The sequence below is a fragment of the Lissotriton helveticus genome, chromosome 1_1 (assembly GCF_964261635.1).
Source record: "Lissotriton helveticus chromosome 1_1, aLisHel1.1, whole genome shotgun sequence".
NCBI lineage: Eukaryota > Metazoa > Chordata > Amphibia > Caudata > Salamandridae > Lissotriton > Lissotriton helveticus.
This window is the reverse complement of record NC_136057.1, coordinates 1,478,918,064-1,479,494,779: the sequence shown is the minus strand read 5'-3', so window position 1 is coordinate 1,479,494,779 and position 576,716 is coordinate 1,478,918,064. Positions and strand designations below refer to the sequence as shown.

Here is a 576,716-nt window from a genome sequence, read left to right as displayed (position 1 = left end):
GCTATTTCCCTCTCTGTGGGATTTTATCAGTTATTATAGGTTTAAACCTAAAACCGGACAGCCTAACTATACTACAATATTAGCAGAAGCGCATACAGAAACAAACTCCCACATCAGGCGCAAGTTATCCTAACTATGTTACTGCACACCTAAACAGTCAAAGCAGAAATGTATAACAAGAATGTAACAAACGTGATGCAATAACTATTAATGTTTGATGTGTATAAAGGAACAAAATGTCAATAAAAACATGTTGAAAAAAGAAATATAGAGGAGGGGCGCCTTCACCTGGCATCTCTGGAGAAGAGTTGGATGCTTGACTTGAGCACTCAGATGGACTTGCCTCACTCCTGAGGTCTGGAGCTGAGAAACATCGAGGCAAATGCTTTTAAGTGTGATGAGTCTCTGGTTATGGATTTTCCAGGCTGTTGGGCAGTTACCATATGCCCTTTGCTCGCTGCAAGTCTTACTGGTTTAGCATCAAATGGAGCATCAGTCTTGCATGTCTGCTTTTGCTTGACAAGAACTGTCTCTTTTCTCGCAAACCGTGTCTCGAGTGTATCAGCGTTCATCAGCACAAGCCTTCATTTTGCATTTGTGAGAGGTGTCAGATGCATGAATCCCGTCAGGGTCTATTGACTGACTGGTGGTCCTTTGTGGAATCTTCGTTCCAAGAACTCTCCCGAACATCAAGGTAGCAGCACTTTCTCCTGTCATGGAATGAGGAGTGGAACGGTAGGCACTGAGGGCTGGCCGTAAAGCTGACTTAAGGTGGACACCTTCCAGTGCAGCACGCTGAACCGCCCTCTTTAATGTACTCATAAATCGTTGAACAATGCCATTTCCCTGCAGTGAGAGAGGTGTAATTTTCAGATGTTTGATGTTAAAGTGATTAAGAAAGTCTTTGACCTCTCTGCTATTGAAGGGTGCACTGCTGTCAGTTTTGAGAATAAAGGGAACACCCCATGTTGTGAAAATATCATCTAACCTTTCAATGACTCTATCATGTGTGGTTGATGATAAGTCTTCCACCAGAGGAAAATGTGAGTACTCATCTACAACTACCAAGAGAAGATTTCCGCTATTGAGGGGTCTGAAGAAGTCAACTGCAGTTCTCTCCCAGGCTTGCCTAAGAAGATCATACATGTTCGGCGGGTGTTGAGTCATTTTGGGAGACAGACAAGGGGCACAGATCACAAGCTTTGAGTTCCCATTCAACTCGTTCATCAAGATGCAGGAACCACACTCGGTCCCTGAGGGCTCTTTTGGTTGCAGCAATTCCACAATGTCCATTGTGTGCCAGTTCAATAACTTGTTACCTCAGACTTTCAGGGATAACCGTTCTTGCCCCTCTTAGTATGACACCATCAAGTGTAACAGAAAGTTCTGCCCAAACATTCTTGAACTTCTGGTACTCAACATCATCGGTAAGAGGTTGAGTATGTTTCGTTCATGATTGTGTTGTAACGATCTCCTTGAGCTTAAGCATGTCTTTGTCAGTATTAGTAGTTGTCAGAATCTGTTCAATAGAAATAGCTGCAGGTGCACTTGACTTTACTATGGATTTGATGTAGGCCTCAGCCACTTTGGACATTGTACTATGACACTGTAGCTGCACTTGTGAAAAGTATTCTGCGGGGTTTTGATCCTTCCCTGGTTTGTGCACAATAGTGTAATTATACCCCTGAAGACACAACTCCCATCTTGGTCTTTCAGATCTCCGAAAATGGTGAGCAACGCCTGATGATCTGTGCCAAGGACGAAATGGTTTCCATACAGAACCACAAGGAAGTGTTCACATGCCTATTCTATAGCTAAGCTTTCTTTCTCAGGTTGAGAATAAGCACGTTCAATGAAGTGGTGCAAATTATGGCCAAAGTTACAGGTCTTGTGGTCCAGTTGGAGGCCAGATGGCAGTTATTATGCATAATGGGAGACGATGCCTGGCCCAGATACTCGGAGATCTGGTTAATGGTGGCAGCAGAGGCATGGGGTGTGGGTGGACCTTTGGGGAGGCTAGAAGGAGGTTTTCAGGTTCCGAATGGAAATTGATGATGACAATACTTTGTGTACCTATAATTACAACTATGCGATCTGTATTATGGCCTATTATTAACTGAGACTAATAATATTATGCCTTTTCATCACGAAGTCTCACTTTATTCCTAAAAGTTGTATCACCTACAGAGCACTGAGCAACTGTTTAATAAAAAGATTTATTTAAAAAAAAAAAAAAGTATATTCAGTCTGAGATAGACTCCGGCTGGCATAGGCTACAATGTGTCTCTTAGCATCAGCAGTGGTGGCCGCCACAAAGGGTGGAGAGAGCGCGGGAGGGGAAGCGCGGGTGGTGTTAAATTAAAAAAAATAATAATAATAACTTACCTTAAGCTGTCGCCGCCTCCCACGTCGCACCTCCTGTGCTCTTCCTGTTCCCAACAGACACCGGGACTCCCTATGCAATCCCATCGCTGCTCTCATGCCATGAAAGCAGCGCTGGGATTTGTCTGGGAGGGCTGAAAAGACACTCTATTCAGGACATGGAGTCTAGGCAGTTTCTCCAGCCCGGCTGTACAATAATCGGGTTGGAGAAACCTAAGTGCGCATGTGTGTTTGGCCAGGTCGAGACGGCTCGCCACACACACATGCGCACACTTAGAAGTGCACATAGCGCTACTCTTCTCCCCTCCAATGCCAGGCCTCACCCCTCCCTGCATTGCCTGGCTCTGAGATGGCAAATGAAAAATAAAACGATGACAGAACATTGTTTTATTTTTCACCTGCTGACTCTGAGCTAGTGGGGCGACGCTCCTCCGCAATTGCGCAGGAGCCGCCCCTGAGCATCAGGCTGTCCATTGTGTTGGGCAAATATTGCACCCAACGTCACCAGGCTGGCAACCACCACAATCTCTGTATGCAATTTTGGAACTAAGTAAGCCATTTCAGTTGCATTTTGAAGTGTGTGTTTTCATTTCTTGAAACTTCGATCACATTCAGATGAACAAATGGAACATCTCGCTTTGTTAGTTCTCTTATAGTGGCACTCACAGTGGCAAAATCAGGACTATACCTAGAGCAGTGGCTGGCCATGCCTAAGAAGGATCCCAGCATTGTCACCTCTTCTGGAGTGAAAGTAGCCAACAATGTTGGTAGGGGCGGTTTCTCCATTAGGGCTGTGGGGCTGCGTCTCTTTGAAAATTCCTACACATTTACATTAAAAAATATAAAATAGATTTATTTATTTAGTAATACAATTGTGTCTCTACATAAATTGATGTATTTAAGTCTGAGTTGTCTGTTTCAGGCTGCCTGCCCCGCCTCGCTCTGAAGCAGGAGATGGAAGACAGGCAGTAAATCAACTTAACGTGATGCACAATGCAGGACTTTCTGTTTTGAAGCCCTTCATTGCCATTGGGGTCTCTGGTTGTATGCACACTGTAGGCCAGTGATGCAATAAACGTCACTGTTTCGGACGTAGGGCCGTGATTTCAGACGTCCGTCATTCAAAGACGTAGATCCCACCCATACGTGAGAGTGGATGCAAGCACTTCTGATTCAGTGCCTTGTTCTCGGTAATGGTAAGCATTTGTAAGTTAATGCTGTGTTCCGTATATTGTGCCAAGACCCCTCATCACTCTAACCTCCCCCACTGTGACACCCCAGGTCCTCGCTGCACATTGCTCGTTCCTTTAGAAGTGGAGCTGCGGCATTTGATCCCTTGTGAAATGGATCCAAATGAGGAGAAGGGTTCGCTCTTGTTCCCTTGCGAAATAGATCCAAATATCTGAGTCAGGCCCAAAGCACCAGATACGTGCTTACTTTGTAACATGTGCTTGCAGTGGCCAGTTCTCTGATGTATGGCATTAAAACTGGTCCTTTGTACATTGCCCCTAAGTTAACACTGATGCTAAAAACTTGGATTGACTTGCAAATAATGAATGTTAAAAACGTTGAGGGAATTCATTTCAGCAGTTCCTCTCTTATTTTACATGCTTTACTTAATCTTGCATTCCCCACGGGTTACCTATTTTATAATGTTGTTGTCTATCTTTATTTTCTTCTGTGCATATTTTGAAGCTTGAGCCATGCCAGGTGTTTATGGGGGGCTTTGATTGAGCACTCAGGCGCTAAGGCTAAAGCCAAGCAAAGTGCCTGTCAATGGGTTGACCTCTCTGCAAAGCCCACAGAACAATGTTTGTGTATTTCATTTGCAACTGAAATGCTGTGGATATATGTGTGAAGAGGGAACACTGATGTCAAAATATTTGCAAGGCAAAAGTAAGAGAAATTAAAGTGCTTACATTTGAGGGAGTGCAGTGCATGTTGGGGCGGTGATGTGACAGAGATGCGAGGAAGGGCATTTGGGAAAGAGTTAAAAGAGGATGCTGAAGAGGAAAGAGAGGGTGTTAAAGATGTGCAGATGTATGAGAGTAGGGTCTGCTTTCCTATGGTCACCCCACTTTTTTGCTTTTTGCTTCACTGGTTTTCGACTTAATGTGGCTGTGGGCCTGCTAATCAGACCCACAGCCCTGCTGTTCTCTCTCTAAATTTCACACCATGTACTTTAGGTACATCACTAATTGGGATGTGGGTCACTCTTGTGGGTCCCTGTACAGTGTACCATAGGTACCCAGGGCATAGGTGCACCCAAGGCCTACCAGGGGCTGCAGCATATCTTTTGCCACCCCTGGCTGGCCATCCAAACTGACACAACTGGCTGATCACTCAGCTGGGGCAAGGTCGTGTAATCACCCCTTGCTTAGGTATAACATTCCTATGCCTACCCTTATATATAGACACATATGCACCTATAAGTCACTCCTATGGCAGGCCTTAACAATCCTGAAGGCAGAGTGCTTGGTTTTATGTGAGATGAGGCTCTAGCATGAGCTGAGCCTGTCTGCAGCTTTTGGAACCATGTCCTTATAGCTGTTCTATGATATAGCCATACCATATACTCTTAAGTGCATTATAATCCTCGCGGTTGAATGCTAACTTTGGTTTGGCTTTATCAAAACATGTCGTGTAAGGTGTCATACGCTTTGGAATACTACCCCCTCGCCAGTTCTGGTGACGGGGTAGCATTCCACCCTTCTAGAGGGAAAAGACATGTTGTCCCTACTAATCCTGGTTAAAGTTAACCAGAGCCTCAGCATCACAAAATGGATGCTGCTGCCACAGACACAAGTCTGACCTCCTGCTGCTGGGAGTCCTTCCAGCGAGGAAGGCTTGGACAATAGGTTTCCTGTCTTGGGAGGTGCTAGCACCACCCCAGACAGGCCATAGTGTATTGGGGCAGGGAGGGCTGAATGAAATGAGACATTGCCTGGGGCACACAAGGTGTCCCATGCATAGTCCGGTTCAAACCGGTGCTGGGGCACTCCAGCCCCAGCTCTGGCACAAAACTGGACAAAGGGAAAGGGGTGTAACCACCCCCTTCCCTGGTCCCCCCATAGGAGGGACCTAGCAGATAATCCAGCCCCTAAATTTTGGTATACAGGTAGGAGCTGAGTCCCAAGACTTTAGATTTATTCTGACTGAAACTTGAAACCAAAATCTGGACCTTCGACATTCTACTGCAACTAGAAGACTGAAGAAGCTCCCTTGTGGTCAAGGAGTGACCACCCTGTGCAAGCAGGCACCATCAAGCGATCAACGGTTTGCTTTGTCGACGCTCCCGTCGGAGCCCGAGCACAGAGCCTGACAAGACCCAGACTTCCAGACTTCCAACAGCCCGATCCACAGTCACAGCAGGGCTGAGACCCGTGGAGGCGACGAGAGACGTGGGAGCGGCCATCTTGGAAAGCCAGCAAATTGCTTTCCGTGCTACTTCTGAGGCACCCTCGAAGTTGTGCATTGGGGATTGAGAAGCCCCAGCCCCGAGCACCAACTGCACTGAAGATCAGCCCTCCACACTCCACGAGTTCTGCGTGGGGCCCTTCTGCATTTTTCTGCTCGACGCGTCTGTCCGGTCACTTGCCCGTTGGCTAGTGGCCTCTGTGACGACGAACCTTTTGATTTACACCACTGGTCTGGTTGCTCCGGACTGGCACTTGCTTCCCTGAAAAGGAGAAGTCTATCAGACCTTGCTGGTCTAATCCGTAAGCCATCTTCGATTCCTTCGTGGGTTGTCTTTGCCAAGGCTTTTTGACTCCAATCCGGAAGCCGACACCGTCGACAGTGAGAGCCTTTGTGGGAAAGTCCGTATCAAGCTCCTGGTTGTCGTCGACACCTCCTGGTTCACGTGGCTGCAGAGACAAGCTTCACGACATCACCTGATTGCTTCACAACATCTCCTGGTTCCTTCCTGGTTCCTTCCTGGTCACTGGCTAGTGACCCAGACTCTGTCCCCTCTGCTTTCAGGTACTCTTTATCCTCGATCCGCCCTTGGATCCACCCGGACACTTCCCTCCTGGTCGCCTGCAGCATCTTTCTTCAAGGCTCCATAGGATTCAGCGACGAAACCCGACACAATTTGACACCTATGCACCCGCTTCCTGTGGGTGAGGTAACGCGAGTACTTCCGTGCTCCTATGGGTATTTACTATCCTAGTGTCTAACTTTCAGGTAGCTTTCTCCTTGTCCATCTGGAAGTGACCTAAAAGAACTAGTTTCCATTTCTTTCGTTCCCATTCTAACTCTATGGTAACTCGCATGTGTGTAAAGACACTGCACGAGCATCCCGTGGGCCTCCTGCTCCCTATCCTTTGGTAGTACATCATAGCCCCAGCGATTCTCCAGGCCCTAGGCCTATCCTTTGTTCGTGACGTGGTTCTTATACCACTATTTTAGTATATGGTTCGAAGTGCCCCCAGGGCATTACTGTATTTTGTGCAACTTATTGTATGTTGATTAAGTATCTTATTATGTGCTTGTGCCTCTGACCTCATAAAGAGTTCAGAGGATTAATTTAGTAATAAATACATGTATATTTTATATATATAACCTGTGTGGTGTCCTTTCATTTGGTATTAAAGGGATTGCATATGGTAAAACAGCTGGCTTCACATGCTCTCTTGAGTTTAGCCTAAGACTGCTTTGACCATGCTACCACTAGGATAGCTGGTCTATAAGGTTGACTTTACAACCATCACCATAAGGGTTGTTTGGACTGATACAGGGTGCCCACTAGAATGGTGGACATCACATATCAGGCCAACTTCTCACATTGGTGGCAGCGGTGGGATTGGAGCTTTCTGTTGTTTTACCAATTGTAATCTTTGAGATATCATTTGAAAGATCACATAGGTACCATAGGTACATATAACAAGACTTAGAATACTTAAGTTCTACTGAACTTAGTTGTTGTAGACCAAAGGGCCTAGCACACCCTGAATACAACTCCTAGAGAGGTTTAGTAGATAACACTTAGTGTAGGTAGGTGCACACACCACACCTCACTAGACAATGTCAGCCACAGGTAAACCTAGTGTATCTCTACCTGTGGGAGGTGACCCTCCAAGGGCACCCTCCAAGTTTGACATACTCAACTTCAGAGAGCTAAGACACTTGTGTACCACAAGGAAGTTGAAACAGGGTTCCAACCCTACCCTTCAGCACCTGATAGAACTCTTAGAAGAATCTGAGATTCTCAAGGCCTCTAGCACAGGCCCTACAGGGAATGCAGAAGGCATGCCCTCCACAGAAGATGATGTCCTTGACCCTACTGTCATAGATGAAGATGAGGTAGTAGAGAAGGAAGATTCTGGGGATGAGGTAGGCAGCCAGGGCCAGGTTGAAGTTAGGAGACTTAGCCAGGCTAACCTAAGCCTACATTGGGCTGTAGAGGGGCTAGCCCCATACAGACCTGTCAGTAGACCTAACCAGAGGTATAGGAGGGAAAGATCTCACTCAGGTGAATCTCTCCACTCCAATGCCTCAAGAGGTGCTCAGAGGGGGATGACTTCCCCTCAAAGGAGAGAACACCAGGCTAGGATGAGGGAAGTCCAAATCAGAATAGAGAGGGAAGAACTTGCCCTAGCCCAAGGAAAACTTGCTTTGGCAAGGGAGCAAAGGTTAAGTGGTTTAGATTCCACTGGGGCAGCAATATCCCTAAGGATAAAGACAGGTCATATGACAATAGACACCTGAGTAAGATTGTGCCCCCCTACAAAGTTGGGGTTGACATCCACAAATGGATAACTGCTTTGGAGAGGGCCTGCAAAGTACAGCAGGTACTCCAAAGTCAGTGGGCAGCAATCTTGTGGCTCTCCTTTTCAGAAAAAGGAAGAGACAAGCTCCTCACAGTTAGTGATGATGATGCTAACAATTACACTGTCCTGAAGAGTGCTCTGATTGATGGGTTTGGCCTAACCACTGAACAGTACAGGTTGATGTTCAGAGATACCCAGAAGACACAGACTCAGGACTGGACTGATTTTGTTGATTGTGCCACTAAGGCTCTGGAAGGCTGGTTGCTGGGAAGTAAAGTTAAGGACTATACAGGATTGTATAATTTAATCATGAGAGAACAAATACTTAACAATTTTCAGAACCAGTTGTTGCACCAACACCTGATTGACTCAGATCTGACCTCTCCCCAAGAATTGGGAAAGAAGGCAGACAAATGGGTCAGAACCAGGGTTAAGCAGAAAAACCAGGTCCAAGGTGGTGATCAGAAAAAGGCAGACCAAAAAGGTGGGAATCAGAAACCAAAAGACCAGAAGTCTTCATCAGGCCCCCAAAATTCTAATTAAGGGGGGTCCCAAAATTCCAAGAAGAAGAAGAAAGAAGGTCCAAAGAAACCTTGGTGTAATTATTGTAAATCTGCCTCTCACTGGTTTAGTGAGTGCGCCAAGAAAGGTACAGCGCCTACCACCGTAGCCCCTAAGGCATCTGCACCTCCTAGTGCAGTTAACAGTGGTAGTTCCCAACCCAAGGCTATAGTGGGGTTAACCATGGGTACTGAGGTGGATTCTGGCTTAGTTAGGATACCATCCCAGGCTGTTCTTGTCTGTAATGTGGACATGGCTATGTCCTCAACTGTGAGTCCCAGTACTCTGAGCAAGTACAGGCAAACACCTTTAATCAATAACAAAGTGGCTCAGGCCTACTGGGACACATGTGCCAGTGTCACTATGGTGACACCTAACTTTGTGGACCCTGGACAGATTGTACTGGGTGATAATTACCTGGTGACCAATGCAAGCAACGTCACTACTACACATAGTGTGACAGTTGTTAACTTCTCCTGGGGAGGGGTAACTGGCCTCAAAAGAGTTGTGGTAAGTGCAGACCTCCCAGTTGAATGTCTGTTGGACAATGATCTTGAATCCTCAAAATGGTCAGAAGTGGAGTATAGGACTCATGCAGAGATGTTAGGCATATCAGCTCATGTCCTTGCTGTGACCAGGTCACAGGCCAAAAAGTGCCAAACTGAACAGGTCTTGGATCCTGTAACTATGGACCAAGTACCCCCCAAGATAAAGAGCAGTAGGGTTAAGGCAGTGCCTTCCCCCTGCCCTCAAGTGAAGATCAGCCTTCCCAGGAAGCTGATTGTGAGACCCCTGGAGGAACTGTCCTAGAAGAACTTGAACCTGACCAGGTTGAGTTTCTTGGGACAGGGGGACCTTCAAGGGCAGACTTGAGGCAGGCACAGTTAGACTGCCCCTCTCTTGGACCCCTCAGACAGCAAGCTGCTTCTGAGGCTGCTAGGAATGCTACAGGTACCCACAGAGTTTACTGGGATGAAGGACTCCTTTATTCTGAGGGTAGAGACATCAAGCCTGGTGCTTCCAGGAGGTTGGTCATACCTCAGGCCTTTAGGGGTTTCCTTCTTACCTTAGCCCATGATATTCCCTTACCAGGACATCTAGGCCAGAACAAGACTTGGGACAGGCTTGTCCCTCACGTTCACTGGCCCCATATGTCAGAAGATGCCAAGGAGTTTTGTCGCTCCTGTGTGACCTGCCAAGCCAGTGGCAAATCAGGTGGCACAACAAAGGCCCCCCTTATACCACTACCTGTGGTGGGGGTACCCTTTGAAAGAGTAGGGATTGACATTGTTGGACAAATGGATCCCCAAACAGCCTCAGGGCACAGATTTATAGTGGTGGTAGTGGATCATGCCACCAGGTATCCAGAAGCTATTCCCATAAGGACCACAACAGCACCTGTTGTGGCAAGAGCCCTCCTGGCAGTTTTCTCAAGAGTGGGCTTTCCAAAGGAGGTTGTCTCAGATAGAGGTGCAAACTTCATGTCTGGGTACTTGACTGCAATGTGGAAGGAGTGTGGTGTTAATTACAAATTCACTACACCCTACCATCCACAGTGCAATGGGATTGTTGAAAGATTTAACAAGACCCTAAAGGGTATGATCAAGGGTTTACCTGAAAAGCTTAGGCGAAGATGGGACATCCTTCTACCCTGCCTTCTGTTTGCTTACAGAGAGGTCCCACAAAAGGGGGTTGGCTACAGCCCTTTTGAACTTTTGTTTGGGCATCCTGTAAGGGGACCCCTATGTCTGGTGAAGGAAGGATGGGAGTTACCTCTCAAAAAGCCTAAACAAGACATAGTGGACTATGTACTTGGTTTCCGCTCCAGGATGGCTGAGTATATGAAGAAGGCTTCTAAAAACCTTGAGGCTAGCCAAGAACTTCAAAAAGCTTGGCATGACCAAAAGGCTGTGCTGACTGAGTACCAGCCAGGACAGAAGGTGTGGGTGTTGGAGCCAGTGGCCCCAGCAGCACTCCAAGACAAATGGTCTGGACCCCACACAATTGTTGAGAAGAAGGGAGAGGTCACCTACTTGGTGGACCTTGGAACTTCCAGAAGCCCCCACAGGGTGCTCCATGTCAACAGACTCAAAGCATATGTTGACAGGGCAGACATGGGCTTGCTCATGGCTACAGATGAGGGACAGGGGGAAGAGAGTGACCCTCTCCCAGACCTGTTGACTCAGAACCCTGATGATGGTTCAGTTGATGGTGTGGCCTTAGCTGGCAGCCTCACTGGCCAGCAGCAACAGGACTGCAGACAAGTTCTACAGTCCTTCAGACATATGTTTTCCTTAACACCTAGTCAGACTAACTGGTGCACCCATGAGGTGGACACTGGTGACAGTCTGCCTGTGAAGAGTAAGATCTACAGGCAACCTGACCATGTCAGGGGCTGTATAAAGACCGAGGTACAGAAAATGTTTTTTTTTTTTATTCTCCTCATACATGCCACCAGTAGATGTTACCTCTAGATGAGCTTACTCCAGGCCACTGACACAAACCAACCTTTCCTGCCCTTATGTTTGTGGATAGCCGTTGGAGATTGCCCAGAGGTAGGTCAATTCCAATCCAACTCCCATTCCCGATGTTACTTGCCACTTTGGGAGGATAGGACCATTTAACCTCTGGCATAATCATAGGACTTATGGATATCATTTCTCACACCATACATTTAGTGCAGACCAAAGTTTAATAGAGTTTACCCCACCACACAACAAGTCTAAGCGGCTTACTGCCATAATATTTCTTAAACAGTCTGCAAACTTTGGAGGGTTTTCCGATTTCCACTCCTTGCAAATCTCCCTCCTGGCAATAACAACTACGTAAAAAATAAACTGTGAAATGCAACTTTTTATATCATAATCGTGTGGGAGACCAAATAAAACTAATCTAGGACTATAAATTATTGGTGTTGACAATACTTCTTCTAGAAACCCACACACCTGCCTCCAATAGTTAACTATTTCTGAGCATTCGACAAACATATGACCATCGTCTGCTGCTGGAAATTTGCATCTTGGGCATAGGTATTCTTCCGTTGCAATTTTCGAAAGTTTCGCAGGTGTCCAATATGCCCTATATGACGTAAACAAGTGGTTTCTTCTCAAATTTGAGGGTTTTATGATTTTTTGAGACAGAGTAAAAGAGTCCGTCCAAACTTTTAGCAGGTCACCTTCAATCTGTACTGTGGAGTTATCCCATAGCTTAATGATTTCAGCCTCTAGGTTGCCTCTGGTTCCCACTAGAATCCTATACCACAAAGCAACCTCACCTTTCCATCCCTTCTCTCTACTAATTGATTCGAAAATGGGACTCTCCTCCTCATTAGACCAGTTCTGATTTCCCCACCAGGCAGATAACTGGTAAAATTTAAATCTAGTCATAGTGCCTCCTGTTAGATTTGATAGGGATTCCCAACTTAGTAAGGTGGAGTTATTGCTCAATTCCCCCCATTTCATGAGACCCGCTGTTTTCAACGGAAGGGCAAGTTGGTCCTGTAGGCATTCCGGAGTACCAGGGGAATCCCATATTGGGGCTGGGAATGGTAATATGGGATGTCCAAAATTATGCGTATTGATTGCCAGTTATCTAAGGCTGTCCGTAGAAGCTTCAAACGAATTTTCTTAAAAAACTTCTGGTCTCCAAATTTATAAAGAAAAAAGTCTGGGCCGTGTGTTAGGTCTGATGTCATTGCCCGAAAAAGTTTACCATGCGATGAAGAGTCCAATTTGTTAGCTAAGAGTCTGAAATTCTTAAACTGGAAGGCATAACAATAAAAGAGTAAGTCCGGAAGAGCCAGGCCCCCCAGTTTCAATCCCCTCCTCAACTTCCTCCATGCTATTCTCAGAGATTTAGTGGTCCATATAAACGAGCCAATCCTCCCTTGCAAGTTAGAGATGTCTTTTTTGTTAAATTTTAAGGGGATAGAGTTAAATAGGAAGGAGACCTTTGGCAATATTATCATTTTGACTAGATTGACTCTACCATAGATTTATTTATTTATTTAGAACGTTTTTAGATGTTAAGAGGCAGAGTGTTCCATCTAGTCAAAAGCTTCCTAACTTCCTTGATGACCATTAACCAGCTAGTTTTGGGGACTTCTTCCAGATTGTGTGTAAGATAAATCCCTAAGTATCTGATTTTTAGTTTTGCTTCTGGGATCTGAACTGGGTTATTCCAACTCATTATGTCTGTTTTGTCTTTATTGATACTATATCCCGACACTGTGCCAAAGTTTTCAGCCAATTCAAATAGCCTGGGGATAGCCTCCGTAGGATTAGATGTATAGAGAAGGAGGTCATCCGCATAAAGGGCTGTCTTAAGCATCAGTTCTCCCAATATAAATGGTTTAATCATTGGATCCTGTCTCAGGGAACAGACAAAAGGCTCAATGTAGATATCAAAAAGAAGAGGGGACAGGGGGCAACCCTGCCTCGTTCCCCTGGAAATGTTCAGCCATTCAGACAAACTACCATTAGCTAGAACTTTAGCCCGGGAACTCCTATATAATGTTTCAATCCCTTTAATGAATATATCTGGGAATCCGAATTTTATCATAGTCTTCCATAAGAATTGCCAATTAACTTGGTCAAATGCCTTTGCGGCATCGATAGCCACTATAGTGAGTGGCATCTTCTTTTCAATTGCTATATCTATCGCTCCAATTACTTGAAATGTCAGTTCATTCAGTTGACGGCCAGGAATGAACCCCCTTTGGTCAGGGTGAATAATAGACTTTTTTTTTTGTCAAACAATTTTTATTGCAGGGTAACATACACACGTATCAAGGCCACTAACAGTGTGAGAAGGTACAGAAGTACTGGGTTCCGAGCAGTAGTAAAAATGTAGGAAAACACAGCCATTCAGCCCTCATCCTGGAGGCAGGGCGGCGTGATTGTTCAGAGTAAATTACCACGTACAGTACTGTGAACATCTCCAATAACGATCAGTGTTTTTTGTTATCTGCTTTTATTATGTTGTCGTCCTCTGCGAATAAAGTAGCCCTGCTGAACTAGTGTAGCGATAGGTAGTGATATGTAATAGCAACCCCCCTCTAATCTACAACTCCCAAATCCCCCCACCCTCTGCGGTGCCAGCGCCTGCGTGTGGTGCAACTATAAGCACTCTCGATCTGGGAATCCGGATCAGTCGTGGTTAATTGCGTGTGTGAAATCCCTGGTAGTGACGTAGGCTCTTTTATTGTGGTTGGGGCCGATCCATGCTCTCCCCCACCACCTCCTCCTCCTCCACAGTGCTATCCCTGAGGGCTTGTACTAGTGTTTCCCAGGCCATCGCCGCATCCCGCGCCTTATCGTCTGAGTGACGGCGGGCCAATTGGTAACGGATTGTGCTCTCCGCAGCGGCCCACTTCAAGAATTCATGCAGCCATCTCCTGTGAGTCGGTCCCACCCTTGATTTCCAGCCTTTTGTCAATTCCCTTTTGGCGAGGAGTAGACCCATGTCTATGAACTTGCTGGACAACTTGTTTTTTTTTTGTGTGGGGGAACCAGTGTAGTATAGTGACAGCATTGTCATAGAGTAGCTCCCTATCTGTAATCGCGTTCAGGGTCTCCCCAATGGTGGTCCAGTAGTCTTGGAGCGCGGGGCATCCCCTCAGCATGTGGACTAAGTCAGCACCTATGTGATTGCATCTGGGGCAAGCCGCGTCAGCTACGTGAAAGTATGCAGTGATTTTTTGCGGGGTGAGGTAGGCCCTGTGAATGATGTATAGGTGTATGAGCTGAAAACGCGCATTCCTAGTGCTCTTCCGAGCTCTACCCACTAGCTGCGCCCATGTCGTGTCCGGGATGTCTAATTGCAGGTCCTCCTCCCATTTAGTCTTAAGTGACCTAAGAGGCAGCAGTGTCTCAGAAAGCATTCTGCGGTAAAGGCATGTAACGGCTTTAAACGTACCCGCCGCCATAATCGTGTACTGGCATGCTAGTGACGTCGTGGGTTCCGACAGACCTCCTCCCCAGTGCCTCTGCATGGCTCTTACTACTGCGGTGTGTAATAAATAGTCACCCCTGGGGAGGTCGTACCGCTCTTGTAGAGTCTGGTATGGGGAAAGCACTCCGTCCTCGTATAAATCGCCCAGCATCTGGAGCCCTGCTTCTTCCCAAAGGCGTAACCCTGACCAGTCACCGCCATGCGGTAGTGCCGTCACCATGCCCAATGGGATTTCAGGGGCATACGGGTGACCAGGCCCGATCCGCCTCTGGGCACGATTCCAGCATTGTCGGAATGTTCGTTCCTCCTGAGAAAGTCCCCTCAAGAACAACTTCTGTTGTAGAGTGATGTACGCCAGTATATGGCGAGGGGTGCCCCTTTCCCTGTCCTGCTCTGGTCCCCGATAGACTCTCGCCACCTCCTGCGTAAAGCACTGCAGCTGTCCCGCCAAGTAGTACAACTCAAAGTCCGGGACTGCCAGTCCCCCCTCGTCCCTAGGGCGGGTCAGCGTCGCCAGCGCGATCCTACGTCTACCCGTGCCCCACAGGAAGAACACTAATATAGTCTTCAGGTGTTTGAAGGTCGACCCTGGTATCCACACGGGGAGGGTTCGGAAGTAGTAGAGCAGTCTCGGCAGGACAATCATTTTCAGGAGTGCCACTCGGCCGGCCATCGAGAGGGGCAAGGTGGCCCAGAAGGACATACAACCCTTCAGGGCACGGATACTTCGGCCAATATTACCGTCTAGGAGGTCAACCGGGTCGTGATAAATGTGGACCCCCAGGTAGCTCAGACAGCGGGGTTCCCACCACAGGCATGAACGGAGTGCGGGGCATTCCGCCCCCCTCCGGAGTGGGAAAAGACATGTCTTCGTCCAATTAACCCTCAGTCCCGATATATCGCCAAAGCATTCTAAGAGTTTCTCAGCGCCCGTTAACGCCCCATCTGGGTTGTCCAGGAAGAGGAGTAGGTCATCTGCATATAAGGAGATATGATGGAGGTCTCCTCTGAAGGTCAGGCCCGTAAAGTAATCCCCGCTCCTAGCCGCAGCCGCGAGTGGTTCCATCGCTATCGCAAACAGGAGCGGGGACAACGCGCACCCCTGTCGGGTCCCCCGCGTCACCTCGAATTGGTCCGACACCAGCGGACCAATCCTCACCCTGGCTCTCGCAGTGGAATAGAGCACTCTAGTCCATTGTATGTAACCCTCACCCAGGCCAAATCGGCGCATCACTGCGTATAAATAGTTCCACTCCAGGCTATCAAAGGCCTTTTCTATGTCTACAGCCAGTACGAGGGGGGAACCCGCCTCCAGTGGTGGGGCATCTACCAACCGCAGTAGTCGACGAATGTTATGCGAGGTGTTCCTCGTGGGAATGAAACCCGACTGGTCCCTGTGGATCAGTTCTTGCATATGGGACAACAGTCTAGTGGCCAGCACCGTGCTTAGGATTTTGTAATCAGTTGTTAGCATAGCTAGCGGCCTGTAAGAAGCAGGATCAGTGCTTTCTCTCCGTGGTTTCAGAAGAGGGACCATTATGGCCTCGCTCATCGACTGGGGGAGTCGGCCTGCTTCCTTCGCCTCATTATAGACCAGTAGTAGTCTCGGGGCCAAGAGATCCAGGTATTTCCCATAAAACTCGACGGGCAGTCCATCCATCCCCGGTGTCTTGTTACGCGCCATACGTTTCACAGCACTGCGTATATCGGCTAGTGTAATGGGACCCCCCAGTGCTTCAGCCTGCTCCTGTTCTAGGTGTGGCAGCGGTAGGTCGGCCAGGAAGGCGTCCAGCATGTCAGAGCGGTCGCCCGACCCAGACTTGTACAACCTCTCGTAGTACGATCTGAAGCAGTCCGCTATTGCGGGTTGCGTGGCAGAGACGTGACCTTCAGGTCCCCGCAAGGCCAGAATCGATTGGCTGTTTCTACCGGGATTCGCTAGCCAGGCCAGGAGGGAGCCCGTTTTGTCACCCTCTGCAAGAGTTCTCGTGAGGTAAGTCCTGTAATCAAAGCTGCGGAGGCGCTCCACCTCCACAGCCACCGCCTCACGTGCCTTACACACCGTCTCCTGCAGTTCCGGGCGATTGGGGCGGGTGAGCTCCGCTTCCCGCAGCGCATTCTCAGATCTCTCCAGGTCTTCTATCAGTGACCTACGCACCCCCGCATATTTCCCTATACAGTGGCCCCGCACAACTACCTTAAAGGCATCCCACTCCGTTGCACGGGAGGAGGCGGTGCCCTCGTTTTCCCCAAAGTATTGCCCGATACGCTCCTCCAGTTCCGCACGGAAGGGCGGGTCATCCAGAGTGTCGGGACGCAGCCGCCACGTCGGTATTTTTGGGGGCACGGTCATCCAGTCTAGGGACAGGAGGAGCGGGTTATGATCCGACAATGTGCGCGCCAGATACTCCGTGCGGAGTACCGCGGTGAGCACTGCAGGGGAACAAAGAAAGGAGTCGAGGCGCACGTGCAGGTCATGTAGGCTGGAGTAGAATGAGTAATCTCGCACGGTGGGATGCTGCGCGCGCCAGCAGTCAGATAGGGCCCAGGCATCCTGTCATTCGGTTCTACTTTTCGCTAATCGATACACAGGGGAGGTGCGCAGCGGGGGGTGTGATCTATCTAGCGCAACATCCGCTATGGTGTTGAAATCCCCACCCAGTAACGTAGGACCTGAAATATAACTGGCAAGTACCCTGGAGAGTGTGGTGAAATAGGTAGCCTGATCTACGTTCGGCGCATAAATGTTGCAAAGCGCAATGCGTCGGCCCCTGAGCAGACCCTCTACAGCTACATACCTCCCCTCCGGGTCCTCAGTGTGTCTAGTGACCTGTAGTGGAGTGCCCGCCCTTATCCAAATCAGCACTCCCCTAGCGAATGCAGAGTAGGTAGTGTAGAACAAGTGGCCCCTCCATCTCCGCTGAAGTGCGATACCCTCCTGCTTAGTTAAGTGTGTTTCCTGCAGGAATGCAATGTGCACTCCGCGGCGCACCAGATAGGAGTGAATTTTGTGTCTCCTCGCCATTGTGTTTAGGACCCGCACATTCCAGGTCACACATTTCAACGGGCACATATTAGCCATTATCCCATACAGTGAATGATGAAGGTCTAGTAAGCAGCGTCCAGACCGCAGGCCCTGACACACACATTCCCCCCCAATCCCACACCCCAACTCCCCCCCCAATGCTACGCCCAGAGAACCCCCAACCGCTCCAGGCCCCCCCTCCCCCAGAATAGGACCCCTCTGCAACAGAGATACTCCCATCCAAACAAGTGAGCAACGGCTCATAGAACCTCTATTCTGTAGGCGAGCTACGGTGGCCTTATGGGCCTCGGGGAGTGTGCACTAGCCACTAAAGCCCGTGAGTACTGCCCTCAGGCCCCTGCCCTACAAGACTCATCACAGTTTGCAATAGTACAGTCTCACAGCCGCCTGCTCCAGAGTTCACAGCAGACGCGGCAGTTCCCCGCCTCCCCACCTGGTACCTTGTCAAGGGATCAGCTCTCGATGATTTCACCTGACGTCTGTGGAGTGACCTTCGGGCCTTTGGCTCCACCCAGGCCCGGCAGGTCAGAATCTGAGCCCGAACCCTGGCCCTCCGAGCCCGAGCCCCCCTCTGAGTGGGTCAGTGCAGGCCCCGAAACCTCCTTAACTGCCTGCAATGCCGCTTTCCGCTCGTCCGCCGTTTGGGTGCTGGTTGGTCTCTTAGGGCCTCGGCCTCGACCCCGGTGACGCCGCGATCGTCTGAGGGATTGTTCCTGGCGTTCCTCGTCCTCCCTGCGCCGGGCACCGTCCGTGCCAGCCTTGTAGGTGTCCCACCAGGCCCAGGCCGCATCAGATGTTTGGAAGAACAACGTGCTCTCATCCACCACAACTCGGAGTCTAGCCGGGAACAGAAGCGAGTACTGGATTCCTTCCGCCCGGAGTTCCCGCTTGATGGAGAGGAAGGAGGCTCGCTGTTTTTGGGTCTCGAATGTATAGTCCGGAAACAGGGTCACCCTACTGTTGTCCACCTGAAACGGGCCGGCGTCCCTGGCGCGCTGTAACAACCAGTCCCGGTCTTTGTAATGCAGGAGCTTTATGACCACCGGGCGAGGCGGGAGGCCCGGTTTCGGAGGTCTCGCCGGAACCCTGTGCGCTCTTTCCAGAGTGAAGAATGGGGAGAGTCCCTCCGGGGCCACCACCGAACGCAACCAGCCATCGAGGTATCCCACCATGTCCGTCCCTTCTGTTTTTTCCGGCAGGCCCACGAGGCGCACGTTGTTCCAGCGGCTGCGGTTTTCGGCATCTTCGGCCCGCCTTTCTAGGGTGCTGATCCGGTCCATCGCCTCCGTGAGCTTCCCCTCCATTGACTTCTGCGCCGGTGTGAGTTCCTGCAGGGTGGCCTCCGCGACCTTGACCCTGTCCGCCAACTTGGCATGGTCGGCCCTCAGGAGTCCCAGGCCTACTGACACCTGAGCGATGTCGCTGTGCAGCGACTCTTTCGTGGCCGCAATAGCTTCAAGTATTTTGTCCTGCATCTGCTGGAGTTCCATCGCCGGGTGCACGGGGCCCTCGGCCTCTTCCGAAGGGGGAGTCCCCTCCGTCCTTGCGCCTCTCGTTGTCTTGCCCATTACGCTCCTCCGTTCGTCGTCCCAACGTTCGAGGGGCCCGGGCTCCCGCTAGTCCCGCCGTCCACGCCTCCTGCGCCCCGCGGGTTCTGTGATGGGGCCAGCAGAGTCCCCCCCCGCAAGCCACAGCAGCAATGAGCAGCACACCAGGCGCCTTTTCGGCAAGCTCACCCTCCGGGCGTCCCCAGTCAGGCAGGCGGCGGGCCAGCCGAGAGCGCCGCCGGGATCCGGCAGAAGGGGTAGGGCCTCCCAGCTGTTCCCCCAGAGGGCTCCGCAGGAGGTCGCCGTGCCAGTGGCCCCGGTGGCAGGGGCCACTCGTGGGTAGCGGGGGTCAGTCCTGGGATGGGTCGCAGTGCCAGGCGACGCGCCGTGTCGTGGGGGGGGCACTCCACTTCCAGCTACCTGTGAGGTGGGGGTCAGCGGTGGCCCGCAAGTCGTAGGCCCAAGGGCAATGGAGCGGGGTCGCAGGCAAGTCCGGGCCGGCCCTGCAGTGGTGGAGCGCCGCCCACCCGCAATCTCACGCCGCTTACCGGTCAGCTGGGCACTGGGGGCAGCCAGCCCGCGCCACCAGGAACTCCGCGGGGGTATCCCCGTAGAAACAGGCAGGATCCAGGAGCTTGGGGGAGAGAGAGGATCCCCGTCGTGCGTGAAGGCCTCTGCGCCGGGGAGTAAAGTTGCAGTCCATCCCCAGGAGGCGGGGCTCCGCCGGCGCTCCGGTGGTGAGACCCCGAGGGTCGGGGAGGAGCGCCCGCCAAGTCGGCCCAGGGCGCGGTGCTCAGTGCTGGTCTCCGCAGCGCCGGTGAGGGGCACCTCTGTTCGGGAGCCCCCGGCTCGTGGACAGCAGGGCGGTCCCTCCTCAGTGGGCGGCCGCGGACAACCAGGCGGCCAGGCTCCAGGGGGTCAGTCAGCGCTCGCCACTCCCAGGCGGTGGGGGAGCCGCGCACCACAAGGCAGGCTCCAGGAGTCCCGGGCAGGGGCAGGTGCTCACCAGAGGTGTAGGCCTCAAAGCCGGGGAGTAAAGTTTGGCACGTCCCGGAGAGGCAGGGCCCCGCCGGACCCCCGGCGGCGAAGCTCCGGTCAGGATTCGGCGGAGGCTGGAGACGATCGTCCGCCGGGGCATCCCAGGGCACGGATCCGCAGCCCGACGGCCCCCTCTGCACGGGCGGGCGCCGACGAGGGGCCCTCCGGGATGCGCGGCTCGCCTCAGTCAGGGAGCCCGGGTGTCGCCATCTTGGGAGCCAGGAGCTCCGTCCCTGCACAGCGTTTTGCCGGGCTTGCAAGCAGCACCCAGGCGTGTAACTCGCTCCGGAGCAGGGTCAGAGGTAGTACCCGGGATCTACCCGAGGTGCGCGGGGATCCCGGGATAATGCAGGATTTTCGGCGGATTTCGGGCAGAGGGTCGGGAGCCTCGTTAGGCTGCGACCGTCCTCATCGGCTGCTAGCCACGCCCCCTCAGGGTGAATAATAGACTTAATGATTTTGGCCAACCTAGATGCAAGTATACCGGAGTAGATTTTTGAGTCTGAATTTAAAAGGGAGATGGGTCGGTAAGACTCTATTTTTTTTGGATCTTTATTTGGTTTGCCTATAAGTGAAATTGTGGCATCTGACCACAAGCTGGGGTACATTCCCCCTGTAAGAATATTTTATTAAAGAGTCTTAATAGTGTAGCTATCACTTCTTCTAAGTTATCTTTATAGACTTCGGTCGGCAGTCCATCAGGACCGGAGGCCTTGTTTCTAGCCATTTTTTTCAACTGAGACCTTACTTCTCCCTCGGTGAGCTCAGTAGCTAAGAAAGTTCTATCTGAATCACTCAACTGAGGGAGGTCTCTCAAAGCCCACCAAGTTTCTAACTCATCCGACCCTTGTGTATTCTTTTCCTGATAGAGTTCCTCCATAAAGCCTCTAGCCCCTTCCTTTATCTCTATGTCTTCTGTTAAAGGTAGTCCTGTACCTCGCTGTGTTAAGAGGCTGATGTTATTTCTGCTGTGCTCTGACCTTGCCTTCCAAGCTAACAGTGAGCCACACTTCTCTCCAAACTCAAAATTACGGAGCTTACTTACTTCCCACCTATCTTTGATTACCTTGTCAGCTCGAGCTTTGAAGCTTGTCTGTAAATCTAATAATTCTCTCTCAAGACCCTGTAAACTGCTTCTGTCATTTAGCGCAGCTTGCTGCAATTGGAGTTCCTTTGTTTTGATTAAGTCTAAATCCTGGGTATCTTTTTCTTTCTTAAGTTTTCTGTTTAGAGCTGCTTGAGAGCTGTAGATCCCTCTTAGATAAGACTTAAGTGTGTCCCATAGAGTTTGATCTGAGGCCGTTCCTTCATTAACAAAAGAAACTCCAACAAACTCGCCTTGATTTTATTTTTAATCTCATTGTCTAACAAAATGGTCCTGTCCAATGTCCACCTATACTCTGAGTAACTAGTTTTAAAGGTTATTTTTAGTTCAATCACTGAGTGGTCTGACATTCCTACTGGAATATGTGAAATTGAAACAATATTGGACAAAAATGATTGATCTAACAAAAAAAATCTATTCTGGAAAACTGACTGTACTTTTTGCTATAGAAAGAATACTCTCTAAGATTGCCATACTTAACTCTCCAGACGTCTTGTAATGAAAAGTCTTTCATGATGTTCTTTAGAGCTAGGAGGGATTTATTCGGAGTGCTGTATTTAGCTCTGGAGGTGCGGTCTAATTGTGGATCCAATATAAGATTAAAGTCACCTCCCAAAATGACTGGGACTATATATTGTATCATGTACTGCTCCAACTTTTGAAGGAAGCAGGCATTGTCCTCATTAGGACCATAATAGACCGCACACAGAAAATTAAAACTGCCAATCAAAAGGACTGCTACTAACCATCGACCAGACTGATCTGTACCCCAGTCGTGAATCCTGATCCCCTTGTTAGCACGTACCATTATAGCTACCCCTATAGTAGAGCCAGTTTGCTTAGAGCAAAGAATTTCCTGAACCCAACTAAGTTTTGTGAATACTTTCTTACACTCTTCTGCTTCCAAATGCGTTTCTTGTAGGAGATATACGTAAGCTTCAGAATTTTTCAAAAAATCGCAGACTCTTTGTTGTTTCTTTCGGCTCCCTATGCCATTTAAATTCCAGGAAAGGATTTTACTACTTAATGCCATGTTTAAAACCATGATGCCTTACTCCTACGCCTAATGCCGGTGGTGACCTGTAGTCATATTTGAAATTAAAAATATAGAAACTTATGGCAGATGAGGACATTTTTATTTGTTTTTCCCCTTCCCCCCTGAGACCCCACCCTACCCACCCCCCGAGGAACCCAGCCCTTCTGTTTGGCGTGAACACGCCATTAGGGGCCCGGCACCCTTAGACACCTTCTATGTGTAATTAAACAGCAGTGCTTTTCCCCAAACAGTCTTAAATACACCGAAATTTATAAAGTCAAAAAAATTTCTTTCATTATAGACTCTTTTTTTCCCCCAAGATAACAATCAGGTGATTAAAGGTGATTAAGTAAGTTCCCATTTTGAAGGAGGATTAACTACTTTCTCATTTTTACTAATATATCATCAACTTCTTCTGGGAAGTGGCAGGTGAATATCTTATTATTCCACATTATTTTTAATAATGCGGGAAATTTCATTTGGACCTGGGCTCCCAATGAGCGTAGCTCTGGCATCCTTGAGCCCAGCTCCCATTGCCTCTGAGCAGTCTTTCCCCCAATGTCAGATCTAATTTGATAGGGGTTTGCACGGTAATGGAGGGAGGCACGTGCCAAACACCTACCGAGAATTAGTTCTTTAACACTGTAGGTCTGGAAGTAGACTAAAATCTTCCTTGGTGCCTTACGATCTGGATGTAGTCTATAAGGGTCTCTATGTACTCGCTGGATCTCGGCTTCTAGATAAATATCCAGCCGGTCCTTCAGTAAATCCTCCCGAAGTAATCTGCAAACAAAACCCTTAATATCTTCCACCTCAGCCCCTTCAGGGATTTTGAGAATTCTAAGGTTATTGCGTCGTGTCTGTGTTTCCAGTCTCTCCAGATCCATCATCAGTGTCCGGTTTTGAGCTTTGATGGCTTCTATGTCTTTGGAATTACCTTTTGAAGTTTCTGAGAGTGTAGTAACTTTGCTCTCCAAAGTGGTAGTCCTGGCCGTGATCTCCTCTAGCTTAGTCTCTAAGATATCAAATCTGTCATGTAGCCCTCTTTGATTTCTCTCAGAGATCTCATATTTACCCAACAAATCCTCTCTAAGTGATTTAAACAGAGAACCAAGTCTGTCCCTCTTAGTCTCAGCTCCATCTGATCCATCGGCTCCGTCAGGCTGAGAGGTCGTACTATATGTGTCAGATATTGGTTGGGGTTGAGGTAAAAACTCGGCATGGGCCATGTGAAGGGCAGGAAGAGGGGAAATCACAGCAGGACTAAATGCTTTCATTGTTGGAGCAGTATGTGGAGCAGGGACTTCACTCGTCGAGACCGCTGGGGAGGCTGTGTCTGCAGCTAAACCTACGTCTGATCTTAAGCCTGACTCATGCTCATCCTCATGCTCATGCTCGGGGCTGGGAGTGGTCTGTGCAGCTGCCCCCAGTTCTCCACCGTTAGTAACTGACTCCAATACTGCGTACCTATTACACAGGGGTAAAGTGGGAGTTAATGGGAGAGTAAGGACTTCATCCAGCGAGACATTGTCAGCTATCTTAGGACTTAATTTAGCTTCTTCTTTATTTTTTAGGCTCTCTTTAGAGTTTACTGCTTGCTCCATTATTTTGAAGTAGCTTTTAAGTGAAGGAGTACCTTTTGGTGCTTGTAGCTGCAGCTGCTTCGTAACCTTAACTGATCCACCCTTTCTCACACCACCTTTCCTTTTTTGTTTATATGGGGAAATAGGCGTTGGTCCTCCTCTTTCGATAGTATCAGCAGAGTCCCAGTCCCAAACTCCTTGTTTCCTTAACTCTTGTTTCGACCTTAACTGGTACCTATTTCTTACTTCCCCCGTCCTTCCCTTAACTGCACTATCCAGTTTTCGGTGGTGGTAAACAGACACTCCCTCTGCTTCCTCCTCTGCAATACCAATTTTAATGTCCTTTACTGATTTGTCACACTCGATTTGGCGGATTGGTTTAATGTTTACTGCCTCCATACAATCCTCCCCTCCAAACTCCACCTTACCCCTGTTTGAAGTTGCATAGACTCCTCTGCCTACCGGACCTTTTCCTCGAAAGGAGAGCGCCTCCCTGGAACGAAGCCAAAGGCTCCTAAGGCTGACACGAAGCTCTCGTTTGTCACGTCTGACCTCGGCAGTCTGTTTGGCAGCAACCTCCCACAGCTTACAGCAGCAAATCCGATGCAGCTGGCCGGTCTCCGCTTCGCTTGCGTAGCATCGCACAAGCATTCCCCTAGGTCCTAGCGCCCCTATGCGCTCACTCGTCTTGCCAGCCGCCAAACCTCCAATACAAACAACAGGGGGAAATTTCTTTTACATTTGGTTAGATATTCCAAAAGAAAAGTATTCACCCGTTCTCACAGCATATTAAAACACAATCCTCTCTCATATTCGGGGAAAAAGACCATCTGAATACTGTCAAGGTGCTTCGGAGTGCAGGAGCTCCACGGCAGCCGTCAGCCTACCACCGCCATGTTCCTCCTGAAACTGAGGTACATGTTGGAGCTGGGAGTAATTGAGCCATCAGAGAGCCCCTGGGCCAGCCCAGTAGTCCTTGTACCAAAGCCTCACACCCAAGATGATAAGAGAGAGATGAGGTTCTGTGTGGACTATAGAGGTCTCGATGCTGTCACTAGGACAGATGCTCACCCAATTCCAAGAGCAGATGAGCTCATTGATAGATTGGCTTCTGCCAAGTTTCTGAGCACGTTTGATTTGACAGCTGGCTATTGGCAAATCAGGTTGGCTGAGGATGCCAAGGCCAAAACTGCTTTCTCAACCCCAGGAGGTCATTATCAATTTGTGGTGGTGCCCTTTGGCCTGAAGAATGCACCTGCCACTCTCCAAAGGTTGGTGAACTAAGTCCTCACTGGGTTGGATGACTTTTGTGCAGCTTATCTTGATATTTGATATTTGATATTTGAAGGGGTATTTCTAAAGCGCAACGTTCGCTCCGGAGGGAGCATCATGGCGCTGAGATTCCTAAGGCCCAGTGTGAGAGGTTGACGGAGGCTAGATGGCAGCTTTAGTCCAGTCATCGGGGAGGGTAAAGATCCATGTCTTTAGGAGATGTCTGAAGGGTTTCTCCAGGGTTTGTTGTCTCAGGCGTTTGGGCATGCTATTCCAAGCTTTGATGGCCAGGAAGCTTAACGTTTTTCCACCTTTCGTCTTCAAGTTGTACCTGGCAGGGGACATGAGGTTGTCATGTGCAGAACGGAGGAGACGAGTCGGAATATAGTGGGGGGAAACGTCTGATTAGATATTTCGGGCCAGAGGTGTTAAACGACCGGAAGGCGATAGTAAGCATTTTGAAAAGTATTCTTTTATGCAGGGGGAGCCAATGCAGGGATCTAAGGGCTGCAGAGGCAGAAGATTTACGGGGTAATTTTAAAACCAGTCGGGCGGCAGTATGAAGGACGCTCTGAAGTTTGGTCAGAGTGGACTTTTTTGTTCCTGCCAGGAGGCTGTTGCAGTAATCCAGGCGTGAGAGTATGAGGGCTACTGTAACTGTTTTCCTGGCGGCCAGTGGTAAAAAGTCGAAAAACTTTTTTAGGGATTTTATTATCCCAAAGCATCTGCCGGCGACATTCCTGGCGTACTGGTCAAATGAGAGATCCGAGTCAAAAAGTACGCCAAGGTTTCTGGCTGTTGTTACGGTCTGGGGAGGGGCAACAGAGTTATCCGGCCACCACAGGGTTGGACAGAAGGAGGTGTTCTTTCCGATGGGGAGGATCTCTGTTTTGTTAGAGTTACATCTAAGATGATTAGAGTCCATCCAGTGGAAGACCGCTGTTAAACAGTTTTTAAGATTAAGCTCAGCTGAGGTTGAGTTGTCCTGTAAGGGTACAATCAGCTGTGTATCATCGGCATACGAGGTTACCGGTATGCCGAATGATTCAATCAGGGATAGGAGAGGGATGAGGTAGACATTGAAGAGAAGGGGACTAAGGATGGAGCCCTGGGGTACTCCTGAGGAGACCTTTTTCTCTTTGGATTGAAAGGGGCCAAGAGCAACGGTTTGGCACCTGTCAGTAAGGAATGATTTAATCCATGCTAGGGCAGTGTCTGAGATCCCTATGTTCATCAATCTGTTGATCAGGATGGAGTGGGATATGGTGTCGAAAGCTGCTGTGAGGTCAAGAAGAATGAGAATAGCCTTCTTCCTCTGATCCTGCAGCAGCCTAATTGTGTCTGATAATTAGATCAGAGCTGTTTCGGTCGAGTGTTTGGGACGAAAACCCGATTGTTGCGGGTGGAGTATATTGTGAGCGTCCAGATAGGTTTTAAGTTCTCTATGGACCAACTGTTCTGTTATTTTTCCCAAAGCCGGGAGAAGAGTGATCGGGCGGAGAATGACAAGTCCATCGGGGATTTATTAGCCTTCTTCATGAGGGGTTTCACTATTCCCATTTTCCAAATGCGGGGGACAGATCCGGTACTGAGAGATGAATTGACTATGTCGTTAATGATGGGATTCACCACATCTATGAGTTGGTGGAGAATCTTGGGGGGGCAGGGGTCGGCGGGGGAACCGGATTTACAAGATAGAATTGCTTCTCTGGTTTGCGCAAGGGTGACAGGGGTGAAGTTTTTGAGTCCGTCAACTGAGGAATCCAGTTGGACAGAACTAGAAGGCCCTGGAGACGTAAGTGGGGGGGGGGAAGTCGTTTTGAATGGAGGCAATTTTTTCATCGAAAAAGTCTGATATCTTGTCACAAAAATCTTGGGAAGGGGGGATTTCAGGTTGAAGTGCTTTTGGCTGGGTGAATGATTTGACTATTGCTATGATATTGCTGTCTTCAGCTTCACCTGGGAGGATCACCTAATCCACCTGAAGAAGGTTTTAGAGGCCCTGCAGAAGGCAGGCCTACCTATCAAGGCCACAAAGTGCCAGATAGGGCAGAGTAAGGTTGTGTACCTGGGCCACCTTGTAGGTGGGGGTCAGGTTCAACCATTGGAGAGTAAGATCCAGACCATCAAGGACTGGGCTCCTCCAACCACCCAGACACAGGTCAGAGCTTTCTTGGGCCTGTCTGGTTACTACAGAAAGTTTGTTAAGAACTATGGGTCCATTGTGACACCACTTAATGACTTGACTTTAAAGAAGATGCCAAAAAAGGTTCAGTGGACAGTAAGCTGTCAAAAGGCATTTGATGACCTGAAGAAGGCCATGTGCTCTGCACCTCTCTTGAAGAGTCCTGACTACTCCAAAGAGTTCATTGTCCAAACAGATGCTTCTGAGTTGGGGGTGGGAGGTGTGCTTTCACAACTTAATATAGATGGTCAAGACCAGCCCATTGCTTTTATTAGCAGAAGGCTGACCCCTAGAGATAAACGTTGGTCAGCCATTGAGAGGGAGGCTTTTGCTGTGGTTTGGGCTCTGAAGAAGTTGAGGCCATACTTGTTTGGCACTCATTTCAAAATTCAAACAGACCATAAGCCCCTCTTGTGGCTAAATCAGATGAAGGGTGAGAATCCCAAACTACACAGGTGGTCCATTTCCCTACAGGGGATGGACTTTACAGTGGAACACAGACCAGGGACTGACCATGGCAATGCAGATGGTCACTCCAGGTACTTCCACTTAGAACATGAAGACACAACTGGTCAAGGTTAGTCTAATGTCCCTGCGTTTGGGGGAGGGGGGGTTATGTAGGAGAGTAGGGTCTGCTTTCCTATGGTCACCCCACTTTTTTGCTTTTTGCTTCACTGGTTTTCGACTTAATGTGGCTTTGGGCCTGCTAATCAGACCCACAGCCCTGCTGTTCTCTCTCTAAATTTCACACCATGTACTTTAGGTACATCACCAATTGGGATGTGGGTCACTCTTGTGAGTCCCTGTACAGTGTACCATAGGTACCCAGGGCATAGGTGCACCCAAGGCCTACCAGGGGCTGCAGCATATCTTTTGCCACCCCTGGCTGGCCATCCAAACTGACACAACTGGCTGATCACTCAGCTGGGGCAAGGTTGTGTAATCACCCCTTGCTTAGGTATAGTATCCCTATGCCTACCCTATGTATAGACACATATGCACCTATAAGTCACTCCTATGGCAGGCCTTAACAATCCCGAAGGCAGAGAGCTTGGTTTTATGTGAGATGAGGCTCTAGCATGAGCTGAGCCTGTCTGCAGCTTTCGGAACCATGTCCTTATAGCTGTTCTTCGATATAGCCATACCATATACTAAGTGCATTATAATCCTCGTGGTTGAATGCTAACTTTGGTTTGGCTTTATCAAAACATGTCGTGTAAGGTGTCATACGCTTTGGAATATTACCCCCTCGCCAGTTCTGGCGACGGGGGTAGCATTCCACCCTTCTAGAGGGAGAAGACATGTTGTTCATACTAATACCGGTTAAAGTTAACCAGAGCCTCAGCATCACAAAATGGATGCTGCTGCCACAGACACAAGTCTGACCTCCTGCTGCTGGGAGTCCTTCCAGCGAGGGAGGCTTGGACAATAGGTTTCCTGTCTTGGGAGGTGCTAGCACCACCCCAGACAGCCCATAGTGTATTGGGGCAGGGAGGGCTGAATGAAATGAGACACTGCCTGGGGCACACAAGGTGTCCCATGCACAGTCCGGGTCAAACCGGTGCTGGGGCACTCCAGCCCCAGCTCTGGCGCAAAACTGGACAAAAGGAAAGGGGTGTAACCACCCACTTCCCTGGTTCCCCCATAGGAGGGACCTAGCAGGTAATCCAGCCCCTAAATTTGGTATATAGGTAGGAGCTGAGTCCCAAGACTTTAGACGTATCCTGAGTGAAACTTGAAACGAAACTCTGGACCTTCGACATTCTACTGCAACTAGAAGACTGAAGACTCTCCCTTGTGGTCAAGGAGTGACCACCCTGTGCAAGCAGGCACCATCAAGCGATCAACGGTTTGCTTTGTCAATGCTCCCACTGGAGCCCGAGCACAGAGCCTGACAAGACCTGGACTTCCAGACTTCCAATAGCCCCATCCACAGTCACAGCAGAGCTGAGACCCGTGGAGGCGACGAGAGACGTGGGACCGGCCATCTTGGAAAGCCAGCGAATTGCTTTCCGTGCAACTTCTGAGGCACCCTTGAAGTTGTGCATTGGGGAATGAGAAGCCCCAGCCCCGAGCACCAACTGCACTGAAGATCAGCCCTCCACACTCCACGAGTTCTGCGTGGGGCCCTTCTGCATTTTCCTGCTCAACACATCTGTCTGGTCACTTGCCCGTTGGCTAGTGGCCTCTGTGACGACGAACCTTTTGATTTACACCACTGGTCTGGTTGCTCCAGACCGGCCTTTGCTTCCCTGAAAAGGAGAAGTCCATCAGACCTTGCTGGTCTGATCCGTAAGCCATCTTTGATTCCTGCGTGGGTTGCCTTTGCCAAGGCTTGTTGACTCCAATCCGGAAGCCGACACCGCCGACAGCGAGAGCCTTTGTGGAACAGTCCGTATTCAGCTCCTGCTGGTCGTCGACACCTCCTGGTCCACGTGGCTGCAGAGACAAGCTTCACAACATCACCTGATTGCTTCGCGACATCGCCTGGTTCCTTCCTGGTTCCTTCCTGGTCACTGGCTAGTGACCCATACTCTGTCCCCTCTGCTTTCAGGTACTCTTCATCCTCGATCCACCCTTGGATCCACCCAGACACTTCCCTCCTGGTCGCCTGCAGCCTCTTTCTTCAAGGCTCCATAGTATTCAGCAACGAAACCCGACACACTTTGACACCTATGCACCCGCTTCCTGTGGGTGAGGTAACGCGAGTACTTCGGTGCTCCTATGGGTATTTACTATCCTAGTGTCTAACTTTCAGGTAGCTTTCTCTTTGTCCATCTGGAAGTGACCTAAAAGAACTAGTTTCCATTTCTTTCGTTCCCATTCTAACTCTATGGTAACTCTCGTGTGTGTTAAGACACTGCACGCGCATCCCGTGGGCCTCCTGCTCCCTATCCTTTGGTAGTACAGCGTAGCCCCAGTTATTCTCCAGGCCCTAGGCCTATCCTTTGTTCGTGACGTGGTTCTTATACCACTATTTTAGTATATGGTTCGAAGTGCCACCAGGTCATTACTGTATTTTGTGCAACTTATTGTATGTTGATTAAGTATCTTGTTATTTGCTTGTGCCTCTGACCTCATAAAGAGTTCAGAGGAATAATTTAGTAATAAATACATATATTTTTTATATATATAACCTGTGTGGTGTCCTTTCATTTGGTATTAAAGGGATTGCATATGGTAAAAGAGCTGGCTTCACATGCCCTCTTGAGTTTAGCCTAAGACTGCTTTGTCCATGCTACCACTAGGATAGCTGGTCTATAAGGTTGACTTTACAACCATCACCATAAGGGTTGTTTGGACTGATACAGGGTGCCCACTAGAATAGAGGACATCACATATCAGGCCAACTTCTCACACAGATGGACAAGATATACAGAGAAAAAGATTATACATATCTAACATAAAGTACACATAATTGAAGGCCAAAACTCCTTGCCCAGGCCTCAATGATATTTAATTCACAGACTCACTATTTCAGAATTGAAACATTTCCAATATTAATTATTTATAAGAAATTATTGTTGTTACTCATTTATCTTAAACAGCTAGCACCCAGTGACAAACCAAATCATACTGACAGGCTTTAGGTGTATGTCAGTTGCTGTGCCCTTTATCTGGATAAAATTACATCTCAGAGAGAAACCAAAATACTGGTCTGATGGCACACTATGGGAGTCACAGAAATGTATTTGGTATGTTCCTTTATAGACAGCACCCAATTTTTTCATCTAACTTAAAAAACAGTCTACACATATTTCTATATGACTGGTTACAGCTAGCATCTGTGGGTGCTTCTAGAAGTCTGGTTAGAGCATATTTTTCGAAAGTTAATGCTACATGCAATGCAAGACACTGGGCAAGGATACACTTTAAAGGGCTAAAGTTGTCATGCAGAACAATTTACACATTACAGCAAATGTTAAACAAATTAATGAAAGAAGATAAGGGGCAGGTTTAATGTGTTTAATATTTCAAGACCAGGTAAAAACCATATAGGGAAACCTTTACGCCAAGCAGCAGATCAACATGGTAGATGGGTTATTGTAGAACTGGCTCTAGGGCTAACCCTTTGTTCAGTGTATGGCTCGAACCTGGACGACCCATCTATGTTTGAGAGTCTAGATTTGGAATTGGCAGGGTGGCCCGGTCCACTGATCTTTGCTGGAGACTTTAATATCGCATTTAACTCTACCAACAACGACCTGGCAAACCATATATACTTTGGTCGAAAACCTCGAGTGTATCGGGCTGTTAGGTCACTAATAACTAGCCATAATCTTGTTGATGTCTGGTCTCTTGGACATCAAGGTGAACCAGGTTATACATTCTTCTCACACCCCCATAACAAATACACCAGAATCGACTACATATTCACTACCAGAGACATCTCAAGCCTAGCAACTATTATCAGATATCCTAAGCTAATTTCTGATCATAACGCCCTGGCTCTCACTATAAATACAACTGACACCACCAGAAAACCTTCAGCCTGGACATTCGATAGGAAATTATTGGTTAACAGAGGCTATATCAATTTCATTAGGAAATGGGCCCAGGAGTATTTTGATATCAACCACTACAGTGCTCCCAGAAATGCGGTCTGGGACTGCTTTAAAGCTGCACTCAGAGGCGAAACCATTAGCTATGTAGCTAGACATAAGAAGCAGCAGACCGCTGAGTATACTAAGAAGCTAAAAGACCTAGCGAGTTTAGAAACAGCTCATACTACATTAATTGCACAAAAAACAGACGGGTCAAACCTACTTCAGCAGATCGTAATTCTTAAAACCGATCTGAATAGAGGACTCACTCAGAAATCCGCAGAAACTTTTAGAACTCATCGAAGGAACTTTTATGAGAATGGGGAAAAGGTTGGCAAGCAATTAGCTTTACATACAAGACAAAGGGCCTCCGCCAATGCAATCTCATCTATCAAAATGAATGATCTAGAATACACACAAATAGAGGATATAGTAGAGGTCTTTCAAGTCTACTATCAGAATTTATATAAAGAAGATGTCGCCTCTAGCAAGGAAGATATTGAGAAATTTCTCAATGACTTTTTAATTTGTTCAGACAATAGCCTAGATAATGCCACAAAAGACGATTTGGATAAAGAGATCTCAATTTCAGAGTTTGAACTTGCTCTTGCCGAACTAGCCTCGGGGAAAGCGGCAGGTCCTGATAAGATTCCGCTTGAAATATACCAAATTCTAGGCAAAATTATTTCACCATTATTACTAGATCTATTTCAAGGGGTACAGTGGAATGGAAGAACTCTCGCATCTTGGAAAGACACCAATATTATTATTTTCGCCAAAAAGCGGAAGCCTACCGACTCCCCGTCATCATACCGCCCGATCTCACTGATTAACTCAGACTCAAAAATATACGCAAAAATACTGGCTAATCGGTTAAGGGGAATCATTGAACATCTGGTTAGCCCATGGCAGCACGGTTTTATTCCAGGGAAAGATACCACCGATCATATCCGTAGAGCAATTTCATTATTTGATATTATGTCAGCAACCGGCGGCCAGATGTCAATGATTCTTCTAGATGCCAAAAAGGCATTTGATAGAGTGTCATGGGAATTCATGTGGGCTATTTTAGATCATTATAATTTTGGGCACAGCTTTATTAAGTCAGTTAAAGCTATGTATATCGATCCCAAGGCTAAACTTCAAATTATGGGGCATGAATCAGCCAGTATTAACATCTCAAGAGGAACGAGGCAGGGCTGTCCTTGCTCCCCGATTTTATTTGCCCTTTACATCAACCCTTTGATTTTAAAACTCCTCAATAACACCAGAATCAAACCAGTTGTGACAGGATTATTTGAAACAAAAGTGCTAGCCTACGCCGACGATCTAGCAATTTTAACACCAGAACCCGATCTAGCTCTAACCGAGATTGAGGCAATTACACATCAATTCGGATCTCATTCAGGCTACTCTCTTAACAAAAGTAAAACTGTCATACTATGTACAAATAACACTCATTGCATAGATGTCAGGAGAACAGAAAAAGCGACATATCTAGGGGTATGTATATCTGCTGAGATTCACGATATAACCAAAATTAATTATGAACCACTTATTAACTCTATTAAACAAGATCTTACGAGAGTTAACAGCCTTCATTTATCTATCATAGGGAGAGGGAATTATGTTAAAATGACAATTTTTCCCAAGATATTATATCTATTCCGCTCAATCCCCTTATTAGTTGAAGACAATTTTATTAAAATTCTCGATGCCCAGATCTCTAAATTTATTTGGCAATACGGCAAAATTAGGAGATCGCTTAAGTTCTTATCTTTGCCAATTGACAGAGGTGGACTCGCTGTTACGCAATTATGTTTATATTTCTGGGCAGCCTTTTTACAACAATTTGCCCCGTTGGTCAACCCGGTATTTAACGGGGAGGAGTCGGGAATACCGTCAGTTTATGAATTAGCCCTCGGCCACAAAGCTAGAGGATTACTTTTAAGACAACTAGAACCCAGTTATTTTAAAAAAGTTAAGTTTAAAATTATCACTGGGGCGTGGAAAGCATGGGCACGGATAGCTAAACATATGCAAATTCCCAAACTGAACCGCTATACTCCACTCTGGCACTCATCTCTGCTTCCTCTAAATGTTAATGATATGATCTCCGCTAGCTGGGAGAGACAGGGTATTATCTCCCTTCTTGACTTCCTTGGCACAGATATGAAAGCTAACTTCATCACCCTTCAGAAACAGTTTAATATACCTGCCACGGATTTTTTAAAGTTTTATCAAGTAAGAAATATCTTGAACACCAAGCTACCCCACATAAGCCTGATTAAAATACCGCTTATTGAAGACAGTATAAGGCCTTCCACTAGAATTGGCACTATCTATTCCTCCCTACATCAAAAAACTCCAGATGACCTGGAATCCACTGAAGTATCCTGGGCAAATAGGCTTGACAATCCAGACATAGACATTGACAAGGTTCTGGCACTGTCATCACAATTATTGCTCTCCACCAATCTAAAGGCACAACTCTATAAAACAATATACAATCTGTATTACACTCCAGCAAAACTGTACTCATGGGGGAAAAGCAGCAACGATCACTGCCCTAGGTGCCAGTGTGGACCGGCCACATTACTACATATGTTTTATGATTGCGATAAGCTTACACTTTATAAAAAAATGATTTGGGAATTTTGGAAGGAGGTCTTTGGGCGAGTTTTGCCTGAATCATCTACTATCTGTATGGTTGGGTATGATTGTACGCTAAATCTGAATCCTAGCGAGGAAGCGATGCTTTTTATTGGAGCTGCTGTCTACCGAATTATTCTTGCCGCTCGCTGGAAAGATAGTGACCCCCCGAGTTTCCAAATGTGGCTAGCTCGCTTCTTGGGCGTATATAACCATGAGATAGCTATCTATGCTACTAGGGGCTTGAAGTCTAAGATACGAGGGGAAAAAATCTGGTCCCCTATCATAACTTGGTCTGCCACTGCTATCTCAATCTGAAGGGGTACATTTCTAGTCAAGTTAAATGTATGTTTTGACCTTATTTGACCTCTTGCATGTTTCCGGCACTTTGGAAAGCATTTATTAGTGCAGCCTTTCTTTTACCTCTTTTCTGCTTTCCTCTCCCTCCTGCTGTACCTCTAAGCATTTTGACAATGTTACAATACTGTGTTTCTGTTCTATATGATGTTATGATTGGATATTAATATGTAAGGTATATCCTTTTCTCTTTTATTTTGGAGTTGTTTACAAAATAAAAAAAAATAAAAAAAATAAAAAAAAAAAACCAGTCTACACATATTTCTATATGACTGGTTACAGCTAGCATCTGTGGGTGCTTCTAGAAGTCTGGTTAGAGCATATTTTTCGAAAGTTAATGCTGCATGCAATGCAAGACACTGGGCAAGGATACACTTTAAAGGGCTAAAGTTGTCATGCAGAACAATTTACACATTACAGCAAATGTTGAACAAATTAATGAAAGAAGATAAGGGGCAGGTTTAATGTGTTTAATATTTCAAGACTTTACGTTCCCACTGCTTAATAAGCCTTGCTTTATCGCTACATCATTTGCTTTAAAATGCACCATTTGCCAATCTTTTTTCATTTCTTTCTCAGGAGAGGGACTCCCCCCTGGACCCCAGGTTTGTCCCTAGAACTTGTTCACCTTTGCTTGCTATATAAAAATCATGCCCAACGTTTACACCTCATCACTTTCAAATGTCACCAGCTGCCACTGAATGTTTGTATCTTTTCAGGGTCAGGAGTCATTCTCTTGTCAGAGAAAATGTGCCCAAATAATTTGTCTGTTTTTGTGAAATTCACACTTCTCTGCATTTAGAGTGAGACCTACATCAGCAAGGCAACGCCAACATTGTGTGATTGCTTTGTCATGCTCCTTTTGTGTAGCCCCAAACACCAGTGTATCATCACTCTAAAAAGCATCGGTGACAAGCTGAATTATTAGACAAATTACATTTTGAAAGATTTCTGCAGCTAACAACACACACCAAAACTGAGGGGCATATTTACAAGAAATTGCCATAGGGCAGCCCCGAAAGGCTTTTTGCTGCTCTGCCCTAAGCCAATTAGAAAGGGCAGGAATACACTGTATTTATACGCTACGGTGCATTCCTGTTCTTTCAGCTGGCACACATTTTGCAGCTATGTGCCAACGCAGGCATCCTTGCGCCATGGTGCAAGGGTGCCTATGTTGCTAGTAGGATTGCTTTTGTGCCACAAAAATACACATATAAATCTACCCCACTTCAATTAACCCACTCTACTCCACCCTACCCCAATCTACCCCATACCACTCCAATCTACCCCACTCACTCCATGACTCAACACACCACTTCACTCTACACCCCTCCACCACACCACTTACCTCATTCCACTCAATCTTCCCCACTCCAATCTATCCCAGTCCATATCGATGTACCCCAATCTACCCTTCTCCGCTGCACTTTGCTCAAATCTACCCAATCTACTTCACTCTATCTACCCCACTCCACTCCACCCAATTTATCCTGCTCCACTCAATTTACCACACTCCACTCCAATCTACCCCACTCAAATCAACCCCACCTCAATTAACCAACCCTATTCCACCCCTCCCATTCTATTCCAAAACCAATCCAATCTACCCAACTACAATCTACACCGCTTCACTTTACCCAACTACACCACAGTCTACCACACACCACTCAAATATACCCCACTCTGCTCCAATCTACCCCAGTCTACCCTACTTCACTCCAACCCATTCCAATCTACCCCAATCTACCCCACGTCCCTAAATCCAACCCACTCATTTTTTTTTGTAAACATATTTTATTGATTTTCGTTGCAGCAAGCAGATATGCACCATCACAATCGTCAAACATCCCTCCCCCCCCATCCAATTGGTGTCTGCAGACTCAGTTAAATGTCCACGCTACTGCCAAATAATGTTCACGTCTTATGTTCCCCATGCTTCCAATAAGGTATCGTGGCACATTACCTTCCAACTTACATGGCAAACAACCGACATTGGTAGCCTAGTACATCTTATTAAACAAACCCCTAAGAACCCCCCCATCCCCCAGCCCCCCTCCCTCCCACCTGTGTGTTCCAACTATTCACAACAATTCAGTATATAGAGCTTGTGTTGACAGAGAGTCAGGATGCACGTTATTATAATGGGCGTTCCAGTTACCTCATCATTCCTCAACTCACTAGTCCCTATTGTCCTCGGTCGATTGGCTTATCAGCGACTGAACCAGTTCTTCCCATGCCCTTGCCGTATCTAGCGCCTTTTCATTATTCTGGCGTCATGCCTGTTGGAAACTAATGGACCCCTCCCCACTAGCCCTCTTAAACAACTCAGCCCTCCACCTTTTACTGCTGGGACCTTCCTTCGCCTTCCAGCGCATCGTAATTTCCCTTTTCGCCAGTACTAGGCCCATATGTATAAACTTGCTTGTTACCTTCGTCCTGGAGGTGTGAGGGAACCAGTGTAATATGCATGTAGCCATATCAAAGGCCAACTGGTGCTCCGTAACCAAATTTAATAGGTCCCCCACTTCACCCCAATAGCTCCCTAAGCTCGGGCACCCCCACAACATATGTTCCAAGTCTGCTCCCACTGTAGCACACCTTGGACACATCACATCCCCAACATTATAATATTCCATGATTTTACCAGGTGTCAAATACTCCCTATGTATGATAAAGAAATGCACTAGTTGGAAGCGTGCATTCCTGGTGCCCTTCCACGCCCTACGTAGGATGTGTCCCCACATGGTGTCCGGTATGCGCTTCCCCGTGCTCACCTCCCATTTCAGACGCAGCGTATCTAACGGGGCCACACCCTCATTCAGCATTCTTGAGTATAGGCATGTAACTGCTTTGAATGTATCTGCCGCCATCACCACATACTGACACGCTTGCGTTATTTCCGGTTCCAGCAATCCCCCCTTCCAATGTTTTTGGATGGCTCGCACTAGGGCCGCATGTATCAGAAAATCTCCCCTAGGGAGATCAAACCTCTCCTGTAATATCTGATAAGATAACAGCACTAACCCTGGGCGTAGTGGGCGTAGCGGGGCTACGCGAAGCTTCGTGAAGTGGGCATGAATCTACGCCCACCCACGCGCTTCGCGTAGCCCCACTACGCGCCGCCTGCCTCCCTCCCGCCCTCTTCTACACCCTTAATTAGGATTTTAAATAGTTTAAAAAGAAAATAAAATCACTTACCTTTTATGCGGCGTCTCGGGGCTCTATCTTCTTCTTTGCGCCGACTTCTTCCAAACCAAATGCTCATGCGCGAGCGCCCGCGCATGCGCAATTCTTGCGAGAAATGCGCATGCGCGGGGGCCCCTCGCATGCGCATTTTGCTGGAAGAAGTCGGCGCGAAGAAGAAGATGGAGCCCCGGGACGCCGCATAAAAAATTAGTGATTTTCTTTTCTTTTTAACCTGTTTAAAATCAAAATTAGGGGTGTAGAAGAGGGCAGGAGGGAGGGGGGCGGCGGGCTACTTTGCTCCGTCCACGGGTGTGCGTAGTGTCGCCTACTACGCCTAATTTGCGTGGGCGGAGCGAAACACTCTGCCCAGGGTTAAACAGCACTCCATCTTCGTACAAATCCCCCAGCATGTGAATCCCTGCTTGCTCCCACTCCCATAATGACGACCAATGTCCTCCATGGGGTAATGCTGTCAGCATCCCTAGTGGAATCTCAGGTACGTAAGGGTGCTGTGCACCCGCTCTCCGCTGGCTCCTGTTCCAACACAACCTCAGAGTTTTCTCCTCTAAAGTGAGATCACTAAGGTCCAGTCTTTGTTGCAATACTATGAAAGACAGGATATGTCTTGGAATTCCGCCACCTCTCGCAGGTTCCAGGCCCCTAAATTCTTTGGCTATCGCCTGTGTAAGAACCTGTAATTGTGCTGTTATATAATACAATTCCAGGTCAGGGACCGCCATGCCGCCCTCCACCTTTGGCCTCATTAATGTCTTAAGCGCACCTCTGCGCCTCCCTGATCCCCAGATAAATCCCACAATCATAGATTTCAGGCTGGCAAACACTGAGCACGGCACCAATATAGGTAACGTCCTAAAAAAGTACAGCAGTCTAGGTAGCGCCACCATCTTCATTAAAGCTATCCTGCCCATCACCGAGAGAGCGGAAGGGTACTCCAAAAGGCCATGCTCCCATTAAGGGCACGTATCCATCTCCCTATATTCCCTTTTAAGAGATCGCTGGCTCCATGATAAATATTTATTCCAAGGTACGCTAAGCAAGAAGGTTCCCACCTCCCGGTCTTTGGCATCCTAGGCACTACCCTCCCTGGTTGCATTGGGAACAAGCATGTTTTAGTCCAATTGACCCTCAGTCCTGAGACCGTTTCAAAATCCGACAACAATCGAGCTGCCCCCGCCAATGCGCCATCTGTATCTGCCAAGAATAACAGCAAATCATCCACGTATAATGATATGTATTGTCGTTCTCCTCTGAAAGCCAGGCCCCCATACCACTGTCCCAGCCAGGCTCGCGCTGCCAACGGCTCAATTGCCAGAGCAAATAGCAGAGGGGAGAGCAGGCAACCCTGCCGCTTCCCACGGGCCACTACATAGCGGGGAGAAATCATCTGCCCACTTTAACTCTTGCTACCGCCGAGGAATACAGCACCGTCGTCCACCCACAAACTCCTCGCCAAGGGCAAAATGCCCCATCGTTGTGTACAAATACGGCCATTCTAGGCTATCAAAGGCCTTTTCTATATCTACAAATAAGATTGTAGCCATAGGTGAGTCTATGCCAGCTTCTCCCAGGACCCTCACTAACCTCCGCACATTGGTGGCAGTATTCCTGATAGGGATAAACCCCGCCTGATCCTCATGTACCAGGTTAATCATATGCTGCAGCAAGCGCAATGCCAGGATCCGACTAAGTATCTTATAGTCAGTGGTGAGCATTGACAATGGGCGATACGCTGCCGTATCCATGCTATCACGTCCCGGTTTTAATAGTGGAACAATGAGGGCCTCGCGCATAGATTCCGGCAGCTGCCCCAATTCCCGCGCTTCGCTATAGACCTCCAGCAACCGTGGTGCTAATATGTCTATATATTGCATATAGAATTCAACAGGTTACCCGTCTACTCCTGGCGTCTTATTCCGTGCCATCTGCTTAATGGTGCTCCTAATTTCTTCAAGCGAAATGGACCGACCAAGATGTCGCGCCTGCTCTTCCTCCAACTGTGGAAGCATCGCATTCTCCATGAAGGACCCAATAGTAGGTTCGTCCACCGTTAATGTACTCTTGTAAAGCCTCTCATAATATTCTCTGAACCCAAACATGATCCCACTCTGAGTATAGACTGTTGTTCCCACATCCGGCCTCAGTGCCAGGATTGGGGACCTACGCTGTATAGGGTCAGCTAGCCAAGCTAGCAGCGTTCCTGCCTTATTGCCCTCTGCGTGTACTTTCTCGACATACTTCCGATAATCAAAGCAGCGCAGCCTCTCTACTTCCATGGCCAGCATCTCCTTAGCCTCTATCACTTCCTTCTGACGCTCCGGGTGCTCAGGCGTGCCTGTTCCGCTAACCTCAAACGTATGTCCGCTTTCTCAACATCCTGCAACAGGGTTTTCTTCACCACAGCATATTTACTTATGCATATCCCCCGTACTACCACCTTAAAGGCGTCCCATTCCATCGCCCTAGTAGGAGTTGACCCCGCATTCTCACTAAAGTAGTGTGTTATCCCTCTTCCACCTCCCTACGAAACACTGGATCCTCTAATGTCTCGGGGCGCAATCGCCATGTGGGAATTTTGGCCCTTTCCTTCGTCCAATGCAAGGTGATCAGCAGTGGGTTATGGTCTGACAAGGTCCTAGTGAGATATTCAGATCGGGTTACAGCAGATGCTACCTCCGGGAAGCACAACATAGCATCCAGTCGAACATGAAGTTCACGTAACGCTGAGAAATAGGAGTAATCCCTAACTTGCGGGTGGTGTGATTTCCATACACCAATCAAATGCCACCTAGTCTGCCAATCAAGCCTATACTTGGACAGTCGATGAACTGGGGAATCCGGCAATGGGGGATGAGACCTATCCATGATCGTGTCCGTTATTGAATTAAAATCCCCTCCCATTATGATCGGGCCCGCCAGGAATTGTGCCATAGTGCCAGACATTCGGTCCAGAAATCATGCCTGATCTACATTAGGGGCATAAATAGTACAGATGGTCAACTCCTTGCCATACAGGCGCCCTTCAACCGCTACAAACTGCCCTTCCCATCTATTGTCTGTTTAAGCATCTGAAAAGGGACCCCCGCCCTATGTGTAATGTAATGTATTTGAGCTTGTAAAGCGCACTGCTACCCGTAGGTTTCCTGGCGCTGTATAACGCTGGGGAACCCGTCCTGGCTTTCCCTGTGGGATGGTCCCTGCTGGGAGTCCCCAAGGTGGAGCCAGGCATCCCCGGCGTTGATGGGGCAGTTGTGGAGATTAGGCAAGCTAATGCCCAGAGTTGGCGAGTGGGACCCCTGGTAAGAGTAAGCACCGAAGCGAGAATTATCGAGTCCGCTGACCCAGGTCCACGACCCTGCCGCGTCTGGAATTGAACCCTGGTCCCGGGCCGACTTCTGCTCCCGGGTCTGCCACCTCTAACCAGTGAGCCACACTACTCCAGGCCCTAATCCAAATCAATGTCCCCCTCGCAAACACCGAATATGACGTGCCAAATACCTGTCCTCTCCATCTTCACTGCAGTGCTAGGCCCTCCGATTTATTAAGGTGTGTTTCCTGGAGTAATGCTATGTGCAATTTCCAGTGAATAATCGGGGAATAATCGGGGAATATGGTCACCCTTCCATTATCGACCTGGTATGGCCCATCCGTTCACGCCCTCTGGAGTAATAAGTCTCTGTCCTTATAATGCAAGAGCCTAGCCACCACTGGTCGTGGGGGATGACCCAGCTGTGGTGGCCTGGCAGGCACCCTGTGTGTGCGTTCCAATGTAAAGAAAGGAGACAGACCCTCTGTTGCCACCACTGTCCTCAGCCACTGTTCGAGGTATTGCACCATATTGCCGGCCCCTTCACTTTTTCAGGTAGGCCCACCACGCGAATGTTGTTGCGCCTATTCCGACTTTCAGCATCCTCAGCCCGCTTCTCCAACGCTTGTATGCGATCTAGCGCATCGACCATCTTTGTCTCTAACACCTTTTGGGCCGGCGCCACTTCCTGGAGAGTCACTTCCACCAGCTTTACTCTATCCACCAGCTTAGAGTGGTCCACCTTCAGTAGCCCCAGCCCCGTCGCTACCTGCGCAATGTCCTGCTGCAGGGCCGCGCGTGAGTCAGCAATAGCTGTTAGTATGCGGTCGAACTGCCTTTGTAATTGAGGATCCTGGGCCTCCTCCAGTCCGTCCGATTCTGCTTGCGACTGCGGCTCGCCTTCCGGCTGCTGGGCCGCCCCCCTGGCTTCCCTCTCGGTTTCCCCATGCTTGGAGTCTAGTATTCACAACAAGGTGCAAGCGCCCTCTCCGCTAGCTCTCAGGTTTCCGGGTTAGCTCCCACAGCCTCCACTGCTTGTCAAGAGTTCTGGAGCCTTGCTAGTCAAGGAGGCCTCCCTCCAGCTGCCCCAGATTGTCAGCGTGCCAACCGGTCACCCCCGTTGACTTCACGAGAGTCAGTGGTATTCATGAAACCGGGTCTCCTCAGTTCTCAGTGCGCACCAGTGGGCCTCAGCACCCAGCAGTTGCAATGCCAAAAGGATGAACCCCAACCCCGCCGGCCTGGAAACCAAAGTGGCTTTGGTGTCCTATGCGCCACACCATTCAACGACTGCCCTCCACCCTTCGTCCGGGCAAAGACAATTCCTTGGAGTCTGTGCATCTCTTCCCAATTAAAACCAGCCTGATTGTGTCCCACTTGCCTGCATTGCTACTTCATGCCTCAGTATTGCAGCTCGCCTTCCCTTCTGTGCCCTGCCGTGTCACTAGCAGTCCCTCAAGACGCACCGCCCTCCTCCTCCTATCGTGCCACGGTCTGCTGGGGCACCTCCCTCCATGCGATGGGCCTGCGGAGCGCCGGGGCCCCCCTCGCAACGATCTTCAAGTGGCCCCCTCGCAGCCTCCTGCAACAGGGCCCCCACTCCTCGCCCACACTTCCCTCCGTCCCCGCCGCAGCTCACAAGGCACAGCCGCCCCCGGCCTCGCGACCGGCTCCGCAGCCCAAGGCCGCAGGACAGCCCGAACCTCACTCACCGGGACAGGTAGGAAGGGGCCGGGTCCGCCGCACAACTCTCCACGGCTCTCCACCGCTGCTCAGGGCTTGATGTTCAAAGGGCTCCAGCGGGAGCCTCAGTCCGCCGAACACTCTCTTCCTTAAGGTGCCGTCCCACTAGGCCCGAGCGGCCCACGCCAGGTCTCCCGCCGTGCAGCACTCCACAGGCCGTGCCACGCTGTTATTCAGCCGTCCGGCTCGTTCGAGCTGCTCCACAGCTCCGGCGATTGTTCTCCTGCACCCCAGTTAGTTCCGCTGTACCTCAGCCAGGGGTGCGGGCGCCCTACGCCAGCACCGCCGCCATTTTGCACTTCTGTCCCGCGGCAAGCCTTCCGTCCGGAAAACGTCCTGCTCACGACACCTGGTGCCACCGGGGGTCCAAAGGGCCTTAATATTGCAGGATCATTGCGGGATGTTCACGGAGCTCGGCGCTCAAGCGGCCAGCTCCATCGGCCTCCAAGCCACGCCCCCTTCAAATCCAACCCACTCATCTCCAATCTACACAAATCCACTCCAATCTAGCTCACTCCACTCTACCCCACTCCACTCGAATCTACTCCAATCCAATTTACCCCACTCCATTCCGATTTACCCGACTCCAGTCCAAACTCCACTGCAATTTCCTCTCCACTCTAATCTACCCCACTCCACTCCAATCTACCTCACTCCACCATAATCTACAACACTCCAATCTACCACAATCTACCCCTCTCCACTCCAACCTACCACACTCAACTCCACCCAATGTAACCCACTCCACTCTACTCGAACCTACCCCACTCCGCATCACTCTAATATACCGCACTCCAATGCACCACACCCCACTCAAACCTACCTCACTCCACTTCAATCTAACCCATTCCACCCCACTCCAATCTACCCCACCCCAATTTACCCCATCCCAATCTACCCTTCCCCAATCTACCCCACTCCAAACTACCCAAATCTACTCCAATCCAATCTACTCCACTCCACTCAATTCCCCTCTACCCCAATCTACACCACTTTACCCCACCCCGGCTGCAATCTACTCTACCCTACTCTAACCTGATGCAATCCACCCCACTCCACTCCAATCTACCCCACTCCAATCATCCCTCTTCAATCTACCCCACTCCAATCTACCACACTCCAATCTAACTCACTCCAATCTACCTCACTCCATTCTATCCCCCTCTACCCCAATCTACACCACTTCACCCCACTCCCCCGCTGCAATCTACCCCAACCCACTCTAACCCGATGCAATCCACCCCACCCCACTCCAATCTACCCCCACTCAATCATCCCTCTTCAATCTACCCCACTCCAATCTACCCCACTCTAATCTACCCCACTCCAATCTGCCTCACCCAACTCCAATGTATCCCACTGGATTCCAATCTACCCTGATCTAATCCACCCAATCTACCCTTCTCCATTCCACCCTAATCTACCCCACCACACCCCACTTCTTTCTACCCCACTATGCTCTTCCCTAGTCCTTCTCACTCAACTCCAACCTTGACTCTACTCTAATCTATCCAACTCCACTCCACCCCAATCCACTCCAATCTACCCCACTCTACCCCAATCTACCCCACTCCAGTGTGCCCAATTCAATCCACCACACTCCACTCTACCCCAATCTTTCACACTTCATTACACTCTACCCAATCAACCCCACTCCACTTCATTTCAATCTAGCACATGCAACTCAAATCTAACCCATTCCACCCCATTCCACCTCACTCAATTCCATTATAATCTACCCTACCCCTGTCCACCCCAAACTGCCCTACTCCAATCTATCCCATTCAACCCACCCCAATCCAATCTATCCATATCTACCTCCACTCCAATCTACTCTACTCCAATCTATCTCACACACCCTAACTCAATCTACCCCACTCCAACCTACCCCACCCCATTCCAATCTACTCCACACCACTCTATCCAACTCCTCTCCAATTTACTTCACTCCAGTCAACCCCACTCTAATCCAATCTACCCCATTCCAAACTACCTCACTCCTAGCTATCCCACTTCAATCTATCCCACTCCACCCTAATCTACCCCACTCCACTCTACGTCTAACCACTTCAATCTACCCAAATCCACTGCACTCCACTCTTCCCCAATCTACCCTACTCCCTTCCAATCTACCCCAAAATATCCCACTGCACTCTACCCCGATCTACACCACTGCAATCTACCCCACTCCTCTACAATCTACCCCACTCTATCCCAATCTTTTCCACTTCACCCAAGTCAATCCCAATTCAAGCTACCCCACTCCAATCTACCTCAATCTACTCCACTCCAATCTATTCCACTCCAATATACCCCACTTCACTCCAATCTACCCCACTCTGCCCAATCTACCCGAGTCCCCCAATGTAACCCACTCCACTCTACCCAAATCTACCCCACTCCAATCTACCCCACTCCACTCAAATCTTCCCCACTCTACTCAAATCTTCCCCACTCCTCCCCACCCAATCCACCCCATTCCATCTCACCCCACTCCACTCCAATCTACACTACTCCAATCTACCTGTCCCATCTACCCCAGCCCAATCTACCCCACTCCAATCCACTCCACTCCAATCTGCTCCACTCCAATCTACCCCACTCTACCCCACTTCACTCCAAATCCACCCACCCCACTGCAATCTACCCCATCCTACTCCAATCCACTCCAATCTAACTCAGACCAAACGACCCCACTCCAATTATCCATTTTCAATCTATCCCACTCCAGCCTACCCCACTCCATTCTAATCCACCCTACGCTAATCCACCCAATATACCCAATCTACCCCACTCCACTACCCTATTACACTCCACTCCAAACTACCCTACTCAACTCCACTCTTCCCCAATCTAGTTTACTTCACTCCAATCTCGACTCCACTCCAATCTATTTAACTGCACTCCATCCCCCTCCACTCCACCCCACACCACACAAATCTACTCACTCCGATCCATCCAATCTACCCCACTCCAATCAACCCCAGTCTACTCCACTCCAATCTACTCTTCGAAACTCCAGTCTGCCCCATCCTAACCCAATCTACTCCACTCCAACCAACCCCATCACAATCTACCTCCACACCACTCTATCCAACGCCACTCCAACCTACACCACTCCTATCTACCTCACTCCATTCTAATCTGCCTCACTTCAAACTAACCCACTCCTAACAATCTCACCCAAATCTACCCCTCCACTCCAATCTACTTCACTTCACTCCAATCTGTCCTACACGAATCCACCCAACCTATCCCACTCCAATCTACCCTACTCTACTTTACCCCCTTCCACCCTAATCTACCCCACTCCACTCCAATCTACCCCACGTCAATCTACTCCACTCCAATCAAGTGTACCCAAATCAATGCACTCCACTCTTCCCCAATCTACCCCACTCCACTCCAATTTACCCCAAAATAACCCACTTAAATCTACCCCCACTTCATTCCATTCTACTCCACACCCATCTGCTCCACCCCACTCCACTCTACCTCACTCCACTCCATTCTACTGCACTCCACCCCAATCAATCCCAATTCAATCTACCCCACTCCAATGTACCTCAATCTACTACACTCCAATCTACCCCACTCTACCCCATTCTACCCAACTTCAATCTACCCACCCCACCCCAATCTACTCCACTTCCCCAATCTTTTCCACTCCACTCTAACTCAATCTACCTCCAAGCCATTCTATTCTACCCTTCTATAATCCACCCAATCTACTCCACTCCAATCGACCCCACTTCGCTCCACCCCACTCCACTCCAATCTACCCCACTCCACTCTTTCCTAGTCTACCCCACTCCATTCCAATCTACCCCAATATATCTCACTCCGCTCTACCCCAATCTAGCCTGATCTACCCTACTTCCATCTATCTCAATCCAGTTTAACCCACTCTAATCTTCCCCAATTTACTCCACTCCAATCTACCCCACTCCACCCCAATCTACCCCAATCTTCCTCAATTTAATTTACGCCACTCCACTCTACCAGGCTGATCTATCCAACTCCCCATTCAAATCTACCGCACTCCAACTCACTCCACCCACTCCAATCTACCCCAATCTACCCCACGCCATTCTACCCCACTCTACCCCTGCTCCACTCTACCCCACTCCACTCCACCCAAATCTACCCCATTCCACTCTACCCCTATCAAATTCACCCCAAGCCACTCCTTGCCACTAACTTTTAGCCATGCTGAACAGCAGCCACATTGGTGCAAAACAAGGCTAAACACATTTCCAAAGCCAGTAGCTCTCTCATAGGAGAGACCTCTAGGCTTTGCCAATGCTTGTTTATGCCTGACTCTACTGCAGTGCTAGGAACAGGGCCAGTAGTGAGTAGTAGTTCTCAGAGACTGGACATAAAGCACATGTTAAAGTGTAACACTGTAGCAAAGCATATTGTACCATAAATGTGTTGCTTTATTAAGGAACCCCAGGACACACATGGCTACCTCAGTCACACCTGGATTAGTAGTGGGTGACTGTCCTATAGGTGAGTCAGTTACTTCTCATGTGTGTCCCTAAAATGCTAGCTAGGCTAAGGTATAGTAAGTCACCTTTCAGTCTGACACCTCTAACAGGACACTAAGGCTTGTGCAGAGGCTGTCATCTGCCAGGCTGGCCCTCTGAAATGTTTATATGACTGGGTCACATGGCAGAGCCAGTGACATTTGTATGGTTGATATGAAAGAGTCAGTCACATGCTTATGGTTTATATGGAAGTGTCAGTCACATGTTATGTTGATCTTTGAAAACTCGATGCCGACCGGTGTAGAGTCAGTCACATGTTAGTGCCACGAAAATCCTCATAATCAGTGGGAACAGTCTGTTACTTGCCAGGAGTATACCGCTGAAAGTAATGTAGGGTGGTGTTTTAGTTACAGTCTGACAGCCGACCGTGCAGGAAGTGTAGACGAACTCTTTAGTGAAGTGCCAGAACTATCAGGGACGTGTGACCTATTGGCGCACCCCCATGGACGTTGACGACTACAGTGCAAAGATCATAAACAGCGACTGGAAAGTCTCCCCGACCCAAATTCCCTATACAACATAGGAACCGATGCTGGTCCTATCCTAAAGGCCACAGGATGGCTATACGCAAAGCGCTCCTGTCCTTGTCCTGATGAAGACCCCATCATGAGGTTCCCAACAACCCTTAACACCGGGGTCGAAACGTAGACCAGATCATATCATTACTCTACACATAGGAAAGATTCAGGGAATAAAACGGATCCTATGTAAAAGAGATATACGGAACTATTTGATCTAAATCAGACTGTAAAGGCTATACTGATTTTCACTGTGATTGTTTTATGGTCACAACACCTTTACCCAGTCCCCACCTGTATCCCATCACACCCTTCCTCTCCAACTACTCCCTTTTCTACATCACTATGAGCGCGCTGAAGTATTACCATGTTTCCATTATGTGATGATCCTTGATAACTGCAAGCTATCCATATGAGGAACTATCAATGAATTGTGTTTCATTTTTTTGATTAGTAAGTTATGTGAGTCAATGAATTAATTGATATGCTTGTATATATGGCTGTTTGACCTCATCATTTTTTGATACATATTAACACTGAATACCCTACTTCTACTACGTGCTGAAATAAATATGCACTATACCTATGGGCTCTTTTGAAATATGTTACACAAACGTGTTTACTTGTGACATTTGATGTTCCCAAAAGCAATAGACTCTGACCATTGTTTACGTACCTGAAAGTAATGTAGGGCTGGGCAGTGTCAGTCAAATATCAGACTGGGACGTCAGTGACTAAGAAGGCCCAGGGCAGAGGCAGCCACATGTCAGGACGGTGCCTCTAGAAGACAGGAGTTTGGCCAAAGTCAGCTACCTGCTAGTAGGGCAGAGTTAGTGTTGCTCTTTGAATGCTCCAATACATGACACTAAGAGTCTGTCCCCTCTGGCTTTTGCATGTTTACATAGTGTTGGAGCTGTCTGTCTGGCAGTTTGGCACTACCATATGTGCCAGCTTGAATGGACCACTGAGTAGGTCATTTTGTGGTCTCGCCCTCCATACAGTACAAGATGCCTGTTTTGCAAAAAGGCCCATTGACAGTTACAGTGGGCCTCATGCCTATCCATTGTTTACCAGCTTTATTGTCACTCAAGTTTCCTTGCTGCTTATTCGTTAACTTGTGTTGAATTGACTTTACAGTCTTGTGCTTGTCCTTCCCCTGAAGGGTGCCCACATTACATGTGTCCTTCCACTGCTCACGTGTCAGGCACTGAGGCACTACTTTTTTCTTTTTGGTTAAACTTTCCACAAGAGTACATGTTTTTTTTTTTTATAGCTGGTCTCTTGTATACTCTTTCCCCCTCTGACGCACACTCCTGTGTGTGCTTCACCCTCACATTGTTTTCTCTCCTGGGCTACTTCACCCTAGCAACATGTTACTCTCTCTCTCTCTCTCTTGTTTGCTTTAATCCCCTGAACTCCATGTTGCTCTCTCTCTCTTGTTGTTTGCTTCTCCCACCCAGACCTAATCAATCCATGCATCTTTTCCCTCCTGTGCACTCTGTATAGCTTCAGCCCACCCACTTTAAAATATACATTTTGTAAGCCAGAACGATAAATAGAATATATATGCAATATGTTCCTATGTATAACATAATACTCTGCAGGATGTTATAATATTTACTTTAGCTGATTGTTGGACTGGGCCCTTCTGGCAGGTCCCCCCCTGGTGTTTTTGCTTGCTATAGGTGACCTGGGGATGGTGATTCCCACTCTGAGTGCGTGTAGATGAGAGAAGCCTGCCCTCCCATAGGAATGCATGGGGAATGGGTGTGTCCCTGATAGTTCCTGGTGCGTGGGGGGTACAGGCTCGAGTCTGGTTTGTGTGGACTCGTGTGATTGAATGCTGCAAGATGATGTATGCGGCGTGTGTGTGTCCAGAAGGGAAGTGCCACTTCTAGACATCGGTGTGTGTGTGTGCAGTAAGTGTGCTGGCGCGTGATTGGCTGAAGCCAGCTGGGGAGCCTGGCTCCAGGAGTCTGTGTGGGTCTGCCCCGGTTGTGAATGGAGAGATTAACATGCTGATGTGAGGGAGGGGCTGTGCCTGTATCCTGTATGGAGCTGGGCTTTCCCCCACAATGCTAGCTCCACCCCCCAGGGGTGCGTCTGGTGTCCCTAGCCTGGCCAGTAACAAGAAATTCCTGATAACCAGTTCTAGCTGGTTCTCACCCTGCCTACCCCTTTTCAGACAAAGGAATCTCATGTATAAAAGGAGGGTGAGCCCTCTTCTCGCTCTCTTTCCTGCTTGTCCTGACTGACTCCTGCCAGGGGCATGCTGCTGCCTGGGTTCAGGGAAAAGGCTTGCCTCCCTGAGCCCTGCCCTGCCCCTGAACTACTGCTGTCCTGGACCCTACCAAGACTCTGCTGATTTCTGATACCCTAGCGCCTGGAGGCACTTTATTCCCCGTTTCTTGCTGTCCTAGCGCCTTGGGGCGCTTCATCTATGCTTCCAGCGCTTGGGAGCGCTTCCTCGTTGTCCTAGCGCCTCGAGGCGCTGCCTTCATGCTCCTAGCGCTGGGCGCGCTCTATTCGTCCAGCCGGTGTCCACCCGGCATTTGCCCGTTCGTGGGAGGAGCCCCCAGCGAGTGCCTACCTTGCTTGCCCCCGTCCTTGCTACATTTTATCGAGGGAGCCTGGCCCTCGTTATTTCCCCAGTGTTCACCGCCGCAGCCCGGGACCCCTCGTGAGGCCCGCCCCCGGGCCGCGCTGGGATAGGCTGCCGGCCCGGGCTGGGCTGATGACGTCTCCCCGGGCCGCGCTCTGATTGGCCGGCGGCCCGTGGAGCTGTGGAGGCGGAGGAGAGAGCCGAGAAATGCAGGGGGCAGCGGGAGCCGACTCCGCGCCCCTGCGTCCCCCCCATGAGAAGTGCCGCTTTCCCCCCAGGGCCCCCAGGAGCGAGAGGGAGCCCCGGAGAGCGAGGAGAGACCGGCGCGTCTGGCCGCCGACCGGTGAGTGCTGCAGGAGGGGAGGCAGGGCGTCGGAGCACATTGTCGGTGCCCGCCCCTCCCCTCCAGCGCGAGCGCCCATGTGCTCCTAGGGCCGTGGGGCCCCCAGTGATGCCGGATCCCCCGAGGGGGGGCCCCGCCTGCCCGCAGCTTTGTCCATGAGCCCCGAGAGGCTCCCACGTGGCCCTGTGTCCCGAGCCCCGAGAGGCTCCCACGTGGCCCTGTGTCCCGAGCCCCGAGAGGCTCCAACGTGTTCCTTTAACCCCCGAGCCCCGAGGAGGCTCCATCTGTACTTTAACCCATGAGCCCTGTGAGGCTCCACCAGTGGCCCCATCGTCCCTGGGGCCCCGAGAGGCTCCATCTGCATTTTGGGCCCTGAGCCCCGAGAGGCTCCATCTATATTTTAGCCCCTGAGCCCCGAGAGGCTCCATCTGTACCCTAGCCCATGAGCCCCGAGAGGCTCTACCACGTGTCCCTGGCCCTTCCGAGCCTGCGAGGCTCCGCCCAGTTGTTCTCGAGCCCGAGAGGCTCCACCGGTTGGCGCCTTTTTCCCCAGAGCCGGCGAGGCTCCCACAATGGCCCCATCCTTGCTCTACAGCTGCCCAGCACTTCGTGGGCAGCTGCCCCGTTTAGGCTACCTGCAGCCTGCCCTGAACATCGTGACATTGCCTGTTGGAAGTATCGATTAATGTTAATGTGACCCTGAGAGTTATTACGTGTTGCCTTCTGATGATGCCTCTGTTGTGCTATGTACCTTGTCCTTCCTTCCCTCCTGAGTATCCGATGTCCCATGCATGTAATCCTGGTTAGAGTGAGTTCTACCGCTAGTTCCCTGAAGCTCCTGGGTGTAATGTGTTCTAGTGCTAGTGCGAGGAAGCTCCCAGGGGTTATGTGTTCTAATGCCAGTTCCATCATGTGCATATTCCTGGCAGTGGCCCCATGGCACTGCCCTGTGTATAGTCCCTTGTAAACCCTGCCCGTGCCCTGAGGTAACGGGTTTTTAGGAACCCGCTGGTGTCAGGGGATAACACCCGAAGACCTCTGAGTTCTCCCTTGTTCCGGACCACAGAAACACGGAGTCTTCTAGTCGCAGTCAAAGATCAAGTTTTATTGGTAGCTACCAAGTAACACGTGTCCCAGAAGTACACCACACGGAGAGTAGGTTCTAGGGAGACTGTTCGTTTTTACAGAACCAGCCGTCTCCTTATATACAAAATATATAGCTGCAAGCAAGAATTCCTAAGTTTATGATATGGCTATACACATATTTCTACAATAATACAAAGAGCGAAGTCATGTAAGCAAGCCCATACTTTAGATGTCCAGTTTGTTGATAGATTACCCAGTCAGGCCTGGAACTCCCATCAGATATCGATGAAACCTCAATAAAGAAAGGTACAACCCAGTCATAAAACTGGCCATAAACAAGGAATGTGGACAGGTGCATGTTTGCAGAAAGCATGGTCTGCATGTAGTGAATGGTTTGTGGAATGTTATGCGTAGATGCTATCGTATTCGGCCACTGGGCGAGGAGCTGCCTAAACAGGTTTGGCCGAAGACAGTGGAGTCAGTTGGGACAGGTCAGGGGAAAGTCACGAAAGGTGGACGTGTCTATTTGGATCAAGCTCGACCTTTAATTGACTTATCATGAGGGCAAGATGCAAGATGGATGCCGTTCACAAAATGGAGTTTAAGGGATGGGACGGAAACTGTGATTTAGGGGTGTTGGCAACCCTCGATTGTAACGCGAATACACAGAAATGATGTCCTAATCATTATCGGTTCATAGACACCAAAATCGTCTTGGTACGTTGAGATTTTGTGACACAGGTATTGGACCTCGATATCGGGAAACCAACAGGGTCCGGATTTTGAGAACCACAGACCCTCCTTTTGCCCTCATATAAGGCAATAACTCATGCTAGTCTGAGTCCAAATCGGTATGAAGAAATTCGTGGAGATGTTGCTGTAGCATCATTCTGTTACTCAGCTCGTCCTGCGACACAGGCTTCCGTACACACGAAGTAGCACAGAGGCCACAAAGTGCAGGAGCACACTGTATACACAAGCAAAACATGAACAGAAGTGCCAAGATCATCCCAATGAAGATCAAGGTTTTCCATCCCCAGGCAGTGATCAGCTCCCAGAACCACCCCAGCAGGGACCAATCCCCTTTCTCAACGTGAAGGGAACCAGATATTTCGTGTAGTTTGGAGATGGCCTGGTATACTGTCGGTGCGTTATCAGGGATGAAAATGCAACAACTGGATTGGATGACTCTACACACACCACCACGATCGGCGAGTATGATGTCTAAGGCAATTCAGTTCTGAAGGGTCATAAGTCGATCCGACTGAAGCTCTGTTGTCAAATTGCCAAGGGCTCCGGCCGTCGTAGTCACGGCGGATTCAACTATCCTTGCTAACTGGCGAATATTCCTGCTGTTCACCATAGGCCCCCAAAATGGCAGAAAACCCTTTGCGAAATCAGTGAATTCCTGACCCGCGGTGTCGTCTTTACTCACGACACCTCTAGCTGTCCTTGTCCGATGGTAATCTGCTCGGGCCGTATAGGTGGGAGGCAGCAGAAATGAAATAAAACATGTACCTGAGAAATCAGGGGGTAACCACGTGTAGGCTTGGTCGTGGCAAACGAAATACGTGCCTTTTGCTGCCAAAAGTATAGGGGAAGTTCGGGAAGCAAATACATATGTTTCCGTGCAAACGGTCTTTCCTAACTGTGCTGTGGGGTTCCTACCAATACCCTGTAAGCATAAGTGACCTCGGTGGGGCACTATCCATACTGGGCTGGATTTCCTTGCTGCCTGGCTCTTGATCAGGTAAACCCCATGTTTAGTCACGTTCCGACGGGTGTAGGGACTCAGTTCATCTTTGGGCATTGTCAGATATGTGTCGATATCCCTACTCATGTTTCTTATCCCTGCAATCAGTGCCTTGTTACTGGAATCGCTCGCAGCGGAACTGGTCGGGTATGGTTCTAGGGCGAATAAGAACATGGTCTGGAAAGCCCACAGAGAACCATAGTAACTGAATGGCAAAATGAAGTATGGGATCCCCTTATCGGTTGTGTGTGGCATAAGTCCGCATATCCAACAGTTTGACGTGTTCATTATGGACTGGTGTTTGTGTAGAAGCTGAATGAAAGAGTTGTTTGCAAATTCGAGTCTTCGGGCAGACTCGTGTTCAGGTAGAGGGTGAAAGTAGTGTGGAGAAATAGTGGGAGGAGGTGGTGTCTGGGTGTCATTCGAGAAGGTAACTTTAAATACGAATAGAGTATAACCGGTAAAAAACACAAGTATGCTACATAACATCAAAACATATAGTATCAGGAATCTCCTTCTGGACAGTATCATGCATAACTGTTTTCCGAAGTTCGTGAGTCTGACAGGTCTCTCTACCCTTGGAAACTCCATCCTCTAGTTGCTGCCCGCGGTGGTTGATTGATTCTCCCAGGGAGCGCGCTCTGCTCAGTCCGGGGTAACTCCCGTGGACCAATCAGACCCGTGGACCTAGAACTTCCCAGTTGCACTCCCCAGACTTCAACCGCGACCCTAGCAGCAGAACCGGATGGCGGTTCGAAAAATCAAAAATGAGCTAGTTCCCTTGAGACGAGAGAGCTGAAAATCCAAAAAAATAGTTCTTAGGGGAAAAAGGGAAATTACATTAGATCAAGCTTTTATTAGTCCTCTTTTTTCTTTAGACCGTAGGTTGTATCGTCGTTTCCCAGGTGCGGTGTGATCTTCAAACAACGTCTCAGGTTCAGTAATGTCCAATTGCATAGACGGTGACACAAGTCCTTGCAAAATATGATCACTCTCCTTTTCGGTACTAGTTTCTTTCAAACGGGCATCGCTGAAAGGGATGAAGCGAGGTACGGATTCTGTCTCAGAGTCGGCAAGTCCTTTGTTGACCCACCGGTCGTATGGAAGGGGTAGAGGGACCCGTTTACAGTGGGTCCCATGTACCCAGTTCTTCTTGCCTTCCACCCGAACAGCAGATCTCGTCGAAAGCAACACTAGGTGCGGTCCGGTCCACCTCGGCTGTCCGTTGTTGGTGCGCTGGAAATTCCGCACCAAAACCCACGAGCCGGGTTCGATGAGGTGTCCTGGATCGTCAGAGGCTGGTGGAGAGGAACTGTGAACCTGTTGGTGCAAAACACGTAATTTAGTTGTCAATTCGCACAAATAGTCAAGCAGTACGGGGTGTTCTATCTCGCTTAGTTTCTTGGGTCTTGGCACGCCCCAGACGTTGGCTGGGCGGCCAAACACAATCTCATGGGGGCTAAGTCCTATTCTGGAGTGGACAGTCGTCCTGGTTGACAAGAGTGCTAGAGGCAAAGCGTCAGGTCATTTAAGACCTGTACTGGCTTGGATCTTGGCTAGTTTGAGTTTTAGAGTGCCATTGTAGCACTCTACTAATCCAGCTGATTGGGGGTGGTTTGCAGCGTGGAATTTCTGGTGGATGCCTAAACACTCACACACTCTCTTCATCACGCATCCTACAAATTCACTTCCGTTATCACTCCAGACAATTCTAGGCATACCGAACCTCGGGAAGAACTCTTTGACAAGTGCTTTGGCAGTTGATAAAGCGGTATTGTCCTTAAGGGGGTACGCTTCCACCCACCTTGAAAAGGCGCAGACAACAACGAGCACGTACTTTAGGTTGTTGCACCTCTCCATGTGGATGAAGTCGAGCTGCAAAACCTCGAACGGATACGTTGGAGGCGCAAAATGACCAGCTGGAGTTGGGGTTCCCCTACCGGGATTGTACTTCAAACACACCATACACTTTTCGACCACATTCTTTGCACATTTTGGGATATTGCTATTCTGCCATACTGGGGCCAATAGTTTACATATTCCTCTCGAACTGATGTGTGCCATTCCGTGAGCCATCGTTACCACTGCAAGTACGTATGCATTAGGTAATAGCCATCGCTGGTGTTCCGATAGTTCGACCCAACAACCATTTGCATCCAATCTACCTGTGCTTTCTCTCCATTCATTCATCTCGTTCTCAGTGGCCTCGGCTTGTATCGATTTTACGCTTTCAATGGTGTCCTCACACATTCCTACATCAGCAATCCATCTGGCGGGACCCATAACATACATCCGACTCATTGTGTTCCTTGCAGTTTCTTTCGCAACCTCATCTGCAAATGCATTCCCACGGCCAACATCATCCTGAATCTTTTTGTGTGTACTGCATTTTATAATGGCGACTTGTAGGGGTAAGGTGAGTGACTCAAGGAGCTCATTGACTAGCTGGCCATGTTGTATCTTTGCACCATGGGACGTAAGGAACCCACGTTCACGCCACAATCTCCCAAAACTGTGAGCCACACCAAAGGCATATTGGCTGTCAGTGTACACATTCACTCGCTTTCCTTTCGCCAACACACATGCTCTAGTAAGCGCAATCAACTCTGCAGCTTGCGCAGAATTGTGGGAAACGCGTGCAGTCTCTACAATGGTGTGTAATGTCGTTACGGCATATGCTGTAGTCGTATCACCATTCGGCAACTTGAAACATGAACCATCAACCCATAAAGTATTATTGCATTCAGGAAGGGGAGTGTCCTGTAAGTCTACTCTCCCTTTTGTCTCTTCTTCTGTCCTGAAACAGCAGTCATGTCTGTCAATCTTGTCTGTCTCTGTCGGGATGGGTAATAACGTAGCAGGGTTGAGTGTATCACAACTCTTTATGTGGATGTGACTTGCTAACAGGGTAAGTTCGTAACTGGATAGTCGAGCGCTAGTAAGATGTTGTGTCTTTGTCCTATTTAGCAAAATGTCTACTGCATGCGAAACCATAACGATCAGAGTGTTATTCATGACTAATCCAGCAGACTGTCGAATGCAGACAGCTGCTGCGGGGGTTGCTCTCAGACAACTTGGCAGTGCCTTAGCCACAGGATCCAGAGTTGCCGAAAAATACGCGCATGGGCGCTGTTTGTCCCCAAAAAGTTGCGTTAAGACCGATAATGCACAACCTTCTTTTTCGTGGACATACAATGTAAAAGGCTTACTGTAGTTGGGGTTTCCCAACACAGGAGCCGAACACAATGCATCACGCAACTCGTGGAAACTCGTCTGACAATCTTCAGACCAAGGCATAGGATTAGGCGTGTCCTTGCGGAGTAATGCCAGCAAGGGCGTGGCTAGTAGTGAGAAATTCGGTATCCATTGTCTACAGTACGATGTAATGCCCAAGAAGGCTCGAATCTCTCTCTGTGTCCTTGGGGCACTTAGTTCTGTAATCGCTTGTATTCTTTCTGGTGTCAGTCTCCTTCCCTCCTTCGATAAGATGTGACCTAGGTAGGTTACTTCTTGTCGACAAAATTGTAGTTTTGAAAGGGAGACTTTGTGCTTCATGTCACATAAGTGACGCAATAGCGACAACGTAGCTTCCTTGCAAATCTCTTTAGTGTCTGCAGTGATCAGTAGATCGTCTACGTACTGGATTAAAGTTGACCCATCTGGCAGCACAATTGTGTCTAGTTTTGTTTTCAGAGCCTGACTGAATATCGATGGGCTTTCGCAGTAGCCTTGAGGAGCGCATTTGAAGCGGAAGCTTCGTCCTCCTAAATTGAAGCCGAAAAGGTCTCTACTCTCTTCGGCGATCGGGATGCTGAAGAAAGCGTTCTTCAGGTCAATCACCGAGAACCAGTCTGCTGAAGCTGGAACCATTGTCAATAAAGCGGTAATGTCGGGGACCACTGGAAACTGCGGAATAACTACCTTATTTACTTCTCGGAGGTCAATAACAAACCTATACACAGGGGGCTGTGAAGGATCAGTACGTTTTAAGACCGGTAAAACTGGACTGTTACAAACGTTCCCTGTTGTTTCTTCGATAACATCTTTATCGATCAAATCATAAATGATCTTTAATAATGCCTTCTGGCATTCGTTGGATATTTTGTATTGGGGAATACGTGGCAATCCGACGTTGGCTTTCAAAGTTATGACATACGGTGCTATCTCCAAACGACCTACGTCATTGGAACCATTAGCCCACAGTATATCAGGAAGTGATGACAATTCGGTTGGAATACCTTCTTTTGACAAGTACATTGGAGAAATGACTTCTTTCCCTAAGGTAAGTTGTACTCCCGAGGGAGAACAGTACAGAGTCGCATACAACCTCTTTAGCAAATCCAATCCTAACAAATTTTCACCGCAACCTGTTGTAAGAATGAGGGGTGCTTCTAATTCACAGGGGCCAACAGAAAGGGACATAGGACTAGAGATCGGGTTTCTAACAAGGGCGCCAGAGAAGCCTACTGAGACATTTATTTCGCCAGACAAAGGTGCGCCAGGAAGTTTTGAGTGCATAATAGAACTTTTTGTAGCACCAGTATCCAGCAGAAATGGCTCTGACACTCCTGAGGTAATTACCTCGACATAAGGTCCATCCTGATCTACTGGAACTGAAACAACTCCCTCTCTTTGTCCATGGCTGTCCTAGCAATCATTACCCTCATTGTCGTGTTCGGTGTAGTAGTCGTCAGCATAGTACTGAGCTGACCTAGACGATGCGTTATTCTGTTGGTCAAAGCTATTCATGGATTTCTGAGGTGGAAAAGAAATTATATTCTGAGTGAAATTTCCACGGCCTCTACCTCTAGGGGCATGCTGAACACCTCTTCCCCTTACACCTTGAGCACCGTTTAAACGTCGCGCAAGAGCCGGACAATTACCTTTAAAATGACCTTCTTCTTTGCAATACGCACATTGATTCGGGCCATATGTAGGACGCTGATGGGAAAGCTCGTTTCCTTGCGCGTCTCTAGAATACTGCTGATTCTGTTGATAATTGGGCTGGCTAACCATACGGGGCGGATAGGCCTGTTGGAGAAGAACTTTAGTTTTTAAATCTTTCGTCTTTTTGTCTGCTTTGTCTAGCTCGTCTTTACGCCTATTTTCATAGTACTGGGCTGTTGCTAAAATCTGCGCTGACGTAGAGACAGCCCAAGCACTCTCTGAATCTTTTAGTTTAGCACACAGTTCAGGAAGCAAATTATGTACAAATTTGTCTACAAACAATCTTTGGCCACCCTCGGTAGCCATATCCTGACCACTATGGTCAGTGAAAGTTTCCTCAAATCTTGTGAAAAAGTCAGACACATTCTCGTCTTTCTTCTGCTTGCACGCGGATAGCTTGTCCCAGTTCACGCGTACTTCAGGCATAATGGTCTTCATGTACGCAATAATTCTACCAGGAAGTTCAGCTATTAACGGCTCAGGCTTGAAACCACCGACTTGTCTAGCATCTGTAGTCGCAATGTTCGCCCATGAGTCACCTAATTCTTGGTCATGATCTGTATGACGTATCTTACTCCATAAAGGATGTGGAACAACGTTCCCAAACAACATGTCTATATCCGCTAAATTCATTATACGTGAGCTTGCAGTTTGGGACAACTCCTTATAATACCCAGTCGGGTTTTTACGGGGATCGGGTAGTGTCTGTTTGAGTGCTAAAACTTCGGATCTTTTCCAGGGGACATGTACCCATACACGCTGGAAATGAGGCAGAACCGGTGGAACTGCAGTTGCATCACCTTCCCTCCACACCGGAGGAACCTCTCTCATCGGGTACTGTCTCGCCCTTTTTCTGCTAGATGTACCACTGTCAGAGGATGACCCAGAATTACCACCCGTACTTCGATGTGATAATAATATCTCAACTGCTTTTTCAACGTCGGGACCAACTATCATACCCTCCCCAAATTTAAATCGCACACTACACAACTCTTGCTGGTTGCTCTTCTGACCATTATCTTCCAAATCCTCACACAGAAAAACACACATCTGCTCAAAGACGTATCTTTGCGTTGGTTCATCCCATTGACGGAAAACGTTCAAGACAGACTCTACATCATATCTTGCTGTGTCAATAGCCCAATTTCGTGCTAGCTTATTCAATGATTCTCTTTCCTGATAATCAGGCATTTGGCTTCGCAATTGTCTTCGTTCCGTGTTAGGGGTCGTTTTAGGCGACCGAAAAAGTGGTGAAGGAAAGTTAGTAACAATGCTGGCCATTTTATGCCAGACGGAAGGTGAAAGTGGAGGAATAGCTGGAGGTAGAACAGAGTCACGCAAAGTAGAAACAGAAATGTTCGTAGAACGAGTATCAGAGAGACTAGAAGGTGCGCTAGGCGAAATTTTAGAAGGAACAGTAGGAGAAGTAGATGTGATCGGTGAGCCTTGAGGAGGCTGTACCAGAGAAACAGGAGCCAGCTGAAGAACAGCTGGTGGGTGCTGTAAAGGAGCCTGTATAACAGCTACCAGAGGTGCAACTAAAGGTTGCGGAGGTGCTGTGGCATTTTGTGCATAGGGTGGTGGCGAATTTAATAAGTGGGACATTAATGGATCTTTCTCGGATCCTTCCTCTTGACCTTGTCCCTTATTTGGCAGCATCGGGTAACATTTATCTATCGCTAGTTTCTTGCTCCTAAGCATCTGTTCGCTTTCCTGCTCATCCTCGTTATCTCTGTATGCGACGGCAGCTTGTACCATCGACATACCTCTTTTATTCTTTTTTGCTAATCTTATTTCTTTCTGTTTGGCTTCTTTGCGCCATAGGCGGAAAGAGTCAAACATCGCCGGTCGGGCTTTCTTCTTGAACAGTTTGACCTCTAGGTTATCTAAAACTTCCGAGTCGAAACTACCATATTGGGGCCATTTTAAAACACCATCCTTGCGGGTGTATTTTATCCATACCTCGTTATATGTTATAGGACCTACGCCGTGCTTTATATATAGTTCATACAGTGGAGTTCCAATTGGAGGAACCGGACAGGAATCCTCCAATCGGGAGTCCTTACTACAACCAAGACAAAACAAGTTTCCAAGTCTGCTAAAACTAGGCATCTTCGCTCACTAGTCTAGCTTCAAACTTCAAAGGATTATCTGTTACGATATTTCTCGTGAATACACGAGTCCTTCGGCTTTGGGGCTTGCAAGTACCAAATCAAGTCGTATCTCAAGGATACCAAAAACTAAGGACAAACTAAGGACTGGGAGACGCTCCACTTATACTTAACTGAAGTATTTGAAGATCTGTGACGTCGCTAGAAGACTCGTCTATCGTTTCGCTCTACCAAGGATCACTGGGTCCAAAACAAGGCGATAGTCAGGGCAGCAGTCCTTCGTAGCCGTCGGGACGCGGGGAACCTCGCAGCAAAGACCTTCGGGACCACGTCGACATACAGGGGTCGCTGAAATGGCTGGCCGTCCTCCGGAATTTTCACACGAAGCTCCTCACGAACATCTGGCTTGGACCGTCACCGCTTGATATCGCCCCGAGTTGGGCGCCAACTAAGGTAACGGGTTTTTAGGAACCCGCTGGTGTCAGGGGATAACACCCGAAGACCTCTGAGTTCTCCCTTGTTCCGGACCACAGAAACACGGAGTCTTCTAGTCGCAGTCAAAGATCAAGTTTTATTGGTAGCTACCAAGTAACACGTGTCCCAGAAGTACACCACACGGAGAGTAGGTTCTAGGGAGACTGTTCGTTTTTACAGAACCAGCCGTCTCCTTATATACAAAATATATAGCTGCAAGCAAGAATTCCTAAGTTTATGATATGGCTATACACATATTTCTACAATAATACAAAGAGCGAAGTCATGTAAGCAAGCCCATACTTTAGATGTCCAGTTTGTTGATAGATTACCCAGCCAGGCCTGGAACTCCCATCAGATATCGATGAAACCTCAATAAAGAAAGGTACAACCCAGTCATAAAACTGGCCATAAACAAGGAATGTGGACAGGTGCATGTTTGCAGAAAGCATGGTCTGCATGTAGTGAATGGTTTGTGGAATGTTATGCGTAGATGCTATCGTATTCGGCCACTGGGCGAGGAGCTGCCTAAACAGGTTTGGCCGAAGATAGTGGAGTCAGTTGGGACAGGTCAGGGGAAAGTCACGAAAGGTGGACGTGTCTATTTGGATCAAGCTCGACCTTTAATTGACTTATCATGAGGGCAAGATGCAAGATGGATGCCGTTCACAAAATGGAGTTTAAGGGATGGGACGGAAACTGTGATTTAGGGGTGTTGGCAACCCTCGATTGTAACGCGAATACACAGAAATGATGTCCTAATCATTATCGGTTCATAGACACCAAAATCGTCTTGGTATGTTGAGATTTTGTGACACAGGTATTGGACCTCGATATCGGGAAAACAACAGGGTCCGGATTTTGAGAACCACAGCCCTGGCACCTTGTAAGTTGCGTATTCCTGTCTAAGTGTGTTTTTCAATACAAAAGCTATTTTCATATATCTTGTGTGGAGTCCTTCTGTGGGGGGCCCGGGAGGTTGTTGCTGGGGGTGCGTGCGCAAATGCTTTACACATGACCTCCGAGATAGGCCTAACTGCTCGTGCCAAGCTACCAAGGGGGTGAGCAGGGGTTGTCTTGGCGGGTGACTTCCCTACCCTACCTAGAAATGGTGATTTCTGCCTGGCCTTGGCTCAAGCCTTGGCCAACCAGGGATCCCATTTCTAACACTGATGTTTCTAGTACCAACCCGTATGTCAAACAAAATTTGTCCTCCATGCGGTACTCATATGTTTTACAAACATAAGCTTGTCTGTAACAGGGAACCGCTTATACCTTCACTTTATTTGTAGATGGTTCCCAACGTTCTTGATGACAACGTCTAGGAATACCATCTCGTCCTCTTTGTAAGTGTAGGTGAATCGCAGGTTGGGATCGCAAGTGTTAATCCAACCAAAAAAATCTAGAAGGTCTTCCTCGGTTCCTTGCCAGACAATGAAAATATTATCTATGTACCTTTTCCAAAAGAATACATGTGACGCATAAGGGTTCTGTGCCGAGAGTATATATTTACACACAAAATCGTACACATACAACCAGGTAACACTAGGGGCATAAGAGCTGCCCATCGAAGTGCCAGTAGATTGTAAGGAAAGCTCTCCCTTGTATTAAAAAATAATTTCTAAAGTGCAAGGGTGGCACACGGGACCACAAAATCTTTGGGCGTAATGAAATCCCATGCCGCTCTCTCCAAAGTATCTTTGATACCCTGATGGTGTTGTCCTGCGGGATGCAGGTGTAAAGGCTCTCAATGTCTAATGAGACCAGGAACGTGGGTTTATCTGGAATTTCCATTTCATGTAGTAAGGATAGTAGGCTCTTGGTGTCTTTGAGGTAGGTGCTGGTGGCCTGGATCAAGGGTTTGAGAAAAAAGTCGCAGTACCTTGACAGTGGTTCGAGCAATGAGCCTATGCCTGACACAATTGGCCGTCCTGGTGGAGGCATTTTGTTTTTATGCGTTTTGGGCAGGGTGCAACAGTATGGAATAATGCCCTTACTGGTAGTCGAGAAATCAACCTCGTGTTTAGTGATGTATCCGTTGGTTTCTGCTCCATCCACCAGTTCCTTGATTGTGGCTCGGAGGTCTGGAGAGGGATCAGTGCCAAGGCGAGTATAGTTGACCTGATTGTTCAGGAGACGTCTGCATTCTGTGTCATAAGCTCCAGCTTCTTAGATCACGATGCCGACCCCCTTGTCAGCTGACTTAATGACAATGGTTGTGTTAAACTGTAGAGACTGGAGAGCCTGGAATTCACCTTCTCTCATGTTCTTGAAGAACGCCGTCTCCTGAAAGGTTTCAATATCATTGAAGCCAGCCTGTTCAAAGGCTGTGATTTCTGGAGGTACAGTGTGGGGAGGTGGTGTGAAGATCGATTTTAACCTCAGCCCTGAGTCGCCCAGAGGTGCTTGAGTCCCTTTGGTTATTTGCCTCTCAAAGAAACATTACAACCTGTTTCCAAACTGTATTATTACTGCAAAGTTCTTATCACTTACCTGTATCAGGCTTGCTTGGTTCTAGGAAATAAAATTACTAAAAGAATATTTGTATACAAAAACAATTGGTCTGAAGTTCAGTCTTTGAGTGTGTGAATTCATTTGCTGACTGAGTGTGTACAACAAATGCTTAACACTGTCCTCTGATAAAGCCTTACTGCTCACCCACACTACCACAAATAGAGAGTGAGGTGCTCTCTACTTTTACCTCTGCCTACTTTTGGGGTTCCACTGGACTCTGTGCACACTATACCTCACTTTGGTATGGTATATACAGAGCCATCTTCCTACATACAGTACATTTAATAGGAGAGTACGAGTACCGGCACTTTTCAGGAGTAAACAGGTACTTTGGATAGTGAGCACCAGCACTTTTCAGGAGTAAACAGGTACTTTGGGTGGTGAGCACCAGCACTTTTCAGGAGTAAACAGGTACTTTGGGTGGTGAGTACCAGCACTTTTCAGGAGTAAACAGGTACTTTGGATAGTGAACACCAGCACTTTTCAGGTGTAAACAGGTACTTTGGGTGGTGAGTACCAGAACTTTTCAGGAGTAAACAGGTACTTTGGATAGTGAGTACCAGCACTTTTCAGGAGTAAACAGGTACTTTGGATGGTGAGTACCGGCTGTTCTCTATATCCGTTTAATGCACTAGAAATAGGACATGCTTTAATATGCTAAAGAGCATGTGTGCGTGTTGCGCAGGTAAACTGCATTTGTGAAGGCCAGAGTGTAAATGCGTTGGCGCGTTGAAGCCACGACTAATTGGTTTAGCCAGTGCCTGGTCAGAAATACATTTACCACGAGGGGCGTGGCTTGGATGGCAAGGAGGCAGGAGACCTAAGTCCGGAGCTCCCGACCCCCAAGTTTCAACGAGCGGCGCGCATCATAGTCCAACGGAGAGAAACTGAGCCAAAATCAAAAAAAGGTGTGAGGGAACCAAACCGGCACCCTACGAGAGGCTCCGCGACCAAAAAGAACCAAGAACGAGGCGGCGGCGGGGGAGAAGGCGAACGGCCAGGGGGGAGAGGAGCGATCCCAAGATGGCGGCGTGAGTCAGAAGACCGGGAAGACAGCGAGCCGCACAAAAGACAGGCGGGCAGATCCACCCAGAACGCAATACCCGACCGCCCTGGCACCCCCCCCCGTCTCAGGAAGGAGGGAGAGAGAGGCAGTCACGGCGTGCGGTGACCGAGCAAGTGAGTACCGGCTTAGCGGAACAGCGCGCGCAGGTCAGCGCAAGGAACGAGCTGGCCGCTTCTCTCACGGTCTCACAATTCTGACGAGGGGCCAAGACGGCAGTAACAAACCGCGGCCCGGGGAGCGGCGGCTGCTACGGTAGCAGGGAAGACAACAACAACAACAAGGCGGCCATCTTGGTAGAGGGGGGGTGAGCAGGGGCGGCCATCTTGCTAAAGCTAAAAGCACCTCACGGCGGAACACTCCTGGCAATCAAGTCAGAGAGGCAAACTTGCATTTTCCGACGCAGCGGAGAACTAAGGGGCAACCAGTCACGGTCTCACAATTCTGACGAGGGGCCAAGACGGCAGTAATAAACCGCAGCTGCTACGGCAGCAGGGAAGACAACAACAACAACAAGGCGGCCATCTTGGTAGAGGGGGAGTGAGCAGGGCGGCCATCTTGCTAAAGCTAAAAGCACCTCACGGCGGAACACTCCTGGCGATAGACGGCCCGACAACACAGTGCAAGCAGGTCAGAGCGGCAAACTTGCATTTTCCGACGCAGCGGAGAACTAAGGGGCAATCAGTCACGCACCAGTGACGCACACCACAGGCGGCGGCGGCAGGGAGGCCATCGATAAGGCCATCGATAAGACGGCCATCTTGGTAGAGGAGGAGAAACACGGGGCAGCCATCTTGCTGTAGCATCCCTGAAGCGGGACAGCGGCCAAAGCAGGGCAGACGGAGGCAGCAGCAAGGAGCAGGGCGCAAGCTCGTGGGGCAAATCGTGGTCTCAGACAATATCGCCGCGGAGCAAACCGTGAGCTTTCAGACAATACCGCCGCAGAGCGGCTGTCTAGAGGGCGACCACCCAGCAGCTGGCCGAAGCAATAAGAGGCAGGCGGAGGACGTAACCACGGGAACTAGGGAGTGGCAGACACAGGCAGTGGGCTCCACAACAACAACAACAGCGGCCATTTGAGACATCTCAAGACAGAAGTGAAGCTCTAGGTGGCCATCCTGAGGGAACAGCAAGCGGCGTTGTGAGAAACAAGCCCGAGCAGACGACGGCGAGTGCTGGAGCATAAACAGTAAGGGTGTACCGCCAGAGCAAAGTACAGCGCAGGAGGCTGGCGGAGCTTAGGACTAAAACCAGAGTGGTCAGGTGGCCACCCAGGTTCAGAGACGACCCCATAACGTCGATTAGCACCCCGAGGGGCAAGGAGGGAAAAAGAGGAGACAAAGCCGCAAAAAGACAGCCGCAAACAGAAGGGAGGCTCAAGTTCAACCAGGCCAAAAGAGGGACCGAAGCCATGGCAGGCAGGGACGGGAAACAAGGGGCCAACGACTTGAAGAAAAGCAAGAATGAGACACCGCCCTCACCGGGCAAAGAGCGAAACAACCATGGGGATGGCACAATAACGCTGGACATGCTCCTGAAGAAAATAACGGAAGGGAACGAGCTGGCAAAAGCCACGAAAAAAACAGTAGACAGCATTCAGATGGAGCTAATAGCAATCAGAGCCGAGCAAAGCAGAGCCAATGGCAGAATTGACGAGGCAGAGAAGCGAATAGGTGCGCTAGAAGACAACGCAAACATAACACATAAGGACATGGGGCTTGTGATAAAGAGAACAACGGCACTACAAAAGGCCGTGGCGGAGCAAGAGGACAGGAGCCGCAAGGGGAACATAAGACTCTTGGGAGTGCCCGAGGAGGAAGAAGATACACCGGGAGCATGCGCCCTGATGCTGGAGGCCCTAATACCTAAAATAACGGGACTCACCTTCGACAAACCGCTGGAGATCACCAAAGCGTACCGCATACCGGCCAGGAAGCAAATGAACAGCAACGCCTCCAGACCCATAATATGCAAACCACTAAGAGAAAATCAAACAGAGGCGATATTTGCGGTAGCCAGGAAAGGCCGTCCGATGATGATAAACGGAAGCAAAGTAACCATCACCCAAGACTTCTCCAAACTAACAGTCGAGGTGAGGAAAGGCTTCCTAGCCCAAAGGGAACATCTGCGGAAAAAGAACATTGCATTTACATTTGCAGGCCCATCCAGGATGAGAGTGACAGATAGACACGGAAGCAGAATCTTCGATGACCCCAACGACCTGCACCGATACCTACAAGACCCGGAACCAGAAGAGATGGAGCTGCCGAGCCCTGGGGCAAAGAGAAGGGCATCCTCTGACGAAACACACGAAGGAGGTGAATAAGAAGGAATGTTTGAAGTAGCACGCATGTGCAACTAAGCTCCGAGACTCTGAACGTAACAAGCTGTCTCAGACAACCATGTACAGGAGCAACCGCAGCCACCGAGACTCTGATTACAACGAACAATAGGTTTGGAGTAACAAGCATGCGCAGCCATGCACGGACACTCTGACATTAACAACAACCTACCTCAAACAACCTACCTCAAACAACAACAACAACATTCTACCTCAGACAGTCACAGAACAAGATAGACCACAGCCACCGAGACACGGAAATATGCCGTGAGCTACCGCACAGCAAGAACAACCATACCTACCTCAGCAAGGCCTCCGTGGCCACGGGAAGAACAGGCAAGACACCGACGACCATATCCTTTTTTTTTTTTTTTTTTTTTTTTTAAAGCAACCACGAGGGGCGGGGGGTTGGCCAACACACTAAAGACTAAAGACTCAGGAAGAACTTGGGGGAGGGGGGAGTGTGAGGACCCTTGCTGTCGCACACCCGGTTTACTACTGATGGGGGGGAGGGGGGAGGGGGGAGGGGGTCGGGCCAGGGGGGGGAGTGAAGTCGGCGGATATGACAGTACATGGCAGAGCCGCCGGTTGTGTTATGAACAAAGGACCTAGAATGTTGCCTTTCTCCACAGGCACCCTATACTTTTCCTATCTCTTTTTTCCCATCCAACACCCCGGGGGGGGCCGCAGAACGCAAAGCACAAGCGACGCAACGAAACCACCATGACAGACCCAACAAGAGCGGGCCTGTCCACTGACTTGAAGATAGTGTCCATGAATGTTAAAGGACTGAACCACCCGGTCAAACGCAGGAAAATCCTGGACTATTTGTCCAAACTAAAGGGAGATGTATACATGCTCCAAGAGACCAAGCTCTCCAAAGAGGAGGCGAAACTACTCAAAGCTAGATGGATAGGGGAGGTACTCTGCTCACCGGCAAAAGGGAAAAAAAGAGGAGTCATAACCATCCTGAGCAAGAAGGCCAACCTAACAACACTAGCAGTGGACACTGACGAAGATGGCCGCATGCTCATAGCAAGCGTCCAGAGAGGAAGCGACACAATCCACATGGTCAATATCTATGGTCCTAACTCGGAAGACAAGCAATTCTGGCAGGGAGTGGACAGCAAGCTATCAGACCTCCCCCAAGAGGACCTCCTGATCACAGCTGGGGACATGAACAAGACAATGGACCAGGCAACAGACAGACACCCAAACAGACCAAGTCATAACTCCAACAACAACAACAACACCCTGAAAGACTTATGCGCTAAACAACAACTGGCAGACCCGTGGAGGCTCCAACACCCGACAGCGCGAGAGTACACCTTCTACTCTCACCCACATAACTCCTACAGCAGGATTGACTACATACTGATGTCCAACACACACACGCACCTCATAGAAGAAACGGAGATAGCCACAATCACCGTCTCGGACCATGCTCACATAACACTCACTCTAAGTGGGAAACACAATGAAAACCCAACGAGGAGGTGGAGACTGAACGATGACATCCTCCAGAACAGAGAGAACGTCAAAGAAATTGAAGCTACAATCAAGGAATACCTCGAACACAACGACAATGGCGAAGTAGGGAAAGACACCGTATGGGACGCCCTCAAAGCGACAATAAGGGGGAAACTGATAAACATCAAGGCCAGGATGAACAGAGGAAGGAGCAAGAAAATCCGTGAGCTCGAGGAGGAAATAACAGCACTGGAGAGAGGTCACTGTGCTAACATAACGGACAAAAACACGCTCACCTTGCTCACAAAAAGGAAATACGAGCTGAACAAGATCCTAAGCGAAAGAGCGGGTTCCTGGCTGACGAAGTTCAAGTCAGTCAACCTATGCGCAGCAAACAAAGCAGGGAAGCAGCTGGCGTCCTACTTAAAGGCAAAACAAAGGCAACACACGATAGCAGCGATAACTGATCGCACGAACACATCCCAAACAACGAACAAAGGAATACTGGAGGTCTTCAGACAATTTTACCAAGAACTGTACACTGAAGATCAAAACCTAAGCAAAGATTCAGGACGAGATCTACTCAGTAAAACCAATCTGCCGAAGCTAGAGGAGGCGGAGAGGGAGTCGCTCGAAGCCGACATCTCGGAGGAAGAGATTGAAACAGCCATATGCCAACTGAAACGGAACAAGGCGCCAGGACCGGATGGCTACTCCGCGACATTCTACAAAACCTTCAGCGAACACATCAAGACACTGATGGCACAAACATACTCCACATGCATCCAGAACGGGAGGATGACGGAGTCCATGTGCGAGGCCAACATCACCATAATTCCAAAGGAGGGGAAAGACCCACAATATCCCCAGAACTACAGACCAATATCGCTAATAAACGTCGACTGCAAGATCTACGCAAAGGTCTTAGCCAACAGACTAAACAGGATCCTGCCGAACATCATCCACTCCTCACAAGTGGGATATATAAAAAACAGACTGTCGCAGGACAACACAAGGCTACTGTGCCACCTGATCAACCACACAGCAAGCAGCAACGAACAGGCGGTCCTGATAGCGCTGGATGCAGAGAAAGCCTTCGACAGAGTTTCGTGGCCCTTCCTGGGTAACTGCTTGGGAGCCTTTGGCCTAGGCAGGAAGTACACGGCGATGGTCATGGCCCTCTACAACAAACCGAAGGCAAAAATAGTGGTAAACGGGAGCGCATCCGAAACGCTCACGCTGGGCAGAGGCACCAGACAAGGATGCCCCCTCTCCCCCGGACTCTTCCTGCTCGCTCTAGAACCCCTGCTAGCCAGAATCAGGGACAACACTGAGATAACGGGCGTAAAGCTCAAGAGGAAGACCGTCAAACTAGCGGCATACGCAGACGACATCCTAATCACAACAGCAAACCCCTCCACGTCGATAAAAGCTCTGATGGCCACAATAGGTGAATACGCAGAAGCCTCAGGCTACAAACTCAATAAGGAGAAATCGGAGTGTAAGCCAATGAATGTCCACACCACAAGAGAAGTCCTAGGCGAATCCGGCCTGGCATGGCAGACGAAACCACTGAAATATCTAGGGCTCCACTTTGGGAGAGACCTCATGTCAACGCTGCAACACAACGAAGACCTCACGCTGAAGAAGATAAAATAGAGACTGGAGTTATGGTCACCAAAGTACATCAGCTGGTGGGGACGCATTGAAACGATCAAAATGATGATAACACCGGTAATAAACTACACGCTAACAATGCTACCACTCCCAATGACAGAGATATTCCACAAAAAATTGGACCAACTCATAAACATCTTTCTATGGAAAAACAAGAAACCACGGATAAGCCTACAAAAACTAAGACTGTCAAGAGACCTCGGAGGCCTTAACCTGGCGAACTTCAAGACATACCAGACGGCATGTCTGGCGAGACAGGGTATCGCCTGGGTAGATGCCACACAAACGTACATGCCAGTATGGCTGGAGGTCGAGCAGGACATCCTGGGAGGGCTCAAGCCAATTGCACTCCTAACAGCGAACCGGCACCCACTGAAAGCCAGCGCCATACTAAAACACACGAGAGACGCCCTGCTGAAAGTGGACAGGCACATGGCGCAGAAACTGAAAGGCACTGCTTGGGAATCCATCTGGTTCAACACTAAAGTGACCTACCAGAGGGCGAAACTGCACAACGACACGTGGATCGGGAAAGGCATCAGCACGCCCAGCCAAATGGAGACCAGGCAAAAACCGCTGACGTTCCAGAACCTACAGCAGCTACATGACCTCCCGAACCAAGAGTTCTATAACTTCCTAAAAATTAAGACAGCAATAACAAAGGCCAACCTGTGCGGAGGAGAGCCGGGAATCATCAAGTACCTGCAGCTCATCAACTCAGCAGGTCACCAAACAGCAAAGATCTATAAGCTCCTCAGCCCATCCAAGCTGGCGCAGAACAAAAAAGCAACTAACACATGGGAGACGCTCCTGGGCAGGCAACTGAATGAAACAGAGCGAGCAAAAATGTGGAGCTCAGCGACAACAAACAAAATCACCCCACAGCTAGCGCAAACAAAATACTGGCTACTCCACAACGCCTACTGGACGCCATCCAAACTCCACAAGGTCGGCATCGCAGACTCAGACAAATGCTGGAACTGCCTGAAAGAGGAAGGCACCCTCGAACACCTCATCTTCACCTGCGTGAAAGTCAAGAAGTTCTGGGCACAAATCAACACTTTCTTGAACGATATGCTCAAAACAAATCTGGAAATCAGCTTCGTCAGCCTGGCGACTGAGCACCTAACAGCGAACCTAAAAAGTAGAGAAGAGAGAGAACTCCTAGACCTACTACTCACAGCAGCCCTTAAAATAATCCTAACGAACTGGAAAAACACAGCCAAAGCAAACTTCAAAACATGGATCAACTGGGTCACCTTCCTGAGAGGAGCCGACAACATTACAGGCACTTTCTCAAAAGAACATAAAGCCAAGCTGCACATGTGGGACCCGCTCGACGAGCTCCTGAGGAAGACCCAATAAAGGACAATTAAGGACAATAGCGTGCGCACCCCCCCCCCCCTCTTTTCTCCTCCTCTCCTTTCTTTTCTTCTTCTCCAGTGGAGGGAGAACAATAGATATGACCGCCACCATTGTACTCAGACCTGTATATATATATTTTTGTACGACCTTCTTTTGTATGCCAATAAAAAAAAATTCTAAATAAAAAAAAAAAAAAAAAGAAATACATTTACCACTGAAGTTGGGAAAAAGTCGGTCCATTCTTACATTTCACAAATAAACGAGTTTAAAACATGCATTCGTTTTTTGGGGGGGAGGGGGGGGGGGTGAGAAATGAGTAACTTGTTTATTTATATAAGGGTTTATACATGATGATCCAGGAACGGGTGTCGGAGCGCGTCACAGACATTAAATATTATATATAACCGCAACGAGGGGGTGCCTTAACCATTCAGTCAGATCGCCCAGGATAGACACCACACCGCGTCCCCCAAATAAGTGATGCTGCGGGCGGTTGGAATCCCCGGAATGGGTAATGAGCTACTCCATGTTGCCATCAATCAGTGTGAATAATGAACACCCCGCCCCTCCCGCGCAGTACAGCTGCTCTCTCTGATCGTCACGCAGATGGCGGAGGGAGGCCTCTGTCTGAACGCGTCAGTAAGTATACAAATTCATGGCATAGATTAGCCCCACACAAAGAGGGGCTGACTTCAGAAAACTGATGCGCACGGGTCCCTCCCTCGCTCTGCCGGCTGTTTTTTTGTTGCCTTTGTCCCTTTTGAGGCCTTCAAGACAGCTTCAAGGTAGTTCAGGAGGTTAATGTGGCTTCTATAGCTCACAGCACCAATAATGCAGGTTAGGGAACAGCTTAAAATGGAATGAAAAAAGTGTGTGTGTGTGTGGGGGGGGGGGGGCGGGGGGGGGCGGGTGCTCTAAAAGAGGCGAGGCCTAAGAAGCATAATTTGGAATCCTTTCAAAGATGCATGGCCATGTAAGTAAGGGCACATGTAAACTAAAATCGAGTTCTTCTCATAGTGTGCCACCCCCAGCAATTTGGGACCTCTCTGTGAGCTTTCTATTATTGCACCTAGACATATCGCCCAATAGCGGCACACAACTAAAACAAGTCAGACATTGCTTTTGCCACTATATCTTAGCAATATCAGAGAAATGAGTAACAGCAATTATTTTGATTGAACAATTAGAGTTGTAAATGTTTCATTCCTGAAAATATGAGACTTTAAATTAAACTTTTCTCAAGTCTGTGGAAGGGGCAGTGGTTTTCAGAGAGCCTCAATCATTCACTTTTTTCCCTTCACACCACCTTCCTCTGCAGTCTCGCACTCGGTTGGACACACACTCACACTTGGTCTCTGCTCACCTTTCTAATATCCTCTGTCTCCATATCAAAAACACCATCTCTTTCCTCCTCGGTATCCTCTGTTCACTCTTTCCTGCACGTACTCCCTTGCATCTCTTTCCCTTCACCATCTCCCCAACACACACAGCACAACCACTCACCTGAAAGCGCTGTATTTTACTTTCACCCTGTCAATGTTTCAACAGCTATGGACTGCCTTCACACACTTTTGCATAAAATCACAAATATAATTTACACGCATGAGTATTGCTGTGTATATTATGCAAAGAGGCCAAGGATTGGATGAACATGAGTTCGGAATACCTGTATGACCCACTGGCAGGCACTTTGAGAAACTTGCACTATTTCTGCCTCAACTCCAGAACTCTCAATCACGGCCTATTATAAACACCCTTCTACACCAGGACCCACACAATCACTATAAGAAAATGGAATATTAGTTGAGGAGGGCAAGTACCTACCTAAAGTAATAATCACAAACACTGTGAGGGTGAAACGATAGTCACACAATAAACCTGCATTTAACCCCCTGGTAGTTTTGGCACAGGGCTGACAGGCTTAACTTAGAGGCAATGTGTAACGTTTTTATTCAGTCAGTCAGTCAAAATACTTTATTTCGATAAATCAATATCATAAAAAGACAATAGCACTATACAAATATTCACACAAGAAAAGATACATAATTAATACAAAATAAAATCATGATTCATTTACACAATCTATATATTTACAAATGAGGTATTAAAAATATTTTCCTTCATAAATACATGTTAAAATAGATTAAAATACCTTAAAAAGAGGTCAGTTAGATGGGGCATCGTAATCACATACAAATTACAATTACACAAAACAATTACATAGAATAGGCATTTCCTATGGTATATACAATATTCAATTTCATTCGTTAGAGAACCATGGTAGAAGAATTATTGATCATGTTCCTCTTCTTTATCCTGACAGCCCCCACTAGGAAACTGGCAACATGGAACATAATCCTTGGGGTCTGCAGTAGCTGTAAAAACAGGAGAGCTGGCTTAACCTGAATAAACCCTGCCTCTTTTAGAATGGGGATCAGATATTTCGTTCTTACTGCCGAGTAGTGTCCACAGAACATCAAAAAATGCAATGTGTTCTGGGTAGAAAAATTATCACAAGTACACGGCATTGCATTATCTGGGGTGCTCCAGGTTGGAAAATATCCGAGGGTCAAATAAATCAAATTAAAACGAAAACGGGTTAAAAGAAAACGGTGATAAGGTTTATTCACAGTTGTTAAATACAATTTGGGACCAGCTTGGGTGCTCATAATAATGCTAGCCCTCACCGTTGGTTTCTCTAGTTCCATTTGTTCCCTCTCCAAACTTAGCAGTTCTCCCATCTTGCCTTTAATCAGAGCAATGTCCTTAGTTGTTATGGAGGACGGGGAAAAGAAAAGCTCTTGTCTTCCTAGCTTCACAAGACTGTCTTTGATGTAGGCTAGCCACATGATTTTGTTTACTCTATCTAGCTGCAAGCAGTCTTTTAATATACTATGGTTAAGGGGAATTTCTTAGTTCAACCAAGTCTTTAACCATGCTAAGACAGGGGCCACTTTAATCAAATCTGTAATATATCCTACTCCTAGTTCAGTGTGGATTGTATATGTAGGAGTGGACTGTGGGACTGAGAGAACAGCTCTTAAAAATGTATTCTCAGTAGTCTGAATACTATCCGGGGAACAGTATCCCCAAATTGCACTCCCATATGTGGCCACAGCAAGACATTTTGCTTTATACATTTTTATTAATGTTGCTATTGGCCTAGCTCCCAATTTTTTCGCAAATCCCTGTAGTGCAGATGCTGATCTTGCAAGTGAAATGTTTCTATTTTTTAACTGGGGACCCCAAGTGCCTCTCTCGTCAAAAGTGATCCCCAGGTATGGGAAAGTGGCTACTCTACACAGCTCTTGCTTGCCACATGTAAATGTTTTTACAAACTTATTCTTGTTTCCCTTGCCCATTATCATAATGTGAGTCTTCCTTACATTTATCTTTAGGTACAAAGAACCCATGAAGTCTTCAAAGGCATCCAGGAGGCGTTGGAGTCCAACACCAGTCCGAGAAAGCAAAACGGCGTCATCCGCGTATAGAAGAACTGGGATTCCAAGTTCACCTACACGAGGGAAGTCGAGAGTTGCCTCCTTTAGAGCTGGTTCCAGGGCGTTTATATAGATGGTAAATAGGAGGGGTGCCAATATGCACCCCTGCCTAACCCCCCTTTCAGATTTAAAATGACTCGTACAACGACCCTCCGTGGTAACTCTAACTGATGCTATGAGATCAGTATGCAAATCCGCTAAAAGATTAAGAAGGGCCCTATCCAGACCCATCTCAATTAGAATTTGCCACAATTTTGAGCGATTTACAAGGTCAAAAGCTGACGAGAGGTCCATGAACCCCAGGTACATGGCCCCCTCCTTAGCCCTGGAGTATTTATCTACCAATAGATGCAAATTAAGACCTTGGTCTATCGTACTCCTTCTTGGTCTAAAACCATACTGAACATTTGATAGGACCCCTTTCTCATTTAACCAATCATTCAGTTTGGATAAAATAACCCGACCCAGTATTTTCACCGATGAGTCAATCAGTGAAATGGGTCTATAACAGGAGGGGTCTTGCCTATTACCTTTTTTAAAGACCGGTATGATAATAGATTTTTTCCAAGAGGCCGGGATATTGTCCTGTTTGAGAACATTAAAAACATTACATAAAACTTTAGACCAAAATTTCGGGGCACATATGAAGACATCTCCTGGTACCCCGTCGGGGCCCGGTGCCTTGTTTTTCAAAGTCCGCTCAATTGCCCTTGCCACTTCTGATACCTCAAAATTAATGGCAGGGACATCTGCATTACATAGTTCTACTACCGCTACTTCAGGGGTTACAATAGGAACATCAGCGCTACTAATTCCAGCATAAATCTGTTTAAAGTGATGGATCCAGCCCTCATCTGGGATATTCGCATCAAGAGGGGTATTCTCATCATCAGAGAAGAGTGGCTGATTTATGACTTTCCAAAATAAGCCACTATTTTTTAGTGTTCCAGGGTCAAGAAGTTGGGCCCATGCTGTATCTTTCAAATCCCTTTTTCTTTCAGAAATAGCTTTTTTGTATGCAATCCTTGCTCTAGTTATGTCAACACGATTTTTAGGCATGGCTTTCAGTGCTTTAAGTAACTTTCCATCTGCCTTCGTGCATTTTTTGTCGAACCATCTTTTTCCCAAGAGCGGCATCTGCCTAGATTTAATCTGTAAGCTGTGATTTATTTCTAAGCAGATGTTGTCAAACGCCAGTATAACCTCTTTATTTTCAGTTCGATTCGCTAAGCATATTGCAACTTCATCCTCCACTTTAGACAAAACCTCTGGGAGGAATGTATCAGGGATTATTTTTGTCCATTTTAACCAGCGCTTTTGATCTTTAACGGCAACATTTAGTCCCCCTCTATATATCACGGTTTTTAATGAAAGTAAATCTGTATGCCTCACTTCAAGTAAAACAGGATTATGATCACTAAACACTGATACCTCTGTATAATAATTTATCACATTGTTCAACAAAAAAGAAGACATAAAAATATAATCTATAATGGTGCCATCATCTTTTCCTTTAAAGGTAGGGGACCTACTTGTGATGAAGCAAAGCTTCGCATATTTTGCGGACTTGCTGTACTCAAGAACCTCGTTTATGTGTAATACGGTAACAAGTGTATGTTTTACTAACATTTATATTTAGTTTGGATAAGGATCGTGAAGCTTGCACATGTGTTTTACTAAAATAATTTACTCGAGTCACCTAAAATGGCCGCCGCTTGTATTTAGTTACTGCGCATGCGTCAGCCACACTCACGTGTCCTGACGCGTCTGCAGAAGTGGAGGGAAAATTTTGCGCATGCGTAATACATAGCTTGGCCCAGTGTGGTACTGCTCGTGCCACTGCTCTTGTTGTTGTTTCCATGTAGCTAACATTTAGATTGCATAAGTATATTTCTTGATGATAAGTTGGAAGTACAAACCCTGTGATGTGTTTTCATGATGACATTATTATGTATTAATTTGTTTTCGCTTACTTTTCATGTACCGCGGGGAATGGGGGTCTGAGAGAGAGGAGAGCCATATTGGAGGTCCCTTCTGCGCCTGCGCAACTTTCTGCGGCACAGTGGACCTTGACTGATGGAACACAGCCAGTTGGCAGTGATGGGCAAGATGCTCCTGAGAAAGTCACCTCTGCCCCGCGAGAACAGCGAATGTGGCTCCTTATATGATACATTGTAATGTTGCGCTACTGTTTGCCGTGTTGTTTCTCATGGGAACCCCATTTTCACTAGGCGGTGCCCGAGTATGCAAATACAGGCTTAAAATGTTGTATTATGATTGGTGTGTTACCCAAATCCTACCTTAGGACCAATCCAAATTGAGGGATTCTGACACTTTGCAACATTGGGGGGTGGTACACTGCCCCAAACAGTATATCTACCCTGGGTTCACCTAGGGAAGTCGTCCGACTTGTCTGGTTTAGCAGACCTGTCACTGACCCATCGCACTCAATAGGTGACTGAAGATACAGAGAGCTGCGGAGCACTCTGTCCGAATTTGACCATAGACTAAGGTTTTACTGAACCTTAAAGTGCTGGCGAAGCACTTTGCTGGGAGTTCGCTGACCCAATCGGGGTCTTGATCGATAGCTGCAGAGAGGGTGGAGCGCAGGCGTTGCTTCCGAACTGTGGGTTCCGGTCCTGTCCTGAGGGTTTGCTGTCCTGTCCTGAGCTCCTGTCCTGATTTCCAATCCGAGGGTATCCTGTCCTGTCCGGGGTGTCCATCCTGCACCTGCTGTCCTTTGAGGGGTATCCTTCCTTGAGGGTTTCCTGTCCTTAACTGACCCGTGGCCAGGGTTTGGTTTCCACACCAGTCTAGGTAAATACTGCTCTAAGTTCTTTAAAACTTGCACCTTCCTATATTTCTACCTTTCGCTACAATAAAGTGACACCTTTGCATATGTTGATTTTTCCATGCCTTTTGCCGCAAACTATTGAACGTAAAGTCATTTGCAATTTTCTCATAAACGTGTTCCCATGTCATCTCACCTGTTAGAAATTATATTTTGCATTGCAGTTTGTCATTTTCTGATATGGTCTAGAACCTCCTTACCTAGACTGTTTAAAGGTCCATACACTTTAAGCTTAGCGTGTTACTCTTTATAGGCCCTCCTATAGTTACCCATGCATAGTCTATCCATGATTGAACATTTTGAGATTGTGTAGTATTTTTCATTTATATTCCATAACAATATTTCAATGATTACCTTGTCCTTATTTCTCTATAGTTATATCATTTACATTTTACTGGTCATTGAATGCCTTATTCTTGTACACCTTATGCATGAAAACAATGAACTATAGATAAACATTTTAAAACTTCCAGTTGTCCGTGGTCATTTTCAACAGTATTTTGAATGTTATTGGTTGGGTTTGTATTTTGTTGCCTTTCCTTTTACAGCTAGCTCCCTGATTCATTGTGGTCATTAGGTACCCGTGTCGGTGGATGGTAAGTCGGGTGCACTGAGAAACAATAGTAGGGAACACACACAAATTGGTAGAGCTCGTGAAGTCACCTGATCAATGTATATGGTGATTTTGAAAGTATATGGGCCCTGAAGCCGGAAACGGCGAAATTATTGGTCGGGTGGCCTCGCGCGCTCTATCAGTTTTTCTGGTAGCAGAGGTATGGTTAGGGACTAGCTAAAGGTTAGGCAGGATTAGTTAGACTAGTTGAGTCGGAAGCTGCTAGTATATTGATGCTGCTAGAAGAACGGCTGTTCTAAGAGACCTGATCAATCTCTTGTGAATACGCACGAATAATATCTTGTAAAAACAATTCATGAATTGTTGTATTGTTATTATTCTTGTTCTTATATTGTTATATGTATTAATCCATGCGTTCGTAAACCGTATTGTTTCGTGTTGTCCGAACTCCCCGGGGAATTGTAAGGGCAAGTGGTGAATAGAATCCATTGTCCTGAGGTCACAGGCTCGAGGAAAGTTAGGTGCAGGTTAAGATAACCGGGAAGCACTAACTAGGGTTTTCTGAGTACATGTGTGAATAAATGTCAGTAACGGGGTTCGTTGGCAAAATTCCCATAGTGGCGTAACCTAGTAAGGGTCACATCGGAAGAGTAGCAAGTTCCTCGGAGCTAGGGTGAAAGCAGAGGGGTCCGCTGGGAAACCTTAGACTCGGATATATCCCGGAGGAGTGGATGAGTTTAGGGGAATAACAGGTTCACCGATGCTAGAGTGAAGGGTAGGCGGAAAAGATCTACCCGCAGCGCGTGAAAAGTAAATGGAAGTAGTTTACTTGCAGTAAAATAATTCTTTCTCTGTCTAGACACTTGAGCACTGTGGCGAATATGTAATTGTTGTAAAATAACCAAGCACTGAGCACTTTAAAAGAAAGAAAGTTTCCGTTAACTTGTGAAGGGAGGGAGTCAGTCGCGAAGCGCCTCTGACGTCACTCTGTGCCGCGCTGGGATTGGTAGAAGCAGCGGGCGGGTAGCGGAGCTGAAATTGTAAAGGAGGGGTGAGCGCCGGAGCGTGGGAACTATCTCACGAAGGGGCCGCGCACCCATTGGCAGAGATTATTCAGAGTCGCGCACCCATTGGTTGCACGGATTTCTGAAGCGCGTTCTGATTGGAGGTAGTGGTAAACAGAGTTAAGCGTAGAAAACGTATGTGGCACTCGTATAGTCCAGAGACTAGACCCGATCCAAGAAACCAAGGGTTCGAAAGGGATCAGTGGAAGGCTAATAGATACGATATCATGTACGGAGCTAAGAGAAAGATGTCCCTTGTAAGTAGGGTAAAGAATTATTTCAAAACAGACAAACCAATTAAATCTAGAGAGGGCGTAACTATCCCGCCACCAAATACTCCTGCCTCATTCATGATGTTTGACAGAGGGTACAACACCTGTGTGTGGTTGGAGAATTGGGTAAAGTACACTAAAGATGACGGAGTATTGGCTTTTCCGTTAGACGGCACTTTCAATGGCAGAATTTTATTTAATTTGAGAACCCGCATGAATGAATTACACCCCAGACCGAGACTAACGCAGTATGAGGCATTAGAGGAATGGGAGATTGAGGCTTTTGAAAGAGAGAAACCGCGAATGGACAAAGGTCTGACCAAGTGGTACCCCAGGCTAAAGCAGGAGTCCAGGGATAAAAGGATGAAGCAGTGGAGGCAGAGTATGATTGTTGAGGGTCTGTTTCCCATGATGCCAGCATGTCATAACCCTGCAGCGGGTGAGAAAAATACCGAAAAATGCAAGCATTGGGGGGCCCATGGGGAGTCAGATGATGAATTGATAGATGACATCTGTACCAGAAGTCCGCCACCTTATAATGAGGGGGCCCGTCCTTCCAGTGTAGGAGATGCTCCCCGTCGCCACTTCCTAAAGGAAGAAGACCGATCCCTAGGACTGGGAGGGGGTGGTCAGGTATTGCCCTATTTTGAGAAACCCGAACCGGCGTAAACAAGGGATATGTATCCCAAAGTGCCCGCAACCCAAGAAGAAAAATATTCACGTACGAAAGTTTTTTTCCCCAGACCCCTGTATGAAAACGAAGAGAAACCATCGAGTTCAGGACTGCCTTTTGTTCAACCTCCTTATGAGGAAGAGCGCAGGTCCTTTAACACCGGAACCTTGTTCCCAAAACCGAATTATGGTGGGGGACCAAGTGAAACGCATCCTACTGCCCCGAGTTTTACTCCTCCATTGACCCCACAGATATTACATGACACGACTTTAAGAAGGATACTAGTGGAAAAGGAGCAAGAGGCTCTAGCTAGACAAAGGACAGAAATAATTCAGAAAATCTCCCAGTTAAATACCAGTCCTGAGGCGTTGACCATTCCAGTAACTATTGGGCCAGTGGTTCCGTTATACGGAAATGGTCAGGGAAATCCGATTACTCCAGTTATGACCCCAGTCATGGCACCCCCGAGACAGGAACCGATAATCATAGATGATCAGTCCAGTGAGTGCGAGTCTGAAGTTGCGTTCTTGGACTTGCCAAACAAACAGACCGGAAAGGGAATGCAGCAGAGGCATAACCCTTTTAATGCGAAAGAAATTAAATTAGAGTCAGCAACAGGTACTAGGAGTGTCTCTCTGGTAACTCCGGATGAAATTGAGAGTTGGAGTCGCGAATTAGAGAAACAGACTCCGCAAACGAAACCTTTAGACCTCTACAAGCTGGGAGTAGAAATAGAAGAATTAATGGCAGGAAATGTGGGGTTGGATCGATTGAATACCTACTCTGAAGAAGAATTGTCGTTTATGTGTAAAAGCCTTACAAGAAACACCAAAGTACTCCACGAGAAACTGACAGACACCGCAGCCAGTATGGGGGTAGATATTTCAAAATCCAAGCCCTTGCAGAAACCGTACAGAGCAGACTTCTCAGACAAAGATATAGAGCACCTGAATGTGGCAGGGAAAAAGTTGCAGATTAAAGAATTATTGGGGGTACTGCAAAAATGGGGAGATGTGGAAAGATGGAGAAGCAGGTGGGCGAGAAAGAAAGAAGAGGCTCGCTCCCGACAAGCGACTCCTGAGTTTGCTTTAAGGGAGGTAGAAAGACCTGAGCAGTTATGCCCCATGCGCGAAGTACCAGGAGGGAAATATGTGCATGTCCCCTGGTCCAGACAGGATATTGTGTCCTTTACGAACGATTTTCCAAAATTGCGTGAGAAGCCAGTTGAATGGTACAGGCAAGTGGAGAGGTTCGTCAAGGTACAAAAATGCCTGTGGAAGGACCTGGATGGGTTTTTCGACATTGTGGTGCCGGTAGATCTATGGACCCAGTGTAAAATAGCCATAGCCTGGCCTAGTGAAGAGTACCCAAGAAATAAAGAAACAGGGGAGCCATCGAAGGAAGTCATGGGAAAATATGAGCAGGTAATTCAGTACTTGAAAGAAAAGGTGCCAGCAAAGGAAACAGATTGGACCAAAATAGATAGAACAACGCAGGAAAGAGATGAGACAGTGCACTCCTATTATGAAAGGCTGTTGCAGGTGTTTAAAACATACAGTGGTATAGACAACATCGAGATGAAGGATATGACGCATTTCATTTACAGGTTTGTAAATGGTTTAAGACCTGAAATTTGTCAGTGGATAAAGGATAACAAAATCTGTTGGCACTCCAAAAAGGTAGATGAGGTCCTGCGGTACGCAAAGTACTGCGAGGACGAGATGGCAGAAAAGAAAAAGGCTCTCAAGGAAAAGGTGATGTGGGCTCAGGTGAAGCTCGCAGAACAGCAAGAAAAGCAGTTGAGTAACCTGGTTAAAAATGCTGAGAACAAAGGTCCTGGGGGTGGGGGTGGAGGAAAACCCCGGCCCAAATTTAGCAGGGAAGAAGCTATGAAGAAATTTCCCTGCCATCAGTGCGGCGAAATTGGACACTGGCGTAACGAGTGTCCCTATTTAATAGATGATAACGCCAAAACACCTGATTTAACTCCACAGACGCAGAAAGAAAGACCAAGAAAGACTCAACCACAGGTAAAAACAGTTCAGGTGCCTCGAGCACCAAAGCAGGTGTACAGGGGAAAACAGGGAGAGGGCGAGGAGATAGAAGTTTGGGAAAGCAGTGAGAACAGAAATACAGCAACTTCGCAGTATCTGCTGAATGATACCTTCCTTTGTAATGATCAGTACTGACGGGGCCTGAGAGGGGAGGACGAGGAGTGCGTACTTGGCGCTTCCTTGCCGGTAGACCAGTCTGGACCATACATTGAAGGAAAGGTTGACGGAAATGATGTCACCTTTCTGTTGGACACCGGCGCTACCCGTTCTACTGTAAGGACAGTGGACGTTCCAAACCTACCCCTCTCGGGAGAAAATATCCAAGTAGTGGGTGTATCTAATCAATTGATTAGTACTCCTGTTACCGAACCAATGGAGATTTCAATTGGAAATTTTAAACAAATGCATAGGTTTGTCGTCTGTGACACCAGTCCAGTGAATCTACTGGGTCGTGATTTGCTGTGCAAAATGAACTGTACCATCTTTTGCACACCAAAAGGTGTTGAAATTCAGACCCCGGATGAAGATGGCATTTATAAATTATTGTTGCTCAGACCTGACTCAGAAATTAAACGATTGACTCTGCAAGACTTGCCAAAAGAACTCCAGGAAGCAGTAAAGCCAGAGGTGTGGGACTTCACTGGAAAAGATGTAGGATTAATGAAGGATGTAGACCCCATACAGATAGCCATCAAGGACAATGCAGTATACCCTAACACCAAGCCTTACTGAATGAATGCTGAAGTGAAAGCCGGTGTCACACAGGAAATACAAAAATTACTAAAAGGAAACATCATACAGGAAGTGATGAGTAGCCCATGCAACTCCCCGATTATGGGTATCAAGAAGCCTAGTGGCAAGTACAGGGTAGTGCAAGACCTGAGAAAGGTAAACAAAATTGTAGTTCCTTGCTGCCCCATTGTCCCGAACCCAGCAGTGATATTGTACCAGATTCCTTGGGATGCTGAGTGGTTCACTGTGATTGATTTGTGTCATGCATTCTTTTCAATACCCTTGCACCCCGACAGCAAATTTCTTTTCTCATTTGCCTTCGAAGGTCACGTGTATTGCTGGAACCGGGTCCCTCAAGGGTATACAGAGAGCCCCTCTATCTTTAATCAGATCTTGAAAAAATGTCTAGAGACTTTGATCTTACCTGGGAACTCTGTCCTAGTGCAGTACATAGACGACCTCCTACTGGCGTCTAAAAGTCATAGGGACTGTGTAGTTGACACCATTGCCCTACTAAATCATCTGTGTGAGAAAGGGCATAAAGTGGCCCCTGACAAACTTCAGTTTTGTGCAAAATCAGTGAAATATCTAGGACACCAGATAGAAAAAGGTGTCAGAAAAGTCACATCAGAAAGAGTGAGAATAATTCAAAAGATGCAGTTGCCCCGTACTCAAAAGGAAATCAGAATGTTCCTGGGTGTGCTAGGATACTGCAGGCAGTGGATTCTGGGATTTGCAGTCTTAGCCAGGCCTTTGATAAAAATGACCACGAGAGGAATGCCAGATATTGTAGAATGGGACGATGAAAGCCTAATGGCCTTCACAAAACTGAAAAATTGTCTGTGTACAGCCCCTGCGTTGGGAATGCCAGATTATTCCAAAGAATTTGCCCTATTCTGTGACACTCGCGATAATTGCGCATTGTCAGTCCTGACTCAAGAACATGGCATGACCAGAAGGCCTGTGGCCTATTTCTCTGCCACCTTGGACCCAGTAGCTGCTGGGTTACCAGGCTGTCTGAAAGCAGTAGCTGCTACCTGCGCAAGTTTGGAACAGAGTGAGTCCATTGTCATGGGACATCCTGTGACTGTGTATGTTTCACATGGAGTGGTAATTTTATTGACTAGAACTAAAACGCAGTATCTCACCCCTAGTCGGCTGACTAAATACGAGAGGATTCTTGTGGGTGCAGCAAATGTAAGCATTGTTAGGTGCGGTATTCTGAACCCTGCCACTTTACTCCCCGACCCCCTGGACATGGAAGGTGGGGATGATGATGAACATGACTGCATTGATCTGACAGAGTTCAGCACCAAACCACGCCCAGACATAAAAGAAACTCCATTGCCCGTGCATGACATGGAATTATTTGTGGATGGTTCCTGTCTAAGACATGAACTAGGAGGCCTGAGTGCTGCCTATGCAGTAGTCTCCTTAACAAAAATTGAAGAAGCAGGTTACCTATATAACATAAAGTCTGCACAAGTAGCCGAATTGATTGCTATGATAAAAGCTTGCCAAATTGGGAAAAACATACGCATAACAGTGTACACTGACAGTCAGTACTGTTATGGTGTTGTGCATGACTTTGGCCAATTGTGGCTACAGAGGGAATTCCTGACTTCCTCAGGTACTCCCATTCGAAATGGAAAAGTTGTTCATGACCTTTTAGAGGCCATCCAGTTACCCAAGGAACTGGCAGTGGTAAAATGCGTTGCTCATAAGAAGAGCATGGACAAAGTATCACTGGGAAACGATTATGCTGATCGAGTGGCCCTATGGTGCGCCAGAGATCACTATATCGTTAATCCTAAACGAGGGGGGATCGGAGCCAGCTGCCAACTTCAAGTGTTTGAAGAAGTGCCTACTTGGGATGAAGTAAGAGAGTGGCAGGAGGCGGCCCCATGGCAAGAAAGAGAGAAATGGAAGGAGGATGGGTGTAGACCGAGACGTGTGGATGGTGTCATCTTGGGCCCAACTGGTATGCCTGTATTACCCAGACACTTGCTTGGCACAATGGCAAGATTAATACACGAAGGATCACACATTGGTAGGGATGCCATGATTCTGGTATTTCAACAGACTTGGTACAGTAAAAAGTTCAGGGAAGTAGCAGAGTCCCTCTGCCAGAGGTGCCTGTCATGTCAACAGATGAACCCAGGCAAGAGGACAATGGTTGAACTGAGCAAAATTGGGAGGTCAGGGGGTCCCTTTGTAAGGATACAGATTGATTTCATCACCATGCCCCGTTGTGAAGGGAAGCGATATGTCCTTGTCATTGTTTGCGTATTTTCAAAGTGGGTAGAAGCTTACCCTACTCCCCAAAGTGACGCACTGACAGTAGCAAAGTGTTTACTAAAAGAACTGATACCTAGATTCGGGGTGCCATCATTATTGAATCAGATAAGGGTGGACATTTTCAGAATGAAATACTGGCTGAACTCTGTAAGGCCTTTGGAATAAGGCAGAAACTTCACTGTGCATATCATCCAGAGGCTTCTGGGATAGTGGAACAAGTAAATGGAACTATCAAAAACAGACTAGCAAAGCTGACTGATGCAACTGGCATGACCTGGGTGAAGGCCCTGCCCCTGGTCCTGATGGGACTGAGAAGTGTTCCAGACCGCAAGACAGGCCTGAGTCCCCATGAAATCATTATGGGAAGAGTGATGAGACAAGCATGGGTGCCAGGAAGCAAACTGTTGAGTATTACTGATGATTTGGTGCTTGAATACTGCAGAAGATTGGGTGACCAAGTGCGTTCTATCTCTCGCCAGATTGGAGACGACGGCATCCTCAATCCAACGACTCCCCTCCACAACTTGGTTCCAGGAGACTGGGTCAAAATAAAGAAGCACACCCGGTCAAGCTGTCTGGCACCAAGGTGGGGAAAGAAACGCCAAGTAATCCTGGTAACAACCACTGCAGTGAAGTGCGCAGGTGTTCCCCAGTGGATCCACGCCGGCCACACCCAGAAGGTATTACCAGACGAGGAACCTGAAGAAGAAAGGCATCCAGCAGAGGACTCTGCAGGAGCCAGACCAGAAGCAGCTGACAACGAACAGCCCAGCACCAGTCAAGCTACAGGAACAGCCGACGTTGGCTCAGGAGTAGTTGACTACGAACTGCCAAGAATCCAGCCTGCTGAAGAGGTCCAGGAAACTGAGCCAGGAGTAGCTGATAACGAGCTGCCAAGCATATGGCCAGAAGAATGGATACCATTGATTGATCTGACCGAAGATCCCATCCGAACCAGAGAGCGACTTTGTGAAGGTAGAGAGTGGACTAGTCAGGAAAAGCAAGGCACAGGCGAAGAACCTCAGCCGCTTGAGATTCACATCAAAACTGAGGAAGGAGAAGGTCAGACAGGGACAGAACAGGTGTTCGATACACCTCCACTAACTCCTGATGTGGATAAGGGACAGCTTAGACATAGAATAATAGTTCGAGCAGAAGAAAATCAAGAGATCGAAGTGCTTGAACAGGACCAGATAGGGTTAGAAGAACGGGTTCAGGAAACAGAAACAGAAACAGAAACAGAGACAATCGAAAGCAAAAAACAAAATATTCCTGAACAAGGCCAGATTAGTAACCAGGCAGAAGAACTAGATGCTAGCCCTGGAACTAGCCAGATAGGAGAAGAAGAAGAAAGTGAAGCAGAATTGCCACAAGTTAAAGAGAACAAGAGGATAAGAGAAGAAAGCGAAGTCCAAGTGCCAACTAAAAGACTTAAGAAAAGAAAGCACCTTGAGCCTAGGTTCGTAAAGAAATTGAGGCTAAGGATAAAGACGGTGGAAGAAAAACGTGCAGAAGCAAGGAGAAGTGCGCGGATAGCCGAGCAAGAAGAAAACTCTACCAAAAGAAGGAGTGATCGAATAAAAAGACAAAATAAAAAGTACAAGTCTCCTGAATGGACACTCGTTTTGGAAGAACTTGAAGATCTTGATATAACTGACGTAAGCGACGGAGAGCCCGTCCCTGAGGACTCTGCTGAAGAAGAAGACGAACCACCGTGAATTTGCACAAAGTAAGCTAGTTGTGTAAAGACACAAAGAGGGGTCGAGAAACTTCTTCTGAGCCAAAATGTCTGATTCAACTGTGAATGGTAGACCTAGTTGCAGTCGTTTCAAGACGTGCTGCAAGGTGTGTATATGTAGTATAGTAGTACTGATAGTTATCTGGATAGGACTAACAATCTTTATACCCTTTACTGTAAGTAAAGATACTAACATTGTCCCTACTGAAATTGTAAATACAGACAATGAGGAGCTGACAACACAGAGTGTAGCAAGACATGAGAGAGCACTGAGACAAACAAAACAAGACTTAGAAGCATCAGATGAGGAAGGACTACATTATCATGGAATTAAGAACAGGACACACTTAAATGTTTTTGCAAACTTGTTAATACACTATGTAGAGACTATGGAAATTGAAGATTGCTATGTCTGCATGAAGCTACCTACTTCTGTGGCTGAAGGCGTGACATACCATCACTTACCGTTGACATATGGAATATCATGTAGCATTTTAGCTAGTTTATTTTACAAAAGAGGACCGTTACAGTACTATTACTCTAACAATGACGTGATCTTTTCTGAACTTCCTATACGTGGGAACTTGAATCCTGTACATACCAGAAGTGACACCATAAGATATATGGGAGACTACTTTCTGACTATAGGTAACATTGACATAGCGGACGCACACAGAGATAACTTGACTTGTTCTTTGCGTGAACAGGAAAAGATGTTCCTGAACATGGCAGAGAAAAGAAGAATTAAAATACAAAAGAAGGCTAATGACGAAAGTCAGAAAAAGCCAAAGTGGGCTGAGAACATGGAAGGCACCTCAAATGGTGGGGCGGGACCTGCTCTGTTGCTGGATTTTGAAAAGAAAGGCAAGCTATGTCTTCACCGCGAGAAGACTAGCTATTATAATAATGTTTTCATTGGTTCCAGTGAATGCGAACATAATTACAAGGTAATTGGAGGTTGGGGTTTCAAAAATGGGTCAGAGCCTGTGTTTCCTGGAATTTATTATATTTGTGGAGACAAGGCTTATTTCAAATTGCCGGATCACTGGTATGGAAGCTGCTATTTTGGCATTGTCTTCCCGAAAATATACCATGTGAATGGGAAGGCTGGAAGCAATGAAAATACTAATGGCTTAGTGCGTAGTAAAAGAGAAAGTATAGGTGAAATTATGGGTAGTATTTTCAGTGCACTGATACCTGGAGTGGGAGTGGTTCTGAACACTCACAGAATTTGTAAATTGTCTACTATAGTGGATGTATTGTCTACTGAGACAGCTCATGGATTTCTGCTGGTCAATACCGAAATGGTTGCGATCAGATCAATGGTTTTGCAGAATCGACTTGCTCTTGATACCTTATTAGCGAAAGAGGGCGGAGTCTGCCGGATGTTGAAGGCGCAACATTGTTGCACTTATATTCCGGATAAAAGTGTACAGATCAAAAGATATGTGAAAAACATTACTAATTTGACAAAGGAACTCAAACCACTCGAGGTTGATAGTGCCTGGAAGAGACTGGTAGATGGTCTCTCAAATGTAGGTCATTGGCTTGCTAGTGTAGGTAAAAGCTTATTGTTCAAGATACTGATGCCAATTGCAATTATAGGTCTTATCATATTTCTCATTTTTATCTGTTGTAAATGCCGCAAGCGCACCAAAAAGCACGAGGTAAATGCAAGAGGGTTGAAACGGAGTGTGGATGAGATCGAATTGGAGGAAGTGAATGATCAGATATACAAGAAGGTGAAGACTTCTCACCCTACCAGAACTGAAAGAGAGAAATTGGAGCGATTGTTGGAAGAAATAGAGCTGTATAAAGTGTGAAAGAAAGTTGGCATCTGGTTCCATATATTTTGTGATGATAGTAAATATCATCAAAGAGGGGATTGATGAAGCAAAGCTTCGCATATTTTGCGGACTTGCTGTACTCAAGAACCTCGTTTATGTGTAATACGGTAACAAGTGTATGTTTTACTAACATTTATATTTAGTTTGGATAAGGATCGTGAAGCTTGCACATGTGTTTTACTAAAATAATTTACTCGAGTCACCTAAAATGGCCGCCGCTTGTATTTAGTTACTGCGCATGCGTCAGCCACACTCACGTGTCCTGACGCGTCTGCAGAAGTGGAGGGAAAATTTTGCGCATGCGTAATACATAGCTTGGCCCAGTGTGGTACTGCTCGTGCCACTGCTCTTGTTGTTGTTTCCATGTAGCTAACATTTAGATTGCATAAGTATATTTCTTGATGATAAGTTAGAAGTACAAACCCTGTGATGTGTTTTCATGATGACATTATTATGTATTAATTTGTTTTCGCTTACTTTTCATGTACCGCGGGGAATGGGGGTCTGAGAGAGAGGAGAGCCATATTGGAGGTCCCTTCTGCGCCTGCGCAACTTTCTGCGGCACAGTGGACCTTGACTGATGGAACACAGCCAGTTGGCAGTGATGGGCAAGATGCTCCTGAGAAAGTCACCTCTGCCCCGCGAGAACAGCGAATGTGGCTCCTTATATGATACATTGTAATGTTGCGCTACTGTTTGCCGTGTTGTTTCTCATGGGAACCCCATTTTCACTAGGCGGTGCCCGAGTATGCAAATACAGGCTTAAAATGTTGTATTATGATTGGTGTGTTACCCAAATCCTACCTTAGGACCAATCCAAATTGAGGGATTCTGACACTTTGCAACATTGGGGGGTGGTACACTGCCCCAAACAGTATATCTACCCTGGGTTCACCTAGGGAAGTCGTCCGACTTGTCTGGTTTAGCAGACCTGTCACTGACCCATCGCACTCAATAGGTGACTGAAGATACAGAGAGCTGCGGAGCACTCTGTCCGAATTTGACCATAGACTAAGGTTTTACTGAACCTTAAAGTGCTGGCGAAGCACTTTGCTGGGAGTTCGCTGACCCAATCGGGGTCTTGATCGATAGCTGCAGAGAGGGTGGAGCGCAGGCGTTGCTTCCGAACTGTGGGTTCCGGTCCTGTCCTGAGGGTTTGCTGTCCTGTCCTGAGGTCCTGTCCTGATTTCCAATCCGAGGGTATCCTGTCCTGTCCGGGGTGTCCATCCTGCACCTGCTGTCCTTTGAGGGGTATCCTTCCTTGAGGGTTTCCTGTCCTTAACTGACCCGTGGCCAGGGTTTGGTTTCCACACCAGTCTAGGTAAATACTGCTCTAAGTTCTTTAAAACTTGCACCTTCCTATATTTCTACCTTTCGCTACAATAAAGTGACACCTTTGCATATGTTGATTTTTCCATGCCTTTTGCCGCAAACTATTGAACGTAAAGTCATTTGCAATTTTCTCATAAACGTGTTCCCATGTCATCTCACCTGTTAGAAATTATATTTTGCATTGCAGTTTGTCATTTTCTGATATGGTCTAGAACCTCCTTACCTAGACTGTTTAAAGGTCCATACACTTTAAGCTTAGCGTGTTACTCTTTATAGGCCCTCCTATAGTTACCCATGCATAGTCTATCCATGATTGAACATTTTGAGATTGTGTAGTATTTTTCATTTATATTCCATAACAATATTTCAATGATTACCTTGTCCTTATTTCTCTATAGTTATATCATTTACATTTTACTGGTCATTGAATGCCTTATTCTTGTACACCTTATGCATGAAAACAATGAACTATAGATAAACATTTTAAAACTTCCAGTTGTCCGTGGTCATTTTCAACAGTATTTTGAATGTTATTGGTTGGGTTTGTATTTTGTTGCCTTTCCTTTTACAGCTAGCTCCCTGATTCATTGTGGTCATTAGGTACCCGTGTCGGTGGATGGTAAGTCGGGTGCACTGAGAAACAATAGTAGGGAACACACACAAATTGGTAGAGCTCGTGAAGTCACCTGATCAATGTATATGGTGATTTTGAAAGTATATGGGCCCTGAAGCCGGAAACGGCGAAATTATTGGTCGGGTGGCCTTGCGCGCTCTATCACTTGTACCCTCCCCGCAGCCTGTCTCGTATAGGTCCCATCTCGAAAGAAAGATTTCAAGTCGCTCTCCTCGCCTGGTATGTTCCAAGTGGATAGGCGAGGAGAGGGGAGGACCTTCATCATCCTGACTCATACATGGCAGGGTGCAAGGGTGGATATTAAAGTCCCCTAATAATATTAACTCAAAAGTATTTACATTTGCACTATAGACTGACAGAAATTTGTCCAGTACTTCCAAATTTTGACTGGTACATTCGTTTGCATTAGAATTATAAAAATTTACAAAAAGAATCTTGGCCTTATCCTGAATGGAAAGTTCAACAATCAAACAATTTTCACATCCCGAAAAACACTCAACTAATTTGCCTTTTACATCCAGTTTAAAAAGGGTTAATAAACCTCCCTTGGCTCTTCCTGCAGCACTGCCAATTGCAGGCTTACAGAAATGACTATAGCCCTCGACTCCCTCATTGTTGATTCATCTTGACACCCCACACACTGGAGGTATCTGTGCATGGCAGCTTATGACCTAGAATGTTATGATCACTACCTTGCTTACACTACTAAAGAGACAGAGAATACTTCCTTGTAGATACTACTCTCCCTGCTAAGGTATGCTCATATCCCGAACATTTGTGGAGAAGTCATCACATTCCCCGGAGTTTCTTGCAGGAAAGTTCATGCCCCTCATGGTATTCCTCTCGATGAATTCAGTCTCTACTACAATTACATAATATGCTTGATTGTACATCTGATTGTCTCATACTGATGCCATATTGCCAAATTGTGACATATGTATCGCCAACTCATTTCTCGCTTGTATTAATACATGAGATTGTAATGTGTAACACTACTGCACTTTCTGATGATGGTTTCCGATGAAAAGTTTTCAAAAATAAAGTTAAAAAAAAAAAGAAAAAAAAAAAAAAGAAATGACTATAGCCATCCAAAGAGAAACTATTGAATTGATCCCATGTCTCTTGTAAGGCAATAATGTCAAAGGATTTCAATGTCTTTAACCATTCAGCATTTCCAATTTTATTCTTTATACCAGCAACATTCCATGTAGCAATTTTTAATGAAGGTACCGGTGGTTGGTCGGTGCTCCCCAAAGTGATAGGCAGTCAATCGTTTTCCTCTAGCGAGGATAGAGCAGTATAACGATTGTATAAAGGTAGGGTATAATCAAATTGCCTATTTGCTAGCTGATAACAATACGTTTCCCCATTATTTTGACATTGTTGAACATTTGGAACATTGGGAACACAACCAGCCACCCCCTTCTATGCCCATTTGCAGGATACCTATGCTGAGGTGGTGTTGGACGTTTCGTGTTGTCCAAGTGATTATAGAAGAAGCCAAGGGGTCTAGCACATACAGAGTTTTCCTCGGTTGGTAGAGATGCTGCTCTGAGGAGGACTGTTGCCACGTGTTGGGGATGCTTAAAGTTTACAATAATACAGTCCCCTCTTGAACCCTTTCTAGTGTTGCCAATCCAGCTGACTCTGCGAGTAGATATTATATCATTAGAAAAAGCAAACGGAAAACCACAGTTCCTGTTTAACCATGCAAGTGTTTTATTTTTTAGAGCAGCATGGGTTTCTAATCTAGAATCAGTCAAACAGGAGTCAACCTCTGGAACATTTATTAATACCACAGTGTATGGAACACACTCCGGTGGAAGGTTTACAAAATATTTCCTGCTAGGCCTACTTCTCCCACCCATTTCTCCCCCAGCTAGGGAATTCTGGCTAACAGTATGTAATGTAGCTGGCTGTGCTGTTGATTGTGCTATTGGTGTTCCCCCCGGAGGTAAAATAGTGGGCGGAATTCTCTGTGAACGTAAAGGTAAAGCTGGAGAGTTCTGTGCAGGTAAGGCTGGGGGGTTCTGTGCAGTGACCGCTAACCCTGTATCCCTGGTACTAACAGATGTACCAAATGTACCAACAGGAGCAGATGCTACGGCCCCGGCTATGGTATTTCCAGTAAAGATAAAGGGGCCAGAGGGCGGGCTCGTGGATGTATGAGGCCGAGTCATATGGGAATCTAAGAGGCCCCCTAATCTAGAGACCTCTTGAGCGACCTGCTCTAATTTAGCCACCAGTGGTCTAATCATTGCTTCTATTTTAGACTCAAGGATGGTTGCCAGAAGCTCAATATGGTCAGGATGTAAAATATTTTCCTCAGCGTTGTTTATGGGTTTTAATATACTTCCACCACTATTTGATGTAGTAGGAGAAGTACCTGCCTTTTTTGCTTTCCGGGCCACCACCCTTTTAACAGGGACCTTCCTACAAGCCCGCACTATTCTCCGAGCCGGCGAATGGGTTGGTGATTTCACTGGGGAGGGTGTTGGGCTCAGACTAAGAATAGAGTCAGTTGTAGTTCCCCGCTCGTCTGGTGTCATCGTAATTGATACATCCCAGCTAACATTACCGTTAGGGTTATCCACCCAATTATCTGGGTGAGGCAATGGGGTGGTGGACGAGCTCAACCCTATCTTTTCTGGGCTTGCCCTGTTTAATGATAATCGCCTTTCTTTGTTTATTTTATTAACTACCTTTACAAGATAGTTATCTATTGTCCTTATGTCGTTAACGACCGCCGGTTTAGTTACTTTAGGCTTTGACATGTTAGAACCAGAGAAACTGAACACAAATAAAAATGATTAACAGTGTCTCTGCTAGAGGGAATAACAGAACTTATATAGTGTTTAGGCCAAGAAACAAGATTCACTTAAAAACCATAAAATAGTGTTATTTCTTACAGTTAGTCCTGAAACCAGGGAGTAACACCAAAGTCCGTGGCCCAGCCCAGCCTCTTCTGGCCTCTGACGGCCGCAGACGGCCCCGCCCTTGTCCCGGGCTTCTCCCGGGCGCGCCCGCGCGCGGGACGAGGGACTGACGCTGCCTTTATGCGCCTCCTGTCGTTCTCGTGGGCGTCGCTGGTGGTGGGAGGGGCCCGGCGGAGCCAAGCCCGGCCAGGAAACAGGCGGAGCAAGGCCCGGCCCTTGGTGGCTGGTGCGGCGCTACGGCGGAGCAAAGCCCGGCCGTGAAGTCTCTGGAAACAAACAGGTACCCCCGCTGAGCCTCGGCCCTGGCGCTGCCTTTATGCGCCTCCTGTCGCTCTCGTGGGCGTCGCTTGTGGTGGGAGGGGCCCGGCGGAGCCAAGCCAGGCCAGGAAACAGGCGGAGCAAGGCCCGGCCCTTGGTGGCTGGTGCGGCGCTACGGCGGAGCAAAGCCCGGCCGTGAAGTCTCTGGAAACAAACAGGTACCCCCGCTGAGCCTCGGCCCTGGCGCTGCCTTTATGCGCCTCCTGTCGCTCTCGTGCGCGTCGCTGGTGGTGGGAGGGGCCCGGCGGAGCCAAGCCCGGCCAGGAAACAGGCGGAGCAAGGCCCGGCCCTTGGTGGCTGGTGCGGCGCTACGGCGGAGCAAAGCCCGGCCGTGAAGTCTCTGGAAACAAACAGGTAATAAAGTGGAAATGCAAAGCAATAAAATTCCAAAACCAATGAGAAAAATTTAGTAAAATGTAATCCAATCCACAAAATGACAAAAATCCAATAAGGGCAACCAGAGATATGGATTTCTAAAACTTTTGGAGAAATAGTGCCAAGAAGCACAAAGTGGCAATGATAGTCTTTGGTCACTGTAGACCGGGTCCTATACACAATTTGGCACAGACCCCAATGGCTGCTGGGTCGAATACACTAACCAAGTTCATCCTGGTCATAGAGTTTACCTTCTGACTTCAGTCCTTTAAGTCCCAACCCATCAGAGAAGTACACTTCTAAAGCCCCCTAGGACCTCAAGTGAGGAAATTAGAGATTCACAGGGTAGTAGGAGCAGGCCAAGAGGAGCCTCAAGTTCAGGCCCAGTTGCCACTGGACAGCAGGAAGTTGCAGGAAAAGGCCTCTTGTAGCTTGTTGTGTTCCTGTAGCTTTACCAGGAGGTCAGCCTTATGACCCGAGGAGTCAACGTCTTTATCCTGGGTACAAAAAAGAAAGCAGGTCCAGTCCTCCAGGGTACTTCTCACAGTGCAGACAGAAAGTTCAGTATTCTTTTGGTCTTTCTCAGGTCCAGGAGTGTTCTGAAGTGGATGCCTGGAGATGCCAAATATATGCCTGGCACAAGGTAGTGGGTGGGAATGACCCCTTGGGATACCAGGGGTTAAGGTTCTCGGGGCCTACCCTATCCACTTTGGTCTTTTGCAATATGGCTGAAGTCTTCAGCTACACAGACGCTGGGTCCTGAGGGTTCCCACATCTAACAACAAATTCAGTTTTAGGCAGTCCCCATACCCACAATACCCTCAGAGACAGAAGCCTGCTATAAGAAAGCTGATCTTCCATCAACCAGAGAGTGGATACACACAGATTGTTTTAGCATTCTGTTTCCCTTCTTTGAAGTGCATCCCAAATGGTATACGTGAACCAAGCAGACCTGTAAATAGGCTGTGACACTGTAATGTCAAAAGAGCCACCCTCTGATTGTGGCCTGACAGGCTGGGAAGACAACAGAAGGACCTTGCGAAGTGTCAGCTATCATTTGCCTGTGACAGGGGAGGACTCTTTGAAGTGCGTCCCAACTGTCACATGAGAAGCCAGAGCAGACCTGTCAAGCAGGACTTAACACGTTATTGTAAAAAAGGATCCTCCTCCCCACCCCCACCCCCTGTACAGGTTCAGGTACAGAGGGGCCATTTATGCCCATTCAGGTCAGCCTATTGTTTTGCTCCTATTTAAATGCTAATTACTGGCTCAGTGAAGTGAGAGAACAGACTGCAGATTTAGCGGCCAGGGTATTCAGGCAGGGCAAATGGAACTTTCTAAAAGTTACTTTTCCGTAATATTTAGAAAAAAACAGACTTCACAATTGAATTGGATTTTTAATAACTATTAAAAATAGTTGTTTAATTATTTTACTAGCTAGTCCCATTCCCGAGATACAACATTAGTTTTCAATATTGCATCCCAGTGTTTTACCATCAAACAGCCAAACCTGCTACAGTAAAAATAGTTTTGAGCTGCTTGTCTCTGTAAGGATATGTTCAACATTAAACTCCGTAGAAAACAAATGAAGGAGTACCACCAGCAAGAATTCACAGATTCCTATTGGGGTGGAAGGTTTTGACAAAAGGGAGTCTCCTTTTGTTAGAAACCCCTCACTCATCACCTAGTGATGACATGCTTCATCATCGGGGTCCACCCTAATGACCTAGCGTCATCAGGGTGTGCTACAACACCTGTTTACAGTGGAGCAGGTTGTGAGTGAAGGTGCGTGAAAAAAGAAAAGGTAAGTGTGTTAAAAATTGTCCTGGTTTGAACTTGAAGAAAATAAAATTTTTATTGGCAAGCAACTGGACAATGTTAAAATCGTGGCGAGATAGAGTGAGGGCAGTAATGAGCCTGTGTATCTCTGTATGTGTTAGGTCTACATGTTTTAACCAAGGGGGTTATAATGAACCAGGTTTTCTTCAGGACCTTAAAACCACCTGGATCAACACCTGCGATCCACACCTCAGATTTACCCACAGCTATGATAGACAACACATGATCTTTCTGGATATAGAAATCAACAAGGAGGGGCAGGAATTGACAACCAAAACACATTTCAAACCGTCAGCCAAGAACAACCTACTGAGGTACGAGAGCTTCCATCCTCGCCCGCTCAGAGAAAACCTGCCCTATGGTCAATACCTGAGACTACGACGCAATTGTAGTAAACTATCGGACTACAAAACTCAAGCACAAGATCTCACTTGCAAATTGAAACAACGAGAATATCCCAACAAGATAATTGAGAAATGCCAGAAAAGAGCTAGGAATCAACCTAGAGACGCGCTCCTAGAAGAAAAAATGGTACAAAATGACCCAGTTCCCCTCACTTGTGTCACAACATACAATACTATATCTAACAAAGTGAGTAAGAGTATTAACAAACATTGGCAAATATTAAATACTGGCATGCTCAAATGGGACAAACCGCTCTTCTCCTACAAAAAGGCACCAAGTATAAAAGATAGCGTAGTCAACACAAGACCAAAAGTTAAACCTAACAACCCTAACCCAAGCATTACAGAACTGTGGAATCTGCCACCAGTCACTGGACATTTCAAATGCGGGGATTGTAGTGTGTGCCACCTGACGGAGAATACAAAAACATTGAATCTTGAAGAAGGAAAAATATGGGAACAGCGCAAACACACGAATTGCAACAGCACCAATGTTGTTTACATGATCACATGCACATGCGGAAAGAACTATATCGGCATGACCACTAGGAAGGTCAAGCAGCGTATCTGCGAGCACCGCAGCACAATACGCTGCAAGAAAACCGCAACAAAACTGACGGACCATTTCCTAGATGCGAACCATACTCCTAATGACATGAGGTGGACCATCATCGAACAAATTCCGACAGGACCTAATTCGCAACAACTTCTATATGAGAAAGAACAGCGTTGGGTCTATAGACTATCTACTCACATCACAGGCCTGAATGATAATATCCCTTGGGCTTCAGTACTTAAATAATACTACCTAATGTCTACCCAGTACCAACCTTTCAGCATATGGCCTCCCCACCGGGCAGTCCATCTAACTCCCTAATTCCCTAAATGAGTACTATTCAATGTAATACCACTACCTCCGCTTAGGACCACCTACAGTCCTGCCCATGACTCTTCATATAGCTACCATTACAGGCACTTAGAATATATGCCACCCTCTAACAAACCCTTTCATGTCCTAATGCTCTATAACAACATTGCCCTCCCTTAATCTGGCACTGTCCGTTTTCAGTCCATTTCCGGGCATATTTTTCGACCATTTCAAATATACTTGTGGGTTATTCTGTTTAATTTACATTTACAGAATTAATCAATATATCCATTGTCACGGACCATGTTCCGCTTGTATTATCACCCAGCATCCCTATTTACCGGCATTCGGCAACCCGGACCGGGGATCGAACGCACAATGGCAACGTTTACCATGACCCTGTGCAGCCACCATCCATGCGGCCTCCCCGGTCGCCTAGATACCACGCACGTGATCAGGAGGACAAACCACGCCCATCACGGAAGCGCGCGGACGATAATTACCACCGCCGACGCCCAGCCCAATACTAACGGGGCGGAGAAGGTAGTAGGTTACCAGCCAGAGTCCTCGCTGCCTAACTGTAAGTAAGAATCCAACTAATCCTGCCGTTTCACCAGGGCAGTTCGAATGCATCGAGCGCCATTGCGCGCACTCAGGACACGGCTCTGACCTTCAGAAGCCGGTCTCCCTCGCACTAACGCTCCACTTTGGAAACTTCTCTCTTTCAGAGTACGTTTCAATGCGAGGGTAACCTCCCCTGCCCTATGAAGTCTTCGAACACTCTATTGAGAGTGAGCCTTGGTTCTTTGTTTGTCTCGTACTTTTGGCGTGTTTGTCTTGTTTTATGTTTTGCAAATTAGCATGGCAGTGCATGCATTATCAAATCGATATATCCTCGCACTAACTAGTCAGTATGCGAGATAGCACCACGCCACGATAATTACTGAGTTGCGTGAAAGTTGTGAAGATATAAAATAAAACACAGCACCTTAGTTATTTAGTGTGCAAGTTGCGGTTAATTTTCACCGCCCCCCCTATTGTTCACATTCACATCCTTCCTTCCATTGATTTAAGTTGGAGCCGATTACTACCCCGGTAGCGCAACATTGATTGATGTTACCAAACAACTCACAGCCTTATTGGGATTGACAGCATGCCGGCACAATGTTGAAGCACTGCACTACGTAACAGGCTTGTATAAACGCTCAATATTTGACAATTGTCCGTATTTTCCTTTACAGGCATTTTGATTTTTGTAGCTCACCCATTGTGGCGCGAGCTGATACCACGGGCACACTTTTGCCATCCAGTGGTCCCAGTTGGTAGGATTGGGTGCGTCTTTTAGGGGACGCAGACCGTCCACCAACCTGGTTTTAAGGTCCTGAAGAAAACCTGGTTCATTATAACCCCCTTGGTTGAAACATGTAGACCTAACACATACAGAGATACACGGGCTCATTACTGCCCTCACTCTATCTCGCCACGATTTTAACATTGTCCAGTTGCTTGCCAATAAAAATTTTATTTTTTCAAGTTCAAACCAGGACAATTTTTAACACACTTACCTTTTCTTTTTTCACGCACCATCACTCACAACCTGCTCCACTGTAAACAGGTGTTGTAGCACACCCTGATGACGCTAGGTCATTAGGGTGGACCCCGATGATGAAGCATGTCATCACTAGGTGATGAGTGAGGGGTTTCTAACAAAAGGAGACTCCCTTTTGTCAAAACCTTCCACCCCAATAGGAATCTGTGAATTCTTGCTGGTGGTACTCCTTCATTTGTTTTCTACAAGATATACTCAGGGGTACAGGAGTATTCCCCGTTCACCTTGGTGAACACAACCCTTGCTCTCCTTTTTGTTCCTCTACAACATTAAACTCCTACATGTCCTATTTTTGAACTGCATGTACCCTGCCTTTATGGGCAAAACGGCAAACTTAGGGGTGTCTTATAAATATTTAAAAAAGAAGGTTAGGCCTGTAAAAGGTTTAGTTTGACAGTTCGAGTGTACAGTTTTAAAACTGCACATCAAGGCTACAATGATAGGCCTGGAGACAATGAGTGCTGCAGCCTAGTGGTACCATTTCCTTTTCCAGCCCTGGGTACACTTGGTACCATATACTAGGGACTTACAGGCAAATTAGATTAACCAATCAATCAAGTGTATATCAATCTTAACATGCTGAAAGAAAGGAGTATACACCTTTTACCACCAGTTAGCAGGGGTAACGTGCACAGACATCTTATAGCAAGCAAAAATAGGGCACATTTCCAGCAGTCACCTTAGGGTAACTCAGTTCATCATACTACTGAAAAGTAATTTGCTGCATGAAAACAATTATAGAAACACAACATGCTGGAAAAAGCAACACTCTTTGGGAATAGAAGCTGAAGTAAAACGTTATATGTAAATAGGAGCTACATCACTGACATAAATTATTTTAATGGTTTTTACAATTATTGTTCAGAAATTGATATGTGTTTTCTGTAATGTGAAGGATATGAATATTGTCCGAATAGTGAACTGTTTCAAGGTCTGTTTTTATTTACTGGCAGGCCTGAGGCCCAGAGGTACCCACACACATGAAGCCTTAGTTTGAGGATTATGGTGCCTGCTTCAGACAAAGGCGTTTGTCCTATGGTATATAGTGGAGGGAGTTAGTGTGCCCCCTGCTGGCAGTGTAATAATACATATTTTATTATATAATGCTCCCAATAGCATAGCTGCCATTTCTAAACACTCTAAATAGCATCTGTTTCTACAACACTTTTTAATGGTACTCAGTTCACCACAAGGCCTGAGTTTTATTCATGACATGCAAATCATCCCCTGTTTTAGTGGCTAACAATGGAACTCACTGAGCCATTGTGCCTCCTGAAAAGAGTGCAGCTTTGTGCTGTAGACTCTCGTGAGTTAGTACTTGAGTTTACACACCTCATGCTGAGATTACACTGTTCCCTCTTATGTTGCTAATAATTTAATTGGCAGTAAAGGTAGCCTGGGGAGGAGCGCCCTTCTTCCTCTGAGCCAATGTTTCTCTTAGCGATGCTCCCCTCCCTCCGGTGGTTCTGTTGTGATGCAGCTTGCAGTGGCGGCTGGCACCAATCGGGGGTGGCGGGCATCAGGCAGGATGTGGGGGAAATGGGATCTAATATGAGGGGGGAAAACGTACCCTATTGCCGTATCTCTCCTCATCTGTCCTCCGCAACGGGATCAGAAGAGGAAACACACAGGCTCCCCTAAAGCCAATCACAGTGCTGCAATGCAGCATTCTGATTGGTCTGAGCACCGTGGTTCAGTGCTCAGCCAGGGGTTGGGAGCCTGGGCACGTTTTCCACCCAGGCTGTAATGCAGCCTGAATTGAGAACATGCAAAGTGCGTGTGAATGTTTGGCCAGCCCTAGACAGCCAGCCAACATTCATGCGCACTTACAGAGTGTGCCTACCATTCCTCCCCCTGCTCTGAGATCAGAGCAGACCCAGCCCCTAAAGCTCCTGCAGCAGGAAAAAAAAAGATAATAACGTCAAGTTATTATAATTTTATTTTTCCTTTATTTCACTGCTGCAGAGCAGTGAGGCGATGCTCCTCCACCTTAGCCGCCCCTGGCAGCAGTGTTTGATCCGTCTGGCATCATGGTCCACCCTGAGCGCCATTTTTGATAGCAGAGGTGTATTTTTTGTCTGGGTCGCAGAGGAAACCTGCCAGTGCGGCACCAGCAGAGTCTAGTTTGGTGCTAATGGAGCCAGCTCTAGCCCGGACTCAGTCAGCTCTTCTACCCACACCTGTCAATGCGACGGATTTGCAAATTACTACATAGAAGAAGAGGGCTGAGAAGTTCACTCGGCCAGAAACTCTATCTGCCCCATCTTTAATTGTCCTGCACCCCCTTGAGCCCCACCAACGGTAGCCAGCTGGAGCCAGCAAAAACACACACCTGTCTCTCAGCCTGGGAAGAGTAATGTTTTTTTCCTTTTTGCATTTCAGTTTTACTTAAGAGTATTTGATTTTTGCAGGATATGTTTCTGTAGTCTTTCAAGCAACACATTACTCATCTATAGTGTGTATTGTGAAAAGAGTTGCATCTATACGCGTGTGTGAGTTCAGGTTGTGGGTGGCTGATTATGACAGGCACCAATTGAGAGCTGTGGAGTTCAGGCCGAAGGCAGTGTGGATTTCCAAATCAGTGCCTATCCAATCCTTCGCCTCTCTCTGCACACCGCATAGAGCAATGGCCAAGTATGCTAAGTGTAAATGTGATTCTATGCGAAAGTATGCGACGGAGGAACACAGCTGTCGAAATATTGACAAGGTGAAACTTAAAGAAAATGCAGTGCTTAGAGGTGAGTGAGGTATATTGTATGTGGGGAGGGGAAGGTGATGCAAGGAGATAAGTGCAGGAGACAGAGAAAAATGAGTGTAGAAGAGGAAAGAAATGAGGTGGGAGATATGCATATGGAGGGTGTCAGAAAGACATCAGGAGAAAAAGTAAAAGTACGTGAGTGTCTAACCAAGAGGCTTCTGAAGAAAGTAAGAAAGTTGTGTGAGGAGGAGAACTGAAGTGATTAAGACACTCCGGAGACTACTACATGTTTAATTGAGTTTACATGTGTGTGTGTCTATGTTTCTATCTATCTATCTATCTATCTATCTATCTATCTATCTATCTATCTATCTATCTATCTATCTATCTATCTATCTATCTATCTATCTATCTATCTATCTCTATCTCTCTCTCTATATATGTGTGTGTGTGTGTGTGTGTGCATTCATGGAAATATACTATAGTTATGTGAAAATTTCAGTGACAACGTAACATTTTAAACTCAAAAGACTACAGAAATTCACTAGTTATAGGGCTCCACCATGCACAGCTTTCTCATCAATAACTTCACTGCAAATGTTGTACTGAAAGTATCAATTATGTCACAGAATATGTTATGAATTATGTAATATGTGGGGTAATTAGCAGTGCATAGCAAGGGTCCAATATGTTGGGGCCAGTGGGGGGAGCCGCAGGGCTCCCGCAGCCACAGGGCTCCCGCAGCCACAGGGCTCCCGCAGCCACAGCCAGATTCCTGCATGTTGCAGGAACCAGCACTGCTTGTGCCTGGTGGGAGCAGCTGTTTTTGTTTGCTCCTGCCAGGCGGGATCAATAAGTGTTTCGGGGTCCACAAGAATGCGAGCAGGAAAACAAAAGTCTGTTTCCACCCAGCAGGAGCATTTTTAAAGCTCTGGCCCAGTGACAGCAGATATGCCTTCCCTGCGAGCAGGGAAGGCACGACTGCTCTCACACTGAAATTCATCAGTTCTAGTATAGTGAGCTAGGTATAACCTGTGCGCCCGTTATACCCTGCATATGAACTAACGTCTTACATCACTCATGACATGCTAGATTACATAATTGATAACATCACTTCAGCCGTGCTTTCTGGGCCAGTTGACAGCAATACATGCCCTACAGCCAGGCCCTCCACTCCACCCCCTTCAGACGGTCAAACCCCCATCCCTCGAATGGACGGCCAACCCCTCACATGCCTCCACCTCACATTTTTCTCATAAATGTTTTTGTCCACTGTACCACATTACTCCCGTAGTACCACTGCACAAGCTTCACCTACATAGTACTACAGGACCATGCAAGCTTCACTTCTTGAAGCTTGCACGGTCCTGTGGTACATGCGGGATACCCTCTAGGGCCAGCTCAAAAGTGGCAGGGTCGACGGTATCGCAATCCTGTAGCGGGAGTAAAATGACCAATGGGGAAAAAAACACCCTCGGACAATCAGATCACTTTGATTTTGACATTTTTGGTACAGCAGGAACAGCTGTCCAATTATACCTATTTATTTAACCTTTTGAAACCCACCCCAGCAACTCGTTATACGAATATTTCTCAAAAATGGCAAATTGAATTTACACCAAATCACAAGAAGCATGTTTATTAAAGACATGCCTGTATTACAAGATTTTTTTTAAAACACGATCCATCTCCTTGTTGCAACATTCAAAAATGTTGGTCGACATGATTTTATTTTTATCTTACCAACAATTTTTTTATTTTTGACGACTCGGTGTACAGGCTGTCACAGGGCACCGCGATGGGCACCTGCTTCGCACCCAGTTACACAAATGTATTCATGGGCTGGTGGGAGGAGCAGGTGTCCACGCAGTTGTTGGAATTCGAGAAGTGTGTTGTCCTGTGGCTGCAGTACATCGATGATATTTTTATGGTATGGGATGGCAGTGCTGAAGAAGCGAGCAGTTTTGTAAGGAAACTGAATGTGAATAATTGTAATCTTGTGTTCACTGAAAGTATAAGTAGGGAATCTATAGAATTCCTAGATGTTCCAGTGAAAATACAGAAAGGTAAACTGGAGACAAGTCTGTTCCACAAAAAAACATCGGGAACAAGGTATTGAATGCTAGAAGTTCACATCACAGAAACCTCGTTGACAGCATACCCTATGGGGAGCTGCTACATGCTAAACGTAATTGCAGCAGAGAAATGTCATACCAAGCTGAAAAAGAGATAATGTGCAAACGGTTTAAGGAGCGAAGGTATAGAAATGCTACCATCAGACAAGCCTGCAACATAGTAGAGACCACTACAAGAAATGAATTACTCCACCCTAATAGATTAAGCAAAGAGGATGAAACTATAAGATTTGTGACCACCTTCTCAGGACAAGCGCAGGATGTCAGAAGGATCTTTAAAAAACATTGGCATGTGCTGACCACTGAAGGGCACCTTAAACAATACATCTCAAGTAATCCCCAAATTACCTTCAGGAAATGTAGGTCCTTGAAGGATGACCTTAGTCATAATCATGTGACAAGCCTGGGCACCAGCAATGAGAAGATCAGAGCTGGGTTCAGGTGTTGCAGGAATTGCAAAGCTTGTCGTAAGTGTACTGATTGTTTTGTGCTTAACATTCCTAATTCTGAGAGGGAGTTCACAATACGGAGGGCCCTTACATGTGACACCATGTATTGTGTGTACGTATTGATATGCCTGTGCAATAAATGGTACGTGGGCAGCACAATACATCGTGCCAGAAAGACAGTAATGGAACGCATCCGTGCTATTAAGAACAACAACAAACAATATCCTGTAGCACTGCAATATTTTGATTACCATTTCCAAGACGTAAATCTTTTAAGAATGGTGGTAATTGACATGGTCGATTTGGAAATCAGAGGAGGTAACGCTCTCAATTACCAAGCAAGTCAACGCCGTCTCCTCCTCCTGCTTCAACACCCTCCGCATGCTCCGCAAGATCTACAGATGGATCCCGACAGATACAAGAAAGACAGTCACCCAGGCTCTCGTCAGCAGCAGACTCGACTACGGAAACGCCCTCTACGCGGGAGCCCTGACCAAGCTCATCAATCGACTACAACGCATCCAAAACGCCTCGGTATGACTGATCCTCGATGTACCACGACACGGCCACATCAACCCCCCCCTGAGAAACCTGCACAGGCCCCTCGTCAACAAGAGGATATCCTTCAAGCTCCTCATCCACTCACACAAGGCACTCCAAAAGACCGGCCCAGCCTACCTCAACAGGCTCTCCTTCTACACCCCAACCGCCAGCTACGCTCCGCCGACCTTTCACTCGCCACCGTCCCGCACATCCGAAGAACAACCACTGGCGGGAGATCCTTCTCCCACCTCGCCGCCAAGACATGGAACACCCTCCCACTGAGCCTACGACAGACCCAAGACTTGATGACCTTCAGGAGGACACTAAAGACCTGGTTGTTTGAACAGTAGTGGCCCCCACCTCCCCCCCAGCGCTTTGAGACCCTCGCGGGTATGTAGTGCACTTAACAAATGATTGATTGATTGACTGAGAGTTATCATTGCGGAAAATGGAGTCAAGGTACATTATTGAATTTGATTGTATGACTCCGTATGGTTTAAACTCAATGAGGAACTAGCAGTTCACCTGATTGAAGGAAATATGAGTATATACAAGGTATGCAGTGCTCAATCTGTTTTTAATGAGTTTTTAACTTTACTTAGATTTTTTAGGTAAGAATTGGAATTAGTGTGGACCATGGTATTCCAAAGAGATGAATAGCTTTTGGATGGTTACGGATATTATACATTGTGGCAAAGATTAATCTACACAGGAAATTAGTTTGGACTGCTATGCCCACTGGGGCATAATGAACTAGAATGAACGAACCAAGCATGGGTGGCTTTAGCACCAAAGCATTCAAGCCCACTGGGGTGCGACTGTATTGCAAATGAGGCGAGGACTCGTACATTGAATTGAAACTTTATTAGTTATGAATTTTCATTGCAAGCCTCATTTCTGGTTATATTTTATTATTTATAAATGCAAATGACAAGTGCGCCAATGTTTTGTTATTGAAGGACATTATGCATCTGATTGAAAGAAATCTCTAAGCCCACTGGGGCGTGACTGTGAAGGTATGCGTGATTTGCATATTGAATCCAAACTTTATCAGTCATGATCCATTGACATGATGTAATAGCGACATTGGCTGATAATATTTTTAGTGTAAGCCTCCCTGCTGGTCAAAGTTCGTTTATGCACATTCAATATAAATGTTATAACTGTGTGAATCTTTTTGCCGTATATTAATATTGAGCACATTACATTTAATGGAGCATTTAGTAGAATATTACTAAATGTGTGGTATCCGCATCACATGTATATAACAACTGTGAAGTGTAAAACAGTATTATACTACATTGGAACAGTATCAGCGTTATGCATGTTCTAGGGCCTGGAGTACCAGGTAAAGGGAGATTGGATCTATCTACAATGTGTCGGGGACACAGTTAAAGTCTCCCCCACCCCCAAGTACATGGCTTATGTAGATCATGTATAAGAGATCAAGTGAGCGTCTCCATGAAAGCTGAGAGATTGATATTCAGTGCAGAGGATTACATTTCAATGGTGAACCTCACAGAAAATGGAGCAGCCCCTCTTTTATGTTTCAAGGAAGTGGAGGTACAGAGGGCCATTGTAGAGATGACAAACAAATAAGGCTCCAGGCCCAGATGGTGTGCCCGCAGACCTTTATAGGACCCCCTTGGAGTTCTGGACCAAGACACTTACAAATGTCTTCAACTCCACAATTACTTCGGGGTTCCCTTCGTCCTGGGCTACTTCATCTATAATACCCGTCTTTAAAAAAGGCTTAAGAACTGACCCTGCCTGTTACAGGCCGATCTCTCTGATTGACTCTGCCGTTAAAATCTTGGGCAGAGTCATTCTGCAGAGACTCGGTGAACATCTGGAAGAGAGGAGGGTCCTTTCTGAATTACAATACGGGTTCAGGGCCAAAAGGGGTACTCTTGATCAATGCCTTAACCTCCACATGTTAATTAGTAAATATACCTTGGCTAAGGAGGGTCTGTTATATATGGCCTTTATGGATTTATCGTCGGCCTTCGACTTGGTCAATCGCACCAAACTCTGGGCGATTTTAATCAACATAGGGATAGACCCGCCTTTGGTGAATTACTTAGCAGCACTGCATCAAGATCTGCGTGCCTCTATTAGAACCAATAGAGAGGGTGGAACTACTAGCTTTTTTAGATCAAAACGAGGAGTAAAGCAGGGGTGCATCTTGGCACCCCTCCTATTCACTTTATATATAAATTCCCTCGAATCACCCTTTAAGGGGTCCACATCCGACGTCCCTCGTGTGGGGGAGTACACAGTTCCGGTACTCCTCTACGCGGACGACGCGGTACTGCTGGCCCGTACCGGGGTGGGGCTGCAGAGACTCTTGGACGATTTTGGGGTATTTATGTCTTCCTTGGATCTACAGATAAATAACAAAAAATCGCACGTTATGGTTGCAGGGAAACGTTCAAAAACTGTAAAGGTAAGAAAGTTTCTATGCAACGGCGAAGAAATTGTCAGGGTCCCGGTTTTTACCTATTTGGGTGTTTTATTTGACGAAAGGGGCACTTGGAGGCCACAACTAAATGCTAAAGGCTTAGCTGTCACCAGATCAACTTCTGCTCTACTGAGTTTTGCGAAACGATTGGGATCGCGCCCAGTAGAAGCACTGTTGACAGTTTACAAGTCAAAAAGCCTTTCAATAGCAATGTATGGTGCTTCCCTATGGGGCTATCTACCACAAGGCAAACTCCAGGTGGTGGAAAATAAGTTCCTTAGATCCTTGTTAGTGGTCCCCCAATCAACCCCAGTACTTTCAGTCCACACAGAGCTGGGCCTTGGCTTCATCAGTGACCAATTACAGCTGGCACCCCTGACCTGTTGGACCAAGACCTGGCTGAATTCAGAAATTAGTTTAAACCATCTATTCTCATAGACTGTATGGCACTGGATAAAGTCAACAACATCCCGTGGTTGGCTTACATTAAAAAACACTTTTTGTAAACTGGGAAGGCCAGAACTATACTTCGCCCCGAGCACCATCAAGAAGGGTGATGTAGTGTGGATCAAGAACAATTTCTTGGGACGTATGGAGATGGAACGGGAGGAAGTAGAGCTCCAAAAACCGGGAGTTAGAGCTAATTACATACTTCAGACTACCCCGAAATTGGAACCCTACTTGATTATTGTGACCCGGCCCTTCCATCGTAATCTCCTTGTGAGATTTAGACTTAATATCATTCAATATTCCTTGGGGAATTATCCAGTATGGGGAAAGTTAGATCCATCTATTCCCTGTAGCTGTGATAATTTCTCTGAACAAACCCTGATGCACTTTATTATGTTTTGTGGCCATTATGAGGAATGTAGGAAACAGTTTTTATTACCTATTTTGAGAGAAGCAGGGTTTACGCAAGTCCGTCCCGCTCTCCGTTACCTACAGCTCCTGAGTAGCATCAGAGTAATATTTGGGGTCGCAAGTTTTTTGGTTGCTGCTATGCATTTGTGATTATTACTTTAGGTAGGTACTTGCCCTCCTCAACTAATATTCCATTTTCTTATAGTGACTGTGTGAGTCCTGGTGTAGAAGGGTGTTTATAATGGGCTGCGATTGAGAGTTCTGGAGTTGAGGCAGAAATAGTGCAAGTTTCTCAAAGTGCCTGCCAGTGGGTCACACAGGTATTCCGAACTCATGTTCATCCAATCCTTGGCCTCTTTGCATAATATACACAGCAATACTCATGCGTGTAAATGATATTTGTGATTTTATGCAAAAGTGTGTGAAGGCAGTCCATAGCTGTTGAAACATTGACAGGGTGAAAGTAAAATACAGCGCTTTCAGGTGAGTGGTTGTGCTGTGTGTGTTGGGGAGATGGTGAAGGGAAAGAGATGCAAGGGAGTACGTGCAGGAAAGAGTGAAAAGACTGAAGCTAAATGTTCCTTGATATGTGTTAATAATTACTATCCAATAGTTCTACTGATGAATTGCTCTATCCTTTGTAAATATATGAAATTGTTCTCCTAAATGCTCTTTTTAATCTAAATTGTTTTTATACGCGAATTGTTTTTAACATATGAATTGCCCCTTTTATATATGTGATGGAATTGCTTTTATGATTTTAATTAATCGAATAAAGCTGGTATTGACTTGACTTGACAGTGCATATACAGCCATTAAGGCTAGGGTTAACTCAGTTTTGTTAGGAATGAATGTATAAAAAATTATTGCACTGTGTTTACTGCACAATTCTCATTACCAAGTGTAAGGATGCACTGTCATCGTATTTTGTCTTTTGTGTGGTAATCTTGAATGATGTTAAAGATGGGGTTTTTTTTTAATGACATGTTAAAACACAATAACTATGTTAAATCAACTGTGAAATGAATACACAGGCCTAGTTTATTGATTAACTTGTCCTTGTCTTTGAGTAAAGTGACTTGAATCAACGCAGCCACATTTCTTTTTGTTTCTTGTACTTTTAGAAAGTTGGCATTTTCTTATCCCAATAATTTGTAAATTTTGCCAGTGTCCTGAATGACTCTGGTGTTACAGCTTGTGTATTGCTTCCAGACAGTAACACAAAGGGGTATAGGTGTGAACAGGATGGATCCATCCAGGCAAAATGACTGGAAGGAGCTATACCCAACCTCCCTTACACTTCAAATAGCTTTGCCTCTTGCACACATAACGAAATCTGACACCAGGCCTGCTCGCCTTTTGTCACCCCCAGACAGTTTGGAGCCTTATCAGAGGAAGGGGAAGAACTTTACAGAACCAGATGTGGGGGTACGGCAGGGAATCCTCACACACAAAGGCTGGCACCAAGTATAAATACTGAGCCTCCGGAGCCACTGTTCAGTACACTTCTGGACCTGTGAACGTTACTGAAGAAGGACTGCCCTGCTACCAGAGAACTGCACTGCTGCTGGAAGGAGTGCCTTGCGGTCGGAGAAAGAAGACTGGACCTGCTTGCCTTCATCCCAGGCTAACCATAGAGACTACAAGGGTCAGTTGGCTGACCTCCTGCTTGAGCTACACGGACACAACAAGCTTCGGAGGCCTCAGTGCAACTGCTCAGCTGACCTGTTGCTACTGGACAAGTCTGGATCTTCTAGAGCCCTGCCGGCCTCTGCTGGAGTGAGTCATTGATCCCCAAGAGGTGCCTCCCCCGGTCCTGGACCTTGGCTGGCATTAGAATGTACTCCTCCTCAAGAAAAGGTGCAAATCCTGAGGTTTAGGCTCCTCATGACTGTGAAAGGCCAGTCGCAACAAGAATCCGCCTACGGCAATGAAAGCCAGCAATGCGAGCCCTGTACTTTACGCTACAGCAACAACAGCCCACGATGACTGCCGACGGAAACTACAGCAATGACCATCCGCGATGATTAATCGACTCATGTTACAGCGCCGACCATCCACAACACCTGACTGGCTCTCTGCGCTACAATCACGATCACCCATGATGCTCACCTCCTCCCTACGGCCTCCTCAAAGCGAACGCAACTCTTTGTGCCGGAATTAGAAGGTAACTTTTCAGCGGACTAACCTGGTTCCTGTATACGACCCGCCACAACTTGTGACTTTCCCCATTTCTACAGCAAGTGGCACTTTGTGCTTTTAGGCACTATTTTCACTTTAAAACGTTCAAATTGAATATCTTCAGTTGTACTGATTGGATTTTTGTCAATATTACATTTTACTTCATTTTCCAAATTGGTTTTTCTTACGTTGTATTTTCCCTTTTTTGTTGTTTATGTGGTGCATAAATACTTTACACATTGCCTTTAAGTTAAGCCTATCTGCTTTGTGTCAAGTTACCAGGGGATTAAGCACAGGTTAATTTAGTGGCTTTTTGTGGTTCACCATGACCAAGGATGTGGTTGAGGCTGCCAACCCCTTCAACCAATAACCCAGTTTCTTACGATCACTCCACAATTCCACATTGTATATGTCTCTTGAGGGAGGTAGGGTGCCTACTCCCACAGGTGTATCAAATCCAGGAAAACTCCCAGTAGTCACAAAGCCATACATGACAGGTCCGAGGTAAGCATACACATCACAAACCGGCCTGTAGGCCTCCTTCAGCACTGCAAATGGCCCGTACAAACTGCCTGTCCAAGCACCGCCCCCAAATCAACTGGATCAGGGCTCACCAAGTGGGTCCAGAGTTCTTTAATTCAGGGGAAATCATACTAATGCACTGCTAGCCTCCACCCTGGCCTACTCTTTACACCACACAAGAGTGTCATGGGGCTCATAAGGAGTGACAAAGCATCAGTAATGGGCTGCAGCCGCTGACGAAGACGGGCCAGGGAAACACTGATCTCCCCAGCAGCAACTCTTCATTATGACATGATCCTGCCAGAGGGCTGCATTCACTTCCCCATGAGCACATCGTCAGTCCCCGTTTGCTTTGGGAGGCTGCTGAGAGCATTTTGCGGGTCAAATGCAGGAGCGGCTCGTATCGGGGAAAATAGGTGGGGTGGGGATGGGGGATGACTGAGACAAACAGAAAAAGAATAAAACAAAACGTACCTGCTACCCTGCTGCCCTCCAGCATGGAGTTACGCTTGTGTGCTCCTCTTCACTGCAGGCAGGCACAAGCTCCCAGCCTGCCCTGTCGCCAATCCTGAAGCTGCTCTCATGCGAGAGCAGCTTCAGGATTGGCCTTAGTGCGGAGGATGTGTGCTCCAGGACAGACTGGGAGTCAGTCCCTGCTCTATCTTCAACCCAGCAATGCAGCTGGGTTGGAGAGAGCTTCACTGGGCATGTGGGTTTGTCTGGGCTGGGACAGCCGGCCAAAACCACATGCTTAGTGAAGGCAGTGCCCAGCACTCCCCACCCAGCCTGTCACCACCCTGGCCCCCAGTAGCGCTGCTACCAGACAGGGGTGGTAGGGTGGGGTGGGGTCTTTATTCTGGAGAAAAAAAACACTAACCTTGGAACAGCCGGCCGGCTGCCGCCTCCCCTGCGTCCTCTTCGTTCTTCCTTTCTGTAGTCCAGCCGGCAGCAGGAAGCACCCAGCACACAGGCTCCCCTGAGCTAATCACAATGCTGTGATGCAGTGTTAGGATTGGTCTGAGCCCCGTGGTTCGGAGATCAGACGGGAACAGGGAGCAGCCTGTGTAATGCAGCCTGGTGAGGAACATGCAAAGGGCGCATGAACTGTTTGGTCGGCCCAAGAGGGCCGGCCAAACAATTCATGCGCACTTAGGGAGTACATACCACTCCTCCCCTGCTCTGGCTAGCCCCGCCCCACCCGACATTGAACAAGGCCTCTGACTGCTTGCAATATGAAAAATAAAATGATAATAACGATAGTTATTGTCATTTTATTTTTCCTTTCGCGCACTGGGCCAACGCTCCTTTGCATTAGCAGAGGAGCCACCACGGCTGACCCCGCCCCCAAGCCTCAGAACAAGGAAAAATGAAACAATAATAAAATGGGGTTTAGCCCCATTTTATTATAGTTTTATTCTGTACATTTTTTGAAGTGCTGGCGGGGGTGGTGACGTTCCTCCACCATTGCGGAGGAGCCGCCGCTGGTCAGATGCCAAATGTGAAACAGGATCATGAAGAGAATCACAAGGGCCGCTCGCAGAGCTCTGAAAGAAGCTTCCTACATGGCCCCCATCTTGGCCATGCCGCTGTCCTTTTTCTCCTAATACCTTCTGACACCCTCCATCTACGTACCGCAGACCTCCTATCTTGCCTCTTCAGCACCTCTCTTCACTTTCTCTTACACATACTGCCTTGCTTAACCTGCACCCACTCACACTGCTTTTTCTTTAACTTTCACAATGTAAATATTTTGACAGCTATGCACCTCCTTCACTTGAGTTCACATAGAAGCACATTTACAGTTGGCACACCTGGCCATTAATCAGTGCGCTCTTCGGAGAGACCAAATATTGGATACACATTTATTCTAAACCCCTTTATGACCTGATGTACAATGAGAAATGAATACCTCCTTCGGCCTGAACGCCACAGCTTTCAACCGTTGCCCTTTACCAACACCCTCCCACAGCCTGAATTCACACAAACATATGGAGGAGACTCTTTTCACAGTACTCACTATATTTGAGTAATGTGTTGCATGAAAAACACTATAGAAACATGTCATGGAAAAATCACTCTTGCGAATTCAAAAGAAAGTAAAACCTGAATCCAAACAGGAACGACACTCCTCCTCCCAGTTTGAGAGCATGTGTCTGTTTTTGCTGGCTGCAGCTGTCTCCCAGCGGTGCAGCATAAGGGGAGCACGGACAATTACTGACCACAAATTTGCTCGCCCACTCCACTACTTGTAATGTGCAATTAGTTGATCTTGATTAGGTACCGGATGCGGACACCTCTTTCCATTTCCATCCTCTTACCAAAAGCACGTTTGGAGGCATGAGTGGCGCCCTCAGTGGGTGCCTACGGCGTGTTTTTGGCGGGTGCAGAAGCCGTCTCTCTGTTGATCCTTTCAGGGCGATGTGTCTGCGGGGGAGGCAGGCAGATGGTGTGCGTGAACAGGTGCTGCAGTGTCCCACGCGCTGTGCAGGAGGGTAATTTCCAACACTGGGAGGAGGGCACAGTGAGAGTGCATCTTGTCACTTTGGAAAACAGTATGGCCCTGAACTCCGGGTGATTCATTTAAAAGGGCTAGGGGGATTTTTGTTTACTCCACTTTTAAAACCGAATCTGAGACATGCAGTGAAGGTTTTCCATTTTATAGATGGGTTAAGCCTATGCCACATCTCCAATGAATGACACAGCAACGATGGGGTCAAAAGATGTTAGTCATTTAGTAATGAGTACATCATGACTGGTATTTTCCGATAATCCGTGCTTTGTGCTAAAGCACATACTACATTGTGGTCCGTGCAATACACAACGAATGGGTTTATTTCCAAATTTCATTCATTTAGTTTGATATGAGGCAGACCACACCCTTATTTCCTTAAGCCACATCTCCCTGTAAAGGATTACTAGTTGTGCTTCTTTGGCCACGCCTCTGTTAGGACCCCTGCATTTTTACTCCACTTTAGAGAGAGGGGGAGGTCATATTTAAACAAAATGTGGAAGCGCGGAGCTGCGCCAAATTTGGCAGTGCTGCTCTACGGCATTTCCAAAACGCAGGGATGTGCCCTATTTACAACAGTACTGCGCACCCCTATGTTTTCCCTAGCACAGGTGCTAAAATTAGCTGTCTAGCGCCAACGCAGGCCCCCTTGCACCATAGTGCAAGGGTGCTTGTGGCGCAGGGAATGATTATTTATGTGCAGGAAGGTGTCCCTTCCTACACATAAACAATCCATAATAGCAATGTGTTACTTCTATGTGTGATGCATTCTGCAGCACAGATAGAAGTAGCAAATCATTTTTTAATGATTGTTTATGTGCAGGAAGGGACACATTCCTACACATAAACACTCACTAATGGCGTTTTGCTCTTTCTATGTGTGCTGCAGAATGCAGCACACAAAAAATAAGCAAAAACGAGGAGAAAGAAAAGTATTTCCCCTTGTTTCGCCATTCTAAGGCCTGCTCTTGCATGGCGGTAGTTTTTAGAGCTGCCTCAGATTTACGCATCCCTATAAATATGGGCAGCGTCATAAAGCAATGACTGCACGCACCTTTCACGCTAAGTGATGGTGTAAAGGGGCCATACTTACAAAGTGGCGTTAAGCCACCAAAAGTTTAATCTTAAAACACCTTGAGCCAGCCAGTTATATCCCACTTGAGGAGTGATTGGTAGCTTCCCTTTAATTACCCGAGCAGGACAGGGCAAAGCTCAGAGCACCACCTCTTTAAGGACTGGCATTTGGGATGCGGATTCAGGATATACTGTGCCTGGTTTCAAGTTCCAGCATGAATTCATTTGAGTGTAAACAGTATACTTCTATCTTCTCCAAACCAAATGTAGCACTTATTAAATGTAATAAAGTAGCCCAGTTTTGGTTTAATGCAGATGTGGGAAACTAAAGGGCATACATCTATATGATTGGTTTTATAAGCCCCTGTAGCATTTCTATAGCACTTATACCCCCCAAGAGACCCCAAAATGTTTTTGCGAGAAAAAGTATTGGACTTACCCAGTTGTTGTGCTTGGTTTGCCTAGTATGGTTTTTAAACTCACAAAAGGTGATTAGAGGAATGCTTGCAATAAGTTTAACCACTCGCAATCGCTCTGGGTAACATTCCAATCCATGGTTCTTTTGCTCACCATGTCACTACTGACTAGACCCAGCAATATGCAAATCAGCCTAGATCCTGCTCCAATAGGAACTGTCCAGCCCGACCTGCCAAGCCAGATAGTATGTTTTTGGTGTTGTGCGTTCAGGTTTGAGGGCTGCTCTGTGTTGGACATGGCCCTTTTTGGCTAAAGTTCCTTAAACTTTTTGCCTTTCTCCTAGACCTTTTTCTGACATAATGTTGCCGACTTAGATGCTTTGGGCTCTTTGCCACTGCTGATCAGTGTCAAAGTGCAAGTGCTCCCTGCATAAAGTGTTATGGTAATTGGTTGTCCCTAATTGGTATGTTTGTCTTACTAGTAAAGTCCCTAGTAAAGTACACTATGTGTGCCAGGGCTGGTAATGCCAATGCTACTAGTGGGCCTGCAGCACTAGTTGTGCCACCCACACAAGTAACCCTAAAAAGAGATCTCGGGCCTGCCACTGCAGTGCCTGCACGCAGTTTGTTAACTGCCTTGTTGTCCTGACAAGTGCACCCACTTGCCAGGCTTTACCCTTCCCTTTTTATGCACATCAGACACCCCTATAGTAGGCCCAAGGTACCCCCTGGGCAGGGTGCAGTGTATGTGAAAGGTAGGACATGTACTGAGGTGTGTACCATGTCCTGACAGTGAAATACTGCCAAATTTGCTTTTCACTGTTGCAAGGCCATCTTGCCCATAGGACAGAATGGGGAATGCGGCGTCACATGTTTCCAGCATATCTTCTCAAAGGCATAAGATGGAGAGATGGAGTTTAGTGTGCCTGAAATCAGAATCTAATAACACATCTTTTTGTGGAGATGGTTTTTAAATTGTGTGTTTAGAAACCACGCTTTTAGAAGTATCTAGTTTCTTGTCTTAAACCATCCTGTGTGCCTCTGCCTGGTTGTGTATTGGCTGTCTGGGTTTGGATGTGACAGGGTCTGGGAAGTGTCCTGACCCCAGGGAGGAGTAGGTTAGACAGCAACAGGCTGGCCTGCATTTGATGGGGTGGCGGGTAACCCCCTGGATTTGAAGAGTGCTGTGCTGCTGCCACAAAAGGAAGGCTCCACCTCCTGCAGAGTGTCTGGGCCCCAGACCTTCACTATCAAAGAAAGAGGTTGTGCACTCGCAGGATGACACCCAGGTCTGGTCTGGACTGGACTCAGAGCCCCCTGAACACAACGACTTCAAAGGCATTTAGGGGTATAAATGTGAGAGCTGAAACCCCTGAACTCAAGACTGAACTCAAGCCTGAAAAAGGATTGAAACTACTTTGTGATCAAGTGGAACCTCTGCCAAAGAAGAACAGCTGAAGAGACTGAAGAGAAGGACTGCCCTTGCTGTATGTTCTGGGCTGGCCTGCAATTTGCTGATTTGACTAAGGAGAGGACAAGGGACTTTGCTGTGTGCTGTGTCTCCCTGCTTGAAAGACTTTCCTCTGTGCTGTGTCCTGAAGTAACTTGTCTCCAAGGGCCAGAGGAGAGCTGATCCCCTGTTGTGTATATTCAGGACCATAAAAGTTTCCAACAGTGTCTCAGCGACGCTTGGTGCGTGGTGCTTTTGCACGCCAGAGACTGCCATGTGGTCTGTGGTACTGTTTACGAGGTGCCCCGTGACCGCATTGCCCCCGCAGCGTGAAACATCGTCTATGCTGCTACATTGCTGTTTGTGGCCCGAGCCATCATCGTAACTGAGGCTATGAGTAAAGATCACCGCCGCCGGCCCGAGCTGCAAGGTGCTGAAGGATTTCTGGAAGCTAATGAAGCTGCAAGGTGAAAGGGATCGTGATAGTTGTTCGCCAAGAGGAATCTGCCCAAGATCGCCAACGAAGGAGAAGGCAGCACCATATCCCGTTCAGCTTCAGCATCGCCGAGCTCCGGAGCTGCAACGTCACCGGGACCGCCCAGCCGGACGTCTGACAAGCGTTGAAAGAGAGGGAGAGTGAGGCAGCGCACCCCCAGGTAAGGCTTGGACTCTGGTTGGGAGCTGCAAGCGTGAGTGACCTGGGGAGGTATGCAGGAGGAGTACAAGAGTGCTCCAATCTTTCTCCTCCTGCACCGCGCTAGACACGCTGAGTCCCCGAGCGGCCCTTACGTGCCCAGCAGTACCGGGGCCGCCCCTTTAAGTTTACGACCGCTGTCTTTGTTGCTGGGGCCTAGTCGTGCTGGAGCTGATCGCACAGATTGGCTTACTGCGTTATTCCTTGCATTACGAACTGCATTATTCCTGCATTAAGAACTGCATTATTCTTGCATTAAGAACCACATTATTCTTGCATTACCAACTGCTAATTAATATCACAAGAACCTACAAGTGATTGTTGGCCTAATAACCGGCTCAGTGAAATATTATGAATACGCATATGTTGGATTTCTATCGTTTGGTCTAATCGTATTTCTTTCGATAAAGATACTACTCTTTTTCTAAAAATCAGTGTGGTGTCCATTTGTGGTGTTATCACTGTGTTACTGGGAGTGTGGTTGCAAATACTTTACACATTGCCTTGGAGATAATCCTGGCTGCTCATGGCAAGCTACCGGGGGGGGTGAGCAGGGGTCATCTAAGAGTGTGTCCCTCCTTTCCCTGACTAGAAGCAAGGGTCCCTATTTGGACTAAGGTATCAACCTCAGCCAACTAGAGACCCCCAAGTCTAACACTATGCTTTCACATGGAGTCAATAGGTCAGTCCTCACATGTTTTTGAGTCACTCAGGATACATCTTCTCAAGCGTAGGTGACCAAACAATGCACTCTCCAACACTGGGAAAGAGTCTCGTACAGCATCATCATGTGGTAAAATTCACCACATCTGAGAGCAGGGTCAGCAAAGGTGGTTGACTCTGCCCAAGAGAAAGCAGGGAAGCCTGTATAGGAGGCGTAAGAGCCCACTCTACTCCCCCAGTCAAGAAGAGAGTAGTGTCAGACTTCCAACCCTATCTGCTGTGACAGAGCGTCAAGGCTATCAAGGTAACTTAGTCTTGCAGGGCGCTCTGAAATGAGGGCGGAGCTGTAGGCTGCTGGTTTGATTGTGACCTCTCATCCAGAATTGAGTTATGGGACTGTTTGAGACTATTCAATCCACTGATGTCCCGGATATATCAGCAGCTTTCACAAACAAGGTCAGAATCTATCAACAGTGCAAAACTTTAAGTGACACTGGGCCCCTGGGGTGTGATGTTCCCACTGAACTTAAATTATAACAGATTTTTAGCCACCAAACTAGTGGATAGGAGCCAATTTTCTTTGCTAATATCCATGGCATCTTTGCTGCGCCACTTTTCAAACACACACAAGTATATCTCAATATCGGGCGCCTGAGGCCGTAGAAGGCTTCCGAACCATTATTCTTGCACAAAGCTGTTTTCCTCATGCACACTAAATTATTTACATTGTGTCGCTGTATGTCAATAGAGGGATTATGTGGAGCAGGATTCGTTCTACACAAAGTAAAACTTTTCAGCGCCATGTTTACATGAATAGGACAATGTGAGTTGTGAACTGAAGACAGCTCCTGGAAGAGCCACAGGTTAAAAAAGTTATATATAAATATTTCTATTATTTTTTTGTATATTCTAAAGAAAGCGAAGAATAATAGTTGTCTTTGTTCAATGGTAAAACAGAGTACAAATATGCTTTCGGATATTACGATGTAGTTGATAAAGGAGTGCACAACATGAAATCACATTCTTCTAAAAAATAAAAGAAAATAAACTAAAAAAGAAAATTAAAATTAAAAAAAATGATAATTCTTTACTGCCCATATAGTGCCTCTTCACCTTGCCAGCTGTCACTCCTCCAGAACACGAAGGCGAGATTATGCTTCTCAATCGTTACCACTCAAAAAACAGTTGCCAAGCAAAAATCAGTAAAACGTTGTAAACACTACATATCCCACGGGGCTTTAAACCACGCCTCAATAAATCACCAAACAACAGTGTCCAGTATATACAAAATAGTGAGGCATCATCTTACTGCCTCTTTCTTTGCAATCAGTCAGTCTATAATCAGTCCAATCATCACAGGATACAGTTCCAGCTCTCAGCGGAAAGTAAACTCCACAAACAGGATCTCGGATGAGACAACTTTCATTAATCCAGCATAAAAAAACGCCAAAGTAGATATGAATCCCAGAGCTTTCATTTTGCTTTGAATCTGCTCCTTAAATCCCAAAAATAAGTTTGAGTTCGAGCAAATCACTATTTATGAACCGAACAAGGGAGGGGAAAACATGTAAAACATAAGCCATATGACATCCAGACAATCTAGATACAAATCTTACCTGTCCCAATGGGTGGGATAATTCTCGCCTTCGTGTCCTTAATAAAATCTAACATTCTTGTCGCAAAGCTGAAAAATGTTCTATTCTATGGCAGGACCGGAGGCTCCGATTATGCTGGTTCAAAGCTCACCAACAACAATCGATGAAGCATGCACAATAGGTTTGTAATAAAAAATCTTAAACATAGAATCAGAAGACCAATCAGCAGCTCTGAGAATATCTTCCAATCTAGAACCCATCACAAAGGCTTTAGAAGCCATAGCACCTCTAGTAGAATGAGCACCATATGAAGATATATCAATCCTCGCTTCAGCCATGATCCAGCATAACCAACGTGCTAAAGAAGTAGGTCGGAAGGGTTTCTGGATAGCCAGATTAAAGGGCCTGACAAATCTGACCTATGTTACAAAGTACGTTCTTCATAAACCTTTAAACATTTTACCATACAAAGGTTGTCATTGTGAGTGAAAGCAGGATAATCAATGGAGCATGACATAGTCTTAGTTTGTTTGGAAATAATGAAAGAAACACCATATGGAGAAAACAGCCTACCTGCTAGATCTAGCATACATACATCCGACACTCGTCGGCAAGAAATCAGACATAAAAGCATGGTTAATTTAGCTAAAAGCTGTTCTAAAGATAAATCTTTATTTTCAGAACAAGATTCCAATTTTGATAATACATTAGTAACATCCCATAACTGAGTGTATCTGGATTTCGGTGGTCTAGCCACCCTTATTCCTTTTAATAGCTTGCATACAACCGGGTGAACACCCACCGGATTTGTGATCTGTGGGACTATGACCTGCTGTTAACGCAGATCTTAAATTGTTAACTGACCTGTAATATAGACCAGATTCAGCACATTCTGACAGAAAATTAAGGTCATTTTTCAACTCTGATCCCAAGGGATCCACTTCCCATTGAAGGCACCAACCCACCCATCGTTTCCATGTAGAAGAATATCGTTTAGGGGTGGAAGGAGCCCAAGCCTGTTGTATAAAGTCGTCAGCTGCCTCTGAAATTCCCTCAATTTGGTCATACCTACTGAGATTTTCCAAACCATAAGCATCAGTTGATCTTGAAGAACTAGTGGATGGAAAAGCCTGACTGGGTGCAGTAGCATCTGAGGAAAGACTGGGAGTCAGATGGGAAGAGCCACAGTCAATTCCATGAGAGTCGGAAACCACGATTGTGCCTTCCACAATAGAGTAACTAGCACCAAGGTCGCTGATTGACGGTGGACTTGGGCTGCCACTCTCAGGATCATTGCAAACAGTGGGAAAGGCGTGATACATCTGAGATCCCCAGAAGGGAAGAAAGGCATCCGTCCCCAATGCCATTGGGTCCAGTCTCCAGCTGTAAAATCAAGGAAGCTGGGCAATGAGTTGAGATGCAAATAGGTCCATCTGACATGGGCCTCAAGTATCCCTGATCCCTTGAAAGAGAGAAGGATGGAGTTTACAGTCGCTGTAACCTCTCAGAAATCTGGAATTCCAATCCCCCCTAGATTGTTTTTGCCTGGGATGTATTCTGCCATGAATGTGATCTTCTGCGACAGGCAAAAGTGCCAGAGGTCTCAGGCTATGTTGGCCTGAAGACGAGATCTCGTAGATCCTAGGTGATTTATATATTGAACAGCTGACACATTGTCCATCCTAAGAAGGATGCAACAGATGCTCTTTATTGGAGAAATCGACTTGATGGCTAAGGAACACGCCAAGAATTCCTGAAGTTTCAGCTCTTCGGCTGACCATCTACCACCTGTAGCAAACTCTCCGCATCTTGCTTCCCAGCCCCAATGACTGGCGTGGGATTCGATGACCACGTCTAGGGACACTCCAAAATGGTCTTGCCATTCCACGCTTCCATACGCCGCAACCACCATTGAAGCTCTTCTTGAGCTTTGGCTGTCAGAGGAATCACATGATCGTAGTTGAAGCTCTGTTGTAAATAATTAATTTTTAGGCGCTGCATGGTTCTGTAGTGGAGAGGGCCTGGGAATATTGCCTGAATCGGTGACGCTAGCAGGCCTACAATCCTGGCTAGGGATCTCAAAGATACCATCTGTTTTGACAATGGCATTTTCAGTTCCCTCTTGATGGACTTTATTTTTAAGGAAGGGAGAAGTAATTGTGCTGTCATGGAATCTATTTGAAATCCTAAGATGTTCACCTGCTGAGACGGAGTCATCATGGATTTCTTGGAGTTTGTTACAAAACCCAGATTTTCAAGAAGAGACACAGTCCAACTCAGATGTAGTAACAATACTGGGCGATCTTGTGCCAGAAGAAGCATGTCGTCTAGGTAAACGATCATGCGAACCCCCATTTCTCTCAAGCGAGCTACTATCAGTTTTAAGAGTTTGGTGAAAACCCAGGCAGCTGACGAGAGGCCGAAGGGTAGAGATTGATATTGAAACCAGTGATCTTTCCATTGAAATTGAAGGTAACGTTGATGAGGAGGACAGATCGGGACTGTCAGGTAGGCATCTTTGAGATTTAATCGGACCATTCAGTCCTGCTCCTGCAACAGATCTCTCAGAAGATGGATGCCTTCCATCTTTAAATGACGGTAAATCACAAAAGGGTTGAACATTCTGAGGTTCAGGACTAGTCTTTGACCATCTCCTTTCTTTTGAACCAAAAAGACATTGCTGCAAAACCCCTCTGGGTGAGGATCCACTGCAGTAATCGCTTGTTTTGTCAAAAGCTCTTGAAGTTCTGAGTCTATAAAAGACTCTTCTTGTTGGGGAAAAATGGAGAGGGGCAAAAAGAAATCTTGGACCGGGTAGGACAATTCTAACTGGCTAACCTTGAACTGTGTTCAGAACACAATATTCTGGTGTAATTTTTGTCCAATTGATTACAAAATGCTTCAATCTGCACCCCCAAAGGAAGTATCAAAAGTACAGGATAAGTCATTACCTGTGGACTGGGTATCATTGTTTTGAAATCCCCTGTTGACATCCCGGTTGAATCAGCCTGGAAGCTTCTGGACTTCGTAGGATAGAAGCCTGCCTGGGCTGGGTGCTGGGCATAACCCCTGCACCTGGGATTGTATGTGTGATGAGGACCTTGTTGGTTGAAGGGGCCGGTCGAGCATCCTCTGCCATGACCGGCGCTGCCAGAAAGGGGATTGAACACTCTCGAGTGAGGTTTGAAACTTGTCCGAAGAGGTGAATTTGTTCACAAATTTTGCTCTGTCTTTGACATAGTGCTCACCAAATAACTAACCTTCTGCTAGTGTGCTGGGTTCTGCTGAGTGCAGTTCTACTAGCTGTGGATCTATGCGTAAGAGAACAGATATGTGTCTTTCAGACGAGAGAGTGCAGTTGGCATTGCCTAGGATGCATATTGTCCTTTGAGTCCAACCTGCTAATACTACTTGTTGGATTGCTGCTCCTGTTTCTTGGGCTTGAAGGGCTATTACTAAGATCTTATCTGGGGCCTGAAAACGTCAAGTAGATTATCTTGGCAAGCTCTAAGCGCTCTATCTATACCTTTTTTGGGGTCTTTGTAATATTTCTTTAAAAAGGTTTGCATAGAGGCATCAATATGCGGTGTGAAGGCAGTCTTGTGAGGGAAATCTGGGCGGGGACATTCTGACCAAAGCCTAGAGCAGACTTCTTTATCAAAACTCTTGCATAGATTGTGCAGCATATATTCCATCACAGCTGGGGCAGGGTACCATTATGAGGACCTGGGATGGACAATGCTTGCGGGGTTAAAGGTGAAAGGAGATTGGATAGATGTAGAAGTGGAGTGCTTGAGTTCTTGGAACATTTGCGAGGTTGGGACTAGTGGGAAGGGGAAGTATCTGTGTCAGTATCAGTTTGGGGTGCTGCAGCTGGAGGTAGAGCCGATGGCGGGGGCTAGAGGATCCACACTGTAGGCATGGTCCGCCGCCCCGTCAGTAACTCTCACAATGACTTTAACATGGGGCTATGCCGGGGCAGAGGGAGAGGATGGGGGAGGATGGTTGGAGGGGGTGGGAGATGGGACACGCCCTACCAGCTTGTCTAGGCACTGGGAAAAGGGAAGGAGGGCTGACAACAAAGCCTTGTCTTACTTCTTGTCCACCGTTTTATCAATCATGGATCCCATGTTTTCGTCATAGAAATAATCCTCATCTTCTCCTGGGCCATAGCCAGCCATATCCTGCTCATAGGTCTCGTAGTCAGACATGTCTCCAGGGAGTTGCTACACCCCAATCAAAATCCGCAGAGGGAAGCCAATATTTGCAGCCGTGTTCAGCTTAGAAGCTGAGGCTCAGGAGGGAGCAAAAAGCTGGTGCAGAGGTGCCAGGGGTACCAACAACTGTCACTGCAGGACTTAAGAAGGAGGTAGGAGCCCTTACAGACTGAAGGAGTGGTTTTGTATAAATGCTCAATGTTAAATAGCAATATCAAGGTATGTGAGGGTTTCCAAAAATCATTCCTTTCTCTGGAAATATATAAAGTTAAATTGGTTTCAATCAGCAAAAAATGGGTTGGGCCCGGTCCTGGAACAACTCTGCAGATCCCCTGTTCTTCCAGTCTGGGGAGAAGGCTGCGCCAGCATTCTCTCTTGAACCTGCCCGAGTACACTGAAGACGCGCACAGGCTTCCGTAGAGGTAACGCGGGTGTAGCCCAATTGGGCTGTACACGTAATCTCGCTCCCGGGAGTAGCCGCTCCCAAGTAGTGCCGCGGGGGGAAAGTAAATTAATGAAAACAGACAAATAAATCTCTGCAAGTAAATCTATGCAAAAAGGAAATAAAATTCCAACAATGATGCAACATGCGCCGATAATAAATAAACAACAAGACATTATGCGCAGGAAGACCGCAACGCAGTCAAAGTGCAGGAAGATCAATCGTGAGGGTGAAATGAATACAGTAATTGATACAAATTGCAATTTACTTAAAACAATAGAACACATTGCGTTTCATGAACAGATATGCAAAATAGAGAGGCACTTATCTTGAATGCGGAGCAGCAGAGAAAGAGGCAGTAAGAGTGTGTCTCGCTATTTTGTATATACTGGACACTGTTGATTGGTGGTTTATGGAGGCGTGGTTCAAAGCCTCATGGGAAATGTAGTGTTTACAATGTTTTACTGTTTTTTGATTGGCTGCTATTTTTTTAATAGTAAAGATTGAGAAGCATAATCGGAGCCTCTGGTCTTGCCATAGAATCTCCGTTTTGATTGTTCTTTTTAATGAGATATTACACATGTTTAACTACTTGAATGAAGTCAAAGCCCAATCAAAATATTTACCAACAGTGAAACGCAGGTCCTAATATTTGAAATAACATGTATATTGCTGATCTACAACGATCCTGATTTTGAGGTCCTGCTACAACTGGAAAAAAAACAATAACTTGCAAACATTAATAGAGGCGAGAAAAAAGTGGATCTAACTAATCTGTAGACATGAGTAAAATTAATCTGACCAGAATCTCGACATCCAAGTTGGTATCAGCCTTTCAAAACAATAGGTCCGGGAGGTAATCTGGCAATGCTTTCTAATTTATTTCATGAAGTACTTCAATTCTTCTTTCGCGTCAGTTTTCACAGTGGAAACCTGCTGCTAGCTAAAGCATTACGGTTTTTTTAGGTAGTAGACCTTGTACATCAAGGGATTGGTTTGGCTGACTGAGTTACAATTTGTATTACAACAAAAAAATGACTGTGGGTCTAAAGGAGAGAAATATATGTCTATGTGTGCCTTGATGACTCTATGTGTGCCTCAAACGTGAGGTATATAACCGGATATTTACACAGTGTGAAAGAATATCCATCAGTTACTTTTCCTGTACCGCCCTTTCATCATCTGGACCACTTCAGACATTGGGAAGTCCATGTTATAACCACCTCAAAAGGTATTTATGTGAAATGGTTAATCACAATGATATTAGGACCCAAGTGTCCAGTGGCTGGTATGTGAATGTAAATGTAACTGAAAGCAGTGCATAGCGTGATAAAGAAAAGTGCTCTTGTTAAAATTGGAGAGTGAACGCAATAGTCACTTTATTCTGGAGCCGTCCACTTCCAAGAGAATAAAAACAAATAAGTGCAAATAGGTCAGTAGATTGAACAAATAACTACTGACTAGATCTTTTGGTCGACATGTTTCTGCGGAAATTAAAGATCCAAAAAGGTATCTACCGCTTCTTCAGGACCTATTAAGTATTTGCTACTGCTCAAAAAAGTATATATATAGAAATGTAGTGAACACAAAAAATGATCATTGTATCACCTGGTTACTCCTGGTAATCCTCCTGGTTAGATAGAAGATATCCAGATTTCGAAGGCACCAAGGCACAAACATAACATAGACACCAGAACAAAACAAGACAGGATAACAAAACCAACATTAGTATAAGTTATCACCAGCTATCACATTCTGTAAAGTGATTTCTTTTGTTAACCATGGGTTTAACTAAACCCGATTATCAAGACAATTTGGCCTCGGGCTCACCTCTGATGCGAGGGGAACGTGCTTCTCCTCACCTGGCATGCAGCTCAGGATAATGGGGCACCGCTCTGTAGTATAGAAAGAATACTTAGTCATGATTGTTTTCGCGACCACTGAACAGATGGAGACTCTGTCAGTAAATTAGATTAAAATAGAATAAAATAATGGGCAATGAACCCATCTCTTCCTATTCGGTTCTCTGTACACCAAACTGTGTGTGTAGATGATGTCTTCTCTACTTCGACACTAGAATCAACAGCTCTACAAAGTTTGGCAAGGATAAACATACCCTTTCTTTAATATCATTCTCTTAATGCACAGCTATTCTCGGCTCAACTTTGCATTTACAGTGAGCTTAGCACGGAGTTTAATAGTCATTATATTATCAACGTCAAATGGCACTATTATAAAGCGCTGTACAGAGGAACTCTTCTATGCTTGAACGACAAAAAATTACGCTTGCCTCAGTATTAGAAAAGACGAGCGCACCATATCTATAAATGTCGTTTTTCTAGGAGTAACACCATTTCTAAAGGTTGCTAGGCGCCTAAAGTGTTTGACCGTTGCATTAATTCAAGGTATCATGGGCTACAATGACAGATTCTTGCGGGTAGGAATTATTCCGCCTTTGTCTAAGTGTGTTTCAAATAGTTGACTGAAGCAGGAAACAACCGCCCCGCATCAAGTGCAATATATCGCAATGTCAAAAAATAAGAAGAAAAAGAGAGAACAGCTCTGTGGCCCACGAGAAAGACTCTGTTCCCTATATTGTACTGACCTGTCCATCGGTACTCCTGGCAGCCAACTGGGCTGTATGGGGAGGTATCGAACAGAGTCTGGGACCATCTTTGTTTACTCCTGCCGTCATGTAATTGGATAGAAATGACGTCATTATTCCGCGACACAGGATTATGGGAAATGTAGTCCCTAGATCGAACCTATAGCGTTTCATATGAATCTGGTAACGATGGTATGTTCGACTACTTACATTGCACAAAGATATAGGAGACTGTCATATTTTAAATCACTATTATGTGCATTAGTATGATAGTATCGAGACAACTTTTTACGGTCTCCCGTATTTTACTATTCTGTCAATTTATTAAGTAAGCATGACCGTATTACCTAACTGTATGGAATAAAAAGGGATTGTAGTCTCTAAATAGAGCATATGGCGTTTCGTGTGTATCTGCTAGCCCGGAGTTATCACCTATTGTAATCTCCTTTCTATTAGCTCTAATAATATGGGAGGGTGTTTTGTTATCCTGTTCAGTGTAATATGGTGTTGTAGGACTACGTAATCTAACCCGCTAAGACCAACTCCATATTTCAAAACTGTCATCATTTTCGATGAATTTTTAGTGGCAGATGGTACTGCGCCCATTCGGTTAGGGTGTTGCAAGCATATGGAGAGTCTGTCCTTGAAAAACCCTGAAAGAGCACCGAAGAAAGACCACAGAGGATACTGGGACTCTAAGCATGTTGTGCACAAATTACCACTCCATCTCATATAGTATGCTTAACAGTATCCACGAATACTAAAAAGGGGGGTTGTGGACGCTATTTAGAGTGACATCCATGGAATTTCCTCATTGAGGCCAGCCTTATCACAGTTCAATTTGTATACCCACTTTTTTTCGATTTTGAACAGATGTTTGGATACGTCCGTTACATGTACTGGAATAGTTGGTTGTTCCAATACGGTCCATTCAAAATCTGTGGGTTTGTGCCCTACTTGCAAAAAATGGTTTGTTAGTCGGGTTGCTTGTTTTTTGCACCTAATCGTGCTTTTATGTCCAGAGATTCTAGTTCTGATTTTTCGAGTTGTCATCCCGACATACCTCAGGAGGCAGGGGCAAGTGATAAGATAAATTAAATTACTGCTATTGCAATTTGTAAATCGCCTTTGTTCCCATGGGGGACCACTCCCTATATCAATACTAGTGGAGCGCTTCGTCTGTGGACAGGCTGCACAGTTCCCACAGGGATGATGTCCCGTCACTGGCGGCATATCCCATAATGTGCCTACTTGGTGTAACTCTCTTGTCAGTGGTCTAGTGTGTATCAATTGATCTTTGAGACTCCTGCCACGTTTGAATGCAAAAAGGGGCTGTTCAAGAGAGTCAGTTCCAGTGTTCAGGATCTTCCAATGTTTCCTGATGATTCGTTGTATCGCATTGGATCTCGTACTGAAGGTATTGACACAGGTCATCCGTTGGCTCTGCACTTTCGGTGGAGTAGGCTCCAATAAAGCCTCTCGATTGTTGTTTCCTGCCCTCTTTCTTGAGCGTCGGATTAATTTCCTTGGGTAGTTTCTGTCTTCAAGCTGTTCTGCTAGATCTTTGGCATGCTTGTTAAAACTCTCTTTAGTGGAGCAATTCCGCTGAATATGCAGAAACTGCCCAAATGGCAGGTTATCACATAGTGATTTAGGGTGACAACTGTTGTATTGTAGCAGCGAGTTGCGTGCCATGGGCTTCCTGTAGACCTCAGATTTGAGACCTTCTGGTGTTGCGATAATCAGCAGATCAAGGAAAGCCAATGAATGTTGATTGTGTTCCACAGTGAACCGTAGAAAGTAGCGATTGTTTACCCAATCATGAAAGGCTAAGAGGGCAGGCACAGTGCCACGCCACACAACCAAGATGTCATCAATATACCTCTTCCTAACCCGCACTGATGTTAGATACGGGTTTGTGGTGTGTAGTACATGGTCTTGCTCGAATTTGTGCATATAAAGGTTAGCCAGGCTCGGGGCAAAAATGCTGCCCATACTGGTCCCTGATGTCTGTAAATAGCACTGCCCTTGAATTCAAAGAAGTTCTCCTTCATTGCTATTGTCGCCAAGTTCATTATCAATGAGACAGGCGTGATGGAATCAAAGTCATGTTCACCCAGGAGTCCTTCAATCACCTCCAGAGTTTCATTCTGGGGGATGGAGGTGTACAGTGACTCCATGTCAAAGGACACAAGGAGATCTATTGTAGGGTCAAACTCAATCTCAGGTAATAACCTGAGTAGATCTTTGGTGTCCTGGAGATAAGTAGGCATGAGTCTGACCAAAGGTCTCAAAAAGATATCGACAAAGGTCGATAATGGTTCCAATAAGGATCCAATGCCAGAAATTATTGGCAGACCTGGAGGAGGTCGTTGTACTTTGTAAATCTTGGGAAGTACATAGAAGTATGGTCTTACTGGATGCGAAGTTTGCAGAAAAAGGGCCTCATTAGTTGTAATCCACCCTTCAGCGAGTGCTTCTTCTACAATATGTCCGATGGTTGTGGACAGTCTTGAAGTAGGGTCCTCTGTCAAGGGCTGGTAAGAGCGAGTATCACCAAGTTGGCGTAGGCACTCCTCCCTGTATGAAGTAGTATCCATTATGACGGTGGCTCCGCCTTTATCGCCCGGTTTAATTGTAACAGACTCATCTGCCATCAGTTCTCTCAACGCCTCTTGTTCCACTTTTGGTATATTCATAAAGGGTTTGTGTGTTTGTTGAAACAGATTATGAATGTCATGCTGTACTGCTTCTTCAAACGTTATTACTTTCGCTGGAACAGTAGCCGAAAGAGGGGTGAATGTGGAGGGTCTCCAGACATGACTATATGCAAATCAGTCTGACCCTGTGCCTCATGGGAACAGTCCAGCCCGAGCCTGTACCGTAATGCCAGAAAACCGGCTCTCGGAAGCTTGTTTCCAGTCCAGGGAAGGCATGGCTTGGCAGTTCGGGCTGAACTGTTCCCATGAGGCACAGGGTCAGACTGATTTGCATATAGCCATGTCTGAACTGGGGTGACAGAGTGGGCTAAAGAACGGTGATGGATCAAACCCAGATCTTTTGACTGGGTGTGAGTGTTTGATTGGTTCAGATGCTCCGTTCATCACCACCCCCTTTTGTACCGCTTTGGCCGCCATAAGTTTGGCAGGGTATGCTCAGACATGAGTCCCTTGCTCACTTTGCCACTGGATTCAAGCAAGCTGGGCTGAAGACGGCTGTAATGCCAGAAACCGGTCCTCGGAAGCTTGTTTCCGGTCCAGGGAAGGCATGGCTTGGCAGTTCGGGCTGGACTGTTCCTATGAGGCACAGGGTCAGACTGATTTGCATATAGCCATGTCTGAACTGGGGTGGCAGAGTGGGCTAAAGAACGGTAATGGATCAAACCCGGATCTTTTGACTGGGTGTGAGTGTTTGATTGGTTCAGATGCTTCGTCCATCACACCCCCTTTTGTACCGCTTCTTCAACCATGGCCTGGGATTTAATCAACAAGCAAGCATTCCCATAATGTACAAAGTCACCTTTATTTAGTTTCAGCTACAGCCCCTGACCCAGCCCCCCCCCCCCCAGAAACAGATGTGCTTTCCGCGTGAGGCGATGTTTTGGGTTTTGTTTTAGTCACGCCAGACACTGCTGTACGCCTCACACTGCTGCACGCCTCGCACTTCTGCACGCCACACACTGCTGCTCGCCTAACACTGCTGCACGCCACACACTGCTGCATGCCACAAACTGCTGCATGCCTCACACTGCTGCACGCCTCACACTGCTGCACGCCTCATACTGCTGCACGCCTCATACTGCTGCACGCCACACACTGCTGCACGCCACACACTGCTGCACACCTCACACTGCTGCACGCCTCACACTGCTGCACGCCACACACTGCTGCACGCCTCACACTGCTGCGCACCACACACTGCTGAACGCCTCACACTGCTGCACACCACACACTGCTGCACGCCGCACACTGCTGCATGCCTCACACTGCTGCACGCCTCACACTTCTGCATGCCACACACTGCTGCTCGCCTAACACTGCTGCACGCCACACACTGCTGCATGCCACAAACTGCTGCACGCCTCACACTGCTGCACGCCTCACACTGCTGCACGCCTCATACTGCTGCACGCCACACACTGCTGCACGCCACACACTGCTGCACACCTCACACTGCTGCACGCCTCACACTGCTGCACGCCACACACTGCTGCACGCCTCACACTGCTGCGCGCCACACACTGCTGAACGCCTCACACTGCTGCACGCCACACACTGCTGAACGCCGCACACTGCTGCATGCCTCACACTGCTGGACACCACACACTGCTGTATGCCTCACACTGCTGCACGCCACACACTGCTGCACGCCTCACACTGCTGCACGTCTCACACTGCTGCACGCCACACACTGCTGCACGCCACACACTGCTGCACGCCTCACACTGCTGCACGCCACACACTGCTGCACGCCTCACACTGCTGCATGCCTCACACTGCTGCACACCGCACACTGCTGCATGCCTCACACTGCTGCACGCCGCACATTGCTGCACGCCTCACACTTCTGCACGCCACACACTGCTGCTCGCCTAACACTGCTGCACGCCACACACTGCTGCATGCCACAAACTGCTGCACGCCTCACACTGCTGCACGCCTCACACTGCTGCACGCCTCATACTGCTGCACGCCACACACTGCTGCACACCACACACTGCTGCACACCTCACACTGCTGCACGCCTCACACTGCTGCACGCCACACACTGCTGCATGCCTCACACTGCTGCGCGCCACACACTGCTGAACGCCTCACACTGCTGCATGCCACACACTGCTGCACGCCGCACACTGCTGCATGCCTCACACTGCTGGACACCACACACTGCTGCATGCCTCACACTGCTGCACGCCACACACTGCTGTACGCCTCACACTGCTGCACGTCTCACACTGCTGCACGCCACACACTGCTGCACGCCACACACTGCTGCACGCCTCACACTGCTGCATGCCTCACACTGCTGCACACCGCACACTGCTGCATGCCTCACACTGCTGCACGCCGCACATTGCTGCACGCCTCACACTGCTGCATGCCACACACTGCTGCACGCCTCACACTGCTGCATGCCACACACTGCTGCACGCCTCACACTGCTGCACGCCACTCACTACTGCATGCTGCACGCCACACACTGCTGCACGCCTCACACTGCTGCACGCCTCACACTGCTGCACGCCAAACACTGCTGCACACCTCACACTGCTGCACACCTCACACTGCTGCACGCCTCACATGGCTGCAAGCCTCACACTGCTGCACGCCACACACTGCTGCACGCCACACACTGCTCCACGCCACACACTGCTTTACGCCACACACTGCTCCACGCCACACACTGCTGCAGGCCACACACTGCTGCAGGCCACACACTGCTGCACGCCTCACACTGCTGCACGCCTCACACTGCTGCACGCCAAACACTGCTGCACACCTCACACTGCTGCACGCCTCACACTGCTGCACGCCTCACATGGCTGCAAGCCTCACACGGCTGCAAGCCTCACACTGCTGCACGCCACACACTGCTCCACGCCACACACTGCTTTACGCCACACACTGCTCCATGCCACACACTGCTGCAGGCCACACACTGCTGCACGCCTCACACTGCTGCACGCCACACACTGCTGCATGCCACACACTGCTGCATGCCTCACACTAATGCACGCCTCACACTGCTGCAGGCCTCCCACTGCTGCACGCCTCACACTGCTGCACGCCTCACACTACTGCATGCTGCACACTGCTGCATTACTCACACTGCTGCATGCTGCACACTTCCACACGCCTCACACTGCTGCACGCCTCACACTGCTGAACGCCTCACACTGCTGCATGCTGCACACTGCTGCATTACTCACACTGCTGCATTACTCACACTGCTGCACGCCACACACTGCTGCACGCCTCACACTGCTGCACGCCTCACACCACCACCACATCACTCAGGGACACCACCATATCACTCTACGACACCATCATATCACTCTAGGACACCACCACATCACTCTAGGACACCACCACATCACTCTAGGACACCACCACATCACTCTGGGACACCACCACATCACTCTGGGACACCACCACATCACTCTGGGACACCACCACATCACTCACAGAACACCACCACATCACTCACGGAACACCACCACATCACTCACGGAACACCACCACATCACTCTGGGGCATCACTCACAGACACCACCACATCACTCACAGACACACCCACATTACTCAGGGAAGCCACCACATCACTCACAGACACCACCACATCACTCACAGACACACCCACATCACTCACAGACACCACCACATCACTCACAGACACCACCACATCACTCACAGACACCACCACATCACTCACAGACACCCCCACATCCCTCACAGACACCACCACATCACTCACAGACACCACCACATCACTCTAATACACCACCACATCACTCAGCCCAACCACAACAGCATCACTCAGCGCCACAACAGCATCACTCAGCACCACAACAGCACTGTCCTTGCTTGCTACCAACAAGCATTGCCATAGCCAATAGGACTCGCATTAGGAAAGTGTAAGCTATTGGCTTTGTAAATAACAATGCTATTAATTTATATATTTTCAAAGCCAACACATATTTAAAAAAATTGTCATTTACAATACCAATAGCTCATACTTTCCTAATGCGAGACCAATTGCATTGCAAATGCTTGTTTTAAGAGTGTTGACAGTGCAGTTGTGTGCTTCGCCCTTAGGAGTCACTGTTGAGGCTTGCCTCCTTGTAACTCCTGGTACTCCTCTGTCTCAAGTGTGGAAGGAGAAACACAAGGCTGGGCACTGTTTCCTGGTGGCATAAGGATAAGATGCAGTGGTGAACAGGAGTGCCTTAACTTTTGCAAGCAACAGCTGAATTTGAATTTGAATTTAAAAGGATTTATAAAGCGCTCTAATTCCAAGCGGTTTCCTGTGAGGTTCTGTAAATTACGAATTCGTTCGTGCTCAGCCTCCATTTTGTACGTCGCCGCCATTTTGTGTTGCCCTCACTCAGGCAGCGTGGCGAGCGCGATGTTTTTGTTGTTTCTGCATTCACGTGTCAGGTGGCTTCTTTGCTTATGTTTACTAACGAGTGTCAGGGCCCGGCCGAGTACACTAATTCCTGTCTGAGCTGATTAATCCCTGTCCGGACTATTTGTTGGCTCACACCATTCTTTCCTCCAGGTTATCTTATCTGCTGTCCTTCGCTATATGTCTCATGTATTCTCCTGTTTCACGATTGTCCTTCTACAACATGCAGCTGTGTTTTCTCTATTTGTAAATCGAATTGTGTGGATTCACTCGTAATTTACTCAAGGGGTCGAATAACAAACATACCGGGAAACTTGAGTTGCTTTTAGACTTAAAGTATTGTCTATAAACGTTTGCTTATGTCGCATGCTCTTGTGTAATTGTATTTTGCATTGTATTGTACCGTATATAAACCTGTGCGCCACGGAGTTAAGTAGCAGTCTCTTTTGAACGTCGTTATACTGACGACTTCTAAGACCACTGTACTAGCTGCAGCTAATAAATACCATCTTCTACGCCAGACGAAGAGTCCGTGTCTCTGTATTTGTCAAGGCAGGTGAATCCCGGGGATTTCAGGCGTACCCTGCGCCACCGGGCCTTAAGGCTACGGTTCTCCAACTGGCACCCAACGTGTGGCGACTTCAAAGGTAGCGGTTAAGCCCAAGGGTCGTGAGGAGCCCCGCAAGAAAATTATGGAGGACGCGCACCACGTGATCGACCCCTGTATGTCGAAGTGGACCGAAAGTCTTTGACAGCGCGGCTACTCCTTTCCGACGGCTACTGAAGACTGCTGCCCTGACTGTCGCCCTGCCTTGGACTCTTCTGATGATGTTTGGTAAAGCGAGACGATAGACGGACCTTCGCTGGTGTAGGACGATCCTTAGTTAAGTATTTGGTGGGTCGCTCCCACGATCCTTTGTTTTGTTTTTGTTTTTGGGTTTTATTCAGGTATTGCAATACCCGAAGCCAAGGGGTTAGTGATAGAGCAAGATTTTGCATCGCGACTTGCTCAATTCAAGAACCTCGAAAATCTATTATAATCTCGTAACTTAATTGTTCGTTTTACTAATTTTATGTATTTTGGATGTGCGTGGGTATCATAGAGATGCTTGCCTATGTGTTTTACTAATACGATTAATCTGTGTTTCTAAAATGGCCGCTGCTTGACTTTCCTCTTCTGCGCATGCGTCAGTCACACTCACGTGACTTCGTGTAGAAATAGTTTTGGAGGGAAAGGGTGCGCATGCGTAATAAGCAATAAGATGGCTATGCGCTGATAACGTGGTGAAGCTTTGTGCTGCTGCTCTTGTGAAATTGTTCGTTGCACTTACCAATAATGCATAGTATATTTTTGTTGGACTTGGCCCGCAGGGCTGGTTCACCCCTGAACTTTTTGCCTTATGTGTGACCCTGTGTCAGTGATTTTTGGGTCTCTGCGCACTTTTCCCTGGGTCCCAGAGCGAAAGTGCGTGCGTGTAGCATGGCTGGCCTGCCCTCCCATAGGAATGCATGGGGAATGTGTGTGTCCCTGGTAGTTCCTGATGCGTGGGGAGTGCAGGCTCGAGTTTAGTATGTGTAAACTCGTGAGAGTGAATGCTGCGAGATGGTATATGCGGCATGTATGTGCCTAGAAGGGAAGTGCTACTTCTGGACATTGATGTGCGTGTGCTGTGAGGGTGCTGGAGAGTGATTGGCTGGAGCTGGCTGGCATGCCAGGCTCCAGGAAGTCTGGATGGGTCTGCCCGGTGGTGAGCGGGAGATTAGCATGAGTGATGTGTGGGAGGAGTGTACCTGTGTCCTGGATGGGCTGGGTTTTCCCCACACAATGCTGGCTCCGCCCCCCTGTGGTGTGTCTAACGACCCTAGCCTCCCCAGTGAATGAGATGGGTGGTTGGGCCATTAAGAGTGCTCCAAAGCCAGCTGAAACTGGTTTTCCCCCCACCCTGCACCTTGAAACAAAGGATTTGGTACTATAAGAAGGGGCTGTGTCCCCTCGAAAATGTTCTGCTTTTGGATCCTGCCAGAGGGGGCTGTTGCTGCTGCTGGGGCCAGGAGGACCGCCACTTGGGGTGTCTCCCTGCCTGGAGACCCAGTGTGCTGGCACTGGCCCAGCCTTGCCCCCCTGCCTGCCTCCAGCCCTTGCTGGAGCCTTGTCCTGTCCTCCAGTGCTGGGGAGCACTGAGGACTCCTTGCCTGCAGCCTGAGAGCGCTGCTCTCTGCCCTTCAGCGCTGTGAGCGCTGAAATCGCCTGCCTAGCGCTTGAAAGCGCTTGATTTTGGCCATAGCGCTGTGAGCGCTGTATTCTGTCCTGGAGGCGCTTGGAAGCGCCTGCCCTTCGTTACTAGCGCTGCTAGCGCTGGGTGTGCACAGCCGGTGCCCACCCGGCATCTGACTGCCCCGTGTGGCGAGTTAGCGGCGCGGGTGCCACCCCGCTCATTGCCGCTTTGTTTTGCCCATGGATTTGTGAATCACGAGGGAGCCCACTCCTCGGATCACCTGGGAGCCCGCCTGCCTGCCTAAAAGCGAGCCGCCGCGCTGCCCGCGGCGACCCGGAAGTGTAAGAGGCCCGGCCAATCCCAGCGCGGCCCAGGAAAGGCCGACCGGAAGTCCCGCCTCCTCAGCCGAGCCGGGAAGAGAGAAGCTGCCGGCCGGGTCCCCGAGGCTCCCCGAGTGGAGAGGAGAGCCCCGGGACGAGGGGAAAGGAGCCCCGCCGCGAGAGGAGCCGCCCTGCAGCCCAGAGCCGGTGAGTGTTGCCAGAAGCGAAGGGAGGGGCGCCGGGACACGTTGTCGGTGTTCCCCCCCCCCCTGCCCCCTCAGCAGCGCGACCTCGCGCCCTTGTGTTTAGAGCCAGAGAGGCTCTTAGGGGGCATTTGTCGTCGTCCTGAGTCCCCAGAGGGGGGACTCACCACAGAAGCACCCCCACGTGTTAGAGGGTCCCCCGGGAGGGGCCCCCACAGCCCAGCGAGGCTGCACCTGTGTTGTTGGAGCCCAGAGAGGGGTCCAAAGTGGCATTTGTTTGTTGGCGCCACGAGGCTAATTGTTGAGGAGCCCAGAGAGGCTCCTGGGGGCCATTTGTTCTTTGAGCCCAGAGAGGCTCTGAGGGTGCCATTCCCTCGTGTTGGAGCCCAGAGAGGCTCCAGCCCTTTGGCGTTGCGAGCCCCAGAGAGGCTCCTGGGGCCCAGTGGTTCTGGAAGGAAGCGCCTGAGAGAGGCTCAGGGCGCCATTTCTTGTCCAGGAGCCCAGTGAGGCCCCACAGTGCCACAGTGGTGGTTCTTGAGCCCAGAGGGGCTCCAACTTTGCCCTAACTTTCCCTGCACCAGTTGCCCAGCACTTTGTGGGCAACTGCGACGTTTAGGCCCTGACATTGGGACACAGGGACTGTCACAGGTGGTGACTGATCTAAGTTTTGCGCAATGTTATTGCTACACCTCTGAATGTTAATGCATCAAGTGTTTTGTCTTTACACCCCTACAGGTAGTGTGACATGTAGGTGGTTGTTTTTCTCCCTAGTACAGGTGGTGCTAGTGAGGTCCTGTTACCAGTGATTACTGGTTGAATGCTCTACTTTTATATTGTGTGCTACACTGATTTTACTTTCTAAAGTGCTATTTCTGAAAGTATTATTTCAAGAAGTGCTGATACCCCTGACAGTGGTCCAAGTGGCCCTGTCCTGTGCAATATCCCTTGTAAATTCCGCCCGTGCCTGTTGGCACAGTGTAACAAGATGTGTGTTTTATCTGATGTATATTTATTATAATACAAAGGCTATTTTTACATAACCATGTGTGGAGTTTCCTTTGTGGTGGGCCTTTGGTTGTTGTTGCTGGGGTGCGTGCGCAAATACTTAACTTACATCGCCTCCAAGTTTAGCCTTGCTGCTCGCGCCACGTTACCTAGAGGGTGAGTAGGGGTTATCTTGGCGTGTAACTCCCTTGCCCTGACTTGGGAGTGGTGGTCTCTGACTGACTTTGGCGAAAGCCCTGGCCAGCCGGGGATCCCATTTCCAACATTGGCGGCAAGCGGTGAGGATAAGGATTTGTGTTTGCGTTGTACCACAGTAGCGGCTGGCCGCACTTCAAAGCTCTACATTTTTAGATAACCACATTTTGGGGATTATTGTTGTTGGTAAAATTCCATTGTTTCTTCTCCTGAAGAGTGTCATTTGATAATTGTGTTCAGTACATTTGTCCCCCGCCCTGCTTCCAGAGTTTGGTACCTGTGTCACTTTTGGTCAGGTTGAGAAGTCAGGGGTGGTAGAAACTGCCTTACCGATCCGAGGGGAGGGTGTGTGTGGATGAATGGTGTGTTTCTCTGGACGCATGAGTGAGTTCTTTTTTAAGGAGAGTGTGGAAGTTTTGGAATTGTGTACTCCTACTTCAGATTGCAAGGTCCCTTGTGTTGCACGTGTCTGTGAGCATCCTGTCAAGATGGAATCTCCTTTTAACCTTTGTGGCCTGTTTAAGTACAGTGTGCATGAGTTGGTACGGTTATGTAAGGAGAGAGACATCCCAGTGAGTGAGTCAGACACCCAGTCCAAGCTTAGGGATAACATGATCCTGTGGCAGAAGAGTGACTGGGAGCGTGAGCACAGTGAGAGGGAGAGGGCCCGGGCCGCACACCATGAGGGTGGTGGGTCTGAGGGGAGCCCTGAAGAGTCTGATGTGGAGAGTGAGTTTGACAGTGGATGGGCGCCAGCAGAGAGTGAGTACCCCCTAGATAGGGAGTCCCTTGCTGGGTCCAGTGTCAGATGTAGCACCCCATCCCTTTCCCTGTCCCCAGAGGAGTGGGTGGATAGGAGAGAAGAGAGGGAGCACCAGCTGGCCATGGAGAAGCTCCGGTTAGAGTATGCCAGAGAGATGGCGCAGCTGGGTGTGAATGAGCGGACTGCAGAGGCTGAGAGGGCCTTGGCCAGGGAGAAGATAGCCCTAGAGTGTAGGTTATCCCCTGAGCGCAGTCTTAATTTTCTGGATCCCCCAGGGAGGGTTGAGTCCAGTGGTGGCAGCTATTTAAATCTCAGTCTAGAAAGTCCCAGTTCCCAGAGTATGGTTCCTGTTTCCCCAGAGGAGGAGAATAGGTTGAGGTTTAGGAACCTTAGGAAACCGTCTCATCAGTCTTGGGAAGACTTTGAGGATGACTGTTATGGAGCCCTGTGTGATTGGGTACGGGAGCCCACGAAATGTGATTGGGACATATTGTTCGATATGTTTCTCAGAGAGCAGTTGCTCAGTTGTTGTTCACCAGGGTTGCGCCAACACCTGTTGGGGTGTGGATTGTCTGAACCATGTGAGCTTGCAGAGGAAGCAGACCGCTGGGAAGGTACCAGGGGTTCTGTAGAGTCATAAGGGAGTGACTCCAAAAGTAGTGGGTCAGGGATCTTCCAGCCCAGCGTGGTGGAAGAGGCTCAGTGTAGCCCAGCTAGGTCCCAGTATAGTGAGGAGGGTGTAGGGGCTGACTACCTGGCTCAGTGGAGCAGGAGTCAGTGGGTGGCTGAGAGCCCCCAGAGGCCCGAAGCCCTGTCTCAGAACCCGGGTGGTTTCTTGAGGGAACACCAGGTTGGGGACCTAGGCTGTCCTGTTAGCCCATTTGAGGAGGATCTCCTAGTGAGTAGAGGACCTGGAGCGTCTGTAACCAGAGCTCCTGTGGTTCTAGAGGCTGGCAGTACCGCTCCGGTAGGGAGGGTACCGGAGTCCAGCGTGAGGAGTGATTGGGGGATGAGTTTCCCAGTGGATGCACCAGTGGACCAGAGACTAGCCAATTGGGCTAGATCTTCTTGGAGGGACCCGGGTGGCACCACTTCTGGTCTGGGGGATCGTCACGCACTGTCAGGTGGACTGAGGGCGGGAGATCTGCGCCAGACAGACAGTCACACAACAGATGTGTCAGTTGTTAGCCTCAGGGGGATTGTGTGTGAGTCCCCAGAAGTCCTGGAGTGCCAGGCAGTTGTTCCACCAAAGGTTTTAGACCGGAGGTTGGATGGCCAGGTTCAGGATCAGCCTGACCTGAAGGGTAGGACGACTGTAACCAGTGTCCTGACCAGTTCTTCTTCCAGAGGAACTTCTCCAGGTGGGAGAGGGCAGACCTCTGGAAGGGGGTGCAGAGGGTGGGAGAGCCCACCTCTGACCCCGGTGCAACCTGAGGGGTTAAACCCTAGGTTGGAATGGCGTTCTAGGTGTCCCCCTCACACGGGGAGGAGGAACCCTAAAAGAAGAGGAAAGGGGAGGAGCGCCTTCCCTGAGACTCCTGGTCCACCTGAGGTTGTAGACCCTAGGCTGGAGAACCAGTGGCAGTCTAGCCCTGTCTTGCAGACAGGAGGAGTGGAGAATGGCTGTTATGTGCCTGGGGTTACTACCCCCCACTTCGTGAGTAGGCAGGAACCAGTGGCACCTGGGTGGCCTAGGGCCTGGTCCTGGCCGCGGACAGCTGAGGAGTACCAGTGGGGTAGCCCAGCTGGTCCTTACAGTAGCTTTAGAAGGAACCCTAGGGGTTCACCGTGGCATAGAACAGGAGGGTGTCCCGGCAGTGGCGGGCCTGCGTCCGTGTTCTATCGCCCCAAGCAGGGAAGTCCATCACGGTGGTGATTGTTCTCCCCTGTGTTTTGGCTGGAAGGGGGTTGTGTTGGACTTGGCCCGCAGGGCTGGTTCACCCCTGAACTTTTTGCCTTATGTGTGACCCTGTGTCAGTGATTTTTGGGTCTCTGCGCACTTTTCCCTGGGTCCCAGAGCGAAAGTGCGTGCGTGTAGCATGGCTGGCCTGCCCTCCCATAGGAATGCATGGGGAATGTGTGTGTCCCTGGTAGTTCCTGATGCGTGGGGAGTGCAGGCTCGATTTTAGTATGTGTAAACTCGTGAGAGTGAATGCTGCGAGATGGTATATGCGGCATGTATGTGCCTAGAAGGGAAGTGCTACTTCTGGACATTGATGTGCGTGTGCTGTGAGGGTGCTGGAGAGTGATTGGCTGGAGCTGGCTGGCATGCCAGGCTCCAGGAAGTCTGGATGGGTCTGCCCGGTGGTGAGTGGGAGATTAGCATGAGTGATGTGTGGGAGGAGTGTACCTGTGTCCTGGATGGGCTGGGTTTTCCCCACACAATGCTGGCTCCGCCCCCCTGTGGTGTGTCTAACGACCCTAGCCTCCCCAGTGAATGAGATGGGTGGTTAGGCCATTAAGAGTGCTCCAAAGCCAGCTGAAACTGGTTTTCCCCCCACCCTGCACCTTGAAACAAAGGATTTGGTACTATAAGAAGGGGCTGTGTCCCCTTGGAAAATGTTCTGCTTTTGGATCCTGCCAGAGGGGGCTGTTGCTGCTGCTGGGGCCAGGAGGACCGCCACTTGGGGTGTCTCCCTGCCTGGAGACCCAGTGTGCTGGCACTGGCCCAGCCTTGCCCCCCTGCCTGCCTCCAGCCCTTGCTGGAGCCTTGTCCTGTCCTCCAGTGCTGGGGAGCACTGAGGACTCCTTGCCTGCAGCCTGAGAGCGCTGCTCTCTGCCCTTCAGCGCTGTGAGCGCTGAAATCGCCTGCCTAGCGCTTGAAAGCGCTTGATTTTGGCCATAGCGCTGTGAGCACTGTATTCTGTCCTGGAGGCGCTTGGAAGCGCCTGCCCTTCGTTACTAGCGCTGCTAGCGCTGGGTGTGCACAGCCGGTGCCCACCCGGCATCTGACTGCCCCGTGTGGCAAGTTAGCGGCGCGGGTGCCACCCCGCTCATTGCCGCTTTGTTTTGCCCATGGATTTGTGAATCACGAGGGAGCCCACTCCTCGGATCACCTGGGAGCCCGCCTGCCTGCCTAAAAGCGAGCCGCCGCGCTGCCCGCGGCGACCCGGAAGTGTAAGAGGCCCGGCCAATCCCAGCGCGGCCCAGGAAAGGCCGACCGGAAGTCCCGCCTCCTCAGCCGAGCCGGGAAGAGAGAAGCTGCCGGCCGGGTCCCCGAGGCTCCCCGAGTGGAGAGGAGAGCCCCGGGACGAGGGGAAAGGAGCCCCGCCGCGAGAGGAGCCGCCCTGCAGCCCAGAGCCGGTGAGTGTTGCCAGAAGCGAAGGGAGGGGCGCCGGGACACGTTGTCGGTGCCCCCCCCCCCTGCCCCTTCAGCAGCGCGACCTCGCGCCCCTGTGTTTAGAGCCAGAGAGGCTCTTAGGGGGCATTTGTCGTCGTCCTGAGTCCCCAGAGGGGGGACTCACCACAGAAGCACCCCCACGTGTTAGAGGGTCCCCTGGGAGGGGCCCCCACAGCCCAGCGAGGCTGCACCTGTGTTGTTGGAGCCCAGAGAGGGGTCCAAAGTGGCATTTGTTTGTTGGCGCCACAAGGCTAATTGTTGAGGAGCCCAGAGAGGCTCCTGGGGGCCATTTGTTCTTTGAGCCTAGAGAGGCTCTGAGGGTGCCATTCCCTCGTGTTGGAGCCCAGAGAGGCTCCAGCCCTTTGGCGTTGCGAGCCCCAGAGAGGCTCCTGGGGCCCAGTGGTTCTGGAAGGAAGCGCCTGAGAGAGGCTCAGGGCGCCATTTCTTGTCCAGGAGCCCAGTGAGGCCCCACAGTGCCACAGTGGTGGTTCTTGAGCCCAGAGGGGCTCCAACTTTGCCCTAACTTTCCCTGCACCAGTTGCCCAGCACTTTGTGGGCAACTGCGACGTTTAGGCCCTGACATTGGGACACAGGGACTGTCACAGGTGGTGACTGATCTAAGTTTTGCGCAATGTTATTGCTACACCTCTGAATGTTAATGCATCATGTGTTTTGTCTTTACACCCCTACAGGTAGTGTGACATGTAGGTGGTTGTTTTTCTCCCTAGTACAGGTGGTGCTAGTGAGGTCCTGTTACCAGTGATTACTGGTTGAATGCTCTACTTTTATATTGTGTGCTACACTGATTTTACTTTCTAAAGTGCTATTTCTGAAAGTATTATTTCTAGAAGTGCTGATACCCCTGACAGTGGTCCAAGTGGCCCTGTCCTGTGCAATATCCCTTGTAAATTCCGCCCGTGCCTGTTGGCACAGTGTAACAAGATGTGTGTTTTATCTGATGTATATTTATTATAATACAAAGGCTATTTTTACATAACCTTGTGTGGAGTTTCCTTTGTGGTGGGCCTTTGGTTGTTGTTGCTGGGGTGCGTGCGCAAATACTTAACTTACATCGCCTCCAAGTTTAGCCTTGCTGCTCGCGCCACGTTACCTAGAGGGTGAGTAGGGGTTATCTTGGCGTGTAACTCCCTTGCCCTGACTTGGGAGTGGTGGTCTCTGACTGACTTTGGCGAAAGCCCTGGCCAGCCGGGGATCCCATTTCCAACAATTTTTATAATGATAAACCTGAAATGTGAAATCATGACATGTAATACATTCATTTATTTTTATGTACTAATTTGTTTTCGCTTACTTTTCATGTATCTTCGGCACTGAGGGGTGAATGGGGATGGGGAGTCCATCTTGGAGGGCAGATCGGCGCATGAGCAGATGCAGTGAAACGGCATTGAAACCAAGCCAAAGAAGGTTGTTGGCAGAGCCTGCCTGGGAACATGCACCTTCACCCAGCCAGAAGCATCTAGATTATGCTATATTGTAATACATTGTATAAATTTTCATTGTATTCCGTGCGACTTCTCGTGGGAACCCCAATCTTGCTAGGCGGCACCTTAGGATGCAAATTAGGCCTTAGAATAGTCTGTTCTGATTGGTGTGTTAACCAAAGCCTACCTTAGGACCAATCCAAATTGGGGATTCTGACACTTTGCAACATTTGGGGGGTGGTACCCTGTCCCAAAACAGTATATCTAGCCTAGGTTTAGCTAGAGAAATTGTCCGACTTGTCTGAATAGCTGACCTGTCACTAACCCAACGCACTCAATAGGTGATTTGATACAGAGGTGCTGCGGAGCTCTCTGTCCGAAATTTGACCATAGACTCTGAAGGTTTTACTGAACCTTAAGTGCTGGCGGAGCACTTTTTCTGGGAATTCGCTGACCCAATCGGGGTCCTGATCGATAGCTGCAGAGAGGGTGGAGCGCAGGCGTTGCTTCCAAACTGCGGGTGCTGGTCGTATCCTGGTGGTCCTGTCCTGATCCGAATCTGGGTTTCCTGTCCTGTCCTGGGGTGTCCATTCTGCACCTGCTGTCCTACTGAGGGTTATCCTTCCTTGAGGGTTTTCCTGTCCTTAACTGACCCGTGGCCAGGGTTGGTTTTCACACCAGTCTAGGTAAATATTGCTCTGAAATTCTTAAAACTGCTAGTGTGAAGGGTAGGCAGAAGAGATCTACCCGTAGTGAGTGAAAAGTAAATGGAAGTAGTTTACTTGCAGCAAAACAAATTCTTTCCTGTCTAGACACTTGAGCACGGTGGCGAATGTGTATTCGTTGTAAAATAACCAAGCACTAAGCACTTTAGAAAGAAAGAAAGTTTCCGTTACCTTGTGAAGGAGGGAGTCAGTCGCAAAGCTGCTCTGACGTCACTCCGTGCCGCGCTGGGATTGGTAGACGCAGCGGGCTGGTAGCGGAGCTGGAATTGTAAAGGAGGGGCGAGCGCCGGAGCGTGGGAGCTGTCTCACGAAAGGGCCGCGCACCCATTGGTCGAGATTATTTGAACTCGTGCATTTCATTGGTCGCACGAAAATAATAGACGCACTTGGATTGGAAGTGGTTTTGTAAACAAAATCACTCGTAAAAATCGTATGTGGCATTCGTATAGACCGCATACCAGACCTGATCCACGTTATATGGGATTTGAGAACGATCAGTGGAAAGGAGTTAAAAACGACATTATGTACGGAACTAAGAGAAAAGTATCTCTTGTAAATAAGGTGAAGAATTATTTCAAAAAGGACAAGCCGATTAAAACTAGGGAAGGTGTTGTCGTACCGCAACCTAACACTCCCGCATCTTTCATGATGTTCGATAAAGGGTACAACACATGTGTATGGTTGGAGAATTGGATGGAATACACGAAAGATGACGGAGTGTTGGCTTTTCCGTTAGATGGAACATTTAACAGCAGAATTCTATTTAATTTGAGAACCCGAATGAATGATTTACATCCCAGACCTAGATTAACGCAGTATGAAGCGCTAGAGGAATGGGAAATCGAGGCTTTCGAAAGGGATAAGCCACGGATGGATAAAGGGTTAACAAAATTTTATCAAAAAATTGAAACAGGAAGCACGAGCTAAAAAGATGAAACAGTGGAGGCAGAAAATGATAGTGGAGGGACTGTTTCCCATGATGCCAGCAGATGATCCTTCTGGGGGACAGAAACGGTTGGAAAAATCTAAACATTGGGTACCCATCGGAGAGTCGGATGATGAATTATTAGATGACCTATGTACAAGAAGTCCGCCTCCTTATAATGAGGGACATCGACCTTCCAGTACAGGAGATATTTCCCGAAGACTTCCTCCTCAGGAAGAAGTTAGGTCCGCAAGTGTAGGAGGGGGTTACCACATTCCTCCCTATACCGAGAGTCTAGGACCAGTGGATACCAGAAACATTTACCCCAGGATGTCAGCTAGTGGGGAGACAGGATATTCCCGTGAAGGAGATTTTTGTTCTCGACCTCCCTACGGAGGCGAGATGAGACCCTCAAGTTCAGGAATACCGTTATTACAGTCACAGTATGAGGAAGAAAGAAGATCCCTAGGTACAGGAAGTTTATTCCCAAGACCAAATTATGGTGAAGGACCTAGTGAGACTCATCCCACTGCCCCAAGTTATGCTCCCACACTAACCCCGCAGGTGTTACATGACCAATCCATAGAGAGATTACTGGAAGAAAAGGAGCGGGAGGTTCTAGCAAAACAGAGAGCTGAGATCGTTCAGAAAATGACCCAGTTAAATACCAGTCCTGAAGCATTGACAATCCCAGTAACAATCGGACCCGTAGTTTCATTGTACGGGGATCGGCATGAAAGTCCAAAACCTCCAGTCATTACTCCCGTAATAGCACAGTCCAGACCAGAACCCTTAATTGTAGATGAACAGACGAGCGAATGTGAATCTGAAGTCTCACTGATGGATCTGCCCATTAGAAATACAGGGAAAAGAATGCAGAAAAGACATAATCCTTTCAATGCGAGGGAGATTCAAATGGAATCAACTTCAGGTACTAGAAGTGTCACTTTGGTCACACCTGAGGAAATCGAAAGATGGAGTCAAGAATTAGAGAAACAAACTTCGCAAACAAAACCTTTAGACCTCTTCAAACTGAGAGTAGAAATAGAAGAATTAATGGCAGGAAACGTGGGATTAGACAGATTAAATACCTACTCTGAAGAAGAGCTGTTGTTTATGTGCAAAAGTCTTACCCGAAATGTCCGAGTACTTCATGAAAAATTGACTGATACTGCTGCTAGTATGGGAATAGACATTTCAAAATCGAAACCCTTGCAGAAACCCTACCGAGCAGAATTTTCAGACAAAGATTTGGAAAACCTGAATGTGTCAGGGAAAAAGGCACAGGTCAAGGAACTATTGACAGTATTGCAGAAATGGGGAGACGTGGAAAAATGGAAAGCCAGATGGGCTAGGAAAAAAGATGGCCAGGTCTAGACAGGTAACTCCCGAATTCGCCCTAGGAGAAGCTGAAAAGCCAGAACAGTTATGCCCTATGCGTGAAGTACCAGGGGGAAAATATGTACATGTCCCATGGTCCCGTCAGGATATTGTGTCCTTCACAAATGACTTCCCAAAATTACGAGAAAAAACAGTCGACTGGTACCGGCAGGTAGAAAGATTCGTAAAAGTGCAGAAATGCCTATGGAAAGACCTGGATGGGTTCTTCGACATAGTGGTCCCTGTAGATCTGTGGTCTGAGTGTAAAATAGCCATCGCCTGGCCTAGCGAGGAATACCCGAGAGATGACAAAACAGGGGAGCCATCGAAGGAAGTGATGAGGAAGTATGAACAAGTAATTCAACATTTGAAAATAAAAGTACCTGCAAAAGAAACTGATTGGACCAAGATAGATAGAACAACGCAGAAAAGGGACGAGACAGTGCACTCGTTTTATGAAAGGCTGTTGCAGGTGTTCAAAACATACAGTGGTATAGATAACATCGAGATGAAGGACATGACCCACTTCATTTACAGGTTTCTAAACAGTTTAAGACCCGAAATTTGTCAGTGGATAAAGGATAATAAAATCTGTTGGCATACCAAAAAGATAGATGAGGTCCTACGGTACGCCAAGTACTGTGAGGACGAAATGGCAGAAAAGAAAAAGGCCCTGAAGGAGAAGGTGATGTGGGCTCAAGTAAAGCTCGCAGAACAACAGGAAAAGCAACTGAGTAAATTAAATAAAGTGGCTCAGAGCCAAGGTCCTGAGGGAGGGAATGGAGGAAAGCCCCGACCTAAAATGAGTAGAGAGGAAGCCAAAAAGAAATTTCCCTGCCATCAGTGCGGAGAAATTGGACATTGGCGAGACGAGTGTCCGTATTTACAAGTTGATAATGCCCAAACACCTGATTTAATTCCACAGACGCAGAATGAAAAGCAAAGAAAGACCCAGCAACAGGTAAAAATGATTCAAGTGCCTCGAGCGCCAAAGCCTATATTTAAAGGGAAGTCACCACAGGGTGATGATGTAGAAGTCTGGGGAGGCAATGAGGATAGAAATACAGCAACTTCGCAGTATTTGTTGAACGACACCTTTTTCTGTGATGACCAATACTGACGGGGCCTGAGAGGGGAGGACGAGGAGTGCGTACTTGGCGCCTCTTTGCCGGTAGACCAGTCAGGGCCATACATTGAAGGAAAGGTTGATGGAAATGATGTCACCTTTCTATTGGACACTGGTGCTACCCGTTCTACTGTGAGAACAGTGGACGTTCCAAACCTACCCCTCTCGGGAGAAGCAATCCAAGTAGTAGGAGTATCTAATCAATTGATTAGTACACCTGTTACCGAACCCATGGAGATCTCAATTGGAAACTTTAAACAAATGCACAGATTTGTTGTCTGTGATACCAGTCCGGTAAATTTACTGGGACGTGATTTGCTGTGCAAAATGAATTGTACCATCTTTTGCACACCAAAGGGCGTCGAAATTCAAACACCAGATGAGGACGGTATCTACAAGCTAATGTTAATTAGACCTGACTCAGAAATAAAACGAATGACTATACAGGACTTACCTGAAGAACTCCAGCAGACAGTGAAGTCAGAAGTGTGGGACTTTACTGGAAAGGATGTAGGGTTGATGAAAAACGTAGATCCCATACAGATAACAATGAAAGAAAATGCAGTTTACCCCAACACTAAGCCTTACAAAATGAGTGCCGAAGTGAGAGCAGGTGTTGCCATTGAAGTACAGAAAATGCTAGAAGCAAACATCATACAGGAAGTAATGAGTAGCCCGTGTAATTCACCCATTATGGGCATCAAAAAGCCTAATGGCAAGTACCGAGTAGTGCAGGACCTGAGAAAGGTAAACAAAATTGTGGTTCCTTGCTGTCCCATTGTCCCAAACCCAGCAGTCATCCTGTATCAGATTCCCTGGGATGCTGAATGGTTCACTGTGATAGACCTATGTCATGCTTTCTTTTCGATCCCATTGCATCCAGATAGCAAATTTCTTTTCTCATTTGCTTTCAACAGTAACGTGTATGTCTGGAATAGGGTCCCCCAGGGGTACACAGAAAGCCCCTCTATCTTTAATCAGATCTTTAAAAAATGCCTTGAAACTTTAGTCTTACCTGGAAAATCTGTTTTGGTACAGTACATTGACGACCTATTGGTGGCGTCCAAAAGCCATAGGGATTGCGTGGTTGACACCATTGCCCTACTGAATCACCTGAGTGAAAAGGGACATAAAGTGGCCCCTGAGAAATTACAGTTCTGTTCGAAATCAGTGAAATATCTGGGACACCAGATAGAAAAAGGTATCAGAAAAGTCACCTCAGAGAGAGTCAGAATAATTCAGAATATGCAGTTACCCCGTACTCAGAAAGAAATCAGAATGTTCCTCGGAGTTGTAGGTTATTGCAGGCAATGGATTGTGGGATTTGCAGTTCTTGCAAAACCTTTGATACAAATGACAAAGAAAGGAGCAAAGGACCCAGTTGAATGGAATGACGAGAGCCTAACAGCTTTCACACAGTTGCGAAATTGCCTGTGTACAGCTCCTGCTCTGGGAATGCCTGACTACTCCAAGGAGTTTGGCTTGTTCTGTGACACTCGTGACAATTGTGCATTGTCAGTCCTGACTCAGGAGCATGGCTTGACCAGAAGGCCCGTGGCATATTTCTCTGCCACTTTAGATCCAGTGGCTGCTGGATTACCTGGATGTCTGAAAGCAGTAGCTGCAACTTGCACCAGTTTAGAACAAAGTGAGTCTATCATTATGGGACATCCTGTAACTGTATATGTTCCACATGCAGTTGTGATCCTCTTGACTAGTACAAAGACTCAGTATCTCACCCCTAGTCGGTTGACTAAATATGAGAGGATTCTCATGGGTGCTGCAAATATCGTTATTACCCGATGTAACATTTTAAACCCTGCCACTCTAATCCCTGACTCAATGGTAATGGAAGAGAAGGGAGATAATGAGCATGACTGCATTAACCTGACTGAGTTCAGTACCAAACCTCGCCCAGACATTAAAGAAACTCCTTTGCCTGTGCATGATGTGGAATGGTTCGTGGATGGTTCCTGCTTAAGACATGAACTAGGAGGCCTAAGTGCTGCCTATGCTGTGGTCACGTTAGGCAAAATTGAAGAAGCATCTTATCTATTTGGAGTAAAGTCTGCACAAATAGCTGAATTGATCGCCATGATAAGAGCTTGTAAATTGGGAAAAGACAAAAAAGTAACAGTGTATACTGATAGTCAGTACTGTTACGGGGTTGTGCATGACTTTGGCCAATTATGGCTACAAAGAGAATTCCTGACTTCTTCAGGTACCCCCATTCGGAATGGAAAGGTTGTCCAAGACCTTTTAGAGGCAAACCAATTACCAAAGGAATTGGCAGTGGTCAAATGTGTTGCTCATAAGAAGGGCCTTGACCCCGTATCTTTGGGAAATGATTTCGCTGATCGGGTGGCAAAACAATGTGCTAAGGATCGACTGAGAATAAATCCCAATCGGGGTGGGGTTGGAAACAGCTGCCAACTTAGAATGTTTGAAGAAGTGCCTACTTGGGATGAAGTGAGAGAATGGCAGCATGTGACGCCCTGGGAAGAGAAAGAGAAATGGAAAGAACAAGGTTGTAAACCGAGACGTGAGGATGGTGTCATGGTGGGCCCAAATGGTATGCCTGTGTTACCAAGACACCTGCTTGCCCCAATGGCTCGATTGATACATGAGGGATCACACATTGGGAGGGACGCCATGGTTCTGGTATTTCAACAGACTTGGTACAACAAGAAATTCAGGAAGGTAGCAGAGTCCCTTTGCCAGAGGTGCTTGACATGTCAGCAGTTCAACGCTGGCAAGAAAACAGAAGTTGAACTGATGAAAATTGGGAGATCAGGGGGTCCCTTTGTGAGAATACAAATTGATTTCATTACCATGCCACGATGTGAGGGAAAAAGATATGTCCTTGTCATTGTCTGCTTATTTTCAAAATGGGTGGAAGCTTACCCTGCCACACAGAATGACGCCATAACAGTAGCTAAGCTCCTACTAAAAGAGTTGATACCTAGATTTGGGGTTCCAGTCTTTATTGACTCAGATAGAGGCAGACATTTTCAGAATGAAATTTTGGCCCAGCTTTGTACAGCATTTGGCATCACACAAAAGCTGCACTGTGCATATCATCCAGAGGCTTCTGGAGTGGTAGAACAGATAAACGGTACAATAAAAAATAGATTGGCAAAAATATGTGATTCTACTGGCTTGAACTGGATAAATGCCCTGCCTCTTGTTCTGATGGGACTCAGAAGCATTCCAGATCGAAGAACAGGCCTGAGCCCCCATGAGATATTGATGGGAAGAATGATGAGACAAGCATGGGTACCAGGATACAAACTGTTAAGCATTTCTGATGATTTGGTACTTGAATACTGCAAGCAACTGGGTGACCAAGTGCGTTCTATCTCTCGCCAGATTGGGGCAGACGCCGTCGCCAACCCGACAACTCCAGTTCACAAATTGGTTCCTGGTGACTGGGTTAAGATAAAGAAGCATACTCGTTCAAGTTGCCTTGCGCCAAGGTGGGGGAAAAAGCGCCAAGTAATCCTGGTAACGACGACAGCAGTGAAGTGTGCAGGCGTTCCCAAGTGGATCCATGCCAGCCATACCCAGAAGGTGATACCAGACGAGGAGCCTGGAGCTGAAGGTCGTCCCGCTGAGGGGTCTACAGACGTTGGTCCTGAAGTAGCTGATATCAGACGGCCGAGCACCAGTCCCGTTGAGGGTCCTTTAGGCGTTGGTCCAGAGGCAGCCGATGACGTATGGCCAAGCACCAGTACTGCCGAGGAGCCCACAGACGTTGGTCCGAAAGTAGCTGATGACGAGCTGCAGAGGATTTGGCCAGAGGATTGGATACCCATAATCGATCTTACTGGAGATCCACTGAGAACAAGAGAGCGAATAAGAGAAGATAGAGAGTGGAATAGAGAGGTCGAGCAAGGCACAGGCGAAGACCCTCAGATCATTGAGATTCACATCAAAACTGAGGACGAAGAAGAAGGTCAGACAGGGACAGAACAAGTGATCGATACTCCTCCACAGACTCCTGATATCGAAAAGGGACAGACTAGACATAGTGTAATAGTTCGAGCAGAAGAAAATCAAGGGATCGAAGTGCTCGAGCAGGATCAGACAGAACTAGGAGAACATGTTCAGGACATAGAAACAGAGACAGTTGAAAGCGAAACGCAAAATATACCTGAACCAGGCCAGCTTAGTAACCAGGCAGAAGAAATAGATACAAGACCTGGGACTAGTCAGACAGAAATGGAGAAGACAGAAATTGAAGTGCCACAAACAAGTGAAAATAAAAGGACATTAGAAGAAAGCCAAATAACAGTGCCAGCTAAAAGACTCAAGAAAAAGAAGCACATTGAGCCAAGGTATATTAAGAGACTAAGATTAAGAATAAAAACAGTCCAAGAGAAACTTGCAGAGATAAGAAAAAGTCCCCGAATTGCAGAAATACCTGAAGATAACTCCAAGAGAAGGAGTGAAAGAATAAAAAGACAAAACGAAAAATACAAGGATCCAGAGTGGACCTACTTAATCTTGGAAAACTTTGAGGATCTTGATATTACTGACGAAAGCGACGGAGAACGGATTACTGATTACTCTGCAGAGGAAGAGGAAGAACCTCCGTGAAATTGGTCAGCCATAAAAATACCTGGGAAAAGCTGCAAAGAGGGGTTAAAATTTCCTTCTGAGCCAAAATGTCTGATTCAAACGTGAGTGGTAGACCTAGCCGCAGTTGTTGCAAAACATGCTGCAAAGTGTGTATATGTAGTATAGTTATAGTAATATTAATTTGGATAGGATTAACAGTTTTTATTCCTTTTATGGTAAGCAAAAATACTAATATTGACCCTACTCAGATTACCGACACTGAAGAACTGACAACACGAAGTGTAGAAAGACGTGAAAAAGCACTCAGACAGACAAAACGAGACTTAGAAGCATCAGATGAGGAAGGACTACATTACCACGGAGTTAGAAACAAGACACACTTAAATGTTTTCGCAAATTTGTTAGTGCATTACGTAGAAACTATGGAAATAGAAGATTGTTATGTCTGCATGAAGCTGCCTACTTCTGTGGCTGAAGGCGTGACATATCATCATCTACCTCTGACCTATGGAATCTCCTGTAGTATTTTAGCAAGCTTATTTTACAAAAGAGGACCGTTACAGTACTATTATTCTAATAATGACGTGATCTTTTCTGAACTTCCCATTCGTGGAAATCTGAATCCTGTACATACCAAAAGTGACGTAATACGATATATGGGAGACTATTTTCTGACTATAGGCAATATAGACATAGCTGAAGCACACAGAGATAACTTGACCTGTACATTACATGAACAAGAAAAGATATTTTTAAACATGGCAGAGAAAAGAAGGGAGAGTTTCCAAAGGAAGGCAAATGACAAAAGGCAGAAAACACCTAAATGGGCTGAGAACATGGAAAGCACCTCAAATGGCGGGGCAGGGCCTGCTTTGTTGCTGGATTTCGAAAAGAAAGGGAAACTCTGTCTTCATCGCGAGAAGACTAGTTATTATAATAACATTTTCATTGGTTCCAGTCAATGTGAACACAATTACAAGGTAATTGGAGGTTGGGGATTCAAAAATGGGTCAGAGCCTGTGTTTCCTGGAATTTATTATATATGTGGAGACAAGGCTTATTTCAAATTGCCGGATCACTGGTATGGAAGCTGCTATTTTGGCATTGTCTTCCCGAGAATATACCATGTGAATGAAATGGCTGGAAGCAATGAAAATACTAATGGCTTAGTGCGTAGTAAAAGAGAAAGTGTAGGTGAAATCATGGGTAGTATTTTTAGTGCACTGATACCTGGAGTGGGAGTGGTTCTAAACACTCACAGAATTTGCAAATTGTCCACAATAGTGGATGTGTTGTCTACTGACACAGCTCATGGATTCCTGCTGGTCAATACTGAAATGGTTGCGATCAGATCAATGGTTTTGCAGAACAGACTTGCTCTTGACACCTTATTAGCAAAAGAGGGCGGAGTCTGCCGGATGTTGAAGGCGCAACATTGTTGCACTTACATTCCGGACAAAAGCGTACAGCTCAAAAGATATGTGAAAAACATTACTAATTTGGAAAAAGAACTCAACCCACTCGAGGTTGACAGGGCCTGGAAGAGACTGGTTGATGGTCTCTCCAATGTAGGTCATTGGTTTGCTAGTTTAGGTAAAAGCTTATTGTTAAAGGTACTGATGCCAATTGGAGTGATAGGTCTTATCCTATTTCTCATATTCGTCTGTTGCAAATGTCGCAAACACCGAAAGAAATACCAAGTGAATGCGAGAGGAGTGAAACGAAGTGCGGATGAGCTTGAATTAGAAGAAATGAATAATAAGATTTATAAAAAGGTGAAAAATTCTCACCCTACATTAAATGAGAAAGAAAAATTGAATCGTCTGTTGGAAGAGATAGAAATGTACAAGGTGTGAAAGAAAGTTGGCATCTGGTTCCATTTTTTGTGATGATAGTAAATATCATCAAAGAGGGGATTGATAGAGCAAGATTTCGCATCGCGACTTGCTCAATTCAAGAACCTCGAAAATCTATTATAATCTCGTAACTTAATTGTTAGTTTTACTAATTTTATGTATTTTGGATGTGCGTGGGTATCATAGAGATGCTTGCCTATGTGTTTTACTAATACGATTAATCCGTGTTTCTAAAATGGCCGCTGCTTGACTTTCCTCTTCTGCGCATGCGTCAGTCACACTCACGTGACTTCGTGTAGAAATAGTTTTGGAGGGAAAGGGTGCGCATGCGTAATAAGCAATAAGATGGCTATGCGCTGATAACGTGGTGAAGCTTTGTGCTGCTGCTCTTGTGAAATTGTTTGTTGCACTTACCAATAATGCATAGTATATTTTTATAATCATAAACCTGAAATGTGAAATCATGACATGTAATACATTCATTTATTTTTATGTACTAATTTGTTTTCGCTTACTTTTCATGTATCTTCGGCACTGAGGGGTGAATGGGGATGGGGAGTCCATCTTGGAGGGCAGATCGGCGCATGAGCAGATGCAGTGAAACGGCATTGAAACCAAGCCAAAGAAGGTTGTTGGCAGAGCCTGCCTGGGAACATGCACCTTCACCCAGCCAGAAGCATCTAGATTATGCTATATTGTAATACATTGTATAAATTTTCATTGTATTCCGTGCGACTTCTCGTGGGAACCCCAATCTTGCTAGGCGGCACCTTAGGATGCAAATTAGGCCTTAGAATAGTCTGTTCTGATTGGTGTGTTAACCAAAGCCTACCTTAGGACCAATCCAAATTGGGGATTCTGACACTTTGCAACATTTGGGGGGTGGTACCCTGTCCCAAAACAGTATATCTAGCCTAGGTTTAGCTAGAGAAATTGTCCAACTTGTCTGAATAGCTGACCTGTCACTGACCCAACGCACTCAATAGGTGACTTGATACAGAGGTGCTGCGGAGCTCTCTGTCCGAAATTTGACCATAGACTCTGAAGGTTTTACTGAACCTTAAGTGCTGGCGGAGCACTTTTTCTGGGAATTTGCTGACCCAATCGGGGTCCTGATCGATAGCTGCAGAGAGGGCGGAGCGCAGGCGTTGCTTCCAAACTGCGGGTGCTGGTCGTATCCTGGTGGTCCTGTCCTGATCCGAATCTGGGTTTCCTGTCCTGTCCTGGGGTGTCCATTCTGCACCTGCTGTCCTACTGAGGGTTATCCTTCCTTGAGGGTTTTCCTGTCCTTAACTGACCCGTGGCCAGGGTTGGTTTTCACACCAGTCTAGGTAAATATTGCTCTGAAATTCTTAAAACTGCACCTTTCTATTGTTCTGTCTTTGCTTCAATAAAGACATACCTTTGCACGTGAATAATTTTCCATGCTTTCTCCTGCAACCATTGCATTTCATAAAGTCATTTGCATTTGATTTCATAGCGTGTTCCTATGTTACCCTACCTTTTAGAAATCATTTTCTGTATTGCAGTTTGCAACTTCCTGATATGGTCTTGGTTTTTCTCTCGAAAACTGACTAAGTAACTCAGATTTATAGCGTGTTCACCTTGCCCCTTATCTTAGTTTTCCTCTCACTTAGCGGGTTCCCTGTCGCACTAGCATTCTTTTGATAAAACTGTATGACTGCCCTTTTCTTGAATTTAAGATAAATTTTCAAAACTTCCAGTTGTCCGTGGTCATTTTATGAAAATAAAGATATATGGTGAATAGTATATTTTGCTACCTTTCTTTTTACAGCTAGCTCCCTGACCCATCGTGGTCATAGGTACCCATAACGGTGGATGGTAAGTTGGGTACACTGGAAATAAATCGAAATTATTGATAGTAGATTGTGTGGTCACCTGATCAATGTATATGATAAAGTAAAGTATATGGGCCCGAAGCCAGAAGTGGCGACATTATTGGTCGGGTGACCAGCGATCTCTAGCATTAGTACGTTTGTACTGTTTCAGTGATTTATACCCCTTGTTGTTTGTAAACAGTCTAGAGAAGTAACGATGCCTGGACTGAGTAAATTCAAAAGAATTTGTTGGTTGGGTTGTACAAGGGATTCCCAGTTGGAAGATTCATGTCCGATTCCTCCATTTGGAACTCCCACTTATGAGCTCTATTCCAAGCATGGTATTGGTCCCATTACATTTAACGAGACATGGGTCTGATACACGAAAAATAGTGGAGTTTTGAGTTGGCCCCAAAATGGTAGTTTTGATTCCGCCATACTATATAATTTTGAAACGATTCTGTTTAGAAGAAAAGCCCGGCCGGCAATGTTTGACTCTTTTCGCCTTTGGTGTTAGGAAGCCAAACAGAAAGAAATTAAGCGAGTAAAAAAGGATAAAAAAAACAAAATATGTCAATTATAGAGGCTGCTCAACAATTTAAAAATAATGAAGCAGATGGTGCAAATGAGGTATTAGAAAGACAACATCGCATGGCTATAGACAGATGCTATCCGGTGTTGCTTACTTCCTCTTCAGATAAAAATAAGGAATTAGAAGAGGATTCCCTAATGTCTTGTTTATTGAATTCACCTCCGCCCTATGCCCAAAATTCTAACGCACCTCCGTTACCTCCTCCTATCGCTCAACCACTGGTTGCTCAATTGCCGATTATTCAGCAGCCGACTCAGCCCATTGTTTCCCTGACTATTTCTGCTCCGTCTTTACAGCCTGCAATTCAGCCCCCACCTCTACCCATTCCCATTCTTGTTCCTCAGTCGACTACATTTCAGTCTAGAATAGTTGTCCGGTTTTATTACAGCGTAATAATGGGATGTCTGCTCCACGAGGTTGTGGTAATTCCCAGTCAGGATCTAGAGGTAGAGGACGAGGTGTGTCCTCTCAGGGGCAGCGTTCTATTCCTCCATCTACTACGAACTATTTTGATCAGCAGAGAGTCCAGTCCACACAGTATTATAATGATGATTATTGTGAAGAAAGGGCTGATGATTTTCAGATCGAATAGGACAGCCATAGACGAAGTGGGGGAGTTGTGTCGATTCCAGTAGATCAAAATGGGCCATATGTCACGATCAATACTATGGGTGTTTCAGAACCGTTTCTTTTGGATACTGGCGCGATGAGAAGTTCTATTATGCATGCTAAACTCCCTGGGGCACCTTTGTCTGTCTTAATAAATACTTCTGTAGGATTTTCTGGCGCCCCAGTTCGTAATCCGGTTTCTTGACCCTTGCCTGTTTCGATTAGTTCTTATGACCTAAAAGCTCCGCTTATTCTAACAACTGGTTGCGGCGAGAACTTGCTGGGTCTGGATTTGTTGAAAAGATTAAATGCAACATTGTATTGTTCCGCTTCGGGTGTGCATCTTACATTGGGGAAGAAAATGACATCTTCCATGTATCTGTCACGGGACAAGTTTCCACCGAGTTGCTTTCTCTTCTTGAAAGTCTTTGGGCTACGGGCCCAAATGACGTGGGTTGTCTTGCAATTCCACCATATGTTGTCACAGTTAAGGAGAATGTGAGCATGCCACGCATTCCCCAGTATCGTATCTCTAGTGATGGAGAGAGAGCACTTTTGGCTATTGTCGATGATTTTATACAGAAAGGCGTAGTTGAGGAAACGAGAGGTAATGTTTGTAACAGTCCTGTTCTTCCGATTCTTAAGAGAACTGATCCTTCACAACCTCCTGTTTATAGACCATAGAGAGGTCAATAAAATTGTGGTGCCGCAGTTTCCTGTTGTTCCGGATATTACTGCTTTGTTGACAATGACTCCTGCTTCGGCAGCTTGGTTTTCAGTTATAGACCTCAAGAATGCTTTCTTTAGTATTCCTATTGCTGAAGAAAGTAGGGATATCTTTGGTTTCTCTCTCGGTGGCCGAAGTTTTAGATTTAAGAGAGCTCCTCAAGGCTATTGCGAAAGTCCCTCTATCTATAGCAAGGCTCTTAAGTCACAACTTGATGCTCTTCCTTTGCCTCCTGGCGCTACACTTATTCAGTATGTGGATGATTTGTTGGTGGCTGCTGATACGGAAGATGGGTGTAAGGAAGTGACTGTTGCGTTATTGCACCATTTGTCTGCACTACAACATAAGGTGTCTCCCTCTAAGTTGCAATATGCCTGCCAAGAGGTTACCTACTTAGGTCATCTCTTGTCGAAGGAGGGAAGACAATTGACCCCAGAACGTATTCACGCTATTTCACAGATGTCTGTACCTACCACACAGAGAGAAGTGCGTGCCTTTTTGGGTATCACTTCCTACTGTAGACAATGGATTCCCAATTTTTCACTTTTGGCTAGACCACTGTTGAACCTAACGTTGAAAGATACGCCACATCCGCTCCCTTGGATGGATGAATGTCAGAAAAGCTTTGTTGACCTACGTGCAGCTCTGTGTTCTGCTTCGGTGTTGGGTACCCCAGATTACAGTAAGCCTTTTACACTGTACGTTCATGAGAGAGAGGGTTGCGCATTGTCAGTTTTGACGCAGAAATTTGGAGATAAGCAGAGGCCATGTGCCTATTTCTCCGCTACATTAGACCCAGTAGCTAAAGCTTTGCCCAGTTGTCTTAGAGCCACAGCAGCTGCGGCGATTTCTATCAGACAATCGGCTGGATTAGTAATGGATAACACACACATTGTTATGGTTCCACATGCAGTGGATAGTTTGTTGAATAGAACCAGAACACAGCATCTTACGAGTGCTCGTTTGTCTGGAAACGAGCTGACACTTTTGGCGAGCCATGTGCACATCAAAAGATGTAACACGTTAAATCCAGCTACACTGTTGCCATTACCGGATGAGAAAGATGTTCAGGAGAAACATGATTGTTTTCTTCGAACGGAAAAAGAAACGAAGGGTAGAATTGATTTGAAGGACACTCCGCTCAAGGACCCGGATAGGATCCTATGGGTAGATGGTTCCTGTTTTAAGCTTCCAAATGGGGAGACTACTTCTGCCTATGCTGTTACCACCTTATGTACAATTGTCGAGGCGGCACGTATTGGACATAATTCAGCCCAAGCAGCTGAGTTAATAGCCTTGACTAGAGCGTGTGTGTTGTCAAAAGGAAAGAGAGTGAATGTGTACACCGACAGCCAGTATGCTTATGGCGTTGCACATAGTTTTGGTAGGTTATGGAGGGAGAGAGGATTCTTTACCTCTCACGGGACAAAGATCCAGCATGGTCAGTTAGTGACTGATCTTCTTGAGTCACTTACCTTACCTGCACAGATAGCAATCATAAAGTGCAGCGCACATAAGAAAGTCACAGATGATGTGGGTCGTGGAAATGCGTTTGCAGACGAAGTAGCGAAAAATACAGCTAAAAATACAGCTAGTCGAATGTACGTGGCAGGTCCTGCAAATTGGGTTAGGAAAATTGGAAAGTGTGAAGACACGATTGAGAGTGTGAAAACGATTCAGGGAGAAGCGAATGAGAAGGAATTAAGAACGTGGAAAGAAAGTACGGGAATGTTAGACTCGACGGGTTGTTGGACGGAATTGTCGGAACATCAGCGCTGGTTATTACCGGATGCTTATGTATTGCCGGTTGTAACTATGGCTCATGGTCCAGCCCACATTAGTGCAAAAGGCATTTGTAAGCTCTTGGCTCCTGTATGGCAGAATGAAGGAATTCCGAAATGTGCAGAGAACGTGGTTAAGCATTGTATTGTTTGTCTAATGCATAACCCAGGAAAAGGTACCCCAACTCCGGCAGGTCATTTTTCTCCCCCGTCATATCCTTTTAAAGTGCTGCAGATCTATTACATTCATATGGATCGATGCAACAATCTTAAGTATGTAATGGTAGTGGTATGTGCCTTTTCCCGTTGGATAGAGGTCTACCCCTTGAAAGATAACACTGCTTTGTCAACTGCTAAAGTGTTACTTAAAGAGTTCTTTCCCAGATTTGGTTCGCCGCGAATTGTCTGGAGTGACAATGGGAGTGAATTTGTGGGTCAAATTATGCAGAAAGTATGTTCTGGTCTTGGGATCAGACAAAAATTCCATGCGGCAAACCATCCACAGTCAGCAGGTTTGGTTGAGTGTTATAATGGTACGCTCAAACTTAAACTAGCTAAGATTCAAGCCAGTACAGGTCTTGCCTGGCCAGATGCCTTGCCCCTAGCTCTTTTGTCAACCAGAACTACTGTACACTCTCGTATGGGACTTAGCCCATATGAAATGGTATTTGGACGCCCAGCTAATGTTTGGGGTGTCCCTCGCCCCAAGAGATATTCCGATATACCATATCCTTTGTTAATTGACTATTTGCATGATTTGACTACTAAATTAAGTGTTATTCGTCAACAGGTACAAAGTGCTTTACCAGAGGCCTCCACGGACCCAGGTCACACCATTTTGCCCAGTGACTGGGTCTGCATCAAAGATTTTCAACGGACGAAGAATTTGGAGCCTCGTTGGTCTACGCCTACGCAAGTTTTGCTCGTCACCCGCACGGCTGTGAAAGTGGTTGGCAAACGAAACTGGGTGCATGGCGTGCACTGTAAAAAAGTGCCATTGCCATTACCCTTTGACCAGTGGGTTCGCAGTGGTGTAAAAGAATCGGATACTGCAGCGGTTCCTTGTTTTGTGCCCTTCAGTGATGCCCAAATTTATGGAACTCAGTCTGAGAAAGCAGATGACGACATTCTTCAAGCCGCTGTGCCTGCGCATCTTCGAATAGACACTACAAATCCAAAAGCTCTATTTCAAGACCAGACCGTGTTGCTGCCTAGGGGGCCACCTTACTTGCGTGCCATAGCTGCTGGGATCTTGCTGTTTGCCCTGTCTCCCTCCCGCCGCCGCAGTCACCAACGCGGCCACCGAGCGGAGGGAGACATCATCTCCCAGGTGCCCCATAACCAGAAGTGACGTCGGAGCGCCAGGAGGCGTCTTTAAAACCACCGACGGCACCAGCGTCGCGGGAGCGTCGCGGGAGCGCGCGGGAGCGCCCGGGGCTAAGCCCGGGCAAAGGGCGGGCCCTCTGAGGCCCTCGTAGGCCAGAGGAGGCCGGGTCGGGGCACCCCCCTTGGAACTGAACTATGAAAAGAAGGGAAAGAATTTAAGGTACAGATACCCTTTGACTATCTCAACTTCCATACAGGTCTCTCCCAAGCGTCATCATAGTGGAACCGGTGAACTATTCATTGGGGAGGTGATACTGATTCAGTGTCTATTACCAAAAGCTAGTTTGCTATGACTTGCAAGGGGGGCACTAGAAAACCTTCCACCCAGAGTAATTTGCTTAGGGGAACGATGGATTATTACATTAAGAGTGCTATTCTCCCTATTGCCAGTGAATTAGAGAGAATAGAGCGTCCCCCAGCCATGGATAGTTCCCCCAGTATGTGTTCTCCTCCACAGATTGCAGATACAACCCAAGCTATATCATTACTGGAAGAACTAAATATGATGTGTAAATCCACGTATGTTCCTGTGGAATCAGGAGACCTGCAAACTAGTGCTCCTATTTCCCCTATAGCAATGACTAGTCCTAGGTTTAGTTGTTCACTTCAACTTACCCAAATCCTACAGGGTACTCCCCCCGCAACACAACCAATAGTAACCTCACAACCCGCTGTTGCTACCCAGGTGTTCTCTACTAAAAGGAAGAGAGATGGGGCCAAACAAACGGGGAGGCGGGCCAAGCAACAAAAACTAAATACAAATTCCCCACTGCCCAACACCCCCAGTACTGTAACATCGAAAGTATCTACCCATGCCTCTTTACTGGCCTCGTTTGAAAATATGATGAAGTCAATAATTTCACTGTTGATTGATAAAATGACTAGCTTAGGGGATAGGCTCACGGGGGTCGAGGAAGCAATTAAGGCTAATTCTCTACTTTTAAGAACTATGGCAGGACCCTCTCAACCACAGCGTCCAGCCCCCACAGAAATGCCCAATACCACCATACAAAGTAAGACCACCCGTAATCAATCAGCAACCCTGCATAGTAAAAACTTAAACCCCTCGAAGGCAGCCACAACTTTACGGAGTTCCTACTCTAGAGATGGGCCGAATAAAGAAATGTCATTTCAAAAGGGAATAGCGGTCAATTATGACAATATGGCACTTAAAACCAATCATCTACATCTGCCACCAGAGGCCGCTCCCATTGTGTGCGTGCTCTCAGGCGTACCAGAACTCCCAAAGGGGAAACACGAAAGCCACCAGGATCTAAGAAACAAGGTAGTGTTCTGGCTATCTAAAAATAGACCTCTCCCACCCAGCATTGATGGCACCATACTAAGCGTTAGAAGGGTGGGCTGGCTAGGACCTCTCCCAAAACATGTTGCGGGCGATTTGGTACTTGTTAAATTTAGGAATAAACTTGTCGTCCCATACCTTCAATCTTGGCAGCCACAAATAGGAGATGGGCCTATATCTACCTGGAGTTTAACTGAATTCTATCCTAGAACATTCTATGGCTTGTCGCATTGCTAAAAAGAACAAAACAACCACTGGATGGGCATAACTGGTCTTGTACCGAGTGGTCGCTTTATCTCCACGTTCAATTAATTTAACCTACTCTCCCGCTCTTCAATTATTAGCTGATTCAACTTATTGATTTAATTGTATTTTAACACACGTTACTTTATAAAAAAATGAAATGTATTGATGTATTTGTGTTTATTTATGTACTGCTGTTATTTTATGACTTTTTTATATAATTTCTAAATTGAAACTCATCTTTTACGTTTCTGTGATGGTATTGCACATGCTTTTATGAATTGTTTTTTACATTTCGAATAAAGCTTTGTTTGGTTTGATTTGATTTGATTCATAGCCTTTTTGAAAAAGAAAAGTGTTTTATCTTAGGAAACTTATGTTTACTTGAATGCTCTTTGCACAGTAATGATGGCCCTCGCCTTTTTAATAATGTAATACTGTAACATTTAATGTGATTTTATGTAATGTTTTTTACTATGATTTCTTTTTACATGAAATTGCTTATGTATTATTGTGTGCTTTTATGATTGCTATTCAACAATCGAATAAAGCTTTTCTTGACTTGACTTGACCAGACCGTGCCGAGCAAAACACGCTATAACTTGAGGTCGAGAGTTGACCAGAAGAACTGAATACTTTGAACACATTTTTCCTTCTTTCTCATACCATTTAAAGACACTTTTTGGTTGCTTTGTCCTTTTGTTGTTCTTTTGTTTTTGTGAGGTATTAGTATTAGAAGTGCCATTCGTCTCCGTCGCAGGGTCACGGTAGGAGGCTCAGAGAGTAACCTGATTTTACTGTTCTTTTAGTAAGCGGCTAGCGCCTCAGGATATACAGAAGTATATAGCTGAGTGATCAAAGAAGATTGCCGTGAGCGACATTTTTTTTAGATAAAGATGGATGGTACAATAAATGTAGATAGGGATAGTAGGAAGCAAGAAATGAGATTGAAATATTGTAAATTATTGCGTAGTCGATTTGGCGTGACTTTGTGTATTTTCATGTTTTTTATTAGCTTGCATTGGTTGGATTGTCCATGTTCTACATCCGAGAAGTGTTGCTAATTCCACAACTTCTTTGCCCTCTCGTCTTTCTGTCTTTTCGCATAAAATACATACTCTACCCCCTCATGAACAGATAAGGAGAGCTGAATATATGAACAATACGTTTATCCAGTTATTGCACCAACACCAGTTGGCCATTAATATGACTGACTGTTGGGTGTGCGGTCTTATGCCACACAATACACAAAAGGGAATGCCGTATCTGGTTCTCCCTTTTTCATATGAAGGTTCAGCTTGGGCCTACTTGACTATGTTTTCGGCCACATACCACAACAGACTTAGAAATCCTGTAAAGACTTCTGGGACTGGATTGGATTTCAGTCACAGCTCTTTGATCAAAGGTATAGTAGTGATGGCTAAGATTGTAGAAAGGGGAAAAATTTCATTGGAAGAGAAGAAAGCTTATGAAGGATGGAATGTTACCCACTATGTTTCTATTCTTGGTGACAAAAATAAAAGGGGTGAGTCTTCTCCAGTATGGACTGTACCCCATCAAGGTAATTTTTGTCTCCAAGTCAACAGTAAGAGAACTGACAATAAACAGACTTGTTTACACACCTATATTTTCTCGTCCCCTGATTTCCCCCCATTGGTTCCGTCACAGGGAACTTATTTTGTTTGAAAAGATGGAGCTTACACCTGGCTCCCTTCCAACTTTTCTGGAACCTGATATATAGCTTTCCTTCTTCCCCCTACATATTCGGCTCCGTCAGACCACTACAGAACTAGATATAGCCGAGGTATATTCGATGCCAAGAACACGGCAGAACAAGAGGGAGGAGATTTCCTTAAAGGATTCCGTCCCTTTTGGGGCCCAATGGCCAACAGCAGAAATATCAGACAATTGGTTTGTGTGGTTGAGACCACTATTAATGTTACTGCAGGTGCGATAGGTAACATTATAGCCGAGCTACAGGCTGATCGTCTTATGACGTTGCAAAATCGGATTGCGTTAGATGTGATCTTAGCAGACCGAGGAGGTGTCTGTAGATTGATCGGATCTAGCTGTTGTATTTATATTCCAGACGATGCTCCGGCAGTATATCAAGCCATTTCCAAATTGCATACCATCTCCGAGTCGATCCATCAGGACGAAGGGGATTGGTCTTTTATGGGATGGTTTTGGAGAATATTGTCAACCTGGGGATGGAAGATCCTGACGTTCCTAGGAGCAATTTTGGCCATCATATTCTCTTGTTGTTTGTGCGTTCAATGTGGTCCCACAGTATGTGGCCTGTTGGCTACTTTATGCGTTCCACATTCTGAAAATCCGAGGACAGAGAATATTAGGATGATGGTGCAACAGCAGCTCCAGGACTTTATGAACATTGATGCTGAGTCCGACTCAGATTAGCATGAGTTGGTTTGTCTTTACCTGAGTAATGGCAAAAGGAGGGCCTGAGGTTCTGTAAATTACGAATTCGTTCGTGCTCAGCCTCCATTTTGTACATCGCCGCCATTTTGTGTTGCCCTCACTCAGGCAGCGTGGCGAGCGTGATGTTTTTGTCGTTTCTGCATTCACGTGTCAGGTGGCTTCTTTATTTATGTTTACTAACGAGTGTCAGGGCCTGGCCGAGTACACTAATTCCTGTCTGAGCTGATTAATCCCTGTCCGGACTATTTGTTGGCTCACACCATTCTTTCCTCCAAGTTATCTTATCTGCTGTCCTTCGCTATATGTCTCATGTATTCTCCTGTTTCACGATTGTCCTTCTACAACATGCAGCTGTGTTTTCTCTACTTGTAAATCGAATTGTGTGGATTCACTCGTAATTTACTCAAGGGGTCGAATAACAAACATACCGGGAAACTTGAGTTGCTTTTAGACTTAAAGTATTGTCTATAAACGTTTGCTTATGTCGCATGCTCTTGTGTAATTGTATTTTGCATTGTATTGTACCGTATATAAACCTCTTTTGAACCTCGTTATACTGACGACTTCGAAGACCACTGTACTAGCTGCAGCTAATAAATACCATCTTCTACGCCAGACGAAGAGTCCGTGCCTCTGTATTTGACAAGGCAGGTGAATCCCGGGGATTTCAGGCGTACCCTGCTCCACCGGGCCTTAAGGCTACGGTTCTCCACCTGGCGCTGGGAGACTGACAGACGGAGAAAGGGGAGCACCGGAGAGTTACTATAGGGGAAATGCTTGGGTGAAGAGGTGGGTTTTGAGTGCTTTGCGGAAATGCAGGTATACTGTCATGGACCTAATAGTCAGGGGAAGGCTGTTCCAGAAACGGGGGGCAAGAATGGAAAACCTGTTGCCACCCATTCTGGACTTTCGAAAGCGGGGGACTTTGAGGAGGGCCTGAGTAGCCGAACGGAGGTTACGGCAAGGGAGATAGGGAGTGATCATGGAGTTAATGTATTTATTTATTTATTTGTGCGATTTTATATAGCGCGAACTTTACCCGAAGGTGTCAGAGCGCTTTACATAGGATCCAGTTGCAAACATAAGGACTGAAGGTTACATGCAGAAAAAAATTTGCTAATTTTTGTCTTACATAAGAACCAGTTGAAAACATACGGACCTAGGATTACATGCGTTATAAAAAAGGTACAAACAGAAAAAATTGCAAATGTACAAGAGATAAAGTCACACAAGGAGATACAAATGGATAAACTCTAGGCATATACTAGTGATATCTCTATCTACTTAGGGAGGGGATACACATGGATATACTCTAAGAGTCACATAGGAATGGTAGAGAGCACAGCGGACTCCTGCATAAACTAGTGATTAGAGTTATCTCTATATACATAGGGAAGGCGTAAGACTGGATATACTCTAAAAGTCACATAGGAATGGTAGAGAGCAACGCGGACTACTGCATATTCTAGTGATTAGAGTTATCTCTATATACATAGGGAAGGGATACACATGGATATACTCCAACAGTCACATAGGCGACTAGTCGTTAGAGTTATCTCTATATACATAGGGAAGGTATACACATGGATATACTCTAACAGTCACATAGGCGACTAGTCATTAGAGTTATCTCTATATACATAGGAAGGGATATGACTGGATATACTCTAAGGGTCACATAGGAATGGTAGAGAGCACAGCGGACTACTGCATATACTAGTGATTAGAGTTATCTCTATATACATAGGGAAGGGGTAAGACTGGATATACTCTAAGAGTCACATAGGAATGGTATATGGTGCAAGGTCTAAAGCAAATACCAGTGATTAGAGTTATTTCAATAAGTCAAAGAGCAGAGTTCCATAAGTGTGGATGCAGTCACAGCACAAAGGGAGGGTGGGAGGGATGCAAGGGTAAGGAGAGAAGGGAAAGCAGAAAAGGGAGAAAACATTTGAGGATCATCCAAGGGGAGAAGGGGTTAAAGGGCGAGGGAATGGAAGGAGGGCTAGAGTCCAGAGAAAACTCTCAGAAAACAGCAGCAAAGTGTCGGCCAGGACAGAACAAAAAGTCAAGAAGTCCAGGAGAGACGGTGGGAGTCCAGGTGGGAGATGAGCTGGAGGCCAGCCGCAGGCGTGTCACCATCTTGGAGAGCTTGCGGTCATCCGGCTCGGTGGGTGTGAGAGTGCGCAAGGTGGTGAAGGTGTTGGTGCGGTCACGCGTTGGCCGTGAGGCGTTGTGTGGGGTATGGGTGAGTGATCCGGAGATCCGGCCCGTGTTGCAGGCCCACAGGGCATTTCGGAAGTGGCAGTGGCCCCCAAAACGGCAACAGGTCGATTGGCAGGGCAGACAGTCTGAGCGAGGGCCGCAGCATAAACAAGAGGTCGGAGAGAAGTTGGGGCGAGCCAGAGGAAGCGGCGATCGCCATCCGAAAGTCGCCGCCGGCCGCCATCTTGGAGTCAGGCAGGCGCTGGGAGCATTCCGTCAGTGGGGGGCGCCGTTAAAGTAAGGCTAGATGGTGCTATGTCCCGTCAGCTGCTGCGACACTCGGCAAGAGTCTGGGCAAGCCGGGGGAGCGCAGGTCGCAATCCTACCTCCCAGCGGCGGCCGCAGTCGTAAGCTGGGGCCGTACCGGTGCGGGCCATGAAAGTCATGCAGCTCATCTTGAATAGAGTTCTCTGTAGGATGGGGAGCCAGTGAAGAGACTTAAGTAGGGGGGTAATGTGGTGATGCTTGGGGATCCGGTAGATGTAAATGTAAATGTAAATGTCATGGTACTTATAGAGCGCACTGTCACCAGACGGTCACCTTGCGGTGTCGCCTATTTGGCTTCCTGGCGCTGATACTCATACCGCTGTGGAACCCCTCCTGGCTTTCCCTGTGAAGTGTCCACTCCTGGGCACCCCAGGGTGAAGCCAGGCATCCTTAGCGCTGTTGGGGCCGGTGTGGAGGCTAAGCAAGCTATTGCCCAGAGTTGCAGCGTGGGGCTCATGATTAGAATAGGCACCGAGGCGAGAATTAACAGGTCCGAGGAAATTGAGCCCGAGACCCTGTCGAGGCGGGAATCGAGCCCTGGTCCCTGGCCAGAACTCTGCATCAGGGTCTGCCGCTCTAACCATTGAGCCACACTCCTCCACAATGAGGGGGGCGGCCTGATTCTGGATGGACTGGAGGCGCCGCAGTTCGTAGGCAGGGATGCCCACATACAAGCAGTTCCCGTAGTCCAAACGAGAGAAAACCATGGCCAAAACAATAATTTTTAGTGCTTCGAAGGAAAAGAAACGGGAAATCTTGCGAATAATTCTAAGGGACAAGAAACAGGATGAGACGACAGAACCAATCTGAGGGCGCATAGAGAGGTCCTGACTGATCTTGATTCCCAAGGTTTTGACTGAAGCAGAGGGGACCGGGGAGTGGCCAAGGGAGGGGGGCCAAAAGGCGGAGGTCCAAGGACTGGTGAGGCCGCCAGTCAGGACCAACTCCGTTTTGTCCGGGTTAAATTTAAGATGATTTTGGTTCATCCAATCAGAAATAAAGATGAGTGTGGTTTGAAATTTGAGAATAGAGTCAGGGGAGGGAGAAAGATCCAGAACAAGCTGGAGATCATCCGCATAATTAAATACGGAGATCTCCATGTTGAGTAGAGAAACAATAAGGGAATGAATATAAAGATTGAAAAGAAGATGGGAAAGAGAGTAACCTTGAGGGACCCCCACAGGGCACCGAGCGGGTAGGGGCGGTAAAGCCCGAAAGTTGGACTGCCTGCGACCGGCCTTGAAGAAATGAGGCGAGCCAAGAGAGAGCGGTCCCCCGGATGCCCGCTGCCCTGACACGATCGAGAAGAATGGAATGATCGACCGTGTCAAAAGCAGCGGACAGGTCAAGAAGTACCAAAGCTTGGGGGGAGTTGACATCTGCCTTGCTCCTCAGCTCATCCAAGACGGAAAGAACCACGGATTCCGTTGAGTGGACTGGACGGAAACCCGCTTGGTGGGAGGCCAAAAGATGGTTGTCTTCAATATGGGCCGAGAGGCAGGAAGTAATATGGCTCTCCAAGATCTTGGCCAAGTAAGGGAGCAGGGAAATAGGCCTGAAGTTGGCAGGAAGGGTGGGGTCAGCACCAGGTTTTTTGAGGATGGGGATAACCGTGGCTGATTTAAAAGGAGACGGGACTATACCCTGAGAGATGGAGGCGTTGAGGAGGGACAACGGAGGATCAGGGCAGCGAGAGAACAATTCCCTCAAGATGTGCGCCGGGCCGCAGTCAGCAGGGGAGCCTGACTTGACCTTACAGAGGAGGACAGAGAAAGACTCCTTGGAAATAGGAGGAAAGAGGTCAAAAGAGGGAGACGACATAAGGGGAGAGAGAGGGGGAGGGGAAAGCAACAAGGAAGGGAAGGGAGGGAGAGGGGAGGGAAGTGACAGGGGAATGTTTCGTTTAATTTTAGCAATTTTCTCAAGGAAGAAATCATTAAGCGAATTGCAAAGATCTTGGGAGGGAACAGGATTGGGGTTGACTCTATCAGATGCAACTAGGTTGTGGACAATGGAGAAGATCTCCTTCGGTTTGTTAGCCACCAGTAAGATCTTCCCAGTGAAATATTCAGTTTTGGCTACAAGAATGGCTTTTTTATAGCTATGGAGAAGGGACAGATAACGAGCCTTCAGGGAGGGGTCGTAGTTGCGCCTCCACTGGCGCTCAGATTGTCTGAGCGCCAGTTTGAGAGTTGTGAGGCATCACCAGGAACAAAAAAGTTAAAATGGCAGGTGCAGCATATGAAACTCACTGCCGGACATGCCTTACACTCACTTTGAGCCCACTGTGCAGCCCTAACTTGGGACTTCTGAATATTGTCAAACACATGGTGTCTGTGTTGGAAATTTGACTGGAGAATTTTATGGAGAACAGTAGGCTGTTGGATAGCTGCAGCAGACTTCTGTCTTTCCAGAGGTAGGAAATTTGTACTGGAATCAGCTCTGAATGATTTCCAGATGTTCGTCAAGGGCAATGCTTGACCGTTGATTTTATTTAAACTATTACCATCTTTCAACACTTTGAATCATGTGGTCTTCCTCTGCAACCTTTCTTGGTGTGGTGGCAGGAAGAGCTGCTCTCCATTGGCTCTCTACATGCCCTTCCAACTTTGAACCCTCGTATTCCCGATACACTCCGTGGACTTCTGGTATGAGGTTTGCAGCGCACTTGTGACTTGAGTCTCCAAATTAAAGAACAGTTTTGGTATTGTTGGTTGGCCTCTGTACCCAGCTCTGGATGCCACAGGCCAACCAACAATACCTTGAACCTCTTTAAGTTGGCTACTGAAGCCATGAGCGCCCCTTCTAAACTCATGCAGAAGCCTACGGATTGGCAGATGTGGCAGAACTGGCTCCTAGCGAGATGTTGGTAGTAGATAACATGAGATATCTGGAGAACTGACTGGCGGTCTCAGTCTATGGACACCATCTAATTTTTTTGTTCATGTAAATAAAAATGAGAAAGCTGATGCCAACCAACCAAGGAGGAGCTGTAGTGATAGATGGCCTTATCACAAGCTGGACTTGCTGAGGTTATGCCCACCCAGAATAGGAGGAGAGCACCACCACACCCGGACATTCCAAGATTTGGACATTGCAGATGACCCTTTGGCCAGACCTGACCATAAACATTGGTCCCTGTGTCCAGTAAGTTGTCCGCATTTTATACTCACAGGAGCGCCTGCACAGACCTTTACAGATTAAACAAATGGATGATCCAGTAGTGAAAACTTTGCTAGTTGCCATTCTCCCTGAACTGGACTGGGGCCAAGTCCCACAAACATTCTGGAAGTGCTGGTGTTGCTGAAACACACAGAGAGAAAAACCCGCCCACCTGAGTCTGCATCAGAAACCCGATATTGCTCCCATGCAGCTGCCCACAAAACAAGAACTGGTGCACAAATCCATTTGGCCCTAGGAGAAGCTCTTAGCCTTCTAGTCAATATCGAGGGTGAATCTCCTTCGCCCCGGACCCTCCCTATATCTTCGAGAACCTGTCTTCTTCAATTTAGCTTTCTGATTGCCTCAGGGGTTTTAAGATTTTCTAAACTTCACCCATTGTTTTGGAGAGCCACTTATGTATATATGGGATTCTAACTCAAGTGGTTCCAGAGATTTTGGTTATAATCTTAGTGCCAGTTCCATCTCCAGCTTTATCTTGGCACCACTGATGGCCGTTGAGGGTTTGCCCGCCACAGGAAAACCTTTAGTTAGATATGCAGACTCTCAGACACAGGCCTCCTGAAATGACCATCACATGGAAAAGGAGTATGCAGAGTGGCTACCTACTGCTCCCAACCAGTAGACCAATATCCACTGGACTGTTGTAACCCAGTGGTCTGTACCACCACAAAAGGCATTGGAAATTGGGCACTGGTCACTTCGTCTGACATCAACTAAAGACCCCAAGGATGGGGTGTGAAAGAAGTGGCCCAATTAGGGTCTCCCAGGTCACTAATGACCACCTCTCAGCCTTCCATACCAAATGAAGAGTCGGTCAGACAGTAGAGAATACAAACCAATAACTGTTTATTAGATACACTCAGAGCAAAGCCCAGTCAGCCCAGTCGCAAGGAGTGCTGCAGAGGGACTGAAATCGACAAGCATAAAAGAAACATTATGTACGTTTCGTAGCGGGAGTAAAACACGCTCAGAGTGGAATTTTCCAGGCAGGTGCTGCTAAGCAATGGAAGACAAGGGGGAAAAAACATTTCCCAGCACTCAAGTTACAAAGTCAAAGGTTGTTCCAGTCAAGCCTGTCACCAGACAAGTGGGAGAGGGACTTTATCTAGAGAGAAAGGTATGCACTAATATGAACACTCTATTCATTAGTGAAGCAAAACCTAACATTGCAGAAACAAAACCTAACAGCGGCCTTTTCTCAGAAACAGCAAAAGATTAGTTTCAATCATGACTCAAAATGGCGCCTGAACCGAAAATGGTGCCGCAAATGCTAACTTTACATAAGCAATGCACAAACACGAAAATCCATGGGTTTGGTGCATGAAAACAAGGCCGGCGCTAGGCCTGGGAAGTGTGGGCAGCTGCCCCGGGCCTTGCACTCAGCCCACCAGCATGGGGCCCGCACCGATGATGTGTCCTGTTGTTTCCCTGGTGATCCATTTGAAAGAAAAGTGTCTCCTTGCAATTAGGTTCCATGGGAGGGCCACCCTCCCCGGGCCTCTCAGGGATGGTGTCCTCAGGGATGGTGTTGTGAGGCCTAGAGGAGGGAGACACTTCCCCTTGTCCCAATTGCAAGGAGATCATTCAGGGACACTGCAGGACGCCCATTGTCACCTCTTTATCGCCCCACAGGTTTAACTCTCAGCCCCCAAGTAATTCTCACACCTTCAGCTGTAAAAGAGGTGCCAGTAGGAGGCTGGGAGGAGGAGCTGCAGCCCAGGAGGAGTCTGCACAAAGTAACTTCCTGCGCTGTGCCATTTATGTAAATTAGAGGGACCTCGCACATTCCCTTTTGGCTTGGGCCAGGGCCAGACTGACTACCAGGCGTTTTGGAATGCTGCTGAGCTGGGGGCTGATTTCGTTGATGGGGACCTGCATGTGGTGAACGAAATTCGTTTTGCTTTATTTCAAAGCACACACAGGTCTCCATCAACGAAATCAGCCCCCGTGACGACGTGGAAATTGACCCAGGGACCCTTTGGCCAGCGAGAGACCCGCGAGAAAGCCAGCCTCGCCCCCAGCCAACTGCCGAGAATCCTGGTACCTGCCTGTTCGTGTCCCCCTCCCGCCGCCGCAATCAAGATCAAGCAGCGGCCGCCGAGCGGAGGGGGGCCCTGAACCACAACTCCCGCCAGGCTGTGCGGCGGGAGACGCCCAGCACTTCGCGCCAGGCGGCGCATAAGACCAGCGTCACCCCGGTGGAGCGGGTGACGACGTGGAAATTGACCCAGGGACCCTTTGGCCAGCGAGAGACCCGCGAGAAAGCCAGCCTCGGCCCCAGCCAACTGCCGAGAATCCTGCTACCTGCCTGTTTGTGTCCCACTCCCGCCGCCGCAATCAAGATCAAGCAGCGGCTGCCGAGCGGAGGGGGGCCCTGAACCACAACTCCCACCAGGCTGTGTGGCGGGAGACGCCCAGCACTTCGCGCCAGGCGGCGCATAAGACCAGCGTCACCCCGGTGGAGCGGGTGACGACGTGGAAATTGACCCAGGGACCCTTTGGCCAGCAAAAGACCCGCGAGAAAGCCAGCCTCGCCCCCAGCCAACTGCCGAGAATCCTGGTACCTGCCTGTTCGTGTCCCCCTCCCGCCGCCGCAATCAAGATCAAGCAGCGGCCGCCGAGCGGAGGGGGGCCCTGAACCACAACTCCCGCCAGGCTGTGCGGCGGGAGACGCCCAGCACTTCGCGCCAGGCGGCGCATAAGACCAGCGTCACCCCGGTGGAGCGGGTGACGACGTGGAAATTGACCCAGGGACCCTTTGGCCAGCGAGAGACCCGCGAGAAAGCCAGCCTCGCCCCCAGCCAACTGCCGAGAATCCTGGTACCTGCCTGTTCGTGTCCCCCTCCCGCCGCCGCAATCAAGATCAAGCAGCGGCCGCCGAGCGGAGGGGGGCCCTGAACCACAACTCCCGCCAGGCTGTGCGGTGGGAGACGCCCAGCACTTCGCGCCAGGCGGCGCATAAGACCAGCGTCACCCCCGCATCGCGGGAGCGCGCGGGGGTGCCCGGGGCTAAGCCCGGGCAAAGGGCGGGCCCTCTAAGGCCCTCAGAGGCAAGAAGAGGCTAGACTTGGCCATCCCCATAACATCCATAAAGGAGTATCAAGTAAGAACACCTGCGCTTAAAGAAAATAGTGTGTGTGCTGTTGACCTCCAGGGACCACCTCCCAAGTCCTGGTTACCAGACGGGGGTCGGTAGGCAGCTAGTCAGAACTGCCACCGAATCGCCCAGGAGTCTAGAAAGATGAGGGGTTTCGCTTTGTGAGTTCTTTAACAGCCCTTTTATTACCACTAAACAGGAAGAGGAAATCGCAGGAAAACATACCAATTACATCTGGCTCCGAAGTAAGATCATCCTTCTATTCGTTTTTCTCATTTCATTTATTTTTGGGGGTACAAGACTAACTCTAACTGTGGCACAAACATGTCTAAAAGAAATATTCCTGTGGCACCTGAAACACCAATTAACACTATGGACAATTATCTCGTCCAGGTGGTTAACAAGATAAATAGTGAACGAAGACAGTCGTTGGGTCTGAGTCAGTCACCTATCCTCCCCACTACGAGTCCTCCTTCTAATCTACAAACAACTGATGCAACACAACAAGGTCCTAGTGGCTCTGCCCCTGAAAACAACTCCCTAGTCAATGTCAGTATGGACACAAGTGAACTAAATGCGGCTGACATGGAGGTATATACTGATCCGGATACACATATTGACATTGTGGTACAAGAAGTATCGCCTGCAAAGCGGGCGACTAGGGCAGTTAGAGCGTGTCGCAAGACGCAAAACAAACGTGGGGGGGCACGATCAGGGAAGAATAAAGCTACCCCAGCGCCAAAAACTAAAGGTAAAGGGCGGGAGCATGAGGAGGAAAATACTAGGGAGTTACTGGATGAAGTTTTATTGTCTAAAATATCAGACTTGTTAGAATTAAAAATTCAGACATTTATCAAGCCACTTATCAGTAAAATTGACAAACTCTCTGCGGTTATAAAGAAATTAGGAGATACTCAAGACATATTAGCTGATGTGATAGGCACTGCTTCAAATAATGTCACAAAGCAGCATGAAGGCCAGAAGATACTTAGTGTGGGCGGGATAGCTTCAGATGTGATTCTATTAGAGGCTACTGCACCGGAGGTCCCAATAGACCCACCGCTTGTATCAGCACCCTATAGCTTCGAGAAAGATTCGCCACAATTTGCAGCAGAAGCTTCACCGTTGGTATTAGTATTAGCAAATGTACCTACCCTACCACCTGGACAAACAGAGTCAGTATCATCACTAACAAGTAAGGCATTATACTGGCTGTCAAATAACATGAGGATGGCGCAGTGGGGAGAACAGCAGTTAGCTGATGAGATCAAAATGGTAAGGAGGATCACATGGATTGGGAACAAGCCCAAAAAATGGAAAGGTGACTGTGTTGTGTTAAATCTCTCAAATCCAGTCGCACTTCCGAATATATTGTCCAATATTCTTCCCCCGCAACGAAGAAGTGGCACCATAATCCCCCTTACATTGGAATTTTTTTACGATGAGTTGCAAAAAGAACCCAAACAAAATGCCTTGAAGTCAGCTTGGATGGCAAGAAATAATAGATGGGGTGGGGGTTCTATGGTAACTGATACCAATATTGCCCCAGGAAATAGGGTTGGGGCATGGCTAGGTGACCACCAGAATGTGCCCTGTTATACTACCCCTGGGCCTAACTGGAATCTAGTGAGTAGACGGGGGCCGTGTAATTATGTCAACGAGTATGGGGCGACACGTAATGGCAATTACGTTGGAGGATGGTTAGGTGACCAGCAGAATTTGCCATACCCTAAAACCCCAGTGCCTAGATGGAATACAGCTATAAATGGATGGGGTTTTGGGGCTCCATCCTGTAATTGGGGAATTAGCACTTCCAATAGATTTGGGGCTTTGGCTGGTCTTAATGATTGTGATTGACACAAGGGGGGTGGGGTTTCCAATGAAGTAAGTGATGCTATCCCTAGGGATAACTCTGAAGTGGAGCTCAATCAAAATGCACTGGACTATAGGTTAGAACTGCCGCACTATCTTTCCATTAGCCAAAATACAGTGATTCAAACATTGAATACAGATGTCTCTGAGACTGCTAGACAATCCCAGGCACAGGTAAATCAAGAAATGTTAGAAATAGACAAAATATTTTGCTGGAACATTGCAGGGCTGAGAAAAAATTTATCTGACCCAGCTTGGCAGGAATATCTTGCCAGTGGGGACCTTATCCTGTTCCAGGAAACTTGGGGGTTGGAGAATTACTTTAAGGTTGATTATAGATCTTTTTTTGTTCCCGCAATAAACACAAATGGGGGTAGACCTTCTGGTGGTTTAACAGTATGGGTCAAAATTACAGGGGGGGTAAGCTTAAAGCAAATAGATACAAATAATCCCGATATTCTGATGATTGAATTAAAAAAAACCAAGGGACAGACCGTTTATGTGATCAATGTTTATAACAGACCACACCAAGCGTGCAAAGAGTCGCCAGTCATAACCCACTTAGGTAATATTATGGCAGGGTTAGATCAGAATGCAATGGTAATTATAGGTGGCGACTTTAACAGAAGTTTTGAGCCCATACTGGGTCTTGAAGACATCTACAAAGATGAGGATAGTGTCAACAATATACCCCTGGTTGACACGAGTTACAAAGTAGCCTTTACCGTGAGTGCCTTACAATTACTGAGCTTAACGTTTGAGCATGGGTTACGTGCATGTAATGGGCGTTTGCCTTCAGATTGTCCCAGTAAGCCAACATTCACTAGAGGTGGCTGTTCTAGCCATCTAGACTACTTTATAGTTTCCTCACATTTATGGCCTATGGTAGTGGATTTAAAAGTGGACGACCGCATGGAGAGCGATCATTATCCTCTGATCTTATCTATCCAATATTTGATCTCTAATCCTACCAATAAGAGTGCCAGTCAAAATACTTACCAATCACAAGACCCCTTAGAAGCAAACAATCGTAGGTCCCTAAAGTGGCCAGCAGTCTTAGGAAACACAAACACTATTAGTCAGATCTACCACATCTTTGTTAGGCATATGTCCCCCTTGGCTGAAAATAGAACTGCTAACCATAGCTCTTGTCTGTTAGAATCCCATGACCATTTAATTGGCCAGCTCAGTGAGATCCTGACTGGAGTGGTAAAAAGATCAAATGCCGCTCACAAGTGTAAAAAAAATGGGTAACTCTTGGTACAACCAGGAATGCCGGAGAGCCAAATCAGATTTAATTATTGCTGTCCGGGAAAATTCATCAGACAATGTTAAAATTAAAAGAGCCCAGTACAAAAGAAGTTTACTTTCGGCCAAAAAAGAATGGGACGAGAGGGTATGGTCTGACCTGCTAGATGCTTGTAGGCGCAAAGATCAGACTTCTTTTTGGAGCCTTATTGCCAGAGGCACCAAAGGGGTCACTGAAACTAAGGACAGATTTCTTGAGGAAAGGACTTGGGTTATGCACTTTTCTTTACTATATGCTTGTGCCGACCCAGGTGATATTGAAGATCGGGCTAATATGTATCTTGACTTGGCATTGCATGAAACCCCTCTTGTATTTACCTTGAACGAAACAATTTTAGCAATTAAAGCTGTTAAGCCAGGAAAAGCCCCTGGCCCGGACAAAATACCTGGGGACCTTTGGAAACACGAAAATTACATTTGGGCCCCCTACATTAATTTATTATCTAATGAAATTGCTAGTGGAGCCCCTGTCCCCGAAACTTGGAAGGGGGCGGAGATTGTAGCACTATTCAAAAAAGGTGATAGGTCGAATCCGTCACATTATCGTCCTATCAGCTTGATTGATGTGCTGCAAAAAATGTTTGCCCGCCAACTTCTTAGTCGTCTTGCCTTATGGATCGAAGATCATTCTATTTTTACGAAGTACCAGGCTGGTTTTAGACCAAAAATAAGCACAGTGGACCAGGTTTTTAGATTTTTATGTTTAGTCTGGAAATATACTATCATAAGGAGCTCCCATATATATGTGGCTTTCGTCGACTTGAAAGCAGCCTTTGATATGGTTCCAAGGGCAGACCTATGGAAGACACTAAATAATATGGGCGTGCCCGGAAACATTTTACAAATATTAATTAGACTGCATGAGAATAATTATGCAAGAGTCAGATGGGGACCAAATGGGGAGCTAAGCGAGAAAATAAAAATATGTAAGGGGGTTAGGCAAGGGTGTGTAATGGCACCTACCCTATTCTCCCTTTATGTTAATGATATTCCCGACACCCTTTTGGGCTGCGAGCATGACTCTCCCAAATTGTGTGGTGAAGCCGTTCCGGCATTATTATTTGCAGACGACACCATTTTAATTTCTCAGACACCTAGTGGACTTCAAAACCTTTTAAATAAATTTAATTTGTATTGTCATGACAGGAAACTGGAAATTAACTCCTCAAAAACAAAGGCCATGACAATCAACCCTCATAAACCTTTTAACAAAGTTTTTAAAATAAATGATGAAATTATTGAAGAAGTCCCTAATTTTAAATACCTTGGTATTATTTTAGATAGCAAAATATCATGGAAAACCCAATTAGAAAATGCAAAACTGAGGTTGACTCAAAACCAGTTCCCGATCTTAAAAAAGCACAAGAACAGTCATTTTAAATCAGTTTCACCGGCCATTGAATTATTTAAATGTAAAGCACAATCATCCTCCCTCTATGGAGCAGACCTTTGGGGTTATGCACTGAAGGATACTTTTCTAGTACGGGAAAATTCCTTTATCAGACAGCTCCTAGGTGTACCTGGTTCCACACCATTGACCCCTGTATTGTGGGACCTTAATTTTCGACGCACTGATGACTATGCTTCTCTTCGCCCGTTGCTTTATTGGGTTCGTCTGTGGTCTACAGAGGAGCTGGTAGACTACAGAGAAGCACTGAAAGAGATAATGGCTATAAAAAATAGCACCCATCTGCCATGGTTAGCGTACGTCGAAAAATGGTTTGGAAAACTGGGCCTGAGTAACTTTTGGTCAGACCCAGATTCACTCACTAACAGTTCAAAAAAGCTTCTGAAACAAAGGTACTGGGAGTTTATTAGTGATTCAGTATTAGTCAACCCCAATATAGGGACTCTGACTTCAAAATTTTTTGCAGTAAAAATGAATATGCAACTAGAGCCCCTTATGGATGAAATCTATCCCCCGTTGGCTAAAAGTCTGTATCTAAAATTTCGGTACAGAATTCTGCAAACGAGGGACAGGACAAGTAAATGGCACTGTAACAAGGGTGCAAATAGGAATACTGATTCAGTTTTATGTGAGCTTTGTGAAATGGGGTTGAAAGAGGATGAGTCTCATGTGTTATTTATATGTCCTGCATATCTTAACGCAAGGAAAAAATGGATAAAGCCCATATGCAAAATGTTAGGCCTTCGCCATATTGGGGTTGGGCTTAGAATTTTTAAGGGAGACACCTCCCAACCGATAGTGTTCAGCCTGAGCCGTTTCCTCTTATGTGTAGCTTTGACCAGAAAGAGGAAAGGTCTTAAAATTTAATTTTACTTACTTTTGCATTTGCACTATCGCTGGTTAGAATTGAATGTACAAGTTAGGTGCAGAAGCATAATGAACTGGTTAGTTTAACATGGTATTGTCTGCTAAATGATAAAGTGTTGTTGTTTTTAGTGATCCTGGTGCTTGTTTTATATAAAATATATTTTATTGTTTTATTCTGTATATTTATTAAGTGATCTCGTTGGATGAGGCAAGCTGACTATGATGAATTCTCTTCCAACCAAAAACCCCTCAGGGAAATGTAACTATATACTCTGTATTATTTACTATAGGAAAAAACGTGCTGCTATTTGTACCCCAATTTTATTGTAACTGTGTACCCGCTTGTATTTTTTTATATGTATTGTTTCTTACAAGGTTTTTTTAACCGAATAAAGCGATTGAATTGAATTGAAATCAGCCCCCACCACACTAAAATCAGCCCCCAACTCGGCAGCATTCCAAAACGCCCGGTATTCAGTCCGGCCCTGCTCGGGGCCCGACAAATCCCAGAACCGGCCCTGCATGGAAAGGCCCATCCTCTGTCCATGGAACGCCTTCCCAATGAAAAGTAACCCAAGGCAGCACTTTGCGATGCCTTGCTTTATTTTGTATTTACTAAACCATCTAAAGTTATTAGTAAATAACAAAAATAATTTTGCATCGGGATGGGACACAAAAGCGACACAACCCGGACGCAAAATCTTGGTAAATCTGCCCTAAGTGTAGAAGAGGATTCACAGCTGTACACAATCTCAAATTGTTCCAGTTGAGGCTACAGGCCATTAGCGCCAGTGATACCAGTCAACCACCAAGAGTACACGCAGAAGAAACCGGTCCTCGGATCGAATGGTATTTGGATTTGGGCTGGAACTGGCTCACTGGGCAGCGAGAGTTTAGAAAATGTCTGCCGCTCACGTTCCCCTGGTCTTTCGCACGTCCGATTCACACACACACACACACACACACAAACGTCCTTGATGGTTCTGCCTACTCTGAGCATCCTTCGATGGCGACACCTGAAACTGTTCACAGCTCCGAGAGTAACTCGGCGGTGCGTCCATTGGGGCGTTCGGGCGTTGCCCCGCCAACCAATGCGCACCGCCATCTGAAACGTCACCGGCCGCACCAGATGTAGCTTATAGGGGAGAAAGGGGATGGGGCTGTACTTGATCGGGTTGTTATGAGCGTGCGTGCTCACGCTGCTCAGCAGTGCTACTGGCGCTGGCGCGCATGTTTGCTTTGGGCTCGTCATTTTTCTGACCAGCCCGAACATGCGCAGTAGCCTCCCCCTTGGGAGACCGAGGGTTGCCTCATGCCGCAGCCTCCGGTCTCCGAATGGGGCAGGGAGTTACGCTGCTCCACAGCCAATCCTGGCGCTGATAAGCAACGGAGACCGCTTTTTTGCGGTACCCAAGGGGATTGCAGAGGACACCGATTTAGAATGAAAGGTGGTCTTTTGGACAAATAAAATGACACATTTGACACCATTCTGACAGCGTAGTTGACCCGAGTATAAATATCTAGGAAGACTGGTGAAAATTGTTATGATACAACAGCACCAGCATTGGGGTCACTCTCGAGCAAACCACCAAATACCGTGTAAGTAAGAATTCCAACAATCTTTGTTACAAACCAGACTCACCCGTCACCCGCCTATGTGCAGACTCCTGTTATCAAAATAACAAGATGTTGCGTGTGCACACTTTTGGAAGTGCACAGACCGTCACGCATATGCTTTATTTCACACTTTAACCTTTTCTTTGTGGCTAAGTAAAACCATCTAATGTTCTGCTGCTTTGTATTGTGTTTTGCAGCAGTGTTCTTTGGTATCACATTTCTTCGTTTCTGTACGACTCTTGCTTGGTGCTTTGTTATTGTGGCCCATGAGTGGTGGACCCTAGGTGTATGATTGTTGCAGGTTACACAAGTTTGGAGAGTCTTTCCCCCAGTGGTGTGCTTTTGCGCTGCTGATGCTGGTTCTCCCTCTCTTCATTGCGCATGCGACACTACCCCTTATCACGTAGGTTGGCACCAGGGGGATGCTTCCGGACTGAGCACTGCCTGTCAGCTCCTCGCCGAGGGGCCTGGAGATGTTGAACTGCAGTGCCTTTCTGTTTCTGTGTGCGGTACGGCAGGTTGCAGAGCAAGATTGTGGCGTCCCCTGGGCGACGGTGCACCTGTGGATGTGGTGCCCAGAAAATGTATTGATGTCTGGTCTACCCTGCGTGGCCGAGCTTCTTGCGTTCTCTGCTTAGCAAGTGCAGTGGCAAGAAGTGGGGGACCCCGTGGGCGGTGTGGCACCTCCAGAAGTGATGTCCATTTGTATTTGTGCAGTGGATGGGTGGATGCATGAATGAATGATGGATGCAGGATGGGTGGATGGATGGGTGGATGGATGGATGCAGGATGGATGCAGGATGGGTGGATGGGTGCAGGATGGATGGGTGGATGGATGGATGGGTGGATGCATGAATGGATGCAGGATGGATGATGGGTGGATGGATGGGTGGATGGATGGGTGGATGGATGGGTGGATGCATGAATGAATGATGGATGCAGGATGGGTGGATGGATGGGTGCATGAATGAATGATGGATGTAGGATGGATGGGTGGATGGATGGGTGGATGGATGGGTGGATGCATGAATAAATGATGGATGCAGGATGGATGGGTGGATGGATGCATGAATGAATGATGGATGATGGATGCAGGATGGATGGATGGGTGGGTGCATGAATGAATGATGGATGCAGGATGGATGCAGAATTGGTGGATGGATGGGTGGATGCATGAATGAATGATGGATGCAGGATGGATGGGTGGGTGGATGCATGAATGAATGATGGATGGATGCAGAATAGATGGGTGGATGGATGGATGGGTGGATGCATGAATGAATGATGTATGGATGTAGGATGGGTGGGTGGGTGGATGGATGGATGGGTGGGTGCATGAATGATGTATGGATGGATGCAAGGTGGTTCGGGCTCGCTCGCTGCGGTGCAATATGCAAATTAGTTTACGCCACACCACTTTCAAATGTCACCAGCCGCCCCTGCGAGAGTTCCCTTTTTCATCTCCGCAGCCGCACTCTGGACAAATAAACTCTCATTCCTCCGTTCCACCCTTGCTGCTTTCTTTTATTGTTAGTCACACCGAGCAAGATTCCTTAGCAGGCGGTGCCAAGTGTGTGGAGACGGTTTGGCAGTGTAAGCCCAACAGCTGATCTAATTACTAGCATGCCATGGTACCTAGTGACACCGAGGCCTATAAATAGCACGCGCAGGACGGTGCACCAAGCGCTGCGCTGCCAGTGCTGGGGATGTCGAGGCGCTACCAGCTACCATGCCGCGGCACCCGACGTGTGACAGGCTGATTGGCAGGTGTACGGTCTGTCTGTTTCAGAGACTTTGCCTCTGCGCCTCGTGGTTCTTCAGCCCGTCCTCCGACCCTGTGAGGAGAACCCACCCCCCAATCTTTGTGCCTCACCCACGCACCGGGCCAGATCTCAGCGAGGAGTACGTCTGTCGGGGTGATTCGTTCCAAAGACTTTGGTTTAGCAGTGGTGTGAACAGCGGACGCCATTACCCTTCCCTCCTAGCCCACCTCTGACGCAGCAGCAGATGCTCTGAAGGCTGGTGCGTGAGGGAGCCGGCCCGCCTCGCGCCTTCCACCACACCGGAAGGGCCTGGGCCTTGTTCTGCGCTCGGCGGGGCAAAGCAGGGAGTGTAAGGACGGAAGTGCAGTGTAAGGACGGTAGTGAGTATAGTTGTCAGAAGGGAAACATCGTCATGAGAGACCTTTAAACACCTTATGGACATGAGCGCGGGAGAGAAATGGAAAGGGAAATAAATGTGAGAGACATATTATTTTTGTGAGAGACATATTATTTTTCTTAATTAATATATTCCTTTCCGAGATATTCTCATTACAGAAATAAATCCCAAAATACACATTTAACAAAACTTTTAAGCAATTAAATGATTTAACACATTTCCAGTTATAAAAGGCACAGTTTTAAATATCTTGGGGATATAAGCATAGTAGAGGAATGAGATGGGAGACGTGAGAGACATTTGAATACCGTGAGGATATCCTACAGAAGATGATCAAGAAAAGATGTGGGAGACATTTGAACACCTGGGGAACAAATGTACAGTAGAGGAACGAGAGGGGGTGTGAAAGAAATTGCAATAACTTTGACACTCACCTACAGAAAAGGAACGTTAGTGAGATGTGAGCGACGTTTGAATACTTTGGGGACACTAATATAGGAGAGGAATGAGAGGGGAAATGTAGGAGATATTTAAATACCATGTGGACATGCATACAATAGGGAAATGAGAAGGGAAATGTGAGCGAGTTGGGAATACCTTGGGGACATATGTACAATAGAGGAATGAGAGTGGGATGTGGGCGACCTTTGGATACCTTGGAGGCATACCAACAGTAGAGGAATGAGAAGGGAGACGTGGGAGACCTTTGGATACCTTGGAGACACCTGTACAGTAGAGGAATGAGAAGGGAGACGTGGGAGACCGCCGGATACCTTGGAGGTATCCCTACAGTATAGGAATGAGAAGGGAGACGTGGGAGACCTTTGGATACCTTGGAGGCATCCGAACAGTAGACTAATGAGGTGGGAGACCTTTGAATACCTTGGAGGCATCCATACAGCAGAGGAATGAGAAGGGAGACGTGGGAAACCTTTGGATACCTTGGAGGCACCTGTACAGTAGAAAAATGAGAAGGGAGACGTGGGAGACCGCCGGATACCGTGGAGGCATCCCTACAGTAGAGGAATCAGAAGGGAGACGTGGGAGACCGCTGGATACCTTGGATGCTTCCGTACAGTAGAGGAATGAGAAGGGAGACGTGGTAGACCGCAAGATACCTTAGAGGCATACCACAGGAAAGGAAAGAGAAGGGAGACGTGGGAGACCTTTGGATACCTTGGAGGTATCCGTACAATAGAGGAATGAGAAGGGAGACGTTGGAGACCTTTGGATACCTTGGAGGCATCCCTACAGTAGAGGAATGAGAAGGGAGACGTGGGAGACCTTTGGATACCTTGGAGGCATCCGTTCAGTAGAGGAATGAGGAGGGACACGTGGGAGACCACTGGATACCTTGGAGGCACCCGTACAGTAGAGGAATGAGAAGGGAGACCTTTGGATACCTTGGAGGCATACCAACTGTAAAGGAATGAGAAGGGAGACGTGGGAGACCTTTGGATACCTTGGAGGCATCCGTTCAGTAGAGGAATGAGAAGGGAGACCTCTGGATACCTTGGAGGCATCCCTACAGTAGAGGAATGAGAAGGGAGACGTGGGAGACCTTTGGATACCTTGGAGGCATCCGTACAGTAGAGGAATGAGAAGGGAGACATGGGAGACCTTTGAATACCTTGGAGGCACCCATACAGCAGAGGAATGAGAAGGGAGACGTTGAAGACCTTTGGATACCATGGAGGTCCCTGTGCAGTAGAGGAATGAGAAGGGAGACGTGGGAGACCTTTGGATACCTTGGAGGCATCCGTACAGTAGAGGAATGAGAAGGGAGATGTGGGAGACCTTTGGATACCTTGGAGTCACCTGTACAGTAGAGAAATGAGAAGGGAGACGTGGGAGACCTCTGGATACCTTGGAGGCATCCGTACAGTAGAGGAATGAGAAGGGAGATGTGGGAGACCTTTGAAAACCTTGGAGGCATCCATACAGCAGAGGAATGAGAAGGGAGACGTGGGAGACATTTAAATCCCTTGGAGGCATCCATACAGCAGAGGAATGAGAAGGGAGACGTGGGAGACCTTTGGATACCTTGAAGGCATCTGTACAGTAGAGGAATGAGAGAGGGATGTGGGAGACCTTTGGATACCTTGGAGGCATCCGTACAGTAGAGAAATGAGAAGGGAGACCTGGGAGACCTCGTGATACCTTGGAGGCATACCTAAAGTAGCGGAATGAGATGGGAGACGTTGGATACCTCTGGATACCTTGGAGGTACCCGTACAGTAGAGGAATGAGAAGGAAGACCTTTGGATACCTTGGAGGCATACCAACAGTAGAGGAATGAGAAGGGAGACATAGGAGATCTTTGGATACCTTGGAGGCACCCGTACAGTAGAGGAATGAGAAGGGAGATGTGGGAGACCTTTCAATACCTTGGAGGCATCCCTACAGTAGAGGAATGAGAAGGGAGATGTGGGAGACCTTTGGATACCTTGGGGGCATCCGTACAGTAGAGGAATGAGAAGGGAGACCTTTGGATACCTTGGAGACATCCATAAAGTAGAGAAATGAGAAGTGTGACGTGGGAGACCTTTGGGTACCTTGGTGGCATCCGTACAGTAGAGGAATGAGAAGGGAGATGTGGGAGACCTTTGGGTACCTTGGAGGCCTCTGTACAGTAGAGGGATGAAAAGGGAGACGTGGGAGATCTTTGGATACCTTGGAGGCATAACTACAGTAGAGGAATGAGAAGGGAGACGTTGGAGATCTTCGGGTACCTTGGAGGCATCCGTACAGAAGAGGAATGAGAAGGCAGACGTGGGAGACCTTTGGATACCTTGGTGACATCCGTACAGTAGAGGAATGAGAAGGGAGATGCGGGAGACCTTTGTGTACCTTGGAGGCCTCTGTACAGTAGAGGGATGAGAAGGGAGACGTGGGAGATCTTTGGATACCTTGGAGGCATAACTACAGTAGAGGAATGAGAAGGGAGGCGTTGGAGATCTTCGGGTACCTTGGAGGCATCCGTACAGAAGAGGAATGAGAAGGCAGATGTGGGAGACCTTTGGATACCATGGAGGCATCCCTACAGTAGAGGAATGAGAACGGAGATGAGGGAGACCTTTGGATAACCTGGAGGCATCCGTACAGTAGAGGAATGAGAAAGGAGACGTGGGAGACCTTTGGATACCTTGGAGGCATCCATACAGTAGAGGAATGAGTAGGAAGACATGGGAGACCTTTGGATACCTTGGAGGCATCCATACAGTAGAGGAATGAGAAGGGAGACGTGGGAGACCTTTGAATACCTTGGAGGCACCCATACAGCAGAGGAATGAGAAGGGAGACGTTGAAGACCTTTGGATACCATGGAGGCACCTGTGCAGTAGAGGAATGAGAAGGGAGACGTGGGAGACCTTTGGATACCTTGGAGGCATTCGTACAGTATTGGAATGAGAAGGGAGATGTGGGAGACCTTTGAATACCTTGGAGGCATCCATACAGCAGAGGAATGAGAAGGGAGACATGGGAGACCTTTTGATACCTTGGAGGCATCCGTACAGCAGTGGAATGAGAAGGGAGACGTGGGAGACCATTGGATACCTTGAAGGTATCTGTACCGTAGAGGAATGAGAGAGGGATGTGGGAGACCTTTGGGTACCTTGGAGGCATCCGTACAGTAGAGAAATTAGAAGGGATACCTGGGAGACCTCGTGATACCTTGGAGGCATACCTACAGTAGCGGAATGAGATGGGAGACGTTGGAGACCTATGGATACCTTGGAGGTACCCGTACAGTAGAGGAATGAGAAGGAAGACCTTTGGATACCTTGGAGGCATACCAACAATAGAGGAATGAGAAGGGCGACATAGGAGACCTTTGGATACCTTGGAGGCACCCGTACAGTAGAGGAATGAGAAGGGAGATGTGGGGGACCTTTCAATACCTTGGAGGCATCCCTACAGTAGAGGAATGAGAAGGCAGATGTGGGAGACCTTTGGATACCTAGGAGGCATCCGTACAGTAGAGGAATGAGAAGGGAGACCTCTGGATACCTTGGAGGCATCCATACAGTAGAGAAATGAGAAGGGAGACGTGGGAGACCTTTGGGTACCTTGGTGGCATCCGTACAGTAGAGGAATGAGAAGGGAGACGTGGGAGACCTTTGGGTACCTTGGAGGCACCCATACAGCAGAGGAATGAGAAGGGAGACGTGGAAGACCTTTGGATACATTGGAGGCACCTGTACAGTAGAGGAATGAGAAGGGAGACGTGGAAGACCTTTGGATACCTTGGAGGAACCTGTACAGTAGAGGAATGAGAAGGGAGACGTGGGAGACCTTTGGATACCTTGGAGGCATCCGTACAGTAGAGGAATGAGAAGGGAGACATGGGAGACCTTTGGATACATTGGAGGCACCTGTACAGTAGAGGAATGAGAAGGGAGACGTGGAAGACCTTTGGATACCTTGGAGGAACCTGTACAGTAGAGGAATGAGAAGGGAGACATGGGAGACCTTTGGATACCTTGGAGGCATCCGTACAGTAGAGGAATGAGAAGGGAGACATGGGAGACCTTTGAATACCTTGGAGGCACCCATACAGCAGAGGAATGAGAAGGGAGACGTGGAAGACCTTTGGATACCTTGGAGGCACCTGTACAGTAGAGGAATGAGAAGGGAGACGTGGGAGACCTTTGGATACCTTATAGGCATCCGTACAGTAGAGGAATGAGAAGGGAGATGTGGGAGACCTTTGAATACCTTGGAGGCATCCATACAGCAGAGGAATGAGAAGGGAGACGTGGGAGACCTTTGGATACCTTGGAGTCACCAGTACAGTAGAGGAATGAGAAGGGAGACGTGGGAGACCTCTGGATACCTTGGAGGCATCCGTACAGTAGAGGAATGAGAAGGGAGATGTGGGAGACCTTTGAATACCTTGGAGGCATCCATACAGCAGAGAAGGGAGATGTGGGAGGCATTTAAATACCTTGGAGGCATCCGTACAGCAGAGGAATGAGAAGGGAGACGTGGGAGACCTTTGGATACCTTGAAGGCATCTGTACAGTAGAGGAATGAGAGAGGGATGTGGGAGACCTTTGGATACCTTGGAGGTATCCGTACAGAAGAGAAATAAGAAGGGAGACCTCGTGATACCTTGGAGGCATACCTACAGTAGCGGAATGAGATGGGAGACGTTGGATACCTCTGGATACCTTGGAGGCACCCGTACAGTAGAGGAATGAGAAGGGAGATGTGGGAGACCTTTCAATACCTTGGAGGCATCCCTACAGTAGAGGAATGAGAAGGGAGATGTGGGAGACCTTTGGATACCTTGGAGGCATCCCTACAGTAGAGGAATGAGAAGGGAGACGTGGGAGACCTTTGGATACCTTGGAGGCATCCGTTCAGTAGAGGAATGAGGAGGGACACGTGGGAGACCACTGGATACCTTGGAGGCACCCGTACAGTAGAGGAATGAGAAGGGAGACCTTTGGATACCTTGGAGGCATACCAACTGTAAAGGAATGAGAAGGGAGACGTGGGAGACCTTTGGATACCTTGGAGGCATCCGTTCAGTAGAGGAATGAGAAGGGAGACCTCTGGATACCTTGGAGGCATCCCTACAGTAGAGGAATGAGAAGGGAGACGTGGGAGACCTTTGGATACCTTGGAGGCATCCGTACAGTAGAGGAATGAGAAGGGAGACATGGGAGACCTTTGAATACCTTGGAGGCACCCATACAGCAGAGGAATGAGAAGGGAGACGTTGAAGACCTTTGGATACCATGGAGGTCCCTGTGCAGTAGAGGAATGAGAAGGGAGACGTGGGAGACCTTTGGATACCTTGGAGGCATCCGTACAGTAGAGGAATGAGAAGGGAGATGTGGGAGACCTTTGGATACCTTGGAGTCACCTGTACAGTAGAGAAATGAGAAGGGAGACGTGGGAGACCTCTGGATACCTTGGAGGCATCCGTACAGTAGAGGAATGAGAAGGGAGATGTGGGAGACCTTTGAAAACCTTGGAGGCATCCATACAGCAGAGGAATGAGAAGGGAGACGTGGGAGACATTTAAATCCCTTGGAGGCATCCATACAGCAGAGGAATGAGAAGGGAGACGTGGGAGACCTTTGGATACCTTGAAGGCATCTGTACAGTAGAGGAATGAGAGAGGGATGTGGGAGACCTTTGGATACCTTGGAGGCATCCGTACAGTAGAGAAATGAGAAGGGAGACCTGGGAGACCTCGTGATACCTTGGAGGCATACCTAAAGTAGCGGAATGAGATGGGAGACGTTGGATACCTCTGGATACCTTGGAGGTACCCGTACAGTAGAGGAATGAGAAGGAAGACCTTTGGATACCTTGGAGGCATACCAACAGTAGAGGAATGAGAAGGGAGACATAGGAGATCTTTGGATACCTTGGAGGCACCCGTACAGTAGAGGAATGAGAAGGGAGATGTGGGAGACCTTTCAATACCTTGGAGGCATCCCTACAGTAGAGGAATGAGAAGGGAGATGTGGGAGACCTTTGGATACCTTGGGGGCATCCGTACAGTAGAGGAATGAGAAGGGAGACCTTTGGATACCTTGGAGACATCCATAAAGTAGAGAAATGAGAAGTGTGACGTGGGAGACCTTTGGGTACCTTGGTGGCATCCGTACAGTAGAGGAATGAGAAGGGAGATGTGGGAGACCTTTGGGTACCTTGGAGGCCTCTGTACAGTAGAGGGATGAAAAGGGAGACGTGGGAGATCTTTGGATACCTTGGAGGCATAACTACAGTAGAGGAATGAGAAGGGAGACGTTGGAGATCTTCGGGTACCTTGGAGGCATCCGTACAGAAGAGGAATGAGAAGGCAGACGTGGGAGACCTTTGGATACCTTGGTGACATCCGTACAGTAGAGGAATGAGAAGGGAGATGCGGGAGACCTTTGTGTACCTTGGAGGCCTCTGTACAGTAGAGGGATGAGAAGGGAGACGTGGGAGATCTTTGGATACCTTGGAGGCATAACTACAGTAGAGGAATGAGAAGGGAGGCGTTGGAGATCTTCGGGTACCTTGGAGGCATCCGTACAGAAGAGGAATGAGAAGGCAGATGTGGGAGACCTTTGGATACCATGGAGGCATCCCTACAGTAGAGGAATGAGAACGGAGATGAGGGAGACCTTTGGATAACCTGGAGGCATCCGTACAGTAGAGGAATGAGAAAGGAGACGTGGGAGACCTTTGGATACCTTGGAGGCATCCATACAGTAGAGGAATGAGTAGGAAGACATGGGAGACCTTTGGATACCTTGGAGGCATCCATACAGTAGAGGAATGAGAAGGGAGACGTGGGAGACCTTTGAATACCTTGGAGGCACCCATACAGCAGAGGAATGAGAAGGGAGACGTTGAAGACCTTTGGATACCATGGAGGCACCTGTGCAGTAGAGGAATGAGAAGGGAGACGTGGGAGACCTTTGGATACCTTGGAGGCATTCGTACAGTATTGGAATGAGAAGGGAGATGTGGGAGACCTTTGAATACCTTGGAGGCATCCATACAGCAGAGGAATGAGAAGGGAGACATGGGAGACCTTTTGATACCTTGGAGGCATCCGTACAGCAGTGGAATGAGAAGGGAGACGTGGGAGACCATTGGATACCTTGAAGGTATCTGTACCGTAGAGGAATGAGAGAGGGATGTGGGAGACCTTTGGGTACCTTGGAGGCATCCGTACAGTAGAGAAATTAGAAGGGATACCTGGGAGACCTCGTGATACCTTGGAGGCATACCTACAGTAGCGGAATGAGATGGGAGACGTTGGAGACCTATGGATACCTTGGAGGTACCCGTACAGTAGAGGAATGAGAAGGAAGACCTTTGGATACCTTGGAGGCATACCAACAATAGAGGAATGAGAAGGGCGACATAGGAGACCTTTGGATACCTTGGAGGCACCCGTACAGTAGAGGAATGAGAAGGGAGATGTGGGGGACCTTTCAATACCTTGGAGGCATCCCTACAGTAGAGGAATGAGAAGGCAGATGTGGGAGACCTTTGGATACCTAGGAGGCATCCGTACAGTAGAGGAATGAGAAGGGAGACCTCTGGATACCTTGGAGGCATCCATACAGTAGAGAAATGAGAAGGGAGACGTGGGAGACCTTTGGGTACCTTGGTGGCATCCGTACAGTAGAGGAATGAGAAGGGAGACGTGGGAGACCTTTGGGTACCTTGGAGGCACCCATACAGCAGAGGAATGAGAAGGGAGACGTGGAAGACCTTTGGATACATTGGAGGCACCTGTACAGTAGAGGAATGAGAAGGGAGACGTGGAAGACCTTTGGATACCTTGGAGGAACCTGTACAGTAGAGGAATGAGAAGGGAGACGTGGGAGACCTTTGGATACCTTGGAGGCATCCGTACAGTAGAGGAATGAGAAGGGAGACATGGGAGACCTTTGGATACATTGGAGGCACCTGTACAGTAGAGGAATGAGAAGGGAGACGTGGAAGACCTTTGGATACCTTGGAGGAACCTGTACAGTAGAGGAATGAGAAGGGAGACATGGGAGACCTTTGGATACCTTGGAGGCATCCGTACAGTAGAGGAATGAGAAGGGAGACATGGGAGACCTTTGAATACCTTGGAGGCACCCATACAGCAGAGGAATGAGAAGGGAGACGTGGAAGACCTTTGGATACCTTGGAGGCACCTGTACAGTAGAGGAATGAGAAGGGAGACGTGGGAGACCTTTGGATACCTTATAGGCATCCGTACAGTAGAGGAATGAGAAGGGAGATGTGGGAGACCTTTGAATACCTTGGAGGCATCCATACAGCAGAGGAATGAGAAGGGAGACGTGGGAGACCTTTGGATACCTTGGAGTCACCAGTACAGTAGAGGAATGAGAAGGGAGACGTGGGAGACCTCTGGATACCTTGGAGGCATCCGTACAGTAGAGGAATGAGAAGGGAGATGTGGGAGACCTTTGAATACCTTGGAGGCATCCATACAGCAGAGAAGGGAGATGTGGGAGGCATTTAAATACCTTGGAGGCATCCGTACAGCAGAGGAATGAGAAGGGAGACGTGGGAGACCTTTGGATACCTTGAAGGCATCTGTACAGTAGAGGAATGAGAGAGGGATGTGGGAGACCTTTGGATACCTTGGAGGTATCCGTACAGAAGAGAAATAAGAAGGGAGACCTTGTGATACCTTGGAGGCATACCTACAGTAGCGGAATGAGATGGGAGACGTTGGATACCTCTGGATACCTTGGAGGCACCCGTACAGTAGAGGAATGAGAAGGGAGATGTGGGAGACCTTTCAATACCTTGGAGGCATCCCTACAGTAGAGGAATGAGAAGGGAGATGTGGGAGACCTTTGGATACCTTGGAGGCATCTGTACAGTAGAGGAATGAGAAGGGAGACCTTTGGATACCTTGGAGACATCCATACAGTAGAGAAATGAGAAGTGAGACGTGGGAGACCTTTGGGTACCTTGGTGGCATCCGTACAGTAGAGGAATGAGAAGGGAGATGTGGGAGACGTTTGGGTACCTTGGAGGCCTCTGTACAGTAGAGGGATGAGAAGGGAGACGTGGGAGATCTTTGGATACCTTGGAGGCATACCTACAGTAGAGGAATGAGAAGGGAGACGTTGGAGATCTTCGGGTACCTTGGAGGCATCCGTACAGAAGAGGAATGAGAAGGGAGACGTGGGAGACCTTTGGATACCATGGAGGCATCCCTACAGTAGAGGAATGAGAAGGGAGATGAGGGAGACCTTTGGATAACCTGGAGGCATCCGTACAGTAGAGAAATGAGAAAGGAGACGTGGGAGACTGTTGGACCTGGCCCTTTTGGCAGGTTCACCCCGAAACTTTTTGCTTTTTCCTAGCCTGTTTCTGTGACCTGCTGCTGGTGATTTTAGGCCTCTGCGCACTTTTTCACTGTGGTACAGTGTAAAGTGTGTGAGCTCTCTGTGTATGTGTGGTGAGTGACCTGCCCTCCCATAGGAATGAATGGGGAATATGTATGCCCATGGTAGTTCCTGATGTGTGGGGAGTGCAGGGTCGAGTTTGGTATGTGCGAACTCGTGAGATTGAATGCTGCGCAATGGTATATGCGGCATGATTGTGGCTAGTGTAGAAGTGCCACTTTTAGAAGTTGGCATATTTGGGTAATTTGTAACTGGCGTGTGATTGGCTGGAGCCTGGCCCCAGGAGTGAGCCTGGGCCTGCTTGTGGATTGACTGTCTGCTTTGAGGATGACAGGGGCTGGGGAGCCCCCAGGAGGTTGTCTGAGTCAGCCCTTGGTTGAATGACTGCATCTGCAACTAGGGAAGTGGGAGGAGATAGCACCTGGGAGTGAATAGGGCTGTGCCTGCCTGCCACAATGCTGGCTCCCCCTCCTGCTGGGCGGCTGTCACCTCTGCCCCTCACACTGAAAGGAGTTCCCTATAACCAGTTCTAGCTGGTTCTCACACTGCCTGCACCCTTTAGACAAAGGATTTCTCTGTATAAAAAGGGGCTGTGTCCCCTCCAAAATGTTCTTGTTTCCAACTTAAATCCTGCCAGGGGCGTGCTGCTGCTCGGGCTCAGGGGAAGGCTTGCCTCCCTGAGCCCTGCCCAGCCCCTGGATACCTGATGGACCCTGTGCTGGGACCCCCTTGCTTTGCCCGGGGGGATTGGAGGACTTTTTCTCTGCTGATGGGCTGGTTTCTTCAACTCTTGGTTGCAGTACTTTGCTGCATCCCCTGAAGAACTTTGCTGGAGCTTTATCTGTCCTTCTAGCGCTTGGGAGCGCTGTTTTTCCTGTCCTAAGCACCTGGGAGCGCTTTATCCTGCTGGGAGCGCGCTTAATGCCCTCTAGCGCTTGGAAGCGCTTTATTTTCACATATAGCGCTAGGAGCGCTTTATTTCTGGTTCTAGCGCTAGGGAGAGCTGTTCCTAGGCCCCTTTCTAAATAACAGGGGAAACCCGGTAAACACAAAGGCATCTGGGTAAGGATAGCAAATTATAAAAAAGTGATGCCACGGTATTTCATTCAAAAGAATGTTAATTATGAAGACAAAAACAATCAATTATTTGTCTCATCACAACCTCAATTGTATGATAAATCTCTTTATTCTATTTATCGTTCATCAAATGGCCATTACCATTACACACAAAAATTAAACACAAAAACTGAAAAACTGAAAAACAAAACAAAAAATTGTTTAAGGACAAAACATTCAATTGAACAATTATTTTTAAATTCTTTTTAGAGGTCCTTATTCATTTTACACATTCTTTTTACAGATCAAACAAACCCAAAAATATTTCATCTTGTAAGGAATGATATGACAAGTAGTCCAATTATCCGATTGTTGAAGACCCTTACTCGAAGGGTTATGTGAGAAGCCCAATGGTATTATTTTCAAGGAAACAAATGGCAATGTCTTTTTTTAGCCTGATTTCCTTTTTCGAACACCAGCAACAACTGGGAGCACAAAACAGCCAAATAGATTTTATGGCTCCAAAAACAAATAATGCTCCTGGCAAATGAATCCACACAATCTCCTAGGCCCCTGGCGCTTGAGAGCGCTGATTCATCTAGGCCGTTGCCCACCCGGCTTCCAACATTTATTTTATGCCCTCGTTTTGCCCTGAGGAGAAGCCGCCGCTGGCCCGGGACCCCTTGTGATGTTCTCCCCGGGCCGCGCTAGGATTGGCTGACCGGCCCGGGATTCCTTGATGACGTTTCCCCGGGCCGCGCCATGCCGTGATTGGCTGCCGGCCCGAGGAGAGAAAGAAGACCAGCGAGGCGGCCATTGCGGGGCTCCCGGGAGCCAGGGAGAGCCCCGAGGCTGTGGTGAGCAGAGGCGGAGGGGGCGCGAGGCTGCCCCCACCGCGAGCAGCAGATGTCTTGCCGCCGGAAGAGACAGCCCGGTGAGTAGAGAGGGCTGCAGGGGCTCTGTGCGGCTGCTGATGGTGCCCCTTTGAGGGCACTGAGTCAGGGCGGCCCCGGATGGCATTGGGCCGCCCCACCGCGTTGACGAGTTTCTGAGACTCGTGGGGGCATTTGGCCATGTTTAGCCCACGAAGGGCTCAAGAGGTACTTTCAGAGCCTCGAGGGCTCCATGGGGAGACGTGCCAGTGCGAAGCCCCAGATGTTGGTGGGAGATAGGGCGGTCCCGGATGGCAGTGGGCCGCCCCAACGTTGTACAGAGTCCGTGGTCTACGGGGGCTCCAGCATTTGGCCACAGTATTTGTTTTAGAGCCAGGTGGCTCCAATGTGGCACAGTTTCAGAGCCTGTGTGGCTCCAACGTTCTGCGCAGTGTTGTGGCAGAGCCTGTGTGGCTCCAACGATTGGGCGCAGTTCTGGTCTGGGGTCAGTGAGGACCCTGTCGCAGTTTTTGATTCCCAGCTGCCCAGCAATTAGTGGGCAGCTGCACCGTTTAGGTCTTGTGATGTTCCCAGGTGCCCAGCAAGTAGTGGGCACCTGCAACGTTTAGGTTTTGCGCCGGTAGCGCACCCCTGACTGGCGCTGCATTGGCAGCGCGCCCTGACATTCTGGACACAGGGCTCTTTAGTCCCTTTATTAGATGGGGGCTGGTATGTGATTTTATTTAGGCGCCATGTGATTATCTATGTGATGGTAATTGCCTAATGTGAGTTTTGCGCAATGTGATGTGGTGCTAGGAAATGTAATGCATTTGATATGATTACGCACCTTGATCTTACACCTCTGAATGTTTTTGGGCATCATGTGTTTTTGCGCTATTGAGTTATGTTCTGGCACCTCTGAATGTTTTTATGCATCATGTGTCTTCCTTGATTTTGCACCGCTGAATGTGTTGGCTTATGCATCATGTGTTTTTCCTTCCCTGCACCTCTGAATGTGTTTTTGATGCATCATGTGCCTTGTTATTACACCGTTGAATGTGTTTTTATGCATCATGTGTTTATCTTTTCCCTACACCTCTGAATGTTGTGATGCATCATGTGTAATGTGTTCTTGCTGATACCCCTAAATGTATTTTATTCTTAGGTGGTTGTTCTTTCCAGTACAGGTGGACCTAGTGAGGTCCTGGTTCCCTGCATGACATTCTCCTAAGGTGGTTAGAGTTGCGTAGGTGGTACTTACCTGTTACCAGTAGTTACTGGTTGCGTGCTATACTTGCTAATTTGTGCTACAGTGATTTTATATCCTATATTCTATGTTCTAGAAGTGCTATTTCTACTAAGTGCTGATTCTGACAGTGGCCCATGTGGCCCTGTCTTGTAAATAATCCCTTGTGAATATTGCCCGTGCCAGTTGGCACAATGTACATGTGTGATTTCTATCTGGTGTGTTCTGACAATACAGAAGTTATTTTTCTATAACCTTGTGTGGAGTTCCTTTTGTGGTGTGCCTAGGATGTTGTTGCTGTTGTGTGCTGGCGCAAATGCTTTACACATTGCCTCCGAGTTTACCCTTACTGCTCGTGCCAAGCTACCAAGGGGGTGAGCAGGGGTTATCTTGGCGTGTGACTCCCTTAGCCTACCAGAAATAGCCAGTTCTAACAGAGACCTTTGGATACCTTGGAGGCATCCATACAGTAGAGGAATGAGTAGGAAGACGTGGGAGACCTTTGGATACCTTGGAGGCATCCGTACAGTAGAGGAATGAGAAGGGAGATGTGGGAGACCTTTGAATACCTTGGAGGCACCCATACAGCAGAGGAATGAGAAGGGAGACGTGGAAGACCTTTGGATACCATAGAGGCACCTGTACAGTAGAGGAATGAGAAGGGAGACGTGGGAGACCTTTGGATACCTTGGAGGCATTCGTACAGTAGAGGAATGAGAAGGGAGATGTGGAAGACCTTTGAATACCTTGGAGGCATCCATACAGCAGAGGAATGAGAAGGGAGCTGTGGGAGACCTTTTGATACCTTGGAGGCATCCGTACAGCAGAGGAATGAGAAGGGAGACGTGGGAGATCGTTGGATACCTTGAAGGCATCTGTACAGAAGAGGAATGAGAGAGGGATGTGGGAGACCTTTGGATACCTTGGAGGCATCCGTACAGTAGAGAAATGAGAAGGGAGACCTGGGAGACCTCGTGATACCTTGGAGGCATACCTACAGTAGCGGAATGAGATGGGAGACGTTGGAGACCTATGGATACCTTGGAGGTACCCGTACAGTAGAGGAATGAGAAGGAAGACCTTTGGATACCTTGGAGGCATACCAACAGTAGAGGAATGAGAAGGGAGACATAGGAGACCTTTGGATACCTTGGAGGCACCCGTACAATAGAGGAATGAGAAGGGAGATGTGGGAGACCTTTCAATACCTTGGAGGCATCCCTACAGTAGAGGAATGAGAAGGCAGATGTGGGAGACCTTTGGATACCTTGGAGGCATCCGTACAGTAGAGGAATGAGAAGGGAGACCTCTGGATACCTTGGAGGCATCCATACAGTAGAGAAATGAGAAGGGAGACGTGGGAGACCTTTGGGTACCTTGGTGGCATCCGTACAGTAGAGGAATGAGAAGGGAGACGTGGGAGACCTTTGGGTACCTTAGAGGCCTCTGTACAGCAGAGGGATGAGAAGGGAGACGTGGGAGACCTTTGGATACCTTGGAGACATGCTTACAGTAGAGGAATGAGAAGGGAGACGTGGGAGACCTTTGGATACCTTGAAGGCATCTGTACAATAGAGGAATGAGAAGGGAGACATGGGAGACCTTTGGATACCTTGGAGGCATATCTACAGTAGAGGAATGAGAAGGGAGACGTTGAAGACCTTCGGGTACCTTGGAGGCATCCGTACAGAAGAGGAATGAGAAGGGAGACGTGGGGGACCTTTGGATACCATGGAGGCATCCCTACAGTAGAGGAATGAGAAGGGAGACAAGGGAGACCTTTGGATAACCTGGAGGTATTCGTACAGTAGAGGAATGAGAAGGGAGACGTGGGAGACCTTTGGATACCTTGGAGACATCCATACAGTAGAGGAATGAGTAGGAAGACGTGGGAGACCTTTGGATACCTTGGAGTCATCCGTACAGTAGAGGAATGAGAAGGGAGACGTGGGAGACCTTTGGATACCTTGGAGGCATCTGTACAGTAGAGGAATGAGAGTGGGATGTGGAAGACCTTTGAATACCTTGGAGGCATTCGTACTGTAGAGGAATGAAAAGGGAGATGTGGGAGACCGCTCAATTCCTTGGAGGCACCCGTACAGTAGAGGAATGAGAAGGGAGATCTTTGGATACCTTGGAGGCATACCAACAGTAGAGGAGTGAGAAGGGAGACGTAGGAGACCTTTCGATACCTTGGAGGCACCCGTACAGTTCAGGAATAAGAAGGGAGACATGGGAGACCTTTGGATACCTTGGAGGCATCCATACAGTAGAGGAATGAGTAGGAAGACGTGGGAGACCTTTGGATACCTTGGAGGCATCCGTACAGTAGAGGAATGAGAAGGGAGACGTGGGAGACCTTTGAATACCTTGGAGGCACCCATAAAGCAGAGGAATGAGAAGGGGGAGACGTGGAAGACCTTTGGATACCATGGAGGCACCTGTACAGCGGAGGAATGAGAAGGGAGACGTGGAAGACCTTTGGATACCATGGAGGCACCTGTACAGTAGAGGAATGAGAAGGGAGACGTGGGAGACCTTTGGATACCTTGGAGGCATACCTACAGTAGAGGAATGAGAAGGGAGACGTGGGAGACCTTTGGATACCTTGGAGGCATCCGTACAGTAGAGGAATGAGAAGGGAGACGTGGGAGACCTTTGGGTACCTTGGAGGCATCTGTACAGTAGAGGAATGAGAAGGGAGACGTGGTAGACCTTTGGGTACCTTGGAGGCATACCTACAATAGAGGAATGAGAAGAGAGACATTGAAGACCTTTGGATACCTTGGAGGCATCCGTACAGTAGAGGAATTAGAAGGGACATGTGGGAGACCTTTGGATACCTTGGAGGCATACCTACAGTAGAGAAATGGGAAGGGAGACGTGGGAGACCTTCAGGTACCTTGGAGGCATCCGTACAGAAGAGTAATGAGAAGTGTGAGAAGTTGGCCTGGTGTATGATGTTCACTATTCTAGTGAACACCTTGTACCAGTCCAAACAACCCTTATGGTGAGTGGTTGTAAGTCAACCTTATAGACAAGCTATCCTAGGGGTAGCATGGACCTAAGCAGTCTTAGGCTTAACTCAAGAGGGCATGTGAAGCCAGCTGTTTTACCATATGCAATCCTTTTAATACCAAATGAAAGGACACCACACAAGTTATATATTATAAAATATATTGTATTGTATTGTATTGTAATTGCATTTATATAGCGCTTACTACCCCTGACGAGGCGTCGAAGCGCTTTTTCGGCGGGTTATTACTAGAATAATCCCCTGTACTCTTTATGAGCACAGAAGCACAAGCGTTAAACAAAGAACTTCATATAACATACAAAAGTTGCACAATTATGGATAGGCCCTGGTGGTCCCTAAAACCATATACTAAAATAGTGGTATAAGAACCACTTCACGAACAATGGTAAGGCCTAGGGCCTTGAGAATTGCTGGGGCTACACTGGACTAACTGAAGTTAGGACGGGAGCGGCCCACAGGATGCGGGTGCAGTGTTTAAAGCACACGCGTGCACCAATGCAAAGTCAATGGTGCGTAAAAGTTACAAAGTTGCAGATTTAGGAGTCTTCCGACTGGACTAGAACTTAGCCATTTAAAACTAGGACACTAGAGGTGTAAACCACTACAGGCGCACCGGAGTACTCACGTTACCTCACCCACAGGAAGCGGTTGCATAGGTGTCAAAGTGCGTCGGGTTTCTTCGTGGAGTTCTATGGAGCCTGGAGGAAAAGATGCTGCAGGCGGCCAGGATAGAAGAGTCCGGTTGGATCCAAGGGTGGATCAAAGATGTAGAGTACCTGAAAGCAGAGGGGACAGAGTCTGGGTCACTAGCCAGTGACCAGGATGGAACCAGGAAGGAACCAGGCGATGTTGGGCGCAATCAGGTAGTTGTCGAGAAGCTTGTCTCCACTGCCACGAGGACCCGGGGGCATCGACGATGACCAGGAGTTGAACACGGACTGTCCTACAAAGGCTCTCGCTGTCGGCGGTGTCGGCTTCCGGATTGGAGTCAACAGGCCTTGGCAAATGCAACCCACGCAGGAATCGAAGACGGCTTCTGGTTCAGATCAGCAAGATTTGATGGGCTGCTCCTTTTCAGGGGAGCAAGGGCCGGTCTGGAGCAACCAGACCAGTGGTGTAAATTCAAAGGTTTGTCGTCACAGAGGCCACTAGCCAACGGGCAAGTGACCGGACAGACGCGTCAAGCAGGAAAATGCAAAAGAGCCCCACGCAGCACTCGGTGAGTGTGGAGAGGTGATCTTCGGTGCAAAAGCTGCTCGCGGTTGGGGCTTGTCAGTCCCCAATGCACAGCTTCGAGGGTGCCTCGGGAGCTGCACGGGAAGCACTTCGCAGGCTTTCCAAGATGGCCGGTCCCACGTCTTATGTCGCCTCCACGGGTCTCAGCTTTGCTGTGGCTGTGGATCGGGCTGTCGGATGTCTGGGAATCTGGTTCTTGTTGATCTCTGTTGCTTGAGCTCCGGTGGGAGCTGCAACAAAGCAAACCATTGGGTGCTTGATGGTGCCTGCTTGCACAGGGTGGTCACTCCTTGACCACAAGGGAGATTCTTCGGTCTTCCACTTCGAGTGAGATGTCGAAGGGTCCAGAGTTTCATTTCAAAGTTTCAGTCAGGATCATCTAAAGTCTATGGACACAGCTCCTACCTTTATTCCAAATCAAGGGGCTGGATTACCTGCTAGGTCCCTCCTATGGGTGGGACCCAGGAAGGGGGTGGTTATACCCCTTTCCCTTTGTCCAGTTTCGCGCCTGAGCTGGGGCTGGAGTGCCCCAGCACCGGTTTGAACTGGGCTATGCATGGGACACCTTGTGTGCCCCAGGCAGTGTCTAGTTTCACTCAGCCCTCCCTGCCTCAATCCACTATCTCCTGTCTGGGGTGGTGTAACACCTCCCTGTGACAGGAAACCTTTTGTCCAGGCCTCCCCTGCCGGAGTTTCGGTCAGCAGCAGGAGGCCAGACTCGTGTCTGTGGCAGCAGCATCCATTTTGGGATGCTGAGGCTCTGGTTAGTTTTAACCGCGTTTAAGTAAAGTAACATGTCTTCTCCCTCTAGAAGGGTGGAATGCTACCCCCGTCACCAGAACTGGCGAGGGGGTAGTATTCCAAAGTGTATGACACCTTACACGACATGTTTTGATAAAGCCAAACCAAAGTTAGCAATAACCGTGAGGATTATAATGCACTTAAGAGTATATGGTATGGCAATACCCTGGAACAGCTATAAGGACATGGTTCTGAAAGCTGCAGACAGGCTCAGCTCATGCTAGAGCACCATCTCACATAAAACCAAGCACTCTGCCTCCAGGATTGTTAAGGCCTGCCATAGGAGTGACTTATAGCTGTATATGTGTCCAGATATAGGTTTAGACATAGGTATACTATATCTAAGCAAGGGGTGAGTACACGACCTTGCCCCAGCTGAGTGATCAGCCAGTTGTGTCAGTTTGGATGGCCAGCCAGGGGTGGCAAAAGATATGCTGCAGCCCCTGGTAGGCCTTGGATGCACCTATGCCCTGGGTACCTATAGTATACTGTACAGGGGCTCATAAGGTGATCCAATCCCAATTGGTGATGTACCTAAAGTACATGGATGTGAATTTAGAGAGAGAACAGCAGGCTGTCGGTCTGATTAGCAGGCCCACAGCCACATTAAGTCGAAAACCAGTGAAGCAAAAAGCAAAAAATGGGGTGACCATAGGAAAGCAGACACTACTCTCCTACAAGAAGGGAGACGTGGGAGACCTATGGATACCTTGAAGGCATCCCTACAGTAGAGGAATGAGAAGGGAGACAAGGGAGACCTTTGGATACCTTAGAGGCATCCCTACAGTAGAGGAATGAGAAGGGAGACATTGGAGACCTTTGGATACCTTGGAGGCATCCGTCCAGTAGAGGAATGAGAAGGGAGATGTGGGAGACCTTTGGATACCTTCGAGGTATCTGTACAATAGAGGAATGAGAATGGAGACGTGGGAGACCGTTGCATACCTTGAAGGCATCTGTACAGTAGAGGAATGAGAGTGGGATGTGGGAGACCTTTGGATACCTTGGAGGCATCCGTACAGTAGAGAAATGAGAAGGGAGACGTCGGAGACCTCTGGATACCTTGGAGGCATACCTACAGTAGAGGAATGAGAAGGGAGACGTGGGAGACCTCTGGATACCTTTGAGGCACCTGTACAGTAGAGGAATGAGAAGGGAGACCTTTGGATATCTTGGAGGCATACCAACAGTAGAGGAATGAGAAGCGAGACATGGGAGATCTTTGGATACCTTGGAGGCCCTCGTACAGTAGAGGAATGAGAAGGGAGATGTGGGAGACTTTTGGACACCTTGGAGGCATCCCTAGGGTGGAGGAATGAGAAGGGAGACGTGGGAGACCTTTGGATACGTTGGAGGCATACCTACAGTAGAGGAATGTGAAGGGAGACGTGGGAGATCTTTGGATACTTAGGAGGCATCTGTACAGTAGAGGAATGACAAGGGAGACGTGGCAGACCTTTGGATACCTTGGAGGCATCCGTACAGTAGAGGAATGAGAAGGGAGACGAGGCAGACCTTTGGATACCTTGGAGGCATACCTAGAGTAGAGGAATGAGAATGGAGACGTGGAAGACCGCTGGATACTTTGGAGGCATCCGTACATTAGAGGAAAGAGAAGGGAGAATTGGGAGATCTTTGGATACCTTTGAGGCTTCCATACAGTAGAGGAATGAGAAGGGAAATGTGGGAGACCTTTGGATACCTTGGAGGCATTGTTCAGTAGAAGAATGAGAAGGAAGACGTGGGAGACCTCTGAATACCTTGGAGGCATCCGTACAGTAGAGGAATGAGAAGGGAGACGAGAGGGACCTTTGGATACCTTGGAGGCATCCCTACAGTAGAGGAATGAGAAGGGAGATGTGGGACAACTTTGGATACCTTGGAGGCATCCGTACAGTTGAGGAATGAGAAGGGAGACGTGGGAGACCTCAGGATACCTTGGAGGCATACCTACAGTAGGAGAATGAGAAGGGAGACGTGGGAGATCTTTGGATACTTAGGAGGCATCTGTACAGTAGAGGAATGACAAGGGAGACGTGGGAGACCTTTGGATACCTTGGAGGCATCTGTACAGTAGAGGAATGAGAAAGGAGATGTGGGAGACCTTTGGATATCTTGGAGTCATCCATACAGTAGGGGAATGAGAAGGGAGATGTGGGAGACCTTTGGATACCTTGGAGGCATACTCCAGTATAGGAATGAGAGAAAAGAAGTCGGTGATATTTGAATACCTTGGGGACATACACACTTTAGAGGAATACGAGTGGGACGTAGGAGACATTTGAATACCCAGGAACATAAGTTCAGTAGAGAAATGAGAGAGGATATGTGGGAGGCTTTTTAAGGCCTTTGGGACATAAATAGTGTAAAGGAACGAGAGGAGGGTGTGAGAGACATTTAAATATTTTGAGAAGGAAAGTTCTGAAACATGAGAGATATTTAATTTCCTTGAGAAAATGAAGTGCTGTAGAGTAGAGATATACTAAGAATTTAAGTACCGTAGAGGAGAGAGAGGGAAGATGGTGGATATAGGAGAGACATTGTAGTATCTCAATTGTGTTTGCGGCAGAGTAGAATGACATGGCAGATGTCTAAATAGCTGAAGGAATTAAGAATAATAATCTAGTGCCGGAAGCTATGGGACAGGTGAGAAATGGAAGATATAATAACAATAAGGCTGGGGTATGAAGGGGACATTTACATGTCTATGAGATGCAAACAATAGAGGTAAAAGGAGGCAGGAAAGATGTTTTTAAATATCTCAGGGATGTAAACTCTGCAGTGAAAAGAGAAGGCGAGTGTGAGAGAGCTATTTGGATACCTTAAGGTACAGGTACCATAGAAGGGGCGGGTGAGACATGGGAGGAATCTACATATCTCAGTTCTATTTGCACAGTGCAGGGGAGAGTGGGACTCAAATATAAATACCTCAGAGGAATAGCAGGCAGAGAAATGACGAGGAAGGCATGAGGGAGACACTTAACTCCATCCTTGGTATAAATACATGAGGGGATCGAGAAGCAATGTGTGATGTGATGAGGACATTCAAGAATGCAAGGGGTGCAAAGGGCAGAGAAAGGAGAAGACATGTATAAGAGAGACATTTAAATATCTAATGGGTCTAAATACAGTAGAAGGAAGTGAAGGGGGTATTAGAGGGACATTTTAAGTGCTTCATGTAAGTGCAATAGAAGGGGAAGGAGCATGTGGGAGACCAGTAAAAGTCTCACTTCTGTTTGGACCTAGAGGGAGAGGTGATTGAAATATAAATGCCTCAGAAGAATAGCACTTGTTGATTCAATATGTTATAATAACTCAACACTTTTTTCAAATGAGATTCATCCAAAAATATTTATATATTCATTGTACTCATCATTTGTACATTCTTGTGAATGTATCCCATTGAGGTATTGCAGTACAGAATAAATGACAATGACAATGACTTGTTAATACATGTTTTGAATCGAACAAGATACATAGCAAAACATAAGATTAATCCATATGAATGTTGCAAAAGGCCGGATGCATTGCGGGACTGTGGCGTCCCTTCGTCAGGGGCATACCTATGAAAAAACATGCTAATATAAGTCACTGCTGTATGTAAATCAGAATCCTTCAAACACAAAAGTTGGATAACATTGCCCAATCAAAGGGATCACACGTTAATTCAGTTCCAGAGTACCTGTGGTGTATTATGCTGTGTGTGATGCCAAAATAAAGTGTGAATAATCAACCCAAGTGCTCCCGTGACAGTGCCAGATTTCGAACGAAACCATACTAAAACAAAAACAGTACCTCAATAATGACAATATTCTGTCTTGTGATTCGCCTAAAACGATAAGTAAAGACAAATGCCAACAATGCCACATTAAAGCTCTTGTCACCGTGCAATGTAAAATGGAACTCATCCATATTATATAGTAGCTGACCTCGTATTTTGAAGTGACAGTCTCCTCATTTCAAAACGAAAGCTGACTCTTGTTTGAAAAATGTTGTAAATAGCATACAAACAATTACCGTCTGCACGAGAGGTAAGAAAAATATATACCCGATAGAAATTGTAATGTCACAATCTCACCTCAAGCTCCTGCTGTGATATGTACAACACTTATTTAGAAATGGGTCCAAGACTCCCTGAGGTGAAAAATTCAAAGCTTGTAAACACAGCCAAAACTAATACTGACAATATGTGATCGTAAGCTACACTTGCCTCATCGCACCTTACCGGCATTGAACGACATCAATGCGTCTCTGTTCAACCACCAATGTTTCAAAAATGTCAGCAACGATGATCTGTTTATAAGAAGTGTCTCTTCGAGGGAAGTAAAGACTCATCTGACCATGTATAACCGGAAATGACGTGCCGGGAAGAGTACAGAAAAAAGAATGGAAAATAATAGAAGGACTATGAGTAGTTCCATGAGCCTACATCCAGAATGAGATTGATTGCCTAGTAAAACCCGACTTGAAACATAAGTAAATAATTGTCATTTTCATTGTAATTTATTCTGTACTACAATAACTGAATGGGATACATTCACAAGAATGTACAAATGATGAGTACAGAGCCGTAGCACCATTAAAAATTAAAAATACAAAAGATATTCTTGAGTTCTGATTAAGAAGGAGTGCACCTTCGTCCTCTTCAGTTATTTGTTCACTTCTGTCACAGAAGGTAGCACCCATATTAAATAATGGCGTTTGATGCCATCACAAATATCACGGAGAACAGGGCCATTACTAAAGCATATACCACGGATGAAGCAAGCATTAATACAAGAAGTCAAAACCTCAGACACACATGGGGGTTCTATTACCCAACAACTCAGACAACTGGAGTTTACTACAAGACGGCAGTTAAACCAGACATTGCATGCTTCCACACTAGTGCAGTACCACAAGGCGAAACACATACCACGGGGTTTACGCCTGGCAATCAAACCTATGTTATTCCGGTTCCATTTAAATTCTATCTTCATGGACAAATAGTATGCTATTTTAAATAAATGTTGCCTTGATTTGATCTTACTCATCACAGAGGAACTTTCTAAAACAATACGTGAACTGGAAGAAGAGATCTATTCCTTGAAAAGCGAACTAGAGTTGCACATGGAAGACAATGCGTGGAAACTACAACTTGAAGTACTTAACCAAAAGTTGGATAAATATGAGAAAGAATTGCAAGAAAAAAAACTGCGGGAATATAAAAGGGACACAATAGATTATAAATTAAACTAGGTCAATACATGGGCTGAAATCTATGCAAGGAGAAGATTTGATCATAAGAAAGTCACTACATCATCAGAGGAAAGTTTGGTTTCAGGCCAAGAAGCAACCACAAGTAGAATTCCAGCTAAGTTGCTTATTCCTCATACCCAAACAGCTGGTTAATCTGCTGAATCACATCAACCTTCACAGTCAGCCCCTCCAGTTCCTTTTTTTCCCAGCCCCCAGATTTGGGCCGTCCTCCGTCAATAATAGACCACAGCCCACCAGCACCCCCAGAAAAACCGGAAAAAAAGCGGGAAGTCACTACGCAGTGACAAGACTGTAATTTAGTTATTAACATTTCATCCAAACAATTGACTTCACAACAAACGACCATATTGGGTAGGGGGGATGTCGTTTGTCCCAACGGGAACAACAACACCTTTAGAAGTTGAAGCTGATTTATATAAATTTATGAGGGTATTAAGATTACGACATTTCTTTACCAATATAGTCCCGCCTGAACAGAACCAAGTTGTAACATCTACCAGTCTTTTTAAACCTAGGAGCACCTACATCCCTCCAGCTTCTCATAAAATCTTGGATACTTTTAAGATTCTTGTTAAAAAAGATCTCAAACAATTGAATTACCATTCCAGGAGACGAGATAATCTCACAAAATGGGACAAAATGGTGATAAAAACCTTAGCTAATAATCTGGACATAACAATTCAACCGGCGGACAAGGTAGGAGCTATTGTTATTATGGACACATCTTACTACATTTCTACGGTCAATGCACCTGTGAATGATTTTAATACGTATATGCAACTCACGAATGACCCAACGGCACAACTTCAGAAAATTCTGGCTGATATACTAGACCATGCCATTGAGCAAGACTGGATCACACACCAAATTTGAGCGTACCTTACCTTACCATTACCAACCCTCGGAGACCGAGACTATATATGATCCCTAAGATCCACAAAGATGCGATAGACCCACCATTTTGTCCAATAGTGTCAGGATGCGGATCAATTTATGACCCCATAGGCACATTTCTGGATCACTATTTGCAACAATTCGTACTGGGTTGGTGTTCATACCACAAGGACACCACACATTTTCTCAAAAAACTGGAATCAGTGGATGGAGTTGATATAAAAAATCCAGTGCTCTGCACCATCGACGTTACAGCACTTTACTCATCGATACCGCACCATGCGGGACTTGAGGCAGTAGAGTGGGCACTACTAGGCATGGAGAACATAGACATGGATAAAAAAATTATTTTGCAATTGCTTGAATTCTGTTTACACCACAGTTATTTTGAATGGCAGGAATGATTTTATGCACTACTCACTGGTACGTCCATGGGTTTTTCGGGAGCCCCAGCCTATGCAAACACGTTTATGGCTTTATTTGAATATGAAAACATCATGTGTAATCAAGAATGGTGGCGACGCATCAAGATGTATTGTAGGTATATTGATGACATTTTCATCCTATGGCCGGATACCAGAGATTGACTAACAACCATGCTTGAGACGCTGAATAACATCAATCCCAGGATCCAATTCACTTACCACATAGAGTATCAGAGCATACACTTTTTGGATGTTCTTGTCAGCAAATCAGTAACAAGGCAGAAATTTGAAATGGAAATCTATCAAAACCCACTGACCGGAATAACGCACTTGCATATACCAGTTTCCATCCCAAAAGTCTAATAAAGAATTTACCATACTCACAATTCAATTGAATAAGGAGAATTTGTTCAGATCTCAATACAAGGGCTCAGAAGGAAATTGAATACAAACAACGCTACTTAGCATGAGGATACCCAGAAAACATACTACAGGATTGTTTAAATCGTGCACAGATGAAAGAACGCAAATAATTGTTACTACCGCAGAACAAACAAAGAGAAGACAGATTGGTATTTGTGTCTAAATGTTCTACTATTTTACACGCAGTTAAAAGAATTATAAACTCGAGATGGGAGATGTTGTAGAATGAGACCGACTTCAATGGTGTGTTTTCAGAGAAACCACTTTATGCTTATACAAGGGGTAAACATCTTCGTACTTTACTATCTACTCTAGAACAGAACAAGGTTCAAATTGAATACAGAGGAACTACCAAATGCAATATTTGCATACATTGTAATAATGTAATAACAGAAAATGTGTTGACCCATCCAACGACAGGAAAGAAAATAAAACTCCAGCACACAACTGATTGCAATTCCAAAAACCTCATTTGTTGCATTAAATGCCTTTGTGGCAAAGCTTATGTAGGGAAGACGGAGCGGAAATTGAAAATCAGGGTAACTGAATATAAAAGCAAAAGTAGAACCCTTAGTACCAGGTCTACCTTAGCAACACATTGGGAAGAGGCAAGACATACCATCTCACAGTTGAGGTTCCAAGTCATTGAGATAGCGTGGGCGCGCCCTGGGGTAGACATCACTAAGAAACTTCTCCAGAGAGAAATCTACTGGATTAAATGTCTAAATACCATGATTACTACTGGGTTAAATGATCGGCTAGACATGAGTTGTTTTTTGTGATACAAACTCTGCATTGAAAAAGTAGCAAGCATCTGCATGGTAACAGGGAGTCACTGATGCAATACACACTTTAGTTCCAGGTGGAGGTTGAATTTCACACATGGCGGTCGAGCACTTTTTTGTTATCTTACTTATCATCACGTAAGAATTGTATTTTCAGCACCACAGGTATTGTGAGGGTTCGTGTTTCTTAAGGAAATATGAATTTTGTTTCACAATACAGTAATTATTTACGGAACATCATTTGCATAGTCATTGTTTTCATTTTTTTCATTTTTTACACCGTGAGGGATCACAGAATGTTCGAATGGAATATGGCAACTTTTATCATGATAGATGATAAGCGTGAACTAAAAAACGTGCATGATATATTATAGTCTCGAGCTAGCTGTTGCGGTCATTGTCACTTGACCACATCATCCTGGAAGTATTTTACCTCTCTTGGTGTGCTATCATTGTTCTTACTGTTTAATTTCATTTCTTTGACACCCTATGCTTGGTTCCCTTTCATCTACATATGGCAGATAATGCCATGATCTGTTTCTTGGTGATTTACCCACATTAGCGTTATTTACTTATATTCCAAGTTGGGCAATCAATCTTATTCTGGATGTAGGCGCATGGAACTACTCATAGTCCTTCTATTATTTCCATTATATTTTCTGTACTCTTCCCGGCACGTCATTTCCGGTTATACGTGGTCAGCTGAGTCTTTACTTCCCTCAAAGAGACACTTCTTATAAACAGATCATCGTTGCCGGCATTTTTGAAAAGAAATTTTGTTTGAATATGTTTATTGCATTTTGTCATTATACAACAGTACACATATGCAGGTATAGCAAATAAAAGGCGCTGGTGCTCAAGTCATGGAGTCCCAGATTTTGTGGACCATCCCACCCACACGGAGTTATGGCGGGAAAGAGCAAACTATACAGGTGCACAGTTAGACAGCATGTCAAATTGGTATTGCATTAGCTGTTGTGTGTTACATACACGTTCAGTAATGGCAGTGCCCAATGTCGGTGTAAAAGAACTTCTGCATTGCGACTGCATATCTTAGACTCATTTCGTATAGCGCTCAAAGTATACCATGACCGGAGAAACAGATCAGGTGTTCACATTGGCAACATATTACACATTCAAAATTGCATTTGAAAACTACTAACTATACAAAACAATTCCAGATATATAGGAAAACATAAACCAGGTGGTGTCTGTCAGCGTTCATGTGTGTGTGTGTGGAGCTGGAGGTGCGGAGAGGAGTGTAGTCCAAATGTGACATATCAACGGCAATGTAGTATTCGCAGGAGTCGTCACTTGTGCAGTAGGGTGTAAGGGAAGCTCTGTGGAGGGGGAGGAGGAAGAGGGGGGCAGGGAGGAGGGAGAACGGGAGGGGGGGAAGGTTGGGAGCGAGAAGAACGCTGGGTGTGCCATAGGTGAATATGGGGTAAACGCTCACACAATACCGTTCTGTAGACACACCTGGTGGTAGGCCACCAGGGCACCATCCCACTCCAGTGCAATAGGGTACATTCGGAGTCCCGTCGTCTCCTCCCGGTGCAGTGCCATGCTCTCAGCCCTCGCCCAAGCATCCAGTAAGCGACGCCACTGCACCGTTTGGGGGGGCAGACCATGTTTCCAACGCCTTGTAATGAGACGTTTCGCCGTAATCAGGCCTATATCCCAGAATCTCGCTTGGACTTTCGTCTGCTTCGTCCTTTTAAATAACCCCAACAGACAAACTTCCCAAGTATGTGGTAAGGTGCCCCCCGTCGCCCCCGCCAAGGCAGTCGACACTGCGGTCCAATATGGCTGCAGCAGAGTACAGGACCAGAGGACATGTAGGAACTGTGCGTCCACAAGTCCGCATTTAGGGCATTCTGTCGTAGTGAGTCCAAAGTAACGATTAATTTTGTCTGGGGACAGATACGCTCGATGGATCACATAGTACTGTATGATCTTGAAGCGTGCATTGCGTGGTACGTGTAGAGCTCCAGCCAGCACCCTCGCCCACTCCTTGTCAGTCCAGTCCCGCCCTCTATCGGTCGCCCATTTGTCTCGTAGGCGCTGAGGGGAGAATTGCGTGTGTGTATGCAACGCTTGGGCAATCCAATGCACAAGGTGAGAGCCATGTCCCATCACATGTAAGTATTGAATGAGCAGGTGTGTTGGTGGTTCCTCCGTCAGCGGTCCCCAGGCTCTCGTCAGTGTGTGCAGCAGTTTCGCATGCGTCAGGAATTGTCCTGCCGGCAAGCCTGTGCTGCCTGTTAGTGTCTCGAAAGGGAGCAACGCTCCCTCCTCAAACAGGTCGCCCAAGCTTTCTAAGTCTGCTGCTCCCCAGCTTTCCAGTAGTGGCGCCGTGAGCATCCCGGATCCCCAGGGCGTGCCCAGCAGTGGTAGGTTAGGCGCGTACGGTTTCACCGCTGCAGTGAGTTTCAGGCTTCTCAAGAAGCACTTTCTCGCCACCTCAAGGTGAAGTTGGTTCTGAACATGCGACTTAGCCAAAGGATGAAACAAAGCATGTACCTGCGGGACCGACAGGATCGTCGCCGTCGTGGCCGTATCACTCAAGTTACGTCCACTCAGCCAGTAGGCCACCCATTGCAGCTATGCAGCCAGGTAATACAACTCGTGATTCGGAACCGACAGCCCACCACTATCAGTCGCGGCATACAGGGTTTTCAAAGCCACTCTGGGACGGCCTTTGTTCCAAATCAGTCTCCTATGTATAGTCTCTAGCTGGCGAAAGGTGCGAACCGGCACATATACCGGCAGGTTTGCAGAATAATACAGTAGCCTAGGCAAAACAATCGCTTTTGCCAGGGCAATGCGGCTGGGCACATTCAGCGGGAGAGTATTCCAGAAGCAAACTTGCGCTGTAAGCGAGGAGATCGCTCTCGTAAGGTTGCCTTCCAGGAGATCCGTGGGGTCGTGGTACACACGGACTCCCAGATAACGGAACACTGTGGGGTACCAGAGGAGCCGCTCGCCCATTACCATGACGTCACACTCCGGGAAACTGCTGCAAAAGAGTACACCCTCGACTTTGCCCAGTTGACGCGCAACCCGACATTTCGCAAAGCTACTGAAAATGTCCGTGAGTGCGCGGGGGAAGCAGGTCAGGTCCCTGACGTATAGTAATAAGTCATCGGCATAGAGCGACACCGAATGCATCCCATCCATCAACGGGATCCCCCAATTCTCGCCAGATGCACGCAGTTGTGCCGCCAGCGGCTCCATCATAAGCGCAAAAATCAGGGGGGAGAGGGGACATCCCTGTCTCGTGCCCCTGCGAACACGAATCGGATCTGAGAAAAGCTTGTTCGTTCGAACCCGCACTACTGGTGCAGAGTAGAGGAGTTCCACCATGCGGAGGTGGGCTGCACCCAGCCCAAATTTCTCCAGCACCAGCGCTAGGTAGGGCCACTCCACTGAATCGAACGCCTTTTCAAGATCAAGGATCACACACCCCGAGTGGGGCCACTGGGTCACCGCCAGATTCTGCACTCGAAATAGCCGTCTAATGTTGTAAGACGTGCTGCGGGTAGGGACAAACCCGTTTTGGTCCGCGTGCACTAGGGCTGGGACCAGAGGTGCCAGTCTCTGGGCCAACGCAGATGCCAGAATCTTATAGTCCGTGTTAAGGAGGGCAAGTGGCCTGTAGGACCCCACATTCAATGCATCCTTGCCTGGTTTCAAGAGTGAGATCACATTGGCTTCGTTTAGCGACAAAGGAAGTACTGCATCCCGTATCGCCGCCCCGTACACCCACAGCAGTTCGGGAATGAGAATGGAGGAATACGCCTTATAAAACTCCGCCGGTAGACCATCAGGTCCGGGGGACTTGCCATTCGAAAGAGAGTATATTACAGCTCGGAGTTCTTCTGCAGTGAACGGCGCACCTAGTTCCTCACACTGCGCATTTGTGACCGTCGGCAGTAGTACGCCTGATAAATACTCAGCAATTTCTACTGTAGTAACTCTCAGGCGGGTACAGTACAAGGTTCCGTAATGGCTTGAAAATGCCTCATGGATGGCCCTCTGGGTGTAGACCACGTCACCCTGCGTAGTGCGGATTGACATCACCGGTAACGTTTGGGTGTCTCTCCTGACCAGCCAGGACAAAAGTTTGCCAGCTTTATCTCCAGCATGATGCACACGCGCAGAGTGCGCTGCATAATTCAAGTTCTTCAGTCTTTCAAGGAGTTGCGTGTGCTTTCCACGAGCGTCGAGCAAGTTCGAGTCGTCCCCCTCCACCGCCTCCCGTTCGCCCGATAGTAGTGTCATCTCCAATTGTGTCAGTTCTCTGTTCACCTGGCGTTTTAATCCCGCCTGCGCTCCCAAGCAATGTCCCCTCACTACCACCTTGAATGCGTCCCATTCAACCTGCGGGGTGGATGCGGTATCAGTATTGTCTTCAAAGTACTGTAGGACACGATTCGAGAGCAGTTCCCGAAAGGGAGCATCCAGCAAGATATCCGGCTGGAGGCGCCACGTGGGCACCGGCGGGTGCGGGCGCACCCAGGCGAAGTCAAGTGTGTGTGGATTGTGGTCCGAATGAGTGCGACCCAGGTAGTGGGAGTCAGTGACTAAGGGCAAGAGATCGCTGGTCAGCATGAATCTATCGAGTCTGACATGCAATGCGTGAGCGCCCGAGTAGTACGAGTAAGTCCGTGTGGTAGGGTTGCGGCTGCGCCAAGCGTCAGTGAGATCCCATTGTGTTGCCCAGTCAGCAAATGTGCGCGACGTACCGTGTATCGTCGCATGCGCCAAAGGAGGGGCAGATCTATCTAACACAACATCGAGGACACAATTATAGTCGCCTCCCAGCAGAAGTACCCCTGGCCATGCTGCAATCGCCTCTGATAAGTGTGTGAGGAAGCGTCCATGGTCGACGTTGGGAGCGTAAATAGATGCCAGAGCAATGTGTTGGCCGTCCAGGTTGCCCTGAAGGAACACATATCTGCCTTCCTTATCTATGTTGCTATGTGTCATGGCAAAAGGGACCCCCGGGCGAATCCATATGAGAGCCCCACGCGTGAAGGCCGAGTAGCCTGTAGCATATACTTGCCCCCTCCAGCGGCGGCGCAGTGTATGCGTCTCCGGTTCCGTCAGGTGTGTCTCTTGTAATAGCGCTATCTGTACCTGGTGCTGCTTGAGGTACGAGTACACCTGATAGCGACGTGAGGGGGTGTGCATACCACGTACATTCCAAGTGCAAAATTTAACCACAGCCATTACAACATTTCTTCTCTTCCACCCAGTGCCCCCACCCACCCACTGCACCACAAGCTATGACCCACCAGTTCAGATCATCACGGAATGTCACACGCATTGCCCTCTGATTCGCAGCAGCTCTCCTACTCACATTAGGGGGAAGGGAACGTTGTACCAGACCTATAACCATAAAAAACATAACAATAATGCCAAAAGGTCGACTGCAAACCATGCCGTCATCCAAACGCTCTATTGAGCACTAACTGTTCGTGAGTTCAATAAGAAAGAAGGGGGGTTCACTGAGCACGTATATTAAATGTACTTATGTTACATGCAGTATCGACATGGGCACTCCTCCCATGCCACAGGCGTCCAATGTCGCACAGCCCAATGTCAGTAGAGACACTCTGTTCCAGGCGCTATCAAGGCGGCAGCAATCCTGCAGCCCCAGCAGACAGTTCACATGTAAAGACTTACCATCGTGGGGCAGCCCACCTATATCCCCCTGCCAGACCCACCAGAAACAAGGCCCTTGGTAGCAATGGGCCATCTGCCTGCTCAGCATCCAGGGCCTGCGTGTCCGAAACCAGTCTTCGCCCCAGTGCTCATCAAGTCAACATCGTAGTCTTCCCGGGCGACAAAAAATGCAGGGGCCCTTAAGTCGCAGGAAAGTGTTGCACTCCTCTCTGTAGCTGCCAGTGAGCCTGCAACAGTGCTAATTAAGCAAATCAGCTGTCTGCGGTGTGACATCCGGGAGTTCAACCGAAACCTGAGAGTCCGGCAGGCCATATATATATTCATCATCACTCCCCACGGCGCCAGGACTGGCACCCGCCGCCGGGACGTCCGGCTGCGAACCGCTAATTTCCACCACTCTGCTGATAGCTTCCTGTTGCTCCTCGTTGCGGTGTTCAGGGGTAGGGCCAATGTTCGCCTCTGGGTGCACCGAGCTCGCCGTCGAGTGTCTTCTGCGTCGGCGACGTCGAGCACCTCCTCCACGACGGGACCTCGGGGGTGGGCCACCCGGGTCTGGGACAACTCCCGAGTCCAGCCAGGTCTCAGCAGCCTCCGGGGTGTTGAAGAAGTATGTTTTGTCCTGTGCTACAACTCGTAGGCGGGCAGGGAATAATAGGGAGTACTTAAGTACCATGCGGCGGAGTCGCTGCTTGATGTCCAGAAAATAGTGCCGCTGCCGCTGTACCTGAATTGTATAGTCCGGAAAGAACATAATCATGGTGTTGTCCACCCTGACCTCCCCTAATTTCCTGACCTCCCGCAGAACAGTGTCCCGGTCCCGATAGTTCAGCACTCGGATGAGCATGGGCCGAGGATTGGAGCCCTCAGGGGGGGGTTTAGAGGGCACGCGGTGGGCGCGCTCTATCACAAAGTGCTGCGAGAGGGTACCTTCCGGGAGAATGTCTCTGATCCACCGCTCTATGTGCTCCAGCACCTCCCGGGGCTCCCACCGTTCCGGCAGACCCACGATGTGGATGTTGTTCCGCCTCGCCCGCCCTTCCGCATCTTCCGCTCGATCCTCCAGGAATTCCACCCCGTTGAGAAGATTCTGCACATGCTTATCCATCTGCGATATTTTGGGAGACAGGTCTGTCACCATGGTCTCCAGCGTCGTCGTCCTCTCAGACAGTTTTTTGTGATCTGCCCGGAGATGCGTCATGTCTATAGCCACACTATCGATTTTAGACTCCAAAGAGGCACGGGTCTGTTGCATTGATTCCTCAAGCCGTTTCATGGCCTCCAGCGTCGTGTCCAGCTTGGAGGCAGTGTGATCCATCTCCGCCTGCTTCGCCATTTTACCCTTCACCTGTATGTTGCCTGTCACAGCTCTCGTTTTAGGTCCCCCCGACATGAGCAGTCGCAACGTGGCCGGTTAGTTGAGCAATGCAAAGAGGCCCGCTACGGCACAAGCGATTCAGGGCCCGTTGGAAGGGGGAGGGGTCAGAGCAGGCCCAAGCACTCCAGACAGGTACACTCCCAGGTCCTCACAGGTCCCCCGTTCGGCACTTGGACATCACTGCCCTACTCAAGGTTCATAGCTACGATGGGACGCTTCGTGCGTGAGCAAGCGCCGTGGCCAGGGCAAGATGTGGGCAAGGTCCGCTGTTGTCCCCACGTGACGACGCAACGGGGTAGGGTCCAATTGCCAGGACAGTCCAGGGCTAGTGGCACGCCGTCAGGGGCACCTCCACAGTAGGCCAAGCCTTCAGGTGTCGTCAGGGCAGTACAAACTCTCAGCCCCCTCCACAGTGCTGGCCGCACCAAGGACCCAACTAGGCGTCGCGGTCACCGCAAGTCAATGGGGGGGGGGGGCGCCGCGATGACGCTACACACTAGTCTTCCCATCCCGCCCGGGTCTGACCCACGCGACACCTGGGTACCTCCGAGCCGCCAGTGTCCGTAGCTCAACACCTCCGCCAACGTCGCCACGCTGGGCCACCAGTCAGTGCTGCGCTGGCCTCGCCTGCCCCCAGTGTCCCACGCCGACACCAGCTCTAGCGTGTAGGCCGCGTCCCCATTCCCAGGCAGTCTCCCCGTGCAATGATGAATGTTCCAGAGATCCAGCCCTGCGCCTCAGCACTAGTAGGTCCGTGGGGGTGGGGCGCAGATTAGGTATGCCTCACCTTGTTCTCCCAACACGTCTCATGCAAGCGACTGCCGCCCTCAGCTCTGGGCCTGTGTAGTAGGCCTCATCCCCGGGCTCGAGTAGTTCCAGAATCCGGTGCCGAGGGTCGTCGGCCCGTGAGTCCGTCGATAGAGCTCCGGGACGGCCAGCACCCGGGCGGTCAGGAAGGCACTCCAATTAATCCCTCAGGGAAGCCTCCGGTCGCACCACCTTGTTGCTGCGGCGGGGGGGGGGGCACTCCCACGTCGATCTGGGCACCCAGGCTCCACCGCTTCGCGAGCCAGCAGGGGCAGGTCCCGCTCCGTTACACCGATCTCAAAGGTGGCTCTCCGAAGGAAGACGGAGAGTAGTTCCGACGGCGCCCAAGCGCTTATCAGGGGGCGCGAAGCAGCTGCCCGCTCCGGAGGCCTCAGAGGGTCGGCTGGATCCCCGGCCTCGTCCAACTCCTCACGCCGCTCCGCAAGGGGGGCTGATCTGGCAGGGAGCGCTAGTTGTCACCGGAGCGGCCCGGAGTGTGTCAGCCACCCCAAACTTCGGCAGTCAGCGAGAGGGTGCTGAACAGTCACTCGACAGCAGTTTCAAAGTATAGCGGGCAAAAAACACGGAGAAATGGCCTGTGGCAGGGGAGTCTCTCTCGGAGCTCTACCCAGGCATGTCCGCCGCCATTGCGTGCTTAGCCACGCCCCCGCTGGCATTTTTGAAACATTGGTGGTTGAACAGAGACGCATTAACGTCGTTCAATGCTGGTAAGGTGCGATGCGGCGAGTGTAGCTTACGATTCACGTATTGTCAGTATTAGTTTTGGCTGTGTTTACAAGTTTAGAATTTTTCACCACAGGGAGTCTTGGACTCATATCAAAATAAGTGTCGAACATAGCACAGCGGGAGCTTGAGGTGAGATTGTGACATTACAATTCTTATCGCGTATATATTTTTGTGGTGTGTTCTTACCTTCATGTTCCAATAAAGTTTCTTTCTCATGTTCTGTTACTATAGTTTTGTAAAATGTATTAGGTCATGTTTAGAATGATGTTATGTCATCTTTGGAAGGGAAGGCAGAAGCGGTTGGAGTTGGTGGTTATAGGACGTCTTACTGGTTTGAGAAATAAACCTATTTTTACTAAAGTTACCGACTCCAGAGCCTCTTTACAATGGCGACGGGTGGTTTCTAGAGACCCACTGTGCAATTTTGATTTTATTTTTTTATTTAATTTCTGCGTCCTTGTTTGTCCGGATTCTTTGAATTTTTAAAGAACTCTACTTGAAGATTTCACCTTATGGTTACCTCGATGTGATTATCCTTTTATCTTCTGTGAAGTTTCAAGGAATTAAGGTACTGTGCTTAAGATTACTTACTGGCGGTGGCTGAGAGGCGTTGCTCGTGCATTGTTTGAAGGTACACTTGAGCAGTTCTCTCAAGCGATGCAAGATTCTCTAGCTGAAGTTTCTCTGTGACGTTGCAGCGCTCATGCTTGTACGTCTTCTCATCAGCTAGCTAGCTACGCTCTAGGCACGTAAGCCACGTCCTGATGGCCATGTTGGATTTTTCAAAGAAGCTATACCGGAGCTATTTAAAAGCCGATTTCATTATTATTATTCTTCACGCTATTATTATTCTTCACGCTTTTGAGTCACAAGTTCATTCGAGTGCATTTCAGTGATGTGCACACTGTTTAAAGTGCCTCATACAGCGTTTGGTGTATTTGCCGATTTCATTATTATTCTACACGCTTTTGAGCCACAAGTTCATTCTAGTGCATTTCAGTGATGTGCACACTGTTTAAAGTGCCTCGTACAGCGTTTGGTGCATTTCAGTGATGTGCACACTTTTTAAACTGTATTATACAGCGTTTGGTGCATTTCAGTGATGTGCACACTTTATTATTAGCATTTGTTTTGAGAAAGTGCACTATTTTGGAAGTATATACGTATACGTGCACACTATTAATTATAATTTACTTACAAAAAGACTTAGTTTATTATGGCATATACAATTGTGTAATCCACCTGCAATTTTTCTACAGGCTCCTGGAAAACCCAAATTAATATGGAAAAAGATGTTTGATACCTTTGAAAACTATCTTTTGGGCATTGATGGCGTAAGCGTTCAATCAAGTTAAGAAACTTATTGCGCAAGCACCAAGACTCAACACTATTGATCCTAAGGGTAAGTCATTTGTCACGGTTGATGCAGTGCTATAGGTCTAAGTGCAGTGTTTACCCAGTTGGTTAATGGAAAGGAGAGAGTTATTTCTTTCATTTCTAGGGGAATAAGAGGAGCAGAAGAATTTTACAGTACTATTGAAAAGGAGGCCCTTGCATGTGTTTGGGCTGTAGAAAAATTTAAAGATTTTTTTATGGGGTCGTCCTTTCGTTCTTGTTACTGATCATAAACCGTTAGTGTATATGATGGATGGAGTGAGATCTGGTAATGCATCATCGAGGTTAGTGAGACTCATTGCACGGCTGCAGGAATTCAATTTTGAAATATATTGCAGGTGGAAAAAATGTAACAGCTGATTGTTTGTCTAGACTTCCTCCTGTGGGTAAGGTTGATGAGAAGATGATTGATTTTCATGAATGTGTTGTAGCTGTGGTAGATGCCATAGGAAATCGTGGCATGGATATTTCTGAGAAAGAATGGTGTGAGTTTCTAGAACAAGATCACATTTTAACTAAGGTTAAAGAATTTGTGGTCAATGGGTGGCCATCGTGTAAAAATGTGGATTCTAGCTTTCAAAGTTTTGCTCAGATTGCAAGTGAACTTACTATTGTAAATAATATGTTAATGAGACATGATTTGTTTGTTCCACCTATGGGTATTGGGAACAGACTTGTAGTTTTGGCCCATGCTGGACATCCTGGTGTATCCAGTACTAAGAGATTACTTAAATTGCACTATTGGTGGCCAGGGATGGATGCTGCTGTTGAACGTTTTGTGGATAATTGTAAAGTGTGTGTTTTTGTTGGGATAAACATTGCAAAGTGTCTACAGAACCTATGGGTTTTAAAGAGATTCCTCAACAACCTTGGGAGAAAATTTCCATAGACTTTGCTGGTCCTCATGATTGCTTGGGTAGAGAAAAAAGGTTTTTGATTGTTGTTATTGACAACTTCTCTAAGTGGTTGTACTACAATTTTGTTGAGCATCCCAATACTGATGTGGTCATTTGTTATTTGGATAAGATTTTTCAACGAGAGGGGGCACCAAAAATTATCATGTCTGATAATGGTGTTCAGTTTGTTTCTGCTAAAATGCAGACTTTTCTTAAAATGTTTGGAGTTTGTTCTGAAAGGGCACCGCTAAATTGGCCCAAGGCCAATGGTCAAGTAGAACGCGCTAACAGGTTTTTCAAAGAGGGAATTCAATCTGCTTTGGACAATGATTTGGATGTTTTTGAGTTTTTAAAGGGAAAAATGTGAAGTTATCATAACACTCCCCATTCAAGTACAGGTGTATCTCCTTATGTGTTGATGAGGGGTAGACAGAGCAGAACTTTTCTCACACCTGATTTTGTTAAAAATGGTACTAATCAATCCTTTGAGGGTTGTGTCACTAAAGCCAGACATAATTTAGGTGTATCTCGTGATCTGAACAAGACTTATCATGATGTTTATGAAAAGGTTAAGTGCAAGTCTGTTGAAGTGGGAAATTGGATGCGAGTCATCAAACCTGTTTCACAACAAACTAAAGGTTCTTCAAAATGTTCTTTACCTTATTTGGTGGAAAGGGTTAATGATTCTGCTGTTTTGTTGAAAGACAAAGGATGGTGTAATAAAAGTGCCATTGTTGTACTTTAACATGGACAGGAGGATTACTTTAAAAAGGAGGAATTGGAAAGTCATGGTACTTTGTTTTGGGAGAATGGTGGTAAGTGTGATGTCATTTCTTCTAGAAGTGTGGTTCCTGGGTGTTCTGATGGTATGAGTATGAATTATGAGTCTGATGACCAAATGGGAGATCGTTTGGTTGGGTGTGACAAAGAGAGTAATCATCTTGGAAAAGATTTGTCTTTACAAAAAAGAATTGTTGAATTACCTAAGAAATTTGAAGAGTATCTCATGGAATAGATTTTATTTTGTTTTTAAAGAAAAAAGGGACATGTGGTGTGTTATTACCTTCATGTTCCAATAAAGTTTCTTTCTCATGTTCTGTTACTATAGTTTTGTAGAATGTATTAGGTCATGTTTAGAATGATGTTATGTCATCTTTGGAAGGGAAGGCAGAAGCGGTTGGAGTTGGTGGTTATAGGACATCGTACTGCTATGCACCAGTGGGTCTTTTATTGGTTTGAGAAATAAACCTATTTTTACTAAAAGTTACAGACTCCAGCACCTCTTTACAATTTTTCTTACCACTCGTGCAGACGGTAATTGTTTGTATGCTATTTGCAGCCTTTTTCAAACAGGGGTCAGCATACGTTTTGAACTGAGGAGATTGTCACTTCAAAATACGAGGTGAGCTACTATATAATATGGATGAGTTCCTTTTTACATTGCACGGTGACACAAGCTTTAATGTGGCCATTGTTGGCATTTGTCTTTGCTTATCGTTTTAGGCGAATCACGAGACGGAATCTTATCATTATTGAGGTACTTTTTTTTAGTATGGTTTCGTTCGATATCTGGCGCTGGCACAGGAGCACTTGGATTGATATTATTCACAATTTGTTTTGGCCTCACACACTGCATAATGCACCACAGGTACTCTGGAACTGAATTAACGTGTGATTCCTTTGATTAGGTAATGTTATCCAACTTTTGTGTTTGAAGGATTCTGATTGACATACAGTATTGACTTATATTAGCATGTTTTTTCATAGGCATGCCCCTGACGAATTGACGACACAGTCCCGAAATGCATCGGGCCTTTTACAACATTCATATGGATTAATCTTATGTTTTGCTATGTATATTGTTCGATTTGAAACATGTAATAACAAGTCATCGTCATTGTAATTTATTCTGTACTGCAGTAACTGAATGGGATACATTCACAAGAAAGTACAAATGATGAGTACAATGAATATATAAATATTTTTTGATGAATCTCATTTGAAAAAACTGTGGAGTTATTATAACATATTGAATCAGCAAGTGGGGTTTGGCTTAAAACCCAGCGAACAGTGCACGGGGCCGGCAAGTTTTCTTGCTAGTATTTGATAGTGTTTTTAAAGGCACTTGGTTAGACAGCGAGAGCAGCACCGTAGCACCATTACAAATTAAAAATACAAAAGATATTCGTGAGTTCTGATTAAGAAGGAGTGCACCTTCGTCCTCTTCAGTTATCAGAGGAATAGCAGGCAGAGAAATGAAGAGGAAAGCATGAGAGAAACACTTACCTGCATTCTTGGTATAAATGCATTAGGTGATGCAGAGAAGGTATGATGGTGACATTTAAATACGTAAGTGGTGCAGGGGAGAGCAGTGGAAGGAGAAGATGTATGAGAAAGGCATTTAAAATCTAAGGCATGGCCACTGGAATTATGCGGCAGGAGAGAGCCAAATCATGAGGCAGGGTTGACTAAATTATGCAGCAAGATTAGGCAATTTCTGCGACATAAAGCGTCACTTTTAGTAATAATACTACAAAGGATTTTTTAAAGTTTTTATATTCTTTTATGATGAAATGGTATGTACTTTTATGATAATTTATATCGAATAAAGTATTACAACAGAATAATACTACTTCATTATTTTAAAACTTGATAATACTGTCTGGGTTTGGTTGCACCTCATTAGCGTTAGTTTTACATCCATATATAGCTTTAAACAATAGGAAGATGATCAGTCCAGCTTTTCAACGGGCCTTCCACTGGCGGCCACATGTGTGGCTACATTTTTTTATTAACTTTTGAATCGTTTGAGCTGGAAACAAAGACATTTTTGTTAAAACCTGCAGATTATGCAACAGATGATGGATTATGTGGCAAATGCGGAAATCTATAATAATGTGACGATTGCCGCTGCCACACAATCCATAGTTCCAGTGGCCTTGATCTTAGGGATTTAAATACAGTGGGGGGGAATGGCTGATAAATGCACGCACTTTGATCATATAATTACAATGGAGGGGGCTGTGAGAGACATCTAGACAGTTCTACGCACACATTATGCGGGGAGGGAGGGACTGAAATGTAAATCCTTTAAGGGTATAAACAGGCAGAGAAACGACGAGGGAGGTGTGAGGGAGACACTGAACTGCATCCGTGGTATAAATACATCAGGGGATGAGAGGGAGTATGGCAGTGACATAAATATCTATGGGTCTACATGTGGTAGAAAAAAGGAGACGACAAATAAGAGACATTTAAATTGTGTTTGGCTTCGCAGGAGGGGAGACGGGAGGTCTGATGGAGATGGTGCCGACGAGCAGAGGGCAAGGGGGGAAGTGAGAGATGATGGGGCCAGGTCAACACGGCGAGGAAGCAGCCTCACTAGAGTGGGGTCTTTCATGGCCCTCGGAAGGATTAAGAAAGTATCCACTAGAAGGGTTTCTAGCACCGGCAGGGGAGTGAGATAGAGCCTCGAATCGAGATGCGACATGACGGGGTGGGGGGAGTGTGACCTGGGCCATGGGTGAGGGGAATAATACTTTGAAACAAATCTCAGCAAAACAGGAAGAGTTGAGAGTCCTGGGGAGGACAGAGGAAAGGGCACATGGTTGTCACTTGAGGGCGTGGAATAGGGTGCCAGGAAATCGGTTTTCATCGTGGAGTGTTTTTGTTTTCGCAGGAAGGGTAAGACACCCTTTCTATTTTTCCAGAGTTCTAAGGGGAAAGGTCCATATCCGACCGCTTCCCGGGACTTCTGTTTACACAAACTCTACATGGTCTCCAGATTAATCCTCCTAGGCGTGTCCGTCCCATCCCCATCCAGCTGTCCATGTCAATGCTCGCCCCAGGTGTAGTTTCCAGCGTTGCTCACGCCTGGACAGTCCCACTGGGCTGGGTTTGGCACTTGTCCTGGGGTTAACCAGCGAAGGGATTGTGGCGCTGCGGGGTGGGCGAGGGAGCGGGACAGGTGGCATCTCAGGAGCGGGGGAAGCGGGCTAACACTTCTCAGCTGCCACGCTCCATCCCCCAGGGCCCGGTCCTTTCAGCAGGATGCAGGGCGTGGTGCCGTCGCCATGGTAACCCCAAGCGAGAGATGCTGTGCCTGACAAGGAAGGCTGCAGCCGAGCTGGAGAGGAGAGGCGTCCAACAAGCCGGCGCTTTTATTCCAGAAGAGGACTCGCTCAGCGCTCTCGACGAGCAGCCGGCCGCGGACTTGATCCGACCACACCACCCCTACTCTCGTGGGAAGCCCCGCAGGCATCCCGGGCCAACAAAAGGCGATTCTTTAAAGCAAGCCTCGTGGAAAACTCACGCGGAACAACTTCCAAGCGAAAATACAAAGCCTAGGTTTGTGCGACCACGGCCCCGAAGTCCCCCAGTGCCAGCATGTGCCAGTTAGACCAATGAAAGTGGTCCATGGGAGCAGGTGGAGAGTCCTAGGCAGTGCCCGAGAAGACCAACTCCGAGCGGGACGAGCAGGAAGGGGCAGGGAGCTGTCTGCGCGGCTGTGGGAGGCTGTCAGCGCCGAGAGCCCTCATGAAAACAGCATCTGTGGAGGGGGCGGCAAAACTTTAATACTCAGGCACGTGTCCTGGCTGAGCGAACACTCCCTCGAGGGGTGGTGGCACGAGCGCCAGGAGGCAGGGGCGCCTCGGGAGGATCCGGCACAAGCCATGCATAAGGGTCTGGTCTCTGGGAGGGGCTGTCGGATGCCTCAGAGATGAATTTCCCTCAAACGACTCTGAGAGTCGACGGACGTCAACTCTAGGATACTTGGTGCAACTCTTGGCCACCCCCGTTCAGAGGGGCAGGAAGGAGCAGGTTCTTTGGTGCCTGGAAGCCGGGCTCCAGGCACCTCACAGGAGCCGGTGAGGAAACAAAGGCCCCAGCTGGCTGCTGCCAGTGATCCCGGACGGGAGCGGCCTGAGCCGAAGAGTGCGTGAGAGCGGGACAGAGACTCGACAGGGAACGAGGACAGGACAAAGACGCCGGTCCTCCGCTGGTAACTACGAACGGGAGAGTGAGACTGGGTAATGACAGGACAAAGGGACTGATGGTTAACTAGCAAAAACCAGCGGGGCCCAAGAGGGCGATCACCAACCAGGGAGCCAGACTAGGGCAAGCAACTGAATGCCAACGAGTTCATACGAATAGGACGAGGAGACTGATCATCCGCCAGCACATTAGAGCTGGTCGTAGAGACTGTGCGTCTACCAAAGAAGAGAGTGATCATCTACCAATGGAGAGAGTGATCATCTACCAGTAAAGAGAGTGATCATCTACCAGTGTATTATAAACGGACAAATAAATTGGCCATAAACAGAGAATAATACTGTCCAAAAAGACTCATCACCAACCAGTGTGTAAGAGGCCGGCCATCAACCAGAGTAAAATAACTTAATGGTTACCCATGAACGTGTATGGGACAAGGCTGTCAACCAGTGAAAAATAACTAAATGGTAAGCCTGAACGCCAAACAGTGAACAAGAAGTGATCAAGAAAATGTATACCAACCAGTGAAAAATAACTGAAGGATCGGCTTTGTCATCAACCATTGAAAAAAGAAGGGAGTGAAGAGCTTGTTTTTCGAGTAATGACTAAGAACGAGACAATGAAACGTGGTTAGCGATAGGACTCCGAACAGAACAGAGGGCTGGGCCACCAACCAGTGAATGAGAATAGGATGAGATAACCTAATAACAGGATGGAAATACTGGCCATTAACCGAGGTATACAAGTGGAATATGGAGACCACCCATCAATCCAGGGACAAGAAAAGGATAAACAGATTGTCTGCTAATTCGACAGATAAGATTGCCCATTGGTACAGATATATGTGACTGGAAATTAGAGGGAACCAAGAGGAGAAAGTGAAAGCAGTGAGGAGGGGACCTCATGGGAGGACCCATACATGTTCATGCCTGAGGGCAGGAAGCGGCTGCCCGATGCTCCTCACCCCTTATGTTACCAGGAGGATGGAGACCAAGTTGGAGGGTCCTTAAAATGCCTGTGATGAGGGGACTGCTTGCTCCTCAGAACACCTTCCTGGACACCATCGCAACCCGGTTTGATGGGACACGTGAGTGAACAGCTTCTCATACTTTCTAAAAGTGTCATTGCTCCCTCCTGCATGCCAATCCCACATCCACACCAAGTCCCAGACTCCACTCCCCACAGATCCCTCATCAGGCCTTACAAGTGTCGAAAGGACGTCCGCTCACAAAGAACGCAGCCAATCAGAACATGTCAGAGCTAATAATGAAAAAACCTGGTACCCCTGAAGAGCCCCCTCTTATTCAAGTTTCAAGTTTATTTATTTATGATCTTGGAACTCCGAAGAGATCCACATAAAATTGAAATTTACATTTTCAAAACGTTCAACTATAATATACAAATGCTATAAATATAGATATAGAAGACATCAGATAAAAACAATTTTAGCTATAATACCCACCATATAAATGTTTTAATATATGTCTAAAAAACACTTATTCATGAAAATACTATATGGGGTTGGAGGGGCACTAGGCTCAAGGGCCCTGAGACAAACTGCCCTTTTATAGTTTGCTCCCTACACCCTCCAGCTCTCTCTGTCTGAGGTTGGGACAATTGTCCTAGGGAAACTCATAGGTCTGAAGGGATAGTAACTTTACTACCATCTCGCCGTAAAGTGCGTCAATGCCTCGTCAGGGATACAAAGCACTATATTAAAGTAATTACATTACAACATCCCAGATCTCCCAGGAATAGATTTAGAATGGAAGCCACATCTTTCTTCCGTCACCCAGAGGTGCTCGTTTCAGTGTCTGTCCCTTTTACCTGTGAGGTTGTGTGGTGCGGTCAAGGGAGGAAGAGGCCACAGCAAGTATGAGTGATCAAAGAGAAACGAGGAGCCACAAAAAGAGCACAGGGACATGGACTAAGTGGGGGGAACCAGGCTCGGGCAGGTCAGCTACATGAATGCAAAGCCACTTCACGGGTGAGAGGAGAAGGGGAAAGTGACAAGGTGAAATGAAGAAAAGTGGCCACATGATGATTGGAAAAGTCAAAGGGAGACAATAGGGTGAGCACAGGAGACACCAGGCAAGTGCAAGCTAGGGGGGACCTGGGAGAGAATAAGGGGCATATTATCAAGTGAGTTATCGCCGCGTTAGCGGCACTTTTGTGCCGCTAACGCGGTAATTTCTTATCGCCTTATTTACAAGCTCGCGCTAACCAGTGTTAGCACTAGTTTCCGTGAGTGAGCTGCTGGTATTTGATCGCCCTGCATGCCATCGCTAATGACATGCAAAGTAGGCGTTCCGGAGCAAAACAAAATGGAAATAGTCGCTAACACCGCTTCGCGGTATTAAAAGCCTGCAGCAGACCTGGAAGCGACAAGAAAGATTGCGCTATGCACATTTCATCGCAGGTATTTAACGTCTGAAAAATTACTGACTTAGACATACATATAATGGGTAGTGGATTGTACGGCTGAGTCCATATCTTCCTATCACCAAGGATTAGCTTATCGCTGCCGATTTTACGCTGGATTTCCAGCGATGTGCGCGGAATTCACCACTATCGCAGGATTTATTATCGCCGTGGAGATATGCGTTGATAATAATGCGATATCTCAATGATAAGATCCTGCGATACGCGGCGTTAAACAAAATCGCAATAAGCGTGCTCTGCGATATTTATTGCAGTATGTTGATAATATGCCCCTAATAGTTTACTGCTGTGTGAAGGGCCAGTGGTGAGTAGTAGGCCATGAGTGAGGCTACTTGGGAAGTAATGGGTAACTTAGTGAGTGAGGGCCCCCCCCCACTGAGCCAACGGGGCGGTGAAGGAAATAAGCCACATGGGGCTGGAGCGAAGCCGCTGTGTAAATGAGGGGCCTACCAGAAAGTGAAGAGCCATGGCGCAAGTGAGCACACAAGGGAACAAACTCCCAGGGGGGCTTCGGTTGGAGGCCTCGGAGACAGCCTTCCGCAGGAAGCTGAAAACCTTCTTATTCCCCACTGACTAGTTTAATGGGTGTCTGAGTCTGACTGGGGGGGGGGGTGGCGTGGGAAATCTGTCTTGTTTGCTGGTACCATAGCGTGGGGACACACTAGCCTAGTGTAACCAAGTACTTTATAAACTTGTATATTATTATCATTATTGTTATTATTATTATTATTAATATTATTATTATTATTATGCCAAAAGAGGGGCCACTGGGCAAGGGAGCAGCCACCGTAGAATAAGTGGTCATGAAGAAGGGAACGGCCATTGAACCAGGAACATACAGAAGAAGGGCCCTACGAGGTCATGAAAGAACTGGCCGCCATTGAAGACAGAGAACTGGTACAGCAGAGACAAGAACAGTGTAAGCTCCTCTGCACAGGGAACGAGTACACTACAGGTGGCAGCAGTTCAAGTGTCACTCAGAGAATAGGCACAGCATAGACAGCATTACTACAAGCTTCTCTCACATGGAGACTAGGCGTAGCATGTGCACCCACTGTGCCAGCTTCCCTCCCAAACCGAACAAGGGGAACGTTAGCTCCCCTCACATACAAACTGCACGTAGGACACAGGAACGAACTGTGCAATGCTCCAGAACATAGTACACACATATTATGTTGGCGATGGCAGCAGTACAAGCTTCAATCACACGCACACACGGAACAAGCGCAGCATAGGAGCAACATTGTATGTGCTGGACAAATGCAACATAGGCAGCAGCAGTATATGTTTCCCTCACACAGATACTGCACTCAGCAGTAGTGCAACAGGCACAGGAGGTGCACCTTGACTCACACAGAGAACAGAAACAGCACAGAGAGAGACAAACAGGCAACCTTTCCCCAGCATAAGATGTGCGGCACGGGAAGCAGCAATGTAAGGGTCCTCACAGTACAGGCAAGGGATAGGCAGCATCAGTTCAAGCTTCCTTTATATATAGAAGAGGTGCAGCAGGCTGCAGCAGGCACATTTCTGAGCTCTCCCCCTGTTTCTAGGCAGCGCATGCACCCTAAATATCTTCCCAGCAGGTAGAATACAAGCAAAGTAGTGTATTTCCCATCACACAGACAATATGTTCAGTGCTGAGCAGCAATGCAAGTGTTCCCATATACATGGCAGGAGGAGTACACACACCAGGAGTGTATGTTATCACTTGAAAGAATAACACAGGCAGTAGAAGTGTGACCTTCCACCTATTGCTAGAAAGTCCAGCACAAGAGCAGCAGTCGTGCAAGCCTTCACAGCTACAGACGAGGTATAGTGCAGGCAGCAGCCGTGCAAGCCTTAGCATCTACATAGCAGGTGCAGCGCAAGCAGCATCAGTGCAAGCCTTCGCATCTACAGAGCAGGTACAGCGCAGACAGCAGCCGTGAAAGTCTTAACATCCACAGAGCAGATGCAGCGCAAGCAGCCGCAGTGCAAGCCTTCACATCCACAGAGCAGGTGCAGCGCAGACAGCAGCCATGCAAGTCTTAACATCCAGAGAGCAGGTACAGCGCAGACAGCTGCCGTGCAAGTCTTAGCATCTACAGAGCAGGTGCAGCGCAAGCAGCATCAGTGCAAGCCTTCGCATCTACAGAGCAGGTACAGCGCAGACAGCAGCCGTGCAAGCCTTCGCATCTACAGAGCAGGTACAGCGCAGACAGCAGCCGTGCAAGTCTTAACATCCACAGAGCAGGTGCAGCGCAAACAGCCGCAGTGCAAGCCTTCACATCCACAGAGCAGGTGCAGCGCAGACAGCAGCCATGCAAGTCTTAACATCCAGAGAGCAGGTACAGCGCAGACAGCTGCCGTGCAAGTCTTAGCATCTACAGAGCAGGTGCAGCGCAAGCAGCATCAGTGCAAGCCTTCGCATCTACAGAGCAGGTACAGCGCAGACAGCAGCCGTGCAAGTCTTCGCATCTACAGAGCAGGTACAGCGCAGACAGCAGCCGTGCAAGTCTTAACATCCACAGAGCAGGTGCAGCGCAAACAGCCGCAGTGCAAGCCTTCACAGCCAGAGAGCAGGTACAGCGCAGACAGCAGTCGTGCAAGTCTTAGCATCTACAGAGAAGGTGCAGTGCAAGCAGCATCACTGCAAGTCTTCGCATCTACAGAGCAGGTGCACTGCAACCATCTGCAGTGCAAGCCTTCATATCTACAGAGCAGGGACAGCGCAGAGAGTAGCCGTGCAACTCTTAGCATTTACAGAGAAGGTGCAGTGCAAGCAGCATCAGTGCAAGCCTTCGCATCTGAAGAGCAGGTACAGCGCAAACTGCAGCCATGCAAGTCTTAACATCTACAGAGCAGGTGCAGCGCAAGCAGCTGCAGTGCAAGCCTTCACATCTACAGAGCAGGTGCAGCGCAAGCAGCATCAGTGCAAGCCTTCGCATCTACAGAGCAGGGACAGCGCAAACTGCAGCCATGCAAGTCTTAACATCTACAGAGCAGGTGCAGCGCAAGCAGCTGCAGTGCAAGCCTTCACATCTACAGAGCAGGTGCAGCGCAAGCAGCATCAGTGCAAGCCTTCGCATCTACAGAGCAGGGACAGCGCAAACTGCAGCCATGCAAGTCTTAACATCTACAGAGCAGGTGCAGCGCAAGCAGCTGCAGTGCAAGCCTTCACATCTACAGAGCAGGTGCAGCGCAAGCAGCATCAGTGCAAGCCTTCGCATCTACAGAGCAGGGACAGCGCAGACAGCAGCCGTGCAAGTCTTAACATCCAGAGAGCAGGTACAGCGCAGACAGCTGCCGTGCAAGTCTTAACATCCAGAGAGAAGGTGCAGCGCAAGCAGCCGCAGTGCAAGTCTTAACATCTACACAGAAGGTGCAGTACAAGCAGCATCAGTGCAAGCCTTCGCATCTACAGAGCAGGTACAGCGCAGACAGCTGCCGTGCAAGTCTTAACATCTACACAGAAGGTGCAGTACAAGCGGCATCAGTGCAAGCCTTCGCATCTACAGAGCAGGTACAGCGCAGACAGCAGCCGTGCAAGCCTTAGCATCTACATAGCATGTGCAGCCCAAGCAGCATCAGTGCAAGCCTTCGCATCTACTAGCAGGTACAGCGCAGACAGCAGCCGTGCAAGCCTTCGCACCTACAGAGCAGGTGCAGCGCAACCATCTGCAGTGCAAGCCTTCACATTTACAGAGCAGGGACAGCGCAGAGAGTAGCCGTGCAAGTCATAGCATGTACAGAGAAGGTGCAGTGCAAGCAGCATTAGTGCAAGCCTTCGCGCCTGAAGAGCAGGTACAGCGCAGACTGCAGCCATGCAAGTCTTAACATCTACAGAGCAGGTGCAGCGTAAGCAGCTGCGGTGCAAGCCTTTACATCTACAGAGCAGGTGCAGTGCAAGCAGCAGGCTGCAGGCCTTCATAGCTACAAAGGAGGTATAGCGCAAGCAGCAGCCGTGCAAGCCTTAGCATCTACAGAGCAGGTATAGCACAAGCAGCAGCTGTGCAAGCCTTCGCATCTAAAGAGGAGGTAGAGTGCGGGCAGCATAAGTGCAAGCCTTCGCATCTACATAGCAGGTTTAGCACAAGCAGCATCAGTGCAAGCCTTCACATCTACAGAGCAGGAACAGCGCAGACAGCAGCCGTGCAAGTCTTAGCATCTATAGAGCAGGTACAGCGCAAGCAGTATTATTGCAAGTCTTCTCATCTGTAGAGCAGGTACAGCGCAGATAGCAGCAGTGCAAGCCTTAGCATCTATAGAGCAGGTACAGCGCAAGCAGCACTTGTGCAAGCCATCGCAACTACAGACCAGGTACAGCGCAGACAGCACCAGTGCAAGCCATAGCATCTACAGAGCATATACAGAGCAAGCAGCATCAGTGCAAGCCTTCACAACTACAGAGCAGGCACAGTACAGACAGCAGCTGTGTAAGCTTTTACATCTACAGAGCATATACAGAGCAAGCAGCATCAGTGCAAGCCTTCACAACTACAGAGCAGGCACAGTACAGACAGCAGCTGTGCAAGCCTTCACAACTACAGAGCAGGCACAGTACAGACAGCAGCTGTGCAAGTCTTAGCATCTACAGAGCAGGTACAGCACAAGCAGAATCATTGCATGTCTTCTCATCTATAGAGCAGGTACAGCGCAGATAGCAGCCGTGCAAGCCTTAGCATCTATAGAGTAGGTACAGGGCAAGCAGCAGTCGTGCAAGCCATCGCAACTACAGAGCAGGTACAGTACAGACAGCAGCTGTGCAAGCTTTCACATCTACAGAGCAGGTACAGCGCAAGCAGCATCAGTGCAAGCCTTCACATCTACAGAGCAAGTACAGCGCAAGTAGCAGCAATGCAAGCTTTCGTATATACATATTGAGTACATCACAGACAGTATTAGTGCAAGCGTCTCACATACAGCATATAAGATGGGCAGTAGCATGTCAAGCGTTCACATTCACAGAGCAGGTACAGCACAAGCAGCAGCAATGCAAGACTTCAAATATACACAGCAAGTACATAACCTGGAGTAGCAGGGCAAGCTTCCCACACAAACAAACAGCAGATATGTTGGGTGGTATCAGTGCAAGCCCCCCCATTACACAGCAGACACTTAAACACAGCAGGTGTGATGGGCAGTAGCAGTGCAAGCTTCCTCCTTACACACAGCAGGTATGGTGGTCAGTAGCATTGCAAGCTTCCCCGGACACACAGCAGATACGATGGGCAGTAACAGTGAGCGTTCACAAACACACAGCAGATACGATGGGCAGTAGCAGTGCAAGCTCCCCCTCAAACATATACACACACACAACAGATATGATGGGCAGTAGCAGTAAGCAGTCACATGCACACAGCAGATATGAAGGGCAATAGCAGTGTAAGCTTTCCTCCCATACACACATCAGAAAAGGGGCAGTAGTTATGGAAGCTCCCCCTCACACACACACAGCAGATATGATGGGCAGTAGCAGTAAGCGTTCACATTCACACAGCAGAAACAATGTGCCGTATCAGTAAGCGTTCACATTCACACAGCAGATATGACGGGCAGTGGCAGTGTTAGCTTTCCTGATTCCCAATGTGGTCTACCAACCACTAAGGACGCGCTCCTTTTATGTGAAACACACGAGTTTCTTCACTCACTCGTTATTTTAAATGATATTTTGTCATACCATATATTCATGAAACTGTATCCGATTCATTGTTCACAAGAGTTCTTTTAATGATTCCTTTCTTTTTATGATAGTTCATAAGTATTACCAAAAATCCATTACATTCATGAAGATTCAGCAGTTTTTGTTATGCCCAATGCATTTTGGGTTAAAGAGAGCTAACCCTTCGTCAGGGGCCTGTCAAAAAATAACGAGAAAACATACAGGACCTTAACATTTAGCAGTACAAATATGTCGATGTATTTAGCATGATAACAACGGAAAACATGCAGTCATGTTACAAAACACTGATAAGTTATAATCGGGGCTGTTAAGGAGAACTGGAGAGGACTGACAGAATATTAAGCGCAAAAGAGGAGTATTTAGTGAAGGAGTGACTAACGGTCCGGCCAGTGGAGGTGAACATGGCGTGCAATATCGAGGCAGGTGATCGATATTCAAACGAAGACTAAGTAAAGCGTGCAATATTGTGCTAACGGACAAGGTGTGCTCAAATAAACGGTAAGTGCGCAGACTAGAGTTAGTTAAAATAATACGCGGGCTCGGTGCAAACTTACAAGCAACTGCAAAATATCTTGGATCAAATCCGGGTCACGTGGGTGGTCACGGGACCACTAGTGAAGCTTATAGGGTGTATCAACGGTCACGTGATAGTGTACCGAAAGGAGCGTACGCGAACTAAAATAAAATATAGAATGTGGATGCTAAACGATTTATCTAAGAACCATGCAAATATAAACATTGCAGGCAAATACTAACAGTCGGAAACAGACTTAATAATGTGTCAACACCGGCGGTAGCCGTGGTGACTCGAAACCTTAATCAGTGATTGGACAAAGTTCCGACCACGTGTCTAGTGGAGACATGCTCGCTAGATAGGGAATAATAAAGTTGGAATAGTTAAGTTGCAGTAAACAAGACGTGGATAATTAAACTAGAGTATTCGAAGTGCAAGTTTTTTGAGTAACATACATCCTAGGCAAAATATACACCAGTGAGCAAACATGTGACACAATAATATGAATAATGCGTAACTAAACAACAATCATGATCAGTGTAGTGACATAACAGTAAACCCGAGACCGGTGCATAAAAATGAATATAAATGAACAGTATAAATGGGTGGTTAAAATACTGGCTGGATTGTGTATAGATTGTGAGGTTTTACTAGATAGTGGGGGAAGAAGGGCCGTTGTGCCTTAGCTGTGGGACAATCATTATTACTCATAAAAAGCATGATAGTTCAATTCTGTCATTCATTCCAGTTGGATGAAGAGAGTGTAACTTTTTAATCCAAAAGTATTCAGCTTGAAGTCTTTGTTTTACTGGATCCATGTCACAGTGTCGTGGGAGTATCTCGAGTATCGTAAATCTTAGTTGTGAGATTTGGTGTTTAGCTTCTAGCCAATGCATGGCTATAGTTGATTTGTTGTTCTTGTTGCGTATGTTACTCTTGTGTTCAGTCATTCTGATTTTGACTTAACGTTCAGTTTGTCCTACGTATATCTTGCCGCACGGGCATTTGATCGCATAAATGAAATTTTTAGAATCACATGTTCCTGTATGATGTAAGTTTATTTTATGGCCTTTTGTAGGGTGCATGAATATGTTTCCAGTTATGACGTTGTTGCAATGAATGCAATTGTGACATTTTGCCATCCCTTTGTGTACAAGTTTAGAGTGACTTTTTTCTGAAAGGATCTCTTTTAAGTTTTTTGATCTTTTAAATGCAAAGGTCACTTGTTTACTGTATAAATTCTGTAGGTCCGGTTCAGTTTTAATTAAAGACCAGTGACGATTGATGGCTTTTTTGATCTTCTGTGAATCAGTGGAAAATTTAAGTACACACACTGTTTTTTGCTCTGTAGATTGTATAGCAGGTTTCAGCAGGCTTGACCTTGGTAATTTAGCTACTCTTTTCAAGGATTCTTCCAAAATTTCTTTAGGGTATCCTCTTGTTAGATACTGATCTTTTTGCTCTTGGAGTGAATCATTCAAGATGTTCTCATCGGAAATGATTCGTTTGAGACGAATGAATTGTGATGTCGGTAGATGTCTTTTAAGGGTTTCAGGATGAAAACTCTGAAAGAGTAAGCTTAAATTCCGATCTGTAACTTTTTTGAAGACTTTAGTTTGTATCTGTTGATTAGCTAGGGTAACTTGCACATCGAAAAAAGATATGGTTTCTTCATGTATAGTATAGGTGAACTTAATACGGGAATTTACTGCATTCAATGCGGACAAGTTGCAGATGAGATGATCTTTCTGGCCTCTCCATATTAAAAATATGTCATCGATATACCTCTTAAAGATGACCAGATTAGGTGTCCAGTCATTGTTGTTCAAGATATGGTCGTTCTCAAATTTAGTCATAAATAAATTTGCATACGAGGGGGCCCCCCCGAAACCCATAGAGGTACCGTTGCATTGGTTGTAGAACTTGTTTTTCCATACAAAGTAGCTATGGAATAATGAGAAATGCATGAGTTCAATAAGGAATATTCTGTTGGCTTCACAGTCTTCTTCTCTTAAAAGGTTCCATTCCAGAGCATCAAGGCCTTCATTGTGTGGGATTGAGGTGTAAAGCGATACAACATCCACTGTACATAACCAATACTTTGTGTTGCCATCTAGTTGAATAGTTCTCAGTAGATTAAGAAACGCTGTGGTGTCTTTTATGTAAGTTGAACTTTTTTGAACGATGGGCTGTAGGTAACAGTCAACATATTTACCGATACTCTCTGATATTGACCCACAAGCTGAAACAATGGGTCTGAACGGTGGTTTCAATGGATTTTTATGTATCTTTGGCAACATATAGAGTTTAGGTCGCCGTGGATATTTTGTTTCCAAGAATTTGTAGGTTTTCTCGTCAATCCATTTCATGGTCAAAGCGTACTCAAGAATTGATGCCAGGATTTTTTGATACTCCTCTGTTGGATCTGAATCAAGTGGAATGTAGATATTCTCATCCTCGACATGTTCATCAACGCTATTTTCATAGAAGGTGGTATCCATAATTATGAGAGCTCCTCCTTTATCGGCTCTTTGAAAGGTTAGGTCTCGATCATTGGATACGTTTTCCAAAATGCTCCATTCTGTTTTTGATAGATTCTTTTTGTTGGTTTTGTTGTAGTTGATTTTTTGTATGTCAGAAATGACTGATCTTTCAAATGCTTCAATGGTCTTATGTGTGAAAGGTGCACAAAATGTGCTTCTGGGTTTGAATGATTTGATGGTAGATGATGTAATAGTAGGTGAATCTTTGAAAAAGTACTGCAATTTAAGTGTCCTGAAGAATTTAAATAAAGCAATTTCCGTATCAGCCAAATTTGTATGGTATGTGGGGACAAAAGAGGTTCCTTTGTTTAAGACTGCTGTTTGTGCTTTTGTCATTAATTTTGACGAAATGTTGATCACTAATTCGTTTTTGTTATTTTTTGACTCCTGGTTCTTTTGGCTATTTCTTCGTCCGTTTCTTCTGCCCCTCCTGTGGCGATTATGGGTGGTGCATTCGTGGCCGGGCTTACATCTAAAAAAGCCTGTTTCTTAGATGTTCCGGATTGTTGTGATTGCTCGATCGGTTGTCTGGAATGAGCAATATCTGATTCTGAGACAATACTTTCTTGTGAAGAAGTTGCAGATGTTTTGGGTTTAGGTTGTTGCCATTTCTTTTGAATATAAATCTCTGCCCAAGTGTACACTTCATCGTATTTATAATCTATTGTGTCTCTTTTATATTTTCTAATTTTGCGGTCATTCACTTGTTTGGCGTATTTGTCTAGTCTGGCGTTCACATCCTGTAGTATTGTTTGCAGGTCCGGCAGTTTATCGAGTTCCTTTTTCATATCATCTAGTTCAGCTTCAATTTCTTTCAATACTTTCGATAATTCTTGTATTATGAGTAAAATTAAATCCAGTGAACATTTGTTGAGGATCTGGTACCATTTTTCTACGAATGATTTGTTGTTCTTACACAGCATAGGTTTAAGGGCAATTCTTAGCCCCCTCGGAATTCTCTTATTTTTGTGGTAGTGGATTAGTGTGGTGGCATGCAGTCTCTTATTAATTTCCTTCTTGCTAAGGCATTCGAATTGCCTCATGAGTTGAGCTGTTGTTGAAACATTAGGGCTAAATGCTCTGGTCTCCTGGATGAGTTCATAGATTTCCTGGGCTGATTCTGGTGAGAATGCCAGAAGTTCGGCTTGTTTGGTGGTAATCTGTGCGATATCATCAAATTGCATGGTGGTATTGTTGGGTGCACCGGAAGATCGGTTTGACTGGGAAATTATTAAATCACTTCAATGTTATCTTCGTGCACACCTGTTTTAAATGTTAGTTAGTTAATTCAATTCTTGGTGGCGCTATCCTTGTCGCACTGTGTCAGGCAGTGCCTTTACATAGACTGATTCCCAATGTGGTCTACCAACCACTAAGGACGCGCTCCTTTTATGTGAAACACACGAGTTTCTTCACTCACTTGTTATTTTAAATGATATTTTGTCATACCATATATTCATGAAACTGTATCCGATTCATTGTTCACAAAAGTTCTTTTAATGATTCATTTCTTTTTATGATAGTTCATAAGTATTACCAAAAATCCATTACATTCATGAAGATTCAGCAGTTTTTGTTATGCCCAATGCATTTCGGGTTAAAGAGAGCTAACCCTTCGTCAGGGGCCTGTCAAAAAATAACGAGAAAACATACAGGACCTTAACATTTAGCAGTACAAATATGTCGATGTATTTAGCATGATAACAACGGAAAACATGCAGTCATGTTACAAAACACTGATAAGTTATAATCGGGGCTGTTAAGGAGAACTGGAGAGGACTGACGGAATATTAAGCGCAAAAGAGGAGTATTTAGTGAAGGAGTGACTAACGGTCCGGCCAGTGGAGGTGAACATGGCGTGCAATATCGAGGCGGGTGATCGATATTCCAACGAAGACTAAGTAAAGTGTGCAATATTGTGCTAACGGACAAGATGTGCTCAAATAAACGTTAAGTGCGCAGACTAGAGTTAGTTAAAATAATACGGGGCTCGGTGCAAACTTACAAGCAACTGCAAAATCTCTTGGATCAAATCCGGGTCACGTGGGTGGTCACGGGACCACTAGTGAAGCTTATAGGGTGTATCAACGGTCACGTGATAGCGTACCGAAAGGAGCGTACGCGAACTAAAATAAAATATAGAATGTGGATGCTAAACGATTTATCTAAGAACCATGCAAATATAAACATTGCAGGCAAATACTAACAGTCGGAAACAGACTTAATAATGTGTCAATACCGGCGGTAGCCGTGGTGACTCGAAACCTTAATCAGTGATTGGACAAAGTTCCGACCACGTGTCTAGTGGAGACATGCTCGCTAGATAGGGAATAATAAAGGTGGAATAGTTAAGTTGCAGTAAACAAGACGTGGATAATTAAACTAGAGTATTCGAAGTACGTGGAAGTGCAAGTTTTTCGAGTAACATACATCCTAGGCAAAATATACAGCAGTGAGCAAACATGTGACACAATAATATGAATAATGCGTAACTAAACAACAATCATGATCAGTGTAGTGACATAACAGTAAACCCGAGACCGGTGCATAAAAATGAATATAAATGAACAGTATAAATGGGTGGTTAAAATACTGGCTGGATTGTGTATAGATTGTGAGGTTTTACTAGATAGTGGGGGAAGAAGGGCCGTTGTGCCTTAGCTGTGGGACAATCATTATTACTCATAGAAAGCATGATAGTTCAATTCTGTCATTCATTCCAGTTGGATGAAGAGAGTGTAACTTTTTAATCCAAAAGTATTCAGCTTGAAGTCTTTGTTTTACTGGATCCATGTCACAGTGTTGTGGGAGTATCTCTAGTATCGTAAATCTTAGTTGTGAGATTTGGGGCCCGATGTAGGTAGGACTTATTTACCGATTTTTATTTACCGAATTTTACCGATTCGGTAAATAAGAATCGGTAAATGAGAAGGGGGGACATGTAGGAGCATCCAGATGTTCCTTTTACCGAATCGGTAAAAATCTGTATTTATCGATTCGGTAAATACCGACCGGTAATGCCCATTCATTCCTATGGGCTTTGAAGCCCATAGGAATGAATGGGCATTACCGATTCGGTATTTACCGATTCGGTAAATACCGACTGACACAAGGGTGCAGGGGGTGTCACTTTGACACCCTCTGGCACCCCCAAAAGAGGCTCGGGTGCCATGTGGCAGGCATACCTGCCCTAAGGGCAGGTCTGCCTGTCATATGGCACAGGTGTGCATGCACACATGTGCATGCACACCGGAATCGGTATTTTACCATCAAATAGATTTGATGGTAAAATACCGATTCTGTACGGCTTGTGGGACTCAGAAGAGTCCCACCTACATCTCATATTTACCGAATCGGTAAAAAATACCGATTCGGTATTTTACAGAATCGGTAAATTTACCGATCAGTAAATTTACCGATTCTGTAAAATACAGGGCCCTACATACCATTTCAGGATTACCGGTTGGTAACGGCCGAAAATACAGATTTTCGGCCGTTACCGACCGACCTACATCTGGCCCTTGGTGTTTAGCTTCTAGCCAATGCATGGCTATAGTTGATTTGTTGTTCTTGTTGCGTATGTTACTCTTGTGTTCAGTCATTCTGATTTTGACTTAACGTTCAGTTTGTCCTACGTATATCTTGCCGCACGGGCATTTGATCCCATAAATGACATTTTTAGAATCACATGTTCCTGTATAATGTAAGTTTATTTTATGGCCTTTTGTAGGGTGCATGAATATGTTTCCAGTTATGACGTTGTTGCAATGAATGCAATTGTGACATTTTGCCATCCCTTTGTGTACAAGTTTAGATTGACTTTTTTCTGAAAGGAACTCTTTTAAGTTTTTTGATCTTTTAAATGCAAAGGTCACTTGTTCACTGTATAAATTCTGTAGGTCCGGTTCAGTTTTCAGGATTTTTGGTAATACTCATGAACTATCATAAAAAGAAATGAATCATTAAAAGAACTTTTGTGAACAATGAATCGGATACAGTTTCATGAATATATGGTATGACAAAATATCATTTAAAATAACGAGTGAGTGAAGAAACTCGTGTGTTTCACATAAAAGGAGCGCGTCCTTAGTGGTTGGTAGACCACATTGGGAATCAGTCTATGTAAAGGCACTGCCTGACACAGTGCGACAAGGATAGCGCCACCAAGAATTTAATTAACTAACTAACTTTTAAAACAGGTGTGCACGAAGATAACATTGAAGTGTTAGCTTTCCTCCCACACACACCTCAGATGATGGGCAGTAGCAGTACAAGCTCCCCCCTCACATACACACATCAGATACGATGGGAAGTAGCAGTAAGCATTCACATTCACACAGCAGATACGATGGGCAGAAGCAGAAAGCGTTCACATTCATATAGTAGAGACAATAGGCAGTAACAGTGAGCGTTCACATTCACACAGCAGATATGATGGGCAGTAGCAGTGTAAGCTTCCCTCCCACACACACATCAGATGATGGGCAGTAGTAGTGCAAGCTCCCCCCACACACACACAGCAGATACGATGGGCAGTAGCAGTAAGCATTCACATTCATACTGCAGATACGATTGGCAGTAGCAGTAAACGTTCACATTTGCACAGCAGATACGATGGGCAGTAGCAGTGTAAGCTTCCCTCCCATATACACATCAGATGATGGGCAGTAGCAGTGCAAGCTCCCCTTCACACAAACACACAGCAGATACGATGGGCAGTATCAGTAAGCGTTCACATTCACACAGCAGATATGATGGATAGTAGCAGTAAGCGTTCACATTCACACAGCAGATACGATGGTCAGTAGTAGTACGCTTTCACATTCACACAGCAGATATGATGGGAAGTAGCAGTATAATCTCCCCCCCACACAAACACACAGCAGATACGATGGGCAGTAGAAGTAAGCATTCACACTCACAAAGCAGATACGATGGGCAGTAGCAGTAAGCGTTCACATTCACACTGCAGAGACGATGGGCAGTAACAGTAAGCGTTCACATTCACACAGCAGATACGAGGGGCAGTAGCAGTGTATCCTCCCTCCCACACACACCTCAGATGATGGGCAGTAGCAGTGCCAGCTTCCCCTCACACACACACAGCAGATACGATGGGCAGTAGCAGTAAGCATTCACATTCACACAGCAGATGCAATTGGTAGTAGTAGTAAGCATTCACATTCACTGAGCAGATACCATGGGCAGTAACAGCAAGCGTTCACATTCACACAGCAGATACGATGGGCATTACCAGTAAGCATTCACACTCACACAGCAGATACGATGGGCAGTAGCAGTAAGCGTTCACATTCATACAGCAGGGACGATGGGTACTAACAGTAAGCGTTCACATTCACATAGCAGATATGATGGGAAGTAGCAGTGTTAGCTTCCCTCCTTCACACAGCAGATACGATGGGCATTACCAGTAAGCATTCACACTCACACAGCAGATACGATGGGCAGTAGCAGTAAGCGTTCACATTCATACAGCAGGGACGATGGGTACTAACAGTAAGCCTTCACATTCACATAGCAGATATGATGGGCAGTAGCAGTGTTAGCTTCCCTCCCACACACACCTCAGATGATGGGCAGTAGCAGTGCAAGCTCTTCCCTCACACACACAGCAGATATGATGGGCAGTGGCAGTAAGCGTTCACATTCACACAGCAGATACGATGGGCGTAGCAGTAAGCGTTCACATTCACACAGCAGATACGATGGGCAGTAGCAGTAAGCATTCACATTCACACAGCAGATACGATGGGCAGTAGCAGTAAGTGTTCACATTCACAGAGCAGATACGATGGGCAGTAGCAGTATAAGCTTCCCTCCCACACACACATCAGATGATGGGCAGTAGCAGTACAAGCTCCCCCCCCACACACACACATGCACGCACACACACACACACATACACACACACACACAGGAGATACGATGAGCAGCAAAAGTAAGCATTCACATTCACACAGCAGATACAGTGGGCAGTAGTAGTATAAGCTTCCCTTCCATACATACATCAGATGACTGGCAGTAGCAGTGCAAGCTCCCCCCCACACGCAGACACACACATATAACAGATAAGATGGGCAGTAGCAGTAAGCATTCACAATCACACAGCAGATACGATGGGCAGTAACCGTAAGCGTTCACTTACAGACAGCAGATACGATGGGCAGTAGCAGTGTAAGCTTCCCTCCCACACACACATCAGATGATGGGTAGTAGCAGCGCAAGCTCCCCCCCACACACACACACAGACACACAGCAGATACAATGGGCAGTAACAGTAAGCATTCCCATGCACACAGCAGATATGATGGGCAGTAGTAGTGCAAGCCTTTACTGCACAAACGGCAGGTATGATGGGCAGTAACAGTAAGCATTCACATTCACATAACAGATACGATGGGCAGTAGCAGTATAAGCTTCCCTCCCACTCACACATCAGATGAAGGGCAGTAGCAGTGCAATCTCCCCCCTCACACACACACAGCGGATACGATGGGCAGTAACAGTAAGAGTTCACATTCACACAGCAGGCAGAGCACAAGCAGCAGCAGTGCAAACTTGCTACACACACAGGCCACCAAGAGCACACACAAGAGCAATGGTCAAAGAAAGCCTCCATCACAGAAGAGGATCATGTTAAACTTCTGCAGTACCGCCCGGCCATTACATCACCATAACATTTGAAAATGCTTTTGGTTTATTTTTATAGATTGCTCAGAAATCAAGATGGCGTGGCCAAAAAGGGACTGGATGCTTGAACCTTTCAAGGGAGACAACCTAAATTGGGATGATTTTCATTGCTAAGTTGAAGCAAGCACTGGTGGCTCTAATACAGGCTCTCGAGAGTTGACTGACATTTGTAGTATTTTCTAATTCTTTTCTGCAGTCTTCTGAGGGCCTTAGGTTAAGGGGTCAGTTCTTCCGCTCTCGCCCGAGGGTAGGTTTGGCAGGTTCCTCGAGATTTACCTCTCCAGATAGCTGGAAATGCTGTTCGTAGTCGAGTCAGTGACTGGAGAGATTTTGAGGACTAAGGAATGTCTTCTTTAGGTTCACCCTTTGCATCCAGTTGGCCTCTACCGCTCATGTTTGCATAACTTTCCCTGGCACATTTTTAGGGCTCGCCCCTCGTAATGCAGTGCAGAGCACTGCTCGGGCAGCGAGAGTCATTTTGTCCGGGGTTCTGAAACGGACCCTGGAATTGTACACACTTGTGCGTGTGTTTTTAGGTTTGTGTCGTGCGATTGGCTTTTTCCTGCGTGTTTTTCTTTTTAAGATAGCATGCAATAAGCCAAAGGCGGTCACATTGCCCTGCCCATGGCCTATTGGTGTCTATTACACGCATTGCTGCCATATGGTTTCAATTATCCTGCCCAGACACAGGCGCGATAATTGAAACCATATGGCTCGTTGTGGCGTGCGCTCTCACGCACCACTCATTTCCTCTACCGGTTGCCTAACTTACTCTAACTGAATTTGCCTCAGTCCACCTTTCTCTCATTGCTGCACCCCCTGTGCACCTCATCTCCCCGCCTGTACCCCGAACCACCCCTCTACTACTGCCTCCTGTTTTCCCTCGAGGACTGGCTCCTCTCTTCTGTTTACTCCCAACTCTCTACCGGCACCCTGGTGCCCCACCCCGTATATGCCCCTCTCACGCTTCTTCATTTATGTATACTCCCCTTTCGGATTGCACCCCCTAGCAGCCGATCACCCCCTCCATGTATGCTACTCATCTTCTGGTAGCATCTCATAATAACCCACCCTTGTCTGCAATACATCATGTTGGCCGCTCTCTCGCCATTTCCCCCAACCCTCTTTCCCTCAGTTCCCGAGTCTGTACCCACGCCCCCACACCTGCCATAGGCCCCCTTTTAGTTGCCATGCTCCCCCCACTCTGTGCACTCTGTACGGTCCACCACTACTGGGCCCCATCCTTAACTGATCTATTGCTCCTTCCTAAATTTACAAAGTCCCCCTCCATAGTATCCTCGCCGCCTCACCTGGGTAGATCCGGATCTCCTGCTGTCCTTCCCCAGCTGTTGCACCTGTACCTGTGACAACCAAACCTCCCCAATGTGCATGGACAGAGTCCAGAAGGACGTGGCATGCCGAGAAATGTAGTCATCCTTTTGCTGTAATGCTTACGCACCTTACTAGTCGCAAACTAAAGGTCACACCCTCGGCAAAGGCGGCAGTCATAGAATGGGCAGTGTCAGTTGTCATGACGCATATAGACAGCTTGTGATGACAATGGTGTCTCCTTGCTATTCCCGGAGAGCAGCAGAGGGTCCGGAGACAAGAGGATATTACCAAGAGGCACTGGAATGTCAAAAGAAAAGGGCAGGAATGCGCCATATCTGCAAGATATGGTGCATTCCTGTCCTTCTCCCCTGCGCCAGCGCACCAACAGCAGCCGTATGGCAACACAGACACCCTGGCACCATTGTGCAAGGGTGCCTCTGTTGCAGGGATGATTGTTTTTGTGCAGGAAGGGATACTTTCCTGCACAAAAATAATAATTAGTTGCAATTTTCTCTTTCTATGTGTGCTTCACATGTGCCACTCCTACCCCCCCTTTAGGAGGAGTAGGAATCTGACACATTCCCAGGTTTACAATTCCTTGTAAATCTGGGTAGGCTCCAGTTTCAGTTTCCATGGGTGTCGTGTTGGAACACCCACAGCAACACCAATGGAACGCCCCTCCCACACATTGTTCTGCATAAAAGGAACCTATGTTTACTAGGCCACGAAAACCAACGTTACGTGGCTTTGCTTGGCCCTGCAAAATGCTGCGCACATTGCGCCACCGGAGCTTCAAAAAAGTGACATTCTGACGACGCTATAGTGCCGCTAAGGTCTTGTAAATGAGACCCTGAATGCTTTTTCTGTTACATTTTTCAACCTGCCGAAATTTTACGAAGGTTAAGCTATTTAACGCATCCGATAATTATCAGATGCGTTAAATGCCTCCTAACTTATTATTCTGACTCATGAGTAACCAGGGCTTTACACAGGGGCCAGAATACACAGCCCAACTCGTAATCGGGCCCAAAGTCTGAGAAAGCCATTTCATGGTTGTGGTCAAGTGGTATTGGACTGCTGTCAGCTTCTCAAAGTGTCACTGAGGCTGACTGCTGCTGCGAGGCTTTTCTAGCTGTGAGCAACAACCATCTCATATCTAAGCATTAGCAAACAGACATTTTAATCTGCTCTAAGTGGTTACCTGGTTCACCTGATTTTTTTTCGAATTCCATGCCTGAATAGGTTCTCATTTTCTAAGCTGCAATTTACAAAAGAGGATCTTTTTTTCTAGAAATATGTTTCGGTTGCTTGGTGATCACAAACACACAGTATGAAGCCAAACGTTCAAAACCTGTAATCGACAGGTATTTCACAGATATGCCAATATTTTTGTGAAATATGGCTTTCACCCAAAAGGTCTAGTCTCAGTTCATTTTTCTTTTTATTTCAAGATGTTTTATTAAAATTTTTATAAGAACACATTCGGATTCTGTTACAGGGTTTGCATCGATTAATCCACCCGCGTTTAAACTATATAATTCTTTGCATGCCCTACCTGTTTAAACAGGGAAGAAGGGAAAGGAAACCTGAAAGGGGCATGACATTTTTCATCTCTCCAGCGCATATGTTAAACATGACAGTGCATTTAGGCAAATACAGCCCCAAAGCCGCTTCTGTTATGCTTTACTGTTGCTCTTTGTTTATTCCCCTTCTTCGTCATTATTGTTGTTGAGCCTTGCAGAGAGCAGCCTTAAAAATCTCTCTTTTCTACAGAGGGCCTCATTACAAGGCCCCATAATCCCAATTTGGCCTGTGAGTAGCAACAGTTACTGATGCCCTAGGGGTTGCCTTCAGGACCTCGCAATGAGGCCTAGATTGTGTTTTTAATGTAACAACATATGTTGTTAATAAAACTCAGACTAATGAGCTGCAAGCTTAAACATTTTCGTTTATTTTTCAGCAGACCAGAGTCTCTGCATATTTACTGCATCAAACAGATATGTAAAAAGATAAAATACATAGGGGCATATTTACCAAATAATCACACAGCACAACAAGTTACCTTGCTGCAAACTGGCTTCGTTGTTCTGTGTGATAGGGAAAGGGTAGTAAGTAATGCATTGTACTTAAAAATATACAGCGCTTTCCTGTCATTTCCCAGCGCTGGTGCACAATCTGCTGCCTAGAGACAACACAGGCCCCCTTGCACCGTGGTGCCAGGGGGCCTGCGCTGCAAGCAGGATTGCTTTTCTGCAGGAAGGGACAGTTTTCTTCAAAAAGACAATCCTCCGAGCCATTTTGTAAGAGTAAGGGCCATATGTATCAAGCCTTTTGCGAATCGCAAACTGCCTTTTTGCATGTTGAGGGATTTATGAAATATTCGCAAAATAAGGAATCGCAGAGTTTTGCGATTCTTTATTTTGCCATAGCATTTAAGGAATCGCAATTTTGCGATTTCCTAAATGCTATGTATGTAGCATTTTTGGGTAGCAAATTTTGGTTAAGAATTCGCAAATTACCACCAACTTGTAGTTGATGGTAACTTGCGAATTCTTCAAGAAATGCACATTTTTGCATTTTTGAAGGTGGCATGTGATGCACACACATGCCCATAGGGCATGTATGTGCGCCATATGCACACACATGTACATTTCAGGGGTGCAGCAGGGTGTCTTTGAGACACCCCTGCACCCTTGAAATAATTCTCAAATTGCGATTAGCAAATTGCGAATTCGCAATTTGAGAATTATTTCGCAATCATTCCTATGGGCCTCCTGCCCCATAGGAATGCATTGGAAATTATTCCTTAATTGCGAATTCGCAAAATGCGAATTCGCAAATAAGGAAGATTAAGGAATCGCTAAAAATTAGCGATTTTCTTCATACATACCATTTTGCGATTCCTAAATAGCGATTCCTTAAAAATCGCTATTTAGGAATCGCAAAAGAGTTTGTTGATACATATGGCCCTAAGTAACAACGAGAAATAAAGATATTTCTCCTCCTTACACCTTACTTGGGGAGGAGGAGCATTTTGAAGCAAACCCAGGTTTAACACTAATGGTAAATCTGAGAATGCATCTCATTAAAAAGAAGGGAGAAAGAAGAAGAGATCCATTCCACTTCCAAACATAAGGAACATCAAGTATCAAAAGGGAATAGGATCACTTGTGCAAATAAAAAACAAAGTCTCACATAGACTATGTTGGAGACCCTCAATCACAATATCTCATAGGCGGTATATCTTGATTCTCCACCTCTCTAGTTATGTGGATTGAATCATCATAGGGCCCGTTACTTGAGTGACCCGTTCTCCAAGTGATCTAATTTACTCCACCAGGAGGGAGGCTGGATGGATAGTGACAGTCGTGATAAGTTGCTAAAAATATCTATTGTCCTGTAAAAGAAGATTTATTAGAAAGGAAATTATAAGATGAAAAAGAAATGGCTGTGTTAAAGTGGGTGAGTTGTGGATCCACAGCACCTAGTGAGTGGTCGAAATGTTTTGGCCAAAGGTGCCAAAGCGGGTCAGGGCGCCTTCATCAGGACCATATGGCCTGGTATTGCCGAGTCCCCACCCTGGACGTGGCCAATATCACATTGTCCCCTCCCTCAGAGAACATCAATAATCAGATCCAACACCATTTCTTTGGATTAGGGGTCGGTAACCCTGGCCGTATTTATTACAAATTAATAAAACACATTATTAATAATCATAATCAAAAACTGGAAATTTTTGCATATTGGCAGAAAACCCAAAACATATCCAATTACATTTCAAATACAGAATTTGTTACAATTGAATGGCTGACCTTAACAAGAGTCTAATACAAAGCCATAACTTACCTAGACTGGAATATGTACAATTTTGTTTTTTGCATATCCTGGATGAGCCTATGTGCAAGGTCATGACTGTTCCCAACTAGTAACCAGGTCACCCCTTTACCGGAGTGACCTTGTGCAGGAGGCCCGTGTCCCAACTAGATGATGTGGGTGCCCCCACGCCCTTTCCTCGCACCTCCCAGGGGCTGATGTTGTGCCAGGTTGTCGCCCAATGCGCCTGCGCAGGGGTTGGCCCAAGCGGCCTACCGGAAGCGGGACTTCCTACCCCCGTGCCCTTCAGTTTACCTGCCATAACTGCCCCCTGGAGTGTGATGAGGGACCTCTGTCCCCCCCCAGGTGTCCCCGTTAAATAGTGGGATGCCTACTAATAGAAATAATTATTTTCTAGCAACCATGACCTTACCGCCACGGACCAGCATTTTTGACCGACTATCTGGCCCTCGCCCATCCTCTAACTAGGGTCCCAGAGTCATGCCCTGCACCCCCCGCTACCAGCCAGGCTAGTATATCACCTTGATATTTCCTGTGAAAAAAGGTACATTTAAACATTGTTTGAGCTTTATTACATGACATTACAAGCAACATTTTTTAACAAGCCCAAGTTAAAACCCCTCTAAACCTTGCTACCTCAGGGGATGGTGGGTGGGGAAAGACAAAATCCTACACAGGAGACTCCCTGGAGACCTCCGTGCGCTGGCGGGTCGGGCGTGCTGTGACTTGCTGGCAGAGCTGTGGAGAAAGAGACTCTCCTTGCGCTCTGCCAGGGTTCTTAAAGGGGTCCCCCGAGCTGGCTGGTACTGATCTCGGCTAGACCGTTCTTGTTGCGTTTGCCCCAGAAGCACTTAAAGTGCTTCCGGGTCAAATGCCACTTAGCCAATGGACAAGGGTGGGCAGGGCAGAATGCCCGCGCATCATCAGCGCGCAACCCGGTTCCCACCCTCGCGATGGACATTTCACAGGCGACCGGCACAACCGCCATATTGGGGGCGTAACCGAGTTCCCCGGTGTCCCCTTGGTATATGGCCTGGTATTGCCGAGTCCCCACCCTGGATGTGGCCAATATCACATTGTCCCCTCCCTCAGAGAACATCAATAATCAGATCCAACACCATTTCTTTGGATTAGGGGTAGGTACCCCGGCCGCATTTATTACAAATTAATAAAACACGTTATTAATAATCATAATCAAAAATGGAAACATTTTGCATATACGCAGAAAACCCAAAACATATCCAATAACATTTCAAATATAGAATTTGTTACAATTGAATGGCTGACCTTAACAAGAATCTAATACAAAGTCATACCTAACCTAGACTGGAATATGTAAAATGTTGTTTGCTGCGTATCCTGGATGAGCCCTAAGTGCAAGGTCATGACTGTTCCCAACTAGTTAACAGGTCAACCCTTTACCGGAGTGACTTTGCGCAGGAGGCCCATGTCCCCACTAGATGACATGGGTGCCCCCCACGCCCTTTCCTCGCACCTCCCAGGGGCTGATGTTGTGCTAGGTTGTCACCCAATGCGCCTGCGCAGGGTTTGGCCCAAGCGACCTACCGGAAGCGGGACTTCCTACCCCCGTGACCTTCAGTTTACCAGCCATAACTGTCCCCTGGAGTGTGATGAGGGAACACTGCCCCCACCCCAGGCATCCCCGTTAAATAGTGGGATGCCTACTAATAGAAGTATTTATTTTCTAGCAACCATGACCTTACCGCCACGGGCCAGCATAGTTGACCGACTTTCTGGCCCTCCCCCATCCTCTAACTAGGGTCCCAGAGTCATGCCCCGCTACCAGCCAGGCTACTATATTCCCTAAGAATATCTCAGTCCCTAGTTTAAAAAGGTGGACCCCGTCCTGTATATAGCAATTCTCACCCCGGATGCACCCATGCGGGATTGTCCCTAGTTTAGGGATCCTGAAGACTCGATTAACCCTGTTGTTGATCCTCTTTACTGAGTGATTCAACACCCAGACAGAGTCCCCCCCCGCCATTGTAGTCTTGGGATCATGTGGGACCATATTAATGATGCAAGGGGACATTGTTTGGCCAACCACCCTATTTCTGAGATTAATGTCTCTACCACCCCCTTTCTGCCCATGTGGACCAAATCATTCCCTCCTAGGTGAATTATTATTGTAGCTTGTGGCGCCGGGGTCTTCAACAACAAAGGATCAATGAGCTTCTGGAACTGGCCCTGTCTCAACCCCCTTGACCATGTATTGACACGTTCCAACCCACCTGGCGGTTCCTGTCCATAAAGTTGCCTGTGAGAAAATGCTTTTTTAACCTGTTGATATATGAATGTCCTATGATCCAGACTTCCTTGCGGCCCGGCCCCCCGGCGGGTACCTGGAGTGAGCGGTGTGCATTGGACATGATGACATGTTTGCCTCCTGCGGGACAGGATGTGGAAACTGCAGAGAAATGGAAACAAGTCCAACGTTAGCGATAATACTTACAGCAAGTGCAGCCGCACATAGCGCTTGTAGCAGTCTGAAGACCAACGCCCTATTCTTTGGACCTCTTGAGCAGTTAGTCCCCAGGCTGTGGCTTCCGTGGCTGCCCCTATCCTGAAAGAATGGGTCCCAAACTTTGAGGCGTCCAAGCCTGCTGCTCCCAAGGTCAGCGCAAGGACCCTCCCAAACTGAAACTTTGTCAGGGGGGGAACTATTCTGGTGGATCAATAAGGGCCCACCTGCACCCTGCGGCCTAACTGCCAGATGTGACTCCAGATTTCCCACTGGACAACATGGGCTCCTTGGAGCTCTCTGCAGTATAACATGGTCCACCCTCCCATTCTGGTCCATTTTTGATCTAGGAATTGACAAAGAGACTGACCCCTCCTGCCTTTGTACATAGGCCGATTGCATAACCCCCTGCCAGTCTTTTTTGTTTCGCGACATCATCTCACCCACCCTGAAGGCGCTGTAGAAGGCGAGGGAAAAGGCACACTGGAATAGGCGGGCCTCCTGGCTGGAATTGCATATTTTTTCCAAAGCCGCCATGGTGGCTGGGAGCCCCTCAATGCTGATTGGGTGTCTAACGTCCGGCTGTGTACCCTTCAAATGTTGCCAACCCTTTAATGCTCTTTGGACCAAAAATGCACACGTGGGATCCCTATGCCCCATCATTTTTGCAAAAAATGCCACTGCAGTCATGTGGCGCTTTGCACAAGCCACCGACCGCCCCCCGTCCCTTAGTCCCCTCAAGAATGACAAGATAGATGCTGGGTTATGCCAAGTCTTTTTCCAATCCTGCCCTAGGGATGCACTGTATGTGGTAAATGCCACATCATAGGCCCGCCTAGTCCTGGGCGTTAAGCTAGCTGCCACAAGGTCTGGTAAGTTGGGGCACCAAGCTGCCACAGATGCTCCAGAAAAGGTGTGGGACGATTCGCCGCTTCTGGGTGGTCAGACCTGATAACCTACATCTTGAAACGAGACAATGCATCAGCTGCGTGGGCGAGGACGCCCGGGACATGCCTAGCTCTAAACAACATATTCAGCTTCATACATTGCAGTACAATTTCGTTTAACAAGTGAAGCAACAGTTTACATTTGTCTGACTATAGGTTGACGCACTCCACTACTGCCGTTATCTGACCAGAAAACAACTGACTGATTACGGAACTGATGCAGCCAAATTGTCACGCCCACCAAAATGGGACATAGTTCTTGAAATTAAATGTTACTTGTGAGATAGCTGTCGACCCACCACTTGGGCCAACGCCCGGCCGCTCAATGCGGACCCAGGATGGCCCCAAATCCCTCACTCCCTGCTGTGTCTGTCATCAGCCCAAGTTCTGCGCTGGACTTCGCTTGGCTGGGCCACACCACTAACCCATTGAAGTCACGCAGAAATGCCAACCAAATATGCATATCCTGTTTTACCTCACTGGACAGCCTAGTGTGGTGATACTTGTTTTTTAGTCCTGCCATCGCTTGAGCAATGGACCAGGAAAAAAGGCGAGCGATTGGGATAATTTTCAAGGCAAAGTTCAGCATGCCCACCATTTTTGTAACTGATGTAGTGACTTTTTCTTTTAGTAAACAGTCCATCAATGCCAGTGAGAAATCTTTCACCTTGCTAAAAGGCAAACATGACACCCCCTCAAAAGAGTCTAGCTCAATGCCCAAGAATTAGATTTTTGTTGTTGGCCCAACTGTTTTACCCTGTGCCAGAGGTACCCCTAGTTCCCTCATTAGTGTGCAGAATGTGTCCAATGCTTTGCTGTACTTGTGTGACTGTGGTGCACCCAGGAGCAAGAAATCATCCAGGTATTGCACTACCCAATGGTGCCCTGAAACTTGCCTAAAAACCCATTCCAAAAAGGAGCTACATTTCTCAAAGTAAGAGCAAGAGACAGAGCAGCCCATCGGCATGCACATGTCCATGTAGAATTTCCCTTCCAACTGAAAACCCAGTAGGTGGAAATCCTGTGGGTGCACAGGTAATAAACGAAATGCTGATTCAATGTCTGATTTTGCCAATAAGGTGCCTGGGCCAAGCGATCGCAGCATAGCAATAGCCTGGTCCAATGATGCATATCTGATGGAGCAGAGTGCTCCATCAATGGCCTCATTCAATGACAGACCCATGGGAGCAGATATGTTATGGATGAGGCGGAAATCTCCTGGGTCTTTCTTGGGAACCACCCCCAGTGGTGAACAGACAAAGTTGGTCACGGGGATCGAGTCACTCTCCCCAAATGCAGTTCTTTTCCTACCTTCTCCCTTACAGTAGATATGTTGTCTCTCACTGACTGCTGATGGCGGCAGTAAGACATCCCTGAGTAACCAGGGGCTGGGATATGGAAACCATCCCAAAAACCTTCAAGCAAAATCTGTGCTGTGCTAGGGCATGAATATTTATTCAGCCAAGGTACCAGGACCATGAAATCAATAGGTGAGTGCACTTTTGTAAATAACTGAACCTCATTCATGCTTCTTTGCTCCCCTGTCTTTTGATTTTTTAAAACACTTAGACTCTGGGTGTGAGGAGAGACCGCAGAATGAACAGGCGTGTTTGAACTTACAGGAACCACTGTGCCTGGTGCATGTCTTTCTATTGACCAGCATGTTCCCTTTTTGCTGCCTGCCCCCACCTCCCCGGTGTGGGGTGTGGCTGGCGGAAAGGACTGCCCCATAGGTGCATCCTTGCCCTGGTAATACATGTGTCTTAACCATAAAATCATATCCACCTGGTCCCATGTGATAGCTGGATCAGATGCTTTTACCCTTCTAAAAGCTTTATCATATTCCTTCCAACACATACCACCATATTCATCATGAGCACATGAAATCCTGTTCTGGTAACATACCAACTCTGTGCTTAGTCCTGGAAATTTGTGTATTATTACCTCATGGAAGTTCCCAAATGCCTTTATCCAATTAATCAGTGTTTCCTCAACCTTCTTTCTAGTTGGCCAATTAGCTCAGTCCTGTGGGTGGGCCCACTCCCAAACCTTCTTGGCCTCCTCCTTTTTATCCTTGTCTACCAACAAGGATAATAGGTTTACATATACACCCTTCCAAATCAGCTCTTTCACATCCTGTGCAATGTGCCTAGCCAAACGCTCTCTGTTGGAGCACACATCCTCCAGACCTAACATTGGCAGCATTTGCGCTGTGCCTGCTTGTGTCTTGGCGTCGTCAGGTCCTGCAGCAGCCTTCATTTGGGCCTCCAAAACAATAGCGGTGCTCCCTGTTGTTTTAACAAGAACCTCAACCGGTGACGGCATCACCTGTGTTGCGTTCTCAACTCGTTCTATCAAATTCCTCGCCTCCTCTAGAGCATTGCCCTCTGCTGACAGGACCCTGCTACCTGTACCTGGAATCACTGCCCCAGCCTTCGCTAGCCATGGTAGCAATGCCGCTAGGTTGGCCACCATGTCCTGCTGCCCTGGCGCTATATTGGGAGCTGCTGCAGTTAAAGGCTGCACTGGTATTGCTGGCACTGGTACCTCAGGACCCGGGAAGACAGGGACAATAGGCACAGGTATGTCTATTCCTGTTGGCACTGGTGCCTCAGGACCCGGTATGGCAGGAGCGATAGACCCAGGTATGGTTATTGGCAATGGGGTAGTAGGCACAGGTATGGCTAATGGCAATGGGACCACCGGGGTAGGGATGGCTGGGACTACCGGCTCTAAAGGAACTATAGGTTGCCCTACTGGAAAACCTGGGACAGCCCCTCCCGTCCCCTGCTTTTTCCTTGATCTCCGCGGTACCGGAGGAAAAGCTTCCCTGGGCACCATAATTGGGGTGCCTGGGCCTGTTCCCTGTGCCTTCCTGCCCAATTACCCTTCTGATGAGGTCTGCCACAGTCTGGTTCAAATCGCTCATGGTGTGCATCATATTCTCCATCCATTCCTCCATCCTGGATAGAACCTGCCCTCTCTTTGCTTTTGGTGCCATTGCACTAGACACCACGCCCAAAAACCTTCAGTTATCACCCCACAGACCGGTCTTGATGTCTATGCTCCCAAGCAACACCAATACTGCGCACAAATGATACACCTCAAAATGCAAGTATTGACCTAAAAGCACACCCCGCTTCCCAATTGCCTCCGCAAGTAGACACAATCTGACTTTGTAACACAACCCTGGTAGCGGAATGGCAAAGCGATATCAATACAACATTTGAACCTTGAACACCAACAGCTCTCTGTGCTATGCAGCAGATTTCCCACAATGCCCCCTTACCTCCCTATGATGCATGACCCCAGACCCCAGCTACAGCCAGAGTCAATCCCACACGTTCAAGAATGTGGGGCAGGTGAGGATATCCTTCAACCCACGTGGCTCCTGGACTGCGCTTCCCAGTCCCGGTCCTGCGCGAGGAAGATGAAGGGTGCTGCTCTTTGGATGCCTCCAGACGCTGGCCCCACTCTTGCCTGCTGCTTCCTCTGCGAGTATTTGAGAAATTGACAGCAGAAAGATTAAAATCCCTATGCCTCTTCCGCGTGGGGCAGAGGCTTAGCTATGGTGGAGAAAACTGCCGGTGAAATCCTTCTTCACGCTCCGCTCCTGAGCCTGGAGGAGAGTGTGTAGAGGCTCCAATATGCCGGCAAAACTCCAGCAAACTGTCCCCTTGATCGCAGCATCGCCTGTTGGAACAAAATCCTCCTCGCCTGCAGGAAGAAAGGAAAGCGACAGATTAGTTCCTTAGGACCCTGCCGCTTGGGGCAGAGGCTCCCAATGTGGGTGAAAAAGCCATCGCACGACTGGCTGGGAAGCGTGTGGCAGAGGCTCCAATACGCCGCAAGACTTCCAGCGAAATGCCTCCTCGCTCTCAGCCTCGTAGATCCTCAGTGGGAAGAAAAACAGAACAAAGTTAAATGCCCAATGCCCCTGCCGCTTAGGGCAGAGGCCCAGAAATGCAGTAAAATTGATGAAAACCGCCGCCTGGAAGTCCCGACTGGTGCCGTAGGACCCGCGCTCACTCTCGCTGACCTGTGCAACAAAGGAGAAAGAAAGACAAAATCCTACACAGGAGGCTCCCTGGAGACGTCCGTGCACTGGCGGGTCGGGCGTGCTGTGACTTTCTGGCAGAGCGGTGGATAAAGAGACTCTCCTTGCGCTCTACCAGGGCTCTTAAAGAGGTACAAAAGGGGGTGGTGATGGACGGAGCATCTGAACCAATCAAACACTCACACCCAGTCAACAGATCTGGGTTTAATCCATCACCGTTCTTTAGCCCACTCTGCCACCCCAGTTCAGACATGGCCATATGCAAATCAGTCTGACCCTGTGCCTCATGGGAACAGTCCAGCCCGAACTGCCAAGCCATGCCTTCCCTGGACCGGAAACAAACTTCCGAGGACCGGTTTCTGGCATTTCAGCCGTCTTCAGCCTGGCTTGCTTGAATCCAGTGGCAAAGTGAGCAAGGGACTCACGTCTGAGCATACCCTGCCAACTTATGGCGAACAAAGTGGTACAACAGGGGGTGGTGATGGACGGAGCATCTGAACCAATCAAACACTCACACCCAGTCAACAGATCTGGGTTTAATCCATCACCATTCTTTAGCCCACTCTGCCACCCCAGTTCAGACATGGCCATATGCAAATCAGTCTGACCCTGTGCCTCATGGGAACAGTCCAGCCCGAACTGCCAAGCCATGCCTTCCTTGGACCGGAAACAAACTTCCGGGGACCGGTTTCTGGCATTTCAGCCGTCTTCAGCCTGGCTTGCTTGAATCCAGTGGCAAAGTGAGCAAGGGACTCACGTCTGAGCATACCCTGCCAACTTATGGCGAACAAAGTGGTACAAAAGGGGGTGGTGATGGACGGAGCATCTGAACCAATCAAACACTCACACCCAGTCAACAAATCTGGGTTTAATCCATCACCGTTCTTTAGCCCACTTTGCCACCCCAGTTCAGACATGCCATATGCAAATCAGTCTGACCCTGTGCCTCGTGGGAACAGTCCAGCCCGAACTGCCAAGCCATGCCTTCCCTGGACCGGAAATAAACTTCCGAGGACCGGTTTCTGGCATTTCAGCCGTCTTCAGCCCGGCTTGCTTGAATCCAGTGGCAAAGTGAGCAAGGGACTCACGTCTGAGCATACCCTGCCAACTTATGGCGAACAAAGTGGTACAAAAGGGGGTGGTGATGGACGGAGCATCTGAACCAATCAAACACTCACACCCAGTCAACAGATCTGGGTTTAATCCATCACCGTTCTTTAGCCCACTCTGCCACCCCAGTTCAGACATGGCCATATGCAAATCAGTCTGACCCTGTGCCTAATGGGAACAGTCCAGCCCGAACTGCCAAGCCATGCCTTCCCTGGACCGGAAACAAACTTCAGGGGACCGATTTCTGGCATTTCAGCCGTCTTCAGCCCGGCTTGCTTGAATCCAGTGGCAAAGTGAGCAAGGGATTCTTAAAGAGGTCCGAACCCCCGAGTTGGCTGGAACTGGTCCTGGCTAGATCCGGGACCGTTTTTGTTGTGTTTGCCCTGGAAGCACTTGAAGTGCTTTCGGGTCAAATGCCACTTAGCCAATGGGCGAGGGTGGGGAGGATGGGATGCCCGTGCGTCATCAGCGACGGACCCGCCTCCGGCCTTTGCGCGGGACATTTCATCGGGGATCGGCACAACCGCCATATTGGTGGCGTAACCGAGTTCCCCTGTGTCGCCTTGGTATAGTAGAGAGGGTCCAAATTTTAGAGACTGTCTTGGTGTGAATGAAGTGAGTGATTTTACTTACCACTCTTTGTTAAGTAGGTGCAGACTGTTAGCCCATAACAAAAAAAAGAGAGAAAAAGAAGGAAAACAGAGGTCAGATAATTGCTACATTCTTCATATGACTGCTTGTGTGAGTGTCTGTCTTCTAAAAAGAGCCCAGCATGATATTTAAGACTGCGCTGTTTAGTTCACAATAAGCGCTGGTTAAACATAATTCACGTGTTATGAAGAACACTCTCTTGTCTGAAAATTCTGTGCCTTATTTGCTATGAACCTGGGGAAAAGGGGAAAACATTCTTTGTGCATATTATTACCAGAGGATTACTTCAGTTCTAATCTATTGATGACTGTGTTTGGTCTAGGATTTGATCGGAAGATGACTTTTGTAAAGAAGCAAGTTAGGTTCTGTATCAAATTGTTTCTAGTATAGGTGAAAGCAAGGGGGCCTTTGTAGGTTCCCAGAAATATATAATTCTTAAGGTGCCAAATGCCATTAATGAGATGTGGATGAGAAGAGTGATTGAGCAAACGATGCAGCATGTTTTAGTTCTAGGCACTAGAAGTCCAATGTATGTACAATAAGTATATGGAAATTAAAAATAATAGCTTAGCCTGTCCGCAGCACGCAGAAAGAAAATCTTACAAAGTTTGTAGAAAACGAGGGGGGGTTGGTTACATTCCCACACTTCGAAATGGAAAGGGAAGTTTAAGATCGTGTTTTAAGCTTGGGCGGTAATTCTCATAAAAACAGTCTCTGGCGCCTGCACAGTGTTTGGGGTGGGCGGTGAAAGGTAACGGGCGCTTGTTGTTTAAAATGCCTTAGGGGTTTGATAGTTCAATGGCCGAGTCCTAGTAGTACGCAGACAGGGAACGGAAGGTTCTATGATGTAGGAGATCTGGGGCCAGATGTAGGAAGGCCATTACCGGTCGGTAACGGCCGAAATCGGCTGTTACCGACCGGTAATAGGCTTTTCCTATGTAGGTGGCAAATTTACTGATTCGGTAAATACCAAATCGGTATTTACCGAATCTTCATTTACCGATTCGGTATTTACCGAATCGGTAAATGAAATGTAGGAAGCACTTTGAAGAGTGCTTCTGTGCTTACAGGATTCGTTATTTACCACCAACTATTAGTTGGTGGTAAATAACGAATACCTCTGTAAATGCAAATCTGTGCATTTACACCTGTGCCATGTGACAGACATACATGCCCTTAGGGCATGTATGTGTGCCACATGTGCACACAAGCACTATTCGGGGGTGCAATAGGGTGTCAAAGTGACACCCTGCCACCCTTGACTCTTTCCCTATTTTACCGAATCGGTAATTACCGATTCGGTAGGAATGAATGGCAATTATCGAATCGGTAATTACCAAATCTTAACGATTCGGTAATTTTTACCGATTTTTTTATCTACATAGCATTTACCGATTCGAAAATATCAAATCGGTAAAATTCGGTATTTTCGAAACAGTAAATTTAAATTATCTACATCTAGCCCCATGTTTCTTTAGAAGGATCAGCAATATATTACAAAAGACGAACCGAAATACAACACGTTACCTTAAATAGGAGGCAATTAGTCCTCCATACGGCGTTCAGAGGAGAAAGACGTTCCAGTAGAGATTTACCCAACAATATCTTGTTAAAAACATCCTGTAATATTCTCTGAGAGAAAGGGATAGCAATGTATTGCAAAGGCAATACCTCTATGTCTTCGACGGGCTACTGCAGTCCTCCCTGCCTCAAGATGATGCGAGTCTGAGGAGACACCTGAAACACTTTCCTTTTATCTTGATTGAGGTCAAATTAGGTCTAATCGTGAACAGGTGAACATGACTTCATTTTTGATGTTCGTGTGTTAAGTTAAAAGAAATATTTCCCTTTTGGTTAAAAGACAGTAAGAATTCTAAAAAGGGGTAGAAATGATCCACATTTGCAGATTAGTTAAAATGATCTGTTATAATTTTCCTTTCTAATATAGATCCAATCCCTGAGGAGGTCGGTCATCCTAGTGGTGGTAGTCTAGTTTTGTGCATTTTTGTTGAGGAATACAAATAGGGTGTTCTAGGCTCTTTCGCTTTCACAAATTCAGCTCCCTCTTGGAGATCCATAAGTTAGTTTCAGCCTCCTCTATCATGACGCGCATAGTCTGTTTCAGTCTGGGGGGTGGGGTCACTTGCCAATCTCTGTAGTATCTGTCATCTGATAATAAGTTAGTACTTTCAGTACTGTAATCATCCGATTTCAATAAGACAATCCCTCCGCCTTTTTCAGCTGGTTTTGTGACTAGTTCTTATTTTCGCTTCAACTCTTCTAATGCTAGGTGTTCCTTTTAGGAATGCAAGGTGGCCTTGTGTGGCTTGACAAATCAAACTTAAGCTTTGCATTGCTCTTTCGCGCCCTTGCGTGGCACAAGGAAGAAGCAACACCTACAGAAAAATGTTCCCCTCAATGATTAACGTGTAATGTGCTTCTATATTTTACACATGCTTAGTGTATGCAGCCTAGGTCTGGTCAATTTTCCTGCAGTACAATATAGAAGAAAATGTTAGGAGAGAGGCAAAAAAAGATGTGTTTTTCCATTTTAGCTTTCCTAGGAAATGTTGCTCATTGCAAAAGCAAACAATGATGAGTGGGTGTACTACAACTTTAGCAAGGGATTTTTGGTGTTCTGTTTCTAGGAGACGCCACTCTCTCCTCTTTACTGTGTCTGTGCACCAGTGCAGTAGTAATGAAGCTCATGCCATTGATTTGATGGTGACAGCATGTAGTATGTTTATAGGTTTCTTGAGTGAACCGAAGTCCATTTCATTGTTAGGAAATGTATTATCAGGGCCATTAGAATTATGAAGTAGAGGATCACCAACTTATGTAGCAGGGTTGACTAAATTATGCGGAAAGAAAAGTCAAATTATGTGGTATAATTTATAGAAATACCTTATTATGTTGTAATTTGTACACATGGTAATGGTGTCTGGGCAGAGATTTCACCTCATAAGTACCAGTTTAACATCCAAATATACATAAATAAGCACCTGAAAGATGACCAGTTAACCTTTGCGATGGGCCTTCCACTGCATGTGAGCAAGCTGCCACATTTTTATTAACTTTTAATCCATTTGAGATAGAAACAATTTTTTTCTGTTAAAATATGCAGATTGTACACCAGATGAAGGATTATGTGGCAAATCCATAATCATGCAATAAAAGCCGCTGCCACAGAGTCGCAAAATTCCAGTGGCCCTGATTATAGGTCTACTTCACCTGGTCTGTGTGAATGGCATTACATTGCAGTGGCAGTGATTGGTAGGAAGTGTAACTGAGATGTGCAATGTGGATAGTTTTAAAGGCATCTCTGCCTCATCACTATGCAGAATGGGAAATGGCGGAACTGCGATTTCCTAAATCCAGCAGCTATTTTTATGTCAGACCCGGCAAATTGTCCTGACTGTCTTCCGGTGTCGTGCACTGACACATAAGCAAATGACACCCGCCCAGTCATTGTTGTTCTGAGCTGCACTCCGGGGGTGTGTGCGGGGGGGGGGGTACCAACACTGATGGTTTATGTGCAGGAAGGGACACCTTTATGCACATAAACAATCATTCTCTGCATCCCAGGCCCTCTTGCACTATGGTGCAAGGGTTCCTGCATTGATGCTAGGCAGTTACTTTTAGCACCAGCGCTAGGGAAAACACAGCGATGCGCCATATTGTTGTAAATATGACACATCCCTGCGTATTGGAAATGTGGGAGCACAGCGCTGCCAAATATGGTGCAGCTCAGCGCTCCAACATTTTTTTGTAAATATGCCCCCTGGAGCTGTCCCGGTCCCGCTTTCTCGTGGTGGGTTTAAAGTAGAATAACTAACTCACCTGTCCACTGGGAGCAGTACTAAGTGATAGCAGTAATGCTGCTCTGCATCTGTCTCTGTCAGGCCCTTCCCCACACCATGCAGCTTGTACGTAACATCTTTCATTGCCAGAGGTAGGGCTGCATGTGTTCCCTACTGGTTAAGATCCTGGGTCTGAGACAAAAAGTAGGGCCTGTAACTCCCATGTGACCTCTCTGAGGAGTTGTTGAGCAGTCATGGTACAGCTTATTGGAGGAGGTATCAAGGCTGAGCCAGGTGCAGTGTGACACAATTATTGTACATACAATAAGTACAAATGTCTGGTTGGGTTTATTATCTGCAAAGAAAGAACAGTGGGCATGCAAACACCCGCCAAGGCCACATCTTTACAAAGGACAACAGCCCCAAGTGTTCTGCAGGGAGCAAAGACAGTCCTGTTTATGGGGGCTAGTGCATTAAACACATGATGGGTGGGTAGATGATGAGCAGCGGTCCAATCATGCTATACCCAAAGAAGCGCCTAGTCAATGTCACCAGCCTGCAGCCCCTGTGTAAGGGGATAAAAGGACGAGCCCCCTTCAAGACAAATTCTGGATGGAGGCTTTTTGTGTGGCCTTGGGCTCCATTGGGAGCATGAGAGCCGATGTCACTGAGATTAAGGCCCACCAAACACACAAAAAAGTCGAACCTCCAACGAAAATGTATGAAATAAATTACAGGGTGGGTCAGTGAATACAACCAGCCTTTGGATTTTCCTTCCGACGCAGTCCCTGCTCACTTCTGGGTGCTGAACTACTCAATCCGAAAGTCCAGCGAACTAGTAACTATAAACGGGAGTCCTCCTGCCCCCCAACCACTGCAGCAAGAATTCATTTGAGTATGTATTCCTTAGTGGCGTAGCAGGGGGGTTGGGGGTGTCCCAACTAATTTTCGTCTAATAACTTCTGGTGCAGCGCGGCTCCAGAAATTCTTCATAAACCATCACCTTAACCCAAGGAGCTTTTCACAAATTACTCACCAGTGGGCGCATAACACTGCAATTCATTCATACACACATTTACTCTGCTCCGAGGATTCAGTGAAAACCAAAGGAGAGCCGCGGGGCTATAGCGGAGTGTCTAAACGTAAGATTTTATACATTATTTACAACTGCAGTTTTAATTCTAATACCATGGTTTTACTTAAAGGAAAGATTTAAAACACCCCACCATTTATTTTCGATGGATCAGCTAGTAAAAGTTAACTAAAGGACAACAAGACCTGCTTAATTCTCCATTTATTTAATTTTTATTTAAAGATGTAATCTTCTAGCATGATCTCTACGTTTTAACTTGAAAGAAAAATTCAGTTATGCATTAATAACCTGAAAGAAAAATTTAATTTAAAACATTCATTTATTAGCATGACAGTTTAGGAAAATAATTTAAATCATATTACCAAGATGCAGAGACGCAGACATCAGCATAGGACAGAATAATTCCCAAAGAAACACCTCTCTATCTCTCTCGATGTTCCCTTCTCATAGGACTTCGCACCCTTTCAAAAGTTAAAATTCAGAACATTTCAAAGTCCCTGCGCCATAGGAAAATTGCGCAGTCCGACAGTATCTCGGGGTGCAAAGATTAAGTCGAAAAGCAAGCTTTTTTCATTGTTCCAAATGTCCTCTTTTATACCCTTTTTCACTAACTTATCTATCTAAATTCTAACTCTTATGTCTTAGAATGTCCGTGATTGGTCAATTTAGAGGTGGGTGAGCATCACCTCATCGCCTTACTGTTCAATTTATGCGGTGTCATCATTATAATTGAAAAAATAGTGGTGCCATTGTTCATGTTCTACTTCCTTCGAAGTGTTCTTTAAATTGTTATTCAGTGCCCCATTCCCACAATTCGTCTGGCATCTGCTCCATGGGGCAGGCCACGCTGTCCTTGACCTATACTGCACAGGCACAGGCGGCTCGCGCTTCCAGTCGGCGCATGCGTTCTTAGACCGCCCCCTCATATTCACAGTCAGCTTCCATTTTCTTTTGGTCTCATAGGCCTCAATTTAGGAACTATTACAGAAACAAACACAAATAAACGTAAATTTGAGAAATAAAGCCCTTCTGTTTACCTCCCCCTTTCTAATAATATCCCAGTTAGTATTTACCTTGCTTTAAGCAACACATATGCGTGAATTTACTTACCAATCTTCATGATTTATGCCACAAATAAACAGACAGAAAGCACATTCATGCAATTTCCGATTAGATTATGACAAATGCGTACTTTTTATGACGTGATACATGACAAATTAGTAAATTATGGTTGGCAATTACATGCAAATTGATATTCCACGTGTATTTGTGTAGGTGCATTCTATTCTATGTTGGTTAATTTCAAAACCACACGATTAGTACATATTACTGTTATGGAAAGTTGTCTTCACAAGGGGTATACAAAAACTTTTTTTTCCACCTTGCTCCATCAACTTCCCCCTTTGATGATTTTATCACCAAATATCTCCCAAAATGTAGAAATTTTTATCTCAACATGTTTCAAATTCTTTTAATTAGTACAGGTTACATTTCTGTTTCTTCTAATTTCTTTCTATCTTGATAAAAATTTCTCTTTAAACTGTTCCATCTCGATATAACCTTTTTCCCTTTCCCTGTCTTGTTTTTCTTCAATCACCTTCTTCAAAGACTTTTTAATATTTCTTCTCTTTTTACATTGACAACTTAATCTCAAAACTAAGATCACTATTATTATTACAGTCACTGGTAGTATTTTCCCTATAATAGATCTACTTTTTTCATAAAGCCAATTGTTAACTGCTGATAAACTTCTACCACGTTTCTCAAGAACACCTTCAACTTCCAGTGGTTCTATTTCTCTATGCAATTGTGTAATATTTGTAATATATCTATCGATGTTCTTACTTTTATCAGGAATGTAGGTACAACAGTGTTGCACTTTTCAAATTCCACAAACTCCTCCTTCTTTTGCCAAAATTATATCTAAAGCAAGTCGATTTTGCAATACCATACTTCTCTTTGCAAACATTTCCATGTTAACGATTAAAAATCCTCCCGCTGTGTCTGTTGACAATCGGTCTACTATTGTTGACAATTTTCTAATTCGGTTTGCATTAAATGATATGCCTACTGCTGGTATTAGTGCTCCAAAAACATCCCCTATTATTTCAAATACATTTTCTCTTCTTCTTCGACTTAGTGGTTTACCTATTTCATGAATTCCATTAGTACCTCTATCTACATGAAAGATTTTAGAAAAGACCAAGCCAACATAACATGAGCCATACCAGTGATCTGGTAATTTGTAATAAGCCTTGGTCCCACATAAAAAATATATTCCCAGAAAAACTGGGTCATTACCACCTTTAAATCCCTATCCCCCTTTGATAATATAAGTATCTTCACATTGACTTGCACCCACAAAATAATTGTCATACACAGTGTTATCTCTTCGAATACATAATTTCCCTAATAATGGTGTATATATATTTATAGCCACATTTACATTACGTCCCTCAATATTATCGTCTGAAAATGCCCACTTTGTAGATTTAGTCTGTTTCAGTTTTTCCCGTCGCTTATATTGTTGTCTTCTTTCCTCAACCATATTCAGAAAAACTTTCTCTTCATTTCTCATTTTACAAGTCAAATTATGTTTAAAGGCATAATCATGTGTCAATTCTTGTGTTTCTAAGAAATATTCTCAACATTTTTTAGCAGGCTTAATTTGATTTAATTCAGCAACAATTTTCAATTTTGCAAATACATCATCAGAATCATAATAATAATATTCTAATTTTCCTGTTCCATAAAATAAACTTGTTATTACACTACAGGTTACTCCATATGTTAATGGTAAATGATGGTAAGTCACACCCTCGGAAACAGATGCGGGTAATTTCACACAAGCATAACAGTCACTGGCATCCATTGTTCTTACATATTCATATAATAATCTCAAAAAAGTATACTGAGAAAAGTCACTAATTGACTTCAAATCAAATCAAATCAAAAATAGCTTTATTTGATTTTGTTTCATAAAAACCATAAAAGCACAATAAATAGAGTAAAATATACATATTCATATGATCAGTATCCTACAAAATCCTTCTTAAGCCAAATTCATTATTAAAAATAAAAAGCTAGGTAAGTTATTTTTATAGGAATGGTGAACTCATTTAGTAAGAGAATTAATGCATTGTATTCCTATATCTGGTAATAGTTTTTAAAAAGGACGATACAGCAAACATAATCAGTTCATTCTCTAACATTTGTAACCTCAAAAATGCCGTTCTACATTGTCTAAGTTCCCACTTCTTTAAAATGGGTATTAAAAATATTTTCCTAGGAAAATCATAAAATTTACAGAAGAGTATACAGTGTAACATAGATTGGGTGGAAACATCATCGCACGGACAAGGTAGGAGGTTTTTAGACCATGAATTTACCTCTGGAAAAGTAGTCATTCTAAAAAAAAGAGCCACCATGGAAACGAGTCAACAACATGCGTGAGTAACATCCTTGACCATGTATCAAATAAGACTGGATACCGTTACACTGCAGCATCAAATGATTCTCCATAACTGATGGCTTTACTTTTTCAGAAAGCCAACGCTGATTTTCTAAATAATTTGAACATATTAGTTTCAAGTTCTTCCTAGTAATAGTTTCTAAACAATTTGGAGAATCAAAATACTCTGGGTGTCCGATATCATAGAACAATTCTTTTACGTATTTAATCCATGAAATCCTGGACACCCCTACCAATTTGAGACAGTCTTTGATCACATCTCTATTAAAGCTGGGCTCAACGGTGGACCACACTTTGTGCCACAAAAGAAGGGGATTAACTTTAATAATATCTGAAATATAGGGGAGACCCAGTTCCCTATGGCATGCATATGTGGCAGTGGAGCCTGGGACAGCAAGGAGGTAGCGCAAAAATTAATTCTCGCAATACTGAATTTTTTGGTCATCAACTATTCCCCAGAGCCCTGCCCCGTCTGTCGCGGTAGATACACATTTGGACTTGGTCGGCCACCCAATTTATTAGCAAAATTCCGTACTGCACCTATTGCTCTAGAGAAACATAGTTTTCTTGCATTTGCAGCTGATCTCCACGAACCCGTTTTATCGAAATTAATACCTAAATTGGAAAATCTGTCTGTGGTGTCTATTTTTGTCTTATCAATAACAATTTTACATGTGTTTCCTTTTTTCATCCCACAGCACATAGTAAAGGTTTTACTTTTGTTGATTTTCATGCCTATCTCCATCATAAAGGTCGCGAATTTTGTTACAGCTCTTTGCAAACCTATCTGTGTCCGCACCATGATAACTGCGTCATCCGCATATAGTAAAATAGGGACTGGTTCATTCTCAATCATAGGATAGTCCTGCCTGTCCCCGGTCAAGCAAGGGCCTACATTATTTATATAGAGATTAAACAAGAACGGGCGAGTATACAACCCTGTCTCACTACCTTGTTAATATTAAATTTAGTTGTACACTCTCCCCGTTTCCCGTACCGGACCCTCGCCCCCGCTCCCCTATATAACTCCTTAATGAATAACAGCAGGTTTGGATCAATGGCCATCTCTCTTAGGGTACTCCACAGTTTATAATGGTTTAGTATATCAAAAGCTGAACTTAAATCGACAAACGTTAAAAAAAGTTTTTCCTTTTTAGCTAAAACATATTTACCTATAATTAGGGCTAAGTTTAGTCCCTGTTCAATGGTTCCTAGCCCTGACCTGAACCCATATTGGAACCTTGAAAGTAAACCTTTCTCTTCCACCCAGGATTGCAATCTATTTAAAATGACCCTCCCCGCCACCTTCATTAACGAACCCAGTAAGGAAATGGGACGGTAACAGTTGGGTTTGTTTCTGTTGCCCTTTTTAAAAATGGAAATCACGATGGCTTCTGACCAGGTAGGGATAAATCTATATCTGTTACAACTATTCAAAACCTTGGTTAGGAGCGGGGCCGATAACTCCGTATTAGACCTGTAATCATCTACTGGGATGCCATCTGGGCCTGGGGCTTTCCCCGGGGCACTCTCTTTAATTGCTATTAGAACCTCTTCATAGGAAATATTAATATTCAAGGGAAACGGTGTAATTTGAGCATTATCATCTCTCAGCATGATGACAGTTCCCTCGCTCTGAGGTAGTACATCAGCCTTATAAAGATCCTTGAAGTAATCGACCCATTTATCTTCCGTGATTGCCACGTCAATAATGTCAGTGTCCCTATCTACAAAAAAGGGCGCATTAACGGACCTCCAAAAGGCGGTATTATCCTTTATGATACAAGCCTGGTGTAATGCCTGCCATGTTTCTACTTTTAGCTGGGCCTTGCTCTTTTTGATTTTTTGTTGATAATCAATTCTGGCCAGCCTCAGTTCCTCCTTGTTTCTGTTTTCTTGTTTTAAGACCTTCATTGGGTGAGCATGGGCTTTACTACAATCCCTATCGAACCAGCCCTGTGCCTTATTCGTGGCCTGTTTTTGCCTGCTAGTGAGAAGATCATGTATTTCTGTTGTAATCCTAAGGAAAGCTTCACACACTGATGCATTGTCGTCCTCTTGCGAAAGACAAATCTCAAAATCCGCATATTGGTTTTTTACTAAAGTTTCTAGGAAAACCATAGGTTCCACTCTATCCCAGTTTATAGCATAACCATTTGTCCTAGCAAGGTTTATGTTATGGTTATACGTTGCTTGTATTTCCTTAGAGGTATATTTGCCCCCAGCAAGATGAAAATATAAACAAATTGGGTGGTGGTCACTCATTACTATTTCGGTAGTTTTACACATGTGGACGTTCGAAGAGTACCGTTTTGACATGAGAATAAAATCAATTACTGTATTACAACCCTTCCTATGAAAGTGGGTTTAAATGGTACAGACAGTATGCATAGGTTGTTATTGAAACCCAGGTCAAATTGGAAAATTATGTTATTTAACATATCCTCCACAGTAGTATGAGAGAAATGTGTTTGAGGATCTTTTTTTATCTCTACCCATGCCGCAGATGTCCAGATGATTATATGGGCAGAGTGAGCAATTGAAATCACCCGCCCATATTAAGCACATGTCACCCCTCAGATGGTCTTCTATATTTTTCAGTGTTCGGCATAATTCTGTTAATACTTTAGTAATTTCTGTTTTCGAGATATTATTATAGAGATTTATTAGAAAAGTTCTCTTCTTGCCCCCAGGACTTACTGACATTATCTGGCAGAATTCTGGATCATTCTCAATTTTCACTACCCATAAGGTTAGACACATAGGTGCATAAACCCCCTTTATTACGTCCAATTACGCTAGGTTTAGCAGGGGTATGAAATGTACTATTACCGACTATATGTAGTTCCTCCATTGCCCATGCTTCTTGTATACAAATTATAGAGTAACCTTTAATAAACATTAACCAATCCGAGTCTCTCACCTTAAACGCAAGCCCTGCAACATTCCATGATAATAACTTAAGAGAGTTACTTTTTTCTAGTGTCACAGGTATAGGGCTTGGGTTTACTGTGATAATTGTGTCTGTCCCTGATCTACCAGGTCATCCTTATTTCGACGTTTGCCTACTAGTTGTTCGCTCTCTGCGGTCACCATCTGGTCCCTTCTATCTATAACTGCAGGGGGCGCAAAGTTCTTATCTCCAGGCCTGGGTACATCCAGTATAGGAATCCCTCGACAAGATATAGGACTATTTGATTTGCCAGCCATTGTCAGATGGTCTGCCTCTTCCCCACCAACATCTGTGGGCCTTATTACATTGCTACGGTCTACATTGGATTTCATGCACTCAACCCTCACATCCAGGGTAGTATCACTATGCTGATTTTTCCTGTGTGTAGGCAGTCAGTCCACCAAGTCTAGCAAGCTAAATCTATTATTGAGGGGGATATTCGACACAAACCCCTGTTCTTCTTTCCCATTCTGTTACAGGCGTTGCCATAACTTGGTCCCCTGCCACTTGTCTTTCGCTGGAGGCCTAAATTCTCTTTAAACAGTGTGTTGGAATAGAAATAATTTAGATCAAAAACCTGTATCTTAGTTCTCATAGTATGAGAGGACCTTTCACAAATGTACCTGGCTACCCTGCTATCTTGAAAATTAATAATTATACAATCACCCGCTATGTCTTTCATTCTTCTGCCCACCCAACTCACTCTCCGTGCAAACAAAATTTGACTGTGCATGTGAGGGGGGAGGGGTCTATTTATATTCAGCCAGTGAATCGTTTTATTTTTTAGTTCAAAATACGATTCGGCCCTTATCTAGCTCTGGGACCCCTGTAAGAACAGCAACATAGGGTGTGGACTCTGGTGGCAGGTCAATAATTGGCAAGGAGTTCTTATGTCTGTTGATGTTATAGGATCCCTTGCTGCCATCGTGGAGAGTGTTCTTCGCTGTCCCCTCGCCCGCTATATGATGGTCTATTAGCTTGCCCTTCGTGGGATTTAAGGTACGATATAAGTCACTAATTGACGGATCTTGATGAATTTAAGGCCTATATACATGTAATTTTTCATTTTTCCACTCATTATCCTTAACTTTTAAACTCTCATTCGCTTTCAATTTTTCAAAATCAGGTCTAAAAGGAATGATAATAGTAAGAATTAACCATATTAACATTAATATTTCAGTGCAGAGTAACCACATTCTACACCATTGTCTCAAAATAGAACACTTAGATTTAGTTGCTTCATTAGTAGCCATTTCTTTTTACACAGCAACTTTCACAATCTTTTCACCCTTTAAATTGTCTCTCTTTAACCTTCTTTTCACTTACAATGTTCCTTTCGAGTTCAATCATCGCTTTTGTCTATATATATATATATATATATATATATATATATATATATATATTCTGGATACTCGCCACTCCGCAGACTGCCACTGCTGAAATCCAAAAGATGACGAAGAGTGAACCCTTTGATTGCTGATGCAAGAAAGTGCTTTTATTCAATAGATGCCAGCGTGCCCGCCATGGCGCGTTTCGCCTCCAAAGGATATATATATATCGATGCATGTCTTTGAAATTTCCAATTTCTATTTCAATTAGTTTTATTAAGGACGTTTTAATCTGCTGATTAGCTATACCTACAAATTGAATGTGTTCACCCAAGAGAGGAAGATTTTGAATTTCCACTGATCAAACAATAGAACGGGTAGCACCTGTGTCCACTAGGTAGTCACATCTACATCATTCACCTTCCTATTCACATATGGACCAGACTGATCTACCTGTAGAGTAGCGCCAAGTACGCACTCTTCTCCCTCTCTCAGGCACTGTCAGAAACTGTCATCCGACTCACTACTGTCTTCTTTCAGCCAATATTGTGGACTCACATGTACTCTAGGATTTCTTATTACCTGATCTCCTGCGCAGAATCCTGTCTCTGTATTGTATTTCTGTAGGTTTACATTGTGAGGAAGTGGAGGTTGTGGCACCTGACATTGTGGATTAACTACCTGTTGCTGTAGCGATGGCTGTTGAATTACCTCATTCTGCACCTACGGATTCAATGATGTATTTTCTGAATTAACTTTCGGGGGAAACTTACACTCATTCCTCCAATGCCCCATCCTACCGCAATTATGACATGGATATTTCTTCTTTAATCCTTCAATATTTCCAGTTAATTTTGGCTTGCTGAAATTTCCCTTTACTCTATTTTGGTTCCCTTCTGTATTTTCATTTTCTAGTTGAGTTACTTGATGCTCTGCAACCTTTACTTATGCCCACATTGCTATCTCCTTACGTTTCCTTTGTTTTACTTCAATTTCATCACTACAGTATTTTGCATGTCTCAAGACCTCATCCACAGAGCATGACTGCCATCCCATTAAATTATGCTTAATCATATCTCCTATTTCTGGTTTCAATCCGAGCACAAAACAATATAAAAAATGACTCATGTCCTTTTCATTTAGTTCCTCATACCCACTATACTGTTTAAACACTAATAACAGTCTCTCATAAAATGCATGAACTGACTCTTTTGCTTCTTGTATTGTCCTGTCTATTTTTACCCAATCTGTCTCTTTTGGTGGAATTTTGTTTTTCAGAAACACTATCACTTGTTCATATTTTTTTCCATTACCTCAGGTCCAGGAGCACCCGTCACTTTATCTCGTGGATATTCAGCTTTTGGCCAGTCCACTGTCATCTTGCACTCTGACCATAGATCGGCTGGTACTACTATGTCAAATAACACATCTAAGTCTTCCCACAAAACTGTTGAAACCTTCACAAATCGATCTGCTTGCCTATACCACTCTACTGGTTTCTATCTCAATCTGGGAAAGTCATTTGTGAATGATAAAATATCCTGTCTACTCCAAGGTACATGCACATATCCTCCTCCTGGTATTTCTCTCATAGGAAACCCATTTACCACTTCTTCCTTTTCTCTTATTGGGAACGCTAATGTGGATTTGTCACTGCTTTCCTCTTTTTTCTTTGTCCAAATTGTTTTCCACTTCTCAATGTCTCCCCATTTTCTCAATAACACAATCAACTCTTTCATTTGAGTAATTCTCCCTGCTGTATTCATATTTTCTATATCTTTGTCAGTAAAATCCACTCTAAGGTTTCTGCAAAGCTTTATATTTTGAAAAATCTACATCCATTTCACTTGCCAACCCTTCAAATCGATCATACATGCTTTTGGTTTTCCACGCAATACTCTTACACTTAAACGTTATCTCATCGTCCTGATAATTTTTCAATCTATCTGTACCAATTGTTCCAATTATTAGTTCCTCCATATCAATTTTTAGTCTTGCTACATCTAACAATTTTGGTTCCGTTTCTTTCAATTTTAAAGTTTTAATCCAATCACTTAATTCCTGTTCTGATGGCCCTACTGGAGTTTGTGTTAAATCAATTTTCTCTACACTTTTCTCAGGAGTTATAGAACCAGATTCTGCTCCTGTTGGAGATTCATACGGAAGACTCTGATTAAAAGTCAAATCAGGCGTCGTCATTTGATTAATACGTTTAATTTCTGACAAGTCTGGGTAAACCTTTTCTTTTACTTTTTGTAAACTCTGATTTAAAGGAATAGTTAAAGATGGTTCCTTTATTTTCTGATTTTCAAACACTGGGATTACAGGACCTATTGTTTTTTATTTTTTTATTTTGTTTTTATTCACCAGACAGCATTACAGGACAAAGTATGCCACATTAGATAAATACATGCATACATTCATAAACTCATGTCAACAAAGTCTGTTATAAATAGCGCAGATAAACAATACAAGGACAGATACCAACTTTTGGCACTTGACATTAGTCTTGCACAAGTACAGATACGATCAGATAAACATACATTTGTACTTCTCCAGGACACTTCAAAAAACAAATCACCTCATAACTTCTATGGTATTGTACAAGCGGTGCCTCCCTTGGTAACAGTCCCCCTCCCCAACAGTGCATCATAGTCCGCATACCAACTATGAGTCATGTTCATTTTGCTGTAAATAATCAATCAGTGGTTGCCAAAAGTCTTTGGGCCTAGAGGCTCAAGGTATATCCTCTGCATAAGCACTTAGTGTTTCCTTGCAATAAAGTAGATCTGTTATCCAGTCCTTGAATCTTGGTGGGCGCTTGCTGCCCCACTTAATGGCTATCCGCCGCTTCGCAAGCAACAGTGTCACTGCCAGCAGCTTTCGTCTTTTGGCCAGTTTGAGTTTATATATACCTAGTAAGCATACTATGGGTATGTTCTGGATCTGTTCATTCAACATGCTAGTAAGCGCGTTTGTTACTTCTTGCCAATAATTGTACAGTCCGGGACAAGCCCACGCCATGTGTAGGAAATCAGCCCCTGGTGCGGAGCAACGTTGGCATTTATCATCTGCTCTTAGGCCGTACCGGTGTAGCCTGACCTGTGTGTAATACATTTGGTGCAGAAATTTAAAGTGGATGATCTTCAAATTGCAGTTTGATGTGAGTAAATGTAATTGTGCGCAGCTATAGCCCCAGTCGTCTTCTGAAATGGCCTCCCCTAGGAGTTCTTACCATCTCTTAAGTGATCGATCGGGTCCCACGTTCTGTTCGTTCTGGGATGCTGTGTATAAGCGTGTGACTAAATTCTGCCTTGTGGGAGCAGTCAGCAGTGTCTGCAGGGAACGTAACGTCTCAGGTGCAGCCGGGAATGACACATAGATGTCTTTAAGTGCTGCGCGTAATCTTAAATAAGGAAACATTTTTAATGGAGTTTGATGTGCGCATAGGGAAGGGCTGTTGAGCAGTATGAAAGTATTGTTCGGGAATAGTGTACCTAGTGTCGTAAATCCCATGGTCTCCAGCACCGACCTCATCTTTGTTTCCTGCGTCACCGAAATTTTGGGATGGTGTGCCAGCAGAAGCGCCGGAGCATATGGGGGAGCTTCTGCGCTCTCAACGCCAAGGTGTGCCAGGCCCTGGATGTGCATTTTACCAAATGTATAGAATCGTTAGGGTAGCAACTGATGGGGTCTGATATGTAGTGCATTACGGGTTTTGGGTGGACGCTGTCTGTTTCCACTGCTATGCGGTATATGAGAGTGCGGTTGTATCCAATAGTGTGCATTTTGGGCCTGTGCGCAATAGAAATACAGCTGTAAGTCGGAGGCCGCGAACCCTCCCTGATGATACGGTTTCGTGAGTGTCTTCCAAGTTACTCTCGGCTGCTTCCCAGCCCATGTGAGACGCTGTAGTGCCGTACGGAGTCTAGTAAAGAAAGCTTGTGTGAGCCATATCGGGATATTCCAAAAAAGGTATAGAAAACGGGGCAATATGACCATTTTCTGAAGGGCAATCCTGTCTACTAACGATAGAGGCAACTTGATCCATTTCTCGATTTGCTCATCTAGTTTGGTGATGGCCACGCCATAATTTTCTCTGATTACCACCTCAGGGTCTCAATGCATCAAGACCCCCAGGTATTTCACCGGGTCTACCGTCTATTGGAGTGAGTAATCTAAACTGGGTTTCGGGGTCTCGGCAGTCAAGGGTATCACCACTGATTTGTCCCAGTTAATACTAAGTCCTGAGTATTTCTCAAATGTAATGTACTCTCTGATCAGCGGGTTCAGGTTCACATCTGGATATCTAGTGTATAGCACCATGTCGTCCGCGTATAGTGAGATACCTACGGGGCGAAAGCTGAATTGTAGAGCAGCTCTTCTGGGTGTCGTTGTCTGATCTTACATGCAAGGGGCTCCAGAGTTAGCGCAAAGAGGATAGGGGATAGAGGACATCCCTGTCGTGTACCTCGACTTATCTCAAAAGATTGTGATGTCATACCGTTTATACGCACTCTGGCTAAATGGGGTTGGAAACCCCATTCGTGCCAGGACCGTAAACATGAATTCCCACTCCACGGAATCAAACGCCTTTGCCGCGTCCAATAGTGCAGCTGCAGCGGGTAGATCTGGGTTAAGGCTGTGGTATAAAGCGAAGATAGTACGTATGTTCTGTGTCGTGGATCTAGTGGGTATAAAGCCCGCCTGATCTGGCAGGACCAGTGAGCCTAATAGTGGTTGTATCCTAGTCGCAATTATCTTTGCCAAGATTTTGACATCTGTGTTTATGAGTGACAGGGGGCGGTAGGACTCGCATTTTTGGGGATCTTTACCCGGTTTAGGGAGAGCTATTAGAAGTGCCTCTCGTAACATCGCTGGAAGAAGTCCTTCTTCATACGCTTCTTCATACATCTAAGCCAGGTGCGGTATCAACAGGTCCCTAAACTCCTTGTAGAATTCGCCCGGCAAACCGTCTAGTCCTGGGGCTTTATTATTCGGTAGCGAGTTAATCGCTTCCCTAAATTCGTCTTCCGTGATATGGTGGCTGAGGTATTCCCTATGCGTGTCAGAGATCCATGCCAGTCCGATATCATCTAAGTATTTGTGTACAGCCAGTGAGGGATTTACCATCTGCGTAGTATATAATGTAGAGTAGTATGTCAGAAAGTTATCTAAAATAGAGGGGGTGTCATACGTCAGTATGCCCTGTGCGTTCGCGATTTGTGTTATATGTGTCATTGCGTGTGAAGGCTTTATTTTGCTTGACAGGGCCCTGCCCGGTCTGCCCCCTTCACCTTATGTTCTGGCCGTGTGCTGTTTTGAAAGGTGTTTTATTTCCGAGTCCGCAAACTCATGGTATGCATCCACTTTACTCCTTATATCTGCTAGGAGAGATGTATTCAATGTATCAGTGTATTCTACTTCTAGGGTCTTAATGTCTCTTTCTAACATGCATGCATGGGTTGCGTAAACTGTACTAATATCCTCAAAGGTAGCCAGATTACTGTAAATGGAAAAACAATATACATAAAAAGTTTCATTAATTGTAGAACTAAAAACGCCATCTACCTTATTCAATGCCCCTGCAATAAGCCCTACATAGGGGAAACATCCAGGGAACTCAGACTGCGCCTTAACGAGCATCGGTCAGCGCTCAGAACAAACAAAACAGGAGCGCCCCTTACTGAGCACTGGAGGGAAGCTAACCACAAGATTGAAGATTTAAAATGGTGTGGTTTAGAAAAGATATCTGATAATATCAGAGGTGGAAACCAAAATAAGAAGAGGAAAAGAAGAGAGCAATTCTACATGTCGACCCTCAATAGTGTAAGGTGCGGTCTAAACTCAAGGGAAGATTGGGAGAAAATAATCCAATAAAAAGTATAAAATCTTCCTATAGTGTGCGGCAGTCGAACAAGAGAGTAGCATAAATACAGTAAAGTAAACACACCCAAGATCTGAGTAAAACTTGGGGCATGGTATTTATCATCAACCAGAGAACTAATAACAATAGATTTTTTCTGATATATAAACTCTGTTACATACAAGGTAGGCAAAAATAAGTGGAGCGAACATTTAAATAACCTAACACCAAACGAACTTAGATTAAGGGCTGCTAATACGGAGTTAGACAATGACAAAATGATAAGAAATGGTTTTACTTCTGTGTGTATCTATGTACGTTGGCAAAGGTTAAACAGAGCCTCGGTAAACACCAAAATGAAAGCGGTGGTTTAATTAACATAATTCTGAGAATAAATAAAATAAGATGAGTAAAAACGAGTGAACCTAAAGGTATGACCTTAAAAGTACCATCCAGAATTCATAACAATGTGAAACCGGCCAGTTAGTTAAAAGTAAGATATTACAACACAGGTACTCTGGAGAAATCAGTATTGAACTTGGTTTCTTGCATAGAAGTGTTTCGCAGCACAATACTAAATAAACAAACACGCCCAGTTGAGTGCAGGGAAATGCGTTAAGTTACCAAGCAACCTGCACCCCAATCACGACGAAGGAAAGACAACAGACTCGGCCGGTATTAGAGCGGGTTTAGAATGAGAGAGAAAAAGCGTTTGGTTGCTACGGCAACCGTACGGTGATTGGCCCAAAGTGAACCAATCAAAATGGCAGGGAATACAATGGACGCGCCAGTAATAGAGCGGGTCCAGAAGGAGGGAAAAAGCGTTCGGTTGCTATGGCAACCGCACGGTGACTGGCCGAAAGTAAACCAATCAGAACAGAGAATAGGAACGCCCAAGGATAGCACGGGTAACATAAAGCACCGCGGAAGTAGCAAACTTGCAGTGCTCTTTGCGGCTCGGACCACACCGGCTGAAGGACGTATTGAGATACTACCAGGAGACAGGAGCAGGGAGGCCGAATCCGATACTAGAGGTAAAGGCAATTTAGAATTAGGATAAATTAAAGTCTAGGATTAGGCTTAATAGTTCTCCAGTAATTTAAGCGGTAACAGCCAAACAAATACTCAAAACCCCAATATTTTGATCGTATAATCATGTTAAATCCTGATACATTAGAATCTAACTCCTTTCTCTTCTTGACATATGTCATCAGAGGGTATATGAACAAAATAATGTGGAAGCATGAATGGAAATCAAACCGATAGTATAGCATGCATGATGTATACCTTCCATACTTTGTATTGTCCATTATAGAACGGACTTCCTATCCATAACGAAGTGACTTGGAAGCAACATATCCTTGGAATTGCACCAGTCATCCAATTTTTAATGGTGAGTTATCCCCCTATGATTATCATTCACTAATATCAAGGTGGTTTCTAATAAAGTGAGGCCCAGATGTGCTAACATGGAACAATTAAAAATTACCCAGGGTCATTGATGAAACCCATGACTGAGAATACGGTGGCTCCTCCTGGTAGTTCAAGACCAAGCTAACTTTCCTTGTAAATCAGGTATTGAAATTTATGAATACATAGAGAAAAAACATTGTTGTGTTTTAGCTCTGAGGTATGAAACATAATCTACCTTTTATCATACATTAAAATAAGATCTTATCGATAAACCCATAATGGTGAGATGCATTGAAAACATCGTGCTTATGTATTTATCTTAAATAGTGACATTACAACTGAGAAATAGAACCCAGAAATAAGCCCAGTAACTTGAAGGCAACAAGGTTCAAAACTGAAGCAAACTGTGTCCAGTGGGGAGACTTGTCCCACCTGATTTAAGGTATGCGTAAGAATGAGAATCCTATAAATGTACATACATAGACTGAGGTTCCAATTTGGGCCTTCTGAGCATTGGACCTTTTTAGTCCAAGGGAAAGGTAAACATCATTAGTTTTGTCCAAGCGTAGGAACGTACATTTATAAAGATCGATATATTCCCGGAATGTGGGGATTAATTGAAATAAGATGGGGGAAAAGAATTTGAAATAAGGAAATAGCAAGATTTTATGTTATAGGTGGATGCCTTTTTAACAAGAGATGTTTTTGATAAAAAAAGTATACTAGAGCTACTATTTACTGTGACCACGAAGAGTTTCGATTCAATAGATATCTGTACCAATGTAAGAAAAGTAACCCTATGTTTTTTAAATCTTTTTTAAATCTATCTAGAATCAGTCCTGAAGAAGGTAGACATAAAGAATACCGAAACGCCGCGTCGACTTGTGATTCTGAGTTTTAATTTGTTTTTATGAAATGTATAATCATGTCTTTTAAAAGTTTGTATACTGTATTATGATTAACTTTGTTTTGAAATGCAATAAATGTATAACAGAGGTTTACGAAACTCATGGTGTGGGAAACATCTTTTTAAAAAAAAATTTAAATTACTTCAAATTGTTTTATCTGTGTCATTCATTCTCGTAGAGTCTTATGCTTATGTTTGAATTAAATATATATTTTTGAATATGCCGTTCACTAAAGACTTGGGAACTGTAGATATACAGGAATGTTAACACATAGATTCTGCCCCCCCAGTTAAAGTACGCTTTTAGAGATTGGATTTCAAATCTTGTAACTTTACCTTTCCCGCCGAAATAACGGCATGCTGGTACTTGAGTAAAATACTCAACTTGTGTGTTTCTTTGTGTGGGGACGCCCTTGTCCTTTTTCAGATTTACTATTCCCCCCAGTCCCCAATTAGCCTGTGTGGGGTCCTCCTTTAATTTCATAACTCTTTCTAACATGCACAGCTGTTGTTGGATACCCTTAAGGATTCCTGCACGTTTGCTAATACAGTGGCCCAGTATGGTGACTTTAAAGGCTTCCCACAGGGACCTAGTGCTTTCTACTGATCCCACATTAATTTGAAAGAATTCCAGTATTGCTTGCCGCAATTCACTGTGAAAGACTTGGTCTTTTAATGCAGAGGGTTGAAGTCGCCAAGTAAACTGCTTGGGGGTATGAGTGGGGATAGCCAGCTCTAGTCTAACAGGGGAATGGTCTGATAATGTGTTCGGCAAGTGTTCCACTGCCGTGACCCAGGTGCTGACCTCCCGTGTAGTCAGCCAATAATCTATTCGCGACCATGTATTATGTGTCATTGAAGTACAGGTTCCTTCCCTTTGCCCAGGGTATCTCTCCCTCCATACATCCACTAGGGACCAGTCCTTGATACCCTCTATCAAGGCGGTAGCTGCTCGCTGGCCATATCTATCTGCACCTGGTGATCTGTCCAGTGTTGGGTCCAAGCATGTATTAAAGTCCCCACCCCACACGAGGGCTGTGGGCTGAATGTCCCTGATTTTAGACCAAATATCTTCAAAGAAGAGCGGGTCATCTACATTGGGTCCATATACCGAAATAATCGTGAGATCTGGGCCCGCAAATGACCCCCTCAAAATGGCGTATCTACCCTGAGCATCAGTACTTGCATATGTAAGTGTAAACGGAGTAGTGCGCTTAACCAGCACCAGAACTCCTCGTGCATAGTTTGAATAAGAGGATGCTAGCTGGTATTGTGCCCACCTATATCCTATTCTGGTCTCTCGCTGCGGCGTGAGGTGTGTTTCTTGGAGACATGCCACATCAATTTTGTGTCTGTTGAGATAGGCAATCACTTTGCGTATTTTTTGTGGGTTGTGCAGACCTCGGACATTCCAGGACAATAAATTTAACGTTCTAACTTGTCTTATGTCTGACGCCATTTATCATAACAATGAAAGCGAATGAGCACACGTGTGAACATGAGGCTCGTAAATGAAGAGCATAAACATGTAATATTTACCCAACTGCAGCTGCCTGGTGATTTTCTTAATGTTCCCCCCTTTCCCTCCCCCTCCCACTCCATCCAAACTATAACAACGGAGACATTTCCCAGCGACCCCACCATATCCCCACTCCCTCCCCCAGTTGGAAAGCAACAAAACCCAAGGAAGTAACCAAGTGTGGTGTGCACAAGTGGGCGGGAGCTGCCAAGCCCTGTCCCTTCGCTGACTAGAGTAAAGGGGGAGGCCACGTGAAATCATGGTTGTACACCGCAACAGTTACCGACCACATATCTTCCACTGGTTAGTATAACAATCCTTAATAAAACATGTGAAAACCAATTGTGTCCAGTACATTTTCCCAGGTTAACCCAGTCCCTTCATATAAAGACATTCCCTTTATTTTACACTTAGCTGTGTGGCTCATCTTCTCTCCGGCCATCCAATTTCAACTGTAGTGTGGTCTGTGGTAGGGAAGTAGACAGTTCGTCATCCCCCTGGTTGCTCATGGGGCACATCCGTCTAGGCCCCTATGAGGGTCCCAGGATGTTAAGGCGAGTGTGAGAGATAAAACCACTCATTCCTTTTACAAGGTGTCCAATTCTGAGGAGGTATATCATTCCACATCTGACAGTGCCTCTTGCTCTGTGTGTCGATCCCTCAGTGATCTCCCTCGTTCTCCTTTCGGTTTCCGCTGTTGCAGATACTTCATAGCATCCTTCGGTTCATTGAATATCTTCGTAGCGCCATCGTCTGTTATCTTGAGTCTGGCCGGGTATAGCATGGCGTAAGGGATCTGTAGGTCACGAAGTTTCTGTTTCGCCTGTCCATATTTTTACCGCGCTTCTTGCACTGTTTGTGTAAAGTCTGGGTAGATCGCGATCTCCATACCCTCATGTCGTAATGCGCCTAGTTCTCGTGCTTTACGCAATGCCGTTTGGGTCCATGTATTTCAGCGCTCCCAGCTTCCGATTTCTTTCTGCCCGAGTGGGGCCGATCACTACAGCCTGCCCGTTATTTTGGGGCAGTAGCTCAGCTCTGCGGGGGGTAGCGCTCCGTCAGCGCAGGCTGTCTCATGAATACCGCGCGTCCCGCCGGCAGCCCGACTTCCTCTTTTTGCGCCTCTCCAGCAGGACGGCCAGGCGCGATCCGGCTTACGTGCCGTGCGTCACGACCAGGAGCCGCACTGTGGGTCGGTGCGCAGTTGGGCCTAACGTCCCTCGGGCCTCAGTTTTAACTGCCGTAGTTTTCGGCGTCGTCTCTCTTCTGAGCGCTCTCAAAATGTCAGCGGAAGCAGGGGACACATTTCGTGGTCGGTGCCAGTGGTTTTTGAAGGTCAGCACAGTGTTGCGTGTGTAGGATGAGGATTAATAATCAGGTCTCCCGGAGGAGCTCGCTCAAAGCGCCGCCATTCCTTAGCTCGGCTAGCTCCGCCCATACAGGACCTATTGTTACCCGAACAGTTACAGCTTCTATATTTTTAGTAAGTTCCTGAATCTTTTCATCCAATTCATTTGTTGAACGTATATACTCAGAAGTACTCTGTTGTGCTTCAATTTGTTGTTCTACTCTATTTCCAATTTTCTCTGTTCCATCCCTTAGTTTAGGTGTCCCAGTGTATCTGGTTCCTATTAATGGAACATCCGAATCATATCTCATTTCTACTCATTCTGGAACATCTCTAAAGTTTGAAAATCGTTTTGGAGTTTCTGCAAGTCTATCCTCTGACTGTGGAGCACTTGGAGTTGTACCCATAGAATTTGGTTGGTATGGCGGTGGTCTTCTATTTAGGATCTCCTCCAGCACTGCATCCTCAGACCCACAATCCTCATAACTTCTCTTTCCTTTCTCTATATTATTCCTCTTTTCTGTACACTTTCGCCCTTTTTCCTCATCAACCAATCTGACCGGATACATTCCATCACACATGTTAGCATTTCTCCACCTTCACATTCTACTCTCATGTGTCTCTCTCCAAAATCCACGACCTCTATTCCTTGGTCCCATGTAGTCTCCAAACCTTTCTTGCTCTAAATCATGCATTTCATCTTCCCACTCAGCTAAAGCTTCAAACTGAGTCGGTCTAGGTCTTGGTTCAAGCTTTATCATCTTTTCTCTCAAATTCCTCAGAACTGCAAGACTGAAAGATCCTACTTCTTCTACTCTAGACATCATATATCCTAGTCAACCTATAGCAACAAATGCTCTACCAGATGTAGGAATCCTAATTCCGGTCGGTAATGGCCGAAATTACCGAATTTAGCCCGTTACCGACCAGAATTAGGCTTTTCAGATGTAGGTGGCCAAATAGTAGGATTCGGTAATTTACCAAATCGGTAATTTAAGGAATCGGTAAATTACAGAATTCTTACCATACCGATTCGGTAAATTATCGAATCCTTAATGTAGAGAGCACTCAAGTGAGTGCTTTTAACATTTAAGGATTCTTTATTTACCACCAACTATTAGTTGGTGGTAAATAACGAATACCTTTGAAAATGCAAATCTGTGCATTTTCAACAGTGCCATGTGGCAGACATACATGCCCTTAGGGCATGTTTCAGTAGTTTGGAAGTGATGGAGCAAGGTGGAAACAAACATAGGGCATGTATGTGTGCCACATGTGCACACAAGCACTTTTCAGGGGGGCAAAAGGGTGTCAATGTGACAACCTGCCACCCTTGAATGTTTCCCTATTTTACCGAATCGGTATTTACCGATTCGGTATTTCACATTCATTCCTATAATTAATAGGAATTACCGAATTGGTAAATACCAATTTGTTAAATACCGAATCGTACCGATTTGGTAATACTTACCAAATTTTTATCTACATTGCATTAACCGATTCTAAAATACCGAATCGGTAAAATTCCGTATTTTAGCATCTGTAAATTTTCATTACCTACATCTAGCCCTAAATCTTCTAGCATGATCTCTACGTTTTACTTGAAAGAAAAATTCAGTTATGCATTAATAACCTGAAAGAAAAATGAAATTTAAAACATTCATTTATTAGCATGACCGTTTAGGAAAATAATTCAAAGCATATTACCAAGGTGCAGAGACGCAGACATCAGCATAGGACAGAATAATTCCCAAAGAAACACCTCTCTATCTCTCTCAATGTTCCCTTCTCATAGGACTTCGCACCCATTCAAAAGTCAAAATTCAGAAAATGTCAAAATCCCTGCGCCATAGGAAAATTGCGCAGTCCGACAGTATCTCGGGGTGCAAAGATTAAGTAGAAAAGCAAGTTTTTTTCATTGTCCCCAATGTCCTCTTTTATACCCTTTTTCACTAACGTATCTATCTAAATTCGTAACTCTTATGTCCTAGAATGTCCTTGATTGGTCAGTTTTGAGATGGATGAGCATCACCTCATCGCCTTACTGTTCAATTTATGCGGAGTCATCATTATAATTGAAAACATAGTGGTGCCATTGTTCATGTTCTACTTCCTTGGAAGTGTCCTTTAAAATGTTATTCAGGGCCCCATTACAATGATTCGTCTGCTGACTTTCATAAAAATTGGCATCTGCTCCATGCGGCAGGCCACGCTGTCCTTGACCCATACTGCACAGGCACAGGCGGTTCGTGCTTCCAGTCGGCGCATGCGTTTTTAGACCGCCTCCTCTGAGTCACAGTCAGCTTCCATTTTCCTTTGGTCACATAGGCCTCAGTTTAGGAACTATTATAGAAACAAACACAAATAAACGTAAATTTGAGAAATAAAGCCCTTCTGTTTACCTCCCCCTTTCTAATAATATCCCAGTTAGTATTTACCTAGCTTTAAGCAACACATATGCGTGAATTTACTTACCAATCTTCATGATTTATGCCACAAATAAACAGACAGAAAGCACATTCATGCAATTTCCGATTAGATTATGACAAATGCGTACTTTTTATGACGTGATACATGACAAATTAGTAAATTATGCTTGGCAATTACATGCAAATTAATATCCCACGTATATTTGTGTAGGTGCATTCTATTCTATGTTGGTTAATTTCAAAACCACACGATTAGTACATATTTCTGTCATGGAAAGTTGTCTTCACAAGGGGTATACAAAAATGTTTGTTTCCACCTTGCTCCATCACTTCCAAACTACTGAAACAACCAGCCCCACTCTATTTGCCCCTACTCATTAGCCACCCAAACATGACCCATTCACAACAACAGGGCACCAACTGCCACAAAAATATGGCAAAAAGTATATAAAAATGGGGTAGGGGAGGAGCTACGCTAGCAAGCAAGATGGCAGCATAATCTCCCGGCTCCGCCGACCTCCGCCAGCAGCTCGTATATCCTGCAAGTTATCCTGTTTTCCAACCGGACTCCCGTATATATGAGGAGTGACTGACTCTGAAGGCGCAATCCCGAACTTTTTATCACACCGGATGACGGAGATACGCCGTGTTTCATTTTCGGCCTACCTGGGAGTGGAAGCCGGGGCCTCGATTTCTAACCCATCCGGGCTGGAATTGAACAACATCGGCTGTGAACCTTGGGCTTTGTCCGGTCTCCCGAACGGGGACATAATCTACCTGTTTTAAACGGCGATTTCGTATCCTGCCTGCAACGCACACGCCACGGCGTGACACATCGTTTGCTGCGGCCCTGTATCCGACGCCCGGAGACATAGTAAGCTTGTCGGGGGGGTGCGGACGGGAGCCCCGATCAGCGGCGAAGGTGCAAAATTGTGAGGTGAGAGCGCCCGTGGTTGGTGTCCGCTCCAGATTTGCCTGCTTCCCCGGAGTTGCCGGCCTCCGGGGTCTGCATCCTGATCTGTTGCTTACGAGAGGAGATGGAGGGGACGAAAGACACACCACCGCTGCGCGCCATAATGGCGGCCATTAGAGCGCTCCACTCACAGATCATCTTCAACTACCAGGCACTGTCGGTAACAATGAATGATCTTTGCCGGAGACCGGACAGCGGCTTTTTGCCATCATCGCAGCCAGCGTTGCCACCAATGAAACATCGTGTATCTAACTTCGAGGTCCCTGTGCAGACGCCGGATCCCTTTCGCGCTGCTGATTCCTATGAGACAGATCGCGTGCCCGTGGACATTGTCAGCGTCCCTTGCTTGAACCCTATCTCGCCGAATATCACTATGGACAACCTTGACTGCCTTAACAAGATCACCTGTGACTATTGGAAAGTTTTATCATCCTTCTACGCTTTTCCTCGCTTGCTCTGTGGAGATCGTGAACTTTTATCCTTCATTTGGCTTGCTCATACTGACTTGAACTTTCATGAAAACTTTACTTCTCTCATTGTTGCAGTGGCCTGGGTTATAAGTGCTCCAGTGGACATTTGTACTGGCCAGGGTTAACTTGTGGGACTTTTTAGGATACGTGAAAATAATTTAATCTGCCGCTGGGATTGTGACCTGTGAAATGCGGGAGTCGGGTGGTTTGTTTCGTACTTACCCGGATTGATTGTGCATCTCGCTACATTTATTTTGCACTTGTTTCCGGGTGGTCGCGTCTGGTGGAGGGTAGGGGAGTCCGGGAGTGTGTGTTTTTTTTTTTTTGTCTCTCCTCCTCCCCTTCTTTCTCTCTTTTAGGGACGTTTCTGGGCGACAGGCACGCTGCTAGTGGGTTAGGCCGTAGCCATTGCAGGGGTGCAGGGTGGTGGGGGGGTTTGTTATTTTGCCTTTGTTTTGTTCTATGGCCCCTTCTTTCTTCTCTTTCTCTCTCTTTAGGGTATTCCTCTGGGCGACAGGCACGCTGCTAGTGGGATAGGCCGTAGCCATTGCAGGGGTGCAGGGTGGGGGGTGCGGGGGGGGTTTGTTATTTTGCCTTTGTTGTGTTCTATGGCCCCTTTTCCTTTTTCTTGCAGGGTCCGGTAGCGATACTTTCGATCTCATCCTGCAGCATATGAGTGGGCGGGGTTTGGGGTGGGTGGTTATGATGATAGATAGGTAGCTTTGTTCTTCTCCCTTAGTGAACATACTGGCGCTTGCATTTTTACTGTTGGGCTATCTTGATCCATGACTGCCTTTTAACGCCTACCCGCATTTTTATACCTCCAGTGTGTAGCTCCGGATATCCTGTATCTTCTTCTTTATCTTGTTTTTGGGGGGGGGGTTAAATATAAAATGAAACCTTAGGCATATCCTTGATCTCGAAATGTTTTCAATACATCGTCTATCCTCTACCGCTGCCGGACCCATGGGTTGTCGGCTGAAGAGCTGTGTTATTGGATTTCCTGATACGTTCTGCATACATGTGGTGACCGGCCCCTGTCGATGCAGGGCTACTTCTGTATTTTGTGTTGAACGATATAATAAAGGTTTTTAAAAAAAAATAAATAAATAAAATGGGGTAAACGCCCCAAAACAAACAACGCACAAAAGAAAACCCATTCTTATACCTTCAGGGTGGGTAAAATCTTTGATTGCTCCTGCCTGTGTGCAAAACCTGACTGCCCTCACTAGCCCTAACCTTCCTAAGCTGTTCTCTCAACCCTAACCCCTCGCTACGTCTAACCAATCCTGTCTCTACTAGCATAAAACATCATTTAAAATAATTTCTCCATATACTTCATATTACTTCCACTCTCCTAACTTTCATATAGCTCCATTCTCTACAATTGTTTTCAATTTTTTTTTGTAAGATAAGAAAAATCTTCCAGGCTTATAGCCACAAGTGATATTTTCACATATTCATAAATAATATAACCAAGCATAGGAGATAATTGGTGAATTTTCAAAAATCAGACTAGGTAACAATAACCTTTTTCGAAGATTAAACAAGGAGATGCAGTAAAAGTGCATGTGCATTAGGGGTAGGGGTTTATATTAGATAATGAACAGGTGAGACAGGGGTCTCTGAAGCTCTGTGCACCTTCCGCTCTGCCTTCAGCAATAGGGTGCTTAAAGGAAGACTTCGGCAGCTTCAGTAGTGTAGTCTTTGGCTCAGCTTAGCCCAGTGGAGTTGATCACAGTTTGATCACCTGCTTTTTCCAGTGTCTTTCCAGTGCACTTCAACCCTTTGGAAAGAGCTACAAATCGCATCCGAGCCACCTTTGCTTTGACCGGGCTCACCAGAAACACCCCCTCGTAGTGCTTAATTTGAGCCGGTGGTTGCCGGAGGAGGCCACCGGCTCTCATTTTTGGGGTCTTATTTTTGCCTAGTTTTTGGGGAGTTATTTTTGCCTCATTTTTGGAGAGTTATTTTTGCCTAATGTTTGGGGGCTTATTTTTACTTTTCAGCCATTTCCCGAGCGCAACAGAGAGAGAAATAAATAGTGGGGAAAGAAGGAGGAAAAAGGAAACGCCATGATAAAGAAAGACAGCGGGAACCCCCTAAAAGTGAGATAAAGGGGCAGGAAGTGTGTGGTAGTGGATTAAAGAGGCCTGGGTGGATTTAAGACTAAGCTGCCTTGGTATTCAGAGTGCCAACATTTAATAGCACGGGCTGTGGCGTCTGAGCAGAGCTTTGGGCATCAGCACTCATTCACTGCTTGTAAGCAGTTCCAAGCAACTAACAGTGACCCCCATCACTTCCTCAACTGAGGGCGAGGGCTAGAAAAGTGTAGCAGAGTAAAAATAGTGAAACAGATGTTCAGGTACAGAGGGACACAAGTGCATGCAGTGAAGTCCACAATATAAGGATCAGAATTCACCTCAGTTATTCTGTACCCTGTGCCATGTTTTGGCCTTTTTTTCCCGCCCCATCATATATGGAATCCAGGTTAACAGCCAATGATTGGTGTCTGTTACTCATCAGCAATTTTGTACAAGTTATTTGAACACCCCGAATAGATGTCATTAAATGTAAACGTGCAGGGGCGTAGATTCATTGGCGGTGTGTGGGGTGTCACACCCCTAATTAAATCTATTCCCAAATGGATATTCGGGTCCTGGAATTCTATGTCTGGTTTTCTTGTGTCTGTGTCCTTGATAAGTTTCACCGAGACTGCTCATGCGCTGTCACTACAAGACATGATGGGGCACATGCATCATTGAGACATTTTGCACTTCTTAATTTGCGAAAAATAACGAATCGCAAATTAAGAATTGCAAAATGCTATGCATCATTTTTTTCGGTATTCATTTGTGATTCGGTAAAAATCGCAATTTTTACCGAATCCCAAATAAATACCGAATTCTTAAGTTAATTTTCGCAATTCCCATTGATTCCTATGGGCCAAAAGGCCCATAGGAGTCAATGGGAAGGCATTAGCAAATTGCGAGTGGCACTTTGAAAATTTCATGGGTGCAGGGGGGGGTCCAAAGGACCCCCCCATGCACCCCTGAAATGTATTTTTCGCATCATGTTTCACACACACATGTCCTAAGGACATGTGTGTCCGTAACATGAATGTTGAAAAAAAAGCATTTTCAGCATTTTAAACACTTTTTCCACATTTACCGAGTGGTTCAACTACTCGGTAAATTTGACACCCTAATTTTGATTTCGCACTTTTAAAAGTAATGATGCATTGCTTTAAAGAAATCGCACATTTGCGACGTCTTAAAAGCAATCGCAATGTTAGAACTCGCAAACAAGTTACGAATTCTAAAATTGCTTCATGCATCCCAAAAAGCACTTTTGGAATCGCTAACGGACGATTTTAAGGAATCGCACCGTTTGCGACTCCAAAAATGCTTGATGCATGTGGGCCGTTGTTTCCGGACATTGGACTTACAGCCTGGTTTTAATTTATCATTTCTTCACTTCAGCGTTGCTCCCATTTCCTTTGCTCCCTTTTGTCACAGCATGGAGGCGTCATCTTTTTGGCCATCCCTGGTGCATGGACCAAGTACTTGTGTCCATCCACTGCTCCTATTTTTGGAGATAATTTTTTTTGTGTTCAAGCACTCCATATGAGTGCTGGTTTTCAATCTGTCTCCCATATCCTTGTCCATGGAGCCTCTATTGCCTCCCACTATTTCCCTTACATGCTGCTTCTTTTCCCTCGTACCCCCTACTATCCTGTACTCTTTGCCACTGCACTCTACTCTATGCCACTGCCATCTATACCACTGTACTCTACTCTGCACCACTCTACTCTACGACCTTGCACTCTACTCTGCACCACTCTACTCTTCACAACTGCACTCTATGCCACTCTACTTTACACCACTCTACTCTTCTGCCCTCTATGCCACTCTGCTCTTCTCTACACCACTCTACTCTATGCTAATGCACTCTACGTAACTCAACTCTGCATCACTTTATGCCTCTATACTTTACGCCTCTCTAGCCTACTCTGCACTATATCACTTCTCCCCATTGTAACTGAGCCGGTCCGGATCTTATAGAGAGTCTGCAGTCAGTGTTGCTGCTTGTTGTTTGAAGTTACCGCGAAGGAGCCTGCCGCTTCCAGCTCTCCGCCGCCTCCACGCTCGACTCTCTTCAACACCCTCAACCCGCCGAGTGTGCAGGGGGTGCGGCTGGCAGATTCCCCTGACTTCATCAGTCTCATTCGAGCTCGAGTTTGGCTGCATGGGAGCGGTTTGGAGCGGATGGAGCCGCGAGAGCAGCGGGAGCGTGCTTCACCCGTTTCCTGACTGTTTTTTGTTTGGACTGCTCAGGACTTTCGTACTCACTCACAGTCAGCTCGCAGCCAGTCACAGGGGAACCACGGGCTCTGTCAGAGGTCAATCCACAACTCAGACCTCTGTGCAACCGTCTTTCCCAGAGGTGTTTCAATCCAGCTCACCACTCGTTGCTTCTCGCTAGCGCTTCGCTCCTTGTCTCCACGCTACCTAGCTGCTCCACCGGCTTCAATAGCAGCTGCAGCGTTTACGTCACCCAACCTTAGAACAGGCACCGTACCACCGACACCCCCATCAGTGGAGACAGCGGAGACAAAGAAGCCCCGCAGCCACCTCAGCACCAGTAAGTGACCGGCAAGAGGCCGGCAACTGACCGCGGGTGCAGCGGGGGAGGAGCCCGGCAGCAGCAGGCATCACACAGGAGCCGCGGCAGAAGGCTGGAGCAGCGGCAGTGGAATACAGGTACAGGCAGCTACGGGAGCTGGGCTACACTCCCAGCAGACCCCCCCTCAGCTGTGAAAAGGAGAGCAAAAGTCGCAACAAGCTATTTTCAAGGCGCCATGAACCGTGACATCCACCTGGCAGCGGGGAGTGGGGGCAGCAGGGTTGCTGGCTCCTCCCTTCTCCCTTCCCCCCGGCATCCGCGAGCTCCAGCAAGTGGTGCAATTGGCAAGGTGCCTGTGAGAGGACCGTAACAGAAAAGCTCAGGCTGCTGTGGTTGGCAGGGCCTGTGCGTAGAGGCCAGAAGGACCAACTAATTGGGGGTTAAAACCGCCAACCCTGTAGCAGTTAGAGCCGAGGGGGCAGTAGAACAGCGGCAGGATCTGTGATCACCGATCCCACTTAATCAATGCCACTGATAGCAACTACTCCGGATACTACCTGACAATACATAGACGATACCGAGACACCAACTCTGCCCCTGCAACTCTGACCCCGCATATTAGATCAGCTTGGGGGTCCCTGGGACGAGCTCATAGTGTAAAGACGTTCAGAGCACTCCAGGCAAAAGGCTCGTCGTGATTGCAGGTTCCGCTCTATTTGGGTGAGAAGAAGCAGCCCTGGCGCTACTTCAACTATCTGCAACCCTCCCAGTCGACCAGAGTAACCAAGACCTCAGGTACTGAGCGGAATCGAAAGAAGGCACGGATAACTGAGGACAGGCATAGATTCAACCAGTCCCAATCAGCCCTAAAGAGCTGCCTTTTTGCTGGAAGCAGAGCGCAGGGGGAGAGCTGGCCACCAACAGGGAAAAAGCAGCATAAAGCACCTGCAGTGTGCACCTTATTCGCACCACTCATCGCGCCCAGGCAGCTGTTGCATGATATGAGGTCAGGCCGAGTACAGAAGATCGCTTTCCCCAAGACCACAGGGCGGAGAAGAAAGGGCAAGGTAGGTCCCTCTGCAGATCAGAACAGCGACAAACCGGCCCTAATTTCGACAGATGGTGACCCAACTGTCGGTGGGACACTGAAAGAGAAACCCAAAGCCCCCTTAATCCAACCCAAAAATGTTCACAGCATTCAACTTTATAAAAGACATTGGGGCCGCTCTTTACTCAAGCAACGCCACAGTAAAAGGCCTGCAACCCCCCTTACTACCAGACCAAGTACCAGCATTGGCACTAACAACAGGGCAGATATCTCAGCCAACTCACCAAACCCAGCGGAAACAGCAAATGATAGCACAAGTTCACACCCAAGCCACGACCAAAACCACAGAGATTTCCACAATATCCTTAATTACAACTTCATCTACATGCATACCCACTTCATCGACAATGGAATGCATAAATGAAGTTCCACGTAACAAAACAATACAGAGTAATTCACAGAACAATGCAATAGCAGATCCCCTTCAACCAGTCCTTCAGACAGCCCTACAGTGCAATATAAGAGACAGAACATGCAGTCCACAGGAGACTCGATATCCCCTGGATCAACCAAATCTCACCCTGTCTTACCAATAGGCTCACAAGGATCTCAGAAACTTCAGAAATCTCCTCAAGCAGAAGCTCAGAATTCAGAAACAGCAGCTAACTCAATAATTGCAACAACCCCAACCATAATATCAGGAGCACCTAAGAGTGCGCAAGCATTAAAGACCCTAAAAGGAGGAAGCCACTCACCGGCAAAGGAAAAAGGACAACAGATCAACTGGAGCAAGCAGTCCGGGTCAGATGTATCCAGCTCAGAAGAAAAGCGGACCAAACATCTCTCTCCATGGCCAGCCCAAGGATTCACCATTGGATTCCAGGACCCAAATATTTCTAAAGGCAATATGACTAATACACCTAAGTGTGACCTTAGCTCCATCAGTCAAGTTAGTCATAAGATGACGTCCCCGCCAGCCAACTTAAAATCTCCAAAGCAAGATGAAGGAAGGGCTGTTTTATCCAATTTAGGAACACAGAAATAGGAGGACATGCTGGCAGCATACTCCCCAGACCAACAGATGGCCCCCCTCACGGAGAAGATGAGGTACCTGCACCCGCCTTTATCGGACAATCATCCCTCGTAGGGAAAGAAGGAAGTAGGCCCAAAGGAGCAGGGAGACCCAAATATGCAGGATGGTAGCGCCTGGGCCTCCCTCCTAAAAACCATGCAACTGTCAGTGGAGGCGCTACAATACCAATCAGACAAGATAGACATACAGCTTTCACTATTGAACACTCTGGCACTGTTTACATCAGGGATTGATGAAAAACTGGGGGAACTCAATAAACTAATAAAAAGGGCACAAACAGAGACATACCTCCACTGCGGATGCAGCCAGATTGTGAACAAGCTGGTAACTCTTCCGACAATGCTTTCCACCACGCTCAATGAGCTGAAGCACAAATCAACCAGCGCAGCCAGTGTTAGCTTCCCCGCTGACAACTTCACTGCACTATCGACACCGGACAGTAATTTAAAGCAGTTATCAAGAAGATGTTTGGGCTGACATTCTGTGACTTTGTACTAGTTGATTCTTGAGTCTGTTACCTCATTAGTGCATGCCTGGTATTGTATGTGGTGATGTTATGTGGTTTATTTGAAGTGCTGCAACAAGCTTGACACACCTTGTTATTGCATTTCTTTCACCTTGTGTAATCTACATTGTATATGTTTAGCTGAAATCGACACGGCTAAGCAATGGAATACAAAACAAGGAAAACACGAATTTGGAGGCAGCTGTCTGAATGTGAAGATTTACTCGGTTGTTATAGGAGACAGATTGAACGTTATCACACCCAAAAGGTGCACTGGGTGTGGTTAGACAGCTGTGTGCTTGAACACCCACGTCCTTGGTATAAATTGTGCGGCCTCAAAGGAAGAATAGCACATGGAACATCACCTTGGAAGGACTTTTTTTTAAAAGAGACTTTATTGGCTTTTGCATATCCTCTGCGATTCCGCTGATTGCGGTACAAGGACGTGCATAAACCTTGGAAGGACTTAATCCGAAGTTGGACAAATATAGTAAAGAACTCCAGGAAGTTACATGAAGTGTATACGTGGGCACAAATGTATGCACACAGGAGATTTAACACGAAGAAGACAACAATATAGTTTGAAGAGAGTATAGTGACTGAGAAGGACACGGAAGCATATAGGGAACCGGTCAAATTAACAACAGCAGATCCAGTTCGAAGCGGACCATCTACAGAATCTGGAGAGTCTGCGCAACCCAACACATTGGTGTCTTTTTTGTCTCAGATTCCCGATCAAGGACAACCACCAGTTCAGACGGGACGAGGGTCACTAGGGGCCATCGTAAAATCCGGAGAGGAAACGGAAAAAGGAGGAAAGAACATGTGCAGCAAAAACAGGACTTAATAGTCAATATATCATCTGTCAAATTGATGCACCATCAAACTAATGTCTGAAACATGGGTATGTCATTTAAACCCATGAATTTCACAAATGAATTGGAAACCGAGACGGTGTTGCTTAGATTCATGGGCACCTTACGACTCACACAATTTTTCACCAACATAGTGATCGTCAATCAGAACCAAGGACAACCTGATGAAACACTGTTTTAACCTAAGAGTACATACCAAGCTCCTGTATCCCATAAAATGTTAGATACATTTGAAATTATGGTAAAGAATGACATCAGGAAGTTGAAATTCAAAAACCTCAGAGGTCAGAACTTGACACAGTATGACAAGAAAGCTATTAGATCTTTAGCAAACCCTAATCTCACGTTTCAACCAGCTGATAAAGGGGGAGCGCTTGTAGCGCTGGATACGGCTTATTATCAATCTAAGGTCAATCAACATGTGTCTGACGAAACCACATACATGTCTTTGGATAGTGACCCAACTGCACAGCTTATTGGAATCTTGATGAACATGTTACAAAATGCAGGGGACATGGGTCGGATAGAAGAGAAGACCAGATCATATTTGACAACAACTAATCCACACAGACCCAAACTATACATGATTCCTAAAATACATAAAGATCTAAAGGCTCCACCATTTCAACTAATAGTTTCATGTTGAAGTTTGTTATTCGAACAATTAGGGAAGTATTTGGATCATTTTCTTCAACACTTCAACAATTTGTACAGAAATGGCATTCCTACATCAAGGACACTACAGATTTCCTGCAAAAACTCCAGGATATAGAGCATCAATACAAGATCCTTGGCTGCGGGAATCCTGAACATTTGGGAAGCAAATGATCTCACAGACGTTGAACAACAATTCACCACCCTGGGATACATTCTGGTTAAGAGAACCATTGCTATGAAATGGGGGGCTGCTGACAAGCTGCTGGTGGTTGATTGGGTGGCGGAACTTGAAATGTCACGTAAGAACATCACGACAATGTAATGACTGCTTGTATGGTTGCTTATTATACTGCATCTTTTCTCTTTCAAATTATATAATGTATACTATTAAGATCTGTATATGACGAATGTTTGATTCACAATAATAAAAAAGAATTAAAAAATATATATATTTCATTGGCTACTATGCACCATAGATGTTACCGCCTTGTATACCTCCATCCCCCATGATGCAGGGATGGAAGCTGTTGAATGGGCGCTGTTGCAATCCCACGACATCAAGGCAGAAAAGGTGTTTTTATTGGAATTACCCCATTTTTGCTTGAATCACAGCCATTTTCAATGGCAAGAAAAATTCTACAGTTAATTGAGGGGGACATCCAAGGGCTTTTCGGGAGCACCTGCGTATGTCAATATTTTTATGGCACAGTTTGAGGAACAACACATCTTATGCAACCTAAGGTGGAAGACAAAGATTTCACTATACTGCAGGTTCATTGATGACATATTTTTGATATGGATATGGTGATGTATACATTGTTACATTGTTTTGAAGTAAACAGCACACTGCAATCAAGTCGATGAGCTTGTTATAGCATCTGCTCCATAAAGAGCCATTCTCCTTGTGGGACAGAACCCCCCCCCCCCTCATGTCTTTAGGTTAATGGTCCTGGCCACCCAAGACAAGCCTACCTCTCCTCTCTGTAGCTTTCTATACCTTCAACAGCTACATACTAATTGGTTGCTTAGCAACAGCTTTAGAAAATTAGGTTCAATTCTTACTCCGGATATCCTCTTAGCCGACTAAAATTGTGTCCTTTTTCCCTCTAAAACTATTGACATTAACTCTTTAATTCCCCATGGCTTGCCCATCTTATTAGTCCTCTTTATTGGCCTTGTTGCAACCTAGAGGAGGGTGCTGAATGCGTGCTCCAAACAGCCACCTTCCCGAAGCAGAATCAGCAATGGAAGCACCCACACTGGGTTGACGGTAATGATATAAACGTGGTAATCCTGCTCATGTAGCCTGTGAACCCAACATCAATGTCCTTCCACTGGCAAGACATTGGGTCTCCTACACCAGTCCAAAAGGTATGAAATTAAAGCCACAGTTCCTCTTTGTATCAGTACCAAATAAAGGCATCAAGAATGGGTTATTCCATCATAATCTACTATGAGACGTGCTCCTACTCAGACAGACATCTCACAAAGTCACCCCGTGCCCTGCAGTAAGTGGGACAGTTGAATTACAGCATCACAAACTATATGGGACTTCCACCCACAACCGCCATGGAAACTGCAGATGGTCAAAAAACATGCAGCTTTGCACATAATCTAGCTTGATTATGCCAACAATGAAAAACGAAATTAGTTGCCAGCCAATGAAAGATCAGCTTTTAAGTATGCAGGGCATAGGTGGTTGCACAGCTGTTCTCTGATCTACCTGTCCAATGTCTTTCAGCTCTACAAATTGGCCTATATTCAGCATCCCTGAACCTTCTGTCCATCTGCAGAGCCAAATACATATAATCTGGTAATAATCAATCCCTGTTTTATGATCAATCCTCTGAAGTCTTTGTATTCCTGAGGAGGAAACTCCACACATCTTATGGGTTTTCCGTGGGCTAATCTACCAGTGAGATGAATCTGTCATCCTACATAACAATCATCCTTTGGCTGATGACACCTAAGACCTGCCTCATGTACCAGCGTCGTATATGCATGGGGGTAATCTTTGTCTCTGTTTTTCTAGTTCAAGGCTTCAGCTACCCAGTAGTCCCTTTCACCCAGTAGGAAAACTGATAGTAAGATCAATTACAATTATCAAGTATAATAATTACACTTCATGGAAAAACTTAACTTTCTCTGACATCCGAAAAGAATTCTACATGGGTTGTGCACAGAATCTGCACTGATCTGACATGGGGTGACCTCCAGACTATGGGGCACTCAAGTACAGTAGTGTATTATCTGTTGCTACACTTTTCCATCACTTCGATATTGTCCATTACCCTTCTATGCTGCAGAGACTATATTCTACACAGGTACAAGGTTCCATTGTTCTCTGCAATGCCTCCTTCCTCACTAACAGATCCCTCGCACTATCACTACCACCACTTCTCCTTTCTGCTCCTTTCCCCCAAGAGTCCGCGTTCAACAAGAATGTATGATTTACCCCTCTTCTAGTTCAGCCCACCACAGGAGCTCCTCTCCCCCATCAACCCCAACTGCTACAATCATGCTGATGACACACAAATAAAGCTAAAACTTGAAAACCCCATCTGATCCCCTGCAATCGTTGGCAAATGCCTCCTAGCTGTTGACCTTGGGGTGCTAAAGAATCAACTCAATTGAAAAACATAAAAAATGACTTACTTCTTTGAGGTGAGTGATGAAGTAAGTGTGATCATGAAACAAACCTCTCACTGTTTTCTTTAGTGAATCAAATTATGAGGAGATTTTTTTTACATAATGAGGTGTTGACATCAACTTTCCTTATCTATGTTTCCATCAGCGCATACAGGCCACCATCCACCTAGTACTCTCCCATCTTGTTAGGCCAACAGTCTGTAACTCATGACATCACTGCAAGTAATTCAGCAGCTTTGGAGAATCCAGAAACCAGCTGTGATTCAACTCCTTGGCCCTAAACTCTGATCTCATATTTCAACTGCTGTTCAGTCTCTGCATTGATTGCCAATGGCTGGATGTGTGACTTTTCATTCAATATATATAGCTCGCTGTGCCATATATGGCACTCCCTACCTTCCTTCTGCACAATTTCCATGTATCTACCACAGAACTAGGAGTCTTCGTTCTAGCGTGGTTTCACTCGTGACCAACACTTCCTTCAAAAACTCCTGCACAGGCGGATACTCGTTCTCGGTTCAAGTAGGTAAGATATGGAATAGACATGCTGCTAGAAAATGAATAATTTGACATCCATCTTGAATTCCAGGGAGTTTTAAAATCCAGGCTCTTCCCACACTAATAAATATTATAGCTATGTCCTTGAATATAATGATAGGTAGCCAGATGCATGACAGCATCTGTTTCTCAAGCTATTCTTCAACAAGTTATGCTTATGCGCAGTGACGCTGCCACCCAATGTTTAGAGCTTCTCTCTAAACCTAAGGCACCTAATCAAAGATCTTCTATGTAGGCCCAGCTGCAACAAACACCCTGTTCAACCATGCACGCCAAACTGGCGCCCAGGAACCTGTTCCAAATCCGAGGCCTAGATGAGCACATCAGGGGTTTGAAGCTCTGAATATATGCTACAGTAAAACACACAAACAGATCTGCACAGTCAGACCTCCCTGCCATCATGGTGAATCGATGATATGGTATGCTTGTAGTTAGGACAACTACGGTCTCTCAATGTCAGTGCTTTCTTTGTAAATTAAGGAGTGCCAGCCCCTCAGAAGCCCACTGCCGGTGCAATTATAAGTCAGTGGTGCAATTATATGTCAGTGTACCAAATACCACGGCTTCACAGCCTTGAATCCACTCCAGGCCTCTATAATCCTCTGCTAGACACTGGCCACCCCTTTATCTCACCCTTGTGGGTTCCTGCTTTCTCCCTTTGTGACAGGTTTTCTTTTCTTTCTCTTCAGTCTACTTTCCACTTTGTGATTTTTCCTCTTTCGCTCTCGTAAATGTCTGAAGAGAAAAAAAAAGCACTTGTCTCCAAAAATTGGCCCTACCTGTAAACACCGGCTCAAATTAAGCACTGCTCAATGTGTTTTACTCCCTAAAGTTCGAAGTGCTTCAATGCTGTTGAAAAGCTCCTTAAAGTGCTCCACACTAAACGGCTCATGAATAAAAGCAAACGAATCCCACAGACACCCCGCACATTCACTTGCACCCCTCTTCCTCTATGCTTGCCTGCTCCCACAGAGGACAGGACATTTGCTGAGTAGTAGCTCAGTGCCTTTGCACTGAACAGACGAGCATCTGCACAGAAAGAAGCAAGGCCAGCCACTCACACAGGGTGAGCAAGAGAAGCAGAAGGCTGGTGCTGGGACAGAGAGGCATCTCTACCAACTCTTTCCATTGTCTGTATCTGGGCATAAATGCCATATTCATTATTAATTTTAGATACACGTCTAAATTGAGGTGAGAGGCAAGACGATAGCGTAATAATATATAAATGATTCAATGGCCTCTCCCGCCTCTGATCAATGCGCCGAGGGCCTTATTTTACTCAGAGCTCTGATGGCCCAGAACAACAACAGAAACTTCGGCAGCAGAGACTCAAGCCTGCATTACCCTAAGCCGTGTCATGCAGGAGAAAACAACAATAGTCCCACAGGGCCTTGGCAATTAGAGGCATACGAAGAACTCCTGGCGTGCCCGACAAATGCCACAGGAGCTCCAGCGACACAGAGGCATCCCCGTCGCAGACATGGGAGTGGCTGGGTACCGAGCAGCAGCAAACAGGTGACAGTCAGAAAACAGGCGGCCTCGTTTACAATGAGACTGCGCCACCCGAGCCTCGCCCTTTTGGGATGCTCCGGTGGCGCAGGAGTCTGCTCCATAGTTACCAGACAGCACTAAGCCACTTTGCGTGGCTTAATGAGGCTTTGTAAATATCGTTCCCTTTTAAATCAGTTTTCGGTGTTAAAGGGGCATGCAATGGGTGTTGCTGTGGGTGTTCACAGCAACACCCATGGCTTTTTGACACTGCCCTAGATTTACGAGGAATCGTAAATCTGAGGCAGCGCCAAAAATGTAGGCATAAGGGAGACACAACGAGGAGAAATGCCTTCATTTCGCCTCATTTTTCCTTTTTCTATGCGTGCTGCAAGCACACACAGAAACAGGAAAAAGCTTCTTGTGATTGTTTTTGTGCAGGAAGGTTTTCCCTCCTGCACAAAACAATCATCCCTGCATCGCAGGTGCCCTTGCACCATGGCGCAAAGGTGCCTGCGTTGGTGCATGGCAGGCCAATGTGCACCAGCGCAGGGGAAAAGGACAGGAATGCGCCGTATCTTATAGATATGGCACATTCCTGCACTTTTATTTTGCCATAGGGCAGCGCTGCAGGAAGGCCTGCAGCTCTGCCCTACGGCAAAATCTTGTAAATAAGACCTGCGATCTCAACCCAACCCTCCAAAGAGATGTGTTGATCTGTCATTTGAAGGTACAAAATGAACTAAAAAATACAATCAAGCAAATAAAAGAGAAGCTCTCCCATGGTACAAGCAGCAACCACAACGCCAGTAGGTATGACGCTCACACAAGAGCGCTGAAAAAAGCAGTGCAAGAAATGCCTGCTGCAAGTTTAAGATTTTTTTTTTTTAAAAGGACGGCTTGCTCTGTGTATACAATGCCTGGATGATGAATTAAGGGGCTGATTCAGAGTTTTGAGAAGAGGGTATTCTCTCAACAACAGAGCCTACTCCTGGGCTGTCGCCGACATACTGCTCTAACGGCCCAACGGAATACAGCCGTAGGAGGTATGCAATAAAATAAATGATTATTGCAGTGTAAGACAATTTATAAAAAGGATGGCTTGCTTTGTGTATACAGTGCCTGGATAAGATAACAAATTAAAGCCCAGATTTATACTTTGGAGGAGAGGTTCTCCATCGCAACAGAGTACCCTATCTGCCACTCTCTGCCCACCCAATTTAGCGGTTGTCAGACCAACACTGTGCCAACAACAGAGGTTAGTCTGGCTCCATTGACAACACACACATCTGATGGCCCAATGGAGTTCAGAATGTTGGAGGTAAGCATCCAACCTCTCTTACATTTAGAATGGGCTGTTGCATCTCTTTTTTTTACTCCCTATCACCACCAGGTAGAACCCAGCAGTGAGGGACAGTAAAAATATAAAAATTACCCCCACACCATGAGAGAAGTATCCGTGGTGTTGGGGTCATTATTTTTACTTTTTTTAAACAAACTCCCGCTTTTGAAGTTTGTTTTTTGAAAACAGTAAAACTTTGTAAAAGTTGGATGGCCGGCTGTGATGTTTGACAGAGCAGTCCATCAAACTATTACCACATTGATAAGAACCGCTATGGCGGTGGTTCCTGACAATGTTAAAAGATGCATGTGAGGCAGGTGGACATCTCTTTAATTTGGGGGATGGGATGCCCGTCAGCGTCACAAAGTAATTTACTCTGTCACCCTGACGGACATTAATTACTCTGTCTTCCAAACTCTAAATTAGGCCCTAAATGAGTGATGACACAGTTCAAATGAAAGTAATCCTTCATGTAGTCCAATGAAAGTGAAAGGATACACCTAAACAGCCACTAGAAAGCAAGTGAAACTACAATACACTTATGGGCTCATCCAAGATGCAATCTCAAAATAATGCTGACGGTTCCTAAGCTAAGTAAGTCAATATCTAAAGGAGCCTCAATCAAAGGCCCTGAAAGTATCTGTAGAATACCAGATGTTTGGTATTAATGGTACAAGCGCCATCACACCACATGCCTAAAAACAAACAACTGAATGACCTTCTGGATCACCTGCCAGAACCAAGGCCAACTCCTGCACTCAGTATCAACCTTGGACTGGTAAGCCACCGTCGAAGAGCAGTTCAAGCCACTGGTCATTAGTGGGATGCTGATCATAACACCCGCCCTTCGGTGGCTTTTGCAACCATCACCTGTCATTGCAAAATGGTCACCGAGGTGCGGAAGACAGGGAAATGTAGGAGGAACCTGCTCAGAGACAGCCCTGCAGTGTGGTGAAAAATAATACCTGAAGGCGAGGACAGCCGAATCAGCACTGTGTTCAAAAAAGGACTTTCAGTCTCTATCATCCCAAATCTATTACGGAAATTCTAGAGAAATTCTTCAGGAATTACATGTGCCCCTTGTTGAAAATTGAGCACAAAAGGTAGCTGTCCCAGAATTCAGTTCAAAAGTAGCAGTTTACCTGGAACCTAAGCTTTACTATTCTCAAAACATATCAATCTGGCCAAACCCCTCAAGTCTGCCTGATTGATGTACCTCCATCAATGTAGGAAGCCTGCTCCCTTGGAGCAAACTGTACTAATCATCGTGAGGAGAAGCAGCCACGCCCCCTGATTCATGTGAAAATCCTAGGGCCTTGTTGGTAAAAATGAACAGTTTATCATAGAAACCTTCTTATTCTTAGGACAAAAATATTAAGAGAGTATCATAGGAACGGGAATGCAGCTTTCCCTTCCCTCTGGCTAAAGTTATGATAATAAGAAACACAGGTGCGTCACTTTCAATATGGGAAAAACTGACACCCCACAGTCAGTGAGTACTAAGCGCTCAAAAGTCACGCGCTCTATGAAGGACAGCCTCTAAACAGGCGGGTAGAAACAAACGAGGTCATCAAAGTGGAGCTCAACACCTGAGTTCTACAGCAAAATAAATATTAACTGGCTGAATTCATGTAGGTCCAGTCAATGAAATATATAGTCATTTTAAATACAGATGCATGGGCTTTCATTTATAACATTGAAGGATTGTTTATGTGTGGGAATGAATTTACTGTTTTGAGCATGTTTCAAGGGGTGTATCTTAGTCAGTGACATTCGGTGGGGGAGGAAGTGAGAATCATATTTTTGCCAACTCATCTCTACTTCTGAATCACAGATTGTATGTTGGCAGGATGAACCATCTTCTAATGAGCTAATTAAAAAACATAAACAAGTAACAACAACTTCCCTGCCCCACAAAAAATAAGAGAGAAGCACATTCTGTGGGTTGTGCAGCTATCATGTCTTAATGTGTGCAAGATAATCCCTTTGTTCTCTCCTGTCTGGTACTGTGTGAAATGGGCTGGGTAAAGGAAAACATTGAAGGTTAAGAGGAAAAATGTTTAAGGTACCAGCATTGCTCCTTCTAACTGATAAAAGCATTGGCAAAGACAATAGGTTTTGCCTATGTGAGAGTTTTTAGCTTTGCCAATGTCTTTTAGCCATGTTGTACAGCAGCGTGGAGCGGCGTACAGTGAAGTGGAATAGAGTGACATAGACTGGTGTACCCTAGAGGGAAGTGGCGTAGAGTAGAGTGGAGTGTCATAGGGTACAGTAGAGAGGACTGGCGTAAAGTGGGCTGGTGTGCAGTAGACTGGTGTAGGGTAGAGTGGTGTAGAGTGCAGTGGCATAGAGTGGATTGACACAGAGTAGAGGTGAGCAGAGTAGAGTGGAGTGACGTAGAGTAGAGTGGACTGGACTTGTGTGGAGAAGAGTGGTGTGGTGTAGAATGTAATGCATAAAGTGGACTGACATTGAGTAGAGTTCAGTAGAGTAGAGTGGTGTGGAGTGGGGTAGACTAGAGTGGAGTAGAGTGGAGTGGTGTGGAGTGTCGTAAAGTGGAGTGGCATAGTGTAGAGTGGTATAGGGTGGAATAGTGTTAAGTGGAGTAGAGTGGCATAGGGTGGAGTGAAGTAGAGAGGCTTGAAGTGGTGTAGGCCAGAGTGGAACAGAGTAGAGTGGCGTGGAGTACATCAGGGTAGAATACAGTGGCAAAGAGTAGAGTGACACAGAGTAGAGTGGTGCAGAATAGAGTGGAATTGAGTGGAGTGGGATAGAATGGCATAGCATGGCACTGTGAGGAGTAGCATGGTATGGTGTAGAGTGGAGTAGCATAGAGTGGAGGGACATAAAGTGGCGTGGAGTGGCCTAGAGTAGAATGCAGTGCTGTAGAGTGCAGTAACTTACAGTATAGTGGTGCAGAGTGTGATAGCGTAGAGTGCGTTGGCGCAGTGTAGAGTGGTGTAGAGTGCAGTGGCATAGAGTGCTGTGGCTTAGAGTAGAGTGGTGTAGAGTAGAGTTGAGTAGAGTGCAGTGGTATAGACTAAAGGTATGCAGAGTAGATCAATAAAATGAGTACAATTGAGTTGGGTCACAATAAACATCTGTTATTCAGCACTAAGATACTCTTCTGGGTGAACGAGCACTTTACAAATACACGTTATGTTATGGCATAGAGTGCAGTGGCATAGAGTCAACCAGTGTAGAGTGCAGTGGCATAGAGTAGAGTGGTGCAGAGTAGAGTGGCATAGAGTGCAACAGCATAGAGTAAAGTCGTGCAGAGTAGAGAATTGTGATGTAGAGTCCAGTAGCATAGAGGGGTGTAGAGTAGAGTGCAGTTGTGTAGAATGTAGTGCCATAGAGGAGAGTGGTGCAGAACAGAGTGGCTTAGAGTGCAGTGGTGTAGGGTGCAGTGAGATAGAGTTGAGTGGTGCAGAGTAGAGTAGAGGGGCATAAAGTGCAGTCATGTAGAGTGCAGTGGCCTAGAATAGAGTGGTGAAGAGTAAAGTGTAGTACAGTGTAGCGGTGTAAAGCGCAGTAGTGTAGAGTGGTGCAGAATAGAATTGCATGGTGTGTAGTGGCATAGAATGCAGGGGCCTAGAGTAAAATGCTGAAGAGTAGAGTGCAGTGACGTAGAGTGCAGTGGCATAGAGTAGAGTGGTACAGAGTAGAGGTTGTAGACTCCAGTAGCATAAAGTGTAGTAGTGTAAAGTGGCGCAGAGTAGTGTGCAGTGGCACAGAGTGCAGTGCTGCAGAGTGCAGTGGCATATAGACAGTGGTATAGAGTAGAATAGTCTGAAGTCTGAAGTTTATTTTATTTTGCAGTTACTTAAAACCATTGCAATACATGCAAAAATAAAACCATATATAAAATATTCGACCACAATAATAAAATATCCTACTGAAAATGTAAAACGCTTCTATTGCTTTAAAAAATATACATTTTGACATGCGGGAGCGACCTTTGTAAGTGACCCAGTCTCTTGCATCGTCTGGGGCTCTCCCTGTGAAAATTTTTCGGCCAGAGACTCCAATGCCCAAAAGCTTTAGTGTCAGTTTGGCATTTTTACCCGGGCTGCTTCGAGAAATCTAATTAGTCTAGTGTTCAATTGCGGTGATGTTGGGTCGAAGCTGGCCAAAACTGCCTGCCTCCTTCTCCGAATCCCCCTTTGATTAAAGAGAATTTTTAGTAGTTGCCTCCTTTCTTGAAGTATCTCCGTGCAAGAACAGATGGTGTGGATGATGTTCCCCTGGCCATTTTTGCACAAGCTGCATACTGTAAAAGTCTGCACCCTTTTCCATGGTGGAAGATGCTGCATGCATGGCATCACTCCGAGTCATAACTTTAGAAATTTTAGTTTCAGTGCTTTTGAATGGCCCAGATTAAAGTATTGTTGCGGGGCTAGGGTCTTGTACGAATTCAAGGTTATCCAAGCATGTGCTCTGACAGAAATACTAGATTTGTCCTCCACCAGCGACTGTATTTTCAGCAACTTCCACGCTAATTTTTAAAAAAGTGAATAGTGACAGTGTGTATCCCATAAGGGCGATAAGACTGTATTTGCCAGTGCCTCCTGAAGGTAGAGTCTTGTGAGCAAATTCTCCCTCTGTTGAGTTCTTGCCACAACAGGTGGTTTAATGTGTTAGGGTTTGCTGTTCTGATTTTATTCCAGCAGTTGATATATGCTCCATAGCTGGCCCAGGTTTGCTTTAACAGGCCGAACTCCAGTCGGATTTGCGCCGGGGAGGTATAGTCCGGGAGGCTGAACATAGTTCTGTATGCTTTTAAAAGCATTTTGTCCAGAAGAATGGTATCTCTCCCACACAGTGCTTCACTGCCATAGGTAACAGTAGGTAGGATTTTGGCCCCTGCTACCTCTAAGAGAGGGCTCAGCGTAGGGCCCAGTAGTTTGGCTGATAAGCTTTTCATGGTTAAGGCAAGGATCGTCCCTTTCCTTTTGATCTCTTTTTGTTGACGGGTAAACGATCTTTCTTTGTCTAAGTAGACTCCCAGATACTTGTAATCCTCCGCTGATTCAATATGTTTGGCGCCCAGATGCCATAGATAGCTCTTTTTGCCTTTACTATTAATTGTCATGGTCTTAGTTTTATTTAGATTTATTGAGAGGCTATTTTCCTCAACGTAGACCTGCAGACCATTAAGAAGATGTTGCAAGCCAACTGCCGTGTGGGTAAGTAGGACAACGTTGTCCGCGTATAGTAGATTGGACAATGAGGTGTCCCCTAATCTGGGCGCATGGGAATTACAGGTGTTAAGTGTCTGTGTTAAGTCTGCCATGAATAAGTTGAATAAGATAGGGGCCAGTTTTAACTTTTCTTGAGAGATGGGACCCTGAACCTAATTTGACCGGCACCCAGGTATCGGTATGTAAAAGCATTAGCATTGATAGAAGGGTGTTTGGGATGCCCCATCTGGCTAGGTTGGCTGGTAGGACCTTGCTGCCACTTTTATCGATCGGAATGATCGTTGAACCATTCCATTAATCTGGGATAATGGTCAATCGTCTTACTTCCAGAAATAGTGGATGGAGTATTTCTGCCCAATCTTCCGGCCTTTCTTTAAACACTGCTGGTGGGATTCCATTTGGGCCCAGCGCACCTTCCTTTCTTCCTTTCCTGATCTGTTTCCTGATTGTTAGCTGATCAGTGACAAGATGACTTTCCTCCTCATGAAGAATTAAGTCAGAAAAGTTGAGTGTGTCATTTGCCCTTACACGGATAGCGGCGGCGGAGCTGTCAGGTAAATAGTTGTTACCGCTTTCCCTTCTTCCTATGTTGGTATTTTGTCCGTCCGTGGCAACTCGGTTTGGGCTGGTTGATACTTTGGCTGTTGAAGTGGGAATTTAAGTAGCTTGCTCAGGTTTCTTCTAATATGAAGGAAGTAAATCCCCCATGATGCGGGTGTATGATAGTGTTTACTGTTTTCCAGAAGCAATAGCTGGCATTATGCTTTATATTGTGCAAGAGTTTTGCTCAGAAGACCTGTTCGTTGTTATTATTAATGTTCCATTTCAGCCTCTTTAGTTGAGTTATTTGTTGCCGCAGGGACGAGAGGAGCAGTGTGTTCCCTGGATCATGGCGTAGAGATCTCATAGAGCCGTTTATCATTCTCTTAAGTGCTTTTATTTGCGCTCTTTGAACCTTGGTTATCTTTTTCTCTTGTGTCTGTGCTGGAAAGCTCCTTGTTTTTATGTCTGTTGCCTTAAGTTGCTGAGGTTAGTTGTGAAGGATTCCCAGGTTTGTATCAGGTTCTTTCCGAGTGGTTCAGCAAGTAAAAGATTGATTGCTGTGTCTGTTAAGGACTCTATGCTTTCTGTCGTAAACTTGATCCTCTTATAATTTGTTGGGTTGCTTGAGCCTAGATGTGGAGCAGGATGAATGCTAGTCGTTGCAATTGCCGCTAGAGTAGTTTCTTGTGGACGTTGGTTGCTGTCCCCTTTATCTCCCATTCTAAAGCCTGTTACGTGTTGAAACAACGAGAGGCTGACAAACGTTTAGTCTAGAAGCGAGCTTGTTAGTTCGGTGTGGTAGCTTGCCATTGGAGGAGTATCGCCGTCTGTTCTTCCATTGAGGGCCCTAAGGTTTAGGTGTTCTAGTTCTTCCAGCAGGAGTCTGTTTACCCTGTTAGGCCTCCCATGCGTAAAAGATCCTTGTGTTGGTAAATTGTAATTTAACGATTGGAGGCAGACTTCCTTTGCTATGGATGATCCCATTAGATGTAGATTCATGTCCCCCGACAGTATGGGATTTGGGCTTTCGATGCTGTCTAAGTAGGACGTTTTTTGATCTGTTAACTTTACTGAGTCAATTGCTGTCCGTTTTGGGTGGATGTATACGTTAAACAAAGTTACTTCATTTTGTGCCCCTGCAAAGGAAAGAGTGAGTTTGAGTGCTAAAGCTACATCGGTTTCCGGGCTAATTGCCACCGCTGTTGATATGGATGTTGTTGAAATATAAGTTGCCAGCCCCCCTGAAGAATGGCTCATTTTACTACCCTTAACGGCCGAACATACAAAGCAAAGGAACCCATGTATGTGTAGTGGTTCTATGAGCCATGTTTCCTATAACATAATGATATCAATGTTATTAAGATATTGCAGGAATTCTGGATCTTGAATTTTTTACGTTAAACTGTTTACGTTCCACGAGCAGAGATGTATCGCTGGTTCTTTTTGTCGCTTGTTGCTAGGGTCTGTATGGTTGTTATGTCATTGAGTTGCTGTCGCAAGGGTTATGATCCTTGTAATTGGATCAGCGTTCCAGGAGTTACGTCCGCATGACATTTCAGCCCTTGGAGGTCCATGTTGTGAGCCTTGGATGAAAACCCTTCTCTGCGCTGAGTGGCCAAGTGCCCCTCTTAATACAGAGGTTGAGGGCCTTGAGCATTGTTTGGTCTCTGGCCTTGGGCTCAGGTTTAGTAGTGGTGCTGGACAGGCTGGAGGTTGGTTTGGGCTCAGGTTTAGTAGTGGTGCTGGACAGGCTGGAGGTTGGTAAGGACTGATTTGGATGCCCCATTCTTTAAAGGTGAGATAGTGATTTGGTACTCTCTGTGCTGTTGCGGTTGATTTCCATAATGCCCTTGTTATTTCTGGCTTGGCTGGATTATCTGCAGTGAGAAATTCTATTGCAAGTAAATCTGTTGTATTCAGGTCTTCTAAGGTGGGTATGGCCCGAAGTAATTTTAGAACGTTACCATGATTCAACAAGTTGTGGCGTCCTTTTGTCATATACTCTGGTTGGAGCAATATATATCTCGGGCCAATGACGGATCATTTGGGGGATAGGTTGCAATTTCGAGTGGCCCTGTCCATTTAGCAGCGGTGTTTTGTTGTAATAGCCAATCGGGGTCATTCTGATGAGTGGCATTAGAGTCTTTTACCATATTTATTGTTAAAATTGAAATTCCTAGTTTACTCTGGTGTTGCCAGGGGGGAGAAGCCTGAGGTGGTTGGCCCGGGGTTATCCTCGCTTGCTTCCCCTCCGTCGGGGGTGCCACTATCTGAGTTGTGCCGATCATTCTCATAGCTGTTTCATCTTTTCCAGCTGTGGAGACAGTGGAAATATGCCCAGTTTCCTGGCAGGTATGATCCTGGTTACTGACCTTTGCTAGGGCCGTGATATTATCATAGACAGCAAGCTCAGCATGCCAATTTGAATTAGATCTGATGGTTTGCAGAGGAGGTTCAGGAACTGAACTATTGATGGCCTTGTCCCTTTCCAATCCAGGGTCCACCTCGACTTGTTTCGAAGACCTTTCCTCTGTTCCTGCTGGAGGTCCTCCGAGGTTGTAGGAACAAGAGGGTGCTGCTATAACTTGGTGTTTTTTTGTTTGAGCCAGATTATCTTGTGAGTTGTCCTATTTTGAAGCAATAGTTGGTTTCAGTCCTTGTTTACTGAAAATTGAATAAGTGGTTGCTTGATTAAGAAGGAGTAATTTCTGATTGCGACCTTTTCTTTTAAAGTGGCGGCGTTGTTTACATCTGTTTTGGTCTCAGCTGAGGTAACGGGCGCTGTCTTTGAAAGGTCGCCGCTACTGCCAGTGGTGCCCACGCTTTGTTGTGTGTCGGTTGTGTGTCGGTTCACCCCATTACCTTATGCCACCAAGGTATCCCAGCACTTCTGATTTGGAATTAGAAAAAGGTGTGGGGCGGGCTACGTAAATCACGTGGATGTGTGGAGGGCAGCTGGAGGTCACAGAGCACCACTAGTAACAACACTATGTTCCTTGTTATTTGGATGCCCAGCTCCATGTTATAAGAGTGTTTTGGGGCGAGCTTTTCTGCAGTACTACTATGTTAAGCACATATCTTTTAGGTAAATCTTTATATGTTCTTGACCACTTTTGTTATCATTTGTTATCATTTCTCTGTGACTCGTTTTGTTAGTGTCAGACTTCTGTCACTCCTGCTCTGAATAATTATTGACCCTATTCTTGGTCATCTGAGGGAGGTAGTTGCTCTCTCTTTCACTGACTTGCAGCTCATGCTTCAATTTTTTGGGTTGGTTTGATTTCTTTATATTACGAGCATAGCAGAGAACTAGCTAAACACATACTACCCTGAGGAAAACCCTGCGAAATACAGAGATTGGCTTGAAAAGTCAGCATGATACAGCTTTAGATTATAAAAAAGAATTAATATATCCAAATCATATGTTACAACGGTCACATTTTGCTGTTGTTATTTGTATATAGGGTTGTTGCTAGACATTACTTTCAAGTACTTGCACACTTCACTTTAACACTGAACACTTTACTAATTACACTTTTTATGTCGTTTGCTGTTCACCACCCATTGAATATTTTTTAGATTGAAATTTTAGTTGCAACTTCTGAAAAAACGGAAGAACGCCAGTTACATCGCAAGGCTTTTTTACCAATGCTTTGACATATTTTGATTCATATCTTGTTAGCATTCACTGACTTGATTTATCAAGTGGGTCTAATGCTATGCATAAAACCCCAATAATGTACACTTGAATGTAGAACAAATGGCTAGGAAGTCATTTCAGAGGGACGCCATTCAGCTTACGTTGTACACTAAAGTTCACCCATGTAACATAGAGAGGCCCTACTTTTCTAACTACATTTTTGCAAGTGTCCCTTTTGCCATTGTAAGGTCCTTCTTTTTAGGTTTCGTCTAGCGTTGCAGCGCATGCGTTGCTCGCTTGGCAAGATATATAGTGAGAGAAGAGATTTCAGAAGAGGACTTGAAGTCCTACCCATCCTTTTCATTGGATTGCGTCAGCGTTTATGCTAAACGCTGGCTTCCCATTGAAAAGGATGCTTTTTGGCCACTGACCTTTCTCCCTTTTGGACTGCCCTTCCGGACTGGGTCGTCAGCGTCACATCTGTCGTGAAGCAATTTCTTATCTTTATGGGGCCATCTGTTTCTAATTAGCTTACGTTTCATTGGCCACTTCAACCACCAGTTTCTTCCTGGAGCATGTGCGGCTCTCGGACAGGGCGAGGGCTGGCCGCCCCCTCTGCGCACAGGTCTCTGGTGACAGACAGGAGCAGGAGCTGAGCATGGCTTCGAGGTCCGCCTCAAGTGCATGAACCCTGCTCCTTTGCCGTCCTAGTGCGATATTTGAATCTGCCCCATGAGAGGATGCTGCTGGCTTGTTTTGCCATTCCTTGTCGACAACATTCTGTAGTGCCTATCTGAGAGCACTCTTTATATATAATTCTGTTGTGATTGTTTTTTTGCAAACCCGTTACACGTCCTTGCAATGTGACTGTGTAAACTGCTGTACATAGGCTACACCCCCTTCACACACCCATCATTAAGGGGATCTGAAGCTCTACCTTCCCCTGACTTAGGAAGAGAGAAACTGTGCCCTGGTCCCTGATTTACCACTCCAAAGCAAACCCGGCTGATGCTATTATTATTTCCAGGCATAGGGTGCTCAATCTGGGACCTATGGGGCCTATACAGTTACCATAAAGCAATTTCCTGCCAAATGGTCTTGTGAAGCCGATCCGTACCCACTGCACCAGCCCGGCATCGTATGTGTTAGAGTACGCCCAGGCATCTGCAGTAGGCGCTTAATACTCCTGTACAAAATGACTTGGAGCACAATGGTAGATGGACGCTTAGCAGTGCACGCATGTCCTTCTTTTGGGCTGTGGGGGAGGGTTTGCAATCTAGCGCACAAAATAGGAACGAGGTTATCATCGGCGCTCAACCCAATCAGAGGGCCTTGACCCCAGCCCTCTTAGTGCTCGCCTCATATCAGGTGTGTTTACTCCGGCCCAGACCTGACAGCCAGTCTCTGCCCACTGGCTCCTGGTGACCACCACTACATGTCCTGCCCCCAGGCCGCCATGCTGACAGCTCCAAAGCCCACCTCTACCGCCCTGCTCACAGCCACAGCTCTTCTCCTCACTAGGCGCCAAATTCCAAGTTCTTGGCAATCATGCCTCTCTCTCGTTTTTGGAGTGAGGTGTTTTTAGGGGTTGGAGGGTCTCTTGGATCGTATTACAGAGATTCCACACCTGGATTCTCTATTAACAGACTCCTTCTCCAAATGTACACCGTATCCTTTTTTTCCCTTATGTTTTTTTCTTTGTGTATAGCCCCGACTCTTCCAGAGGGAACGTGTACCGAGTACTTGTCAGCTATTTTTGAGTTCTAGAGCTTAAATACAGATAGGCTGTAGGCCACCCGAGGACTGTTGTGCTCTAACCTGTCAAGTGTACTGCTGCTTTGTCTCACTCTATCGACGTCTACTACTTTACTTTTACCTGTTGCTAGATGTTCTGTAGCTTTATCTCGGAGGCATGCATCTTAGCTGTTGCACACTGGCAGTTATTTTGCATCTTTCCTATTGCCTCCCTTTTCCATTCTCCTTTACCGCCCCATCATCTGTTTCCTTTACCTCTTTACTGTTCTCTGTCTCGGCCATTTTCTTTCCTTTCCTCTCACAACCTTTGTTTTGAACGAAAAAACCTTTCCCAAACCCAGAGGAGCCCGCCAAATCAAATCACAGTTCTCTATTTGGGAGCTCCTCCTCCTACGAGGCCCTACTTATCTACCCCCACACTTCGCCCCCGCCCCGCATGCGCTGCTAATGCCATGCGAGGGCTTCTTGGAATCAATACGGTTCCAGAAGTCGTGTCTGTGCTCCGCCTGCAATTTTCACTTGTGTGCATCGTTTGGTGTTATGGATTATGTAAAACAGAGTGTAATGATTGCACCGCAGGCATTTAAATCTCTCCTGGTTGCCACCCTGTCCGCTTTTGGCCCCGCCCACTGGGGTTGGATCTTTTACTTGCGGCGGGAGACAGTGTCTCCTAATTAGGGCTCCCGGTTTTATGGTATTTATTTTTTTGACATTTCTGTCTGTATTTATCCATAATTATTTTCTGCTCATTTTATCTGTATTTACCCATATTTATTTTGGGTTTTGTGGAGAAATGAAGCTGAAATTAGTATATTTGCACATGTATTTAACCGATAAATATGCACTCATGCTTGAATGCCTACTAGGTTTCAATGCTGTAAACAACCACAGAAGATAAATCAATGCACTTATAAGAAAATATGCACATTTCAATATCAACCGTGTAAATATCTACTGCTGTTAAAGCCTCTTTACTAAAATTCCTTTCTTTTTTAGCCCCCTTACCTATCAATCCACACCGTTATTGGCCTGGCTGCCATGGCACTGTATTTATAATTACTCAAAAGGCAACCCAATTTCTGTTTTTATCCACATTTAAAAATAAATATAGACAAGAAAACAAATATTTTCTGTCTGCATTTATCTGTAAAAATCAGTAAAAACGGAAAACCGGGAGCCTTAATTATAAATGCGCTTCCAGGGCTTTCTTAGAACAGGGCTCGTGCTTGCGCTAGTTAAACCCCTCCGGAAGTGTGGCTGTACGCCACGTGAGCATCACTGATGGGAAGCATTATCCCCCCCTGTTGTTTGGGGTCGAAGTTAAGTGTTTGTCACAGTAGCTGGGTTAATACCACAGTGACTGAAGGAAGGCAGCATGTGTTCGGGCAAAAGGTTTCACGAAATGAACATCGGTGGAGGAGAGTGACGAATAGTAAGTAAGTAAGTTTATTGTGTTGATTATTTAAAATCTTACAATATTACACATTCAAAAAAAAAGTCAATAAAAGCTATATTCATACATAAAACAGTTAAAATAGCATTCAAAGTTTAAATATTTAAAATAGTTACATCTCCTAGTTTCCTTTTAGCTATCGTTAGAAATTTTACAAACGTAGCATTTAAAATTATATCATTCGAGTCCAAACACCTTATTAGGGCCTGCCTGCATGACCTATGCCTCGTGCATTTAAAGGATTCTTAAGCAAACTTTTTCTCTCCTCGGAGAGTTCCGGACAAGTACAAAGAAGATGAAGGATATCTTCCTCACAGATGTTGCACATTCTACATTCGGTTTGCGTTACCGTCCTTGCCCAAGGTGGACGATGGCACAGGCCTGGCATTTTGCCAAATCTTGCATTGAGGAGCGCCTGTTTATTTTTTTCCGTCCAGGGAGTCACCAAATATTGTTGGATTTCTTTCTTTTTATAACCATTTATTATTGTCCAAGCGTGTTTTCTTTTGGTAAGGATAGCTTTATCATTTAGAATAGATAGATAGCTTGCAGTTTTGTTAATTATCCTCTTAAATGATGTCTTGGTTATATTTGTATCCCATATTGACGTCACCTCAAAATCTTTAATCGCTTTCGTTAGGTACAGTCCTGCCTTCATGTCATTACTTAATTCTTTCCATAAAAGTTGCGATATTTCATTTTGGTAATCAGTTTTTATTTGGTTCCAAACTTTTATGAACTGTGCTTGCCTTGTATATTGTTGATTAGTTAGTCCAAACTCCAACCTTACTTGTGCAGGAGAAGCATTTGCTGGAAGCCGAAATAGTGCCCGATATACTCTGGATATGTTTTTATTCAGGATTTCAATATCCCTACCCATTGTAGCTTCACTACCGTAAGTGATAGTCGGTTCTAGTCTTGCAGAAATAATACTGAGAAGAGGGCCGTAAGTTAGGCTGGGAAGGGATTTATGCACAATTCTGAAGGCAGCAGACAATGCATTTGTTTTCCTTTGGATGTCCCTTTTTTGTAGTTGGAAATTGCCTTTTGAATCAAATAGAACCCCCAAGTATTTATATGACTCCACTTGCTCCAGCTCGATGTTATCCATATACATTTTAGTAGTGTGTTTTTTATATTATTTTTAGTAACTACCATAATTTTGGTTTTTGTTTCGTTTATGACCATACCATTTGCCTTAGAGTATGTGTGAGTCCTCCTAAATAATCGCTGTAAACCCACTTTGGTATGGCTCAATAATATCACATCATCTGCATATAATACGTTTGTGAGCCGCTTATCTGCTAACTTCGGGGGGTGCGCATTTTCATTGTCCAATATTGGCGTTAGGTCGGCGAGAAACAAATTAAAAAGGAGGGGAGCTAAAACACAGCCTTGTTTTAGGCCTTCCTTTGCTGGAATCTCCTTAGATAATGTACTACCGTCCCCCATCCTCACACTCACCCATGTGTCTGTGTACAAGAGACTAATCAATTTAAGGTGTGAGGATGGTATTTTCATTGTCTTGAGTTTTTCCCAGAGTAAATTCCTGCTTACACAATCAAATGCGGATTTAAAGTCAATGAAACATAGATATAAAGGTTGCTTCCATCTAATTGACTTGCAAATAAGTAGGGTAAGAATAAGAATATTTGTGGTTGTACCCAATCCTTGGATGAAGCCTGTTTGATTTAGAGGCAATTTCTTACTGTCCGACACCCATTCTGTTAATTTGGTCAACAGGATTCTGGCAAATAGCTTGGCGTCCGTGTCTTGTAAGGTGATTAGCTTATAATTTTCTGCCAGTGCCCAGTTTCCTTTTTTGAAAATTGGGGTTATTAGGGATCCTCGCCATGACTTGGGGACAGTTCCTGTTAGTATGACTTCTAAGAATAATTTTTGTAGAATAGGCGCCCATAGTTCGGGTTTTTCCTTAAAGAGTGCAAATGGTATCCCATTTGGTCAGGGAGCACCATTTTTCTGTTTTTTTTATCAATTTAATGATCTCTTCTTTATCGACTGGTATTTGCATATCCAAATCATTATACTGAATGGAAGATTCCATGTCGTTACCATTTTTATCCTCATAAGGCTTAACCGGCGCGATTGTTTGAGTAGTATCCTGATTCAGATGGTTCCTCAGGTAGATCTCCCATTGCTGCTCAGTTAGCGGTGATGACACTACTTGCTTATTGGGCCTAGCCAATTGATTGATAATTTTCCAGAAGTCTCTTGAGTTCTTCTGCTTACTGGTGTAAAATAGTTTTGCCCAGCTTTCTTGCTTTACTTTGTTTTTCTCACACCATATTAATTTTTTTAGGTTTTGATTTAGTTGCTTCAAAGTTCCCATATTTTCTGCTTTTACTTCTGATTTCTTCATTGACCTAATAATCTTGTTGCGATCTTTCTTTAATTTTGTAATTGCATATGGCAGGTTTAAGTGCTGATACTTGTCCCTGGGTAAATCATTCCTTCTTCCGTTATTATTTGGCTGCAATTCATTTTGAGTCTTGATTAGTAGTCCAGTGAAGTATTCCCATTGCTCAATTCCTGATTCTAGTGCAGTATCTTTAAAGCATGATTCGATGAGCCTTTCTATCTGCTCGTTCATTACTTCTTTGTTACCAACATTCCAAAATTTACCAACATTCCAAAATAAGAGTGACGAATAGGGAGAGGATGTGGCGTAAGGGCCAGAGCTGCCCACTTTAACACTGGGGCACCAGGTTCAAGTCTTGGCGTCAGCTCAACAGCCTGTGATTCTGGCCAAACCACTTAATCTCCCTGTGCCTACCAATGATCAATGTGTTCTTGTGTAATGTAACTGGTGTTCATGCAAAGTGCTCAAATACTTTCAGGTCGAGTTAGCGCTTATTTAAACTGCAAAAAAGAACAAGCATTAAAAACGCAATAGGTCTCGCCTTTTATTAAGTTAAAGACATTTGCTTTGCTATACAATACCATTAGCAAAGCTAATGGCTTTAACTTAACCAAAGGCGCGACCTGTTGCATTTTCAATGCTTGTTTTTAAAGTTGACAGGTCTGCACACACCACCTTCATGGACCTGTTTCATTCTTCCGAAGCATTCCTCGTGTGCTAGTCACAGCTACTAGGGAACTGAAAAGTCAGTCGGAAGATGTCCCAACATGTCTCAAAACACAAATAGATGTCATCAAACAAAGGAACATTCAGAAATGCCTGTTGCTGGTGATTGTTAGCGATGCAGGGCTGTGTAATGATCTGTTCTCAGCTTATAGGATGTCCCACGTGTCATTTGCGCACAGTTTGAATGTGTCCCAGTGGGAAACATCCTTTACAACGCAACTTTTACCACGCAGTGCCTTTACGACGCAACTTTTACAACGCAAACCATTACAAGGCATTGTGCTGGGGGGCGCTCTAGGATAGGGAATAGGTTTAATTTACTATCCAACACCTTCCCTACTATCCACGGGGACTGGAGTTGGAATAGTAAATTAAACTATTCACTATGCAGCGCCCCAAAGCACTATGCGTTGTAATGGTATGCGATGTAAAAACCGCGTTGTAAAAGCATGCGATGTAAAAGTATGCGTTGTAACGTCATACATCCGTCCCAGTACTAGGAAACAATGGCTCAATGTGAACAAGGTCAGGGTGACGCCCTGTGCGACTCCGCGTGAGATGTTTACCTACTGCCTGACACCTGTGGAACTCGTCATGAAGGCGCTCAGTGCAGCAACTCTTCATGCCTGCAGGTGCGGTGTTATGTGCAGTGCACCAGTATTTGTTTTTAATTTTTGTGCGGACTTATATAGCCCTGCACGCTGCACTATCTGCTTCAGAGTGCAGAGGGGACAGCAAACGAGTCAATGAAGCGTCCGAGGAAAATGCTTACCACTGAAGCATTTCTTAAACTGTGATAGACTGAAGGCATTGCTAAGCTCGGGGTGAAATGTTTCAGAGTCTAGCGCCATGACAATTAAAATAACTCCCTTCATTTCTGAAGTCAGACGCATTACTTAATGCGCGCTGATGGCTGCAGGTGGTGGGTACTGACACTCGTTTTTTGGAACAGGACTTTTTCATACTCTGACTCTGACCCTGAGCAAGGCAGAGAAAGGAAGAAAAGGAAGAAGGAAGGAGCAAGAGAAAGACAGTAAATAGTCCAACCTCGGCATTGGGCTTCGGTCTAGTAAGAAAACTTTAAGTCCATGAACCTCAGTTCACCAAAATGGCAGGGGTGGCAGAAGCTACATCACGCACCCATTGACCTTTACTTTCACTCACACACACATGCTGACACATACACGATCAAACTTACACAAACACTTTTTCATAAACACACACTGACCCACAAGCATGCACACAACATACAGTTAAACGCATCTTTTCATTAGCTCAACTGCCAGTGAAGCCCCTATTCTAACTAATTGTACTCTATATCGTTTCACACTAATAGGGAATAATGAAATATTATTCACTATTAGAGTAATAAAAAATGTGAGAAGATCACAGAGAATGGAGTCTCTGCTGAGCTACCACTGTGTTCCTGGCACTGATTTTGCCACTTCTGAGGCCAGAGGTCGCAAAGGCAATGCCAGGGGTCGCATAGGGGCAAGCCAGGGGTCCCAGCTGTGACCCTTGGCTGCACCTAAATAAGTAGTGGTTGATAAATAACGGTGGGCTCAGGGGATGAAGAAAAATAAATAAATAAACAATTACCTGTCTACTGTCTGCCGCCACTGCCTCCTCTCTCCCTCTTCGCACGCTACCATGGCTGGAAGCACCCCGCTGCCAGCCTCCCGATAGCCAATCACAACGTTGCAATGCAGCGTTGTGACTAGTCTTAGCACCATGGATCGGTGCTCAGCCAGAGAATGGGAGGCTGGGCATGGTCTCCATAAAGGCTGTGATGCAGCCTGCATGAAGAACATGCAAAGTGCGCATGACAGTTTGACCAGCCCGAGATGGCCGGCCAAAGCATCCTGGGCACTTGGAGTGGGCAAACCACTCCTCCCCTGCCCTGCTTTGTGAGCAGACCAGCCCCATCCCAACCCAGCTGAGTAAGGAGAAAAATAAAATGATAGCAATAAGTTATTATCATTTTATTTTTTCCTCTTTGACCTGCTCAGTGGGGCAACGCATCTCCGCCACTGCCCTAAATGACATCCCTGTTTGGGTTCCCATGCTTATTTTTTTCAGAATCTAAGCACTGGTCTGATGATAGCTGTACACATTTGCACTAAAGAGGCAGAGCTCAGCTTTCACATTGGCCAGTAGTGGGTGCTTTTTGTATTTGACAAAGAAAGGTTAAATCTTCCAAAAACGTGGTGCATCAAACAAAGAAAGTTGAATTCAATTAAGTAACGGACACTTAGCCAACAAAGTTCTTATAGAAGAGAATTATGAATTCCAGTATTGGAGTTTTTGTACAGCAACTACATTGAGAGGCCTTTTAATCTGAAAAATGAAAGGAAGATTATTTCTGTCAGGCAACATTTTGCAATTGATATTCTGTGATACAACCTTTGTTTGGACCCCCTGGACAACATAAGGGAGTGATCTGAATAAAAACTCAATGATGGTGACCATTTTAGGACAGCTTGGGGGGAGGCGGCGTAAACCAATATGGGCAGTGGCATGGGACAATAACCCCCTTTCACTTGACTTCTTGTTGCTTAGTTGATCTCCCTCTCGGATGAAATTAGTACCGGGCCTAGTACTGCAACTCCCCCGCCCCAAATCCCCACACTGGCACCTGGCTTCTGGTCTGGCTTCACAGGGTAGTAGTGCTCTCTCCCTTTACTGCTACTAACATCACTCTTTCTGGCTGCTTGCCCTCCTCAAGAGCATTGGGACTTGGATATGGTGATGACTGGTGTACCCATCGAGACCTATGAGGGTACCTGAGAGGGGGTGCATAAGGGGAGTCTCCCAGGTCCCTCTGAAGTTGCCACTGGTGGCTGAGTCAAGCCAGGAGAGCATCCGCAATTTGATATATTCAAGACACCCCAGAGAAAGAAGCGCTGCTGGTGCCATGGATAAGTGAGACCTCCATGGCTACACCGCCATTTCAATTGCCATTGGATTACCCCAGTTGGGTCTTCCGGTATGGACTAAGCTCACATCTGGGTTGGGCTGCTTTTGCTGAGGTTGTCTGTCCCTTCAGTGTCTGCAGCCGCAAGTGGGCCTGACAGTCTACCAGCAATCTGCAACACCTTCCGGCAGCCTGAACCCCCTGCAGCCCTTCTACATTCATTCAGACATCCTCCTTTGACATCAGGCCCTTGGCCTCCCACAGTGTCCTATAACCAGGGGCTATCACAAACCTTGGTGCCATGGGGAAATTAAAGTTAACTAATTCAATAGCACTAACTCTGATGGAGCACTGTGGCGGACCTCCTCCCATAGGGTAAGACAAAGTAGATGCAAACCTGAAGGAAATTAGTGTGACTATGACAAAGTAGACACTCTTGCCACCAATGTTGTATTGCTGTCCAAGGATCAAAGGTGACTACCAGAAAAGGTCACTGAATCAGAACACACATTGAAGGAGCAACAGCCCCAGGCATCTCTGTTACAACAGCAGCTCCAGGAACTAACTGATCAAGCGCACTTTCTGGAGGGTCGGGCAGAGGACACAAAAGGCCGCTTGCAGAGGAGCAACATAAGGATTGTTGGCATGCCAGAGGGCTCAGAAAGACAGAATATGAATACATTCCTTGAGAACGGATCAAGGTCGTGTGGTGTCACATTAGCTCTTCCCCTTTTTATCCATCAAAAGAGCCCACTGGGTCCTAGCTTGCACACCGGAGAGCCCTTCTAAGGCCGATAGATGTCGAGCTCCTGCGTTTTAAAGACAGAGACAAAATACTACTGTGGGCCTAAAGGAAAGCAGCTCATCATGTTCCTGGATTACACTCTAGCCATCCAGCACCAACGAGCATCCTCCTGAGCATGAAACGGAAACATAGAGAGATGGGACTGAAATAACTCACAACCTTTACCCGTGAAGGTCAAGATCATAGAGGGACAAGAGGTCCTCTTCTTTACTGAGCAAGAAGCAGCACAGGTCTGGGCTGAGTGGAAGGGCACCTCGTTGCAGGTGGACGCACCAGAGGGTGGGAGTCCTGGGCCTCCTGGCACAGGCACATATTTAAAAGACTCAAGTCTAAGCCTGCCAGGAATGTAGCCTCCATGGATGCTCCTTCACATGAACAGGCTTGAGACAATAGGCTATCAGCATTTGGAGCAGCCTCCTGCCATGAACCGTCTGGGGTCTTTGACTCTATCTCAACTGACTCCACTGACAATGACCACTGCTTGCTTCAGTTGACACCACTTCCGTATGCAGAGGCTCTTTCGTTGGTGACCCTTCAAATGACTGACGACCTGTTGTGAGGATGTGCCCCTCCCCTTGTTTCACTGGTCCCATTGATATCCGATCGATTAATCTTTGCAGGCCCACTTTAGTTTGACTTAGAAGTACAACATTATCTGCAAACAACAGGTTATGGGATGTAAATATATAGCTAGGAACCTACAGAGCTGAATCATGGGAGCCTAAAGTTCCCATGATTCAGCTCTGTAGGTTCCTATCAATGTACGCAAAAGAAAATGAGATGGTAATAAACTAAACTAAAACCAAAGTAATGGTAGTTACATAAAATACAATATTTAAAAATAAATGCAAATGGACACTGGAACAAACTCGACTTGAACAGGTTAATTACTACCAGTATCACGGAGTTATATTTAATGACAGTGGAAACTTTCTTCCTCAGAAAAAATATATTACTAGGAAAACTAATAGTTTGGTTGCTGCGTTTAGGATTATACAAAAAAAAATAACTGCATTGTCCTATTGTCCTCCACTAAAGATCATATCAGCAAAATTACTTACATCCCATAACCTCCTCCAGGGCTCTTGACGCAGCACAACTTCCTCTTTCTGAATAACTCTCCTCTAATTCACCAAATTTAAAGTGTAGAATAGGTTAGGTTTACACTATCCACATACAGGCGAAGTGTGTTTCCTTTCCGATCAGGAGTGATTGCCTCAGGTGGGTAGACAGGCAGAGGCGCTTGGGTGGGGCTCCACATTGTTGTTCCCAGCATTCCACACACTAGATGTACTCCCCTAAGGTTGTTTATGTTTCTGGATGGTTAGCTGTTTGTCCTCTGTTCAAGTGTTGTTTCTACTGTTCTGGTGTCCATTTGCAGGGCTTGAGGGGTTTGTTATCCCCTTTGGGGATCACTTCAGAAGTACAGCTGCTCCTTTTCTGAAGGTAGCATAGGACAATATGCAAGTGATTTCCTGCTCCCAGCACCGACTCGCTTCATTTTACCATGGCACAAACAGTCAATGTTTCCATTATCACCTGGAACATTAGGGTGCTCATACCACTAACAAGCGCTATCAAAGCTATTCATTTCTCAATCATAGGGGGTCCAGATAGTACTGCTCCAGGAAAATCCTATTATACTCATGGAAGGGGCCAAACTCCAGAAGCTCTGGCAGGGTCATACTAGTTTATGCTAGGGCAGCGTTAATCTGAGTGAGGGCAGGAGTCCCCATTGAACCTGGGTCTGTTCAGCTGGATGAGGAAGGCAAATTCATCCTTGTGGAGGGCAGACTAGACGGGGCTCCCATGCTGTTTGGTAGCATTTACAGTCCCAGCACAGACCATCACACATTCCTATGTCAGTTGTCGGAACTGCTTGCCAAGTGGGTACATATTCCCGCAGGGGCGGCCTTAGGCATGTGCAAGCTGTGCACCTGCACAGGGCCGCCAAACCTCTGGGGCTGCCACGCCAATATATATCCTTAATATAATAATCCTCTGAGGATAGATACATATTTGCGTGGCGGCCCCTGGCAGGGATTTGGCGGCCTCCGGCTCTGTTCCACTTCCAAACACCCTGAACCCCCCCCCTCTTCACTGGCCTCCGCACCCGAGTTCCTCCTTGTTACTGATTGGCTTCTTTTTTTCCCTACCGACTGCTGACCCGCTGTTACAGGCGTATATAACATTGCAAGCAAAATGAAGAGAATTCGAGTACATGAATCTGGTTATTCAAAAAGAAAGAAAAAGGCGGCTCAGCAGGTTTTCGTAGCTTCACAGGAAGGAGCAATCCTGAACTTTATCACCCAAGGAAAACCTAAAGATGGAGAATCCTCCGGCCAGAGTACTGCTGATGCACTAGCTAAAACAGGCGCTGACGGCCATAACCAAGAACAAAAAAATTATGATATCCATGAGCAGAATGATACTCGTGGCGGCCCCTGGCAGGGATGTTTCTGGGCAAAGAGGCCACCGACTCTTTCTCTGTGGGGAGGCTGTGGGTCCGGGGCCCCTGTCATGGCCCTAGCACTGCAGCCGTCTGTGTCAGTCCCTCATGTCGTGTGTCACAATATACTGGTCATCTAACGCCTTTTCTGGACGTTTTATTAAAACACCTTCGTGAGCTCTGGGGGGTTCTGCCCCGCCCGGACCCCCTCTTCCGGGGCCCCCTACCTACGCTCCCTGCCCAATGCCGCCATGAGCCTAGAGCCGCCCCTGATCAATCAATCAATCAAGCATTTATATAGCGCACTACTCACCCGGAGGGTTTCAAGGTGCTGGGGGGGGGTTCACTACTGCTCGAACAGCCAGGTCTTGAGCTGCTTCCTGAAGGCGAGGTGGTCCTGGGTCAGGCGGAGGTGGGTCGGAAGGGAGTTCCAGGTCTTGGCGGCCAGGTAGGGGAAGGACCGTCCTCCTGTGGTGGCTCTTCGGATGCGGGGGACGGCGGCGAGGGCGTGGCTGGTCAATCGAAGTTGGCGTTTGGGAGCGTAGAAGTTGAGGCGGCTGTTGAGGTATCCTGGGCCTTGGTTGTGTAGGGCTTTGTGTGCGTGGGTGAGGAGCCGGAAGGTGATTCTCTTGTTGACCGGGAGCCAGTGCAGGTCTCTCAGGTGTCCGGAGATGTGGCTTCGGCGGGGGATGTCCAGGATGAGTCGTGCTGAGGTGTTCTGGATCCGCTGGAGTCTCTTCTGGAGTTTGGCGGTGGTTCTGGCGTAGAGGGAGTTGCCGTAGTCCAGACGGCTGGTGACGAGGGCCTGGGTGACCGTCTTCCTGGTCTCGGTGGGGATCCATCGGAAGATCTTACGAAGCATGCGCAGGATGTTGAAGCATGACGAGCAGACGGCGTTGACTTGTCTGGTCATGGAGAGGGAGGAGTCCAGGATGAAGCCCAGGTTGCGTGCGTGGTCTGTTGGTTTGGGTGCGCTGCCCAGGGCGGGGGGCCACCAGGAGTCGTCCCAGGCGGAGGGTGAGGATCCCAAGATGAGGACTTCCGTCTTGTCCGAGTTCAGTTTCAGGCGGCTGTTCGACATCCATTTGGCTACGTCTGTCATCCTTTCGTGCAGGTTGGCTCTGGCGGTGGCGGGGTCGTTGGTGAGGGAGAGGATCAGCTAGGTGTCGTCGGCGTAGGAGATGATGTTGAGGTTGTGCTGGCGTGCGATGGCTGCGAGGGGGCTCATGTAGACGTTGAAGAGTGTTGGGCTGAGCGAGGATCCTTGAGGAACGCCGCAGATGACTTCGGTGGCCTCCGATTTGAACGGGGGGAGGCGGACTCTCTGTGTCCTTCCGGCGAGGAAGGAGATGATCCACTCAAGTGCCTTCTCCTGGATTCCGACGTTGCTGAGGCGTTGTACTAGGGTACGGTGGCAGACAGTGTCGAAGGCCGCGGAGAGGTCCAGGAGGATGAGGGCCGCTGTTTCTCCGTTGTCGAGCAGGGCTCGGATGTCATCGGTAGCTGCGATCAAGGCGGTCTCGGTGCTGTGGTTGGCCCGGAAGCCAGACTGTGAGAGGTCGAGGGAACCGTTTCGTCTCGAGGAAGGCGGCCAGTTGCTTGTTGACGGTCTTCTCGATGACTTTTGCCGGAAACGGGAGTAGCGAGATGGGGCGGTAATTCTTGAGGTCGGTGGGGTCGGCTGATGGCTTCTTTAGTAGAGCGCTGAGTTCGGCGTGCTTCCAGCTCTCCGGGAAGGTGGCGATGTCGAAGGAGGTGTTGATGATGTCCAGCAGGTGGGGTGCGATGACAGCGTCGGCTTTGTTGAAGACGTGGTGAGGGCAGGGGTCTGTCGGAGATCCGGAGTGGATGGAGTTCATCGTGCGGATGGTGTCTTCGGTGCTGATCGGGGTCCAGGCGCGGAGGGTGGTGGTGGGGGGCGGTGGTTCGGTCGCGGCGTGCGTCGGTTGAGTGCTGAAGCTGTTGTGTATGTCCGCGATCTTGTTGTGGAAGTAGGAGGCGAGGGAGTTGCAGAGGTCTTGCGAAGGGGTGATGTCGTTGTTTCCGGCGTTGGGGTTGGAGAGCTCTTTGACGATGTTGAAGAGTTCCTTGCTGTTGTTGTCCAGTCGTTCCTTGAATGCGGTTTTCTTGGTGGCGCGGATCAGTTGGTGGTGTTTTCGGGTGGCGAGCTTGAGGGGGGGGAGAGTTTTAACTGTGTCGTAGATATCTCATTACACAGGTCACCTCCACCAGTGCCTCAGACGCAAATTGTTCACAACAGGAAGGAGCCATCATACTGGCTCACACAATGGTCCTCAGTGGATGCATGAAGGTTCCACAATCCAGAGATTAAGCTGGATTCCTTCTGTTTTCTTCTCCATGACTTTTAGGTACGCTTTGACCCACTGGTCTGCTCTGAGTCATTTTGTCTGCTTGTCTCCTTTCTGAATTACCTGGTAGAATAATTTTAGACCACAGTCCTTCGCTTTTAACTCTGTAATGGGTCCCGGTTTGCCCTCCTATTCCTTCGTGGCACCTTCACAACATTAGAAGATGGAGCATTCCACTGCACCCTAGCTGACAGGATTCACTTTTATTTAATAGAAAATGTGTGATACGCCTCCTTTCCACTAGCAGAATCAAAGACCTTTAATGTAGTCACAAGTGGGCCAGTGCACACATGCCTTGCTGGTGTGCGTAGGATACTTGGGAAGGAATGGGAACTGGCTTAGCTAGTGAATCAAGAACATGGGCACATCCATATTCCATTGCTCCAGACGGCACATGGAACTATCCTGCAAGCACAACGGGACATCCACACTGCCTTTAATATGCCTTACTGAGTGGTCTACAGTGGCCGAGCTGGTGAGAGGGGGACAACAGCTGAGGACTTTCTTGAGGGACCGGCCCTAGTCAGTGTTCCTCCTAAGCTGAGGGAGGAAATGGATTCTACTTTCTCAGTCCAAAACATCCGGCTGTTGGCTGTTGCTAACACATCAGGAACTGATCAGCTCCTCTTGGAATTGTATCAAACCTTTGCCAGGGAGATTGGCCCTTCTGTATGAGGCAGCAGCTACTAAGAGGGTTTTGCCGCTCTCACTGAGTGCGACTCTGATGGTATTGATACCTAAACCGGGACGTGCTTCCTCAGACCTTTCCTCCTACAGACCAATAGTTATCCTGAACTCCTATTACATTTTCAGCAAAGTTCTGCAGAACCATCTGATCCACTCGGGTCAAAATGTCTTTGTGCCCAGAAGCATTAGGATGTTGTAAACATTTATGTAGGCAGCACCCTAATATGGCCTTATTCGGTCTGCCTAATCCTTGACCTGGAAAAGGCATTCCACAGTCTTGACTGGGAGTATTTGTTCGCAGTGCTAGCCAGATTTGGATTGGGGAGCATACAGTGCAACCCATTCAGTTACTCTACATGACCCAGACTGCTAGAGCCTGGATGGGCCAACTGATCCCCATCCCCTTTGAGTTTTTAAAGGGAAATCAAGTGTCCCTTCTTCCCTTTACTCTTTTGATCTCGCTATGGAACCCCTGGCTGTCAGACTGAGATTGAAGGGGCATGAGTGGGGCATCCTGATGACTGATAGAAACACATGTAGTATCTTTGTACGTGGACTATATTATGGTCTATATCAGAGATGGCGAGGGTAACCACAAGACCATAGCTCAAACCCATGTGGAGGGTCTGCCTCTGGACTGCAGGACAATTGGTCTGAATCCTGTCTCTTCTCACTGCACCAAAACACTGTTGTGAACCGGCTTGATCTCAGGGTTGACCTAGTTGCATGACCGGGTGTTTGTTTTTGCTATTTCACTATTAGATTTCTAGCTAAAATAGTCATGCTACCCACCTTCTATATTATGCATTATTGGTGGCTCAGCACTAAGGATTTGATAATTGCATAAAAATAGAATATATTTATATTTGGACATAAGTTCTTGTCCTTTGAACTACACAAGTATTCTTGAAAGCTGAAAATCACACATATGACAAATACATAGCAGAAAAAGTTTCTTTGTTCAGTATTTCTTTATTCATTATCTTCTTTTAAAACCACGCCAACAAACAGTAGCCAATGCGTTTCGTCCTACAAGGATTTCTTCAGGGCTCTGATTTGTAATTGAGCAACATCGGTTTTCCACAGTTCTAAGGTACAGAAATGATCAAGAGTTTTGACATCCAGTAAATTGTAAGGATTGGAGTACATGTGCCCCTCAATAAACAAGTGTGTGTGATGTCTGTTTCTTGTGGAATTTCTACAAGAAACAGACGTGACAAAGAAAGAAGCACTGAACAAAGAACTTTTTCTGCTATGTATTTGTAATATGCATGATTTTCAGCTGCCAATAATACTTGGTAACCTGAGTGCTGAATCACCAATAATGCATATTGTATGGAAATGTTGTTTCCTTTAGGAGTATAGAGGGGCTGTACTCCGGGTTCTTTGCACCACCAGCAATATATTATAGTCTGCCCAATATCTCTGTTAACAAGTGCGGATTCTATTGCTTTGACCCCTCTGTGTTTCTATGTGAAATTACTTGAAAAAACATGCTCTGGCAGAACCACCACTGCAGCTTGGTAGGTTACAAGAGCTGTTTTGCCCAGTCTCTAAGTCTGGCCATGGACTCCCCCAATTGTTACACACAGCTGTTTCGTACAACGCCAGCTGCTCACCAAGCACATCAAAGCTTTTGCTCCCTCAGTCCATTTGCTTGGTCTGCCAAAAAACGAGGTTGCCTTACAGCTTGTCATCTACAGCGTTGGGTATCATATTTGGGGGACCTATTTCAGGACACTAACTCCTCTCATTCGAGGCACTATGAGAACAGTTCAACTTGCATAAAGGGCAAGTTTCTGATGTATCAGCTCCACCTCAGGGGCGCAATTAAACCCGAACTTCGGGGGGGGGGGGCGCTAAGACTCCCACCCATGGTGGCTCGAGCGCTGGTGGCGGCTGTTACAACAGTCTTTTTTGGCACTTTCCTCCCCCATATCCTCCTTCTCCATTAATTCCTTCACTATCACTCTCCAATAGTGCACATCATCTCTCCATAGCCTCTCTATGATGTACATTTCATTGATTTATAGTGCTACTCATAGTTCACTCACACTCAGTTCTGTGATTTGCATAGTACAAATTCTTTGCAGCAGGCACATTAAATATCTTTGTTACTTTATAATGAGACAAAACTGCAACTAGACAACATTTCTGAATTCTCACTAGTAGGAACATTAATCACTAGTTATATTAATTGTTTTATTGCTTCCTGAAAACTACCTGATGAGCAAGGAAGTTCATGAGCTTTTATACCAAATACCAAAAATTATTTTTAAACATAGAAATACCCTCCACACACAAAAAGTCAATTCCAGGTGCGGCAGCACCAGTCACACCGCCTTAATGCCAGTCCTGCTCCCAGAATTGGGGCAGTACAAGCATTTCCAAAAATAGAGTGAGAGCCAACTTTATACCCATTAATATGAGTAAAAAAGATCTGTGTAAGTGGTGGGGTGTGATACTTCCCCCAAATTCCAGCAAGCAAAACAAGTTAACAGATTTTTTATAGATGATTTAAGGAAGAATGGACTTCTCCCCTGAGAATTTTTTTTAACTTTTGTGCTCAAATTTGCTAAAACGCCACAGACCCATATGGGAATTCATGAAATATTTCAGTACTTTTATGGTGCACCAGGAAAACCAGACCTTTCCTTGGGGTAGATCTCGCTTTTTTTTACATGTCTTAAGTCAGAAATTAGTTCCACTTAACCAGAAGTCATACTTTTTTCATGGGTGAGCATCTTATGTCAAGGAGTACATTCAAAATGACAGTGCCAGAAATGTACTATGGATACTTCAGCCACAGCTATAGGAACATCTAAAAGATTTGGGCCTCCTCGACATTTTATTTAATCCTGAAAATGTAGAGACGGGAAAAGTGTTGCAGGTAAAAGAGGTGTTTAGGGAAAGGTAAGGAAGATTCCATCAGGGGAATTTTGATAATCGACACTCCAGCTCAAATTATAATCTAATCAGATCATCTTTGTGCTGTGAGTTTTATTTGACATCCGTTTTATAATGGGAAGTTTAGGTTTTATCTCACAAGGTTTCATTTTAACATGTTACATTTTGTAGTTGTATTTCCCAGGAAGGCTTGTTGGAGCGCAACATTGACAAAGTGCCCATGTGATAATGTCTGTTCTCAAAGTACAATGCATTTTATTCTCTTTTGCCGGATATATTCCTATGAACGGAAACACTTTTTGGTTCCAAATCTGCGTTTATCTAAAATCAGACCGCACAAGGAGGCCCAGTCTTCTTACAACAACTAAGCAGTATGGATCTGTGCGCTGCTGTGGCAAATTTTGTCCACTGAAGATTAGAAACAGATATAGGTCTATGTAAATTACTCTGTATTTTAACTCTAAGGTGTTAAATGTATTCTCTAGTTCAGTTAATGAAATCTATTTTTACCTGACTATAATATTTTTTTATTTTTGTCTATGAACAGATGTTTTTTTTATGCACTTTTATGCTATATTTTAACAAACCAAATAAAGTTAATTGACCCAAAAAAAGTGGGACATGTAGAAATGTAATGGTAACATGGCTTTACAGTGACTAGAACCCAAACCCAATAGCTCTTTTTACTGGGGCAGGCCTAGCTGTCCTATGTAAAAAAACACAGTACAGATTAAAATTCTAATACTGTATCTCTGTAATGGGTCTAGCTAGAAACATAATTAAATAACTATGTTAATGGTTATTAAACATCCAATTTATGCCTATCTCACAAAGCCCTCAATTTCAAAACCTCCAGTTATCTAGCACAAAAACTGGAACTATCAGGAGGGGCTAGACCCTCTTGGAGTGCTAACTCTCTCCTCCTGAAACCTCAGATCTTTTGCAAAAAGAGAACATGCCACTGAGCCTTCTCCGGCTCAGCTCCGAAGATCTGGACCTCCCTCCCACCGGAAATACGTAGAATCTCTTCCAAGGTTTTCCTATGAACAAGTTCTTACCTTAATAGGTTATTGAATCGTCTGCTCTAATGCATTGGACTTATACTTTTAAGCCCTTGTGCTGGTTGCTATTCCATCTCGATATGTACCAGTTATGTTCTTATTATCTGCTGATTCCCGCGTACATGTAACCATTCTTGTCCTGGAAATTCTATTTTGAGATGTGATTTTGTCTGTATTCCCATTTGACACATGTACTGCAACTGTTACTTTCCTTTCCCCACAACTGTAAAGCGCTCTGATATTCCTCTGGATCATGTTAGTGCTATATAAAACTTTATAAATAAATACATAAATAAATAAATGGTGAACTCAGATTTTTAATAAACATTAAGGAAAAGTAACAAATAGAAAGTTAACTTTTCCCCGCATCAAGCTCCTAGAGGCTAATTTGCATTTGCTTCCCAACTTCTCTTAGTCAGTGAGTAGCACTTGGATAGAAGTGAATGAGGTGTGAAATTCCTCCTAGGAGCTACTCAGTGGGTTACTGTGAGTGACAGGCCTTCCTGCATGGGCAGAGATGACTCCTTTAGACCTCACAGAATATGCAAGATGGGGACTGAAGAAATCCTTTTTGACATTTCAGTGTTAAATACTGCTAGAATGTTGACAGGTCTGCTGCAATTTACATATACCACTTGGGCGCACTTGAAATGAAGAAAACAGGATCCAAGACAACTACTGTTTATCCACTATCTGATTGCTGGAAAACCCTGCTTCTGTCCTTTAGACTTCTGTCTCTGGATTTATCGGGGGTAGACAGGCTGCCTCAAACTGGATTTAGGTTTAGATGTGGGAGGACACTAGGATTACGATAGTACACCCCCTACACACGCACACCGAGCCTGAATATCCCAAGTTGAGTGTGACCTAAGACTTTTGCCATCTTGAAAATGCCCAAAGTAGGTAGGATTGGATCCAGGAACTTTTACCTTTTGGTTAGGACATACCCAGGAGTCATTTCCACCCATTAGCTCATGCCAGCATAGATGTGGCATCTCCGGTCACGCATTTCAGAACACTCCTAGACCTCCTGAGGAAGAACAGAAGGGACTGGGCCTGCTGTCTGTGATCTGAGAGGATACCCTGAAGGAGGTAACCTGCTCCCTCTTTAACCCAGAACAAAAAAGTGGGATCCAAGGGTCATAAGGATGACCTCCTATTCAAGCTGCAGGGATACTACAACCTACTAGAGGCATTTGTTGCAACTGCCCAGCTGACCAGTGGCAACTGGACCTGTACTGGACCTTGCTGTTGGCCTCTTCCTGACAGCCTGTGAGTCTCTTAAGTGCTGCCCCTAAGCTCCTGTGGAAGGTTTTAAAAGTGTACTCCTGTTAACTACTCCCGAGCACTACTTGTCAAACGAGAACTTTAAAAAACTCTAAAAAGTGACATTGTGCATAAACTGTTTCATATAACATTCGGCTTTTTTGCACATACTACGGCTTCATTTTTTGCCCTTTATGAAGAAATATAGCACAGCACATTTGCACTTTAGAAAAAGATACAGGACTCTAGGCTTTTAACACGGCTGCAATGGTCCTGTCTTTTATACATGTAACAGTAGCTCATGTTTTATAAATATTATATTTTTAATTTAATGTATTTTTTAACTCTGAGCAGAGCAAGACAGGAAGAATTACATAGATGGTGATTTTTGTTTTAAAGTCAATATATGGAATTATTTTATGATAAGAATGTTTTTATTAAATGTAATGTAAATGCTATGGTTTTAAATAACTATGCATGAACACACTTTACTTACTTACTTACTTACTTACTTGCACCTGTTGTGGATTGGCACCCAAAGATCTAAAGTCAGATGATTTGATCAGGACTAGCCCAGACGGTGTATCCGACCGAAGGCCAGACTGGCCATACCCGGCATTGGGCATTTCCAAGGGAATCTGGAAAAGTGGGAGGCCAGCTATGATACTGAGGGCCGTAGATTTGCAGCAGTTTTGAAAGCACCTGCTGCAGAGTTCCTTGTATATCCAGTAGTTGCCAGACAACAATAAAAGTGTCAAGATCAAGCTGGTAATTAATGTACCTGCTTGAAAGAGATTAGAGTTTTGTCTAGTCACAGTTTTGACTCATCTAAGGTAGCGTTGAGGGTAAATATGCCTGCTGTAAAGGATGTGTACCATGCAGATCACAGCATAGGCATAGCTTGGTGGGCTACCGCTTTTGTCGCAAAGACCCTTTTGTTTGGGTCCAGTTCCTAAGTTGCAGTCATAATCTAGCACAGTGAGCTTTGAAGTGTCATCAAAGAGCTGCATACAAACTACATGGTACAGGTTAGAAAGCTATGTTTTTTTCTGAGTCTTATATTATCCTAATGTTGCTACAAAACGTGTTTGTTCGGGTAGAAATAAATTCTAATTAGTAAAGTCAACACTAACCACTGTGTTACAGTCTGAATCCTGAGTTTGTTCTTCTCCAGATCAAGCACTCTTAAAAAATGCCTACCTGTATATATGACGTGAATCCTACACCCGAAGTCCCATTTGTCTTATGTAACATTTTCAATACACTGATTTACATACATATGATTAATTGTCTCTGTATTTATGTGTGATGTAGTGCTCCAACACCCTACACTGGTATGAGAAGCACTATCAAAACAAATGAAATGCATGTGAGAGAGCGGCTATGGAGAGATGAGAGGCACTGTTGGAGGATGATAGTGAGGGAATCATTGCAGAGCCCCAACAAAGATTGTCGAAACCTGGAGCACTCTAAGTTCATCATTTACTATGCTTTAAAAGCTAATACAATTGAATATATAATGAAAAATGTGTTGTAGAATGCACCGTTTTTGCCTAGATTTTCTTAGGGGGAGAACCCCCTCAAACCCTACTTGTAGTAGTCAGGCTCGCGAGCTAGACTCACTATGCATCGTATGGGGGCTGGTCTGACAAAATTGCCAGGGCTGCTTTGAGTTCCCAGTCCGGCCCTGATATGACCTGTTCTCCATCGCGGTTAGTGTCTGTGTAGGTCCCAGTCTACCATTGACTATCATTGGCACTTTGTGCTTCTTGCCACTATTCCTACTTAAAACATTTGAAATTCATATCTCCAGTTCCCCGTATTAGATTTTTGTCATTATTGGTTTCATTTTGTTTGTTAAAATTTACTCTATTTTTCTCATTTGATTTGGGATTTTTATTGTTTCACATTTTAACTTTATCACAGTTTCGGTGCTGCTAAATACTTTACACATTGCCCTAAGTTAACCCTGTCTGCTCTTTGCCGTAGCTACCAAGAGGTGGAGCTCAGGATAATTTAGTGACTTGGTGGTTTCACCCTGACAAGGGATGTGATTAATTATTGAGGTTGGTAGTCACCCATCCCAAACAACAATCCAATTTCTTACAACCATCAATAATCTTTGCATTTAATTGAAAAAAACAAGATTATTATTCCCTCCCATGGAATGTGATCTGTCTTAAGCTGCATCACATATTGCGCCTTGCACAAAGGCCTTTGTATTCTCCCTTTTGCACAGCACTTCTTTCTATGCTACTCTCTCTGCACATCTTCATTCATGGACCATTCTAAGAGCAGCATGCTTTACCTGCTGCCACTCAGTCCTGCCAGGACACTGGACTGAAATGTTCATTGGCCGTAAACCCCTTTTACACGTGTCTCTTTCCATCCTTCTCCTCCTGCACTAACACCATCTTCTCCTTTGCAGACAGCAACTTTGTCCTGGGGAATGCGCAGGTGCCCAGCTCGTTCCCAGTGGTGTACTGCTCTGACGGCTTCTGCGACCTGACCGGCTTCACGCGGGCCGAGGTCATGCAGCGCTCCTGCGCATGCACCTTCCTCTATGGTACTGACACAAACGAGCTGATCCGAGTCCAGATCCAAAAGGCCCTGGAAGAGAGACTGGAGTTTAAAGCGGAGCTGGTCTTATATCGAAAGAGCGGTGAGTACCACGGGGTAGAGAAAAAACTGGCTAGCAATGGAGGATGGCATTGTGACCTAATGTACTGATGTATCTAGTGGTATTTGTATAGTTCAAACAATGCGTTGAAGCAGCAGATCACTGAACAGAGGGTGAGAGCCTGAGATACGAAATAGTCGCCACGCGGACAAGGATGTAAATGTAAAGCGCACTATCACCTGAAAGGTATCTTGGCGCTGTATACCGCTGTGGAACACTTCCTGGCTTTCCCTGTGAGATGCCCCCTTACTAGGCACCTCCAAGGTGAGGCCAGGCATCCTAGCGCTTTCGGGGCCATTGTGGAGATTAAGCAAGCTATTGCCCAGAGTTGCAGAGTGGGACCCATGATTAGAGTAGGCACCTAGGCGAGAATTATCGAGTCAGTGGACATTGAGCCCAAGACCCTGCCGCGTCAGGAATTGAACCCTGGTCCCGGGCCAGACCTCTGCCTCAGGGTCTGCCGCTCTAATCGGTGAGCCACACTTCTCCACTATATATCACATATATCACTATAGGATATCAGGCAATATGTCTTCTTATTGTTTCCCTCTACTGTGCAACAATGGAATGTTTCTGTGCACCATTTTCTTGTTTTGTTGCAGAAGCATGTTGAGGTAAGCTGCTATGTGACAGAGCGAGCTATCTCTTCTAAGTGAAGAGTGCGGAGAACTAGAACATTTGGTTTAAAAACAAGTTGGTAAATTGTACACTTTATAGCATATTTTTCTAACTATATTGCCTAAAAAGGCACATATATTAGAGACTCCTTTCAATAGGAGCTCGTGAAAATATCTAAAAATCTGCCAGATTACCACATAGAAATCATTCCTGCTCTCTCTCTGCACTGGCGCACTAGTGGCTGCCAAACGCCAATGCAGGCACACTTTTACCATGGTTTAAGGGTGCCTGCATTTTTGAGCAGGAAGATGTCCTTTCGGGCACACAGAACAAGCCAAGGGACACCTTCCTGCACAAAAAAAATCCTCTGAGGTTTTTCCCTCTTTCTATATATGCTGCAGAATGCAGCAAACGTACAAAGAGGAATAAACAAGGAGAAATAAACATATTTCCCCTCGTTACACCTTTCCTGGGAAGGCGTAACAATTTGATGCATTCACAGGTTTACCATTGTTAGTAAATCTGGCAATGGGACTAAAGCCATGGGTAGATGCGTGGGCATAACCATGCTCCACCCATGAAACTCATCCCCAGGGCAGAGTAATGCAAAGCAGAGGCTTGCGCTGCCTTGAATTACTCCAGATTTACGATGCCACGCAAGGTGGGTCTGCCTGGCCTAGTAAATCTCACCTAAGGGCTTGCATTGCCCTTGCGTCCCCTTGCATGACGCAAGGGCAACTCAAGCCCTAAGTAAATCTGGGGCTTGATGTCAAGGCAATTTTAATAAACAGCGCAAATATTGTTTGTATGAGCTCATGTGCCAAAAGAAACCTCTCCTATTATACTTTCTGTGTTAGGAGATGTGAGAAGTTAGCCTTATTGATGGTGGTTGTAAAGTCAACCTTATAGACAAGCTATCCTAGTGGTAGCATGGACCAGCAGTCATAGGCTAAGACTTCAGAGAGCATGTGAAGCCAGCTGTTTTACCAATTATAAACACTTGAATACCAAATGAAAGGACACCACACAAGGTATATATCAAATATATATGTATTTATTTCTAACACAACCCCTATGCACTCTTTATGAGGTCAGAGTTAAAAGTACATCACAAGTTACTCAATTAGCATACGATAAGTTGCACAAATACAGTTATGCCCTAGGGGCCTCACAAACCATATACTAAAGAAGTGGTATAAGAGCCATGACAGAAACAGTGAGTACGCCTAGGGCCTAGGGAATCGCTGGGGCTACACTAAACAACCAAAGGTTAGGAAGTAGGAGGCCCACGGGAGACGCGTGCAGTGTCTAAACACAGTCGCGAGTTGCCATTGACTTATAATGGAGAACGTAAAAGTTACAAAGTTATTGTTTAAGGGCACTTCCGGATGGACTACGACAAAACCCCTTTAGACTAGGACACTTTGAGAGTCAAGACCCACGGGAGCACCGGAGTACTCGTGTTACCTCACCCAGGGAAGCTGGGTGCATAGGTGCCTTTTGGTGTCGGGTTTCGTCGATGCTTTCAATGGAGATCTGCAAAAGAAGTGCTGCAGGCGACCAGAGGAAGAGTGTCCAGGTGGATCCAAGGGTGGATCGAAGATGTGAAGAAACTGAAAGCAGAGGGGACAGAGTTTGGGTCACTAGCCAGTGACCAGGAAGGAACCAGGAAGGAACCAGGCGATGTCGCGATGATCTCAGGTGAAGAGGTGAAGCTTGTCTCTGCAGCCACGAGGACCAGGAGGTGTCGACGATGACCAGGAGCTGGATTCGAGCTGTCCCATAAAGGATCTAGTTGACTGCGGTGTGAGTATCCGGATTGGACCTAACAAGCCTTGGCAAACACATTCCACGCAGGAAGTGAGGATGGGCTTCGGTGCAGACCAACAAGGTCTGAGGAGCTTCTCCTTTGCAGGGAAGCTGGAGCAAGCCTGGAGCAACCAGGAAAGCAGTTTGTCTTCAGGGGGCTCACTAGCCAATGGGCTACCAACCAGGAAGACGCGTCAAGCTGAAATGCAAGAGCGGGCCCCACGCGGCACTCGTGGAGTGTGGAGGGCTGAGCTTCAGTGCAAATGGCGCTCGGGTCTGGGGCTTCTCGTACCCCAATGCACAACTGCGAGGGTACCTCAGTAGTAGAGCTGTTAGCAAAATGCAGGATGTCCAGGGTGTCCGGTCCCACATCACTCGTGTCCGCCTCGGGTCTCAGCTTTGCTGTGGATGTGGGTCGGAGTCAGATAAGTCTGGAAGTCCAATTCCTATGTCGCTGAGTCTTCGGGTTCCGGCGGGAGCGTCGTCAAAGCAGACCGGCAAGCTACTGATGGTGCCTGTTTGCACAGGGTGGTCACTCCTTGACCACAAGGGAGATGTCTTCAGTCTTTTAGTCGAAATAGAACGTCGAAGGTCCAAGAGTTCTGTATCAGAGTTCATTCCAGGATAATCTAAAGTCCTGGGGACACAGCTCCTATACTTATACTAAGCTAAGAGGCTGGGTTACCTGCCTAGGTCCCTCCTATGGGTGGATCTGGGAAGGGGAGTGTTTACACCCCTTTCCCTTTGTCCAGTTTCGCGCCAGAGCTGGGGCTGGAGTGCCCCAGCAACTGGTTTGAACCGGGCTATGCATGGAGCACCTTGTGTGCCTCAGGCAGTGTCTCAAAAAGCATCTGCTGATGCAGCCCTCCCTGTCCCAATACACATCTGCCTGTCTGGGGAGGTGCTGGCACCTCCCTGGACAGGAAACCTATTGTCCAGGCCTCCCCTGCCGGAGTTTCATCCAGCAGTAGGAGGTCAGACTTGTGTCTGTGGCAGCAGCATCCATTTTGTGATGCTGGGACTCTGTTTAACTATAACCGGGTAAAGCAGTATCATACATGTCTTTTCCCTCTAGAAGGGTGGAATGCTACCCCTGTTGCCAGAATTGGCAGGGGGTAGTATTCCAAAGTGTTTGACACCTTACACAACATGTTTTGATAAAGCCAAACCAAAGTTAGCATTAACCGCGAGGATTATAATGCACTTAAGAGTATATGGTATGGCTATATCATAGAACAGCTATAAGGAGATGGTTTTGAAAGCTGCAGACAGGGCTAGGGCGCCCTCTCACATAAAACCAAGCACTCTGCCTCCAGGATTGTCGAGCCCTACCAAGGAGTGACTTGTAGGTGCATATGTGTCTATATATATGGGTAGATATAGGTATACTATATCTAAGTACGGGGTGATTACACCACCTTACCCAATCTGAGTGATCAGCCTGTGGTGTCAGTTTGGATGGCTAGCCAGGGGTGGCATAATACATGCTGCAGCCCATGGTAGGCCTTGGATGCACCTATGCCCTGGGTACCTATGGTACACTACACAGGGGCTCACAAAGGTGACCCAATACAGAATCAGGTATGTACCTAAAGTAATTGGTATCAATTTAGAGAGAGAACAGCTGGGCTGTGGGTCTGATTAGCAGGCCCACAGCCACACTAAAGTCGAAAAACCTGAAAATCACAGGAAAAAGTGGGGGTGACCATAGGAAGCAGACCCTACTCTCCTACCCCCCCTCCCAAACGTAGGGACATTAAACTAACCTTGACCAGTTGAGTCTTCATGTTCTAAGTAGAAATATCTGGAGAGTCTATCTGCATTGGCATGGTCAGTCCCAGGTCTATGTTCCACTGTAAAGTCCATCCCCTGTAGGGAAATGGACCACCTAAGCATTTTGGGATGTTGACCCTTCATCTGATTTAGCCACAAGAGGGGCTTATGGTCTGTCTGAATCTTGAAGTGAGTACCAAACAAGTATGGCCTCAGCTTCTTCAGGGCCCAAACCACAGCAAGGGCCTCCCTCTCAATAGCTGACCAACGTTTCTCTCTAGGGGTCAGCCTTCTGCTAATAAAAGCTATTGGCTGGTCTTGACCATCTTTATTCAGTTGTGAAAGAACAACACCCACACCCAATTCAGAAGCATCTGTTTGAACAATGAATTCTTTGGAGAAGTCTGGACTTTGCTGAATATGTGCAGTGCACATGGCCTGCTTCGGGTCATCAAATGCCTTTTGACAGCTTACTGTCCATTGAACTTTCTTTGGCATTTTCTTTAAAGTTAAGTCATTGAGAGGTGTCACAATGGACCCATAACTTTTGACAAACGTCCTGTAGTACCCAGTGAGGCCCAAGAAAGCTCTGACCTGTGTCTGGGTGGTGGGAGCAGTCTAGTCCTTTATGGTCTGGATCTTGCTCTCCAATGGTTGAACCTGACCTCCACCTACCAGGTGGCCCAGGCATACAACCTTGCTCTGCCTTATCTGGCACTTGGTAGCCTTGATAGTTAGGCCTGCCTTTTGCAGGGCCTCCAAAACATTCTTCAGGTGGATCAGGTGATCTTCCCAAGTTGAGCTAAAGACAGCAATATCATCTAGATAAGCTGCATAGTAGTCATCCAGACCTGAGAGGACTTAGTTCACCAACCTTTGGAATGTGGCAGATGCATTTTTCAGACCAAAGAGCATTACCACAAATTGATAATGTCCTCCTGGGGTTGAAAATGCTGTTTTGGCTTTTGCATAATCAGCTAGTCTGATCTGCCAGTAGCCAGCTGTCAAGTCAAATGTACTCAAAAACTTGGCAGATGCCAATCTGTCAATGAGTTCATCTGCCCTTGGTATTGAGTGGCATCGGTCCTAGTGACAGCATTGAGGCCTCTGTAATCCACGCAAATCCTCATCTCTCTCTTACCATCTTATGTGTGAGGTTTAGGCACAAGGACTACTGGACTGGCCCAAGGGCTCTCTAACATGATCAGGTTGCCTGTAAATCTTACTTTTAACAGGCAGACTGTCCCCAGTGTCCACTTCATGAGTGCACCAGGTAGTCTGACTTGGAGTCAGTGAAAACATATGTCTGTAGGACTGTAGAACTTGTCTGCAGTACTGTTGCTGTTGGTCAGTGAGGCTGCCTGCCAAGGCTACAGCATCAACTGAACCATCATCAGGGTTCTGAGAAAGCAGGTCTGGGAGAGGGTCACTCTCCTCCTCCTGTCCCTCTGCTTGTAGCCATGAGCAAGCCCATGTCTGCCCTGTCAACATATGGTTTCAATCTGTTGACACAAAGCACCCTGTGGGGGCTCCTGGGAGTTCCAAGATCAACCAAATAGGTTACCTCATCCTTTTGCTCAACAATAGTGTGGGGTCCAGACCATTTGTCTTGAAGAGCTGCTGGGGCCACTGGCTCCAACACCCACACTTTCTGCCCTGGCTGGTAAACAGTCAGCACAGCCTTTTGGTCATGCCAGGCTTTTTGGAGTTCCTGGCTAGCCTCAAGGTTTTTAGATGCCTTTTTCATATACTCAGCCATCCTGGAGCAGAGACCAAGTACATAATCCACAATGTCTTGCTTTGGAGCTTTAAGAGGTAACTCCCATCCTTCCTTCACCAGACAAAGGGGTCCTCTTACAGGGTGCCCAAACAGAAGTTCAAAAGGGCTGTAGCCAACCTCCTTCTGTGGGGCCTCTCTGTAAGCAAACAAAAGGCAGGGCAGCACGATGTCCCATCTTCGCCTAAGCTTTTCAGGTAAACCCTTGATCATGCCCTTTAAGTTCTTGTTGAATCTCTCCACCAGACCATTGCACTGTGGATGATAAGGTGTGGGGAACTTGTAGTTCACTCCACACTCTTTCCACATAGCAGTCAAATATTCAGACATAAAGTTTGCACCTCTGTCTGAGACAACCTCCTTTGGAAAACCCACTCTTGAGAAAACTCCCAGGAGGGCTTTTGCCACTGGTGCTGTTGTGGTCCTTAGGGGAATAGCTTCTGGGTATCTGGTGGCATGACCCACTACCACCAGAATAAATCTGTGCCCAGAGGCTGTTTGGGGTCCATTGGTTCAACAATGTCAATCCCTACTCTTTCAAAGGGAACCCCCACCACAGGTAGTGGTATTAGGGGGACCTTTGTGGTGCCACCTGATTTGCCACTGGCTTGGCAGGTGACACAGGAGCGACAAAACTCCTTTGTGTCTTCTGACATGTGGGGCCAGTGAAAGTGAGGGACAAGCCTGTCCCAAGTCCTGTTCTGGCCAAGATGTCCTGCAAGGGGAATATTATGGGCTAATGTAAGAAGGAAGCCCCTGAATGCCAAATGTATGTCCAACCTCCTGGAAGCACCAGGCTTGGGGTCTCTAGCCTCTGAATACAGGAGCCCTTCATCCCAATACACTCTATGGGTTCCATTAGCATTCCCAACGGCCTCAGCAGCAGCTTGCTGTCTGAGTAGTTCAAGAGAAGGGCAGTCCAACTGCGCCTGCCTCAGATCTTGCACTTGAAGGTCCCCCTGTCCCAAGAAACTCAACCTGATCAGGCTCAAGCTCTTCTAGGGCAGTTCCTTCTTGGGTCTCACAATCAGCTTCCTTGGAAGGCTGATCCTCACTCTGAGGCAAGGGGGAAGGCCCTGCCTTAACCCCACTGCTTCTCCTCCTGATAGGCAACTGGTCCATTATTTCAGGATCCAGGACCTGTTCAGTGTTGTAATTTTTTACTTGTGACCTGGTCACAGCAAGGACATGTGCTGATATACCTAACATCTCTGCATGAGTCCTATACTCCACTTCAGACCAGACTGAAGATTCTAGGTCATTGCCAAGCAAACATTCTACAGGGAGGTGTGAACTAACAACAACTCTTTTGAGGCCAGTTACCCCTCCCCAGGAGAAATTAACAATTTCCATACTATGGGTGGTAGTGTCATTCCTTGCATTGGTCACTAGGTAATTGTCACCTAGTATTATCTGTCCAGGGTCGACAAAGCTGGGTGTCACCATTGTGACACTAGCACATGTGTCCCTGTAGGCCTGAGCCACTTTGTTATTAATTAAAGGAGTCTGTCTGTACTTGCCCAAGTTACTGGGGCTCACAGTAGTGGACATCACAGACAAGAACAGCTTGAGTTGGTATTCTGACTAGGCCGGAATCCACCTCAGGTCCCAGGGTTAACCCTACTAAAACCTTTGGTTGAGAACCACCACTATTAGCTATACTAGGGGGAACAGTTGCCTTAGGGGCAATGGTGGCTGGTGCTGCCTCCTTTGTGGTGCAATCACTGGTCCAGTGAGTATTAACTTTACAAAAGTTGCACCATGGTTTCTTTGGACCTTCTTTCTTTTTGGATTTCTTAGAACCCCCCTCATTAGAAGATTTTTGGGGACCTGGCGAAGACTTCTGGTCTTTTTCTTTCTCCCCACCATTTTGGCCTTGCTTCTTCTGATCACCACCTTGGTTCTGTACCCTCTGCTTCACCCTGGTTCTGACCCATGTGTCTGCCTTCCTACCCAATTCTTGGGGAGAGGTCATATCAGCGTCAATCAGGTGTTGATGCAATAACTGGTTCTAACAATTAATAAGAATCTGTTCTCTCATAATCAAATTATACAATCCTGTATAGTCATTGACCTTACTGCCCAGTAACCAGCCTTCCAGAGCCTTAGTTGCACAATCTACAAAGTCAGTCCAGTCCTGAGTCTGTGTCTTTTGGGTGTCTCTGTACAGCAACCTATACTGCTCAGTGGTTAAGCCAAACCCATCTATCAGAGCACTCTTCAGGACATAGTAGTTGTCAGCATCCTGTTCATTAACTGTCAGGAACTTGTCTCTTCCTTTATCTGAAAAGGAGAGCCATAAGATTGCTGCCCATTGACTCTGGGGTACCTGCTGTACTCTGCAGGCCCTCTCCAAAGCCGTTATCCATTTTTGGATGTCATCCCCACTCTTGTAGGGAGGGACAATCTTACTTAGGTTTTTATGGTCATAAGACCTTTCCCAATCACTAGGTACTGTGCTGCCACCAGTGGGCCCACACAATTTTCTCTCTCTCTCAAAAGCCAGGGTCTCTTTTGCAAGGGCAACTTCTTGCCTCTTGATTCTAAGCTTGGATTCCCTCATCCTAGCCTTATGCTCTCTTCTATGGGGTGAAGACATTCTTGCCAGAGCTGAGGCATGGCACCCTACTGAGTCATCAGAGTGGTTGGACTTACTGGAGAGTGACCTTCCTCTTCTGTGCTCAGGGTTAGGCCTAATTGGGGGTCTGGATTGGATTCTTCCTCCTCCAGTCCCAAATAGTCCTAGGTTAACCTGGTTCAGTTCCCTGACTTCTACCTGGTTAGCATCCACATCATCATCAGACTCCCCTTGGTTCTCACCAGTGGGATCTTCTGTTGAGGGATAGCCCCCCTCTGTCCTACCTGTTTGATCTGGGGTAGATGCTTTTTCTACATTATACTCCACTGAAATATCTACCAGGTGGTTAAAGGTTGGACTCTGTCCTTGTCTCAGCCTTCTGGCTGTACACAGACTTCTCAGCTCATGAAAAGTGAATTTGTCATATTGAGAAGGTGCCCTAGGAGGGTCAGCTTCTGGTAGAGGCCCACTAAGCCCTGCATCCAAGGACATTTTCTAGTGAGGTGTGGTTTGTGCACCTACCTTCACTAAATATTTTCTACTAGAACCTCTCTAGGAGCTGTAGTCAGGGTGTTCTAAGCCCTTATCACCTACAACTGCTAAGTTCAGTAGAACTTAAAGTATTATAAGAACTTGATTTATATGTATCTACAGGTACCTTAATGTGATCTTTCAAATGATATGTCAAGATTATATGTAAAACAACAGCAAGCTCTTATCCCACCTGCTGCACACCAACGTGAGAAGTTAGCCTGGCATATGATGTCCACTATTCTAGTGGGCACCTTGCACCAGTCTAAACTACCCTTATTGATGGTGGCTGTAAAGTCAACCTTATAGACAAGCTATCCTTGTGGTAGCATGAACCAGCAGTCATAGGTTAAGACTTCAGAGAGCATGTGAAGCAAGCTGTTTTACCAATTATAATCCCTTGAATACCAAATGAAAGGACACCACACAAGGTATATTTCAAATATATATGTATTTATTTCTAACACAACCCCTCTGCACTTTTTATGAGGTCAGAGGTAAAAGTACATCACAAGTTACTCAATTAGCATATGATAAGTTGCACAAATACAGTTATGCCCTAGGGGCCTCAAAAACCATATACTAAAGAAGTGGTATAAGAACCACAACAGAAACAGTGAGTAGGCCTAGGGCCTAGGGAATCGCTGGGGCTACACTAAACAACCAAAGGTTAGGAAGTAGGAGGCCCACGGGAGACGCGTGCAGTGTCTAAACACAGTCGCGAGATGCCATTGACTTATAATGGAGAACGTAAAAGTTACAAAGTTACTGTTTAAGGGCACTTCCGGATGGACTACGACAAAACCCCTCTAGACTAGGACACTTTGAGAGTCAAGACCCACTGGAGCACCGGAGTGCTCGTGTTACCTCACCCAGGGAAGCTGGGTGCATAGGTGCCTTTTGTTGTCGGGTTTCGTCGATGCTTTCAATGGAGATCTGCAAAGAAGTGCTGCAGGCGACCAGAGGAAGAGTGTCCGGGTGGATCCAATGGTGGATAAAAGATGTGAAGAACCTGAAAGCAGAGGGGACAGAGTCTGGGTCACTAGCCAGTGACCAGGAAGGAAACAGGAAGGAGCCAGGCGATGTTGCGATGATCTCAGGTGAAGAGGTGAAGCTTGTCTCTGCAGCCACGAGGACCAGGAGGTGTTGGCGATGACCAGGAGCTGGATTCGAGCTGTCTCACAAAGGATCTAGTTGACTGCGGTGTTGGTATCCGGATTGGAATCAACAAGCCTTGGCAAATGCAATCCATGCAGGAAGTGAAGATGGGCTTCGGTGCAGACCAGCAAGGTCTGAGGAGCTTCTCCTTTGCAGGGAAGCTGGAGCAAGCCTGGAGCAACCAGGAAAGCAGTTTGGTTTCAAAGGTTTGTCTTCCGGGGGCTCACTAGCCAATGGGCTAGCAACCTGGAAGTTGCGTTGAGCTGAAATGCAAGAGCGGGCTTCACGCGGCACTCGTGGAGTGTGGAGGGATGAGCTTCAGTGCAAATGGCGCTCGGGTCTGGGGCTTCTCGTACCCCAATGCACAACTGTGAGGGTACCTCGGTAGTTGAGCTGTTAGCAAAATGCAGGATGTCCAGGGTATCCAGTCCCACGTTCCTGTGTCACTGAGTCTTTGGGTTCTAGCTTGAGCGCCTACAAAGCAGGTCGGCAAGTTACTGATGGTGCCTGTTTTCACAGGGTGGTCACTCCTTGACCACAAGGGAGATGTCTTCAGTCTTCTAATCGAAATAGAACTTCGAAGGTCCAAGAGTTCTGTATCAGAGTTTCATTCCAGGATAATCTAAAGTCCCGGGGACACAGCTCCTATACTTATACTAAACTAAGGGGCTGGATTACCTGCTAGGTCCCTCCTATGGGTGGACCTGGGAAGGGGGTGGTTACAACCCTTTCCCTTTGTCCAGTTTCGCGCCAGAGCGGGGCTGGAGTGCCCCAGCAACTGGTTTGAACCGGGCTATGCATGGAGCACCTTGTGTGCCCCAGGCAGTGTCTCAAAAAGCATCTGCTGATGCAGCCCTTCCTGTCCCAATACACATCTTCCAGCAGCTCCCTGGACAGGAAACCTTTTGTCCAGGCCTCCCCTGCCGCAGTTTCGTCCATCAGCAGGACGTCAGACTTGTGTCTGTGGCAGCAGCATCCATTTTGTGATGCTGGGGCTCTGTTCAACTTTAACCGGGTAAAGCAGTAACATACATGTCTTTTCCCTCTAGAAGGGTGGAATGCTACCCCCGCCGCCAGAATTGGCGGCGGGGAGGTAGTATTCCAAAGTGTTTGACACCTTACAGGACATGTTTTGATAAAGCCAAACCAAAGTTAGCATTAACCGCGAGGATTATAATGCACTTAAGAGTATATGGTATGGCTAGATCATAGAACAGCTATAAAGAGATGGTTCCGAAAGCTGCAGAGGGGCTCAGTTCATGCTAGGGCACCCTCTCACATAAAACCAAGCACTCTGCCTCCAGGAATGTCAAAGCCTACCATAGGAGTGTCTTATAGGTGCATATGTGTCTATATATATGGGTAGATATAGGGATACTATATCTAAGTAAGGGGTGATTACACCACCTTACATCAGCTGAGTAGTCAAAGGTGACCCAATACCCAATCAGGTATGTACCTAAAGTACATGGTATCAATTTAGAGAGAGAACAGCTGAAAACCAGAAAATCACAAGAAAAAGTGGGGGTGACCATAGGAAGCAGACCCTACTCTCCTACAGGAGATACAATGGCCATGATAGTAACTATGCCAGATATGTCCATATGAATACATGTGGTTGGAAAATTGTCAGAATTACCATGTGAATCTGAATTTCTTTGTGTCTTGTATGTCAATAAGTTAATGTGCTACAGAGTATGCTAGCAGTTACTTTGCTGGTCTGTCTATTACAATGTAAGAGAATCCCTGCGCAACAGTTTACTAAAGAATGTCAATTGTTCATTTACCATTTGTGAATTAGTAACCTTGTAAGGTGTCCTGTACATAAAAGGATTCAATCAGAGATGCATGACCCATCAGTTACTATACTTTAGAATACATGTCTGCCACTCATTGTACCGTACAATACATGTCTTCTCACTTGCTTTACCTTTCTACTCCCACGTCTCCTAGCATTGGTCTCCTTTTCGCTCTAGTTTTTCCCTCCTGGGCTGGCATCCTTAACATTACTCTATTGCCTCACACTTGGGCCCAGGCTTACTATGATTTTGTACTGTGTTCCGTCACTTGTGTGGCAGAGCCTAGACTCAAAATCCTTTTTTGGCATTGACTAAGCCACACAAAGCCACTTTGCATGGTTTATCAAATACAAAGTAACGCAACTCAGCTGTCTTGCATCACTCTGTGTCAGGTAGGCATCTTGCAGCACACAGAGAAAGAGGAATATACTTCTCAGGATTGTTTTGTGTTGAAAAGCATCCGTTCCTGCAGAACAACACTGCTGCCTATAATGCAGGCTCCCCTGCACTATGGTGCCAGGGTGTCTGCATTGGGACTAGGCAGCACACAGTGTGCCAGTGCAAGGGGAGAGCAGAAATACTCCGTCTTGAGCATTTCTGTTCTCCCCCTTTCAGGCAACGCCGCAAGTTCCCTTACTGCTCCGAGTTGCTTGAAATAATAATGAATGCACCCCCCACGCTTTAGCTTCATCATTCACCCTGTCATACTTACTCTCAATCTTTCATACTTAGTCAGAACTGCTTTTTCACACCCTTTCTTTCACAGTCTCATGTACTCCTTCTACACCCAAGCTCAGCTTGACCCTTGCTTTCTCCTTTGCCCTCTCTTTCTTTCCATTGATAACTTCCTCATTTTTTTTTTTGCTCGCTGTCTCAGTGAATCAGTCCCACTTGCTTTAACGCTTTTTTTACTCTTTCACCTTTCACTCAGGTGTTTGCTCTTATCCTCACGGTCATTTACGAACCTAGGGGCATATTTAAAATTGAAGTGGCGGAGCCTGGGGTTAGCCTCCGTGGCTTAATGCAGCGCTCCGCCAATTCTGAAATGCTGGACTGCACCATATTTACAACAAAATGGTGCAGTCCTGTGTTTCCCCCTGCGCTGACGCTAAATTTAGCTGCCTAGCACCAACGCAGGCGCCCTTGCACCACAGTGCAAGGGTGTCTGCGTTGCAGGGGAAGATTGTTTATGTACAATCTTTAAATGGCGTTTTGCAGCTTCTATGTGTGCTGCTTAATACAGCACACATAGAAGTTACAAAACGTCCATTTTTTAGTGATTGTTTATGTGCAGGAAGTGATACCTTCCTGCACATAAAAAATCAATGGTGTTTTGCTGTTTCCATGTGTGGTGCAGCACGCATGGAAACGGCAAAAACATTTCTCCTTGTTGCGCCAGGGTAAGACCCGGTTATCCCTGGCCTTAATTTTGGCGCTGCCCCATATTTACGCCACCCTTGTAAATATGGGGCAGCTTCAAAATCAATGGGTGCTGCAGTGGAACGCCCACTTCAACACCCATTGCCCTCCCCTTTCACGCTAAGTATAGTGTGAAAGAGTGCCTTATTTATAAGGCAGCGTTAAGCCACTACAAGGCAGCATAAGCCACGTTAAGTGGGGTAACGCCACCTTGTGAATAAAGCGAAGCCCGAATCGCCACGACATAAGTCATGAAAAGTGGCGTTGTACTGGCGATAGGGACTTGTAAATATACCACCTAATCTCCAGATGCCCACTGTCTCAGAAAAGTGAAATATAGATTTAACACAGCAGATGCCTTTTTGGTGAAAAAAAGTAAATGGGTTGAAATTCAGTTTAGGGCAATAATTCCTTTGTAGATGCCTGACGTATTACCTTCCAGCATGCCAGAGGTATTATTTTGTTTACGTGTTTGCGTTGCCATATAGATCACCAGTGCATACAGGGAGGTGAATGACAGAGCGCTGCATGCTGAAAGACGACGGACTTAAAGAAGTCGCCCATACTCTTCCCCACAGCAGCCTTTGTTTTCACAGCATGTCCATGGCCGAAGTACACTTTACGGGAGCAGGGAGGAGTGGGCGTGACGTAACACAAACAATGTTGGCCCCCCTTGCAGAATGCGGTGAAGGATTCTAAGTCTCCCATAGATGCCTTGCAGATTCTCACAAGTCTTGGGTTGTATGGGAATGGGGGGGCACCCCTGCGTCCTGGAAGCTGTAGAGACCTGCGTTGCACCCTTCAGGAAGAGAGGGTGCAACGGGTGGTGGCCGAGACTGGAAGTGTTTCAATATCTCGCGAGCAACGTCTTCTGGCGCAGGAAAACCATGCGTAGCCCGAGCACGTAACGATGTGCGGCATTGAGAGAAATGACAGCACGTGCGAGCGCATGGCACGGAGGTAACGCAGGTATCGGCAGGTAGTGCGTCATTGAGTAACGCTCATTGTAGAGACGTGTCTTCAGTTTCTTCCTGAATTACAGGAGGGTCAGAGTTAGTGGCCAGGATTAGGAGGATTCTAGTGGGTGGCACTTGGAGGGGGCAAGGAGCCAATCCCATGTGAGACTCATAGATTTGGGGTTGAGTGGCCCTCTCAATGACAACGGCCTCATTCTCCCACCGAGAATTACAGATATGATGTAGCTCAAATTTATGCTGCGCCCAGAGCAGCTCCTAGTTGCCAAATGAAGTTGCAGAAAGCACTCCAACGACAGGTGAGGGATGAATATTTCTATCCTTTCACCAACTTCACGTGACCTGTTCAGTTCCAAAGACCATGCAACATCACTGTGATGTCAGTCATAAGCTCATTTGTTGTCACTCGTATGTTTATTTCAAATTTAGAACTCTGCCCAAGGACAAGAAGTAATTGGATGAATGGACAGGACCATGTGGGGGACTCGATGGGGTGACTGGAACCATACGGGAATAACGAAAGATATTGGCAGGAGGGATGACACGACCATCCGTTGATTAGGGAAGGGGATTTAGACTCGAGTGGTGGTGGTGTGGTGTTTTTAAAGGGTGTGAAAGGAGAGTAAGAAATTTGCTGTGGGTGGGACTTAGAACTTTAAAATGAGGGGAGATACAGTAGGTGATTGGGACCCACAGGAAATTGGATCCTCAAAACCACTGGTGTAATGTAGGCCCCTACTATGCAGATGGTGCCAACCCTTCAGGCGTCCACTGTTCAGTCCAAGGTCTTTGCATATCCATGAGCCACCTATTGTAAATTATTTGTTGAGGCATTGACATGATTTTGCAGAAGCAGGACATTATTTTGAGATTTTCCATTGACTAGACTCTAGCACCACAACAGAGCAAAGGTATACCATAGAGGTGGGAATGGTTACAGGTCAGGAGCAGTAGGCTGAAAATGGACTGGGGACTAAATGTAACACTGAGGAAGGCACCCCGGTGCTGGGAACCATACATAGAGATTGAAAACAGGAAAGAGGGAAAAAGGATCTTCCTCCTGGATTACAGATTAACTGGGCAACTGTGCCACATCTAGAAGTTCCAGAGCATTTTTTTAGTCAGACCTAAGACAGGTCACCTATCTCATCAGTATCCTGCAATCAAACCAATTCATACATAAATAGGTTTGGTGTTGGTGGCTCTCAGCCTTTTGGCTTTGCCAATGCTTGTTTTGCTTTGTCCTGGTTTGTTTGTTGTTGGGTATCTACAGTGATCCTGCCGATAAATGAAATATCTACTGTGTGTGCAAATGTGCTCCTTGTGAAGAAGAATGGCATCACTCACTGAAGTTATCCAATGGATAAAGTGGGCTGAAAGCAATATGTGATTGACACAACAACAGACCAGTGTATGAAGAGGTCTGTCTAAAAGCCCCTTGTGTTCTGCCTAACACAAAACCTAAAAAGCACAAATACATACACAATGGGGCTTTTGGTGGCCCTCTTGATCCATTGGTCTTGTGTACCCTCAGTCACTACTTCTGCCCACCACAGCGTACAGCATGAGTAATGGGTCATCCAACTGCAACCATTGGCTCTTATCCACTGTGACAGTATGTGCCTAATCACATGTGCCCATCCACCTAATGAGAACTGCACTTCTGTGGCTGGGGTGGCGGGATAATACTTCACCCTGGCAATGCTGTTTCCTTTCCATTTTTCATCCTTTTGTACTGTTGTACCCATTCATGTTATGGTAAAATGATATCTTCAGGGTACAGTACTTCAAAGCCAATAGTGCTGTCCCATTTTCCAGTGATAATAATACTTTCCTGTGATATGCTTTAAAACTAAAAGGGTTTATATACCTGTTCTAAGTACATCTGCGTGCTATAAAGCGCTCCTACTGTTCTAATAAAATTATAATTAAGGCTTCCAGTTTTCCAATTTTACAGATTTTTAACAGCTAAATACAATCAGAAACAATCTATTTCCTGTCTGGTTTTTGTGAGCGAGATTTTAAACTTTTTTGCTATGTTTTTTATCTCATTGACACTTTTGTCATCAAAAAATTGTTAAATTTCGGTCACTTTTGTTTTATGTTAATTGGATAATGTAACCTTCTACCTGATACACAATTTCTTTCACATACATTTGTGCTTGAATAAGTATACACCTGTCTTGTATTGTTCTTTTATATTAAGGTTTTTTTCAAGATTGATTCACGTTAAAATAAAGAATTGTTTTGAAATTTCATTCAAAATAAGCTACTGATTTGGCTTATTAAAATTCATTTCTGAATCTATCTAAGAAATTATGAAAATTAATCCCTTGTAGGCACCTTTACCTGATATTGTTACTGTACTATATTGCCCAAGCCTAAAAGAGGTCTATTGAGTTTCCCATTTTTTCTGTTTATCACATTCTAATTTGACACCAGAATGTAATTTTTTTGCTCAGGGCATTTTGGCCGTAGAGGGGGTAGTACCTAAAGATCAAGACCTCGCAACTACTGCCATAAAACATACTAGTGGTCCAATAAACCAGGAGAAAGGGACCACGCACATCACTACTGTAGCTATTGGTGTAGGTGCCTCCTCAGATACAGATACGGAACCCCCACACGTGAGAGAGTCATTCCAATTCATACCTGAGGCCCTACCCCTAGTACTTGTCTTGGCTAATGCCCCACCTCTGGGACCTGGCCAAGTGGAAACAGCAGCCTCTTTAGTTGACAAAGCCTCGCATTGGTTGACTAATAATATGAGGATATCCCCTAGGGGCAAACAACAACTTGCAGGGGAAATCATAATGGCTAGAAGGGTGACATGGCTAGGCGATCGTAAGAAAAAATTCAGGGGCGATTGCATAGCAATGAATTTTTCGAGTCCTCAGGTGCTGATTGATGTGCTGGCCAATTTACTTCCTCCAAAATTAAGGAACTCATCAAGAATTCAACTGACCTTAGAATTCTTTTACGATTTAGGTCAAGACGTTTCCATCCACCTGGGCTATCTGGAAGAGCTACCCCACTTATGATGGGTGGAGTCAGCTTGAGAAATCGGTTTGGGGTTCTGACGGACATGGAGGAATGCGATTGACTGTATGGTGATCATAACTACTTTCAGGGAGAAAAAACCATTGCATAGTAGAATGTACGATCCTCTGGATCAGGGTAAGGTAGTTACTAGTAAAGACTTGCAACCATTGTTAAAATCATTGGAACCACCACAAGTGAATGTTGCGTCTACCCATATCAGTGATCCTCTGCCCGTGACAGGTTTGAACTCTACCAGGGAGCGTGATTTTTGTATAACAGGTAGTGATCTGCCGGAGTCCAATCCCCAAAGCTCATAGAGCAACCAACAAAGACAGAGGGTGACATTCCAGGAGTGGAGTATTCTTTGCATGTATCTACTATGTCCCAAAACAAGGAAAGGTTGTCCCTGCTCACATGGAATATAGCGGGAATTGGCAATAAAATATCATCTCCCGAATGGGGCAGGTTTATTGACCAGCATGATATCAACCTTTTCCAGGAGACTTGGTCAACAGCTCCAGTCTTTCGTCTGGGGTTTCTTAACTTCTATGTTCCCGCTATCAAAAAATCAAAAGGTCGGCCAGTTGGTGGGCTTATAAGCTGTGTCCGTCAGAACCTAAGATGTAAGGCGCATCAAATGATGTCCCCAATGCATCACATTATGGACATATGGTATTAGGGTGGCTATTTTTAATGTCTATGCTAGGGGGCTAGTAGGGGGACATAAATCTGAGGTAATAGCCGCTCTTGACTCCCAGCTTGAGGTCCTCTCTGAGCAGTTTATTCCTATAGTGGGTGATGATTTTAATACAACCTTTGAACCACTCAGCTAAGAGGACCAGATTCTCACTGCAGATGAAGATAACAGTTGGGGAATTCCACAACTCGAAGTACCCACTGTAAAGAGATGGACAGCTGCAGCCATACAACTAAAGGCTATGTGCCTAGAAAGAGGGCTTAGAGCAGCTAATGGAAGAACCCCCTCTGATCGACAGGGAGAAAACACTTTTGATAATGGAAGGTATAGTAGTCAAATAGATTATTTGTTGGTGGACATAAGATCATGGCATTATTTGGTAGATATGGCCGTTAAACCTAGGCTGGAAAGTGACCACAACCCCCTCTGTTCAATATTTCAAGCACATTTGGGGGTTAGAGATGACACCCCAAGGGGAGGGATGGACACATTGGACATAGTTGCCTCAAATAATATGCGCCACTTTAAATGGGGTAAATTCATTGAGAACCCTGAGAAATTTGAGGCGCTTAAAACCGAGGTTGTCAGTGAATTAGCCTATCTGAATCCATTAACCTGTAGCCCGGATTTCCCCAAAATAATGCTAGAGGCACACACAAATCTTTTTTCTAGACTTAAATCTTTGTTTAGTAAGGCCATAAATTTGGAAAAGGGAGGTAAAAAGTCGCACATGGCCAGGTGATATAACGATGCATGTAAATTAGCCCGCCAAAATCTGAGCGTGGAACTAAGGTCAAAGAATCCCTTCAAAGTGAGAGAGGCAAGGGATTCATATAGACGCACACAGAGAATTGCCAAAAGACAGTGGGACGAGGACAGGTGTCGGGATTTGAAATCAGCTTGTGTAGTAAAAGCCTCCAAGCGATTTTGGAATATCATGAAATGGGATAGGGGAGGATTAGCAGAACCCCCACAAAAGAATGTTGCTAAATCCCAGTGGTTGGATTTCTTCAAACCACAATATGCCTGTAGTTTGGCAGAGACAGAGTCTCCGCTACCACCAACCATCTTTTACCAAAGCCAGCTTTTTACTACGAAGGATGTGAGCATAGCTTTAGATTGTGTGACTAACAGCAGAGCTCCAGGCATGGACGGTATCCCTGCTGATGTCTTTTTAAGTGATAGACTGTCTTGGTGCCAGTATTTTTCATTTCTAGCTAATGCAGTGGCTGGGGGTGGTCCGATTCCTTTCTCGTGGAAAGAAGCTGAAATAATTCCGGACTTCAAGAAGGGTTACAAATCCCTCCCAAGTAACTATAGACCTATTAGTTTTATAGACTCAGCTCAAAAGCTCATTGGTCGGCTAGTTTAAAACAAAATACAAACATGGGTAGTGGAACACAATATTTTATCCCCATTCCAAGCCGGTTTTCGCCCCAGCACTAGTTCTATTGATCAAGTCTTCTATTTTATTGCACTTTATTAGAGGAATGTTGTTTTAACTAAAGGGACACTTTATGCAGTCTTTGTAAACCTAAAATCGGCTTTCGATTTAGTCCCCCGCTCTAAACTGTGGAAGGTTTTGGCTGAATTAGGGATGTCTCCTGAGCTATTGACCTTCGTCGTCCGCCTACATGAGAACAACTTCGCTAGAATTGAATGGGGAGCACAGGGTGAGGTTACCGACGCATTCCCTGTCGAGCGGGGTGTTCGGCAGGGATGTTGCTTGGCACCCACACTGTTCTCACTATACATAAATGGTATAGTGGACCACCTACGCAGTTCCCCCACAGATGCTCCTGTTCTAGCGGGGATCCGGGTACCTGTCCTCATGTTCGCGGACGATACGTTGATTATCTCGCGGACTCCGAGTGGGCTACAGAAGGTTGTTAATGCATTTGGGGAATTTTGTCAACTGCGTGGACTTGAGATTAACACCTCAAAAACCACGTTCATGTCCCTGAACCAGGGGAAAACCTTCAAAGGCAAAATCATCCTGAATGATATTCCCTTAGAGGAAGTGGAGGCCTTCACCTACTTAGGTATTCTACTTCAGAGCAACATGGGTTGGAAAGGTCACACAGACATGGCCACTTTAAAATTCCATCAACTTGCAGGTGCCCTATCCTCCAAACATAAATCCTCTCTTACAAAGCCTATTACACCTGCTTTGGAGATTTATCATATAAAAGTATTAAGTGCTACTTTGTATGGATCAGAGTTGTGGGGATTTTCAAACTTGAGCCAACTGCCAACATCGGAGAGAAAATGTTTACGTAGGTTGGTTGGCGTTCCCCAAAGCACCCCTACTGCTCTGTTGCTTCTTGACTTAGGTAGAAAAAATGTGGTGGACACAGCGAGATTCTGACCATTAGTGTATTGGAGACGAATCTGTATCACTCCAGAATTGGCTCATTACGCCACTGCATTGAGGGATGTGATCAAGGCAGATCGTTTCCATGCAATCCAGTGGCTTAAGGACCTAAGGACACTCTTATAAGACCTGGAACTCAGCCAGTTATGGGAAGAACCTGACATGTCAACTTTCACATCAAAAAAGCAACTGAAAGATAAATATTGGGAAATGGTCTGGGTAAAAATTTATAGAGGTAGAATTAATACCAACTTAACTGGCCGTTTTCTAGATTATAAATCACGTCCCCTGTGTGAGGCATACTGGGATATCATAGAGAGCCCTCTAGACCACAAATTGTATTTTCAATTCAGGGTCGGGACACTTTCTGTAAAAGCTTTTACCTCCAAATGGACACTATTAAGAGACGATAAATGTGATAACTGTTTAAACTTGGTTGAGACCATAGCACATTTATTTTTTGTATGCCCCCTTTATGTTGCCCCTCGTCGCAAATGGCTAAAACCCATCTGCTTAAATCTGGGCACTCGGAGGCATATAGAAGCCCTAAGGATATTACAGTCAGACTGCTCACCCTGTATAGCGGTTGCTGTAGCGAAATTCTTAAAGTGGGCTTGGATTATACATACTCGCACTTTTCAGCCACATGATGATAGCTAGCAAATTACTTGTTGTTCTTAAAATTGGTTTTATTTATGTCGTAATTTTTAATTGGACATAAATGATTTTTAGAAAAATGTTGTACTACAAAACGACAGCAATCAGTGAATGTAATAACTTTTTAATATGTATTGTCATGTATTATTTATATTGTATTGTATTGTGATGTATTGTGTGTTGCTTTTATGACAACCTGTCGAATAAAGCTTTTGAAATTTGAATTTGATTTTATTATTTTGCTGTTTCTCTGTTTTTTGTTTTATTTAGTCCTGTAATTGTAAGCATCTCTTAAAGAGGGCTGCATTTTTTCCAAATGGTGATTCGGAAAGAAGGATCTTTTAAGTTTTAGTTCAGATTTTGTAAATGTTTTAAATATTTAAAGTCTGCAGAACCACAAAATACCTTTGTCACCCACAGCCCCTTGAAAAATATAATGAAACGCTGAAAAAATGTGCTATGTTAAGAAGAGTAGGCCTCATTGAACCCTTATTTTTAATGTAAAACTCCTCTTAGTGCTGGAGTCACTCTTTCAAAGCACTCCAAAGTTTGTCAGTTAAGGATTTGAGCTGCAGGAAGATGAAGGGATTTTTCCTGAATCATAGAATTTGGGTAAGTGGAGACCCCTGGTTCCACTTATTATACCAAGGTGGGTGTAGCTTACTTACTAATTCGAAGACATTTCCACATAGTTCTAGATTATTGGCCTTTACATATTTTCAGACTTTTTCTGTCCCTTTGACTACACCTGAGTGGAGTTTTTCTCAGGCACGTATTAGTCTTGTAAGCATTTTCTAAGCCAATGGATACTCTGTATAGCTTTTAATTGCGAGAGATTCAACATTATCAAAGAAAATGAACCTCAACTTACACCTGCAGACCAAAAGTTGAGAACGGGTGATTAGAGCACTGCAAAAGTCACAGTTTTCAGACACAAGTCAATTCGTGAAGATCTTGTGACCTTCAAGTGTTTTTTGAAAACCACATGAAGGCCAAGGGAACATTGTTTTCTATGCAGGGCTACTCCCAGATTTGTAGTTTAATTCTGCACTCTTTCCTCACAGGTGTGCCTTTCTGGTGTCTTCTGGACGTGGTCCCGATAAAGAATGAGAAGGGTGAGGTGGTGCTGTACCTTGTCTCTCATAAAGACATCACCGAAGCTAAGGCCCGAACTGGGCCCGAGAGCTGGAAGGAATCAGGTGAGACATGAGTACTGCCATGGCGCCCTGAGGTTGTTGCCTGAGACCAGAGTATTATCAAAGTGCCTAAACGGGGCAGTCGAACACAGTACCGTCATGAGTCCCAAGGTTCGATTCAAAAGCAGAGAACAGGCACATTGGAAAACGTTTGAGTGAGTTTGGAGAACTGCCACAGGGCCTGAAGCCATGTGTAAGGTGACTGTTCTGCTGTAGGGTCCAAAGCAAAAGGTGGAGCAGGAGTACTGGCCTGCGGGAGTTAGGGCTATAGCACTGCCCTTGTTCTCAAAGTCGAGGGTGAGATCAGAGTACTGCACGGTGAAGCAGTGGGTAAAACTAGCGCACCGCCATTGTGTCCTGGGCCGGAGTGAGACCACTGTACTCGCATGGTGTCTAAAAGCGATGGTGAGACAGGAGTGCTTTCCATGATGACTATAGCTGGGAGTGAGTCTGGAGTATTATAACGGTGGTAAAAGTTATAGAAGGGACTTCAGTACTACTATTGTGCCCCAAGCAAGGGTGAGACTTTAGTACTGCCAAAGTGTTGAACACCCGGGGTAAAACCATATATTGCAAGTGTCAAAAGACGATGGTTAGAGTACAGTACTTCTGCACTGGCGAGAGTCAGTAATAAGCTATAGTACTGTCATACAGCACACCATCGGGGAGCGATGAAATACTGCCATAGTCACCAAAGTCATAGGTAAGGATGGAGCACTGCTAAACTGCCCAAAGCTGATAAGGGCACAGGTGCATAATTCAGACTGAGGTACTGCCATAACACTTAAGCGGTGATCAGACTGGAGGAACTATGGTCACGAAAATTGTGGGTGCAAGCCTTGATGTCGTCCTAGCACCTGAAGCTGTGGACCATAAGAACCAAACATGCTGGTTAGACCGGAGACCGCCATGACACACGGGGCAAGGGTTGAGGATCTTCTGCCATACATTCAGGAGAAATGCAGTGAGGAGGGGGCAAGGCTTATTAAGGCTCACTCCAAAACAGGAAAATGCTCATAAACTAAATGTTACTACCCCAGAATAGGTTTCCTCTCTTAAGAACTATGTTGCCTGTATTAGGGTCCGCCCTTCTAAAATTAGGTGGTAAAGGGTCACTCTCTTGTTACAGGGGAATCATTCTTAGTCATTTCCATCCTGCATTGATTTCATTGTGTGTGTCCTCCAGTCAATAGTCATCAGGGGAGCATGTCCTCCAGCCATTTGAGGATATGTGCTTCAGCATGTAGTGATCTGGGGTACAGTCCTCCAGTCTGTAGTGATATGGAGCATGTGCTCTGCAGTGTTGGGTGATGTGGAGGTAGATGTCCCATAGCCTATAGAAATCTAGGGTACCTATCATCCAGTCTACATTGATTTTGAGGTAAGTGTTCTCTAGCTTGCAGTGATCTGAGGCTCTTCTTCTTTTATTGTTTTGTCTGTATAGGTGGCCGCAGGCTATACGGCAGATCTGGAGCTAGAGCATTCAACGGCAATCGCCGCAGAAGCAGAGCAGTTCTCTACCACCTGTCAGGTCATTTACAGAAGCAGGCCAAGAACAAACACACTTTGAACAAGGTATAACCAATCTGGATAAGATATGACCAACCTGACAGATATGACCACGTGGATGTGGTATGACCACATCCAGAGTATGGGTGCTTGCAAAGGATGTGAAGTTGTGGGCTGGGAATACTGCATCTAAACTATCGACGGGAAACAATATTGTGACCAGAATGTCGACGGACAAAATAGAAGGATAAGTATATATACTTTTGGTCTATGCCAAACTCCACATATACATATCTTGGTGATAATATATATATATATATATATATATATATATATATATATATATATATATATTACCTACTGGCGGTCGCCATTAGGTAGTTATAGTTAGGACCTATTTTCCATAGGAAACCGCAACATTCTATTTCCAATAACTTTGGCGCCAGTCGACGAATCATTGCGAAATTCTCAAAACTTATGGCCCGCCCTAGTCCGCTTCTATCTTGAAAGTTGTGGGGTGATTCGACAAGCGGGGGCCGAGAAAAAAGGGGGTCCCAAAACATGTTTTCCCAATGCAATTTTCCATAGGAAACTTTAGCCACGGCTACAGCCCGAAGTGCTGAACGGAATTACTCCAAATTTGGCAAACAGGTAGCCCTTGGTTTAGAAAGGTGCCTTTTTGTTAAATGGTGGAAATCCGTTCAGTAGTTGCTGAGAAAATCAAAAAATACATATATATCTATGGGCACGTAGTATCCGCGCACCCTCCCGATGACCAGCTGTATGTTGGGGAAATAATTCCCCTTCAATTCTGAGGGCTCCAGGTGGGGCAACTAGCCCACCAGGTGCCTCCAATAGGCACCACTGCGCTGCGTGGCAGAGAGGTGGTCTAGACTGTGCCCCTTTTTACACCTCTCTGCAACGCAGCTATGTGGTGCTTACTGGAGTTACCTAGTGGGCTAGTTGAACCTTAGGGGCCCACAGGATTCAAGGGTACTTACTCCCCCAACTTAAAACGGCCACAGGGTGTTTCCAGTAAGCGCCACTGCGTTGCGTTGCAGAGAGGTGGTGTAAGCCGTGCCTCTTTTTACATCTCTCTGCAATGCAGCTCTGTGGCGCTTACTGGAGGTACCTAGTGGGCTACTTGGACCCCAGGGACCCTCAGGATTCAACGGGACTTTATCCCACAACTTAAAACGCCCACAGGGCGTGTTTGCACACATGTCACCTCAGGCTCTCCCCCTCCCTTCATCACTGTGCAAACGCACCCTGAGGCGCGTTTTAAGAGGTAGTTTAAATCCCCCTGCGCTATTATGTACCAGGGGCTTACAGAGGAGGTTATGCTAATCACAGGGGTAACCCAACTCATAGTGTTCCCTAGTGTATGTAGGTGTTTTCACTGTATTCTAAGTGTCTTTTAGCATTGCACTAGCTCTAGGACTGGTTAGTCAGAGTCAGTTAACACCAGTACCCGTCTGAAATAGTTGAGGGTACAGAATGATTATGCAACAACGCCTCTTTCTGCTCCTCTGTTTGTTCTTTCTGCACGTCTTCCTTCTTCCTGCACTTTTCTTCGTCTTTGAGGACTTCTGTTGCTTCTTTCTGCATTTCTTTTGCTTCTTTCTGTGTGTTTTTTCTTCTTTCTTCACTGTAGGCATTGGTAGAAACTAGCATTTAAAAAAACTTAGAAATTCACTGAAAAAACATAGGTTTCAGGCACGTTATAGTTACAAATTAGCATTTAAAAAAACCTTTGAAGAAACCATAGGTTTCAGGCATGTTATAGTTAGGAATTAGCATTTTAAAAAAACCTAGAAATTCACTGAAAAAAACAGGTTTCAGGGGCGTTATAGTTAGCTGGACATTTCACTTGTACATAACCATTGAAATTCCCCGTTATAGTTAGTTCAGCTAACTATAACTCGCGCGCCCACAATGCACTGCTGATGACGTCACATATTACATCAGTCATGACATGGTCAGTGACATAACTGATGACATCTTAAATGACATCACTCATGACATCATCCAGTGAATGTGTTTTTCGGAAAGTTAAATATGTTTCTAATTTTTTTTAAATGCGAATTCCTAACTATAACGTGCCTGAAACCTAGGGTTTTTTCAGTGAAAAAAATAAAATTATATATATATATATATAATGGTCATGATATTGTGACCCATCAATATTTTGGATTCAGTATTCCTTACTACAGTGAGGTGTCAAGTCCTTGCAATAAGGTGTCCCCCCATGAACAGGTTATGATCATTTTTGTCTGAAAGTAGCACAGAGATGAGAAAGGCGAGGAGGGTATAAGGCAACATGCTAGAGAAAACAGAGGGTTCACACAAGGAGAGCAAAAGAGATGGATAGAGGAAGTGTTTATGAATGGATTGAGAGGAAGAGAATCGCAAGAGATGAAGAATAAGAATCGAGACTGGAGAGATTACTAGGGTGAAGAGGAATAGACAGAGATACAGAAAAAAATGGGAAGAGACAGTGATAAGAAGAGGGAGGTGCATGTTGAAAGAGAGTACAACGAAGCCTGTGAAGGTAACACATGCCTGGCTAATGGTTGCAAGTGAGAGAGATAATAAGATGGGCTGAAAGTGGTAGATGTGTTAAAAATACACCAACAGAGAGTACTATAACAATGGGAGATGGATGTGAGACAGAAAGAAGCTATTAACATCCCTTTTGTTCCTGCTGCCTTTTTCAGGGTGTCTTCGGGGAGAAACCCTCACTACCCGAGTACAAGGTGGCCTCCGTTCGCAGGTCGCCCTTAATCCTGCTGCACTTTGGCACCTTCAAGGCTGGCTGGGATTGCCTTATTCTGCTGGCCACCCTCTACGTAGCCGTCACTGTGCCCTACAGCGTCTGCTTTAACACCGCCAAGGACGAAGGTGGCACGCCCTCTCCACGCGGACCCCCCAGCGTCTGCGACCTCTCGGTAGAGGTCCTCTTCATCCTGGGTAGGGCTGTGCACACAATTGCGCCTGTTGAAAGGGGAGGCAACAGAAGAATACATTCAAAGTAGGCAGTTCACCCACCAAGCGAGCACTTGCCAAAAGGTGGTGGACCTCACTCCGAAGAGCGCTTGGCTGATGCTTGTACTTCTTTACCCTGGATGTATCAGTTGTATATCTTGATTGTTAAAATCTAAATTCCTGGATGCTCTGTCATGGATTTGTTTTTGAAACATTTAGGAATCCCCAAAAAGTAGTTATTCGGAAAGTCTTCTTTTCACACCAACACCAAGCCTTAAAGAATATTTAACTGATCAATCAAGTCACAAGTTTAAGGCCAAAAATGTCAAGTCCCATAGTGAAGACACAGAAACCTGATGAAAGCAGCAAAGTTGCTAAAATCATACTCAGGTTTTCCTTGTTTAGGCAAAAAAGAATCTAAACTCCTAAAACAAAATTCTATGAGTACCAATATTTTTACAAATATTGAAAAATAATGTCAAGTTCTGCCTTGTCTGTGTGAATTTGTGGCAAAGTGTTGAGTTCGGCATGATTTCGTCAGATGAATTACAGATAACAAGAGGAAGAGTGCGGGGCTTCGTCCCTGTGTGGTTCACTTGGGGTACCTTTCAGTGGAAATTTCGAGAAGGTCAGACTTTAGCAAAATGTAGGCCTGTCTACGAATGGAAAGGATTGTTTTGCATGTCAGTCATATTGTGCAGTCTTAAAGTTATAGTGAGGCTCACGGTTTAGTACTATGAGTCAGAAGTGTATGTTACCTTTGTAAACTGACCCAAATATATTGCTGAGGTAGACTCAGACAGACCCTGTCATGCAGCCCTGCTCTAGGAAAGAGTTTCAAGCGTAGAAATCCAGGGCTAGGACTAAAGCGACCCCACACCTTCACGATAATGCTCCACAAAACCACCACCAAATGTCCCAAAAATCTTCATGAAGTGTCCTCAATATACCTTCACTGTCTTAAAAAAACGTTATGAATTGACCCCACATATCAACATCAAATTTGTCCAACGGCTTCCAGAAATGTCCCCAAAACATCATCAGAGATCTGCATGTCTCCCTAAAACCTCCATGAAATGTCCTCATGCTATCTGGATGAAATTTTGCAAAACCCCTCAGATATTCGGGTGTCACTTCGGAGTAGGTATCCCCTTATTGACAGCCACTAGACAGCTTTGTGGCCCAAGTGATCAAGAAACATGCAATCTCATGTCCTCTGGGTCCAAGGTCAGAGTGAAAGTTTGAACTGTCACTATCACCCCCCCCCATGAATTTGGTATAATGACTCCATTGCACAAAATGACCCCATTAAAATAGCATCTCATATTGCCAGATTTCCCATTAACTGGCCCCTAAAATCAATGATTACAGCAGTTCAATGTAGACCTCATTACATTTCCTCATTTCCCAAAAGATCAGCCTCTTTCCCTGTTAAATGTTTACTACATTTCTGCATCAAATTCTCCAAAAAGCCTAGTGAAATGTCCACAAAGTGTCACCATCAAATTCTCGCATATGTTCCCAAATTCCTTATGGAATGTCTGAAAATCAAACTTATCATCGTCATGATCCCAGTGGTCTTCCTGGATTGAGAGAGTACATATAAGTGTGTACCCTTGGCACACTCTGCTTCAGGTACTTCTCAATGACATGGTCAAATAAGGCTGAAGCACATAATAATAATAATAATAATAATAATAATAATAATAATAATAATAATAATCAACTTTGTAAAGCGCCTGGTGACACTAGTGACAGTGTGTCCCCGCGCTGTGTAGACTCATAGGATCCGGCTCACACATCTAGCAAATAGAGATAGCCGCACACAGCACCAGAACAGTCCTAATATTTAGGGAAAAGAAGCGTTTTTAGTTTCAGCCTAAATCTCATCTCTGATGTACCCAGGTACATCACCTAGATGTCCAGGCTGGACTGATCCATGCAGGGTTTTGCTTTCCGCAGTGCTAAATCTGAGGTCAAAATTGATGACAGTACACGAGTATTGGGCCAGTAAGTTAAGAAACGCACGCTTTAAGTTTTCCCATTTCAAATTTTTTCCCCAGCATCGCACAGCATTTAATTCACCAAAACATAATTAAATATTTACATGTTTTTGACCTCAACCGCCTAGATAAATGGTTATTTATGGGGATTCAGCACTGACCAGTGAACCGCTTATTTGATGCTGCATTACCATGCCACTATTGTGGTAAAACCGCATCAAAGGATGGAAAACTGAGGGAACCGTTTGTAATGCATGGACTATCAAGTTGGCAGAGCCCCAGTGGCCCAGATTTTAACATCATTTCTCCCTCCTCCCACAGACATCGTCTTGAATTTCCGCACCACCTTTGTCAGTAAGTCCGGCCAGGTGATCTTCGACCCACGTGCCATCTTCGTGCATTACATCAGCACCTGGTTCCTCCTGGACCTGGTGGCTGCTCTTCCTGTGGACCTGCTCTACGCCTTCAAAGTGAACGTGGTGAGAATTACGAGCATCTCTTCATTCTGAGCCTGTTGGTTGAGTTCTCAGTGAGTTCTTTAGGGTTCTGGTTAGTCTACGTTGTACACTCTACAGAATATTCCACACCAGTGGATACAGAGGCTAGTGGCATGCCTACTTGCTTTTAATACTATTTTTAAACTGATTTGCTTTGTTTTATGTTGTGATACTGTGTGTGGCTTGGTGAGGGTCACACTGCATGAGTGTTGAGCAGAAAGCCGTTGAGCGCAGCTCTTGCCATAACATTTTTCCTCAATCTTGACATTTTAAACTTCATGCCTTTTAAACTGCCCACCTCCTTATCATGGTTTCCCCTTTGCTTGCTCTCCGGTCCACCGCGGGTTCATTCCCATTTGTGTGGAGAGAGCGAGCAAGCTAATTTACATTCTCTCCTCTACTTCCGATGGTGGCATGTCTGGTTGCGGCACTCCGGGGTTGGCGGGCTCGTTGTATTTAGCCCGTATATTTAAAGAACATGATCCCGCACACGTGCAGAGGATACAAAGGCTAGTGGCATGTCTACTCGCTTTTATTACTATTTTAAAACTGATTTGCTTTGTTTTATGTTGTGATTCTCTGTGTTTTGGTTGGTGCGGGTCACGCTGCATGCGTGTTGAGCAGCAAGCCATTGCGCGCAGCTCTTGCTGTAATGTTTTTCCTCATTTTTGAAATTTTAAACTTTATTCCTTTTAAACTGCCTACCTCCTAATAATAGTTTTCACTTTGCTTGCTCTCCGGTCCACCATGGGTTCCTTCCCGTTTGTGTGGAGAGAACGAGCAAGCTAATTTACATTCTATCCCCTACTTCCGGTTGCAGCATTTGCGGTTGCAGCACTCCTGGGATTGTCAGACTAGTTGTCTTCAGCCCGTCTATTTAAAGAACATAATCCAGCGGACGCACCGCTGACATGCCGTGGGCACGCCAAAGGCAAGGCCATCTGCTCCCATCCGCAGCAAGGACCCCTGCCCCTTGCAGCATCCACTCCTTAACGAGATACACTTATTCTATGCCAGAACTTAATCACATTAGCCAGCTGGCAAACACGGTAGGCGATTTAAAGGGGTGTCATGTGAATGTGTTCTCTTCCAACTTGGTAGGAGCGTTTTCTCGTATACACTGCCATTTCCAGAGTCTTAAAGAAAGATCATGGAGAGGTGTACAACATACTCTCCTAGTCCCTTTAGACGACTCGAAGCCTGAATTAATCAATTCTTTGAATTCAGGTTGGCAGGCTTCTCATAGCCCCACCTATAGTTGGAGAGCCTTTCTAATAAATATAAGATCCTTGCACAAGCACTCTACTGAAATATGGGTTTTACTGAATTCCCAGTCCCTCAACATAGGCTTTCTAACAGAAACATGGCTTAAACCCTTTTCTATTCCGGCTATTACGTTAGCACTCCCAGAAAGTATCGAATTTTGAATTTAAATAGAGATAGCAAAGTAGGTGGAGGTGTTGCTATTGTCTATAACTCATCTCTGAATATTACTATAATGGATAAGTTCTTGGATGATACAATAGAGATCTGTTTTTTTAAGATTGAAACTACACCCCAGGATTGCTGGAGAGAAGCCTTAGTAAATCGCCCCCGCAGGGAGTCTTAAGGACTTTTCTTTAAAATGAATGGAAAGTATTGCTCCCCATGTCATCTCTTCTAAACAATTTCTTCTATTAGGGGACTTTAACATACACAGTGAAAGTGTCCTCCCTAGTGGCCTCCCTAGGGTTGGAAATTATTAATTCAGGGCCTACCCATGCTGCAGGTCATACTTTAGATCTTATTCTCACCAACTCACCTCACATACACTCCGACCCCCACCCCGTCTCAGTGATTTGGTCTGACCACTCATTGATCAACTTCCAGATTAATAGTACTCAACTGATTGGCACCCATATCCCCCCCACTGGTAATATTAAAAGATAATGGCATAACATTTCAAAAGACGCGTTCTCAAAGGATTTTATACCACCTACTTTTGATAAGCCCGGGGATATTCATACAGAGCTTAATGAACTCCATCAAGCTATAATGGCAGCTATAGACATTTTGGTCCCACTCAAGATACAGCAGTCCAAATCCCAAAGAAAGCATGCAGTCTGTTTCACTTCGGAACTACAGAGGAAGAAATCCAAGTGTAAAAAATTGGAAAAAATTGGCTAAAAACTCAATTACAGCAGAGAAAGAAACATTTAAATTGGCGCTAACGTCCGACCATAAAAACATTAAGATAACACGGAAAGGATATATCTCCGCACAGTTAAGCCAAGTGGGTAATAATGCTAAGGAACTGCATAAGATTCTTAAATCATTTACGTCCCCATTTGCCTTTGACAATCCAATCCCTTACAAAGCAATAACAGTCCCTACTACAGACATACAATGTCACTGTTACCACTTATGTGGTTATTCATTAAAAACATAATATGCAACAAAACTAAAATACAATTCTAAGTATGTCAGTGGAGCACTGCACCATAAATCAACAGAACAGAAATTACTTAAAAACATCAGATTTTATTATAAAAAAAGAGAGGGATTAGGCTCCACATATTAAAAAGCCATACACATTTCATATACAGAAAAACCAGACAGTCGACACAGCGTTTCAGTGATTTCAAGATGTAACACCTTCTTCAGGACGGTTTTCTATACAAAGAAAATGTTTTGAATTATTTACAGGCTTCACAAAATACTGACGTACAACTAAATACAAATCGCAATTTGTTAAATATATTACATTAAGAGCAAATTGGCTATTCTTTAAAGTAGAAGAATAACATACACATATCTCTTTGTCAGGGAATTGTTTAGCTATACCGAAAGACACAAAATTACATACATGGTCTATACTTCAGCATCCATTATGTTAAAAATTGATCATTGTACATATCAATCTTTCACTTTGCTCATCAATGCCCAGAAGATTCAGGCTGGCATCAATTTCTTAATGTGCTCTCAAGGCAATAAGGACAAATAAAAAACATACCTCTAGTCTTTACATGGAGACTAGTACTCAGGCTTTAGTTAAAAGACAGACAAGTCAGCTTTATGATTTGCGTTGTTGCCAGTCCCTGTATGGGTAAAATACAGTAACCTATCAAAACATAAATGAACAACACAACCTATTGTATCGATGTTTGTAAAAAACTAATGATGTTGATTAAGTACATTTCATCATCTATGCACAATATCACATACCTGCTACATAACAATCAGAAGCAATATATGTGCTGTACGTGGGATGGCCACCATATTTAATTTATTCTGGGCTCGCACATCACAGCTGGATGGACAGAAACAGTTGGCTCATGGTCTCTCCAATGAGTCATATAGAATAACAGGCGACTGAGTGAAAATCAAAAAGTTATGTACTCCTTACCAATATCGTGATAAATTATATCCAGATTTGTGATCTTTACCTTCTTAGTAGTGCTGATAATTGCACATACTTGGAACTTGCCACTCTGTGTCTGGTCCACTTTTTTTTATAATTTAAGGGTCTACAAAGAAAATATATATACAACAAGTGTTTTAGTATTGATATATCTCTACCACTTTATTGTTGTGCAAATAGAGTTATTTTTGTATTCTTAATATATATTTCATATGAGTTTTCGGCTGAGATTAAAACAGTGCGCTACACTTAAACGGGCACAGGTTAATGACCTTCTACTATCTCTTATTCGGATTGTAGCTATATCTATGTTGCAGTCTGTGCTCTTTAGACCTCTAAGGGGCAACTAATGAGAGGCCAAGGTCTTTTTATGTCATAGTCGATAATCCAGGACTATATTGTTCTGTCCAACATGCAGTGTTTTACCGACTGCAAGTGCTAAGCTCATCATACAATTTTTTTTTAGATTTTTATGGTAAAATGGTTAATTCGAAATAACCTCTTATCACATAGCGCAAGGTCATAATGCGTTCTTGGTCAGATTACATGCTGTATTACGTGCCCGTATGGGCCTGTGTCTTTTTAAATTTTTCATCATTTACTTCTCATTCATCTTTACCAAAAGCGTATAAAACGCAATGTATCGCTCACCACAGTACACATCGCGGTATTGTTTAGCTGTAGTTTTACAAAGGATTTGGGTTACTAGAAATGTTAAACAAACCCACAGGTCCTAATGTTACCACTTAGAATTATTTATTAAAACATAGAGCCTCACTACTAGAGGTCTCATTTAGTAACGCGGTTTAAGAAGACCATAAGGGCGTTCCTGTTGCATACCTTCAAACGGTCTGACGGCCTCCCTGCCACTTTCCACGTACAGCTTCCGGGTCAGGATGTCGAACAGTGGCCGATGCAGGTCTGTTTATAAGAGGATGTATCCGGGGTTATAGGTTGAGCGCATTTCCTTAGGCTTTGAACAAAATTATTTATGAAGCACACGCATATATTTACAAAGTCGGGTTCATTATTTATTTACTTGATATTGCTATCCATTTTATTCTTAGCCTTATCTTACATTTATTATTAAGAATTTATTATGGTGCCGCTAAGGTCACGTGTTTTTAATTGTTGGCCATCTTGAAGTGGGGTAACTTTGCCAGTAAATGTATCCTCGTTTATGTTTCCGATAGTTATTTATAATATCCGATGTCTGGCTCCCGATCCTCCATTTTGTATGTTCCTTATATTTTGATTCATAGCCCTAATCTTATTTCGGAAGTGAAATTACCTATAATGCACCGCCTCATGGGCGATCCTATGCCGTGCTATTGATGTTTAATCTGAAAGACAAAGGCATCCTATTATTCCTCGATATACCCTATCTAAATAAATAAAATTTGGTCCCATTCAGGTCACATAATCCTAATTTGTCAGCCATCTTAAAGCGGGATGACTACCCATTATTAATGTAAACTTTTTATGTTGCCAAGAATACATTAGATTCACAAAGCTTGCCTAGGTCTTATTTCTCTATTTATAATTAGTAGAGAAAGGCTCTCCAACTATAGGTGGGGCATTAATTTCTCTCAAGTTTTATGTGACATCTCCAATTTCTTTGAAGAAAAAATTGACAAAATCTATGACAAATTTCGTAGGGGCTCTATCCCATTCTCTACAGTTCCCAGAAAGTAAGTCGCCATCTTAGCAGGCTTTCCACCCTTGCAGGTTTCTAAAGTTGAAGAGATGCTAAACACGTTTAAGTCAGGTTCCCGTATTGACATTATGCCAGCCAGAGTGTTCTCCCTAATAGCCAAGCATCTCGCCTCTTCAATCTGCGCCTTATTAAACCACTCCCTGAGCTAGGGTAAAGTGCCCCATGTATGGAAAGCAGCTCAAGTTCCTCTGATTTGTTAAAAAGGTCAATGCTCCTTCTACAGAGCAATCTAACTATCGCCCCATTTCACTCCTTCCGCTCATTAGCAAACTTCTTGAAGGATAGACTAACTCAAAGTTCATGGAACATATTGAATCCCAAGTATGTCTTGACTCCTCACAGTCTTCTTTTAGACCAAAATACTTTACTGAATCTACCCTTACAGGTGTCACAGGCTTTATTAAACTTTCTTTAGATAATAACAAGGCAGTATCATTAGTGATGCTGGACTTGTCCGCAGCTTTCGATACTGTAGCCCACCATAAGCTACTGCAAAGACTCATTGAAACTGGTATGGTGGGGCCAGCCTTTCAATGGCTTTCAAGCTTTTTTAGAGCAGCGCACACAGACCGTTAATTTGGGTCCCTTCCGCTCCTGTGCTAGATCCCTTGCAAAGGGGGTACCGCAGGGCTCGTGCCTCAGTCCCACACTATTTAATATAAATGTGCCCCCCCTTGCAAATATCATTAGAGATCATGTTTTCGTTCCCTTTTCATGTGCAGACGATAGACGTCTTCTTTCGTTTGACAATAATTCGGTGGCGACAAAACAGCTCTTTGCTGAAGGTATGGGAGCCATTTCTGACTGGATGATGAAGAATTTTCTCCAGTTGAATGCCGATAAAACTGAAGTACTTCTGTTCGGCAAAGCACACATTTTGTGGTCCCCTGATTGGTGGCCATCAGAATTAGGCCTGCTCCCATCCCTACAACCAAGGCAAAAAACTTGGTAGTTTATCTGGACCACTCCTTATCTATGAAAGATCAAGTTGCAACTATTTCAGGCACCTGCTTTTAAATGCTGAAGCTTCTACAGAGAGTGTTCCATCTTCTCCCCCTATCAGTACGTAAGATCATGATCCAAGCTCTGGTAGTCAGTCGACTCGGCTACTGTAATGCACTTTTGGCAACTGCAAACGATACTGTGCTAAATAGGTTGCAAGTAGTCCAGAACACGACAGCACGCCTGGCCCTCAAAAAACCTCCTAAAACTGCATTTCTACCACTATTGAGACACCTCCATTGGCTCCCCACTTGTGAAAGAATCAAGTTTAAAATCTGCTGCTTGGTCCATAAAACAATCAATAATAGGAGCCCTAGGTATCTGGCGGAAAAACTTGTTCATTACCTACCAAGCAGATCTCTGTGCTCTGGAGAGAAGGCTCTGCTAGTCTTCCATCGGTTTAACAAACTACGCAACGGTGGCAAAACCTTCACCTACTTGGCCCCTCGATACTGGAACTCGCTTCTCGTCCCCTTACGCAATGAATGAATTTTCTCTACTTCAGGAAACTTATGAAAACTAAACTTTTTAGCAACTGATCACCTGTTCTCACCTCTGTTCCTCCGTCAGTGGTGCGGAGATACCCCTTCGGGGGTGATTCCTGCGCTCTACAAATTCTTCATTCATCCATTGCCAGGTTAGTACTTCTACCTTGTCCTTATTTCAAGTTCCTTCTCCTCTCATCAGAAACGTTTTAAATAGAATTCTGCAGCCAGCTCGTCTCTTTGAATTTCTTGGTTTGTTATGTTGAAGTACATAAACTAGGGTCAACAAGGTGGTGGAACATTATATCACTTGACATAATATTGTATAAACAACATCAACATAACCACTACTGTGTGAGATAGTTACTGTTCTTAAGTCCACTTATACTTACAGTCCACGGTAAATAAGTCTGGAGTTTAAGAATAGTAAACATATACTTACCATACAATGTACAGGTACGGTGATATAGGGGGTGTCATACTTCTGTAGATTGGTATTAACAACCAATTGCTGTAGTGCTATACAACTGTTCGACAAACCAGCAATCTACAAGGCGAAGAAATATTTCAACTGCTGATGGGGATATTAGGAGGAAGATAATGTAACAAACCGTAACATATCCCAAGAAAATAGCGGCTTGATGCTAGGGGGGTGTGAAGCACTAAAGTTGTATTCAATACTTTTCAAGCTTCACTACCTTCAGAATAGTAGTTGGGTCTGTGGCTCAGTTGTCTAATGCAGCCACTCCAAGGCTCTGTGTATGACTTCATAGTCATAGGTTTGAACCCTAGCAGTCCCACTCAATCTTTTATTCTTCTGAGGTCGATAAAATGAGTACCTGTGAGTTGGGTAACAATAACCATCTGTATTTTAGTGCCAAGAGAACAAGAGCTGGGTGAATGTGTGCTTTACAAATGCATATGTTATGCATGTTATGAAACTGCAGCAGTCCGCCATCAGACACTGTGGAACACTTTGCAAGCACCCAATGCAGCAGTATGCCATTACACACTGTGCAAGAATCTCACCACACATCACAACAATCTGGCAATACTCTACAAATGTAACAATTTCACAAGCACTATCTCTGAACAACCTCACTTCATACACCATACAAGTGCACATATACATCACCCAATCATCATTAATAACTGGCCTACATTTGATGCCATGAAAAAAACACCCTGCACTTGATAGGATGTTAGGCAGAATCACAGAAGAGGAAAAACAAGCCAGCAACATGTGTCTGTCATAGGAAGAGAAACTTGAATAACATACTTTTAAAATACCTTTGGGCAGTGACGTTTAACTGGCAACCAGGCTAGACGTGGAAAAACTCAATCAGTCCTGCCTGCTTACCTTGACTAACAGGGTACCATGAAGAAACCATTCAGACAACGGCTTAGCAATACATTTAAAGACGGTAACATGGCTGTATTGTGACAATGGCACATTAAACAAGCATTTGCAATGCAATAGGTCGCGCATTTTCGAGAGTATGAGCTATTGGCAGTGTAAATGACAAAGCTTTTTATTTATGTGTTATTTTTAAAACAGATAAATAAAAGACATTCTCATTTACATTGCCAATAGCTCAAACTTTCGCAAATTCAAGAGCTTTAGCATTGCAAATGCGTTCAGCGCCCGTGCTATAAAGATTTTATTTTATGCGGTAGGAGAGAGAGGACAGAGCCTGGACAAAGCGGTTTAAGAAAATAGTGCTTGGAGGCTATAATTAAAGCCTACCATGTAACAACAAATGTAACAAGGGTGTCCTTAAGGGAGGTTACAAAATAAGACAAAGCGATACAAAGGAGGGACTACTAAGCCTATTGACCAATGAAAAGCCACAGTTCACAGTGGACAATGACACAAGCCAATGAAAAATATGGACGGAGAGTGGGCAGAGTTTCAAGTCAATACTTGAATACAGCATGCCTCCCAGAGCAGCGCATACGCTGCCCAGGCTCAACCTAAAAAAAGGGGCTGCCTCTCTGCTATGTTCACAAGGGTCTTGATATTGTTGAACATTCATATCAGTTATCACAGTATGAATTGTCTCAGAAAACGTTTGATGAAAAACACGATTACTGAATGAATGGTACGCAATGTCTCGACAGCTAAAAGATGAAAGGCAGTCCACCTTGAACTGCAACTTGTGACGCACAGATACAACAGCTCACTAATCTATCACATTAAAGCGGGGGGAAGCTCCCTTGGATGTAACAAACGAGGATGGGGTGGGGGAGACCAGCCCTTCAAAAAAACAAGCTGGACTCACATCAAAACCTCTCATCTTACGAAGGCCAGTAAAAAGGCTACCGGTGTTGATAGGTAATAACCAATGTTACTATTTAAAGTTCTTTGAAGCACACGCCACGGTATTAAGTGCTATAAAATGATAGGCAATAAATGACTAATCAGACACTTGGATTGGAGCGAGTGACTTGCAGATAATATACAAATTACAGCAGGAAGTGCATGACCTCTTAACCCCCCATCTCCTACCCTCTTCCAAACTAAGGTTCGAACCGGATGTAGGTCAGCAAAATAAGGATGCACAGGGTGGCAGGCTGCCCAGGTTAAGCCAGGACGAATAAACAATGTTGTGACTTTACTTTGAGTCATAAATCATTTAATATAAATGCGAGAGCAGTAACAATTGAGCACCAAAGCTTTAATAACGCGCAGTAAGACTAAGAATCTTCGTTTTCACAGAGCATGAAAGCAAAAGAAGAGATCTGTGCTCAGATAAATGGACAAGAGGTAGCCTGAAACGGCCTGGCCCACACAGACTGCACACATTCCTGGGAGCTGCTCCCCAGCGCCAACCTGCTCCGATTGCAGCCCTGTCTTTGCACTCTGGCAAAGATCCTAAGTGGTGCAAATGCTGAATGTTAACTTTCTGGGGTACGGGGTCTAAAACAACTTGAGGACCAATTTACAAAGACATTTTCATTGGTAAGCATACTTTTACAGCCCACAGTTACTGTTTTTTTGGCATTCAGTTTTCAACAAAAGACTACGTAGCAGGCATACGTGCCACAATAGCTTACGAATTACACAGTCGCAAACACCTTCAAATGGGCATAATAAAGTGTGCCGCTTACCAAGTGCAGGCGGTACATTTATTGCATGGTGGAGCGGGGAGACCCCCGGAAGCGGAGGGAGGAGGTTGGGCAGAGCAGCAAATGCTACAGAAGATGGCACTGTTGTGTGTTAAGAGAACAAAAGCAAAGTAAATACCGCCTTGTATAGGGACCTTGTTTGCGTTCGAAGAGCGCGGTACGCACTTTGTTACCACCCATGGTGGGCACCGTTACACCGCGGGGTGTAGCCGTCCAAAGAATGGGGTTCATGTTCCACCCTGGTCCTGCGGAAGGACATGGGGAGCTCTAGTGCTGATGCGGGTCACTACATGTATGTAGTGGTCGAAGTGGGGGGAAAAAAGAAGGGGAACTGTGGGCGGAGACTCCCAGGGCCGGGATAACCCAAGGATTGGATCAGTGGGCGGAGTCTGAGGTGTGGCCAAAATGTGCCAAACATCCCAATTTTTAGTATTTGTTGCATTTCACTGACCAGTTACAGCTTAATGTGTATTTAATTCAACCAACTGATACACTTGATTATTTAAGTTTTAATAGGAGTTATTGGCATTTAAATACATTCAGAAAGTGGGATACATTTCCAATCACACAATGTCCCAAATACGCTTAAAAGTGGAATCACAAGCCATTTGTCTCCAAGCCATGCAGTTTCTCTCATTAGCACTTCTCCTCCCTTCTTCCACAAGAGCAGTTCAAACATGAATGGCAAAATATCCTAATTTGCAAATGTTTACTATATAATTATGGCTCTGCCATATTTGCCACATAATACGTCATCCACTGCATAATCTTACAGTTTTAACTAATCATTTGTGTAGCTCAAATGGATAAAAAGTTACAAAAAAACGTGACTTGAGTTGCTGCAAAGTGGACGGCCCTTTGCAAAGGTTGACTGATCACCTTTCTCACTGCTGCAGTTGTATGTTATACTGATACTGATGAGGCCGAATCTTTGCAGAGACTTAACATGTGTAATAATGTCTAAATAATAAAGTATAAGAAAATATATTGCATTACGCTGCAGCCTTTTTTTTCTTGCATAATTTAGTCAACACTGCTGCATCATTTTGTCCCCCATTGCTGCATAATTCCAGTGGCTCCAGAGCAGGTAGCATATGTTAAAAGTGCTTGTGCATGAAGCAGAGAGACTGTGAGGTTTGCAAACTTAGTTTGGTGTGCGTGCAAATCCTACATTGCCGATCCTTGGTGAGTTGCAGCTACTACTGCTGATACAAGGCCAATGGAGGTACCAATGGGTGAGGCGGACTGGCTTCGATAGCAGGACCGGCTTTAGTGCTGGTGGCACCCTGTGCAACAATGTTTGTTGGTGCCCCCAATGATCACCTACACCTCGAACTCCCTCACTACCACCCTTTAACGGTCCCCTTCAAGTCTCCATAACCACACTCTTTCTCAGATGCATTTAATTTGATTGACAGGGCCACTCATACCAGTGTACGGTGTCAGAGCACTTTATATCACACACACTACACAGAGGCAATCATTTACATGTGTGTAAATCACTGTATAGGAAATATTACATAAGACAAAGGACTACAAGGTGTAGAAGACAACCATACTAGTAGGCAATATAGTTTAATAGCTCCCTGTTCTATGTTAGGATTTTAACTTATAGACTGCAAGTAACAAAAGGATCTCTCTGACAAAAGCAGTAACCTCCTAACCTAGTTAACATTGTGCACCTTGTGATTTGCATGGTACATGTTCTTTGCAGCAGGCACATTAACCCTCTGTGCTACCTTTCCAGGAGTCAACCCTTCTACTAGACAAAACTCTGATCTCGCCCTAGGGAGAACATTAATCACCGAAGTTACCATGCCATTGTTATTGTTGCTGAAAATTGCTGGAGGCCAGGAAGGAAGCAGCAAGTTTTTTAAAAACCATAATATACTTACAAACTCTATGCACCCACCCAAAATAGGTACCTAGTGCCGTCACACCGTTCGCACCGCCCTAACCTGCTCAAGGTTCATGTGATCTCAGTGACAGAGTCACTGTGACTGGATCACTGTTGCTCTAGGGTGTGCTGCTTCGTAGGCCTGCACGCAAGACTGGAGATGAACTTCAGTATGGATTGTGGTGGACAGGCATTCAAGGTTAACCCACAATTGACACCACCTGCTTGTGCTAAGACATCAGGCCTTCTAAGGTCTTTTGGGGCCTTCAAAGGTCAAGCTTGGGAATATGCTCCCTCAGTAGAGTAGTCTGGTGGACTGGTCATGAAGGCTGAACCCGGTTCCCCAGTTCCAAATTAGACAGCTCTGGCCATAGTGCCACATCCTCTCCCCACTGAACACCATACTGCCCCACTGAGAGAAACTCGCACTGCCTTCAGCTACAACCAAATTGTGCCCGCTCTAAAGACTTGGATGTGGCTCAATTCAAATTATGCACTTGATAAGAGTAATATCCTGCCTAAAAAAAAAAAGTAAAAGCAAACACTCATAGGGAGTGCAAGATTAAGTAAAGCATGGGAAATGTAAGCAGAAACAACATGGTTACCTTTACGATCTCTCACTCACTATTCAGAAATCAGCGAGTGGTTTTACCTGAAAAGTTAAGGACATGACTACAGGACCCTGAAGGGAACCGTTTCAATGTCTATTGCCTATATCCTTACAAAACATAAACAGTATGGTTTAAAAAGACCATGTCCATAAACACAGAGACATTGTACACATTTTGTTTTCCAATCCACCCATCAACCAGGTATTGCAATACATCCAGGAATGGTACACTTCCCCACCTGGGGACAACAATGCTGTTCAAAGAAAGACAAGAAAACAAAAGTAGCGCTTCACTGCAAAGTCTGTAGAGTGAGGCTGATGTGTTTCAATCTGAATAAAACCAATATGGCCATTTTGCAACCACTCTGTCTTGCTTTATTTAGTTATGTATTTATTTTTCATATTTAAAACCTTTTATTTCTCTCCATCCTAAGGCTGCACTTTGGAATAGAAAAGTCTCTGAAAAAGGGCATTTCCCGCAAGAGTGTTTTTCTTTTTTTGGAGCCATTTCACAGGGAAGAAACTAAATGAAAGAAGGAAAGAAAGGCTGTGAACCGTTTCTTCAAGTCACGGTTTGCAGTAAGTGTGGGAAGTTGGGCTGGTATATGATGTTCATTATTCTAGTGAGCACCTTGCACCAGTCCAAACAACCCTTATGGTGATGGCTCTAAAGTCAACCTTATAGACCAGCTATCCTAGTGCTAGCATGGACAAAGCAGTCTTAGGCTAAACTCAAGAGGGCATGTGAAGCCAGCTATTTTACCATATGCAATCCCTTTAATACCAAACGAAAGGACACCACATAGGATATATATAAAATATATATGTATTTATTACTAAATTAATCCTCTGAACTCTTTATGAGGTCAGAGGCACAAGTACATAACAAGATACTTAATCAACATACAATAAGTTGCACAAAATACAGTAATGCCCTAGGGGCACTTCGAACCATATACTAAAATAGTGGTATAAGAACCACGTCACGAACAAAGGATAGGCCTAGGGCCTGGAGAATCGCTGGGGCTACGCTGTACTACCAAAGGATAGGGAGCAGGAGTCCCACGGGATGCATGTGCAGTGTCTTTACACACACGCGAGTTACCATAGAGTTAGAATGGGAACGAAAGAAATGGAAATTAGTTCTTTTAGGTCACTTCCCGATGGAAAAGGAGAAAGCTACATGAAAGTTAGACACTAGGATAGTAAATACCCACAGGAGCACCGAAGATCTTGAGAACTGGGGCAGAAGAAATAACCTCCGCATCCTGGGAATCCCAGAAGGTGCAGAGGGCAGCGATCCAAAGGGATACATTATCAACCTCCTAAAAACTGCCCTGCCTGAACTTCAAACATGGGAACTGGAACGTGAAGTTCAACGTGTTCATCGCTTTCCTCTTACACTACCCAAGCATTCTCATAAAGGAAACCAGTACCCGAGAGCTGTTTTGGTCTGCTTCGGAAACTTTCTCATACGCGAAGCGATCTATGACCTGGCCCGACCAACGAGTAAAAGAGAATATCAAGGATACAAGTTCTTTGTTCGGCCGGATTTTGCCCACGCAACGGTGGAACGCCGCTGGAGGATGCGGCAACTCTTTGCCCCGTTTGAACAGATTGGAGCAACTGTCTATCTTCTTAATCCAGCACCGTTAAGAGTAATTTATAAAGGAATATCTAAGAACTTTATAAGCGAGATCCAAGCGGAGGCTTACCTACAGGAACTCTCGGAATCAAGAAAATCGGGTGAAAAATCTGGGGGGGGGGGGGAACAAAATAAGATTAAATTATAACTGTTACTCAATGAGGAAACTTACAAAAAAATTAAATTATATATAAACAGGCTACTAGAAATAGTACACAATGAGGAAAAGTCTAGCAGGGGGATATGTGAGACCACTGTGGAAACAAGTGCTCCTCTAGTTGTGTATTTATAACAATATAACCAGATTATTGGAAACTACAGTTGAAAATAATTCTAAATGCCAGCCATCTGATATATTATGTGTTTACAGTTTTTTTTTCATAATTCAGGCGACCTAGCGAACGGTGATGCTCGGATCACTCGGACGCCCACACCTGGGGGCCTTATGTCCCAGGAATCCTCAAGAAATGGTGGGGGGTGGTGGGGGGGCGGGCTTTTAGTGTCTGGGGGGGGTGGATATGCAGGCAGGACATTAGGGTAAAAGACTTAGTTCGATTCTTTAATATAGCGGGTCCAGAAGACAAGACAGATCCAATAGGTACTAATGGCTAAACTGAAAATTTTGTCCATCAATATATGTGGGTTGAATGATACAAACAAAATACAAAGAATTGCTATAGGTTTAAAATCAATTGGTGCAGACATAGTCTGTTTGCAAGAAACCCATGTCGAGAGGTCCCAGACACAATTACTAAAAACACTAGGACATAGGGTTATTACTGCTACAACTCAGCCCAATTAAACCAAAGGTGTAGCTATCCTGGCACGGGGGGGGGGGGTGGAATACAGTTCGTAAGATCGATAGCAGATAAATCTGGCCGATGGGCCATTGCTGAATGCAATTACGAAAAGGGGAATAAACTTACGGTTTGTTCTGTATATGGCTGTGTCACTGATAATACATTGGCTCCCAATACGGAAGCGGATTCTTTTTAAGATACTCTGCCTCGCTTTTAAGATCCTGAGAGGCATGGGTCCTGAAATCTTGTCTGGCTCTCTTTCCCTTTATGTCCCTACGCGCGCTCTCCGCTCCCAGGGCCAGGCCCTGGCTGTAGTTCCCAGATACAGGCTATGCCGCATGGGTGGCCGTTCCTTTGGTGTAAAGGCGGCATCAGCTTGGAATTCCCTCCCGGTGGAACTGCGCCTGTTAGAAGATCTTATGGCTTTTAGGAAAGCCTTGAAAACATTCCTGTTTTAGTTTTCTTCCCCTAGTATGTGCTATGTATGTAGAGTGGTCCTTTTTGGTTTCTTTTAGCTGTGTTATGTTTCTCATGCTATTTCCTTGTTAATGCGCCAGGACGCTCCTTAGCTGGAGTAGCTGCGCGCATAATAAAAACCTATAACATAACATAACATAACATAACATAATCCAGAACTATTGAACTTTTTATCTAACGAATTAGTGCATTGGCCCGCCCCGCTGATTGTTTGTGGTGACATCAATTTATATCTCCCGTCGAAGTGGTCCTCCGTGCAAAACTTCAGCTATCATGGGAGGAAACCTAAAGCATTTAATGCCCTTAATGATCTCTGTAGCAGTCACGCGATCTCCGACTGTTGGGAGATGAAATTTTCAACCAATCCTGGATATACCTTTTTTTCATACCCCATCTTAAATTTGCCAGACTAGATTATTTTTTGTGTCAGATGTCATATTATCTCACTGTTCGGTAGCTCGACTACCAAGGGTTTTTTCTGACCATAATCCATTAATTATTACCATAGAAATGGGGGAGCAACCAAGTGTACGTAGTAATTGGACATTTGAAAGGGCTTTACTGACCAACGTTAAATATTGCAATATGATGGAAATTTGGATCCCAGATTTTCTAAATAATAACATAGAGAGTGCCCCCCTAGAGGTTGTCTGGGATACATTAAAGGCCGGAGTAAGGGGAGAAACCCTTAGATTTTCGATCAAACATAATCAAGAAGCTAAACAAGAACTAATTAAATTACAAAATAATCTTATTAGTAAAGAGGAAGATTTGATGATTGCTGTCCAGAATGATGCCGATATAGAAGGAGCAGTAAAAAACGTGGCAATTGCAAGAAATTTAATAACAGAAATACTTACTACTAAAGCTATAATAAAAGCTACCCTGAACAGAGAGAAAGTCTATGAGGTCAACGAGCAGGTAGGACATCAATTGGCCGTCCGTACAAGACAACAGATTAGCAATAACACAATTACTAAAATTAGAGATCCCATTAAAGGCATCACCACCGAACCCAAAGAGATTAGGGAAGCATTCCCTAATTATTACGAGGATTTATACATTGAGACTGGGAAGAATCAATCTAAAATAAATGCATATTTGGACCTTGGCACAGGGATTCAATTACCTAAAACCGACAAAGAAAAACTTGAGGAAACACCACACTGGATTGAAATCCTACTGTCTATTAATAGCCTACCAACCGGCAAAGCTACGGGCTTAGATGGAATTCCAACGGAATTTTACGCTAAATTTCATAAACAATTTAAAGAAATCCTAACTAAACTAGTAATCCAGGTATTTCAGGGTGGCCATGCACCTGAATCATGGAAGCAGGCCAAAATCATCGTCTTTCCTAAAAAGGATAAAGATCTGATGGAATTAGGGGCTTACCGCCCCATTACCTTGATAAATAACGACGCAAAAATTTATTCTAAACTACTTGCTACCCGACTTGCCCCGGTAATCCATAAAATAATCTCCATCAGGCAGCATGGATTCGTTCCTGGTAGATCTACCACAGATCACATTCAGAGGGTGATCACACTCTTTGACATAGCGGACGTAACAGGAGACCCTATTGCACTAATTCTTTTAGATGCCGAAAAAGCTTTTGATAGGGTCTCCTGGAAATATCTATGGACCGTTATGTCAAGGAGTGGGATTGGGGAGGTATTTATCAATGCGGTTCGCATGATGTACGTTAACCCAAAAACCGTGGTCTCGATAAATGGTGAAAACTCCGCTTCAATTAAAGTAATAAGAGGAACAAGGCAGGGGTGTCCCTGTTTCCCGTTGCTATTCGCCATTTTTATTGATCCGTTCATCCACAGACTGGAAAAAAATACATCTATAATTTCCATAAAGACTCTTAATTGTGAAACTAAGTCCTTAGCTTATGCTGATGATATCGCTATTGTCACAGCCGACCCGAATAAATCTGTGGAGGAAATGGAAAAAGAAGCAAATGAATTTGGTGAAATCTCGGGGTATAAACTTAACCAAACTAAAAATCAAATTATAATCAATAGCAAATGTAATTTTGTGGATGATAGAGTAACGGACAAGGCAATGTATTTGGGTGTCAATTTTACTACCAATTTAAATAACTTGGTAAAACTTAATATGGATTCCCTAATCAAACAAACCGAAAAAGGCTTACAAAAATTACATAATTTACATCTTACAATCATAGGATGATGTAATGTAATTAAAATGTTATATCTTCCTAAATTTTTATATTACTTTACCAATAGATAGAGGTGGCCTTGCACTCCCTAACCTAAAAACTTACTGGTGGGCAACAATTCTTAAATATAGTAGCCTGTTACTAAAGACTAATCATGAGGATACTACAGAGAGATCTGTTCCAACCCCTCAGGAACTTATTCTAGGTAATCTAGCGGGCGCACATCTGTGGCGATTGACTTATGACTGCCATTTTAAGAAAGTGCGGTTTCAAAACTTTAAAAGGTATTTATGCTGCCTGGAACCAGGTTCGCAAACATTTAGGGTTAGGTCGGTTTTCGTACTATACGACTTTTATAAGTAATCAAAACCTCCCAGAGATTTTCTCGGATTTGTGTATGACACGGTGGATCAGACTTGGTATAGTCCAAGTCGGTTGTCTTTATGAGCCAGCCGGCTTCATGTCATTTGAATCTTTAAACAATAAATATGGCTTAGAACATAGGGACTTTTTCAAATACCTACAGGTGAGGGATTTTATCATGAAAAAGGTGGGGGGAAGTGTGGCTTTGCAGAAAAATGAGTTAATAGAATCAGTGGTACAGTTTAGTAATGTTAAAATCGGGGTATATATATTAATTTTAATTACTGGTTTTCCAGATGATATGGATAAAAATATACTTAAATGGCAGAACAAACTTGGGATATCAAGTTTAGTTGTCCAGAATTCATTTCAAATGTCTCAATCGCTACTAATGTCCTCGAAACTACATGCCCAATTTTATAAAACTTTTTTCTCTTTATACCATACCCCTTATCAATTAGCTAAATGGGGTACTGGCAAAGGGACCTTCTGCCCCAGATGTATGATGCCAGAAGTAGACTTAATACATATGTTCGCTACATGTGGGGCATTATGCACTATTAGACGAGAGATATCTACCTTTCTCTCTGAAATACTGGAGACACAAATAGAAATTACAACAGCAGAAATAATTCTGGGGCTAGACAATTTGAACCATCCGGATAACATAAAGGGTTTTCTTTTTGTCTCTATAGCAGTGTTTCGAATTTGTCTAGCCTCTGTGTGGCTAGACAATGTTCCACCATCCTTTCAACAATGACGGGCTCGACTACTCTCGACCTATAGCCTGGAGAAAGCAATATATAGCAGGAAAGGTTTAAAAAATCTGGCACCCACTAATGCATTGGATTGAAGGTCTAGGATAGACTGCTTTATTTATTTCTTTATCGTAATTGTTAATAGTCTTGTTTTTCTGGATCTAATTATTTGCTATGTTTAGTTTATTTGTTGTCTGTCGATATGGATATCCATAACGTTTAATAAAGCCTGTATCGGGGAGTGGGTGGAGGGCGGGGGGGGGGGGTTGTCTCAAAAAACAAAAAATATGGAAATTTACTTTAATTTCTGCAATAAAGAATTGTTTAAAAAAAAAAAAGAAGGAGCACCGAAGTACTCGCGTTACCTCACCCACAGGAAGCGGGTGCATATGTGTCAAAGTGTGTCAGGTTTCGTCGCTGAATCCTATGGAGCCTTGAAGAAAGATGCTGCAGGCAACCAGGAGGGAAGTGTCCGGGTGGATCCAAGGGCGGATCGAGGATGAAGAGTACCTGAAAGCAGTGGGGACAGAGTCTGGGTCACTAGCCAGTGACCAGGAAGGAACCAGGAAGGAACCAGGCAATGTCGCGAAGCAATCAGGTGATGTCGTGAAGCTTGTCTCTGCAGCCACGTGGACCAGGAGGTGTCGACGATGACCAGGTGCTGGATACGGACTGTCCCACGAAGGCTTCCGGATTGGAGTCAACAAGCCTTGGCAAAGGCAACCCACGCAGGAATCGAAGATGGCTTACGGATCAGACCAGCAAGGTCTGATGGGCTTCTCCTTTTCAGGGAAGCAGGGGCCAGTCTGGAGCAACCAGGTTGGTTGTCACAGAGGCCACTAGCCAACAGGCAAGTGACCGGACAGACGCGTCGAGCAGGAAAATGCAGAAGGGCCACACGCAGAACTCGTGGAGTGTGGAGGGCTGATCTTCGGTGCAGTTGGTGCTCGGGGCTGGGGCTTCTCAAACCCCAATGCACAACTTCGAGGGTGCCTCAGAAGTTGCACGGAAAGCAATGTGCTGGCTTTCCAAGATGGCCGGTCCCACGTCTCTCGTCACCTCCACGGGTCTCAGATCTGCGTGACTGTGGATCGGGCTGTTGGAAGTCTGGAAGTCCGGGTCTTGTCAGGCTCTGTGGTCGTGCTCATGCGGGAGCGTCGACAAAGCAAACCGTTGATCGCTTGGTGGTGCCTGTTTGCACAGGGTGGTCACTCCTTGACCACAAGGGAGATTCTTCAGTCTTCTAGTTGCAGTAGAATGTCGAAAGTCCAGAGTTTTGTTTCAAGTTTCAGTCAGGATAAATCTAAAGTCTTGGGACTCAGCTCCTACCTATATACCAAATTTAGGGGCTGGACTACCTGCTAGGTCCCTCCTATGGGTGGGACCAGGGAAGGGGGTGGTTACACCCCTTTCCCTTTGTCCAGTTTTGCGCCAGAGCTGGGGCTGGAGTGCCCCAGCACTGGTTTGAACCGGACTATGCATGGGACACCTTGTGTTCCCCAGGCAGTGTCTCATTTCATTCAGCCCTCCCTGCCCCAATACACCATGGCCTGTCTGGGGTGGTGCTAGCACCTCCCAAGACAGGAAACCTATTGTCCAAGCCTCCCTCATTGGAAGGACTCCCAGCAGCAGGAGGTCAGACTTTTGTCTGTGGCAGCAGCATCATTTTGTGATGCTGAGTCTCTGGTTAACTTTAACCGGGATTAGTAGGAACAACATGTCTTCTCCCTCTGGAAGGGTGGAATGCTACCCCCGTTGCCAGAACTGGCGAGGGGGTAGTATTCCAAAGCGTATGACACCTTACACAACATGTTTTGATAAAGCCAAACCGAAGTTAGCATTTAACCGCGATATGGTATGGCTATATCATAGAACAGCTATAAGGACATGGTTCCGAAAGCTGCAGACAGGCTCAGCTCATGCTAGAGCCTCATCTCACATAAAACCAAGGACTCTGCCTTCAGGATTGCTAAGGCCTGCCATAGGAGTGACTTATAGGTGCATATGTGTCTATATATAATGGTAGGAATAGGAATACTACACCTAAGCAAGGGGTGATTACACGACCTTGCCCCAGCTGAGTGATCAGCCAGTTGTGTCAGTTTGGATGGCCAGCCAGGGGTTGCATAAGCTATGCTGCAGCCCCTGGTAGGCCTTGGGTGCACCTATGCCCTGGGTACCTATGGTACACTGTACAGGGACTCACAAGAGTGATCCAATTTCCAATTGGTGATGTACCTAAAGTACATGGTGAATTTAGAGAGAGAACAGCAGGGCTGTGGGTCTGATTAGCAGGCCCACAGCCACATTAAAGTCGAAAACCAGTGAAGCAAAAAGCAAAAAGTGGGTGACCATAGGAAAGCAGACCCTACTCTCCTACAGTAAGCAACAAGCACGTATCTGCCAAGAGTATTTTTCTTTTTCGGATCCATTTCACAGGGAAGCAACTAAATGAAAGAAGGAAAGAGGAGTTGTGAACCGTTTCTTCAAGTCCGATTTCAGTAAGCAACAAGCGCGTGTCGGCCTTGTAGTGTGAGCGCGCGGTGGGAGCTTGTGAGGCAGAGGAGACACCATGTGCACACACATTGCCAGTCCATGCGCGCACTTGGTTTGTCTCCCTTCGCTCACCAAACCCACAACAATAGAGTCTCGCCATGTGATGCAGCGCATGCGCTGCGTTCGCTAGGCGAGTTAGACAAGACAGGTGGTTCTGTCAGGAGTAGGACAATTTCTTTGCTGTACTGTATATCAAAAATTATTTGTATATATCCATATTAAATGTTCGATGCACAAAGACACACAACAGCAATTATAGATGTAAAGGTTTTTCTTATTGTAAAAAACTTTGCATGTGTTCAATTATAGGTAAATGGCTGTCCGAGACAAAAATTACGTGAAACCACATAGAGCGTGAAATACTTAGTGACTGGTAGTGAGTGGTGATGACCGTGCTATACAGAGATAAGGAGGGTGACATATATTCATACAGATAAACAAAACATACATTCTCGTGTGTCCATATTTGGAATTAATAATCACAACAGGCTAAAATAATTTCTTTCTTGTGTTGCGATTTTACATGGACAGATTGACATAAACCATGTTGACGTTTCGACCCTAGAATGTAGTGCAGATAATTGCATCTGGAGCGAGTCTTCATTAGGATAAATGAAAAGGACAGCCTGAAGGTACGGTGGAGACTAGAGATGTCTTCGGCAGCTCCTATGGCGGGGGTGTCAGCCGACACCCTAGCACTGTAATTTGGGTCAGTGAAATCTGTGGGGATGGTGAGGCAAGCGTCAGATCATGACCTGTAACCTGTGTGTCGAGAAAGGAGGTACCAAGTATCGTACATACCTTGTGTATTACTTGGGTAACTTCTTCACCAGCCGGTGGAAGAGGGGTATGTGCTTCTGTAGCGATCACTTGTGGATACGATGAGGACGTCCACATTCGTCTCAGTGTGGCGAGACCTTAAATCGAGCATTGGCATGGCCATTAGGTCTCACTTTTGGGACCTACTGGCTTAAACAATGTTTTTTACCATGCTATAATGCATCCCGATGCTGGGCCTCATGGCTTAAAAAAACAGGAGCTAGGACACACCAAACATGTCACACGTCTACAAAATGATGCAAAGGTTTTTTTATTGTACAATATACCGGGGAGGGCAAAGCAACACAGGGCGTGGCTGGGAGGAAGCAACGCATTGAGAACAGAAGCAACATATGGGAACGAAAGCAACGCAGGGAGGATGAAATCAACAAGGAGGGCCAGGTTGGGGAGATGAAATGGGCAAGAGAGAAGGAGTGAGCAGTGGTGGGAAAGAGAGGCAACAGGAAAGAAACGAGGGCATGGGTAGGGGAAGCCACATGGAGGCCACGGCTGGGGAGAAGAAACCGTGAGAGAACACATGGAGCAGTCAAGGGAGAAGCAGATGGGTGAGAACTCAACAGTTGGACACAAGAGGAAGTGTAACATAAAGGGGGTTTAGAAGCACACAAAATGGATGTAGAGCAATGCGTAGTGAAGGGGGTGAGATGTTTGCATGAGGGAGATAGCTGGAAAACACATGCACTGTCGTAGTGTGCATATCCTAAAAGAAAAAAAGTTGTTCTTGAACAGCAAGCAGTGAAAGAACAGAAGCCAGGCAATCAAAATAGAAGGTAAAGAAGCTATGCTCCCTGGGAGGACCAAATACTAGATTGACAAGCTGGGACACGAATAAAAAGCATGCAAATGAGAGCAAAAGGAAAGCCAACCAATGGTAAGCAATGGGCGGGCTCTAAGCCCTGTATGTTCTTTCCACTGTCGTGTTCTTGGTAAACCCACAATATTTCTGTGCCATCCAAACTGCTGAACTGTCTAATAAGTGAGACCTAGCAATTACAATGTACTCCTTTATAGTGACAATCATGATCAACTAAAAACTCCAGGACAGAGATGGTTTGCAGTGCTGAGCACCTGCCGACCTAAACTGTTAATATAACCACAGATAAACACTGGACACATGTTTAAAACAAAGTCAGAGCGCTAGGCTAGGTTCAGAGGAACACTCCTTTGGCAGGCACTTCAGGGCCAGCAGGCAGTCAGATAGGAGCAGTGAACAGGAGGGAAGAAAAGCCACAGGTGTTTGAAAGGTTAAGAGAGTAAGAGTCACACAAGACTTTGTCCGCTCATGTAACTCTATTTGGACCAACAGAATTCTTCATAAATGGTGAAAGGTTGACCAGAACACATAAAAGTCTTGTAATTATGCTTGTGTCTCCCTGATCTCACAGAAGTCTATCTAGCCAGTGTGGTCTCCATTTAGTCATCAGTCAATCTCAAACAGTGGCTTAATGTCTGCATAAGTCTCCCTGAACCCAATATTCCTAATTAGTCCAGCATGCCCTTGAACTTTCAAGAGCCTAAAGGGAAGTCAGAAATCAGACTGGTTGATTGAGAGTCTATCTGCTTGATCACAGATCTTTCTTATTGCTAGTCACAAAGTAAAATATACCTTGCCAACCATTCTGCAGTTTCCATACCAACAGTGCAAGATCATACCTTTTGTCATTCTTCCACCAGCTTACACTTCCTGTCTCCTTATCTGACTCCTGTAGGTTTATTTTATCCCATATGTGTCCCTTTGTCACTGTTTTTATATATTTTTCTTCATTCCTTCTCCCTTTTCTACCTTGTTCTTGGTCTGGTCATAAAAAATAAGTCCACTTCACAAAAAATGAGTGCCAGAGAGCATCACCTGAATCACATCACCTTCACAGATTCAGCACTGTCGCTCTCTCTCTTGATGCCCACCCCCTGCATTTGCCTTTTCCATTTTACAAAGCTCTAGCAGCATTTTCTTATCTCCCTTTTGGCATGACTCTCTTCAGCCATTTCCTTTCTTCCCTCACTAACCTGTTGTTACCTGCTTGTACTCTAGCTTGCTCTCAGCATGTCTCACTCAATCTGTCTCTCTCAATGTATCTGATTTGTCTCCTTCCTCTTTGGGCCCTTACAGTATTTCGGGGCGCACCTGCTGAAGACAGTGCGGTTGCTACGGCTACTGCGCCTTCTGCCCAAACTGGACCGGTACTCCCAATATAGCGCTGTTGTTCTCTCCTTGCTGATGATCGTCTTCGCGCTGCTGGCTCACTGGGTCGCCTGCATCTGGTACTTCATTGGTCAGCGGGAGATTGAGAGCAACCAATCAGAACTGCCTGAGCTTGGTAAGCATAGGGTCTGCCACCTTGGCCATCACATTTCAGTGTCCATTTTAAGGCACAGTTTTACATTTCTTTTGTATATGAAAGAATCACCATATAGAATCAGTCTAGCAGGGCTTTACCAATTCAAAAAATGTGAATGTTCATTATGGTCAGGGTGGCAGTGTAGTTGGTGCAAGGTCTAGGTGGATGACCCCTGACCCTTTTTTCCATATCTGCTACAGGTTGGTTGCAAGAGCTCGCCCGCCGTCTGGAGACCCCGTATTACTTGGTGACGAAGAACAGCTCTAGTGAGGTGGGCGACCAGGGCAACTGTACAAACGGGACCCGACCAGAGCTGTTGGGTGGGCCTTCACTGCGCAGCTCGTATATCACATCTCTCTACTTCGCCCTCAGCTCTCTCACCAGCGTGGGCTTTGGCAACGTGTCAGCCAACACCGACACCGAGAAGATCTTTTCTATCTGCACCATGCTGATTGGAGGTGAGATGGGTACTTGGGGTGGGAAAGTAACAGTATGGAAGGCCTTTGGTCACACTATTGAGGCACTGGGGTCTTTGTTGCAAGCCCAGAAAAGTGGCAGGGCCTTGGTGAGGAGACCAGAGGAATTTAATGGCCTTGGGAAGGAGACCAAGAACATGGAAGACCTTTTTGAAGAGGCTGAAAATAAGGCAGAATTAAGAACGAGACTAAAGTAGGACCAACTGTTGGGGCTGGGAGTAGTCTTCGGGTGGAGGACCAAAGGAGGGACATGGACCTTTGGGTTGTGAGCAGAGGTGGGACCTAGGAAGTGACAGCAGGGGTTTGTGCTTGTGGGTGAGAGTGCGGTTGGGACTTTGGGAGTGAGAGCAGGGGGCTTGACTGGGCCTCTTTGTTGAGAGTGGTACAAGACAGGTCTTGAGATGAGATGACACAATGGCTGACACAGTGCACTCTCCAGAAGCTAGACTGTGGTGAAACAAAGAACTCAAAAGAGTGACCTGTGTGGGGACAGCTATGCATTTTGAAGGTGAGACAGCAGTGAGATGGCCACATCAACTCCAAATAGGAAATTAGGCGTAACACAGGTTTTTTGGCTACTGCCATGAGACAAAGAGTGAGATGCGTGCTCAATTCTGAAGGCAAGGTGTCAGCCCTTATTTACTAAAGATTTGTGAGTGCCCTCCCACAACGCAATGGAAAGTAAATGTAAATTAGGGTCTTAGTGCGAGCAGGGACATTCCAATTCACAGGTTGGGACAGAGGATGAAACAGAGTCCTTGGCTCTGGAGGTGAGGTTCTGAGACACCACAGGGGAAAAGTTTGCAAAGATGCTGTGTGCATACTCTCTCCTTTGTTAAAGCACAACCACACTATAAAGGCTCATTTGGGCTTAATATTACTAATCCAGCAAAGGTTGTGGACCTTTACACTTATAGATGGTGGATATATTTGTAAACCCTGGAGAGTGTAACAAAGTGAAACAAGGCCACATGTGGAATAATGATGGTCGGCATAATTAGAATATTGGATAAGTGGTCGCTCTGGAAAGGTATTGGAGTAGAAGGCATTAATCCATGCTATAATACCCTGTGTCCCAACATTCTAAAGTTGCTTCTCTATGTTCTTTGCTTTTAGGATTTTTTACTAAAAATACGATACTGTTATAAGATTTTAATAGTAATATGAGAGGAAGGAAAATGTAGATTTTCATCAGCCTTGATGAGCAGAAAATATGGATTTTATTAAAGACACGGAGACTAATATTATGCAATCCTTTTTATTGCAGCATCTTTAAAGAACATAGAACACAACAAAAGTTCTTTAGAACATTAACAAAGAGCCAGAACCTCCATGACTCTTCCTTCTTTTTGTGCTGCAGTAAAATAATCAAAGTCTTTATTAAGTCCAAATTAAAAACAGTAAACAAATAATCCAAAATAGTATAAACTCCTTCTTCCTTTTTCATTGCTGTCCACGAGCTGAAAAAGAACAAACAACTGTTACCAACAAGGGTACGGAGAGGAGGGATAATATTAGCCTCCGTGTCTTTAATAAAATCCAGATTTTCTGTCCATCAAGGCTGATGAAAATCTACATTTTATGGCAAGACTGGAGGCTAATATTATGCAAGTTCAAAGCCCCTCTATCAACAGCTAACTTACATTATCACAGGCTTAAAATGGAACTTCCTGAAAACAGAATCATTCCACCAATCTGCACACCTCAAAATATCATGCAAAGCACCTCCAAGCATTAATGCCTTTGATGCCGAAGCACCTCTCACAGAATATGCACCAAACCTACTCACATCAACAACAGCATTCTTCATCACTTCTTTCACCCATCTTGCCAAAGTAGGGTTTGAAACAGGTTTGTGAGGTTTCCTATATGAAATTAAAAACGGATTCTCATTTGTAGGATGAATACCTACAGTCCTTATCTCATATTCCTTTAAACAATGCACAACACACAACCGCTCATGTCCATCAAAATAAGGATACAAAATGCTATCTGAATTAGTCTTAGTTCTTCTACCTAGATAAAAACAAACCCCTTCTGGATTAAAAATCCTAGCCCCCACATCTAAAGCTCTTACATCAGACACCCTTCTAAAAGACAATAAGCACAGTAACATAGTCAACTTTCCACTTAAAACTCTCAAATCTAAAACACTGTTACTCCCCAAATGTTCTAAGTACTCAAGAACTCTTGAAACATCCCACACTGAAGAATACCTGTCCACAGGGGGCTTGGAAACTCTTACATTCTTCATCAATCTCCTTACCAAATGACTCTGCCCAACCGATATTCCATTAACCAACTCATGACCAGCAGCAATAGCTGATACATGCAAATTAATAGTCCTATACGCTAAACCTGAAGCAAACAAAGATGCCAAATAATTTACTACATAGACTACGTCCACCAAAACAGGATCGTGATCCCTCTCCACACACCAGCGTAACCATTTCTGCCATGCCAATCTATACATCTTCCTTGTCACTGGAGCCCAGGATTCTCTAATAAGTTGAGAAGCCTCATTCGAAAGTCCTGGCATTTCCCAGACTCTCCTGAAATTCTCCATGCCATCAGATTCAATTGACCTGAAGTTACCAACTCGTGAAAATCTCCTAAAGCTCCTCTCAGAATGCCTGGAAAAGTTGGACGTAGGATTGGACAATCTACTGACATTTCTAAAAGAATGGGATACCAAACTTGAGATTTCCAAAGGGGAGTTATTAATACCACTGTCTCCTTCCACCTGTGTACTAGCAATGTCACCCTGGTTATCAATACAAAAGGAGGAAAAGCCTACGGTCGAAGACCCTTCCAATCCTGCCTGAAAGCATCTATCCCTGCCGATTCCGGATCTGGGCGCCAGCTGAAAAACTTCTCCAACTGAGAGTTCCATCTGTTTGCAAACAGATCCACATGGCAAGTACCCCACAACTCCATTATCCTCCAAAACACTGATCTCACTAGCATCCAATCGCTGGAATCTGTTTGATTCCTCAAATACCAATCCGCTTGAACATTTTTCTGACCTGGTCTATACTCCACCTGAACCAAAATGTTCTGGTCCAGACAATAATCCCCAAAAACTCTTGCCAGATCCGCTAGGTCTCTTGATTTCGGACCCCCCAACTTTTTCACACATCTCACCGCTGAAACATTGTCCATCCTCAGCAAAACTGAACATTTGGCCTTGTTTTTCGTAAAACTCTTTATTGCAAAAGAACCTGCCAACAGTTCCAAACAATTTATGTGCATATGACTCTCCTCCACATTCATCCTGTCGAAATTGCACCACATCGTGCCCCCCAACCAGTTAAACTTGCATCCGACTCTATTATCAATTCCGGATTTACTCCGAAAATTGCTTTCCCATTCCATGCCACCATATTCTTTAGCCACCAATTTAGTTCTGATCTCGCCTCTCCAGAAACACTAATCTCCTCCTTCTTTCAACAGAAATAGCGGTGTTTGCATTCCCCAACAAACACACCGCCCTCTGAATCCATTCTCTTAGTTCATCTATGTTCAGTCCTTTCTTATCAACATAGGCTTCTTCAGCCGTATCGAATATTCTTGTTAGTGGTCCTGTTAGGTCAAACAATCTGTCCTGACAAATCTTTAACCCTTTATCCAATCCTTTCTTTGGATCTTTCCCACCTTTTGCTACAAAGGCAATAATTTTCGCATCTAACTCAGGCGTCAAAGCAATCTTATTTGCTAGACTTGGTCTAGGACACTCTGAACGGAATCTCAACCTCACGTCCTTTGGAATCTGCTTTCTGAGCCACATCTGGACATACTCTGCAACATGTGAAGCCGGGCCCATTCAGGTGATAACGGGTGCTTTATCATCATAGGATCAAACATAGACTCCCCTAAAGGATCTATGACCCTAGCACTCTCGTTAGACGTTTCTTTTGTCTTAGCCTCATTGCTTTTAACTTTATCCACAAATTCAACATCTGAATCAAATTCAGACAAACAACTTAACTCTATTTCAGCACTACCCGAAGACTCATTACATAACACGGTAGTATGCCTTCTACTACCTTGACCTCTTTCTAGGTCACCATGTCCTCGACACCCGCTTGTTTTGCACGTTTTCATGAAAATCCAGAGTCTGGGGATGCAGCTTTTGCTTTTTTAGTTTTCAAACCATCAGAATCTACATTCTTTCTCTTCATGCTTACCTTCCCACCTTTCTTCTCCAACACTGGAGCTTCACCAGCTGACCAAAAATGTTCCTCCTGAGAAGAAAGACGAATACTCATTTTAAATTCCGCAATTATTTTATCCATTCTTGAATCTAAATCAGAAGCAAACTTTGTTAACATAAGCTTAATTCTCTCCTCCATACTTAATTCTCCTTGAGTTATAGCATTAACTTCTGACATACTGTAAATCTAAAAATTATAAACTCACCAAATAAACTTATTCTAATTAGTAAAAATACCAACAAACAACTACTAAAATAAACATCCTTCAATTCTCCCTTTCCTTCACTAATAAACAACCAAAATACCTCACAGACTGTACTACAATTACAAATCAATCCTACTTGCGCCTTAAACAAAACCAGCAACCTCTGTGCTAAAATCCTGTCAGATTCTCCCGAGCGAGAAACTGACTCAAGTGCACCTGTGCACGTCAGCCTCTACGTTGTACGTCTGAGTAAGCGTCATGTCACTGCTGACTTCCTCAATCATTGTACAGGAAGGCTCGTGTACAGGACCATCATTGTGAGGTCCTTCAGCTTGAACCAGCTCGTGCTATGTAACGGTAAATATTATTTAAACATTTGAAAAACATGCATTAACTTCAAAAAATTAAAGAAACATTCAAGATCAAGCGAGACCCATTTATTGTTAATTTATCTCCTCTCTAACCTTTGAAAGGTCGAGAGCTCCATGCACAGAAGTCATGTTAGATTTATTGTCTCAACTCCCTTTAACTAAATCTTTTAAAAGCAGACAAATAAACCTCTACACCAAACTCTTTTGACCTTGACAACACATTAAGATATTTTAACACATTAAAAGTGGTTAAGACTTTTCTTTTAAAAATAAAACTAGAGCTCGAGCTAACAAGAATAAATTACGAGGAGAATTATACAAAAATAAACAGACTCTCTCTGTGTTTAAATCTCACTCTCATGAAAAATTATTATCATAGCGAATCATCCTTACTCAAACATTCGTTCTCAACATGTAAACCAATTCAAAACTCCTGTTAACACAAAACCATGACTCATTCAAACTTTTTAGTTATAGAGATATTAAAAACATGACTTATCTTATGGGCAGCAGCAAAAAAGAAGGAAGAGTCATGAAGGTTCTGGCTCTTTATTAATGTTCTAAAGAACTTTTGTTGTGTTCTATGTTCTTTGTGGGTGGCGCAATAAAGAGGATTGCATAATATTAGCCTCCGGTCTTGCCATAAAATCCTTGTATTTTAAAAGGGAACATTATTCCCTCCTTGAAAGTGTCCAGTGCATAACAAATATGTCCACACCACGATGCAACACAGGAGGCTCTGTACTCCATAAGTCTTCACCAGGGGTATGGGATGGGTCTTGCTAGTCCCAAAAAATAGGAGGTACCATCTGATGTGCTGTGAATGCCCGGTTACTCACCGGTAATATTCATTGCTCCGAGTCCTGGTCTCCCCGTCCCATTCCTTAACAGTGAGCAGCTAGTCTGCTCCACAGAAACCTATTACCTAGCTGAGCTTTTGCACTTCCCCCAACATGGCATCACCATCACGTGACAATAAAGGGGGAAGTGCCGGAGAGAAACATCCTTAGAATACCAAAGAAAACAAACCCAGAAAGCGAAACAATCAACCAAAAGAAACAATGCAACCCAGGGAGGGAGGGAAGGGCTCAGGAATGGGACGGGGAGACCAGGACTCGGAGTAATGAATATTACCGGTGAGTAACCGGGCATTACCTCCTCGTCCTGTCTCCCCATCCCATTCCTTAACAGTGAGCCCATACCCAAGCACACGGTGATTGTAAGAAAAAACAGACCACAAATGTGTGAGAAAAACAGGTCTATTTAATCAACAGAAAACAGTACATATTACTAACCATGTACCGCAGACAGGACAGGAGCGCCAAAGGCAGCAGAGGCCACCATCCCCAACTGAAGACGATAATGCGAAACAAACGTTCGGGGAGCAGCCCACGTGGCAGCATTGCAAATGTCCCTCAAGGAGGCCCCCTTGAACATGGCCCAGGAGGAGGAAACGCCCCTGGTCGACCTACCCTGAACAGAAGAAAGGAGAGGACAGTGGGCAGAATCGTAAGCAGAAACCACAGCACCCTTGACCCAACGAGTCAAGGTGGACAGAGAAGGACGAAGACCCAGCCAAGAGAGGCCATAGGTGACAAACAAGGAATCAGAGGTCCGTTCCAAGTAGATGCGGAGAGCCCTCAACACATCCAACGAATGGAGGACCACCTCCTCAGGAGAGGCAGGATCCAGAAAAAAAAACGGGAGAACAATATCCTCCTGACAGTGAAAAGAAGACAACACCTTAGGCAGAAAAAACGGACTTGGGCGGAGAATGACCTTGTCAGCGCAAAAGCGCATAAAGGGGGGAAAAGCCATCAAAGCCCCAATCTCACCAACCCTCCGCCCAGAAGTAATGGCCACCAGGAAAAGAACTTTAGCCGAGAGGAACTTTAGGGCCACGGAGTCCAAGGGCTCGAAAGGGGGGCCTGTCAAGGCCTGGAGAACCAAGGGTAGATCCCAAGCGGGAACATGAGAGCGAGAAACAGGACGCTGAAGCAAAAAACTCTGCAGAAGGCGAGCCACCAACAGGGAGACAGTGGACACAGAAGAACCCCGAAAGGAAAGAATGGCAGGCCACTGCGCACGCAGGGAAGAAACCGCAACCCCCAAGACAAAACCATCCCTCAAGAAGTCCAACACCCTCACAGCCTCACAGGAGGCAGAAGAGAGACCCTTCCCAAGACATCAGGAGGAGAAATTCTTCCAATGATGGGCATAGGACTTCAAGGTGGAAGGGCGCCGAGACAGCTGTAGTCACCGGGCAACTTCCACAGAGCAACCCTGACCCGGCAAACTCAACCTCTCAAGTGCCAAACCCCCAGCCAGAGGCGGCGAAGGGAGGCAATCCCGAGAAGAGGAGCCCGCAGAGGGGAGGGACACAGGGGAAGCTTCCAATGGGGCAAACAGACAAGGTCAGCAGCAGGGGAAACCAAGACTGACGAGACCACTCCGGCACCACCAGGAGAGCCTCCGCCCGGTCCAACCGAATCGTCCGGAGGACCCACGGAATTAAGGCAAACGGAGGGAATGCAAACAGCAGCCCCGGCAACCACGGAACTGAGAAAGCATCGGTCGCCCACGCCAACCGGGACGGGACGAGGCTGCAAAACTGAGGAAGAAGGGCAGAATCCTCCGAGGCAAAGAGATCCAGCCAAGGACGGTGGAACCTGAGGACAATCTGATCGAACAGAACCGGGGACAGACAAAGAGACATCGAGGAGGGGAACACCCTGCTCAAAGAGTCCGCAGGCCCATTCTCCGTCCCCGGAAGATAGACCGCCGTCAGAGACAAGAGATGCGTCTCGGCCCAAAGCCCAATCTTCCTGGAGAGGAGAAACAGAGACCGACACATGCCCCCTTGCTGATTGATATGAGCCCGAACCACCTGGTCGTCGGTCTGCACCGAGACCGCCTGACCCCAAAGGAGAGGAGCGAACCACCGAAGAGCCAACCAAACCGCCCTCAACTCTTTCCAGTTCGAGGACTGGATGGACTCGAAATGGGACCAACGACCCTGAGCCTTGGACGCACCCAGGACGGCACCCCAAGGCACTGGCATCCGTGGACAACACAGCCACAGTCCGAGGAGGAAGGAGATCGAACCCCCGGGAAAGAGAGTGAGGGGACAACCACCATTGGAGATCCACCCGAATCCCCAGAGAGACAGGTATCAGAGCCTCGTAGTCCAGGGAGGCAGGATCCGAGTGCGACAGGACATGATGCAACAGGGGATACAGATGCAGCCTGGCCCAAGGAATGAGATGCAAAGTGGACGCCATCTCCCTCTGACTCCGCAACCAGAGATGGGCGGACACCTGGGACTGGGACAGAAGCCAAGAAAGGTGACGAAACAAAGTCAACTGGCGCTCCAGGGAGAGGAACACCATGCCCAGATCCATGCGGAAGAGAGCCCCCAGGAACTTCAGGGACTGAGAGGGCACCAGGGAGGACTTCCGGTGGTTGATGAGGAACCCAAAAGAACCCAGGAGAAGACACACCTGGTCCACATCCGACAGAGCCTGAGAAAAAGAAGGAGAAACAATCAACCAGTCATCCAGATAGGGAAACACCTGTAGCCCCCTGGAATGAAGAATACCCACCAGAGGGGCCAAGAGCTTGGTGAAAATCCTGGGCGCCGAAGAAAGGCCGAAGGGGAGCACCCGGAACTGGTAGTGACGGGAACCCACAGCAAACCAGAGAAACCTTTGGTCCGCCAGATGGACAGGAACGTGCAGATATGCATCCATCAGATCCAGGGACGCCAGGAAGCCCCCCAGAAGCACCAGAGGCAGGATGGACTGCAGAGTCACCATCTTGAATGGACGATGAAGAGCGAAGCGATTGACCCGCTTCAGATCCAAAACAGGACGCAGATCCGAAGTATCCTTCTTGGAGACCAGAAAAAGGATCGAGTAACAACCCTCGCCCCTTTCCAGAGGAGGGACCTCCACAACAGCCTTTTTCTCCAACAGAAGCCGCACACCCGCCAACAACGCCTCCCTCTGCAGAGGAAGACGGGGCAGGGGAGTCAGAAGGAAGACCGGAGGAGGAGGAGAGGAAAACTCCAACCGGCAACCCTCCGACACAGTCCGAACTGGCCATGCATTTGGAACTGACAACCACTGGGACAGGAAGGACTGGAGGTGATCACCAACTGGCAAAGGCAGATAGTCATTGGGAAGAGGAGGAAGCGGTGGCAGCAACACCGGCAGGGGCTCGGGACTTGGCACCTCCAGGGGCCCCCCGGCCACGACCCCTGCCTCGAAAGGGCTGCGAGGCGCCCCGAGCAGGAGGCCCAAAGGCGCTACGGTAGCCATAACCACGTCCCTGAGAAGGAGGGCGGATTGGAGCCAAAATCTTGCGGTTCTCAGCCGATTGCTTGACCATCTCCTCAAGCCGAGGAACGAACACCTTGTAACCCCCAAAGGGCAACTTAAGGAAGACCGACTTCTGGAAAGACTCAGCCTTCCAGGAACGCATCCAGATATGCCGACGTGCAGCGATGGAAGCACCAGAAGCAGCCGCCGCCGCACTCAAATTGTCAAAGGAAAGATCCGACAAGTACCGCACATGCAATTCCATCATAGACAAAAGAGAGGTGGCATCCTCACCGTCCTGCAAAAGAAGGGACAGAGCTTGAAAATCCTTGAGGAGCGACTGGACCATGTAGTTAGAACATGCAGTGGCACGGACAGAAAAATTCGAAGCAGCATAAGAACGCTTCACCGCCCCCTCAACACACTTATCCACAGCGTCTGCAGGAAGGGCGTCATCCGAGAGGACCAAACCCTGAGAGGAAAGACCAGCCATCCATTTGTCGACCTTCACAGCCTGAGGAAACTCAGCAGCAAAACCCTCCAGAGGGTAACGCCTGGACAAGAAGCGATGAAAGGCGGACTTATCCACCTCCTTCCAATCGTGATCCAGCACCTTGCGCACAGCACCATGCAATGGGAAGGAGTCAGAAGCCGGCTGGTGATACTGTGTAAAGAAGTCATCCTCAAGAACATCCGTAGCAGGAGGAGAGAAACCCAAATTGTTCCGTACATGGGCGAAGAGGCCAGAGAGCTCAGCACCCTGAACAAAGCGCCCCCGGGCACCCTCATCCTCATCAGGAAACACCTCATCATCCGGAATGGCCTGTGGATCCACAGGACCACGGGGCACCTTGGAAGGAGACCCAGCAGCGTCCCTAGCCAGGAAAGCAGCAGCCACAGCCTCATTAATCAACAGGCGCAGGGCATCCAGAGGGGCAGCAGAGGACAAGGCATCCGCGTCCAAGAAAGCAGAAAACAGCGTCCAAGAACCAAAAACAGGCACTCACAGAGGACGAGGGCATGTAAGAAGGACCCCAACTTAAAGGAACGAAGTCCCGAGGACTCGAGCTCCCGTGGGACCAGGAAAAAAAGGGGGCCGGACTACAAAATACAGCCGAATGGCCGAAATTCGCCCCCAGGATCCAACGGATCAGATGCGCCATATAAAACACCGCCGCAACCCTCTGCCCGCTAAAGCAGGGCGCCCGGGATCGGCAACTTGGAGAATCGGCCGCTGGAGCAGGCCGCGACCCCCAGGTGAGCGCGGAAAACCCAAGCGGCCGCTAAAGCGAACTGCAACTGAAAGGCACAACAGCAAGGGGGCAAAGCAACAAAATACAAAAAGGCGGCCGCTAAAGCTGGCCGCCGCAACACAAGGGAAAGAAAAAAAGTTTAACACTCTCAGCACAGCTAGGCAACCGAAGGCAAACTGCAAATGCAGAAAAAAACGAACAGGATGTTTCTCTCCGGCCCTTCCCCCTTTATTGTCACGTGATGGTGACGGCATGTTGGGGGAAGTGCAAAAGCTCAGCTAGGTAATAGGTTTCTGTGGAGCAGACTAGCTGCTCACTGTTAAGGAATGGGACGGGGAGACAGGACGAAGAGGTAATGTGGTCTAACGAATCAAAAAGGCAGCAACGAAGAAATACTTATTTTGTGCAAGGAGGGCTTCATTCAGCAAAAGATACGCAAGCATGTTCACCAGCTGGTTGCATCTCAAGAAGACAGCTACATTCATTTCTTGACCCTTTCTTAGGGTTTTTAAATGATCAAAAAAGAAACAGGTGAGGCGGGTTACATATGTTTATAAACAACAGAAAACCCTCAGATTTCTGAAACATAAACTTGTAATTTAATGAATGAGTTATTATTATTATTATATCTGATTTTGTAGAGCGCTCAGCTACCCGTAGGTTTCCCGGCGCTAAACGAACAGAAGAGAGGACAACGGAAGATAAGGAATCGGTTACAGAGAAAATAACCAGGTTTTCACAGGGGGATCCTGACTCAGCAGTCCTAGGCATTGAAATGTACTGAAAGCAAACTTAGCAACTCTTGAGACAAGCTTCAAAAACATTTTACTGACCCTACTCCAGAGATCAGAACACAGATACAAACCTTAGCATTACAGCCTTTGACCCAACAGCTTTACTGCTCACTAGATTGTCCTTCCTCTCGCCAATGGGCTCCAGATTATATGTATGTTGGTGTTTAGTGATCGATGTACACCTTGGCAGCAGCTACAGTGCGCTATTACACGCTCGGGACCATGTTTAGTTAGCCTGTATAGAGTATGGTGACTGGCTAAGAGAATTTGCTTGGACTCTGGTTCTGATAGTTTATGAGGCAATAGAGATCAGTACTATTTCGTACTAGACAAGTGAGTATACTGAACCCAACCCCAATATTTCCAACACATTCCTCTAAGTTAGTTCCTCATGTAAACCAGTGGATACAGTCCCCTTGGGAGACATATTATCAAAAATAAGACTTATTTTAATGTATTTTTTATTGACTCTACAAAGTATTACATTACTTTGAGCAACAAACAAGCAGTGATAGTACACCCGAGTATTGGCTTGGTGCAAGTATTAAACAGAGCCATTTTTTTTTACATCATCTGCGGATGATTGAGGGGATAATAACATAATCTGGTTACATATCATGAGTGAACGGGTAGGCAACATTGTTGTGCATGACAATTAACCAACTTTAAACAGTAACATAAACCTGAACAACTTAACATTACTAGCGGTTGGAGAACGTATAAGTAATGGGCGTGGTTTGGTGTCGCATCGTGCAATGGGGTGAAGGTGGTAGCTTGGGAGTGCAATGGTAGACAAGGGTGTAGATGCACTGCACTGAAAGTCAAGCAGTAGGTTTGAGGTATCGCTGGTGTGAGGTAGGGGAGCTTTGGGATGGTTGTACGACATTACACTGCATACTTTTACTTTGCATGCAGTTAAGTGCAGTTAAGGTAAGTATTATATATATATATATATATATACACACAAACAGTTCTGCTCCTTTGCGCTGCCAGCCGGTCGCGAAAGGAAAACAGGATACGGACACCAATTATTTCGTGGAAATATCAGGTCTTGTTTTATTCCAGCAGCTATGACGCATTTCGGTTACCTCTGTAACTGCTCACATGCAGAAACGCCGTCCACAAGTTATTTAAATACCCACAGTGCGTGGTGAAGAGCATATATATATATATATATATATATATATATATATATATATATATATATATATATATATATATATATATATATACATATATATATATATACACCAAAACAAAACCCTTTCAGACATAGAGTGACGCATAAATTATGCAAAAAAGAAGGAGAGAACTCTGGGTAGTACTCCAGTTTAGGTGGAAAGCAGCTCCTGTTAGAGCACTCTCAATACCAGCGACACTCTAGATCTGCTCACCTCAAATGTCTGTTTTTCTATCAAAGTTTTTAAGCATAGGATTAGCACAGTGCTATCCACGCCGAGAAAGAAAATGACAAAGTCTTTTGCCATTTCTACAGCAAAGTCTTTAAGCATAGGACTAGCACAGTGATGTCCTTGCCGAACTGTAAAATGACAAAAGCCATTTATCACTCCAGGCACAGTATTACAGCTTTGAATTGGTAAAATACCAGCACAAGCCAACCTGAAATGATTAAAAGCAACCCCTGACACAGTGTTTTGCTCTAATTAGAGCTCTTCAGAGAGGTATAGCTTTGTCCAGACACAAGGGAGCACCCAGTATAAGTCAAAACAAAGCCCTTTCAGGCATAGAATGACACATACATATAGACACACACACACACACCAGTCACTCATGGGGCCCTTGATGTATCCATAGATTTATTTGAGCAAACACACACGTTTGAATGGTTGTGCACTGGTTTAGCAGTCCAATAATCTTGGGCCATGGAAGGGAATGCTTGAGCACTATGGGAAAAGAATGTAAAAAAGTGCAGAATTTCAAGCAACTTTCTTAATAATAACCCCATTAAATAAAACAGAAACTATTTGAAATGGAATTCTCCACAGAAGCCTGGGTTTCACAGAGAGGAGGAGGTGTCTCCAAGCTCAGGAGCTGTTGCTGAGGTCTCCAGTACAACACTGTAGACATATGTGCCTTCTTGCAGAGATCTGAAATGTACTAATTTGTGTATTAGTAAGTTGTGGGATGTTGCCGTGGAAACGACGTGTGTGCTCTTGTGGGCGGTGAGTGGGGGGCAGGCGGTCTCCCCAGCAATGGAGAACATTAATAGCGGGAAGAAGCTGTCGCACACCCACATGGAGAGCTCCGGCACCAACCAGTCATTAGCACCAATTACATGTCAGTGCGCCCGACCTAAACCACCCCCTGCTTTCAATCTCCTTGTAAGCTTTATATTGCCCCTTCCCTTCTCTTCCCTCTCCATTGCTTTCCTGTCTCACCCCCCAGTCCCAGATTCCTCCTCCGGTTGTCTGCCCCTCCCATCTCACTTGCTGCTCTCTCGCCTCCCATCTCTTCTCTCTCTGGTCATCCCTCCTCTTCCACTAATTGTCTTCCCCTTCTGTCTCTCAACACTCCCTCCCTCGTTCGCCCTGCATCTCACTGGATTTTTCGTGTCTCCGTCTCTCTCCAGCTCTGATGCACGCTGTGGTGTTTGGAAATGTGACGGCCATCATTCAGCGCATGTACGCGAGGCGGTTCCTGTACCACAGCCGCACCCGTGACCTGAGGGACTACATCCGCATTCACCGCATCCCCAAGCCGCTCAAGCAGCGGATGCTCGAGTACTTCCAGGCCACCTGGTCTGTCAACAATGGCATTGACACCAACGAGGTGAGACAGCATTCCGGGGAGAGCTTTGGGCCACGTGCTGCTTGCACGGCACTGCCCTCACGAAGGGCCTAATTCAAAGACGACCTCCGAGGTCGCGTTGGGGGTCCCGCACTCGTGACGGGACCTGCGTACAGCTCCATTGCGGAGGTCTCACCACCAATGCGGGACACGCGCCGTGAGTGCGAAGGCCGTCTGTGAATTAGGCCCAGTCTGTTCGAACAGCACCGTCTATCGCGCCATAATGTAAATTGTACTGAGCGGTAGCGGTGCTGAGGCCAATGGCTCATGCAAACCGTTTTCCTTTCCCAATCCTAAATCGAAATGTACTGCAAATAAACGGCAGATATGCGGATGAAGAGGCCTTATTTATGACCAGGAATACGGAGGTTACTACACACGTGGGTATTAATATTGAACACAGTTTTCCAGCTAACGGACTGTCGAAGAAACTGAAGCTGTGGACTCCTAAACTGCACAGAATACTCTGGCCAAAGTTCACCTTTCAAACTAGACACTAGTTCCCTGGTGAAATGTGGCTAGTATGAGTTCTGGAAAACACAGTTCATGTCTATCCTCTTTAAACTTTTCTCTCGCTTTATTTTCCCTGCCCTATTTTCACACTTCTTTTGATCACAATTTTGAATAGTTCGAATTTATTTTTGAGAGGTAAAACTATATAGGAAATAAATTGTTAAGTATACAACAAAAAGTGTTGCGCTAATACTCATCAGTGCTATTTACAGATAATGGTGGGCTGAACGCTTGAAATGTTCCTGCTACTCCACTAGGCCCTAGGGCATCTGGCACCTGGCAGAGGGCTGACTCGACAGTCATAAAGCATTACACTTAAGAAGTAAAACTTACATTCCAAACTGTGTTTAATATATATTAGAAAGGGGCGTGGCCTGGCGTCAGCCAATATGGCTGTGTAGGAGGGAGGGAGCTCCGCCGGGACTGAGATAAATGCCCATATTATCCTGCATTTCTCCTACAACTGCGGTGTTGCTGCGGTCTGCAGTGCCAGCGGGAAACTTACCGCAACTAAATGTGCCGAAAATAATGAGCGAAGCCCCGAAATTGCTGATATCACGGACGACGGAGCCGGGAGAAAGAACACACATTGCTGATATCACAGACAACGGAGCCGGGAGAAAGACCACACACAGAGGCCTCTGTGGGGGCGGAGCGGTGCTCGAGTAGCACGTGGCCGAACCGTCCTGTCGCGCGTGGCGGTGTGGCCTTTGTGCGGAACCAGTGGACGCCTGAGCTGGGCCCTGAAACTCCTTTACCGCGCTGCCGTACCCGCCCATTACGGTATCGGCTGGCTGCGGCCTGCGACATGATTGGCGGAAGTGGCGGACCATCGTGAGTACCCTGAGAGAGCGAGATTGACTGGGGCCCCCCTTGTGACTATATCGTAGTCGGGGGACGACAGCGATATCCGTTTGGGATGAGCCCGTTATTGTGGAAGGGAACAGGGGCACCCCTTGCTGCCGGAAGCTCGCTCTAGCACCTATTGGGTCCGCTAGGGAGGAGACGACCCTACACTGTGTGGTTGCAGCGTCCCCAGGATTCACTGTAGTACCAGCGTCGTGGTCCTGGACCTGCGTGAGTTGGGGTGTTCGTTGTGGTGTGGACCCCTCCTGTATTGCCCCCCAAGGAGGCTGTGCAGGGATCCTCAATCTTCGCAGATTAAGGCCTGAACTGTGGGGTGATGGCATCTAGTAGCTAATAGTGACGCGGGGTGGAATCTGTGGCCTATAAACCCTACGCCCCTCTGTGACAGCTAGTGTGTGGGTGACCCCAAACAGGACCCGCCTGGTCAAATGACCCGTGTGGCACACCAGAAGGGGTGCCGGTGTGCCCCGACGGCCTCTTCTGGGGGTTGGGACGGTCGAGGCGACCTACTCGCCCGTTGAGGCTGCGCTTGATCGCGCCAAAATACATGACACTGACATTCTTTGAAGCGCCGACTCGATCCTCGGAGGGGTGTCACTGGGTCGGACACATTTTGATTTCCGAACATAGCAAAGGCGCACTATACACTGAGGGAGGATGCCGAGCCACATGCATGGTTCCAATGTGGAGGCTACACCGAGTAAGCATCTCAGAGAGCAAATACTTGCGGATCTATTGTATCTGAGGGGAGCATGGGTGAAGCAAGTCTATACTGCACAAGGGGCTACACTGTGCCGATAAAACAGCATCTGGGACCACCACGCAATGAAGCAGTGCAGTCGAATAAGCTGGACAAGTAGGCGGTCCCGAAACAGACAACATCAAACGAAGGCGCCTCAGGGGGGCAAATTGAAACCCCGGAACCATCTCTCAGCTCGATCATGGTGGCCATTCAGGTCCTGGGAACAACGCTGGAAACAAAAATAGACAAAGTTTCGATTGAAATGAATCTGCTCAGAGCAGATATGAATAAGACATCAGAGCGAGTTACAAAGACGGAGGCAAACATCACGGAGCTACAATCTACCACACGCAAATTGGAGGCAAAGTTTCAACAACTTGTTCATCAACACCGCCAGATGGCCCTGAAGTTGGAGGACCAAGAGGGGCGGGCACGCCGCAACAACATCCAAGTGGTGGGAGTTCCAGAAGGGGTGGAAGGCCCCAGTGTGGACCTCTTCCTTGTAGACTTAATACTGAATCATCTTAAACCTAAGCGGCTCTCCACCTTCTTCACAGTGGAGAAAGCACACAGAGCCCCGGTCTCTCCACCGAAACCTGGAGCACCCCCCAGGACGATCGTAGTCAGGATCCTTAAGTATAGGGACTGAGACGCTATTCTGCAAGCTGCTCAACTCTATTGTGACCTCCAGTACGAGAACACTATTGTGCGGTTCTTCCCAGACTTTACTCTTAAGGTGCAGCAGGAGCGGCGCACCTTTGACGGTGTGAAGCGAGCCCTAAGGGATAGGGGCATTAATTATATGATGCTCTTTCCAGCAGAGCTTAAAAGCATTACTAATGGAAGGTCTTGGTTCTTCACCACTCCATCGGAAGTACAGACCTGGCTGGAGGAGGGGAGCACGTAGAAAGATAGAACCCTTGTTGGGGATAGCTGGAGAGACACCCGGGAAAGCTCTACGGGCTCCTCGGGTAGGCGTGAGTAACTGGACAAGCGCAACCAACGTTCATGGCGATCCAGATCTATGAATCCAGCGACCCCAGAGACTCATTGAGAATGAACACACCGCCTCTGACACTGGCTTCAAAGACTCACTGCTGCATACAGTAATGTATACTGTCTTACTTTGTAGTAGGGGATGGCAATCCTACAGAGGGTTGGAACCATAGGCCTGTTAGCACATTGCAGCAACACTCTTCTTAACAGGGCAGGTGTTGGGCACCCGGGGGCCTCAAGACGGCATCACCCAGCAGCCCCCACATAAGTTGATTGGTTTTATTGGGTGACAGGCACTTTGCTAGCTGGGGATGTGGGTAGTTCTAAACCTACGCTGCAGGGAAGCAGGGCGGGGGGAACAGTTAATGTTTTTTTTTCCCTTTGTTGTATTATTCTTGTTTCAGACTATTGTTCACACTTGCACTGCCCTGGGACTTGAGACACTCTGTCCTACACAGGAACATGGGGGTGGAGGGTGGCGACACATGGGGGGGTTGGTGGGCATTGATTAGACAGTTGCACACACTGGAAGGTAATAGGGAGGAGGTAGTTAAGTGAGGGATGGGTGGTTACGACACTCACAAGTTCCATTGCTATGGCTGACTAAGAAGAGATGAGAACTAGACACACGCCACATCAACTACAATGAGTACGTAATAGGACAAGAGCCTTAAGCTCCTAAGTTGGAACGTCAATGAGCTTGGGGACAAAGTAAAACGTAGTATTGTACTGCAATATATCAAGCGACATTTCCCAGACGTGGGCTAGTTCAGGAGTCCCACCTTGTGAGCAATACCTGAAAAGCATTAAATAGATGGGGCTTCAAATTAGTGTCTCATTCCGGCTTTACTTCGGGGTCTGGAGGGGTCGGTATCATGATCAAACATTCTTTCCCACTATCCATACTGCGCACTTGGTCTGACGACCTGGGTCTCTACTCAGCGATATCGGGACAGTGGGAAGGCCAAACACCCACTATGATGGCTGTATATGTTCCGCCGGGCCTACAGGGCTGTACATTCAAGGACTTAGGCGCTACTATGCTCTTATTCCCTGAGGGCCACATAATTGTAGGGGGGGCTTCAACTCAGTAGTGTCGGGCTCCCTAGATCGCTATCCACCCCAAGACATTGGCGCAGCGAGTAGATGGATCCCAAACTTTTTAGATGCCTTAGGACTCATGGATGTATATGGAGGGCATACCACCCGGACAGAACCCAATACACATTTCACTCAGGGACACACAGCAGTATTTCCAGACTAGACTATCTGCTGGTGCCCGCGACTCAGATCACAAATATACGTGAAATAAAACACATAGCTAGAGGGATATCAGACCACTCCCCGGTGTGGACCCAACTGGTCCTGGGTTAGAAACCCCAAAGTGAAGAAAGATCTACAGGCTCTAGATCATTATTTTCTGGAAAATGTGGGGTCGGTTGGGTCATCCCAAACCCTCTGGGAGGCAGTTAAAACAGTAATGAGGAGACAGGCTCTATCGTTAATAGTTGGAGCGCACATGGAGAGGTTTAAACACCTGGTACACATGGAAAATGAACTCCTTGACCTTGAGGAAGAGATGTGGGAAGACAATCCACAGGAGAGACTCCATACCCTGAAACTAAAAAGAGACGAGTATAAAGCCATCGCAACAGATATGGCCAAAACACTAGGGAGGTATAAGGATGGTAGACTATACAACCAGGGAGACAAGGCAGGGAAATTGATTGCCTGGCTGGACAGGATGGAGAGGGCGAGTAGACTGGTACCTGAATTGATAAGTGGCTCAGGTGAGAAAATTACAGATCCTCAATCCATAGCGAACGCATTAGCTGACTATTATAAGGGGGTACACCGAAGAAGTTCAGACCTACTGAAAGAAGACTCACAAGCTCTCTTGTCGGATATCGATCTGCCTGTTCTATTGGAAGAGGAGCGGAGTACACTAGACAGTGCCCTCACTAACGATGAAATTGCTCAGGCAATAAGGAAGCTCCAACCGGGCAAAGCCCTGTGCCCCAATGGCTTGCCCATTGAGTTATACAAACTCAAACCCTACACGATAGCCCCGCAATTAAGGGCCATGTTCGAGGAGAGCAAGGAGATGGGTCAACTCCCACAGGATCAGAGGGTTGCGACTTTGATCACTATCCATAAGGAAGGGAAACCAAGGGGGGAATGCTCATCCTACAGGCCTATCTCGGTCCTGAATGCGGAACCCAAGATACTAGCAAAATTGCTGGCAAACCGCCTAGTCTACGCGGTCAACAAGCTAGTGCACCCCGATCAATCAGGCTTCATGCCTCATCGTAACACTGTGCTAAATCTGCGAAGGCTGCACGGCATGCTGGGACGATTGGAAACGATTCAGGAAGATGCAGTAGTGGTTTCTTTGGATGCCACAATGGCATTCAATACCATTGAATGGCCATACCTCTTTGCAGTCCTGGCAAAAATGTATTTCAGACCCGGCTTCATCGGGTGGGTGCGGCTTATTTACACCGCCCCTCTGGCGCAGGTTGAGGTCAATAAGAAGAAATCAGGGGTATCCGCTCTGGGCTTTGGGACCCGCCAAGGCTGTCCGCTTTCTGCCTTACTCTTCTCTCTCTCTCCCTGGAGCTACTAGCGGCATGGATCAGTAGAGATCCGTTGATCAGGGGGCTCAAGTGGACGGAGGGATTGGAATATCGCATCTCATTATATGCGGACGATATTCTTCTATACCTAGGAAGCCCGAAAAAGTCACTCCACAGAGTGCTCAATATATTCACCACATTTAGCAAAAACTCAGGGTACACGATTAATTGGAGAAAGTCCCTTATGTATGTTCTCCATGGTGACCCTCCCTCCACACCAAGGAGCTGCCTCATACAAACAACAAAAGTGGGCTTCCAATATCTGTGAGTCTTTATTAACTCAGACCCCAAACTCCGATACAAACGCAACCTTTTTCCCCCACTGCAGAGACTGAAGCATGATGTCGCAAATTGGAAGACACTGCCGCTCTCGCTGCTGGGATGGGCAGCACTTTTTAAAATGATGTCATTAGCACGGTTCCTTTACGTCTTGCAAAACTCTCCAGATTTGGTCCCGGCGAGATACTTCAAGGAAATAGAGGGCCTGCAGAGAGAACTGCTGTGGGATGGTAGACCCCGAATAGCATTGAGTAAACATGTGCTTGGGTGGTATGATCGGGGGATAGGGCTCCCAGACATCAAAAAGTATTACTGAGCCACCCACCTGGCCGCTAAAAATCATTGCACATATCGCCTTGGAGATGACCCAGGATATAGAATGGATAAATGGCTACTCCCTGGCGGAAACCACTACAGTTCCCTTTACGTTAGACCAAAACGATATCCCCTCACAGGACCAACCAGACACTTTTCAGGTTTGGCATGCGGAAAACAGTAGCCTGGGGTGGAGCCGGAAACTCACATTAGCCACTCCCCTATGGGACTCGGAACAATTGGCCAATCTCTGCACCTCAAAGGGCTTTGATAAATAGGACCTCATCGGGATCTCAAAGATCGGGGACCTGTGGGAAAAGGGAAAGGTGGGTCAATTTACATCGCTCTAGCATGAACATGAATTAGCTGACACTGAGATTTTTAGATATCTGCAGGTCCGGCGTGCCCTCCAGACAAATCTGCCAGAAGGGACCTCCCTCCCATAATCCTCTCCATTGGAGGACAGGCTACTAGATAGCTACCTGCCAGACAAATCAATATCCCTGAAATACAAAAAGTTAATTAATAACTCAGCTGATCCCCTAGGACCGATACAAGAGCACTGGGAGGGAGATGGGTTGGAGCTGGATGAATGAGGAGTGACAGGAGGCGGTGGCCTCCCCACATGAAGTGGCAATCTCATTCAGATTACGTCTGGTCCAGTTACAAATTTTGCATAGAGTATATGTCTCTGGCCCCAGATTAGCGCAAATGGGAAGGGTGAATAGTGGAGAATGTAGGAGACAATGTGGCCAAGTAGGCACCTTCATGCACATCATATGGGAATGTGGGTGTATTCAGAAATATTGGAAAAAGGTGCATGACTGTATGAGTGAAGTGTTGGACATTGTGATTAGGCCTGAAGCAAAAATATGCCTTTTAAATGTGTGGGAACCCACATACCTTAACAGTAAAGACAAACTATGGGTCACTCTGGGGCTAATGGTGGCAAAAAGAAATATCGCAAAGTTGTGGGGGGCAGAAGTGTCTCCAAAATCGCGGCTTGGAAAGCGGATATGGACTGGTGCATGCTTAGAGAAAAAACAGTATATATTGCATGTGGTTTCCCCCAAAAGTTTGGGGCAAATGGAATTCGTTCTGGGGAAATATTTGTATCCTACCTTAACCCCCCTCCCATGATGAACCAACTTCACCATAAATACTGTAACTTGTATAGTCTCATGGAAAAGTGTTCTGTAATACACTGTTGTCAGCTCTTTGTGGTCATATAACTCTTGTATATGTATCGTACAATGCCAAACTCATTAATGGTTAATAAAAAGAATTATGAAAAAATATATATACATATATATACATAGTAGGAAGAATGTTCAAACTTGTTACTATTAAAAGTTAGGTACTAAAATGAATATACATATATTTAAATAAATGGAAAAAGTGTAAAGCATCTAAACTAGTCCAACTGGGATACAAGTTTCTACGTCATTTACCTGAACACTTCAAATGATTACAAAAGGAACACCTATCACAAGAAATGACCCCCCCCCCTCCCCAGCAAGTCAAGATTTTCCTGCAGGCGGCTAGGACTGCAGAGAAGTCAACCATAAGTAGGGGAGGACTGTTAGAAAAAGTTTTTATTGTCCATGGAACTTCCACTCTCTTTCAGGATTTGCAGATATGAAAGCCATTACTCTTCATATTGTATCTTATACCTTATGCTACTTTGTGCCAGTGCTGGCTGGTGTTGCCAAGTGCCCCTTCTTGATTGATATAGGAAGCAGCTACACTCACTGTGTAGACCCCCCCCTGTTTGCAAGTTTCTAAAGGATTTATGGCAGGATCACCTCAAAGATGTTTGAATTCGTATTCCACAGTTTAGCATTTTACACGGAAATCAAAGGGATTTCCAATCCCTAAACTATTCTACAGACATTTTCCCGCATTATACACCACCCACGCTTTGCAGCAGTGTGATGTGAGGTGCTGAATTGATGATGCATCTTCTGACTTCCCAAACCTCTTGTCCCACTGCCTGTGATTTTTAAGATGGCCGCCATCTGATCTCTTGACCGAACGTTGTTTGTTCTCAGGTTGAGTTTTACCTCAGGAGTGCCAGCATAGTAGGAAGATGCTTCTACTGACTATGCTCTGGTAGTAATCCTGCATGCCCTGGAGTTCAAGGGCTACATAGATCCTGCCTAATTAAGAAGTAGCAATCCTCTCCCCATAGTAACCAGTTTCTAAGTACAGATGAAGCATGCTAAAGGCCACTTCTATATTTAGAATGATTTTCATACAAGATGATCCTCATAAGCTGTTACTGCTGAAGTTACTAAAGGATAAATGTTTTGATCTGTTCAAAGCTCGTTTTTAGAAAACAAAAATTTCAAAAATACACTTAGGGTGGTCTATCATCTTCTGTCCCTTTTTAGCCATCAACCCCACTTTCTCATTTGTTTATTACTATTTGCTCCTGGCCATCCACAGGCACAAGATAGTGATCAGGAAAGAGACAAAAGGGTGGTTTTACCTAAACAACTCTCTCCACTCTGAACAACAGACTGCAGCCCCCTTCACCCTATCATCTACCAAGTGGCAGTGCTACAGGAGGGACCGATTCAAATGTCTATAGAAGTCTTGTCTCCTTTGTCCTCACTTAACTCTCTAGGTCTCCTCCCTCCTGCATCTCCTGTGATACTCTTCAGTAAATACACTCCTGTGATACACTTCCACTGTCTGGGAAAACATCACCCCCATCTTGTGCTCAGGAACAGGCTATGGACTTCCAACATAGAACCCACAGGCATGCATCCCTCTGTTTCGCTTATACATACAATGCACATACTACAATAGCCACATACACAACATGGACAACATACACTTAGGTGAGGTTAGGTGACAAAACAAGGTATACATCTGACTGCGCATTGGTGAGACACTCTCAACCACTGTCAAATATTTTCTGTTTAGGGAGTGAGGAAAAAACAATTAATTACAGAGTATTGAGGAAAGATCTTCAAATTAAACCTTTTCTTATTTATGCACCAACTCCCCTTGTGCAGCATAAAGACCCAGTACCAAAGGTGGATACTCCAGACTACGTTTAAAAGTGCTATCCTAGGTTTGGCATACAACAGGCTAGGGCTCTTACCCCCAGATGCATCAACAACCCAATTTGCGATTCCTTAATAGCGAAAAATACCGATTCGCTATTAAGGAATAGCAAAATGGAATGCATCAAGAAATCACTTAAAAAATAGCGATTTCTAAGAATTCCTTAATTGTGACTCGCAAATTGCGAGTCGCAATTAAGGAATACCTCCTCATTCATTCCTATGGGCCTAGAGGCCCATAGGAATGAATGGGAAGACAATCTCAATTTGCGAATCGCAATTAGCGATTCGCAAATTGAGATTGCGATTTCAAGGGTGCAGGGGTGTCCAAAGGACACCCTGTTGCACCCCTGAAATTGATATGTGCACATATGTTGTGCACACACATACCCTTAGGGCATGTGTGTGCGCAACATGAAACTTTGAAAAATGCACTTTAGTGCATTTTTCAAAGTTTTTGCAAATTACCATGAAGTTGTACTTCATGGTAATTTGCGTGCCCTATTAGCGAATTCGCTATTTTAAAAACTTTCATGCATTGCATTTAAAGAATCTCAATTTGAGATTCCTTAAATGCAAATAATCGCAATTTAGCGATTTCTAAAATTGCGATTTTTGCATTTGGGATGATGCATCCCAAATGCAAAAAAAACGCTTGCAAAGTGGCAGATTCTGAGAATCTGCCCCTTTGCGAGCGGATTTTTGTTTGATGAATCTGGGCCTTAGGGCCATCGGCCGTTACCGACCGGTATTTAGGAATTGGCATGTAGGGGCCATTATTTTACAGGTAAATTTACCGATTCGGTAAATTTACCGATTCTGTAAAATACTGAATCGGTAATTTTACCGATTCGGTAAATCCAAATGTAGGTGACACTCCTGAGAGTGTCACAGGCCCTTAAGAGTCGGTATTTTACCACAAAATCCTATTGTGTGGTAAAATACCGAATCCAGGTGTGCATGCACATCTGTGCATGCATACTGTGCAATGTGACACACAGACATGCCCTAAGGGCATGTATGTGTGCCACATGTCACACATGCCTTTACTTCGGGTGCTAGAGGGTGTCAAAGTGACACCCCCTGCACCCTTGCAACATTCGGTATTTACCGATTCGGTAATTACCGAATCGGTATTTCCCATTGATTCCTATGGGCTTCACAGCCCATAGGAATCAATAGGAAATACCGATTCGGTATTTACCTAATCGGTAAATACCGAATGTTACCGATTCGGTATTTCTAAATAAAAAATTAGCTACATCTCCCTCCTTCATATTTACCGATTCATAAATACCGAATCGGTAAAATTCGGTATTTATGAGTCGGTAAATGTCCCTCACCTACATCTGGCCCATGATGTTTAAATGATGTTAACTCTCGGAAACACATGATTAAGCTGTATGCCCGGGATATCGAGTACTATGTTTAATGATGTTTCTTTCTACAGCTTGCATCCTCCAATTGCTTGCTATCTCAGAAAGAATTCCCTCACTATACTCCTAAAACACTGCATGAAAAAGTGACTTGATGTGCTTCCACTTAATTCCTCTTCTTTCTTTCTTCAGGGTGACCCCTTGTTATCTTCCACCTTCTGAATGCCTTCAATTCCTGAGTAGCCTTGTGGTCACTGGTACACACGGAACGCCCAGGTCAAAAGTGAGATGCGATGTGTTTTAATAATTATCAGGCCAAAGCCTGTCTCGGGGTAAGAAGTATAACGGGAAAAGGGGTTGACAGATAGTCCAAGTAATACCAGTTCCTTCACTATGCGTCCTGGATGGTTCCCTCCTCCCAGGAACTCTTGATGGATATGCCTTCCCATCCAGGTCCCATCAGGCAGAAGGGGGGAAGTCGACCTTCAAAACAAAACAAATAATAATTGAACTGTTAATTCCAAAATTAGCCCATAACTAGGCCGTCACCTTGTCACCCAGGGTGTCTGTGTTAGTGCTCTTTTATTGTGAGGGAAAGGGGAGGTTTACTCTCATTTATGATCCACCCACCACCTTCCAAAGCTGAGAAATTTTAAGAACGGCATTGCCTTGGGGCCTTGGTCCTCTGGAGTCATTGCAGAGGGAGTCTCACCGCCCTCTTCTCCTCTGTGACGGTAGGACCAGCAAGCATTGTCTCTAGACAGTTCCTGCTCTGCTGAGGCTTCTGGCTGTGCGGTCTCTCCCTCGGCTTTGTCTTTGCAGTCCTGCAGTGTTGACGTAGTTCCTCCCTTCCCATTGATGGTCCGATTGTCTGCTTCCTTGTCCTCCGTGTGTCCCATTCCGCTCTTGGCATCTTCCTTTTTGCTGGATTCCGCGCTGCCTCCTCTCCTGGCTCAGTGGCGTCACTAGGGTTGGTGTCACCCGGTGCGGGTAACTCATGGTGTCACCCCCTCACAACTTACCGGATGCACCATCTCACCCTCTGCCTGCACCATGTCCCCTCTGCCAGCACCATCTCCCCTCCGCCTGCACCATCTCACCCCCTGCCTGCACCATCTCTCCCTTAGCCTGCACCATCTCACCCTCTGCCTGCACCATCTCCCCTCTGCCTGCACCATCTCCCCTCTGCCTGCACCATCTCTCCCTTTGTCAGCACAATCTCCCGTCCGCCTGCACCATCTCTCCCTCTGCCTGTACCATTTCCCCTCCACCTGCTCTCCCTCTGCCTGCACAATCTCTCCCTCTGCCTCCACCATCTCTCCCTCTGCCTCCGCCATCTCTCCCTCCGCCTGTGCCATCTCTCCCTCTGCCTGTACCTTCTCCCCCCTGCCTGCACCATCTCTCCTTCTGTCCGCATCATCTCCCCTCCGCCTGCACTATCTCTCCCCTCTGTCTGCACCATCTCCCTTCTGCCTGCACCATCTCCCCTCTGCCTGCACCATCTCCCCCTCTGCCTGCACCATCTCTCCCTCTGCCTGTACCATTTCACCCTCTGCCTGCACCATCCCTCCCTCTGCCTGCACCATCTACCCCCTCTGCCTACACCATCTCTCCTCCACCTGCACTATCTCACCCTCTGCCTGCACCATCTCTCCCTCTGCCTGCACCATCTCCTCTCCGCCTGCACCATCTCCCCTCCACCTGCACCATCTCCCCTCCGCCTGCACCATCTCCCCTCCGCCTGCACCATCTCACCATCTGCCTGTACCATCTCTCCCCTCCGCCTGCACCATCTCCCTCTCCGCCTGCACCATCTACCCCCTCTGCCTGCACCATCTCCCCTCCACCTGCACCATCTCACCCTCTGTCTGCACCATCTCCCCTCCGCCTGCACCATCTCACCCTCTGCCTGCACCATCTCTCTCCTCCGCCTGCACCATCTCCCTCTCCGCCTGCACCATCTCCCTCTCTGCCTGCACCATCCCTCCCCTCCGACTGCACCCCACTCCCCCGCCTGCAGCTCTTTTAACCCTTTCCTGTCGCCTTCTCCACCCCCCCCCCCCCCCGCCCCCATGGTTTCCCCCTCACAGTTCTCGGCTCTTAACAAAGTGACTGAAATAAACTCATTAAATGTGCTTTGCATTCGTGCAGTGGCAGTAAAACAATATGAAACTGTTGCCTACGTTGTCACAGGCAGAACGGACAAGATTGCCCTTACAAGTTGCCAGTAATGACTCATTGGCAGTGGAGTGAATGTTAAAAACGAACATCACTTTGCCTGACGCGCAAAATATACTTGCACCCTCAACTTTCATATATTAACTTTTTTTCGTCAACATGGCAGTTATTTTGGGGACTTTTTATTGTATATAAGATAATAAAGCAGACTTACAGAATGCGTCCTACACTAATCCTTAGCCAACACACCGACATGAATAATTTATACCAGTGAGCGTTTGTTCTGCGCTCCGCTTTGCTTATGAGGTCAGGCTTCAGTGGGTTGTGGCACTTTTGAAGCATTTATTTAGAAGAGAGTGCCCTTTTTGCCGAATAAAATCCATGCTCTGTTGCGCTCTATTCATTTTTTCCAAACAAATATTTCTTACTCATTCTACTCGCGTTCCCTTGCACGCAGATAACAAATGGTACGTCATTCCCCCATTTTATATGCTCATTTATGCATTTCTAAGATGTCAAAAAGGTGTTGCATTTTCAAAAAGAGAGATGTGTTCATAAGTATGAACGCATGATGAATCGTGCGTGCGACACTGAGAGAGAGGTTACATTTAAATAGAAACAGAAAACACACTCGTCTCGCCCTTACCTTCGAGCAGGGCTGTGTTACACTGCGTAACCAGATGGTGTCACCCCCATGTAAGGGTGTCACCCGGTGCGGTCCGCACCCCCCGCACCCCCCTAGTGACGCCACTGTCCTGGCTGACGTACATTTACGTGACCCCGTTATGTGGTCTTTTCGTTCTGGGCCGCCACCTCCGTTCTCACCACGGGCTGGTGTGGGGGCCCTTTTTGGGTGTCCCTCCCGCTGGAGTTGCGGGATTACAAGCCTTCTCTGTTTCATGCCTGCCTTAATCCTTCTTATTGGAATTCTAAAATTGGCTGATATCTCGTTTCATAGGCTAGAACCTCTCCTCTTTAAAACCCTGTCACTGTAACCTAACACAACTTAATCTCCACCAGCCTATCTTACCAACCATTCACCTGCAATCACATAGCCCCCACTAATGATCACTCCTAACTGGTATTAACATATCACAAAGTAACTGGAGTAAATGCATGCAGTATTTCTTGAGAGCACATGGCTGATCGCAATAACCAACAATAAACACTAGATTAATCTTAGGTTCTGGAGTAGCGTACTAATCGCCTTAAAGTGGATCAACGCCTCATATGGGGAAGTAAGTGCTATGTAAATACAATTCCAATTAGGTTATGTAGGTGGCCTCACTCCTAGTATGGCTCCGCTGCACAGGAAGACTATTTTTACAACAGAAACAAACAAGGCCTGGGTGTAAACTTACACACATCAGTCATTAGGTCAGGTCTCAAAGGGGGTGCAGACAAAAAACAAAAAAAGCATTGGCAAAGACAATAGGTCGCGCCTATGAGAGCTATTGGGTTTAGCAAACTTTTATAGTCGTGCTGTACCACAGCGCGGATGCTTTGCACTGTTGTCAAAACGATTTTTAAAAATCGGTATGAGACTGCTAGGGCTAATGTGTTTTTTTAAAGTGCATTAAAGCTGAATGCATCATAGTTCTTTTTAATTGTATTATTATTGGCAGTGCTTCACAGCAGACACACTGCTACACAGCATGGCTACAAATCATTGCCAAAGTTGACAATGCCCATGCTGTACAGCATGAACAAAAGGCAATGGCAGAGCCAATAGTCTCAAAGGCGGGACCTATTGGCTTTGCCAATGCTTGTTAGGTCTCAGTACAACACCCCTGTTATTCTGAACAAATCAGTTAATCCCTCCATGCATTGAAAAGAATAAAAATATGAGAGTTGGCAAAAAATTCTATCATAAAAAGAAAGCAATTGGACTCTTTCAAAGGAGAAAAGGGCTTCTTTGAAGTGTGTGTGTGGCATAGTTAAATTTAATTGGAAATGGCAAGAGGTTCAACAAGAACGACCGGGAAGAGGAAAAAACCTAAGTAGTACTTCAATCACAGCACGATCAGCTGAAAGACAGCAATCAAACTGAAGCAATCAGTACTTGGTCCATGCTCTAGTCAAAAGAAGAAGTGAAACCAGCTCACTAACGCATAAGTTTTTACAATTTAAGGACCATCCCACATTTGAATATTTTATGGATGAAATTGAGCCACCCCTGGCAAAAACTGTTTATCTCCTCTATAGATACGGGGCTTTACAGATTAATGCGAATACTTGCCGGTGGGGAGGAGCTAAACATGATCCAACTTGTAAACTGTGTGATTTAAATCAGAGAGAAGATGAGGCTCATATTCTCTTTTTTTGCCCGTCATACAGTTCACAACGTAAGAAATGGATCATACCACTTTGTAAAAACCTGGGCACACGCTCTTATATAGAGGCAGAGCGGTTACTTAGATCCTCAACTGCTAGATTGATAACATTTGGTGTGAGCAGGTACCTTCATGGTGTTTGTTTATTTAGGAAGAAAATTGGAATGATATTGTAAGAATATTAAATGTTTTTATTGCTGGCTTTTTAATTATTTATATTTGTATAAAAATTGTTTTTAATACCGGGTCATGTAATATTGCTGATTGTAGGTTCTATATTTTTATATGACTAAAGTATTTCCCTAAAACCAGAAACAAATTATAAATACGGATCGGGGTTTGCACTTATTTGTACTTTTGCATTTATGAATGTTTTTGCTAATTGGATAACAATTTTTAATTGTGTATATGTTTGCTTGTTTGTATTATATGTTTGTGTTGGCTTTATGACCAAGTGTCGAATAAAAGCTTTTACAACAACAAGTGAAACCAGCATGTGCTGGCCACTTAGAAGGCAGCGAACAAGAGTGTCAAGAAAGCCAACAAAAGTTAAGCAATGGGTGGGCTGCAAGTCTCTTGTTGTGTACAATAGCTCTTGCAAGCGAAAGCGCATGCAGAGCCCGCACTGTTGCAGGCTAAACCTAAAAAGAGAAACTAGACTTCCTACTGTCCTCAACTTTGAATAAAGGTACTGAGACTGCAGTATGTGAAGACAACACAAAAACCCTGAAGTTTAAAGGCTGATAGTTTGGGAAAAAGCCGAAATCCTACTCAGTCCACTCTCCGTTCTGCATCACACCCTCTCTTGTACTTTACACCCATCTCCATGCTTAACTGCTTCGAAGATCCACAGCTTAGTGTCCCCTTTCCAAATGTAAGTCGTCCCATGACATAATGTCTCTCATATGCACCATTCATCCTTCAGCGCTCCATTCGCACTGCACTAGATTCTTAAATCCCCACGCACCCTTCCATCCCTTCGTTAGATGCTATTCTTTCTCTGTGCATCTCTCTGCTGACCTCTTCCATCTCCCTCCCCCACCTTCCCACAAAACAGCTCATCTTAGTCAAGGGTTTTTCTTCATATTAAGAAAGACTAGCATCTTAGAACACAAGTTTTTGAAGACAAAAGTCTAGCTCAAGAAAAACCGATAAGCAAAAGCCCATTTATAAGTACAATTTTCTAACGTTATATTTATTTTAAATACTTCATTAAACCCTAACTTATAAAATCAGGAGTCTTGTACAGGCTTTTCCAACTGTCCTTTAAAAAAAAGACAAAGCACTGAAGAGAAATTGAACATTGCCACTTTAAGGCAGCAGTCCCATAATGTGGTGCAGTGCCAGCATTCATTTATTTTTTTTACTTTTTAGAGCATGTGACTCTAATCACTGGGATTTGCAGTTTTCCACTTTTACATTTTAAAAAAAATAGAGTTAATAGTATATCACTGGGGACAACATACCAGTTCTCAGTGAGACTGTGAACTGGGCCTTCAGAAAGGGCAGCATCTCTGCCACTGAGCTACTTGCGTTTTCTCTGAAAGTTGTTGCTGCAGAGTCAAACAGACAGAGGCAGGAGAAGAAGTTCATAGTGCTCTAGCTCTCAAGACCCTTTACTTCTAAGGATTAACATTCTCCAGATGTGGAAAATCTCATACCCCATAAGGCCAGTGAACTCCCTGGCTCTTCTGGGCCATTACGACAGGTTGTTATGGAACTAGTTGGAACAATTCACAGAGCCTACATCCACTAACAAGGAGGCATGACGTTATTAAAGTATTAACAGAAGACGCAATAATCTGTGACAAAATTATTAGCCCAAAAATGTTTCATATCTTGCCACTGATACCTCTCCATAATCTCCAAGAGGTGTTCTTCATAGTTATGGATCTTTTGTTTTCAAGCTCTTCACTGTCTGAGTCCCACTAAAGCGATGATTAGTTCCACAAATAAAGACTGGGGCTAATGCTGTAAAAACGATAGGGTTGTAAAGTAGGAGACAATTAATCAAAACTCTCATTGAAACCACAGGGAGAAGTTTTTGGGAGCAATGGGTTTAAACCCCATACTGAAAATAGCAGTAGCATCGGCAGAATCTTACTTCCTGCAAAGACACAGTAGAAAACTATCCTATGATAGTATTTAGAAAACCCAAGGGAGTGAAGAGGTAATGCTCAAAAGAGCAGAAGAGGTGGATACATCCTCCTCAAGTTATATATTTAAAAAAAACAGAGGGCATCCATTCTTATGGGAAAGTATATAGGTGTTCCTCCAGACTACGTGTGTCGCCTACAATGGTGGAAAGCACGCAGCTTTGTGTAAATACCACTCACCCATCAAAAGGACCCTTGGTGGAATCCTGGTGAGGAGGTAACCTTGATATTTGTGTTTATTTATTTATTTTTATTTATAAAGTTTTATATAGCGCAAACAAGATCCCGAAGGATATTAGAGCGCTTTACAAAAATGATGGAAGGAAGGACATAAGAGCAATGACAACATCGAGTAGGAATACAAACCCCCCCCCAAAAAACCAGGAATAATCACATAATTACAAGCTTACAAGGAAGATAAGACAGAATGAGTAATACAATACACAGGTCTATAGCAGGCTACGCAGGAAGGCACATTATGCGGTAAGGAAGAACAGAATCCAATGTTTGTACAGTGAACGTAGGATCACTAGCTTCCAGCAGGAGAAACCTAGCCCAATTATGGTAAAAATGTATTCATTCGGACTCTTTTGGCTTCCAGTTTGAAAGCGGCCATTGAGGAGATTCTGCAAATTTCCGGCGGAAGAGTGTTCCATATCTTTGGGGCTGCGCTGGAGAAGGCTCGGTTACAAGTTCTCTTTTTGCTAAGGATGAGTGGTTTCAGGAGGAAAGTGTTAGCGCTTCTTGAGGCTCTACCACCACGTGATAATTCAAGCTTTTGCGACTATAGGTACCCTTCCCTCCCATTATGAAGGCTCATGGGGCATTATCTGGGCGATATAAGAAACCCATTCAGCAATATACCTACTGGGGGGGCATAGTATACTGTGCATGTTAAATTTATGTGCACCACTTAGTAAGGATTATATGTAAATACACAGTTGTTTTGATTTGAGTGTAGAAGGGATATTTTCTTGGTCCTTATGAGAAGCCAGGAGAGGGCTTCGAAACATCTCTACACAGGAGACACGGCTCATTAAAGCATAGTATCTCCATCTCATTCTCCACTTTTAAGAATACCAGCTCAAAGGAACATTAACATTTATTTTTTCTACTGAGCCAGGTATTTTTGAATTTTTCACCATTCACTCACTTCTGACCCTTCCACTCACACTCCTGCACCACACATAGTATTGTTTTTCATAACCAGAGCTCCCACGTAGTCGTAAGTCGTAGCATGCCCCGTCCCGCAGCGGGAAGACCCCGATGATGAAACATGCCACCAAGGGTCCTTTTGGTGGGTGAGGGGTATTAAAACAAAGCTGTGTGCTTTCCACCATTGTAGGCGACACATGTAGTCTGGAGGAACACTTCTATACTTTCCCATAAGGGTGGATCCCCTTTTCTTTTTTTTTTCTTGTTTTAAAAAAAATATTTTTATTTGAAAGAATGACAGACAATTTCACTGTTGCTCATACAATTCACAATGCAAGTTTCATTTAGCATCATATTAAGGACCAATTTCAATTAAACATACATCTTACACATTGTGCTCCCAATCCCTGTGCCTTCGCAATTCCAATTCCACTACAGGCGATATGCAAATCTCCCCCCTATACAAGTTCCATTTGGACCATTTCCTGTCCCACTTCTTCGGGCCCCCCCTAGCAACAAACACTTCTTTCTCAGTTATCATGCACTTATCTAACTCCCTTTGCCAGACCGCCACTACAGGAGGCCGCGCTCCGCCCCATCCCCTAGTAATTTCCGTCTTAAATAGTGTGAAACCTAAAGTTACAAACTGCTCCTCTGTCTCCGTATGATCAGTTGCCTCCCATATATTGAGCAGGCCCAATCGTGGCGTCAAATTAAGTGGTTTTCCCAGAGCGGAATGCATATGTGTCGTGATTCTGTCCCATCGACTCTGCACCAGCGGGCATTCCCATATCATATGGTAAAAGGTAGCCGACTGCTGGCAGCCCTTCAGACAGAGATCATGTGGCCTGGACTCAATCCTCGCAAGAGTGACCCCAGTCAAATATGAGCGGTGTAAAATACAAAGTTGAATAAGTCGGAATCTAAGTGTGATGGCAGCCTCTCTAGAAGACATTAGCGCCTGCCTCCAATTCTCTTCCTCAATTGTCCCTAGGTCCCCTTCCGATTTCTCTTTAAGCTTCCCAAAGGAATCAGGCACATTATTACTAAGTTTCTTATAGGTGAGGGAGATCGCCTTGGTGTGCAACTGTCCATCCAACAGACGATCCTCCAGAGCGGATGACTCCAGTATGTCCACACAACTGGGAACGCCGTCATCAAAGCATGCCGTATTTGCAGATAACGAAAGATCTCACTTGGCGCCAATCTGTAGGCCTTCTGTAGCTCCTCAAACCGAAGAATTTTACCCTTCTTGATCAAGTCGCAGACAGTCGAAATACCAATCATATCCCACTTATCAAATCCCGGGTGGTGGCAAAGCATACCTAGTTTCTGCGAATACCACAGCGGTGTCGTTTTAGTGAGCACCCCTGTCCAACCCAAACAGGAATTAGCTAACTTCCAGATCTGCAATGTGTCTTGAGTGGGACCTATAAAACGTTGCTTCTTAGTGTGAGAGTAAAGCGCCCCAAGATAGCCAGATCTATTCATCTGATACCTGACCACATGCCGGGTCATCCGGCGGGGCATATCGCCACCTATTCACAGTCACCAGTTGCGAGGCCCAATAATACAGCCGTATATCAGGTAGCGCAATGCCTCCATCATACCATCCCTTCATCAATTTCTGAAGTGCAATCCCCTGAGCCTTCCCATCCCAGAGTAGCGTATGCACCTCCCCTTCAACTGCAGTAAAGTAGGTATCCGCAACCTTATGTGGACAATTCTGGAGAATATATAGAAACCGGGGAAGGGCCAGCATCTTAAAAAGAGCAGCGCGGCCAACCAATGACAATGGCAGAGATCTCCAATGTTGGACATCAGCCCGCACCCTTGCCAACAAGGGCGCTAAATTGCAACTATAAAAGAGAGCCTGATCCGGCGTGACGAAGATTCCCAGATATCTAAATCCATCTTCCGAGACCATCAAAGCACAGTCTCTCGGAAGGTGTGGGGTCTTTCCATGAAGCACATACAACACCGATTTTCCCCAATTAATAGCGTACCCAAAATACTTCCCAAAATTTGTAAAAATATTGAGGACCATATGGATGGACCTGTATGGGTTCGCAAGGTATAACAATATATCATCTGTCTTGGTTTTGGCCTTAGTGGTGGCCAAAAGAGACATAGCGAAACACTGGGGGTCACCGACTCCCCGGAATTGGAGGAGTGGAGAAGAGGGCTGGACCTCTACATGGCTGCCGAGAGAGTGACCTATAAATCTAGAGGGTGTCCTAGGAAGTTTCGAAAGGTTTGGTCCAGGTGGAGACACTATCATGGTTTGGACGGGGGGCTGGGAGGGAGATGAGCTCATTACCAGTCTACAAGTCCACATGGGAGCCGGAGGGAGGGCTAGGGAAGGGACGCTGAGAGATACCTGTTCATCGGATAAATGGACACTGCACCTGTGTGATATGAAACATAACAGCAAAGTACGATTGTGGAGGGGCGGGAGAGGGTGTAGGGGGATAAATGTTGCTAATTACATGACTGTACTGTTGAGTTATGAACAAAATGCAAATAAAAATATATTTAAAAAAAACAATATATCATCTGCATCAATGGATATTCTATCTTTGCAATCGTGGGACCACCGCAGACCCCTTGTCATTACATCACGCCGTATCCAGGCCGCCAAGGGCTCCAGCATAAGCGAGAACAGCAGCGGCGACAGAGGGCAACCCTGTCTGGTGCCTCTCCGAAGAGAGAACAGCCTGGATGTGTAGTTGTTCACTCTGACCTGCCCTAAAATGTCCGTGTAGAGTAGCCGTACCCACCGTATAAATCTCTCTTCCCAAAACTTCAAAAATGTAAGGCCATTCAATTGAGTCAAACGCCATGGAGGCATCAAGGGACAGTATGACTGCATCCTCCTCTAGATATCGCTGACGCGCCAACACATTATGGAGTCGACGGATATTAAGAGCCGTATTCATCCCTGGCATAAAACCAGACTGGTCCGCGTGCACATGGGAGAATATCACTGTTCCCAGCCGCGTGGCGAGTACCTTTGCCAAGACCTCCGCCTCTACATTAATCAATGAAATCGGTCTATAGGAACGACAATCATCCACCGGTTTGCCAGCCTTGTGAATTGCACAATGCTTGCCAGCTGCTGATCCGGCGGTAGGGTTCCCTTCTCCCAGCTTTCCTGATACATTCCTCGCAAGTGCTGGACCACTTGGGAAGCCACTACCTTAAGAAACTCCACCGGGGTACCATTAGGCCCCATCGCCTTCCCAGATTTAATTTGGCCGATAGCCTTCCGAATCTCCTCATCGGATAGGTCCGCATCAAGTAGCTCTCTATCTATGTCTGAAAGAGTCGGCACGTCGCATTCTGCCAGCAGTTGACGTGAAACCTCCGCAGTATTTGAGGCCGAGGGCGAGTACACTGTTTCGAAATAATCAGCAAATGCATCTGCTATTTCGCCTGGGCGGTAAAGAACTTCACCACTCGGCATCGTCAATTGGGGCACCCACCTCGCACCTTGCTCCTTCCTTTCCAACCATGCCAGCGTCTTCCCTGCCCTATCTCCAAGCTCATACAACCTGTGGTGGGTAGCCGCCTGTTTAGCCAACATGTGTCCCAAGCCTTAAGTTTGTATTCCTCCTTCTTGAGCGTCAGACTATGCAGCGCCCTATCCGAGGGATGGAGTGCATACTCCGCCTCAAGCTTCCGAAGTGCTTCCTCCAACTGTGCCAGAATCTCACGCCGTTTTGCAACATATTGCACTTTCAACAATAGGGCATATCCTTTCAGAACCACCTTATAAGCCTCCCAAATTGTCTGTGCCGACGCTACCGAGCCCACATTTTCCTCCAGAAAGTATCCAGTCTGCACCCCGAGCTCCTCCCTGATATCCGGGATTTTAAGCAACCATGGGTTAATAACTATAGTGCGCCTCTGCTGCTTTTCCCCATGAGTAAAGTCTATCCCTACTGGGGAATGATCCGATAGACCTTGAGGATATGTCCTAGGCCGTCTGAAATTACCTACTGAAGCTGTGTACATCAGAAAGTAGTCAATTCGGGAAAGGCTGCCATGCACAGTAGAAAAATAGGTAAAGTCTATAGGAACGCCTTGTAACTCCCGCCCCACATCCGAGAGAACCAGTGCCGTGGTAAATTCTGCCACAAGCTCATTTGGCCTCACCTCCTGCCGTCTCGGGTACCTATCAGTTCTATCATTCATGGTCATATTGTAGTCCCCACCCTACAATAGTGATCCCTGCTGACCGGAAGTGTGAGAGGTCGCTGTGAAGCTGTGTGTGAGGCTGCTGCTTGTCGTGCGAGGCTTCCGAGGCTCCTGGTTCCCGACCCCTCATTCACGGCCCCTCCCGGCGGGCCTGGCTGTGAAGCTGTGAAACTGCTGCTGGCTGTGTGAGGCTCTCGAGGCTCCCGGCCCCCGAATCACACCCTCCCCCCCAGCGGCCCTCCCTGGTGGGCTCAGCTTGCTGATTACAGGGCAGTGTGAGAGACGCAAGTTGCCGGCCCCCGGTCTCAGGCTGCTGTGAGGCTGTGCGAGGCTCCCGGCTCCCGGCTCCAGATTCACGCCCCCTCCCCACTGCCGGGACTCACTGATTGCAGGGCGGGTGAGAGTTTGGAAGAGAGCCTGTACAGAGCACCCAGAGGTAGCGGAGGACACCTGGCTCGGCGGCCTGGCGCAGGCAAGGACAGTGGACCTGACACGAGACTGGGTGAGTCCCTGACCACTAGAGTGCAGCAGAGGGCTGCAGAGAGCGGAGTGCAGACGCCGGATCGCTAGACGCCGGTTCTCCACGGCGCGGAGCAGCAAGTGTGCGAGTGAGCCGAGCAAGCCGGTACAGCGAGCTGGCGTGCGACCCCGGCAACTCCATTACCCGCGGCTGACCGCAGCCGACCTTTCCCGCTTTTCTGCTCGACCTCCTACCGCGCCCCCTCAGGAGGGGTCCGTGGCTCCGGGCTCCCGGCACAGAGGAGAGTGGGAAGCCCCGGGAGAGGCTGGGCTGGGAGAGCTGAGGTGCTGCGACAACCGCGGGGGATTAACGTGACCCCCTCCCGCGGAGGGGGAGCCAGAGAGCAGAATCAGAGAGACTGGTTGCTACCTGAGTGGAGTGGAGCAGAGCGCGAACGGAGTAGGAGCAGGAGCAGGAGCGGGAGGTTTAAGCCTTGGCGATACAATCGAAGGATCTCCCACCCGCCGGCCCGCCGGCCCAACGGGTGGAGTGGCTTGAGTGGCTTGAGGAGTCGGTGAGGAGCCCCGGGAACTGGTAGACTCTGAGGAACGAGACGGCCAGCTTGAGTGGAGGCATCCGGCAGTGGGACGGTGAGAGGGGAGCCTGGGTTCGGGGAAGGGGGTGGTGGTGATTTGAGCGGTCAGTGCTGCCATTCCCCGCCCCCAGTGACCCCCCCTAAGTGCCCTGCGCCTCCAAAAGAGAGTCTAAACTGCCACTTGTCTAGTACCTAGAGGGACCTTGCCGCCTCCTAACAGCCCATACTACGTTAGGTAACACGCGGGGTAGCCTAAATACGTGGGGTAGCCAAAATATTTACCACCTCGGGAAGGTGGAATAAACTATAGCCCCAGAATAAGGATATGGCCTTCAAGAAGCTGAGGTCACGAACCGTTTTTATGAAACGAATGGGAACGGAAGAGGCAATTAGGAAGTCCTCCAATAAAGCGGTGAAAAGTGGACGGATATTAAGGACTCCTGCAATAACTAATTATTTTTCCACATCTACCATCAAAGACCAAATAGAAAATAAACCGCAAAACGAAGGAACAAAACCTGAGCTGAAGGAGGGTGGAAAAGACATATTGGGTGCCTTACAGGATCAATCATGTGAACGAAATTTAACTAACCCTTTATTTGACCCGAAACAAACTACCAGTGCATCATTTATAGAGGAGTCCCCCCTGGAATCAGACTTATCCGGTCTAATAACCCAGAGTCTATCAAATATCCAACGTAGTGCTGATTGTAACAACTTATGTCTAGAAACAATCGACAAGGAGGACGAAAAGAAGCTTGAACCGAAAATAAGGGTAGAGGAGATACTTACTAGCACACTACAAAAGTCCCCAGATCAAGAAGACGACCTTGAATATTCACCAGACCTTTACATGTTTAAATCCTCCAGCTTAAATAATTACAACACTCCTGTGTCCAAATCTCTTTTTACCTTGCAAAGAATATTAGAATCTGTCCTTTCATTTTTAGGCCATATACTAGAGAACTCAGATCAAACTCTTGATGTCCAAATAGGAATACTAAAATTTCTTGTAGAAGAAAAAAGAAAAAAAGATCACCGTGAGTCAACAAAAATACAAGAAACACCAGTAAACTCTCAAGAGGCAACAAGTAACAACATTATCAACACGCCGCAAGTTCAGGGAAAAAGTGACATTGGTACTCAAACGAAAGGAAGATCAAATAAGGGAACTCAGAATAACCGTCAGGAACCTACTATATACTCTCTAAAGAAACTCTTCAGAGAAGATTCAATTAATACCATTAACCAATATCCTATTTTTACTAACACCAAAAATAAAACAATAACGATCAATTCAGTGATTGATCAAGGAAAGAAGACTAATATCATCCTCGATGGTGAACAAGCGGGGGACACACAAAAAATCAAGAAGAACCAAGAAGGAACTGGAAGAAAAAGAGGAAAACCGCAGCGAAGAATCACAAAAAAGAAAGCACGCAGACTCAAATTCCAAAAAGCAGTAATCCCTTCTACACTCCAGCAAGAGTATGAAGAAACTACGAAAATACCGATTCCCACAAAGGGAAAAAATCAAAACGTGGGAGTAAATGTAGACAATAAAATTTCTCGAGAAAACATCAATTTAAACCCAAGAGCCGAAGAATTTTACCTCAATCCATTAACTATAGGGTCACGGGAGCGTGTTATAGAACCAGAAGATCATGATAAAATAACCCCATTCGGGGAAGAAACATCGTGAAAATATTTACAAATAACAGAGCTTTTTCCCACGGATAGTATCCCACTAAATCGAGGTAGGATAGTCAATCTTCTCCAACGTATAACTTCGCTACAAACCTTAACAAGTAAAGAGATCGATTTAGTAATATTCCCTGATAAAGAAAACATCAAAACAGCGGTGGTAAAATTGTGGTCACCAGTGATACCAGGGATTGTTCTAAGAGAACAGGAGACCTTGCACAAATGTGGCTACGATTTGGTCCCAACACAGGAAACCATACCCAACCATCCGAATAAATTGTTTATAGGATCTCTATGGGAGAATCCCCAAATTCGAAATAAAACTATCTACAGCACAGAAGACTCAGTAACAAATTTAAAATCAAATCAAAATTTAAGAATTTTAGTAAAGAACGGAGAAAGGGAAGTTTGGAGCCATGTTGCAGAAGCAAAGGAAGCAGCAAAAACGTTCCAGACATGGGCATTGATCTCAGAGTCACTGAACGGTAGGAAAAATGCAAAGAATCCGATACATTCCGTTTAGCAATGGCCTTTCGATAACATCTTGGAACATGGCAGGGAAAACCAAAGACAAAATGATGGAAGGTATAAAAAATGGACCGGACATATTGGCATTACAGGAAACCTGGTCAATAAAAACTTTTAATCAGGACGGATATTTTGTTTATGATACCCCCGCACAGGAGACTAAACGGGGACACGCTAGAGGAGGGATAGCTATCCTATTAAGGGAAGAATATCGCTGGACTCAAGAGATTGTTGATACCAAGTCTAAGCAATTCCAGTGTATAAAGATCAGGTTGGAGACTCACTCCTCAGACCCTCAAAAAAGTCTATTACTCTTCAATGTATATGTCCCTCCAGGACCAAAGAACGACGTCCAATTTGCGGAAACCTTCGATGCCATTCAGCAAATAACCGAAGCACAATCTTATCCGCCATACCTAATTATGGGTGACTTCAACGGTAAAATATCAAATACCGAAATCTCCAACTGGGCAAACTGGTACAAAGATGAAGTTCTAGAAATACCGGTGCCGACATTCCCGACTAGAAGTAGGGCTGATAAAAGGGGGAAAATGCTATTAGCGTCACTTCCAACACTAAACGGAATTATACTGAACGGGAACGTGGAAGGTGATATCCCTGCATCCTACACCAGACGAGGAAATAAAACCCTCTCAATCCTGGATTATATAATCTGTAGTATGGAGTCGTTTGAGTCCGTTTCAAATCTTCGCACCTATTTCACTGAAGAGAGTGACCATGCAATCCTGCTATTACATATGCAATGGAAAATAAGCACCTGCTCACCTAGTCATATCATGTATAAACAAAGTACAGTCAAGGCACAAACAAATCAAAGGCGGATCTATTGGAATTCAAATTTGTTAGACAAAATAACTACCTTAATCGACACAAATCACCTTTTATCCAAAGAATATTCCGCTGACCTGATAACAAATTTTGAATCCATTATTGAGAAACTAAAACAAGTCTTTCAAAATAAATTGCAACAAGTTTCACCGGTAATGAATAAAAACAAAAACAAAAATAAAATCTTGAATTCAGCAACCGCAAAAAGACTAAACAAACTTATTAGAGCACAATATGTGGACCGTACAATCTTGAGACAGGCAGAAATTAACGAACCAAAAAATCAACTAAAGCGAGAAAAGCTTCGCTTAAAAAGAATAACGCAGGACAAAAATTGGGTCGACCTACAAATTGCGGCAAAACAGCGCAACCAACGATCATACTGGTCACTAATTGCAAAGGAAACTGGAACAAAAAAAGCCCTGCATTCCATCCCAGTCCCGCCTCAAGAATGGGAAATTTACCTGACAGCCCTATACAGAGCAAACATGAGTAATGAAGAGGCCAAAAATGCTGGGAATAATAGTGAACGAAACAACGTACCGATTGGAACCACCTCCCCGTTTTCGATAGAAATGCACATTCGAAAGGCGAGATCCACAGGAGCCTCCGGCCCAGACCAAATACCCATCAAGGTCCTACAAGCAGATCCTAAGGGTTGGAGTAAGATGCTCTCTCCCCTCTTTAATTTCATCTTTAAAACAGGAGTAGTGCCAAAATCCTGGAAGGGGAGCATCATAATACCAATCTTCAAAAAAGGATCAAGACATCAGGCCGGTAACTATCGTCAAATAGCATTACAAGATGCCACTGGGAAAATATTCGCAGCTGAAGTATTAGACCAACTTCGAAATTGGGCATTTTCTCAGGACCTAATTCCCATATATCAGGCTGGCTTCAGGCCAAAGCACTCGGTTACTGATAACATCGCAATATTACAAACAATCCTCGACAAATACGTTGTGGGAAAATCCCAACCGGTATACGCAGCATTCATTGATTTTTCTACTGCATTTGATCGAGTTGATAGACCAACTCTTTGGAAAAAACTGAGGAAGCTAAGAATCCCTGAGCAATTATTACAAATCATAATTACATTGCATTCGCACACGTAGTGTCAAGTGCAAATGGGGAGTGAAAAAGGCCTGACCAAAAAAATTCCGACAGCGAACGGACTCAAGCAGGGGTGTCTTCTAGCCCCTTTGTTATTCTCACTATATCTTAGTGATTTGCCTCAACACCTGCAACAAGTACCAAGTCTGCCTCCAAAGATCGCTGCCCAAAACATTCACGTCCTCTTATATGCAGACGATATTGTAGTCCTAGACCTTACCCCCTTCGGCCTACAAAGAACTCTAGACACTTTGAACAAATATACTCAAGAAAACTTTTTAATACCGAATCTCACTAAAACAAAAATAGTTTCCTTTTCAGGGAGAAAAAGAAGCACTAAATTTTGTTGGAGACTCGGCGTTGGAATCATAGAGGAGATTGAGGAATACACCTACCTGGGCAGGATTTTTACTAAGACATTAAAAAATAATTCACAGGTTAATAACCTGATTAGCAAATCCGAGGTGCATGCCGGAGCCCTTCAAAGACTATATGTACCTTCAGGTAACAGACATTTCTCATCTCTCCTTAAAGTATATAGCTCAAAGATACCTCCAGTTTTATCGTTTGCCTTGGAATATATTCCAATAAAACAGTGGTCATTCCTAGACCAAAAAGAAGGGAAGATATTGAGGAAAATGTTGAGGGTATCACAATCTATTCCGGTGCAAGCTCTTCGCCTCGAACTTTCTATCACGAGTTCCTTTTCAAGAGCTATCGCAAATGTCATCAGATGGGCATATAACCTACTGCATGCAAAGGATGGCACTCTCCGTTCACTACTTAAAACCGAGACCTTCGACTGCGATGCTTCGAAACAAGTATTCTATAGCAACATGATCACCGCATTTAAATTAGCTGAGATTAATGTTAATCTGTTGCTCACATGGACTCCATCACAACTGAAACTCTTTTTAAAATGTTTTACCCCTAGGCTCAGTTATGATCTTGATCTCTCACATTGCGCCAAATTGATCCTGTATAAAAGCTTTTCGGAAACAATTGCACCTAAGCAAGTGCAACAATACATAGACTTTAATCTTTCGCATGGCGCTAGGAGAACAATCATCCTGCTACGGCTCGGCATTTTACCAGTGCTAACTATAACATCAAGATGGCACTCAAATGGTTCTTCTTTATGTAATCTTTGCCACGGAGGGGAGCAGGATGTGGAACATCTTCTTTTCATATGCCCTAATCCAAAAGTAGTGGCAGCCAGGACAAAATATCTGTATCCTATATATATTAACTGTCGTATCACCACTGTAAAGGACTTGATCATAGTATGTAAATCTCCACCCAATGAACTGGTTTGTTATAATTTTTATAAATTTTTAAAATCCTTTTTAGCTTTGTATTAATATGAAATTTAATAGTATTTGTACCTGATCTTATCGAACAAAATTTGTGGTCCTCAGTAGAGTACCAAAACAAATAAATAAAACTTGAAACTAGTGCCCACCCATTAATAAAATACCATCTGGGAGATCACTTAGCACCCGGCCCAGCTCTACTAAGGCCTCCCTGCCCAGCGCCGGTGGCAAATAGACAGAAACTATATTTAAGGCTCTCCCCTCCCACTGAGCCTCAACCACTGCAAACCACCCAGCAGAGTCCACCCAGGTCTTGAGAACTATCAAGGGAACGTTTCTCCGAACCAAAATACCTGTACCCCGAGAGCTGGTGGTGTAGTCAGCATGCACCAGGAGCCTGTACCCCCATCTATTCAGGGCCTTACTTTTGTTACCAACCAGGTGGGTTTCCTGTAGGAGGACTAAGTCTGGGGATTGTCTCTTCAGGTATTGCTGAAGGATGCCTCTTTTTATTTTATCACCCAAACCATTAACATTCCAGGTAAGGACTGAGAGCACTGAATCACGCTCAGCCACCATCTACCAACATGTTAAACATCAGAGCACAGGTCGGAAACACAGCCAAAAATATAATTCACAACTTGCAAAGAAAGGAATTCGCTTCATTTTTGAGTCTGTTATGTAGAATCGAAACATGGAAAATAAAACAATGTATTGCATTATAATCACAATGAAAGCAGTCTCCCTGGCCCTTGGCAAAAGAGTAAGCTCGTCCACAGTACAAACACAGATCAATACTTTGGAAACAACAACCACCCCTCCAACACCCCCACCCCCCCATGCTCCCCCAATCCCCCCACCCTGCCTCCCTGTCTGTGGATTTAGAACTACCCACCACCAAACATGGCAGAGTGCCTCTCACCCCCCCCCCCCCCGAAAATGCTAGAAATGCAGAGGGAACCTGTCCCCCCTCCCGCAGACACATTATACAGTCATCTAAAATCACAGCCATCCTTGTAATATTAAAACTAAGCAACATCATATCACATCAATATCGTCAACAAATAATTCACATCCATTACCCAGAGTGCAAAAACATTCTCGTTTCAATGAGCCAGAATCCCTCCCCCTCATACATCCCCTACTTGCGTATATCTTCAAATCCAAGTCCAGCAGTGGAACACTGGAGCTGCTCAGTCCTGCTCCTCCAGTCTACTTGTGTCCGTTGCAGCCTCCGTACCTGCCGCCTCCGACCGGGTTTCTTTTTGCAGTCCAGGTCTATCAGGACGGTTCCTCCTACGATTCCCTACCGTGCTCCATCCCTCCTTCGAGTCCCACACTGCCTCCGGTGAGTCAAAGAACCACGACTTGCCATCCGATTCCACTCGCAGTCGCGCGGGGAAGAACATCACATATTTCACCTCTCGTTCCCTCAGCTCCTTTTTAACCGATTGAAAAATTCTCCTCTGCGCCTGGACCTTGGCCGTGAAGTCCGGAAAGAATGCCACCTCGTAATTATCTACCTTCAAAGGCGGGCCGACCCTCGAAGTTTGCAAGATAATGTCTCTGTCACGGTAGTTGAACACTCTGGCAATCAGTGGCCTCGGGGGCGCACCCGGTTTAGGTCGACCACCGGGCACCCTGTGAGCTCTTTCAATAGAAAAGTAGCTGGGAAATGTCTTGGGCTTCAGGTGCTTCGTGATTAAGTCCTCCACATACAAGTCCGCGGCTGGCCCTTCCGTCCGTTCCGGAACCCCTAAAATTCGAATGTTGTTGCGGCAGGCTCACCCTTCATAGTCATGCAGCTGTTGCGACATCCTTTCCTGTTTTTTCTGCATCTCTAGCATCTGGTTCTGGAGCTCCGAAGTGTCCACATGCAAGGCACTTGTCACAATTTTCAATTCCTTCACCTTCTCATCCATTTTCCTGAAATCTGCTCTTAACAACTAGACCTCCACTGTGACTGAGTCCACCGAGGTACGTATCCCACCTATCGCCGCCATAACATCATGCAAAGTTGGCTCTGGGCCTGGCGTGTGGGCCACCACTGGTCCCTCCTTGTCCAATCGCGATGAGTCACCTTTTTCTCCCCCTTTGGCCCAAGCAAATTTCGCCAGCTGCTTCTGGGCGTTGGATTTTGCGCCTTTTCCCCCTGTCGCCATATTTATAGACTTCCATAGACCCCTTCACAGACAGGCGCAGGAGGTGGTCCACTAGCACAGCCGTAGCCAGACGAGGAAAGCCGGTCGTGCAGATTAATATTATCAAGATTCACCACTCTTCGGAGTCTGGTCCAACAGTCCTCCACTGGCACCGACTGGTAGAGCCCATCACCTTTCGTCCCGCTGCAGAGTCCAGGTGGCACTTGCCACAGCACACAGCCCCTTCAATGAATCCATTCAGCCGGGCCCGCCAGGAAGATCCACCACTCACTGCTCCCCTCTAGATCATCAGGAAGGAGCCGCCGGAGGCCACAGCACAACTCCGGGATCCGCGGTCCCAGGCACCACATCAGCCTCCAGCAGAACAATCAGGCCGGACAGAGCCCACCAGTAAGCCTCCGCTCTGTCCAAATGCAGTTGCCCACGCACCTACCAACATCTGAGGGAGGTTTTCCGGCTCCGCTTCCACCGCCTCTGGCAGTCTCCCTCACCTCGCTCCTCACTGGTGGGCTACCATCTCGGCACCACAAACACTCGGACAAGAAGCCAATACCACTCTGAGAGGTCACTGTCTCACCCCAAGAGGCTCGCACAGCTGCTCCGCTGGGAGTCCCGTCATCGTTTGCCGCTGACCGCAACCAAGGACTCACCACTGAGCCCCTACAGAGCATCCACGCAGCAATCCAGTAGCCTGACACTGGAGCGCCGCTGCGCCTCCACCTCCAGACCTTCAGGCTCTCAATGCTTCAGTAAAGAGGGCCAGTAGCAGCGCCCCCCAGGGCACATTCCAGTGCCGCTGCGTTGTTTATATTTAGGCCGGGACATAACCACGCCCTCCACCGACGCTCCGCTTCTTTGTCCGCTTAGGCCTCAAAGCCGGGGCCTCGATTATTAGGCAGCCCCTAGCGCCGCGCGCACGTTCGCGCCACACAGCCAGGGGTACCCCAACGCCATCGCCACGGGTCATCCGCCTCCACGCTGCCACCCACCGGTATACCGCCGGTGAGCTGCATCGCCCAGGGGGGGGAACAAGCACAGCCCCTGTCGGCCTCAGTTATTGCTCGTGGGCCGGGCCACCATCTTTCTTCCACGGAGCCCCAGGTCCACCTTTTTCTCCCCCTTTGGCCCAAGCAAATTTCGCCAGCTGCTTCTGGGCGTTGGATTTTGCGCCTTTTCCCCCTGTCGCCATATTTATAGACTTCCATAGACCCCTTCACAGACAGGCGCAGGAGGTGGTCCACTAGCACAGCCGTAGCCAGACGAGGAAAGCCGGTCGTGCAGATTAATATTATCAAGATTCACCACTCTTCGGAGTCTGGTCCAACAGTCCTCCACTGGCACCGACTGGTAGAGCCCATCACCTTTCGTCCCGCTGCAGAGTCCAGGTGGCACTTGCCACAGCACACAGCCCCTTCAATGAATCCATTCAGCCGGGCCCGCCAGGAAGATCCACCACTCACTGCTCCCCTCTAGATCATCAGGAAGGAGCCGCCGGAGGCCACAGCACAACTCCGGGATCCGCGGTCCCAGGCACCACATCAGCCTCCAGCAGAACAATCAGGCCGGACAGAGCCCACCAGTAAGCCTCCGCTCTGTCCAAATGCAGTTGCCCACGCACCTACCAACATCTGAGGGAGGTTTTCCGGCTCCGCTTCCACCGCCTCTGGCAGTCTCCCTCACCTAGCTCCTCACTGGTGGGCTACCATCTCGGCACCACAAACACTCGGACAAGAAGCCAATACCACTCTGAGAGGTCACTGTCTCACCCCAAGAGGCTCGCACAGCTGCTCCGCTGGGAGTCCCGTCATCGTTTGCCGCTGACCGCAACCAAGGACTCACCACTGAGCCCCTACAGAGCATCCACGCAGCAATCCAGTAGCCTGACACTGGAGCGCCGCTGCGCCTCCACCTCCAGACCTTCAGGCTCTCAATGCTTCAGTAAAGAGGGCCAGTAGCAGCGCCCCCCAGGGCACATTCCAGTGCCGCTGCGTTGTTTATATTTAGGCCGGGACATAACCACGCCCTCCACCGACGCTCCGCTTCTTTGTCCGCTTAGGCCTCAAAGCCGGGGCCTCGATTATTAGGCAGCCCCTAGCGCCGCGCGCACGTTCGCGCCACACAGCCAGGGGTACCCCAACGCCATCGCCACGGATCATCCGCCTCCACGCTGCCACCCACCGGTATACCGCCGGTGAGCTGCATCGCCCAGGGGGGGGAACAAGCACAGCCCCTGTCGGCCTCAGTTATTGCTCGTGGGCCGGGCCACCATCTTTCTTCCACGGAGCCCCAGGTCCACCTTTTTCTCCCCCTTTGGCCCAAGCAAATTTCGCCAGCTGCTTCTGGGCGTTGGATTTTGCGCCTTTTCCCCCTGTCACCATATTTATAGACTTCCATAGACCCATTCACAGACAGGCTCAGGAGGTGGTCCGCTAGCACAGCCGTATCCAGACGAGGAAAGCCGGTCACGCAGATTAATATTATCAAGATTCACAACTCTTCGGAATCTGGTCCAAAAGTCCTCCACTGGCACCGACTAGTAGAGCCCATCACCTTTCGTCCCGCTGCAGAGTCCAGGTGGCACTTGCCACAGCACACAGCCCCTTCAATGAATCCATTCAGCCGGGCCCGCCAGGAAGATCCACCACTCACTGCTCCCCTCTAGATCATCAGGAAGGAGCCGCCGGAGGCCACAGTACAACTCCGGGATCCGCGGTCCCAGGCACCACATCAGCCTCCAGCAGAACAATCAGGCCGGACAGAGCCCACCAGAAAACCTCCGCTCTGTCCAAATGCAGTTGCTCACGCACCTACCAACGTCTGAGGGAGGTTTTCTGGCTCCGCTTCCACCGCCTCTGGCAGTCTCCCTCACCTCGCTCCTCACTGGTGGGCTACCATCCCGGCACCACAAACACTCGGACAAGAGGTCAATACCACTCTGAGTGGTCACTGTCTCACCCCAAGAGGCCCGCACAGCTGCTCCGCTGGGAGTCCCGTCGTCTTTTGCCGCTGACCGCCACCAAGGACTCACCACTGAGCCCCCACAGAGCATTCACGCAGCAATCCAGTAGCCTGACACCAGAGCGCCACTGCGCCTCCACCTCCAGACCTCCAGGCTCTCAATGCTTCAGTAAAGAGGGCAGGTAGCAGCGCCCACCTGGAGCACATTCCAGTGCCGCTGCGTTGTTTATATTTAGGCCGGGCCATAACCACGCCCTCCACCGACGCTCCGCTTCTTTGTCCGCTGAGGCGTCAAAGCCGGGACCTCGATTATTAGGCAGCCCCTAGCACCGCACGCACGTTCGCGCCGCACAGCCAGGGGTACCCCAACGCCATCGCCGCGGGTCATCTGCCTCCATGCTGCCACTCACCGGTATCCCGCCGGTGAGCTGCATCGCCCAGGGGGGGGAACAAGCACAGCCCCTGTCGGCCTCAGTTATTGCTCGTGGGCCGGGCCACCATCTTTCTTCCACGGAGCCCCAGGTCCCGGGCGTCCACAGCCAGCCGATCACGCTTCAGGGGGCCAGTCGATCACGCACCATACGGAGGGGGGCACCTAGGTGTAAAGCCCCCGGCCTCCAAAGCTCCCCACTCAGTTCTGGATGGTTGCTGGTCAGGAAAAACCCCTCGGAAGGGCTGGAGCACACTCAGGCTGCGGCCATCGCTCTTGGCTGCAAGCCACGCCCCCCCTTTGTTTTTTTGACAGTATTTAGAAAACATCCTGAAAATATCATGCAACTCTGCTGGATCAAAAATATCCTAGCAAATTAGCCATGTAGAAAGAGTCCTCATGTCTAAAGGATAGAGGGATGTATTACTGCTACTTTCCTGTAAGAGCAAGCATTTGCAATGCAATAAGTCTTCCATTTATGAGAGTTTGAGCTATTGGCATTGTAATTAACAAAGCCTTTTATTTATGTGTTGTTTTTAAAACAGATAAATAAAAGGCATTGTCTTTTATATTGCCAATAGCTGAAACTCTTGCAAATGCAAGACCTATTGCATTGCAAATGCGTGCTATACATTTTTTTTAAATCGTTAGGAAAGAGTGTGTTCTGCCTGCAATAGCAGGCAGGACAAAACTATTTGAAAAAATTGTGCTTGGAGGCTGTAATTAAAGCCTACTGAACAACAACACACGTAAAAGGGTGTGTCGTCATGGGAGGTTACAAAATGAGACAAGGGTGTACTAAGGAGGGACTACTAAGCCTCTTGACCAATGAACAGCCACAGTTTACAGCGGAAAAAGACACAAGCCAATGAAAAATGTGGGCAGGGAGTGGACGGAGCTTCAAGTCCCTACCTAATTACAGCATGCCTCGCAGAGCAGCGCATGCGCTGCCTAGGCTTGACCTATAAACGTCTATAAAGAGATCATACCCGTCTTTCTCCACTTGGACCAAAAGAAAGTGAGCAAGTGTGTGATGAGGGTAAATATCAGATTGTTGGACTAACACATAATCTGTCCACAACTGCAACAATGTAAATATCCATATTCCTAGCCTAAGGAAGCCACACAGGATCTGTGGACCTAACAGATGAAAAGATATGATCTGATTGACTGCCACCACTTCAACAAAGACGTGGTGGCAGTAAATATTAGGACTCAGGGAATTAGGGGAGATTTACTAAGATTTTACGCCGTATGATGCAAATCGGCTCAAAATCTTTTTTTCCGATTTACTTTCCACAGCTAGATTTGTTTCGTCCTGGAAATAACGTGCAAATAATGAAAAGCAGTGGTCAGTGCTGCTTTGCGTTACTAACTCCGAGGTAGCGTACCATGGGTGGAGCATGGGGGTTCCTATGCAACCACCCAAGGTTTCTGACACTAATCACAATTTACTAAATAAAGTAGACAGGGTTTAGTGTCATAAAACTGTGCCCTTTTGAAGTAGGCTTTGTACGTGTGCTGGACTGTACAGCACACATACAAAAAGTGAAAATGGTTTAAGTCAGTCTATGCATAGTATTTTTGTACTGGAAGGGTACCCTTCAAGTACAAAACCTATGATAGACTCACGGAGACACCCTTGCACCATGGAGCGAAGGTGTCTTCGTGGCACACGACAGATGATTTCCGAGCTAGCGATAGGGAAAGGGGAGGAGAGTGTCATATTTCAGTAATTTGTTGCTCTCCTCTTTCCTTTTTGCGCAGCGCTTGCGGCTGTTTCACTACTCTACGTGAAAAAGTGGTAAATGTGCCCCTTAGTCCCCTGTCCTGTAAAAAGTTTAAAAAGAAAAAATGGGGGACAGGCCCCCTAGCCCTGCTGGGGCAGGGTCCCTGAAGGACTACCCTGGGGCCAAAAAGTATTTTTTTTATTTATCAGTGCCACAGATCCGTGGAGGATCTGCGTCACCATGGAAAAACATGCTTCTTCCGGTGCTTTTTAATTTGAGCCCCACAGTATGGGCCGGGGCCCGGGAGTGTCTATTTTTATATTTTATTGGGAAGGGGGCATGTGGCCCCCCTCCCCAAGTGTTTTTGAGGTCCAGGGATCCATTCCCCAGGGCAGCTACTGATAATTAGGGGCACCTCCTTGAGCCTTAGTGATGCCCTATGGTCCCCATCCTCTGAGGCCAATACTGGTAATTAATGCAGGGGAGCATGCACTCCACCTCCCCTAGACTGAATGAGTCTCAGGGACCCCATCCCCCAGGGCTATGTTTAAAATTTAGGGGAGAGGGCGTGCATCCCCCCTCCCCTAGACTCTTAGAGGACTGGGAATCCCATCCCCCAGGAGTAAGACTTACATTTTGGGTTGGGGGCATTCAGTCCCCATCTGAGCCACTCATCGGGCCCGGGGACCCCGTACCCAGGGGCCAAACATGAGCAGAGGCCTGGGGAGCCCATCCCTGGGACAAAAAAGATCCCTGCCCAGCAGAGTGTGGGCCTTGACCACTGACCCGAACAAGATGTGGGTGTCCTGAGTGGCCACCCACTTAAAAAAAGAATAGCCTGAAAAATGTTTTAAAAAAGACTCAAAGGCATGTTGAATGTTTTTATTTTTTTTAAAATGCTTTATTAGAATTATGTTGTAACAATCACTATTATGAAACATTGAAATGTGAGAATTTAAATAATATACATTTGAATAGTTAGTGACAACTTTTTGACTAAGCCATAGGTCCGCTCTATCTCAATATAAACTAATCTGCTGACCCCTTGATAAAGCTAGTAGCTCCCCGCTTTTATATGTTAGTGTTTTAACCCTTTGACAAAGTCAGTAGGTTTGCCGTACTTAAAATGAAATTGCTGGATGCCAGCAGAGGTTAGCGCCGGGCCTGGCCGTTGGCAAGGCCTTGGACCCAATCCTAAACTGGGCACATTGTTTGGTTTAGCTCAGCAGGGGTTAGGCGTCCATGATGAATTGGATGCAAGGCCTGTCAACAGGCCAGGCCTTGTACCCAGCTGAATGCCGCACACAGCCAAAGGCCGTGCAGAGTGGGGGTAGGGCACCTCTGGTGGGGTTAGGCCAGGTCCTGAGGGAAGGGTCTGTCTACAGACCAGCCCTGATCCTGACCCAATAGAAACATAGAAATTCACTAAAAAAACAAAGGTTAAAATGACGTTACAGTTAGGGAATATTATCTTACTTTACACTTTTATAAAAACCTTAAAAGTATACTGAAAAAAACTAAGGTTAAATGGACGTTATAGTTAGGTTAAAACATACCATTTTAAACAAACTAAATCACCGAAATTCACCAGTTAAAGCTAAAGTAACGAAAGCTCCTACCCTAGAGTAACTATAACCCACCATGCACAGCTAATCAGGGCCAGACTGAGCACCAAAACCAGCCCTGGCAAATTTTATAATACCAGCCCCCCATGCTGCGAGAAACATGTGGGCGCAACTACTAGAAGAGTTTAGAAAAGTTCTATCCCTTAATACATTTTTGAACCTTTTGGCCTTTTTCTCATCTCCTTTCCCCAATCATCCATTCTTCTAGCCCTAGTCACAAGGTCCCCAACTTCCTCCTCACTCCTTCATTCTGCTTTGTCTTCCCCCGTTTTCTTCCTTTCACATCTTTGCACATCTCACGTTGACTCTCATTTCTTTCTCCATATTTCCCCCTCTCCTATCCTTTCTACTCCCTCTTCCTTCATATATAAATAAGAGCCAGGGGCCAAAACATTTGTTTAGAGGATGCTACCCAATGACAGTCACTATACCACTAGTGATGCCTGCCAATAGATGTGGTAACTGTCTTTGGTGCTCCAACTGATCCAGTTTGAAAAGAATGGAAATGTCTAGAGCATGTGAAAGGATTACCTTCTTGGTATATCCAAGTAATCACACAAATTAAAATATTTGTTTAGCATATGTTATATGTAATTACTCTACGAAATCCAACACTGCCATTGGGAATCAGTGACACATTAAGCTTCACAAACATACAAGTACCTATGATGGTTATGTAGGCTAATGCATTCCCTGCTGCAATCGCTGTGTAATCCAGATGTCAAAGTAGTTGGCTGGAAAGTTTCGGGTTAGTCCGTCAAGCAGGAGCCGAGTAAAAAGAGGGGGGATCCCAAAAAAGGGTTTTACACATTCAGTTTTCCGTAGGAAAATTAGGCACAGCTGCAGCCAAAACAGCTGAACAGATTTACGCCAAATGTGGCAAAAAGTAAGATCTTGGTCCAGAAAGTGGGCTTTTTGTGATTTGGTGCAATACCGTTCAGTAATTTTCTAGGATTTAGGGTTAAATAAATATAGATATTTCACCTTGCGGAGGATCCGCAAAGCCAACAGATCTTATAATAAGATCTGATCGGCTGCCACCACAACAACAAAGATGGGGCGGCAGCCCTTTTAGGTGTCGGGGACTCAGTCCCCTGTCCTAGAATAACTCCCCAAAAACATATAGGGGCAGGGTAAGGATACCGGATGTATGACGTTACAACGCATGCTTTTACCACGCATGCTGTTACAACGCAGTTTTTACGACGCATACCATTACAACGCATAGCGCTTTGGGGTCCTGGATAGTGAATAGTTTAATTTACTATTCCAACTCCAGTCCCCGTGGACACTAGGGAAGGTGTTGGATAGTAAATTAAATCTATTCCCTATCCTAGAGCGCCCCCCAGCGCAATGCGTTGTAATGGTTTGCGTTGTAATGGTTGCTTCGTAATGGTAGTGCGTTGTAAAAGTTTCGTTGTAAAGGCTGTTCACCAAGGATACCTAGCCTCCTAGGACTAGTGGGGGTGTAAGAAATTGGGTTATTGGTTGAGATGAGTGGAAGCCCCACCCAGGCAACAGCCACAATCCTTGTCGAGGTTAACTACAAAAGTCACTAAATTAACCTGTGCTTAACCCTCTAGTAGCTTAGAACAAAGCAGTCAGGCTTAACTTAGATGCACTGTGTAAAACATTTATGCACACAAACAGTAATAAAGTGAAAACATAACACACGAAAAATTCCAAACTAATTTAGAAAAATAGAGAAAATGTTAATAGAAAAAATGTCATCAAAACAAATTAAATCATATCAGTATAACCAAAGTTATACATTTTTTAAGTTTTAAGTGAAACCGAGAGCCTAAAAGATCAAAGTGCCTGCCATGACTATCTGGTCACGTGAGACCGGGTCAAAGGGAAAAGTTAGGGCTGACCACAATGGAATGTGGGTCGGATTCAAGGGGTTGATTGAGCCCAGTCAGGGCTTACCTTTCAACTTAGAAATATTTTTGAAGAAAATTCCAGTTGAAGGTAGAGTTCAGGGGTGCAAGCCTGCAGGCTATGTCAGAGGAGGAACTGTCGCCACCATGGAGCTGCCTGGACAAAGTCTTGGTGGACTCATTAACAATGGCAGCAAAAAGCTCAGAGCGAGAAAAGCTGGATTTCCAGGGCTAGGGGGTCGTCATTTTTAATGGGGAGCTGGTTGCCATCGAGCCTAGTGAAGATTTTTGCCTATGGACTTTTTGGAAGTCGAAAACCTCCAGCAGGACGAAGCTGCAGGCTGTAGCAGAAAAGGGCTTTCGAAGTCCACATACTTTCACAGAGAGCTCCTGCTGGAATAGATTTGCTGCTGCAGAGAAGTACATAGTGGGAGATACCGCGAAGTCAGGCCAACTAAAAATGCAACTAAGGTGGATCAGCTTACAAGTAGGTCCCAGTCTTCTGTCAGTTCTCCAGGAAGTTTTTGGTGAAAAGTTTTAGGGATAGGCAGGAGCAGTATCACCAACACCTCTTCCAAGTGTCCAGGACCTAGTGTGAACCACCTTGTGGGGTGGGTTAGGACTAGCTCCACCAGTGGCCATGTGCAGGGTTCAAGACCTCAGGAGATTCCAATGTCCTGGGGCTCGCACAGGAGGCCAGCCAACTCGCTCTTGGAGGCACTTCTGGTGGTCATGGGTTCAAGGAGCTCTCCTTCAAGCAGCAAGACAGTCCTTCAGCAGCAAGGCAGTCCTCTGGTGGCAGGGCAGTTCTTAAATGGCCCAGAAGTGTACTGAAGAGGTGTTTGTTCCGATGATGCACTATTTATACCTGGTGCCAGCCTTTGAAGTGTGGGGATCCCCTATCCTACCACCACATATGGAGCTGGAAAGTTCTTCCCTTCCCCTGTCAAGGCTCCTAGAAGAATGTATGATGTTGCAACACATACATTTAGAATGCATGCCTTTACAACGCAGTTTTTACATCGCAACATCCCTTACAATGCATTCTTTTACATAGCATGCCATTACATCAAATTTTCAGAAATACCTTTACAACGCATTCCAACACATCACATTTTACCTTTACAACGCATACCATTACAATGCATACCATTACATTGCAGTTAAGGTAAGTGATGGATAGTATGGGGTAATAATTACTATTCTAACTCCAGTGAGTGCAACAGTAGGGTAAGTGTTGGATAGCGTAGGGGTAAAAAATACTATTCTAATTCCAGTGAGAGCAACAGTAGGGTAGGGGTTTGATAGTGTAGGGGTAAAAATTAGTATTCTAACTCCAGTGAGTGTAACAGTAGGGTAAGTGTTGGATAGTGTAAGGGTACTATGCATTGTAATGGTATGCGTTGTAATGACTTGCGATATAATGCCTGCGTTGTAGTGACATGCATTGTAATGACATGCATTGTAGTGACATGCAATGTAATGGCTGCGTTGTAATGACATGCGATGTGAACGATGTTGCGATGTAATGACTGCTATGTAAAGGTAGTGCGATGTAATGACTGCGTTGTAAAGGTTGTTTTCCCTCCTAGAAGCTTGTGGCGACAAAAGACTGGTGCCGGCGTCCTTTATGTATGCTGAAGGGAAGCTCTTTGAAGTAAAGGTGGGGCAGGGAACAGCTCCGCTCCCTGCCATCCTGTCAGGATAGCCCATTTTGCTCACACCTAATTACTTTTGTGTCACTGTCTTGGAGGGAAACACAAAACCCAATGGCAAAGGCCTTCACAGTTGTGACACAGGACACTGGCAGAAGGCACAAATGATTCATTTTGAGGATATGGCATGCCCAATGACAACAATGCTAATTGCGGATTTAGCAGGTCTACAGCTACCGCAGCTAGTTTCCTGGCTAACACACAGATGTGGGCACACACTTGACCCCATTTTCTCTAACTTAAGAAACTAGCAGTTGATCCCCCCATACCTCTTGTTTGGCCTGACAATCTAGCCATCCCTTTTCAGTTACTAGTTACTAGTGTTGGTCAGAAGTTTAAATCTAGGAAATGGGCTAGTGTCGCTCCCACTAGTTGCTTTGGCTGCGACTCACCCTAAACTTGATGTGTGTGTTACAATTGCGAATACTGAGTTTGAGGTTTGGAGATCTGGAGCCTTGTATTAAAATGCACCAGTAGTTGAGAGGGTAGCACGCAGAACCAGACCCACTGCAGACTGGTTCAATGACCACTCACCACATCTTAGCTTTCCTGGGGTAGATTATTTCAAATCAAGGTCTCAAATGTACATCAGATAATTCCACCAATCTACATATTTTGGTGCTGTTTGCATGACCCAGTTTCTACATATCTCCCTTCTCCCCACAATATCAGGTGGAATAGTGGCTTGCTCTGGTTCACTGATAAAGGAGCAGTCAGATCTTCTTTTTCCAGCATGGCAAATATAATCAGAGAAAGGCTTACCTTAATTTTCTGTTGCATAATTCCTAATTATGTCTTATGCACACTCTGCCAAAACTGTATAAAGCTTGGACGCTCCCTAAGCAGATGCAGGTCATCCATGTTCCCAGCTCCGCACTTAAGGCACAAGTAGTCTTTGTACATTCCAATTTTCTTGAACTTAGATCTATCATACGGGGCGAGACTATTAGTTTTGCAAATTATAAGAGGAAAAAAAAAATCAAACAGACTTCAGGGATAAACTAAATAAGATTAGGCAGATCGAGTTTGATTTATCTATCGCATGCAAAAATAAGGCTAATATAGAGGATGTACAAAGGCGACTAACCATTGAACGCTCTGGTCTTCGCACACATATTGCTGAAGAAGTAGCGGCAAAATTTAAACAATATAAATCGGAACGCTACGAATTGAGTGAACGTACGGGAAAAATCTTAGCCCAGCGCTTACGACAAAAATCATCTTATAACGAAATACAGTGCGTTAAAGATACAAATGGGATTCTCTGCGAAAGCAGGGAAGGAATATTAGCGGCATTTCAGGGCTTCTATAAGATGCTGTATAATGACTCTAATAACGAAATTGACAAGACTCTTGATCCTATAGACTATTTTCAAGTTATTAATCAACCTTCCTTGTGTATAGATGATATAGATCTATTTACTAGCCCAATAAGCTGGGAAGAGATTGAAAGGGCTATCATGAGTCTTGCAGCTGGTAAAGCCATGGGGCCTGATCAGATTCCTCTCGAATTTTATCGGACATTTAGATTCTTGCTGAAACCAGAGCTGATCAAAATTTTTAATGTAGCGTTTCAAGACAAAGCTCCTGATTCCTGGTCTACAGCTACTATAGTTGTATTTGTTAAAAAGAACAAAGATCCAAAAGAATTAGGCTCGTATCGTCCTATTTCTCTGATTACAGCCGACAGCAAGATCTACTCTAAAATTCTTGCAAATAGATTAAACGACGTTATGCCGGGTTTAGTTTCTAATATTCAACATGGGTTTATTAAGCACAGGGACACTACAGATCATGTGAAAAGGGTTATTGCATTGCTGGATTGGGCTCAGGCAAAGGAATCCCCAGCCGGAGTTATTCTGCTTGATGCTGAAAAGGCGTTTGACAGAGTCGACTGGGGGTTCCTTTGGTCTGTGCTAAAATGGAAGGGTTTCCCACCACAATTCATTAAAGCTATACAATCACTTTACTTTAACGCACAGGGTGTAATAAGACTAGGTACGGATATTTCTAACCCATTCTCGATCACCAGGGGGACCAGGCAAGGATGCCCTTGCTCTCCACTTTTATTTGCACTTTATTTAGAACCTTATTTGAATAGACTAATCATAGAACCTGGCATTCCACATGTTCGTCTCTATGAGATAGACCATAAAGTACTAGCTTACGCGGACGACGTGGCCATTGTAACCTCTGATCTCTCCTCTGCATTACCTAAAATAATAGAAATTGCAAGCGAATTTGGCAAGCTATCCGGATACAAATTAAACATATCAAAAACCCAAATTATACACTCTAAAACTGGTATACCTACCGATATTCCTATTAATGACACCGCCACATATCTCGGTGTAACTATATCATCGAAAATAGATGACATTGTTGGACTCAATGTGGATCCATTACTCATATCCATTAACAGAACCTTAGAAAGAATAAATAATTTACATTTATCCTTATTTGGACGGACCAATGTTATTAAGATGTTGATTTTTCCAAAATTTCTTTATTTGTTTCGAACCATTCCCTTATTTTTTTCTATGTCTCTTTTTAACAAAATAGATAGGATGCTGTCCAGATTTCTATGGGGGTATCGTCGTTCAAGGAGATCGCTAAAATGGTGTACCCTACCGCAAGGATGTGGCGGGCTGGGATTTCCGAATTTTAGGATGTATTATTGGGCTATAACTCTTAAAACAATTAAGGTTTTATTATTTCATGATCATATTAATGAAATTTTTGCTTCACCCTCCATCTATGAAATGCTTCTGGGTACTCACGCACGCCAATGCTTATTGATATTTATGGAACAGAGCTACTACAAGAAAACAAAATTTAAGGTTTTTCTCTCTGCTTTTTTGGTTTGGAGACAAATTAATAAAGCTTTACGGATTATCCCAAAATATAAATTTTACTCACCCATTTGCTGCAATATACCAATATCCGACATCCCTGAAGATATCCCCACGAATCGATTTCGTTTGGGACAGATACACTCAATTGGGCAACTCTACCATAATGGGGCCTTGATGTCTTTTTCTGAACTTCAAGATATATTTGGCCTCCTTAGAAAGGATTTTTTTAAATATCTACAAATTCGTAGTTTTTTGGGAAAAAAAAACCTTTTATATAATGATGAAAGGGTGTCTAATGCTGTTATGGAGAGTGGTAGGAGGGATAGCCGTATTGGTACAATTTATCAACTAATGGTCAATAGGCTGCACGATGATTTTGACCAACAAACACAGAAATGGGAAAGGAAGTTGGGTACAGAAGGGATAGATCTGGCAAGGGCGTTTGAGATCAGCAATAAAATATTAATCAATAGCTCTCTCAAAAGCCAACATTATATGGCCTGTTTAGATCTTTACTACACACCGACAAAATTGGCCAAATGGAAAGCTATGAAAGGCATTAATTGCAGCCGATGTGGTACTGTAGCAGCAGATTCTTGTCACATGTTCTTTAGCTGCTCTAAATTAATTGTATATATTAATAGGATAGAAAAGTTTTTGACCAATTTGCTTAATACTAATATCAAATTATGTCCATCTGTGATTATTTTTGGTTTATATTTTCCATCCAAGAGTCTATCAGCTGACCAAGAATATTTTATGTTTATCGGAATGTCTATCTATCGTTTTTGTATTACTTTAAGATGGTTAGATGTTGACCCACCATCTTTCGAACAATGGTTGGGTAAGCTGCTAGATGTGTATAGAATGGACAAAGCAGTGTACAAACTGAAAGGACATAGAAAGAGGACATTTGCTAGGAAATTATGGTCTCCTATTGATAATTGGATTTAATTTAACAATGTTTTACCGGTTTATTTTCTCGTCTTTGGTTCCGTCAAAAATGTATTGACCGCTACGTGAATGAGTACCAATATGTTAAATTCAAAATGTTTTCCTCATCCTTGTATTGTATACCTCTGCCACTGAAAACAATAAAAAAAAAAAAAAAAAAAAAAAGATAATTCCACCAATCTACATATTTTGGTGCTGTTTGCATGACCCAGTTTCTACATATCTCCCTTCTCCCCACAATATCAGGTGGAATAGTGGCTTGCTCTGGTTCACTGATAAAGGAGCAGTCAGATCTTCTTTTTCCAGCATGGCAAATATAATCAGAGAAAGGCTTACCTTAATTTTCTGTTGCATAATTCCTAATTATGTCTTATGCACACTCTGCCAAAACTGTATAAAGCTTGGACGCTCCCTAAGCAGATGCAGGTCATCCATGTTCCCAGCTCCGCACTTAAGGCACAAGTAGTCTTTGTACATTCCAATTTTCTTGAACTTAGATGGGACCAATAAGCCTTGTGAAGGGTAAACAGATGATTCTTCCTGAGAGCAGCATGGTATACAAAGTGCACAAAGAGACTTGGCAGTTATTTTCCAGGTCCATCTGCGGCAAGTCTTTTCCCCACTTATCATTAGTGGTGACATATGAATTAAAAAGGAAGATTTAGGACTGGCAAAGATTTATTTTTCCAGGTCAAAAAATCAGTATAAAACTGGAGTACAGGTTACAATGGCAGACCTGGGACATGTTTTATAGTGCTATTTTAGTGGGTGGTACAATGAATTCTGCAGGCCCACAGTAGAATTTAATTTACAGGCCCTAAGTACATATAGTACCATCGAATAGGGACTTACAGGTACATTAAATGTGCCAATCTGGTGTAAGCCAATTTTACCATGTTTTTAGGGAGAGGGCACAGGCACTTTAGCACTGGTTAGCAGTTATCTTATCAATAATTTCACTGCACATCTTGCAGTGATATGAATGAATTTATTGAAGATGTCATGACTTATGTATTATGTGGGGTAATAAACAGTGCATGACAAGAGCGCACATTATAGTTACATTAGGGCCAGGTGCGGCTGATCCCTTTGAAAGTGGTGGGGCGAGTGAAGTGCCCCACCACTTCCCAAAAAACAAAATGAAACACCCCCTCCCTCCAAACCCCCAAAGAAAAACACCCCTCCCTTCAAGAGCCCTAAATAAAATACCCTCTCTCATCAAAAGTCCAAAATAAAACAAACCCTCCGTCCAAAAGCCATAAAAAAACTACAAAAACATTGTAAATAAATAAAATAAATGGTACTTACCCACGACTACACGTCCTCTTTGGTGTTCTACTCCTAAGGCCCCTATGGAAGTCGAACTCCCCTAACCAATCCAGATGCTGCTCTCACGCTATTAACCAGCATGATAGAAGCGCCTGGATTGGATGGAGCATGCTAGCTAAACACTCCTTCAGGCCCTGGAGGCCTGTGCTTGGTCTCCACTCAGCTGTGTAGGACAGCTGGGTGGAGAGCTTCAAAGTGTGCATGTCACTTTGGCCTGCACAAGACAGCTGGCCAAAGTGACATGTTCACTTTGAAGTGTCCGGCCAGCCACTGCTTCAGTCCTGCACGCTTCCAAGCGGCACCAAAGGACACGCCCCACATTTCTTTGGGCTCGTGGTAGGCTGGCTGCTGCAGTGCGCACATCGGTGAAAAAAAACTGGCAATGAAATCTTTTAATTGCCATTCCATTTTATTTTCTCCTGCTCCTCCTTAGGGCACGAGTTGTAGTTAATTGAGATAAATATAACTGCTGAATTTCTATGGTTTTGTGTGTGTAAAATCCGAACCTAACTACAACATCCCTGTAACCTTTGTTTTTTTCAGTGAATTTCTACGTTTTCTAAAATTTTATTTCCTAACTATAATGTTGCGGTAACCTTTGTTTTTTCAGTGAATTTCTACAGTTTTTAATGCTATTAACTAACTATAATGTCCAATTGACCTTTGTTAGTTTAGTTCATTTCACAGGTTTTTAATATAAATTGTACTATGATTTGACCGATTAGTTCAATTTACTAATATACATTTTCCCAAGTTTATAAATACATTTTATTCACACATTCATTCTTATTATATATTTTAACATTTAAATAATAAGTTAAGGGTAACTTGTAGTCTTACTTTAAATGCAATTCACCAAGTCATTCTTTTTTTTAAATTAATTCTATGGGTCCGCGGATCCGTCATGAATCTTAGGACAAATAAGGGTTCTATTGCACACTCCAAATACTAAAACAACAACATATTTAATACAAACATATGCTATTGCAATTCCTTTAAGTGTATCACTGCCTGTGTGTGGGTGTGTGAGTGATTGTGTTGGTGTGAGAGTGGCTATATGGGTGTGTGAGTGGCTGTTTGGGTGTGTGAGTAGGTTTGTGAGCGGTTGTGTGAGTGGGTATGTGGGTCACTGAGTGGTTGTGTGACCAGCAGCATTGAGGTATCGGGTTCTGTCAGGCATACATACTCTGCAAAAACTCTCGAACACCATAGAATAGAAGTTGGCACGGAAACTGAAAATGCAAAAGACAAGTTTATTAAGACCCCATGGGGTGGTGGTACATTCCTACAGCACCCTTCGGTAATGCAAGAAGTATCACACCGAACATCGGTGCGCGACCTCTTTTATACAGTTTAACGGAAATAAAAAGGTAGGCGGTATACATTTGAACAGTTTTAGGTACATATAAGGACATTTTTGGAACATAGCCAGCATGTGGGAGGGGCTTAATACCACTGGTCAGTTGGGGGAACATTCCTAAGGAGTGACCACTCGTTAGTCCACAAATCGTGTGTACGCATGCGCGAAACTGACCATCGCTAAAAATAGCCTGTTGCTGGGCAGGGTAAAGGTTCATTGGCATGGAGGAAGGACGAAAGGGCACGCTGACCACGAGGCCGCATGTTCATGCAAAATGGAAGCCACCAGATACAAAATGGCCCCCGCACGTTTTGGTCAAGTAAACAGAAAAACCTCGTGTAGCTGAGCTAAACGCTAACTCATGTACTGCCAAATTACGACAGACGGCCCTTTTAGCGTTTAGCTGAAGCTACCTCATAATGGAAGTAATCCGGATGTTCATCGTCAATATCGATCATCATAAGTTGCATTACTTCAGCATTACTCATCTGTACATTTTTAGCAATAGCTTGTTTGGATGGGATACAGGCTGTAATACATACAGAACATAAAGTAGGGCCACATTGAATACATAAACAACAGAAGAAGAATATCCCAATAATCACACATAGAACCGTTAACAGTTTCCAACCCCATGTACTAAGCAGAGTCCAAAACCAGCCAGAAAAAGTCCAAGTACCATTGTCAGTATGAATTTCAGCAGCAATTTTGTGCAATTTAAAGATGGCATCATACACAGATGGCGAATTATCAGGGACGTAAACACAACAACTACTTCCGATGATGCGGCATGCACCCCCACGATCAGCTAACACTACGTCTAGAACCATTCGGTTCTGAAGCGTAACAATTCTTGTAATCTGGAGTTCTTCAGGTATATTCCCTAAAGCAGAGGCAGTTTCATTAGCAACTGCTTCCACAACACGTGTTAGCCGTCTAATTTTCCTGCTGTTTAAAGCAGCACCGACAAAAGAGAACAAACCTAAATTAAAATCCACATATTGTTGCAGTGAGGTGTCAGTTTGGGCGACGTCATCAATGTCCAATGTTCTCTTAACTCTATTCAATATAAAATCGTGATACAATACAAAATCATTATGGTACATAGGCGGGGCAATAAACACAGGGGGTAATTCAAAAGATATGTAACATGTGCCTAACCATCCAAGAGGAAGACGATGATAACCTTTATTACCGCAAATAAAGTAAGTGTTTCGTGAGGCCACAAATGAAATACCATTGGGTGTATCAAAGGTGAGAGTAATATTGCATTCACTCCTCCCTACCGGAATTGTTCCTTTATTTCTAATACAAAGATCTGCTTTTGTATCAATAACTGTAATCACATGTAAACTAGACATATTTGTAAGTCTCTGGTTGGTGAAGATACGAGGTGTAGATACATTGTCCGGTCGATATTCTTCCCATTCAAATTTAGTTCCTTCTGCTTGTGGATAGCCATCTCGATCATTGTAACAGACCTTATTCAACCGAAAAAGTAGTCCACCTTTTGTTGGCCATCTTAATGTAAAGAGAAGTGTGTACCAAGCATTACACGAACCATTGTGAGAAAAAGGAAGAGGAATAAGTGGAGTTCCTCCTTTCTTCTGATGTCCAGGCAACATACCACATACCCAACAATTGGAGGTATTTGTCATATTGTGTGTGTGGTGTAAAATTTGAATGAAACTGTTATTCAAATAAGTCTGTCTATGTCTCTCTTCATGATAGGGCAAAGTAAAATGGAAATGTTCAGATGGATTTGGAGTGGTAGGCAGTAAATAGTCCCGTGCAGGAAACAGTCTTTCTATAGTCCAAGCTATTACTGCTATTACCACTATTGTCGTAACAAAAAGAACCGCACCCAGAATTCTTCTGTTTCTCAATGTCATAGGTGCCATAGTACAAAGAACAAAGTCTCAAAAAACCAAAATAAAAAATAAAAATATAGTGCTGAGAACCGAGGCTGCCGCTGATTTCTTCTCCGAGATTCAAGACGGGTGTCGCTACACTGGACAGAACTGATCCCCCCCCTTGATATTCCCGGCTTCCGTTTTCACAAACCTCGGAACGGTTACAAACCAGTCACGAAAAATAAAAGAATATTATTTCCTTGGCCGCAGATTGTACTTCACTCCACCAGAAACAGTGTGGTCCGGGAAGGCTCCCTCCGACTCGTGAGGCGTAACAGCTGGGCTCTTCTCCGCGTCCAAGATGTCTCGGTAGTCAGACAGCACAGTAGGATTCACCAAATCCGGAGAGACCCGTCGGCAGTGCGTTGAATGTATCCACCGTTTCTTATTCGTGACGCGCACAGCCGTTCGCGTTGCCAGCAGCACTTGTTCAGGGCCACGCCACCTCGGCTCCAAACTGCTGGATCTCTCAAACACTCGAATCATGACATAATCGCCAGGACGAAGATTGTGAGCCTCTCCAATGGAATTGTCGGGGAGCGCTTCTCGAACCTGTTGGTGAATAGAAAGTAAATCATTTGTTAATCGTGCCAAATAATCGTTCATCATTATACAAGGCACATCATGTATCAAACGAGGCTTTGGAACTCCCCAGATATTCATGGGCCTTCCGAACACCACTTCATAGGGTGTGAGGCCAGATCGGGAATGTGGCACTGATCTAATAGACAGTAATGCCAATGGCAAAGCGTCCGGCCATTTCAAAGACGTGGATGCCACGATCTTCGCTAACTTCAGCTTTAGAGTCGCATTGTACCTCTCTACCAGACCTGCTGACTGCGGATGGAATACAGCATGACATTTTTGCTTTATTCCCAATCCTTTCAGGACATGCTCCACTACCTTCCCAACGAAATGAGGACCATTATCATTCCACAAAAATTTACAAACACCATAACTTGAGGTTATTACAGCGCTCCAGCTGGATGTACTCCATTTGCAGTACTTCGAATGGTGCAGTAGGTGGAATGAACCCTCCTTTAGGAGTATAGGTCCCTTTAGCAGGATTGTACTGTAGGCATATCAGACAGGTCTGCACTACTCTCCTAGCCGTGCTGGTAATCTCAGGATGCTCCCAAACTCGTGTAAACAATTTAGTAATTGCAAGAGCTCCAATATGTGCCAGCCCATGCGTCATTTGAACCATTGCTTGCAAGTAAGCAGCAGGTAATTTCCATTTTTCCATGTCTTTGCTTCTCCAACAACCCTCATCATCCAATACCCCTTCTACTGCCCAGTTTGCTAGTTCTGCTTCAGACGCTGACTTCTGTATGTCTAGAATTTCTTCTCTAGCATCATGCCATCGCTCAGCTTGTGATCTCACCACATACATAGGGGAGTCATTTTGCAACATAGCAGTCTCTCCCGCTATGCGATCTGCAAAAGCGTTTCCTTGCCCTATTTTGTCTGTCACGTTCTTATGTGCATTACATTTTATTATCACAACCTTCTTTGGACATAATAGTGCATTCAGAAGGTCACATACCAACTCTCCGTACATGATGTGTGTTCCGTGTGAGGTCATAAACCCTCGTTCCCTCCAGAGTAGGCCAAAATCGTGCACTACTTCAAAGGCGTAACGACTATCAGTATAGATATTCACACATAGACCAGCACTTAACTCACATGCTTTCGTTAAGGCTATCAATTCAGCTGCTTGGGCAGATTTTTGCGGTATTCGTGCTGTTTCTAACACTGTTTTGAGTGTCGTGATCGCATAGGCTGCGGAAGCCGTACCATCTGGCAATCTCACACACGATCCATCAACCCACAGTTCCCCATCTACATCTGGAAGTGGCGTGTCCTGTAAATCGACACGACCCTTTGTTTGTTCGTCAGTCAGAAAAACACCATCATGTTGTTCTTCCTCCTGGGTGTCAGTAACAGGATATGGCAATAAAGTAGCAGGGTTCAAAGTGGCGCACCTCTTCAATGTAATGTGTGGCGCCAACAGTGTTAACTCATATCCCGTTAAACGGGCACTGGTTAGATGCTGCATTTTCGTTTGGTTCAATAGCGCATCTACTGCATGGGGAACTAACACCAGCAATTTGTGTGACAAAACTATTCCCTCACTCTGCCGTATAGCTACTGCTGTTGCTGCAACTGCTCGGAGGCATCCAGGCAGTCCTCGAGCCACAGGATCGAGTACCGCTGAAAAATATGCACAAGGTCTCTGTTTATCTCCGTGTAATTGTACTAAGACTGACAATGCGCACCCATCCTTCTCATGTACATACAGTGTAAAGAGCTTTGTATAATCTGGTGTACCTAATACTGGTGCAGAACAAAGAGCTTGTCTCAATTGTTCAAAAGCACTCTGGCATTCAAGGGGAGTTGGTGCAGTTTTGGACAGCAATGCTAACAAAGGTTTTACAATGTACGAAAATCCTAGTATCCATTGCCTACAAAAGGACGTCAAACCTATGAAAGCGCAAACATCCTTCTGCGTGCAAGGGACTGGTGTATCTAAAATTGCTTGAATTCGATCTGATGTTAATGCACGTCCCTCCTTAGACAAAAGACGACCGAGGTAGGTCACCTTTGGTCTACAATATTGTAGCTTCTTCCGCGAAACCTTGTGATTGTGTTCAGCAAGGAAAGAAAGCAGGGAGAGTGTACTCTCTTCACATTGCTCCTGTGTATCTGCCGCGAGCAAAATGTCGTCGACATATTGGATAAGCGCCACCCCAGACTGCAAATCAAAGGAATCAAGCTGTCTTTTCAAAGCCTGGCTGTAAATGCTAGGACTTTCTGTGTAACCTTGAGGAACTCGACAAAATCTATAAGATTTATTATTTAATGTAAAGCCGAACAAATATCGTCTATCAGAATGAATGGGGATCGAAAAGAAAGCGTTTTTCAAATCGATCACCGTAAATGTAGTAGATGTGGGTGGAACCAAAGTAAGTAATGTGGTAATGTTGGACACTACTGGATACTGGGGTACAACTATCTTATTAATTTCCCTCAAATCAATAATAAAACGATAGATCTTAGTATCTGTATCTTTCTTTAAGATCGTAAGAATTGGACTGTTGCAAACATTGTAGGGAACTTCCTCCACCACCCCTGCCGTTATCAAGTCATTCACAATATGTGTCAAAGCTATTTCGCCTTCTCTAGAGATCTTGTACTGAGGAACACGAGGTAAAATCGCTCCCTCCTTCACAGTAATGCGCACAGGAGGAATAATCATTTGACCCACATCAGTATCGGAAGTAGCCCATAACGTGTTTGGAAGGGAAGCTAATGCATCGGCCTCTTGCATGAGGCACGATCTCTCAATTTCTGGGTAGTTCTCATTCAAAATAACCCGCACCCCCTCAGGGGCACAGCGTATTGTTGCACGAAAATGCTTTAGCATATCAAGTCCCATAATATTATCTGGTGTATTTGGAGATAATAGAAACGGACATGGGGCAATTAATTTATCAACATGAAATGTAAGGGGTTGAGACAATGGGCTTAGAGAAGGTGTTCCATCGAACCCTATTGCTGTAATTGTTTCACCAGACAGGGGAGCCCTTGGAACCAAGTGTTTGGACAAAGCGCTACGAGTAGCTCCTGTGTCAACCAGAAACTGATCAGTAGAGCCCAAAACATGTGCTGATATATATGGACCCCTTTGATCGACTGGTACCTCAACCTATTCCACACCCCATCCTACGCAATCCTATGCATATCTATTGTCCTGAGACTCAGTATTCTCCCCTTCAGCTATCTGATATTGATTCCGCCGATCAAAAGTATTATTTTCAACCTGACCACGACCCCTCTCGTCAAACCTACCACGATCATTCGCTCCACCTCTCGGTCCTGAATAACTATTCCGTGACCTTCCACTTCCTCGACCCCTCTGACTACGCTGTTCACGAAGTACCGGACAATCTGCAATCCAATGTCCAAACTGCTTACAGTATGCACACTGATCCTCAGAAATGTCGGAACGAGGGGGAGACGTAACGTACGATCCTCGTCTACCCCTATCATTCCCTCTCGATTGCGTAGCATGAACCTGTGCCAACATCACCTTCATCTTTAAGTCCTTCGCTTTCTTATCACTACTTTCTTTAGCCTCTAATTCCTGTCGTTCATAATACTGAGCCATAGTTAATAAAGAAGCGGGTGTTGCAGTGGTCTATGAACTTTCGCTAGCCTTTAATCGTTTTGCAATCTCCGGTAGGAGATTAGCCACATACTTATCTACAAACAAATGCCTGCCCGTGTCCTCTGTTAATAATTGACCACTGTAATCATGGAATGCTTCCTCAAAACGTGAAAAGAAATCAGAAACCGATTCGTCCGACTTCTGCTTACAAGACGCCAATACTGTCCAATCAATTTTCTTAGGGGGGACAAGCGTTTTTAATTTATTTAAGATAGCCGTCGGTAAATCTAAAATCAATTGACACGGCTTACATGCAGGTTCCCTCTCTACATCAGCTCTAGTTATGTCCTTCCACTCTGCACCTAATATCGCTCGGTCGTCAAACTTATGAATCGCCCTCCACATATCAGGAGGCAATATCAAACCAAAGAAAAGATCAATATCAACTAATGTCATAATGCACGAAGAAATAGCGCCCTCCACACCTTCATGGAAAGCTGCTGGATTTTTACGGGGGTCAGGCAAAGCATTCTTAAGTGCCATAACATCTGCTCTATTCCATGGCGTATAAACCCAATTATACATAAAATAGCCCTTTGCATCTTTAGACGTCTTATCATCATCCGTACCATCCCCTTTAGGAGGGATATACAAAGGAGCAGCTTCCCGCATAGGCATAACATTAACCGCAACATTCTTATCTGATCCATAGATAGGGCACTCTCTGGAATTTCCCGTCGATCCAGACGCTGATGGATCCGATGCCTTTTTCGCCGCTTGCAATCGTGTCGCCTCATCCCGTAGCTGAATCAAACGCTGGAAAAATTCATCCGCATCTGAAAGAGCAAAAACACCTTTACGAAAATTCTCACGACCAACTGATATATCTTTAGGTTCCAACTCAGGAGATTTTTTCCTAAACCGGTCAACAACTTCATCTGCAAAATGATCTAAAAAATACAATCGTTCCTTGTCAGACCACTTACTCATAAGATCATCAACCCCTGAAACAGTTATAGTATTAACATTAAGTTTACGAGCAACCGAACGCAATTCCGTCATACGATCAGTAGGTAACCTGGTACGTTGTTTATCCTGACTATCCTCGTCCGAGTCCTCATCCGGAGCCGTGGGCAGAACATACAGAGGCGGGCAACGATCTAACAATGAAAAATCATCTAATTCATTAGTAAGGACAGGATAAAGAAGACGTCGAATCGGAAACTGACCATTAACTTGTAAATTACGTTCTCGGCTCTCTTTCTCTTTCTGTTCCTGCAATTCCTTCTCCTGTAGCTGTAAAGCTTTATCCCGAGCAGCCTTGCGCTGCTCTTTGTCCGCCAAGGCTTCTTCACGCTTCATTCGTTCGCGCACCGCTTTCTCCCACATACGCACACAATCAAACATGTCCTGTCTAGACCTGCGCTGAAACAAACATTGTTCCACAAACTGAACCTTTTTTAAATCAAATGACCCATGTAGTGGCCATTGCAACTCACGATCAGTTTTGGTATACTTATGCCATAATGTGCTATACATAATGGGAGGAAGGCCAAATTTAATGTACATTTCGCGATTAGGAGTCCCCTCTGGGGGAGCCGGCTGGGATTCATTTAATCGGTAATTGGTACCATTTCCAAAGCAGCACATTCCTCGGAGTGTGCTGAGAACAGGCATGTTCAAAAATATCACGGAAACGCGATATTACAACAAATGGCACCTAGATGTACTTTACGCACGGTGTGCCCTTCAAACAAATTAAAAATCAGAGAAATATCCCTACATGCCTGCCTATGTGAGGTGCACTCCACATATAATTCAAATCATAGGTCCAAACGTTAGCTAACTCATACAAATTCAAATTCAAATTCAAATTCAAAAAGCCACAGTAAGTGTCAGTAGACTACCTTACCAAACATAAGCTTACCAAGTATTTTCAAAAGTGTCCAGATTCCAACTGCCAAGTTCCGTAGCCGAATCAGCCAAAACAGGCACTACACGACAGGCCAAACGATCAGGATCTCAGTCGAAGACCGGTGCCACCTGGAAGGTCAGATCAGAAGGAAAGGAAAAAACACCATGGGTGCCAAGACTCGGGTCACTCAGTGGCAGCGTACGCGTCCATAGCGAGTTTCCAGTCCTCCGTCGCGACCTCTCCTTCGGGCATCCGAGTCACCGATGAGTCCCTTCGTGGTCGCCAATTTGAGGTATCGGGTTCTGTCAGGCCTACATACTCTGCAAAAACTCTCGAACACCATAGAATAGAAGTTGGCACGGAAACTGAAAATGCAAAAGACAAGTTTATTAAGACCCCATGGGGTGGTGGTACATTCCTACAGCACCCTTCGGTAATGCAAGAAGTATCACACCGAACATCGGTGCGCGACCTCTTTTATACAGTTTAACGGAAATAAAAAGGTAGGCGGTATACATTTGAACAGTTTTAGGTACATATAAGGACATTTTTGGAACATAGCCAGCATGTGGGAGGGGCTTAATACCACTGGTCAGTTGGGGGAACATTCCTAAGGAGTGACCACTCGTTAGTCCACAAATCGTGTGTACGCATGCGCGAAACTGACCATCGCTAAAAATAGCCTGTTGCTGGGCAGGGTAAAGGTTCATTGGCATGGAGGAAGGACGAAAGGGCACGCTGACCACGAGGCCGCATGTTCATGCAAAATGGAAGCCACCAGATACAAAATGGCCCCCACACGTTTTGGTCAAGTAAACAGAAAAACCTTGTGTAGCTGAGCTAAACGCTAATTCAGGTACTGCCAAATTACGACAGAATGGGTGTGTAAGTGGGTGTATGAGTGGTTGTGTGAGTAGGTGTGTGGGTCTGTGAGTGGGTGTGTGAGTGATTTTGTGGGTCTGTGATTGGGTGTGTGAGTAGCTATGGGTGTGTAAGTGGGTGGTTTTGTGGGTCTGAGCAGGTGTGTGAGTGGATGTATGGGTGTATGAGTGGGTGTATGAGTGGGTGTGTGAGTGGATGTGTGGATGGCTGAATGGGGGTCTGTGAGTGGTTTTGTGGGTCTGTGAGTGTATGAGTGGCTGTATGGGTGTGTGAGTGGGTGTATGAGTGATTGAGTAGGTGTGTGGGTCTGTGAGTTGGTGCATGTGTTTTTTTTTATTGGGGTCTGGATTCATAGATCTACCCCTAACATTATTTTCTATGTTTGTCATTCCTAAAAAGCAGATTTGGAATATTTGGTAAAAAAGATTTATAAACCTTGTCTTTAGATAGACACTAATTTAGAATATCTTGGTGAAGCAAGTTTTCTTGTGTGAAAAAGGCAGAACAAATTCAGTGTTGATGAATTCAATGAATCTACTCTTCATGGAGAAAATAGCAATGTTCCCTAAACTCCACTTGCTCCCTCCAGTGCACTGTTTACAAGATCACCCTGTTCTTTCACTCAGCATGCACTCTTCCTATACACTGGCCATGTTTCACTCAGTGCCCTCCAAGAGCTCGGCCCCATGTTTGCTTTTGTGTCCAACCCTTTTCGTCACTCTGTACCCTCCTCTACACCTTTCACTTTCCACTGCCTGCCTCTTTTTCACACTCTTGTTGCCTTGCCATTTCTTTTAGCACCCCATGGCAAATCTTAACCCCCACAGCATTTTATTGTCCATCAGTACCCTCTCCCAGTCACTTGTCTCGTGTCATTACTGGCTTACTCTGCACCACTCTAACACAGTTTGCCCACTGCACAACAGTTTCCTTTTTTTTTTTTTGAAATTATTTTTATTGGCATTTCAAAACAATGCATTACAGTGTCACATAAAGACTCAAAATACGATAGGCAGCAGAAACGTGTGAGAATACATCTGTAACACAGGAGCAATCCGTTGTACAAATCAAAGCACGGTTGGGTAACCAAAAGTTAAGACCTACAGTTCTATTCCGTATCAGAGCCAGTGCTTTCCGTATCAGAAGGTGGGTCGCAAATGTTCCCTCTGTATTTATTCCATGCTCCCCAGACCCTACTCCATTTCTTGGGACAACCTCTATTTCGAAACACTGCCCGTTCTGCAACCATCGCAGCGTCCATATCCTGCCTCCAGGCCGATATTGAAGGTGACAGTCCCCCTCCCCACCTCTGCGCTATATTCCGCTTCGCCACCATCATACCTAGTGTCATCCAGATCTGCCCATATCGTGTGAGATCGTTGGGCTCCCAAATGTTCAGGAGACATCGCTTGGGGTCAGGCAGTATGGAGAGTTCCTCAGACTGCGACATGGTGCGCATCACTTGGACCCAGTAGTGTGCAATGTGGGGGCATTCCCATATCGTATGGTAGAAGCTACCTATTTCCCCACAACCCCTCAGGCAGTATGGGTGAGCTATCCTCTTCATCTTGTGTAGTGCATCCCTTGTGTAATATGATCTGTGAAGTATACGGAGTTGGACTAGGCGAAGACGCGAAAGGATACCTATTTCTTTCGGGAATGAAGTGGCTTCCTGCCACTCTGAGTCATCAATGTCACCACAGTCATGCGTCCATTTCTCCCGCAGGGCTTCTAGTGGGTCGGGTAAGTTATTTACCAGTTTCCTATAGGTTAGAGATGTCGCCTTCGAAGGCATAAAGTCAGTCTGGAGCCTGTCTTCTAGCGGGGATGCCTCTGGGATATCTGTTCCGGATTTGAACGCTGTCGTCAACGCATGCCGCACCTGTGTGTACCTAAAACGTTCTGTCAGCGCCAAGTCATATTGCTGTTGCAGTGTCTGAAAAGGTAGCACCTGCCCCTTCTGCCACAGATCTCCAATGGTCGAGATGCCGATAGCATCCCAGCGGTCGAAGCCCTAACAGTTTCCTTTTTTGATTTATTTATTTATAATGTTTAACCTAATAACACCACCTTAATGATACATTGAAAAATATATGCGGAAGGTGATAAAACCTATAAACAAAGCCTAACACCAGTATCCATCTGTACATGACCCCTCTCTCCTCCTTTCTTCCAGCCCCCACTCTCTCATGCTCGTTCCAGATATCCCTCCTGTGCTGTCTTCTTCTGACCCCGCCCCCCACACACACACAAGGTGAGCGACTTCGTGGAAGGTGATCACAAACAGCAGAAACACCTGCCTTCGCTACCCCTCGGGACATAGAGTCACAAACTAAGAGCCCTGGAGAATGCTGTAATTTAAATACCTTGAGGAAAGAGGTTTCGAACAACACTCCTGAATTGTACCCTCTAATTCACCAGAGCAATCATGAAATAGAGCCGACAAGGTGTGAGCAATGATGCTTAACGGGAGAACAGCTACACCTGACTGACAAGCCCCAATCAGGCAAAACTGGTCTTGGGTTGCTTGTGTTCAGGTCAGAGAGGACCTGGCCTGGCAGTATGGTCAGGACTGTTCTATTTGGAGCAGGGTTGAGACTGATTTGCATATGGCTCGGTCCAAACTGAGGTGGCATGGTGGGCAAAAGAACAATGTTCTGGAATGCTACCCAAAGCAGTTGCCAGTAGTTAGACTGATTGTAAGCAGTCCTTCCATCATCTTTTGGGTGTTTGTGTGCTTAACTGAAGAAGACTTTAGCACCTGAAGCGGTTGATCATGTATTTGTACCCACCTGTTCTTAATTCCTGTTGTAAATACATCTGCTGTGTGTTTTACAGTACATGGGCACATGTGATGGGTGAAAGAGAGACCAGTTAGAATTGCAATTCTAATAGGTTTACTGTTCTTAGAATCAGGATTTTATTAAATACAAGGAGGCTAGCATTATGCATAATACTTTTATTTCCCACTTCTGAGCAGCACCTTTAAAAGCTCATGGAACCTTTTAAAAACATCACAATCAAAAAGAACTTTGACAAACATAAGTAACATGAAGCCACTATCTTCCTCCTCTTTTCGTTTGCCTCTTCCAATTCTTCTTCAGATACCCTTCTTATTTATCCATACGAGAATTATCCAACATTTAATTCTCTACAAAAGGAAAAATATATAATAAATATAACATTCTTCTTACCATAGTAAGAACTTTTCATCCAAAGAATTACATGACATCTTAATTCCAAAACATACATCTTTTACACCCAGGGAAGGGCAGGAGGGATAATGCTAGCCTCCTTTAATAAAATCCCAGATTCTAAGTACAGTAAACCTATTAGAATCGCAATTTTATGGCAAGAAAGGAGGCTAGCATTATGCATGTTACATTTGGAAACGTGCTCTACTGACTTAAAATAGAATCTTTTAAACGTAGAGGCAGAAGACCAGTCTGCTGCCTTCATATTATCTTCCAATCTACCTCCTAACATGCTTACCTTACTTGCCATTGCTCCGCGTACTGAGTGTGCAGTAAACTTACTCACATCTACGCCAGCCTCTCTCATTGCACATTTAACCCATCTAGCAATAGTTGCATTTGAAACTGCCTTATACGGATTTACATAAGAAATCAACACTTGTTCTATCCCATCTGCCCTTTTCTCCAACATTCTACTCTCATATTCTTTTAAACATCTAACTACACACAAACTTGTACAGGCATTAAACAATGGGTAAAACACAGAAGTTGACATAGTCCTTGTCCTTTTACAAATTTCAAACATCACACATTTGGTTGGTAAAATCTATGAGAAATTTCCAACGCCCGTACATCAGAAACCCTTCTAAAAGATAACTGCCTAGTATCCAAAAACGTATTACTAGGCCAGGCCATGAATAATTTAAGAACCAAATCTACATCCCACAGTGACTTGTATTTCGATTCAGGTGGCCTTCACACCCGAATACCTTTCATGACCCTACAAACTAAAGGACTCCTACCAATAGTCGTACCATGACTTAAAGAATGACCGGCTGAAATTGCTGATCTAGAGCAATTTACAGTCCTATAGGACATACCCTTTTCAAAAAGACTAGCCCAAAAAATTAGCTACTTGTACATCATCTGCTTCCAAGGGATCCAAATCACTGTCCACGCACCAACAAAGCCATACTCTCCACGATCCTCTATACCTTCTTCTTGTTCCTGGTGCCCAGGATTCAAACAATAACTCTGCAGCCATTCTTGAAAGCTCTGTGTATGTTCTTGAACCCCTGATATCTTCCAAACTAGAAGCTTGAGAGAACCTGACTCCACCAAGGGATGTTCCTCTCCTTCTACATTCCTCAAAAGACCTCTGAAGGCCCAAACTACTAGTGGCTCTGTCACCGCTAACTCCATTACTGAAGGAAACCAAGCCTGACTCTTCCAAAAAGGAGTCACCAACACTAGTTGACATTTCTGCTTCCTCACTTTCACCAGAACTCTCTGGATCATTGAGAACGGTGGAAATTCATAACATTTCCACCTTGTCCAATCTTGTTGAAACGCATCCACTGCTAATGCACCCGGATTTGGTCTCCAACTCACGTATCTCTCTAGCTGATTTGTCAATCTCGATGCAAACAGATCCACTTCCAATGGACCCATCCTCTCCATCAACTGTACAAAAATGTCCTCTCTCAACTTCCAATCGCTGTAGTCCACCATATTTCTTGAATTCCAATCTGCCATCTGCCATCACATGCCATACACCTGGCAGATATTCCACTTTTAGCCCAATCTTGTGTTCCAAACAAAACTCCCATATCTCCTTCGCTAACTCTGCCAAATCTCTCGACCGGGTACCACCCAGTCTGTTTATATAAGAAAACAGCTGATGCATTGTCCATCCTTAAGAGAACTGATTTTCCTACCAAACTGTCCTTGAAACTTTTCAGAGCAAACAAACCTGCCTTCATCTCTAAAGAGTTGATATGTCCTTACTTCTCTGAAAGAGACCAAACTCCACCAATCTCTTTCCCAAGACCAACTGCGCCCCAACCTAAGTTGCTCGCGTCTTTCTCCAAAACATAATCTGGGCTAACACCAAAAATGGCCCTTCCATTCCATGCTTCCATGTTCTCTCTCCACCAAATCAATTCCTCTCTTGCCTCCACAGAAATATCTACCATGTCTCCATACAACAAACCTCTTGATAAACCTCTCTTCTTCAATCTTTGCAAAGCTCTGCAGTGCAGAGGAGCTGGAAAAATTGCCTGTATTAACGAACTCAACAGACCAATTATCCTGGCCAGATTCCTCAAAGACACTCTCTGTTTGTTTATAACTGCCTGCAATTCTTGCTTTATTTTCTTCACCTTTTTTTCCGGAAGACATAACTGACAAAACAGTATCCACCATTAAACCCAAAAATTCCACCTTCTTTACAGGCTCCAAAACTGACTTTTCTAAGTTTATCAGAAAACCCAATTCTTGTAAAAAATTAATTACAAAACTCAATTGTTCTTTCAAAAACACATAATCCTGATTCATTATCAAAATATCGTCTAGATAAACTATCATCCTTATTCCTCACTCTCTCAAAAATCCCACTACAGTCCTCATCAACTTGGTGAAACACCATGGCGCTGAGGAAAGTCCAAAAGGAACGCTTTTGAATTGATACAACTGACCCTTCCACCTGAACTGAAGAAACGTCCGACTCTCCTCTGCAATCGGAATAGTGAAGTAAGCATCCTTCAGGTCTAACTTCACTAACCAATCTCCTTCCTGCAAAACATCTCTCAATAAATGAATTCCCTCCATTTTGAAATGTCGGTAAATCACATATTGACTTAAACATCTTAAATGTATTACAGGCCTCCAACTTTTTCCTTTTTTCTCCACTAGAAAAAGAGTGCTTACAAACCCTTTTTATTTCTCTCCCACTTTTGTAATCACATTTTTTTCTAACATCATACGTACCTCTTTTTCCACTATTACCATTAGCTCTTCCTGAAACCTTAACTCCACAGGTTCTTTTTCCTGATATAGAAATGTTATTAACTCTACTCGAAACCCTTCTATTGTTTCTAGAACCCAGACATCTTTTGTCACCCCTTTGCATTTCTCTTTGAAATACTTTAAACTTCCGCCTACTTCTTTCGGGATAGAAAAAATACCAGTCTTTATACTCATCCTGGTTATAATTCTGTGACTGTCCTTGAGCTCTTCCTCTATTTCCATGTGTCCTGCTTCTTCCTCTTTGTGGAAACAGGTTGTAATTATTCTGTCCTCTACCATAATTTCCTCCCTGGTTTTGGTAATGGGCTCTGTTATTTCCACAGCCGGCAGCTTGCCCCCTTCTAACCGTCTCGTCCATAAAAACTATTGTTGTGCCTGAACACTCTACGCATATTAAACTGCGCTCTATCCAGACTTGTAAAAGTATTCACAAACTTTGATAAAGACTTCACCATTCCATCTCCAAAAAGAAGACCTTTAGCTTCTTCACTTGTTTCTCTATATGCTAGATTTCCTAATCTTGGATTTATCCTCCTAAGGATAGTTTTCTTCCTTTCAGATATGATACTAGCATTCGCATTTCCTAAAAAAAACTAATTGCTCTCTGGCACCATCCAAGCATTAAAGAAAGATCCAGATTGACATCCTTTAAATAGGCCTCCTCTACTGCATCAACTATTTTTGCCAAAGGCCCTAGGATATCAAGAACCTTATCCTGACACTGCTTCAAAGAACAGTCTAAACTCTTATGTGGGTCTTTTCCCATCTTGAACATATATGTAATCAAATCAGGATCAATATTCAGAGTCATTGTTATCTTATCTTCAATACTAGGTCTCGAGCATTCTGCTCTCATAATATTTCTTTCTTCTATTTCAAGTGGCTTCCTCAGCCTAGCTTTAATGTAATCCACCACATGTTCTAGTGACCACCAATCCTTCCCTCTTGGGTGTCTAATCTCTTTGGGATTAAACATCACTTCACCATAAGGATCAACCACTGAATCCTTTTCTTTCTCTTTTAAAAAACTTTCATTTTCCTCTCCCAAATCATCTTTATATTCCAAATCTAGAATATATCTATCCAACTCTTCATCACTCTGTGCATCTCCCGATGCACGTCCTCTCCTTCCAGTGTATAACTGGCTCTCCTTTGTACCGCTGAGAGTACCCTTCTTTTTTCTACCAAATGTTTATTTTTTGCTAAACATTTTCCTCTTGGTCCTCTATCATTTTCTTCCTCTGAAACAGAAATATATTCTTCATCTTCATTATGCTTTCTTTTCCCTAATGCCTGCTTTACTGACTCCTGAATAGAATCCTTTATTTCTTTATTTATTATGTCCCTTATTAACTTTTCTTGTACCTCATTTGATGACTCTATCTTCTATTTTAATTTCCTCCTACTCCTCTTAAATAAAAAACTCTTTTAAAACTCTTTAAATATGCCTGAACGCTTGTTTCTATGGGAACCAGCCTCGCAGAGCTAATCCCCATTGAAAACTGCCTTCGCACACAAAACAAGGCCTATTTTCTATTGAAAACAATCCAAAGGTTAACCAATCAGCGTTCACACCTCACGCGTGAACGCGTCACTGTTTACACTTCACTGCTACCCTCGAGCCCTCTAACAGCTCCGTTACCCTTCACCGAAGCAAACTCGGTAAGCACGAGCATCACTTATTTGAAAAACAACCGTCTACTGTTTTTCTGCACTTGCTGATCTCCTCGTTACTTTCTCGAACAAATTCTCATTTATCAAATATCAAACTACTCTCTATCAAATATTATCAATAAAAACCCCTTCTCTACACTTACCTTTTAAAACTAAAACACATTCTAGCCATAACATTTCTAAAAGGTCTTAAATAAACAAAACAACCATACTTCCCAAACACTCACCCATAAATTGAGTTATTAACTCAACCATTTCAATCATCAAATCAAAAAAACTCAATATCAAATATCAAATCCAATGTAAACTTATCCGCTCAGAAGCAGCAAACAAAAGAGGAGGAAGATGGTGGCTTCATGCTACTTATGTTTGTCAAAGTTCTTTTTGATTGTGATGTTTTTAAAATGTTCCATGAGCTTTTAAAGGTGCTGCTCAGAAGTGGGAAATTAAAGTATTATGCATAATGCTAGCCTCCTGTCTTGACATAAAATCAGGGTACCAAGTATGACAAGCAGTAGAGACAAATCTCCCACTGGAACCTGCTTATGGTCTCTCTTCACTGCACCCTTACCATGGCCCAGACAGATATTTAACACATGCCTCTGATACTTTGAAGAGGACTGTCTGCCTGTAGAGTTGAAAATTAAGGGCAAGGGGTGTTGGTTCCTATTGATGAAATGGTTTTGTCTGCGGTCCATCTCTAGGATGATTTTCAGTAGAAAGTGCGCTCAGCGCTATGAATAATGGGCCCAGTTATACATTGTGAGGTCGAGTGTCCTCCAAGATGTTGTGGAATGTACCTTCTAAAGCTTGATTGATTTTGCACTCGTTCCTCCCTGTATGGCCCTATTTTATCTAGGGGGTTAAACCGTGGTCTATGTTGGTTCATTAAGTGTATGCATTTCTTAAACTGTACAGAAATCTGCATTGAAAATCATCTTCTGTACTGCAACTATTTATTTTCATCACACTACTACATCTACTACTGTTACTCTACTCACATGACTGCTTACACATCCTCTACTCCTCACTTCCTGTTTATGCCACTACTACTACCATTATTGTAACCTCTACTCCTAGTATTGCTCCTACTCTTTCCCATCTACACATCCCTCTAGTACTGCAGAAGCTTCCCCTTCTAGTCATACTGTCCCCCTGCTACTCTTCCTACTACTACAACTACTACAAATACTATGAAACCTAACTTTCCGGGATATATGTATATCTGCTAAAATAGATGATATCGTCAAAGACAACATAGAACCTCTATTAACTAGAACCAAGCAAGACTTACATAGGCTAAATAACCTTCATCTATCTATTATTGTGAGATGAGATGCTATAAAAAATGCTTTTTTCCCTAAAATGTTATACTTTTTGCGAGCAATTGTACTAGAATTGCCGAACGAATGTCTAAAGAAAATGGAAGATATGTTCTCCCAATTTATATGGGCATACGCCAAGCCAAGAAGTGCCTTCAAATTTCTCATGCTCCCCAGGGAAAGAGGAGGGTGGGCCTTACCCAACACTAGATTGTATTACTGGGCTACCACACAGTTATACAACTGGGTTTTGGTGCAAGAGAAACCGACCGATAGAAGCATTGGAGAGGCTCCGAATCCACTTGAGATTATACTAGGGGATGAAGCTTAGGGATGGGTATGGCATTATATAAATGATAATCATTATAAAAAAGTTAGATTTAAGACCTTACCAGGGGGGATTTAAAATTTGGAAAACTGTCTGTAGATTACTGGGTATCGGAAGACTGAATTTTTACACACCATTGTTAAGCAACCCAAATCTGCCTAGAATATTTAAAGATCAAACGATTAAAAGATGGGGTGAGCTGGGCTTACTGAAATGTGGGTCCTTCGTTTCTGTCGAAGGATTTGTTTATTTTGAAAATCTTAGACAAACGTTCAAGATAGAGCAGAGAGATTTTTAAAAATATCTCCAAGTTAGGGATTATGCACTTGAAGGGAGGTGGACCAATTGGCTTCTCCAGAAATTGTATAATTAACACATTAGTAGGAGGCAGGGATCCCTCCATACGCACAATCTATAATCTCTTCAATGCTCTGATGAAAGATGATCTGGAACGGTGGTCACTAAGATGGAAAGAGCAAATTGGATATCGGAGGCTTTATTTCAGCACTCATTCGAGATGGCGCAGAAGGTCTTAATTCCGGCTCAGTTACAGGCACAATATTATAAGACATGCTTTTCATTATACTATACTCCTAAAAAGATAGCTAAATGGGGGAATGGTAAAGGGACATACAGTACTCGATGTGCTTTATACCAGGCAGATTTGGTTCACATTTTTTCTTCCTGCAATACACTCACGAGCCTAAAACAACATATCACTAAATTCTTTAAAGAACCTCTTGGAATAGAATGTCTCCTATCTCCTTGCATGATGGTTTTAGGGGTTGCGGAAACTGAACAGGGGGTATGCGGGTCAAGAGCTACTATTTATAGCTATAGCGGTCCTACGACTTTGTATAGTATCCGCATGGCTAGATCCTAACCCCCCAACTATCCAGCAGTGGCTTTCCGGCTTATTGGCATACTATAACCTAAAAAAAGAAGTGTATGCGGGAAACGAGATCCATGCACGAATTAAGGGTGTTAAAAGGTGGGCGCCAGTGGCAGGATGGGTAGAAGAAAATTGTTAAATCACTTAGGGGAAGTAATGGAGAAAAGATTGATTACACTGCAGAAGGTGTATTGGGAATTAAAGACCCTGTGATTAGGTAGGGCTGTCAGGAAGATAAACTGAGATTCTTAGCAGCCGCCCGGAGTGGGTGGGTTGGGGTAAAAGAGGAAAAATGCACTGTTCTTATGAATATGTCATCAAATTCTATTGTGTGTACATATATATAAACACTGTGCAAATAAAAAAGAATTAAAAAAAAATTAACTTTCCACTACTAATGCTACTCACATCACTTCTACTTTTGTTACTCTTGCCCTTCTCCTACTCTCTCTCCCTGATACTACTGCTTTTCCTCTCACTGCTGTTACTTCTATTACTACCGCTGCTACCATCCCAACCTCTAATACTACCACTTCAACTACTCCTTTAACTACTATTTCTTTATTGCACTTTTGTAGCTCACTCTGGGGCATATGTATCAACCGAATTTTGATTCGCAAACGCTGCGAATCACAAAAAAGCAGCGTTTGCGACTCAAAATTCGGAAAACGGTATGTATGAGGATAATCACAATGCAAATTTAAGGAATCGCAAAATTTGCGATTCCTTAACTTTACGTAAGCATTTAAGGAATCGCAAATTGCGATTCCTTAAATGCTATGCAGCAACCACTGAAGTTTTGCGATTTCTCCTTAAGAAATCGCAAATTACCACCAACTTCAAGTTGGTGGTAATTTGCGATTTCTTTCACAAATGCACTTTTTGCCATTTGTGAAGGTGCCATGTGGCGCACATACATGCGCTTGTGGCATGTATGCGCGCCATATGCCCACACATGTAAATTTCAGGGGTGCATCAGGGTGTCCTTATGACACCCTTGCACCCTTGAAATTATTCTCAATTTGCGATTCTCAAATTGCGAATCGCAAATTGAGAATAACTTCCCATTCATTCCTATGGGCCTCCTGGCCCATAGAAATGAATGGGAAAGTATTCCTTAATTGCGATTTCACAATTTGCTAATTGCAATTAAGGAATATTAAGAAATCACTAAAAGAATTCGATTTTTTACATACATCCCTTTTTGCAATTCCCAAATAGCGATTTCTAAAAAAACGCTATTTGAGAATCGCAAATGAGGGTGTTGATACATATGGCCCTATATCCCATGGGGGCCCATAAACACCCATGAGTGTTGTCTCTAAGAAGAAATGTTGAGTCAAAAGGTATGCCAAAGAAGAGGTTGCGATCCAACCCAACTCTTACTAGGGAAGAATTTGGAGAGTGCTTTTGTAACTCCCTGATGGCTGTGTCCTTCCCTTCCTCCAGCTCCTGCGCAGCCTCCCGGACGAACTGAGGGCAGATATTGCCATGCACCTGAACAAGGAGATCCTTCAGCTGCCCATCTTTGACTCAGCGAGTAGGGGCTGCCTGCGCTCGCTCTCGCTTAGCATCAAGCCCTCCTTCTGCACCCCGGGCGAGTACCTGATCCGGCAAGGAGACGCCATGCAGGCACTCTACTTCATCTGCTCAGGCTCCATGGAGGTACTTCGAGACGATATAGTGCTGGCCATCTTAGGTAAGGACAGGGCTGCTGACTGCGTGCTAGCCATTATTAAAGGGAAGGGTGGATGATGTTGTACCGGCCATCTTAGGTAAGGCCATATAAGGTCAGGGCCGCTCACATTTGCTATCATATTGAAGGCAGCCACATGTTAAAGAGAAGCCTTCTCACGTCCATCTGTTAAGCTCTGAAGAAGAATCCCTGAAAGAACATTGAGAACATTCCTTTCTTTGCCTCTCTAGAGGGACGGGAAAACTTCAGCTCTTCCTAATAGGTCTTGTTTATGCAATGTTTGGACTGGTGTTTAGGAAAAGATAGAGATGCACAACTTAGGAAGAGTTCACAAAGACTTACAACGGCAAACTGAGGTGACGGTGAAGAAGCAGAGAGCAGTGAAGGGGACTCCATTCTGCAAAAGAGCCAGGGCTATTAGCATTTTCTTGTTAGACTGAAAAAACAAAAAATTAGAATATGTTGCACAACAACATCAGCTATGTCACAGGAAGCTGTACTGTGCGCCACAGCGACTATGTATGTCACATGGTATGTTCTATAGTTTTTTATGTAGTGCAGCACTGGCGCTGTTAGGCATCACACTATAATGACTTTTACTTCACCCGCTTGTCTTATATTAACCCAATGATGGGATTCCGTAGGAGTGACTGAGTCATGCGACATTACCAAAACCTGTGTGAGTGCAACCAATGATTCTTGGTTTTCACGTTCAGCATATTCATCTTTGTCCTAATGTGTGAGATCTGCATTCTCGGTCTCAGTGTCCGTGAACTCTCTTCTACTATTTGCCTCTCCATGTCTGACTTTCAGATCTCAACATTCAGGTGTTGTTACCTTTCTGCATCACAAGTGCCACTATATGTCCAGACAGAGTGCTAGTATAATGTCTGTCCTGCGTTCTTTGACACAGTGCAGGTATTTACATGAATTTGCCTAGGTGTGCTGTCTTTGACATAACGTAAGCTCCTGCAGCCCCAACAATCGGGGGAAGGAGTCCTTTGCCCCAGAGTTGTATCTCTCACCCAGCAGACTTTGGATAGATATCTATTAGGTGGCCAGTCTTGAAGAGTCTGTCACAGGTTTTCTAGGGAGGCCACATCATTTAGAAACAGCTGTCAGACTGCAGCGTGCGTGCATCACTGCATGATTTTTGGAAGAGCTGAAGGTATGTTGTAGTAGGCTGCAAGGCTCAAGGACTAGACTCCAGGACTGACTTTAGCGTTGGTGGCTCCTGGTGCAACAATAATTTTTGATGCCCCCTGAAAAGATGTAAATAAACGTAGAAGTATGTCGTAGGTTTAAGCAAGGTTTATTCTTAACACCCTAACCATCAGCTACTAGGCAGCAACTGAATACACAGGAATATTCATCATCTTAACATTCTATGTTCCATGGTACAGACATATAATAGATATAAAGAGAATACTACACATCCTCTTTCTTATAACAAGATAGAACTTGCAGATAAAATACAAATATAACAGCTTCATAAAGCAAGCATCAAAATCACAGAATAAAACAGAATGCAGGGAAAAGAATCATAGCATAAGAAAGTATAAAGAAACTCTCAAGAGGTGTAATCCTTGAGATAAGTTGGAACTTTCTTTACACGTGTGCTAAATCTATTAGGAGGTACTTCTGAGCTAATAAAAGAGACAGAATGATGTGCACAAGAATCCATATCAGAATTGCATTTTTTATCAATGGCAACACGATTTAAATTTCATATCTATCCATTTTCCAACTTCACAGAATTACTAAAACATTTGATAACCTTCATGGGAGAAGAGTATTTAGACCAAGACAAAGAACCTACTGGAGCTCTGACCTTTACTTCATCCCCAACTGCAACTTTACCTTCTCTTACCCTTTTCCTTTCATCAAAACACAACTTATTCTTTAAACGCAATTTTATCTCTCTTAATCTCCATTCACCAATACCATTATCCTTTACCCCTTTGCCCCAGAACATCCATGCTGGACTCAAACTAGTATTAGGAGTTCTTCCTTTAAATAATTCAAATGGAGTTTTCATAGTAGACATCTGAGGTGAAAACCTATGCGCCAGAATACACTTTTGCAATTCTTCCTTCCAATCTAACGCATTAACCCTAGAAAGTTGAATATTCTCCTTTATCACCCTATTAAACCTTTCTACGGTTCCATTGGTCTCTGGGTGATAAACCGAAAATCTTTTATGTTGAATACCACAAGATATCAAAAAATCTGACATCATACCAGAACAAAACTGAGGACCATTGTCTGACAACAGAGATTTCAGAAAACCCTCTCTTTTAAAAATTTCTTTAAAAAAAACAATGACACATGAAGAGGTTACCTCCGAAACAGAAGAGATCTCAACCCACCTTGAATAAAGATCAATTACAACTATCAAGAAAGGAGTCCGATGTTCACCTGAAAGTGGACCCACAATATCAATAGCTATATCTTCCCAAGGTCCATTAGGAAGATTACGACAAATCATAGGAGCAGTACGAGAAACTAAGATTTTATCACTTACCTTACATTGCAAACATTCCCTCACCTCCCTTTCAATTTCCAAATCCATCCCTGGCCACCAAAAAGAACTACGAATCCTTTCCTTTGTTTTTACAATTCCCATATGGCCTTGATGTGCCTCTTCAATCAACCTTTTCCTTAAAGAGCTCGGAGGAATCAACTTAGAACCCCTTAAAAGAATACCATTCTCCACAGACAACTCATTCTTAATCAAATACCAAACTTTAGATAAGACTTTGTCAAAATCAGAATTGCTTGTAACAGAAGAAATTACACTTTTAATCTCACCATCTTTACTACACTCCTCCAACCATTCCTCTTCAAGTATGACACCTGAGGTAATTTCACAAACATTTACCTCACTTTCACAGTCAACTTCCTCATAAACAACTTCATGAGAGTCATCAACAAGACGTGAAAGACAATCCGCAGATACATTCTCCACACCTGGAATATAGTCAATTCCAAAACAGAATTCTTGAAGACTAATCACCCATTTTCTGATCCTTGAAGAAACATTATCCAAACCTTTCACCATGAAAATTTCCCTTAGTGGTTTATGATCGGTACAAACTTTAAATTTCTGACCCCACAAAAAATTCCTGAACTTCTTTAAAGCCCAAAATATGGCCACGGCTTCTTTCTCAATGACCGTATAGTTCAGTTCAGCACCTCTCAAACTCCTTGAAGCACAGGCAATAAGCTTCTCTTGTCCATTCCTTCTTTGTTTCAAAATTGCCCCCAAACCCTTAGAACTTGCATCTGTGATAACATATGTCTCTTCAAAAGGAACAAATGCTTGCAAATCAGGAGCAGCAACTAAATCTCTCTTGATATCCTCAAACTCCCTTTGACATACATCCGACCACCTAAATTCCCTGTTTTTTCCCAAAAGATCTCTTAAACCACCAGATTTACTTGCCAAATTTTTGATGAACTTTCCATAATATTCCACCATACCAAGAAAAGGTATATTAGGCAAAGGAAATTTGTCAACGACAACTTCCTTATTGAGTGACCTTAAATCACAACATAATCTTATATCGCGATTGGGTTTGTTGGCGACAACAATTGGAGCCAACCATTCAGTTGCCTCAACAGAAGTAATTATATCTTGTTCTTGTAATTCTTGTAATGGTAAATGTGGAATGTGCCAAACTCCACGGGTGGTGAGGGGAAACACCCATGGTCCTCCCATGGAACACCTCCCTGGAGCAGAGTAACGCAACGCAGCGATTTGAACTGCATTGCTTTACTCTTTATTTATCAAGCCACACAGGGCCGCGTGGCTTGATAAATCTAACTTAAGAGTTACGTTGCTCTTGCCCCTTGTGCGTGGCGCAAGTGCGATGCAATCTTTTGATAAATATGGCTCTAAATTTCAGAAAAACAACGCTAGCAGGGGTAAAACATAGGCCCCTGCAGCTCCTGAAGTGCAGGAGAGGACAAGGCAACCCTTACTTCAAGCCACAAAGCATCCCAAGGTCAAAAAAGATCTTTAAGATATGGGAGTCTCAGAGGCCCCTCATCACCTTCTGCAGTTGGGGGAAGGGGGGGGGGCATCCATTTGCAATATGCCAGGGCCACCAATGAACCCCACCATAGACATACATCACAGCCTTGTTTCTTTTGGCATTTTTCTGTAGCCTCTCTCTTTTAGGGTATAGAGAACACCTCTGTTGTTGCTTTCAGGCAAAGTTTCCTACATTTTCTTCTTTGGAGGAAAATTAAATGTGGCTGAGTCACTTCGCGCCTATCAGTAATAATAATAATAATAAAGAGTTTGTAAAGCGCCTGGTTACACTGACTAGTGTGTCCCCGCGCTGCGGTCAGAGAGAACACAGGGAGGAATCAGAAAGGATGGAGCAGTATAGCTCATGGGAAAGCATAGAATTTAATCCTGGAAAAGCCAAGTTTTCAGTTTTTTCCTAAAGATATTCTCCGACTGTTCCATGCGGAGGTCTAGAGGAAGAGCGTTCAATTGCTTAGCGGCCAGGTGGCAAAAAAGAGCGGCCTCCCTTTCTCGATTTTTTTATAACTGGGACTTTCACCAAACCTGCGCATTGGGAACGTAGGGCTCTGGTAGGTCTATAAGGGGTCAGTAGACTGTGCAAGTACTCTGGGCCTTTCCTCAACATAATTCGCTGACTAATGCACATAGTTTTAAATATGATTCTTTCTCTTATAGGGAGCCAGTGGAGAGTAGTACGTGCCTTTTTTGATGAGGCTCTTCTGGGAAGCATCAGGACCAGGCGGGCGGCGGCATTCTGGATGTACTGTAGTCTTTGCAAGCATAATAATTGGCCCCTATAGAGAGTGCATTCCCATAGTCCAAGCGAAAGGTGACAAATGCGTGGACTAGAGTTTTCCTGGCCGCTACTGGGAGCACATCTAAGATTTTCCGAAGGGCCTTTATTATGCCAAAGCACTTTCCTGCCACCGTCCTAGTATGGTGATCATAAGAGAGGGTGGGGTCTAGCCATATCCCCAGGTTTTTGACCTCCTTCTTGGGGATGGGGGTGGCGCCCAGAGTCTGCGGCCACCAGCTTGTCGACCATATCTCGGGAGTTGTTTCCTACAATGAGGACCTCAGTCTTCCCGCCATTAAGCTTTAGACAGTTGTTAGCCATCCAGACTGAGAGCTCTTGGAGGCACGCCGAGAAGTTAGCAGCAGCTTCTTCCTGAGATTGGGACAAGGATACGACAAGCTGCGTGTCATCCGCGTATGACACGATGCTTATGCCGTATTTATCAATGATGTTTGACAGAGGGGCGATGTACAGATTAAAAAGCGTAGGGCTTAATATTGATCCCTGGGGTACCCCTGACCTAGTCTGATGTTCCTTGAGTAGTACTGCCCTTGGGATACTTGAAAGTTCCTGTCCTGTAGGAAGGAGAAAAGCCACTTCAACGCCAGGCTGGTTATTCCGCTCTCCTTAAGGCGCTGAATCAGCACAGGATGGGCCACGGTATCAAAGGTCGCGCTGAGGTCCAACTGAATCAGCACCACTGTCTGTCCAGCATCGACCAGCCAACGGATGGTTTCAGTGGACAGAAGTAGCGCCGACTCTGTGGAATATGAGTCTCGAAAGCCGGATTGCGTGGGGTGGAGTAGGCTGGCTTGATTCATATGATCCGTTATCTGAGCATTCACCACCTTCTCTGCAATTTTGGCGAAGAAAGGTAGGAGAGATATAGGTCGAAGATTATCCAGTTGGCTGGCGTTAATCCCTGGTTTCTTTCTAATGGGGACAACCACTGCCTCCTTCCATCTTTGGGGGACTACTCCTTCCCCAAAGGAGAGTTTGATAAGGTGTCTAATGTATGGTGCTAGAATGTCCATACTCTCCCTCATGTTATCTGGTTTAATGAGTTCTTTCGAGGAGCCTGACTTGATGAGCAGAGCTATAGATTTTAGGTCCTCTAAGGAGGGGAGGCTGAAGCTGGAAAGGCAGGAGGTTTCTTCCAAATTGCATACTCCCTTCCAGTCAGCTTTCCTACTACGGGCCTCCTCCGGGAAAGTGGAGTAGATTTTCTCCACTTTATCCGAGAAGTAATCTGCAATCAGATTGCAGGATTCAATGGAGGCCTTACTCGAGGCGGAGGTTCTGTCCAGGGACGAAAGTTCTTTAAAAATCACAAACAATTCTCTAGAGGAGTTGTTGGCAAGTTCAATCTTCATATTAGAATGTGCCGCACGGGTCTTCCTTATGAGAGAATGATACATTTTTAGGTTAGTTTTATATGTGGCCTTCCTGTCTTCCGAGAAGTCTTCCCTCCACCTACGCTCCAGACGTTTACAGACAGATTTCATTGCCTTCAGCTCCTCATTGAATTAGGGCGCGGATCTAGATTGTCTTCTAGGAGTGTTAGTGGCCCAGGGTACCACCCTGTCGAGTGCATCACAAATGCATTGGTCAATAGCATTGCATGCCCCTTCGACATCGCTCCCTTCAGGTTTCCCTACCTGCAGAAGAGCAAGATTAAATTTGGTAGCCGTAAACTTAGACCACTTCCTTTGGGGTTGGTTAGTGTCTGGTTTGGGCTTAGATTGGGCCTTGGGTATAGGGATTCTGAAGGGAATAATGCAATGATCAGTCCACGGGACGTGGATAGGAGCGTCAACCTGGAGCTCTCCCCAGTTAGCAAAGATGGGGTCTAGTAAGTGCCCATGCTGATGAGTCGGGAGGGTGGATTGTAATATAAGTTGGAGTGCCTCCAGCTCCTGGCTGAGCTCTTGCGCCGGGGCATTGTCCCTGTCGTCGAAGTGTAAGTTAAGATCACCCAGCACCTTGGCATAGCGTAGTGCTAGTTGGATGACGTGCTCCCTGAGGCTGATAGCAAACTGTGAGGCTGAGCCCGGTGGCCGGTATATCAGGAGGCCTTTTATGACATGGATATTGTCCACTGTGATAGTAAAGAGCCCAGCTTCACTGTTCTCTATCAGCATAATCTCCAGGGCACATTCCACTGCTAATTTATGGATCATGGCTATCCCGCCTCCTCTATTTCCCGGGCGATCAAGTCTAAGAATCCCATAATTAGGGGGGAGGGTTTGGAGAATGTCAGGCGCAGAGTCCTCATTCAGCCAGGTTTCGGTTAAAAACATAATGTCGGGTTGGGTATCCAGGAGAAAGTCATAAAGTGGATGTTTATGCTTGCTAAGTGACCTACAGTTTACCAATATCAGGTGGAACTCATATTCCTTACCAGCAGCTCCCTGGTCGGTTGTCAACACATAGGGGCAGTGACTGCCTTTTTGTTCTCTGCAGTCCGGTTGTATACTATGTGCGCATATATTGGGTATGGAGGAGCGCATCATATAAAGTTCTTCAGTGGAGTAGGAGCAACTGCTCAAAAAATGGGCTGGGGTTCTGTCCCCAGGCCCCGGCCGGCCGCGGACCGGCGCAGACGGGCTTGCCTTTGGCGCGCCAGCGGCATGCCAGCGGCGCGTCCGCTGTGCGTCCTTCCCCTCATGTGCCCTGAATAGCCCCTCCTGCCTGCCCACTAGACCGCACAACAGGCCAGGCGCAGGGCAACCGGAAGTCCTACTCCTTCCTCCCTGCCCTCCATTCAATCGGCACAGGACACGCCAAGACGGACTTGGCGGGATTTCAGGCAGCAGGTCAGGATTTAACAATTTAAAAAATGAGCAGCGTGAGTTTTTTCAAAACAATTTGCAGCAAGCACTAATACATTCCCCAGAGACGAGTGTCGAACTAGCAGCTTCCGACTCTGCCACCGTCTGTCTGACCGTAGATAATTACTGTGGGTTTTAGGCCTTGTAAATGAAGAGCAATTGAGGTGTCGGCATAAATCCTCAATACAGATAATAGATGGTCTCAAAAATTGATTATTGGTAAGTCTGAAACAAAAAGGTTGCGTGAAATCTTAAACTTGGTCAGGGCTCTGTTCACATTTTTCATCAGTATGTAAAACATTCCTTGGTGTGTGTAGTCATTCCAGGAATGCGCATCCTGTCAGGGCATCTATATTTTTCTTACACAAAGATCTTGCAAACAAAAGAGATGATTTTAGTGTGAAACAAGAAATTGGTAGCAATGCCAATCCTCTGTTGATACATTTCATAGGAGTGGCTGAGGAGAAGAGACAGTAAAGGTTACCACATTTGCCCCCATCTCAATCTATGATCATATTAGGGTTCCAAACCCTACAACTGCGTGCCAAAGTTGATCTGATCTAGGATTACCTTCCCTGGATACACTTTCGTAATAGAAGCCAACAAGTGGTTCCCATACATTATATCAAACTTGCTTAAAACGTCATCATCATGAACATCGTGTCTCCCAGTCTCGCCGTGATACCCTGTATAGTTAAAGGATGAGTCAATTTCCGCCAGCATGTATTTAAAGGTCCAGTTTAAGAAAATCCCCTGTCGCCTTTTACCAAATATCATTACCTTTGTATTGACTATGAGCTGATTGCTTGATACATTTGAGTAGGTACATCTTAGTTGTGCCTGGAACCCTTTGGAATCAGGTGTATTAAATCTGTATGATTGGCATACATAGAGGACATGCATCAGAGTGGTCAGAGTGTCATTTAAGCTTTTGAAGCAATTATCTGTGTAAATACTAAATAGGGTAGGAGCAAGGACACGCTCCTGGTGTAACCCATTCTCAATAAATATCTAATCAGAGTATGAGTCTATGTCCAGCCTCATTCACAACCAAGGTGTTTTTTTAAGTTATATAGCGCAAACTCGACCCAAAGGTATTGGAGGGTTTTACATGAGCACCAGTTCCATTTCACAAGGACACACTATTTTGTTTTTATTTAGGTATGGGTATAATAAGGGATTTGCCCCGAATCACAGAATGTTGCACCAAGATTCAAAACGGGTTCCCCAATTTCACCGTCGGCAGCTCTGGACATAGTGCCACATCCTTTTGGGTTGGGCAGCACAGAATCTCTGCCAGAAGACAGTTCGACTCAGGCTCTATCTGTGGTTCTCCGGGCACTTTTAAAGTTGGAAAACGACCAGGGCTCTAACAGTGAAGCCCTAGCTATGCGGTTAGAGATGATTGACCCAGATGCCAGCTCTACAGAGGACCACCAGGTCACAGTGTAGGATGCCTTGTTCTATTTAAGGATGGAGCGTCCTCCACTAGTTTCTCCTGTCTGGTTCTATCATGTAAGGCAGGACAATTCCTAGGCATGAAAAGAGCTCTCTAGGTGTTTTTTCCCAGGGTGTGGGGTTATTATTTTTTTCTGTCTGTGGTCGCCGGTTTCGTTCGTGGCAGTGACAGGCATAAAGAAATTAAACAGACCACCCCCTCTAAATAGAGTGTATGACCTGATGTCCTTACTCTAATGTCCCCCTACTCCATTGGGCCATCAGAGTAAGTTGTCTGAGAGAGGAGCTGGTGGGGCCACCGCTGTCGGAAGCTTAACAGTTCGAACAACTCAGAGTAGATTAGGCGGACTGAGGGTTTGTCAGACAAAGTGCATTTTACCACCAAATTCTAAATCAATCCCTATGTTGTATGTGATGTGACAAATCAGATGCTGCCGGAAAACATTTGTGTTGTGGTAGTGCTGGAACAATTTTACAAGAAGAGGTGTAAGATGCAAAAGAGAGCGGCATATGATACCAGGGGAAGTACTGTAGGATGCATGGTGAGCAGTGCATGGTGTCATAGAAAGCAATGTGTGGTGTCACAAGAAGCTGTATGTGATGTCACAATAGACGTTATTGTGACCCTGTGAGAACCATGGTGAATCCATGGCAGACATGGGTTCTGTATTTTCTTCACATGCCTCTAAAGTATGCTCTTTCAGCTGTTAATGCCAATGGTTTCCATCCACCAGGGAAGGGAGATCTGATTGGCTGTGACCTCTCCTCCAAGGATCAGGTGATCAAGAGCCAAGCGGATGTGAAGGGGCTGACCTACTGCGACCTGCAGACCATCCACCTGAGGGGCCTGTACGAGAGCCTTGAGTTGTATCCCGAGTTTGGTCTGAAATTTAAGAGGGAGCTTCACAGTGAACTGAGCTACAACCTGGGGAGCAGCATGGCTGAGGTGAGGTGGAGCATGAAGGTGGGATACTCGAGATAAAGGGATGATACACATGAGATATAGATGAAAGGATCTTGAGAGGTAGATGATCAAGTGTGACAGAGACAAAAGAGTAGGTATGCTGGGCGAGCAAGGAAGTAGAGGCTGTATTCCCCTGGTTTACAGGTGATGGGCCTGGGGGAAAAGCCAAGGTACATAGTGGGACACAAGAGAAGCCAGGGGGCCCTGGGTATCAAATGCGAGCACAGGATGGTACAAAGGTGAGCGTGTGGATGATCAGTGGGGAGAGTGTCCCATGGTGAAGTAAACATGAGGAGCCTAAGATGAAACAGCAAATAACCATGCAGTGGAGAGTAGCTTGGCAAACCAGGCGTTACAGTTGTGGAAACTTGTCAGTGAGGGTGTAGTGTCCCAGGGTGAGAGATCATTGCTCCTGGGGAGGGCTGCAAAAAGCTGAGGAACCCAGAAGGGATAGGGAAGGAAGTCAGGGGTGAGAGAGCAGTGAGGGTACAGAGATTTCATGCATGAAAGCAGGCCACTTGTCAGGTCTCTTTAAATGATTAAGTGATCTTGGAATAGTAATTCCATGATTCATGTTTCTTGAGCAGCATAAAAAGGCGGGTTTCATCAGAGAAGCCTTCCAGACAAGAATGTGAACAGACCAGAGAGGTACACAAATAAAATAAATGTGTTTATAGATTAGCACACTCACATCAGTAATGAAATCAACTAGATATGATAGAGGAATATAGCTCCTAGTAGGAGTGTGATGGTTTTGAAACAATCTGGGATACTGTGAGAGTTTATTTCAGTCTCCGGTACAGTCCAATTCACTGGCAAAATGTTAACATGCAACAAAGAAAAGTGTTTGCAATCACTGGTGATAGTTTGTTCTCCTATTTGAAGTTTGGCTCAAATCAAACCACATGAATTTTTGTGATTTCAGAGTCTGTGAACCTTTTCAAAGTTGTTGGTAAATTGGGTAAAGAGGTTTTATACCATTATAAGCCAACATTTGTACAAACAGTAGATTTTAGTGCGGGACGGGTGTAGGAGAGGGGCGAGTGAGAAGGCGAATGGGTTTTAGCTGGGTGGGCAGAGCTGAGGTGACAGGGTGTACTCTCTAAGTGACTAAATTAACCTGAGCTCATCCTCCTGGTCGCTATGGCACAGAGCAGAAATGCTTAAGTTAGGGCAATGTGTAAAGAATTTATGCAGTACTAAAACAGTAATAAACTTGAAATGCAACACAATAAATATCCCAAATTGAATTGGGAAAATAGAGTAAACTGTAATAAACAAAATGAAATAAATCCATTAAGGGAAACCAGAGATATCAAGTTATTAAAGTATTAAGTAAAATAGCGCAAAGAAGCACAAAGTGCCAATGAAAGTCAATGATCGCGGTAGGCTGGGACCGGGTGCAATTTAATGCTAACCGCAATGGAGCATGGGTCGGATACACAAGCCAGATTTTGTCTGATCAAAGATTTTACCGTCTGACTTTATTTCCCCAATAGGGAATACACTTCTAAAGTCCCCCAGGACTTCAAGGGAGGCACTTAGAGACTCACAGGGTGTCAGGCAGATTCCAAATAGCAGTTTCCAGTCCAGGTCCACTTGCCACTGGTCAACTGGGCAGTTTCAGGAAAAGGCCTCTTGGTCCCTGTAGCTTTAAAGAGAGGTCAACTTAACAATCCTTGGAATCCACTTCTTTGTCCTAGATACAAGAGGGATAGCAGGTCCAGTCCTTTAGGGCTCTTCACAGGTCTGTTCCCTTTGATTTTTCCTTCTCTCCTCCTGCCGGCCCTCGGTCTGATCATACCAAGTGGGTATTGAGAAGGAACTTTGGGGAGATTACCAACGACTCCCTCATTCCATTTCTGGCCACACTCAAACCCCTTGCTCCCGGGGACGTCCACATTGCGGCTCTTGACCTCTCTAATACCCTGACGGAGGCCGTCAACTCGCTTGCCCCAGCCCGGCAACACTATTCTGCCAGGAAACGGCTCCATGGTACTCTGAGTCCCTTAGGACTCTCAGACAGGGATGTAGGAGGCAGGAAAGGCTTTGGAGAACACACTTGGACCCCTTAGAGAGGGATAAACATAAATCCCTTCTCCAAGGTTATAAAGCTGCGTTGCTGACAGAAAAACAGGCCCACTACTCCAAACTCACGTCCTCGCTCAAATCTCCTAGTGACCTGTTTAAGATAGTTGATAACCTTTCCCTTATTCAGACTCCCAACTCCATAACACCTTCCCAGGTTCTGTGTGACCAGATCTCCACATTTTTCCATGAGAAGATCTTGCACATCTACACAGACCTGGAAACCCTTAATTCCAGCTCCCTACTTGCCACCTCTCCGACCTTGAGTTCGGAAACCCATGCTCCTGCCCCTTCACATTCTCTCTCCCAGTTCCCCCATCATCCCTACACATCTCAGTACGCTGCTGGACAAGTTAAAGTCCGGGTCACCGTTAGACCCAGGCCCCTTAAAGGTCCTTAAAGACTGCAGACAGACTATTGTGCCCCCTTTGATGGAGGTTATGAATCTGGCCATTTCAGATGGGGTATATCCCCTCTCCTGGAAACTGGCCACTGTCAAGCCATTACTGAAAAAACCCACCCTGGACTCTGGGACATTAAAGAACTTTCGTCCCATTTCCCTTCTCCCTGCCCCCGCTAAACTCTTGGAGACCTATCTTAACCTTCACCTGAGTGCTTTCCTCGATAGTACCAACTCCCTCGATCCTTCACAGCATGGCTTTCGTAGGAATCACAGCACTGAGTTGGCGCTTACAGTGATTGTCGATAGCATCCGGTCCAGGGTCGACACCGGTCAAACCACCTTACTGGTGTTACTCGACCTTACGGCGGCTTTCGACACCCTGTGTCCTACCATTATGGTTAGCCGACTCAGTGAGCTGGGAGTCAAGGGTTCTGCACTCAGCCTCCTAACATCCTTCCTTGACCAACGGAAGCAAAGGGTTAAGCTAGGCGAGTATATGTCACCCATTAAACCGGTGAAGTGTGGGGTCCCCCAGAGCTCCTCGTTGAGCCCAACGCTTTTTAACGTCTACGTTGTCCCACTCCCCAGGCTTATGAGATCCTTTGGGCTAGAAGTTCTTTCCTACGCCGACGACACGCAGATTATGGCCTCCATATCTCAATCTGTTACCATAACTGCTCTCAATTTTAAAAACTGCATGGAGGCGGTCGCCGGATGGATGGTTAAGAGCTTCCTCAAGCTTAACGGGGAAAAAACGGAGGTCCTCATTTTTGGTGGCAAAAGTGAGACCTGGTCTATGGAATGGTGGCCTCCTGTCCTTGGCACCTGCCCCTCGCCGTCCCTTTCCGCCCGCAACCTCGGGATCATTCTGGACACTACTCTCTCGCTAGACAAGCAGGTCAGCAGGACTGTGTCCACTTGTTGCAATGCCCTTAGGATTTTAAGAAAAATCATTCATTATCTTTCCCCTGAGGCACGCAAACAGGTAGTAATGGCGCTTATTTCCTCCAGACTGGACTATTGCAATGCACTATATTTTGGCATTAGCAATGGTCTGGTCCAGCACCTCCAGACTGTGCAGAATGCGGCTGCCCGGTTTGTTGTGGGTGCCCCCAAACGCTCCTCTGGTACAGCCATCAGGAAAAACCTGCACTGGCTTCCAATGCAGGCGAGGATTAATTTTAAGGCCTTATGCCTTACACACCGTGCCCTTAATGAGTCCGGCCCGGAGGCCATTCGCGCTCTTGTGGCCTATTATACCCCTGGTAGAGCACTTCGCTCTTCCTGTAAAAGCCTACTAGCTGTCCCTCGTATACCCAAGGCCAGATGGGGTGGAAGGTCCTTTCGCTTCCTTGCACCCAGACTCTGGAACACGCTCCCCAACGACCTGAAGGCGATCTCTTCCCACACTCTGTTCCGTAAGGCACTCAAGACCTGGCTATTTCAAGAAGCTTATCTCTAACTCCTCCTTGGGTGATTTCTGAGTTTTCAGCCTACCATCTTCCAGCGCCTTTATGCCTACGGGTTTAGTTGCGCTTGTTACAAATTTCTTTTATTAATAATAATAATAATAGGTCTCAAAGAGCAGGATCAGATCCCTTTTGATCTTCCACAGGTCCAGTAGTGTTCTGAAGTGGGTGCCTGGAAGTGCCACATTTATACCTGGTATGAACTAGTGGATGGGAATGACACCTGGTCACACGCTAATCAATGAGGTACAAGTTCTAGGGGTTAACTCTACACACTTTGGACCATTTTAAGATGGCAGAAGTCTTTGGCTACACTAACCTTGGGGTCTGAGGGCAAGGCATGTGTGGGGAGACAAGGGACTGGGAAAAAATGTGCCAGTATCAGTTGATGCCTAAATGGCTATTGAGGACGACCCACCAACTCCTCAACTCCAACATGACAATATCATTTCTAACAAGACAGCAACATCAACTTTGGCGGCTCCTCATGCAGCTCCTGATGCAAACCAACCCACAAAGGAAGCAGTTAGTGTACAAGGCTACAGTCCCCCAATGGCAGCATCAAAATCAGCATCCATAGCAAAAGACGGCAAGGCCACAATTTAGGCAACTTCAGTAACAATGGTGGCATCCTAGGATCAGTGAAGAAAACAACAATAGCTGACCACTTTACTAGACAAATTCCTCAGTTGACCCATTCAAATACTACTTTCTCAAATATCAAACTGGGTGCCAATGAAAGTTCAGGGGTAACACCAACTCCTAAAGCAGATACATTATCCCTCATAACCCCGTCTCCAGGAATCAAAAGAAGATCTAACCAGGTACCTCAGCAGCCAGGAAACTGTACCGTAATAGAAATGTAATCAGGAAGCCCTTCTGCCATTATGCTGCCAGACATTGATCTCTCTCCCAATGTCTTGGAAAACGATCGAAGAAGCCAGAGCATAACTCTTAAACAACTGAACTCCCACTTGCAAATCCTATGGATAGCCTATTGCAGACTTAAATTCCCTTGAAAACAAGCAGCAAAAAAGCAACATTACTAGGGTAGCCCAGATCAATAGCTCGAGGGGAAAAAAAGGAGGTACCGTCCCCATAGCAGAACAAGGTAATCCAGCAAGCGATAAATGGACCAATGGAGCCTACACCTAGGATAGGGCCTAGAAGGGGTTCTGTCCTGCAGTAGGGAAAAAAGGAAAACATTCCAAATACAGAGGAGATAGTGGAATTAGACCATATCCTCACGCAGAGTACGAGCTTTCTGGAAAACATAATCTTTTCTGCCACTACAAACACCAACACCAATAGTGAACAAAACAACCTACTGGCTTCCAGAAGCAGTACATTAGCTACTACAGTAAGAGCCCTGACATGACAGTCAGACAAATTAGAGCTGCAACTTGACTTAATCCAAGCCTAGGCCATTTCAATACTAAAAAGAGAGGAAAATGTCAACTCCCTGGCAGAGAGGACAAAGAATGCTGGACACACATCATGCTCCTTGCGCTCCACCTGCACCTGCCACCAGATTGCGGGAAAACTGTGTACTCTGTCAGAGACATTAAACTCAATAATTACAGATATAAAATCGGCCCTACAATCACAAGTAAGAAGCAGCTCAAGGAGGTCAGACATAAAAACCACAGAGAAGGGATCGGGCCAAATTGAGCAAAAAGCTGCCCACAAACTAGAGTCCACTGATAAGATAATCGCAGCAACATCACCACCACTGGGTAAGACATACTTAACAACTCTCCGCTCATCGTATCAGGAAACACAAATAAGGGGGCTGCCCAAATTTTCCTAGAACAAGAATAAATCTCAGAAGAGAAGGACAAAATTGTCCATGGGCATTCTAAGAACAGAATAACTCCTAGAGAAAACCAATGGTCCTTTGCCTTATCAAAAAGAGCAAAAAAAGAGCAAAAAAAAGACAAAAGAAGCCCAAAAGCAAGGCTGAGAAAGAACGACTCTCAAATCCACCTCTAATTAACCAAAAAACAACTGACAAAAATGTGCCTAGCGTATGCCCAATATTCAAAAGCAGTGGGAAGGAGAAGAGTGAACCAAAATCAGCGTCAACGATTGCCCATGCAAACTTAGAACATCTGAACTCAGTATTCACTCCACCTAAACCCAAAACTGAACCTGGCAAAGCACAAAGAACAGTAATCCTCTTACAGGATTTGCAGCATCAGTGCACTCGGGAACAGACAGAAGCCTCGCCCAGAAACAATGGTTATGAAAAGAAAGATCCAAAATGAGTCCAATCATCACCCTGCCCATTCCAGGGTACTGACACACTAGCCTTCTCAGCAGTCACACAAAATATTGGCCCTACAATAAGCCAACGTTCATCAGCTCTAATTAAAGCACCTAGTAGCCATACACAGAGGATGCAGCATTCGCCTGGCCGGGCACCGACATCAGTGCTACAGGAAGTTAATTGCCCCCGCAAATAACAATGATGTTATTTGGCTCCGCTTGCCAGGAATAGATCAACCCCTCCCGACCATTTCACTCTTGCTCAATCTTTCAACAAAGGCCAAACTGGTAAACACTTAAGCGGGGACCAACCAACAAAGCTGGTACTCACTCTATATTATTCATCAGAGTGGAGCACCAATGTTTTGAACCACTCCAAATTATTAAGGCTGTCCCTTGCCATCCCCAGTCAATTTAAAAATAACTCTGAAGACATGTTGAGCGTTGAATTCAAAACCATACCCAAGTGTAGACACGGGAGGGAAGCTACAGTCATAACCCTAAAACACAAACCAACTGGCTGAAGCAGTACTAGAACAAAAACCTGCTTTTGAGGAATGGGGCATTGGAATCTCAAAATTTCAAACACCTAAATACCCTGCACCACTAAAAAAGCCAAAAGACCTACCTAAAAAAAACGTTACCCCCATAGCATTTTATGAGGGACTGGCCATTCTTACAACCACTCCCAGTCAAAAACGGATATATAGTTTGCTCCTAATCTCCAACAAGGGGCGCCATCAGAAAAGTTTCCACAGGAAAAACCTCGAGAGACCATACACCAGACTGGAACTGGGTTCCACTCACTCTTTCCAGAGAGGCAATGAACTGCTCCTAGCGTCAAGACACGTCCAGTAAGGACACAACAATATATAAAGTTCCTGCACTGGTATGTCGCCGGATTAGCAACATTATTAAATTCAGAATCTGCAAAAGCATTGCCAATGCCAACCAATGTCCTTTCTTTACAAGACACATGGTCACTCACCCCATGGTCACTCACCCCACAAACAATCATTGGCTTCCAAGGGGTGCATCAAATAGCAAGAAAAAATAACATCTTTGGAAGGCCTGTCAATTTATGTGAATCTCAATTTGAAATTAACTGTAACAGAAATACCAAATCAAGATGAAATGCTTCAAGTGATCACACTGGAAAGATCTAATACAACCTCTTCCCGAACTAGTATTCTTCTGATTAATATCTATTTTAACAGCTTTGGCACAGCACAAGCGAGAAGGCTGCACCAGCTAAGCGAAAACCTGGATCAAACCCTCTCTGATCATGTGAACTAAGAAACAATACTCTGTAGGGATTTCAACTTGCGAGAACTGGAATTGACTCACACTGGCTGCTCACCAACAAATCGTTTAAGCAAACAACTGACAAAACAGTAAAGAAACATGGACTGAAGTCCATACAGCCTATAATTGAAAATTCAGAGCCATGTCTCCAGCTTCCGAAAACTTACAGGGGCATTAGTACCATTGACTACATGTTCATTCCATGAAAACTCGTGGAACACCTCGAGAGGTTTGAAGTACTCTCCTTACATGAAGGCGACCACCTTCCACTCCTCGCAACATTTAACCTCTGTTTAGCTGAACGGGAAAGCCATAAGGCGATGGGCCACTCTCTAATTCAGAGAATCAAGTGGGGTCCGGTCTGCGTGCCGAAAATAAAATTATGGAAAGCTACTATTAGGCAGTGCCTTCAGGTCCAAATAGGGGAACAACCAATAGCCCACTGGGAACCAATAATTAGTGGCATCCACAAATCATTAGCCAATCCTCCAAGTCGTGGGCGCCGTTTGCAAAAATCCTCCAACTATAACCAATCTATCTTGATCAGTTCATGGTAAATCTGTAAAATGATGAAAGCATGTCATAAGACCCATAATCATCACACCAAAGTTGCTCTGCAACAAGAACTGAGGGGTGCAAGAAAACAACACAAGCAATTGATATGGTTGGTAAAAAATCAGCAGAGGGACAAGGACTGGCAGTATGTATACTCACTTATGAGCAAACGTAATCAGGCCGATTTATGGAGGCATATAAAAAAGAAAACACGTCAGGATGCCACCAGAACCAATGTCATAGATGAACCCACATGGGCCCTGCACCCGAGTGTTCCCTTACACTTACAAGAAAACGTAAACCACATGGACGGCTCAAAAGAAGGCGATGTAATGCTCACGATCAATAAGATCAAAGAAGTTATACGTAAAACTAGAGCATCGGGTGCACCTGGCCCAAACGGGCTCCCAGTGCAACTGTTCAAAGATGATCAAACACTGTGGTCCGCAACTCTCTCCCCACTGTTCCGCTCATGATTTAATCTCTGCCAACTCCCTGACAGCTGGAGAGGGTCAATATTGCACAACATTTTCAAAAAGGGCAAAAAACAGAATCCCTCCAAGTGATTGCTCGCTAATGTGCCCTTCCAAGAATCCTTTATTCTGCTAATGCCCTGCTCCCTTCTACCTGAGCTGGGATATAGAGCCAAATTACGGGGTGGGGGGGGGGGCTGATTCTCCCAGCAATATGCAGAGCATAGATGCAGGGACGCTAAGAAGGGGTAAGAAAAAACACAACAAAGCCTCGTTAGCAAATAAATGATCTTTTAAAGACCTGTGAAGTACTCTGGTGCGGCTGTGTGTGTGCCCGGGAAGCTGTCTCAGCCGGGCTGACACACACGAGGGGGGGTTTCGCGGGTCTGAAGCTCTTTGAGCCCAATGGCGTTGCGTGCCATTAATATGTCCCCTGAGGCCACAGAAATACACTTGCCAAACAGATGCTGAATTCAAAAGAAGGGCTGGGGCAGCAACAAAAGGAACAGGGGCGTGGCAACTCTGGGCTGAAGCACGGCAGGCCGGCAAAATTGCCTAGTATTTTGCCATTTTTACATATAAATTCAGACAAAGGAAACATTGTTTTCTGTCTGTATTTATATGTAAAAATCCGTTTAAACTGAAAACCTGGAGCCCTAAATATAATTATCCTTTCTTATCTCATCCACCGAACACCCAGAAATCACAAGCTCCCCATGCATGCTTAGTTGACTATTCATCGGCATTTGACCTGTTGGATAGGGGCGTCCTATGGCGCAAACTCCAGGGGTGGGGCATTCCAGGTGACCTGCTTAATGCTATTATTGCACTCTATTCATCAACTTGGGTGAGGGTCAAGCTCTCGGCCACTGCCCTCACAATAAAGATCAATACCAACCAAGGTCTAAAATAAAGATGTGTGCTAGCCCCAATCCTTTTTGACTTATGCACAGCAGATATGTCTCCGTCATTAAACTACGCCAATCTAATTCCCCCAAAAATAGGAACAACCAAGATTACGATATTACAGTATGCGGATGATATAGTTCTCCTTGATAATTCAAAAATAGGAATCCAGAGAGCCCTTAACGCCCTCAATTCATAAAATAAGACAAATAAAAGGATAGTAAACACTTCAAAAACAAAGGTGGTATCATTTGGAAGGATGCGCAAGCAAACAAATCGTCACTGGTCCCTTGGTCCCTTAAAAATAACAGGAACAAAATTGTATAACTACCTGGGCATTTGGCTTTCAGCAAACGGTGGACCCATTATGCTTCTGAGTCATCTTTAAGATAAGGCTGCACTAATTATCACCAGACTGTGCCAACTGAATGCCCTCCTTGAAAGCCCTACTTCAGCCCGAATCCGAAAAGTGCTTAGGGCCACATTACCATCTGCCATCACCTGTGGCAGTGAGGCTTTCCTGGGACTACACATCAAAAGCATGAAAAATTACATCTAAAAGCCTGTAAAAGAGTGTTTAGGCTGCCACATTACTCCAGGGGATCGCTGGTGAGATTAGAATTTGGTCTAGAGGGCTTAAAATGGACCAACCTGGGCTCTATCCTGAAATATTATCATAAATGCATTACGGCCATGCCCAGTACACTGAAATTTGTTCTTCAAAACATATTCAAAAACAGCCCCCACAGCACATATTTAATGGCATCAGCAGACGCCCTTCAAATAGACTTAAGTGCATTAAATTCTCCATCGCCCTCACACAAAGCAGAGAAAAGCATACTGAAGAAACAGACACGATTTCTCATTAAACTTTCAGATAATGAAAATATCAAGACCATCCCACTCTCACAAGCCCTGGCAACCTCGTACGACAATGAATACCAGGTTGGCCTAAAGCAACAGTCATATCTCAGTTGTTCATTTGGGAAAGGATCCGTCAATCAAATCTTGACTGCAGGGAAGATGGCACTACAAATTAAAGACTTCAACCCAAACTGGTCGCTCCTCTCCAATATTGTGAAGTGCAGGCTGTGTGACTATAAACTAAAACTTTCCCGCGCTTACTCTGCTGTTGCCTGCCGCTACTGCATTCCAGGCGGACATTACTAAAGCTATGCTTTTTAACCTATGGCTTTAGGACCTGGAGCAAAGCTAGGACCTGGATTTCTACTATCATGGTCCCTTTGAAACTGGCAAGAATCAGCAAATACTTCAAGGTGGTGTAGGACCTGCTAAACCCCCCCCCCCCTCGCCCAACTAAGTGCAGCGATGACTGACGATTAATAAAATGCACTGTGCACCTGGCTTATTTGCAACAGATTTTAAACAATACATGATCGTCTATGTAAAGACTGCTGATTTAAAATATGCATTTTATTCTATTGGTACCACAAGCTTCTGAAGGTTACATGGCTCACAAATATCTATTTATGCCAATGCACTGTGCACTTTGGCTTAATTGCAATTGACTTTAGATAACCACACTCACTTCAAGATAAACATTAATGATTTTAATTAAGGCTTCAGTTTTTCCGCTTTTACTGATTTATACAGATAAATACAGACAGAAAACACTGTGTTTCCTGTCAGTATTTATTTTTAAAAGCTGACAAATACTGAAAATGGTGCTTCTTGAATTCCAGGCAAAGCTGAGCAGGCAGACAGCATGGAGGGGTAAAATACAGGATGAGATTTCCTTAAATACAGGCATATATTAACATGTATTTGTAGCATGATGCTAACATGTACCTATGAGTGTAGTCTTTTGTTATACGTGGCTGCTTAGTTCACTAAAACGTGACAGGCATCCATGTTTGAGTGCACGTTGAAGAGTTATATAAACACAGAAATATACCATTTTAGAGCTACATTTATTCTTGAAACACAAAATAAATATGGATAAATACCAATAGGATGGCCCAAAATTAATATGGATAAATACAGACGGAAATGTTAAAAAAAATACATAAAACCGAGAGCCCTAATTTTAATTCACCTGTCCTATTTTTTACTCCTGTATGCCACATGGCAATATAATGAACTAACTACCTTTTAATTGTCTTTCAATGTTCTATATTGTCAAAGTTTTATTTATCATACAATAAACTTATTACTACTGGTGTGGGGGGGGTGTACTATGGTAGTCATATTGTCTTAACACATCAAACACTTAAATCCAGTTTGGGGAAGTCACTGTACCCCCAATATACCGGGAGACAGAAGTCTGGTTAATCAAAGCAGTATTTTTCAGCACCCAGACAGTGAATACACAAGAATTGTTTTGGCATCCTGTTTCTTGCCCGGTGAAGAGTGCCCCAAGTGTTCTATGTAGAAACCCAGGCAACCCGACAAGCAGGATTTGACTTTCAAGCAGGAGTTGACACTGTAAAGTCAAAAAGAGGCATATTGTGATTGGAGCCTGCCTATCTGGGCGGACAAAGAAAGGGCACTGCCCAGGTGTCAGATAATATTTGTCTGTGACTGGCAGGCCTCTTTGCGGTTAATTCAGTTCCTGGGCCTAACCTCACTGGTAATCCTGTAAAGGAAATAAAACCTCCTCCTTAAACCCAGGCCTTTGTTTTTTGTGTTGAAACCAGTTCTCACAACTCTTCAAATGTTAATTACTTGCTGGCAGAAGTGGAAGACAAAATGCAAATGGACCTCCAGATACTTTAGGCAGAGAAAATATATTTGTATTCCTTAATGTTTATCACAAATCCGACTTCACGATTGAATTGGATTTTTAATAATTGTTCAAAATAGTTGTTCAATTTGTTTTCTAGCTAGTCCAATGCTTGAAATACAGTATTAGGATTTTTAATCTGAACTATGGTTTTCTATGTAGGATAGCCAGGCATGCCACAGTAATGAATAGCTTTTGGGTGCTAGTCACTGTCAAAACATGTTAACATTAAATTTCTACATATCATGCTTTTGAATACCATGCAATCTGACTTGTGGGCAACATGGTCTACAAAGGGCGAGTTATTTATATTTAAAAGGGAGTTTTTGCCTTATCAAAAGAATTCATTTTGACCGGTCAAACTGCAGTTTTTACACTGCTACAGTCAGGCTACGCAGGTAGGACAGAAGCCATATTTTAAACTGTCAGGTTAGTGGCTGGTTCAATGGGTGTCGCAGTCCACTAGTGACAATTAACTTCCAGGCCCTGGGAAGAATTTGTACCATATTCCAGGGACTTGAATGTAAGTTAAATATGCCAACTAGGGGTATGCCAATTTCACCATGTTGAAAAGGGAGCATAGACACTTTATCCAGGACTTTAAGTGGGCCGGGTCTCACCGGTGCTGAGCACTGGCAGTTTTTTAAAGGGGGCCTCGAAACCAGTCTCTATTGTACTCTGTTTTGTGCCATGGCACAGGCGGTCTATTTTTTCCAGACTGCAGTGACAGCAGGCATCTCGATGTGCGCTGGTCACACTGCTCACTTCTCACTAGTGGAGAAGTTACGTCATGATGTCATGCCAGGTGAGCATTGTAGGGGAAGGGAAACCCTTTAAAGAGAATCATTTTCTCTCTGGATTTCCCTTTCTCTTATTGAAACTCAGGAACAACAACATTGTTGTGGTGTCACCAGGGCTTTAAGTGAAAGCTTTTTCAATATTATATACAAGCCAGAGTTGCTGCTTATTTATCTTATGCAACTAACAACCATTGACAAAGCCAATAGTCATACTTATTGTAGGCATGATGTTACTAGTAGTATAATATATCTGGATGCAATGACAGAAACAGCAAAATACAAGTCGGGCGGCACACTTTGCTAAGCACAGATTTTTAGTTTACCTGTTTTAAGCCCCGCCCTTAGTTACATTGGCCACGCTCCTTTAAGAGACCCCCCCCCCCCCCGATTTTTCATCCCACTTAAAGCCCTGACTTTATCATTGGTTAGCACGGATAAAGTGCAGAGAATTCTAGTCAGCAAACGTATAGGGAACAGCACCAGGCGAAAAACCCGGGGTGACCATGCAGAATGAGCAAATTTCCTACATATACCTTTGTAATCTCCTGTTTTCGAAATCAAGATGGGTGTTGTTTAATGTAATGCTGAAAAACAACAAAATTATCAAAAATAAAAAGGCCAGAACACTTTCCGTCTCCAGCTATTCACAGTATGCCAATTGTAGGGTTAAGTGCTTTCAGTTGTTTAGACAGTTTTCTTGCCTTTATCTTTGGTTGACACAAAGTATTAACCTTCAAATTAAGTGACCACTGATACGATCGGTGTGTACATGCCTTTTCATAGCTGGTAAAGGACTGCATCTAATTTGTGACACCATCTAATCCTGGTTTGAAGTTAAAAGGTGAGACAGAGTTCCACTGGTGCATCAAGCTAAACCGTATCTCCGTGCAGAGGTGAGATGGAAAGAGGAGGAGAAGAGGGAAAGTCAAAAGAAGTGGATCTGTCAAGTAAAAATACGGTTTAACGCTGTGGAGAAAAAGATCTTAATTGTAAAGAGGAAGTGAATGCCTAGGGAGCGATTGCTGTGATGTCACCATAAATGTGGCGTATATTGTTATATACCAGTCAAATTGATTAAAACTTAAAATCGCCTCATGTGAATGGTGCAACAAAGTGGCAGGAATGATGCACAGAATAGTGCTCTCATATATTGATGTAGGGGGGCAGAGGCGAAACCCATTGTGTCCCTATATACTGGGGGCCTTTTGGGGCAGGCGATGAACAGGAACATTATTTTTCTGACCATTGTCTTTTCTATGCAGGTTGACAGTACCAGCTCGACCAGCCAGAAGAACACTTTACCTTCCACCAGAGAGGGCAATGAGATGGAAGTGGATAGTGCCACACCAGGCACCAGAGCTAGCTCTCCCTACCCAGACACCAGGCATACATTTACTACTTTGGAAACCAGGGCTGCCTCCCCCAACCCCGACATCAGGGCGGTATCCAGTGACCCAGACTACAGGGCAGAATCTCCTAGCCCAGACAGCAGGGCTGCATCCCCCAATCCAAACACCAGGGCTGTGTCTCCCTGTTCAGACTTATGGGCTGCCTCCCTCACTTCGGATAGAGCTGAGAAGTCTTCCTCCAGTTTCCTGCTGTCCCCAAGAAGCACCAAGCACCTGCTGTCTCCACGGAGAACCTCTCCACGGAACTCCCTTTCTCGAGCACGGCTGTCTAGAATGGGCAATGCGCACCAGGATCCAGGCCCAAAGGAGCTGCAGATTCACAACACACCCTGGATCGGGCCGCCTGACCTCAGCCCCAGGTAAGGTTCTTCCATCAGATTAGGGCAAAGGATTAATATTTATGAAAAATTGGAAACCCGTGGAACAGTTGAGCATGTAGCTCTCTGTGGCTCTTGTAAAAAAAATTGAAAATCCTTCCAGATTGACGCTTTTAAAACAAGATTCTGTAAATTCTTCTCTATCCAGGTTCATACCATTTTCCAAAATTATTAAACAAGCTGTGACATACAAGATATGGGTGTAATCTGCAACGACAACAAGGTGGTTAATGGAATGCTTGAATTGATCTGAGCCTCTGGCAATTGCTAGGGGCTGCATTCCAGAGCATTATTTTACGCCCGCTGTGCCACTCTAGACAAAGGCCTGCGAAATTCGTACTGTCCCTGCTCCTCATGGGAACAAACCGCTCTGAACTGCCACAAGATATGGGGAAAATCTCTCTGTGCCAGCAGCCATCCCCCACAGATTAAAAAGAAATACAAGAACCATACTGGAAACAACTTCAAAGCTAACCTAGCTACTAAGCTAGATCATGTTGTGCAGTATGGAAACAATCTTAAAACTGATCCAATTATAAAAACCCTAAATTTTTACAAAGTGGGCCTAGTAATAATTTTCAACCAATTCTGCCAGTAGGGGAATATTTGTGGTTTCTGTACCTGTGTGTTCTGTGTGAGAATCTGACCTCTTTCAAGAAGGAGCACTGCGTTTCGTCTAGTGCGGATGATGACCGGCCAAGGGATCTCAAAATTCTAGTTGCAGAGTGTTCAAGATGTTTTTGCAATGTGCAGCTGTATGCTGGCAAACTTGTAGTAGGCTTCAGGGATGAAAATGTGCCCCAGGCAAAGATCTCGGTGCCTCGGTCACATGGGCGTGAGGGCCATAGAGCTTATTAGGTAGCTATTCATTAAAATAAGTGCCCTTCCAAGGATAGTAGTCTCTCTGCTGCAAACTGGCGTAAAACCATATTGGAATATTTCAAAGAGGTGGTTTGAATGGATGTGAAAAGAAAGTGTCAGGTTACACAGATCTGACTCCGAGCTGGGGCAGAGTTTAGGAGAGATCTTAAAATCTATCTTTTTACTCTTCGATTATTGTTATACAGTTGGTATCTGCATTGTAGAAGTGGGATAGTCAATCAATAATCTGTTTCTCTATTTCAGACTTTATTCTTTTAAATTTGCATAATTAATGCTAAACATTTGTTGTATAGTATGGAGCAAAGTGATATCAGAAAACTCCCTTAAAGATAAACCACATACTTAGAAATTTTTTGAAAGAAGGCTCGAAAACAAGTGGTAACAAAATCTGAACATGGTAAGAACTTAAATTGAATTTCAGGCACATAAAAATGCTATTGATTTGTAATTTTGGATAGCGTGAATGTAGCCCAAGTACATTAGAGAACTTTATAAGCTATCAGAAATTGAATTTTGAATTTCAATCAACATATACAATATAGTGCCCAATCAATAAATTCAAGTCGAATCAGCGGAAGTAGCCAAACTGTCTGAAATAGAAGGATCTTTAGTTCCTTTTTAAAGGTTGCAAGACGGGGTAGTGCATATTATTGGTGGAAAATGATTCAAAATCCTGACGCACTGCCTGAGAAGGATGGTTTCTTACACAACTGTTGCTTTTATGTGGGAGGCTCATTGAAAAGGGATCCAGCATTTCTCAATCCCCGCTTAGTAGCAGAAATTTTCAATTTCTCAGCCAGACACAAAAGTGTGCAGCAGTGAAGGGTTATGTAACTGATGCAAACAGACTTAAATTGTGCGCTTGCTTAAGCAGGGAACCATTGAAGAGTTAGAAAAGGCAACGTTGGTCAAATTACTGGTGCCCTAAAACAATGCTTATGACTCTGTGGAGCACAGCTCTACGGTGTTCCAGATGAACCTTTGGGAGTCTGGGGAGGAGTGAATTTCCATAGTCAAGTCTGCAAACAACAAATACCTGACTACAAAATGAAACTCCTGATTAGGAATTAACTGCCTTGTGCCCCAAGCAGCCTGAGTTGGTTTCATGCATTCTTGGCCATACCAGAGATTTGCCTCTGTAGGTTAAGCGACTAGGATAAATCCAAGGTACATGGCACTATCCACAATAGCTGGTTTACTATCCAGAGGAGTACATTATTCCTTGCATATTCGGACAGGAATGCTGATTTTATTCGGTGAGATTAAAATAAATCTTGCTATTGTTGAGTTTAGGTGGTGGTTTGACATCCATTTCTGATTTCTGCCCAGGGTGTTTGAGAGCAGGTACATGTTGTTCAGGGATGAAACCTTATAATAGATCGGAGTATCATCCATATGGATCACTGACAGAATATCGACAGTCACAATATCGAGATGACAAAATATCGAGGTCAAAATATCGACTACAAAATATCGACTTCCTATCTTCAAACAGGTAAGCACAAAAATATCGACTCCAAAATATTGAGTGTAAAAAATATAGACTGTCAAAATATCAAATTTTTTAAATGTCTTAAAAGTAATTTAAAAGTAATATATTAATAAATACAATTATTTTTAATTATTTAAAATACTTAAATAAACGTAACATTAAAAAATAATTAATATAACTTAAAAAAATATATATTTTTATATATATATATATATACATATTATTAACAAAACATATACAATATTTTTACCGTAGGATAGCAAGAGGTTTAAATTTACTGTAACGACTCTAGTGAGTGCAACAGAAGGGAAAGCGTTGGATAGCGTAGGGGTAAAAATTACTATTCCCACTCCAGAGAGAGCAACAGTAGGGAAAGCGTTGGCTAGCGTAGAGGTAAAAATTACTATTCCCACTCCAGAGAGTGCAACAGTAGGGAAAGCGTTGGATAGCGTAGGGGTAAAAATTACTATTCCCACTCCAGAGAGTGCAACAGTAGTTAAAGCGTTGGATAGCGTAGGGGTAAAAATTGCTATTCCCACTCCAGAGAGTGCAACAGTAGGGAAAGCGTTGGATAGCGTAGGGGTTAGAATTACTATTCCAACTCCAAAGAGTGCAACAGTAGGGAAAGAGTTGGATAGCGTAGGGGTTAAAATTACTATTCCAACTCCAGAGAGTGCAACAGTAGGGAAAGAGTTGGATAGCGTAGGGGTTAAAATTACTATTCCAACTAGAGAGTGCAACAGTAGGGAAAGTGTTGGATAGTGTAGGGGTAAAAATTACTATTCCAACTCCAGTGAGTGCAATAGTAGGGAAAGTAAATACTTCATATATAAATATAAATAACATAAATAGTAATACCAATTACAAAATAATTAAAATATTTTACAATTGTATAAAATATATTAAATAATGATTTATAAATACAAATTAAAATTATTTAATTATAAAAATTACCTACTAATACTAATTAATTATCTATTAACAATAAATTAATTTACAATTGAAAAATTAATCAATTAATTTTAATTACCAATTATATTTTAATTAATTACCTAGAAAAAATTAATTAACAATTAATTCTAAATAAATACCAATAAATTAAATGACATATTTAATTAATTATAATTAAATTACTTACCACCCTATTCCCCTATAAACCCACAACCCGCTACAGAAAATAATTTAATGAAATGAACATATTTATCAATTAATCAATTAAAATTATTTACCAATTATATTTTAATTAATTACCAATTATTATTTAATTACCAATTAATTCTAAATAATTAACAATAAATAAATTAACATATGTAATTAATTATAATTATATTACTTCCCATCCTATTCCCCTATAAACCCACAACCCGCTACAGAAAATAATTTAATAAAATTAACATATTTATCAATTAATCAATTATAATTAATTACCAATTATATTTTAATTAATTACCAATTAATAATTAATTATCAATTAATTCTAAATAAATATCAATAAATAAATTAACAAATTTAATTAATTATAATTAAATTACTTCCCACCCTATTCCCCTATAAACCCACAACCCGCTACAGAAAATAAATTACTAAAATTAAAATATTTATCAATTAATCAATTATATTTTAATTAATTACCAATTAATAATTAATTAACAATTAATTCTAAATAAATATCAATAAATAAATTAACATATTTAATTAATTATAATTAAATTACTTCCCACCCTATTACCCTATAAACCCACAACCCGCTACAGAATTATATTACACAAAAAATAAAAAATAATATTAACTTACCTTAAATTCGATATTTTTGTTATCTATATTATGTCTAGTCGATATTATGTCCATTCTATATTTTTGATTCGATATTATGTCCATTCTATTTGATATTAATTTTTTCTAGTCGATATTTTTGTTGTCTATATTATGTCTAGTCGATATTATGTCCATTCTATATTTGTTACTCGATATTCTGTCCATTCGAAATAAAAAACTCGATATTATGACTGCACACCCATCCATATATTGATGATAAAGAATCCTATAGTTTCGATGATCACTCAAATTGGTTCCAGCTGTAGACAAAATATGAGTCTTGAGGAATCCTTTGTTGTAGTCTGACTATGTTAGATACATAGCTCTCTAGTTTGACCCCTTGGGAATAGTATGACTAAGAAGACGCGAGCCACTTCACAACAACCCCCTTGATGGCTCTCTGTTCTTTTAGTATGTTAATCAGAGAAAGGTGGTTGACTGTACCAAAGGCAGCGGAAAGATCTAGTAGCAACGGTAGGCAGTATATACCAGAGTCGAGGGAGAGGAGGCTGTCAACAAAAATGTTAAGAATAGTAGTCTCTCTGCTGCAAACTGGTGTAAATACAGGTTGGAAAATTTCAAAGAGGTGGTTTGACTGGATGTGAAAAGAAAGTGGTAGGTTACACAGCTTTCTATCACCTTCCCTCAGCAGGACAGAATTGAGTCAAGGCTGATGCTATTAAGGTAATTGGGACCAGCAGAGGGACTTTAGAGGAGAGTGTTGGGCGATTTTCAAGCAGTCTGGCAAAAATGCCTTCCATTAGTGAGGAATCCACCCGAGTGGTCCAGTCGGGGAGCAGAAGTTTGGCACGCTTCTTGCTAATAGTTCCTGACACTGTTTGGTGAAGTGATTCAACAGTTTTACCTTGTGTATAGTTTCAAGCAGCTCTGTCTCTGAGACTTAGTCAAAATTATACCATGTCATCTGAGCTTTACGGTTTAACTTGCAGTTTTGTAGGTTGTTGGATGATGCAGGAAGTGAAAGTTCAATAGACTTTCTCTGCAAAGAAATTTACAAAGCCTTCACACTTGGCTTCTGGAGAATGGTTTGTGATTTTGGAAGTAAGGTATTTTGATTATTTCATCGCTTCGAGTAAAAGTTTTGCCTGATAATTCAAAGTGTTAAGAACCCATTTAATATGTCAGGATTTAATTCTGAAAATGTGAGATTTGTAGTTTCTTCTACCCTCAATCTAGTCAGATTAGATGGACAGGTGGATTAGCTCCAAGGTTTCTCAAATTTTCTTAGGCTCCTCTAGTACAATTTTCAGTCTTCTATAGCAAATTGTTTATTTTTGATTTTTACGGGCCACATTCCCTGCCCAAGAAGGTCCTGTAGCACTGCAAAATAGCAAATAATTGTTTGCCTATAAAACCAGCATTTGTTTGTTTATTTCATCACACAAACATAAGTAATTTACATTCATTTGTATATACGTTTTTAAAATTTGCTTTTCTTACTAATGTACCTAAATATGTGTTCTGTTTGCATACTATGATTAATATTTCATTCTCTATTATGTAATGCTGTCAGATATAAAAATAATAAAGGAAAAGTATTGTCCATTAATCCAAATCAGAATACAGATTCAACCACTGAAAAGTGGATCAGCGCTCCTTTAATTCAAGTAGAAACATAGACTAAACCTGTTAGAAATCCTAAACTAGATACCACATATTCATGATAAATGCCCATTACAGTCAGTTTACAAAGTAAACAGAGGTTTTATTAGTAGACCATAAATTGAGTACATCTAAGTATGGCCCAGTTCATTTAAAAGATGATGCATGTGCCCTGTACAACATAGAAGAGAAGAGGGAGTCTTTAGTGTGGTATCTTCAGTAGGTGGAATTTACTTAACTTCGATGTTTACATGGTGATGTTGTTCAATACTTTCAGATTTCTTGTGATGTTTTGAATTTCCTTCAACCATGCAGAAAGGGGTGCTGTTTTTTTCTGAAGGAGGTGGCAGTATGTGGTGAAACGTCAAGTTTCAATAGAGCTATACAGACTGCTTTCTCTCTGCCTCGAGACAGTCACATTATGTGACCTTGCTCGAAAGAACAAATGTGTCAGGTAGAGCTCTCTGTGATCTCTGAGAAAAACATACTTGGAGGCATATCATCAACGATTAGCGATATTGTTTTACGCTGCCTATCGCCGGATTTGTTCTTCGAAATATCGCGTTATTTACAACGCTTATCTCCACGGCAAAGAAAAATCCGGCAATAGCGGCGAAATGCAGGTTTATCGCTGTGAATCCAGCAATAAACCTGCATTTATAGGGGAATCCTAGGTGATAGGGAGATGTGGATTTAGCCATACAATCTACCTCCCATGTAAAAGATAGTCAAGTCAGGATTTTCCCAAACGTAAAATACCGGTGATAACCGAGGTTAGCGCGGATTTTAATATCGATATATGTGTCCTGGGCAGGTTTGTAAATACAGTGCAGGACAGATAGCGATATTTTTAATGCTGTTTTGCTAGGGTATGCCTACTGTGCATCTCATTAGAGATGCAATGCAAGGAATACGGAAAACCAGTGCTAAGATAAGGAAACACGCGCTAGCGTGTCCTTGCTAATACTGCGTTGCCATTATCGCCGCTTTTCGGCCGAAAACGGCCGCTAAAGCGGCGATAATAGGCTTGATAATATGCCCCTAGGAGTGTAGCAGCTTTGAGAGCTATTTCATGTAACCTTTTTCCTCATAATGTCCAAGATCAGTGGTTTTCACTAAAAGTTTGAATCCTTTTCATTTAATGCCTTTAACTTCTGTGGGCCTCATCTGACTTACACAGTACTGGACAGGTGCAAACTTTGCACCCAAAATTAACATTATTATGCAGTAACACCCTACCAGTACTGTGCAATTATGAGTTAATCCCCCCAAATGGGGAACAACTGTATGGATCTACTTTTATGTGGTGGAATTCCTCATGGTTTTGCCTGTTCTGGGGATTAATGCTTACATTTACCACAATCTCTGAGCAGGAAACAGAGTTGGGCAGGAAGGGACGGGAAAAAGGTGCCTGGGATGGGTGGGGGGGGGATCATTACATGCTCTGACCTCGCTAAAAAGAAATGTTTAGGAAGGGACGCGGTCAGAGGATTGTCGGCTGTTGCAGCTATACCAACCAGCATTAATATCTGGTTCAGTGTGGGATAACTGGTGTGAAAACATGAGGCTATCCGTGATCAGGTGCAGCGGTGGCCCACCCCACGATATCGCTCCACCTAACTCATATTGAGGGCCTATATTGCATTCTACAAGTTTGTTTTTCTCACAAGAGCATCTGTTTTTCCTACTCCCCACCTGCTGCACTACTGCCCCTCATTTTTCATTTCGTCCAGCCTCTTCAACTTCTTGTTAACACATGTTTGGACATAGGCAACTGGTTTCCCATATGCAAGGAAATTGAGGGTAGCTTACAGGAGTGGTTTTCATCATTTTTTTAAAAATCGAACACAGGGATTAAAATGAGGTTCTATTGTCTCAATGGCCTTGCAGGATACATGTTCCAAGCCACAAGTCTACCCACTCTTCATACCCTTACTTAACATTTATGTTAAACCCCTGATTAACATCTTTTATGACCACCATTTCCCCTTCCACTCTGAAGCTGATGATAGCCATATACTGTACCTGTGTAGAGAGACATACATGACCAGGAAGCATTACAGCCTTGTCCCACAAAAGGGGAATTGGTGGCTGAGCGAGAGAGCAGGACAACAGAGGAAAAAACCGATGTGTTCCTGACAGGGATAAAAAATAAAGTGTGCACCTGGAAGGCAGATGTATGGGCCTGTCCATTAAAAATATTTGATCACAGCATTATCTATAGGTCAAGTGTAAGGAATATGGAATTTATTCTGGAAGAAGGACTTTCAGTGCAAAAGCAGGTAGATGGAGTAGTGATAGGATTATGTTACTTACCCTGTGAGCATCTGTTTTTGGCATGTAGAGCTGTAGATTAACATGCTTTGCATACTCCTGCCATCTAGTGTTGGATCTGGATGTTTGCAAGTTGTCATTCTTCGAAGAAGTCTTTTCGAGTCACAAGGTAAGGTGACTCCTCCTTTTGGTGATAGTGTGCATGGGCATCGACTCCATTGTTAAATTGTTTTCCTGCAAGAGGGTGAGAATGGAGTAAGTAAGCGCAAGTACAGAGATGTCCATGCTTGTGTAATGTAGATAAGAACTGCAACAACCATGGGTGTCCGAGATGGAAGGAGGGTGCATGTGAATCTACAGCTCTACATGCCAAGAATAGATGCTTACAGGGTAAGTAACAATAATCCGTTCAAGGCATTTGTGCTTTGCATAAACTGTATAGCAGTACTCTCCCAAGCGGTGGATTACTAGTTAGCGTAGCAGTTGCCTGAAAAAGTGTTTTAGCACTGCCTTTCCTACATTAGCTTGTTGGCGTGTAGACCATGTAGCCGCTTTACAGTGTCAGCAATAGAAATGTTACCAAAAATGCCATAGATGCTCCTAGTTTACAAGTTGAATGGTCTCTAGGCGATATAGACAAAGTTCTTTTGGCTTTAATATAGCATATTTGGATACATTTAACAATCCATCTAGAAATGGCAGATTTTTAGATAGGTTTCTCTTTATGAGGACCAGCAAATGCAACAAAAAGTTGCATTTGTTCTATCAATATAATACATTAATGCTCTTTTGACATCTAATGTGTGAAGAGCTCTTTCTGCTACAAATTATGGTTGAGAAAAAAAAAGGTAGCTCAACTGATTGGTTAATATGAAAAGCTGAGACTACTTTTGGATGAATTTGTGGGTTGGTATGAAGAACCACCCTATCTCTATGAAGTTGGAAGAATGGTTCTTCTAATGTAAATGCCAGAGGCTCACTCACGTCTCAGTGAGGTAATAGCAATCAAAAAAGTAACCTTCCAAGAGAGAAATTAGAGGGAACAGTTATGTAAAGGTTCAAAAGGTGGACCCATACGTTTTGTTAAAACAATATTATGGTTTCTTGCAGGTGGAACCTTTGGTTTTCCTCTTTTAAGGCCTTCCATGAAAGCTTTAATTACTGGTACTTTGAATAAAGATAAGTATTGTCTGTTTTGAAGATAGGCAGCCACAGCTGAAAGGTGTAGTTGTATAGAGGTGTAGGCAAGCCCTGAATGTTGTAGATGCAAGAGATAACAAACAATTTGTTGTATTGATGCATCCAGTGGGTCAATTGTTCGGTTATTACAATATGGTAAACATCATTTACCACAAAAACTTTTCCCCACAGGGAATTACAACACAGTCGTTACAACGACCGCATTGTAACCATGCATACCATAACTCCGCAAGTCGGAACAACAACTTACGGAGGGTGGGGAGAAGGTGTTGGATTTGAAATCCAACACCTTCCCTACTGTCCGCACAGACCTGAGTTGGAATAGTAAATTACACTATTCCAAAATCCAGCGCCCCCCCCCCTCCGCAAGTCATTGTTACGACTTGCGGGGTAATGGTATGTGTGGTTAGAACGCGGTCGTTGTAACGACCGCATTGGGGAGAGGTGTGGCGCCGCGGCCAGGGCGACTGACGCTGGAATCTGGGGATCAGGGTTCGATCCCCGGCTCCGGCGGCAGGTTAGCCCAGCACCATGTGACTCTGGGCAATAGCTCGCTTAATCTTCCCGACGGCCCCCAGCGCCTAGAGACCCTTACGGGTGATTGTGCGCTTTACAAATGTGGATTATTATTGTAATTCCCTGCGGGGAAAAAGGATGTGTAAAAAAGCGGTATATTCTTACAATATATATCAAACCTCTTCCACGTAGCTGCATAGCACGCTCTAGTGGTAGGTTTCTTTGCTTCCTTAGAATGGTCATGCAATCTGGTGGTAGATTTAGATTTCCACACTCTTTGACCTCAGGAACCAAATCACTAGGTTGAGCACCTTAGGGTATGGATGACTGATTTCGCCTTGGTTCTGAGTGAACAGGTTTGAGGTGAGAGGAAGTTTCTTGAGTGGAACTACTGGAAGTTCTAGTAGTGTGGTGAACCATGGTTGACGAGCCCATGTGGGAGCCACTAGAATGAGGGTGAGAGATGTCTGCCTGAGTTTCAGAACCAGAAATGGAAGAAGAGGGAGAAGTGGAAAAGCATAGGCAAATATTCCTGACTAATTCATCCATAGCAAAAGACACACAATTGATGGACGGAATGCAGAACAAATCAAAACATTCACTCCCAGTCAAGAGATCTGGGTTAAATCCATCATTCTTTTGCTCACCATGCCACCCCGGTTTAGACCTGGCCATATGCAAATCAGTCTTGACACTGTGCCTCATGGGAACAGTCTGGTCCGAACTGCTAAGCCAGATCCTCCCTGGACCGGAAACAAGCATCCTAGGACCGGTTTTGGGGTTTCACCCGTCTTCAGCCAGGATAGATTGAGTCCAGTGGCACAGTGAGCCCAGGACCCATGACTGGGCATACCTGGCGCACTTAGGGCGAGAAAGCAAAAGATGCACAATTGATGGACCGAATACAGAACAAATCAAAACATTCACTCAAGCCAAAAGATCTGGGTTAAATCCATCATTCTTTTGCTCACCATGCCACCCCAGTTTAGACCTGGTCATATGCAAATCAGTCTTGACCCTGTGCCTCATGGGAACAGTCCAGCCCGAACTACTAAGCAAGGTTCTCTCTGGACCGGAAACAAGAATCCTAGGACCGGTTTTGGGGTTTCACCCCTCTTCAGCCAGGATAGCTTGATCCCAGTGGCACAGTGAGCCCAGGACCCACGTTTGGGCATACCTGGCGCACATAAGGCGAGAAAACAAAAGACACACAATTGATGGACGGAATGCAGAACACATCAAAACATTCACCCCGAGTCAAGCAATCTGGGTTAAATCCATCATTCTTTTGCTCACAAGCCACCCCGGTTTAGACCTGGCCATATGCAAATCAGTCTTGACACTGTGCCTCATGGGAACAGTCCAGTCCGAACTGCTAAGACAGGTCCTCCCTGGAACGGAAACAAGCATCCTAGGACCGGTTTCGGGGTTTCACCCCTCTTCAGTCAGGATAGCTTGATTCCAGTGGCACAGTGAGCCCAGGACCCACGTCTGGGCATACCTGGCGCACTTAGAGCGAGAAAGCAGAAGACACACAATTGATGGATGGAATGCAAAACAAATCTAACCATTCACCCCCAGTCAAGAGAGCTGGGTTAAATCCATCATTCTTTTGCTCACCATGCCACCCCAGTTTAGACCTGGCCATATGCAAATCAGTCGTGACCCTATGCCTCATGGGAACAGTCCAGTCCGAACTGCTAAACCAGGTTCTCCCTGGACCAGAAACAAGGATCCTTGGACCGGTTTTGGGGTTTAACCCCTCTTCAACAAGGATAGCTTGATTCCAGTGGCACAGTGAGCCCAGGACCCACGTCTGGGCATACCTGGTGGACTTCGGGCGAGAAAGCAGAAGACACACAATTGATGGACGGAATACAAAACAAATCAAACCACTCACCCCCAGTCAAGAGAGCTGGGTTAAATCCATAATTCTTTTGCTTACCATGCCACCCCAGTTTAGACCTGGCCATATGCAAATCAGTCTTGACCCTGTGCCTCATGGGAACAGTCCAGTTCGAACTGCTAAGCCAGGTCCTCCCTGGACCGGAAACAAGCATCCTAGGACCGGTTTCGGGGTTTCACCCGTCTTCAGCCAGGATAGATTGAGTCCAGTGGCACAGTGAGCCCAGGACCCATGACTGGGCATACCTGGCGCACTTAGGGCGAGAAAGCAAAAGATGCACAATTGATGGACCCAATACAGAACAAATCAAAACATTCACTCAAGCCAAAAGATCTGGGTTAAATCCGTCATTCTTTTGCTCACCATGCCACCCCAGTTTAGACCTGGTCATATGCAAATCAGTCTTGACCCTGTGCCTCATGGGAACAGTCCAGCCCGAACTACTAAGCAAGGTTCTCCCTGGACCGGAAACAAGCATCCTAGGACCGGTTTTGGGGTTTCACCCCTCTTCAGCCAGGATAGCTTGATCCCAGTGGCTGAGTGAGCCCAGGACCCACGTTTGGGCATACCTGGCGCACATAAGGCGAGAAAACAAAAGACACACAATTGATGGACGGAATGCAGAACACATCAAAACATTCACCCCGAGTCAAGCAATCTGGGTTAAATCCATCATTCTTTTGCTCACCATGCCACCCCGGTTTAGACCTGGCCATATGCAAATCAGTCTTGATACTGTGCCTCATGGGAACAGTCCAGTCCGAACTGCTAAGACAGGTCCTCCCTGGAACGGAAACAAGCATCCTAGGACCGGTTTCGGGGTTTCACCCCTCTTCAGTCAGGATAGCTTGATTCCAGTGGCACAGTGAGCCCAGGACCCACGTCTGGGCATACCTGGCGCACTTAGAGCGAGAAAGCAGAAGACACACAATTGATGGACGGAATGCAAAACAAATCTAACCATTCACCCCCAGTCAAGAGAGCTGGGTTAAATCCATCATTCTTTTGCTCACCATGCCACCCCAGTTTAGACCTGGCCATATGCAAATCAGTCGTGACCCTATGCCTCATGGGAACAGTCCTGTCCGAACTGCTAAGCCAGGTTCTCCCTGGACCAGAAACAAGGATCCTTGGACCGGTTTTGGGGTTTAACCCCTCTTCAGCCAGGATAGCTTGATTCCAGTGGCACAGTGAGCCCAGGACCCACGTCTGGGCATACCTGGTGGACTTAGGGCGAGAAAGCAGAAGACACACAATTGATGGACGGAATGCAAAACAAATCAAACCACTCACCCCCAGTCAAGAGAGCTGGGTAAATCCATAATTCTTTTGCTTACCATGCCACCCCAGTTTAGACCTGGCCATATGCAAATCAGTCTTGACCCTGTGCCTCATGGGAACAGTCCAGTTCGAACTGCTAAGCCAGGTCCTCCCTGGACCGGAAACAAGCATCCTAGGACCGGTTTCGGGGTTTCACCCGTCTTCAGCCAGGATAGATTGAGTCCAGTGGCACAGTGAGCCCAGGACCCATGACTGGGCATACCTGGTGCACTTAGGATGAGAAAGCAAAAGATGCATGGTTGATGGACCAAATACAGAACAAATCAGAACATTCACTCGAGTCAAAAGATCTGGGTTAAATCCATCATTCTTTTGCTCACCATGCCACCCCAGTTTAGACCTTGTCATATGCAAATCAGTCTTGACCCTGTGCCTCATGGGAACAGTCCAGCCCAAACTGCTAAGCCAGGTCCTCCCTGGACCGGAAACAAGCTTCCTAGGACCGGTTTCAGGGTTCACCCCTCTTTAGCCAGGATAGCTTGATCCCAGTGGCACAGTGAGCCCAGGACCCACGTCTGGGCATACCTGACACACTTAGGGCGAGAAAGCAAAAGACACACAATTGATGGACGGATTGCAGAACACATCAAAACATTCACCCCCAGTCAAGCGATCTGGGTTAAATCCACCATTCTTTTGCTCACCATGCCACCCCAGTTTAGACCTGGCCATATGCAAATCAGTCTTGACCCTGTGCCTCATGGGAACAGTCCAGCCCAAACTGCTATTCAATGTCCTCCCTGGAAAGGAAACAAGCATCCTAGGACCGGTTTCGGGGTTTCACACCTCTTCAGCCAGGATAGCTTGTTTCCAGTGGCACAGTGAGCCCAGGACCCATGACTGGGCATACCTAGCGCACTTAGGGCGAGAAAGCAGGAGACACACAATTGATGGACGGAATGCCAAACAAATCAAACCATTCACCCCAGTCAAGAGAGCTGCGTTAAATCCATCATTCGTTTGCTCACCATGCCACCCCAGTTTAGACCTGGCCATATGCAAATCAGTCCTGACCCTGTGCCTCATGGAAACAGTCCAACCCGAACTGATAAGCCAGGTCCTCCCTGGACCGGAAACAAGCATCCTAGGACCGGTTTCGGGGTTTCACTCCTCTTAAGCCAGGATGCTCTATTCCAGTGGCACAGTGAGCCCAGGACCCACGTCTGGGCATACCTGGCACACTTAGGGCGAGAAAGGTAAAGACACACAATTGATGGACGGAAAGCAGAACAAATTAAAACATTCACCCCCAGTCAAGATACCTGGGTTAAATCCTTCATTCGTTTGCTCACCATGCCACCCCAGTTTAAACCTGGCCATATGCAAATCAGTCTTGACCCTGTGCCTCATGGGAACAGTCCAATCCGAACTGCTAAGCCAGGTTCTTCCTGGACTGTAAACAAGCTTCCTAGGACCGGTTTCAGGGTTTCACACCTCTTCAGCCAGGATAGCTTGATTCCAGTGGCACAGTGAGCCCAGGACCCATGACTGGGCATACCTAGCGCACTTAGGGCGAGAAAGCAGGAGACACACAATTGATGGACGGAATGCCAAACAAATCAAACCATTCAACCCAGTCAAGAGAGCTGGGTTAAATCCATCATTCTTTTGCTCACCATGCCACCCCAGTTTAAACCTGGCCATATGCAAATCAGTCTTGACCCTGTGCCTCATGGGAACAGTCCAATCCGAACTGCTAAGCCAGGTTCTTCCTGGACCGTAAACAAGCTTCCTAGGACCGGTTTCAGGGTTTCACCCCTCTTCAGCCAGGATAGCTTGATCCCAGTTGCATAGTGAGCCCAGGACCCACGTCTGGGCATACCTGGCACACTTAGGGCGAGAAAGCAAAAGACACACAATTGATGGAATGCTGAACACATCAAAACATTCACCCCCAGTCAAGCGATCTGGGTTAAATCCACCATTCTTTTGCTCACCATGCGACCCCTGTTTAGACCTGGCCATATGCAAATCAGTCTTGACCCTGTGCCTCATGGGAACAGTCCAGCCCAAACTGCTATTCAATGTCCTCCCTGGAAAGGAAACAAGCATCCTAGGACCGGTTTCGGAGTTTCACACCTCTTCAGCCAGGATAGCTTGATTCCAGTGGCACAGTGAGCCCAGGACCCATGACTGGGCATACCTAGCGCACTTAGGGCGAGAAAGCAGGAGAGACACAATTGATGGACGGAATGCCAAACAAATCAAACCATTCAACCCAGTCAAGAGAGCTGGGTTAAATCCATCATTCTGTTGCTCACCATGCCATCCCAGTTTAGACCTGGCCATATGCAAATCAGTCTTGACCCTGTGCCTCATGGGAACAGTCTGGTCCGAACTGCTAAGCCAGATCCTCCCTGGACCGGAAACAAGCATCCTAGGACCAGTGTCGGGGTTTCACTCCTCTTCAGCCAGGATAGCTTGATTCCAGTGGCACAGTGAGCCCAGGACCCATGACTGGGCATACCTAGCGCACTTAGGGCGAGAAAGCAAAAGATGCACAATTGATGGACCCAATACAGAACAAATCAAAACATTCAATCAAGCCAAAAGATCTGGGTTAAATCCGTCATTCTTTTGCTCACCATGCCACCCCAGTTTAGACCTGGTCATATGCAAATCAGTCTTGACCCTGAGCCTCATGGGAACAGTCCAGCCCAAACTGCTATTCAATGTCCTCCCTGGAAAGGAAACAAGCATCCTAGGACCGGTTTCGGAGTTTCACACCTCTTCAGCCAGGATAGCTTGATTCCAGTGGCACAGTGAGCCCAGGACCCATGACTGGGCATACCTAGCGCACTTAGGGCGAGAAAGCAGGAGACACACAATTGATGGACGGAATGCCAAACAAATCAAACCATTCAACCCAGTCAAGAGAGCTGGGTTAAATCCATCATTCTTTTGCTCACCATGCCATCCCAGTTTAGACCTGGCCATATGCAAATCAGTCTTGACCCTGTGCCTCATGGGAACAGTTTGGTCCGAACTGCTAAGCCAGGTCCTCCCTGGACCGGAAACAAGCATCCTAGGACCAGTGTCGGGGTTTCACTCCTCTTCAGCCAGGATAGCTTGATTCCAGTGGCATAGTGAGCCCAGGACCCATGACTGGGCATACCTAGCGCACTTAGGGCGAGAAAGCAAAAGATGCACAATTGATGGACCCAATACAGAACAAATCAAAACATTCACTCAAGCCAAAGGATCTGGGTTAAATCCATCATTCTTTTGCTCACCATGCCACCCCAGTTAAGAACTGGCCATATGCAAATCAGTCTTGACCCTGTTCCTCATGGGAACAGTCCAGCCCAAACTGATATTCAATGCCCTCCCTGGAACGGAAACAAGCAACCTAGGACCGGTTTCGGGGTTTCACACCTCTTCAGCCAGGATAGCTTGATTCCAGTGGCACAGTGAGCCCAGAAAACACGTCTGGGCATCCCTGGCACACTTAGGGCGAGAAAGCAAAAGACACACAAATGATGGACGGAATGCAGAACAAATGGAAACATTCACCCCCAGTCAAGAGATCTGGGTTAAATTCATCATTCGTTTGCTCACCATGCCACCCCAGTTTAGACCTGGCCATATGCAAATCAGTCTTGACCCTGTGCTTCATGAGAACAGTCCAGCCCGAACTGCTAAGCTAGGTCCTCCCTGGACCAGAAACAAGCATCCTAGGACCGGTTTCGGGGTTTCACACCTCTTCAGCCAGGATAGCTTGATTCCAGTGGAAGAGTGAGCCCATGACTGGGCAAACCTATCGCACTTAGGGCGAGAAAGCAGGAGACACACAATTGATGGACAGAATGCCAAACAAATCAAACCATTCGCCCCAGTCAAGAGAACTGGGTTAAATCCATCATTCTTTTGCTCACCATGCCACCCTAGTTTAGACCTGGCCATATGCAAATCAGTCTTGAACCTGTGCCTCATGGGAACAGTCCAGTCCGAACTGCTAAGCCAGGTCCTCCCTGGACCGGAAACAAGCATCCTAGGACCGGTTTTGGGGTTTCACCCCTCTTAAGCCAGGATAACTTAATTCCAGTGGCACAGTGAGCCCATGACCCACGTCTGGACATACCTGGTGCACTTAGGGTGAGAAAGCAAAAGACACACAATTGATGGACGGAATGCAGAACAAATGAAAACATTCACCCCCAGTCAAGATACCTGCGTTGAATCCTTCATTCATTTTCTCACCATGCCACCCCAGTTTAGACCTGGCCATATGCAAATCAATCTTGACCCTGTGCCTCATGGGAACAGTCCAGTCCGAACTGCTAAGCCAGGTCCCCTCTGGAACGGAAACAAGCATCCTAGGACCGGTTTCGGGGTTTCACCCCTCTTCAGCCAGGATATCTTGAGTCCAGTGGCACAGTGAGCCCAGGACCCTCATCTGGGCATACCTGGTGCAATTAGGGCGAGAAAGCAAAAGACACACAATTGATGGACGGAATGCAGAACAAATCAAAACATTCACCCCCAGTCAAGAGATCTGGGTTAAATCCATCATTCTTTTGCTCACCATGCCACCCCAGTTTGGACCTGGCCATATGCAAATCAGTCTTGACCCTGTGCCTCATGGGAACAGTTCAGCCCGAACTGCTAAGCCAGGTCCTCCGTGGACTGGAAACAAGCATCCTAGGACCGGTTTCGAGGTTTCACCCTTTTTCAGCCAGGATAGCTTGATTCCTGTGGCACAGTGATCCCAGCACCCACGTCTGGGCATACCTGGCGCACTTAGGGCGAGTCAGCAAAAGACACAGATAGACGGAATGCAGAACAAATCAAAACATTTACCCCCAGTCAAGAGATCTGGGTTAAATCCATCATTCTTTTTCTCACCATGCCACCCCAGTTTAGACCTGGCCATATGCAAATCAATCTTGACCCTGTGCCTCATGGGAACAGTCCAGTCCGAACTGCTAAGCCAGGTCCTCTCTGGACCGGAAACAAGCATCCTAGGACCGGTTTCGGGGTTTCACCCCTCTTCAGCCAGGATATCTTGAGTCCAGTGGCACAGTGAGCCCAGGACCCACGTCTGGGCATACCTGGTGCAATTAGGGCGAGAAAGCAAAAGACACACAATTGATGGACGGAATGCAGAACAAATCAAAACATTCACCCCCAGTCAAGAGATCTGGGTTAAATCCATCATTCTTTTGCTCACCATGTCACCCCAGTTTGGACCTGGCCATATGCAAATCAGTCTTGACCCTGTGCCTCATGGGAACAGTTCAGCCCGAACTGCTAAGCCAGGTCCTCCGTGGACTGGAAACAAGCATCCTAGGACCGGTTTCGAGGTTTCACCCCTTTTCAGCCAGGATAGCTTGATTCCTGTGGCACAGTGATCCCAGCACCCACGTCTGGGCATACCTGGCGCACTTAGGGCGAGACAGCAAAAGACACAGATAGACGGAATGCAGAACAAATCAAAACATTTACCCCCAGTCAAGAGATCTGGGTTAAATCCATCATTCTTTTGCTCACCAGGCCACCCTAGGTTAGACCTGGCCATATGCAAATCAGTCTTGACCCTGTGCCTCGTGGGAACAGTCCATTCTGAACTGCTAAGCCAGGTCCTCCCTGGACCGGAAACAAGCATCCTAGGATCGGTTTCGGGGTTTCACCCCTCTTCAGCCAGGATAGCTTGATTCCAGTGGCACAGTGAGCCCACAACCCACGTCTGGGCATACCTGGTGCACTTAGGGTGAGAAAGCAAAAGACACACAATTGAAGGATGGAATGCAGAACAAATCAAAACATTCACCCCCAGTCAAGAGATCTGGGTTAAATCCATAATTATTTTGCTCACCATGCCACCCCAGTTTAGAACTGGCCATATGCAAATCAGTCTTGACCCTGTGCCTCATGGGAACAGTCCAGCCCGAACTGCTAAGCCGGGTCCTCCCTGGACCGGAAACAAGCATCCTAGGACCGGTTTCGGGGTTTCACCCCTCTTCAGCAGGATAGCTTGATTCCAGTGGCACAGTGAGCCCAGGACCCACGTCTGGGTATACCTGGCACACTTAGGGCAAGAAAGCAAGAGACACACAATTGATGGACAGAATACAGAACAAATTAAAACATTCACCCCAGTCAAGAGATCTGGGTTAAATCCATCATTATTTTTCTCACCATACCACCCCAGTTTAGACCTGCCCATATGCAAATCAGTCTTGACCCTGTGCCTCATGGGAACAGTCCAGCTCGAACTGCTAAGCCAGGTCCTCCCTGGACCGGAAACAAACATCCTAGGACCGGTTTCAGGGTTTTACCCCTCTTCAGCGAGGATAGCTTGATTCCAGTGGCACAGTGAGCCCAGGACCCACGTCTGGGCATACCTGGCACACTTAGGGCGAGAAAGCAAAAGACACACAATTGATGGACAGAATGCAGAACAAATAAAACCATTCACCCCCAGTCAAGATATTTGGGTTAAATCCTTCATTCGTTTGCTCACCATGCCATCCCAGTTTAGACCTGGCCATATGCAAATCAGTCTTGACCCTGTGCCTCATGAGAACAGTCCAGCCCGAACTGCTAAGCTAGGTCCTCCCTGGACCAGAAACAAGCATCCTAGGACCGGTTTCTGGGTTCCACCCCTCTTCCGCCAGGATAGCTTGATTCCAGTGGCACAGTGAGCCCAGGACCCATGTCTGGGCATACCTGGCGCACTTAGGGCGAGAAAGCAGAAGACACATAATTGATGGACAGAATGCAAAACAAATCAAACCATTCACCCCCAGTCAAGAGAGCTGGGTTATATCCATCATTCTTTTGCTCACCATGCCACCCCAGTTTAGACCTGGCCATATGCAAATCAGTCTTGACCCTGTGCCAGATGGGAACAGTCCAGCCCAAACTGCTATTCAATGTCCTCCCTGGAACGGAAACAAGCATCCTTGGACCGGTTTCGGGGTTTAACCCCCCTTCAGCCAGGATAGCTTGATTCCAGTGGCACAGTGAGCCCAGGACCCAAGTCTAGGCATACCTGGTGCACTTAGGGCGAGAAAGCAGAAGACACACAACTGATGGACGGAATGCAAAACAAATCAAACCATTCACCCCCAGTCAAGAGAGCTGGGTTAAATCCATCATTCTTTTTCTCACCATGCCACCCCAGTTTAGACCTGGCCATATGCAAATCAGTCTTGACCCTGTGCCTCATGGGAACAGTTCAGCCCGAACTGCTAAGCCAGGTCCTCCGTGGACTGGAAACAAGCGGTTTCGGGGTTTCACCCCTCTTCAGACAGGATAGCTTGATTCCTTTGGCACAGTGAGCCCACGACCCACGTCTGGGCATACCTGGTGCACGTAGGGTGAGAAAGCAAAAGACACACAATTGATGGATGGAATGCAGAACAAATCAGAACATTCACCCCCAGTCAAGAGATCTGGGTTTAATCCATAATTCTTTTGCTCACCAGGCCACACCAGTTTAGAACTGGCCATATGCAAATCAGTCTTGACCCTGTGCCTCATGGGAACAGTCTAGCCTGAACTGCTAAGCCAGGTCCTCCCTGGATCGGAAACAAGCATCCTAGGACCGGTTTCGGGGTTTCACCCCTCTTCAGCAGGATAGCTTGATTCCAGTGGCACAGTGAGCCCAGGACCCACGTCTGGGTATACCTGGCACACTTACGGCAAGAAAGCAAGAGACACACAATTGAAGGACAGAATACAGAACAAATCAAAGCATTCACCCCAGTCAAGAGATCTGGGTTAAATCCATCATTATTTTGCTCACCATACCACCCCAGTTTAGACCTGGCCATATGCAAATCAGTCTTGACCTTGTGCCTCATGGGAACAGTCCAGCGCAAACTGCTATTGAATGTCCTCCCTGGAACGGAAACAAGCATCCTAGGACCGGTTTCGGGGTTTCACACCTCTTCAGCCAGGATAGCTTGATTCCAGTGGCACAGTGAGCCCAGGACCCATGTCTGGGCATACCTGGCACACTTAGGGCTTGAAAGCAAAAGACACACAATTGATGGATGGAATGCAAAACAAATAAAAACATTCACCCCCAGTCAAGATATCTGGGTTAAATTCATCATTCGTTTGCTCACCATGCCACCCCAGTTTAGACCTGGCCATATGCAAATCAGTCTTGACCCTGTGCCTCATGGGAACAGTCCAGCCTGAACTGCTAAGCCAGGTCCTCCCTGGATCGGAAACAAGCATCCTAGGACCGGTTTTGGGGTTTCACCCCTCTTCAGCAGGCTAGCTTGATTCCAGTGGCACAGTGAGCCCAGGACCCACGTCTGGGTATACCTGGCACACTTACGGCAAGAAAGCAAGAGACACACAATTGAAGGACAGAATACAGAACAAATCAAAACATTCACCCCAGTCAAGAGATCTGGGTTAAATCCATCATTATTTTGCTCACCGTACCACCCCAGTTTGGACCTGGCAAGATGCAAATCAGTCTTGACCCTGTGCCTCATGGGAACAGTCCAGCTCGAACTACTAGGCCAGGTCCTCCCTGGACCGGAAACAAACATCCTAGGACTGGTTTCAGGGTTTTACCCCTCTTCAGCGAGGATAGCTTGATTCCAGTGGCACAGTGAACCCAGGACCCACATTTGTGCATATCTGGCGCACTTAGGGGGAGAAAGCAAAAGACGCACAATTGATGGACGGAATGCAGAACAAATCAAAACATTCACCCTCAGTCAAGAGATCTGGGTTAAATCCATCATTCTTTTACTCACCTTGCTACCCCATTTTAGACCTGTCCATATGCAAAGCAGTCTTGACCCTGTGCCTCATGGGAACAGTCTAGCCCGAACTGCTAAGCCAGGTCCTCCCTGGACCGTAAACAAGCATCCTAGGACCGGTGTCGGGGTTTCACCCCTCTTCAGCCAGGATAGCTAGATTTCAGTGGCACAGTGATCCTAGGACCCACGTCTGGGCATACCCGGCGCACTTAGGGCGAGAAAGCAAAAGACACATAATTGATTGACGGAATGCAGAACAAATCAAAACATTCACCCCATTCAAGAGATCTGGGTTAAATCCATCATTGTTTTGCTCACCATGCCACCCCAGTTTGGACCTAGCCATATGCCAATCAGTCTTGACCCTGTGCCTCATGGGAACAGTCCAACCGGATCTGCTAAGCCAGGTCCTCCCTGGACCGTAAACAAGCATCCTAGGACCGGTGTCGGGGTGAATGTTTGGATGGGCCAGGGGGAGTGTTTGCAGAGTGATGCAGGGAGGGGACAGGGCTTGAGGTGACGGATTGCACCACTCTGCAAATGCGCCCCCCTGGTGCGTTTGCAGAGGGGGAACTAATTCCCCTTGATTACTGGGGGTCCCTGGAGGACAACTAGCTCACCAGGAACCTCCAGCCAGTACCCCGCGATTTTTTCAAAAAACAAAAACATCTTTTTTTGGGCGGTGGGGGTCTTTGTGGGACCCCCTGAGGAGGCCTAGGGGATCAGGGTGTTTCTACCCTGCCCCCTTTTCTTCGTTTTCACCTTTGTTTCCCTGTTTTCTTGTGACTCGGTTCTACCGAGGCACAAGATGGCTGTCAACACTTCCTGGTTTGGAGTGTTGACAGACAGTTGACAGCCAATCAGCATGCAGCTCGTGCTCGTAATTTAAATGATCTCCGTACGCGTGTAGAACTCTGTCTCTAGATATCGCTATGATTTTACTTTTAATTTCCTCAGAAACTACTGAACGGATTTATACCATTTAACAAAAAGCACAATCCGCGAACCAAACTCTACCTCTCTGCCAAATTTCGTGTGATTCCGTTCAGCCGTTCGGGCTGTAGCCCTGGCTAAAGGTCCCTATGGAAAATTGCATGGGGAAAACACGTTTTGGGACCCCCCTTTTTTCTCGACCCCCACTTGACGAATCACCCCCAAACCTTCAGGGAAGGAGCGGAACCGAGCAGGCCATTTTCTTGGAGAAATTCACGAAGATTCATCCACCAGCACCAAAGTTATTCCAAATAGAATGTTGTGGATTTCCTATGGAATTTAGGTCCTAACTATAGTAGGTAATATATATATATATATATATATATATATATATATATATATATATATATATATATATATATATATATATATATATATATATATATATATATATATATATATACACATATATATATATATATATATATATATATATATACACATATATATATATACCTACTGGCGGTCACCAGTAGGTAGTTATAGTTAGGACCAAGTTTCCATAGGAAGAGCATTTTTTGTTTTGCTTATAACTTTGGCGTTGTTTGATGAATCTTCATTAAATTTTCCAAACTAACTTCTTGTTCATATCAGCTCCTATGTTGAAAGTTTGGGGGTGATTCGTTAAGGGGGGCTGAGAAAAAAGGGGGGTCCCAAAACGTGTTTTCTCCATGTTAATTTCCATGGGAAACTTTAGACAAGGCTACAGGTCGGAAGTGTGAACGGAATTACCCCAAAGTTGGCAGGGAGAAGGGTCTTGGACTAGGAAGTACGCTTTTGTTAATTTGGTGTAAATACTTTCAGTAGTTTTGGAGAAATATTGAAATTTACAGATATCGATATTTGGGAATTCTGCCATCTGATTGGTTGAGGCGTTACGAGCACAAGCTTGCTGCTTTTTGGCTGCAAGCTGTGCGCGCGGTTGCAACTAGGAAGTGTTGGCCGCCATTTTGTGATTCAGTTGAAGCGAGTAAGGGGAAAAAAGGGCAAAAAAAGTAGGAAAGAGGAGGGTAGGAGCGCTGTGAGCTCTGTAGGGTGTGCTATACAGGTAGTGTGAAGCGAAGTGTTTACCCTTACCGGTGTGAAAGTGGTGTTTTCCCCAGAGTGAGATGGTGGTGAGGTGAGGTGCAGGTAAACTCGGGGATGTAAGCGTGCTCCTAAACTGTGAGGTGAGTGATGTAAACTGGTGTGCTGAAGTATTTACCCCTACCGGTGTGAAAGTGCTGTTTTACCCACTGTGAGATGGTGCTGAGGTGAGGGGCCGGTACACTCAGGGATGAAAGCGTGCGCCTAAACCGTGAGCTGAGTGCTGTAAACTGATGTGCTCTGGGCGCTTTAGGATACTGGCCGCTGTAGCATACCTGTGTAAGTAGTGTTAGTATGCGTTTATACTATATAGGGAGTGGGAAGCGAACTACTTACCCCTACCGGTCTAAAGACTCGAATGCAGTGTTTTAGCAAGCAGGAATAAAGAAATAATCGTGTAGAATGTAATGCAGAAGGTTGCAATGCCACAGAAGGCAAATGGTGAGATCAGGTGTGTGTAAGAAAGTGGCTGTGTGTAATAAAGCGATGGAGTTTGAAAGTTATATAAAAATAGTCTTTATTTAAGTGCCATAAATGGACCCACTGGTGCAATAGCTAAGACATCCAGCTGAGGCAAACTCTAAGCTGTTTTGCAGGATTCAAATGTAAGCTCCTGTATCAGTGAATTCCACATTACATGTTACAGTTCCATGTGACATCAACAATACCTATTAGAGTTGAATGACTCTAAATTCTATAAGGAAAATAAAGGTAGGATATGATTACCACATGTATCCTTTAAGAAAAAAGATTTAGCAAAATGTTAGGTACCCTAGTACTGCTTTTTTATAACACAAAATTATCAACAGTAGAACAGTCAGGAATCTGTTGTACAGTAGATTCTATCTGGTGCGTGTCGGAATTGGTAATAGTTCTACCCACATTGGAACTTTGAGGATGCATACAAACATTGCGTTTCTGAGAAGCACATTCGGTACCCTTCTGGTCATACCATACATTATTGTTTTCAGCTCTTTAAAAAAAAAAGTCTTGTGCAGAGAGCTGAGGCAAACTCCAAACACTTCTGCTGTATTGAAACCAATATAACACCAAAATATGCCAATACTGCAACCTGTTGGTTCTAATCTCAATTGCCTACCACTAATTTGAAATGAAACAAAAAATGAGGTTGAGGGACTATTATTTGGTCCGATTAAATCAGGTAATTATTTATTCAAATTATTTCATATTTAAGGAAAAAAAAATTTTTTTTAGTTTTTCATTTTTTGAAAGCGGCGATCATACAATTAAAAATGTACAAAAATACAAATCCAGAAAACAACATTTAGACAATAACCTGTGTGCTTTGCAGCCTTACATTCATACCCACTCAACACATTCATCCTACACAACATCACAATATTTACAATAGTTCAGATTTTTGACATATATACATCATTTCTTCTTAGCCATAAAGAAAAACAATTCAGATTTATTTTTATTTTTCAGTGGTTGATTTTAAAGCAATGCTGATTTTGCACGACTTTTATGGCTGAAAAGGGGGGGTCTACGCGTTTCGAACTCTAATCATTATGGAGTTCTCATCAGGACCACAAAAGAACAAGCTGTGGGGGAAGATAAAAATAAAACCTAATTAGTTTCCTCCTTGTTAGTCTGCTTCCTACCCTCTTGAATCAGCTTCAGCCTCTCTTACCTCCCAGGGAACTTGTTGGGGAACCAGACTCAATCTTCCGTTATTGCTGAAAATAAAACGAAAGTACTACTTATTACCCTTAACACCGGCCTACATGTGTTCTCAATACAACAATACTATAATACTACGCATTTTCCAAGCGAGCAAGATTGCCACACTTTTCTGCTCGTTTCCCTTACAACAAACACCACTGTAGTCTCAATGTGACAAATACTACATGATTACCAGAGCGTGCAAGGATCAGCCGCTGTTCTACACTCTCTCGCCCCCTATGCTGTACCATAAAACACGCATGCCATGCTTAATTAGACACTTACATGTTTTGTGGGGTTCTGGATTTTAGGGGGGGCTTGCGGGAGATGCTTTTGCGATGTCTTTAAACTGAACTGGAGGAATAAAGAGACGGTATTTTAGAAGTGCCCCTCTGGGGTCAACAAGGATTGAAATGCAATTGTGGCGGGAGGTCGACTTACTTCATGTAATTACATCTGGGTCGTCTTGTTTGTTTAGGGTCCCTTCGCCTTGGTGCGCGCTGGGGGACAGAAAGGAAAATGAAAATAAAAGGACTGTTTCAGGGAGTGTTTCAAATGCGCGAGGGCATTATGCATATCGGCAGGACTTCCATTATGTCTCACCTGTCGTCCGCGACCGGGACCGTTGTCTATACTCCGTCTACTTCAGAAGCCCTCTGTTTGCAGCGTCTCCGGTGCTCGTCTTCCAAGCACTTCCTGGTTATTTGATTTCCTATGTTCGAAGGGAGTCTGGGAGTGGTAGTTCGGAACCTGTTGTTCATGGGGGATGTAGTTTATGGTTGGAGCTCTTGTTGAGAGATATGTGCTCGCGTCTTGTGCGGGCATCTATGTGCTCGGGTGCAGTAGTATATTATTTATTATATAACAAGGGACAAAAATCGCTGGACCTGTGGTTTCTGTATCCTATAAGGTCATTTATTTGGAGTCATTTTTTGGAGCGACCGGTTGGCACCGGAGGTACAAAACTAACTAAGGTTGTAAATTTCAGACAGTTCATTAAGCCCATCGGTTGCAGTATTGAATTTTACAATAAGCATTGCTTCTCTTCTTGATAATTTCAAGTCCAGATCTCCACCCCTTTGGTCTCTTTCCACTTTTGATATCACTGTCCACAGTAGGTCAGATTCTTGGTGCTTTTTTTGATGCCAATGGTTTACTAGTGGCGCTGTGTGGACATTGTTTCTGATTCTTGACTTATGCTGGGTGATACGTGCCTTAACTTCCTGGTTCGTTTTTCCTATGTACAACATTTTACACGGGCACAAAATCCCGTAGATGACATATCTTGATTTACAATTTGTAAATGTGTTGTGTTTCCAGTAGATTTTTTTTATGTTCGAAGATATTTCCTTCCTTCGTAGAAGGGCAGCATGTACAGGTCCCACATTTCCGGTGCCCTTGGATTGGGGGTAGTCCAGCATATGATCTGACGGTTAGTGCGTTAGTCTGTGAAAGTGCAGCTCTAACCAAGTGATTGGCTAAGCTTGATTCTTTTTTGAATGCGAAAAGGGGGGGTTCTTTCAGTGAATTATCCAAGTTTTTGACCAGATGCCAGTTCTGCAGGATCACCTTCTTTAACCCGTTAGAATTCGGGCTAAATGTGGAAACACAGACAATCCTGTCTGTTTCCTTTATTGGGGTTTTTTCAAGAAGACGTTCTCTTGGGGTCCACCAGGCCCTTTTCATCGCTCTTTTCAAAAGTTTTCTAGGGTAGCCCCGTTGTTGCAGATTTTTTGTCAGTTGTTCAGCGTGTAAAAAATATTCATCTTTGAAGTGACAATTTCGTCTAATCCTAAGGTATTGTCCTATTGGAAGGTTTTCTTTTAGGCTTCTTGGGTGGTTGCTTGAGAAATGCAGTGCTTTGTTCCGATCAGTTTTCTTCTTGAATAAGGTCGTCACCAGGCCTCCGTCTGCCGGGTAAACCTCTACATCAAGAAACGGCATGCGTTTTTTTGAGTAGTTCAATGTAAATTTTATTTGTTCTGTGCGGTTGTTTAGCCATTGGTGGAACAAAATTAAGTTCTCTTCCGTGCCAGTCCATATCAGGAAAACGTCGTCTATATAACGACTCAATTTTTTCACAAATTGACCAAACGGGTTATTCTGATAGATAAATTTCTCCTCATATTTTGCCATGAATAAAATGGCTAATTCTGGGGCAAAAGGACAACCCATTGCTACTCCTCCTGTTTGGTAGTAGAATGAACCATTGAAATTAAAATAATTCTTTTTGAGGGCAAATTTTGCCAATTTGATTATGAAATCCGTCGGGACTTTTGTTGGTTTTTCCCGTGTTTCTAAATAGGCTTCGATCACTTTTAAGCCTTCATCCTGCGGTATTTTGGTGTAAAGGGACACCACGTCCAGGGACACGAGGAAGTGTGAGTCCTCTTCGAAATCCTGTGTGGAAATCTTATTGATAAAATCAGTGGTGTCTCTAAGGTAGGATCTTACCCCCGGTAGAAACGGCTTTAAGAAGAAATCCACAAATTTGGAAATTGGCTCCAATAATGATTCACAGCCGGATACAATGGGGCGTCCGGGGGGCATCTTTTCGTCTTTGTGCACTTTAGGAAGTACATAAAATAGAGGGGTGCGGGGGCATTTGATTTTCATATATTCATATTCTTTTTTGCCAATATAGCCTTCCTCCATTGCTTCTTCCAAAATGCTGTACAGTTCATTTTTTAGTTCGTTCAAGGGGTCCTTGTTGATTTTTTTATAACATGTCACATCCTCTAATTGTCTTTCAACCTCTGTGACATATTTTTCTTTGTCCCAGATAACTATTGAGCCCCCTTTATCCGCTTGTTTTATAACAACGGACGTGTCCTTTTTTAGATTATTTAGAGCCTCCGATTCCAGTTTTGAGATGTTATATTTGATCCACCGTTTTTTCTTTTCCATCTCACTCACAGCTGATAGTATGGTTTTTTCAAAGGTGGTAACTTCTTTCGGAATTTTATTGGCTGGAGGGCAAAAAGTTGATTTTTTCTTTAGTCCCGTCGTTTCCATTGGGGTCTCCATAGGATTTAGATTGAAAAAAGTTTTTAGTTTGATTTTCCTGCAGAATTCAATTACTTCTGTTTTCATTTTTATGAAATCTGTATGTTTTGAGGGGACAAAGGTGAGCCCTTTAGACAAGATGCTTTTCTCCTCTGTAGTCAAAATTTTTTCTGAAAGGTTAAACAGCGGCGATATTATTAGTTCTTGTAATTGTGGCGCCGGGTTGACATTTCCCATGGTTGATTGAACCTTGTTCGTCCCCTGTTTTTTTGTTGGCCCCCTCCTAAAAAAGAAATCTGTGGTTGTTGATTTTGGTAGGAGCCCCTTCTATTGGTGTTTCTTCTTGGTTCCGAATTTTCTGATTCACTATTACTTTCTGATGATGATGTTTCAGAAAAAGTTAAGTAGTTGTTTTTTGACCTTCCTTGATACTCTTGGAGGTGTCTCCTTGATTCCGGTCGTTGGTAAAAGTCCAATTGTAAGTAGGGGTAGACTTTATCGAGATTGAAGTTTCTTTTATCTTTCTCGAACTGGTTCCCTTTTTGGTTAATGGTGTAATCTTTGAACTCGGCTATTTCTTTTTCTACTTTATCCAGTAGTGTCTTCGAGTCCGTTATCAGTTCGTTAGATGTTATTGATTTTTCTAAGGTTTCAATCTCCTCTAATTGAAGTTTAGATAGCCTCTGAGCTGTTTCAACAGTAAGGACCATCAGGTCCCTACTGCATTTGGTCTCGATATAGCTATAGCCCTTCTTATATATTGGATCCTCCGTAAAAATTACTGGCACGTTTTTTATTTGCAATCCTCCTGGGATGGTCCCAGCTCTGAGATGTTGTATCAGAAAATGGCCGTGCAAATCTGTCCGTATTTGTTTCTTTTTTAGTCGGAGAAGTTTATCTGATTCATTTTGATTTTGGGCTGTAAGGCTTAAAGTTGCTGATGCAAAGAGAGGAGGGGCAGCTATTAATCTTTGAATATGGTCTTCGCTGTATGAAAAGGTTTCTTTTTCTGACATTCTACCACGACGTGGCAGCACTCAACACTAACAGTCACCACTCAACACCAGTCAAACATATGGAGGGCAAACTCTCCTTTAGAACTTACTTAACTAACCTACTCAAAGCACTATGAGCTTGAAAGAGGCAACCTCGCAGACCAGCGTCTGCTATAATCTTTAACAACACTACTGGGTCTAGACTCCCAAGCAGTAAGGCCAAGCCTTTGAAACCGATATAACACCAAAATATGCCAATACTGCAACCTGTTGATTCTAATCTCAATTGCCTACCACTAATTTGAAATGAAACAAAAACCAAAGCTCCTGCATCAGTGAATTCCACATTACATGTTACAGTTCCATGTGACATGAATAATAGCTATTAGACATGAATGACTGAATTGTATAATGAAAATAAAGGTAGGATACGATTACCACACTGTGCCAACCAGTTCCTAAACATGTCGTGTTGTTTGATCTTGAACCCCTAGCTTCTGAGCACAGGCTGAGGAAGAGTACATTTGTGTGAAAGGGCTTTCTGGATAACAGGCAGGCATAGAGAGAGACGTATGCACAAAGAAGAGACATGGTTTCAAAATGGATGTCTGGTTTAGGGTAATTTAGCAAGTAAATAGCGTATTTGCATAGGCCGTACATCACCGATCCCTGTGGAGACGTAAGGGGAAATAATGGAAACGGAGTTCAAATACGTGAGCATACTTAGAAAGTTATTATATGAAAATAATTGGCAGGCAATCTGTGATGTTGTCAAAGGTTGCACGTTGCTGGAGATCTTTCGCAGCTGCACAGAAATTCCATTCCGCCACAATACTTTTTTGCGTTGCATTCGCCATTGCTCCACTGCCTGAACAATCGAGTTCATGGTTTTCAAGATACTCGATTACTTGCTGGATATCGGGAGCGATTGTTGGGATGTTGGCAAGGCAAAGTTTTGCAATAAAAAGATGGTTGTACGCAAATTGCATATGTGTAAATAAATGACATGTTGTAGCTGGTTGCTATGATAGATAGAGGTAGGCAGCCGGAAAGTTGTTCCATTTTTTGACAGTATTGATGTAGCTTCCTGTAGAGGCGTAGTCTGTCGGACGTTGGACAGGGAGCACAACCATTCTTTAGAAGCAAAAATAGTAGTAGGATGGCCGCAAAGACAGCGAGAATTATGGGCACTGTTCCTGTTATTCCATAGATGATCGAATAAATGAAGTCGTGTATTATACTAAAAACATTTTGAAAGAGTGTGAGAAGGCCGGAGGAGACCGTGTTAAAAAAGTGTGCCAGACCTTGAGTGTGAGATGTGTTGAAAATTGTGTAACAATTCACAAAGTGTAAAGGGATGTTCGTGTTTAAAAGGGTCTGTATTTTACCTGAAGTTCGTGTTATCTGCAGTCGATAAATTTCTTTTGCAGAAGTGAGGGACACTTCTGTTCTGAACAAAAGCTTTTTCACTTTGGTTAGTTTAATGAAATCTGTTTTTAAATTAGGTTTTGAAGGTCAAGTTGAAGTTTGGGAGTTGTTTTATGTGGGTGGAACAGACATTGCCACAGGAAGTTACTCAGTTTGAAACAGTAAGGACAGACGGTATGCCAGCTCATATTCTGTAGGAGTGCATGTTATTGAGAAGCAGATAAGTGCTGTTAGAAAGCTGTGTGAATGTTGGGCTGATAAGTGGTAGTTGGCGTGGTTTTAAGACAGCACGCAAGATTGGGGGCTGTAAGCTTAGAAGCGTCGTGCAGTTGGACATTCTTGGATAGTAATGAATGAGTGCCATTGTGGTCGCACTTTTCACCTGTGAGAAAAAGTTCTGTATCCTCTTTGAGACAGCGATGTGTAAATGGGAGAAACCACTGCTCATGAATAAACGCGCTACCTTATATAATGACATGCAACATGACAAACAACATATACACCTAGCAGACACAACGACACTACGTACTGTGGGAACCGTGGCTAGCCCATGCATACAAACCAAACATGGCATGGCACCTCTGCCACACAATGCAGAATGCGGGGAGAGATGGGAGCAAAGTATGTGCAAAGGTGGGAAGTAATTCTCTATTATAAAAGTATACAATGCAAAGTGTTGAGAGGATGTGCCGGACAGACTTGAGTATGCAGAGCACAGACATGTACATGTGAACATACACTTATGGTCTATTGAGTGAAGTAGACAGTGGACGCCACCATGATAGTACAGTCAGTAGGGAATATTACAAAAACATAGCGCGTACGTACCCCCTCCCCCCCCAATTCTTTATTGTAGTGGGCTGGCTCGGCATACGCAAAGCTAGCGTAGGGGTATGAATAAAAGGCAAGTTTGTGTGGGTGTGGTTTTGCTCAGGAATGGCGAACGTGTCTGCCAGGTCTGCGCAGCTTACACCGCCATGAGGTTGAACCCGGGAGCAAAGGTGAGTGCGTGAATGATACTCTCAGCATGCTGGTATCCAGAAGCCGCCATGGCCGCTGCGACGCACATACGCCCCACAGTTCACCTTTTGCTGCCGCATTATGTGAAAGAGGGCCCACCACGTGCCGGCGGATGCTCCTGGGCTGAGGTCTGCAAGGTCGGAAGGTTCCTGAGATCAACGCTGGCTACCGCGACACAGGCACACATCGCCCAGCCTGAGGAGCAGCACCGTGGAGTGCTCTGTATACAACTAACACAGTAGTACAACAGGTACCAACAGTGAAACTGTGTTTTGATACCATATTGGACGATGTTAGAATTGTATCTGAGAGTGGAGATGAAGGTACTCCTGTCGACCAGGTGCAACCAACTCTAGGTCCCAACAGTGGAATGGTGTCTTGATCCCACAATGGACGGTGTTAGAACTGCATCTGAGAGTGGAGATGAAGGTACTCCCTCCGACCAGGCGCAACCAACTCTAGGTCCCAACAGTGGAACGGTGTCTTGATTCCACAATGGACGATGTTAGAACTGCATCCGAGTGGAGATGAAGGTACTCCCTTCAACCAGGTGCAACCAACTCTATGTCCCAACAGTGAAACGGTGTCTTGATGCCACAATGGACGATGTCCGATATTACTTGTTACTTGGTTTTCATAGAACTCCGTTGAGGTGCATCAGACTCAGTGCTTGCGTAGCTAACTGTTGCACATGATTATTGTGCTTGGTTGACACCAGTCGGTGGAGTACATTGCGGTACAGCAGGTCCGAACAGTGAAACGGGGTCTTGAATCTATGATTGAGGATGTTAGTAGTTCAAGTCTGTGATTATTTCTGTGTACCCCCTCCGATCTGGTGCAACCAACTCCATGCTTTCGAATTGAACGGTACGTGGCTGTGAGGCGTTAATGAATAGTGCCTCTGGCCTACACTGCGATCAGCAGGGCTCACAATTTAGATCGAGTGGTGATTGTTTATTTACAGAATCCAGTAGTCAAGTAACTAGAGCGTCTATTGAAATATACACAATATCCTTTTAGTATACTTGCTTGAAGAATTTTTTTTAGATGACTTATAGGTTTACTACAATGACCAAATTCATCTTGCCAGTCCAAAGGAACACTGACTAGTCTACACTGTGGACAGCAGAAATCGGAATTTGAATTGTTTTGATTTATTTATTGCAGTTTTCTGTAATTTATGTTGTTGTATTTTGTGACGAGGAAGTGAGAAAAAGTACTCATGGATGTCCGTGTGAGTATTGCCTTCAATTAACACTGCAGACAGCAGTTTTCACAATTCAGGTTGAGGCGGTATTGTAGATGAGGCAGTCCTGTAGGAAAAGACATTGCTCTAGTGCGCTCTGTCTGCACCATGCATACGTATCATTACATGCTCCTCACATGCTTTTGTTTTGGTTTGCGTATGAGAAACTGGGCAGCTCAAGTCAATGCCACGTTTTTGTGGGCCCTTGCTATACGCTCTCTCTGGCCTACACTGCTGACAGCACTGTTCACATTTGAGATGGAGTCGGTATTATAGATGACGCAGTCCTGTAGGAAAAGACTGCTAAAGTGCGCTCTGTCTGTACCACTCATACGCTTCATGGCTTGGTCCGCACATGCCTTTTTGTTGCTCCGTGTACTGCAAACTGTGGAGCTCAAGTCAATGCCACGTGGCTGTGGGCCTTTGGTGACCGCTCTGTCTGGCTTACACTGCTGACAGCAGTGTTCACAATTCAGATCAAATCGCTATTGCAGATGATGCAGTGTTGATGACAACAGATGTTGCTCTTAGTACGGCCCGCCCGCAGCATGCATCATCGCTGGCTGTGCACAGGCTGAATGCTTTTGATGTGGCTATGTGAGTGCACTAGAACTGATGGAGCATTTATGATATAATCTTTTTCTGTATTATTTCAGATCTATTGATTGTGTCTCAGTGTACCACAAGTTGTGGTTCTTTTACAATATAATTTTTTCTGTATTATTTCACATCTACTGTCCCTACCTTACTGCAGCACAAATTATTGATTCTTTTAATATTGAATCTCTATTGTGATCCAATGATTACTGTTGTAGTTGATGTTAGCAGCAACCATTCCCTCAGGGCTGCTTTACACTCAACCCACACGCATCCAGCACAGACGTCACTGGATATGTGACCCTGGTAATAAAAAGGTGTCAAGTGCACGTGCCCGTACCCACTTCCACTATCTATCTGTGTCCATGTGTTCATTATCTATGCATGATACTGCCTCTGGGCCGTACTACATTACATTGTGCTGTGGGCAGCATATGCAACCATGTTACCTCTGGTAGTGGAGAAAGCTTTGGTTATGTAACTTTTAGGTGTATGGCTATCACAGGTGGAAGGCTACTTTACAAAGTATGAATATTGATGAAGATGATGGTTGCATGTTGTGTGTAGTGTAAGATATGTGTACATTGCAAAACGTTTAGAAAAAAGCTCTCTAAGCCGAAGAGGTGTGTCTCATCAAATGCAGTACGGAGATTGACTAAAATGGGTGGCTTTTTTCAACTGTTACAATGGAAAATGTTATGAACTAATGAAATGCTTTTTTTTTATGGTCACATGGCAATGGCGCACCCAGCGCGCAAGGAGACCGCACCCAACATGATTTTGAGAAAATATATTTACTATTATATGAGTTTATTACATTTAGAAATATATAAATGTTTTAAATATTTTTCATTATCGCTTGCTCCCATATACACTTTAAAGTTATTTAGATATAGTTTTGAGACAAAAAAATTGAGGGAATGGCGTACGCGGCACGACACCGTACGTCTATGATGTAACACAGGGCTTGGCAGTGTGCACTCGTCGCATACGCAACGCGCAGCGGGCGCGACCCTATACGTATATGACGTAGCGCACTCTTGGTAGTGCATACCCGTCGCATACCAAAGTAGCAGCTGGCGCGACCTCACATGTATATGTTATTATGCGAGACGCAGTGCCACAAACCCGTCGGATATGAAATGCGCATCATTTAAATGTGGTGGATAGGATTCGCGTGCTGATCGAGCTTGGTAGACTACCGGTACAGGACTGTAGTTTTCTAAAAAAAAAACCTGATATACATATTTTTGGGGGAAGATATAAAACATTACATATTTTTAAAGTAAAAAAAAAAGGATAATAGAGTTGCAAAATGTAAAAAATAATTAGAAAAAATATAGATTTTATAAATATTAAAATATGAAATTAAAATTAAAATAACCTTTGAGATTCACTGAAAAAACCATAGGTTTTACAGACGTTATAGTTAAGAATTAGCATTTATAAAACCGTAGAAATTCACTAAAAAAACATAGGTTTTACAGACATTATAGTTAGGAATTAGCATTTAAAAAACCTTTCAAATTCACTGAAAAAACCATAGGTTTCAGGGGGCGTTATAGTTAGTTGGACATTTGAATCATATAAAACCAGAGAAATTCGCCAGTTATAGTTAGTTGAGCTAACTATAACTCGCTCTGCCCGCAATGCACTGCTGATGACTTCACATATCACATCACTCATGACATGGTCAGTGACATCACTGATGACATCTCAAATGACATCACTGATGACATCATCCACATGATAATCTGATGCACATACTGATGCTCTAATATATACTCACCCACTCTAAAATACAAACTACCATTTGTGAAACCATACACACAACAATGCCAGATACTACATACCACTGACTATTTCTTAGGACTATACACACATTCAGTGACTTATAAATACAGTTACTCATCAATACAGTACTATAATATGTACTCATACACCTATACATACGGTCACACTCTACCACTCATCCATAGAGTTACTCACACACTTAGTCAGTCATGCAAAGAATGAATTACATACTCATTTACTCATGTATACAGTTATACACACCAACTGAGTTATGTATACACACACCACATCACTTACTTATGCAGATACTACTAACACATACTTACTGTCTTATACAATCACTGATACAAGCAGACACTCATGTATACGCCCACACTTTAAATAACTTACTCTCACGTATAGTCATTTATATACTCCAACACTCACATATACTGCCTTAAAACATATGTAGTTACTCAAACATATACCAATGAGACATTCATTCACTCACCAACACACCCATGCACACACTTACTCACCCATACAGCCCTTCCCAGATGCACTTTTGAATCCATACAACCTGTGAATCACCCACTCAGACATCTGTGCACAGAGTCACACGCCCCCACCGACCGGCACAGACACTCAGGCACCCATACAGATACTCAGACAACAAATCAATAACCTATATAGACAGTCATGTAGCTACTCACCAACCCATGCAGCTGCTTACACAGCAACTGGGAGACGTACACAGAGTTTCACACAGTTTAGTCACTAACCCATGTTCACAGTAAGACACGTTCAATCACTCAATTATACAGTCAGTCACGCACCTACTAAATAATCCATTCAGTACTTGTAAATCCACTCATTCTTTAATACACCTTTGCATAGATATATACGAAAAATATTTAAACTTTATAGAAACACACATTCAGTGGATGATGTCATCAGTGATGTCATCAGTGATGTCATTTGAGATGTCATCAGTGATGTCATCAGTGATGTCACCGACCATGTCATGAGTGATGTAATATGTAACGTCATCAGCAGTGCATTGCGGGCGCACAAGTTATAGTTAGCTCACTAACTATAACTGACGAATTTCTCTGGTTTTATATGAGTCAAATGTCCAACTAACTATAACGTCCCTGAAACCTATGGTTTTTCAGTGAATTTCTAAGGTTTGTTAAATGCTAATTCCTAACTATAACGTCTGTAAAACCTATGTTTTTTTCAGTGCGGCTTGGCTGACATAAGTGGCAACACTTTCTTCGAATCCCTGAGTTATCGGATTCTGCAGAACAGCCTTCGACACCAACTTGGGCAAGTGGCTACTGCTGGAAGCAGCTCGATATTGTAGATGAAGGTGGGGTCACTAAAATCCACGCCTTCAGCCCTACCCGACATGTGTGTTCCCAGGCAGAGTGTTGGGGACCGGAGGAGGAACTGACAAGAAAAATACAGGTGCTGCCAAGAGACATTTCATCCCCCGTTTTTGCCTGGTATTTCAGCGTGCATTAAGAGATAACTCCGCCAGTGCACTTACCTTGGTGCATGATGGGAGCTGCAGTCTCCAGTACTCTGACAGCAGCTACCAGTGACGTGGTGGGGTCAGCTGACTTTCCCCTCAGGGGATGACCACAGGAGGACAAAAGGAGGGGCTTGGTGGTGCTTTCAGTTTCCTCCAGCGTCCGATGGAGGCACATTCGCTGAAATGCATTACGCTATGCAATTGGTCATATTAAAGATTCCTCCAGAAGTTCCCCGCTGTGGCCTCTGATCTCTTTTAGTGAAGCGGTCTATTGGTAGCAATTATACGCGCTTGTCGGCAGCGCATGAAAGGGGCCCCACTCTCAACGTGTTCTGCGGCTTGGATGACATAAGTGGCAACACTTTCTTCGAATCCCCGAGTTATTGGATTCTGCAGAAAAGCCTTCGACACCAACTTGAGCAAGTGGCTACTGCTGGAAGCAGCTCGATATTGTAGATGAAGGTGGGGTCACGCCTTCAGCCCTACCCGACATGTGTGTTCCCAGGCAGAGTGTTGGGGACCGGAGGAGGAACTGACAAGAAAAATACAGGTGCTGCCAAGAGACATTTCATCCCCCGTTTTTGCCTGGTATTTCAGCGTGCATTAAGAGATAACTCCGCCAGTGCACTTACCTTGGTGCATGATGGGAGCTGCAGTCTCCAGTACTCTGACAGCAGCTACCAGTGACGTGGTGGGGTCAGCTGACTTTCCCCTCAGGGGATGACCACAGGAGGACAAAAGGAGGGGCTTGGTGGTGCTTTCAGTTTCCTCCAGCGTCCGATGGAGGCACATTCGCCGAAATGCATTACGCTATGCAATTGGTCATATTAAAGATTCCTCCAGAAGTTCCCCGCTGTGGCCTCTGATCTCTTTTAGTGAAGCGGTCTATTGGTAGCAATTATACGCGCTTGTCGGCAGCGCGTGAAAGGGGCCCCACTCTCAACGTGTTCTGCGGCTTGGCTGACATAAGTGGCAACACTTTCTTCGAATCCCCGAGTTATTGGATTCTGCAGAAAAGCCTTCGACACCAACTTGAGCAAGTGGCTACTGCTGGAAGCAGCTCGATATTGTAGATGAAGGTGGGGTCACGCCTTCAGCCCTACCCGACATGTGTGTTCCCAGGCAGAGTGTTGGGGATCGGAGGAGGAACTGACAAGAAAAATACAGGTGCTGCCAAGAGACATTTCATCCCCCCGTTTTTGCCTGGTATTTCAGCGTGCATTAAGAGAGAACTCCGCCAGTGCACTTACCTTGGTGTATGATGGGAGCTGCAGTCTCCAGTACTCTGACAGCAGCTACCAGTGACGTGGTGGGGTCAGCTGACTTTCCCCTCGGGGGATGACCACAGGAGGACAAAAGGAGGGGCTTGGTGGTGCTTGCAGTTTGCTCCAGCGTCCGATGAAGGCACATTCGCCGAAATGCATTACGCTATGCAATTGGTCATATTAAAGATTCCTCCAGAAGTTCCCCGCTGTGGCCTCTGATCTCTTTCAGTGAAGCGGTCTATTGGTAGCATATATATATATATATATATATATGTGGTAGAAGAACGTCTTACAGCAAACTTCGCTTGAAGAGACGAGGCAAACTCAAATCTGGTGCGTAAATATTTTATTGTGCTCTACACCATACCGCCATTACGCGTTTCAGCCTGAAGCAGCCTTGATCACATGACAACGTACAAGGGGCGGAATCCTCCTTTTAAAGTGCAGCATGCCAAAATTTAATAGACATAGAAGACATCATGTCCTGACTTTGCTTTCCTCAGCAATAAGACTCATAATACCGTGCTCTAGTAATCAGTAAGATAAATCAAACCTGCACAGGTACAGTCATCACAGTTAGCAGCAATTTAGAATAATTATAAAACATATAAATAATTAAATATGCTTTAAAATATAAATACTCCATTACATTGCTGTTAAAACCCGTGAATACACATCCATAAATAAATCAATACATGGCTAAAACGAGGTTTAAGAAATATCCTGTTTAAAACAATTATAAACTAGGAAATACGTCATCTTAAACAAGCCTATGTCATTGAGCATTACAATAGGATGCAACCAAAGTGTTCACCTATAATGTAAAGGGACACTGAGTAGTACAGCTCAAGTGGGCAACCTAATATTGCTGTGCAAAATTAGCTGTGCAAATTGCAGCAATAAATAATGGCAAGACAATTAGTGCAACCGAGTGATAAAAATGTGGAGATAAAAAAGTGATTAAAAATTATTACATGTGAAGAAACAGCTAGTTGGTATATACAAGGTACATAGTGACTGGCAATTTACCGATTGATATTGAGGATTTATAAATATGTAAAACAATCCTCACTCGCATTTAGACCATTAGGCGTTTTAGTATCCAGCAGAATTATATGTCTAGTCTCCAATTTACGAAGCAGTGACTCCCGGTCCCCACCCCTCCTCTGAGGTGGCACCGTATCAATAACTAAATACGTGAGCCCTGCAGGATTCTTGTTGTGACACTCTTCAAAATGACGTGCGACCGGGTACGCAGTGTCGCCCTTGGTAAAAGGCCTGAGGTGCTGTAAGATCCTTTTGTACACCTGTGGTCTTGTACTTCCCATGTACCGCAGGCCACAGGGACATTCCAAAACATACTCCGTCCTGCACGTCAGTTTGTGTTTAATACTAGTTAGTTTGTTGTTAAAGGGGGTCACTAATTCAGACTTACTGACTCCATTCCTGCAGGCCTTGCAAGATGAGCATTTCATGAAGCCTTTGCTGCTGTTCAACCACAATCCCGTGGTCCGAACGTCAGGACTGCTAGAGACTAGACAATAGTTCATGGTTTTTGCTCGCTTGTAAGTGATGCTGGGGGTACATGTAACCTGGTTTCCTACAACCTGGTCCCTTGTAATGAGTGCCCATTTGCGTTTTACTATCCTATGAATAGTCTGATGCTGGTTACTGTAAGTAAAGATTAGCCTGGTCTCACTGTGTTCATTGGTATCAGAATTCCTCTTTCTTGGAGCGCTACTGGCCAAAAGTTGCATTCTATCCTGAGTATTGGCTCTGCTCATGGCTTTATCTAGAATTTCAGTTTTGTAGCCTCTTCTCAGGAACCTGGCCTTACACTCCATTTGTGCCTGTCTACAATAAGCTTCTGTGCTACAAATTCGCCTAATCCGGAGCATTTCTCCATACTGAATGCTCCGTATAAGATGGGCAGGATGGTGACTGGCAGCGTGTAAAACTGTGTTTCCAGCTGTGGGTTTACGGTAAAGTTTGGTCTCAAGCTTACCATTATTGATAAATATTTCCACGTCTAGGAAACAAATAGATGTGGTACTGATGCTGCTTGTAAACTCTAGATTTAAATTGTTCACATTAAGACTCTCTATAAACTGTTCCGCCTTGCTTTCCAACCCATCCCAGACAATATGGAGGTCCTCTATATACCGCGTCCATTTCTTAACTTTGGAACTCATAATGGTGTGGAAGTTGGGCATGAGTTTCTGTTCCTCCCAGTATCCCATATGTAAACAGTCATAACTGGGAGAAAAACAGGCCCCCATAGCCACTCCCCTGACCTGCTGGAACAGTTGGTTAGGAAATAGAAAGAAATTGTTCTCTAGGCACAGATTGATCATGGCTAAAATCATTTTGGTGTGTTCTTTCAAACAGGCTGGTCTTTTGTTTAAAAAGTGCTGCACAGCTTTGGTATCGTCCTTATGGTATATACTCGTGTAGAGTGACGTTACATCCAGAGAAATAAGTAGATAACTGGGTTCCCACTTAAAATCAGACCATTTCCTTAAAAGATCTCCTGTATCCAATACAAAGGAAGGTATATTTTTAACATGATCTTGTAGGAAAAAATCCACATATTTACTGACGTTCTCAAGGATGCTGTTGCAGGCAGAGATGATGGGTCAGCCCTGTGGCTTAGTGCAGTTTTTATGGATCTTAGGAATAAAGTAAATGACCGGTGTAACTGGAAATTCTTTCTTCATGTACTTATGTTCCTCCATCGTAATCAGGCCCATACTCCTCCATGCCATTAGCTTAGAATAAATGTCATGTTTAGCCTGCTGAACTTCGTTTAAATTCATCCTCTTATAACAGTCCCGATCATTGAGTTGGCCTAGTGCTACGTCCATATACATTTGTCGCGGCCACAGCACCACATTGCCCCCTTTGTCGGACTGACGAATAATGACATTCTCATTTCTTTTCAATTTGTTGATCAATTTGTGATATTCAAAATCTCGATAGTGTTGTCTCCTGGCGACATTGGTATGTTTAAAATATAGTGCCCTGAGCTCTTGGTGGTGCTTTCAGTTTGCTCCAGCGTCCGATGAAGGCACATTCGCCGAAATGCATTACGCTATGCAATTGGTCATATTAAAGATTCCTCCAGAAGTTCCCCGCTGTGGCCTCTGATCTCTTTTAGTGAAGCGGTCTATTGGTAGCAATTATACGCGCTTGTCGGCAGCGCGTGAAAGGGGCCCCACTCTCAACGTGTTCTGCGGCTTGGATGACATAAGTGGCAACACTTTCTTCGAATCCCCGAGTTATTGGATTCTGCAGAAAAGCCTTCGACACCAACTTGAGCAAGTGGCTACTGTTGGAAGCAGCTCGATATTGTAGATGAAGGTGGGGTCACGCCTTCAGCCCTACCCGACATGTGTGTTCCCAGGCAGAGTGTTGGGGATCGGAGGAGGAACTGACAAGAAAAATACAGGTGCTGCCAAGAGACATTTCATCCCCCCGTTTTTGCCTGGTATTTCAGCGTGCATTAAGAGAGAACTCCGCCAGTGCACTTACCTTGGTGCATGATGGGAGCTGCAGTCTCCAGTACTCTGACAGCAGCTACCAGTGACGTGGTGGGGTCAGCTGACTTTCCCCTCGGGGGATGACCACAGGAGGACAAAAGGAGGGGCTTGGTGGTGCTTGCAGTTTGCTCCAGCGTCCGATGAAGGCACATTCGCCGAAATGCATTACGCTATGCAATTGGTCATATTAAAGATTCCTCCAGAAGTTCCCCGCTGTGGCCTCTGATCTCTTTCAGTGAAGCGGTCTATTGGTAGCATATATATATATATATATATATATATATATATATATATATATATATATATATATATATATATATATATATATGTGGTAGAAGAACGTCTTACAGCAAACTTCGCTTGAAGAGACGAGGCAAACTCAAAACTGGTGCGTAAATATTTTATTGTGCTCTACACCATACCGCCATTACGCGTTTCAGCCTGAAGCGGCCTTGATCACATGACAACGTACAAGGGGCGGAATCCTCCTTTTAAAGTGCAGCATGCCAAAATTTAATAGACATAGGAGACATCATGTCCTGTCTTTGCTTTCCTCAGCAATAAGACTCATAATACCGTGCTCTAGTAATCAGTAAGATAAATCAAACCTGCACAGGTACAGTCATCACAGTTAGCAGCAATTTAGAATAATTATAAAACATATAAATAATTAAATATGCTTTAAAATATAAATACTCCATGACATTGCTGTTAAAACCTGTGAATACACATCCATAAATAAATCAATACATGGCTAAAACGAGGTTTAAGAAATATCCTGTTTAAAACAATTATAAACTAGGAAATACGTCATCTTAAACAAGCCTATGTCATTGAGCATTACAATAGGATGCAACCAAAGTGTTCACCTATAATGTAAAGGGACACTGAGTAGTACAGCTCAAGTGGGCAACCTAATATTGCTGTGCAAAATTAGCTGTGCAAATTGCAGCAATAAATAATGGAAAGACAATTAGTGCAACCGAGTGATAAAAATGTGGAGATAAAAAAGTGATTAAAAATTATTACATGTGAAGAAACAGCTAGTTGGTATATACAAGGTACATAGTGACTGGCAATTTACCGTTTGATATTGAGGATTTATAAATAGGTAAAACAATCCTCACTCGCATTTAGACCATTAGGCGTTTTAGTATCCAGCAGAATTATATGTCTAGTCTCCAATTTACGAAGCAGTGACTCCCGGTCCCCACCCCTCCTCTGAGGTGGCACCGTATCAATAACTAAATACGTGAGCCCTGCAGGATTCTTGTTGTGACACCTTCAAAATGACGTGCGACCGGGTACGCAGTGTCGCCGTTGGTAATAGGCCTGAGGTGCTGTAAGATCCTTTTGTACACCTGTGGTCTCGTACTTCCCATGTACCACAGGCCACAGGGACATTCCAAAACATACTCCGTCCTGCACGTCAGTTTGTGTTTAATACTAGTTAGTTTGTTGTTAAAGGGGGTCACTAATTCAGACTTACTGACTCCATTCCTGCAGGCCTTGCAAGATGAGCATTTCATGAAGCCTTTGCTAATGTTCAACCACAATCCCGTGGTCCGAACGTCAGGACTGCTAGAAACTAGACAATAGTTCATGGTTCTTGCTCGCTTGTAAGTGATGCTGGGGGTACATGTAACCTGGTTTCCTACAACCTGGTCACTTGTAATGAGTGCCCATTTGCGTTTTACTATCCTATGAATAGTCTGATGCTGGTTACTGTAAGTAAAGATTAGCCTGGTCTCACTGTGTTCATTGGTATCAGAATTCCTCTTTCTTGGAGCGCTACTGGCCAAAAGTTGCATTCTATCCTGAGTATTGGCTCTGCTCATGGCTTTATCTAGAATTTCAGTTTTGTAGCCTCTTCTCAGGAACCTGGCCTTACACTCCATTTGTGCCTGTCTACAATAAGCTTCTGTGCTACAAATTCGCCTAATCCGGAGCATTTCTCCATACTGAATGCTCCGTATAAGATGGGCAGGATGGTGACTGGCAGCGTGTAAAACTGTGTTTCCAGCTGTGGGTTTACGGTAAAGTTTGGTCTCAAGCTTACCATTATTGATAAATATTTCCACGTCTAGGAAACAAATAGATGTTGCACTAATGCTGCTTGTAAACTCTAGATTTAAATTGTTCACATTAAGACTCTCTATAAACTGTTCCGCCTCGCTTTCCAACCCATCCCAGACAATATGGAGGTCCTCTATATACCGCGTCCATTTCTTAACTTTGGAACTCATAATGGTGTGGAAGTTGGGCATGAGTTTCTGTTCCTCCCAGTATCCCATATGCAAACAGTCATAACTGGGAGAAAAACAGGCCCCCATAGCCACTCCCCTGACCTGCTGGAACAGTTGGTTAGGAAATAGAAAGAAATTGTTCTCTAGGCACAGATTGATCATGGCTAAAATCATTTTGGTGTGTTCATTCAAACAGGCTGGTCTTTTGTTTAAAAAGTGCTGCACAGCTTTGGTATCGTCCTTATGGTATATACTCGTGTAGAGTGACGTTACATCCAGAGAAATAAGTAGATAACTGGGTTCCCACTTAAAATCAGACCATTTCCTTAAAAGATCTCCTGTATCCAATACAAAGGAAGGTACATTTTTAACATGATCTTGTAGGAAAAAATCCACATATTTACTGACGTACTCAAGGATGCTGTTGCAGGCAGAGATGATGGGTCAGCCCGGTGGCTTAGTGCAGTTTTTATGGATCTTAGGAATAAAGTAAATGACCGGTGTAACTGGAAATTCTTTCTTCATGTACTTATATTCCTCCATCGTAATCAGGCCCATACTCCTCCATGCCATTAGCTTAGAATAAATGTCATTTTTAGCCTGCTGAACTTCGTTTAAATTCGTCCTCTTATAACAGTCCCGATCATTGAGTTGGCCTAGTGCTACGTCCATATACATTTGTCGCGGCCACAGCACCACATTGCCCCCTTTGTCGGACTGACGAATAATGACATTCTCATTTCTTTTCAATTTGTTGATCAATTTGTGATATTCAAAATCTCGATAGTGTTGTCTCCTGGCGACATTGGTATGTTTAAAATATAGTGCCCTGAGCTCTAGAGATACCTTGTCGTGGAACATGTCTATATTGTCTTTTAGCATCAGTGGGCAAAATTTGGATTTAGGTTTGAAAGGGGTTAAGACTGACACAGATTCTGAACCCCAGCCAGGGCTAGATGGTGTGAGAGCTGGTTCATTCTGCATATCCAATAAATCCTGTAACAGATTGGAGTCCGAAACTGGCATGCTTGGAGACAGGGAGCTGGACCCAATTGATGGTACTGTATTGGTTTTGTTATGCAAGCAATATTATTTGCGAAGCTTTAATTTGCGCACATACTTAAAGAGATCTATTTTCGTGCTTGCATAGTCAATGTTACTCCTAGAGCTGTAAGACAGGCCTAGTGATAGCAAGGTGGTTTCTTTAGAGGTAAGAGATACATCCGATAACTTCACAACAGTTTGTGCATCAACAGCTCGGGGACTTACTTACGTTTCCATTGTCTCCGCGGCTTTTTCTGTTTGTTGCTTGCGTTTTCGTTGCCTGTTGCAGCATCTCCTTTCTGTACGTTTGGAGTTGACGTTTTGCTTGCGGCAACACCCCGAGCACCTGAGCGAAGGGTCTGCTTCCGATCTTGTTGGACCCCTTCTAGCTCCTGTGCCAGGGTGAATTCCTGAAACCCCAACCTCTGGGATCTTTTCAATTCACTGTCGGATTCGCTGTCAATATTCGAACGGCCATCTGAGTTTGACGAGGCTTCTGCCGCCAATATGCCACTTGTTTGTCTGGCTGGAGTGGTGCTGACGGCAACCTTTTGGTTAGCTTTCAAGTTATCATACTTTTTCACAAAAGTAAAAATTTGGCCATGTTCATAGTCCAAACGGTCTCTCTGAAACTTGTAAGCTTTGCGCCTCTTAATAACCTCCTCCTCCCTTTTCAAACGTATGACCATTTCTTCCCGGTATTTGACTGTCAGGATATATATATCCGGTTTGCGTTTGTAAACGTTGGCAATTAAAAACAAACGGAGCCGACACCTTGTGATTGTACTTCACTTTTTTAATCAGCTTCAGCCATTATGCCTTTCGGCAGTAGCGACGGCCTTGGGCAGATGATAGGTATGTGCTATTTACTTCCGTTTTACAGAAGACATAGATAAAAGACTATGCCCTCGCACACCTGCATATACAAAACAATTGTAAATTCATTGCAATGTTTACAAGATTGTGAATAAATACCATTTTTAGTATAACTCTTCCTATTTACTGCTAAAATTAGGGTTTGCAATAAAACGTAAATAAGTACAATACATTTCTTCCAGGCGAGTGCCTGATAGTTGTTTTAGTGTGTGTTCTCTGATTAACCTAACAGTCTCAATGCATATTGAACAGCAAGTGCCTAGGTCACTACACACAATTCAACTCAATTTGCTTATATAAAACCATTCTGATTAGTTAGAGTTTCAAAGTTAGTTCTATTGAGGGTGATAAAGTGCTATTTGCAGTGTTCTATTTGGCTAGTGCCAGTAAATTTAACTATCACCTATCAATATAAAAAAAATACTTATTCTCAAACACATCTTATAATGCGAGGGTAATCTTACATACTGTACACAAAGGCTACACCAAACCTAATTTCACAGAAATGTGGCTCCTCATTTATTCTAGTCATCCTATAGGAATTTACAAACAAGAGTGCAGTTCTTCATCATAGTTGAGCCCATTGGGAGCTTTGCTGTCTAACAGTATTGTGTATCTAGTCTCTAATTCTCTTAGTAATTTTGTGCGCCCCCCCCTGTTTGTTAGGTGGAACTGAATAAATAACAAAACAACTAGTATGTGCAGGGTCCATCTGATTCACAAACTCACAGTGACGTGCTACTGGGTATGTCCTATCCCCGTTCGTTATTGTCCTCATGTGTTGTAGGATTCTTTTATGTGCCTGCAGAGCAGTACTGCCCACATAACTACGGTTGCAGGAGCAGGTTGGTACATAGACAGCAAACTCTGTTTTGCAGTTATAGGATCCTTCGATCAACACATCCTCTCTACTGAAGAGTGTGCAATATCATGTGGTATTTTTAGCTACACTGCACTCTTTACAGCGAGTGCATTTTTTAAAACCATTTGGTGGTTTAACCAACTTTGGTCACATTGTTCTTCTGGACTACTCTTCACTATAACGTCTTTTAGCGAAGGTGCTCTGCGATATGTTATCGGGGGGTACTTGGGGAGTATTGTCCCTATGATTGGATCTTCTTTCAGGATGTGCCAGTTTTTATTCATAAGATCCCTGAGTGCTTTGTGATTTGTGCAGTATGTAGTGAGAAACCTCACTGTTGATTCTGTTTTTCTATCTTGGGGATCGCTAGTAGAAAATAAGATCAATTCTCAACTCTTTTTATTTCCTGATCTTCTTACCTCATCAATTATTAGTTTACCGTATCCCCTCTCACGGATTCTATTGGTCATATCATCCTGACATTTTCTTAGACCATCTTCTGTGCTACAATTTATTGATGCCCTCAGCATTTCACCATAAGGTATACTCAACTTAGTATGCTGAGGATGAAGGCTAGAGGCATGGAGTGTTGTATTTCCGGCTGTCTCTTTCCTATATAGCCTAGTTTCCAATTTGCCCTTTTCAACATAAACGTCTACATCAAGAAATGCAACATTTGTTTTGCTAATATTTTGTGTAAAATTCAAGTTCAATTCATATTATTGATGATCCTGACCAATTGTTCTGCAGAGTTCATCGAGCCCCTCCACACCACAAAGAGAACATATATGTACCTTGCCCACATAACAATGTGTTCGTCCCAAATCGCAGTCCCCCGTTATTGGTGGTACAGTTCACCGCCAAACAGAAAGAGGTATATATATATAGGGAACCTTGCAGTATTTGGAACGCCCACCAAAGGCTAGTTAATTTAAGGCAAAAGGATTCAGCTGTGTTCGAGAGGCAAAATGTGCTGATGTCTGCAGATCATTTCCCCCGAAGAAGGCCGAGTGAAGTGCCGAAATGCATTGGGACTAAATATCAATTTGCAAACCTTGAATAAATATCAAAATGGTCGGTGAAGGAGTGCGACTCATATTTTTCCTGGTGGGGAAGGTTTTTGATGTTAATTACAGCGTTGTCCAGCCGTGGAGTCACGCACCTCTACAAGAGCGCCACATCTGCCCGCAAAGGACATTTCAGACTAACCAGCGCAAAGCTTTAGGGCAGCGGCTGCCACCAGGCACTGGAGCCTGGTCTGAGTCCCCATCGCGCATAAAAGAGGCGTGTGGGGAAGACACGGAAATAATTCAAGGTGAAAGTTAGACATCCAGCCTACGAATACCAGGGAACCTTGCAGTATTTGGAATGCCCACCAAAGGCTAGTTAATTTAAGGCAAAAGGATTCAGCTGTGTTCGAGAGGCAAAATGTGCTGATGTCTGCAGATCATTTCCCCCGAAGAAGGCCGAGTGAAGTGCCGAAATGCATTGGGACTAAATATCAATTTGCAAACCTTGAATAAACATCAAAATGGTCGGTGAAGGAGTGCGACTCATATTTCTCCTGGTGGGGAAGGTTTTTTATATATATATATATATATATATATATATATATATATATATATATATATATACACACACACACCACTTGGAATATTCCTACTCAGCCCTTTATGATTGTTAAATGGCACGTTCCAATTGAATCCTGCCATAAAATGTTCTCATGGTGACAGTTGGTAAAGTGCAGATGTAAGGAACGGATGGCTGAATAAACATTACTTGACTCATACTTCTGACTTCTGTGATATCCTTAAAATTATAATACCTTATCACCTCGTATTCTTACTCATCCCTAAACCCTAGAAACCCCTTACTACCCCAAACCCTTGCCCAACCGTAAACCCTAAAAAAGCTTTACTAATCCTTACCCATCCCTGAACTGTAAAAACTCCTTTAACCCTTACTACCCCATACCATTACCCATCCCTAAATCCTAGAAACCCCTTACTACCAAATACCTTTACCCAATTCAGTCTAAAAAAAAAAAATAGGGGTTTGGGCTAACCCAGTCTCTACCAGGCTCTAATGAGCACAGATGGGGCCCATTCTTCGTCCAACATATGTCCGCTGTTTACTCTATCTATGTGAATGGCCCTATTCTGGGAAATTGGTGACAATTTTATCCCAAAACCGTGTGCCGTTATATGTGCAAATTGGGCAACACAGAGTAGTCCAGACTGAAAAATAGCTGTAGTCCGAGTCCAGGAAATCTACTTAAGTGCATCCCCTTAAACCTCGTTAAGCACATCCCCAAATGAAAATCAAATCGCAAAGGATGCTGCAGTCTGTCATTTTTATCAGAAGGAGGTAGTAAAAGTGCCTGTGTCAAGTATATAAAGCTATCATAAATGCCAACCTGAAAAACCGGTGTTACTGGGAAGTAATTTCTCATTGTTTTTATATATCACATTACATAACACAAATCCCCCCCCCCCAATTGTGTATTTATAGTAATTTAGCAAAGTTCTAATTTAAGAGAAAATTGCAGATGCCTTTGAACCTCTTTCATATTTGTTGTTGCCCGGGCAATTACTGTTCATCAATTGTGTGGCGTGCCGGTATGATCCATCTACCCACTGATGCACATATTACAGTATGTGGATCAAGAACCCATAGTCTGTTCACCTGTGCAGAGGTGGGCTGGCTTACCAGGAGAGGTGATGACATGCAGATGTTCAGTACGACCAGTGAGGCAGGGGAAATTACTCACACAATAGGATTTCTTTTCAGACTGGACTGGGGATGAGTCTGTCACACAACACACTCCTGATCTTTCAGTGGTATAGGCCTGCTTGGGGCAAAAGAAACAGGCTATTGTGTATTTATCAGCTGGATCAATTCTTTCTTATTCCTCCCATCCAGGGTGGTTGATGGGATCGAAGAAGAAGGCTGCAGGACCGATCGGCAGAAATTCAGCTTCCAAGATGGGCATTTGGGAGTCAGCTGTAGCAGCCCCTCGCCTGTGCCAGGTAATGTTAGTACCACATCATCCTGTGTCAGGAAAAGTTGAGAAGGCCCCTCACCTGTATTGGCTAATGTCAAAGTCCCCAGTCTTAGGCCCTGTCCAACAGCAGCTCCTTGACTGTATCAGGTAAATCCATGGCCCTCTCACCCTAAATCTGGTTGAGCTCGAATTCTCAGGAGGTAAGCCAGGGTGCCATTAACACTGGCCCAGTTTATGTGTAGCGTCAGACATACGAAAAAGTTAATTTAGCCTCCTCTAAATTAGGCGAGGCAAAATCTACTACTCTTCCTGTCAAGTGGGCACCTCAATCCAGACCTCATAATTCCGAAGGAGCAGCCAGGGAACAAAGAAGTATTGTGCCAGCCCCTCCAGTTCCAGACAGTAGTTGCCTTTGTGTTGCTTCTGAATACCCACCTTTCCTATTGGGGAAACTTCAATTTTCTGACCACGTGTGCCTGCGCTGTGCCCACTTCCCTCTCTCCATTAGCAGCCTCAGCGGACTATACACATGCTCAAGCCTGAATAGCCAAACCCTGCTGCCTGCCCCCTATCCTCACACTGTTGCCTTTCTTCCAGAGAGTGGTCTGCTGACCATCCCGTCTCCTGCCACAGACCAGAGAGCTACTGAGCACATCGAGAAGCTGAGCCACGCGGTAAGAACTATGCACATGCTGAAGATAAGACTATTATACCAGAGGGGCATCCCTATGGGCAGGGCCACTGGAATTATGCAGCAGTGGAGGACCAAATTATGTGGCAGGGTTGACTAAATTATGCAGCAAGAAAAGGCTAGTTATGCAGCATAATATCGCAGATTTTGTAATAAGATTACTTCATTGTTTTGTCATTTTTACACTTAACACTGGGCAAAGGTGGAGAAGTGTGGCTCACTGGTTAGAGGCGGCAGACCCGTAACCAGAGAACGGCCCGGGACCAGGGTTCGATTCCCGACGCGGCAGGGTCGTGGACCAGGGTCAGCGGACTCGATAATTCTCGCCTCGGTGCCTACTCTAGTCAGAAACCACACTCGGCAACTCTGGGCATCAGCTTGCCTCATCTTCACAACGGCCCCCCCCCAGACCGCCGGGGATGCTTGGTCGCACCTTAGAGATACCCATCAGGGACCATCTCTCAGGGTGAGCCAGGACGGGTTCCCCAGCGGTCGAAGCGTGGAGATACTCCTCCGGGAGTCGATTCCTAGCGCTATATAAACCCGCAATTAAATTAAAGGTGTGACCTCGTTAGTACCAATTTAGCACAAGTATGAATGACTCAATGGATGAATAAATTAGGTATTTTGTAAAGTACAACAGATACTACGGGAGTGTCCAACTACAGTAATAAGCAACAGAAAGGGGAATGATCAAGCTTTGCAAAGGGCCTTTCATTGGCAGCAATGCTTGGCTCCACATTTTTTAGCAGCTTTTGATCCATTTGAGCTAGAAACAAAATGTTATTTTTGTAAAATTCTGTTGCATATGAATAATGTGAAAATGCTGCAAATCCAAAATAATGCTGAAAACGCTGTGGCTTCAGAATCACATAATCCCAATGCCCTACCTATGGCTCCAGTTTACAACAGTGAGTAGGGGAGTGTCCCAGAAGGGATGGTAACAGTGACTTACAAGTGAGGAAGTGTTCACCTTCAGGGGGTACAAACAGTGTTGGCATTTCTGTGCACTCCAGTACACATGTTTCTGGGTGATTGCTCTTATTCAGCGAGAAGTAGCAGGTCTCTTTAGGGGGACTTGAAACACTGCTTGTATTTTATGAGGTCAGTACCACCGCAAAGCGTGGAGGTGCATCACAATGATCACCAGCCTGATCCCTCTACAAGGAGCTTCAACCGTTCAGGGGGAAAGAGCACACTCCTGACTACAGAAAAAGTTTGCCATTGCATTCTGGTAAATGAAGTTCATTATATTTTCAGTTATACACAAGTACAAGAATGTTCACCATCAGTGTGTATAATCAAGGCTGGTATTTCTGGTCATTCCTGGTCATGTGTTTTGGGTGATTGCCCTTCTTCAGTCTCTGTATTTCATCAAGTTAGTGTAGTGTTGTGTGTTCATGGGTAGTAGGACCCTTTTGGACCTAGGTCGACTCAAAGTTACATAATCAGTTGGGATACTCCATCACAAACGTGATGGATATTCCGTCCGCCCTGTTACAAGTTCCATAGTATATAATGAAATTGTAAATTGGCGGACAGGATATCTGTAACTTTTGTGACAGAGTAACCGTGTCCACCAAGATCGTAATCAGGCCTTCAGTCTACAAAAGGTACTTATGGCTGTGAGAACTGAGCAACATGCAGATCGACAGGCTGCTGATATGGAAGCTGGAATGACCCAGAATGAATCAGTGTTGATCATGAAAAGTAAGCAGAAACACAAAGTGGAGGCCCAGAAGACAATGTTTCAAAATAAAAAGAAGTTGAGTTTCTGATGTGGATTTTTGTTTCCACATGAAAGTAAATGTCCCGCCATAGGCCAGATATGCAAAGGCTGTAGGATATAAAACCATTTCATAATGGTATGCAAAGCAAAAGAGAAACAAAGTGTGTCATGATGAGGCGAGACAATCGATGCCAGAAAGTTCCAGAAGCAATGTAGCTATGCCCACAAGCCCAAACGGCAACATCAGTTGAGGCAAGTAGAGACTAAACGAAGTCTATCATCATCAAATTCATCTTCTAAAGGCTCTTCAACATCATCATCGAGCGACAGTGAAGAAGATCGGTGTGCAGTGGTGATGTCGAACGCAGAAAAACATCCACATGTAGGATTAACTGCTTGCAAAGAACAACACAAGTGAAAGAGAGATCACCACGTGAAGCAACCCAACTCACTTGGCCGATGACCCAAGATCACGCTAAAGGTGAATGGCTGCCCTAGACATTTCATTATAGTCAGTGGTGCATCGATATCATGCCCGCAGAAAAATACAATGAACTGTCTCCGGTACCAATGTCTAACGCCATAGAAAAGAAAGGTGTACAATTGGGCTGCTTCTACGCCAATGCAAAATCAAGGGTAATTTGTAGTGACCACAACGCATAAGAAAACAACAGTAGAAGCACCAAATCATGTTCTCCAAGGTACTTCGTTGAGTGCATGTCCATCAATTATACCCTCAATACACATTCTGAAATAGTACTTCAATTATCGTTGTTATTTCATGGACTAGGAAAACTTAAGAAATTGAAGGTGCAACTTCACATTAACGAGAACATTTGTCCTGTTGCTCAGTAGCACAGTTAAATTGCTTTTCATTTACAGTAGGTCGATGAGAAAGAACTGGGAACATTATTAAAGCATGACATCATTGAGCATGCCACTAGTGTGATGGCATGGGCTACGCCCATAGTGGTGCTGTCAAAAAAGGAGATAGCAGTTGCTGTGTGCATTTGTGTTGACATGCACCTCGCCAGTAAAGCAATCAAGAAAGAAAGGCATCTGGGTCAACACATAACGGACATAATTACACAGGTAAATGATGCCAAAGTCTTCCCCTGTCTTGATTTGAACAAAGGATACCATTAACACATCCTGGAAGAGAACTGTAGCTACATTATTACCTTTTCAACTCATGTTGGTTTGTTCAGATACAAAAGACTCAATTTTGGTGTGTCGCCAGCTGCAGAAATCTTTCAGGATGCCATTCGCTGAGTAACTCAACCTGCCACATATGCTTTTAACTACAGTGATGTTATATTAGTGTTTGGGTCCACACGAAAGGAACATGACAAAGCTCTTACGCATGTCTGTCATTTGCTCGCTGTTGCAGGCTTAGTGTTAAATGCAGAAAAGTATGAGTTTCACAAAACCGAACTCAAATTCTTGGAGCATATTTTCTCTGAAGGGGGAATGACTCCTGGCCCTGAAGAAGTACAACTGCAAAAAGAACAATTGATGGACAGAATGCTGCACAATTTCAAACATTCACCCCGGTACAGAGATCTGGGGCTAAATCCATAGTGTTATTGCTCCCCATGCCATTCCGGTTCAGACCCACGCATATGCAAATCAGTCTTGCCCTGTTCCCCATGGGAACTGTCCAGCCTAAACTGCCAGGCCAGGTCCTCCTGGGTCCGGTTTTGGGGCTTCACTCCTCATAGACAGGCTAGCTTGACTCCAGTGGCATAGATAGCACAGGACCCATGTCTGGCATACCCTTCCACTTGGGGTGAGAAATGCAAAAAAAAACAATTTATGGACAGACTGCTGCACAATGTCAAATATTCACCCCAGTACAGAGATCTGGGCCTAAATCCATTGTTGTTTTCTCCCCATGCCATTCCAGTTCAGACCCATCCATATGCAAATCAATCTTTACTCTGTTCCCCATGGGAACAGTCCAGCCCGAACTGCCAGGCCCCAGGACGCTTGTTTCTGGTCCAGGGCAGACCTTGCTTGGCAGTTCGAGCTGGACAGTTTCCATAAGGCGCAGGGTTGACTGATTTGCATAAAGCTGGGTCTGAACCAGGGTGGCGAAGTGAGCTAAAGAACCATGATGGATTTAACCAGGACCTGTCACTGGGGGTGAATGTCTGAAAAGTTTCAGCGCTCCGTCCATCATCTCCTTGTGTTTGCTTTGTTCACCTTAAGTTGACAGGGTATGCCCAGACATGGGTCCCTTACTCAAATCAAACCAAATCAAGCTTTATTCGGATCACATAGAATGACCATAAAAGCATACTAGAAAATACCATAAAATCCATATGTGAAAAGGAAAAAAGACATCAAGACATCGTAACATAATTAAATACACAAATCATTATACAGTTATACATATCATAAAAGAAATACACTTTATAATATTTCATAGTTCACATTTTCTAAGTAAACGAGTTCATTCCTTAGTTTAATTGCCGACATTATGTAACCAAGCACTGCGTTACAAACTGATATTGTGTCTAAATTTCTTAAATGGTTAAAACCAGCTTTACGGGAGTACAGGCATTCAGTTTTAAAAACCGGACGAAGGAAAACATTTCTAATTTCCTTATAAAAATTACAAAAAAGTTAGAAATGAAGGGTACTTTGTTTTGACCTGCTATCACATTGACAATTTGGAAGATTAGCACACCACTTGCCCCTCCTAGGAAAGGCAAAGAGAAAATGTAATGTCATCGCAGTCTGGTTAGGTAGAATCTGTGCTGAACGTTAGTTATAAAAACGAGGTATGGCTGTATGCCCAGAGCAATTGGCCCTTCAAGATAGGATAGGGTTTGTATCTGGGTGGTATCTGACTGGCCCCATAGCGCTCTCTCATAACTAGTCCCTGTAATGCACTTCGTCTGTATAACTTCGGAATTTCCCATACAGGTTTTTTACCAATTTTTTATGAGAATCTGAAAATGGCCTCTATTACTTTCACAAATTTCAATTTGCATAGTTATCTGTTTATTCCAAGTACCCTTACTATTAAAAAGAATCCCTAAATATGAGAAAGTAGCTGCTCTCTCTATTAATGTCCTGTTGACATAATGTGTTTTTGTTTTAAAATTTCTTTTACCACAGGACATAACCAAAGTCTTGGTCAAATGTATTTTTAAGGATTTTTCTGACATAAAACTACTAAAATTATCCATCAGGGTTTGTAGGCCGTTTGCTATCCTCGAGATTAGGACAGCATCATCGGCATACAATAAGAGGGGCGTAGGTCGATTACCGACCTTTGGCACATCTACCCCCAAATTCTGTAATGAAACATTGACACCATTTACATACAGTGAAAACAAGAGAGGTGCAAGAGTACATCCCTATCTTATTCCACGTGTGATATTAAAATTCTTCGTACATTCCCCATGTTTCCCATAACGTATCTTTGCAGACAGACGAGCGTAGATTTGAGATAAGAAACTAATAATATCCTTGGGGCGCCCATTCCTCTCAACGTCTCCCATAGTTTTGAATGATTTACCAGGTCAAAAGCGCTTGACAAATCAACAAAGCAGAGGTGAAGGCAGCCCTCCCTTGCAAAGGGATATTTTCCTATTATTAGTTCTAAATTCAAACATTGTTCTATTGTTCCAATGCCTCATCTAAAGCCATACTGCGCTACGGATAGAATATTGTGTTCTACTACCCATTGCTCCAGCCTGGCCAACAACATTCTACCCATAACTTTGGAGGTTGAGCCAAGCAAAGATATTGGGCAATAGCAACTAGCATTGGCCCTATTCCGTTTTTTAAAGATGGGGACTATCAGACTCTCCGCCCAGGTGGCCGGTATCATCCCCTCAATTGTAGCATTAAAAAATGTATGCAGGATGGGTACCCAAAGATCAATATCATATTTAAATACATCGATTGGGACCCCATCGGGGCCAGCCGCCTGGCCACTAGCACTATTCTTGAGGGCTGTTCTAATTTCATCTTAAGTTATACTACTTATTTTGGTGTCATTTAAAATTATAACAGTTTTATCCTCAGTATTTACAGTACCCTGATGTCTCTCGTTAAGAATTGCATCAAAATGGGTTATCCAGTAGGCAGGGGTTACTACAGTGTCAATTTTTACAGATTGAATGTCTTTGAAGAATGGTTGATTCAGGGTTTTCCAGAAAAGAGTCGAGTCTTTAGTCTCGGCAGCTTTAATCAGGTTCTCCCAGGCATTTTCCCTAATCTCCAATTTTCTTAGATTAAGAGTTTCTTTATATAATTTCCGTAAGGTATTAATCTCCTCTCTATTACGAGGGGTAGATTTTAATGCGGTCTTTAAGTCTCTATTTAATCTAGAGCAGTGATTATCGAACCATCTCGGGGCATGCGATACATTAGTCTTAGGATTCCTTCGCAGGTTATCGGAAATAGCATTCGAGATACTTTGAAAGGCCATGACTATATCTATAGTAGCTGAGGATTTATCACGGCAGGTTATAATCTGATGATTAATTTTTTGTAGGATCCTATTGGTAAAAACTATTGGATCAACCCCATACCATTTGATAGAGATTTCATTTTGCCCCTGTAAATTTATATCTACGGCGTTAAAACTTAATGTAGATTTTTTTTAGCATAACAGAATTTAAAGTTATTAACAGGGGATAATGGTCGCTCAATAGACTTGGGAGAACTGAACATTCCAATACAAGGGGCCTAAGATTTATTGAGGTGATAAAGTGATCAGTGCACGAGGATTATCTTGCTCCTTCATAAGTACGAACAGAACCCATAACCTCGCCTCCACTCCCTTTCATGACTTTTTCCGTAATTTCTAGATTATATTTGGACATGTTGAAATTAATATTTTCCCCATAATTGTTATGCGGAAAGTGTCCAAAAGCACAGCCAAGTTCCTCTTCGTATCCACATTGAATCCCCGATATAAGATTACATGGTTCAATATTAAAATCTCCTCCCCAGATTAGGGAACAATCCGAACCCACATTTTTCATGAAATCCATCAACTCTTCATCTAAGGATGTGATAACCTCATGTCGCGAAGCATTAAAAAAATTATTATAAAAATGTATCACCAAAATGTCCTGTAATCCCTTTACTGAAAACAATTAATACTGAAAGTTTGACGCTTTAGTATACAATTTTTTTATAGTCTGCCTAAACGACAATGATATAAGTGTTGCTAAACCTCCGCTGGCCCTACCTGCCTTTGAGGGGATAGCATTTGTTGAGATCGTCTTAAACCCATTTACAAAGAAATTATCTGTGAGCCAAGTCTCTTGTATTAGAACCACATCGCATTGTAGGATAGTGTTATACCAATTCTCATCCTGCAGTTTATTCCTCGCCCCTGCTACATTCCATGTCATGATATGTAGATGTTCCTGCAATGGGGGGCTTACCTGATGTGGCTCAACCTCCATGATAGGCCCTTCCTTGCGTCTAACAGTGCGATTCTCCCTAATAAAAGTTCTCTTGCTTGAGGTCCTCCCGGCGCGGTTTAAAACATCTGGCTGTGACGCCAGATTAATCACAGGGGATAAGGGAGACCAAGCACTAATATTCTGGGGTACGGGCAAACTTACTGGAGGTAGTCAATCACAGTTATCTAAACCGGGCAAGGGAGCAAATCTATTAACTAGGTTTAGATGGGATGGTCTCTGTGTTACTCCATTAAATGCTCTCGATGATTTAGTTCACGAGGCATTAGCCACCCTTTCAAAATAGAGTCCCTTACTCACTTTGTCACTGGTTTCAAGCTAGCCTGGCTGATGAGGGGTGTTACTCCGAAACCGGTCCCAGGATCTTGTTTCCGGTCCAAGGAAGACCTGGCTTGGCAGTTCGGTCTGGACTGTTCCCATGAGGCAGAGGTTCAAGAATGATTTGCATATAGCTGGGTCTAAACTGGGGTGGTGACGTGAGCCAAAGAACGATGATGGATTCAACCCAGATCTGTGACTGAGGGTGAGTATACAAAAGGTTTCAGCGCTTTGACCCTCATCTCATTGTGTTTGCTTTGTTCACCCACTTGTCCCCGCAAGATGTAACCATGCTGCGATCCTTTTCAGGCATGGACAGCTATTGCTCCAGATACATCCATGATTTTGCCATGATGAATGACCCATTATGAGAGTTCACAAAGAAGAAAGTTCCTTCCAATGGTCCTCTGAATGTAATCGAAGTTTAAAGAAAATCAAACACTCTATTGAAAATGCATCTAAAATGGTTTACTTGGGTTCAACGTTACATACTGAGATTGTTGTCGATAATAGCTCAGTGGGTTGGGTGCAATCCTTGCTCAACAGAATAGACATCTAAATGCTCCGAGACACATTGTGGCGTTAGCCAGCCGAAGTCTATTTCAGACTGAGCGTGCCAATTCTAAGCCAGAAAAAGAGACCCTGGCTGTTTTGTGGGCTTGTAAACATTTTCATGTGTTTCTGAACGGAAAGCATTTCACCCTTGTCACTAACTAGCAACCGTTGCTCTCCATTTTTGGAAATCCGAAAGCCAAGTTGCCCACTCGCATCGAGAGGTTGGGGTTGAGATTGCAAGAGTATGATTACACTATTGTGCATAAGCCAAAGAAGGATCAAAACCCAGCAGATTACTTCTCACGGGTGCTGTTCCATCGTCACAGTGCAACGTCTAAAGCGTCAGAAGCATACATTAATTTTGTAACAAAGTCCAGCACCCCTGCAGCTCTTTCCATGGAGCAGATTCTTGCTGCTACCAATACGGTCAGAGACATATTCATACTTCATGATATAATTGCAGCGTGATCATGGAAAAACATACTCAACATCTTGCAGATGATGTTGAATATCAAAAATTCAAGAATGTGCAGGATGAACTTTCTGTCATTCAAGAAGGTATAATACTAAGAGGTTCGAGAATTCTCATACCCGAGAGCTTGAGTCAACAATTATTGAACTGGCACATGAAGGACATCATGGCATTGTAGCCACCAAGAGAGCCATCAAAGACCGAGTGTAGTTTCCTCACCTTGACGAACGAGTCGAGAAGGAACTGAAAGCATGTCATCTGTGTAACTGCTTGTGTCCCACAACACCTGGCATCAACTAAATATGTCTGACCTTCCTAAACAAGCATGGGAGAAAATTGCAGCTGATTTCTTTGGTCCTTTAAACAATGGCCATCATCTCATGGTAGTTATTGATGAGTACTCATGTTTTCCGTTAGTGGAAGATTTATCATCGACCACACATGATAAAGTCATCGAGAGGTTGGATGATATTTTTGCAGCGTGGGGTGTTCCTTCCATACTCAAATCTGGCAAAGTCTGCCCTTCAATAGCAGAGAGTTTAAGTACTTTTTTAGTCGTTTGAACGTCAAGCATCAGAAAAGCACACTTGTCTGGCCACAGGCAAATGGCTCAATTGAACGATTTATGGACACCCTTAAGAAAGTGTTTCAGAGGGATACTTTTGAAGAAATCGATCTCAAATCAACTTTGTGTCCAGCCCCTCATGCCTGTCACTCAACTGCCCATTCCACAACAGGTGAAAGCCCTGCCACCTTGCTGTTTCGGAGAGCTATTGGGACAAAGCTACCACAATGGACCACGAGCCGAGTACTAGACACTGATGAGGTTTGTGTCACGGGCACTTCTCACAAAAGAAATATGAAAGCCTATACAGATAATCGCAGATGCTCTAGGGACACTTTTTCGAAGATGGAGATCAAGTCCTAGTCAAACAAGATGGGAATGCAACACTGACGCTCAATCAATCAGACATTTGTTAAGCGAGACTACTCACCCGTAAGGGTCTCAGGGCGCTGGGGGTGGGTTAGCAGGCTCCAGTCCATCAAGGAGGGTCTGTCGAAGAGCCAAGTTTTGAGGTTTCTTGCGAAGATGGGGAGCGATGTTGTCTGTCTGAGGTGGCAGCAGCACGGCATTCCAGGCTCAGGACACCAGGAAGGAGAAGGTCTTTCTGGTGCGGGGGACCACAGTGTAGGAGAGCTGGGCAGATCGTAAGGTCCTCTGGGGTGCGTGGAATTTGAGTGGGCTGTTCAGGTATGCTGGTCCGGTGTCATGGAGGGCCTTGTGGGCCTCTTGAAGGTGACTCTAGCTTCGATCGGGAGCCAGTGGAGTGTGCGCAGGTGCTGGGAGATATGGCAGTGCTTGGCAGGTCGAGGACCAGTCTTGAGGTGGGTGTTTTGGATGTTCTGTAGCTTGCGGGTGAGGTTTTTATTTATTCCGTCGTAGAATGCGTTGCCGTAGTCGAGTCTGCTGGTGATCAGTGCGTGAGTGATGGTCTTTCTGTGTTCAAGAGGGATCCATTTGAAGGTCTTACGTAGGAGGCGGAGGGTGTGGAAGCAGGAGGACGAGACGGAGTTGATCTGATGGCCCATTTTGAGCTCAGAGTCCAGGATGATTCCCAGGTTGTGTGCATGGCCCGTGGCGGTGGGCGGGCTTCCGAGGACCGGGGTCCACCAGTCGTCGTTCCATGCGTCGGGGTTTGGGCCCATGATGAGTACTTCTGTTTTGTTGGTGTTTATTTGTAGGTAGCTGTTTTTCATCCATTTGGCGACGGCTTCCATGCCTTCTCAAAATTTGTGTCAGGCGGTATTCGGTTTGTTGGTTAGGGAGAGAATGAGTTGGGTGTAGTCTGTGTATGACACAATGTTGAGTCCGTAGGTACTGACGATGGGTGCGAACGGAGCCACGTAGACGTTGAAGAGTGTAGGGCTGAGGGAGGACCCCTGGGGGACTCTGCAGGTGGTAGGTGTAGGGCCGGAGAGGAAAGGAGAGTGTCTGACCCGCTGAGTTCTGCCAGAGAGGAAGCAGTAGATCCAGTTGAGGGCCTTGTCTTGGATCCCTGCTTTGTGGAGTCTGCGTATTAGTGTGCTGTGAGAGACTGTCGAACGCCGCTGAGAGGTCGAGGAGGATGAGGGCTGCTGTTTCTCCTTTGTCCAGTAGGGTGCGGATGTCGTCTGTTGCAGCGAGGAGGGCGGTTTCCAAACTGTGGATTTTTCTGAAGCCGGATTGTGAGGAGTCGAGGATGTTGTGCTCTTCTATGAATGTGGCGAGTTGGCTGTTGATGGCTTTCTCAATGACTTTCACTGGGAGCAAGAGTAGGGAGATGGGTCTGTAGTTTTTTAGGCTGGTGGGGTCCGCCAAGGGTTTCTTCAGGAGGGGGTTGACCTCTGCATGTTTCCAGTCGTCGGGGAACGTGGCGGTTGCCAGGGAGCGGTTGATGGTGTAGCAGAGCATGGGTGCGATGGTGTTGGCGGCTCTGTTGAAAATGTGGTGGAGGCAGGGTTCTGTGGGGGTGCCGGAGTGGATTGACTTCATCGTCTTCAGTGTGTTTTCGGTGCTGAGGGCTGTCCAGTTTATGATCGCTGGTTTCAGGGTGTCAGGGGTAGTTGGTGAGGGTTCAGTGTGTTGGCTGTCTTCGAAGTTGTCGTAGATGTTCTTGATGATTTTGTGGTGGAAAAAGGTGCTGAGTTTGTCGCAGAAGTCTTGTGAGGGAGAGATGACAGTGGACACGCTGGTGGGTTGGGCGAACTCCTTGAAGATGTTGAAGAGTTCTTTGCTGTTGTGTGCGTGTGATTGTGTCTTCAATCGCTTTTTTCCTAGTTTTGCTGATAAGTTGGTGGTGGGCGTTGGTGGCGGTTATGAAGTTGTTGTGGGCTTCTGTGGATTTGGTGTTCCCCCATCCATTTGATGCTGATCCATTGAGAGTTGTGACAACTAAAGGACATATAGTGACCGCTCTACGTCATAGAAAGTCCATTATGAGACTTGTCCCATTTCAAACATCTGCTTTGATGTTCGTTAGCTCCAGACCTCATGAGTGAAACAAGTCCACCTGAGTGCCCAAGTTAAGCATCCGGGTCTACCGCTACAATGCCATATGACAGTGCAACTCCTTCACCTCGTACGACTCAATCTGGGAGATGGATGTGAGCTCCTCGACGACTTTTTGAGGAACTCTAATGTATTTATGTTGTCCATATTGTTTTATTTAGTAAAGGGGGAGATCTAGTGTCGTGTGATTATGGGCTGTAGGACAGTTGTGGTCCTATGCAGACTCCTTACAAAGTTACGTAATCAGTTAGGAGGTATGTAGGTGTGCTTGTGTGTGGTCAATAAACTCTGTGACGCAGTATGTTCAGTCAAAGGTTGCATGCCAAAAATAAAGAAGTGTATTACAGACCTCCATGTGTGGCGTAGTCATTTGTGTGCTCCAGAGGTGGTGTGGATGCTGCACTTAGTATCACTCCAAAGGGCACTGGTGCACCTCAAGATTTGTCAGCCTAATCACTCCACAAGGAGCTCTGATAGTGCAGTGAGAGGAGCACAGTGTGTGCTTCACAGCAAAAATTCCCCAGCACTAGCTGCACCCACTGGTGGTGAACACTTCCTTACTTTTGAAAAATAATTAATAAGAATGCTGTGGTGAAGTTTTGGTGAGAGTTGTGGTGCCCTCCTCCCACCCCAGCAACCCCACCCTCCGCAGTGTTACAGAACAAGCTGTTGAATCACCCCAAAATATACCAACATTAACAGTAATTTGTGAATTTAAGCACAATTCCATTGTAGGAAATTCAAACCAAAGAGAATATTTTCGTGACATAAAATTTCTCTCCCACTTTCTATCTCACATGCACACTATTTTCACCAACTCACTCGCTCTTTCTATCTCCCATAATCCCTGCAGGTGGCTGAACTCTCTGAACAGGTGCTCCAGATGCGAGAAGGCCTTCAGTCCCTACGCCACACCGTCCAGCTCTTCCTGGTCTCCCGCAGTGCCTCCTCCTGCGCCCATGGAGGGGAATGCCCCTACTCTGTCTCTGCCAGCAGGTATGCCATGGGAGGGACCAGGCCCAGCCTCCTGCAGCCCCTCCGTGTTGACACAGGACTCCAGAGCTTCCATCTGCACAACCCACATTCTTACTGTTCCAACACTGCCTGCATGCGGCTGGAGCCCGGGGGGCAGACTATGCTGACACCCTGGCAGTGGGGCCCACAAGACTCACAAAGCTCGCCTTGGACACACTGCAAACTATTTGGAAATAGTACAGGAACACAGCCCATCCCTAGTTCGGACAACATGGCAACTCAAGGACATCTCACTGACCCTACAGAGCAAGATCCCTGCCACAGTAATCCCTCCGGTAAACCCAGCCTAAAAAGTAGGACTGAATTTACCAGAAGTCCAAGTACCCGGATGCCACCATGGGACCACCACGGGGTGGAGATGGACCTCATTTCATGCCAGGAGAGTATGACAGAGGAGATGGCCACAAACAGCAGCCACAGGCCGTGCGAAGCAGGCACTGGTGTTTGATGGTGAATATGAGGGGAGAGGGAGACTGGATAGAAGATGAAGAGGTTTCATTCAGTATTTCTCAAGAAGCCTTTGTTTTTTGACACAATTTGCGTGTACCTGGAGTTTCTGGGGAGGTGGACAGGGGGAGGGAATCAGAATGTATTTTGATTGTTTACTTTTCAAGAACCAGTGGGATTTGTATTCTGATAGTGAGTGAATGATACAAGGAGACTAACAGAAGGTGGGATCCCCTTTCCTTGCACACTACCATTGTTATTCCTCTCCTGAGGTGCTGGGCCCCTTTACCAGGCACTGAAGTAGGGGAGACTGAAGGCCCTGTCAAGTTCCTCTATACTGTATCTGGCACAAAGACAATTTCAAAATGGTGGTTGGACATCAAAGAGCAGGTGTTAGTGCAGAAAAAGCCATAGTTCATTAGAAGGAAGGAAGAACTGACAATAACCCTGGAAGGAGACTGAGGGAAGTAAAGGACCGGGGCAATAGGATTCCTGCAGCAGGAAGCACACATGGGAGCCTACCGCAGCCCACATGAGGAACTGGTCAGAGGTTCTGCTTCCAGGACACAGGAAGAGCCTCACTAGCAAGAGGTAACTACAGCGGAAAGCCTTATATTTCTTACCTCCACAAAGTCAACAAGCAGCTTGTGAACTTGGACAACAGTGACATAAGGGCGGATCATGGCCTTAGAGAAGGAGCAGCACAGACCACAGCAACAGCCGCTAAATGTGACTCAACTGGAATTACAGGCTGGTAGAATACTGCTTTACACTGGGAAAGAGCAAAGCCGACAGCAGAAAGGACAAACCAACAGTGAACTTAGAGGGTAATTCAAATGGGTTCTGACTGGTTTCTTGGAAAAGCAAACGAAAGGAGATGTAATACATATAAATTTAAATCTGTATTGAAACATACATTTGCCAACGTTGAAACTGGTTTCTAAGCTGTATCCATGATTGGCTACCACTCCCTTGAGCCACAGAGTGATTTCAGCCGGATGTATGTCATCACAACGCATGCTTTTACTACGCATGCCTTTACAATGCAGGTTTTACAACGCAAGTCGTTACAACGACTTGCGTTGGGGGGGGGCACTGGATAGTGGAATAGTTTCATTTACTATTCCAACTTCAGTCCCCGTGGATAGTAGGGAAGGTTTTGGATAGTAAATTAAACTATTTCTTATCATGCAGCGCCCCCCCAGCGCAATTCGTTGTAATGACTTTCGTTGTAAAACCTGCGTTGTAAAGGTACTGCGTAGTGAAAGTTGCGTCGTAAAGGATGTTTCCCATTTCGGCCTGTTTGTGAGAGGTACTTAGATTATGACACCACAAAGAGGCTCTTGGTTCAAGTCTACAACACAACCTAAGTCAATAACTGGTTTCGGAAGGTGAACAAATCTAACCTCCACCACAGAAAGGTCCTCTAGAAGGAAACAGTTGCTTTCAATGCTGGCGCATTAGGAACAGGGAAACTACCATAGATAATGCAAATCACAGTCAAATTTTAATAGTGTTTTCAGTGTGCTCTTCTCCATCATGTTAGGAAGAAAACCTAAGAAACAAATCCATAAATGTAAGAGGAGGCTTTCATCAAGCCTCAGACTCCCTCCTCATACGTCCCTGTCTATACTTCACGTTTCTACCTGGAGTGCTTTAAAAAGGAATTGTCCCAAAATACAGAAAGAGGGACAGTTACCCACCACTGTAAAACTCTGCGCCTCGGCATTTGTTTGTAACCATTGTAAAATGTCTTGCCGCCAAAGTGTGAGAAGACACAGTGTTCTGCACCTTAATGTCAGGTGTTTTGCTGCCCCAACGAGACAAATATTTAATTGCGTTAATTACTGGTTTGAGAACCCTGCCTTGCCTTTGCAAATTACAAGGGTAATTATAGATTTTGGGGGGCATTGGGCAGGGCCTTGTTATAAAATTAAGTAAACCAGCCATCAAAATCTTGAAGTGCATACAGCAGATCAAAGAAACTCCATAAAGCTGAATGGGAATGAGGGAATATGTTATGCAGTGTCGTAACATTTACTGGTTAAGCACACATTAAGAAGAACTCTTGTAAATTATGACTTCTTCAAAAGGAAATGCTAAGGGCAAGGCGTGAGTGAGGATAAAAGAGAGATCCCAGGGTGATGAGGAAAATTAACCAGGGATTAGGGCTTCTTAATGAAGGATTTCATGTGAAAAAAAATTGTTAATGAGCAGCCATCAGTTCTCAATATTCAGGTCTTCTCTGAGTCGCATAATAACACTCTAAATAGGGTTGGAAGGCTGTATCTGTAGTGAAAGAGGAGGGGAGTCTTCCTTCAAAATATGAAAGTTGTAGACCATGCCCATGATTTTGCTTTGTTCCCAGACACCCTTGTCCTTTTAACTTCCGGCCACAACATGTCCTGGGGTCATTTCAAGTGTTAAGATAACTATTTTCAAGGTTCTGCTTCCATTTTTTACTTCGGAGAATATCAGCATGGTTAGATGCTTAAATTGCTTTTCTATGAGATATTGTAGCACCTGATGGGCTTAGTGCTTGGAAAAATCTAAATATTAATTTACAGTTTTATATAACGCAACCGACACCCTCTAGAAAACAGTACTTTACAAATCAGGCATAGGCCAAATAGAATATACAGGTAAAGTATACTGTATGTAACAGAAAGAGAATAAAGACCAAATAAATTCAGTATAGGGTCTGAACATTAACATAAGGGGAAAACTGCACCCACTGGGCCAGCCTAGAAACAAACGTATGCGATAAGGACATCTCAAGGAGCATAGTAGAATTCTGAGGCATTCTAAGTTTCCAAAATTACAAAGCAATAGTGTTTTACTTTGCTGGCAACCCAGTGGTGGATCGCTTGGAGGTAGAAGAAGGTTTCATATCTGTATAAAACAGGGATGGATGAGAGCTGGTTGGCTTTGAACACGGAAAAAAAGTTTTTTCTCCAGTTTTTTCTTTATCAATAAATGGCATGCAGTTATTCAGATTTATTGCATCACGCCAGGCTTGCACCCGAAGGATATTGTGAGGATGTTTGCAAGTTCGGCTACACCCTCCACCAAGGCAAATCTGAAATACAACCGAGTAACATCAACAAGAAGATGAAAAGAGATGTTGTACTGTCTCAGTAGAGAATTGATGAGTTCCACGTACAGGTTGAAAAGCGTTTAGAAAATGCTGGAACCTTGAGGGCCACAGTTTACAAAAGTGAGGGGTGAAGAGAGAGTTTGCCAGCTTTACTTTCTGCAAGCAATTGACAAAATATGATTCAAAACTTCTTAGAACTATGCCACTGATCCCCATCCATTCTTCCACGATATTTTGAAAGGAGGCTTGGCTGACCTTTTTATATTCTGCAAAAGGTCATGAAGAATGTGTAGGCACAACTTACCTTTGTCTACAATTTGCAGCGCTTCACCCACTAATTGCAACATGGCCATTTCATTCAGACCTAAAGGGCAGTGGAAATCATCAAGGAGTTTGTTATCTTTAAAGTGCTCCTAATGCTCTTCAAGAAACACTACATTAAAAATCAATAACAGCATGCCTTTTAAAGTCTATCAAGTGGGCCCCTGCGATCTGCGAGAATCCACAGCAGAAATGATTTGTTAGTCTGAAGGCTAGGGTGTTGGTCTGCCAGTATCTTTTTTACTTGCTGTGTGAGAGACAAGTTCATACATTTCACTTAGGTGAGTTTCATTTCTTCATAGGCACAAAGTATTACAGGCAGCTACGCTCATGATATTAATTTTCAGATTGATTTCTTCGGAGAGAAGAGCTAATGTAAGGGGAATACTAAAACCCTCTGTATCTGGTCTCCTGAAATCTCATTGCCCATTCGGAGAAGGCAAACAACTCTCTGTTTAATAGAATCCTTCCAAGTAGTGGTGGCACTAATATCAGGATGTGGCTTCCATGCAACAACAGCTGCTTACATCTGCAGGTCCCAGTGCTAAACCAGTCACACCTTCAAGAACCAATGGCAAAATCCAGGCAGCAGATTCTGATGTTTTACTCCCCATTCAGTGTACAGTTCCTGCTTCACTATTTGCCACATCTTTCTAGCTTTGTTAGCAAACGGCACCTTAACCAGATTGGGTACCAAGTAATCACCGATGGGAAGAGTCAACACATGTACATCCTCGTGCTTATCTTCAGTACAGGAAATTAAACCTTTGTGATTAGCAGCTAACATGGTAGGCAATGCACTACAGGAAAACTCCTGAATGTGTTCTGTCCTTGTTTTGATCTCAGCTAGGGCGGAAAACATATGGCAATGCTTTGCCTCCTATTGAGTATGCCCTCTTTGGTTCACAAGAGTTGCAACGCCTGCAATTATGGCTCTCAGTTAATAAGATTTGTTACACATTTTACTCTGTCAAAGGTTTTTTTTTTTTAAACCAAGTGAGCTAACTTTCAATTTATCTTTCATGAAGAGGATGCACAAAAGTTAATAAGATCAGGGTCAGCCCAAGTGTGGAATATAGCTTGGACCTTTATAAACAATCAAAAGCTGAAATAAGGTCCATAAAAGCCTGATGCATGGAGCCCAGTTTAACAGTAGTGTACTTATAATCTAAAGTTTAGGAGGTTGGCACTGTTCAATCGTACCCAGACTAGTTCTTAAACCATATTGAATATGTGAGATAACCTTGTTATCAAAAGACCAGGTTAGAAGTAATTCAAGGATTACTCTACCAGACACTTTTGGCTTTGGACTCTATAAGTGGGATGGGTCAAGAACAGCAAGGGTCTAAATCACCTTTGTCCGCTTTCTTGAAAACTGGGACAATAATGTACTGGGCCAGGATACTAAGAAATGGAATACATGCTCTTATTTAAAATGCTTACAGAAATAGTGGTCCAAATTTCTATGTTAAAGTTGTACACGTCCATTGGCTACCCATCAATACCAGGAGCATTGTCAGACGAACTCCTGTTGTCTCTAAATAACAGAATTCCAAGGTGGAGGCTTCAAGTGGTCATCTTTATTGAAAGATGGAGTTTCAGTACAAAAATCATGATAAGGTAGATTGAATAGGCACTTCTATTGAGAGTGTTAAATCATTACTTAAAAATAGTTAATCGCTTTCCAGAGCAGATTATTATCCTTTAAAGCACTGGCCACTTGCACATTTTTTCAGATTAATTTCTCAATAGTTGCCTCCCTGATTTCCACAGTTGTTTTGTAAATGGCTCCAAACCTAGAGCCCTCAACCTTACCACAGGGGATCCTCTTCAGTGTATGAGTGAGATTTTGACTCAGTGCAGGAAGAGTCAAACCCCTTTTGCAAATGTAACTTCTACGGACACTAATACGTGCTTTTAACAAATTAATATATTTCATCAACAGATTCTCAAGTTACATGGTAATGAGCAGCATCATTAATACAACAAAAATCTTCACTAAAACATGCTATCATTGATCTCTATAGATAACAGTAGGATCTGTAGGTTCCCGTCTTAGTCTTATACTGTTGTCTTTAATGGTCTCTGCTCTAGAGATAATTGTTGGAATCACCTCTGCATAATTTCTAAATGCAAATGAATGAAACAATGAATTGTGATCATTAACAATAACTGACTTTGCTGAAATGAAATTGACCAGACCATTGGAAGCATAAATATAATCAATGATACTAAAGGATTCTCTTCCAGAATAGGGACCCTTAAAGAACCGAGACCAGGGGCCTTCCGCACAGTAGTTGGGTTGTACTTATGAAGCATTTCAGATAATGCCTCTCCTTGAGGATCATGTTTATTCCTTGTTGGTAACCATTCCTCAAAATCAGGTGCCACGTCAAATATTTACAAACATTGGAAATCAAACATGCTTTAGAGTCCGCTATCAGAATAACAGAAAAACCTTGCCAAACACTTGTTTAACATCTTCTACAAAAACTGACCAACATGTTAAGATTTTCTAGGTTATTAGGAATGAGGTTGTCATTTTGAAATGTAACCAAGAGAAATGTATAAGCATTCTTCCTGATAATAAGGAAACCTGCAGGTTTTGATGCGTCAGTTCTAACGATTTGATAGTACAGCTCAACAAGATCGCTACCAGCATCAGCAATCCCTCTTTACCTTTCCCTGAAGAGGGTGGAAATGTCAGAATAGCTAATGCAAAATGGCCATCCAGACCAAAATTATAAAAAGCTCAGTTCTACTGCAATATTATAACATCAAACTGCTTAACAAATGAGGACCATTCATTATTTTCAACTTTAGCAAATAATCTGGCACTGTTCCAAGATAAGATTCTCAATTCACCAGACCTTATGTTGGTGTCAGTAGTTTCTTTCATGTCAGCCTGGTCACCTTTGCCATAAGCCAGACTGACTGCAGTACAAATGGAACTTGTTGTTACAAGGGGAAAATTAGCACGAAAGAGTCAATTGTTGTTATCCTGTAAAACTAAAAGAGTAAGCTTGTTTGACGGAATTGAGAATGTGTTGGTGGTAGCCACTGCTGGTATTTTAGGGTGTTGAAATGAAGTAGAAAAACTGTTGAGAAATAGGAAAGGGGGTTGTAAATGAAGCACAAAGGAGCTGCTTTTAGCTTACTAAATTATATCTTTAGTCTAACTAAACTGTCTCCAAAAACAGCAGACTTCCTAAAATTCGATACAATACTATACCCGGAACATGATTTGGCAAGATTACTGACCCCGTGAGATGTCTCTAGCATGATAATGTCATCATAAAGTGACCGACTCACCCTCACATGAGTGTAAATTCAATTAAATTTTTAACAGTACATAGGTTTTTTTACCCAGGGCTGTTGGTGGAATATTTCTGAGGAACAAAAAAAGGGGTCGCCTCAGGATTAACTGTACAGTAGAAGAATAGTGGAGGTTTTGAGCAGCATTTGCAATGGCAGGAAACAAGTGCAGGGGGGGGGCAATAACAGACAAGCTTCAAAAGAGAAAGTCTTATCAAAGTAGGAATCAGCATTGTGATGTGGGATAAAACAAGGTAGCTGGTGGGGAAGAAATGATGCTTCAAAGACAACCCATTGAGGGTGATCCTTGGGTAAAAAACTGCCTAATCTCTCTAGATAGATTTTGAGTCGCTAAGATGGCTGCTTCTAATGATCCTAATCTTGCAAGGATGATGAAAAAGGGAGCTATGATAGATTTTATGCTCGCTAGACGGCTGTCTATCAAAAGTTGAGAGACACTACATTTAGATGTTTTGAGGAATGGAAATGTGATGAGGCTAGTCAAAATTTGGGGACATATTTTTCATCATGTCATGGGTTATTTTACAAATTAAGCACTGGTGCACACACACAGCAGGCTCTTAGTTTTCTTTCTGTGGACCAGTGAGGGACAGTTTACATTAACCAATGCTTAGTGTTTGCCTGATAATTAGCCTGCTCTTCTCAAAGAAACAGCTCTGCTTCTCTTTCAAGCCACCCCCCACCCAAGTTCATAAAAACACTGAAACTAATCTGGGAGACATCCAGGCCTTAGCAACCAGGTAGCTCTACCTAGCAAAGATGATGGACTGCTGCTAGAAACTTAGGACCCCATAACGCCACCGTAACGTAAAATGGGACCGACCGCCAGAGGTGCCGCGGTCCCGCGGGGCCAATTAGGATGCGACCGCTACCCTGGCGGTCGCATCCCGCATCTTTTACATTGTGGCGGGCGGTGCTGTAAGCAGCACCTGCCGCAAAGTGAAAGTTGCATGTTGTGCATTGACATGCACAACATGACAGGCACCGCGTACCCCCAAGTGCACCCCCCACCGCTCCATACCCGGGGGCCCGCAACGGGCCCCCAAAGCCAAAGACCGCATGCCTTTCCATGGCGGCATCGCTGCCATGGAAAGGCCTAAATTCGCACACTTCATAATATGGCGGGCACTGCCACCATATTATGGACCAGGTCCGCACGGCAGGAAATCGTAGCGATTGCCTGCCTGCGGAAAAGGGACGGACGGTCTTTCCGTCCATCGCTGTACCCCTGCCATTGTAATATCGCGGGGTGTAAATGGCGGGCGGGCGGGCTGGCGGGGAAAGGTGTTGGGCAGATTGGTGGCGATCCTCCTAACATCTTAATGACCCCCTTAGTATCACTGAGGCATCACAGCTGCAGGCAAAAGGCTGAAGAAAGTAGCTTAATTATGAGAATTATTGTATCTCACTCATGGAATGCCTAGAGACTTTATTTTATAAGAACATACACTTCATTGATGGCCAATTTGAAGACTTTTATGTTTTTTTATTGTTTTCCTTGCTTTGCATTTTCTCAGTTAACAATACCATTAAAAACCACAATGCTTTACAACAATTCCAGTGAATATTATAAAGGCTTTGCAAATTTGTCTTTTTTGATTTACCTGTGTTTAGATACATTTGATTCTTATTTATATATAGTTTTTTCTTATTGATATGTAGACTATAGTGCCTGTGTGTTCTTTGAATAAACATACTTTTGTTTGAATACTTTCTGGCTAATCTAGTGAGTTTACAGTCCCCAATGTTGGGACACGAATGTCCCCTGCATGGTATATGAGTGTGTTCCATTACCTTGAGTGTCTGACTGCATATGTTTGTGGTATCCTGACTTTTATAGTGGAAGTGTGTTGCCTACATTCCTGTGGTTGGAAGGTGGAAATCAAGACAACGGGATGAGGAAAATTACACAGGGCTATCTTTAGAAATTCCATGAAGACTTAGGGGTCTATTATGATGGTGGGCGGAGTCACCAACGCAGTGCTGGCTGTGGCGGAAAATGCATTTTTCCACACGCCAGCAGCGGTCCTCACAGCCGCCATATTATTATGGCCAAACATAGCCCATTTCCCGTCCGCAGCGAGGCACACCACTATCAAAGCGCGCCTGCCACTGTGGCAGTGGGAGCCAATGGAGACTCACCGCCGTGCGGAATGACGTTCCGTCCGCCATACAAATGCCCCAAACATCCAGTCGCACCTCAGCGAACAAACCGCCCAACCAGAGACGGCGGAAGCACCACAGCGGAGTGCGAAGCCAGAGTCCCGGTTCCGACCACAATGGACCCAGCTCTACACGTCTTCCCGGTGCTGTACCTGATACATTACCAGCAACTCATGCACCGTCGCGGACGACGACGCAGGTACGCAAACACATACTCTCCCACACAACCACAACACACAACTCCTGGGCTGATAGGGTATCCCTGGCCACACCAGACACCCTGGTGGGGACAGGAACACATTCACAAGTGCAACCACACATGTCCTACCTGACACAAAAGCACCCCTCCGCATCCGGGTCACCCATCTACCGGGATCTTGAATTAATGCCCTGGTCACGTCACCGCAGCAGCGAAGCCCCGTGAATACATGTGCACAATGCAGAAGGCAGGGCCAGCGCCAGGCATGGGCAGTGCACAAAGACTAAGGGCCACAACTCCACCCTCCACACACTAGCCCCCCCCCAAAAAAATAAAGGGACCTGCCATGTGCCCCTCCTGTGCTCCCCCATGCACAATTACTAGCAAGGTGAGCCCACACCCTGCACCACACACCAAACAACTAGGGAGACAGCTACAGCAGGTGTGGCTGCAGAGGAACACACAGCACTGAAGCACAGGGCCAGGGCAACCCACACACCACAACAATACCACACTCATGGCAAGGAAACTGAGTCCAAGCAAAAAATGAACACACACACAGATAATGAAAAATCACCCAACTGGACACACAGACATACCCCACATTGACACACAGCCACATACAAAGACCACATGCCAGCAGCAATGGAGGACAACAAATGGGACAGCCAAAGTGAGGTGCAAACAAATGGAAGGGCAAGGAGCTAACCATCAAGCATGTGTACATCACATGCAAGACAAGGAACATATAACAACACCCTCAGCCCATCAAATCACACATGGCTGGCACAGTGAGTGAAGCCAAACCACAGTCACCGTAGTGCAACAACTCAGGGAGACAGTAAGGCAACCCATATAGAGGCACAGGGATGAAGGGAAGGGAATAAAGTCAAACTGTGAACAGCTACACATCTGTATCCAACCACTTGACAGGAGTATGTCAGCAGCACAACACACAGGGCCTATTGCAACACTCCATGACTGTCAGACACAAGTATGAACCATCACACATACCTCCCTCCTCACACCTGCAGCACACACCACCATTGTCAAACACACAGAAGGATGACAATAATGTCCAGTCAATACACTGACAAACAATCACACTCCCTTGTGGGATCCACAAACATCACTCACACACAGAGAAGCCTGAACCAATGTGTGCACAAAAACAACAGCCAAACACATAACTCAATAAAACACACACATAGAACCACAACAAGACCAGATATGACCTGTTCAGCAAAACTGTGGAAAGGCAATGGGAGCACAGACACAACAGGAGTACAAAACATCATTAGTCAGGAACAATGCACAGACAACATACCACATCACAGACAAGAAGTGCATCGACCCAAAACAATCATGGACACAAACTGGGAGAAAAGGGCCTACAATGACACACAGATATACATACCACACAACCCATCAAGTCAACATGGTGTCATAGTGTACCACATGCATGCACATGCACAAGAATGACAAGAGATAACTCAAATATGAGAGGAGGAAACACCAAGGATGCAACCAACACAACCACAGGAACTAGAATGGACCTAAGTACTTGTGTCAGACACACAAGTAAGGCACAACACACTGGCGAAACACATCTTAATGAAACACACCAACAAAACACACACACACTGGCATGCAAATGCAACACCACGCACAGAGCACATGTCAACTGCAAGAGACAACACAGCCCAAACACTGCACACAGCCACATCAGACACACCACAGATGCACATGCCAAGAAATCACATAGAAAACACAGCAGAACATCAAGGAATGCACACCAGGCAAGGACAATGATACATACACTCACACCACTGCATGCACAACAAGCAGTGTGTGCACAACAAACATACCTGTTCCACACAGATATGAGTGACACACCATGAACACCCACAACAACAATCAAAACAGCACACAGACAACACCACACACAGGAAGTCAAGCAGTCCTTCATCAAACACACATACAGTTAACCCAACACCCACAGATGCACAAGTCTGGGACCCCAAAGTGGAGAAAACAGGATCAGAGGAAACAAGCCATAGGCAATGTTGAAGTGGCAATAGTGCATGTGTCACAGTACCCACACAATAACGTTTTATTTAGCAAGGACACTGACAAGTCAGACAAATGGAGTAACTTCTTTTTATTCACACATGACACAGATACACACCAAAATTAGACTAAAGCAAGGCTAGTAGCCAGGGCAAAGTGCAGTTGAGGGACATCAGATCCTGCACAGGCAAGTGGTAAACAGCAAGGAACAACAAGGCCAGTGGCCAGGGCAAAGTGCAGTTGAGCTACATGAGATCCTGCACAGGCAAGCGGTAAACAGCAAGGAAAACAAGGCCAATGGCCAGGGTAAAGTGCAGTTGAGGTACATGAGATCCTGCACAGGCAAGTGGTAAACAGCAAGGGAAACCAGGCCAGTGGCCAGAGCAAAGTGCAGTTGAGGTACATGCGATCCTGTACAGGCAAGGTGCAAACAGCAGGGTACAACAAGGCCAGTGGCTGAGGCAAAGTGCAGTTGAGGTACATGAGATCCTGCACAGGCAAGTGGTAAATAGCAAGGAACAACAAGGCCAGTGGCCAGGGCAAAGTGCAGGGCGTGTCCATGAGACGCTGCACAGGCAAGTGGCAAACAGCAGGGAACGACAAGGCCAGTGGCCAGTCCAATGCACAGAGTAGTTGCATGAGAAGTTTGAGAGGCAAGTGGCAAACAGCAGGGAATAACAAGGCCAGTGGCCAGGGCAAAGTGCAGATGAGGTACATGACATCCTGCACAGGTAAGTGCTTAACAGCAGGGAACGACAAGGCCAGTGTCCAGGCAAAGTGCAGAGTGTGTCCATGAGAAGCTGTACAGGCAAGTGGCAAACAGCAGGGAACGACAAGGCCAGTGTCCAAGGCTAAGTGCAGAGTATGCCCATGAGAATCTGCACAGGCAAGTGGCAAACAGCAGGGAACAACAAGGCCAGTGGCCAGTCCAATGCTCAGAGTTGTTGCATGAGATCCTGCACAGGGAAAGTGTGTGACTGTACCCTCCCACGGTCAGCAACACAGTCAGGGTGGTAACAATGGGCAGTACAGGCACCGCTGTTGGCGAGACAGGTGTGTGAGGGGGACTTCCACTCAGACTTGGCTGTCGGTCTAACTGGCCTGGGAAGCTGGAGGGCTGCTTGGACCAGGTGGTGTAGTGGCACGTGGAGGTGGAGTCATGCTGCCGTGAGACACAGTGTGGGTGGGAGATTGTGGAGGGGTGCCTTTCCACTTTATGGGGACTCTTAATGGCTTCCCTGTCTTGGGATTCATGGAAAGTGGTGTGGACACAACAGGCACACTCACCACCAAAGCTGCATCAGGTGCAGATGGTGGCCCTACCTCTGGGGACATGCTGGATCCAGCAGGACGCTTGGCCTGGCCTTGCATATGCCCCTCCATCCCCTGTTTACCAGGTGTATCCCCTACAGTGCCCTCCTTTCCCTGCTTCACAGGGCTTTGTATGGGAGTAGAAGTTGTGGGTGAACCTGCCTTGGCACTCTTCTTATGTGTACTCTTAGCAGGCCCCACCTTCTCAGTGAGCAGGGAAACTGTCTGCTTGTCTCTGCGAGACGCTTTTGGGACAGGAGAGTCCTGGGCTGGGGATGCCTCTGAGGCATGTGACCCTGAGGCCTGCTTCTTGCCTTTGTGGCCCTTGGTGTCGCCTGACGGGCTTTTGTCTTTGCGCTCTGGGGTGGCTTTAGTTTTCTGTGGGGATGGTGTCAGTGCCCTGGACCTCTTGGGCTGCTGCTGCTGTGTGCTGTGTGTACTGTATCTAGTCCTTGAGGTCTGTGGTCACTATCGTCAGATGTGGCCACCGGCAGGGGAGTGGACAAAGGGACTGGAGCTGTACTCTGGGATTGTGCCAGTTGAAGGGCTGCCATCACAGTGAAGGACAAAGACTGGACAGTCCGGTGTAGCCCACCCATGTCTGAATAAATACCGTACATGACAGCAAACACCTGTGCCAACTTTTTGTCATGGTCTACAAAGGCATTGAGGAGAGCTGTCTGGCCCACACACAGCTGGGACAAAAGGTCAACAGACTCAGCACTGATAGCAGCAGGGGGGACAGGGGCAGGGGCAGCGGTGCCAGGGGTGAAGGACACTCTTTTCTTCTTACTCGTGCGAACACGGGCAGCACCAGTGGATGTAGGTGGGAGGGTGGGCACTGTACGCTGTGTGGTGGAAGAGGAGGCAGAGTCCCCGTTCCCTGTGCCCACCAACATAGATGCATCACCGCTGGCATCCGATGACGTTGAGGTCTGCGTCTCTGACTGTGATTCCTCAAGCAGACTCCGGTCCCCCTCCGAGGTGCTGGTCACATCTGTGTCACTTTGCTTGTGTGCAGCAGTTGTGCTTGGTGCCTCACCACTGGTGTCTGTCCCCTGTCCTTCTGTGCCCACGGGAAATGCTGTATGAGAGAGAGAGATGTAGGGTCAGTTCATTGGCATCAACAGAACATTCATATGCAAGCAAAGCATCACTAAAGATGATGGGATTTCCCTGTTACATACCACTCTGTGCAACAATATTATGCAACCTCAATTTTTGCCTTGATCCTTTGCCTGTCAACATGCTAACGGGGCACAAGTCAGCCAAGTGATGCCCACACAGCTCAACATCCTTTCTATGGATGCATTCAACCAGACACACAAATAGCACTGAGCACTCCTGGGGCCCTGAAGGGGGCAAAGATGTACCCCACCACATGTTGCCACTGCCATATCTGGGTGGAGCAGAAGGGGACAACGCAGATACAGATGACAACATAACAGTCCACACTTGCCATGAGCTCATGCCATACACCATGTTGTACTGTGGGGAACAATTACTGTTGCACATTGGTGTCAGATGTCCAAACATCAAAATACTGAGGTCAGGCAATGCACGCATTGATGAAAGCGCACTCAGAATCTGCACACAGCCATGCACTTACATGGGATTTCCCACACTGACCCAATGCTGACGAGACCTGAAGACCGAGACTATCAATGCAATGTCAATGCCCATTACTCAAAGGACATTAGGAAGTACAGTTAGTGCAAATGCATGACAGCTGCACCCAACACAGAGGCCACTTACAAGACCCTGCATCACACTACCAACATCACCTTGCCTAACACTGGCACAGGATGTGAACACATGCAGACACGCACAACCAAAATCACCCTTCCAAGAATACTCACCCCTAGCTTGCTGCTGATGCTCCTTCCAACATGCATCCAGCTCAGTCTGTGTCACGGCCAGGATGCAGGCCATTAGTGGTGTCATGGTCCGCTACGCCAACCTGCCAGTCCGAGGGAGCAACCCCAGCATCATCTCCACCATGTTCTTGCTGAGCTGGCAGATGTCACCCCACCTCTTGTGACAGTGGGTGCGACGTCAGTTGGAGACACCCAGATCCCGCACCTTGCATGCAATGGCCCTCCACCCTGCCTTACCCTGGTGTACTTTAAGCTGCAGCCATGGGAGACAAGAGGTGAAAAACATCAGTGACACAGTGTTATGTACTAAAATCTCTGTACGGTAGCCTAATACAGACTCACCACAAATCCCCAGATATGTCTTTCAGAGACAAGAATGCATCTCACATGGTGCATCATCATGGGAGATGCACACGTAAATGCAAGCAGGTGTGAGGGGATACCTGCCCATCTCATACACATGCAGGATGCCAGCATAGAGAGCCATAGGTAGTCTGCCCACATCTACTGTCCATTTTTAGGTAGAGCAAGACATACATTACATATCAACGGGTTTGGGGCTAGACTCACTGTGTCCAACACTGCGCAGCCCTCAATGTCCTTGACCTGTGAATGGCTCACTGTGTCATGGATGTCACATTGAGGGACATGATATTACAAACCCACACCCTTCTCACAGGGCCTGTCGTGTGCAATCTACAGGGCTCAGATGGCTCATTGATGGAGAGAAATGACAAGAGACTCATGTGACACTCTGTACGTTCAGTGATGTGTCCTTGTCGTTTTGGGCGTTGACAGTGCAGGCCAGGTGGGCTCACACTGAGATGGGCAACAGGGACCCACACAGCCATTCACACAAGCAATCACTGTCCTGACTCCTGCATTACCAACTGGCTGCATCACTGTATAGCTGACAAGACAATACATGTCCCTCCAATCTTGATGTCCAGGCATGGCAACGTGTGAAATAGGGTGCACCCCCCTTACCCCTGGAGACAGCATGTTAGGCAGTGCATGACACAACCCCACATTCTCAGGCACAAACTGCATCAGATCAACTACATGTGTGCCCCCCGCTGCACTGTCACTCACACTGTTGAAGACTTACCACAACATTTGGGCCACCATATAGCCTTGGATACTGTGTGAGCTCCTCGTTCACCAGGACCTCCAGCTCCTCGCTGGTGAAGGGACTAGCCCGGATCTTCTCAGTCCTTTACATCACTGTGGCCAGGTGACAGCAGCAGCATCAGTGGATGGTGAGGGGTCTCAGGCAGCAGTCCCTGGAGGCACCAGCAGGTGAGGAGTCTCAGCCAGCAGTACCTGGAAGGGTCTCAGGCAGCAGTACGTGGAGGCAGCAGCAGGTGAGGGGTCTCAGGCAGCAGTCCCTGGAGGCAGCAGCAGGTGAGGGGTCTCAGGGGTCCCTGGAGGCAGCAGCAGGTGAGGGGTCTCAGGCAGCAGTCCCTGGAGGCAGCAGCAAGTGAGGGGTCTCATGAAGTAGTCCCTGGAGGTAGCAGCAGGTTAGGGGTCTCAGGCAGCAGGCACTGTGAGCTGTGGAAATGTGGGTCTCTTTCCCACACATATATCGCCCCCTGGGGTTGTTTCAGTGCTTCTAAGCTGCTGCAATTGGTGGACCAGGTCAGCCTTTTTCAAATACATCCAATGACCGGTTCCGTGGTGTTGGAGCTCGCCTACAGTGATTTTCAAAATTGCCATTGGCTGTAAGGGCGTGCTCCACGGCGGTGACACCCGGGAGCCATGCATCGCTAACGCAGTGGTGCATCTTTCAATTGCTTCCAATGACGCCGCGGTTTTCAAAAGTGCATTAGTCTACGGAGATTGCGGTTCCCATTGGCTGTGAGGGCATGCTCCATGGCGGTGACACACCGCTGGTGCCAGGCAGTAGACACCGCGATTTGTGTGCCATACATTCACATGAGTGACCGCGATTTGGGTGGAGGAGCATGCCAACCGCCATTTGGGCATGTCAATATGGCTATCACTACCGCACTTTTGATTTGCGGATTGGTGGTGACACACCGCTAGTGCCAGGCGGTAGCTACCGCGATTTATGTGCCATACATTCACATGAGGGACCGCGATTTGGGTGGCGGAGTATGCCAACCGCCATTTGGGCATGTCTATATGGATATCACTACTGCACTTGTGTTTTGGGGATTGGTGGTGACACACCGCTGGTGCCAGGTGGTAGCTACCACGATTTATGTGCCATACATTCACATGAGTGACCGCGGTTTGGGTGGCGGAGCATGACAACCGCCATTTGGGCATGTCTATATGGCTATCACTACAGCACTTGTGTTTTGGGGATTGTTGGTGACAGACCGCTGGTACCAGGCGGTAGCTACTGCGATTTGTGTGCCATACATTCACATGAGTGACTGCGATTTGGGTGGCGGAGCACTCTGACATCACCTATGGATACAAACCAAACACAGATAATGTCTACCCAGCAGGATTAATAGAGCTGGCTCACAATGAGTCCATTAGGATATATTTAGCAAAGTTGAGCTCACCATATTCTAGGACCAAAACACAGAATCAGCCGTGCGGCAGTTATAGACACAACATATTTTTGTTTTTATTTTTTTATATATAAACTGCAAATCATTGTTGTCATTTTTTTGCTTTACAAAAACATACTTAAAAGGTAGTTCATATTACACAATAGGATTTCATAAAATCTCTAAACTAGCCCCTAGTACCACGCTCCTCACACATTCAAAATCAATCATTCAATCAAAAAACACATTCACTCAAACATCAAACTAAACAATCATCCAAGATCCTCGATGTAGTTCCAGAGTGACAAGTGGAACCAGTCCTGCAGAGTCTTCTCAGCACAACGCTGGAGACCCCAAATTGTAGAGGCAGGACAGGAGATAATAACGCCAACGCGCGTTTCGGTGCCCGGCCAGATCTACTGCCGCACCTTCATCAGAGCATTCACACGAGGAAAATGGGGGGGGGGCAATAGATAATACGCAACGGCAAATCTGTGATGGACAAAAGAACAACCAATTACAATGTTAATCATATTCAAACAGAATTTCATTAAACTGTTATAATTACTTGTTATCACATATATGTTCTTGTGGGAGGGCAGGTCGGATATACAGACGTGGAGGCTGAATATATTGTCGAACAGCTCTTTTATTATCAGGAATCAAAGTCTTAGGTTTCACAATGAGTTCCGCAATTCCTCCCTCAGCAACTGTCTCTTCACTATTGAAAGGGTTGGCCGTGGTACTCAGAGTTGTTTCTCCCTCTTCTGCCAGATGATGTATTTCCTGGGGCGATGAGGGCTCCGTGGCGTTGGTTTACCCGGAGGTACCGAGAGGAAAAGAGAAAAGGGGCCGTCAGTTGGTCTGTTCGAAAGTAACCCTTGTTCTTACACCCGGAGGTAGTGCGCGACAGAT

General features: G+C 45.6%; 1 protein-coding gene across 1 annotated transcript; it reads left to right on the top strand.

The window, feature by feature from the left end:
• The first annotated feature begins 226,420 nt into the window (after positions 1-226,420).
• On the top strand, positions 226,421-558,903 carry KCNH3 (potassium voltage-gated channel subfamily H member 3). The gene is made up of 15 exons (XM_078658375.1): positions 226,421-226,619; positions 332,820-333,053; positions 355,342-355,476; positions 356,918-357,048; positions 359,700-359,952; positions 362,292-362,449; positions 386,448-386,655; positions 386,877-387,134; positions 400,899-401,098; positions 470,045-470,294; positions 480,147-480,358; positions 494,649-495,154; positions 545,072-545,178; positions 545,751-545,827; positions 558,274-558,903. Exons 1-15 carry the CDS (start codon positions 226,502-226,504, stop codon positions 558,901-558,903), a joined length of 3,477 nt encoding a protein of 1,158 aa, XP_078514501.1. The 5' UTR covers positions 226,421-226,501.
• The last annotated feature ends 17,813 nt before the right edge of the window (positions 558,904-576,716 follow it).

Coding starts and splice junctions, on each gene's coding strand:
- KCNH3 (XM_078658375.1), top strand. CDS start 226,502: ATGTTACCAGGAGGATGGAGACCAAGTTGGAGGGTCCTTAAAATGCCT. Junction 333,054..355,341: donor GGTCTTATATCGAAAGAGCG/GTGAGTACCACG, acceptor CTTTCCTCACAG/GTGTGCCTTTCTGGTGTCTT. Junction 359,953..362,291: donor AGAGGTCCTCTTCATCCTGG/GTAGGGCTGTGC, acceptor CTCCTCCCACAG/ACATCGTCTTGAATTTCCGC.